This window comes from Gopherus flavomarginatus, chromosome 8, assembly GCF_025201925.1.
Source record: "Gopherus flavomarginatus isolate rGopFla2 chromosome 8, rGopFla2.mat.asm, whole genome shotgun sequence".
In the NCBI taxonomy this organism is placed as follows: Eukaryota; Metazoa; Chordata; order Testudines; family Testudinidae; genus Gopherus; species Gopherus flavomarginatus.
The window spans coordinates 6,463,438-6,995,649 of record NC_066624.1 but is presented as its reverse complement, the minus strand read 5'-3'; the positions used below and the strand labels follow the sequence as shown (position 1 = coordinate 6,995,649).

General features: G+C 42.9%; 1 protein-coding gene across 3 annotated transcripts; it reads left to right on the top strand.

The window, feature by feature from the left end:
- The first annotated feature begins 93,121 nt into the window (after positions 1-93,121).
- On the top strand, positions 93,122-416,811 carry FGF13 (fibroblast growth factor 13). 3 transcript variants are annotated; one of them, XM_050964866.1, is made up of 7 exons: positions 93,122-93,608; positions 97,217-97,465; positions 258,078-258,245; positions 334,325-334,435; positions 341,633-341,736; positions 414,131-414,329; positions 415,405-416,811. In XM_050964866.1, exons 2-7 carry the CDS (start codon positions 97,417-97,419, stop codon positions 415,539-415,541), a joined length of 768 nt encoding a protein of 255 aa, XP_050820823.1. In that variant the 5' UTR covers positions 93,122-93,608; positions 97,217-97,416; the 3' UTR covers positions 415,542-416,811. The 3 variants fall into 3 exon arrangements, with proteins under 3 accessions (XP_050820823.1, XP_050820825.1, XP_050820824.1); XM_050964868.1 differs by lacking the exon at positions 258,078-258,245 and having other exon boundaries at positions 93,232-93,608; XM_050964867.1 differs by lacking the exons at positions 93,122-93,608; positions 97,217-97,465; positions 258,078-258,245 and adding an exon at positions 332,032-332,333.
- Positions 416,812-532,212: the final 115,401 nt, after the last annotated feature.

Below are 532,212 nucleotides of genomic sequence, written 5' to 3'. Positions count from 1 at the left end.
TTCCAGAAAGAAACTAATCTAACAGCTGTTCTGAGGTAAGAAGTAGGCTATTTTGAATTATCTATATTCTACATGTTTTGAGACTGAAGTGTAACAACAGAACGGCTTTATGTTAATTTAAAGGCACGTTTAGTATAAGGTTAAAGCCTCAATGCCATAATTGTCATCATTTTGTTTTAAATTAGGAAAAAGACTTGTCTACAGGGGCCCCACAAAATCTAATAGCCCTGGGCCCACAGGAAAGTTAATCCTGCCCTAAAGGGGCAGGGTCTTGGGGGTGAAGGGGAGGATCAGGGGGCAGGGCCCCATGGTGAGGGGGAATGTGAGGGGAAGGGAATGTTCTTTGTGACCAGGGCCCTAATAAATCTTAATCCACCTCTGACCAGAACATCAGCTGGGGTCAGCTGATAATGCCGCAAACTCCTCTGTGCTGGCAGACCTGTAGAGGTCAGTGCAAGCCACAGAGGGGATGGTGCCTAGCCAAGGAATGTGCCGACTCAGTTATCTCCACTGGATCCTGATTCAGAACCCCTTGAAGTCCAGGGACAGTGGGGTTTGAATGGTGCACTTAATGCAGCCCTCCACAGTGGAAAATCTTAAGTATTTCTCTCTCTTTCACCCTAATTCCTTTCTCATTCCGCCCTCCACCGTGAGTTTTTGCAGGCAGCCATTCTGCCATTTTGCACTGGCTTCCATCAATCCAATTGCTTAGTAACATGAGCACTGTGTTTATGGGGTTCTCTACAGTAGGAATGTGTATTCAGGGAAGCTTGCTGTAATGCAAACGTGAGAAACTGAGTCAAGCCCAGCGGTGTGTACTGAATGCCTCCAACTAACCAGGCAGAGCAACATCTACTGCAAACTTGGAAACAAAGAGTGAGATTTTTCACCCTCGTCTGGGTACAAGGGTCAGGGGATTGAAGTCCATGACAAAATTTCTAGAGACTGTATGGAGCCAGAATTTCACCCTGGGGCAACATAAAGGAGCTCTATAAACACCAGTTCCAGAACAGGACTCCCCTGGTGCAGGCACTCTAGAGGACTGCTGTAAAGCTGCTTTCCAAGGACCTCCAAAAAAGCCCTGGTACAGGTCTGGAGATGGGAGGGGTGTATCAGGGGCAAGTTAGAGGGACAGCACAGTCTTACTCAAAGTTTCTAAATAGGAATACATGTCAAAGTAGGGTGACCAGACAGCAAGTGTGAAAAATCGAGACAGGAGTTGGGGAGTAATAGGAGAAATAAACTATATTATATAGTTTATATAAACTATATATAAACTATATAAGAAAAAGAACCCAAAATCAGGACTGTCCCTCTAAAATTGGGACATCTGGTCACCCTGTGTCAAAGGGGATTGAATATGATCTTTAGGCCCCTTTCTGTTAGTGCAGTATCCTGTAACCATGTGGAATCCGGTTGATTTTCCAGATTGCAGGGCATTGGTCAGTAATTGGTTCGTTGTCCCGAGACCATATATACGCTTATCTTAACTGAGCTGATAGTATTGCTAAACTGAGTTCTAATCTAATACAAGGCCAGTCAAATAGCCTGCCTTTTAAGAGCTACAGTCTGCTCTTTTTACCTCGGAGACCCTGGTTCTCACTTACCTTTCTGCCAGGAGTTTGCCCCCCAAAATAGATAACTAATGTGCTCATGATCAAATTCAACACTACAGAATCAGGTCTCAAAATTGTGGTACCGAGTACTGGTATAAGTACTGATTATACCCTTCTGTTCAGAACTGGTGAGGCCACACCTGGAGTATTGCATCCAGTTTGGTCCCCCAACTACAGAAAGGAGTGGACAAATTGGAGAGAGTCCAGCGGAAGGCAATGAAAATGATTAGGGGAATGGGGCACATGACTTATGAGGAGAGGCTGAGGGAACAGGGATTATTTAGTCTGCTGAAGAGGAGAGTGAAGGGTGATTTGATAGCAGCTTTCAACTACCTGAAGGGAGGTTCCAAAGAGAATGGAACGAGGCTGTTCTCAGTGGTGGCAGATGACAGAACAAGGAGCAATGGTCTCAAGTGGCAGTGGGAGAGGTCTAGTTTGGATATTAGGAAACACTATTTCACTAGGAGGTGGTGAAGCACTGGAATGGTGCTGGAATCTCCATCCTTAGAGGTTTTTAAGGCCTGGCTTGACAAAGCCCTGGCAGGGCTGATTTAGTTGGGAATTGGTCCTGCTTTGAGCAGGGGGTTGGACTAGATGACCTCCTGAGGTCTCTTCCAACCCTAATCTTCTATGATTCTATGATAAGAGATCTTGCTTTAAATGAGAATATCTGTGCTGGAATGAATAATAGACTTAACTGGCAACTGTAAAAGATGCCCAAACCTAAAGATTTAAAATCAGGATTACATTTTAAAGAATATATTTGTTATGTGGTGCTTTTACCTCTCTGTATTAACTCCAATAACTTTGCTAGAAGAGAGGAAGAGCTGCGACTTTTCCTTTGATGACTTCTGAAGGGAGATGAGCAACCCCGGGTCTTTGAAAAGCAAGATGGATATTCTATTGTAATTGCTGTAGAATTCTGGAGAGCATTTCACACAGTAGTAACAGGTTTCAGAGTAGCAGCCGTGTTAGTCTGTATCCGCAAAAAAAATAGGAGTACTTGTGGCACCTTAAAGACTAACAAATTTATTTCAGCATGAGCTTTCGTGAGCTGCAGCTCACTTCTTCGAATGCACAAAATGGAACACACAGACAGGAGATATTTATACATACAGAGAACATGAAAAGGTGGAAGTACGCATACCAACTGGAAGAGTCCAATCAATTGAGATGAGCTATCATCAGCAGGAGAAAAAAAACCTTTTGAAGTGATAATTAAGATGACCCATAGAAGGTGTGAGAAGAACTTAACATAGGGAAATAGATTCAATTAGTGTAATAACCCAACCATTCCCAGTCTCTGTTTAAGCCTGAGTTAATTGTATCTTATTTGCATATTAATTCGAGTTCAACAGTCTCTCTTTGGAGTCTGTTTTTGAAGTTTTTTTGTTGCAAAATTGCCACCTTCAAGTCTGTCACTGAGTGTGTTAGAGAGATTGAAGTGTTCTCCCACTGGTTTTTGAATGTTATGATTCCTTATGTCAGATTTGTGTCCATTTATTCTTTTGCCTAGAGACTGTCCGGTTTGGCCAATGTACATGGCAGAGGGGTATTGCTTGCACATGGTGGCATATATCACATTGGTAGATGTGCAGGTAAACAAGCCTCTTAAGGCGTGGCTGATGTGATTAGATCCTATGATGGTGTCACTTGAATATATATGTGGACAGAGCTGGCATCGGGCTTTGTTGCAAGGATAGGTTCCTGGATTAGTGTTTATGTTGTATGGTGTGCGGTTGCTGGTGAGTATTTGCTTCAGGTTGGGAGGCTGTCTATAAGTAAGGACTGACCTGTCTTCCAAGATCTGTGAGAGTGAGGGATCGTCTTTAAGGATAGGTTGCAGATATTTGATGATGAGCTGGAGAGGTTTTAGTTGGGGGCTGTAGGTGATGGCTAGTGTCGTTCTGTTATTTTCTTTGTTAGGCCTGTCCTGTAATAGGTGGCTTCTGGGTACTCTTCTGGCTCTGTCAATCTGTTTTTTCACTTCAGCAGGTGGGTATTGTAGTTTTAAGAATGCTTGATAGAGATCTTATAGGTGTTTATCGCTGTCTGAGGGATTGGAGCAAATATGGTTGTATCTTAGAGCTTGGCTATAGACAATGGATCGTGTGGTGTGTCCTGGATGGAAGCTGGAGGCATATAGGTAAGTCTAGCGGTCAGTGGGTTTCCGGTATAGGGTGGTGTTTATGTGACCATTGCTTATTAGCACAGTAGTGTCTAGGAAATTGACTGCTTGTGCGGACTGGTCTAGGCTGAGGTTGATGGTGGGATGGAAATTGTTAAAATCACACAATAAGTAATAAGCACTCACAACAGGCTAACTGGATTCCATGTGGAATAGAATATGTGAAGTGCTAGATATACCAGTATGATGGAGGCTGGAGAACGACCTCTCACTTGCTATGAGGTCATGATGGCCTTTTGGTCATTGTAAAAGTGCTTGAGTTTATGAACTGTGAATGCTGTGCTCTGTGTCCAAAAAATTAAAAATGTTTCTTCCTGCAGCTGATGTGAGAGACATTTACGGTTGTGGAGGTGTTTTGGGGTCAGTTTTTGAATAAGGGGAGAACCGATAAGCTGCAGATTAAAACAAGAGGAGCTAAAACTGAATCATGGGTTTGTAAAATCTGTTGCACTTTGCCAGCAAAGATCATTTATTTTTTGAGATGTGACATTTCATCTCATTTTGTTTTGCAGTGTTTGAATTTGTTTGTTTTTGACAGAGCCAGTAGAGTGCCAAGGGACCATTATCAAATTTCCGCTCCAGATAGATGAGTTAAGATGTGTTAATGTATTTGTGATGTAAATTGAATGCAAAGTAGAGAGGGTAATAATCGTCACTCTTTTTCTGTGTATAAGAATATGCAAATGTGGGAATATAAGAGAAGCAAATTGGCATAAACAGTGAAACAATATGTGTTGCATACATAAAAGGAACATGCAGAATAGCCAACTCTAACAAACAAAGGACAATTAGATTCTCTTTATTTTCAGAGTTTTTTAATAAGAACATAGTTCTGTCAGATTATTGTGGTTTATGGTGCATGTTTCAGTTCTAATAATATTTGCAACATTAATGCTAATTAATCTCCACAGAAAATGCCAACATTATTAGAATAAGCAAGGCCATTAATCTAAGCCATTGTATAAGTCCACAGCAACTGCTATCAATTATTGTGGTACCAAATGAAAATAATGAATTTATCTTTTTATTATTTCATCTGCAAACAAAATCCCCAGTGCTGGGATTTGCACAACACCATAAGTACTTTGGAGAGCAAAGCATTGTTGTTCTGTTAGATCCCAGCAATGAAATATTGATCCGGCTTAATTTTGACTTAACATGATCAAGTTCTCAAAAGGGGTCTACTTAAAATTCAGAATTAACTTCAGTACTCTCCCATAACTGAGATCTCTGTAACAATTACAGCTGACCGGAGGACACTAATTCCATTTCGTGGCAACTTTTGAGGCTTCAAAATTTGTTTTTGTTCCACACTGGAATGAAAACAAAATCTTGTGAAGGTTTTCATGAAACAGAATTGGGTCAAAACATCCACTTTTGAATCAAAAAGGTCAGGTTTTTTATTCAGGTCTCTCTCTCCTCTCTCGTTAGAAGTGGAATTTGGAAACAGTCCTTTCATCAACCTTGTCAAAATCAATACCTCTCTGCAAAATCGTGTTGGCTTTGAGGAAACAGCACATCAATGAAAACGTTCTGATCAGCTCTTTGTGGAAACAGTAACATTAGCTCTAGTAACTTTACTCATCAAATTATCCTTTATGACAAGGCCACCTTGCTAGCTGTTCACTTCCTTTGGCTATTCCGTGCTTTCAAGAATTTTGTAGAAGAGCCTCTGGATATTGTATATGGGAAGTCTTTTGTAACTGGACTGAAAATATAATTTTATTCAGAGGCAGCATTCTCATCCATGGCAATTTATTGTTATTATTTTAAACCTTATGGTCACTATAATCCACTTGGGAGGTTAGAGAAGGCTAATTTGCATGAGGGTTGTTGGGGTGGTTGGAGAAGAGGGAGAGAAATCACTATAAGTTGATGGACCATATTGCCCCTATAGGAGTTACACTTGCATTCATGGGGTGAAATCCTGGCCCCACTGAAGTCAAGAGGAGTTTTGCCATTGACTTCAATGGGGTCACAGTTTCATCCAGGGAGTTTATAACAGATTGCTCCCTTGGGGCAATGGGGATGAAGTCAGCATGGCTGGGCCCCTCCCCTGAGGTGAAATAGGAAATCTCAGGAGCCTTTTGGAGCCCAGGGCCCTTTGTTCCTGTGCTTTCACTCTACCTCCAGAGACCCTCCCAGCCTTGCTAGGCTTCCAGGGAATCATGGCTCCAATGGAGCCATTGCGAAGGCTCCCTTCCTGGCTGCTCCCCTAGAATGTTCCGGGGGGTGGGGATTTCCATACCACAAAGCAGGAAAGTGGATATTTGGCGCTGGCTTCCTGGAAGGGCTGTCAGCACCCTCAGCTGGAGCCAGACTTTCAAAAGAGCCCAACGTGCTGGGTGCATATTGGGCAATGAGCAGTTCCAAAATCTGTCCCGAGACATCCCAGGGGAGCTGCTGGGTGCCCAGTGCTCATAAATCTGGCCCTGCCTTCACTGCTGAAATCCTGTGTGGTTTGTTTGAGAGGAGGCCCCCAAGGTGTGTGGCCGAACATCCCCTGCTCTATCCTGCAGCGCACCATGGAAGTGGTACAATGATGCCACAGGGGCAAAGCTCTCCTCCTACTTGATGCTGTGAGTAACTGAGCTGTGTCAGGTGTGTATAATGCTCAATAACTCCATTATAATCACAGGTGTTTTTAAAAAGCTATCCCATTCAATGTATTGGTGCAAATTCTACCTTCATATTAGGGCCTGGGCCTGCGGCTGCTCCTTCTGAAAGCCCCATACCAGTTTCATACTGGGATAGGTCAGTGGCATTACTCCTGATTTATACCGCTGTAAATGGGAAAGGAGCATTGGACCCAAGGGGAATTAAGGTAAGAACATAAGAACGGCCAGACTGGGTCAGACCAAAGATCCATCTAGCCCAGTGTCCTGTCTTCTGACAGTGAGCAACGCCAGGTGCCCCAGAAGGAATGAACAGAACAGGGAATCATTAAGTGATCCATCCCCTGTCACCCATTTCCAGTTTCTGGCAAACAGAGGCTAGGGACACCATCCCTGCCCAACCTGGTAAATAGCTATTGATGGACCTATCCTGCATGAACTTATCTAGTTCTTTTTTGAACCCTGTTATAGTCTTGGAATTCACAGCATCCTCTGGCAAAGAGTTCCACAGGTTGAGTGTGCGTTGTGTGGAGACATAGGCACCAACTTTCTCTGGCACCAGTGGGTGCCTGCGCCCCACCCCTTTCCCCACCCCTGGCCCTGCCCCAACTCCACCCCATCCCCGCCCCTGGCCCCACCCCCATTCCAACCCCATCCCCAAAGTCCCCACCCTAACTGCGCCCCCTCCCTGCCCCTATTGGATCCCTTCCCCAAATCCCTGCCTGGCCCCGCCTCTTCCCCCAGTGCACCACGTTCCCCTTTTTACCCCCACCCTCCCTGCCCCGTGAATCAGCTGTTTTGTGGCACAAGTGCTGGGAGGGAGGAGGGAGAAGCAGGACGCAGCAGCACACTCACGGCAGAGGCAGAGGTGAGCTGGGGCATGGTGGGGCCACAGGGAGCTGCCAGTGGGTGCTGAGCACCCACAAATTTTTTTCCCTGGGTGCTCCAGCCCCAAAGCACCCACGGAGTTGGCGCTTATGTATGGAGAAATACTTCCTTATGTTTATTTTAAACCTGCTACCTATTAATTTCACTTGGTGACCAAATACACTTGATCAGTTGACTTCAGTGGGAGCAGGATGGGTTTCTTACTGCTGTGCCAATGTGTCCCTGGTATTATTCTAAATGCTTGAATTTAATGTAGTTACACAGTTGTCAGGGAGGGCAGGTTTGGGGCCAACATATTAGATCTGATGATCTAGAAGTGTACACCCTGCCTTCTGAGAAACAAGGGTGTGTTAACTAGCAGATGGTAACATGATTCTATAGATAGAGTGCCGTGCACATATATTATTCAGCTCAGTGACAGCTTCGTTTGAGGCTCAGGGCCTTATACACAACAGTGTTATTGCAAAAATAATGAAAATACAAAGACAGCACAAGAAAAGTATTTCCATTTTAATTTCCTAGCTTTATGTGTATGTGTTGACTATAGTGACCAGATGTCTTACAGCTTGATGATACAAGGATCCTTTTAAAGGATTTGTTTCAGAAAATAAGAAATTTGCATTTTCCTTCTAGGACAGCTACAGTATATAACTTTTCATTAAATGAACAACACACACACTATTTCTGGATAACAATGAAAAAGCGTTGCTTGATGTCCGTCTCTCCCCTATGTCTCTACTCAATTGCTTTAAGTCTGTGGCTTTCTTTCCTGAGCAAGGACTGCAAGATGTTGTACAAATAAACACACTCACTTTGCTACCTCTCTCAGTTCGTTACCGTCACTACCATTTTGAAGTTCAGCCTTTCTGTTGCAATGATAAACATACCGGAGCCAAATCATCAAGTGGTGTAAATTGTCAAAGCTCCACTGAAGACAATGGCAAGGTACATATTTGAAGTCAGTGGAACTAGGACAGCTCAGGAGTTGCCCCTCGGGCTTACATCAGTTGGAAGATATAAACGAAAAGGGAGGTGCTGGACCATTGCATTGCTGTATATAGCTGAGTGACCTGATTTTGAGTGCTCTTCTTTCACTGTGCACGGTGGTCTCACAAGGGGCACCTTGGATGAAATTTGCTCCTGGGCAGAAGGTTTGCACTAGTTCTACGTACCACTGAAGTCCCACTTACACCCTCAAACCCCTTCAATGACACCTGGGGCTCGTGTTGTCTCCTCTGCACAGGGATGAATCTCAACTCTGGTGTCTAAAATATACAAAATCATGCTCATATGTGGGCAGCAGAATCCTTATCCTCAGGCTCTGCATTTTGCCAGTCGCTTTAGGATGGGAAGTTCACAAATTTAGGTGGCTATTGTCACCCATCTTCTCCTTGCGCTGATGAGGGGGCACTTAGGGGAAGGAGAAGGTTGCGTTCAGTGGTGCAAGATGGCAGCCACTTCTGAAATTTCAGCGATGCTGGTGTTCAGTCAGTTTATACAAAAATAAAGAGTTGGCTCATAGCTCTTCCACATTTGAAAGGCTTCTTTCCCCCCTGCCCAGCTCAGGGTTTTTATTCCCTGCCCTGGGCATTGTTCTGCTTTTATGTGGAGCTTTCAGTGTTTTGCCAAGAAAGAAGCTCCCCTTACAGAGTTCCCTCAAGAAACATCTCTCCTCACTAGGTGCCATCCCTCCCATTTTATTCAGGTTCTAATTAGGCTTCAGGATGGGCGCACAGTGCAAACTCTCCTTTCATCTGGGAGCTCCAGTGCTGTGAAATATTACAGGAAGGAGATCAGTCACTGGCTCTGCAGAAGCAGAGAACTGCTTTGAAATATTCTTTTTCAAAGATGCTGAGTGACAGTCAGAAATGACGAGACGGGCAAAAGATTCCCAAGAAAAAGGGTAAACACAATTATTAATTCATTCGCATGACACATTTCACTGTGGCTCTAATAACTTCCTATGAGGTCTATTTTTGAAAATGTCTGATCAGATCTCCTTTTAATTGTCTTTTCTGGAAATAAATGCAAAGCTAGGTTGGATCCATTCCTACAGGGTTTGAATTTAAACCTTGCCGTTCCCACTTACTTCCAAACACTGGGATTAATTCACCTGGGTATTAACAGGTGAAATGCCACCAGAGCCCACTCCGCAGCTCACAGACGTTGACAGGACTCACAGGTCATCAGTTCTGAACTTTTCCCATCATTTTTTAACAATTATTTTTTAAAAACCTGTTAGCCCAGCACCATATCTCGCAACGCCCTCCAGGGGTTCCTTGTATGTTCAGTAAAGAGGCTCTTTCTGTCTCTAATTGGCATGAATGTGAACTGCCTCCACTCGAATTCTGGAAATTCATTTGAAAGATTTCTGACCCTCCCCTTTGTCCTTCTGAAAAATCCATTGGATTTGGGAATAACACTGTGCCCAGAAACCCGTGTGAGACAGATACACTGACAAGGGAAACATTTTGCACTTAATTAAAACCCTGTAGGATTTAACGTTTGATATCAAAAGCATCATTACAATAAACAAACCTGATCAGTCTATACATCAGTGACAGTTAACTTCCTTTTAAAAACCTATGGGCCAGATCCTCTTTTGGGGTATCTCCATTGACTGAATTGGAGCTCTCTTCATTTACACCAGCTGAAAAGCTAGCCCATACAACTCATTTGACAGAGATGGTCTAAGCCCATTATGACAAGGACCTTGCCTTTCTTTGCTAAATGGTAGTAGGGGGTCACACACTTTATAGCTTCTGGTAGCCGAGTGCATGGGACTCCTTGCATCACTCCGTTCTCCCCCATAAACTCCCTGTGTACCACCTTCCAATCTCCTTCTATTTCAGGAACTGTCTCCAACTTCTTAGTGGGAAAAGTGGATCCCAGAGCTGTACAGGCCTTGGTGACACCTCCCAGGCACCTGGTATAGTTTGGAGGTGAGTTACAACAATTTATAGAGTATACAGTTGGAATCCATATAATCAACGAGGCAGACATCAGTTTTGTGTGGCCGCTGGTGAGGGTCTTGATAGGCGGAAGAAGGTTCAGAATGGGATACGGGGCAGATACAAATGTCTGGATTCTAAACTGGCTTAAGCACCTGTGATGGGGCATCTGCCCCATACTGGTGGAGAAAGGGTTAATAGCAGCCCTGGGGAGGCTGCGCAGAAGACAGCCAATCAGAGAGGGGCTGCAAGGAGCAGCCAATCAGGGCAGAGCAGGCCCATATATAAAGAGAGCTGCAGAGTAAAGGGGGCAGTTTCCTCTTGGCAGCCTAGGGAGAAAGGGCTGGGTCCCTGAAGGGCTGAGGGAACCGCCAGCAGCCTGAACAGAGCAGTGCTGGGCCAGGTCAGTGGAGTGAGAGGGAACTCCAGTCTGACTGGCCAGAAGATTGAAGCCTGGATATGGGGAAGTGGCCCAGGGAAATGGATGGCTGGGGTTGAAGGACATGCAGCGCATGGCTGCCTTATAGAGGGTCTCTGGGTTGGGACCTGGAGTAGTGGGGGGGCCTGGGTCCCCTTCCCCTCCCACCCCCACTTACCACTGAGGGAAGTGGCCAGTAAAGGGCTGCAGTTTGCCACTGAGGCAAGTGACTAGAACTTTGGGCTGCAGTTGGCTACAGAGGCGAGTGGCTGGCTGGCCAGAGGACTGCTGCTCCCCCGGAAGGGGGGAGAATGGAATGGGTCATGGCTGGAGGGCTGTGTCCTGAAGAGGACACCGTGATCCTTGAGGAAACGTGGGTCCGGAGCAGAAGTGACAGTGTTGAGACACCACCAGAGGAGGGTGCCCGTGAAAAGACTGAGCTAATTCCCAGGATGACCAGCAGGTGGTGCCATGGTGGTGAGTCCCACCCCTTACAGCACCATTGCTGTCAATGGAGATTCATCTACTTACACCACTTGAGGATCTGGTCCAAAGTTGGTATTTGGAGCCTTAACTGTAACTTTCCTGGGATTCTAGTGTATAAGGTTATTTAAATTACAAATTTGAATAATTTCAAAAGCTACATTCCCAAGTTACCTTAACAAACTATTTATTCCATCCCATCCAGCTCATTTAGCCATTCAAGCTGCATGACTCAATTACAAATATACCATTTCTGAGCTGGCGTAATACTGTGAATTCCTTAATTTGAGTCAAGTGTTTTGCATGCATGGAAATGCAACCACTTAAAAAGCCTAATATGTGATCTATTTGTGGTCTCGTCCCCCCCTCCAAATCATAGACTTTGAACAAATGCATGTGTTCCGCAGCTCAGACTTGTCCTCCACAATTTAAACTATGATCTTGTTTAGACATCACAAAAAGGCATCTCCCGAATGCTCTTTATGGGTGCTTTTTTATATAAGCTTTTTTATCTTGAAATATAGTGTCAAACTAGCTGAAGAATAAAGCGTTTGCAATGTGTATCCTACATTATGAATCCTGCTTTAGACAGATAAGTGCTATATATACTCTATCTAATAAATAAATAAATACAGGGCTTTGAATGTTTCTCCTCAAGACCTTTATTCTTCAAGCTTAGGTTGCACAGTGGAAGGAATGCATCATCGGGACCTCGTCTAGCTGTGCCATGAATTCCTCTTGCTGAGTTTTCAGTATGCTGATCTCGTCTTGAGTTTCTCACAGACACAGAGCTAAATTCTACCTTCCATTACACCACTGCAGCTTGGTTGGTTGGACGTGGGTTGCAGCATACCTGGAGAAACTGGTCTGAAGTAAATAGGATGAAATTCAATATGGACAAATGCAAAGTACTCCACTTAGGAAGGAACAATCAGTTGCACGCAAACAAAATGGGAAATGACTGCCTCGGAAGGAGTACTGCGGAAAGGGATCTGGGGGTCATAGTGAATCACAAGCTAAATATGAGTCTACAGTATAACACTGTTGCAAAAAAAGCAAACATCATTCTGGGATGTATTTAACAGGAGTATTGTAAACAAGACACTAGAAGTACATAAGCCAAATATTTTTGGTAAAAAGTGACACATCAAAGATCGAGGGTCGGCTTATAACTGGATCTACACCAAAATTTGATGATTTTAAACTGTATGGAATCACTGAATTGAATATCTAATACATTGTCATTTTGTTTACCTGAAGCGTCTGCAGGCATGGAGCCCCTCAGCTCTCTGTGGCCGTGGTTCACTTCCTGCAGCTCCCATTGACTGGGAACAGCAAACCACAGCCACAGGGAGCTGAGGGGCTCCATGCCTGCAGACACTCCAAGTAAACAAAACATCCCAACCCACCAGCAGCTTACCCTGATGGGCCGGGAGCCAAAGTTTTCCAACCCCTGAAATATAGGGTTGGCTTATGAAAGGGTCATACAGTTTTTGCTGTTTTTTACCTAACCATTTTTGAGGGTTGGCTTATAAATGAACGGGCTAATGAACGAGTGTAGATGGTAATTCTTCCACTCTACTCCATGCTGATTGGGCCTGAACTGGAGTATTGTGTCCAGTTCTGGGTGCCACATTTCAGGAAAGATGTGGAAAAATTGGAGAAATTCCACAGAAGAGCAAGAAAAATGATTAAAGGTCTAGAAAACATGACCTATGAGGGAAGATTGAAAAAAACTGAGTTTGTTTAGTCTGAAGAAGAGAAGACTGAGAGGGGAAATGATAAGTTTTCAAGTACATAAAAGGTTGTTACAAGGAAGAAGGAGAAAAATTGTTGTTCTTAACCTCTGAGGATAGGACAAGAAGCAATGGGCTTAAATTGCAGGAAGATCAGTTTAGGTTGGACATTAGAAAAAACTTCCTCACTGTCAGAGTGGTTAAGCACTGGAGTAAATTGCCTAGGGAGGTTGTGGGATCTCCATTATTGGGGATTTTTAAGAGCAGGTTGGACAAACCCCTGTCAGGGATGGTCTAGATAATACTTAGTCCTGCCGTGAGTGCAGATGACTGGACTAGATGATCTCTCGAGGTCCCTTCCAGTTCTATAATTCTATAATAGAGGGCAGAATTTTGGAAGCTGGGTAATTTGGGAAGTGCCGTGTGAATGTTAGTTGTCCCAGCTTTGACGGATTTGTAAGAGAGCCTTGTTCTGCTGAGTTTTTAAGACACAGTTTTAGCAGTCTGGGTAGAAATGAACAATTGCCTGATCTCTGTCAGTCTTTGGTTAAAACTAAGTGATTTAAATCTACCTAGCTGCCAAGTAGAACTTTATAAAGTGATGCTTGCACTAACCCCCCCTCTGGTTAACACAATTTGGCTGTGAAGATTATATTCCTCCCTCATCAATTGGACCATATCACCACCTCTCCTTGAATTTTTCCAGTGGTTCTTTGGCTCCCACCATATTGAGTTGAAGGCTCTTCCCTATTTACTCCTATTGGCTAAAAGGTGTGACATCACTAATGCTTCATTCTTTAAAATGTTGAGGGGACCCAGTAACTGAACTTAGCCAAATTAATTGTCTAAAGACAAAGTAGTACAATATGAAAAGGAGACCTACATACCCAAGCAAGTCTTCTCTCACAGATTGTTTGTTTGCCTTACACAGAAAGCATGTTTCAAAGATAGACATTTCAGCTAGTAGTATTTATTGGATGGGTTTACAAATTACATCACTAAAATCCAACTGACTAGTTCGTAACAGTTTCTTCACTTGTTGTTTTGTTCTGTATTTTTCTTGTCTCTGTTTTTGATACTACAGTCCAAACCAGTTGCCCATAAAGATACCTATACTAGGACAGAGAGCAAATGTATCTTGATTTTGACATATTTTGTATTTGCTAGTGCCAAAGCTGACTTCAGCTTTGCTGACTTCAGTGTTATGGGATACTAACTATGAGTGAACAAGAGTAAGCATAATACCCTTTAATTATAAAGCTTTCTGCTAACATAATATATAATGTATAACACTTTAACGTGACGTGCAACGCGTATAACATATATGCACTGGTTAACACACTCCTCATTCCCACGCCCTGCTCTGCCCATGGTACTGGCCTCATTAACCTATTTCTCTGCTTGTGACTGGTTCCATGGAGACAGAAATTAGAATCTTTTGTTCATTTTGTTGCAACTTCATTTGGAACTTTCACTTCAAAGCCGGAAATCTCAAAGGCAGCCTGCCTTGGCAGTGGTGAAAGGGGGAAAGCTATAAGCACCCCAAGCTGTCATCAGGCTCAAATCCAGAGTATCCTTGCATGTTCCGGCAGTAACCCAAGGCCCTGTTGGATTGATGTTGTCCAGAGGTTATCCTAACACAATGAGCCCTCAATCCTCAGTGACGTATTTCAGATCTGAGTGTTTCCTTGGACTCATCTGTTATCAATAAAGCCTTTTTCCTCCCCATTTTAATTTAAAAAACAAAGGTCCTGTGTGTATAGTAGGCATTATACACACAGCATTTCTATCTATCTAACTAAGGGTGAGATTTTCAAAATTGTTGGCTTAATTCCACTCCCACAGAAGTCAAAGACGAATGCTTTTAAACGATCCCAACCGTAGTGTTTTGATCCATTACTATAGAATGTTGCAATATATTTTAATAAAGGTGGATTGAAGAATTAGTGCAGACTTCAACCCATTTATATTGTTTACAACTATTCCCAAATATTACCAAAAGAATACATTGCAAGATCTGCTGCTTCACATAAATCCTTTTAGTAGCTACCGCTACCTCAGCACGCTGAATGATGTGTGATCTTGAGTCCCACTGCTACTTCTCAACACTATTCAATTTTATATTCTCAGAAAAAATAATAATACCAAGGACAATGCAGGAAACAATTAAACCTGCCCTCTGAAGCTCACGCTGCACACACTGTCACAGGTCACCTGCTTCTCTGTGGTGTTTACCATTTAATAAATGTTAGTCCTCACCTGTTTTTTCCTCAAGTTTTTAAAATTAGCATTTTGGTCCCCCTCATGTAACATTCCCTGAAATCTTTCCCCCTTACAGCTCATTCAGATGCTTTAGGAAGACAACCATTTATAGCTGATACCACTTTGGAATTTTCTGCATTATTCATTGACTTCAAATTGAGAATAATTGTTCTGGACATTTTACAAAATATTTCCAATGTCACCATAAGCTTTTTCCATTTACCAGAAGGTTAAAAATAAGGAAGACGTAAGCACAGATTCATATTTATTTATTTCCTTATTTGTATGACCAGAAGGGACCATCATGATCATTTAGTCTGACATCGTGCCTAACACAGACCAGAGAACCTCATGCAGTAATTTCACATCAAGCCCATGAGTTCTGGTTAAGCGACAGTGTGCCTTAGAAAGATATCCAACCTTGATTTAAAGATTGCAAGTAATAGAGAATCCACCCTGTCCCTACATAGATTGTTTCAATGGTCAGTTACCCTCACTGTTAAAAATATGTGCCTTGTTTCTAATCTGGATCTGCCTAGTTTTAGCATCAAATCATTGGATGTCACTTTATCTTTTTCTTCTAGATTGAAGAGCTATCTGCTACTGTAAATTTCTACCCTGTGTAGCTACTTGTAGACTGGGATCAAGTCACTACTTAACCTTGGATGAACGAAATAGACTGAGCTTTTTTTAGTCTCTCATTATAAGGCATGTTTTCTATCCTTTCCAATTTGTCAACATCTTTTTTTCAAGTCTGGACCTAGTATTCCAGCAATGATTTCACTAATAACATATCCATAGGTATTACCGCCTCCCAACTCCTACTTCATATTCCCCTGTTTATACCCAAGAATCATGTTTGCCCTTGTGCAGGAGGGGTAGCCATGTTAGTGTGGATCTGTAAAAAGTGACAAAGACTCCTGCGGCACCTTATAGACTAACAGACGTATTGGAGCATGAGCTTTCGTGGATGAATACCCAATTCATCAGATGCATCTGACACGAAAGCTTAGTCTTTAAGGTGCCACAAGACTCTTTGTTGCATGTTTGTCCTTGTAGCTCCCAGTGTAATTCTGTAGCTCACGGTCAATGGGTTATCTGCCATGATCCCCAAGTCTTTCTCTGAGTCACTGTTTTAAAGATTCATTCAGCCATCTTAGAAGTATGACTGACATTCTTTGTTCCTAGAGGTCTGACCTTGCATTTGGCTGCGTTAAAATGCCCATTCAAATAATTCAGCTCAGTCTATCGTTATTGACCACCCCGTCAATTTTTGTGGCATTTACAAATTTTGTAAGCAATTATTTTATTTTTTTATTCCAATCAGTGATAAAGATGTTCCTGGTGCATTTAAAGAACTTTTCCTTAACACTACTGGTCATATAATTGTTTCCATTAATACCTTAGCTTTCCGCATTGAATATCTGCATTTAGTAACTGCTGATTTGCACTATTCCTATTTGCTTCCTCATCTTTCCATTTAGTGTATATTGTTTGGTTATTGCTGCTTGCATCTTTCTTCTCAGCCAGGAGGGTATTTTAATCAAAAACGCCTTCTTTCGTGCCTGTGGAATTGTGTGTGTGATATCAGATAACTGGGAATCGATTAAGTATATTTTATCAGTCACATTTTTATGTTTGTTTAAATATTTTCTCCTGCTCAATTTTCCTCAGTTGTTTTTGGCTTTTGGAATCCAGCCTTTTAAAAGCCTCAAGTATATCTGTTACTGGTTGGAACTACATTCTATTTGCATATAGTAAGAGAAAATAGAACATGATCACTTACATGGAGGTGCCCATCAGATTTAGTTCATTGATCGATTCATCTTCATCCATCAGAATGAGATCAAATATAGAGCTACCGTGAGTTGGTTGTAATGCTTTTTGGGTTTAGAAAGTCATACTTTTATCATTTTTAAGCAGATGATGGCTATTCACCATTCTCCAGGCATAACCTCTTAGGCATTAGTGACGGGGGGTCTCTCTATCTAAAGTATTTGTCTGGCTCCCATCACACCTCACAATCTTTAATGCATTTATCCTCATGACACACCTATGAGGGAGGCCAGGGCTATTATCCCCATTGTACAGAAGAGGAACAGAGAGGCTAAGTGACTTGCCCAAGGTCACACAAGGACGTCTGTTGTGGAGCAGGGAATTGAACAGGCTACAGCCCTAACCATTAGAACATTCTGCTCAGATTGCTTAGGCATTTATATTGTGGACTGTGCTATGTTGTACAAGTTAACAGTGTTGATGCGAAGCCATTATTAAACATCTAATAGTAATCCCTCTGTACAGTGCGTATCCCAGTTTGCCAAATGCTTCTCTCTCACATATCTGAGCATTTAAAAACATAATACATTGTTACTCCTGCTGAATGTTCTGGAAATACGTCCATGGATTTATCAGGGGAAAATACAGAACATGGCAACTTCTCCCTTGCTGCCTTCTTTCCCCCTTGAATATCAAATGGTACATTCCAATCTTTCACTGCTCATGTGGAAGGACTTCTGTTATTTTGAGGGGCTCATGCATTGAAGGCTCTGCTCTCTACCCTGTTCCTCACCCAACAATCAGGCTAAAACACTTTGCTTCTCTCAGTGTCACTTAGAGGAGGCAGCCTTAAATCAGCTTTCCCTGGAGTCTTCCCAATCACTCAAGGAGGCTTTGGATCCATCCCACTCCTCCTGAGCACAACCAGCCTTCAGCTAAGGTCCTTTCCAGCAGTCCCCTTTCTGTCCTAAGGTGGAATAGACCTGCCTATTAGTATGAAGTCCCTTGGATGTGGGAGTTGTATTGTCTATTTGTCTCCTCAGGAAAGATGCCCCTAACTGCTATCTCCTTTCCTAGCAGATTTATTCACAGCCTTAGCAGGACTTCGAAGCTAATGAGCTTGAAGTTAGGCCCTTAGGTTTTTACTGGACATGAGTGAAAATCAGGCTCTCTGATGCCCTTGATTGAGAATACACCTCTACTTCGATATAACGCTGTCCTCGGGAGCCAAAAAATCTTACCGGGTTATATTGAACTTGATTTGATCCGCTGGAGCATGCAGCCCCACCCCCTCAGAGCACTGCTTTACTGTGTTATATCCAAATTTGTGTTATATCGAGTGGCGTTATGTCAGGGTAGAGGTGTATGAATAGTCACAGGACCATTATCAAAATTTTATCTGGTATTTTAAAAATTTACAACTACTGTTTTTGGGGTACAGAAATTATTTTCTCTAGAATAGTCTTCCTGTCATATCCCATTTTCCACCGAACACCTGTTCCAGTTGGGGTTCTTCTTTTTGATGAGGACAATTGAACTGAGAATGAAATCCTTGGGTTTGAAACAGTTTTCACTCTTGAATATTAGGGAGTCTGTAGCATATAGCAACAGGGTAGTATCCCTTTAACCAGTTTAAATGGTTTGTGAGCCCTCTGGTGGTTCTCCCCAGAATCTATGATTTTGAAAGTGCCAGAAACCAATCAGTGCAGCAGTGGGTATGTAGCTAGGACTGATATGTTTGGATATATTTAGTAAATGTGGTTATTTGGAAGATAACTCTCCCCATGTGTTTTTTTTTATATTGTATAAAGAGAAATAACCATAACAGTCTGATTTTAAAATATTATCATTAATTGCTAGCAGTAGTGACCAAGAGAGTCGTGTGAATGTTTAGGTGCATTATTCAGAGTGGCCACTAGGGGACATATAGTCAGGAGATAAGAGTAACATGAAATAAAGTCAGTCTTGCATTCAGCCCCACTTGTGCATGAAGTGAGGTGGCATGGCCCTTTATGGAAATAACTGGTCTTACTGCGGGCCTAGCCTTTCCAACCCTCAATCCTGGTTATGTTGAGTCCAGGCAGAAACAGCAGTGGAAAAGAAAAAGCGTGTGTGTGAGAGATCTATAGAACAGCAGAGATGGCTATGTATCACCTGGAACTTTTTTTCCAAATCCCACCCACAGCAGAATTCAGTTCTCTGCATCTTGAGGGTTGGACACTCTGGATAAGCAGATGCCAAAGATTCCATCAGGTGTCTGGTTTAGTTCTGCAATCAGAGAAGAAGCCAGTTAATACCCATCTCTCTAGAATAGGACCTATAGCAGAGGATGCTGTCCTTTCCTGAAGCCTCACAACTGCTCAGGTGAAATAGTTCAATACTGGGTAAGTATTTCATGCCATGCCATGTGATTTATTTTTTTTTTTGAGCTGACACAATTTGACTTATGCAAGCAGAAAAAGCGTGAGTCAGTGAATGATTTCATAACACTCTGCACAACCTAATCGAACACTGTGACCATGGAGAAATGAGCAAAGAACAGGCTTGTTGTGGTAGGACTGAAAGACTGCAATGACAGTATCAGACTCCAGAATGATCCTAACCTCACACTAAAGATCGCTAAAAACATAGTCCTCCAAAGTCAGTACGTAGTCAAGTGACTGACACTCCTCAGGACTAACTTTGAGGAGGAACCTTCAAGAGAAGCCATAGACAATATCCCAGGATGTCCAGAAACACTACCCACCCAGCCCAAGTACAAACACAAAGGAAATCCAGAGAGGGTTATATTAACATGGTGCAAAGAAAAGGAATACAACAAGAGCATGAAAGAATGCCCAAGGCGTAGCAAGCTACCTAGCAGTAAGTGACTTTGTCCATCAAGGGACACCAAATACAGGAAATGTCTCAAATAAGGACATTATGCAGCAGTCTTCCAGTCGAAGAGCATGGCAGCAGCTGTCTTTGGAAAAAGAATGCACACTTTGGAGCCATAGGAGATGACCAAAAAGAACCACCATGGATCGCCACGATCACCTTCTGAGAGTATGAAATAGACTTCAAAATTGACACCGGTGCAAATATAACAGTGATTCCAGAATTACTTTATAGGAGGATGAAATCACTAACATTTTGAGAACCAAAGATATTAAAAAGCCTAGGAAACTCCTGAATAAATGTGAAAAAAAAACTTTGGTTACTCTAAAACTAAAAGAGAAAATTACATCCCAAGAGGTCTAGGCTATGGAGAGTCTACGCGCTGCTCTACTTGACCACCCAGCAATCACAGCCCTAGGCCTCGTTATGAGGATAAAACCAGTCACCATGCACCTAGAACCTGAGATCAGGAAGGGGTTCACACAAATTATTTCAAAGACTGGGGAAGCTAGAGGGAGAATACCACACAACTTTTACCAAAAGCAAATGGATTCCGCCCCGCAGAACTGCTGTTCGAAAGGAAGTTGAGGTCCACTATCCCAACCATTCCTTCCCAACTAGACTGTTGTTGGCCTGACTTCTCAAGAATATAGAAGACAGAAGCTCAATATAAAATACATCAGAGGAGGGACTTTGACAGGCACCACACAGTCAAATCCTTGAGAGTACTGAATCCAGGAGATCACATCTGAGTAAAAAATTCTCAAGAAAATGGGACAGTCAGGGAAGTGTCAAAACCGCTTGATTCTTATTTACAAGGGTGCCTTCAGGAATCCTTTATCACAGGGGTAGGCAACCTATGGCATACGTGCCAAAGGCGGCACACGAGCTGATTTTCAGTAGCACTCATACTGCCCAGGTCCTAGCCACCGGTCCGAGAGGCTCTGCATTTTAATTTAATTTTAAATGAAGCTTCTTAAACATTTTAAAAAACTTATTTACTTTACATACAACAATAGTTTAGTTATATATTATAGACTTATAGAAAGAGACCTTCTAAAAACGTTAAAATGTATTACTGGTACATGAAACTTTGAATTAGAGTGAATAAATGAAGACTCAGCGCACCACTTCTGAAAGGTTGCTGACCCCTGCTCTATCAGAATGGGTGTCATCTTGGTTCATCAGTCTACCCCATCCTTGACAGGGTTGGTTGGTTGAGTTTAATGCTGATATTTTGTTCCTATTATGTTCTTCTTCAATTAAAAGTGTGGATAAACGTTTCTCACCCTTGTGTGATGTGGTATATACCCCACGCTGGCACTAAAGGAGTTAACTGGAGCTAGAATGCTCCATTACAGGACCTGCTTGCACCAGGGAGGTGGGCCAGGAGCAGCTGAAGATGAGAACAGGATGGAGAAGGAGCTGGATGGAGAGCACAGAGACAGCAAGCTCAGCTGAGTAAGGGGCTGGAGGAAAGAACTCTGCAGAGCCTCTCTGGTTGCTACAAGGAAGGGCCTTGAGAGAGGTAGGTGTACAGTGAGTCTGAGGAGGAGCTGTGGGAAAGGACTTGAAGGAAGGCCAAGAAAGGAAGAAGTCCAGAGAAGCAGTGAGGACTGTAAAGGCGCAGATCCTGGCTACTTGTTACAGTGTTCCTGGATTGCAATTCAGAGGAGACGGAGGGCCTGCGTTCCCCTACTTGTTGCTGCAGAAACACCTGGCTCAAAGGGGAGAAGGACTGTTGGATTTGGAGCCAAGCTTCAAGAGAGAAAGCCCTGGGGAGGTATTGCTCCACGCAGGGGCAGGAGGAAAACCCTACAGAGCCTGAGAGGAGGCGAAGAGTCTGACCATTATGTTTGTTTGAGTTTAGTTTACTGCACTCTTTGTTTACCCTGCAAGGGTTGGGCCAAACATGATGTGGCCAGAGGGGTGAGTCATGAGAAGAGGCACGTATCAGAGAGGTAGCCATGTTAATCTGGATCTGTAAAAAGCGATAAAGAGTCCTGTGGCACCTTATAGACTAACAGAAGTATTGGAGCATGAGCTTTTGTGGGTGAATACCCACTTTGTCAGAGAAGAGGTAGATCATCACAACTATTGGCAGGGGTCTCTAGGCCAGGAGAGCTTGCTGTGCCACCAGGAGGCACTCGAACCCGTGGTCCACTCTTCTGCATGTTCCCTTTTTTCTCAAAGGGAGATGTGGTTTTAGTTGTGAATGTTTGGAGCCACTATTCATGGTAGCCACTAAGGAGGCATATAGTGAGAGGTAAGGGTCTGCGCAAAGAAGAAATAAAGACAGTCTGACCATGGTGTTTCTATAGTCTCTGCAAGGATGTCCTAAGCACTTTCCAGCCATAGCAGAAAGGATGGTCTCTGCCTTAAGGAGCTTGCTGTGCAGAATGGACAAGTGCACAAATGTGAGAGAAGGGTAACAATTGGGATGTTACAAATCAACGAACTTAACTATAGGCTGCATGACAGAAGCAAACAGAAGAACTTAAACGGGGAGAGGGTGGAGACCTTGGGATGAGTTCAGACAGGTGATGCCAGGCATTAATTTAAAAATAGATATCTACTTCTGCAATGCTAGGCCCAGAAGTGCCAGCTATCCTGCTGCCAGATTTCCCCATTACGCCACACCTTGTATAGTCACCTTTACACAATGGAAAGTCAGAAAAAAATGCTGTCATATCACGAGATTGCTTTACATTCCCTTTGCATTAGCACAAGGTGCAGGCCAACAGAGAATTAAACTTCAGGCTTCAGATATTTTCAGGAGGTCCTGTCTCAATGCTTGGTAATATTTCTGAATGAATCAGAGGTGACTTAGAGTAACTCACAACACTTTTTGAAGTCTCACGGTCTCAATCCGATCTGGGTTATGGCCAAGTCACAGGGCGTACTTCTAAAGCAGTTATTTGTAGACTCTTCTCCAGCTCAGCAGTCTCTTATGAAAGTTTCTGAACATCAGCTCTTCAAGCAATCAGCATAATATTAAAATTTTCAGTTTGAATGGTGAACAAACAGGTTAAGGAAACTGCAACGTTATCCAACAAATCCTTCCTTTCCCAGGAGGCTTAGCGTCTTCAAATATTAATCATCGGTGTCTCTACTCTTCTGTAATCTTAAAATACTCAGTCTCATTCTAAGATGGAAAACATTTCATTTGCAAAACCAAAAGCAAATGCCAATATAATTTCCTATGAAGCCCCTTGAATTCATATTATAATTAGGCCTGAAAGGCTTAAATTGTTAGCGGTAAATATCAACTTCACCATACACACACCCACAAGCCAACCAAAAATATTTCCATTGAGGACGATTGAAATTTTCACAGAGGTAAATTAAGAAAAATACTGCTTGAGAACTTATTTGCTTACAGGATATTTTGACAAGTGGGGTTAACGCACCCTCTGCCCCCAATAATTTCACACCAGTGTGAACATTTAAATTGATAAAAATAAAAAAGCTTAAAAATAAACATCAATAGCCATCAAAATGAAAAACAACCCTGAATTCTGCCAAGCCTAATGGAAAATAATTAGGTCTTTAATTCTTTTCTTCTGTTTAAGAAATACAGTAAAGATAGGATGATATTTGTTTTCCAGCTCCTGTTATAAACAAACCGGTTGCCCTACTCAACTTCAAGTGTTGCGGTGCTTTCTTCAGACCTGAGCCTGTAAAGTCATGCATGTCAGCAACTTTACTCATGTGAGTTGTTCCATTGACTACTTGCCAAAATGAATATTCACGTGCTTAGGCATTGCAGGATTGGGCCCTTTAAAATTGTTCCATAGCATATTGCTTGTCTGAATTGTTTTAATCCTATAGCTAAAGAGCAACTTGATCCTGAAAAGCTTTTTAGCTCCCCCAAGTGGTGGAAAATTTAAATCGATGTTTTGTGCCAATAATTTGGAACTACAAATCTGAAGAAACTTTCCCCACCCCTTGTTCTAGCATAGCAGGCCAGCCTGCTATGACCTACTTTCTGTACTTTGTCTTTTAAAAAGTTTAAAATCTTAAACAAAAATTAATCACTTGACTGCAGGCAACAGGATGTCTGTGTGTGAAGGGTGGCAACACACCAAGTCCCAAGAATGTACTGAGTCTGACCTTGAATTGAATAAACGTTGTTTTCTTGGGGGCAGAATTGCTTGCTGAATGCATCTGGAGAGATACACTAGGCTTGATTAGTCACTGCTTTTGTATTTTCCTTTGAACTTTGTAGTTGTGTGTGTCAAGTGCAATATCGCGGATAATCCGTCTCCTGTGAAGAGTTGCAAATGAAGAAAACCTTCAGATAAAGTGAAACTTTTCATGGAAAACTATAGTTTTAGGCTCGTGTTTAGTCCTCCATGTCAACTAACTGCTGCAGTGTGCTTCAGGGGTATGCTGTGTTAACACAGGTGGTGGGACCATACGTTCATTTCTCTGACCACTGATGAATACGGTTATTTTTCCAGAGAATTCTGTGTCTTCATCGTTGCTCTGGCCAATGAGAAACCCATCAAAGGTAAAGAATAAATTGGAATGTGAGCTAATAAAGCAAAGAACAAACAACCGTGCATCACAAGCTGAGATGATGGGGATAAGAGCAATTCATTTTAGAAAGAAATGCATCATAGGCAAATATGCTGTAGCCTATATGATATGATTATCCTGACACCAGGAAGGTTAAATACCCATTACCCACATGGAGTTTATATTCCCACTAACTATACATTTCATAAACAAAGTGCAAACTAGCACAGAGAAGAGTGCACTGGACAGGAGGCTTCTAGTCTATCATTCCTGTCTCCATGGTCTTTTTCCCTCTGTGTGCAGAGGTGCCAACACTGGACACAGATACATACAAGAAACCAGAGTATTAAACCCATTTCCTTGATTGTTGGGGTGAAGGGGAGAAGGGAATCATGGTAAACTACAATTTTAGCAAGAAATTGGGGTACTGTATTATTCACCTACATGACCCTCCTCCCCGCCCAAGTAAAAAATGCAGTATCAAACTGAGCACCTTTTTCCAACCCTAACTATTGCAGAATATTTAGGGCCCCAGTCAAACTGGATTTTGACAGCTAGAACTTTGTTTTTTTTGTCTATATTATATTTGTTTCCTGGTTTCTACTAAAAAAGGCATGGCAAACTCCTGCCAGCCGCGTGGGAAGACTGTGCATACATTGGTAAATTGGATATTTGTTCTCTAAGTTATTTGCTTCCTTGCTGAATTTGTGCATACAAATTCTCTAATGTGAGATCCAAACAAAGTGCCATTTTTTTTCCGGGCATGCTTCATGTCTTCCAGAAAGCTGTAAGGTTTGATACTAAGCAAGGAAACCCAAGGTGTATTCTGGCTCTGGAAGTGGTCACAGTCACCAGAAGGAACCATCAGATCGTCTAGTCTGAATTTCTGTATATCACAGGCCATCAGCACCATCTAGGACCTGCACACAAAACCCAACAATGGAAACTAGACCAAAATATTATAGCCCCCCAGAAAACTAAATTAGTATGCAGCAAGCAGAGAATAGGAAACATCAGATGAAACCGTGACCAAGGCGCCTGCAATGGCAGGGAATTAATTATGAGAGATATACCCAGATAATCCTGACAAGTGATCTTCCCTCCATGCTGCAGAGAGGGCAATCCCCACCCCATACACACACATAAAGGTCACTGCCAATCTGACCTGGGGTAAAATTCCTTCCTGACCCCACATATGGCAATCAGTTAGACCCTGAGCAAATGAGTAACAACCAGTCACCTACACATGTGAGAGAAAAAATGCTCATTGTCTCTCTCTTCAGTAGAAGTTGGTCCAAGAAAAGATATTATCTCCTCCACCTTGTCTCTCTGATATCCTGGGACTAACACAGCAACAACACTGCATACAACATAGAGAAGAGAAATTTAAGAGCCTACTTCAAAGCCCCTTGAAGTCAATGGAAGGAGTCCCACGGAAATCAATGGAAAGCATCCCATTGACTTCACTGGGCTTTGCATAGCCAGATTGTTCAAGGGATTTAGATACCTAGAGATGCAGATAGGGGCTTACTGGGAGTTTCAGATGTTCCTGCACAGATCTGGAGCCTAACGCTGATTTCAATGGGAGTGAGGTACCTAACCTCTTAGGTGCTTGTGAAAACCCTGCCGCTTGCCTCTTTAGGTGCCTAAATACCTTTGAAAATCTGGCCCCTAATCATCAAAATATACTGGCCCACCATAATTTGAATGAAGCAAATATTATGAATAAGTTGTAGAAAATGGTATTGTATTATTTCAAAGATTCATGTTTGATCACATAGCTTAAAAATTGTTGGCCTGATTTGGAAAGGTTCTGAGCTCCAGCAGTCCGTTGATTTTAATGGGAACTCTGTGTGTTCAGCACTTTGGAACTTTTCCCACTGAAATTAATACAAGGGATGGATCTTAGACTGGTCTGAAATTTTCAGCCATAGCAGGTAGAGCCTCATCAATCCTTATTACCAACAAAGTCCCTGGGATTGCCTGTGATAGCAAGCACCTTGCCAGTCTAAAAGCGTTTGCAGGATCAAACTCTTGGCTTGGATTCTTTCTTCCTCTCCCATTTGCTTTGGTGAGCTCAGAAGGAAAAGCAGAAGAATGACTGTATAAAATGTAGCCTTGTTTATTATTCTCTTCAACACTGGCACCTGAACATTAAAGGAAGCACAATTCCTGCTTCTCCCATCAAGCCTATTTCTTCAGTGAAAGTCACTGTAGGGAAAGGCTAGTGGAGAACTCTTCTGCTTCGGTCTGTTGGCTGTGGTAATTAAAGTTGGTGAAGGCAAATAATTTACCACCTATGTTCAGTTAAAGCAATCAAGAGTATTGTCTCCCCAAAGCACTGCTCTTGCAGTCTTCCTGACTACCATGGGCTGCAACTTTGAAGGAAGCCTATAATGAAGAGCATCTCTGAATCACTCTGCCTACCTTTTTCAGACTAATGCTGCTTCCCTTTGCTGCTCAACACAGTCCGTCATTGGCAGGTTCAACCTCTTGATTTACAGTGTGATGTGAACTGTGCATCCCAGACTAAAGGCAGTGACGCATAATGGAAGTCGAGGTCAATTGTTGCAGTTTGCCACATCCACAGGAGCCTGGTTTAGTTTCATGGGTCTTGTTTTGCCAGTCACTTCTGCCTGCTAGCACTGTGCCACATTTGCCTGTGCACTGTGCCTTCCTTACGAACCATCTGTATGTTCAACAGTCAGGAACTCAGTACCTGTCTGAGGTCAAAAATGCTAATTTATTTTATATTTCATGGTGGAATGTGTGTGCCCCTGGAATAGCCACACTATAGAGGTACAGAAGACACAAATCTAACTCTGCACCTTGGATCAATTTAGAGAAGATTCCTCCTCTTAATTAGAAGAGATCATCATGCAATTGCAGCCTCCATGCAGGGTCAGTGATAGCCATCCTGAAGACTAACCCTTGATGGATTTGTAACTAGTCCAAACTGGACCATTTTTATTCCAATGAGTTAGCCATTGATGAATGGCACGATGTATTTAAGATAGATGGAATCCCATGAATCCCATCCAGTGTGGGTTTTTTTATCTCCAACCTCTTCCTTGTTTTTTGCTCAGCACCAAGCTCTGATTCCTCATCTCTTATGTCAGAAAGAGTGGGCGAGAAGCTCCCTTTGGTGCTGATTCTAGTGCAGTTCCATTGAGCAGCTGCATAAGCAGAGCAGCCAGCATGCTCCCCATGGAGACAGAGTACATCATCTTGCTGGCAAGTTAATCCACCAGTGACCTGGCTTGGGCAGTCCAGGCATTCTTCCACTTGCCAGTTAGCAAAGCAACAAGTTGCTGCTGAGTAGCCCGCTTGGCTTTTCTTTTCTTTTTTAATAAAAATGCTTCTCCCTCCCCTCCTGCCCTAAGCACCTGGGAGTGGCTGTCTCAAACCACAGAAGAGCAATAGTCAGAAAATTGTGCGATAGAATTCAGGGCTCAATTCTGTTCTGGGTTGGAGATGCTGGGGTTGGTGCAGGAGTAACTAACCACAGAGTTTCCACCAGAACCTTCATCATAAGTGCAATGTGAGCACATATATCTGTAGGAGAAGGCTGGTTACACAAACCCCTGTGGTTAGAATGGACCATGTCCCTGTACTCTCCGCTGGTTCTCTGAGCATGCAATAAGCAAGCAGCGGCTTGGCAGCCTGATACCTTGGGGGGGGGGTGGCGCGGGGCGCACTGGCATATGCCCTCTGTTGACCACAGCAGCTAACCCAGCAGGAAAGGTTCCTCGTTGCTTAGCATATGGTGGGTCCACCTTCTAGCACAGGGGTCGGCAACCTTTCAGAAGTGGTGTGTCGAGTCTTCATGCATACACTCTAATTTAAGATTTTGCGTGCCATAATACATTTTAACATTTTTTAGAAGGTCTCTCTATAAGTCTATAATATATAATCAAACTCATAGACTCATAGACTCCAGGACTGAAAGGGACCTCGAGAGGTCATCGAGTCCAGTCCCCTGCCCTCATGGCAGGACCAAATACTGTCTAGACCATCCCTAATAGACATTTATCTAACCTACTCTTAAATATCTCCAGAGATGGAGATTCCACAACTTCCCTAGGCAATCTATTGCAGTGTTTAACTACCCTGACAGTTAGGAACTTTTTCCTAATGTCCAACCTAAATCTCCCTTGCTGCAGTTTAAGCCCATTGCTTCTTGTTCTATCATTGGAGGCTAAGGTGAACAAGTTTTCTCCCTCCTCCCGATGACACCCTTTTAGATATCTGAAAACTGCTATCATGTCCCCTCTCAGTCTTCTCTTTTCCAAACTAAACAAACCCAATTCCTTCAGCCTTCCTTCATAGGTCATGTTCTCAAGACCTTTAATCATTCTTGTTGCTCTTCTCTGGACCCTCTCCAATTTCTCCACATCTTTCTTGAAATGCGGTGCCCAGAACTGGACACAATACTCCAGCTGAGGCCTGACCAGCGCAGAGTAAAGCGGAAGAATGACTTCTCGTGTCTTGTTTACAACACACCTGTTAATGCATCCCAGCATCACGTTTGCTTTTTTTGCAACAGTATCACACTGTTGACTCATATTTAGCTTGTGGTCTACTATGACCCCTAGATCTCTTTCTGCCATACTCCTTCCTAGACAGTATCTTTCCATTCTGTATGTGTGAAACTGATTGTTCCTTCCTAAGTGGAGCACTTTGCATTTATCTTTATTGAACTTCATCCTGTTTACCTCAGACCATTTCTCCAATTTGTCCAGATCATTTTGAATTTTGACCCTGTCCTCCAAAGCAGTTGCAATCCCTCCCAGTTTGGTATCGTCCGCAAACTTAATAAGCGTACTTTTTATGCCAACATCTAAATCGTTGATGAAGATATTGAACAGAGCCAGTCCCAAAACAGACCCCTGAGGAACCCCACTTGTTATACCTTTCCAGCAGGATTGGGAGCCATTAACAACTACTCTCTGAGTACGGTTATCCAGCCAGTTATGCACCCACCTTATAGTAGCCCCATCTAAATTGTACTTTCCTAGTTTATCTATAAGAAAATCATGCGAGACCGTATCAAATGCCTTACTAAAGTCTAGGTATATCACATCCACCGCTTCTCCCTTATCCACAAGGCTCGTTATCCTATCAAAGAAAGCTATCAGATTAGTTTGACACGATTTGTTCTTTACAAATCCATGCTGGCTATTCCCTGTCACCTTACCACCTTCCAAGTGTTTGCAGATGATTTCTTTAATTACCTGCTCCATTATCTTCCCTGGCACAGAAGTTAAACTAACTGGTCTGTAGTTTCCTGGGTTGTTTTTATTTCCCTTTTTATAGATGGGCACTATATTTGCACTTTTCCAGTCTTCTGTTCCAACTACTGTTATATGTAAAGTAAACAAGGTTTTCAAAATGTTTCAGAAGCTTTATTTAAAATTAAATTAAAATGCAGAACTTATCAGTTTAGTGTGATCCTTGCCCTTGCTTTCCCTTGCTGAGTTTTCCAATGTCTGGCATGTATTTGGATACTTTAAGCTGCACACAGGCTTCTGAGTTATAAATTGATAACCGGCTGGCAGGAGGTCAGCGGCTGGAACCCCAGATTGGCAGCTGAGGTGAGTGCAGCTGGCGGCTGGTAAGGCTGAGCAGGGCCGGAGGCCTGGACCCTGTCTGGCAGGGGGCCTGCGCTGGAACTCCAACTAGAAGCAAGGTGAGTGGGGCTGCAGCGGGGACCCCGGCTGGGAAGTGGCCAGCAGCTGGAACCCCAGAGCGGCAGCGTGCTGAGCAGGTCAGCCCACCCAGCTCCGGGGTTTCTGGGGTGAGCTGAGCATCTCCGCCAGCCCCCCTCTCGGGTTTCCACCACCGGCTCCTGCCAGCTGGGGTCTCAGCCCGCTGCCAGCCTGGGGTTCCTTCCCCCAGGCCAGCAGCTGGTGCTGAGTCAGACCCTGGCTGGCAAGGGGCCAGCAGTGGGTGCTGAGTGGGGCTATGGTGAGGGGGGGGCCTTGGCTGGCAAGGGGCCAGCAGCGGGAACCCCAGAGTGGCGGTGGGCTGACCAGCTCAGCCCGCCCCACGTGCCATCAAAAATCGGCTCACATGCCACCTTTGGCATGCATGCTGTAGGTTGCCGACCCCTGTTCTAGCATGTGCCTTGGGAAGGATCTAGCCCTGATGTCAGAACAGGGGAAAGAGGGTTCCTTTTGTCCTCTTCCCTTCCCAGTATAGGAATGAGCCCTGGGGGTCAAGTCTCTTCCTGCATCTGTCTAGGCCAGGGGATTCCGTGGCCTAGGTGTGACTCTGCTGTATGAGAGGACAGCAGAGTGTGAGTGGGGCAGGTGGGATTTTAGCAGCTTTCAGGTAGGGGATTGGGCATGGGTAAGCTAGTGAGCAGCAGGGCCAGAGACTCTCCCGCTACACAGATCCTCTCCTCTTTGTGGCTCCATAGAATGGGACACCGGGGGGAATTGCTCCCAAACGGTGGGTGCAGAGATGCTCTATGGCAGGTTCAGGAGGTTGGGCTGCTTGGGCTAAGGACTGTGGACTTAGAATTTTCCCCTACTCTGGGCTTTTAAATTCCTCCCACTTACACTGACTCCAGAAGCCACATAGAGGAGAGAAGAATCAGGCCCTCTCTGCTCCAAGTCCAGCTGGATTTTCCTAGCATGGGTACCCATCAGCATGGTACCCATGCAGGGCTCTTTTCAGAAGCTCTACCGCTATAGCCTACCCTCCCTAACTGGCACTGCACCTGGGGCCACCCAAGAAAGTCATGGATTTGCACGATTGACCCTGATTTGGGGACTTCACTGCATGTCTGGTCCAGTACCACCAAGGTGGGTCATTCTGGCTGGTGCAACACTGCCTAGTAGACTGTTTGACCTCCCCTTCCCGACTGCAGTTCTGGACTCATGTAGGGTGATGCCATACTTCCCAGGAGTTTCCTTTTATTATTTATATTATTGAATTTCTTGTGGTTCCTGATAATCTGAAGAGACCCCTTTGGTGCCCCCTCCTATTTTGGACATGGAGTAGAAAATGTCCCTCTCATCCCTCAGATATTTTCCCAGTGAAACAGCTTGCAAGGCGTGAGCCCCCAATGGTTTTCTTAGAGGGCAGGACAGGGCAACCCAGGGTGCAGACTGGCTTCAGCTGCTAGCTCTGCTCCAGAAAGAGACTGGGCTTCAGTCCTATGGTCCTCAGGACACCAGCTCCTTGGGATGGATGTTCAAAGGCAGGGACTGTCCCAGCCAAACTGGGCTCTGCCTTTCCCATCTCCTACTCCTAGTACATCAGTATCTCTCTTAGCCTGGGGCCTTCAGTAGAGTACTTGAGCATGTGCTGAAGTGCTGCATTGAATAGGGCCTTAAGGCTTGAAACGTGTAGAGAACAGCAGAAGCTTCCTTCTGCTGCAAAACCAAGCTGACATGGTTAAAAATAAGCCAGAACCATGAGAGTAGGGGACAATGTTTACTGGCCCAACAGCAGTGTAATGGGGTGCACGTGAGGCAGGAAGGGATTGATGGGCTATGGAAAGCCCAATCAGCCCAAACTGAGACACCCGGAGCAGGAGGCAGCCTTCCAGGGAAGCTTAAAAGGAAGAGCCCAGCTCAGCGGTGGGGGTGAGCAGGCAAGGAGAGAGCACAAGAAAGCGAGCGTGAGCACGTGTGTGAACAAGCAGATGGGGAGCACTCCCTGGGGACAGAAGACTGGCCGAAGACTGGTGTTTAGCATATCTCCTGGAGGAAGGGGAAGAGTTTAGGGGTATGTTGTTTCACACCTGATTTGAACCTTAAGTATCCTTTAAGGGGTAGAACCATAAGTGATCTAACCAGAGGGATAAGGATCTACAATCCAGAAAGCATTGGAGGCCGGGCAGAGCAATGGCAGCCCAGTTGGGAAACTGCGGCTGAGTGGCAACTGCATTGCACAACACGGGAAGATGGTGCTCTGGTAAGGATGTGCTCTTACTGCCGGAGTTAGCCAACTTCTTTTAATGCCTTGGTAGTCCTCAAAGTACTGTTCCATAAGGAAGAAAACAAGGACAGCAGGGTAAGTCTGAAAATAATTACAGGGAGAGTCTAAAACAATACCTTTGGACTGATTCTGTCCCCCAGCCTGGCCCCTCGATACACCTCTCTGTTGGTGTAGAGGGGTCATACAACCATCTGAGAGAATTCCTGCTGCACTGTAATGGCCCATGCTGAATGGGGCATGATTGGGGTGTTGCTGGGGACAGGAAGGGGTGGGAGGTAGCACATGATACTATGGACATTTTGGGCCATTGGAGCTGTAAAACTTTATGAGGATTCTGGGGCTGCTCTCACTTACAACAGGGGTCATTTCTGCACCCTGGAGCCATCCAGAATCCATTGGGTGAAAAGATGGCCTAACTCCAACCCTTTTTCCCCCAGCTGCACCATTGGACTCCTTGTACCGGTCCCCATATTTCTCCAGATTAGTGTGGGTAATCCTTGAAATTGTCTTGGCATCTGAAATGTGGTACATATCCAGGCCAAATGTCTCCTAGGGTATCTGTTCCCTTCTGAACGGGAACTGGGTACAGGCATCCGACTATTGTTATTGTTTCCCTCCCAAAGAGAGGATGTATCAAAGCAAGAGGGTGTTTCGATTAGTAGGTCAGACTGGCTAGATGTTGGTAGACGGTGGCTGGTGGCACTCCGTTCAATCTGTTCAATCCTTGGAGTGTAGGCCAGTTGGTGTCAGGCACAGGGTGAAGACAGCTGGCAGAAAAGGAGTACAGGAAGCCTTGTCAGCTCTTCGTACTATTCCAGCTATTTAGAGGATATGTCACTTCATTGTGTGCAGAGGTTTATCCAGTCTAAAGGAGTCAATGGAGGTTAAACTCTTGTTGCAACAATATGGAAATCTAACCAATCAGCGAGGGTGCTATATAAACTCTTCCTTCTGTTGCTGCCAAGCATTTAGAATAGCTGCTAGATTTGCTTCACCTCAGGCTTCCGTTTAATTATCCTTCAAAGCATTTGACCACTTTTGGGGTGCTGTTTTATGCTGAACAAACTGCTCCCGGTATGTTTGAAAGAGATTATTCCACAACAAAAGCATTTGTACAAATTGATTTAATGTTCACTTTTCTTTTTTTCCCCCCTGGGCTGTTTATGTATTTTTGTCCCATATGCTCCCTTATCAGTGCTCTGTATTTCCTGAAGCCAATTTTCAAACCGTTTACCATCCTCAGCGTGGTCTGAAATATTTAATGGAACAATGAGACTCTTGTATGTAGTCCTTGAATCAGAGGTCTTGGGTCATACTCAGTGAAGCCTCTGCTGATTTACACCCGTGGAAGTGAGAAGAATTTGAGCCCTATTCTACTATTAAATGAGTATTTTGTTCTGTTTGGGGTTTTTTTTAGTCTTTTTCTTTTCTTTTCCTTCCTTTCACCTTTTTTTTAAAAATTTCTTAGAGTTCCTTCTGATACAATGAAAATAATTAATTCTAATGGTCTATGTTGGCTGAGATTCTTTTAAAGCCACCTAAAGAATTTGTATGCCCAGTTTCCATTCATTTTAATCTGCTATTTCTGGGTGCCTCCAAGTATTTAAAGGTAGAAATAATGACAATCTCTCACTCTCTTCCCAGCTAGGAGAACTCACTTGAGCTGTTTGTTTAGGGCTTGTCCACACAGTGCACACCAGCAGGGGTATAAATATGAATGTGCGCCAATTGGCCCACATGGACCCTTCTGGCGTGCACTGAAAGTCCCCCTGTGCACGTTAGCGTAGTAGTGTTTGAAACAAAACTAAGTTAATGTGCATAGGGAACTTTCAGTGTGCACCAGGTGGGCCAGTTAGCACACCACAGACCGCTGCGCACACAGGCACTGGGTGGACAAACATATACGTTTGTGTGCGAAGAACTCCTTCCACAAGCAACCTGAGCATTTTAACAGTCTTGCTGTCTGCATTCGATCTGTGCCTGACTCTATAATAGGATAGGCTATTATCAGGGAAGTGCAGGCTTCTCCCATTACAAAGCTTGTAAGACGCCTTCCCAAATGCCATCTGAGAGAACAATGTCTCCAGTGTGTCATTTTTCGCAGTGAATAAAATTACTTTGGTCATGCGGTACCACCAGCTTTGCAAGTCAAGTTTCTTATTCATGCTAATGTGGCGCTCGGATTTAAAATAATTGGGGCAATCCTGGCCTCATTGAAGTCAATGGCAAAACTCCCCACAACTTTAGTGGGGCATAGGGTTGCCAATTTTGGTGGGATGTATTCCTGGAGATTTCATCACATGCCATCATCTTTAATAAAAGATTAATCTTCAATTCCTGGAGGCTCCCAGCCAATCCTGGAGGATTGGCAACCCTAGTGGGCCAGGATTTCATCCATGGTGTCTATAATAGGCCAGCCTGCCCCTTTACAGGCCAGGACACCTGAAGCCAGTCTGCCTTGTTCAATCAGGCCTGCGCTGGGTGTGGGACTTAAAAGGAGGAAAGCCCAGCAGTTGAGGGATGGCTGCGAAGGAGAGCTGACAGAGCTCCTACTTGAGGGCTGGGGCTACACTGGATTTTTGTGTTGGCCAGAGCCTAGGTGCCTGTTAGTGGGTGTTGAGACTCGCTGTTGCAACCGGGGCCCACCTGGAGGGGCTAGATGCTGAGCCCCGCTGGACTGAAGATTCCTGTGATTTGTGCTTTTGGCCGTCCTTTGTTCAAAGGACAGTTACTCCAGAGTGGCTTAGCTCTCTATGCTTGACTGAGGGTGGGATCAGAACATCTCTATGGCTGGAGCATGCTGCTGAATGTGGTGGGGGAGCTGAGGCAGAGAGAAGGCTCTGAGATGGTGAGTTTGGTACAGTGTCATTACAGGACTCTGGTTGGTAGAGGAAGTGCCAGGGAGTTCTTTGGTGTCATTCAGTGCACAAGGTCTGAGCAAAACTGTGTCAATCCAACTGTGCAGCTTCTCTTAGAACTCCCTCTCCCCCAAATCTACTTGGCTTTCACAGCCGCAGAACATGTATGTATTTATTCATACTGTGGCATTAGTCAGAGGCTCTGTTCTAGATCAGAACCCAGGCACACAGGCCTGATTTAGACACTTGCTGTTCTGTACGCTGTTTGCTCCTCCACCATTGCAATATCTGAGCTTTTCGTTCAGTGGCATCTCTTCAGTTTACACATACAGCCAAAATGTTGGATTCTTTGTGTTTGTTATTTGGCAGGTTATTTTCCTGTGGTACCAAATTATTCCTTATACTTTTAGGAATAAACACTCATCACAGCTAAAACTGGCATTGACACACAACTATGAATTTGTAACAGGCATTATGTATGTGCTTCTTTATGGAGCAGAGTCATGGAAATCTACAATAAAAATTGATAAGATCAGCTCATTCCAAAATAAATGCTTGTGGTAGATTGTCAGAATCCATTGCAAGGAATTTCTTGCAACATCAGAAATTGTAAGAAGAGCAAACCCATTTAAATATGGTAAGAAGATGATGGGCATATTTGGGACATGTTTTAAGGACGCCACCAACATGCCTTCCATGGCAGGTGATCGTGTGGATACCAGCTGGCAACAGAGAAAGAGGGCGGCCTAGGGAGACATTACACAGAACAATAGAGAAAGAACCCAAATCCATCAGCATGGCACTCAGAAGCCTGAACAGCCCAGCATAAGACTGAAATAAATGGTGGAAACTGGTGGACACCTTATGCACCTTGAAAATATGGGTCAAATCTTGGGGGATGGAGGGATCTATGCCAACTCACCTCTGATTACTGCATGTCCTAATTTTGCCACAGATGTTCAGCCCCATGAAGGGGATCCTTAACAAAGAAAGCCAGAAGGTTGTTTTTGTTTAATGGAGTCATCTTCCAGCTATGTTAAATTCAGAATGGAGGAGCTAACTGCCGTCGGCCAGATACTGGTATCTTGTGTCAATTACTTAAAACTGAGTACAGCTGAAGTGTAGTTATAAACTGCTAGATCTAAAGGTAGCTGGCACTGCAGTGCTCATTTTTACATTGCAAAATAATATATGCAAATAGATTGTTACTCTTTGCATATCTGCACAGACCTTGCTTGGGGACAGAAACAGCTTCTCTCACGCTCTCTCTGATTCTAAATTAGCCACCAAAATAAACAGCCTCTGAATAATTCCTGTATGAAACCTCATCTTGTTTTCTCTGTCCCTAATTGGAATGGTTTACTATGGAAATTGTGTGCAACCGATCTGCTGAAAGGCTGCGTGACCCCCTTGTTGTCTGTCATGAATGGCAGGGACATATTAACTCCTCTCTCACCCAGACACTGACAGAAAAACAGGCTTTTGCATGCTTCAGTAGAAGTGTGCAAAGTCCTTCAGCAGAGCGCTTGGACATTTTTTTATTCTACAGAGATACCAGAAGCAAACAGTCTGCGCAAGCAGGCTGCAAAATCCGAAATGACAAGCAGGAGGAAGGCTGTGCTGATGGTAGCTGTTGCTGGCTTGTTTACGTCTGTGTGTGGCTGCTGCAGCTGCCTGGAGGCTCCAGTCCCAGACTGAGCACTGGAGAGAGACAGAGCCTAAGCAAAGAAATAGAAATTTCTGTAACGAGGACCTTGAAGTGATGTCAAAATTATCACTTAAAGCTACATCTTCCTGAATATTTCTGCCCCTGTATGTGCCATAAACAGTCAGTGCCCCAAGAGGGATTGGCATTGAGACTAGGTCCAGAGACGGGGGAGACTGTGTATGTGTGTGAGAGAGAGAGAACGCCAGAGTGGTATTTTCTCAGTAGAAGGTACACAGGCTACTTTAGGGCAATTCAATCCTCTTGGAGCTCAGCTGGACCCATTAGCAGAACACTGCTAAAAATCTCCTGGATTAGTCACACTGGAGGGTTTGATTTTGTGCTGCATTCTGGACAATCATGTGTTTGAATGATAAAATCTCTATTTGGCTCCAGTAAATAGGAACTGTAAAATCAGTCTTCATTTTACTGTTTGGAGAACTCGGGGAGCAGAGATGAAGGGAGTGGCAAAGGTGTCACAAGAATCGTATAGCAGAGCTGGAAATTGTACCCATCCAGTGGAGCAGTCACAAGAGCATCTTTCCTTTCCATTGCAAGCGATTCTGCTGCAGTTGTACCTGAGAGGATTTGAGGGGAGTGGGAGAAGGGGGTTTCACTAGCTGAGCTGCTCTAGATGTCTTGATTTTTTTTTCAGAATAACCTCTGGTGGTTTTGACAGTGGACAAGCCTGTAATATAGGGATTGTGTGGGTTCTTTCCTGTGAGTGACATCTCCTCTTTCCAGGTCAGGCTGGGATCTGGACTCTGAAAGGATTAACTGCTCGTTTGGTTTCTTGTTCAACACCCAATGTGTCGGGATGATTCTGCTGTAGATCAGTCTAGCTAAAGATGACAAAAAGTACTTTCAGCAATTGTTAGTCTGTGCATGTCCAGGAGTATGGACAGGCCCAGCATCACTCCAAGGCTGCATGTTATCTTGACCCTGGGTGAGAATACAGCCCCGATCGAGGGCCAGATGGCAATGTTTGCCAATTCTTCTGCATGCTTCCCTCCACTATGTTGCATCACTGTAATATTTCCTAGTGTCATCAGTATGGTACCTCCAAGCTAGGGAATATCGTGGGTGACTTTCATCAGCACCAGTATTCCTCCACCACCGTGAGATAACTCAGCGTGATTAGCACCATTTCTAGCTCATGCTCTGGTGAAAAGCCAGGTTAGGAAGTTGAACATATCAATAGAGGCTGTTTGCCTGTTGGTATTACAGATGCGACAGAGTAAGCAGAGATCCGATCCCTGATAAGTTCTTTAGAGATTGCATAGATACAGTCAATCCCATCAGGATCTCCCCTCTGGAAAAACACTTTGGCATTCAGCAGCAGCATTCTGCACAGAGGATTCAGTTCTGTTGGAGACATAGTAAATAACATGTGGCACATGAAATGAGCCGGTGGTATTTTTATGTACAAAAGAGACTAGCAAATCACTCATCCACACTCATTTTTACGGTCTGTTTTATTCTCTGATTCACAACAACCAGATTCAGGCCCCTTTCTCCCTCTGAAGAACAGATCTGAATTCCATCGCTATCCTAGCCTGCATTTCAATAGATGGAGTGGTGAGTACCACTTCCTTTCATCAGACTCCTACGCAATGATGTGTACAGAAAGGTTTGCCCTGATCTTTGAATTTGACTTCCTACATTAGTACTCTTAAGATAAAAATGCTGTGATGATAACAGTGGATTAGACCCTCTCTTCCACTGTACAACCAGAGAGGCGTGGGAGAAGAACGAAGAAGTTCACTCCTCCCCTTTCAAGGAGCCCATTCAAGGTCTCCCAAGCTAGCTAAAGCCAAGCATTTCAAGCTGTGGTTTAAGGTAAGGGTCATGCCAAGGCAGGAAAGGGACAGAACAAGGACGCGGCCACGGTACACAGATACCGAGACTGGATTCCTGCCTAGAAATTTACTGATCGTTAATGCTGCTTCTACTCCTCCTTGGATAAGGGAAAATGTTCCATTGCTCGGGAGAAAGCCAGTGGTGACAGAGAGCCTGGAAGTGCTCTGGGATGTAAGTGGATGCTATGGACTTGCTTAATCCTGTCCCCTGAGGAAAGTGCTGATTTTCTTACCTTCTCCGAGGATTGCTACATTTGAGGAGGGGAGCAAAGTATGACTTTTAAAAAACAAACAAGCTGTTTGCTTAGGCTGATTCTACAATTCCTACTCACACTGAGTAGCATTCACTCAAGCCAGAAGTAACCTTGAAGTCAACAGGGGACTCTGAGGTAAAAGCTACTTAGTATAAGGCTTGTGGAACTTGGCCCTTAATATACTTTGAACATATACCACACAGATAACGTATCTTCCACTGTTTTAAATGCCTTTTATTGGACCAACTTCTTTTGTTGGTCCAATAAGAGACGTTGCCTCACCTACCTCGTCTCTCTAATACCCTGGGACCAAGACCGCTATAACAACACTATGTACAACTGTTGTAAATGACACCTTTGCATGTGGCTAGTAGTTACACCGGATATTGGACAATAAAGGTACCAAAGATGAAGGACAGGCAGAAACAAAGATCTAGGATCAAAACACTCTGAAAGTTTGGAAAATTCAGATCTGATCTTTGCAGGTCTGGCCCAAGATATAATTATTTTCAGACTTAACCTCTATGCACCAAGATTTTTCTTAGAACAAAAACGAGTCAGAAATCAGACCAGGATTCTGTGAGGCTCCATGAGCTGTAAAGGATTAAGACTACACTCTAAGCATAACGGAAGTTAATCTTTGTCATTAACAAAGGTATTTAGGTGCCCAGTGGGGTTTTGAAAAGCACTTAAGTGAATTAGGCACCTAACTCCAGTGCTTTTGAAAATCCTACTGGCTGCCTATGTGCATCTTTAGATGCCTAAATACCTTTATAAATCTGCCCCTATGTTTACAGAATGTTCTTCTGAGTGTAAACTAACTTGGGACCTGCTCCAGTTCCCACTGAAGTCTATGGAAATATTGTCCTTGCCTGTGATAGGATTGACTGTTATGTCTCCCAGTACAGAAGAACATTATTAATGCCTTTTGATTCCCTGAAATACAATTGTATCTGAAGTTCAGCTGTCTCACTGGAGAACAAATAAAATGTCAACTGCTTTCCATTCTGGAGAAAGAGCAGCAGTCATTATAGCTTCTGGAAAGCTAAGCCTTGCTACAAAACAAGATTCAGAGGGGCAATTTTCTCCCCATCGTCAATGCCCCTAATTTAAGATGGAATTTTAATGGGAGTTGGGATGAAGGTGGTGATGGAGGGTAACGTGCTGCTGACCTTGACAAATGGAACTTCCTTGTATGATGAAAAGTCCCTAAAATAGAGTGTGAAAAGTAAAGGAAAGACAGGGTGTAGCAGGGTGCTTACCCTGCTCCTGCCCTGAAGGGCTTAAAACAGCCCTGGGAGAAGGTTGTGGCTGGGAGCTACTAAGCTGGGCTGATTGGGAAGTGGCTGCAGCTGGGCCATGCCCCAATCAGGCCCAGCCGGCCCCTATAAGAAGCTGGGAGATAGAAGCTGAAGAGAGAGATGGGCCTGGCTGCAGGGAGCTGGACATAGGGTACCTGAGTGGAGCAGGGCTGGGGAAAGGCAGAGGAGCTGGGGAGCTCCAGCCTGGAAAGCCTCAGGCTGCGGCCTAGCATTGGGCTAAAATGTACTAGGAGTTGCAGAGGGCAGCCCAGGGGCAAGCCAAGGCAGCAGGTCCAAACCCAACCTTGCCAGTGATGAGTAGGCTGATACTGCAGTCTGCCCAGGGTGTGGGGGCTAGACAATGATTGGCAGTAGCCATATACTGAGGCAAGGTGGGGATAGAGGGTGGGAGTTCCCTGGGGAGGGGAGATCCTGAGAGAAAGGGGCTACTGCCAGGGGGCAGCACCCCAGGTAAAAGGGCACTGAGTCCAAGGAGGGACACGGGGGCCAGAGGACAGGCGGATCACCAGAGGGTACTCCAAAGCTGAATCTAGCTAATTCCCAGAAGTCACCAGCAGGAGGCGCTGCAGGAGTGAGTCAGCTGGTCTACACAGGGTTTTACTCCAGAATCAGATTATCTGCAATGGTGAAGACTGCTTTATTGGAAAACCAACTTTTAATCAAGAGAAACTTCACTATAAACATTAATTATATAATCTTCACATTTTCAAAGTCTCCCCCCCACACCATGCATAATACAGTATCACACTGACCTCTTCGAATGCTCAGGCTACTCATCTCTATAGTTCCATAGCCAATTAGCAGGTCTTTACATTGTCCACACTGTCGTTCTCCTCTCTTTACCCGCATTTTTTGTCGCTTTAATTTCAGGTTACAGTCTCTCTAGCATATGGACACTTCAGATTTAATGGGAGTTGATAAACACCATGTAAATGGTTCACTGAAATATACACACATCTGATTCACTATGCTAGCAGGTGTCTGTTATGTGATGGTGGCTGTTACTCCTTTTACCCTTTGAATCTAACCATAAAGCATAGTTTCAGTGGTAGCTATTCCTCCCCTTATTTGTAATTCATCATCTACAAGATATTGATTCTGTATCTAAAAATATTTGCACAAGTCTCCTAAAGCATTTTGCAAGTCGAAATCTCAGTTGACAGAGGAGTTCCTGCAAAACTGAAATGAGAGTCACATATTTCACAGCACAGGGCATGGTGACTGTTGGGCCATGCCTGAGCCTGAAAATTCTGCCACTTTTCAGGAACGAATTAAAGCCAACATTTTTAAGTTTTGATGCTTACTGGTAGACACTTACCTTCATAGTCATGTACCTGTATAAAATGGTCCCACTTTCAGATATAAGCCCTCACAAATTCTACTGAAGTCAACGGGACTCCAGGGACTTGACATCTTTTAAAATTTAGGCCACTTTTAGGATCCAAAGTCAATTGGAGTCTTTGGATTAGGTCCTTGTTAGGTGCCAAAATAAGGATTTAGGAGCTTTAACTCCTAGATTTGAAGATGTTGGAAAGCCATACAGATGTCTTATTGTTTTGTCTAGATCTGTAGCTCTCTTGTGCCATCTAAAGCAGAGTAATTGTTCTGGAATCCCTTTTGGAAAAGGTTTGTGTTCTCTCTGTCACACACTCTCTTACTCACTCACGTGTCCCTCAAGAGCTGAATAGTAAATCAGAATGCCCACAGACGGAGCTTTGGGAAAGGGTGGCTTAAGTCACTGGGGTATTTTGGGGGGAGTGGAGAATCAGTACTGGGCCTGGGGCAACTGGACCATGAGATCTCACTTATGTGAAGGGGTAGCAGACACGGACAGTCGCAGCAAAAGTGTGTCCGAGAGGCTGGAGCCAGAACCAGTGGCTGGAGCTCACTGAGATCCAGTAAAGCTTAAAGCACACAGATCCAGCATGTTGGGTTCCAAACACAGCAGCAGGGTGAGCGTCCAGCAGGGGTAGCGCTGCAAGGGTTGTGACACATTTGATACATACAGCCACTTAAATCATCATTGGGTAATGCCTAAAGGCCACAGTCCCTCTTCTTTGGTGTGCTCCTTGTCATCTTCACTCTTTAGAGAGAAGCCTGGCTTTTGGTCATGACTCCTGTCATCTCTGAAACTCTTCAAGCCTCTTGAGATGTCAGGAATTTTTACCTATGAGGAAGAGGTCAATGGGCTGGCAGAGAGATGAACAAATGCCAGAGAAAGCTGATAAATCCTGAGCTTCAGGAAGCAGGACCTCAGATGTTACCACACAGATGAAAAGGATGACACTTGCAGACTATCAGAAAAAGCTGTCCTTCCCCGGATGCCACGAAGGGTTAGCCTGATGCATTCTGAAGCGCAGGTGAAAAACAACTGGAAAGCCAATAGAGCAACTTCTGTATTCAAAGCCTTCCCAGAAGATGCACAACTATCTGCCCCAAAACGAAGAAAGAACATTTAGTTTGGGCTAATAGTGTGTGGAGCCTTTGATTTGTGTTTGAGTCACAGAATTTTGCCCCCCTTTACCCATGAGTGCCTAAGAAATGCCATCTCCAAAAACCCCATTGGCTGTGATCTGTCATGTAGAAGTGATTGCCAGTACCTTCAAACACCTAAAGTTTTTTATCAAATTTTTGGTACTTGAGGGCAAAAAAGCACCTCATTTAAAATGAAAATAGATGGTTACCCTATCACGAATCAGTAGTTTCCCTTCCTGCCTGCTTGCCTTAATTAACATGGAAATAAACTAAATATTTTAGGCCAATCAGAATTTTAAAAAGCTGTCACAGCAATGCTTGATGTTGAAATGTGCACAGTATTAAGCAATCCGTCATCAAACAATGAATTAATAAATATTTTCAGTGGATTTTTTTGGCCCCCAAAAGCTTTACTCGATTTTAGTTTCACATCAACTGCTCGATTTAACGTAGTTCTTTCACAGATGCGCCCCTAGTCCTTGATGTAGCTTTGTCAATATTTTAGGTGCTGTGGAGTACAGAACTACAGTGTGGAGCCCAGGTTAATTGTATTCCTGGAACTGGCAGACAAACATGTTTGCTTGGCTTGCTAGCTTCATTTTTGGTAACAGAAACTAGGAGAATCTGCTATATAGGGTAATGATGAAGCTTCTTGTTTGAAACTGATGTTTTGTTGCTAACCATTAAACATCTTTCTGATGCTCTTGATTTAAACTTCCAGAGAACCTTTGCATACTGAAAAGATCCTTTGCAGCCACACATCAAACTCCTACAAAGACAATGACCAAGTCTAGAAGATTTTAATATTTAAAGAAATCCTTTTTTTTTTTGGTCTGCTTTGCAGAGAAATTGACCCATTTTTTCCTTTAGAAGATTATAACCAACAGACTCAATCCTGCCACCCTATAGGGCTAGATTATGATTTCAACTACATGGAGGAAGAACCCCAATTAACCTCCTTTGTGTGGGTTAAAGGATCTTAGGTCCAGGTACATGAATCATAATGCACTCTGTGCCCACAGAGGCTATGTCTAGACTACCCGCCGTATCGTCGGGTTAAAATCGATTGCTCGGGGATCGATATATCGCGTCTCATCTAGATGCGATATATCGATCCCCGAGCGCGCTTATATTGATTCCGGAACTCCACCAACCCCAATGGAGTTGCGGAATCGACAGGGGGAGCGGCAGACATCGATCCCACGCGGTGAGGACGGGTGAGTAATCCGATCTTAGATATTCGACTTCAGCTACGTTATTCACGTAGCTGAAGTTGTGTATCTAAGATCGATTTCCCCTCGTAGTTTAGACCAGCCCTTACTGACTCTCCCGGCCCATACATATAGTAGGTGGCAAGGGAGAAACTGGGAAGGCTAGAATGTTAGCTTCCCACTCCCTACTCACTGTCTAGTGCGGATGAACTGGCAGTTGTAATTTGTTACTGATATAGACCAGCCATAAATGATTACCCCTCCAAGGAAGCAGGGTCTGAATGTCTCAGACTCGCAATGCTTTCTGGGCCCACTCTTGGGGTAGTGCAGTTCACAAACATCCGTTTGTTACTTGCGACAATGCATCCAGTTGTATCTGGGATCTCCAACAGTAAATGTGGAGGGCACTTAGTCCCTGTTCACTTCTACCCTCAACTGCTATGCTGAGCAGACGATTGGCTATAGGCATCCAGCATGCCGACCTTGGCTATCGGAGGACAATTAAATTGAAGGCTGCAGCCCACCAGCGTGGTGATAAGGTGAAAATTTAACACCTTGACACTCTGAGATCCCGATATTATAACCAAGTGGCGGATGATGTCGAATTTGGCTTAGCTAGGGGCAACTTGAAGCCAGCTTTCCGCGCCATTCGCAACTTCAGCGGTCAAGAGGTAGTCACTACAAACGGCATCCTGAATGTCAGCCAAGGCCATCCATGTCAATCGGATGATGACACTCTCTCCCACTGCGTGGAACATTATCACCATGTCCTGAACCATCCTCCAGCTGACGCTTGTTCAGAACTGGATGATCTGGCAGTCACTGCAGTTCCAGATCCAGACATTTGTACTGATGCACCAACATTGGATGAAATGAAGTGTGCCATCTCTAAACTGAAAAGCGGATGTGCAGCTGGTGCTGAAGGCATCCCCTCAGAGCTGCTAAAATGTGCTATTGATTCTGTAGTAGAATGACTTCTGGCCATCTTTCATCTGGGGCGGAGAACTGGAAATCTGCCAACCGCCTGGAAGAACGGTATTGTGATCTCACTCTATAAGGGCAAGGGACCACACAGTGAATGTAAGAGCTACAGGACGATCATCCTGCTCTCCATCCCAGGGAAGGTGTTTGCATTTTCCTGGCATGCCTGCAGCCTTTGCTACATCAGATGCATTGTCCCCAACAGTCAGGCTTTACGAGGAACAAATCCACATTAGGTGCCATTTTGGCCCTTCGCTTGTTGTCGGAGATACATCGCGAGTTCAGAAAGCCCCTGCACATAGTGCATGTTGATTTTAAGGCTGCATTTGATTCAGTAGACTGTGTCACATTATGGAAGGCCTTTAAGGGCGTAGGTGTCCCTACCACTCTGCTGAACTTGATTAGAGAGCTGCATAATGGAACCACTGCTCGGGTTCGTCTGGGGAACTGGATGTCAGCACCTTTTAAATCAGTATCTGGTGTTAGGCAGGGCTGAGCTCTGGCCCCTGCACTCCTTTGTCGGGCAATGGATTTTGTAATGCAGCATTCCGTCAGGTCCATAGGCATTGAGATCGGTGATCTCTCGCTCACAGACCTTGACTATGCTGATGACATTGTTCTTTTAATACAGAGCCCCGATAGGTTTTGTGAGGCTCTCCAGCATATGGAGGAGTTGTCAGCTAAGACTGGTCTCCATGTTTCATAGTCGAAGACAAAACTGCAAAATCTAGGATCAGGTCCACCTGCAACTCCAATCTCTGAACAACGAAACCGTCAAATCAGTTTCCAGCTTTTGCTATCTGAGTTCTATACCTACCAGCTCCTCCAGTTCTCACACAGAGGTTCTCCATTGGATTGGCATCGCCGCATCTGCCAGGGATCATTTACAATGAATACGGAATCAACATCATCTTAGTATGACAACCAAGTTCAGGATTTATTTGAGCTGTATCCTCCCATACTATTGTAAGTCTGCAAAACATGGACACTACGCCGCGCAGACTGGACAAAGCTGGAGGCTTTCCACACAAAATGTCAATGTCGTATCTTGGGCATCAAGTGGATTTACTTCATCTGTAATGTAGATGTTTATGGTCGTTCGGGTCTACAGACTACTAGGGTCATTGTCTGCAGGTGATGCCTTACGCTTTTTGGACATGTCACAAGGATGCCACAAGACGTTCCAGCGAACACTGTTCTGTGAGTGTTTGTTACATTCGGGATAAAATTCAACCAACTGAGGGGTGGAGGTGGCCCAGAGGCAGATCCCCTATTACATGGGTTCATCAAGTCTGTTCTGATGTTGGACTCTCAGGCTGTCAAGCCTTCAGAGTTTCGCAGGAATGGACCAAATGGCGAACAATTGCTATGGCCAACTGTCTGGTTAAGCATTGAAGAAGAAGAATCCCTTGCTCAGGGCTGTACCTAAAGCATGTATTTGGACTTCTCATGGTTGTAAATGCTGAAATACATATTCACAGCATTGGACTCTGTGTTGGTAGTCACTCAATAGCAGGAATAGTCGGATGGCCCATGACACTGATGGATCACTGCAATCCCATGTTCAAGGTGACCCTAAACCTCAGATTTCCAGAAGCTGGGAGTGGAAGATGGCAGTGCATCACTCCAAAACTGCCTGGTCTGGTATGGTATGGTATGGTATGGGCTACTGTCAGAGAGAGGATACTGGGCAATATGGACCATGGTCTGACCCACTATGGCTATTCTTATGTTCATATAGGGGAAATTATTAATTACATTGGAGATGATGGGGATTAATGTGAGAATTGAAATGTGGATAAGTAACTGGTTAAAAGCAAGACTACAAGGCTCATACCGAAAGATGAACTCTCATGCTGGATGGAGGTTACTAGTGGAGTTCCTCAGGGAGCTGTCTTGGGACCAACCTTATTTAAAAAAAAATTTCTAGTGACCTTGGCACAAAAAGTGTGAGTGTGCTAATAAAATATGCAGTTGATCCAAAGTTCAGAGGTATATAGAGGAGGACTGGAATAGCATACAAGAAGATCTGGACAGCCTGGAAAACTGGAGCAATAGAAATGGGATAAATTAATAGTGCAAAGTGTACGATCATGCACTTAGGGACTATCAAAAATTAGTGCTATAAACTGAGGCTTTATCAATTGGAAGAGGAAGACCTGGGTGTATTGGTTGATCACAGGATGACTATGAGTTACCAACATGATGCAGCCGTGAAAAAGGCTAACACAATCCAAGGATGCATCAGGCGAGGTATTTCCAGTAGAGATAGGGAAGTGTTAATACTGTTATATAAGGCACTGGTGAGACCTCATCTGGAATACTGTGTGTAATTCTGGTCTCCCATGTTTAAGAAGGATAAATGCAAACCGGAACATGTGCAGAGAAGGGCTACCAGGATGATCAGAGGAAGGGAAAGCCTTCCTTACTGGAGGAGACTCAAAGAGCTTGGCTTGTTTAGCCTAACCAAAAGAAGGCTGAGGGGAGATATGACTGCTCTCTATAAATACATCAGAGGGATAAATATCAGGGAGGGAGAGGAGTTATTTAAGTTGCGTCAATGTGGACACAAGAACAAATTGATATAAACGGCCATCAACAAGTTCAGGCTTGAAATTACATGAAGGTTTCTAACCATCAAGGGAGTGAAGTTCTGGAACAGCCTTCACAGGAGCAGTGGGGGCAAAAAAGCCTACATAGCTTCAAGACTGAGCTTGATAAGGTTACGGAGGGGATGGTATGATGAGACGCCTACAATGGCATGTAGCCAACCTGCGACTGCTAGTAACAAATACAGTATCGCCAACAGCCAGTAATGGGATGCTAGATAGGGAGGGCTTTGGGTTACTACAGAGAATTCTTTCCCAGATGTCTGGCTGATAGATCTTGCCCATGTGCTTAGGGTCCAACTGATCACTATATTTGGGGTTGGGAAGGAATTTTCCCCCAGGTCAGATTGGCAGAGACCCTGGTGGGGTCTGCAGCATGGGGCACAGGTCGCTTGCAGGTTTAAACTAGTGTAAATGATGGATTCTCTGTAACTTGACATCTTTAAATCATTATTTGAAGACTTCAGTAACTCAGCCAGAGATAATGGGCCTATTACTGGAGTGGGTGGGTGAGGTTCTGTGGCCTGCAATGTGTAGGAGGTCAGACCAAATGATCATGATGGTCCCATCTGGCCTTAAAGTCTATGAAAGAGATGCCATGGAGAAAATAATCAATAATGTTTAGCTATAAAGATTACTGTCTTGTAAATGTGCAGTAGCAATGGGTTAAATCTGCTGTAGGTGTTATCACTGGCTAACCCACCTTAGTCTGAAATCGGGGGAACTACTACCCTGAGTATTCAGTTAACTAGGGGTGGAGCCTGCCCTGATGAGAGCTGTTGCAACATGAAATCTAGCCACTTCAAAAATGAGTTACAAATGTTTTAGACTCCTCAGAACTTCTGCCTATTTTTGTGGTTTTACAATTGTATTTTCCTATTTGTTTATGTTTCTTCCTTACCCTCTGAAACTCTGTAAAACTTTGGTACAAACTGAGGAAAATTACTATACAGAAAGTGCTGTCAAATGCACACAGTAACAAAACAATGGGACTCTGCCTACAGCGAAACAGACAGTACACAAATTACTGACGAATGCACAGAGTAAACAGACTGAAAAATAGTTTCCCTCAAATCTTTCTGCTACAGACATCTTAGGTATTGCTTACAGTAATAGTAGGTAAAAACCTTCTGAGAAAATAAGTGACTTTTTAAAAAAATGTTGTTTGTGTGCCATTAACTGGTCACATGCAAGTGAAATGGATTGAAATCTGGACCTAAGGTTTAGAATGAGTCTGGGAAAATGTGAATCTAAGGTTTTGGGTCAGATCCAATGTTATAGACACAATCCTGTAAAATGAAAGGGGGGTGTGTGCGCACTTGTGTGTGTTCAGGCCCTGATTCAACATGGCTCATGAGCATGTGCACAAATGTACGTCCTGCTGACTTCAGTAGCACTGCTCTTGTACTTAGTTATGTGTGCACTCAAGTACTGTTCTGGATTAAGGTGTTGGGTTCCTGTATTTATGCATCCATTTGACTTAAATGCCTACAGAGGCGTATTTCTGGTTCTAGCAAGGACAATCAAGAGGGAAATAAAGAGGTATTACAACTTCCATTGAGCTATAATCAGTGTTTACAAAACAACACGTTACTATGAAGTATTTCTACTAGAAATTACACATCTGATTTACCTAACCACATTTTTAGGTGTATCGTTCTTTTTTGTTTTTTTTTAAGAAATCAAACTGAAACAAATCCAAAATAGCTAAAATGCAGTCCCTGAAGAATAGTGGATCCTCTGAATTACATTCTTAGCTGTCATTACATGATTCATTTGACAGCATGGCACTTCCATTTTAATGTCCTTATGATATAACTGACAGCTAAGATGGATCTGGGTGGAGAAAAATCTTGACAAAGAGAATTAATGTGGTTCTGCAGACTTTTGTAAGGTGTAAAAGAATGTCAGAAGGAAACAAACAAAATGTAGTAATTCTGTACTACAGTAGGATAAAACATACTCTCCTTCAGTAAAGGATAGCATAGAAGAAACTAGAATTAAAGCAACTAAGGCCTGGTCTACACTGGGGGAGAGGGGGAGTCGATCTAAGTTACGCAGCTTCAGGTACGTGAATAACTCACCACAATGAGTCAACAGCTGATGCTCCCCCATCGACTCCGCCTGCACCTCTCACTCTGGTGGAGTACCGGAGTTGACAGGAGAGTTAGACGGGATAAATCAACCCCTACTGGATCAATCGCTGCCCGTGGACCCTGCAGATAATGTAGAGAAGCCCTAGGAGATTAAGGCCCTGATTCAGCAAAGCACTTAAGTACCTGATTACAATTAAGCATGTGCTTAAATCCTATTGACATTAGTGGAACTTTTTGGTAAGAACGCTCTCATGTCCTTTGGTGAACAAGGCCTTTAGGCCATGCCTACGCTTACAAGCTTACAGCGGCACAGCTGTACTGATACAGCTGTGCTGAGGTAAGAGTGCTTGTGTAGCCACTTTATGCCAGTAGGAGAGAGCTCTCCTGTCAACCTAATAAAACCAGTTCAACAAGCAGTGGTTAACTATGTTGTGGGGAGAGTGTCTCCCAGTGACATAGCACTGTGCGCATGAGGGCTTAGCCGGCAAAACTTATGTCGCTCGGAGGGGGTAGGGGGCTGTTTTTTCACACTCCTGAGCAACAAAAGTTCTGCCAACATAAGTACTAGTGAAGACATGACCTTAGTCTCCTTTTCAATGACTTGGAGCTGTTTTTTGTTTGCATTGTTTTTAATCAATGCATCCTCTGCAATGCTGTTATCTCTCTCTTTTCAAATACATTCCAGCTCCAAATGAAGTCAACAGGATTTTTTTTGCCATTGGCTTCAACTGGAGTGGGATGAGACTCTCTAAAATATTAATTACTTTCAACCAGTTCTAGAAGTAGAGAGAAATGGTTGAAAAAAATTTCAGTGAAATTGTCACAAAAGTCTTTTCTTCATCCCTTCCTCACTTAATGTCAAATTTTATCAACTTCAGAATTGGAAAACTTTTAACCAGCTTTAGACTAAACCTTAATGTCATGCTTGTTTGCAGGATCAGCTCCTAAATAAATCGTGCTGTAGTAATTGCAAGAGAGAGGACTGAAATCCTCCCATAATAATGCACGGACTCCACTGAAGGTAACTGCCTTAGTGCTAAGGCAGGGAAATGCATGCAGCTGCCTTTACTGGATCAGATCCTCAGCTAGAGTGAATCAGCATAACCTCTACTGCCTTTAATGGCACTATACCAGTTTAAACCAGCTGATGCTCTATTCTACGGCATCTGTGGGTTGTGTTGTCCCCAACTGTTACTGGGGAAATGCAGAGTTTAAAAGTTTTGAGTTAAAAAGTCTTTAGTTTCCAAATAACTTCCCTGCTTCTGCTCTCTGTCTCCCCCATTGTCAAAAAATTTCCCTATGGCTAAACCAGTACTGGACATTACCAGTTTGGCAGGCAGGGTAGTCTACACAATCGAGAAAGTCAGTACATTGTTGTGAATGTTTTTTAAAACCCAATAATTACCTCAGAAATAATGAATTGGAAAGGAGCAGTGACAGTCTGCCTGTTTATTACTAGCAGGTTGTTAGGCATGTAGCAAATCCCTTATGAAATGTCTGTAGAGGAAAAATATTGAATGCAAAACCAGTAGCCATGTGTTTCAGGCTTGGACCATATTAGTTTTCACCATAAAGAAGTTATTTGCCATGCTTCATTTCTGAAAAATAACCTGAAATAACTATCCGACTCTAACATTTTCCATATATTTATATTCGCAGGAGGAAACTGCTTTCCAGCATCCAAGTCTCCTATGCATTGCACTTTGAGTCAGTCATATGTGTGCAAAGCATTTAGATGGCTGCTAAGCCAGGGACAGAATTTTTCACACTCACTTTGCATAGGCATAACGAACACAAGATGTGAGGCAGTGGAGACTCATGCCCATAATTTTTAAACATATTAAAAGAGAAAAATCATTCCAAAGAGCCTGTATGGAAATTTCAGCTACAAGTGTTGTTTTTTTTTTAAATGACCAAGTTATAAATTCTTGCAAATGAAGGGCTGACTCAACTGTAGCTTTAGTCACAAACAACAATGCTATAATTCTGGAAGAAGAGAATAGATTGCTGTCAGCCAATGACTACATTTGTCAATTTTAAGAGCAATTTACTTGATGCTTTAGCTTTATTTACACTTGTTTCAATGCATTAGAGTCTTGTTACTGAATGTCAAGGGCACCTCAAATATTAAGCAGAATTAACAACTTGTTCTCGTACCCTCTATTGTAATGGAATTGCTTTTGTTGGAAGGTTCTGAGGTTCAACAACCAAGTGTGATTATGAACACACCAGGCCTGAGTCTGATTTCACAACGGGGTCTAAATTGTGACAGATCCTCCTGAAGTCAGTAGAGTCCTAGCAATGGAAAGGTGGTGTAAGTGACATGGCAATCGGGCACAGCTGGTGGAAATTGTGGAAGTACAGAACAAGGCACCTACCTGCGGCTCTGCGCTCTCTCTCTCTCTCTCTCTCTCTCTCTCCAGTCAATACAGTTTTGTGTACTGGGGCTGGGATGTTCAAAGGAGCCTAAGGGAGTTAGGGACTTCTACACCAGCAGTGCTCTATGCCTGCTCTTGGTTTCTTGGTCATAACCAGGTCTCATTCAAAGTCCTGCTCCTAATCCTCAAAGCTGACAACTTTAGGGACCATGTCTTCATTGATAGCCTTCTAACATAACAGGGGGAACATCGAGACTGCATGTGCCCAAAGAGAAAGCCTTGGAAGCCAGAATTCAGGCATCTTCAGCAGTAGGTCCTAGGTTATGGAAGATGGTTCAAAAGAATGGAATGGAATCTAGTCTAGGCACCTTCAGAACCTGGTGCAAATCCCACCTTTCCACAAAACCATACCACAGCTACCAGAAGCTAAGACTAGGATTAAAGAACTGAGAAAGATAGTCGGTGGGTGATTAGGGAAAGATGTGGGGGGAAGAGAGGAGATGGATGAGAGGCAAGGGAAAACGGAAAAGAACAATGCCAGTACTTGAAAATGATCCACATGGAAATAACCAAACCCTACCTAGGCAAGCGAGAGCAAAGCCCACTTTGGAGTTTATTCTTGGGTTGCTTTTAACTTACTATATTGCTGATGGTTGGGGACCCTATGACATCTAAATCCACTGATTCAATGGCGAGATGCAGACTGCGCAGCACCTCTGATCATCATTTTAATTTAGGAGCCTAATTATGGATTTAGGTGGCTAATTTTAGGTGCTTGTGTTTCTATTGTCTGACATCTCCATCATCTGAAATTACTCCACATTCCCCACTACAGCTGGATAATCTGCAGAGCAGTCTGCCAGAAACAAAACAACCCTTCTTGCAAATGCCTTTTAGTTGGATAACTTAAGAATAGTTTCCTTAAAAGAGTAGATCCCTATTCAGAAACTCAGCATTTATAAATGCCATAATGACAAGATGTGTAACTGGGATGTGAGGAGCTTATCTCCCCCCACCTCCCCATTAAAATGTTTTCCCACAAGCACTTAGAGTCAAGCCAAGAAGCTGCTCCTCTTTTCAGATCAGGGAAAACTTAGTTGTGATTAGACTCATTCAGGTCTTTGGAGCAAACTGCTAACTTTGGTTCTTCGTCTTTAATTGAGCTAACAGGATTTCATTTGCCTCCCAAAGTGTGAACAGCATGTTATATAATATTCATTTTATAGTTGTGTCATGCCAGAGATTAAATCCTAGCTGAGGAATGAACCCTTCCAATCTAAACGTAATAGCTAACCATTAAATCCCTAAACTGGCAACAATCCTATAGCCCACATTCGGCGAAGCTGTGAAAAGCTGTAATCACAACCTTTCTACCCTTTCACAATAATTCTAGTCTCCCAGGCCTTATCAAAATGAAATAGTTGAACCATTGTATACTAATGTACCATATTACTGCTAGTTCGTTCCAACACATGCAGGTCCCTTGTAGCTATAATCAGCTGAAAATAAAAAAAATGTTTTAATTCTGTAAACATCAATTACTTCAATGTTACTTCCTGTTTGTAAACTGTAAGCAAAGGATGCCAGATTGATGCTATACACAGTGTGATAGACCAGGCCAGTTGGGTACAGCAGAATAGCAGAAGGCAGATATACTGGCCACTGGATGAATAGTTTTCTGTTCCCACACTGACAAGAGCAGGGGCTGCTCCAGGCTAATGAGAACACCTGACTCTAATTAACCAGCAAAGAGTCAGGTGAGGCCATTAAGCTAATGTGACCACCTGACTCTAATTAAGGACCCGCTGATACTATAAAAAGGGCTCACTCCAGTCAGGCAGAGGAGAGCCAGGGAGTCAGAGGCCAGGAAGAATGGCTGAAGGGCTGGTTAATGAAGACACCTTCAAACAATCAGTAAGGGAGCCCTAAGGTAAGGGTGAAGAAGGTAGAAGCAGGACAGCTGTGGAGAAGTGGCCCAGGGAATGTAGCAACTCTGGCAGTGAAAGGTTGGCTGCCAACAGCTACTACCATTAGAGTCCCTGGGCCAGAACCCGGAGTAGAGGGCAGGCCCAGGTTCCCCCCAACCCACCACTACAAGAACATCTCCTGGGAGGGGAAGTCAGGCCCCTGTCAGGACAGAAGGCTAAACTGTTCTGAAATAAGCCCCCAGGGACAACAGAGACTGTGGGAGTTCTCTCACCAACCTCCTTGCTGGCCTATGATGAAAAGAACACGGTAGACTATAACCCTGGCCCTAGAGAGAGAAGGGCTACGTGGAGGGTCACAGCGAGCCACTGAGGCTAGCATAAACTGCCTAGAAGCGCAGGACCCAGGGAGCAAGGTCAGAGCTCTGCCACAATACTGTGTGATAGATTCTGAAAGCAATTCTTATTCATTTAATTTGAGGCTGGAATACCTTTCTTGCTGTCCCACCTCTGAATCTTTAAAGGAAATAAACAAACAAACAAAAGGCGGCGGCTCACCCTTCAACCCCATTCAGCAGAAAAAGAAGCCTTTATATTGTCAGGGAACGTAGCTAATTATAAGTCAGAAAGGCATATTGGGTACATCAGTACTTCATGTTCAAAATTCAGAATGCCACGATAAGTCATGGGCCGGATCCTCAGCTGTGTAAATTGGTGCAGCTCCACTGAAGTGAGCGGAGTTAGCTGGTGTTAATTGGCGTGAGGATCTGGCTTTGAGTTGCTTGCAGCACAGTGAGTGCTTTTCGCTGTGCGGGATGGCACATCAGTGTCAGCAGCTCCTTTATCCTCACTCATTCAGAATGTGAATTGCCAGCTGAAAGATGACAAAATGAAAATCTAAAGGGGGAATGGGAGCAGAAGAGGAAAGAGCAAAATCTATTAAGAGAAGCAAAGCCAAGGGAAAGAGCAAAGTCCATGGGAAATGCCCTGAAAATTTATTCTCGGTGCTACAGCTTATGGAGTTTTGCCCACGAAACCTGAGAAGTTTAAACAGTCATTAAGTACCAAGTATGCTGGGCTTATAAAAATAATGAAGCTGATGATGTTGTGATCCATTTGACGCTAAGAGCATTAAAAGTGGGAAGTGTTTCTAGTAAAGATGTAACACTACCAGGATTTGTACTCGTAATCTATGCAATGTAAGGCAAATGTATTCTTCATTAGGCTACCCAGTCTTTGGTGGGAATATAGAGCCGGTATCTTTTCTGTGAAAATGTCGAAGATTACCCCCCCGAAAAAAAGGAGGGGAAGGACCAAAGAGCTCAGATTGTGTCCCTTGGTACCTACCAAGGTCATGACATCCACATCAGCTCTTACGAACATCTGTGGTGGTGGTGGTGATTCTCCACCACCTGCAGTCGTTGCGAGGGGGTGTCTTTCTCAAAACTAGCTCAAACTGAAGCAATGGGCTTGATGCCACAGTTATTGGGTTAGGTTTTCTGATTTGTTATGCAAAAGGTCAGAGCAGAAGGTCATAATGGTCCCTTCTGCCCTTAAACCTCATGAAGCTACATACAGTTAAATGCCAATCAGATAACGAGCAAAATCTTTCCCAGCACACCAAGCTTCACAGGAGGGTAGCAGGGGAGGAATTCTACCCTCCACTCAGGCAGTGGAGCAGTAGAAGAGGAGCAGGTGCTGTTGTCCCCTACTAGACCAGTGACTGGTTGATTCACATAGCAGCAGATCCTATGCCTCCTTGGCTCACCGCTGTCCTGCCCCCAAAACCATGTTGGCTAGGGCTATGGAGGAAGACCAGGGGGCTGACTTCCACTGTTCTCTTCAATTTCCCTGAAGCCAGCCAGCTATCATGTGCTGCAGTGCTGTGCTGGGACTGCTGCAGCTACAGAGAAGAGCAGGGGGCAACATTTTTGCTGGTGTGTTTTTGCTGCTTCAGTTAAACAAAAGGGGAAGCTGCTGAGAATTTGCTGGCACTGTTTGCTGTAGATGTCTCCATAAGTAAGGCACCTTAGAAAAATGTCATAAGCTTATAGATGAAGAACATTTTGGGTTAATATCAAATGTAACATCCTCTCCTCAAGTCTGCTTTCATTCAAATCAACAACAAAACTGGCATTTGCTCCAGAGGGGCAGGATTGGGCCCCTATGTGCTAACATACACCCTGTGGCTTAAAAAAAGGAACCCTTGGTGCATCTAAAATGTCAGTTTAAGAGGACATGGGCTGTCTGAATATTCCCCTGATTCTCAGTAAATCAGGAGGTTTAGTTATACGACATCTCACCGGCAAAAGGGAATTTTTTTAACAATACTGTGGATCTCTGCTATTAAGGGATTTTAAACATTACAAGCATGTTATTTTTAGCACAGTGGCACCTTTAGTCATTCTCCACTAAGATGGCTTATCAGAATTAATAAATAACAGCAATGGTTACAGCTCAAATTAGGTCTGTCTTAGTTTCCATGGCATCCAGTCTGTTATCTCCAATATTCTTGCCAGGATTTGTACTGGGGCTCTGGGACAGCAACATTTCATGTAAGGGTTTAAGGGAATTATTCTTGAGCAATTTTAACTGTATGGCTTGCATGAAACCCTGGAATAAAAGGATTTGTTTGAGATATGTGCAGGCTATTTTTACATTTTTTTTTACTGCTGTCTATTTTTAGAAGTATTCGCTCTTTTTTTTTTTAATGTGGCACCATTTAAATACTTTGTGGATGGATAGGTGTGAGCATTTGTGCACCTTGATGGGGCTCCAATGGTGCATTATCCCAGGAGACCAACAAATGACATGCAAGGTTTGGCACCACCGGTGGGGAGTAGCTTGCTGATTTATATGTATAGCCAATTTATTCTAACTACTGTTGCCGTTTGATAGTAAAAATGCTATAACCAAGCTTTATTTATAACCAATTTATTGCCTATAGACAAACCAGTATGGTGCAAATGAGGAGGGCTTAATGAATCACCAATCCTGCTGGGAAGTGGATTTTCGCATTGTGTGCAGTTCACCTTACACAGAAGGTGTATTCCCAAAAATACACCCAAGACCACTTGGCTTTTTAGGACGACTGCTTACCAGTTAGAAAACACTTGGTATGTCACCTACACTCCAACCTACCACCGCTTTGTACCAGGTTCTTTACCTCGTTTTGTACCTTTCTTAGCTTTGTTTTGGATACTGGCATCCCAGGTACTTCTCTGTGAAGGTACGAAGGCAGAATGTTCATGTATTTTGCCTTTGACGGTTTTCTGGTCCACTTATGCCAAATATTGAGTAGTCCTGGTCCAAGATACAGTGGGCTATACTGGTGAATAAAAGCAAAGAGTACTGTGGAAAAAGCAGTCCAATTCTTCTGGCCAACTGTCTAGCCTTCATGCATACAATATTTATATCATGCACTTAATACATATTAATGTGGTGTAAGTAATACATCTAACATACTTTGGCTAGCAGTGTGGAATCTGTCTCATAGTAACATGGCATCATCCTGATGGAATAAAATGGGTTCCAGTGACATAAGGCTGTCTGTTTCTTCAATTTAAATGGCCAATGGTTCATAAGGCATCTTTGAAAGCAGCTGCTACTCATTTCCTTCCCTCTTCTGTCTTCCTCCCCCCAGTATTCTCCCATGGGGGTGCTCCATGCAAGGGCCTGACAGTTTTACTCAGCTGCCCCTCTCCAAGCAGCTGTCCATTGGTTTGGGTTTGGGCTCACTCGCCCACCTGCCCAAACCTCTCCTCCATGCTGGACCGGGACAGAAAGAGTTGCCTACGTGCTCCCTGTCTCCAGTGGAGAAGTACTTACTCACACCTGCTGGGAATCCAGTGCACAAGTGCTTCCATAACTCTGCTACTCACCCCTTCTCCATCCCCTTGTTCTCTTCTCTTTACTGTGTTTCCATTTTCTTGTTCTCACCACGCCAAGCCCAACTCTTCTCCTCTGGTTTCAAGTTAGAACAGGGCAAAGATGCTCATTTCCCTTCTAGTTCAAAAGCCAGAAGATCTGCTCTCTCCAGACCCTGCCTTGCCTGCCCTGTATTCGCCCCACAGGGACGGGTGGGACATGGTGAAAGCTGGAGTGGAAGAGGGTTTTAAGAAGTGGGTTTACTGGGGTATGGGGCTGGGGGATAGTGAACAACAGCAAGGGAGGGTTTCCGGGTGGGGATGAGGGGCTTTGGGAAAGAAAGGTTTGGGGGAAGGGTTTGACCAGGATGTTTTAAGGTGGAATTTATGTGGGAGGTAGTGTATGGGGTGGGATTATTTGGAGAAACGGGCATGGTGGCGGGGATGTGAGGAAAGGAAGCTTTGTGGGATGGGGGCTGAGAGATGGGGGGATGTTTGGGCTGTGGCAGGAGGAGATGTTTGTGAGGTTCAGGTTTGTGTGGGGAGATGGGGGTGGGGTGTGTATATTATGGGATGGGTTTAAGTGGGAGGTGGGGAATTGAGGGAAGCCATGTGAGGGGTGGGCTGGGGGCCTATGCCAGAGGGAGCGGCTGGGAGTGCATGGAGCTGTGTGGCAGTGCTGGTGGCTGCATCTGGCTCTCTCCTCCACAGCCCCCTCTCCTCTCTCTGTCTCGCTTACCCCCTTGCTGACCCAGGAAGGGGTGGAGTTGCCTCTGGCACATCAGGAGTGGGGCTGGCTCGCGGGGAACTGCCTGCGCTTGGGACAGACTCTGCCTGCAGCACCATGCCAGGGCCCTGTGAACTCACCTTGCTGCTACCTCTGGGGTCCAGAGATTCTCCCTACTCCTGGGCAGCCCAGCAGCTCAGCCCCAGGCTTCGCCTGTGGGGCTTCAGCTAGGCTGCATGCAAGGCTGGCTGGTGGCTCAGAGCTGGGGAGGCTGAGCCCCCTTTTGCCCCAGCCACCCACCTCCTCTGGCTGAGTTAGATCCCCACGTGAGGTAAATCTGTTGAGCTCCATTGGACTCAATGGCCAGATCCTCTGCTGTAGTTTCAATGGAATCAAAGGGCTCGCTTCATCTGTGGAGGATCTGGCTCTTTAAGCCAAACTTGCAAATCTCGGTGGATTTTTCCGATTCCTCATTTGAAGGTGAAATAGCTGCGATTTTGTTCCAAATTTGAGTAGTAGAGGAAACAAACGCTCATGACTGAAAACAAATTCTTGCACATCTCCCCATCCTGCCTTATGCATTTAGTGGGGTCCGTCATCTCCTGTAGCAGGCTACCAGTGAGGTCTTTGTCCAGGCTGGAGTTTTGAGATGCAACTTCCTTCAGCTGCCAGAAATGGCAGCTCCAATTTTAATAGCACAAGTATCGCATGTTGGGAACTGTCCATGGTTTGGGTGCTAGCTTGGGACCTGGGACACACAAGCTCGGTTCCCTACTCCAGCACAAACTTCCCTGAGCAAATCACTCCAGGCTAGATTTTTAGCCACCTAACTCCTGCTGATTTCAATGGGAGTTAAGTGCCTAAATACTGTTTTTAAAAGGTAGCCATTAGTGTCTCTATGCCTCAGTTTCCTTCTGTAAGATGGGGATAACAGCACTGCCCTACTTCACAGGGATGTAGGAACTACCTAAGATAGAGCTGAGGTCATTTTTCCACTAGGTGCAGGAGAATGTGGTTATGCACCTAATTTAATCAGCTTTACTTTAAAATCTCCTCCCACCCCCCCCATACATTTTTCCTTATCTCTCCCATTTTACCTGCAGCAGGAAATTGACACTTCTGTTGCTAGATACTACACAAACATATAGTAGACAGATGGGACCTGCCCCAAAGAGCTTTCAGTCTAGGTTAATGACAAGACACAACAGGTGGATGCAATAAACAAAGGAAGACATGATAACAATAGTATTATCTAGCTCCGCACACCATGTGGCTTACCATCTGCCTAGCCATTAACAAAGTTTGTATCCTAATCTGCTGTGCTGTCCTTTCCATTTCCAAAAAAATAATCACTCTTTGCTCAGGTGAAAGCCAGCTCTCCTTTGTTAATACCTATGCTTTGTTATAATACCAATATTTTCCCAGCAGTCAGTGCCTAATGTTTAATGTGCCCTGTGCAGAAGAGGTGAAAAATGATATTCACATGATATAACCCACAATCAGCATTGTGTCTCAGAACTGAAAATGTTTGTGTCTTTCAAGACTTGATGCATGGAGGCTGAGGGGCACCTAGGGATTGGACCTGAAGTACAGCAAATCAATGCTATAAACTCTGAGCTCTGTGAGCTAAGAATAAACACCAATCACAGACAGAGGAACAATCTGCACAGTCAAATGAATCTGTGCTAGAGCCAGAGGGGAAACGTACCAGCAGTAGTTAAGTTATCACAGCTCAACGAAGGGTAGATTGATATTTGGCTTTCATCACTGATTGAAAAGATTTCCTCCCAATTGTTATGAGATTAACACTAAGCTCTGTGCATGGCTGGAAAGGGTAATATGTGGAAATGATCCTTTTAAAGAGAGGGATAACAGAGTGAAAACAATGCTAATGAAATGCAAAATGTACGAGTTCCATTATGCCCAGTAATTATGGAAGCAGACATGGGTGAGCAGGAATAGCCTTGATTTGCTCTTGATCCTGATTTTCCAGAACTTTAGATAAGCATCACTCACTTTGATGGAGTTTTGCAAGAGCCAAGGGGCCCAGTATCTGACCATGCCCCAGTGAAATCAATGGGAATCTTTCCATTGACTTCAGTGGGAGTTCATGCAGACTCAGTAGGCTGCAGACAGCATTACAGTATGTGTCAGGTATTGGCTGTTTCCAGGAGGACAGAATGCGTTATACCAGTGATGCTCTAGTTATGGTTGAGAAGGCAATTTTATTACACAGCCCTATTTTTAGATGCTTATAACTCAAAAACATTACCCCTTCAGCTGAAATTCATCACACATGTTCGCAGCTGAAAGGTGATGTAGAAGGCTTGGCTTGTGCCCAGATATCTCAGTACAGCTGCCTGGAATGTCGCCAGACTGTGGCTTTCACCAAGAACGAATTTTGTTTTCAGTTTGAAAATATCGTAATCAGATGCTGCACATGTCCAGCGTGCAACTTGCCAACTCGGAACGTTGTTTCTAAACCACATTTATTCAAACCTCTCAGAGACACTCGTTCTCCTTGAGGTGTAATCCATGGATAGATTGGAACTGTCAAAATCAAATGCATGATTCTACACAGTTGGGAGCTGCACATCCTGAAATAAAGAGACTTGCGTTTATGTCAACGACTGTACATTTATATGAATGCAGCTCTTTAGCACGGCTATCTTCGGGCAGAACAGAGACACAGACAGTCTGGGGATGTTGAAATGACAAGGGAAAACATTGTGTGTGGTTGTTTATTTTTTTCTCTGAGCCTCTGACCAGACCAGATGGCTGATATGAATGGCCAGGACGGGTAGAACCCCTTCCAAATGTCACCGCAGTCCCACAGCTGAAATGCCAATCAGATGGATGACAGTCAATTATACTTTGCATCAAAGAAACTGCAGTTTCCCCCCATGTCTGTGAAATGAGCAGTTGTCCAAAGAGGAGACCACTTGGATGGTTGGGAGTCTAATGCTGCAGGAGCTTTTTATCCAACCAAAGGGCTAAATGATGACCTCAGCTCCCAGAGACTAACAAAGGTAGGTCTGCACTGCAGTCAGAGGGGTGAGTGCAGCATGTGTAGACAGACCCAAGGCAGCTTGGATCTAACTCGCTCACATAACAATAGCAGTAAAGCCATGGCCACAGGAGGGGCAGGCCTGGCTAGCTGCACCCCCTCGGGATTTTGGAGGGGCTTGTACAGCCCAGGCTGCTGCAGCTTTGCTGCTATTGCTGTTTGAGTTAGCTAGATCAAAGCTGGTGTGGGTGTGACTGTGGTGCTTGCAGGCACACCTCTGACTGCAGTGTAGACCTACCCTCACTGTGGGAGGAGGGCTCTGCCCTGGGGCGAACTTATCCCTGCTAAATGGTACTGGTTATTGTAGAAGTCGTGGATGAAATAGGGAGACCAATGCTCGTCTGGAAGTAGTGCTGCTTGGAATAGGTGTCACCTTGGCTTGCTTGGAAGCTGTCAGGCCAGGTGAGCTTGTATCTCCCTCAACACCGAGGTGGGCAGCCTAGGGCTTGGACTTCAGAATAGCATTTTCAACAGTCAGTTTTCAGCTGGATACATGAAGAGGTAAAGTGACTTGCCTGTGGGGACACAGCGCATTGGTGACAGAGCTGGGACTAGTACATAGAGGTCCCCATGGATACATTCCTCTGAATGAGTAGCTGACACAACCTCTCCTTTGTGGGAAGTGACAACAGGATTTTGCTAGGACAGGCATTGACCCCGCACAGTAAGTCCCAGATTGCATCAGCTTGAAGCTTTGCACTTCAGCAGCACAGCTGGGTTTATGGTGGCTGGGGTTGTTAGGGGAGTGCAAGTTTGCTCATTTTACATTTTCCACTGAAGTAAGTGCCTTTGTGGTTTTTTGAGAGCAGGTGCTGGTCAGAACTTGAGAGCATATGTGGCTATGCGGACACTGATAGGCTTTCTGAACAAAGCAAAGGGTGCTGTTCCGAAGCCAGAGAGCACAGCTGGGCATTTGGACAGAGAAGGCCAACTTGTACTGGCTTGAAAGAAGGGGCATGACGTGCAGTCAGCTGACACTGACTCTTTTTCAGGCCTGGGGGCATATGAAGGCTGAACAGAACTTCCCTTTGTTCTGCACAGATTTCACTCATTTTCAACTTCGGCTCATTTGCTGAGAGGAAACCCTGCTGCATCTCCTCACTGATCCTTTGAGAGAAAGCTAGTAACACGTGTGATGTGGGTAAGGGGAAGGAACAAAGGTTTGTGGGGACTCAGCCACAAAGAAGGATCTGTGAATAAAACACGAAGGGAAGGCATGAAGTATGGTGATTTAAATCATGCTACTGACCAGGGACTTGATGGTGTCTGGCCCAAGCAGGGGTGAATAGCAAGTACAAGAAGACTTCTCCCTCTCTGTGCAATGACCAGACACAAGGGCTGTCCCTGAGTGTGAGGGAGTACAGGTACTGCTCCATCCTAGCCCCTGGACCCACATGTCATCCTAAGGAAGGAGAGGAAGAGACGCCACCCAGCAGAATTGCCCAGGTGCACTGGAGAGAGCAGGTTGTAGCGTCCAAAGGGACGGTCCAGCCTGCAGCCTGTCCCTATGCTGCTGGGATCGAGGGAAAGGATCAGCAGCTCAATTGCAAGGCCACTCACCATATATTCTATAACACAAGATGTGCTTAAATTATTCTTCTGTTTAGATTTAAAATGAGACTATGCCTCGGTGCAATTCCTTTCTCTCGTTCTGGTTTGGTCAATGGCCCAGTCAGGGCTGGCTTTAACAAGTGCAGGGCCTGATTTGTACTCTCCTGGCGGCACCCCGAGTCCTTGGAGGCACTTCGGCAGCGGGTCTTTCACTCACTCAGGGTCTTCCGCAGCACTCAAGGACCTCCCGCCAAAATGCTGCTGAAGACCCCAGAGCACCGCTGGGTGAGTAAAAATTAAAAAGGCGCCAGCGCAGGGACCTCCTAGGAATGGGGCCTGATTCGGGGAATCGGGTGAATCGGCCTAAAACCGGCCCTGGGCCCCATGATGGAGCAGAGAAACCTCTCACCAGCAGAAAAGGGATTAACGAGAGCCTGTAGGGCCAGCTAGCCCTGCCCTGCTATACCTGCAGCCCAGCCTGGAGGGAAGAAAAGGAGAGACCCTTTGGCAAGCTTTGTATCTGATATATTTAGCTACTTAGACTGCAGTTTCCTAGAGTTCATTTGTTGTCTGAAAGTATAGCTGGTTGGTAAATGGGTGGGGGTGAGAGTCATAAAACTTTTGCAAAATTTCACTTCCATTTTTAAATCAAAACAACTTCTAAATTTTCCAGCGATGTCTAAAACCAGCTGACATATATTTGCAAATGTTGTAGATTCTGGATTGACTACAGATGTCCGTGGCTACTCAGTATTTATGCTGTGACGGTTAATTGTGACAGGTCAAATCATGTAGCATTGTTAGTATTCCCTGACTGGACAAATAGACAGTTGCATCCAGTGTAAGCATGTACGCATGCGCACGCACATCCATTAAAAATCCCCATTTCTCTAATTAATCATGCGGACAAGTTTGGAATTCATGTTGTTTTCCTGTACAAAGTGATTGCATGCGTGTTAACAGAAGGCGAATCCATTCATGATCATGGCCTAAACAAAGAATTTTTTTGGACAGGAGTTGCCCAGTTCTATTTATCTAGGGCTATGTATGTCTTCCGGCCCTTCAATGTACAACACTCTGAACTGATTTTTTTCTTTCTCTTAATATTCAGACGCTCCACTGATATAATGAAGGATCTTATGGTAGCTTTACAGGTGACATCCCTTCCTTGCGTTCTCTCGCACATCTGGGGAGATTTATGGTTTGGGGCCCAAATAATGCAAAATTAATGGTTTGAGAGTCAACACAATCCCAGGTGAAACTTGAGTTTTCACTGAGTTCTTTCCTTTGAATTTTACGGAAAGCAAAATTCAATGTTCCTTGTTGTTAACGAGTCACCTATTTTCCTATGATGGATATGGCCTCACAAAGCTGTGACCCTCTTGTCCATGAAACCTTAAAAATAAGTTTGCACAGTTCCATGTCATGTGAATTTGTGTTGGACACCTAGACAGCCAGAATAAGAGTCAAATCTCTCTCACTAGCTGCTTGAAATGTGCAGTTGCATATGGTGTGATTTGCAGAGGGATTCTGCATGCAGGCCATTTGGTATCTCAGCATTTTAGATTTATTTCTCTTAGAGATTTTTGTAAGTCTCAAGTCAAAACTGTGCCAGATGGAAGCCCCATGCTCTTGCAGATGATCATTTCCAGCACTCTCATGTAGGGTAGTACAGCATATGTCAACAAACAATTAAAAATGCCATTCTCTGGTATGTATTATGTGTGCTCCAGGACACAGAGAAGGTTAAGAAACAAATTGGACTATAATTGTTCCATACTTTACAAATTAAAGAAGTTTTTCTATAGCAAAACTCTTTATTTTTTAAAGTTTAAATTGCTTATTCGTTATAGGCATTGAAAGTGCAATACAGCAACTCAACAAGAACCTGCTTATTTCTCCAAAAAGTGAGGCAATGTTCTGTTATCATAATAGTCGGTAATAATATTCTCTGCATGATTTTTTTTTCAAAAGTGCTCCCATTGATGCCAATAGGAGTTTTGTCACTGACTTCAGCAGGCACAGAATTAGGCCAACACTTAGCGAGTAGGATTTTCAATCTTTATCCATAAAATATAATATACAGACTGAGAGTTCCAAAACTGGGATTTGGGTGCTCAGTTATATTTACTAGGAACTTTAATCCAAATCCTCTCAATTACTTTGAAAATCTTCAGAATAATTTAATAGACCCAACAGTGTGCACACACCTACACTGAATAGCCACATTATTATAGCTGGGCAAGGAATGGTTTTTCCATCCTGGGAAAGTATTTGAGATTTCAGAAATATTTTCTTTCACAAATCCCGGTGAAAAGTTGAAATCTTAAACAAACAAGCAAAAAAATTATGAGCAAGATAAACAAACAAACAAATCTATTTGAGTCAATCAAAACATTTTCTTTCTATAACTTCAAACTGTTTTGATTTTGACCATTGTTTTTTTTTTTTTAATTGTAATTAGCTCAAGTGACAATTCTCCTGGGTCTGCCTGACCAGTTGGAAGCAGGGGGTGCTGGAGAGCTCTGCTGGATAGCTTTCTACCCAAAGAAAAAGGTGAACAGTTTGAAACTTTGATGAGGTGCATCTGACTCTTCAAGAAATGTAGTACTTTGTACCATGTGTAGAGTTAGGAGGTTTCTAGATAGAGATTATGAATGCTTTTTCTGGATGATATGTACCAGCAGACTTCATCTTGCAATAGGAATGAATTATTGGTTCCTAAAAACCCAAGAGAGTTTAAATTCTCTTATCTTCTTCACATTATTTAATGCTATTTCTGGTTCTTTTTAATATCAGAGTAGAAGAATGTCTTCAAGCTTTAATAGAACTGGTAGTAATACTAATATGAACCTGACACGTATAATGAAATAAACCTCTATCTGAAATGGAAGGGCACCTTTCAGAACAAGAGAGAATTTTTAAAATAATCACAGAAGGCTGTTCCAACCCACTATCATTAGCAGGCATTTAAATGGGGAATTTAAACTGTTGCTATCTGAGTGTTTTCACAAATAGAAAAGGAATTTACGGCCCCAGCCATAGGGGTTACTTTGAAATGCAAGAATTAAAGCGAAAATGGCATGAGTTATACATGGATCCCTTCCTCTCTCCTCCCACCCCACTCCCCAAGAGGGCCGATCCATCTGCATTGGATTTTGACAAGTACACAACCTGACTGAGGGTGATTTTGAGTGACTGTGAGGGCACATGGATATAGCAATGGATTTATGGTGCTGTGTTGGTAGTAGGTAAACACAAAACTAGTCTATCTAGGTATTGATGTCAAGTTGTGGGGGTAGCACGAGGGTTATGTCAGGTGTAACCTTTAGTTTTCACTGCCTAATGTCTCTTTAAAACTGCACATATGGTAAATGAGTGCTAACTAGGGTAAAGTAAACCACATTTGTCTACCCATTTTTCTCACAGTAAGAAAATAACCCAGTCCTGGAGTGAGAATCTTCCAGGCTGCTCAAGTCATGACCGTATGTTAGAACCCTTCAAGACTCATGTGTTACAGTCTCACATGTTACAGAAGCCCCTTTCCAAACTGAGAATCTCTTCCTGCTGACTTGCTTGCTCTCTTCCTTGTTTCCAGCTTCATTAAAAGATACTAAAACTCACCACTACTTCCCTAATATTGTTTTCTCCATGTTTGTAATTGTTGGAGTTGACACATGGCTGTTTCATGATCCTAAATGATGAAGGGAGTGGACTGAGAAACAATCATTCTTTGGACGTGTGTTCCTCAATAGGAAAATAGTCCAGAAGCCCTGATCTAAAGTATGTTCCTATGGAACTTGGGTAGCGTGATGCTACTCCCTTGTAAGAGTGTTAGTAGTGGAATCTGTATAAACACTGAAGTTATATAAAATGCCTTCCAGATTGGCCTGTGACTTCCAAAATTGCATGTTCAAAAACCTTGTGTAAAAATTTGTGCATGCAAATTCAGAAGTGGTTTTTGGAAATGTGGACCACATTCTGTATTTGTCATGAAAGTAAAATAATGCTTAGATAATCTACTGTATTTGCCAAGCTGTCTTATTAGACAGTGAAAATATTAATATTCTTCATGGCAGGAATTGCAGTAATTAAGAACTAGTAAGAAGAGAGCTTCTTGGGTATTTCACGTCACATCATGTTGTAAATCAGTGGAGCTCCAGTAAAATCAAGGGAGCTTCACAAATCTAACCAGCCACAGCCGAGGATGTGACCTACAGTGAATGGATAGAAAATTCTATATTTACTTTTTTCTGTGATGATTAAAAGATTAGTTTAGTGTATCATTTTCAACTGGTTTTTTTCCTAAGAATATAATTGCGTAGATACTGAACACATTCTTTTGCCTCTTGTTTTATATTAAAATTCCCACTGCCATGTGAGCAGAATAATTATTTGGTCATCTCGTGTAACCTGAACTGCCAACCTTTAGCAAAAATTCAACTCAGGCATTCATTGCTTGACACAAAGGCTGAGATAAGGAAAGGCAAGAAGGTTAATTCCTTCTTTTCGCCAATGCAGAGCCTCACCGGAGAAAGCAGGAGACTGGTGGTCCGCCCACTGATTCTTCTCCGAAAATTCGTTTATTACTTGACCATTAAACAATCTGTATCTGCCAAGTAACTTTTACAGCAAACGTGTCTAGCACTTGGGCAAGAGAGCAATTAATTCTCCTCTGAAAGTAGATCCTGTGATGATTGTTACTGGATGCAAACCTCCCTCACTTACAGACAGATAAAAGTCTCCTGTTTCACCTCTGTGATTCAGATACTGAAGACTTGGCCAAAAATTTCTGAGAATTAGCTGGTGGAAAAACTCCAGGTGTGCAAGAGAAGAGAAAGGGTACAGGTGACCCTTCCTACCTCTTGTACAGCTAGATTGGAAGCACCCAGAATATGCATGTTTATGTTCTAAGGAGCCGCAGCAGTGGGAGTTTTGCTGTTTATATCAGTGGGAGCAGGAACAGAGCCCTAGAGACAAAGTGGGTGGGTCTGAGTGAGCAGGGACATCCCAAGGGTGGTACCACACAATGTGCGCTGTACTGAGATAGACATGGTCCCAGCTCCAAAAGGCATACAGTCTAATTTGTCCTTTCTGCATAGGAGGCAGAATGCAACACTCCTAGGAGCCCATCCATAGGGTGTCTTGGCTTGCCAGAGCAAAAACACTGTACAGCACAAAAGTGATGAAGGGTGGCCAAGTATCACCTCTGATTACCCCATTACACTATATTTCCTTGTTATTATCAGTTTATAAACTACAACCATTACTTAACTGCAGTTTTGCTGTATCAGTTAGGGTGACCCAGATGTCCCAATTTTATAGGGACAGTCCCAATTTTGGGGGCTTTTTCTTATATAGGCACCTTTACCCCCCACCTCCTGTCCCGATTTTTCACACTTGCTGTCTGGTCACCCTAATATCAGTCTGCACCACTTAGAAATGAGTGAATCTGCTCCAGCCTTAGCTAAGGGCCACGTGGCTTGAGGCTTATGCATAAAGCTTCAGAGGTCCCAAGTTCAATCCCACCCCACCGGGGGTTTGTCAGTGTTACATGAGCACCTTCCAGAAATGCAGTAAGTGAGGTGACTGTTTCTCAGGATCCAGAATTTAGGCAGATGAGTAGTACACATAGAATTGCTGGCTGACTAACAGTCACTCTTTAATGCATATTATAATTTATGCCTTTTTGAAAAAAAAAGTTACAAGATGGCAACATCATTGGAAAAGGGTCAAGTAACATATGTGAATTCTGCCATCAATATTCACTTTACATCAGAAATGATTATTAGTATTAAATCAGTCAGGCTGCCTCCCATCCAGGTAGGTCAACAATAAGAACAGCTGTGGCAATACAGTAAGATAGCATTTTAATTCCGCATGACAGACCTGATCCCCAGGTAACAGACCCTCCCCCCCCCATGAAGTTAAGCATCAGCATCAGAAAGCATCATGTAACTATGACAATGAATCAGACCCTGCAGAGGGCATTCATGTCCTTGGTGTTACTATGCATAATGCAAGCATGAGCCTTCAAGTCACAAAAGGAGAACCAGCTATTTACATTTCAAATCAAGTGCTACCTCCTTCCCAGTAGCCACAACATAGCACTGAACTGGTAGAAAAATCCCCTGTGGAAGTGAGGCAACCATCAAAATATTGAATGAGCCATAGTGATGAAATACGAATCATTGTTTGCATAACTCTAACATCCATCTGAGGGCTAAAAGAGACTGCAGGAATTTATCCTGGTTCTCGGCAAATATAGAAGCTGTAGGAAATAGTAATTTTGTACTCGATACATTGAGTATACAAGCAGGTGTTGTATTTAATACCTAAATGGCATTTCTATACATTAAAATGTTGAAACTTGTGGTTGTAGACTTTATGGCTCTGTGACGGGGTGTTCACCCCACACTGGAGAAAAAGGGATCAATAGAAGCCTCATGAGGGGCCTGCCACACCCTGTCCCAGAAAGGAGCAGTGGAGGGGAGTCCTGCAATTAGCCTAGGGAGGCTGTACAGGAAGCAGCTAATTGGAGGGAGGATGCAGGGAGCAGCCAATCAGGGCCCAGTGGGCTCACATAAAAGGAGCTGCAGTGCCAGAGATGGTCAGTTGCTGTGGAGAGCACAGGAGGGAGGACTGTGTTCCTAGCAGGTTAAAGCAAGAGTAGCCCCTTGGACAGAGAGAGCAGTTTTGGCAGGGACCAGGGGAGCAAGACGGAGCTCCTGGCTAGCTGTTAGGACTTGCTTGCTGAATGCTCTGAGAAGAAGGCAAAGAGGTGGGGGAAAGTGTCCCAGGGCATTGAAGCAGCATTGAACAAAGTTAAGGAGATGTAGCAGGAGGCTACTATCTACAGGGCCCCTGGGTCGGAACCCAGAGTAGTGGGTTGGCTTGAGTCTCCCCCCCACACACACACACACATACTGCCACTGGGGAAGTTGCTAGACTATTGAACTGAGATACTTCCTCTCCTCTCAAAGGGTGGGGAACACAGATGATGACAAGGCTGGAAGGCGGAGTCAGAAAGAGGTCACAGTGGTACTTAAACCGAGGTGGGTCTGCAGGTGGAGACAACGATGGGAGAGGTTCCAGTTGGAGAGGTCATGCCAGCTGGCAGAGCTAAACCCTGTGACGGCCAGCAGGAGGTGCTACTGTGGTGAGTGGACTCTGTCACAGGCTCTAATCACTCAGTGACAACATTATAGTATTGTCAGTTGCAGTGTGTTTGGATAATCACTCTATGATACCATCGCTATTTGCATTAAAGCATGAAAATGTTCATTCTAGACAAAAGGCACTCGATAAATATTGAATTGTGACATGTGTTGTTTGTAAAGAAACTCTCAAGGGGTCTGATCCACTGAAGGCAGCTAGGGTTAAGGGGAGTCTGTGCTTCACTGGCGGTGCTCAGCACCTTGCAGGATCAAGCCCTTTGCAACTGGAGTTTCTCTTAACGCTTATGTGGCTTTGTTGCTACTTTAGGACTAAACCGGTCCTGAACCGAATCTCAACTGCAGTCCTGTGCGAAAAAGAAGACCCCAAACATGGGGCAGGAGGGATCCTGCTCAGTTGGATAAAAGCATCCCCTGGCATCACCCATCAGGTTTTAACTCAAAAGGTGACACTCCATCTCTCAAACTCTGTGCTCTTCGGGGCAGGGACTGAGTCTTACTATTCATTTGGCTAGTGCCTAGCACAGCGTGGACACCACAATAATCCAAATAACGGTGGTGCTCCTCAATGTCATGCAGAAGGGGGCTTTTGTTAGATTCACCATGTGCACACAGCGAGGGGGAGGGAGGAATGGAGCTCCTCCAGCAAGCAAGTGAGATTCCAGGAGGGTTACTGAACAGGACGGTGTGCAGCAAGCAGCTGGCTTACAGGAGGTTTGTTTGAGGACTTATGTTTTCCAAAAGACAACCTGTCATAGCTTTGATGAAGGCCTGAGTGTTTTATCAAGCAAACAGCTGTGTTGTTTAGAAAGCTGAGATGACATTTCATTCAGTAAATAAATAGACACATTTTAATTTGATTACATGTAAAATATGGTTTTTAAGATGTATTTCATGTGTGACTTTAAAAAAGATTTTCTTAAGATGTTAGTTAAATATATTTACATCATTCATTTTGGTCCTATTATGCTACACAAATAGTCATGCCATTGGGAATAACAAGGTGTCGTCAATTTCCATATCTACAGACTTCAAAGTGTACCCATTCACCTGTAACTCAACTCTGCACATCAGTTATGAACACATCTGAATTTGACTAAAGGCCACATAATTCTGTAACAAGTTCACTTTAGCAGGGTTAGTGAGGCAGGATAGTTGACGTGATTTTATCCAACTATCTAAACTGTGTAGAAATGTACTAACAGTTTCAGGAAATACTGATAGGTTTAGGGAAAGGAATCATTTGTCAATCATTTTTTCTAAGAGCAGCTGTGTTCCCCCCAACCTGTGGGTCAGAAGTGCGCTCTGCAGCCATGTTTCAGCTACAGCGTACTTCAAGAGCTTCACAATGCCAAAGGAGGTAAAGGTTTAGGCAGTTTTGGAGTCCTTAAATGTAAGCGTGCTGTTTTCAGTGGGAATTGCACCTACATAACAGAGCAAAATTTTGTCCCACCAGGTAATTTTGTGACTTCAGCATTGTCTGGTATGGGTGAAACACAGAAACCGGTGAAATGCTCCCTCCACAGCAGTGCCTTCTGGGACAGTTTTCCACAGAGGGGTTATTGTTTATATAACCATCATCATGCATTGTCCGTGTAGCTTTCTTGGTGATCTCCCATGCCTTTGTACTTTGGTGACCTTCCTGTGCTCTTAGAAACATAGCCAGTGACAGTGAGTTAAAAGACAACAAACATTTATGCTGTAAGTAATCTGTCCCTGGCAGGGATCAAAGCTCTGTCCTAACAATTCTGAGGGGAACAGAAAAACACAGTGCATCAGCCCTGCAAATGTAAGGGGACAGAGGCCTGTCTCAGGGAACCATAAAAATGTAGGGCTGGAAGGGACCTCAAGAACTCAAGTCAGTCACCTGCGATGAAGCAGGATCAAGTAAACCTAGACCATTGCTGACAGGGCTTTGCAATTGGTGTTTGCTGCCTGTGTGAAAGACCTTTGAATGAAGAAACGGGACTTCTGATTCAGAGGTGCTGAGCAACTCAAGTCAGTAGGAGCGGTGGTCACGTCACATGTCTGATTTTCAGCGACTGTCAAGAGCTTTTGGTTTTTATAACACTAGACAAAACCTTTCTTTTTCCTTCTAGCTATGCAGCTCTTCTCACAAAAACCCAACCAGCTTGCAAAAATATTGTATGCCAGAAACAGAAGACATTATTCTTTTTAGGGGAAACACCACCCTGATATCAGTAAATAGAGATCTCAGTATTTGCACCAAATTATTTTTAAAAGAAGAAAATGAGTTTTATTCACACTTAGATTTTTTCCTTGTATTACCAATTAATTGTGCTGAAGAGTACATTAGCAATATTCTCCATTTATAATTAAATCACACTGAAATATAAGTGCTAAATGATTGTGTACAAAATAGTGCACTAAATAAATCTGTAAAGGTATTCGTATTTAAATACAATGGGTCAAATATACCTCTGCTGTAAAAGCTGCTGACTTCAATAGGACTTGCACCAGAGATGGATTTTCCCCACTGAATATTACCAAAAACTGAGATTGTTGCCTCAGGATGATACTGAGGTGAGGCTTTTGTGAGTATGAGTAACTGCTTTGGTTACTGACACCTTCACTTACAATGAATATTTTTCAGGAAAGCGTCTCGGCCTGGGCAGCAGAGGTTAGCTGGAATGCACTGTGAGGTGTCGCTGGTTGTGGAGCCATCCTTCAGTTGCAGGGCACATTGCTGCATTTGGAAGGCTGCTTAGCACGTAGCAGGATGCCGTTTGCTGGGGCTTTTTGTTTGCTTGTTTTACAGGAGCAATGTAACTACAATCTGTGTTCTCTTGCATGTGCTATTGACTGCAGCATATGTGCTGTCACAGATGGTACTGTTACATATGGTCTAGCATGTAAGCACTGCACAGTCTGAAGAAATATTGTAGTGTTTGTTCTGTAATGTCATTTCTATTGTAGGGAAACTGTAGCAAGCAGCAAGAGTATATGCTTTCTGTCCTATTCTCTTTAACCAGAGTCAGTTCTTAGGGCAGAGCTGCTTCCAGGGAATTGGGCATATTTGGGTTTGGGCTGAGATCCCTAAAGGAAGAGACTGCCTGCATGCCATTTGTGACCACCTCTGCTCTGGGACTGGTGCATATAGTATAAATAAAACAAGTTACCTAAAGAAAATGCCCAGACTTTGTCACTGATTTTAAACTCCAACAGGAAACTGACCTGCAAGGCCCAAACAAGTGCTACCAAATTGGCAGACGGGTCTTTCATTGATTGTTGGCTTACCTCCACCCTGTTACCCTTCTGTGGCAGTGGGCACATAATCTGAAGGCCTTGGCTAGGCACATTTGTTAGCATACTCTTTTGTGTGCCATGGCTGAATTACCTCTAGATATCTGCATTGTGAATATTACTGCCTGTGTGCAGTTTGTTGGCTGGTTATCCGCTTTTGGTGGCCTGTGTCTTGACAGGATTTATCACCAGTACTCTACTCGCAGTGTTCGTTCTCTGCACAGTAGAAAGATATATTTACTTAACTTTTCTCATGGAAAGAAAACACTGTCATTCATTACTGAAGAACTCCTGTTCCCAGGAAAGATCAGCAGAGTTGAGTTTTGAAATCCCAATCATTCCAGTTCCATGTATTTCTTTGGTAACAACGTTACTAGAAAGTCAAGTGAATGCTTCTCGAAACTTCTAACCCTGCCCCGTTTAAAACAAGAGAGTGAATTCATGCCAGGCACTAGACTGATAGCCTTGGAGACTGAAGCCATCTCTTTCTGGACAGGACAAATACAACACAACTTCAAACTTCCCCACCAACGGGCCTCAATCCATACCACGCGGAACCACCTGTAGGTACTAGGGGGTTAGCTCAATCTTCTTATAGCTTCAGTGCTCTACTGAGACTTCTGCCTGTTATGGAGGGATTGACTCACCACTACAGCCTTCTTGTAGCCAGGGGTGGCACAGCAGCTCTCTCCCCATTGGGTGTCTTCTGACTGTTCTACCTGTGTGGTGGCTTGCCTCTCCCTGGGACTTGGCCCTCCAGCCAGGTCTCTTTAAGTCTGTCCCCTTCCAAGATAGTCCAGGAACAACAAGCAAGAAGAATTAACACGAATAGAACTAGAGGGGAATGACTTGCTCTTAGAGTGCATCTGGCCCCCTGTTCCCTTCCTCTGGGAAGTTCCTGCCTTCAGTCAGCCCTTTCCTCAGGAGCTGAAGGTCTGTTCTCTTCACTGGTCTGCCAACAAATGAGCCCCTCTGCTCCTCCTTTAAGCTCCTCATGCCTTGCCTGAGCTCAAAGCATCTCCTTAGCCCCTTGTTTTCCAGTGTAGGGTTTTGTATGCCCCACTCACCCTGTTCCTTTTTTCCCCACAGAAAGCAACGCATAGTAGTGATTTCACTTCTAGTTTATAATTTGAACTACCAAGGAATTTTCTTCCATCTGCACCAATCCACTAGGGAGCAATGATATTTCTCTGGCTGGCATCATTCAATGTGTGTGTCTCCCCCACCGCTGACACCACCACCTCCACCTTTGGTGTGATACTCAGAAACATCAGCACTCACATTATCACGAGATTATGAGTATCATTTCTTATCACCTCAGATGACAGTTTATGCCGCCAGTGCACATAGAATAGAACAATTTTATGGACAAGATATGGAATCGTCTTGTTTAATTAGAAAATTCTCTCATTTCAGAGTAGGATGAGTACTTTGGTGCCTAGGACAATCTGTCAGAAACACTATAAGATAAAGTACCATATAACAAACTAAACTGATGCTTGATGAATCCTTGATGTGGGATTCTTGCATTCTGTAGGCTTTTCAATGGTTTCTGGTCAAGCATTTGTTGGAACCACTAATGAAATCAATCATTTCGCTATAATCCCTGGTATAAAAGCATATATATCCATCTGGTAATGATTTTTTTTTTAAACTTCGTCTTCTTGTTACAGGACTAGTTAACTTTTGTTTCTTAGACTAGAATCGGTATGTCTGCCATGATTTATGATTTGTGTTACTTTTCTTTTCATGAAAGATGACTGCAGATTTGATTTTCTTTTCCCAAAAATTGTTTCTGAGATTTGCATTATTACTTTAGTTATAATGAGACAATGATAATGGTACTTAGCACATAGTCAAAGCTCTTTGGAAAAAATAAATAGTAATGATGTTGGTGATTTCTCTCTACTGCAACAAGACATGTTACAATAGTTATTGAAAAATAAAATACTGTAAAACATAAGGATGACTCTTTAGATCCTTACAGTTATTACTCAAGCAAAACACTAATTCATTTTAGTAGCCCTACGCCTGACTAAAGGCTATAGGATTCGGACTATAAAGTATAGGTTGCACCATTTACACTCTGACATTTGAACCTTTGGTAGCTCCTTTGTACTGCGTTGGCACGTAAATAACAGAAGTGCTCCCTTTTTCGCTTGGCTGCGCAGTCTAATGAAATCATGAGTCAGGACTAGAAATCTCTCAATTATTTCCAGACTCACAAAGGTGAGGATGACAATGCTGTGGGAGTCATCACTTAAAGGGCATCTGGATTGAAATTGGATGTTTTTCACAATGCACATGGTGGTTCAGTTTATATTGTGAAATCAGTGCTGATCTCTTTTAAACCAGGAAGTACATATAGGAGATTGCCTTCATGCTTCCCAGGATGATCTCATAATTCTCTCTTACACTCAACAAGCATTCACATCAGAATTGGCTTGAATGATGTGACTTACTTGTCCACTCTGCATGGATCAGTTCCTATTTCCCACTGAGCTTAAAGGCCCTGACCCTGCAAATGGATTTCTGCAGATGTACCCTTACTCCAGTGCAGAGTCTTGCTGAGGTCAGTGGAGCTCCATGCAGGCACAAGGGTCTGCCTGCGTAGCTGCGATTGCAGGATTCATCAGCCTCACTGAAGATCTGGGTGGCGTTCAGATATAACTGTCTCATGTGGGAGAGAGTTACCCCCTCCATTTCTTTCAAAAATCCTGCAAGACTGCAGAGATGAAATGAAATTGATCATCAGGGAGGTGCTGATGGTCACGAGAACATTGCTGCAGGCATGCCTCTGATATAGCTACAGACTTTGCAAATAGCTTTGCAAGCTCTGATATATGTTGGTGGCCGTGGGCATGACAATGAGTTGCTCCTTGAGGCTCCAGGCATGGGGTGTACCACGCAAAGTCCAGGCCACAGTTGAGGGCCTGTCCTTTGAGGGGATGGAGCTCTTCAGCCAGAGGACCGATGAACTACTGCATTCCCTCAAGGACTCAAGGTTCCACAAAGGTCCCTGGGGATTTACACACACTGCAGGAAGCTCTACAGATATGAACCCCATCGCAGGTAGAGCAGGACATCCCGGTCCCCAGGCCAATAGACAAAAAACCAACAGAGAAAAATCCAGGTACTTCAGGGGGTATCTGTCTTTTGCCCTTTTAATCAACCCCGAGACCTCTCAGAGGCAGCAAATTTGATGTTGATTTGAAGTGTTGGCTCCAGCGTGACTCTCAATTCGAATCCTGTCCCCACCTCCTGAGAGGACCGATGAACCACCTTGCATCATTGCACTGGGACTGGGCAGCCATCACAGCCAACAAATAGGCATTGGACATCATTGCCCCAGGCTACCCTATACATTTCCATTCATCGTCCCCTACCTACCCTGGCCCTTGTCAGGGATCCTTCCTATGAGACCCTGTTACGGACAGAAGTGGCTTTGTGTTGGAGCTGTACAAGGGGAGGAACGAGGGAAGAGGCTTCTACTCAGATTCACAGTGAGGCCCAATCATTATCAGTACAAAGTGCTGCCACTGGGTCTCTCCACCCATGAGAATCTTCACAAAGTGTCTTGCTGAGGTAGTAGCCAATCTCAGAGATTGGGCATTCACATCTATCCTCATCTGGATGACTGATTGATGTAAACTATGAAAGTTGTCTCTTTATCCCACCAGACAACAGGGTTCACGTCAATGTCCTGGAGCTTGGAGCATCAGGATAGTCTGCATGGTTTTCCTATGGTTTTTCAAAACTCCACAGTGCAGATCCTAATGGACAACAGCTCTGTGATGTACTATGCAAACAAGTAAGGAGGTGCATGCTTGTCTCCCTTCTGTCTGGAAGCCATCAAGTGCTGGCTATGGGGCTACCAACTCGGGATAACCCCATGGCTCTTTACCTCCTTGGTGTCAGCAACAACCTAGCAGACGTCTGAGAAGACAGCAAGTTACTACTCAGGACTAGTTGCTACAGACATCCTTCACAGAGCAGCTATTCCTGCCTTGGGGGATCCTCATGAAAGACTTGTTCATCACCAACAACTATGCAAAGTGCCAAAACTTTTTTTCCATGGAAGAGGCGGGGAGAGAGGGGTTGAGCCCAAGGTTGTTACTGGACACCTTCCTTCTTTAACGATTTTAAGGCCTTTTATGTGACTTTCCACTGGTTCCCAGGGTGATTTCCAGGACCAAAAGAGACAGTCTTGATGATTTTCGTAGCTCCACACTGAGTGAGACAGTTCTTGCTGATGGACCTGCTATAGATGTCTGTTCAACCTCTAGTCCAAGGCCCTGACCTGAACTCACTGAAGTTGATGGTAAGGCTGTTGGGTGCCTGAGCACCATGGACAGAGACTCCTGCATCCTGCAGATCTAGGAAATTTTGAAGTAGAGTAGGAAAATATCAACATGGAAGAGGTTCTCAACATGGGCAGCTCACCACTGGCCCCGGTCCTGGTCTTGATATTGAAGAATCTTAACTACTTATTGAACTTAAAACTGGCCTGCCTTTTATCTAGCTCTATTTAAAGTCCACCTCACAGCAATCTCATCTTGGCATGTGCCTGTGCAGTCATGTTCAGTCTTCTCTCACCTGAATGGTACTGAAGTTCCTTAAAGGGCTATTACATACTTGCCCATGGAACAGAGAATCTACTCCTGTCTAGGACATCAGCATAGTCCTCCCGAGGCTGCTGGATGCTCCATTCAAGCCTCTCTCAGAATGTTCCTTACACCACCTCACTCTGCAGACAGACTTCCTAGCGGCTATTGCTTCAGCCAGAGGAGCACTTGTGCCAAACCCTGCTCTCTGACATTCCATAGGGACAAAGTGCTCACCTGAATTTCATTCCTAAAATGGTCCCAGAATATCCTCTAAACTAATCCATCAACCTGGTGTCTTGTTCCCAAAGCCTCACTCAGCGGTGGGAGAAAAGACATTTCACACACTAGATGTATTCAGGACTTTAGATTGGTCCTGCCAGTGGAATAAAGCATTCAGACTGTCGTTTGGCTATTTCTAGCCACTGCCAGGCATTCTAAAGGTCTGGTCATCTTTCCACAGAGAATAGCTAAACGGGTAATACCGTTCACTGTTACCAGCTGGCTGGAATATCTTTTCCCACCAAACTTCAATGCTCATCACTCCCCTACAGTGCAAGCAACATCTTCTGCCGGCTTCAGGAATGTGCGGATATCAGAAATCTGTAACCCACTGACTTTGTCAAATGTTATGCCTTGGACTTAGCTGCTAGGTCAGCTGCCAGGTTTGGGAGAGCAGTTCTACAATCGCCGTTTGACCAATGCAACTGAAGATCCTCATTTCCCACCACCCTGAGAGAATGCTGCCTGGGAGCCACACTGACACATGCGCCAAGGAGAGAACAAGGATGCAGCCAACAGTAGCTGCAGTTCTTTGAAATGTGGGTCCACGACCTGCCCTCCGTCCCTGCTTTTGGGAGTCCCCAGCTACCACAGACTTTGAATTGGGAACTAAGGGAGGGTCGCAGCTGCTCTGTCCTTCATGCCCTCACATAGGAGCAAGAGGAGACACGAAGGCCGTGTGCTGGCTCAACAGTGGCTGCTGTTCAAAAGACTCCAGTCTGTGATGCATGAGGCACATAAGCAACTCCATTAAATCCTCACTGACAAGACCTCGGGGAACCAGAGTTACTGAAGGCGGAGTCATTGCTCTTTTTCATTACAGGGTCTTAGACGTGCAGTCAATGCACTGACTGTACCGTGTGTGTGTGTGTGTGTGTGTGTGTGTGTGTGTGTGTGTGTGTGAGAGAGAGAGAGAGAAAAGAATATACAGTACATTGTGGTATGTTGAATTCCATGCTACTTGCTAATTCGATTCCTTTAATCTGCCAAGATTCTCTTTAGAAAGCTGTAAAATATTTTTTGACCATAGCATCTTTGACTCTTCTATCTATGAATCTGTGTTGCTTCAGAATGACTGACTAAAGCTGATTAGATCAGGTTATTATAGGTTTTCTGTACATTGTTCAAAAATCCTAATAAAATATCTCTCTCTCCCTTTTCCTCATATATATACTTACACCAGCTATGTTTAAAAAGATATGATCACACAGTAATTCTCCATAATTTCTTTCATCTCTCCCTTCCATAAAGAATCCCAGAAGTGTACCAAACTAAGGAGTGTTTGTGAAATGAGTCCATAAATATAAATAGCTAGAGTGCATGAGGCTCTTTTGAGATGTCTTGCACTTCTCACAAATCACTTGTGTGCACTCTGGTTCTGATCGCTGCCATTGTTTGTGCTAAGCTTCCTCCTCCTCCCATAATCCTCCTATTTAAATGAATAGAATGTTTTGCATATGGCGAGGCTTTCTGACATGTAAACGGTTGCCAAGTATTTTGTGGATATGAGACCGTGTGTAACTGCAGATGGTAGGAAAATAGAAGCTTGGATGGGCATTGTTTTAAGCTGAAAGGATGCAAAGCTTTCAAAAATGACCCAAAGTCACGTAGTTCTACTATTCTTTTCTGCCCTCCTTTAGGCAACAGTTTCTAAACATAATCATTCTGGATCATTGTTTGGATATGACAGGAGTATTTGGATTTTGGTATATAGGAGGCTGTAGGGCTTTCATTTTAGTACTGGCTTTCTCTTTTTGCTTGGCTTTTTGTCTCAGCCTACTCTAGGGGCTGTCTCGGTAGGGCTGAGAGTGCCTGTTCACATGACACTAGAATATTTATTACTGATTGCAAATACTCCCTTATCTACCCTTTTATGTTAAGGTCAGAATACCACCATTATCAGCTCTACACCAGCAACAGAGCACACCTGGGCCAATTTAATCAATCCCTAGTGTAACTCCTCTGACTGCAGTGGCCTTACAACATGGATAAATTTGGCCCAGAGCTGATAGAGTTGTTTCATGCTGCAGCCAAATTCTCTTCTGACTTATGCCCTGTGTATCAGGACAGAATGTACTTCCCAGTGCCTCTCCCTCTGAAGTCAGCCACTCCCATTAATGTAAACAAGAGCAGGACTGACTCCAGAATGTCCTGGATTAGGCAAACTGAGGGAAACCACTCTCAAACTGAGAACACTGGTATGAGACTGAACTTTTGCTTAACAGCAGCCATTCTGTACAAAACAATGATCGGTGCAGATTGCTAGAGTTCTCTGATGGTCAGTGCATGGACTGAAAATAATGATTGGCCTTTTAAACGCTTCTACAATTGTCTGTTACAGAGGAATCCACTATTAAATGAGGAGCTGCAGAGATGTTAAACACTCGAGTTAACTCTTTCCTTTCATTTCATTCAAACTGTGCTATGCTTACATGGTGTAGTACCTTACTCAGTGAGTAGTTCCATTGAAATCAGTGACTAATGGTAGAATAAGGTACTACTCCATGTGAGTAAGGGTGGCAGAATATGGCCTTAATTAACCAAACACACAGACAAAATATATCCAATTACTCATCACAACTACATGTGGAATCTCTTTGCACGTCTTTCTTTAAAGGGCCAGCAATGCAATTTGTTGAATTATTTGGACAGTATAAGATAAAGGCTTGCGGCTTGTGCAATCACATACAGGCTTCTCTGACTCTGAACTCCTGCTTCCTCTTTCTTTGCCTTTGCTGACCATGTGAGTGTTAATTTTCCATGTAGACAATAGTAGCCTGCAGCACGTTACCCTTTTCAACTCAGCCTTTTTCCTTTTGAAATAAAAATGTCTCCTTTCATAAATCTCTTCCATAATTCAGGGTTTATTGGTGTGTCTTCACATTTTGGAAAAAAAAATGCAACCGTACTGCCAAATAATGACTGAAGTAGTATTTCCATAATAGTATTGTTTTGGCCCGTGACTATATTAACACAGTGTGCTCTCTCTCTCTCTCTATGGCTGCAGGAGGGAAGTTGTAATTTTCAAAGCTATGATTTGTTTTCTTGCCATATAGTTTACCCATTTCCTCTTACGTGGTGTTCCTGATGTCAATACATTGGCCACAGCAGCAGCTCACTGTTTTTATAACAAAAGTAACACACTATTTTAAAAAAATCTCGGGTGTGGTTTTTTTCTGTAAATCGTGTGCTAATATTAAGTTAGTGCTTTGTGGCCTAGAAAAGAGTTAATGTAAGTCTTTAATCTATTCAGTCCATTTAGTGTCCAACATGCGATGGATTGTGGAGAGAAGCTTGGCTTTTATTTGAGGATGAAACTCTGTTCCTTCCCCCAGTTGTTGTGCTATTCCTTTAGCCATTGCAAAGATCATTTCTTATGCTGTAGCTCTTTATTGGTTCCATTTAGAACCAAAGGGCTGCTCTTCTCCCACTTCATAGTTAGATCCCTTGCTACACTTAACATGGCTTATAACTTCTCCCTCAGAGGCCTGAAAATAGATGGCACACGAGTGCTTAAAAATGGTTACTGTTGTACTGGGTGACTAGGGTTTAACTCTGAAATCAGGGGCTGGAATCCTACATATTTTACAGACTAAGAAAGACTGACTGATCAAGAGAAATCTCCACCATTTGAAGTGTAGTTTTTTAAAGGCATGAAATAGAAGCTGAGTATGTTCTGTAGTCAAAATGATTTGCAATTGTTTGCTCTGGTCTGGCTGCTTAGAGTCTGTGGCCCATCAGGACAGTCTTAGGCATGCCAGCAAGTCATCTGACAAGTCATATAAGGAGTTGGCGACACAGACTTTTCATTGGCCTGTTCAGCAGAGGGAAGCTAATTCTGGTTGCTATTTAAATCAGCAACAGAGGTGTCAATATGTCTGTGACATTATTTAAGATGCCTCAGGGAGCCAGGAGTTTATAAATGATTCTTCTGCTTACCTCTGCTAATTCTGGATTTGACGTGTTTACAAACAGAGCTTCTGTTTGTCTCTACAGCTCCCCTTCTAAAAGAGCATGTAACCCTTTTCCCCTCAGGCACATAACTAAGCCAAGTAGAGAGAAGGAAAGAAACTGCTCTGGGAATTAAAATGCAGAGATGGAGCAATCCGATTTGATGCACAAAAAGCCATGATCAAGAGGACACACATATTGTGGTTTATAATGTTGCACCCTGACGGGAAGATAGGAAATGAACAGAAGCCCCAGATGTCCACTTTGGAACTACTCCTATTAACGCTGCCTTTGAACACCTCCCACCCCCGAGTTTTACTCTTAAACATGGAGGGCATGCAATTAAAGACTGTAATGTATATGCAGAAAGGAGCCAAATTAAGGTTACACAGGCAACCTTAATTGTGGCATTTCCTCACTTGAGTGCTTGACTTTTTAAAGATTTTTGTGAGGAACAGAGATAAATAATGGCTCTAGAACATAGAAGATGGAACCTGAACCCCTGAATTGGGACCTAATGGAGAACTACTGGCTATCACTTTTTTTTCTTCATTAACAAATATCAGTACTAAAAATATGGCCTTCTTCTCCCCAGTGCTACACAGATGATAGATGCAAGAGAACATGAGTTGCTCTCAAATAAAAACATGTGGACTTGATTTTAAAAATTGCATGCAGTTGCTGTGATTTTTTTTTTTATGCAGATTGGGTATTTGTACAAAGATAAGGGTATTCATAGCCTTGAGCTTGCTAATGTAATGCTATAACTTTTATAGGTGTACTTTGTTTTCCCTCACATTTCACCATATGGTCTCTTAATTCTGCCATTGTTCTCTGCTTCAGTTTTCTGATGTTCAGGTTCTTCTACATTGAGGTTTTTTTGGGGGGTAAAGTCATCTGCTGCTGCTTTACTCTCTAACTAGCCCAAGACACCTAACGTCTGGTTACTGGTACATGGGAGGTTCTATGGGGTCTGACTTTGTTAGCTGACTTCTGCTTTTCAGGACCAGACAAGGAACTTTCCTTTAAGAACCTTGGCTCCAGAATGTGAATTTTCACTTCTCTACTCCCTTCCTTCCTTCCTTGGCTTTCAAACTTTTTCCTTCCAGCACCACAATGCCTGCCTACGTATCAATACACCTTGGCAGAGGCAAGCAACAAAGCTTCTGTTTCAGGACTACTTCAAAACACTGGAAGTTTTAAGGCTTGACAGAGTAGCAGAAATAGTGCTAAGGAGAAAGCCCTTAGCTTTGCAAGACTACTAACTCTGTAGATAAAATGTTCTGTATTTCACACCTTAAAGGAGCAAATATGATCACACTGCCCTGTGCTCGTGACCTTGCATGAAGAGTATGGGACCACGGATCTCGCTTGTGACCTGCCCTAGGGATTGGACTGGCTTGGCTAGAATAAGAACCATTCCAAGCTTCTGCCTGACATCTCTCAAAATGAACCTTTCATAGGATTTTGACAAGGTTCACAAAACTTTCTCACTTACCTCTGCCAAAACCCAGTACCAACTTGTCATGGTTAATCCCCAGCAAATCTTAAAAGAGGCAGAAAGGATTGTTTGTCTTTAGAGAAGGCAGCATCCTGACACCCTTTAAGCAAGGTTGCAGGTGTCAAAGTTAGACTCAGGACTCACAATTTGTCAGACCACTCTGTTTTATTAGCACAGCACTCTGCTAATACACGCAGAGAATGTGAGCACCATGCTAGACTCAAACTATCTTATTTATACAGATAAAAGGGCGGGAACTTAACAAGATAACAAAGGAAGCAGAATCTGATAAATTGACCTGGGCTAGACATGCATATCTTATTTCCTTACTAACTATTACCGATCGCCTGTTAATGTCCCACCATTAGCTTAAGTGGACCCATTGTTTCGTACCTTGAGGTTTCTCGTCCTGACAACTATATTTCAACATTCCTTATTTCTGCTTAAAGGGACATACAGCATTTCTTTAATCCATTCTATTTTTACAATATAATTCATTCTACTTTCACACAGGTCAACACAAGCTCCCAGGCCAAGTGATACCGTAGCTAGGCTTCATGCAGAATTCTGGATGCTTTTGTTTTCAATTCAGGTGACTTTGTTTGGAGTGTTGGGATTAAAGGAAGTTTTAAAGACATGTCGTGCTTTCCTTTCTTTCTTCCCTTCCCTCCCTGCCCACACAGGCAATCACTCTTCATTTTGTAAGCTTTTAAGGAACAACACTAATCTTAAACCATGTGCTCCAGGGGGAGGGGCGCTTGTCAGATTACTGCACTCTCTCAGCATTGGCTGCTGTGCAGAAAAATAGTCAAATGGCCAATATGCAGACACTAAGGGCTGTGCGAGATAAAGCTAATGTGAAAAGTGGTGCAGTAGCTGCAGCTACTAGATGGACAACTTTTATTGAAATTGCATTTGTTAACACTCATTTTTCTCTCCTGAACAGGAAATAAAAGGAAATTGCTTGGGGTCAGGAGGGCAGAAACATCAGACTCCAAAAGGCTAAGTAGGTAAAAGTCATGAAGTTTTGGTTGGTCATCTGCTTCTCAAGGCAAGTGCACGGCTTGTATTTTGAACACTATGTCCTTGACTTCATTGTCCTTTAGCTAGGCTTCTCCTGCTAATGTCTGCCGTGGACTTATTTACTACAAAGTGCCAGCAATCACTTCTTTTAGGTCACTTCATACACTGCTACCCCAATATAATGTGACCTGATATAACACGAATTCAGATATAACGCAGTAAAGCAGCACGCCGGGGTGGAGGGGGGGGCTGTGCACTCCAGCGGATCACAGCAAGTTCGATATAATGTGGTTTCACCTATAACGCGGCAAGATTTTTTGGCTCCCAAGGACAGCATTATATCAGGGTAGAGGTGTATGTTCTTAATTGGTTTCCCAGGCACCCACTGCAATGCAACCTCTCTATAAGGCATCCTAAAATGCTTGCAAGCCCTGTGTCTTTCCTCACTGTTTGGTATTCTGTCTTTGCATGCAGGTGATAAACAGTGATCAGATATACAGAAACACTGGTGTCACTGTGGCATTGCTGTGACAAAGGAGGATGGGAATTTGGAAAGAAGAGATGTCACTTGCAATCCTACAGTTGCCCATCATAGTTTGGCATCTTTATTTTAGATAAACTGGCATATAGGTAAGGAGACTGAACCCATCCTTACACAAGAATAGGTAATCAAGCCGTCCTCTGTTAGAGGTGATGTGGGCAGGATTTTAAGATGGAAAAGTTACTAGGGAGGTCTGTTCAGAGTTTCTGTGCCTGTGTCTTAGTGAAAATCTGTGTTAACACTTCGGATAAGTAGAGAGTTTTAAAAGCATAACACAATGACAACAGTATTAAATACTGCTTGTTAATCATTTCATAAATGCTCCATTTGCCCAATGAATTTTTCAGCACCAGCATCCCACAAATGACTCTTTTCACGATTTCTTTCCTGTCAGTGTTTAAGAACATAAAGGCCATACTGGGTCAGACCAAAGGCCCATCTAGCCCAGTTTCCTGTCTTCCAACAGTGGCCAATGCCAGGTGCCCCAGAGGGAATGAAGAGAACATGTAATCATCAAGTGATCCATCACCTGTCGCCCATTCCCAGCTTCTGGCAAACAGAAGCTAGGGACGCCATTGATGGACCTTTCCTCCAGGAACTTATCTAGCTCTTTTTTGAATCCTGTTATAGTCTTGGCCTTCACAACATCCTGTGGCAAGGAGTTCCACAGGTTGACTGTGCATTGTGTGAAAAAATACTTTGTTTTAAACCTGCTGACTATTAACTTCATTTGGTGAGCCCTAGTTCTTGTGTTATGAGGAGGAGTAAATAACACTTCCTTATTCACTTTCTCCACACCAGACATGATTTTGTAGACATCATATCCCCCCTTAGTCTTCTCTTTTCCAAGCTGAAAAGTCCCAGTCTTATTAAGCTTTCCTCATACGGCAGCTGTTCCACACCCTTAATCATTTTTGTTGCCCTTTTCTGGACCTTTTCCAATTCCAATATATCTTGTTTTGAGATGGGACGACTACATCTGCACGCAGTATTCAAGATGTGGGCGTACCATGGATTTATATAGACGCAATATGATATTTTCTATCTTCTTATCTATCCCTTTCTTAGTGATTCCCAGCATTCTGTTCTTTTTTTTGACTGCCACTGCATATTGAGTGGATGTTTCTATTTTCAAAAATGTTTTCGCATTAAAAAAATAAACTGCATATCCCACTAAATCCAAGATCGAAAACAGACCTCCTATGAAAGTGTTCCTGTTTAATACACCCGATACCAGTGAATGAAGTGACTTTTGGATTTTATATCCCTTTTTATAATATCTCTCTGTAGTAAATCACAACTGGGAAGTTTTCATTGTAAAGATTTTTACTTAATCACACGAACTTGGTGTTTTCTTACAGAGAAAGCATAGTTGTATTTTGATAGTGACTAATCTAATGTATCAGCAGGGCTGGAGTATGGGTAAAAGACTTGGAGACATGTATAGAAATCAATTTTTAGATGTTCAGTGGTTTGTAAGACTTTGATCCCCAGCACTAAGGACTCTCCTGCCTCCTCCTTCCAGGCTGCCTTCAGCCCTCCTAGCTTAGAATTTCCTTTGCAACTCACCAACCTTAAAGGCTGAGTCCATAAGCTAGGTCACTGCAGAGCCATAGGAGACACTCCGTCTTCCAGGCACGGAACACCGTATGTAGCTTAGGGAAATAAACCCAAGCAGCAGAGTGGTAGCACAGAAGGCCTAGTATTCATGAATTTAACCTGAACCTATTCATGTTAAATAGGTGAGAGATTTACTATGTGTGTATGATTATCTATTATCACTATCTGCTAAGGGCTGCTCTATTGTTTACTTGACTGAATTATTTAGCAAAATTAAGCTGAAATTTCCATGCTCCCCATTAGTTAGAATTCTATTTGCATACAGCAGTTGCTCGCTGGTAATCAAAAATATGACTGTTTAGCACAGTAAGCTGTCTGACGAGGAAGGGGCCTTTGTGGATTGCTCGGGAATAGGAATGGTGAAGTAAACTGGGGATCAAATTACATCTTTTAGCGAATACAAGGTGGATCTTTAAAAACTGAGAGAGAATAGGACATATTTTGGCTAGGGTGTTGTGTTTACCAACTAGTGCAAACCATTCACAGTCATCTCTTTTTAAAGGAATGATCTTATGACAAAACTCACGTTGACTCTAATGGCACATTTCAATTATAGCAGCAGCATCAGGACCTAATGAAAAAAGTGCGATGGAATTGTTTGGATGTGTTTTTACGGATAGACTTCAGAAACAGTGGTAGTAAAACATTGGATATGGCGGACGGTCGCATACTTGCTTTGATCACAAAGTAATGAATACTCCCAGATTCCCATCTAAATGCAATAACGTAATGGAGGTAGAGAAATAGTAACCTGTCATGCTACTGCTAACTAATAAACAATACAACCTACTCTTGGGCTGCACGGCTGCTGGCTCACAGATTCAGAATGTGGTGTGCGCGCACAGATGTGCTGTGAGACCCCACCATGACTCACTTTCCGTCTTTAACTTGTGCAACCTTGTTATGTAGGAAATCCAGCTAGATCATGGTGGGCTTTTCTAGCCTTAGTCTTATGAACCTTAAGAAGGTGGATATCCAACATCAAAAGTCCATTGTTGTTGTTTCACTTGCTGCCACCCCTAAATATGTTCCTGTTTTGGATATGCTGATTTGCATACTCTTATTGTGGAGGTTTCTTCTAGTTATACAGCTTGCCCTACCTCTAGCCTTTTCATGCTACTCTTGTCCCCAACATTTGACTTTTGAATTTTGCTCCTGTTATAAACAGATAGTTAAGAGTTAATGGAACAGAAGTACTTCGTATCTCTTTTGCGTGTAAAGGGTTAACAAGTTCAGTGAGCCTGGCTGTCTCCTGACCAGAGGACCAATCAGGGGACAGGATACTTTCAAATCTTGAAGGAGGGAAGTTTTTGTGTGTGCTGTTAGATTTTGGTTGTTGTTCTCTCTAGGTTCTGAGAGTGACCAGACATGCAACCAGGTTTCTCTCCAATCTCTCTGATACAGTCTCTTATATGTCCAGAATAGTAAGTACTAGGTAGATAAAGCGAGTTTGGCTTATGTTTGTTTTCTTTATTTGCAAATGTGTATTTGGCTGGAAGGAGTTCAAATGTGTACTTGTATACTTAGGCTGGGAGGGTATTCCCAGTGTCCATAGCTGAAAGACCCTGTAAAATATTCCATCTTAAATTTACAAGGATAATGTTTACTGTTTTTCTTTCTTTAATTAAAAGCTTTTCTTGTTTAAGAACCTAATTGTTTTTTATTCTGGTGAGACCCCAGGGGACTGGGTCGGGATTCACCAGGGAATTGGTGGGGAGAAAGGAGGGAAGGGGGAGAGAGAGGCTAATTTCTCTCTGTGTTAGGATTACTATCTCTCTCAGGGAGAATCTGGGAGGGGAAGAGAGAAGGAGGGGGGAAGGTGCATTTTCCTCTCTGTTTTAAGATTCAAGGAGTTTGAATCACAGTGATCTTCCAGGGTAACCCACGGAGGGGAAGCCTGGGAGAGGCAACGGTGAGGGAAAGGGTTTACTTTCCTTGTGTTAAGATCCAGAGGGTCTGGGTCTTGGGGGTCCCCGGGCAAGGTTTTGGGGGGGACCAGAGTGTACCAGGCACTGGAATTCCTGGTTGGTGTCAGCGCTGCAAGTACTAAGCTGGTAATTGGCCTTAGAGGAATTAATGCTGGCATCCCATCTTTTGAACACTAAGGTTCAGAGTGGGGAATTATACCATGACAGCTCCAAACATGAATGTTGGGACATATGCACAGTCTAGCCAATGACACTGTTGAGGAGAGCCACTCTAAGTGTGTGGGTTATTTTTGTTGTTGTTTTTGTTTTTTGTTGCGCCCTAAATCCTCATTATTTGGAGATCTGTTTTTTGCTGTGTGCAATGCAGTCAAGAAGACACACATTTTGTTATGCTTCTGTGTAACTTCTTGCTCAGATAGGCAGAGGATGCTATTTATAGATTCATAGATTCATAGACTCTAGGACTGGAAGGGACCTTGAGAAGTCATAGAGTCCAGTCCCCTGCCCTCGTGGCAGGACCAAATACTGTCTAGACTATCTCTGATGGACATTTATCTAACCTACTCTTAAATATCTCCAGAGATGGAGATTCCACAACCTCCCTAGGCAATTTATTCCAGTGTTTAACTACTCTGACAGTTAGGAACTTTTTCCTAACGTCCAACCTAAATCCCCCTTGCTGCAGTTTAAGCCCATTGCTTCTTCTATCATTAGATGCTAAGGTGAACAAGTTTTCTCCTTCTTCCTGATGACACTCTTTTAGATACCTGAAAACTGCTATCATTTCCCCTCCCAGTCTTCTCTGTTCCAAACTAAACAAACCCAATTCTTTCAGTCTTCCTTCATAGGTCATATTCTCAAGACCTTTAATCATTCTTGTTGCTCTTCTCTGGACCTTCTCCAATTTCTCCACATCTTTCTTGAAACGCGGTGCCCAGAACTGGACACAATACTCCAGTTGAGGCCTAACCAGCGCAGAGTAGAGCAGAAGAATGACTTTTCGTGTCTTGCTCACAACACACTTGTTAATGCATCCCAGAATCACGTTTGCTTTTTTTGCAACAGCATCACACTGACTCATATTTAGCTTGTGGTCCCTAGATCCCTTTCTGCCATACTCCTTCCTAGATAGTCTCTTTCCATTCTGTATGTGTGAAACTGATTGTTCCTTCCTAAGTGGAGCACTTTGCATTTGTCTTATTAAACTTCATCCGGTTTACCTCAGACCATTTCTCCAATTTGTCCAGAACATTTTGAATTATGACCCTGTCCTCCAAAGCAGTTGCAATTCCTCCCAGTTTGGTATCATCTGCAAACTTAATAAGCGTACTTTCTATGCCAACATCTAAGTTGTTGATGAAGATATTGAACAGAGCCGGTCCCAAAACAGACCCCTGCGGAACCCCACTTGTTATACCTTTCCAGCAGGATTGGGAGCCATTAATAACTACTCTCTGAGTACGGTTATGCACCCGCCTTATTAGTAGCCCCATCATTTTAGTATGAGGTCCAGACTCCACAGATACAATTTTGGTAACCAGATGAAAAGGCATATTTGCATTTGAGTGCAGGAGAACTTTGTATGTAAATAGCTACACATCAAGCAGAAGGTACCCTCTGCAATCTGCCACTTATGCCTAGTTGGCAGCCTTAGCGGTCAGAACCATGCAAAGTGGTTCTGAAAAGGCCAAAATGAGCGTTGTGGTTTATTGGGCTTGGTGTTAAGTTCCCATATGTTTTGCATACAGAATACTGTGTTCTCTTAACACGTTAAGTAGCACTTTTCACATTTGCTGTCTCTGAGAGTTCTCCCTTGTATTCAGGGCCGGCTTTATGCCCATTCCACCAATTCCCCCGAATCAGGCCCCACACCTAAGAGGACCCCACACCCAGTGAGAATCCCGTCCCTGGCTGCAGGCGCCTTTTTAATTTTTACTCACCTGGCAGCGCTTTGGGTCTTCAGTGGCACTTTGGCGGCGGGTCCTTCGCTTGCTCTGGGTCTTCGGTGGCACTTCGGCAGCGGGTCCGTCAGTGCCGCTGAAGACCTGGAGCAAGCGAAGGACCTGCCACCGAAGTGCTGCCGAAGACTCGGAGCACCGCCCGGTGAGTACAAGGCCCACATGTTTTTTTACATGCATTTTTTTTTAAGTCATCCCGGCTGGGGCCCCATCAAAACTGTTCCAATTGGGCCCCACACTTCCTAAAGTCAGCCCTGCTTGTATTTAACAGAGGGTTAGTTTCCCTACTGCTGTAAGCAGGTACAGTTTCTTTTAAGTATATATAGAGTTGGTTGCTTATTCCAGTTTGGCCTAGAGCAGGGGTAGGCAACCTATGGCTGATTTTCAGTGGCACTCACACTGCCCAAGTCCTGGCCACCGGTCTGGGGGGCTCTGCATTTTAATTTAATTTTAAATGAAGCTTCTTAAACATTTTAAAAACCTTATTTACTTTACATATAACAATAGTTTAGTTATATATTATAAACTTCTAGAAAGAGATCTTCTAAAAACATTAAAATGTATTACTGGCACGTGAAACCTTAAATTAGAGTGAATAAATGAAGACTCAGCACACCACTTCTGAAAGGCCTCCTCCTGCAAACTCCAGTTCCTATGATCAGTTCCATTAACTGCAAAGCAATGGGTCTATTTTTGTGACTGAAGACTGGTCAAATGAAAGGACTGGAGCCTGAAGTGCTCACAAGCACAACAGGCTTATTTTGGGTGCCTGACCTGACACTGAGGTGTAGAGCATCCACAACTCCACTTGGAATCTAGGGGAGATGCAGGTGCTTAGCATCTCTGGAAGTTGGATTCTTAGAGGTCTCAGTTTGGTCAGCTGTAAACTGAGACCCTCAAATTCACTGGCCATTTATCAAAACTCTGGCCCTTCTGGGCTATAGTGAATGGATTCTTGCATCTTTCCTCTTACTCAATGACCAAAGCTGAAGCAGGGAGAAATATAGTCAAGGGGACAGTTTTTCTGTGTTACATTTCCATAGTCAGGGGTTTATAGAAGAGCATCATGTTGACAAGCTGAAGCAAAAGCAACGTTCAGTTAGAAGACCCTGAACATCCTAAGTGTAAAAGCAGGAGAGAGCTTATTGAGTCCCTGTAAAGCTGAGGCTGTCAGATCCATTCTGTTTCCAAACCCAGCGAATTGAAATTATTACTGCCAAAGTCAGCTGTACAAAGGGGGAAAAAACAACTCCCTGGCTGAAGGGCTGGCAATTAATTTTGTGCTTAGTGTGTTTTTAAGGGGGGAAATCAGGTTACAAATGTTAACAGGAAAGTCAGTCTTGGTTTTGTTGTAACATTTGAGCCATAATCTCACCCGGCCTGGTTCTCCTCTCATTTGCTTTGGTGTAAAGCAGGAACTTGCTTTAGTCCAAGTCCAGTTCAGGGCATTTCAGTGTTGAGTTCCTCTCATCCAGTGAGCCAGCCTGGGGCTAATCATGTCCGTACTCAGAGGTGTTTTTTGGGGGGGGAGGGAGGAAGGTGTTGATGTTTTGCCACTCCCTTAACGGATCCGTAGAAACTGAGCACATCAGAGGCAGGGGAAACGAGCAGGGTCCTGCAGCTACACCTGGTGAGGAAGCAATGGCTACCTCGCAAGGGAAAAATAAATCCGAGCTGTTTTCTGACATTCTCAACCCGCCCTGCATCCAACGGCCCTGCCCGGCGGCTCTAGCAGCCCTGGCCTGGCGGGATCTTGCAGATGATCCTGTCAATGACTCTGAAAGGAAACACAGTCAGGCACCGCCAGCCCAGCGCTGCTCCCCTCCAGGCATAGCACGCAACAGCGATCCGGCTGCAGCAGCTCCCCTGAAATCCCAGCTCAGCAGGGCACGTGCATGCGGCTGGGGCTGGGGCGGTCATCCCCCAGGGGACACGCTCCCCCCTCGCCATAGCGCCAGGCTATCAGCTAGGAGTGGGCAGTGCCAGAGCCTGCGCAACACCTGTTGGCAATTTCACCTCCCAGCGTCACCCAGCCGATTGGGTTTCAGGCTGTGATTAAGGGCCTGGCCTCCGCTGATTAACCCTTGCAGCGCCCCCGCGGCTGCGGTGCTCGGCAGCTCTCAGCCGAGAGAAGCCGCCCGAGATCGACAGACAGCGGGAACTAAAGTTTTTCTCGCCCCCTCCAGTGTGTTTTCTCGCAGGGCTTTGCCCGCAGCCGCCTTCCGCAGCGGGGCCGAGCTGGAAAGGCACAGAACTCGGGGAGGAGGAGGAATTCAGTGTCCCTAAAAATAGCCGCACTTCGAGAGACCCTGTGACTTCCCACTCTCCGGGGCGGGCGGCCCGCGGGCTGCCTTTCGCCGATGACCCTTGTGATTGCAACCAGCATGCGCCTAACCCCCTCTTCCTGCGCCCGGAAGGCTGGGCTCGGCTGAGGGGTCTGGCCCCGACCTACTGGAGTGGGGAGGGCGCAGAAAAGCACGTGCTAAGGACAGGATCGCGGCTTCTCCAGTGTTGGGGGCCTGCGAGCCTGGGCGAGGCTAGCTCCGCTAATCGGGGGGTTTGACTGTTGGCGCTTCGCAACGCTCTCCAGCGAAAGGTAGGTGAAAGAAACCGAGCGAGCCAAGCGTGCGAGTGCTGGCGAGCGGAGTGGAGCTCGGAAATAAAGGCAGCGGCAAAAGAGAGCTCTTGCAATATACTCCGCTCGCAGTGCTCCCCGGGGACGCTTTCCCCTTCTTCTAAAGAGCTGCTCCGAATTGAGGCGCTGCTGCTTAGTCGTTAATCGCTTCTCTGCTCTCCACCCCCCGGGCATCTATGGAATTATAACGCCCGGGACCCCAGGAGCTTCGCTTCTCGCTAGTTACATCTCGCAACACCCCAGCTGCTCCCAAGAGCAGATGCAATACTGGCCCTAATTAAGCAGAGGTTGGCGGAGGCTCGGCAACCCAAGGTAAATTGGGATAGGGGAGGTTTCGTCCCGAAACACATCTTCCTGCCATGGTTCGTCTCCCCCTTGTCAAGAGAGGGGGTGGGGGCAGAGAAGGAATGGAGACGCCGCGGTAGTGAAAGGGTTACGCGCTGGGCGCACTGGTGTGTACTTGAAAAGGGACCCACGGATAACGTGTTCATGAGTGGGTTGCTAAAGTGGCCAAGCGGAAGGACTCTCATTGCGGGTGGGGAACGAGGACCGTTTGAAGGCGAACGCCTTGAGGGGGGGGTCTCCTGGTGGCGGCTTCTCCTGCTTCCTCTGTTGGGCGCTTGAAACGGTTGGTCATGAAACTGAGCACCTACAGAAGTGGGCCGACTTCCAGGGGATCTTAATGCCTGTAGCCCCCATTCGGTATCTCTGGGGTTCGGGCCGTTTGGCTGCGGACCTGGAGATACATTTTAGGTGCTTTAGGGATCCCAGTCTGAAGACTTTGTACCTGTGAACGGCCTCTGTGCGGAGGGCTTTGGGCAGCTTTTGGAGAACCGCTGAGGAAGGCTGGCTAGCTCTGCGTTTGTGATCTGCAAAGGATCTCCAGCCTAAATATAGACTCATCACCGTTTGCGTGTACTAAGTATTCAGAAACCCAGTGTGCACATGGCAGCTCGCTGCTGCTTTCTGCTACGGTGCGTAGCTCCTGTTTGTTGACAGGGAAGAGATCGTGCCAGAAATGGGACTTGTCAGGGCCATACCTAAGGGCGGGGTGTAGTTTTTTGGTTTACGTGTCCGATGAAGCTAGAATGCTGCCCAGAGGTGGCCGGAGCAGATCGTTGGGTGACCCTCTTGCTTCAGCTAAGCTACAGGCGTATGACTTTCAGACTGCGAAGGGTGACGCGAAGCAGAGCAAGGCTGCGGGGTGAGATCGGGTAGGAAATGCAGGACACGGGACTATAGCTCCTAGTGTGAAGTGTCTGCATCTTCAACGTGCTGGCTGGCTTAACAGCAACGCAGACCCGCACCCTGAACTAGCACCATTCGAAAGGAAGCGAGCAGCGCCACTGGGGAGTGCTGAATGCGAGCTTTTCGAACGCACTTTCCAAACCAAGCCTCCCAAGATCATGGTTCTTCCTGAAACCCTGGTCTAAAAACCACAAAAGGGTATGAAGGAGACTAAGAACCACCCCACCAGAGGCAGACAATAGATCCTATGACCTGCGCCCCTTATTCTAGCAAAACTCCCCTTTATACCCCCTGAGCGTTGTTTGGCCTGAGCCAGGACTGCAGCAGGGGGCTTGGGGACAAGGTTCATTTGTCGCAAAGGTAAGAGCAGCGGGTGCCGCTGAGTTAGTGGCAGGTGGAAGAACTGCTGGGCTGTTTCTATAGCCGCGTTCAATCAACTCCCTGAGAGGAAGGGAAAGTTGAGAACCAAGCCTCTTGCGGCACGTAGGTAACCGAAACCCCTAAGTGATGAGATGTAGTGAGCCCACGGGCGCGTCTCTCTTCATATAGCACCCAGACGCGTAAGGGAGACAGCACCTATTGCTACATGGGGCGCCTTCAAAACAGCCAGGAGAAGGAAAACAGAGAGGCCATCGCAGACTTGTAGAGGCAAACTGGCGGGACGGTGTCCGCCTGAAATAGGAGAGGGGCTGTGGCTTCCCGCAGGCCCTGGAGCTAGTTTGAGCCTTCTCAGAAATCCCCGTGGGATGGAGCTAAGCGCGCGGTCTGCACCCGCACCCCTGTACCCTCCACGCAGCTCCCGCTCGCCCCAAGAGCTGCTCCTTTAGCAGGCGGGTCTGTGCACAAAAACGCTCCCGCTGCTACTTGAAGGGGTTGCCTCCTTTCAGACCCGCCCCCCCCCACCCCCCAGCTGCTGCTTTTCTGTTTGCCTGCAGCAACAGAGTCCCGCTCCGGCGTGAGCCAGCCTCCCGGCCCCTACTCCTCACCCCGCGCTGCATTTCCCGGCCTGGTTCGTATCCGCCGGACCGAATCGGTGTGTGCTGGGGGTGGGGGGGAGGAAATCCTCGCCTCCCGGCTGGGACCGAGCCAGGGCTCTGTGCTGGTTTAGCTACAGCTCCCCTTCCAAGGCAAGAGTCTGGCCCAGCCTTGTTACAACGACCCCGGGGAAATCCCCGTAGCGCCTGGCCCTGGGGCAGGTCACACCCTGGGTTAGCAGGTGCTGGAAGTGCCTCTCTGTCTCCAGCCCCGTATGTCCCCGAGCCCGTTACCAGCCCCTGCACGTCTCGCTGCCTGCTCCGGGGCACGTCTCGGCCGTGGCGGGGGGTGTTGGGTTATTGCCGCACGCGGTGATCCCAGGATCGGTGCCCAGGTTTGGAGAGAGGGGGAGGTGAGAGCCCCGGGCAGCTGGCAAGGGGCTGATGCTGGCAGAGGGGGGAGTAGCTGACGCTGACTGGGGTGAATACAGAGCAGGGGCTTCGTCTGCTGGCGTGTCCACAAAGGCCCCACACCTAGCGCTGGGGCCGGGTCCCCTTCCCGCAGGTGGGAGTGGGACGGGGCAGGATGACCCACCCAACCCCGTTTCTAGCAAGAGGGTCTGGGCAGCAGCCCACCCCCCCTCCCGGCCACCACTCGCCTGCGGGATCCCTGGGGCGGAGGGCAGCGGGGAAGGGGCTGTGGGTCCCCTCCTTTGTCCTGGCCTTCCCCCGGCAGGCAGCGACCCAGTTCCGCAGTGTGCCCGCCTCGGGCCCGCGGCTCCCTCCTTCCTTCCCCCAGAGGGGGAATGCGGCGAGCTCATCTTGCACCCCACCTCGGGTCTGCCTCCCCCCCTCCCGCCACTCCGGTCTGCTCCGCACACACCCCGCACCCCCGTCTGGTCTGCTCCATCTCCCCCGTCTGGTCTGCTCCCCCCCCCCTCCAGCCACTCGGGTCTGCTGCACACACACCCCGCACCCCCCTCGGGTCTGCTCCCCCCCCCTCCAGCCACTCGGGTCTGCTGCACACACACCCCGCACCCCACCTCGGGTCTGCTCCATCTCCCCCGTCTGCTCTGCTCCCCCCCCCCCGCCACTCTGGTCTGCTGCACACACATCCCGCACCCCCCTCGGGTCTGCTCCGCACACACCCCGCACCCCCCTCTGGTCTGCTCCATCTCCCCCGTCGGGTCTTCTCCACCCCAGCCCGCCCCGCCCCTCTGGTTTGCTCCACCCCACCCTCAGCGCCCGGGCCCGGGGAGGGGGCCGCTCCGGGGCACAGTGGGGCGGAGGGAGACTCTGCCCAGGCGTCCCCGTCACTCACCGCACCCCGTCTCCTCTCTCGTGCAGGCGGCGCAGCGGCGGGGAGACTCCGCACCGGCCGAGGAGGAGGAAGAGGAGCGGGCGGTTTGTTTTTTTCCTTCTAGGATCCCCCCCCTTCTCCTCCCCCCTCGCCCCCCCTTCCCCTCCCCGCCGCGGTTTCTCTCTGGGTCCGGCCGGCCGGCGAGCGCGAGTCTCCTGGGGGAACCTCTCCGAGCAAGCTGGGATCTATGAGCGGGAAGGTGATCAAACCCAGAGAAGAGAAAGATGCTTCCAAGGGTAAGTCCGCCCGCCCGCCCGAGCCTGCTGCCTCGCATGACCCCGGCTTGCTCCATGCATCGTGCGTCGCTCCTGGGGACCTTGGGGGGGGGGGCACAGCACAACACCCCCCGGCCTGCTCTCGATCCGAGGGGCGGTGTGAGAGCAGCATCTCGCCGGGGGGCGCGGTGGGTGCTGCCCCTGCTCGCATAGCAGCACCAAGCGTCTGGACCAGGTGTCAATAGTGTGTGTGAACGAGGGATAATTCGCTTCTGTGCTCGCAGCAAGTGCGGGGAGGCAAATGGGGCCCGCAGTGCTGGATGCGTCGCCCGGAGAGGTCTCTTCCCCCCGCCTCCCCGCGGTTGGAGCCGGATTTGGGCTCGTTTTCAGTTCAGGTGCCCGGCCAGCTTGGGAGCGATCCCTGAGGCCGCCCCCCCCCCACGCTAATCTGTGTGTGTGTGTGTGTGTGTGTCACAGGCTGCGAGCAGGGAGCCGAACCCCCCTGTGCCCCCCAGCCAGGCAGCGGGTCCCCTGTGGAATCTGCACCGGGGAGGTAGGGGTGTGTGTGTGTGTGTGTGGGGGGGGGGATGCTGTGTATCCGATTCACATCCCCTCCCCCTGGCCAGCTCCTGCCATGCACTGGCCGGGTTTTGCTACTGGATGTAAACTGGGTAACAATTGCCATGGAGACGGGGGAGCGGGAGGAGGAGGAGCGGAGTTGCAGAGAACCGCAAGTGGATTAGTTGGCTCTACGGCTCTGTGGCATGGCAGCTGAGCGGCTGCTGGGAGATGCACAGCGGCAGAACAGAATGCATAGGAGAGGAGGGTGTGTGTTTGGGGGGGGTGCTGTTGGCAATCTGGGGGAGATGCTGCTGCTTCTCCCCTCTTCACAAGGTTGGCGCAGGTTTTCCATTAAGAACCCTTCCCCCACACCTGACTGTGTCCAAGGGGTTAATATACACCTTGTACTGAGTGGAACTTGGCCAACTAGATCCCAGAACAAGAACACCATTTTGCTTGATAATAATTACAAAAACCTGCTCTTTCCAATATAGAGTTTATAAAGTAGACAATCCCAGGTGTCAGGCTTTAATGGGCTCCACACACAAGGGTAAATGTGACTGGCAATTAGTCTATATTAGGGCCTATCTAATTTGGAATATTGGATGAGTACATTCGGGAAGGTAGCCTGTGTGTGCTGCATCTTTTTAATAAGGAGCATTGCTACCTGTTTTCAATATATCTATCAACTGCCTTAAATATTTATTTATAAGATAGAGTGGAGCCACTGGGCTCTTACAGGTGAATTACACAAGGTTTTTAACCTTCCACAAAGGAAATAAAAACAGTTTCTGCCTTTTTTTTTTTTTTTAAAGAAATAAACAAGTTTTCTGGTATGTTATTTATTTGTTTTTAGCAGTTCTAGCACATCTTGACCAAAGCCAGGTAATTCAATTTCAAGGCTGACACCCTTTTCATGTATTCCTTTTTTTAGTTTCTTGGCTTCTAAGGTCATGTTAAAAACGTTGCATCGTGCAAACTTGTTTTTGCGTTTAATACGCTTTTTAAACTAAGTTTTGTTTCCTCTTGTTATATCATAGCTGTTGTCTTCAAAATATTGATTTAAAATATTTTTATTGAATTGCTTTTGGTGGAAAATATGAAAATCCATAATCTGGATGTGTCACAAAAAACTACACTTTCCAAAGAAAATTTTTTTACACTGAATGGTCTTTTTCTTTTAAAAATATACTTCACTGTCAAAGTCTGTTAACAACCATTTTTTGTTAATGGTTTGTTTACCCAAAAGGTATCGAAATAACTTAACAAGCAATACAGAATGAAAGGTTCCTGCATTCTAAGGAGGAGTTTTGCATGATTTAGAACTGCATTATAATCTTAAACAAGAAGATTCTGTAATGCTTGCTCTTTAGTGTAACATTTCCAAATTTTCAATGTAACTTAAGTGTTTAATATTTTTTGTTCAGTCTGCAAATCATTATCTTTATCTTTACATGCACTTATTAACGTACCTTACACTTTCTGGTGCATATGTATAGTTTGTGTGGCATACTCATATTTCCCGAAACATTGAGGCAAACACGTATAACTGACTGAGACTGACTTACATGCACACACACAAGTGTCCCTGAGCATGTACCACAAAGTGTATATGCCAAAACCCTGAGGAAAACTACATTGGGATGAGTCTTTTAGAACTGGCATTAGTGTCTTCTCTCTCAATCTAGATCTAAACTTAAATTGACTAATATATCAAAAATCAACATAAGGAGATAATATTTACAGGAAGTTTGATATCTTTGTAGCAGTGTGTGGCTATAGTTTTCTTTGAATTTCTGCAGTGCACCCCAATGTGGTGGTAAGGAGATAATATTTATCAATTTCTCCATGGAAGTTCTCTTCAAAGGCTCTGAATACTGATTTCCTATTTTAATTAGTTTTTCTTCAAAACGGTTGGAGGTTTCTTGGGGTGACTGACAGTGATGGCATTCTTTACTAAACATTTAAACGGATACAGCCATTCTCAAAATGGGCTGGCTGTTCTATCTGTGTATCAGAACTGTACTCTGAGTGGAAGCTAGAGGAAGGTTTGCCATTATATATGTGTGTACACTCTTTATGCTTCTGGGTTGGCTAAGCAGTCCTGGAAAGGATGATGCACAGTTATATTTATGTAAATTCACGTGGTTTGTTTTGGAGAGATTTTCCTGCGTCCCTTATTCTCTCAAATATGTTGTGGAGTTTAAGTGCTTGACATAAACAAAGCTCGCAGGCTACTATGGTTCCACACTGAGTGACCATGGAAATTGTTTTCATAGTGTGAATTGAATATCAATCTTTCTCTTTATACCTGTGAAACTTTGTATCAAAGAGGAAAACACTTATTTATTCTCAAAATAAAACTTCCCCCTCCTCAGTGTTTTTCAACTGGGCTTGTAAGGTCAAATTCAACGCTAATATAAGCAGATGGAATACCAGTGACGTCTGTGGAATTCTCTACTTACAGTAGCTCTTAACTGGGTCCATGAAGTAGGTCCTGATTACAATAGAATCCTGAAAAGTTGTGCCCTTGGATATAACAAGACATGCATAGGAAGTGTTCTCTGCTTGTGTTAAGTATTTTAGATCAAATGGTCTGTTGAGTTACACCTGTGCAACCCTACTGACTCCAGTAAGGGAATATAACCGCAGGAAGAATTGTCTCTAATTTAAAAATAACTGCTCTCCTTGCATCCTCCCTGGAGAGGGAAGCAAGTATTGGCCCCAACTTTTGTTAGTCCCCCTATTTATAACTACTTACCTATAAACCCAGGTGCAGCTGCTTTTAAAAATAGCCCATCAGTACCAAAAAACCAGGTATTTCAGCCTAAGTAATCAATGTGGATTAACGCCATGAAGCAGGGCATATGCACCTTTAAATTGTAGAAAATGCTACAGCAGATATGAAAACATTTCAGATGCAAACATTGATTTCTTGTCTAAATATGAGTATTAGACAAGCTGCAAGATATATCCTGCCACTGCTGGAGATGTAAACTCAGAGTCCAGTTGCACAGCTAGGTTTACATCCGTGCCTCGAGCAGTACTCTGGCTGTTTCATAAAATAAAACATTTCATTTTTGAAGAACAGAAGTGAGCACCTTGACTGCCCCCTTTGCACAAATGCAGGGCCTGAGCTTGCTTTCCTCAGACTGCAAGTTTCTCTTTGGCTTCAGGGGGAGTCTTGGGTGCTCTAAGAATGCTGCATAAGGCTCTTAGTTCTTGCTGTTGTAGTTTGGCCATCAGAAATATTTCCCTTTTCAATTTGAGTTATGTATTCAAGAAATAGTCAAAATGTTCATCCCTAGATAAACATGTACTTAACACAGGTGAACTCCCTTGAGTCTGATTCCTGACCTGTGGGGTATTGAGAAGTGTGTGAGTGGGGGCATAAGATTGTGTGTGTGTGGTGGGGGGAAGGAATAGGGGTGGCAATGGCAAAGCACATGACTTTTTAGGTAATTCTTTCCTGAAAAAAATGTTGGAAATCTAGTCTGAAGGCTTCTTTTGAGTAGTCTGTCTACTCACTTGGAGAACAGTATAGCCAGCATTCCAGATGGATACCTATGAAGAGTCTTGTTCTATGTTGGGGCTTTATCAGGATCATCCATTTGGGGCTAAAGTATTTTATTTTTCTTTGTTAAACGTTTGATTGAGTGAGACAAGCCTTACAGTGAAGGACCAGGGCTTTATAGTCTGCAGCGGGCTTTGGATCAGGTCCTGATTCCTGGGAGAATTTATGCTGTCTCATATTCATATACTGTAACCTAGACACTTGCAGAATTTAGTTTAATCTTTTGGATGGGATGCAGTAAAGCGGTGATTCCCACATACATGTCCCTGTTGAGGACACTGGGGAAAAATCCACCAAACCAAAGAAATGAATTGTCTCCCCACTTTTTCCTCCCCCAGTTTTAATTGTGCAGTTGCAGAACTTCACGCAGCAAGATGGCCATAATCCTTCTTCCTGTCGCCTACCTTGACTGCAAAGTTTGATAACTTTACACAGAAGTTTCATAGCCTAAGCCAGCAGAGTGACACAATGCAGGCACTATATCTTCTCTGTCTGAATGCAAAATCAGGGAGTCTTTTCAAAGCTGACTCAGACTGAAGCTCTGTTGAAACAGTGGCACTCAGGGTAAAATATTTTGGAAGAGTGGATAGTGTTTTAGCTTGGTGACTGCAGGAAACAGGCCCATAAAAAATTCAGGTGCCTGGCAGAAAAGTCAGAACTCTGGGAAACCTGGTAGTTGTCTTGTTTGTGGGAATGCTCCATAATACACTATGATCCAATTTATGATTGAAAGGTCTAAGGAAAAATGAGACAAATAAATAAGCTGATCTCAACAGTTGTAACACTCACTGATTTATGGGACAATTATTTATTTTAAAGACACAAGGTTTAGCAGTGTAAAGACAAGCTACACTGCTGATTTCCTAATCTGAGCCCATTGACTCAAAATATGCTGCAGATAGGAACATCTTGTGGGAAAAACCTGTTGGTGCCTAGGCACTGCTGCTCTGCCAAATCTGGTAGAAAGCAAGGAGTTTCTCTTTATTGAATGTTTCCTTGCCAATTTTGGACTTCAGAAAATAGAGCACTGGCAGACTTCACCAATGACAGCAACTTGACGCGTGAACTCGGTTTTCTGTTCTGGTAGATTGGATCTAATTATGGCCCATTGCTACTACTGACTTACACATCAGGTGTTGTGTTTGAAAAAGAACATAAGAAGAGCCATACTGGGTTAGACCAAAGGTCCATCTATCCCAGTATCCTGTCTACCGACAGTGGCCAGTGCCAAGTGCCCCAGAGAGAGTGAACCTAACAGGTAATGATCAAGTGATCTCTCTCCTGCCATCCATCTCCACCCTCTGACAAACAGAGGCTAGGGACACCATTCCTTACCCATCCTGGCTAATAGCCATTAATGGACTTAACCTCCATGAATTTATCTAGTTCTCTTTTAAATGCTGTTATAGTCCTAGCCTTCACAACCTCCTCAGGCAAGGAGTTCCACAAGTTTACTGTGCGCTGTGTGAAGAACTTCCTTTTTTATGTTTTAAAACTGCTGCCCATTTTTTAAACCTTTATCTTAATCATTTACTCAGAATTAATGGTTAAACTTGGTTGTATTATAAAGGCAACTACATCATTTCTGTTTGAGACCTCAGATATACTTGACAAGATATCTGCATTACCCACTGTGGAGCGATGGCCAAAATCTGAAGCAAGTCACCCTTTATATTTAATATTAATATCCCACATCACAACAGATGTTCATCTCCTGGCATGAGGTCCTCATCCATTCAAAATTCCCATTAACCTCAGTAGGAGTTCTGTGTGTCTGGCTGTAGGATTGGTTCCAATTAGTGGGCCGTTGTTAACATATTCATGCTAGGAATATTTACAGTAACAATCTCTTGTTATGACTCATTATCTGTAACTGCATTTGGTTCTGCAAAAGTACAACTCTTCTAAAGATGTAATAACTCCTAAATCTCAAGGTGATATTCTCAACATCCAACCTCTACCTGTACGACACTAGCAATTAAAAAAATATGGAAATCACCTTTCATATCAAAAATCCACAATATTCTCACACTAGTTTCAAAAATCCTTTTCTGCAGTAGTTGAAGGATTCTTCATTAAGATGACAGTTGTAAGATGACAATTCTGAACTTTGGGACTTAATAATCGTTTAACTCACATATAGCTGGTATCTATGATGAGGCGCTTGCTGATTGCACAGAAGGCAGTGTAACCCTGTCATCTTTTTATAACTAGGATTGGAATGAAATTTAAAGTAATCATCCATGCCTCCCAGCAGGTTACAAAATCCTGTCGTCAAAAGGGAAACCCTAAGACAAAGAAAACCAAAAGGGGTAAAAAAGCCCCAAAGAGCCCTGCAAGGAGCTGCCAAAAGGGATGAATTCTAGTGTCCCATGCAGATCCAGAAGAAAGGCAAAAGCTGTGGCTGAGACCCCAGGCATGTGTGTGTTCTCCTGAATGCCACCCCCAGTCCTCTGAAGACTTATCTTTAAGTGGTGTTTGTGTAGCTTGTGCTGTGATTTTTCTGCAGAAGCACTGATATTACCACTGTGCTTTGGGAATTTTATGCAGCAGTATAGTGGTGGGTCAAATGCATGTTAATTTCCCACATCTTTTTTACTGCAGAACGTGTAAGAAGCAGAGGTATTTTCAGTGCATTCTGGCTTTCCTTCCTTTGGGGAAAAGCTTGGCAAATGTTACTGGTCAGTCCCTCCCTGCAAGCAGTGAACCTACAGAACCTTATATTTCTGTGAAGTGTTTTATTAGTATTATCATCCTGTATATAGTGTCTTAGATATACATAAGTGACAAGGTAGGTAAGGTAATATGTTTTACTGGACCAACTTCTGTTAGTGAAAGAGACAAGATTCAGGTCAGACCTGAAGAAGAGCTCGGTGTAAGTTCAAAGGCTTGTTTCTTTCACCCCATAGAAGTTGGACCCATTTAAAGAAATTACTTCACCCATGTTGTCTCTTTTAATATTGTGAGACCAACACAACTGCAACAATGGAAGAGCTTAAATTTACGTGGCATATTATAAACATTATATTAATACCCATTTCCCACTTCAAAGAGCCTACAGTCCAAGACCCTGATCCTGAAAACGTTTGTGTGTGTGATTTTTAACTTACTTTCTGCAGACGAGTAGCCCTGGTGACTTCAGTGGAATTATTTGCATTCGTGCTTTGTAGTGGCCTTAGTAACTGACTTTAGCTTTGGTATACTTTGTGTTCCACAGTTTCCTTGCTATTGGTAACTGTAAGCTATGGACTCTCTAACCATATTGTCCCCCTGTAGTTTAGCTTTGCATTCCGAAAGTTCACCTGGAAAGAAGCATCTTGGCTGTATATGTGCTGTACACTTCACGTTTTGGCATAGGATGGTATTTTATATCTCTCTGTGGTCACTTAGGCACCAGACTTGTTTCTGATACTGAAAATCTGGCTGCCTACTCGATAGAGGTAGTCTTGTTGAGAGCAGAAGGGGGTGAAGGAATTGAAACGCATATCAGGCAGGAAACACTTCAGTCTCAGCATTACCTTACCCTTCCATCATTGACAACACTGAGATCTCATTGGAATCATAATTAGTTTTATGAGAGCTGTGTAGGAGGTGAGCTCAGTGTAAGAGGAAGAGAGGGTCAGCCTTCACTGAACACTTCTAATGTTTTAATAATTAGAGTATCACTTTGGGGGAAGAGATTGATTTGACTCAAACACAAGGGAACAAGAGAAACTCGAGAAATGGCAATGGAATAGCCGCGTGTCTGCTCCAGGGTTCCATCTCTCATGTGCTTTACCGGCTTGACAACTAGAGTTTAACTAGAGTTAGGGAGCATTTATTACCTCTAAGGGATGGTAGTGGGATTGTAACGGCTGTATTTAACTCCCCAGCCCGTGGGTACCCACTTGAGAAAACCAGTAATATTGTTTTGAACACCACCACCAGCTGCCTTCTTAGTTCGTCTCTTCCCCTGAGCTACTAAATGACTGACTAGGGCAAGCGAACTTGTGGTGATTAGTAGTAGACTTGATAGCACAGAGACAGTCCCAATCTGGAGTCTCTGGGATATATCTCAGATATCAAATATTAGATTTATGAATGGGAGGAAGAGAGACTGTTTAAAAAGGTGCGGCAGGGGAGGAAAAGTGATGGGATGGAGGAGAGTGCTACTGACTTGGTTCTGTGGCGTGCAGCCTTTTCTGCTGAGACTTGGTACCCTTTTAAATTCTCCTTAAACATTGACACTTCTAAAGGGAGCTTGTTGGAGAGAGCTCCTACTTTCAGAGAAGACTGTGCAGCTTTTTAGCTGTACATTGTGATTCAGAAATATACGCCTGATTTTTAGAGGCACTGAGCACCCACAGCTCCAATTGGAGTCAGTGGTGCTCAGCTTTTGTGAAAACCGGGCGCTAGATCTGTACAATTTTTCAAATTCTTCTGTTTTATGTTTGCCACTTACTTGTACCCATCTGTGTGCGTAGATGCTCCTTGTTGTGTGCACTGAATCCCTGGCACACTTTTTGTTGTAGGAGGTAAATTTCTACACCTCCCCCCCCCTTTACTCAATGAAAATCAGCACGATCAAGGATGGAAATGCAGTGAAAAGAAATACAAATGCCAAAGAAAAAGAGTAGTAACAATGGGAAATACAGAAAGGGTTAGACGGGGAGTCTATTCTGTGGTGGTCGCTTCTCCTTCATGATCTATAACATTCTGTACTCTACCCTTAGCTCAGACTTGTGCTACAACATTGAAGGAAGCCCCCACAATTATTTTTCATTTCCACTACAGAACTTTGTCTTGTCTGCCAAACAGATTCAAAAATGAAAAGGCAGCATTTTTCTGAGGCTTTGTGTTCCAAGCCACATTTTCAATAGTTGCCAGAAAGTGAAAACTTAAGTCTAGGACCAAATTGCTCAAACAAGGAGTTCCACTGACTTCAGTGGATAGGACTAGCCAGGTTTGGTCCAGTTCTTCCCACCCATCAGAGATGAGATGTATAACTACTTACAGATGCAATTATAGTCATGTATTTTTGCATCAACTGGGCTAATACACAGTCATTGGACTTCTGTCAAGACTGGGTCAGAACCCTAGCTTAAAATTGTTAACCTCTTTTTTTTTTAAAGTAATTATATTCGAAGCTCCAAATTGTTGTAATTCAGACTTCGTCCTACTAAGATCAATAACAAATAAAAACTAGGATTAAAGGCCAAATGTATAGCTGGGTTCAAAAAAGAATTCGATAAGTTCATGGAGGATAGGGCCATTAGTCAAGATGATTAGGGACTCAGTACACTTACTCTGTGTAAATCCTGTTCTTAAACCCAGGCCCGCGGACAGAAAGTCCAGGCCCCACGGCCAGGGCCGTCCCTAGGGGAGATGGACCCTGGGGCCAAGTGACAAACCTGTCACTTCTGGGACTGCCCGTACTGGCCGTTTGCGCTGGTCTGCGGGTTCTCCCAAAGCTCAGGGCTCGGAGCGGCCATGCGTGCTTAAGAGCCCTATGTCCTACTCTGGCAGCAGCAGCATCGCCTGGGCCCCTGGCCAATTGCCCCTCCCCCCCCGTTGGCAGGCCTGCCTAAACCTCTGAGTGTCAGAAGCTGGAACTGACCGACAAGGGATGGATCAGTCAATAACTGGCCTGTTCTGTTCATTCCCTCTGGAACATCTGACACTGGCTGCTGTCAGAAGACGGGATGCTGGGCTAGATGGGCCATTGGTCTGACCCTCTGTGGCCATTCCTATGTTCATAACCAATAGTAGCTTTTAATTAATATTACAATGGCTGCTGCATGCTAATATATCTCTTTCTGAAAGGGAAAACACAGAATAAGTGAGAGCGGATTGAGCCCCAAACTTGTTTCTGATCTACTAATGTGTAGGTTACAGCACGAGGAAATTCTATAGCTCTAACATCTGGCAACAGGCTACAGAGGAAGAAATTGAGCAATGTGGTTCCCTCCATTTCACCCTTCACAGCGCCTTCCAGCCAGTGACACATCCCTCTGTGTATGAGGGGATCTCGGTTAGCAAATGTGGTGCTCCTTTCGCTAGCTTAAATGGCTGGTGACTTGCCTGGTACTGCCTACACACGCAGCCTTTTCTTTTTGTCCCTGCTTTATCGGCCATAGCTTCACTTTCAGTTGTGTTGGATGGAATACCTTGTGTGGGTTCTCAGTGCAATTGAAATGTGTAAGCTAGCTACATCTTTTCTTCCCTTGTGTAAACTCTACCCCAAATTTGTTCTGTGTTAGAATGATATACCCTCATTGAAAACATCCAAGGATCACAAAATGATCTGCAGGAGGAGCTTGAGGGGAAAGTAAAGTTTTACGGATTTGGGTGCTGTGACTTCCATGGAGACAAGAAGAGGAAAAAAATATTAACAGGAAGTTGAGGACAGGGAAAAGCTGAGATTTGAAGTGTTTCAGAAGTACTGTAAGTCGATATTCTTTTTTTCAGGCTAGTTACAGTGAGTGGAGAATGGACGAGAGCAGAGAAACGGGAATAGGTTGTGCTGGCTAGGAAACACCAATTCCATTTCATGACAGCTCCTGAGATTTCAAAAAGTTGTATTTGTTCCCCATAGGAAAAAAATAAAAACCTATCAAAGTTTTTCACAAAAATGGAATTATGTCAAAATGTCTGGATCAAAAGGCCAGGTTTTCAATCTCCCTCTCCCTCTCTCTCAGGTCCACGGTGGGTTTGAGAGAAACTGACCCATCAAAACTTTCATTAAAATTGATAGGTTTTCTCAAAGTTAATCAAAACGGAAATGGCATTTTTTGACATGCCGTTAACATAACTATAAACATAAGTCTCGCCTAAGACCACAGGTGTGTGTGTGTGTGAATCCATCCAGGAGGTCTTGTGCTAGGTGGGGTAAGTGTGTGTCAGAATGTGAGGAAAACACACAGATACTGAGGAAATGGACAAGAACAGAGAGTGGCAGAGGAAAAGAGAGGCCAGAAAAGCTAAGCAGGAAGCACAGAGTGACCATGGAAAAAGCTAGAGAGAGAGCCTTTGGGCCTGGGGTGGCTTATAGCCCTCAAACCTCTTTTGCTAAGAAACTGGTCTGTTTTGTTCTTGGTTCCTTCTGTGCTAAGACCCAGGCCTTTCTATAAAAACAACGAGGAGTCCAGTGGCACCTTAAAGACTAACAGATTTGTTAGCCTTTAAGGTGCCACCGGACTCTGTCTTGTTTTTGTGGATACAGACACGGCTACTCCCTGATAGGAGGCCTCTCCATGTTCTTTATAAACAAACAAAACTGCCCCAAATAAATACCTGCCTATTTCCAACTGGAACATCCCCAGGACCTCAAACTTTGACTAGCCGCTAAGGTCGAAAAGGGGCAACATGAACAGTAAACCTAATACTAGAAATACATTTGAAAAGATGTTTAAGTGTGGACTGGAAATAGAGGAGACACCTTTTATATTTGTGAAATTTATATTGGATCTATACTTCTGCCAGAAAAGCCACCAATAATAGGGGAGGCCAGGATCCCCTGTCCTAGAAGATGAGGAGCTATGTTATCTTTACTCATGCAAGCAGTGTTTGCTCACAGAAGTGAATTTTGGGCTTGAAGATTAGATAAGCAAAGGAAGATATGACTTGTATTTCAATTCTGACAAACTTTAAATATTTTTTCATAGTTTTCTTTATTCAACTTGGTCACGCTTAAAAACATATGAAAGTGAACTCTGATCACATTCATGTCATGTTGTCTTTGAGGACTTAACATTCTGAATATTTGACCAATGCACACATGCTGATTTTACCTTTAAAAACAAAACAAAACCTCTGCATTTTGTAACGGAACAAGAGACCACTCTGCGTGTGGCACATTGAAACATTGGGCTTGTCAGCCAGAGCTCTGGGACTTTCAAACATTCACTTCTAGCTAGGCTAATCCCCCCCTCGCCCCCTGGAGTCGTTCTGCAGTAAGCTTGTCTTTTCAGTGGTATCTGTGCAGAACCTGTGTCATGCATTTTCCTATTGGCTCAGACACAGCAGGAATGAAGACCCTACACAGTATATTTGATTCAAGTGGAGGCCACAACTTTTGAACTTAAACCTGTTTAATCCACACACCATAGCAGTGAAAATGTTGCAGTACAGTGTTCCAGCCTGATGCACCACCCAGGCAGTGGGGAAGACAATTCTCTACCTTTCCACCCCACTCCAAACAAGCCCTTACGTTTTTAGCACTCTTCACCCCACCCTTCCTTTATATGAGGGTTCAGGTTACAGGTGAGGGGGTGCACCTGATCTATACCAGATACCAACACCTCGCTCTTGCTACACGCAGGGTATAGATCCTCCTCTTCATTCCATACTTCCATGGGTCTACCTGAGATCTGGCTCTGTTTTGACCACAAAATCTGCACTGGGTCAGACAAAGTTGAGACAAACATGGAAAGGTGCACTGGATCCATCCAATCCTCTCTACTGAACTGCTAGGCTGATGCAGAAAAGGTGAAAAAACTAGACTATCCAGCCCCACTTGCCAGTGAGGGAAAAATTCCTTCCCTTTCCCAAGGCAACTGGAGGAATGCCCATAATATAGCTGGATACCTGGTGGTGCCTCACTCTGTATAAGGTGAATTGCAGGGAATCCAGAATGGGCACCTCATTTGTCCAACCAGCTCATGAGGGATTTTAATTTTATCCAATCAGTTCTGTTTTGACCCTTTCCATGCAGCCAATGGGCTGCTGTTGCAGAGAGAGAACTCTTTCCCTACCATGAGGAACTCGAGACATCCACCTGCATGCAGACCCCAGAGGTGGCTTCCTCTTGGCTGGTCCAGCAAAGCCCTCCCACTCTTCAGATGGAAGGGAGAATTGGAAAAAAATGCATTTTAATGGCTCTTTTAGCTACTCTAACTGAAATGTAATAATATTTTCCCCATTCCATCTGTGGATCCCCAAAGTATTTTACAACTAGTGAATGTATTGAGCCATGCAACTCCCTTGAGAGACAAGGAAGTATTAGCATCTTTATTTAAGAATTGGAGAAACTACATCACAGAGAGAGTAAGTGATTTGGTCAAGGTATCTCCAGCCAAGGTGTGGCAATGTGTAAATCCTGGTCTCCTGATCCCCCACACTTCCATCCTCCCTGAGTAACATGGTTAACCAAGTGTTGGTTATCAGATATATTTATTTGTAATTTCAATTGAAAATATTGTTTTCACCAATAGAGCAACTTAGAAAAAATCAGTATTCCATTATCTATAAAGATGTTTAAAATTAATAGCCTGTCATTCTACATCATTGTTTACAAAATGAATTCGTATTAGAGACTGTCTTTGAGCGGGAGAGTGGAAATAATGTCAAATTGTCATGAGAGCACATACGGGTTTGACAACCAATAGCATAACAAAAAGGATTCCGAGGGCCAGATCCTGCAAGATGCTGAATATCCTCAATGTTCGTAGCCGAAGTCACTAAGCACTTGGTATTGGGTTTCATGTCAGGGAACATCACACGCTTTGCTGTCATGTCATGTTCCCACTATTGTAGATTTTTACCTTGAAGTGTATTTTCGAAGGAGAAATGGCGTGTGCGTGTGATGGAGGAAAAGAGTGACAAAGGCTTTATAAAGGAATCAACAAAATACAATACCTCTTCATCTTATTCTGAATCCGCTGTTTGTCAAAGCAGTATCACTATTGTTAAGCAGAGAAGATAACACACTATTTTTCTTTCATAAAGCCATTATAATTGTTCCTAATCATTTATCAGCGAATTATCACATTCAGGATAAAACAATTGCTCTGTTCTTTTATAAATCCTTTTGCCTGCTCAGCAGGCTGACTTAAATCATCACACTGTCTTTATTACTGCTTTAAATACATTTTAATATTCCTATAAATGCTTTTTTAACATCTGTGACTGACTAGATCTTTGAATAATCGGCTTTGATAGCTGATCTGTTGGTAATTTGGATGACACCGTATGAGGAATAGAACTTGAACCAATATGATCAACTTCTTAATCTGAAAATGTTATCTAGTCTGTTCCAGTATGTAGGTGTCAGATTGGACTAAAAACTAATGTTTACTGAGCAGACTGATTTCAGAGGATGCTGAGCATGCTCAGCACCTCACAGTATTGACCTTTGCTCTGATCAATGATTTTAACTGAGATGACTCTCAGCTTGATGATTCAGCCATAGGCTAGAACAATATGTCCCATATCCTTGCCGAAAACTGCTATTCGACATCAATCCGTTCAGCTGTAGTTAAGCAATACTTGAGCTTTGTTTTGAGGCCTAATCCTCTGGCTTTTACTAACGCAAGTAGTTCCTACGTGCACAGGTAATTCCAGTGACTTCAGTGGAACTACAATCAGGTAATGCAAGTAGGATATGGCTCCCGAAACCCAGTATTGTGGGCTCTTTCTTATACGAAGAACCCTTCCAGTCAATGGAAAAAGGTGTTTAAAGTTTGGTCTTTTAATTTGCATGTCCAAAGGTGGCACAATTATTGGAATTTAAATAATAGAGCATATGAAGTATTACCCATTGGAGGGCTTCTAGAGGGTGTCTGATATCCTTTTTCTGCTCCTCAACCTCTTCTGCCCTGTGGTTCTTACTGTAGCAATGGGATTAAAATATCTTTCCCACTGAGAATGTATCAGAGCTGAGTAAACCAATCACCCATCATCCTCTTCTTTTCTCTTCTCCTTCTTGACTTCCCTGACTCATAAATATTGTCAAACCTATTGCTTCAAATATCTGATGGCCTGATTTTTGCCAAAAGTGACATAACTCTTGGATGTCATAGGTATGAAAAATGAAATTTTTCTACTAGCTGCTGGCATTGGGTGTTTGACCATATCTGTCGACTGTATAACCTGTGTAGCTTCTCCTTTAGATGTAGAATGTTTACTAGAAAAATACCTTCTATGTAGTGTATTGTAAAGTATTTTTTATTTTCAGTATTTGGATGAGCATAGGGCCACTTTTACAAACTTAAGTGCTTAAATATATTTTGTTTCTTATTTTAAACTGAGTCTTTGCTTAGTTGACTTTTATTGACAAAAATTCAATATCTGTGTTTACAAGGTACCTGGCTGGATTTACAGACTTGGCATCTTGGATGAATTATTATGCAACATCAAGGTCAGTTCCTGAGTAGGCCTAAATAAATTAGTTTGCTTGTGAGCATCCCAATTTCTAAAACTCTCAGTTGAACTGTGAAACAAAACCAGATCGGCCTTCATTTTGAATGCCCAGGTGTCATTGAACTGAGACAGGCTGACCAATTCTGCACAGCATTACTTCCATGATATAATTAATTTTTAGTCATCTATTTGAGGAAATCAATTTCAGCTCTCTGTACCTATAGCTAATTGATTAGGGCACACAGGCGAATGAGACATCCTCGGGGATGGATTTTAAAGCAGAAGATGACAACTTTAACTTTTTACTTTGAATGGTGGGGAGAGAAGCACTCACCAAAATATCAGGAGTGTTATTGGGTGTTAATGGTTTCTATAACAAATAGCGAATGCTCAGGGGTTAGGCTGAATGGAGTTAACACTAGGGTTTAGGCCAACTTTAGATCACCCTGCCTTCTCCTCACAAAGGGGAATGAGGGTACATGGAAAGGGGAGCTCAATCTGCAGACTTAAGTTCTCCCTTCTTTCTCCAGGCTAATAGCGCCTCCTTCCCCACCCCCCCCCCCCGGGTCTAATTTACCTGTCTCTCACCAGCACTGGCCACAAGTTGTGATGAAATGACCAACTCCTTTGTAAACTTAACATCTAAATTCTGCCCTTGCTCTTTATTAACCTAAAACCAGGCCCCCAGGATGCTGCAAGGAAGGTGAAAAAAACCACTGGTCATGTAGTCCCTGCCCCCCACTGATGGAAAAATTCCTTCTTGATTACAAAAACTGATCATTGGTCAGACCCCTGCTGCCTTGGCAATGCCATTCCAACTACACCTCCATTGTAGATTGTTGAGGGCAAGGCAGCAACCACACCACACTAGAATGGCAGCTGGGTGCCATGAGGGCTTCAGCTACAGTGAAGGAAGTGGATGAGAGGCACAGCCCAGGCAGCGGCAGTCGGGAGAGGCAGAGAATTTCTCCTTGTGCCAGAGTGGCGAGGAAGACAGGGGAAAATCACCACCCGCATTCTGGGTGGGGTAGACCCCAGAGCACCCAAGCCTGCCTTTCCCCTCTCCTCTCTTCTTAGCACTCTAGGGATTGTCTTTCCCCTGCAGGTCTGATCAAACATCCACTTGCCAGTGAGATTAGGGATGAGGGAAGTCGATTGTAGCTCTCGCCTGTATGCTGAGAATACTGACAAGGGTGCCAGCAAAGTTAATGAATTTCTCATGCAGCACCTACACCGAGACCACCAAGTCACTGGAATACAGCAACCACCATTAAAAGTTGATGTTTCCAACAGTTATTGCTGACTGCTGTTTGCTGTTGGAAGGTGAAGCTATTTGGGCATTATTGAGCAAAGTCTAAATCAAAATAATGGCAGGCACAGTATATTACTAGTAACCTCCGGAGAATCATATGAACTAATAAGAGGAAAGTCTTTGCATATTTTGTTAAATTACTGTTGTAATTTTTTTAACTTTTTTCCTTACATTTAACACCATCATTCCTTTCCTCCTCCCCTGCCAAGTTGCACCCTAACTTTACATTCTGTTAATTACTCTAGTGTTTTTCTTTTATTAATATATTCGGTGTGTCTATAGATTTGGGAGCAAGAGCAGGTGGAGGATTCAGACGTCATAGTGACTGGCATGGTAAAAGACCCTAGAATGAAAGACAGAATTTATCATATATCAGAAGGGTGGCTGTGTTAGTCTGGATCTGTAAAAGTGGCAAAGAGTCCTGTGGCACCTTATAGACTAACAAACGTATTGGACCAGGAGCTTTCGTGGGTGAATACCCACTTCATCGGATGCAACTTACCATGTATCTATTATTTTATAGACACACTTCTTGCTAGATCCACTGCCAACTGGTTATTTTTGGTATACTCTTATTTCCAGAAATAGAATTTCTGGTTGTCTGCTTAAGTCAGTATGCTACAAGCATTGGTGTTCATGCATTCTATATACTGGCATTGGCAAAGAGCCATTGATGCATTGAAATGATGGACCCTGATTCAGTCTCTCCTTTGTAGAGGATATTTTAAATGAATGAGGTTGGGTTGGCTGGTGCTCTGTAGAACTCTTACTGTTCATGCTGCTCTGGGTGGCAGGTTGACGTATTTTGGATGTTTAGGACTGCGTAATGTTACATGTGTTGTTTCTAGCTAGTGTTTCTGAGTGCGTATGTGTGTACATTGCCACTGATGTGTCCTGACAGTGTGACTGGCACATTACTTTTATCACAGTGCGGCTTGTAACATAAGTGCATTGCCTTGGGCAAAGTTAACTTCTTGATATTCATGATGTTGCTGCCTTTCTGTCCATCCATCTCTTGCAAATATTGTTCTTGTCTTATTGACCGCTGTTTATTGGTGGGGATGAGACCAGCTTACACCATTCTGTAATGCCAAGTGGGCGTGATTGGAAAGTATGTATGTTTCATATACTCTTTTCAGCTTGGTCAGTTGTAGCATTTCTAGCCATCACCACAACATATCAAGATATGAAACTTTTACGTTGACTCTATGTAGCTGTATCCTAGGCTTACCTGCTGTGGTTAGATAGTTACTTCCCGCAGAGCCCTCAGACCTCTTTCTAGCAACTCGTCTAGGGCATTTTTTTTCATAAAATCATTGCAATAACTTTTGTTGAAAATACTGGGCTTAAAACATTTCTTAGACTCTTATTCCTTTCCCCCCTTTCTCCATTTTTTCCTTTCAATTCCCCCCCCATCCACTTATTTTATTATTCCATGGCCCTGTTTGATCTTCAAGTGTGTGTATATTAGCAACGTGGACTAGCTCTTTCATCTCTTTCTTCTTCTCCCTAATACTCACCTGCTTTCAGCATGTTCAAGCTGACCAGAACCATGATCCAGCAATATTTTGCCTGTGATAGTAGCAACTGAGTGAAATTGACTGAGATGTAAATTTAGTCAGTTTGAACATCCCTCCCCACCCCCCTGGCTCTGTGTGGAAAGAGCTGCTGTTGGGGCCTCTGGTCAATATTTTTAGTCAGCCCAGGCCTTTTTCTTAATGTATTTGAAGATTTTCTGCCACAGACAGGAAACTAGAAGTAAACATTGCTGAAGCATGATGCTTAATCTGACTTTCTAATATGTGGCTGTGTCTCTAAGTGCATTAAACTTCTGGTGTGTGTGTGTGTGTGTGGGAGCAATAGTCCTGATTTTATCATCCAGAAAACTGCAAATTTTAGGGGACCCGGTGCCTATTGCCTGCTCCAGGATGAATGATTTATCTTACTTGGGACTTACATTTATTGGCATCCGTCCCACCCCACCACACACACACAAATCCACAAATCGTGTGTGTGTGTGTTTTGTGGTATTTAAAGCAGTAAATGTAGTGATCCCCTTCCCCCAATAATCGGTTGCACAAGTTTACATGATTCCTTATCATTTATAAAAGGAATATCTAGAGTTGCAAAGATAATAATGTCATGGATTTCCCCCCACCACATGCATTTCTGCGAGGAAGGGGGCTAGTTAATTTAATCCATTTTTTAAAATTTTTAAGGACTCAACCTTTGTAAAGACGATGTAAATGTTTGCAGGTTTGGAGTCTAAATCCTTAGTGGCGTTTTAGTAGAACTTTAATTGGTATATTTCATGTAAACACAAAAGTGGACTCCTTAATCACGCTGTAAATGAAGGAATTTCAGCCATGGGCTAGCTGGTTTTCTCCCATTTATTTCCATCAGGCATGTTTCTGCTATCCCATTGTGTGCTAACTGGACTTCTGAACCATTTCTCAGGGTAATTTGGAACTACCTGTTCTTGACATGAAATATTCTCTAGAGGAAGATTATCTATTAGTGAGTCACCAAGCTCAGTTTTCATTGCCTACCACTGACTCTTACAGTAACATGTAATTTTTTTTTTGGTAGGATAATCGAATATTTGTTTTTAAAGCTGAAAATATTGGCATTGATCAAATACTTTTTTTACATTCCTGTTCAAAATGACTGCGTTGGCTGGATTATTCTTCCTATGCAAAGAGTTTTTGAAAACAGAGCTACGTTTCTGGAGAATTGTTTCTAACACTTTTGCTTCCTTCATTAGTCTGTTTTCCCCCTCCCTTCCTCTTTGTTAAGCCAGTATTTCTCTCTTTTCCCCCCACCCCCCCAATCCTCCTGGCTTTGCATCAAATGTTGCTACATTTCCTTTGAAATTTCCTTTGTAGCAGTCAGGGGCAGCTCCAGGCATCAGCGCTCCAAGCGCCTGCCTGGGGCGGCAAGCCACGGGGGGGCGCTCTGCTGGTCGCCGCTAGGGTGGCAGGCAGGGTGCCTTCAGTGGCTTGCCTGCGGGAGGTCTGCTGAAGCCGCGGGACCAGTGGCCCCTTCGTGCTTGGGGTGGCAAAATGTCTAGAGCCACCCCTGGTAGCAGTCTAAGGCCCATATCCTGGACTGGAATCCAGACTCGGCCATGTGGAATCCCTGCTACATGCTCCCCTCAGCGTGATGGTGGTTTGTGCCTTTCAGTTCTGTCATGCTCAGTAAGCCCACCTTTCTTGTGAGGACTGTGGCTCTGTGAGGAGGGTACGCGCCACACTGAAGCTGCTGGGGTGGCCTTGTGCCGTATACAGCTTAGCCCCCAGGAGCTGCCCTGCCACTGGTTACTCTGGCTCTGCTTCCCCTGTTTGAGGCCCTCAGAACAGAACTTAACATTGCTCTGACCGACATTAATATCCACAGACTTTATTTCTGGCCATGTCTGGGAGTGTGCCCCTAATCATATAAAGGCAGTAGAGGATAGTACAGAGGGGCTTCCTTGGGTTCCCAGGAAGGAATATGCAGCAGAGCTTCAGAATTTTAAGGCACCTTTTCACCTTTTTAAACTCCAACTTTCCTTCCCACTGTGACATGGGGTGGAGGAGAATGTATAATTCTAAATTAGGCAGTTGTGTGTGAACTATTGTGCCATTCTCGACATAATCAGGTTTCCGATGGTTTCTGTTTTCTGGTCTGGCAGAGGCAAATGTTGGGCTCTATCAAATTCTCCTGAAGTCCAGTTTGATTCTTTTTTTGGCACTAATTAATATCTTGGAAAATGGTAAATGAGTTGACTTTAGTGAGGATCTTTTTCTCTCTGATCTTCTCAAATTCTTCTTGGATCCATTAGTCTTGAAGTGTGATCAAGTTTTTATTGTATGCACTATTTAGCTTGAAAGGTCTGAAACACAAAAGTATATGCTGGTGTTTCACAGAGAGTGCTCCCCTTTCAAAAGGAATATAATTCTTCTTGTATTTTATATGGCATCTCTTATCCAGAAGGGACAGGTTGCCTCATAATGCCTGTGTGTGTATATAAATAGGGATTGGTTCATCTGCCTCCCAAATGCAGCTGCCTCTAAAATGGGATGCAGTTGCATTGCATCTCAAGGATTTTAGGAAGGGAAGCTAGAAAAAATGTGCTTTGAAATGAGAGGGCAGTTCAGTTCTACTTTCAGTGCTAAGTATTATTTCTTCTACCCTCCTTTAGCGCTTTAGGATCTTGGTATCTTATAAACATATATTACTCCATTCCTGTGACCACCCTGTGAGCTACGTAAGTGGTAACAGTGTACCCATCTGTAAAATGGGTCAGGGTCAGTAAGCCCAGAACAGGAGTTGTGGTTTGTACTCTTTACTACCAGGCATACTTCCAAACTGTGCTAATAGTTACTTTTGTTTGGCCAGGAGATCATGGCTAATAACTTTACAGAAGGTATTGTGTGATCTTTAATGGTCTTAGTTTTCTGTTATCTCCAGAAACTCTGTACCTAGCCATTAATTCAGTTCTAGCTATGAGGGGAGAATGCTACCTGCTTGGTCATTAATACCACTTGAGCTTTCCTTGGAGGTCTCCAAGGACTGACCAGCCTCAAACCTGATCAGTTTGTGATATGACAGGATCACAGCTTAAAGCCTATGGGCATGTCAGTTGGCACACAAGCACCATTGTCTGAGAGAGCTTGTATTTAACAGAAAGACAGTGCATTTTAAAAATGTATTAAGTCAGTAAATAAGTTACATACCATCTTAGAGCCCAACATGCAAAAAGAGAGACAGCCTAAATTTTCTGTCTCCTCCTTGATCTATCTTTAGAGGAACATAAACCTCATTATAGAAATTAGTGTTTCTGGGATCAGGACCCTTGACAGGTAGGGATTATCCTAGGACAAAATATGTATGATCTTTTTCTCCCTCCTATCTCTAGTCTATACTATTCGATCATTTCAGTGAATGAAGAATTAATTAGCTGATTTGTCAGAAGCAAATATTACAGTTACACTCCTTTTTTGTCTTTAAATTTCTAAGCTATGGGTTTAACATATTTTGTCTTATTTTAAGTATGCCTAATAGCCTTAACATGCATCGCTATAGTAGGCTTAGTAAATTTGTAATCTTTATGGTCTTGAAGTTGCAGACCCTGTTAATAAACCACTTAGAAGTTAGCAAATATACAACTGCTTTAATAACTGTAATTCAAGGAATTTATTTTCTAATTTCATGTGACTAAAATTCTTTATAAATATTTTCCATACAGGTACTTAATCTACACAGTCCTTTTACACAAAAGGGACTTGTTTCCTCTGCAGTGAAATAGTGATTGCTATAGAATCCGTCAGAAACATGACTTTTTTCAAATAGTTAGTCCTCATCTAAAAGACGAATATTGAATCACATGCTGTGTTCTCTGCTAGGGAACAACAGCAGTGATGGTAAATTAAACACCTTCTTTTAAAATCAGATTGCTATTGTGACTTTTTCCTCATCTTTATAAAGATGAAGAACTGGATATGGAGTAGATCGGTGTAGTTAACTGTTACAGTAATCCCTGATTACCGAGCCTTTCAGTCATGATCAACACTGAATGTTTGCACTCTTGGAAGACCTTTGTGAAAGTTGTTTCCGTGGCACAGAGCATAAGTCATCATGCATTGCATGGCCTGCTGTGTCATGTACGTTGGTTTGGAGCAAAAGAGTTTCTAACAGAGCTGATAGAACTGGCTGGTTTTGAAAAGGACTGGAATAAGTCCTTCCAGACCCTTTGGAGGCGATATGTCCTTTCTGAGAATGATTCACGTAACATGTGGAAAAATATTCCTCTGATTGAACAGGAAATATGAATATTTCATTCATAGAGTAGAGGTTTAGCCTCTACTTGATGCATAGGGACTTTAACATGCTACTTTCTCATTAAAATGAGAATAGAACCTATAAAGATGAGATTCTGCAACCTTTACACACCTTGCAGTACTTCCTCATATGAGTAGTCATGTTGAAGTAACTGGACTGCTCATCAGAATAAATTCTACTCAGCGTGAATAAGGGCTGCAAAAATCTGACCCATCACATCTCATTGGAGGAGTCGTGTTGTTAAAATCCCCATGCACCAACCAGAGAACAAATCTTTCCTCATATTTTATTTTTATTTTGATGAAATCATTGATTTATGAAAGGAGTTCTTTTTATATTTAGGTCCATTCTTTTGGGTTTTTTAAGTCACAAAGTTTTTTTGACATTTCTGCTGTCGGTAGTAGGAGCCTTGTGAAACTTAAAAAAGTGAAAGAGATTATAATAGTCAGCTGGCATCTCAAGCACATCCTGTACAGGAGGTTAGACTAGATGTTCACAATGGTCCCTACTGGCCTTGAAATCTAAGAATGTTTAATTCCAGAGACTACAGTGGCTATCGGTGCTGGAGTCTAAGAAATCTGGCATATATCAGTCCCGTCTGAATCATCACTTCTGCTATTTCTGAGGTCCTTACCCCAGATTTTCTGAAACAATACTAAGATAGGATTGCATTTCAGGTATTTGTTGTTTCTACTGTCTCACTCCATTCACTAAAATGCCTAAAAAAGTTTAAGAGTGGAAATGTACCACTGCAACTTGGAAAACTGCTGCTTCTGTGGTGTGTTCTGACAGTATAACATGCATCTGTAGAAATGTGTTGTCTCTGAGCAAGAGTTCCTAAAGGGAGCAGCTACATTTTAACAAATAAGTGAAAGACAAAATTGCTGTCATGATTTCATCTCCAAGTAATTGCCCTTAGTCAATAAATCTATGTAATAATAGCTCTTAGTGAAAAAATGTTTGTTGCCAGTTTTATCCTGAAATCTGCAATATAGAGCCATAGGCAGAGCATCAAGCGGACAGGGAGTCACAGAAGCAAAACTTAGGAGGAGAATTATGCATCTAACCATGATATTTGGACCAGCAGTCAGGCTAGGGTTTACATGGTTTTTCATTTTTCATTGACTTTATATTGTCCTTCACTGAAAGCACTCTCAAAGCATCACAAAAATAGTATTTCTATCCCTGAAAATGTTTGGAAAAGCTTAAGCTGTTGAAGAACTAAAACAGGAAATGAAAGTATGCTTTTCATCATAGGGAAAGATAAATGAAATACCCCTTACATAGCCAGTCATTTTCATTTCTAACCGTATTGCATAATTATTATACCCTCTTTAGAAAGTGTGGTGTTGTCCTTTGAAGTCTGTATAAAGTTTATTTTTGTCCTTGGGTTTAGTGACCTAGTGCATTTCACTTGTCCATGTTCTTATTGTTTTTGTTCCTAATAACTATATTGAATCTAAATCCACAACCCCATAGTGTAATAGCTTGGTGATGGAATTGGAACTGCTCTGTCATTTATGAATACAATATGTTACGTAGTTATTGGGATGTTTACCATATGGTTCCAGTGACTTAGGTTAATAGGGAGCACTATGGAAAAAAAGGATGTGAGGAAAGTATGGCTCAAGATGAGCCCCATCTCAGCAAATACTTGAGTAGTTAAGAGATGATGCCAGGACAGAGGCGGCCTGGGAACCAGAAGACTATCACCGTTTTAAAAGACTGTATTCCATGTAGCCGCTCTATGCCAACAGGAGAGAGCTCTACCATCAACATAATTTAAACCACCTTCAACAAGCAGCTGCAAGCTGTCCACGCCAGAGCTTCTGTCAGTGTAATTTATGCTGCTCAGGGGTGTGTTGTGGTGTTGGGTTTTTTTTTTTTTTTTTTTTTTTTTTTTTTTTTTCCCCAGAACCTTGAGCAACATAAGTTCTACTGTTTAAAAGTGCTAGTGCAGGCCACAGAGGCCGGCTTCTTCTGGGTCTTGGGGGTGCTCAACCCCCTGCTCCACCCCAGGTCCCACCCCCACCTGGCCCCTTTCCCACAAGCCCCCACCCCTGCCCTGCCTCTTCCCATCCCCACTCCACCCCAGGCCCCACCCCACCCCTTATCCCAAGCCCCTGCCCTGCTTCTTCCCACCCCTGCTTCACCCCACCCCACCCCTTCCCATCCAGTTCTTCCCCTTCCCCCAAGCATGCCCCATCCCTTCTTCTCCCCCTCCCTTCAGCATGTCCTGCATGCCGCGGAAGAACTGATCGCAGCGGGCAAGAGGAGCTGGAGTGAGTGGGAAAGGAGTTGATCAGGTGGGCCACTAGCGGACAGGAGGTGTGCCGGGCAGACAGAGCTTGGCTGCCGGTGGGTGCTAAGCACCCACTAATTTTTTTCTATGGGCGCGCCAGCCCTGGAGCACATACAGAGTCAGCGCCTATGGTGCAGACACAGCCTGGGAGACACACACCCAGTGAAGTGTCTGAAGAAAGTAGGCTTGCCTAGGTTGCCGTGAGTGTAGGTAGATGTGCGTACACTGTTCTATAAACCCCTTTCCTCTCTCAATGTGTTGTTCCTACTGCAAAACAAACAGTACTTTGTTTTCAGAAGGCAGTTTTATCACTACATACCATAATATATGGAGATATACCTATCTCATAGAGCTGGAAGGGACCCTGACAGGTCATCAAGTCCAGCCCCATGCTTTCACTAGCAGGACCAAGTACTGATTTTTGTCCCAGATCCCTAAGTGGCCCCCCTGAGGATTGAACTCTCAACCTTGGGTTTAACAGGCCAGTGCTTAAACCACTGAGCTATCCCTCCCCCATTGGTGACAATCTCGCAAAGGGAAGAACTGCAGGTGCCGAACCCAGCCAGACCTGCTGGGCAAGCATGGCTGATACAAGAGATACCCGAAGCTCAGCTGAAGTGTGGGAGAATTGTAAAATTCTACCCCAGGATAGGTCAAGGCGTACGGCCAAAGACCTGAGGGTAAGCACAGAGACCTGGAAGGGGGCAAACGGGTGCAGCTAGCCCTGTGACTGGTAGTCCCCTGCCCCACTTTGAGAAGTAAAATTCTGCCAAAAAATAAACATTCAAAATTTCAAATCTTTTAGCTATGCCTGGATAGTATGATTAGGCCAAATAAGGTTGTTTTAATCAGTATATCATCACTTCCTGAAGGCAGAGGCTTATTTCACTTGCTGTGCATGTTTGCATATTATACATGTTTGTCACATAATATATGTCTGATCCTGAAAATGTTATTGTAGCTATGTTGGTTCCAGGATATTAGGGATACAAACTGGGTGAGGGAAGAGCTTTCATTGGACCAACTCCCCAATATGCCAGCCTCTTCATGGGCCACCTTGAAGAAGAATTTCTGGACAAATGCACCATGAAACCAGTGACGTACTTGAGACACACTGATGATCTTTCCCCTCATAGATTTCCACCACAACTTCTGCAACCATCCATTAAGCTCTGTCTGGAGCACTCCAGTGTTAACATCAACTTCCAGGACACCACATTCAGCTTTAACAATGCAACCCTACAGACAACCATACACAAGAAACCCACGGATCACCACAGCTACCTTCATAGATCCAGTAACCACCCCAAATACATCAAGCAATCTGTTGTTTACAGCCAGGCACTCAGATACCACAGGATGTGCTCCGAGGAGAAAGTCCAAGATAAACACTTAAAACTGCCTCTAGCAAATAAGGACACTCCACCAGAGAAGTAGATCACATCATGGAATGGGCCACCCAAATAGCTGGAGAGAAACTGCCTCAGTACACCTACCTGCTCCCCCTGGAACTCATACGGGGTATCATCAAATAACTACAACCCATACTTCATGAGATCCCATCCTGAAATAAAACTTTGCTGAACCCCCACTTCTGGCCTTCAAACAACCGCCCAGCCTGTCCAAGCTCATCATCAGATGCACGCTCCCCACAGGGCATACCAGCTTAAAGCAGCACCAAGCCCTACCGGCACATCAGATGGAAAACCTGCAGACTTGTTTCCACTGCTACAATGATCATCACCTCCCACAACACTCCCTGGATCCTACATGTGCCTATCGCAATACAGTGTGTGGTGTACCTCATCCAGTGCAACCTGACAATCATTACGCTCTTGAATGAACTGTCATAGGAAAATGATAAAAGACAAACCCACCCCATCGCCTGTGGATGAGCACTTTTCCCCCACAAAGTAATCACTCTCTATATCTGTTCTCTGAGTCTTCATACTCAAAGGAAACCTGCACTTTCAAAAGACAAGCCTGGAAGCTTAAATTCATAACTTTCATCTAGACACTAAAAATCATGGACTGAACAGAGATACTGGATTTATGGCTTATTACACCAATCTTGCCAATCCACTAAACGCTAACCCCCCACACCCGTCCCTTTTTTTGTCCTATGACTGCAGTGGTATTAATGGGCCTCTCCACCTTGAATGGTCCCTTAGAATATGTGCTAACTACCTATGCAAAACAATCTGTTCCACCTTGTATTCAGTTGTGACACTCAGGTTTATTTCCTCTAGATTTCCCAGACCTGAGGAAGAACTCTGTAGCTCAAAAGCGTGTCTGTCTCATCCACAGAAGTTGGTCCAATAAAAGATATTCCCTCACTCACCTTGTTCCTGCAAATAAGTGTTTATTTCCTCTAGATTTGTACAAAAATAAAAAGGGGCACCTATGCAAAGTGAGAAGGATCGAGGTGAGCACTTGAACTGGTCTCAACTGTGTGGCAGTGTGGTACAGTAGGAACATCTCAGATCATTTAGGGCTTCAGAGATCAAGACCAACCCTTTAAATTCAATCCAGAAAACAACAGGCAGGCTTTGGACCATTTTATAGGCAGGCTGCTGCATTCTCTGCCAGCTTAAATGTTAAATTTCTGAGTTGATTTATACACCATGTACTTTTCAGCATGTGAGGAGCCTCACTGAATTTGTGTATTTGCATGAAGTACTTTACGTTCATGTTGGCAGACTTTGGACCAATGTTTTTTCAGACTGGTACAGCTCAATGACTTCACCTTTTTGACAATTATCTTAGTTAATCAGAACTTTTAACATGGCTTAGTTGTTGTTACAGATGTGAAAAGAGCTTTACTGGTTGTCCTCGGCACTGTATTATAACAACTTCAATCAGCAGACTGTAGAGTCAGCATGTTAATTACTGCTTTTGTGAGATGAGGTTGGCAAACGAATCTTCATCAAGCAACTGATGAATACATCTGTGACTTTGTAATTTAAAACTAAGGCTAATAAGGCGAGATCCCAGTGGAAATCAACTGGTGGCCTTCACTGCAAGGGTAATGAGTCTTGCTTTTCAGTTTGCATGTATCTGTGCTTTAGAGAGTGGCTAGATTAGTAGCTGGATACAGATGTGAAGGAAATTATTCACTTTCTAGCTGTTAATTAGGGTGTAGAATAAACAGATAATCACTCTCTCATAAATGAATGTACACGTTCTCAAACAAATGTTTTAGATGCTTTGTTCTGTTTGCAGTGTTATGATCTGAAATGATTATAACGTTAAATATCCATTCAACATGGTTCAGATATTGCAGAATATCTTTTGCAGAAACACCATCCTTAGGTTTTCTTGTGTAAGCCATTTGCAAGCTCTGCTGTTGTTGCTGAAATTCACCCCTGTGCTGAGGGCCAACACAAAACTTATGACTGCTCACGTTCTACTTAAGACCTAAAAGGCTTAAACGGAGCATAGACTTTGTGGGGCCCTCTTCATGGAAGTGAATGTCACCTACAGTGCCCATGAAACTAGAAAAACCATATTTCTTCACACACTAAAACCAAAGAGACCCCAACTATACATACAATATGATAAAAAATAACCCCAACTATACATACAATATGATGAGGGCTAATTTAGCTACAATGAGTCAGGAAAAAGATCTTTGGAGTCATCGTGGATAGTTCTCTGAAGATGTCCATGCAGTACGCAGAGGCTGTCAAAAAAGCAAACAGGATGTTAGGAATCATTAAAAAGGGAATAGAGAATAAGACTGAGAATATTTTATTACCCTTATATAAATCCATGGTACGTCCACATCTCGAATACTGTGTACAGATGTGGTCTCCTCACCTCAAAAAAGATATTGTAGCACTAGAAAAAGTTCAGAAAAGGGCAACTAAAATGATTAGGGAGTTGGAGAGGGTCCCATATGAGGAAAGATTAAAGAGACTACAACTCTTCAGCTTGGAAAAGAGGAGACTAAGGGGAGATATGATAGAGGTATATAAAATCGTGAGTGATGTGGAGAAAGTGGATAAGGAAAAGTTATTTACTTATTCCCATAATACAAGAACTAGGGGTCACCAAATGAAACTAATAGGCAGCAGATTTAGAACAAATAAAAGGAAGAAGTTCTTCACGCAGCGCACAGTCAACTTGTGGAACTCCTTACCAGAGGAGGTTGTGAAGGCTAGGACTATAACAGTGTTTAAAAGAGATCTGGATAAATTCATGGTGGTTAAGTCCATAAATGGCTATTAGCCAGGAAGGTAAAGAATGGTGTCCCTAGCCTCTGTTCGTCAGAGGATGGAGATGGATGGCAGGAGAGAGATCACTTGATCATTGCCTGTTAGCTTCACTCCTTCTGGGGCACCTGGCATTGGCCATTGTCGGTAGACAGGATACTGGTCAAGATGGACCTTTGGTCTGACCCGGTACTGCCGTTCTTATGTTCTTATGCATCTCTCCTAGCACTAAATATTTGCATTACCTAAAAAATGACAGACCAGATCCTCAGAGGGTGTATATTGTTATAACTCCATTGACTGCCAGGGAGATGCATTGGTTTGCATCAGCTGAGGATCTGGCCTGAAGAACTGACTAATTCTAGAAACATTTTAACTCCTTCTACACAGAGGGATAGACTCCTGTCTCTTTTAAATGTGAGATGCATGCATGAAACACTCTAAGCCAAATTGTCTCCTCAGATTGAATTTGTGTTCTTATTATGTGAACTAAAAAACCATTCTCTGTATTTCTTCCACCTTGTTACGAATGCTGGAATCTTATGTTAACTTTTGTTCTGTTAACTTTCCAGTTATCACAGAAATAGAATTCAGGTGATTCATTTCCTTATGTCCAAGGAACCAGGCTCAGATCTTCAAAGATATTTAGGTGCCTAATCGTTGAAATCAATGGAAGTTGAGCACCTAAATACTTTTAAGGGTCTGGGCATAAAAGATTGGCTGGAGTCATTGGTATGTCTGGTTTGACTACTACTGCCTTGATTTTTCACCTGAGATGCTGCCGTGCAAATCCCCAAACTGAGATTTTCCTGATACACTGTAATATATATTTCTGTTAGGTCTTTAGCAATACCAAGAGAGATTTTTTGTTTTTGCTGAGATGTAGTTTTTTAATTATTTATTGTTGAACATTATCCATTAACTTTTAAATAAATAAATACTATTACTCTTGCAGGTTTTGAACAGAATTTGCTGATAGTTGGTATCCTCTTGTAATCAACCTTAAAATAAAATGTAGGGGCAAAAACTCGAGCAGGATTTCAAACTAAATGGCACACAAGTCTGAAGACTGACATTTACTCATTGCATATATCTGCTGTATGCCCCACATGTTGTAGAGGGAATATGTTGGAATGCAGCTTACCGCCAAGTGAGAAGTAATCAGAGAGACACTTTTTTATGTAATGAATTGATTTTGCATATGTAACATATTTTTATAGGCTAACACTCAATAAGGGCTCTGGGCACTCTAAAATACTTACAGGAAAGTAGAAATCCATTATAGGCAGTAGGAGTAAAAAACCCAATTAAGATATGCAGAGTGTGAAAGCACTCAAAGCAAGTCACAACCCCTCCCACCCCACAAAGTCTCTTATTGATAAGATTCTTTCCTATAAACCTATTCTATAATTAGAATTTTATTATTTGAATTGTCTTATTTTTTCCTTGTGCTCCACCATCTGTTTGTTTCTCACTTTGTATTTGGATAATAAGCTCCTTGCGATAGGACCGTCTGTCTGCTATAGGTTGGTACAGTGCTGAGCATAATGAGGCTGAGTAATCTATGTGCTACTGCTATACACATAAATAGTAATTTCTTATTAATTGCGTGTGTGTGTGAGGAGGAATTGAGCAGCCCTGTGCATACATATTCTAAACTTTAAAGACTAACAGTCAAATCCTGCTTCCCCTATTCCCACAATCTACATCAATGGAAATATTTATGCAAATAAGGTGAATATAAATTGGCCACAAATTACGTTTTATACTGGTTTAAAAATCATAGAAATGTAGAGATGGAAAAGATCCATTGGTTTTGTGATGTTGTTGTATGGAAGGGAAGGTGACCATCTACACTAATATGGTCACCTCTTTTACAAAATTGTGATAAATCTTGAACAAAGTATGCCATGTGCAATGTAGTTGTGCAAACGTTCTGTACAGAGTTATGAAATTTTGCTGTGTGGTTGGTAACTCAAACCTGTTGTGAGTCTGGGAAACGCCCACAGGTTAGCTCTTCAGGAGTAACAAAAGAACTATAAAAAAACACTCCTGCTTGCCAGTACCAGAGACACCTCATACATCACATTCCCCACAGAAAAGGCAAGAAAAATTTGCAGTTAGAATGAAGGGCTGATGGCTGAGCACTTAGACACTGAATGTGTGTAACCTGGTACACAGGCGATGAAGGCCTGGCTACATGGCACAACCAGGATTTTTCCAGATATGGAGTCAATATATAAAAGACAAGAACAGTGGCCCCTGATGACCTCTTTCCTACCACATCTCTGGAATTTTAGCAAAAGAAATTTTGAACAAAGGACAGAAGGACACAGGTCCTATGAACTAATCTGAGAAACCAGAAAGACTTATAGAAACTAGCAGATATAACACCTCTGCTAGCATTTTGAATTTATAAACTCTAATTCATCTGTAATGTACTTTACCTTTTCTGAAATAACTCTTCTTTTTTTCTTAGCTAATAAACTTTAGTTAATTTACTAAAGTAATTGGCTGGCAGTGTTGTCTTTGGTGACATCCTGAGTATAGAATCATAGGACTGGAAGGGACCTCCAGAGGTCATCTAGTCCAGTCCCCTGCACTCATGGCAGGACTAAGTATTATCTAGACCATGCCCGACAGGTGTTTGTCCAACCTGCTCTTTAAAAATCCCCAATAATGGAGATTCCACAACCTCCCTAGGCAATTTATTTCAGTGCTTAACCACCCTGACAGTTAGGAAGTTTTTCCTAATGTCCAACCTAAACCGCCCTTGCTGCAATTTAAGCCCATTGCTGCTTGTCCTATCCTCAGAGGTTAATGAGAACATTTTTTCCCTCCCTCCTCCTTGTAATAACCTTTTATGTACTTGAAAACTGTAATCATGTCCCCTCCCAGCCTTCTCTTCTCCAGACTAAACAAACCCATTTTTTTTTCAGTCTTCCTTCACAGGTCCCATGTTCTGGACCTTTAATCATTTTTGTTGCTCTTTTCTGGACTTTCTCCAACTGTTCCACATCTTTCCTGAAATGGGGCATCCAGAACTGAACACAATGCTCCAGTTGATGACTAATCAGTGTGGTGTAGAGCAGAAGAATTACTTCTTGTGTCTTTCTTACAGCACTCCTGCTAATACGTCCCAGAATGATGTTTGCTTTTTTTGCAACAGCGTTACGCTGTTGACTCATATTTAGCTTCTGATTCACTGTGACTCCCCAGACCCTATTCTGCAGAACTCCTTCCTAGGCAGTCATCCCCATTTTGTATGGGTGCAACTGGTTGTTCCTTCCTATGAGGAGCACTTTGCATTTGTCCTTACTGAATTTCATCCTATTTACTTCAGACCATTTCTCCAGTTTGTATATACTCTGTATGCCATTATCTAAATCACTGATGAAACTATTGAACAGAACCAGACCCAGAACTAATCCCTGTGGGACCCCCTTGTTATATTCTTCCAGCTTGACTGTGAACCACTGATAACTACTCTCTGTGAGCAGCTTTCCAACCAGAGATACACCCACTTTATAGTAGTTCCATCTAGGGTGTATTTCCCTAGTTTGTTTTTGAGAAAGTCATGCGAGACAGTATCAAAAGCCTTACTAAAGTCAAGATAAAGGCATCTAGTGGCCTGTGGTGAGTGAGTGAGCCTTTGGGATTGGAAGAACCTAATGTGTGGTAAATTTTTGGTTTTAATAACCTTTCATCATAGAGGTCCAGTTGGTCTGGGTGATAATATAGGCTGGAGTGCCTAAGGGGACTGCTGTTGGCTTCTAGGTGAGCTAATATAGTGGTCTAGGAGCACACATTTGTTGCTGACTTGGTTAAATCTAATTATAGAAATATAACAGCAGTTTGGGAGTGTCTGGCCGGTTTTGGCACTCTGACCTGAGATTGGATCTCTCAGCTGTGACCCATTCCAGACAGTGTGACAGGGTTATCAACTCATACTCCTAAAATTGTAAGTTTGTACTTTACAATACATCATTACTTTGCTGTCAGAAGTTCTTTCTGAAAATAATAGGAAATATAATCACTTGTGCATCTGGTCATTTATGTTAAAATCCAAGTATAAGGTTGATAGTTCATACTGGTATGTTTGCATATATACCTATGAATGATTACATCCATATTGCATCGCATATTTTGAAGCTAAGCAGGGCCTTCTTTTGAAAGATGTTTTCACAGAATTCTAGATTGAAGACTTTAGGATGAATCTGTGTAATAGATGCATCAAAAATGAAAATATTTTTGATACTATCCATACTACCTCACTTTAAAGAATTCAAACTCCGGATTTAGTACTGAACTGAATTTGAAGATAATCTCTGTAAATCAGGAAAAAATGCATGAAAAAGGAGAGTTGGTGAGCATGCTTGGTCCAGCGAGGTTTAGAAGTGAGCAGAGCCTAATGTGCTGTTAACATGTTTACATTTGAGCAATGGCTTGAGTTAGGAAAGAGATGAATTTCACACTTACGGTCCAAAATTTGGTTATGGGTGTCAGAGCCATGAAAGTGCACCATGTGGTAATTTCTAAGATATACAATATTTAAGAAATTGTGTAATTTAGTGTTTTTAAGTAAATATGTAGCTAAGTAATTTAAGGATGTTCCTTTTAAGGTGGTGGCCCCATAGTTAGTTCACACACTGCTGCCCAGTAACATTCATGAGCATGGTCAAGGGGAAGTATCAGGCCGTACTCTCTGAGTTTTGTGGCTCATGTCTGTTAAACTCAGGCCCCTTCATTTATTGCAGTGTTGATTTATTTGTATCTGTAATATTAAAAAAAAAAAAGTTAGGTAATATAGGTAAAAACCCTGGTCTCAACTTAGTCTATGACAATGCTCCAGTTGACTTTATTGAAACTGGAATTTGGTCCATAATTAGTTTAAAATCTATATTGGCTACTCATATGCCAAGAGTGTCTCTCTTGAGTTGAAAAGAAGATGTACAAACACGGGCTGCTGGTGGTCTTGAAAAACAGATCCTTATCAAAAATAAGAGTTGCAACAGGAAATCCCATCTATCTCATTCCTTTCCCTCCACCTCTGTTTAATTTCCCACCTTTATTTCAGACAAAATTGAATATATGCTATCAAGTTTTGCTCTCATTTGCACCGATGTAAATCCAAAATATTCTGGGTTGGCAATTCTGGACAGCTGAATCGATTTAAGCATAGATCTCTAGTCCTCCCTCAGCTCATCCTCCTCTTAGCCTCCATGTGCAACCCCAACAAATCCTGATATTGATCATTCCTTCCGCATTTTTGTGTGGAGGAGAGGGGGTGCCGTTGTTGGATTTGAATATGAAAGTCTGAGCTAAATATATTGAGAGTGGTGATTTTTCTTTGCAAGAGGAAACCTGTATTTTTATTTGTTTTCAGTGATAGCTGGAGGAATGTACTGAATCATTCTCTGGCTTCCAAAAACTAGGCTTAGGGGCCAGTGATTCATAAATGGTAATACTGAGGTGATAGATGGGACTCCCAGGAGCCTCATGTTAATCCCACTGTCTAACTGAAGTGCACACGGGGATGATTCTCAGACGGAGTTTACCCCCTCTCTGAATACTGTTAAGTCATCCCTGCCAGAGATGATTTATCCACTTCTAAAGAACAAATGTCTTGCTTTTACAGCAGGCCAGATTACACTAGATGAGAGGCCTTAAAACAGCCGATCTTGGAGACGCCATCCCCTGTCCTCTCCCCTACAAGGTCTTCACTCCAGCCCTCCTCCCTTTTGGTCTATACCACTGTTCCCTTTTAGTTTATACCACCAGAGCACTGTGCTATCAATAGAATCATACTTTGTTTCCGGAACAAAGCATCTTTCCTTGTTATGATTATGGGAGCCATCTTTGTTTAAATGGATAAATTCCTTGGTCTCTCTCTCTGTCACATGCCTACTACATGGGGTTTGTGACAGGGCAAGGGGAGCAATTTATCTCAGTCCCTTTTTAAACTATTGAGAGCTGAACCATGGATATTAGTTGCTGGTGAGTAAGTCAGACAGTCCTAATGAGAAAACATCAGGCTGTGAGCTAAGGCTTTTGATTGACAGAGGTCATATTTGTGGACCTGATCTTTCCAGAGGTTCTACAAATTTAGGCTCTGCATAAATCATTCTATTGCACATAATGGGCCCAGTTCCACAGGATGCTGCATGCCTTTTCATGAACATCCTCTGCTCGAATCAAGCTGAGGTTGGGCTTAACAAGATTATATGTCCACAGAGCAAGAAATAAGGTTTATTAATTTATTTGCTGATTTGATTTAATTTTAATTCAGAGGGGAGTCTGGTTGTGAGTCAGTGAGCTGTGCCAAGAGAGAATCTGGAGACATTATATAGGATGAATTATCCATCTCATCTGAATATTTGATTTATTTCCTCGTTGATTTGCTATACAGAAGAGGCTACAGCTATCAGACATGGTAATAGAAAAAGCAGGATTGTGTAGCTGCTGGTGGGTGACGAGCTAAACAAGAAGAGCAAGTGGCCTTTCAGAAATGGTTGTTGTAGCTGTGAGTTGAGTGCAGTCAAGCAAATGCAGAGTGCTCTGCTGAAAAGAGCACACCTCTGTGTCGGGGGGTGTTATGACTTACAGACCAGCAATCATATTCTGGTTTCTGGAGCAGTTGTTGGGGGGCTTTTGAATTTCAAAATAGAATTCATTATGAGCCTTTCAGAAACATTTATGGAACTCTTCTGTGCTTGAGAGCTGCCAGAAGATGACTTCAAAAATAAACAAGTCCAAGAAATTCAAGCTGCATCCAAAGTAGTTGTTTGGCTTTCCTGAGCTTTTCGGTTTCAGCTATGCAGCCATAAATGCAGACACTGAGGTTCCATCACCTCAGCTCTGTTGCAGTGCCTGGACATATAGAATTTCCCATTCTTGTTTTGCTGGTTGGACGTGCTGCTTAATATATTGGTGTTTAATTTATAGTGTAAAATCCGTACTATGGACTATGAAGGATGTGCAATGACGCTCAGTTAACAAAACGTTGAACTCTTACTTTTTCTGGTTTCCTGGCATCTTGTAAATGTAACTCTGCAATTGAGCATTGCATTAATGTATGTTTTTAACTTCATCTACAGCGGTCTGTGTGTGCACACACCTGTGTAATGGGAAAGATGAGGGGAAAGTGCATTGACTTGCTGATGATGGATTTAAAAGTGCAGAACAAAGCAGGCGGCTGCTGGTGATGAGCTGTGGAGCCGCTGATTAGATGTGCCGAGCACAGTAGCTGGTGATGAGCTGTGGAGGAATAGCCCTATCAATGGAAGGACAATTCCCTCACACAACACCAGTAGATTACTGACACCATAACTGCCTGTAATGATAAGTACAGAGTGAAAATTTGCTTTAGGAAGATTCTGCTGTTTTAGCAGCAAAGGCATGGGTGATTGACAAACAAATGAAAGCTGATGAATTAGTCCCTCTGCACATGACTGTTGTGGGGGTTGTAAAAATGTCAGACTCAATGAATGGGGCTAATAAGTGATGTGAGAGAGGGGAGGTTTCATAGCAGGGCAAGAGGTTTCCCGGTAAGTTAGTAGCAGCATTTAGAATAGGAAGGGAGGCTCAGAGGAGTCTCTCTGTCAGCATGAGCCCTAGTGATGCACTTGGTAGTATAGGTTCACATCTTGATGTCAGGAAAGACAATAGAATTAGCACTTGAGGAAGCAATAGTGAGAGGGGCATAAGGGCCATCTGTCTTAATAAGGGGTGTTTTAAATGCAAAGGGCCACCCTATGTTGGAGTAGTTTAGTAGCCTAACTGGCTGTTATCTAAAGCAGGTCTGCACAACTCGTAAAGCAGCAAGGGCCGTATTACTCCAAAGAAAATAGCTGAGGGCCGAAACCCCCCCGGCCCTCCCAACCCCCCCCTCCACTCCAGCGCTGCCTGACCCTGCGGAAACAACACTCTCTCCCCCCCTCCCCAAAACAGTGGTATTGAACTGTGGTAATATGTTATGGCGGGCCCCTAAGGTAGTATAATTAAGGTAAAAGAAAAATGTCTTTTTGCTAGAAGTAGAATAAGATCTTCCCCCAACTTTGTAATCAATTGCCCTGTTGAATGAATGAGGTGTGACTGAGGAAGGTGTGGAAGGCAGCACCTCCAGACAGCTGCAACCCTTGGAGAGGGGCTGGGAGCCGGACCAAGGACAATCAAACTTGTCAAGTGGGCTGACTGGAGAAGAGCAGACATGCTGACGGCCTCGAGGGTTAGAAGCAAGCACCTTCCTTTGGGAACGCTCTCTTTGCAACATTGGGACAACTCCCAGCCCAGGGAAAAGCAGCAGAATGGACCAATTTTTATGAGAGACAAGATCAGTAGAACAGGTCAGCCACCAACTCACTGCTCACCTCCATCCCGCCCCCAAGTATAAAGGTGCCCCCGCCACTGCCCGCCTGCTCGGCTTGTCATTCTCCCTCACGCCCGATCTGCCTCCTCACCCTCCACCGCCCGCTTGCCTCCTCAGCCCCCCTCCCCTGCCGTCAGCTCACCTGGCTCCCTGCCACTGCCTGCCCACTCGCCTTGTCATCCTCCCACTCCCTTGGCTCACCTACTTACCCCCCGCTCGCCAGCTCACTTGCCCCTCTCTCCACTGCCCTTCTGCTCGGCTCGTCATCCCCCCATCCTAGCCTCCCCCCCGCCGCTGGCTCATTTGCCCCCCTGCCACTGCCCACCCACTCAGCTCGTCATCCCCCCCACCACTCCTGGTCTGCCTCCTCACCCCCTGCCTCCTGCTCGCCTCTTCAGTCCCCCTCCCCTGCTGCCAGCTCCCCTGCCTCCCTGCCACTGCCCACCTGCTCGGCTCATCATTCCCCCACCTCCTCCAGCTCGCCTGCCCACGACTGTATGTTGTGCAGGCCTGATCTAAAGGTTCCCGGCTTTAGGCCCTGGAGCCCATTCCTGGAAAGGATGAAAAGAGATGAGATTATATCAAAACCACAGGAGGTGTGTGAGAAATAGAAGCCATAGTAGCCTATTGGCTGAAGCAAAAGACTGACTCCTTTAAAATCCTACACTATCTTTTCATCTTGAAGAGGAAGGATTGAAAAAAGACAATTACCAGTTAATATAATGGGAATCTATAATAGAACGAGAAGCAGAAAGCATGAAATGGTACTATAAGCAGTAAGAAACAGCTGATGGAACTACAGTTACCTGGATCTCCTGTTTTACAGTAGAGCTCTTGTCTCTCTATCAGAGAAACAAGGTGAATGAAGTAATTTCTTTTATTGGAGCAGCTTCTGTTGATGAATGAGACAAGTTTGGTGTAAGCTTGAAAGCTGGTCTCTTTCACCAACAGGAGTTGGTCCAATAAAAGATATTACCTCACCCACCTGGCCTCTCTAATATTCTGAGACCAACATGGTTACAACACCACCACAAAAGACATGTAATACTTATTTTATTTTCTCCCAGTCTCCATGCTGTGCTCTAAAATGTCCTTATCAGAAATGTGGCACCTCTCTTTTCCACAGCGACATAAGAACGGCCATACTGGGTCAGACCAAAGGTCCATCTAGCTCAGCATCCTGTCTTCTAACAGTGGCGGATACCAGGTGCCCCAGAGAATTCTTCCATCAACCTACCTACCTGTGTCTACAATGTGGGTTAGGTAAACCTAACTAGTTGGCTAGTTCTCTGCTCAAATTCTCATTTAACAATTTTTTTCAATAAAAAAATAAAAACCTGAAATAGAAGGCAATGTTGTTTATTTTGCAGCAATTGCCAAAAAATAGCTAATGAGGATAGACGAATAAATTGTTTCACAAGCATAGACAACTGTCGTACAATTACAGCATGTGGAGAGGTGGTAGCAAAATCAACGGAGAGACTGAATGGTTGAATATATTTTGAAGCCTGTGTTGTAAAGCTGCTATTAAGAGACAGATATGCTGTAATGCTATGTAGTGATATGGGGAAATATATGCATTTCTGAAATAGGTGATTTTGTAAACTCTTGCATGATTACTCTGATTTTATTTATTGCTCAGATTTCTGCCTAGATTTGTATTTTTAGGCACAACTACTCATTTGATAAATAATTGGTTAGGAGTTAATTGATAGGAGTATTCCATTTCCATTTAAGAATTGTTGCTGGAAGCTATGCATATGATGCACACCAGACTCATCTTCTCAAACTGCTTAGACAGTGGTTTATCTTGGCAGAAGTAAGAAATCAGACTGTCACTTTTTGTGCTTGCTTCTCTGATCACACAGCTTGTTACTCTTTTCCATTCCTAAGAATATTGCTTCATCATGTTTAATAGAATAAATTTTCCAGTGATCAGTGTCTGTCTGATTTGACCCCATGTGTTGTTTGATTGGTAGTGGAGTCAGTTCCTTGTTTGTCAGATCAGCCTTCAGATATTTTTAGAAGAGTGAAATATAATCTCCTTCATTGTTGCAGTAATGTGCACATAAACGGAGTTCACGAGAACAATAGCCTCATTGTTTTAAGATTTGGAATAGTGTCCCAATTTATAAAAGGAATGTGATGATGGTTGCAAGTAGAAGCCCTAACTTAAAACTTTTAAGAATATAAGAACATAGGAATGGCCACACTGCTTCAGACCAAAGGTCCATCTAGCCCAGTATCCTGTCTTCAGACAGTGGCCAATGCCAGGTGCCCCAGAAGGAATGAACAGAACTGGTAATCACCAAGTGATCCATCCCCTGTCCTCATTCCCAGCTTCTGGCAAACAGTGGACACCTCTTGACAGCTCATTTATAAGCTACTTAGGAATGATAGTTGAAAATTTCATATACCACAATGATGTCAATGTTTTGTTGTTGTTGCTGGTTTTTTTAATTAAAAACTGTTCAAATAATAAGTAACTGGAAGAGTTTCCATTCTGCTCAGTGCTTTGAAGATCATATTTTCATGGTTACATGCATGCATAATTTGCTTGCACAATTACTGTGGTTTCACATGGAATTGAGACCATGGTATGTGGAAAATTATGTGTGCAAACAACTACGAAAATTTGATCTTGAAATGGTATTGCACTATACTTCTCTTTTTGCTTGGAAAAAGTCATATAAAATAACAGGAGAGAAAATCTTTATCTTATTTTTTTCTCCATATTTACTGAATCTTAATTAGCAAATCTCTTGCTGTCATGTCTACAGTTGAACTAGGATTTCTGTTGCTTTGTGGACAGGTGGCTGGCTGATCATCCCAGGGATTTTTCTAGCATTACTGCTGTACTCATTTAAGCTTCTGTAAAAGCTGACCTAGAGTTGAGTTCCCTCCTGGAGCTTGAGTTCCCAATCCAGGGATGGCAAAGTGCACTCTTATGTTCTTAATTTTCCTAGCGCCAGATTCTGCAAGGATCATGTTGTGCCACTGTCAGTACTCTATGGTATAATACTTAGTTGTTCATTTCTGGGAGATCCTTGGGCTGGAGGAGGGGAAAACAAAACCATTGCCTTGGGGCAGCTCCACTGTGAAATGCACAGGAAATAAAAATATCACTTTGAGATTTCCCTTTCCTCTCGAATAGCAGTTAGCATAACAAATAGCTGGGCACTTATTAGTGATTTTTAAAAATCACTTTAATTTGTGAAAGCCCAGACAGTATGTTTGTAAAAGAATGAGGTATTGTCAAATCAAATATGTTCTTTTTTAGGTCTCATTCCCTTAAATTCCTACCTGGCATTCAACAGGACATTTAATACAGATTCTGTCACTTGTACCTCTTACTCTCAGAGTAGTCTCATTGCTAACTGCGAAACTACTCAGAGTAATGTACTAATCAATATGATTGTAGTGCAGATATTGAACTGAACACCTACAAGTGTACCTATTTAGTAAGTATAATCAGGATGCTGGGGCAGGTATCATGGCCAGAAAAAAAGACTAAAACATACTTCCAGATGTTTTGGCTGCAGTGTTATTAACAGAGAACTAAAATATAGCCACCCCATGTAAACCAAATACAAAACAGATGTACTGGCCTCAGCCTCCTTGTTGTGACAAACCCATACGTGGCTGGCCAGTCATGGCTCAGTGGCAAGCTTCAGTTATGTAATACCCTGTGTGACACCATTACATGTCACGTGATACCAACAAGTTGTCTCTAATATTCTCAGTCAAAAACCTCTTTACCGGTAAAAGCTAGAATGGAATGTCCACATTAGTAGTGGATAGTAATTTGGTCCTCGATGAACTGTATTTGTGACCCCACATACATCTGAGTAGCTAAAGATCACTGTGTGTGCAGTATCCCGTGGGGCTGAACTCTTTCAGATTTTTGTTTCAGAAATTTTTTGCTTTGGGCTGCAACTGCAGGAGGTCTATAGCAGATGCCCACTGTCATTTCACTTCTGCTTTATGTTTCTATTTTCTCTTCAGCTTTCTTATCAATTACCCAATCTCATTGGTTTTGTAAATGTTTCAAACATATAGTGCCACTCATCCCCCTCTCCTTTTCTACTGAGGAGCAAATTCAGCCCCTATTGAAACCTACCACTGATTTTAGTGGGGGCATCATGGGCCATCAGTCTCCTGTTGCAATTGTACCCCTTGGTGTTATCATTCTAGCAGCAAGAATAATTCCAGCAAGTACATTTCAGTTATGTCACTTTGGTTATACCGTGCACCCTGTATTTTATTAACTAACTCGGGATTGAGGAGTTCACAAAGTGGACATGTTCATAAAATTGAATGACTCAGAATTACAGCAGATACAATGCATAAGTTAATTTAATAATCATCCAGCAAGACTGTATGTAATGAATGGTAACAAGTATATATTGTGTACCTGGTTTTTCCTTGTTTGAAATACCATTGTTGCCAAATCTCTTTTCAGTCTGGTGTTGGCTGAAGGACTGAAGTTATGTTGGGCAGCAGAAAAATGACATTGGTGGCCGAACAATCATTCATACGACGAGTTATTCAGAGATTTCTACTGTAAATTTATATTTTTAACAATACAAAACTTATCTTGCTCATATGCCTTGTATATTCATCAAGTATATTCATGCTCATTTTAAAATTCTTATTTGTTTTCTGGTGCAAAACATGGGGTTTTTATTGTTAAAATGGAAAGTTCTGTGTATTATCAAATATTGAGTTAAAGTCCCTGTCCCCCCCGCCCCTCAGTGCATTTGTGCTAATGCCTTAAAATCCAGTCAACAAGTCCTGCCAGTTTTGAGCCCAGAACATGAGTATCACCAATGCATAAATAGAGACTGTACGATCTGCTCTCATCAGAAAAGCACTGGGATGCTTTATGAATCCAGTCTCTCTTCTCTACACAGCACACCCACTCTGTATGTACTTTACAGTAGTGCCTACATGTCTCGGCTGAGATCAGTGCTAGGTGCTGTACAAAGACTTTGTTAGAGATTGTTCCTGCCTTGAAGAGATTGGTCTCAATAAACAGGACCGAGAAGAAGGGGTGGAAGTGAGGAGAGAAATGGAAGTGCAGTGATTTGGCCAAGGTCACACAGCAGTTGAATGGCAGCATGGACTAGAACCCACATCCCTGGACTCCCAGTCCAATGCACTCGTCACTAAATCATGCTGCCACTCTTACCACTTGTCTGATTTATTGTTTAACTTGCAATTGGCACCTTGGCATCAGTGTCCCTTTTAAAATTATCTGGTTCAATGTGCAGGTTTTCGAAGGCTTGTGAAACCATTCACACCTGTGAAAAAGCAAAAACAAGTAGCACATAAGAAAATATTTTAACTTTCTTGGTAGCTGGTATTTAGTGTGCTTGTTGGCATTGAGTTTGTTCCACCAAGGTATCAGTAAACTCGGGAAGCTTTCAAAAAGGCTGTTACATCACTGCCAATGTAACCAATAACATGCCTTTTATCTTATTTCAGTTTCAGGAACTAGTAAAATTTGAAGGACCAAAAACAGTCTCCCTGGGGGAGATTTTAAAAGCCACAAAGGGCAACTCGGCACCTAAATTCCATAAAAAGTCTGAGATTTGGGTGTCCAGCACTCATTTGTGCCTTTTGAAAATCACCCTTATAAGAACCCAACCAAGCAGTAGAACAGTAGAATTGCTTCTGCGGCTGCCATGCAAGATTATGTAACAAAAGTGTGTGTGTGTGTGCATATGTGCATATGCATGTGCTTTTTTACAAAACTTGTCCAATGTGTTTCTTGAAAGTAACAGTTTCAATGTATGACATACAGTACAAGGAAAGGAAGTCTGAAACCTACTGGAAGTTAAAATCTGTTACGCTACCATGCACTATTTCAGAGCCTTATTCTCCTTTGGAAGCTGTTGCAATATGTTCCTGAAGATTAGCAGTGACATTTCAGTACGTGTTCCTAGCTAAAAGCTGCCGTGCTAGCAAAAGAAAGTGTGAGGTTTGGGTTTTAAATCAGAATGCCAATTCAAAAAAAAATTGTTTCACAAAACAGAATAGGGAGCATGCAAATCTGTGTTTAATGGCACATTAAACACCCTATCTTATTTTCCCAACTGAATTTGGAAATGGAATATACTTCATAAAAAAAACAAAAGACAGAACTACAAAGGCAAACAATTCTCCGTAAACAAAAGTATTTGATTTGTCTACAGCTGAGAATTTTAAATGAGCGTGCAAGTCAATCTCATACTTGGGACATATTGCCTGAGGATTTGTATTGGAATGATATTTTTCACTGGGTCTGATACTTCTGTGGAGGAGAGAGCTATGAATACCTCATGATTAAGTCACTTTGTATCTTGCCATACAAGACTGTAAGGATATAAATTATTCAAGTTCAGTGGGTGTTGAGACTTCTGCATCAGTTGTGCTCTGAATATAGAAATCAAGAGGCTTATTCAGCAAAGAAAGAGAGGTTTCAAACAGCTATTGGGAACTCTGTGAAAAATCTTTTTTTCTTTTTTTTTTTTTTTTAACAGACTACTCCGAAATATAACTGCATGAATATGCATTTCTAACAAACAAGCCATTGGCTTTTTATTGTCCATCATAATTACTGATGAAAGCCAAATATCAAGTTTACCTGTACGATTCTCTAAATGTGTTACTGTTGTACTTCCGTGATTCATAATGGGATAGATTCTGCCACCCTCCCTCAGGATAAGTGGCAACTTACGTCTCTAGTAGTCATATTGATTTCAGTAGGATGTATGACTCAACTGTGAATAAAAATAGCAGAATCTGGCCCAATGACTACAGAGAGGAGGATACAGAATTGATTGATGATTCAATAAGCAGAGGCTCCTGCCAGTTTACAACGGGATCCCTATAAAGTCGCATATTCATATGAGTAGTGAAAGAAGAATTATCTGATCAATGTGAAAATGATTCACTCCAAAGAAAGGGCTATAGGAGTAATATACTTAGCTAACATTCTTTAAAGCGGAGGTGGGGTAGAAAACACTGAGAAGAATAGAGTAACTTCTGTGCTCATGCTTGTTTATGACTGAATGTTTGTTTAACTTGCTTGTCACACTGAAATCTGTTTCTGTTATGTTGGTGATGGTGTGCCAGAAAACAGCTGGATCTGGCCAGCTCTGAATCCACCTGGTATGTGGGAGCCCACAGCTGATATGCCCAGCTCCAGTGCCACCCCCTCACCCAAGCTAGTGTAGGGTGCAAGGAGGGAGCATGGCTGGAAAGTGCTGTGCTCCAGCTGGCAGCATTGATGGAGAATCTCTTAGGGACCACTGCCAGCTGCAGTCACAGATAGCGAAGATGCATCCTGAGAATCAGGGAGTCTTGAAAAGCTCCATGCTGGGAGGACCTCCTGCTTCAGGGCTGAGAATCTGGGTCATTAATTTTTAAACCTTTAGTTGGTCCTTGAGGCTCACCCTTGCCCTGGTGATTCACAGCCAAACTCTTGGAGTAGTTTCCTGCACAAAGCTTGCCCGTTCTGGGTTTGTATTGGGGACAGGACAAATTTCACGCTTACAGTGGAAATTTGCTGACTAACAAACAGCATTCCTGCGTGTGGTGTGCTTCAGCAATCGGCAAGACCTGCCCCAGTCAACGGATATCAGTGCATGAATTCTTTCCCAAACCATATAGACCACTCATCCCTCACAGTGTTCTTTGACTCGCTCCATGGCATTGAAAACACCTTAGCCAAAGTGTTGTCACTGCAGGCCTTACTGAAATCCCATTGAAGTCAGTGGAACCATCTTATTGGCTCTGATGGATTTTTGGATCAGATGTTGTATTCTGTGAAGAGCACTCAAAGGTCAAATCATTACAAAAAAAGTTGGTTTGTGAAATATCTTGCTAGGAAGATTACATCATACCAAGCTGCATGAATATTGACCAGTTGGAAGGTCTAATGGCTTGTCATTTTTGCCTGTCATCCTATTTCAAGTCAATATTGTAGCATCACTGCACGTTGTAATATGATTCTGATGCCCTGTAATCATTTTTGAAAACTTCTTAACCTGAGAGCCAAAACAGCACTTTGTTCATAAACTTGTAAAGTACGCAGTTCTCTGAGACTTGACACCCAGTCGAAACAATGGCTGTTCTTAATTATCCTGGGAAGATTGTTAGTCTCTTCTTTAAGGAAATTACTACAAGAATACTTTATAAGAATGTATAGTGTTCCATGCAGCTCAGAAAAGGTTGGTCATTCAAGCAGGGCTGACCAAGGTTGTTTTTCATGAGATACGTATCAGCCTCAGTTATAAACATCCTAGCTCAGTTTGTGTTAATATTATAACATGATTTACTATATATCCCGAAATGTATAATATGCAGTTTTTTTTCTTCTGCAATATCACAGGGTGCACATGTTTGTGTAAAGCTGTTTACAATGGTTGGATCTCTTCGCTGTCGTCCTTTTGAAAGCCATGGATCAACCTGCCAATTGTTTGTCTGAAAGTGCCACCCTCTCTGTGTTGTGGCTCTCTCTTTCACTCTCTCAGAAAATAATAGCTGAGCAAGTCTGCCTGCTTGAGGAATTACACTCGTATCAAAATAATTTCCTAGATGGATTAGAGGATTTTAAATGCGAATTGAAGAGAACTATTGTTCAGGGTAGAATGATGCATTCTTCTGTTTGGTACAGCAGAATTGCAGTTGGTTTTAAGGCAAAGATTTTAGAATGTTTTAGTTTGTTGCAGACTCCTAGTTCCTATGACCTAAACAAACCACTTGAATTCCTGTCTTGTGATTTCCAGTATCACCAGAATCTCTGTATGGAATAACATCTTTCATGTAATTGTTCCTAGTTTCAATGAGGCGTTCTTCAGTATCACTTCATACCACATATGCACTAGTATTTGCAAGGTTGCTGTTGAGTTTATGCACAAGTATATAAGGGTCAATGGATTTCCTTTTTTGGCATATGACCAGCTTCACTGATAGACCAATTTCCACAGCTTTCCTTGGTTCCTGACTTGCCTCAGGAGACTTAACACTTTTCCAACCCAAGTGACACTTCTTCCCTACGGCAGGTCACATTCATGCTGCTCAGAGTCTTGTATGTCTCCCCGCATCCCATGCATAGTTGGTTTCTTTCCTGAAGAATCAAATGGCCACTGTGTTCCAAACATTGATTGCATGTGCTGTGCATCATGGCGAAACTGTAGATATGTACAGAGACCCCCCAAGTTGTTAAAATGGAACCTTAAAAACCAAAAAAGCATACATTGCAGTTTATATTAAAGAGAGTGGCCACTAGTCTGATCTCCAACTTACTCCTGCCCCTTTAGGAATTGCTAGCAGCAACTACAGCCTTCTCCTTCAACTGGGTGGCCTCACTTCCTCTCGTCAGCCGTGTAGCGAAAACCCGCTCTTCCTCAGCTCTTGCTTTACAGAGGAGTAAGATGTAAGTGTGTTCTGACCTGCCCCTCATACTCCAGTACTTGTTACTACAGGTGTTTTGGCACTGGCTTGTGATGACTCACGAATGGAAAGATGAACACAACAAATATTTTAGCAAAGATTTCTTCCCCTTTTACTATGGGAGCAGAGATGTGCAAATACTAAAATACTTGCTGTTAACTTCTATATGTCTTCTGTGATTTACCTTGACAGGTACCTTGGAGAAGTCTCCTTTTGAAATGTCCTGCCATAAAAAAACAGGGCATGTGGAGGTATGCTTGAGCGTTAATAAATCTTTGTTTATGGGGATCAAACACTGCCTTTTACCGTAGCACTCTTTATCCTGAAGGATCTCAAAGTGTCACAAATTTATAAATACTTAGCTCTAGGGAGACACTGTCACCCCAGCCGTGGAGACGGCAGTCAGGGAGTGATATTTTGGGCAAGGGCAACTCTGTACTCTTAGGAAAAAATTCCCTGGCATCTTTAATGTCCATGCAGCACAGAGAAGAAATCAATATTTCAAGGTGTACTCTGAAAGACCCTGGCATGGTGAGTTGTCTGGATTTCAGTTTATTTGCCTTGGAAGGATGACAGGGCTAAGGAAGACCCTGCTGGGATCTGAGCTTGTTGATCCAGGAAGTCCAGCCATAGACCACTAAGCCATCCCCTTCAATTTAATCTTGGGGAAACAGTAATTACCACAGCGAGCTCTGTGACCTCACCCTGCGTGTAAGTATTGGTAAAACTCCTGTCATTGCTGCAGTGAGGAATCCCATTTACAGAGCAGCCCAAATGTTCACCGAGGAAAATGATGGAAAGTTGGATTTCTTCAAATGCTTTTTAAACTGGGCATTCATGAATATTTGCAGGTGCTGTACTCCATGTCATATTATACGGATCCTGCTGAGAACAGCCTTCTTAAAGAAAAATATACCATCACAGTCTCATTTTCAGAAAGGTTCAAAGTACACACATTTGGGTGTGCATTTTGAGCTATGTTTGTGTATGCAGTTGCATGCACAAATCAGGCAGTTGCACACTCAAATGGATATTCAGGTAGCTAGAACAGTGGCATTGATTGGGCCCAGTGGCTCTGGGAACCTATACTTACTTTTTTCAGAGGCTCTCATCTTCTGCTCCAGATCTAAGCTTTGAATTTTCTTTAAAAAAGAAACTCACCTGTGGTGAGTTCACCCCGTTCACAACACTGAAGCCTAATTTTGATGATTTAAATGTCATTTCATGCTGTGGTATTGCTGATCAACATGTGCAGGAAAGGAGGAGGATCTTATGGGCAATCTACTGTGTGAGGCATATGTGGCCTCCCAAAGGGAGCCAAGACCGCGTGGCAAGATACGGAGTCACACACAAGCAGTGCAGCAGATCTTCCAAGTTCCACCACGGGAAAACCAAGCCCATGAACTCAAGGATACACCAAACTTCCACCAAGGGGGAGCCAAAACGGAGGCTCTCAGGGAAGCCCAGTAAAATTCCATGAGAGTATCCAAGTCCTATAGCGAGGAAGCTAAGGTCAAGGAATCCAGCAGAGCCCAGAAGTGTATGGAAGCCACACTGAAAGACAGCCAAGTCTAAGGAATCCAACAGGGCACACGTGATCATATTTTGACCATCTGCAAAATCAGCTAAGTGTGGTGTCTCATTCTGGGTCTTCAAGTGGGTGAAACTTGCCTTGTGGGGGGAATCTTTTTTTACGAAATCTAACCCGTGTCTGGCTACTCATTTATCCAGGCAAATCCCTTGTTTGTGTTTGCAGCTTTAGTAACGGCACACATAAATGTAAGTATAAAATGAATGCACTTTTTTTGTGTGTGGACTTCAGGCCTCTCTGTCAGAAAACCTGGCACTAAGTCACTGATTGCTATTGAATTACACATCCCCTTTGCAAAGTATTTAGCAGATAACTGCACTGTCTCTTCAGGGCCTGAGATTCCTCAGTGGCATGCCAGTTTCTAGAACCTGATACTTCTTTTCGTTGCTGAGGTATAAATATTTGGGGACCTTCATTTTCCATCAGTGACATAAGTCTTTAGTGCTCTTGGTGGTCTGCGAGGGTTACATTATACTGACGCATTGGCTTAGTGAGATGTTTATCGGGAGAAGCCTAACTTGGCAGGCATCTGCTAGTTCACGAAGAACCCATGTTTATAAGTAGAGAAAAGCTATTTGGTTACAAAATTTTGCGCTGTGTGTGTGTGCGTGTGCGCGCACACACACTGCAGCCTCAAACAACTGCAAGTAACACATTTTTAAAAATAGAAAACCAATGAAAGTACTGCTGTAATGGATTGCTCTGGAATGGGCCCTTGAATTCAGTAAGATAGTTGGCATTCAATACTGAATTAAAACACACACTTGTTTTTCTTTAAGACAAAATGTAGATCTGCCCCAAAGACAGCTCTGGGTCTCTGTCTCAGCCCAGCTTGGGTCAAGAGGTCAGTTTGGGAAATTTTGTGCCCAAATTTGGGGGATGTTTAAGCTTAAAAAACACATGATTTGTTTTTTCACAAATTAAAATGGGTGTGTCTGCCTGCTTTCTTTGCTAGTGGCTCTTTCACTTCCCCAGTAGCTTTCCACTTGGAAAAACAACTGCATTTGGCAGGCTCAGGAGAGTGTCCTTATGCCTCCCATTGTTCCGTCACAAGAGAACTGCTGGTGTCTGGTCCCACGTGAGAACTCGTGTCATGTTGTAGTGGATGAAGTTGTGATTGTTGCTAAATTCACAGAGCACTGGGAAGCACTGGAGTTCTTGGCAGAGTGCCCACGTGACAGTCACAGAACGGTGTTTCAGAGCTGTGAATGCCTTTGAGGATTGTTTTTAGTCAGTTTTTACTAATTCATCCGCAGTCCCTTTATCCAGGGCCGGATTTACACTTTGGGCACCGCTAGGTGCAGGGGCTCGGAGCCACCCAACCCCTGCCTCCCGTGGTGGCTAGGAGCTGCGGGGTGCCCCCACTGCCTGCAGCAGTTTGGAGCTCCTAACTGGTGTGAGCAAAGGGGTACCCCACCACATTTAACTTTTAGGCAGCCAGTGCCCCTCCACCCAGACCCCCCAGCACCCTGTGCCCAGCCCGACCACAGCTTCCCAGCACCTCCCACCCCCTCACTGCCCAGCACCTCCCACCCCAAACCTTCCCAGAGATCCACTCCCCCAAGCCCTGCCCCGCTGAGAGGTGATGCTGTCCACCGGCCTGAGCAAGGAAGGCTCCAGCGGGGCTGAGTGGAGTCGTCTGCCCCTCAGCTGGCCCCACCCCCAGCCAGGACCCGGGAGCAGCAAAATTTGAATTTTTTGGTGCCCCTAGAATGCTGGCGTCCCTAGGCACGTAGCTACTATGCCTAATGGGAAATCCAGCCCTGCCTTTATCGTTCCTTGTTGACCTCCAGTTCTTTGAACTGTATATTCAGTCCAGGCAATGCTAAAGGGGAGAGTTCCACATCCTAAGGCGAACTGTCACGAGGACCTGATTATCTGCCAACTCCACAGTGTGAGGGTTAACATCTTGAGGAAGCTGAGATACCTGTTAGCGTGAGAATTAAGGAGGAGCTCTTGGGTCTTCAGCGTGGGATTTTCAGAAACCTGTAAGTGTGTTAGGAGCACAAATTCCCTAACTCACTCAGGTGCTTTTGAAAAACCCACCTTTAACCCTCAACTCCGGAGCAAAGACATTCCCTATTCCACAAGCAGATAATGTAGAGAACACAAGGGTGGCTGGGACAGGATCCAAACTGCTCACATTATTGAGTAAATGTGCCTGCTGCAATCTGAACAAATGAGGAGCCAGGCTAAAAGCAAGAGCTCTGAGGCTCCAGTTTCCCGCTCAGAGAGGTATGTCCTGCTTTTGCAAGTTCACCTTGTGATAAATAAGGGTGTGGCCTGTGCAAATGGAACAGCTGGGAAAAGTTTGCTTTGCTTGGCGCATATCTTGACGCATGGTCAATAGTGCGGCCAAGATTATTCTTCTCTCCTAGCAAGTATTCTCAATAAGGGCCTGATCCAAAGGCCTTTGAAGGCGATGTGAGTCATTCCACTGACTTCAGTGGGCTTTGGATCAGGCCCCAGGTGAAGACATAAAAGAGAAGAGAGTCTTGTGATGGGCAGAGCTTACCATTACTGTACTGCTTCTTGTCTGGAACAGAGGATGAGATTGCTCTGATCTATCCAGCCAGCAATATCAGTCAAGAGGAAAGCTAGAAGAACTTGTAAGCTCTAGGAGCAAGAGATGTTACACTGTTGATAGTCAGTCAAAGGATGATAATCTAACCCAAGTTTAAAAATTATATCCCAAATGGATCCATACTATATATATAAAACGAAAGGAACAGCTCACCTTAACAGATAAAGAGGAACTGATCATAGAACTAAAAATTAATGTAATTTAAATGCAAGTGATCATGACTTGATCACATTTATAATGTGCAAACAGAATAAAGTCCAGATTAGTCAGTCTCTCTCTCTCTCACGCACACGCGCACGCACACACAGTTTCAAAAGGGCCAGTGTCACAAAGCTGAAAACAATTCAGAGCCAACTGGCTGAGAGGAAGAATTTAATTAGAAGGATGTGAATGATGATTGGGAATTGTTTAAGAATACTTCACTAAAGGTCCAAAAAGCCACAAAAGAGGAAGAAATCCAACCTGGCCTATAGGGAAAGTAAAGGCAACTATAATTTTATATATATAACCCCCCCCCTCACCCCTATGAGTGATATGTGTCTTCCTCAAACTCGGGTCCTCTACCAGAGGCCTGGGAGTTTGAGGGTTCTGCGCAGTATCTTAGCTGTTCCTAGCACTGCACTCTTCTGGACAGAGAGCTCTGATGTTGTTCCTGGGATCTGTTGGAGCCACTCACCCAGCTTAGGAGTCACAGCCCCGAATGCTCCTACCACCACTGGGACCACTTTGGCCTTCACTTTCCACATCCTCTCTAGTTCCTCTTTCAGGCCTTGGTACTTCTCCAGCTTCTCATATTCCTTCTTGGCACTGCTATATCTATCACAATCGCTGTCTTCTGGTCCTTATCTATTACCACGATGTCTGGTTGATTGGCCAGTACCTGCTTGTCCGTCTGGATCTGGAAGTCCCACAGAATCTTAGCCCTGCTATTCTCCACAACCTTCTGTGGAATCTCCCATCTGGTCTTGGGAGGATCTAGCCCATACGCTGTGCAGATGTTCCTGTACACAATGCCAGACACTTGGTTGTGCTGTTCAGTGTATGCTGTTCCTGCCTGCATCTTACATCCTGCCACTGTGTTGGACTGTCTCTGAGGCCTCTCTGCACAGTCTGCACCTTGGGTCCTCTCTAGTGTGGTAGACCCCTGCGTCAATGGATCGGGTGCTCAGTGCCTGTTCCTGTGCTATGATCAGTGCCTCAGTGCTGTCTTTTAGTCCAGCCCTTTCCAGCTGTTTATATTCATTACTATCAACTTTCCCTTTCTTGTATTTGTTTATACAAATTAAATATATAAAACAAATGGAAGAAAGGGAAAGTTGATGCTTCTGATTTATATTCCTTACTTAGTAATTGTAGAAATTTGATAAGGGAAGCAAAGGGACACAAGGAGAAATAGCCAGCAAAAGTGTTCAATAAATATTTCTGTTCTGTATTTGGGGAAATACATGATGTCATGTCATATAATAAGACTTTCCATTCCACTAGTATCTCAAGAAGGAGTTGAACAGCAGCTATTACAGTTAAAACTTTTTTTAAATTAGTAGGTCTAGATAACTTGCATCCAAGCATTTTAAAAGAGCTGGCTAAGGCGCTCACTGGACTGTTAATATTGATTTTCCAAAATTCTTTGAGCACTGGAGAAGTGCCAGAGGACTGGAAGAAAGCTAATGTTGTGCTAATTTTAAAAAAGGGCAAATCGGATTCCCTGGGTAATTATAAAAAGCAACAAAGAGTCCTTTGGCACCTTAAAGACTAACAGATGTATTGGAGCATGAGCTTTCATGAGTGAATACCCACTTCGTGACATCCATCCTGGGCAAAATAATGAAGAGGCTGATACAGGACTTGATTAATAAAGAATTAAAGCAGGATAATTAATGCCAATCAACATGGGTTTATGGAAAACAGAACCTGTCAAATTAACTTGATATCTTTTTTTTTTTTTAATGAGATTACGAGTTTGGTTGATAAAGATGATAATGTTGATAAAGATAATAAGATAGATTTCTGTAAGGCATTTGACTTGGTACCACATGACATTTTGATTAAAAACTAGGTTATAAAATTAACATGATACACATTAAATGGATTACAAGCTGGCTAAGTAACAGAAAGATATTTGTTTGGAGTTCTTTTTTGAGGTGCAGAGCTAAATTTGGAGAGTAAATTTGAGTGATTCACAGTGTCAAATGTTCTTACAGACAGAATACTTTTACTAGTGAAATGATCCTTTCTTGAGCTCAGCCAATGTGTTAATAAATTAGTTAATAAATGGGTCAGAAACCGTTAATTCCAAGGCCAGAGGAACCCATGTGATCATCTAGTCTGATCTCCTGTATAACACAAGCAATAGAACTCTCCCCAGAGTAATTCTTGGAGCATATCTTTTAGAAAAAAACATCTGTCTTTATTTAAAATTTGTCAGTGATGGAGACTCTACCACAACTCTTTGTAAATTGTTCTAGTGGTTAATTACTCTCCCTATCAAAAATGTACACCAAATTTATGCTTTAGTGATTATAATTTAATCCCAAACCAGATTATTGTGATTTATATTATAGTCAATTTTGAGGGTAGTAAATTTGTGATCACATTTTAATCACAGGGTTCCTGATTGCAAATGCTAGTTGTTAGGCTTATTTTAATTACAGTGCTTGTTAGTAAATACATATATAGTCTATCTTTACTCATCTGGGAGTAACTTAATTAGGAGAGACCTAATATCTGTGGAGCACGTTAAACAGAAACTATTAAGGTTAGACATTTTAAAAATCAAAACATCAAGATAACTTGCATCCAAGAGTTTTAAAAGATCTGGCTGAGGAGCTTGCTGGACCATTTTTATGTTGATTTTCATGAAGTCCTGTCGTTATGGGGAAGTGCCAAAAGTCTGGAAGAAAGCTAATGTGCTAATTTTAAAAAATGCCAGAGATGTTAAGTTAAACCTTATGGAATTTGTTTTAGTTCAGTAAAGTTCCTTCGGAATATTTCAGGAAATTGTCGGTCTGAGAGATCCCATCTCCCATAAGTATTTATTTAAATCACATCTAATCCAATCAGAATTAATTTGAACATGCTGCACTATATTCTGTTCCAAGGTACTCTAAGAGATATCACCAGAAATAAATTGGTCAGAAATTAAATAATCGTCCACTAGCTTTTGATGGTGAATGTAAAACAAGTTATGATCATTTACCAGGCTGCCAGTTTCTCTTAATTTCAGTTCTTCCATGCAGGACAAATATCAGGAAACATGAAAAACTAGGAAAAGAAAAGGAATAATGGAAGTAAAATGTTATGGAAATTGATGGAAAACAAGTGTGAGTTAATTGAACTCTGTTTTCAATAGCTGGTATCGAAAACTCTCTTAAAATGTCATGCAGTTCTTCTGATTTAATTCATGGTTTTGACAAATAATAGCTTACACGTTCATGTTTCATCTGTGGGAGAGTTGACAATAGTTCATACATCTTGGCTGTATTTTCTGTGTCTCTGTCCGGTCTATGTTTTTGCCAGCCATTGCACAACCTTTACAGACGGTAAGGCATAAAAGTAAGGAAGAATCAATTTACAAACACAGTAAAACCAAGAAGACGGTAATTGGACTTTCTTTTATTAATGCGTTAAAACAAGCTATATCTCCACCATGAATGTTCTGGTATTTTATCTTTTTAACAGTTTGAGAATTAAAGTATTTTATTTATTAATGTACTCCAGAAAACCTTTTCTTCCCATCAAAACTCTCTGTGTTACATGTCATATAGATAGTACATTTCTAGCTAATATTTTTGGATACTTTAACATAAGGTATAATTGCTTTGATGTAGCACATGGCCCTCTGTTCCTAATGCTAAAACTTTATTTCAAAGTTGCATTTAATTTGTGTTGACTGTAATTACAAAAGGACAGGGTTACAACCTTCCCCCCCCCCCCCACCCATATTTCTTTACCATTTCAGCAAGGCTTTGTATTCATATAGAAGCTTATCCTTATTCAGATGCTGATTAATTTATTTCCGTCCATAAATATAACACATCTTTTAGCTCACATGAAACACAAAGTAATACATAATGCTTTTTCTCAGTTTTCTAAAGACAATAAATCATTTTGTCTAAATATACTTTAGGAATTAAAGAAAGTTGCATCACTAAAATGTTAAGCAGTTGCATTTACAGCAGTATATAGCTACCTTGTAAGTAGATATATGCTGCTTTTAACTGATATCGGTGGCACTCTGCTGGGTATGGGCCTCTGGGCAAAATAAAGGGCCTCGAGCCTTAAAGCATTTATGCCTTTTTTGCACCGGAGACAGAGTTCCCAGCGCCCACATCCCTCGGCCCATGCCGCTTCCCGCTGCCCCCATTGGCCTGGAGCAGCGAAGTGGGAGCCGTAATCGGCTGAACCTGTGGACGCGGCAGGTAAGCAAACCGGCCTGGCCCGCCAGGATGCTTACCCTGGCGACCCGCATGCCAAAGGTTGCCGTCCGCTGCCGTAAACCATTAATGGACCATGCCTCTCGATGTAGTGGCAGTAGTGGAATCCATGTGGAGCTTTGAGATCTAGGTTGACATAGGCTATGAAGGTAGCAGTGAGAGACCCAAATTCAAATCTCTTCCCCACATCAGGGAGAAGTGGGAATTGAACCCACATCTTTCACAGGCCAGGTGAATGTCCCAACCTCCGGGCTAAAAGTTATAAGGTCTGTCCCCCCCCTGCCATTTTGTGAACCTGGTGGTTCTTTTGCTTTTATGTTAAAAAGTGATCAAAAACGAAATGACTCAAAATACTGATTTTTGTTTTTTGATTGGCTGACATTTTTCAGAAATTTCAGATTTGATTTGGTCAAACCAAATTTCTTTCCTTTTCTCTTTTTGGACTGCCAGTAAACTGGAGGAAAAAAAAAATCAGTTTTCTCAAATGCTTTTGTCTTGATCCTGTGGAAGTCTTGGAGCCTAGCTTTGATATCTTTTTAATGCAATTCAGGGGCTCTCTCACCAATATCATCTTCCTATAGCTCATGTAATATCTTGATAACTATGACTCCTTGCTGCTTTCCTTTCCTTTTTCACCACACTCCTGAAGCAGCATGTTCTTGACTCTCTGATACATTGAAACTGTGCCTCTACTTAGAGCTTTTCCGTAGACTTTCCTTCCTGTTTGTTTAAAAATCCTTTTATCCAGTCAGTGTGTGTTCTCACAAGACAGTACTAGTGGGCCAGATCCTGAGGGTCCATTTCGGGTTTTCTCTGTCCCACCAGGCAAAGCTTCTGTTTAGGCCAATGGGAGTTTTGCTTGAGTACTGATAGAGAAAACTGAATAAGGATCTGAGAACCTGGTCCCCAAAGATGATGATATTCACAGCACATCAACTTACACACGTTCTTATTTGCTACCCCTATGGGAGGCTGTAGGTTCCAAACCACAGCTCTGACACTGACTCACCATGTGGCCTTGGACAAGTCCCTTTGCCTTTCTGTCTCATTTCCCCATCTGTAAAGTGGGGATGAGACTTACCCACCTACATTTCAAAGGTGGTGTGAGGACTAACTAGTTCGTGTCTTTACAGTGCTTTGAGCTTATAAAATGCTCATTTTTATTAGAAGGCCTGGCAAAGCACAGGTGCATGGGGAAGTGGGGGGGAACTCTTCTTGTGCCCTCCCATATGTGCCTGTAGAGGGCTGGGCAACACTGCTTCCTGGCTATTCAAGAGTTCTTGTAAGAAGTGGGCTAAGTCAGAGCCACCATTTTGGAGTACAGTGGTGTGACCAGGAGGTCACCATTTTGGAATCTCTGTCTAGGCTAGATCATCAGCTACAGCCAAGATACATGCAGATACCTACGTAGCATGAAATGGCAGGATTTGCACTTTGTGAGGAGAGAATCCAAGCTTCTACTTCAGAGGTATTGCAGTCTCTTCACATTTGCTCTTGTGACAGCGTGAAATCAATTGGGTTTTGCTCCAATAATTGTCTGTAAACCCCACTGCAAATAAACCTGTTTGTGTTTTGCCTAACGAGGCGGAGGATTCATAGACTCTAGGACTGGAAGGGACCTCAAGAGGTCATCGAGTCCAGTCCCCTGACCTCATGGCAGGACCAAATACTGTCTAGACCATCCCTAGTAGACATTTATCTAACCTACTCTTAAATATCTCCAGAGATGGAGATTCCACAACTTCCCTAGGCAATCTATTCCAGTGTTTAACTACCTGACAGTTAGGAACTTTTTCCTAATGTCCAACCTAAATCTCCCTTGCTGCAGTTTAAGCCCATTGCTTCTTCTATCATTAGAGGCTAAGGTGAACAAGTTTTCTCCCTCCTCCTGATGACACCCTTTTAGATACCTGAAAACTGCTATCATGTCCCCTCTCAGTCTTCTCTTTTCCAAACTAAACAAACCCAGTTCCTTCAGCCTTCCTTCATAGGTCATGTTCTCAAGACCTTTAATCATTCTTGTTGCTCTTCTCTGGACCCTCTCCAATTTCTCCATCTCTTTCTTGAAATGCAGTGCCCAGAACTGGACACAATACTCCAGCTGAGGCCTAACCAGCGCAGAGTAGAGCGGAAGAATGACTTTTCGTGTCTTGTTTACAACACACCTGTTAATGCATCCCAGAATCACGTTTGCTTTTTTTTTTGCAACAGTATCACACTGTTGACTCATATTTAGCTTGTGGTCCACTATGACCCCTAGATCTTTCTGCCATACTCCTTCCTAGACAGTCTCTTCCCATTGTGTATGTGTGAAACTGATTGTTCCTTCCTAAGTGGAGCACTTTAGATTTGTCTTTATTGAACTTCATCCGGTTTACCTCAGACCATTTTTCCAATTTGTCCAGATCATTTTGAATTTTGACCCTGTCCTCCAAAGCAGTTGCAATCCCTCCCAGTTTGGTATCATCTGCAAACTTAATAAGCGTACTTTCTATGCCAACATCTAAGTCGTTGATGAAGATATTGAACAGAGCCAGTCCCAAAACAGACCCCTGCGGAACCCCACTTGTTATATCTTTCCAGCAGGATTGGGAGCCATTAATAACTACTCTCTGAGTAGGATGTTACTGAAGCACATACTCACCGTCTGTTAGTTACATGACAAGTAGTTACCTGACGGTGCAAGTCAGTGAGCACCGAGAGCTCGATTTGTCCCACCCACCCAATCCACAGGTGATAGAAGAGGGACTCAGCCATCTCTCTAGTTCTGTTTCCACCCCCACCAGCCCTGTGGAAAATCAAGTGACGCAGCCTGGGGCTGTATTAATCATCTTTTCTGTGGCGTCTCTCCTTGCCAATGGCAATACATTGATGTATGACTCTGGTGGAGCTGTACAGCAGGAGCCATAGCTCATGCAGAGACAAAGGGTATCAGTATGGATGATGGCCTCCCGTTGACCTCCAGGATGGTGTGAATGGGGTGCACCCTATGGGCATTTCCACAGGGGAGACCAACCTTGCTCCCTCCATGGGCAATATCGGGTGAGCTATGAGGAGCACGGAAATGGTTTCAGGAGCAAAGCAAATACTTTTAGGATCTTGTCCGCTGTGTAATTGATTTGATAATCGTGACATCCTGTGTACCCTGCATATTAGGCTGTGATGCTGTGCAAATGTCTCTGTGCCATGAGTTTGTTTAGCTTCTCACAGTTATCCTTTTTTATTGCAGGTACTGAGAGGTAAAAAACAGACAGACGTTTGTTCTTTCAACACATTAAAACAATCGTTTTTCTCTGTCTCTTGACAGGCTTTAGTTGAACATCTTTAAAGGAGATGATATGACTTCTAGATTTGTGTGGTACATGCTGCTGATCCTGATTTGTGAACTGGGAAGAACTCAGTCTTTTATTCTTATTGTACTCCCTAAACTCCCAGCGCTCATTTACTTGGTGGTGGTACATTTTTAGACACAGTGAAAGCTTTATAAAATATACTTCAACCCTGAGAAGACTCGAGACATATTACATTGTTGGGGAAAAATTCTGCTCTGTCAAGTATTACTCTAATATCCGTGAGTCGTTGTCAGAGAGAAACTACACTCAATCCCAGCACAATTTCATCAGACATATTCATCTGGGAACTCAGTCTGTATAAATTGCACCCAAGAGGTCACATGATGATATCAGCTGATGTTTCTCTTGAGTGACTTCTGAGCTCTTCAAAATTTGTAAGGACATAGTGGGTCACAAATCTAAACCAATCAAAATAGCACATTGTTCTTGTATACTTCAGAGCTCCCATATCAACTTCCTACTCACCTGCTGGAATCTTTCACATTTCTTTGTGCTTGGTATAGTTACAGTCCCACAACTGTGAAGTTGCCAGTACATCATGGGGTCTAGTTCTTGCTTTCAGTGGTGTTACTCTTGAATGCCATTAGCGTGACAGCAGAGTCTGATCCCGTGTGTTTTGTGTATATCTATGTTAACATACTCCGGTTAACTAAAGGATAATGTTTGGGGTGCAGGACCATATGGAAGAGTTAATGACGTTACTCTGGCAGGTAGGTGAGATTTTTGATAACTTCAAAGGAAAAGCCAACATGGAAAAGTGATATGCTTCAATATACACAGGGCCATATTCTGATCTCTGTTGTTCCAGTGTAAATCTGGCGGGTTGTACCAGTGATGTACAGTGATGTAACCAGGAGGTCTTATGTACAAATTGTACTCTGTCACCTGAGGTGGATAGTACAGTGTTTCCAGGCATAGTCTGTGGACAAAATCTCCATGTTTTTAGAACTTTAACACCAGAGGGAAGTCCAGAATAGCACAAGAGAGCTCTGGGTATGGGAAGGGCAGGTAGGAGAGGGAAGGATTGGATGGGCTCTCTAATGTAGGTAGTAAAATCTCTGGCCTTAATTCAGCAAGGTACTTAAGCATATGCCTAACTCTAAGTGCATGTGTAGACCTGCTGAAGTCCATAAGATCATTTGCCCGTTTAACATACAGTGTGTGCTTGAGTATCCTGCTGAACTGGGGTGTCTGATGTGTGCACTCAGAACTAAAGGAGGTCATTCCCCCATGGACGCTGCTACTGAAAGAGAGCTGGGGAGCCGTAGGGAAGAGGGGAAAGGATACTGATGCAGACTTCAGTGTCCACAGGCACAGTTTTCAGAATGTGTGGAATCTGAGACCTGTATTGATATAATTATAAATCCCCAAGGATGTTTATTGATTTCATTAGCCCTGCAAAGCATCCTCTAGGACTGGAAAGCCCAGCAATAAGCCTCAGAGGGTGATTGGCTGAGTAAATAACCCTCCAAGGGCTCCTGCAGAGTTTATAAGCCATGCTACGACTCCAGCACAGTTTCTAAGCTGGACAGGTAGGAAGGCCTAGTGAATTGACCTGAAGAAAAAACATCCATAAACTATAGATCCGTTGGTAAATCAAACACTCTGATGTTCATGAAAATCCTTTTGATGCTAGAGAAATAGCCCTGGCTGTTAACTATATTCATCTCTATATATCTATAGATATAAAAATAAGTATACATTTAAAAGTGCCTCAGAAACAGTTGCCACAACTATTGAATTTTAAAAATGCTTTTTATTTGTATTAGCGCTTAAGACCAAGAGATCTGCAACACTCGGGACAGAAACAAGTCATGTGCTTTCCAGAGACCCTAAATATCCTTCTTGAGTAACCATGAAAAAGAAATTAATAAATTCTTTTACAAATAACCGTCTTGAAAATCCTTGAGGCTGCTGTAGTTTATGCAGAGAGTCAAACTAACGGCCGGCCAACACATAATCCACAGGCCACAAAGGATGCTCTCCACTCTTAGGGTACTGAATGAAGACAGGTTGGTCAAACCCAAGAATTGGGACCAGAATTTCAAGCCTTTCTGGTTTGATCCAAGCTAAAAGTGCAGAGGTGTATGGAAAAGAAAAACTAATTAGGAGTAATCAAACAACATTGGGGGAAGTTGTTCCCTTCCCCCCAATCAGCTTTACTAACTGTAGACTAATCAATCCGTCACCAATTTTGATATTTATATTTAGCAAAGTTGGGTACTTAAATACTTCTAATTACTGACATTCTGACACCTGGCTGGTGACCAGACGCCTCCTCAGGTGTTATATCCAGTTGAGATCTGGATGTACTCTGAAGTTCAAAGCGTAACTTCCTTGGCTGTAGAACACACGTTTTTAGCCTTCTGAATAAACCATAGAGCTGAGGCATAGTACCCAGTAGAGAAGAAATACTCTTCTATCTGTGTGCCCAAAAAGTAAATACTTTTGTGGACCTGATGAACAAATACAATGGGTCAGTTGCACTGAGCCAAGGTCTACCCCTTTATATGTGGTTCTGTAGCGTAGCAGATCCATTCAGATGAATGGAGTTAGTAATGTCCTTTTATTTTGTAAATATCCATGTTAAAGCTAATGCATGCAATATATGCACTGAGTCATTGTGTGCCCAGTTCTGCAGTGCTTTCCAGTTCATGTAGGTATTTATATCTGTGAAACATGAATTTAAAATGCCGCCATTCTGATTTGATAGTGCTTTGTTCCCACTCGACACAGGACTTCACAAGGTCAAACATAGGTGAAAATCGGGCAGTGTGTTCATAAAAGGAACCCATTGCAAAGATAACTTTTCATTTATATTTCCGCTATAAATTTTTAAGTTTCAAAATTAGGTAATTACAGTAATGAAGATAATGACTTGATTAAAAAGGCCTATTGTTTATTGCAACATTGTCAGCAAACATAGATCTAAATGTTTTTTAAATTGAGTTAATCACAAAATAACGTAGCATAATTACAAAGTGCATTTTAATGAAATAGCATGAGTACTTTTGTATACATGCTATGCAGTAGGCTTATGACATTCTAATTTTATTGAGAATTATAACACATACATTGTCAGGTTAGTGCTCCTGAAAGAGGCTGGAGTGGCAGACGTGGTGACGAAAGTCTTTTCTGCACAAGTACAGCATCAGCAAAGACAGTATTATGCAGCGTCGTCAGTGTCCTTAATAAGAATGTATCTGAGGAAGGATCGTTCAGTCTCTTCCAGTAGAGTCCTTGACCTCTCTACTGAGACTGCCAGCAAGGATGACAAGCATGATGGTGAGTTTTGAGAGCTAGATGCCTCTCTACAAGGCACTATATGGAGCCATATCTCAGTTCACACATTGGCCACTGAATAGCTGGTGGCAGAGGGTGAGAGTATTATAGACAATTTAGCTGGATTGGAACAGGTGACGTGCAAGAGGCTGGTTCAATACCCTGTTAGTGATGCCCTGAGTCATTGTCATTTTGTTCACAATAGTTTTAACTGTAGATTTTTAATCGTTCCCCTTCTGTAAACTGACTTTAAAAGTATGCTCACTGCCAATTCACGAGTCAACTAGTGCGGGGGTGTTTCAGATACAAATCCCAGGATTTCTCAGTGGGATTTGTGTGTGTAACTCCTATTCACTCTCTGATTATTAATCCCATAGTCCTATGATTTACAGTGCTCATTCCAAAACCGGATGACCAGAGACCTTCCAAACAGAGTCTGTCTGTATCCAACTGGTGTTACTCAAACACCCGGCATGCTGCAGGCATGCCAAATTACTTGCATTCCTCCATGTTAATCACTTTATTACTTATGACTTGATGATATAATTTTACATATCTGTTTCTTAGTTTATACAGTTAATTTTCTTGCTGTAGGTCTATTTAGATTAATAATAATAATACTTAATAAGTCTGACATTTTGTCTTGCTTTTCATCCAGAAATCACTCAAATGAGGTCGCCTCTGCGTTGAAATGCAGCAGCTATTTAACAGTGCACAAGCAGACTAATAAAAAGCCTCTTCACTTTTTATCCAGTGATCTCAAAGCACCTTATAGAGGTGGTTGAGTGTTGTTGCTTCCATTTTATAGATAAGGTAATGGAGGAGCAAAGTGGTGAAATTACTTGTCCACAGATAGACAGCAAGTCAGTGACAGAGTTGGAAAAAGAACGTAAGTCTACTCCCCTGACCACCAGACTATATTGTCTCATTACATTACACTACAGTTCAGACAGACAGGGAAGAAAACTATAGATTCCAAGATTCCAACTGAGTTTACAGGAAGAACTTTACGTAGAATATAATTCTGCATTATTGAAATTTGCCCAGGATAGTTCATCAAACAACTCTATTGTTGTGAAAAGTGCCATGGGACTCATCAATACAACAAGTGATAAGGGCTGTTGTGGTTTTATGTTTCATCCAATAGGCAGGTTAGGCTGAATAGGAAATATATTGTGTTCATATCTGAGATTTTGCTTTGACTTCTGATTGCAAAGCACTGCAATATTTTCCATTTATTTTATCTCAGCTTTTGAAACCATAAGAAATCCCTATTCTTTCAAAAAGGCAAAATGTGAGGCCTGACAGTACGTCTACCCTACCCGCCGGATCGGAGGGTAGCAATCGATCTATCAGGGATCGATTTATCACGTGTAGTGTAGACACGATAAATTGATCCCTGATCACTCTCCCGTCGACTGCTGAACTCCAGCTTGGCAAGAGACGGAAGCAAAGTCGACAGAGCAGCGGTGGCCATCGATCCCGCGCCACGAGGACGCGAATAAGTGATTCTAAGCCGATCTAAGATACATCAACTTCAGCTGCGCTATTCTCGTAGCTGAAGTTGCGTATCTTGGATCAATTTCTCCCCCCCTCCCCCCCGTAGACCAGGCCTGAGTAAATTATTTTTGAGCACTGAAGTACACCAACAATGCAGTCTAAATTAAGCAAGTTGTTGAATGCCTACAAAATCTGTGGTCGCTGCTCTAATCATTTAGTAGTTCATTAAAGTTTGCTGCAGTCTAGGACAGCTTTGTTCTGTGACCTTTGATTGCTTCGTCTTTCCCATCTATGAATCTTTGGGAGCTATAAATGATGTTCTTTTCCCATCCTAGATGTTTTCCCCTAGAACGGGGGTGCTTAAAATGGTCTACTAAGGTGTGGGTTTTTTGTTATTTTTTCCAGTTTAGGTTCAGGAGCCATGGGGGGAGGGGAGCCCCTTGTCTAAATTATGAGCCATTGTGAATTAAGAACGAGGGCAGAGTGTTGAAAAGAATTCATCGTTAATGAGCCAATAAAAGGTATTAAAAGGCAAATTGGCTGAACCTCACTGTCCTGCTTCATTTCCTTCGCTGGGAGCGAAGTATTTAATGGAAAGACCGCCAAATGACAGATAGCTCAGTCCAATTGTTCTTGGAGAATGAAAGTAGTAAAATCTTGAATAATAAAAGCAACCATATATTTTAGTGCGTTAGAAATAAAGGTTTTTATTGGCTAGTGTGCCCATTTCATGTGTGCGGAAAGATGGGTAAACAGCTCCCTTCAGAGCCAGTCTTTTATTTAACTTCTGCTTTTTCTTCCTTTTTTTTTTTTAATTTTGATCCCAAGAATGCAGTTATAGGCAAGTATTTCCAGTTATACTCTTCGCCTTCACAGTGACTTGCCTGGGTCCAAGGTCCAGCTTATGCTACAGTGTCATGGCCATTCTAGATTTAATTATCTCTTTGTTCCCCACTGCAGGATATGTGCTGGGATACACAGTCTCTCCTGCTGAGAAGATGGGCCTGCAGCTTGCTAGTTCTGCTCTAAGATCTAGCCAGCTGCCTCCCATTATTGCCACATGGCCATAAGCATGCCAGTTTCCGACTGCTGTGAGCCAAGGATATTTTGGAACAGATGATGGGCCAACGAGGGGTGCCTTGTAGATGGAATGCAGGAAAGCACTCATCAGGAAGGGCTGAGCTGAGGAACATAGCCTTCTAGACAACCAGATCTGTCTTCTGCATCTGGATCTCCCTCTTAGCAATGTAAAGGCTGGCCTACTGAACAGTGCCTGCTAAAGTGATTAATAATACACTGTAACTTCCAGTGTGGCAATGAGACACAGACTGAAACTGTTATGTTTATTAATCCTCACGCTGTGATATATGTAGTGATTTTAGCATGATATTTCAAAAGCCAAAGGAGCTGATGACTAACATACTTCTTTTAAAGTTACCAGTGAACCTCGATGCTTTCAATATCAATAGTATTTTAAAAGCTTTCACTGCCATTGCTCAAAACAGGCCTAAAAGTCCTAAATTGTAGCAGTGTGAGAAGACAAATGCCATTGGAGTTACTGGACTAATACTAATGTGCAACCTACAGAACTGAAAGCAGAGTTGGACGTGGTGCCTGCATTAGAAGTGAAAGTCAATTAAACGCTAAGGCTCTGAGGAAATTCAGACTGTTTGGGTCAGGTTTAACCATGAAGCAGCTGAATGTTTTTATGATCAAGGTTACTAAAAATATTACAGGATTCCCCACACCCTTCTTTTTGTAAAGAGAGGCAGATGAATGTGGTTTTTCCATTCTTCTTGGGAAAGGGTGCCAGAGCTGATTCCTCCCTCCACCATTGGTCTTAGGCAGGATTTGGCCAATGTGAAGATTCCTTTGCCAACCTGGCAGGAGCCTGCATTAACAGTTGTCCCCATCTCTGCTAGACAGGAGTAGCCCCTGGAGATCACTGGCCCTAGCCTGCACTTAGAGCTGGACTAAACTTTGATAATGAAACCTTGAAAATGTGTGAATCCTCATGGATGGTTACAGGCTTCGTTTGAAATCGGAACATGAGATTCAAAAGGACCTTTCTGTCAAAGATTGGACTCTTGAGAGAGAGTAATGAGTGTGGTCTTGGGATCTTTGGGAAGCTTGAAGACTCAGCTCATCCTTCTTTGTCTGCCCCCAAATCTGTGTTGCCATTCTGTGGGGAGAGGGACCTTCCAGGCTGCAGTTCATTCTTCCTCTCAGTGTTCTTGGGAGGCAAAACCTTGCCTCCACCCAGATTTTCAAGGGTAGCATCTACTCAGTCCTCCCACCTGAACCCTATGGAAGTCAGACAAGATAAACCAGCTCAGCTCCCTCACATATATCTGGGGTCTAGAAATCCCACAACCCCTCCATTCAGCAGCAACGGTTCTCGTCAATGCTTCTGCTAGTCCCATTCCTGTCACTCCCCATTATCCTCACCCTATTCTGGGGCCTGGTGTGCTCCAGAATGTATAGCATGGATGTGGCATCGTCCAAGTTAACGAAAGCAACCCCACTGTAGTGCCCTGAGGGGTGAAGTTTGGCTAACTGTACCCTGGGGTGGCACATTCCTCTGAAGGTGAATGGCTATAGAAGTACCAGTGCTTGGCATTCTTCTAGACTCACCTTGTTATGGTGAAGTACAGATATGAAAGGCTGAAAATGATGCAGTGAAGTGCACTGCAGCTCTTGTAATATGTGTGTCTGAAAGATTCCGCAAAAGCCGACATTCTTTTAAGGTGTAAGAGTTCTTATCGGGTATAGTCACATGTAAACAGGATCAAGCTCTTATGACAGCAGTTATCTTTTGCCTTCTGATGGTGCATTCGCCATAGCTGACTGAGTTGCTACTATGAGAATAAGTTCAAACTAAAATGTTCTTCTGAGCCATCAGTAATCTTCTAGAAAGAAATAAAAGCAGAACACACAGGTCTGCAGTTGCAAATTAAAGCTGCTTTTCCTGTTCAGGTGCCTTTTAATCTGTACTGGCTAGGCTGTCGGGGTAGTGATTAACCCGCAGACGTGATCTAGAGACGGCTCTTCCTTATTGATTTGTGGCATATGAAGGAAGCACAATAAACAATGGTGATGCCAGAAGTCATCATTTAGGTTTCCTTTTATAATTGTCTATTGCGTATGACTTATTTGAACTACTATATAGCTAGTGTTTTCTCTAGTTAGGTAGCTATAGAGATCTGTTAGTGATCAAACAGCATTGACTGAGGTGTCTGAAAATTCCAGATCACTACAAACTTACCCTGTGAAATACTGTTTATATATGCAGCATATTCTTAGAATATTATGTCATCCTCTCTTCTTGGATTTGTTTTTGTTTTTTTTAAATCTTAATGTGTTTTGTAGTATAGCTCTCTATCCTGCTATAGTCATTGCCAAAGCTACTGGGTTAATAGTGTTTGCTTCCTCCTGTGCACTGAAAGTGCAAACGGTATTGCAAAGCGATGCCCCATCTTGTGAGCCAAGGAGTGGGAACACCTGTAATCGCGCCTGCAGTGGCTGCTATTGAACAGTGTTACTTGGCATTTATGCTGTGACTGAAAACCTGTAAGCGTTAAATGGTCTCTTTTCTCGTATGTTGATGGCGGTGCTAGCTATGAAAGCGGCCTTGTGTCTGCCAGCCAAGTGTACCAAGCTGTGGGTAGGAACACACAGTTCTTAACCAATATTTCAGTTGCTAAAACTGGTGTTTGTGGGATATAAAAAGGTAAATATTTGCAGGGCCACCCAGGGGATTCAGGGGGCCTGGGGCAAAGCGGGGGAGCTGCGATGCTTGTACTTACCTGGCAGTGGTCCGGGTCTTCGGCGGCATTTTGGTGGCGAGGGGCCCTTCAGTCGCTCCGCATCTTCGACAGCACTGAAGGACCCCCCGCTGCCAAAATGCCACTGAAGGGCCTCCCGCCGCTGAAATGCCTCTGAAGACCTGGACCGCTGGCGGGCCAGGGCTCGCGGGGCCCTGCAATGCCTGGGGCAAATTTCCCCACTTGCCCCCCACCTCTGGGCAGCCCTGAATATTTGTGTGTTTGTTTATTTATTTAAATATGGTATTACCCACCATATGTTAGGTGCTTTCCAAACAGAGCAAGACACAATCCCTATCCGGAAGAGTGGACAGTCTGAAAAATGGTACAAGTACAGTTTATAATCCTGCTTGCCTTATGTGTTGTTGGGTTGCTGGTCTAATGAGATTTGAGGATGGGTTGCTTCACCTGGACATCAGTCACTAACAAGAATAAGGCATGCTGTTGTCTGTTATCTAGTTGCAGCTCTTCTCCCTACAGGCAAATGGTGTTGCGTTATGTACTGTGTACATGGGTGTACTATGTACTGTATAGTATACAAGGCCCAAGCTGCCCATGAGCAAAACGTCCATGGAAGTTAATGGGAGTTTCACACACGGAGGGCCTGATCCAAAGCCTGTTGGAGTAATGAGTTTTTTTTCCAGTGACTTCACGGCATGGGGTCAGAGCCCAACTGCTTCTAGGATTGAGTCCAGGATCTGTAATACAGTTTGAGCTCTTTCTGAATCACAAGTTATGTAAAATAGTATGTATCAATATTTTTAATGCTTTGATATCACTGTTGAGCTAATACTGAGGGATAACGGATAAATAGTTCTGAGCTCTTTCCGCAGCATTCATAGTCACCAAAAATGTAGGATTTGCCAAGTACAGTGAGCAAAAAATTCATGTACAGTTGTTTGCTAATTCCTATACTTGACTCATATGTTCCCCTTTCAAATGTTCTTAAATATAAGCTAGTACAATACTATGGCTGAGAATTCAAATGCATCAACGTTGGGGAGTTCGACATAATATTTCCTACACCAACCATAACTTGGCCACGTTGCACATTTACAGTATGGCCAAGAATTAACTGCATGTAAAGTCATACAAAAGTGTACAATGTACAATGGTAACACTGTGGGGTCCTAGCCTTCGATGGGGAGCCCCTTGCTTGAGGTTTTGTAGAAATGCAAAATGAAAATATGATCCTTGCCCCAAAATAATTCCTGATGGCACAAGGTTGCTTAGTGGTAACTCTGAATTGCATGCATTTAAATGTTCACCTGTGTTGCATTGTCATGCCATTGAATTGGACTATATGATGTTTAACGGTGGAAAAACATTTTTTTTTTTGGCCATGTGCAAAACTGAAGAGCAGAAGGAATTTTCATAAAACATTGGAAAAGAATTCAGTCCCAAACAGGGATGTCATGGTTACAGGGCTAGCTGTGTCTTTGACCCCTCTCTTGTGTGTCTGAGAGCACTCCTTCAGGTGCACCCCTGTGCACTCACCTCTTCGAAGGTGGAATTCTGTAATTCTCCTACTTTTCAATATGGTCTCTGGGTTATAGTCCCTAAGTACCACTGTGATTTCTCAGCAGGTCTGACTGGCTTTGGTCCTGCAAGTCTTCCCTTTGGGAGCTTTGACCAGCAATGAATACAATGGCCAGCTCATTTTAAAGGAGCTAAGTACTGTTTAATCTTAACAGTAGGAACAGTAAAGCAGAGGAGAGGAAAAAGATTTAAAACCATAAAACTGTCTGTATGCATGTCTGTCTTGCCTAAGGCTTACCAACCCCTGGAAGCTTAGGAAGGCCCGGCTGCTTCAGACCACCTTGCAGAACCTGTCTGGTCTTCATGAACAGTCCCTGACAACTACCTCTCCCCTTGAGTGCATCACTTTTTAACCTTTAAATCTGTCTGTTCCCAGCCTCAGCAAGACAGCTGTGTAAATCCAGGCTGAAGGCAAGGAAGTGGGATATTCACAGTTAATCGTAATCATCTTGATGTAGTTACTAGGAGATTACTTATTTAGCGGTATTGTGTGGCCTTCCAGCTAGTTTCCTAACAGCCCTGCTGTTAAAGCAAATCAACATATGCATGCAGTAAGCATTCCAATAACCCCATATAATCATTCAGTAAATATTACCATAACCTGGTGACATACATTTGTCATAAATAATACAGAGCAGCATTCTTAGATGATCGCATATCAGCCTCTTGTCCTTCACAGGGGAATTTTTTGCCAAGCTGTTATTGAAATGAAGGGAAACTGTTTTGCTTATGAAAGAGATGTTTTTCAAACCTTTAATTACAGTGTTTGCTATACCATGACACCACACAAGCGGAATGCTTATAAAGTAAAATGGAGCCCACCTTTAGATCTGTATTCATTTTGGCTAAAGAAACAGCAATGGGGAAAGAGAGGTATTTATTTATATTTGCCCTCATTTCAGCTACTGCACCAGTGCATTTATTTGAATGAACAATCATTAGATTGTAACTTCAGATGGCTGTTTTTCTGATTCTGGCATTGAAGATTTGCTTAGCACCCACTTGGTTATTTTGGCATGATTCATTTTTGCTTAAACTAAATGAGAAAACACTGAGGGATTTGGAGATCAAATCAACCCGCTTAAGAAGCTTCCAGAAATTCTGTGGACAAAGCTAGACTCAAACTAGACCGATACAGACTAGAACACTAGGAGCAACCATGTTTTGCTGTTTGATTTGTTTCCAGTTTCTGCTAGCCAACAGGAATCTCTAAAACATATGTTATTCTCAATTACCTATGTTATACAGCTCATGCTATGTAATTCTTGCATTTACTGTATTTTCAATATTTGGCAAGCCCATAGAATATTAGGGTTGGAAGGGACCTCAGGAGGTCATCTGGTCCAATCCCCTGCTCAAAGCAGGACCAACTCCAACTAAATCATCCCAGCCAGGGCTTTGTCAAGCCTGACCTTAAAAACCTCTAAGGAAGGAGATTCCACCACCTCCCTAGGTAACTCATGTCTATGTAAAATTTGAAACAGACGGTGGTAGGCTCCAGAGTCCATTTAGCCCTGTTAGAATGTTACCAGAGGAAACCCCCAAAGCAGAGAAGGGTATTAAGTTCCTAAAACCTAAAAGATCGTGTTGGAAAGATTATGTTAAATATCTTTCCACCTTCTAGGCCATCTGTTTAAAATGCTACAAAGGCGCATTTCTAGATTGTGAGAAGATAAAGAGGCTGAATCTTGTATAAGGTTAACAAGCTCCTGACAGGGGGGTACAGTATAAAATGGCTGGAAGTTGGAACTAGAGAAATTCAGACTGGAAAAAAGGCATGGGCTTTTAACGGTGAGCATAATTAACCACTGGAACAGTTTACCAAGGATCATGGTGGATTCTCTAATGCTGACAATTTTAAAATTAAGATGGGATGTTTTTCTGAAGGATCTGCTCTAGGAATAATAATGGGGAAATTCTGTAGCTTGTGCTATACGAGAGGTCAGACTAGATGATCACAATGGTCCCTTCTGGCCTTTGGATCTGTGAAAGTAGAAGCTGAGTAAAAACAAGAATAAAGGGAAGGATGTATTTTCTCCCTGCTTGGTTGGCTGACATGGGGAAAGCTTCTGGGGTTCATTGCCCAGTAATTTTTTTGGTTGACTTACTTTTGTTTTGTGACTGTCTTGTGGTTCATAAAGCAAGTCTTAAGGAAAGGCCCTTAAAATGGCTAATGCTTTCAACTGTATTTGTCTTCTCTGGCTAGGGTAACTGCCCACCAGTTTCCACAGAGGAATGATCCTGCTTGTGGATGTGGAATTGTTCATTGTCTTTATATGTAGAACAATATGGCCAAAACTGAGCAGATCTTCATGCAAAAATAATAATTTAATAATTTCTGTATGAGGAACTTAAATCAAAGCATAGAGCAGGTTTTTTTGTCACAGATTTCTTATTGTGGCTGGAGTATTCGTTGTGCAAATTGTCTGCTGTGAAAAGACTTGGGGTCTCAAGTGTTTATTGTTGTCTAAGGACTGCAGTTTGCATACTGCAGTAAAGGTTAGAAGGTTTGCAACCGTCAGAGGAGTGAGATTCTGGAGCACAGGTGTAGTTGGGAGCCAAACCATACTAGTTTTAAGATGGACCTTGATAAATTTATGAACAGGCTTATATAACCGGGTTGCGTATGACAGCAGGGGACTGGACCTGATGCACCAGGAGGTCCCTTGCAGGTTATGTAAACTCTTTGATGGCCTGAGACACCTTCAGGGGTGTCTTTAACTTCTTCCTAGGGTGCTTTAAATAGAAGATAGAATGGAATGAGTTGGACTAAAATTCCTTTCTCCTTGTTTCAGTTCCAAAAGGTGGTATTGTCCATCCCATCCTCTATCTGTTCTGTTAGGGGTCAAATGGCTCTGAAAGACAATTTCCATACATTTCAAATTCACTACTGTACTTTTGATGCATCATCAATATATAGTGTGTGACAGGGCTTGAAATAAAACTTGATTCTATAAATATCTTTCCTGGTTTAATAAAGTGAAGGACGAATTCTCTGCAGACAATTATACTGAAAAAGTCACCACTCTGAAACATCCAACTTCAGCAAAATATACATAATGGAAGCTTCAGGAGAGGGAACAAAGTTGTTCTGACGGCTGGATTGTTAAAAATCCCATTTCCATTTTGTGTTGTGTAGTTATTTTTTAACATGAACCAGTTAGGACCTGATCCTAAAAACCCACACTCATTTGAGCAATTCCATGGATGTCAAGGGGGCTTCTCTTGGGAAGACGCAATGCTCACAGAAGTGAGGGGCTGCAAAATTGGCCTCTTGTTTTGTTGTTTCACTTTTTAATGCAATTCCTCCATGAAATGCAAAACTTCTCTATTGATGTAAGACATGGACACTCAAAACACAAGTACACCATTCTCAGGGAACTTGAAAGGAATGAAAAATAGAATGAATTCAGCTGTATCAATTGCCCTTATTTTTGGGCACCATCTTGCAGGGGTTTTTATGTTGTTTATGAGCTTATTCTCTTTGGGCCTTGTTCTCCACATCCTAGTACCTTGTGTAGAGGTGGGGTGGGGAGGAATGTTGCCATTCTGATTTCTAATTTTGTGTTCATTTTGCACCTCTGGAAAGGCAGTGAAGAATCAGGCTCTTCATGTTCTGCTCTCTGCCCTTGTCCTGTTGTCCCTCTGTTCTGTCCAATGACTGTCGATTTGTTTTCTCCTAGTACACGATCTACATCTACTTCCCTTCCTGCAGCCAAATTCCTACTTCCGTCTTGAATCCAAGACCCTCTTGTCCTCTCTGCTCCCTCATGCTTGCTCTCAACTTAGCCTCCCTCCTGGTCTACCGTCCGCTGCTCGTCTGCCTTCATGAAGCTGTTGCTGCATGATTTTGTTATCCTTGACATGATTACTGTCCACACAGCCCTAGAGAGCTTGGGTCAGAGATTACCTCAGAGATCACTGCCCTCTTCCCTTCTGACCCTCCATGCTAGTAGTTCTAGTCTGTAATAATTCACCCTTTTGTCTCACAAGTGCAGCTTGAGAGAGTCTGACTCGGGGAATTCTCAGTAGTAGGCCCATTCCCCTGGAAATCATCTTCTGGAAATACGTCTGAGTCCAAAAAGTTTCTGGGTATCCCATCTTTTTGTCCACCTACCTCTCATTCTGGAATCTTTCATATTCAGCCTACAGTCTAGGTTTTCTCAATTTTGTTTTTAAAGTTGTTATGGTGGAGTCGAGGGAGGAAAGGGGCCTCGTATTTTGTTCTTAATCTATGCCTTGATGCTCATCGCTGTTGTAACTGGGCACACTTCATAAGGTGTCGATTAAAAACAAAAATGTATTTCTCAAAATACACAAGGGTTCTCCTTCGCCCCCTTGAGTTACTGTGGTGATGGGTGTCTTCTAATTATTTAATAACTGTGGATATCCACACATAATAAACATTTAACAAAAACAAATTGTTTGGTAGGAATAACTGCATTATTCCAATCACAATGTAGTCAAATTTTTTTAAAAGCTATCCACAAAGGAAGACCTAAAGCCAAACTTTTGCTAGGGATCACTGTTATATCCTGCGGGCCCCCTACAGCCTGGGACACCGCAGACACCAAAAACTGCATTTGACATCATGTGCAACAAGTGCCACTTATTGGGGAAACAAAGAACTGCATATCAGATTGATCATTATATCAGAAACAAGAAAATCACAGGCTAGTACTAGCAAGTCACATTCTGAGCCAGAGAAAAGAGGCAGTCTGAAAAGATCAGTCATATGTGTATGGCAGATAAAGTATTGAACAAACCCCAGCTTACTTAAGTACCTGAATATCTAAGAGAACTAATAAAAGTCCATGTGGTTAACAGTACTATACTGCAATATACTACATGCAACAGAAAGTGGGGAGAGGAAATACACTGAGGGGGAAAAGAAAAAACCTTCGCTCTCACAAACCAAGATGGAAAAGTACAGAAGTGATTTTGGAGAGGACAAAGGACACCTAGGTAACTAAAAGTAAAATCCTTTTTAAAACAAAACCACAAGAAACACACACTCAACCCTCAATTGATCGACTGTAGACAAGGGTTCTGCTTTGTTACGCTCTTACCTAACTTATATATATGAGTCACTCAGAAACTAGTAAGAATATGGATTTTGGTGTCCTAAGCATGCTGATGACACTCAGCCATACACTTTCATTTTTCAGATCTGCCAAGCAAAAAGATGGTGGTGTCTTCTCTCCGAAATGGAGCTATGCAACCTGCTGATTAGATTGTTGACATGTGCTCTGCCAAATGCTGCTCTATCAGACCAACTGGAAATTTCAGCCAGTATAGCTTGTCAGCTTGTTTATTACAAAGCATTTCTTTCAGAAAGCCATGCTCTGTACAGGCTATCAGCTGTTTTCCAGATGACATCTGAGGTGTTTCTGTTCACCCAGCAATGCCTAAGCAGTTTGTGTCTATCTGAGGCACCATCTCTCTTTCCATGTAATGCCACGGCAGTTGCTGGTGTCTGAGTCACCTGACCTTACAGCCTCCTGGCATAATCAGAAGAGGGTTGACAGCTGGAGCTCCTCCACAAAGCATCCTTAGATCTGGAACTGAGTTCCTGTCTTGGCCTGCCAGAACCCTGATTTTATGCCCTACTGGGGGACAATGCAAGGCTCATTTGTTCTTCCAAGTTGTAATTGGAGGGGGTTAGGGAACACGATGAAGGATGGTCAGAGAATTGTGATGAGGAGCCTCCACTGATAGGAATATATGGTGCGTGGTTCTTTTTTGGGGAGGTATGTTTGTTTTCTTGGCTGTTTTGACAGTTTGGTGTGTCTTTATGTATATAATGTGCTTTGAGATAAGCACAAATAGAAATAAATAAACGTAAGATGCTATGAAATAGATTATACTTTCTACCCTACATAACAAAGCACAACGCCAAAGGGAAGCTGTCTTGTATTTGTAGTGCACTCTGAGACCTTATAAGCCACTCAGGAGATAGCAGCCTTTCTAATAAGATTAGAATAACTGTATGAATTAAAAGAGGTATATTTTAATAGTATCTTTAGCTAATAGAAAATTCCCCACCTCAAGGAAGAGTTGAAAAGACAACTTCTAAAATCTCTGAAAAAGGTTTTAACAGTTACTGAAATTCCAAGATGCAGATGACTTAATTGGGCAACTGCGTCTTGTGTATGCTCTTATCAGGGATTGAAATAAATTGTGTTGCTTTTCAATTTGCATAATATGCTGCTTATCAAGTGCCCTACAGTTCATAGCTTGCATTTCACACTCAGTGATGCATAAAATGTAGCCTAAGGGCATCCTCCTGGAAGGTGCTGAGTGCTCTTGGTTTCCGCTGATGTCAGGGAAAGTTGAGGGCACTCAGCACCATGCAGAAGTGAGCTCCAAGTGCTGATTGAGATTAGAAAGTGTTCAACTCAGTCTGGTTATAAATCCAGAAAGCAATGGACAGGCATCTCCAGCACAATATAATTGCATAACATCTACTTAATAGGGATCTATTATTGCTTGGACTCCCTGCCTGCCCCCCATTACACTTCTATGCGACTACCCATAATCTTAGGCCCAAGCATGCAAGTGTAAGATGGTGCTGTGTGACCACTACTTCCTCCCCTTATCCTAGGCAGAGCCAAGTCCACCAGTGCAGCTATGCTAGTGGAAGTGAGGAGAACCATAAGGCCCACCACTGAAATGCAACACTTTTGGGGTGGAAGATGACAAATGCTTAAATCGTGCAAAGAACCTTTTCTAGGAGATGAAATAAGGACAAATACTGTGTCCAAATTAAACTACAGAATAACTGCATAAATATCATAGGCCCCAGGGCCGGCCCACAGCATTTTGGGACCTGAGGCGGGGAGCTCAAATGATGCCTCCGTGCCCCCTCGCTTGGGCCAAAATTTTGGAAGGTCTCAATTCTGCCTTCTTACTATTCTTCTACACTCATAGTGCTGCTCTGCTATCTGCCCCAATAAAGGAGAACTAACAACTTATAATGCCTTGTTCAAAAATATTAGTAACACTTAACTTTCAAACACCTGAAGAGCAAATGTAACTTTTTTTTATCTGCATAGTAAACACTGGCTTTTTTATCTGTTTGAATAATCAAAGTGGTGCTTTCCGTGCCTTCTTGGTTGCTAAGCTTTGAACTGCTTCCTGAAGGTCCACAGTCTGGGCCAGCTCATGCTCTATTGAGATGGTTGCAAGGCCGACCAGCCTCTCCTGTGTCATTGTGGAGCGTGGATGTGTTTTTATTAGCGTCCGCTTGGAGAAGCTGTGTTCTCCACTGGCAACTGTTACAGGAAGAGTTAGAAGTATGCGCAGAGCAACAAAAGCATTTGGAAAGAGGTGATCATCTTATTCGTGCGCATATATTCCAGAACAGCCTTTGGAGTTGATCCTGCTGAAATGTATCTTGAAAGGGCTTTCAGTTCATCACCTAAATCACTCGCATCAATAACACACATCTCATCATGTATCAACACTGTCTCTAGTGCCCTGCATTTCTGGTGTAGGTCTTCTTCAGGTATAGTGAGGAGTTTTGGAATATTGTACAGCATCCCAAATATACTGCTGTGTTCCTTGAGCTGCATGAAACGTTCTTCAACTGACTGCATTTCACAGTCTAGCAGCTGATTGAAGAATTCAACTTTGAATTGTTGTGTGGGGTCTCTTGTGAGATTATTCCATGCCTCGTAATCAAAATGTCGTCTTCTTTGGTGACTCTTGTATTCTTGAATGGGTGGGAAAATTAGCTTCAGTGTGAAGTTCCTCTGCCAACTTCTGTGCACTGTTCAGAATGTTTTGAAATCCCTCATCTGACCAGTAAGACTGTGGGTATGACTTTGCTTTGTCCAGTTTTTACATTGCTCCAGATATATCAAGGTCAACACCTTGGAGTCTCTTGCTTACAACATTTATTTCAAACAGTATGTCATGCCACAACACTAAGCCACACAGAAATTTGAAGTTGTGTATGTTTCTGGTGATTCCATTTCCCTCTGCCACCATTCTCCCACGAAGAGTTCCTGTCATAGCATTATCCTCCATAATGGCAACTATGGCATAATCTGTCTTTCCAATTTGGTGTTTGATAGGCTTTATCTCCTCCACTTGATTTTCCAGTCATGTGGCACTCGGTGGTTTCAGTGTCAGAGACAAGATGTTCCCAGATGTTGCTTCAAAATTTGCCATCAATGAGTAGATGCAGAGAAAAATACATAGATGCTTTGAATTACATTTAAAAAATTCAGCAGCCTCACTAGAAGCTGATGGTGCATCACTGACCACCAAGTTCCATGAACAAAAATTGCATGAGACAAAAAAAGCTTGAAGGTTTAACTCTCAGATCCTCTGTTCTTTCCTCTCATGTTGGCACCATTATCATAGCCCTGACCTCTCATGTCAGCTATTGCAATTCCCGTATCTTCCAGCTTTTTAAGAAGTGCATTTGTCACACTAGCTCCTGTGGTATCATCAATGTCAATAACTTCTAGAAAATGCTCTCTGACAGTCACCATTGCAGGGACATTTTCACTAGGTTATGTTGTTACAAAATGCACCATTAAAGTCATTTGTTCTAGATGGCTGATGTCAGGTGTGCAGTCCAGAATAACAGAGTAATATCTTGCTGACTTCAGATTTGCCACAATCTTCTGTTTGTTGCCAGTAACTGTATGATCTCATTTTGAATTGGTTTTTTTTCAAGATAGTGGTACATTTCTTGGGTGGTGACTCCTCTTCTTAGATGCTCCTAGAGTACAGCATCAAACTCAGCCATCAGCTCCATAATTTTAAGGAAGTTTCTATTGTTTGGCACATACAGCTGATCTGAAGTGCCACACAGTGCTAGGTTTTGGGTGGCAAGCATTCTCACAATGGCAATGAGCCTTTTCAGAACATTTTGCCAATGAAGAGACTCTGATGCAATCTTCTCTTGATGCTGATCTGTACAGGAGTGGCCTCACCCCTGCGGCACCTCCTGCTGGTCTCTCAGGGAATTAGCTCGATTTCCAGCCCAAAGCGCCCTCTGCAGGCCGATGATCCTCCTGTCCTCTGGCCCCCGTGTCCCTCCCTGGACCTCGGTGCCTCTTTAACTGGGGCGCTGCCCTCTGGCAGTAGCCCCTTTCTCTCAGGGTCTCCCCCTCCCCAGGGAACCCCTACCCACTATCCCCACTTGGCCTCAGTCTTGGCTGCTGCCCAGTCTCCATCTAGCCCCTGTTCACTGAGGCAGACTGCAGTATCAGCCACTCATCACAGGCAGAGGGGTTTGGACCTGCTGCCTTTGCCTACCCCTGGGCTGCCCTCTGCAACCCCCAGTACCCGTCGACCTTATGCTAGGCCACAGGGGGCTTTCCAGGCTAGAGCTCCCCAGCTCCTCTGCTTTTCCCCAGCCCTGCTCCACTCCGGTATCCTGTCTCTAGCTCCCTGCAGCCAGGCCCTTCTCTCTCTACAGGCAGAAGGAGACTGTGGAGCTCCTGGCTCTCAGCCTCTTTATACAGGCCAGCTGTGGCCTAATTGGGGCATGGCCCAGCTGCAGCCACTTCCCAGTCAGCCCAGTTTAGCAGCTCCTAGCCACAACCTTCCCCCAGGGCTGTTTTAAGCCCTTCAGGGCAGGAGTGAGGGACCACCCTGCTACACAATTATCTATGGTGGCCCTTAACTTTAGTCTCATCTCAAGCTCTTTCCACCCATGGAATGCCCTCCGTTCACCTCATGGTAAGGCAGGTCCTGATAGGCCCGGTTCACATCCAACCACAGTACTCTGCAAGCCACGAGCGGTTCTCATCGACTTCAATGGGAGTTGTTCATTTCCTGCTGGGGAGAGAACCTAGTCATTTTTCTTAGTGAAAAGTAACTGTAATATTTGATTTTAAATATATTTTTAATATGAGTTCTGCACAGACACAAGAGCCAAACTGGTTGATTTATTTCATTTACCGCTATATTCCTCTCAAATGAATTATGTGTAATTTGTGTAGACATGGTCTCTTTAAATATTTTATAGGCTTGTATAATGTAAGACAGAGTGCAGCCTGTAGGGCCAGCAAGAAATATTACTATATAACTTAATTTTATTTCAGCAGTTTAATGATTCATTTAAACTGGATTATGAAATCAGCATGCGCACACTTAATTCGCGTTCATAGTGTTGGATCGACTGTGTTTTTGCTATAGCATTTTAATAGGTGAAACAGGGAAAGAGGGGTCTCAAAACAGCCAACTTGAGTTAACTACTGAAATGTGTGGGATAAAGTTGGGTGGAAAGTGGAAACACATCAGGCCTGTTTGCTGCTGTCCATGTAGGAGAAAAGTGTGACTAAGCTCCAGCATCCTAGACAACTGGGAAGCTGATACGAGAAGAATGTATTTGCCATTCCCCTGTCCTTGCCTAGCTCTGCATTCTAGGGGGAATCTACCTGAGAGAGGCAGATGGTGGTGGTGTCATCTACTGGAGTTTCTGTTACACCTGAAGAGGCTGCTGTGGGGATGCCCTGGTGTCCTCAGGAAAGCACATAAGCACATGCCCAAGTCCATCACTGATTAGTAGGCATGTATTTTAGTCTTATTGGGGGACTTTAATAAGACTTCAGCAGTCAACCTTTGGAACTCCTTGCCGGAGGATGTTATGAAGGCAAGACTATATATAACAGGGTTCAAAAAAGAACAAGATAAGTTCATGGAGGATAGGTCCATCAATGGCTATAAGACAGGAGGGACAGGGATTGTGTCCCTAGCCTTTGTCTGCCAGAAGCTGGGAACGGGCGACAGGGGATGGATCACTTGATGATTACCTGTTCTGTTCATTCCCTCTGGGGCACCTGGCATTGCTCACTGTCGGAAGACAGGTTACTGGGCTAGACGGACCTTTGGTCTGATCCAGTAGGGCCGTTCTTATGTTCTTATAGGTGATTACAAGAGTATTTGCCTATTAAACTGACAAACAGGGACATGTCATGATGAGTTAAGCTCATGCTTAAAGTTTTATACAGGTGCTTGAGTGTTCTCTTGAATAGGTATGATTTCCTGAAGTGGGGCCTGAAAGAAAGTGTCTTTTTGTCCTCCTGGGCTACATTGCCTTCCTGGCCAATGCTATACCTTTTTAGGCTCGGTGCTGGGGGCTCTCTGAAACTCTCAGTAGATGAGAGGCTGTAGCCATCTTTCTGCTCCTGCCAGTTTAACCAGCATGCTTTGTGCCTAGGAACACTCTCGCTGGTTTTCTCATCACTTATGAACCTGGAAGTTCTTCCTCGATAACACTAAAGATCACACCATTATGAAAAAGAAATTGAGAAAGTATTACTAGATAATAAGAGAAATGAGTTGCCATCCAAAAATATCTTCAGCCATTTTCAAGTTATGGTAGGTGGATGTATTTGGAAGATAGTAAAAATTATTAGAAGTTAGATGCTACATTTTTCTGGTGACTGGTTCAGGTTCTGTAGCTGGTGATCAATGTTGTTGCTTGCTCTATTCTAATATGATCTGTCACAATTAGAGAAGTAACAACACTGCATGTATAAAATGCAGTACATCCAACACTAATAGTTTTGGCTAATACCTGGTCTGGTTGAGGAGGGTCATTTTAATCTGCTGCCTAATTGCTTTTCATAAGCAATTGCCCATTTGAACAGCACTGATCTCTGTTGAATCTAGTCTACATCAGAGATTCTTAAACTACCTGGGTAGACTGCTGGAATTTGAAGTACAAAAGACTGTATAAGCAAAACTGTTTTCTGGCCCTAGATAACCTCTACAAGGACTGTGACAATAGATCATTGTAAAGTGTATTGGGAAAGTCATTCACATTAGGCTTAATTTCATAACCTGACCTTTTGTGCTTCTCTTGACTTTCAAAGTCATATATAACATAGTACAATAGAAGCTGCTGGGTTGATCTAGAATAAGAATGCCGTGGACAACCCGTCCTCTCTGACTATATGTCCTACGTAAATGGCTTGTATCATGATGTAACGTTAACAGACTCTGATGTTTTTCCATCATGCTTTGATACAGGGGAAGTCACGTGTATTATTTGGAAATTGAACATTTTACAGCACATTCAATTCTGAAAATTAGTGCTCTCTCGTCCCCACACTGTCTTCAGCTACAGAGGAAATATTCCTCTATTTCCCAAGAGTGATAGAACTTGATATAATGCAATTTAATACTCTCTTTTATTTGGAATAGGTGTCCAGATTCTGCAGCAATTTCTTTCATTTCTCTGAAGTGATCAAAGCTCCCTCATGAGAACTGAAGTGTAATAGCTCTAACCAGAAGAACCTATGTTAAAGAAAGGAGAGGGAGTTAACATGATGTAAATCAGCATAAGTTATTGAAGCTCAGCTTCCTGGTTTCTGGGTGCTTTTTTATTCAAAATAGCCTAACTGCTCTGCTTCACAATCTTCTTCAGCTACAGCTCCTGTTCTGGAGTCCTGTGGGGTAGGGGAATGAGACGCAGGGCTGGTGCCATTTAGGTGACCTAGACAGTCGCTAGGGCACTAGGATTTGGGGGGCGGCATTCTCTTTGGCAGCGACCGCAGCGGCTGGATCTTCGGCTGCCCCAGTCACCGCCGGCATTTAGGCAGAGGGAGCTGGGGCAGGGGAGAGTGGGGAGGGCTGCCTGCAGCAAGTAAGGGGGGGGCAGCATGCAGGGGAACTCCCCGCCTCCTCCCCGAGCACGCTGTCACCGCTTCATTTCTCTCACCTGCCAGGCTTGCGGTGCCTAAGCTGATTGGTGCCGCAAGCCTGGGAGGCGAGAGAAGTGAAGCTGCGACGGCGTGCTCAGGGAGGAGGCGGGGCAGGGGTGAGCTGGGGCCGGGGGCATGCCTCAGGGCGGAGGGAGAGAGATGCCGCGGGGGAGCAGGCGCCTCAGGGCGGGGGCTCAGGGACGAGGGAGGGCACAAGGTGGAAGTTTCGCCTAGAGTGTGAAACATCCTTGCACTGACCCTGATGAGAAGTTCCACTTTTTCCACCAATGCAGTTAGAAAACTCTCTGTTCTGGATAGGGTGACCAGAAAGCAAGGGTGAAAAATCGGGATGGGGTCGGGGGTAATTGGCACCTATATAAGACACAGCCCCAAATATTGGGACTGTCCCTATAAAATTAGGACATCTGGTCACCCTAGTTCTGGAGCTAGTTTTTTTTAATCTTTTTGTCCTTCTATCTAAGGCATCTAGTCCATGCAGATCTGAGATCCTGCCAAGTCACTTAGCTTCCCCCTCTGTAATACAGGGCTATTACTAGATACCTAGAATGCTATGTAAGCCATGCATGTTCCTAACATCATGTGAGAGTGATAGAGGGAAGGCAGTTTCCCAAGTAATAGTGCAACTTCCTGGGTTAAAAGCAAGCAAGATAGAAACAATTGGAGTAAAGTGAAGACCAAGAAGGCCATAGATATATTCTGTGGGGTTGGACCTTTCTGATACTAGACAACACATTTAGACTTGCACACGGAAAGAGTTGGTTCAATGCCATGCGACACTCCCAAGTAACTTTCAGATATATTTTGTAGAGTCAAAGGGAATCAAGATGATGATTCAGAAGGCAGCAGGTCATATGATGAGGTCAGAGGTCATTCCAGAGCTGTGTGTAACACTGTGGAGCTTCCAGTGAGCTCAATGTTGATGCTGGAAAGACATCGTACTCGCATTTGGCGTGCTGGTCTACAACGTGGCCAGAGGAGCGAAATCTATTTTTAGATAGGGCATCTGTCCCGTTTGCATCCGGTACAGTGCCTGAGACTCCTACTGCCAGGAAAATATTAATAGTGTGTGCTCTTTTTTTGAAAATTGGAATCCAGTAGTATGTTATTACTTCCCAGATGTGCCTCTTAATAGATTCTCCTTATGGCTTGCCCTAAAGCCTTTGTGGCTAGGTAACGCCCACATGACTTCCCAGTATTTTGGTCTTCAGGAAAACTTTACCTGAGGCCAGTGGGAGTTTTGTTGAGGAAGGTTGGTAAAATTTGGACCTGCGAGGCTTCTATGAGGGAAGACTGCAGCATCAGGCTTAATCAGTAAACATATCTGCTCTGTGTGAGGCACAGAATAATAAAGGCAATATTCTTTCAATCTCACAGCAGTGCACCACCTCAGCCTTTTGCTCTCCCAGTGTGTGTGGAATTTTCTGTGACATCAGTGAGGAGCCCACATGCATGGGGAAAGTCACATACCAGCTTCGAGTAGTGCTGGGAAGATCTAGGAGGAGAATTTAGTTCTAAGTAGCTAATTTCATGCCACAACCTGCCCTTTTTGGAAACGACTGTAATTAAAAAATTGTCCTTTCCATAGAACTATTGAGCAGGTCTTTGAGAGTATTTGAGCTGCATTGGTTAGCTCTGATTCAGCATAAAGTTAACATGTTAGTGTTTGTGTATTCTGATTAGCTCTCTTAATAATCAAATTTCTGGTGTGACTACTCCCACATTTGAGTGCATAAGAACGCCCATATTGGGTCATACCAATGGTCCATCTAGCCCAGTATCCTGTCTTCCAGTAGTGGACGGTGCGAAGTGCTTCAGAGGGAATGAACAGAACAGGTAATCGTCATGTGACCCATTACCACCACCCATTCCCAGCTTCTGGCAAACAGAGACTAGGGACACCTGCTGCAGAACTTGCTGTTGGAAAATCCTTTGTTCTTGCAAACACTTATGCCCCCAAACTCGCTATCCAGAAAATGTACAGAAAGTGATACCCAAGACATAAAAATGCAGCCAAGCAATTAAAATGATTTTATTTGAGCAAATATTCACAGAACACATTTTGATGTAATTGCCCCACTTTGCATGGGACTGCAATTCGCTGCATTATTGGGAACAATCTTAAGACTGAGAGTAGGAACTGCTATGTTACAATTCCCGCTCTGCCAATGAATGATGTGAAATAAATCAGCTTTCCATCTTGTGCCTCAGTTTCCAAATTTGTAAGTGGAGTATAACAATACTTTCCTTTCTCAAATGAGTGGTGGGAGGAATGTAAGCACTGTAAACAGAGAATGATCAATTACTGTTGAACAGCATAGTTATAAACCACTTCCTTTAACCACTCTTTATGTGCATGCTGCCATGTTTTTGAAGAGAGGAGGCAGTCATGAATTCAGCATGTTCCTGATGACTCCTGGCTTGTTGAGTCATCATTACCTTATTTAAAAGGACATGGAAGAAAGGGTATCAAAAGCCTCTAGCTTATAATTCAGTATGTTTTTTTAAAAAACAAATCACTGTATTTACTAAATACTAAGCATCTGTGTAGAGCCAGGCCAGAGCTGGAAACAGCAGAGTGATTTCTCTAGCTAGTTTTATCACAAGAAAACCTGCAGTTTGCATGTATTTTGCAGTGTGTGTAGTTAGAACAGTCTGAACAGCTCTGCAATGACAGAAGCTTTATAACTGAACAAACAAGAAGAATGAGCCAGTATTTAGACATAGACTTCTTTGCTCTATTTCTAGAAATCTCAGGGCCACAGAAATTTAATAATCTGTGCATAACTAAAGGCTTATCAAAGATGGAGTGTTCCAATGTCTGTTGCTTTGAATTTAAAGCTTCTTGATTCAGCAGAAAAATTGCAACTGCATAATTGGTTATATAACGATTACTGCTTATAATAATGTTGCTCACCGTTTAGTATGATCCAAGTGCCTTATGTTGCACTTGAATTTGGGCAGAGCAGTGACATGTTATATAAAAGCACCCTCCTCAGCTAAATTCTAGGAGACAACAAATGTTTAAGGTTGAGGGAAGCTATTACACAGAGACAAATATTTGCCTGATATATAATCAAACGTCTCTTTTAAACAAGAACAATAATGGGAGGAGAGTAACTATGGGTCTGGGTGATTTTTGGGCTAACTTTGCAATAGTGTTTGGCAGCCCTTTGGCCAGATTTGGTAATCTGATTTGATGACCAGGAAAAGGGAGAGAGAGATTTCTGGCAGGCTTGCATTTCAGACCTACCCTCAAACTGACAGCATGGGCTGCCTCATTAATCCTCGGCAAGAAATGAATCCAGTGCAACAGATTGCTTTAAAATTGATCTTTAAGGCTCTAATATGCCGTGTTGGCAGGAGCCTGCACTGCAGGCAGTGTAGAGCTTCTTCGGACCATGGGAGGTCTAGAGGGAGTTACTGCAGCTAGAGCTGGGTGAATAACTTGTTTTTCGGTTCCCTGACAGTTCCAGGGGGGGAAACATTGGTTGGAGTCAAAACTGAAATTGGAAAAATTCCAAATTTTTCATTGAATTGACAACGTTCATTTTGGGTTGACGCAAAAGATCTTCATTTCTGAGCATTTTGAAAGGGTTAGATTCACAATGTAGCTGCTCACCTTAGAGCAGGGGCTCTCAAACTGTTGTACTGGTGACCCCTTTCAGGTAGCAAGCCTCTGAGTGTGACCCCCCCCATACATTAAAAACACTTTTTTATATATTTCACACGATTATAAATGCTGGAGACAAAGTGGGGTTTGGGGTGGAGGCTGACAGCTCATGACCTCCCATGTAATAACCTCGTGACCCCCTGAGGGGTCCCAACCCCCAGTTTGAGAACCCCTGCCTTAGAGCGTTTAGCCCAGTGGTTAGGACACATACTTTGTGAGGTTGGAGACCCCACTTCAAAGCCTTTAAATCACATCAGGCTGAAGGGGGAACTGAACCCCTGGTTTCCCATGGGTGAGTGCCCTGGCCACTGGGTTAAAAGTTGTAAATGGCGCACTGCCCCCTCCTCTGGCTGTTTTGTCTAGGGTGGATTTTTATTTAATTATTTTGAGGGCCAAAACTTTGTGAATAGTTTTGTGTTGACTAAAGCCACGCTTTTCAGTGAATACATTATTTAGCCAAAAGATTCTGCTCAGCTCTAACAACAGCATCCACACCCTCAGCACCCAGGCAGCTTCACTGGCCACTTCAAAGGCATGGCCACTGCCTTCCCTCGCTTCCAATTCCCATGTGAAATCTTTTGCCCGCTCTGAACATAAGGTCTCCAGCGTGCCTAACCCTGGCATACCAGGCACAAGTGGTGGAGGAGAAGCTCCTGGCAACCTCTGTCTCCTTTGTGACCCGACTTTGGGGTCTGGGCGCAATCTGGCCCATAAGATAAAAGCTGGAAAAAAAGCTGTAGAACAAATATATTTTATTGACATGGGTACACTGAACATGCTGAGCTAAATACTAGCTTCAGTATTTGAATTTCCTGTTCTTTCAGATGCACACCTTGCCATGATTATGCATTCCCTCATGATCACATATTTGGCTCTGAATCTCAAAATCATTCACAGATCACAGCTAATGGAGAATGTGGCAATCTGTTTATTAAGCCACCTTACTTGCCAAGAGCACATCATATTAGAGCTCTGTGATCCTCATGTGCTACCTGTTGATTTCTGAGTTAGGTTTAATGTATTGGCTTTGATCAGTGCAGATGTAAACAATTTGGGTCCTAACTATGAAAGGAATTGTAATATTGCAGCAGCTGTGATCATCCAAGACACTGAAGCCAACATCCTGCTCCTATTATATGCTGGTTGGGCTGGGGGCAGGCAATACCCATTCTTCCCTGTAGAACTCTCATTTGATGACCTTCAGGAGATGTTGCATGAATCACCTGTAATAAGTTTTTCCTGGGGCACTGAGGGATAGATGGACGAAAAGCTAGGATAGAAGTTGAGCCTGCAACAGGTTTAATTCTGTTTATTTTATTGATTTGTCTCATATATAAAAATAAAAATATGGTTCCTGCCGTAAGTTTTGTGTTTTAAACCATGTTCTGCAACTGGAGCATGAGACTAGAGTGATTTTTAAGATCAAAACAAACCAATCAATAATATGACTAGTCTCAAGGTGGGAAAATGTCTCGCCATATTTCACAAGCAACATTTCAGAAAGCATTTTGCACTTCAGTCATACAGAAAATAAAGGAACTAGATGGGAAACGATATGTTTTCCATGAAAGCTATTCAAAATATGTTTCCCTGTTTTTCATTGAAATGTCAAAATCCTGAACCGACTCTGTTATATAAAAGATCTAAGAGCCCAGACCCACAGCTTCGAAAGTTAATCTCATATTTCATAGGAGTCAGAGAGCATAATTTATTTTTAATTCAGTTTTGGTTCCCTTGTTTGAAGAAAGTTTTTATAGTTTAAGATCAAGGGTCTAATGTTGCATTCACTGAACACCAATTACTTCTAATGACTCATAGATTTTTAAGACTAAGTGATCACCTAGGCTGATTTACTGCATAACAGGCCATAGAAAGTCACCATTGACTCCTGTGTCAAGACTGTAATTTCTGGATGTACTAGGGCAGACCTTTTTAGAAAGACATTGGAATTAATGGAAATTCTGAGTGTGCCAGGAATGCAGATCTGGGCATTTGAAATGGAATGGGGGAATTTGAGGAAAGATGGAAAAGTTGGGGATTGTTTAGTCGCGTGAGAAAAAGATTGAGGTGTGACGTCATGGAAGTATATATAAAATATATATTATATAATTTGTATATATAAATATATAACAGTTTAAATCTAAACATGATCTACTGAGGTCACAGGAAAGACCTGAAGCTAGGGGATAAAAAGGGAACATGATATAAGAAGATGTGAAGGAGGTGGGCATTTTACGGAGAGTATTGAATGTCGGAAACGCTTGCTAGCCTACTTTTACTTTTAAATGTCTGCATTTTATTTTTAAAATAAAACTCGGCCTTCAGGTAGAAGAGTCAAATAGTATCCAGGTATTTAACAAAAATTGCATGTGTATACAGAATTGAATTGGCCAAAAGGGAAGAGGTCAGTTGTTCTTTGCAAGTAACCAAGAGACTAGGGGAGAAATTTTCACTGACGCTTTCCCTCCAGTGTGTTTGTGGGAGAATTTTTCTCTTTTCTTACATAACTTTCTTTTTTAAAAGGCTTTAAAGTTCTTAGTTTTCAAATTTGGAAGATACAGATGTCAGTATAGTCACCGCACAGACTATAGCTTTCCATCCCTACACAATTATGTAAAAATCTCATAGTAAACATGTTATTCATCTTTATTATACAGAGAGGAGTATTTCGATTTGGACAAACTTCAGAAAAGAGGCAATGTAGACTAAACAATGGATTATGAGCAGCAGCTCTCGGGCCTAATTTGGCCTCTTTCCCCGATTAAGTCATTTAACTTTCTATTTCTCAGATTCTCTATCTTTATATGAGGATAATAATATTGACTCAGTAGTTAGAATGTAGTTCGAATTAGTTTAATGTTTGTACAGCACTTGGAACATGTAAAATGCTATGTAAATGCTAACGACTTACTCATTTATTGCAAGGCTTAGAGGAAGAGTTGGCTTGAACAGCAATCAGAAGTCTGGAATGCTTATCATAACCCTCTCCAAATTATCTAGCCCTTTTGAGTCTATGAAAATTGATGTAGTTTGTGAAGGATGTCTGGTACTTCTGAATCGGGGACCAAATCCTGCTCACCTCATTCACTCAGATAGTTCCATTGAGATCAGCAGGACTACTTGGGTCAGTAAGATAGTCTCCGGTCAGGCCAAAATTCTGTAAGACCCGCCTCCTGTAGTTTTGGCATGTTCAATTAGCGCACCAGCCAAATCAGGAAGAGTGGCAGCTTGATGAAAAATTCCCTGAAAAGCGGTGCCCTTCCCTGCAATCTATACACAGAGGGGCCTTTTTGTGTGTCTCGAAACATAAATAGTGAGAAGTATACTTCTGCCAGTCCTTGGCACTCTTGCATCTCTTCTCCTCCTCTGAGCCCCCCCAAACACGCGCACACACACGCACTTTCCTCATGGCCCTGCCAGCTTGCGGCTATTTGTGTTACTCTGAAGTGTTGTTCTTTTTGCTTAGGGCGAAGACCTTAACAAGTCATTGTAAATAGCACTGCCCTTTTAGGTTAATGGCAGAATGATTTGCTTGGATTGCCACTACTTAGCCTGACTGAAACAAGCTTCTGGCATTATAATTACTTAGTCTGTCATTAAATCTCCGCTAATACAATATTATATTAGATGCTATCTGCCTATCTGAAGAGACGTCCCTATTTGCAGTAATGTTGGTCAGGAATTTTCAGTCAGAATGACTTTATGATGAAAAATGCAGTTGCCGCAAAATTAAAATTTTCCGCAGGAAAATATTGATTTTATGGGAAAAGTCTCATTGCCACCCTTCAGGGCTAGATTAGAGTCTCTACATTTTAATTTTAATTAAAATGAAAATTTGCGGTTTGGTTCAAAATTCTCCCCTTGCTGGGTTTTGCTGGTATTCTTAAGTAACAGAACCCTGAGATGGGACTGGAGTTGCAAATATAAACCGTAGCCTGAACTACCTCTTGGACTGTTTTTTTTCACAAGAGTTCTCCTATCCTTCTTTTTTTAGATCTCTCTTCCCTCAGAGAGGGAGTCTCAGTCTTTAATACATCTGAGTTGGCGCTAATGAGATCAACCTGCTCTGAGTTCTAAAATCAGTCAGCAGAATAGCTCTGGAAATCAATTCATGTTCCTAAAGCCTGACATCTAATCATAGGGACCTAAATGTGTATACATTTTTAAAATAGGGGTTTCATGTTTTGGAGGGCTATGGTGCACATTGTGGGCCATATTTCTTGCTGACTCACACCCCAGATAACCATCTCTAAGCTAAAACTTAGCCTCTAGCATTTGGAATTGTGTTTTGAAGGTCATAGATAATATACTTGTATGAGGCTGACTGAAGAAGAATGCTTAGATCCAATATAGCCTTTTGATGGATTTGGGGTACAAAATAAATGTCCCTAATAACAGGTTCTTTATTCAGGTGACTATGTAAAATGTATAATATATAATGAGATTGGTGACTCACGTACATAAGGACATGCAGACATTATTTAATGTTAAAATACAGACAAGTATAAGAGCAAAGACAGAGAAGATAGATACATACAGCAAAAGTCTTCCCAATATCTTGTGCATACTTTTGGAGACACACAGGAATAGTAAGTGGAGCAGCACAATTAGTGGATGTGACATTCAGTTTCCCTCATCATCTTCTCATCCTTGTTTACCCGATCAGGGGTTGCTCTGCCAAGCTTTTATAACCCTACTTTCCGTGCATATCTCCTCTCGTATCTGAGATCATTTTTGACTTGGTCTTGGCCCTTTACCCATGTTTGTTATTCCATGGGACCGTAATTAGGGATCCAACTGTTGTCCTAGGCTGTCTGCATATGTACGTTTCACAATGATGTTTTGATACATAAATGCGGTTTTGCTCCTTGGTTAGAGATACCAAAAATCCCCTACAAGTCTATTATTTTAAACTTAGTCTGTTCCTTGGTGGTTTACTTGTTTATCACAAGATACATACTGCTACGTCTTATAACCTTAGGTCAAGCACTCTTGCTAAGTATTTAGGCTTTATGCTAACTGATTAGGCCTTCTAGGCTCTGTTAGGCCTCCAGAGTTGTTGCCAAGCCTATTTCCACTATATGGACATTTTTGTTCTCTCCTACTTGCCTTGCAGCTTCAGTACCATCATCTTTAAGGATCTTTGCTTTCTCTGACATATAGATTGTAGTTGAAACATAAGCATAAAGCTTCCAAGATCAGGCCAAGGATCGACACCAAGGAAAAAACAAATATAACCACGTGAAAACATTTTTGTTACCCTTTCATAAAAGGACCTATTGGGAGATATTACTGCAAGGATCCTTCAGTAAACTTATGCAATAATTGGAAGAGAATGCACCAGTTCCTCTGAACTGAAGGTAAATTGAATAAAAGTTTTATCACCAGGGTCAGGTGCTGAAATAGCTCTTCATCTGGATCACTATGTGCTAAACTCAGGGGCGACTTCTAAATTGTTATCTCAGCAACTATCAGTTAAGCTGGCTGAGAAGCCTGGTGCTGAAGCTATTTTCCATTTTGGCATCTGGATCCTGCAGTAGACAGATTCCTGCAGAATCCATTTGTGCTACACTGTCCATTCCCTCTCTCTATCCCAATCTGCCAGAAGAGACAGGCAATGAAGTAGAAAAGGGGTGTTTTGATCCTTGTATTGAACTTCATGTAGAACATTTATTACTATAAAATGTACTTTTCAGATGTGCTTCAAATAATTAGTGATTGCTAAGATGATACTAGTGGATAAAATCTTAGTCTTTACAGAGGTGAAACTTCCTCTGAAGTCCTGTTGAATTAAATTAAGAGAGAGTTTCAGGATTTGGCCCATTAATTTGGCACTTATGCAACACCCACTAAAAGTATTTGCAAAGAATAGGGGGCAAACTGCAAATCGAAGGACACAACCTTTCAAAGAAGGCCCTTATTTATCCTAATCAGGCAAAGAAAGCACAGACATCTTCCATATACTTTTTTTTTTTTTATTGAAGCTAACTCTCATTTAAGTGGATTTAATTGATGACTGATGTTCAGAAATTATCTAATGATATCCTAATGGGAGCTGAGGGCCTGTGTGTTCATGTTCGTCTTGTAATGTCACAGGACCAGGATTTTATAAGTGGAGAGAGGCCTTGACACTCAGATTAAAAATAATTATACTCGCAAAATTTATTAACTTCTTCCAGGCACAGACATTTCCCAAGAACATTTGCCCTGCAGACTCACCCTTTGCTGCAATCCTGTCAGATCTTGGCAGCAAACCAGAGGCGAGCCAGGTCAGAAGAATGTTACTATGTGCGAGGCCTAATCTGAGAAGCACGTATATGCAGCCTGGAAAAGTGGTAGTAATGTTGTAGGTGGGGCTATTTTTTTTTCTTGTTGCTGAAAGTGTCCTTGCATGGTGTTAAGAAAAGCAGAAGCTAGATGAGGCTTTTAAAGTGTCGCTAGTGACCCTGTAGCATTTTTAAGAGCAAGTAGTTTAATTCCGGGGTCCTGCTCAAATTCCAGTTTTGGTAACTTGCATTCAAGCAGTGACAGGCTCCAAATATCTTAAGAAAGGGCTTCCACAAAAATGGTCCTAGTAGCATGCTCTGAAGACCTTGTGTTCCAGGAGTTGATCCCAGCATCTGCAAACAGACGAGAGAAAGCAGCAAAGAATCCTGTGGCACCTTATAGACTAACAGACGTTTTGGAGCATGAGCTTTCGTGGGTGAATACCCACTCTGTCAGATGCACGTAGTGGAAATTTCCAGGGGCAGGTAGGTGTGTGTGTGTGTGTGTGTGTGTGTGTATGTATGTATGTATGTATATATATATATATATATATATATATATGTATGTATATATATATGTGTGTATATATATGTATGTGTGTGTGTGTATATATGCAAGCAAGCTAGAGATAACGAGGTTAGTTCAATCAGGGAGGATGAGGCCCCGTTCTAGCAGTTGAGGTGTGAAAACCAAGGGAGGAGAAACTGGTTTTGTAGTTGGCAAGCCATTCACAGTCTTTGTTTAATCCTGAGCTGATGGTGTCAAATTTGCAGATGAACTGAAGCTCAGCAGTTTCTCTTTGAAGTCTGGTCCTGAAGTTTTTTTGCTGCAGGATGGCCACCTTAAGATCTGCTATTCTGTGGCCAGGGAGGTTGAAGTGTTCTCCTACAGATTTTTGTATATTGCCATTCCTAATATCTGATTTGTGTCCATTTATCCTTTTCCGTAGAGACTGTCCAGTTTGGCCGATGTACGTAGCAGAGGGGCATTGCTGGCATATGATGGCGTATATTACATTGGTGGGCGTGCAGGTGAATGAACCGGTGATGGTGTGGCTGATCTGGTTAGGTCCTGTGATGGTGTCGCTGGTGTAGATATGTGAGCAGAGTTGGCATTGAGGTTTGTTGCATGGATTGGTTCCTGAGCTAGAGTTACTATGGTGCGGTGTATCTATGTTGTTAGCCCCAACTGAGACTGCACTGCGATCAGTGGTGAGAAATTAATCCAACCACTTCTTGCTCTCTCTTCAGCCTCCAGTTTGGCAGTATATGGAGTGAAAGAGTGAAAGAAAGGACAGGAAGATTAGGAACCTGTAGAATTTATAAAATTGCTAACCAGAGTGCCCAGAGAAATGTAGAGCTCAGGGACATCAAGGAGTCATCTAGTCTAAGCCCTTTCATTGAGGCAGGATTAAATATACATAGACCATCCTGATAAAAGTTTGTCTGACTTGTTCTTAGAAATCTCCAATGACTGGGATTCCACAACCTCCCTAGATAACCTGTTCTCGGTAACCTTATAGTTCTGTATAGTTCCTCTAGGTCAGTGATTCTCAAAGTAGGGCTGCCGCTTGTTCAGGGAAAGCCCCTGGTGGGCCGGGCCGATTTGTTTACCTGCCGCAACTGCAAGTTCAGCCGATTGCGGCTCCCACTGGCCGTGGTTCGCCACTCCAGACCAATGGGGACTGCAGGAAGTGCTGCGGGACGAGCTGGCTGCCCTTCCCGCAGCCTCCATTGGCCTGGAGCAGGGAACCGTGGCCAGTGGAAGCCACAATTAGCTGAACCTGCGGACATGGCAGGTAAACAAACTGGCCGGGTCCGCCAGGGGCTTTCCCTGAACAAATGGCGGCCCTAGTTTGAGAACCACTGTGCATGGTAGCTTTGACATAACTTAAAGCGTATACATGCAGCACTTTAAGATAAGCCACCACAGATTCTTCTCCCCTCTCAAACCTTCCTCCACATCTACTGATACTTTAACAATCGCTCTCTTACCAAACAGATAATTCCCTTCCTCTCAGGGAACTTGGTATAAAGAGTTGACTTGAAGCTCGTACAATTTTGAAAACACCTGTTGCTTTCTTATTTCAGCAGCAACATGTAAACGTATGTCAGGAGCTGCTAGTGATTTTTCTGCCTAAATGATATGAGTTGATACAGGTGATAGATTAATTTTCTATAAGATACACTTTCTCTCATTCATTTTAAATAAGTCTCCAACCATTGTTCTGTGCTGATTAGGTATCGTTAAACCTTGCATAAGAACTGTTAAAAATGTCAATCCTTCTGTAGGAACTTCTCATTTATTAATATTATAGTTATTTTTAATGTGAAGAAATACTGTAGATCCCATCTTTCATCTGTGTTAGAGGATTTTTGAGTCATGTTGCTTTTTTAGCAAACTTGAATTGTTCCTTAACAATGCAGAGTTAAAGGAGGGAACCTGAGAGTCTGCCTTGAGAGAGAGCCCCATGACGTCCCATTTAACTAGCAAAAAAAGGGCCTGGTTTCACAAGTCTTTATTCATGTGAGTGAAGCACACCAGCAATCCCATTGACATCAGTAGGGCTAACTGTGTAAGGATGAATTGTGTGCGTGTAATAGCTTTGTGAGATTGGGCTGAAGGACATGGAAAGTAAAAGTGTTAGATTTTATAATGGTAAATTAGAGAAGATAATTGCTTTAAGTACCTTTGTTGTGCTTTGGCTTTAGCCCCGCAGGAGAGAGAATGTTCAGGCAATATCGCGTATCCATTCTAAATTCTAACGACTTTTTCCAATGTACTTCACGTGTGTGTGTTACCTGGGCTGTGCCTCTTTATCTCCCTCTAGTGCCTAGACCTCACATTGAAGCTAATGAATCTATTCTTGCCTTGTGAGAGACAGAGGCCAAAGATCTGGGATTGTATCCTGCCTCTGGGGAAGGGAGCAATGAGGGCAAATTGTGTGGGGCAGGTGGGTGACAGGAAGTGAAGACAAGACTGATGCTGGGTTGGGGATGGGAAGCCAGGCTTGGTGAATGAGAGGGATGATGCAGGCCTTGTGACTAGCTGAGGGGAAAGTGAGCTAGTCAGGGGTGAAAGTAACTTAAGGGACTTACCGGTATGCAGGGCCGCAGTCCTAAGCAAGGTATATGTGTGGGGGGCCTTGGGCGGAAGGGGCAGGGCCTCAGGCAGAAGAGGCAGGCCCTTTAAATCCCCAGGCCCTTTAAATTGCCACTGGAGCCCTAGTGCTCCCGACCGCCTCCTCTACCCCAGGGCTCTGGCAGTGGGGCTCTGGAGGCAATTTAAAGGGCTACGGGCACTGGCTGCTGCCAGAAGTCCAGAGCCCTTTTAAATTGCCAGCCTGGGGAAGCTGCCCCCTGCTGGTACAGTCAGCTGTGTGCTGGTTCTTGCTGGTATGCTGTACCAGACCGTACTGGCTTACTTTCACCTCTGGAGCTAGCCCTTTGTGGATTTGTTCTAGTTTGGACATGCATCCAAAATGGAACGGGCCTGATCCTGCATTTCTTGTGCATGCCAAACTCTCACTGAAGTCAGTTTAAGTTTTGAGTTTCATTTTTTTCAGAGGCTCTTCTTCCCTTTTCTGTGCAAACCCCACTGCTTTTGTGTAGCTTTACTTTGTTGATCTCTTCCTCATAGATCTCACCATCCTTCACTGGGACTTCTCTTCTTACATATGAGGTATCACAATGGATTGTTCTTAGGTTCTTTGAATTAAGATTCTTGCCTCTTATGTTTTTTATAAACAGTTGTGTGTATTTATGGTGTACATGTAAATTATAAAACTAGAAATGTCAAGAAATTACCTTGCTGAGTAACAAGCTACCCTCTCATCTTTAATAAACCGGATGCATATGTAACCCACACACCTCCTGGGTGTGGTGTTCTGTCCCATCTCATGGCACCAAGGTCACTTAGAGAGAGAGTTAAATCAGTCTCTACAGGCTAAGCTACGAGTCAGTTGGGTTTTTAGCTCATGCGGTAAAGGTGCGTGCTTTAAGCTTCAGAGGCCCCTGGTTCGATCCTGCGGACTGGGGTCTGTCAGTGTTATACAAGGGAAAAAATATCTCTTGCCTAAGCAATGCTTAGTAAAATTTCTGATTTTACAAAATTCTGAAATGCGTGGAAACAGGGTACTAGCTCAGTTGCACAAATCTGATATCTGTTTCTCTTGCAAAACTGCAAAAAATATTTTCAGTGCCATCAGTACTGCAGCTGGCCATTGTATTTCTCATAACAATAGTAACATTTATGAACTAGCTTTTTAACAAAGGGATTTGTTGATTACTTGACATTTTGCAGCTATTTACTGTAACAAATTAGCAGTGATGTCACTGAGGCAGTTTAATATGCTTCTTGCCAATCAGGTGCAATCCTTATAATAAAGCTGACATTAAACGATAATGTGTTCACTTTCCCTGATAAGTAGAAAGAGATCTAACAGTGTATTATTTTTTTAATTCCTGATTAGAAGTTTAAGAGGGGGTCTTGTTCTATTATCCATGCAAATTGGTAGCGATGACAGTAATAAATCAGAAGAGCAAGACTTAAAATAAACTACAGTAGTTGACTGGATGTACAATTGATTCCTCATGCTTTTCAAATCCCTGGGTGCTTTGTGCCTGTTCATGCTGTGACAAGACCATTTCCATTGATCTATGATACTAAATTGACTGGATTTTTGTGTTACGTTATGGATATACCTAGGACTAAAACTGCATGCCTGAAAAGTGATACCAGAAAGTTCCAGTAATGGGAAAGCTTTCAGTAGGATATTGAGGGCCTCAGTTTTAGGGTATCCACACTGGGGCCCCTTCAAATGGTGTGAATTTCAGAAACCACTAGGTGCCAGCCCTCTAAAAGTTAGGCTCCTTGAAAATGTCTCAGGTTGGGCAGCCAATATCATTTGTCACCTTTGGAAATTCTTATGTATATATAGTAACCCCTGGACCCATTCTGACAGCTGGGAGCCCTGAACAAACAGTTAACACAGAACAATAAAGACATAATCAAAAGCAAATAATGAAATATTAAAAAAAGGGTTATTGAGAGAACAGATGGGACACCTGCTAATAGTGATATAGTTAAAGTCAAAACAATAAGAATAAGTGGGTCATAGGGATATAAAATATCATTTAAAAAGTTAATGGGTTAAACAATTAAAATCATATCATTTAACTGGTTAACTGAGATGGCCAGAGCTGGGGTCCCTCTGGCTGGCCAGCATGGTGTGACTGGGACTGCTCCGGCTGGCGCACAGAGGGTTAATGGTAAACCTAATCCTTACCAGTTACCCTTTTACATCCCTAATGGGTCATGTATAGGATCTGACAGTTACCAAGCTAGAAGCATCTCTAGGGAGAATCATAAAGTTGTTTGTTTTTTACGGTACGGAGGAACAAGATGAGACAAAAACAATGAGGAGTTCTTGTGGCACCTTAGAGAGTAACAAAGCTCTTGTGGGCTAAAACCACTTCATCAGATGCATGGAGTGAAAAATTCAGTAAGCAGTGTGTGTGTGTGTGTGTATGTGTATGTGTATATATATATATATATAGTACATGAAAAGATGGGAGTTGCCTTACCAAGTGGGGCGTCAGTGCTAACGAGGCCAATTCAATCAAGAGGGAAGGGGTCTCAACAGTTTTGTCAGGGGTCAAAAAACTTTAGACTGAGTCCTCTTCCTAGAAGTTGCAGTTGCTAGACTGATTTACTGTGTTGTGTATATTCTCTGGTCTGGCCAGTGATGTACCGAACTGGAGCTGCTATAAAGTAAGTTGACAGTATATAGAAATATACCTCTAATTAACCCATTTATATGCAAATTAAAAGAACTGGTGGAAGCAGCAACGCCGTCAAGAACCATTTTTTCACCACAGTTTCATAAAAGTGGAGAACTCGGTCCAGCCAGAGGTGATTCCTTTCTTTAATATTTTATTAGTAGAATAATTTGAAAGGTTTTGTGGTGTGTCAGCAAATCCTGACACTTATTGTGATTTAATGACATTGAGTAGAAGATTAAATGTATTGAAATATAGGGATTGATCTATCCCCACTGACGTCAATGGGAACAGGATTAGGCCCATAATCTATAATATGGTTTAAAGACTTCATCATTTTCAGATCGTATAACGGGGAAGAAAAATAGCTGTTAATATAATTCATGCAACTGATGTATACAGTGAGGTAGACATTGCTTATGTCAGCGCTATTCATGTTTTAGCTTGAGTATAATATCCCGCTGAACTGACTATGAAAATTAATTTTATGTGTGTGGGATTTTTCTCTCCCTTTGGAGAAACATGCTTCTGGGTTGCTCAGAATACTGGAGACTTAGCATGAGTTTTAGATAAGGCCAAAGCTATGCAGTTTATAAGTAAATACAATGGGCCAGATCCCCAGATGGTAGCAATCAATATAGCATCATTGAAGTCCCCAGAGGAGGATCTGGTCCAATAGTTATTTGAATTACTACTTAATGGGTCAAACAGCACGATCAGTACCTTGAGGCAGACTGCCAGCCTGTCAGAGCCTTCTTGACTTCGCTGGGATTCCCCATAGGTGTAAGGCCATGTCTATGTGGATCAGATTACAGAGTTAGGGCTTAAGATGTTTGTCATTCCATAAAGCGCTATTTTTTTCACACCGCTAATTCTATCACATTATTAGTATAACTGACATTGCACATGTTACATTTTTCCAATTTAGCAGAGCCAAGGTGCTGAATTTGTTGTTTGGTTTATGGTAGCACCTAAAGGCTCTAACTGAGATCTGGGCCCCGTGGCACTATGCACTGGGCAAACACACAATGAAAGACTGTCCCTGCTTACAGTGTAAATTTAAGACAAGACATAAGATGGTTTCAATGGGCAATATGAAAGAGAACGGGGAAGAAGGACCAGTGTAGCACTGAGGAGATGATGTGGATACCAGTAGCTAGTGCACAACTTGATTATTTTGTGTCTGACTCTTGATTTGGATTGCATCTACATGTTTATTTCAGCTGTACATTGTAGAATCTCTATTACTTCCTAATGTTATGTATCAATTTAGCCTCATTCGGTGGTTCTCAAGCTTCTTTTTATTTTGTTATTTTGCCATCTCTTTTTGGGAATCTAGTAAGTGACCGTGACAAAGCAGCAGAAGTTTGTTGATGTGAGTGCTTCAAGAGTCTTCAGAGGAGGTTTTAAAAAAAAAAAAAAGAAAAGAAGCCAAGCATCTATAGAAACCACTAGAGACTGGTGGGGAAAAGAGGGAAGGGGGAAGCTTAGAAACTTAAAAAACAAAACAATCAGGCCTCTGACCTATAGAGTGAGTGTTGTGGTGTTTTCCTGGAGAGAGTGACCAAACTTTGGTTTTTAACAGAAGACCCTAGTATCTCTTCCATGCCTTTCATGAGAACCAGGTTTCTTGATTGATCAGAAATCCAGTATAATAGGTCCTCGGCCATTTGAGCCATACAGGCTTGTAAGGTCCATTGATAGCTTGATGCAGGGCTCATGTGTAGACATCAGCATTCACTGGGAGGTCTTGATCCATCCATCCCCCTCATGGGAACTACAGGATGCACATAGTCTCAGATGTGGTCATTCATTGGCTTTTTTTGAGGTGTGTGGGTGTCTTAACGTTGGAGCCATAGGCTTCAATGAGCTTAAGAACAGGGTCTAATTGTGATATCAAGCTTAAGGATATAATGCAACAGGAGGACAGAACAAGGAATAATGGTCTCAAGTTGCAGTGGGGGAGGGTTAGGTTGGATATTAGGGAAAACATTTTCACTAGGAGGGTGGTGAAGCACTGGAATGGGTTACCTAGGGAGGTGGTAGAATCTCCTTCCTTAGAGGTTTTTAAGATCAGGCTTGACAAAGCCCTGGCTGAGATGATTTATTTGGGAATTAGTCCTGCTTTGAGCAGGGGTTGGACTAGATGATCTCCTGAGGTCCCTTCTAACCCTGATATTCTATGATTCTATTCTATGATAACAGCAATTAAATGACACATTGAAAGATTGAGGTGCCACAATGAAAGAAATTGCTTTCCAACAACAACAGCAAAATGCAAGTCCTGCAAACTCAAATTGTTTTTCATTTGATTTTTAGTATTGAAACTTATTGGACTGTAAAAGGCACCGGCTGCTTTGCTTGCATTCTTGGAAGTAATTACATGCCACACACTGTGCTGCTATAAAATGGATCTGTGTAAAAAATGCAAGGTACAAAATTATCAAGTTCAATGCAAAAGTTTTATTGCTAAATATATGGTAAACCTGTTTTTACAAACAATTCACTGTCCTAGACTAACAAACCAAGAAGTAATTTCTGAGCTTGACACAGATGTTTTACTTTTGCGGTTGTGCCATGAGCACTGATGGATATGTGGCTTTTTTTTTAAAAGACCAAAAAAATTATTTTTAACTCTATAATGCCCACTTTGTACTTACTGCAGCAGACATTATGTTGCTTTGGTTAAGGTGAATGCATTGTAGGCCACATATCCTGCTTGCCTTACTCACACAGGTATTCCCAGTGATTTCAGTAGGACTCATGTGAGTAAGTAGAGTAGTATTTGGATTTTATGCGGAGATAATTACGCTGCAACATATTGCATTAATTGCTAGAATGTAGACAGAGATTTAAGTAAAACAAAAATCTTCAGTCATGTGAAATTCAGCAGCTCAGTTAGAAAAATTTGAAGAGCAACATGAAACCAGGCTGTTCATATACAGTCTATACTTTGAGAATCCGATCGACTCAGCGTAGCTTTGCTGTCTGCCAAATAAAGGAACCTGAGTGACGAAATCCAGAGTCAAGCTGAATGTTTTGTGTCCAGAGAACTGAATGAAGTGTTCTCTGAGGACTCAACAGGGCGCTTTGGATAAGCCGAGTAGCAAAGGTCTTGGAGGGAATCCCATTACTTATAATGAAGAATTACATTTTTTTGGCTGGACATGATATTAAAGAAACCTTGGATTTTAGAAGATGTAGGAAGCCCCTGCAAATAGCCCAAATATTTCATGTTACACTATTGCAGTATGCAAATTAAACTGTGTGCAACATTGGTTGCATTACAAGAACACAGATAATGTTTGTTTTGCATTTGCGTTTTCTCAAATGTCCTTTTTTTAAACAGAAAACATGCACTATTTTAACTCTTATCTAGCATTTTCCATGTAGTTAATTAGTTTGTTCATTAATAAAGCTGAATTTCTGTACAGTGATGATAGCTTGCAGGCTTTCTTAATTCCCTTTCATTTTCACTGCAAGATAAAGGCTAATGGTTTTTCTTATGTTGCCATAGCTAAATCCTCTCTCATCAATATATCCCTGTATGTAAATCACCTGGCTAATTTTATCTTGCAGTCATTAGAGGAAAATCAGCTCCAGAACCCTTTCTTGCACAGGAACCGGCTCATCTGAAATATTTCAAACAGGCAAATGGTTTAGAGTATTTCAAATACTTCCTTTCTTGTTTATTTAAAAAAACACTGATTTTCACTGGAAATTGTCGTCTTGCTATTTTATTTTTCAGAGTCTCCTTATCTACTAGAATTATATAAATTCACATGGTAGCCTCAAAGTACAGCAGTTTTTTTTTTTTTTAAAGGCACAGTACAGATCCATCATCCAGTAGCCATGGGTGCTAGTAGGATAGGTCTGGGTAATGCAGTTTCCATGGATGCAGCTGGTGCTCCGGCTCCTATGGGTTGAGACGAGCATTTCATTGCTCTTGATCCCTGCAGAGATCCACACAAGGCCTATTTACCCAGGCTTTGCACAGGGGCCCAGGATGTAGTCCTGAGTCAGTTAATGTCATTTTCCTGCAGTGATTGCAGTATTGACTAAGAGCTGGTCTACACTAGGGGAGGGGGGTCGATCTAAGATACGCAACTTCAGCTACGTGAATAGCATAGCTGAAGTCGAAGTATCTTAGATCGAGTTACCTACCGTCTTTATGGTGCGGGATCGACGTCCGTGGCTCCCTCTGTCAACTCCGCTACCGTCGTTCACGTTGGTGGAGTTCCGGAGTCGACAGCGCATTTGGGGATCGATATATCGCGTCTAGATGAGACGCGATATATCGATCCCCGAGAAATCGATTGCTACCCGTCGATACGGCCAGTAGTGAAGACGTACCCTAAGAATGGAAACACTCATGTTTGTAATCTGGGTAAAACTCCTGCATATTGACGTGTTTCAGTTGCTCATTGTGGTCCACTTCTTGGGCCCGGATTCTGAGCCATGAAGCAGCCACTTTATACTGGCAGTGCAGCGAAGAGGGTCCCTAAAGCCCGTTTAGGGGAGGGTCCTCCAGTGATACAGAGCAGGTGTACCAGCTCCTACACCGCCTGCTTCCTTGTTGCCAGGGATGTAACCAAAGCAAAGGAGGCTTGTCTGTGGCTTCATTATGCCTGACAGATTCCCTGGATGCCACATCAGGTGGCATAACTTGAAGCTTTCATGAAAGGGCCTGCAAGCTATCATTGGCATTTGTCTTTAAATCTCAAAATCTTGTTAGATTTCATCTGCTGCCTTAGTATAAGGAAAACAGCCTCCAAACATTTCCTCTGTTGCTGGCTGCTGGAGAGATCAGGAGTCCCAGGGGCTCAAGAAGGGGTTTTCCACTGAGGTGAATGGGAAGCTTTTGGAACACACTTGCTTTGGCCCCAGTGAGAACTTGCTTTGCTTAATAATTTGTGCTACTGCACCATGGATGAGTAAGTTAAATGATGCCTCACTGAGATTGCCTGAGGGTTTCTCTCTTATTTATTTTTCTAAAGCAGTAAGTGATACAAGGATTCAATCTACTGTTTTCTTTTTATTTTCAGAGATTTTTTTTTTAAAATCTGTCTTTCACCAAGGTGATCCTTTTTTTTGATACCCCCTTGAGTTTGTTCTAAATAAGGATACAATGGTGGCAGCTAATCTCCCACACACAATCCAACTTAAACCAAAATTTAAGGGTTTCAGTATTTACTTGGTATTGACTATGTGCCAAACATACGGAATTAACTCTGTTGCTGTTCTTTTGCTAACTATGACAAAGAACTCAATTTGTTGTTAAGCCGATGTGGGAATTTCCTGGGATTAGGTTTCGAGGGTGTAGAAGCAAGGATTCTTATAACTTGAAAATGAAATCATTCAAACTCGAGTTACTATTTTGATGTCTATCCCTGTTTAGGAGAGTTCCACTTCAGTTTAACTACAGAGTACTTGAAATGTTATATGCCAGAAAAGAGAGAGAATGTGCACTGAATTCTTCTCTCCATCAGTGTTATCCGCCTCTCTGGATATTTGAAAAGATCAGAAAGAAATGTGTAAATATCTACTTAGTTTGTGAGGGGGCAAACAGTGTGAATGGAATCTTCAACAAAATACAAGACATTGTACAATGCCAGTTTCCTACAGCTGAGTCCTGAAGGGAGCCGTTGTGGTACGAGTTGCTCGTGTTCAGGAGGTAGATGTCTTTGATTTGTGATCACTGAAGAAGCAATTTATAGAGACATGAAACTGTATTTCCGTGTCTGTCATGGGGCATACGGCTGTAGTATAATACAGCACAATCCAGTGGATGGAACACTGGACTGGGAGTCAAGCTCCTGTGTTCTGTTGCCAGCTCTGACACTGAACTGCTGTGGGACCTTGGGGAAATCCCTTCATTTCATTGTGCCCCCATTTCCTTATCTCTGCAATGATGATAGTTTTCTTTTGTTGATCTTTTAAGGAAATGTGGCTGAAAAGAGCTCTATCCAAGCAGCCAAGTATTATTTTTTGAAACCTAGACATCAGCCATAAGAGTCAAATGGTTGCCCTTAAAACTTGTCAGATTTTCCTTCGATAAATAGATGTTTACTTCAGTATTTACTGTATTCACACTACTCTGGAGGAGTATGACAAATACCGAAGTAATGTTCTGGAAGTCAGTCGTTCCCAAACTGTGGTCTATGCTCTGCAGAACATTTGGGGGTGGCCAGCAGAGAGCTAGCTGCGCATGTGGTATGGTCTCATGTGGTATGGTTTCATGTAGTTTTAGCTGCTTTCATAGCGCTATGAAAGCAGCTAAAACTACATGAAATATTCTCCAAATGTTATTGTTTCAGGTAAGCAATTAACGTAGTTGCCACATTGAGGCTGTCTGGATCACCTCTCCTCCAGTTCACAAAGGCATGGGCCCCTTCTCATTGGGATACAGTTGAGATGTGATCTAAGGCAACTGGCATGTTTCAGAGGGTAAAAAACATGTATGCCTTTCTGCATGTGGTAGCAAAGACTTCTGGGTGAGGAGATTACTAAAAAAAGAATTGCTGACCAGTATAAATCTTAGCAATTTTCCTTTGTTAATGTTCAGCGTTTCAACATTGATATGTTTGCTCTTTGGAGCCGACTGAGATGTATGGCAAGTCAATGAACTATGATAGCCAAACAAAAAGTCAAAGACGTTCTGTTACAATGCTGTGATTGCATTCCGAGTTTTCCTGAATTGGCCTGCTTGTGATGTTAGCATTGCTCTCGAAAAAGTAGTCTTCAGGTGAGTTCATTTGTGGCTCTCACCAACAGACAGTAGAAGTGGACACTCATGCTGAGACTTGAATGCAGCACAGTAACGTTGAGGAGTGGGGGAAAGGGAATGTATTTTAATGTTTTATCAGTGGTAAATGAATGGTCTCTTGCTGCCTTCAATTTTGACTCCAGAGGTATTCCTGTAACCTGTTTGGAGCGGGACGATGGCTTGTAATTTCTGTTTTTGACGGCTGCAGTTCCAGTGCTGGTGCATGTCACACTGATAACTGGTCTATTTCCAGTTGGGCACTTGAAAAAGCCGTAACTAAATTTGTATATAAGAAGAAAATGTGGGCTGTGTGACTTGGTAATGCTAAGATATGTGCAAATATATTTTCTCCTGAGCAGTTAGAAAATAGCAGACACTACAGTGGTTAGAAATCCACTGATTTTTATCACGGCAATGGAATGTTGAGTGCTTTTAGTTCAGTGAATTTGCTTGTAACCTATGTTAATCATATGAGAGAAAATTGTGATGTGGTTTAAAATATTATGAATAGCCTGCAGTGTAAGCTTCACACTGAATACAGAAGCACGCTGAGTGGGAAACATGCTCATTCTAAAAACGCCAGGGTCTGAAAATGTAGCAAATGGCCTGCAGTTTATTAAAATTCCTATTAATTTCTCTCTCTCTAAGTACACTGTTGCTAAATTAGCTGCTGTAGTGTTATTGAGAAGCTAATTGTCACATTATTTCTTTGAATACAATCTAAATGCAAATATTAATTTTGTCATCTCGAAAGTGCTTTTCCATTCACCTTCTGCAAAATATTTTTCTTCCTGTAAGCCTGCCAGACAGGATGGTAAGCTGCGGGAATCTTCACTGACAGAGCAATAATGCACACAAGCCACCTGGCTCAAGGCCATTGGATAGCAAAGGCTGCTATCACTGCTTTCTCAGTCCCAGTGTTAAGAGTGCACTTTGTCATGGTCGAGAAATCTGACTTATCAACAGCTGCAGTGAAACGGGTAGTTGCTGCTGTACCTGCTACTTAATGACTGTGGGCATCACAAGTCTTCTCTTGCCTTTAATAGACCTCCTGCCTTGGAAGTTCTGACCCTGCTAGTGGTGTTAGGGCAGGTAAGGAGCTTACTATGCTGATAAAAATCTGGGTGCAAGAGTAGTTCTGCAGTAACTGTGTCTGGCTAGAAGGGGTTGTTTTGAAGCCGCAGACCTTTTTGGTATATGACAAGAGTCAATATTGTATTCGGCAATTTCATGAGTCTGCAAAAGAAGAGGCAATGAAATTAGGGTTTTTGATAAAACGTATCTAGGCAATTACCTACTGTTACGGTACTGGGGGAATTTGAGAGGAGGGGTGAGGAGGAGAAAAGGAGAGAACTTCTGGAGAAACAAAGCAATACAACCATTATTTTGAGTAAAATGAAACATTGTACACTGAGTTTGCCGGGTAGTTAACTTTTCTGGAATGGATTGCTTTACAACTTGGGAGGGGGGAATCTGATAGAAAGCATAATAAAAATTATCCATGGTGAAAATGGAAGAGCAAAACTGCAAGACAAACTTTCGTAGTTCTAAGCTGTGTGTGTCAAATGGACTTGGTCATATGATCAATACTAATTTTGAGCCCATACAGTTGGCTTTAGTAGTCATAAGAACCCTGTTTAACTAGTGATTGACAGGTATTGAAATGGTCAAGTCATTTCCGTACCCAGTAGCCTGACTGGGTCCAGATGCTAATCTCAGATGCACGGTGCATGTAACTAGGTGCCTCTAAAACCTGCTTCTGGGCTTTCCTAATACAGAGTGAAACAGATTTTTTTTTTCAAGTTACTGGTTGACCAGGGCCATGCAGCAAGAAATTAGAATCTAATCCTGGATCACTGTCAACAGTTGATGTTTTTGGGGGGTGGAATCAGGGGTGTAATTCATTCAGGGGAGAGAACCTTGTAATTTTTCAAAAGTTGTCAATCCACCTTTATACCACTTACCAGGCACGTGGGGAGCATGCGTGGTCCGTGCACTTAAGGTGATTGCGAAAGCACCCAATGCAGCATGGCTGTGAAGAGGCCACAGGACAGTGATTAGTTCTGATATGTACCAAACCACAAAAGCATTCACAAGCTTTACGTAGAGCCCCCATGGACCTCTACCTTTTAATGACCGGAGCCTTTGATAGGCATCCCTGCATGTCGATGCTCTGCCTGGACAATAAAAATCTTGTTGCATTTTTAGGAGTAGGGATTTTCTCTGGGGTGGTTACCTCCCCCTTCCAGCTCTGTTGTGCAGGGCAGTTGAGTGCTAATTTAGAGGTTCTCAGCCTTTTTCTTTCGAAGCCCCCACCCCCTAACATGCTATGAAAACTCCGAGGCCCACCTATGCCGTAATAACTGGTTTTCTGCTTATAAAAACCAGGGACGGTCTTAGGGGGTAGCAAGCAGAACAATTGCCTGGAGCCCTGGGCCACAGGGTTCCTGTGAAGCTAGATTGCTCAGGGCTTGGCTCCAGCCCCGAGTGGCAGGGCTCAGGGCCGTGGGCTTCAGCCCCATGCAGTTGGGCATTGGTTTTCTACCCTGGCCCCCAGCGAGTCTAATGCTGGCCCTGCTTGACAGCCCCCCTGAAGCCTGCTCGCGGCCCCCCGGGGACCCCTGGTTAAGAACCACTGTGCTAGTTTATAGCTACCTGCTCATCCTAGAGATGGCTGGTTTTCACTTTGTGTAGCGTCTGATCCTCCTGCCATTGAAATTGATAGCAAAATGTCATTGATTTGAATGGGAGCAGTTTTAAGGTGAATGGCACCTTATCCAGCTCCCTTTGATGACAAAGGAAAGGCTAATACTTCATTTAGCTTTTTGGAATGGAAGGCAGTATGCATTGTGGCAATTTTATTCTTATGCACACTGTTCTCTTTCCTGTGCACGAACACATCCCTCCTGTATATCATGACGCTAACCAGGTTTTCCTTCACTGGAAGGCAGTTAGTTAAATCAGCTCCCGTACATTTCATGTACTGATTTCTTCCACAGGGAGGTGAATCTGAGATTTCTGTATAATGCAGGCCTTTCATTCTTTTTAACCCTTGCAATGAGAGAGCCAGTGTCTGATTATCAACATCATTTTCTGTCTCGCTGGACCTATCAGTTTTAGTAATGAATATATGCCAAAAAGCTTAAGCTCACTCACTTCATGAAAGCCAGAGACCACTTACTGCTGACCACCAGATCATCGCCGCAGCCTTAGCAACCATCACTCAGACTTTCACCACCTTTTTAATTTGACTTGAAAACCTGTGAATTAAATATGAACATTAATAATTAGTGCTAAATAAATCATCATGATGGGGAATGGGGGCAATAGCCAAGCTGTAACCATGCTGGATTTTTTTAATTGTTCTGAACCGTGCTTGTGTCTGACTGTATTATTTTTTGAATGTTTAGACTCTTAGCTTGACTGCTGGACACTGCATGATACCTGATGTGCTTTTCATTTGGCGTATTAAATAAGAGGAATAAAGATGAATGTAGAGTGAGAGAATTGTAGATGCAACGTTAATTAAAGAGTTGTTAGATTTCACTTGAAGACAGCCTGACTAAATGCTTTTTGTAGAATGGAGTTTAATGACGAATAAAAAGAGCTTGTGGGAGGATGGAGTATAATCTGCTGGTAAGGTCACAGTTTTTCATATCTTTGATCCTTCAGGACTCATAAGGTGAAGCTTGTAAGTTCTTGAGCATCTTTGGGTAGAGACTGGACATGCTCAACTCCCACTGACTTGGTTGTGAGTGAATGGGCACTGAGAGCACTCGGCACCTTGTTGGGTTGGATACTGTGTCTGTAACAAGACAATTGAGCTGCAGCAGTTATACACAGACAAGGGAGCCAGACAGGCAGGCTGAGGGGAAATCTGCATGATGATATACTCCACAATAACTTACTTAGCTGGCTAATAGGGGGCCAGCTGGTCTGCAGATGCTGAGTAATTTAGCAATTGTCATGCTTTTGCCCTCCATGGTAAATCCCAGATGCAATCTCCAGTGCTCATAACTCGCTGGGGTTTTGGGGAACTGTGTGGGTCAAGAGGTCTTGCTGTCCTGCCTCTCTCCTGCTAGAGTTTTTGTGCTTTCTGAGCCCTCACTTCCTTGGAGGGAGGAGGACTGGAGGGTCTTCATAGCAGTGGATCCAGTAGCCTTGCTCTAACCCCACACAGCCGCTGAGTGGAAGGCAGAATCAAGGCATTCCAGGGTCTTAGATCCAGTACATACCACACACCCCAGGGCTCTCACCTAATGGTCCCACTCCCATCCCATGGCCCAGTGCCCTATTTAGAGTGTCTGAGGCAAAGAACCCCTTCCTTATCAGACAGGCTATGAGCAATAGCTTGGGTCTCCCTTGGCAGCATCAACACAGGGTCCCTTCTCCATGCTGGAGAGGAACTAGTGCAAACAGGGAGCATTACCCAAGTATTTATCCCAGCAGTAAGGGTGAATCCCCACCCCCCACCAGCATTTTCTGCTCTGTGGGGTGGGAGTGGTGTCCTTGGAAAGGCAAAGGAAGCAGGCTGAAACAGATGATGCCCTGAAACATGGTGATGATGGGACACTGGGTGTCCGATCTTTTAAAAAAAATTGCTTGGCTAGCAAGAGATGAGGACATTAATTAGAAATGTCTATGGAAACCATGAATTTATCATAGCCTGGATTAGCAAATTTGGCCCTTCAGAAGGAGCAAATCTTATGAAGAGACACTCAGGCCATATTTTGAGCCTCTGGTGCCTACGTCTAGGTCTGCTCAAACATCTTTTGTCAAAACTGTTTTTGACGGAAAACGGGTTATAATTAAACTTGACTTTTTGAAAAAAATCACCTGCTTTTTGTGGAAAAGATAGGCTTTTCTTCAAAAACCAAAATCTAAAAAGTTTTTGGCTTTTGGATTTTTGATTTATTTTTTTTTGTGAAAATTTTCAACAAACTGTTTTTGTTGTGTGTTTTTCTTGAACTTTTCTGCTAGCCCCACCCCAAATTTTCTAACCAATTCTACTTTAATACCATTGTGCTGACAACAATAAATGAGAAATAAATGAGGCCATGTGTATTGGAAACATAAAGTGGAGGGGAAATGTCAAATTAAAAAAAGACAAAATTAGTATTTAATTTTTTTTTTCTGGTGCCTAGGAAGCCGTTTCTAATGCAACATACGGCAAGGAAAAAAGGCTATAAAAATGAACGATAGCACCCATTTTAATCAGCCATTGGTACTATAATTTCAGTTTGGTCCACTATTCTCTGGTATCCTCTATCAGTGCCAAAAGTCCTTATTTAACCATAAGTAGATTTATTACAGCAGTGCTGTAGAGTCACATGCAGCTCTTGTGTAGTCTGCAATCCCTTACGTTCTATCCACATACACAAGGCTAGTTGGGGGTCTAAGCAAAAGGACTCGAGTGACTGGATCCCTGTGTTGTTTAACGCCTCGGGTCTCCGAATGTGGATCAGAATCCCAATGTGCTAGGTGCTGTATGAACACAGAACAGAAGAGTGCCCCTGCTCTGTAAAGCATACAGTGTAAGTATGAGATGAGAAACAATGGGAAGTTGCAATAGATGAGAGGCACCCCAAGAAAATGAGACGACACTGCTCTGAACGAACAGCTGCACCTGCAGCATACCAGCTGCCTAAGCGTTGTCAAGGGTTTGGTCGGTATTCCTCTATATGCACGTCTGTGCAGCCAGAAGAAAAGAAACAAACCTCCTTCCCATTCACCTTCAGCTGGCAAAGAGGAGAGTGTGCGCAGCAGAGTTGTAGAGACAGGAATGGCCGCCTGACATCATGGCGTGAGGTCTGGGTCTGTTTGCTGGGTTGTAATGATGCACCATCCCTATGCAATGTTAGGATGTTGCTCTACGATTATTTTTTGAACCCATAGCTCTTCCCAACCCTGCTGGTGAAGTGCATCTCCAGGTCTCTGAAGCTGAGGACCACTGCCTGCCTTCCACCATGGTCTGTGTATATTGAAAGCTTCAGTGTAACCTTTTTTTAACTCCACCCTGATCCATAAATACAATAATCCTGAAGTATTCTTCCAAGAGTACATGAGCTTCAGGAGACGGAGGCCTATTTAAGGAAATATCTGATGTACAGGATTAAATAAACCATTAAAAGTATCCATTTATGCTGCATCGGACTTTACAGAAGCTAGATTTAGACTGACATTTTCTTAAAGGAATCTCTGGGAGAGGAATGCACTTACTAAATTCCAAAAAATCTTGTGCATTGAGCGACAAAGTGAACGTATTGCAAGGATGATAGATTCAGGGGGAGCGGGGAGGTTGGGTTTTTTTTTCCACTGTAAAGATATTACATAAATAATTCAGCCATGCCCCAATTTTCCAACAATTCTATGTGAAATTACTTCCTCTAAGAGGAATACTGAAGCCAGTTTAAGAGAAGATATTGGCTGAAAGAAGTGTCTGTTTAAAGAAGTTTAGACTATGTTCATTCAACTACGTAAACAAAACCTCTGAACTTCACTTGTTCAGGTTTCCATTCTGGGGACTGGTCATGTCATTCAGAGCCTTTCACCTCTGTAACGACTACCATTGAAATCCAATCCAGGTCAGTATTGACCAACATCCATTATCATCTGACCTCTGTATGGCTTTAATGATTGGCGGTCTGTAGCCAGCTTCTAGCAGACAAGTGTCTCCATCTTTACTACCTCTGTCAATTATCCGAGAAGAAGCCAAACTGAATAAGCATGGAGACCAGTCTGCCTTTTCACTCCTAGATCATGATCCTCTGAAACAAGGTTAAAGCATGTTGTTGGGACAATGTGTGAAAGCTTGTACTACCGCTAACTCTGCTGTGAGTGTTCTGTTGAAGAGATGATGTCTCCTTTTGGTTCAGTCATTTTGGCTGCTTTTCAAGCCCTAAACTGACTTAATTTCTCTGGTGCATATATTTATTTTTCCCTTCCTCTTTCCCCCCTTCTCTAATGCACAGTCTTCTACCCAAATTGCAGTGTAAACATTCACAACCGGAGATCCTGGAAACTATGATGTGACAGCCAAGTGGTTAATTATAAATGAAAGAAAAACCTCTATTCAAGTGATTCATATTTGTCCGATAGCCTGTACCATCATGCTTCAGTTAACTCTGTCACAATGTATTTTCCTTGGTTTGCAGCATCCGTAATGTTCTACTCTTGTTCATTGTTCTTGACACACAATTTTTGTTGTAAAGCTTTGAAGTGGTCAGAAAGGATAGAGAGGAGGAAACGCTCCCTTAATCTTAATGGTGGTGATTGGGTCAGATCCACGTGGACTAATGGATGGAGAACATCAACTGGAAAAAGAAAACTGATTACAGAGGCCATCTGATCAATAAACGTCATATAATTGTATCAAATGCTGGGCCCTCGAACTAGAGACCAGTAGCTCAGTAGTTTTGAGGACAAGGAAAACACATGCAAGGAAAACAGATGCTATCTTTGGATTGAGAGCATAGATGTAAGTGGTACAGCAGTACATATTGTGACTGAATTGGTTTGTTAAAGATGTAGTAATTGCTGTGTCAGAGAAGACCAGTGGACCAGTAACGTCTGTTTCAGAGGAATGTTCAGGAAACCCTCTAACGGGCAGTTACACGAGCTGGAGCTGGGTGGGAAATCATTTTTCAGTGCCACAACATTTTTTGAGATTTGAAAAATTTTCCAGTTGGGACAAACCAGAGATCTACTTACATTTTTCATGGCTGGGAATACAGATCCTCCCCAGAATGGCCAATAAGAGTGGTGTTTAGGGTTCAAGTCTCTGCTTTTCCTGGTTCAGAGCAGCAATTTGAACCTGGGTCTCCCACTTCTCAGAATGAGTGCCCTAGCTGCTGGGCTTTTGGCTATCTGGGGGGGCAGAGTCTCTCTCTTTTTGTCTGGAAATTCTATCCTGGCCCTGAGGAACCTTCCCAAGGTTTGTCAAAATGGACCCTTTCCTGTAATAAGCTTCTGTCTTAGCACATTGACATTTTCCAACCCCCCCCCCCGCAAAAAAAAGGGGTGGGGGAGAAAAATTTATGACCAGCCTTAAAATTAACCTTCCCATAGCAAAAGTTTCCTTCTAACTTCTGCTGGTTAGAGGTTGGCTTATATCCAGAAGCATGGGGGTTTACAAACCTTCCAAACTTCTATTTTGTTTGATCCTTTATAGGGTAATTGGATGTTCTCATGATCTATATAAATGAACAATCCTAAACTCTTGGCCTCACTGATACAGTATTTTATACTATTTATGAATACTGGGCTGTAGTTACACAGCATTCAGCTCTGATCTACTCTGTCTAATCTCTGTGTTTCCCAGACCTGCAAAACTTTACTCCTTTGAGTAATCCTTGCTCAGGCTGGCATTCCTGTGGACTTCAGTTGGAGTCCTTTCATGAATAGTGTGCAAGTTAGGCCCTCTGATCCTATTTTTTGTTACTGTCCATTTTAATGGCTTATTGGGGAAAAATAATAAGACTGTTTTTTAAGGTTTATTTTACTACTTTAGAGATAGAATCCTCTCTAGATTTATAGGTGTATATAAGAGATCACAGGGTTTGCTCCTATTGATAGCTTCTTCCCACAGGAACTGTATGTTTTACACAATGCACCTGATTTTCATTGGCCTGATGCAGACCTACCCAAAATGAATGTTTTGTCTTCACTTTATTACTTCATTTGTTACCTGTCATAAAAGTAGAGACAAGAAGGCCAGTGTCTGTATTGAAGATGGAGAGGACTAGTCTATTTTGTAACTCATTCCTATGAGACTGGATGTTTTTATGTCTGTGAACCAAAGTCTGGAAGAAATTGCTGTCCAACATCCTATGAAACTGCCATCTAAAAACCCGTTCTGAATAATGGGGCCGAACGTTGTGGCACATCAGTTGTTGTAGTTTGGGGAAACTTAAAGGAAAGTTAGAGCCAGTAAGCTGTTCACTCCATCCTTTCACGTCGCATGAACTCATGGCCATCCCTTACGAGAACCACTCTGCCTCTATTTCCCTTTTCACCACACTCCTAGTGGAAGAGAACCTGGAGAGCATTGCTTTTATTTCCAATTCCACTAAAACTAGTTAGGATTGAGTTATTCAAAATGGTTCATTGGCTTTGTCGTCGATGCTACAGTGTGGGCAACTTACGTAAAGTGTAGGTGTGGCGAGAGGTTACTAAGTAAAATTATCTTCTTATTCAGCAGATGTGCCCTTTTAGGGCATAGAGGGCAGTATGGTGCTGTGGATAGAGGGCAGAATGGAGCTGCACCACCTGCAGAGGAAACTTCAGGAAGGATTATGCCACTTCTCGGCGTACTCAGACCATCTCCCATGGTCTGCCTGCCTGCCTTCCCACCCTCCCCTGCTTCTTTTGGGGTGGTGTACCTCTTGGTTCCTTTCCCGCTCCAAAATGTTTCTGCACAAGGGACAGTCTCAATTTGGCCATATAATTCCAGAAACAAATCTGGTGTCCTTATTGACTCAAATTACTTTAGCTCCTGTCAGCTGTATGGGCTCTGCAATGGTACAGAAGGGCAAACTGGATTCTCTTCTGGCTCATGCACCTTCCAGAGGGCTATTAACCAAGTTCAGTTGTAGATTTTTTCAGATTCAAGGATGAGTCTGTACTGCTGGCAATCGAAAAAGGCCTGTTCCTTATGTGTACACTGAGTAGATTTGACAAAAACCATTGAGATCTGGTTCTCGAATTATTTTTCACCGCACTAACAGGAGCCTTAATTGTACCATATATATCTGAATACCTGCAAATCCAGATCTACTTGTACTATACTTAGCTACTTCTGCTGGGAGAATACAAGTAAATATGAATCATGTTGCTGTATCCCACCATTATTTAACGTTGGCGTTGGCCTGAAGATCACTCACCACTAGGGTGACCAAACAGCAAATGTGAAAAATTGGGATGGGGGTGGAGAGTAATAGGAGCCTATATAAGAAAAAGACCCTAAAATTGTGACTGTCCCTGTAAAATAGGGACATCTGGTCACCCTACTCACCACTACTTATCATAGAATATCAGGGTTGGAAGGGACCTCAGGAGGTCATCTAGTCCAACCCCCTGCTTAAAGCACTACCAATTCCCAACATATACTTCTATGGCTATACTCTAATGTGATCTCATCTCTGTCTATGGTTGCCCAAAGTTTGAAACAATATGTGCAAAATCTACTAGGTAGAGTCTGTGGGCATTAAAATGCCTCTTGCAACTTGGTGGAACTGAAATATAAAGCAGAGATCCTCGATCTGTGGGTCTGAGGCAAAGAATGGAATCTCAGGAGCCAAAGGCAGCATGTAGAAAACAAAATCTCCTTTCCTTTTTTTCCTGTTACAACCAAGTTCAAAAGCCCCCACTGATCACATCTAATTTAATGGTATTGAGCAATTCCCTAGCACTTTCCATCTGAGAATCTGTGTCCTACAAGTATTTGTGCGCTAACCCCGACAACATCCCAGTGGGATAGGGCAGTATTATCATCCCCACTTTACAGAAGCTGAAGCTGAGAGAGGTTAATGGATTTGTAGAAAGTCATGTAAGAAGTGGGTGGTTGAGCTGGGAATAGAACCCTCACTTCTTGCAAGCTTTCTCCCACTGCTCCATCAGCATGATGCAACACCGCTCTGGAGGAAACAAATCAAGGGGCCTCAGGGAGCATGTTTATTTCATGGTCTGTGATGATAATCGCAAAATGTTGGTAGGATGAACAGCACTCACTCCCAATTCATGGCCCGTAGCTCTCCAAAGGACTATCAGATGTTAACTATAGTACTGCGATAAGTAGGATTTTCTTGTAGTAAACCATGTATGTAATGGAAAATGCACTCATTGTCTTACTAGGGCGTATTCCTCATAGGCTGCCTCTGAAGTGCCAGTTTTCCATGGAATGCTGACTCTCCCAAGAATGCTGTCAGCACACAGGATTTGCAGTGATAGTTAACAGTTTAAAAAGTGATGTTCTAGAGAAGTGAAAGGCTGTGTATACTGTTCCCTAAGCTGTCCAGTAATCCTTTGTGGGGTTGTTGAAGTTAATTTTGAAGTTAATGGTTAATTCTGGCAATTTCCCTGTTGCTGTCTCTGGTCACGTTCAGACCAGTATCTGACATGGTTTTAGCACCATATCGTTGTCTTGTTTTATTCTGGTACTTCCCCCAGGTGAATTTGCCGGTGAGGCTGTTCCTGGAAGGAAGTCAGGACCTATAAAGCAAGATGCTCTGCAGGGCAGTGCTCTTCACTGGTAGTTCTGTTTCCAGTTTTTTTACTGGTGGTTTTTTCCCCCCAATCATTCAGCTGCATCAAACTCTATAAACTATGCCTAAGGGGACAAATAGTGAAGTAAGAAGCATCCTCTCTTGGTGGTGGTGGTTCTTCTCTGGTCATTCTGTCAGTGTCTTCTCCGATAAGCCCTCCTCTTCATCCCACTCCTATTTGCCTTAGTGTCCCATAAGGCTCTAACCTTGGCTGCCACCACCTCTCTCTCTCTCTGTGCCCTTGCTGTGGGAGATCTTCTCACTGTAGCTTCAACTATCATCTCTACACCAACGGTTCAAATGTATTTCCCCACTCCTGGCCTTTTTCCTTCCTTCCAACCCCTTATCTCAGCTTGGCTTTCTGATAGCTCCTCATGGATGTCTCGCCATCAGTTTTAAATTAGCATGGCCTAAACTGAACTTCATGGGCTCAACACTGTCCTGTGATGATTCCCTTTTGTGCTGTGCCACGTACATGTGCAGTTAAATTCAATCTGGCCATAAGTGGTAGTGCACACCAGCAAAGCAACCAACTGCCTGTACTAGTATTGGGCTGTACAGTGGAGGATTGCTGCCATCATCTTTGCTCCCCTGAAAACCTGGAAAGACCCTAGGCCATGGGTCCTCCTCAACTGGCAGTGTTAATACACTTACACTCCCATAGCGTTCCATGCAATACACTTACACTTCCATGCAAGCCCTCTATGGTGATTACTCCTACTTGGAATTCATAGGATTGCTCCTAGTCAAAAGAATACAAGCATATTACTTTTGCAGTATAGCAAATGGGCCTGCTTGGGGCAGGGAGGGAACATTGTTTCTTAGCATCTGCCAGAATTTGGTCCATACAGTGACATGTGATATGTCCTCTAAATTCTTCAGTATTCTACAGATGACATTAATCTCTATAGTGTAATCATGGACTAGAATCATAGACTATCTGGGTTGGAAAGGACCTCGAGGTCATCTAGTCCAGCCACCTGCTCAAAGCATGACCAATCCCCAGCTAAATCATCCCAGCCAGGGCTTCGTCAAGCCTGACCGTAAAAACCTCTAAGGAAGGAGATTCTACCACCTCCCTAGGTAACCCATTCCAGTGCTTCACCACCCTCCTAGTGAAAAAGTTTTTCCTAATATCCAACCTAAACCTCCCCCACTGCAACTTGAGATCATCGCTCCTTGTTCTGTCATTTGGTACCACTGAGAACAGTCTAGATCCATCCTCTTTGGAACCCCCTTTCAGGTAGCTGAAAGCAGCTATCAAATCCCCCCCCTCATTCTTCTCTTCTCCAGACTAAACAATCCAAGTTCCCACAGCCTCTCCTCATAAGTCATGTGGTCCAGCCCCCTAATCATTTTTATTTCCCTCTGCTGGACTCTTTCTGATTTTTCCACATCCTTCTTGCAGTGTGGGGCTCAAAACTGGACACAGTACTCCAGATGAGGCCTCACCAATGTCGAATAGAGGGAAATGATCACGTCCCTCAATCTGTTGGCAGTGTCCCTACTTATACAGCCCAAAATGCCGTTAGTTTATTTGTCAACAAGGGCACACTGCATTTGCTAAAAACACACTGCAGCATTCTCTGATTCCTGCTACAGAAATGAGAACGGAATTCCTGGTGCTCTGGTTATGTTCTGCAACAGTGTTTTTTTTTAAATTTTTTTATTACTACTTGAATTGTAATTGGGTGCATTTTTTCCCTCCTGGGTGCGCTTGTCGTTCTTTTTACTGAAGGTGAGCTTGCAAATATCTAATGTCTTGCAGGAATTCGACTATTTGCTGTGTGCCAAATGCCTTGTTTTCAGCCATATTGGGGCTTCACGCGTGGCTGACATTGCGTGACTGAAGGTCCCAGCCAGCTGACCTTTAGTCAGCGTTCTATAAATAAATCCTTTCCAACGCTGGCTCTTTCAGCAGCAGTGGGGCTATGCAATGGGTCTTCATTACCTCTTGGCACTTTCTCAGTGAAGCATGAAAAGAACTAGAAACGATTTCAAAATCTATTCTATAATAATGTCCTCTACTTGTTAGTAAAAATGGTTTCCAAAGCCTGCATTTTGCCCTGAAACATTTTTTGTAAAGAACAAAGTATATTTAAATACAAAAATGGTTTAATGCATTCTACTATTTAAAAAAAAAGGTGATGCTATGACTTAATGACAGAGACTCTTTAATATTGGTTAGCCTGAACTTCAAATTTATTATATATTTAGTCAGTATATAGGCATGGACAGGTCACAGGCCATGAATTTTTGTTTACTGCCCTATGACCTGTCAATGACTTCTACTAAAAATATCCATGACTAAAATGTAGCCTTAATTACAACTATTTGTTCTAATTGTACATTTTTTTTGGAAATTTTATCTTGAATATAACAACAAACTGAAGCCATGTTACAAGTCCAGCCTGTCTGCTTTTTACACAGTACGAGTCAATGAGGCAAAGTATGAAGCAAATAGTAAAAATATAAATATCATTAGAATAAGTATGTCTTAACAAATGCATGCAATTATATTCTGTACTGTGTGAATTTCAGATCTTCAAAAAACAGGTTAGTCTGCATAAATATTTTCTCAATTATCTGATTTGTTGTGTGTTAGCTTTTTTCCCCCTTCTAAATATAAAGTATACTATGGAACAAGGATAAAACGGGATTGATACTGAAATAGAAATATAGTACAGTAAGAGGCTCTATAGGAACTTGGTTATTCTAAAGAAGATCTAATTCAGATTGCTTTTTACATTAGTAAGCTCATGCATTTAACTGCATGGGGGGGGGTTTAATGCATTGATGTAAATGGTACATTTTCAGATGGACACATTCTTCTTTTCATACCCATCAATTGTCATCTAAGCAGTAGAGATGGGCTGGGTCAGAAATACCTTGTTCACTTAGGCCCTGGTTCAGCAAAGCATTTAAGCACATGATGAATGGATGATCTGAGAAGCACCCAAGCAAGACAGATGGGTTCTGTAGAAGGTGTTCCTTACTATGTTTGTGTGGCAAGGTGTGTGTGTCTCTGTATTTAGCAAGTGGTAGTGACTCTGGCTGCTGGGCAAAATCCAGGAGGGGCTGTTACTGAGGCAAACGTAGATTGCTTTTTGGACATTAATGATAAATATTAGCAAAGACTGAAACTTAACACAAATACAATAAAAGATAAAAAAGCTATTGCTCTGGACGGGGTTTTTACTCATTCTATTCTCTTATCTTTCAGTCTGATTCAGTGAACTAGTTCAGTTTCAATGGCTCTGTCTGCTCTAAGATAGCTGTAGAGTTATGGTAAATGTGTTTGAGTTATATTGTAAAATGCAGTTACCTGGAAAGCATGGCATTCTAGGATACTATCAGGATTGATAGGACCAATATTTGAACCCACTTTAGAAACACTGGGGCAAATTCTCCTCTCACACCAATTTCACTCTGTTGGTCTTCCAATGTGTGCCCGTACAGCATCCAGCATGCTGGAGCTGAGAGTCTGTTTAGGGCCACGGAGTGCTACTGCCGAACAAATAATGAATAATAACAACAACCAATCCATTTAAATGAACCCTCCTCACCCCAAAAGTCTATGCAACTCATCTGAAACAAGGACTACGAGCTGTGTGAAGTTTAACTTCTTCGCAAAGTGACCCCACTTAGTACAGACTCTGGGGGCTAGACTTCATAGTCACAAATATCTAGCTTGTTCTCTCTACTTGTCTCTAAGAGCAGGATTTCAGTACTGGGGCAGCCAGTGGGGAGAGAACAGTGTACATGTCTGTGAAGAAAGGAAAGTTATCTGTTCATAATTTTCAGCCTGCTGCTTCTGAAAAAGTGTATCTTTACGAACTCTCTCTACATAGCATTGCTTGCTTGATAACTTTGACTAAACTGTCCTCTGCAGAGGTTATTCCAGCACAAGAGATTAAAAATGCTGAGAATTTACATTCCCAGGGCTTGATTCTTCACCTTGCTTATCATCTTTTTACACCAGTTCAGACTGGGCATAAAATGTTAACAATCTCATATAGAGTTCAAGCCAGGTAACACTGGATGTTGATAACCATTGCACCTCAAAAAAACCCACTGGTTTTATGCAGGGGTGAAAGTAACTTACAGGACTTACCAGTACTGCTGGAGTCCTGAGGGCAGCGTGGCCTCATCTGGAAGAGGCATGGCCTCATCCAGAAGAGGCGTGGCCTCTCAAGATTTAAAGGTCCTGGGGCACCAGCTGTGGCTGGGAGACCCAGGTCCTTTAAATCAACCAGGGGCTTTCAGCTGAAGAGGTGGCCAGGAGTTCCCCCGGGGCTCAGGGGCAAATTAAAGGGCCTGGGGCTCTGGCCACTGGGGGGAACCTCGAGCTTTGTGGGGCTGGGGCAGGGATTTAAAGGGCTCAGAGCTCCTGCCGCTGAGGCGAGCCCTGAGCCCTTTAAATCCTGGCCCCAGCCCAGCCACCAGAGCAGTGGCGGGGAGCTCTGAGCCCTCTAAATCTCAGCCGCGGCCGGGATTGAAAGGGCTCTGGGCTGCCCGCAGCCGCGGGGAGCTCTGAGCCCTTTAAATCCTGGCTCCAGCCCAGCTGCCGGAGCCGTGGCTGGGATTGAAAGAGCTCTGGGCTGCCCACAGCCGCAGGCAGCCCAGAGCCCTTTCAATCCCTGCCATGGAAACCGGTGCAGTCCAGCACAGCGTACTGGCTCTTGCCAATACACCGGACCGGACTGGCTTACTTTCACCTCTGGTTTTGATAAGTGGCCTGAACTCCATTTGACTTCTTGAGGATCAGTGTGAATCACAGAGCCCAAATTATTTGACTAATCATTGTAAGCAATGAATTACAATATATTTAGTTTACCAGAAGTGTAGGTCCGTATACCTGTGCTCAGAAGCATGCAGATGTTTTCAAACTGACATGGCCCATTTTACCAAGTATAATAAGATATAATCAAGGGGTTTTATAAGGGATTGTTCATGGTATTGTCCTATTGAGGTGCACGTTACCTTACTGATCTAATTAACAAAACAGAGCTGGATACTTCATATCGTTATAGCATTAGTACCTGCTTACTGAATTATTTGCAGCAAACAAAAGCAGGGCAAAGGTAACGCTGAAGGAGAGAGCATCATAAACTGTCTAACCACGTTTGTTTCTATTTGTGGCAACAGCCCTCTTGAATTTTAATTGTATACATTTTCTATCAAGTTTAAAGTCTGTCTTTTTTTGTAATATCATGCAGGTATTATAGCAGTGTGAGGTATGCTAGACAGGTGCAGCACATAAACTGGTCTGACATATTCATTATCACCTCTTCCACAATACTGCAGTCGCAGCCTGGGGAGAATTATTTAACAAGTCTAAACTGGTAGACTTTTATATGGCAGATGCTTCAGGTTTATGATGGAAAAACTATGCTTGGCAGATGACTGCTTCCCACTTCAAAGAGAGCATTAAAAGAACATTTTCAAAACTCTTTTATAAGTAGCTGGTGATGGTTTCTTCAATGTATTTTCATCTTTGCTTTGTTAAGCTGTTGTAGCAGTGGAAGGATGTGGCCAATGCTTTGATGGCATGTTGTTTTCCAGGCTGATTTGAATTTGTATAAACTTGCCTCCCTGAGTGAACATTTACTGAAAAAAAAAATCATAATCTTAAAATAAACTGCAGTTGCTAGAAGAACTTTAATAAATAGAAATAAATTAATATGTAACAGTTATTAGCAAAGATATGGATAGCTTCCATCTAGAAAAAGTGCTTTGTCAGAGAGTATATACAGAGCAGAATCAATCGCCAGGAAAAAACGAAATATTTCAGTGCATGGTGAAGGACGTTTTAACATCCATGCACATCGAAAGTGCTTGTTGCCCAGGTAAACTGGGTACTACACTTGGTGATGCAACTTAAACATCTACTGTAAGAATGTAGTATCAGAGGGGTAGCCGTGTTAGTCTGGATCTGTAAAAGCAGCAAAGAATCCTGTGGCACCTTATAGACTAACAGACGTTTTGGAGCATGAGCTTTCGTGGGTGAATACCCACTTCATCAGATGCAGATTTCACATGCATCTGAAGAAGTGGGTATTCACCCACGAAAGCTCATGCTCCAAAACATCTGTTAGTCTATAAGGTGCCACAGGATTCTTTGCTGCTTTTGTAAGAATGTAGGAATCACCATGTTGGACCAGACCAATTGTTCTCATCATGCAAAATATTGTGTCAGTGACAGTAACCAGTACCCAATGCTAATGAGAGTTAAGCTCTCATATTGGACAGTTAGGCAATCTGATGTCTAATGGTGGAGTTAATTTCTAACCCCAAGCAGTTATTGGTTGGGTGGCTGTAGATACTAAACCATGAAACTTGATATCCTGCATGAATTTTTAGAGTAATTGGGGATTACAGTCTTATTATTCATATATGGAAAATTTTTAAATTCAACTATACTTTTTCCCTCAATAATATCTTGTCATACAAAGAAAAATGTTTACTTTTACCAGTTTTAACTTAGATGTTTTGTTTTGTTTCATTGGGTGTCCCCTTTGAATTGGCAGGGGGAAATCTGAAAGAAAGAACGATTGATATAGAATCGCTCCAAAACATTCCAGCAACTCAAAATTGAGAAAACGACTGCTAGGATGTGGGGTGACTCCATCTTCACAATGGAGCCAGAAGGCCAGGCCTAGAGGCATCCTGTGTCCCTGCAGAGGAGATGGCAGAGCTGCATGTTTTCAACATGGAACATGGAAAATTGGGAGCTGTAATGAGGCAGCTTCTTCTGATGAGCTTTCCAGCTTGTCACAGCAGGGTAGGCTTGCTTGGGGATTGCAGACTTCTGTGGCCAGCAAGATTTTATTTTGTTGACGTGCATTTAGTGCCAGTGAATTGTCCTGGCTTGAAGGCTGAAGTCCTTTGTTTAGTCCCCGGAACAGGCAGAAGCAGAGACGCTTCCCTGTACTACCTCCTCAGATTTCCTGGACCTTGACTGGGTTGGACCAGTTCTGGCGATGAAAGGGCATTTCAGTCTGTACTGACCATTCAGTTCATGGCCTCTCTGCAAAGGCTGCCAACAAAGATGTTAATAGTGTGTTGGGGTTGGATTTTGTGATATGGATGTCGGCCTGCTGGGTACTGAACTGACATCCAGCAGGCCAGATTTTCTCCTGAAATAGTCCAGCCTCCTGAAAAGCTGGGATCCACAGCGTGTTGAGACTTGCATGACTGAAAAGCCGCAGATATTTTATGCTTGATCAAGCCCTTCTGTTTATATGTTGCCCTTCATGCACTAACCTAAGAGAGCTGAAAAATTTAGCTCTACATCACCTGTAATTCTTAATAGTAGTTTCAACTATCCTTATTCAAACAAATAACCTTTCTGTCTGGATTTAGTAGTCCCAGTTGTTCCATTCTTTAATTGCAATATGTTTCGAAGCCAGAAAAAAAATGGACTGAGTGTGTCTTGTGGCACCGTGGTTCCAGCTGATGTGACTGAGGGAATGTAATAAGCCAGTATTCCGTAGTCACAGTGCTAAAGGGGCAACACCATGCTTATGAGAGCAATTTTAAAAATTAGATGATGCCTCACTGGAAAGTAATGAAGGGATTTCGTAGTAGACAGTAGATGCGAGATGCCACATTGGTAGTGTAGAATACTGGGTTGCATACTTTTTATTTGCATTATCTACAGCTAGTGCAAGAATTTATCAAGGAAATGAGCAGGTGAGCTGCAGTGATCCATGTTTGTGATCATCAGAGCACACATCTGTATGTCAGCAATAACCCATGATATATATATATATATATATATATATATCTCCTGAGCGCTTTCTTTACCAGATATTTGCTTTTCTACGATCTTTTTGGTTGCCCAAAATATGATCCTAGTTACAGAAAGTGGGGACTAAAGGAAATATACAACTAGAAATATACAACTTATTTTCATTAAACACTTTACTGCAATGTGTTCCCTTTTTTGGTCTAAATGTTGAACTTTTCCAGCCAGCTATCTCTGCAAACTCTATTTGGTCTGATCATATTTCACTCCCTCCCTTTTTTGCCCACTTTTCTTTGAACATTTATGTAGTTGGGTTTTATTTACATAAATGTTTGAGGGGGGGTATTTTCCCGCAAATAAGCGTGTTCATGACTGTTGATAAATTGTACAGTCAATTGCTAGACCACACTTTGGTTTGCTACACAATATGCGCAAGAGGCCAAATAACTAATGTCGGGCAGGTTTATTGCTATATAGTACAGGGGAAATGTTTTTCTGTGCTACCAGTCTCTGGGAAGCATCTTGTGCAGTGATGTTACATTCACTTTATGCAGAAGTTGTGCTCCCAAAGTTCCACATATCAGCTGGTATTGTAAAATCATCATAGAAATAAGTTACACATCTCTTCACGTGTTGCTAAAATCCAACCCACTTATCCCAGCTCCCTAACTTGTTCTGTTCCTTCCTTTGTTTTTGGATACCAGCATTTCATGTACTGGTATGTGAAGCTACCTCCCTAGCTTGGACTAAAACATAGAACAAATGTTCCTTGATTTTTTTTGACAAGCTTCCTATCAGCTTATGTCAGAGCTTATTTGAGCTAATGCAAGATGTTATGGGATACTTAGCGTAAGAGAACAGGATTATAGGAAAGGTATAGGCCAATTTAGGCTATATAACTGCTATACAGTTTGTGCTTAATGTCTCCCAATGTGTGTATGGTGCAGATAATACATGCTATTCATATGATATATATGCTAGCCAGTACATATTGGTCTACATGACTGAACACTTGCCTGACCACTCTATGTATACATTTAGATACGTAGTGGGGATGCAACATGAGAAAAATGAATGTAAAGACTGTTAAATAGGCAATGGCTCCAGCTTACACCTTTCTCTCTCTTTCATCAGGAAAGAATTCAGCTAATTTAAAATTTGTAGTCTTTGTTTGTATCCAGCTAATAATGTTCTTTCCTGTGTGAAAGAAGACAGGAATTATTGAATACACCCTCAAATTTTGTAGGCAGCCTTATCTCCCATGTGTCTTGCAAAAATGTCTCCAAACTCTCCACAGGGGTTTTAACTCTCTAATGGTACTTAATAGTAGGGTCATTCAATCGGGTCAGAAACCATACCATGTGACATCCGTGACTCATTACACTGGCTGAATTCTAAATATTCAACGGAGCCCTTGCAGCAAACCGTTCGTGAAAACCCAGGGGCCCAAATATGTTAGTTACTTTGTCAAACAATTCATAAAATTCCCGGTCAGTTTATGAAAAGGTTGAATCCTATTGAGTGAAGAGTTTAACCAACTCTAGATGTTAGCATCCCCTCCTGTGTAGAGAATCCAACAAATGGTTATTGGTTTCATCTGTATTTTTGGTAAAGAAGAATATATTTGAAATTGCACTGAGGGAAAAGTTCTCTTTTATGCTTGATGGTTAACTGGTGTGTGTCAGGTCCTGTTAATAACTTATTATAAGTACAGCTGTTATACAGAAAAAGTGTTGTGTTAGCAATGTTATACTCCAGAGTATTACCCCAACGAGCCTATTCTTTTGACATTTACAAAATACCAACCCAACACAGCATGAATGTGTTCTAGACACAACACCCTGCTGTCTGCATCCTATGTCTAGCCACTGCTTCCTCAGCTGATTCATGTGCTCCCTAATGTACCAAGTATGTGCGGTGAAAAACACAGCTCCAGTATAGCCTCATATACATGGTAAGTCTGTACTGAAGTGCCAACACTGGATTTAACAAGATAAAAGCTGTTGCATCTGTGGACCACGTTCTGCACTTTGGCGGGTTTCAGATACATGGGCACATCACTTCCCTAGCTGATGCCTCTGAAAGTTTGTAACTACATCTGATCTGTAAGGACCAGTTAATCAGTATTTCAGTCCCTAGTGATTAGAAGAGCAATGAACAAGGTGGTATCCTGTGGATAGTTAACAAAAAGCAGTGCAGTAGAAGGTTGTATTTAAAATTCCTCTTATAGCTCTAAAGAGTTCCTCCAAGTCAGTGATGGGTGATACTTTCCTTTCTTTCCTGAAACTCATGTTTGTCCTTGACCACAATTTCTGCTAGATGATCTGAAATATCTCAGCAGTAGCTCGGACTCCTAAACATTGTAAAGTCCTCTGACAAAATTCATTTCTGCTGTAACTAAATAGACCTCACAGAAGCCTCTGGTCCTTGTTTCTTAAGGGAATGCTGTCAGTAAGACTGGCAGATGGCCTGACATTTAACCCAACAGTTTCATTTTGATCTCTATGCACAAGTATGTCAGTTACACTTATCTGTACCCTTCCTACTTATGCACAAAGGGTAGGCGCATCTGAGGGTGCATGTGTGTTTGCATGCACATTTGTATTCATGTCCCCTGCAGAACAAAAACCCAAACAGTACTCTTTAGGTTTGATGGTGGTAGCCAAGGTGAGAAGTTGAGAAGTAATCATGTTAATCCAAGGCCAGAAGGGACTATTGTGATCATCTAGTGTGACCTCCTGTATAACACAGACCAATGGTTGAAAAGCAATGCAGTTATGGTTTTGTGGTTGTTTTTTTCAGCTAATGTTACACATTTCAGAGAGGATCAAACCACAGAGGTGGTGCACTGGATTTTCTGTGTTGATGGTAATAGGTTTGCTTGTACACCCCTAAAGCCTGCATAACAATATAGAGAGGTGTCATAGGAACTGAATATAGTTAGGCATTAGGAATATGGTATATTTCACCGGACAGACATTGAAATCTGTAAATTCTCTAGGTCATAAAGTTTTGCAAATGATGAAATGCATATTACTTACAAGTTCTTCTAGAAATGGATAGCCCCATGGTAAAGCAAACACAGTTTCAGCTGTGGATAAAGGAAAAATACTCATATCCCACAACTGCAGTGCCAATATTTGAACCTCAAAAATCTCCTCATAACCTAGGATAAATGACGTGTATTAGACAGGTGTGTGTCTGGAGAGAGAAAAGGTGAGGGATCAGACACTTATCAATTTTTTTTCCTACTTAAAAAAATCATGTTTTCTCAAAGGGTAGCACCAGAGGGCAGACAAACTTAGATTGAGCTGCATGTTGTTGGAAATATTTCTTTCTTTCTTTCTTTCTTTCTTTCTTTCTTTAAGTATTGGGAAGGTATAGTACAGTGTTCAGGTTCTTATCATTTCAGCTTGGGCAAGGTGAGGGAAGAGGTGAAGATGTTTTACGTGCAGAATGCAGGGATAGCACATCTCCCTGGAGGTTTTTTGAAAATATCTGCCCTTTAGTGCACCCTGTTCCTTTCTGAAGGCAGAACATTTTGTTCTTCAGAACTAATTATATAAACCCCAGGGATAAACCAGTTCTGGCAAGGATGAGGTAGCAGAAGTTTTTCCATTATGATGCAGGGAAATCATCCCAATCTTCTTTTAATTTGGTTGCAGAATTTTAACTAGTCTTGAGGAGTCTCCAAGAATCTCCTCCGGGACAGCACTGCTTAGCTTAGAGGACACACTCAAGTATGAAGTCTCTTGAGTCTTTTGTTAGGGGTTACTGCTGCACCTCTTCCTCTGGTAGTAGCAGCATTTGCAGGTAACATATGTAACTTTTGTAACTTCATACTGAAAGATCAAGATTGTGGTGGTTGGTTAGACCAAAGCACTGCTAATTACTTCAGTTGTCCCACAGATTTCCCTTTTCCTTTTGATTAGATGCTAATTGAACACATGGGTAAAGCTGTAGAGTTTTGGGAACAGTAGGAGACATTTAATTGAAAATGCAGGACAATCCTTTTAAGCTGAGGTGGGATGCACCCAAATAGTGTGACTTGGAGATAAAAGAACTCTCATTAGTGGTAGAAATTCAATGGGAAACGTATGACATGAAAGGCCAGGCACTCCGTCTAACTTACTTCACTTCAAGAGTTGGCTCAGAACAGTACTTTGTAGATATTTATTGCCACAGATGGAACTTAGAGCACTTCATAAATATGCATATTAGTCATTGTCACCTTTCAAATATGATACAAGTGTGAGTATAGCAATGTGCCAATTATGTGGATATGATACTATAAATCATGTTTCAGGATAACATCAGGCCCTCATGAGTGTGTGATGAAATACCTGGGAGAGAAGGTTGTTCTCTGCCTGTTGAGGAAAAGTGGACATTATTTTCCTGTGTTATTTGTATCCCTATCATCGAAAAGCTAGTGTAGAGAAGCAAGTCTGTCTCAGAGAGCTAGCTTGATGGGCTTTCATCTCTGTGCAGTTTTTGCTGAAGCAATACAGGGAACTTCAAAGGGGAAATTTGTCAGGCAGAAATACATAGCCCCATGCATCATCTAGGGAAAAAAGCCCATTTCTTAAATCTGCTTTTGAATGGTGAGAAAGTTGCATTGCTGGGCTTCCTACTGGCTATCTTAGATCACTGCATTCTGCAAGCGTATCCTTTGGCTGTGGGTTCTCCTGGTTGAAAATCTGCTTGTAATGGGTTCACAGAGGCACAAACTGCTGGCCTGGTGCTGGCTGGCCCCGGCTGAACAAGGGGCAAGGCTAGGGAACAAAGCAGACTTTCACAATGCATTACCCAGGGATCTTCTGCCAGTGGGGCTTGTAGGGAGCTGAAAGTGGTGGAAGGTGGCTGTAGTAGCAGTGGCTGGGATGAATGCCTCTGCTGGTGTAGCTGCCTCAAAAGAATAGGGCAGCAGTTTGAGCGCCTCATGCTCCCACAGGAGTGAATCAGGACGAATATTTTCTGTCGGAAGAATGGAAGCAATGACCTATATTGTTTGTGCACCTTAGGTCTAAAATGGGCATGGATGAGAAGCAGATGGCTCCATTAATTCTTATTATGGGCATGTGGCTTCACAAAGTGTCTCCTACTATGAGGCTTTTATTTGTGCACAGATTCTTTTAAAGGTGGAGGGGGCACGGGAGGGGAGCAAAATCACATTATATCAACTTGTGCAAACTTACTAAGCACTTCAGTGGCTTCTGTGTGCCAAAGTGTTTGGGCATCCCATTGAATGCATGCTGGGTTCTCTGTGGCTTTCTTTACATTTGGGAATTGTTTAGTACTGGTGAAGGATGTAAAGATCTAAGTCCTCTATTTATCTATAGAAAGGGAACTGCATAGTCAGCAGATGTCTGAGCTTTCCATGCTGCCCTGCCAGCTCTCAGCTGTTTAAGGATGATTTGCTGCTCTATTTCAGTCTGTTCTGGACACGAACCAGCGACCTATAGGTGGCAGACTGAGGTTTAGTTCTCGCCTCCTAGCCTTCCAGTCCCTCTCAGTTGTGCTTTGAGTGTCTTAAAGAATTAGTAGGGAAACAAGGGGCCCACTGCTCATCTCCGTCCAAGCTGGCGTAGTAAAAGCTGGAGGAACAGGATCAACAGCTCTGTGGTATAATCCCTCCTTCTCCTCTGTAGCCATGTTGCATGATTGAAGATCTCTATTGGCAGGCATTTTGTGGGCACAAGTGTATCCAAGGAGCAGCCGTCCCACTTAGCCTCAAGTCCCAGGGACGATGTCCTCATAGCTTATGAGGAAGCCATGCTGGCAAGGGGGGAAAATGGCTGGCCCTCTTCCCTACCACTCTGAGATCTGTGAAGATGCAGTTTGGTTTCCTTTGGAGCTCTAGATTTCAGCAGGGTCTCCCAAGCACTCTACCTTTTCCCAGCACGAGGTCTGGAACCTCTCCCCCTGGAGGGGAGAATGGGAAAGAAGGTGAACTGGAGGGGACAACTGTGCTAAGCCCAATGAGTTTAGGTGGACCGCGCCATACTTGTAATGGCTAACTACAGAGGGCAGCCAGCCAGCTCTAGTTCTTACACTTGTATATATTTAATCCTTTTAATTGTGTTCTATTACCACTTGTTCACATTAAGCTATTCCTTCGGTGCGTCTCTTAGCAATCTCATTGCTTCGAAACAATAACGTGATAAGTCACATTATCATTAAGGAGTTGGTAATTGCATGTCTTTATTATTTCTTTTTTAAAAATTGCCCCAGAAAAAGATTTTTATAAAGTGGTTCATGTGAGAGATGCTTTAGGTCAAACACAGTATGTTTCATTACTTTTTTTTTTTTTAAATGAATGTAATACTCAGTAATCAGCCCTTCAGGAGTCTAATGGCACTCCATCCGTAACGTGTGATTCAGAGCAGTGCTAATTTCTTCACTCTTGCCGCCAGGTAAGGGACATCAGGGTATGGGCCTGCATCTAGAAATGCAACTTTGCCTCGTTGCCTTAAGTGCCTTTTGAATGGAGTTAAGACACATTGACTTGATGATGATGATGATGAAGACTCTTAACGGACGGTCTTAGTTTTCACATCTTGGACTACGAGATTTCTGACCACTGTGTTCTCTAGTTTTTAAAGAGTCTTCTTTGCCTTTTAAAATCAGGTATCCAATGATGAGGTGCATAGTCTGTTTGGAGATGGGTTTGTTTATTTCAAAGCTGTTTTTACTACTGTACTCTGTCTGCTTTCTGTTCTTCACCATAGCAACCAATTATGTCGTCAGAAGTAAAGATTGTAAGAAGGGGTTAGAGGAGGAGGTGGCAGTGTAAGAAGGAATTGTCAGTTTGAATATTTTGTTTTCTTCAGTAACTGAACCCCTTACTCGTGTTAGCTCTCTAAGGGAGATTAGCATGAGTTAAAATTCAGTGTCTGGGCCTCGAACTGCAATGATATGAGGCAAGAGATTTCATACACAGTGCCCATTGACCGAGAATCTCCGTTACAGTTAAGCAGAATCTGGACTCAAGACAGAATGGACCTTAGGCCCCAATGGACATATTCTCACAAGTTCCACTGCTCAGCCATGATTTCCACAATTTTGGCTTAATCTTAAACTAGAAATAAGCCCCTTCCAATTCTGGGTCCTTTGAGGAACCAAAACTCTAGGGGTAGGTCCAGATCCAGGAAGTCCAGATTTTAGGGAGTTCAGATTCAGGGTTCAGGGGAGGGGGGGCCTCTCTGTAAATCTGCCATAGCATCATTCATCTGCTGAGAAGTTTTGAGCTTTAGTTGAGTTGTAGGAAAAATTGAGGCTCTGAATGAGCTTCTTCTCTTACTTGGTTTCATTTTTCATTTCACATGAAATTTCTCTCTTCCTGACCCTCCTCCTGTCCATTAAGTGCATGCAATCCTGAAAAGGAGTATTGTGTTCATAAGGGGGTGTCTCAGGCCCAACAAGAGATAAGATGTTAACAAAATCCTTGTTAGTGTTAAATACAGTTGTGTGTAGTCCAGGATTTTGTCAAGTTGTTGTTGGCTTACTCCCATTGTAATCACCACCTTTAAATTTTTATTGACTATGCAGAAAAAGAGGGAAACCGAGGAAGCCTTTGAAATGTAAAGTAAGGCTTTCATTTGAACGATGCTCCATATTCCTTTTCCGTTAGCTATAGAGGGATTTTATAAGGAATCTCCCCATTGGTCAGTCTTTTAAGTTGTTTCTACACTGCAAATAAAAGGTAGGTTCTTAACTCGGGTCACCTAACCTGAGTTGGCTACTTCAGCTTAAAAAAACAGTTGTCACCCTGCCTTGGTGAGGCACAGCTGAGAATACCAGATTCAGGAAAAAGTGCTGAGAAATAGGACAGACTTACCCCAAACTGGTGGTTATTCTATCATTAGATATACCAAGCTTGTAACAAAAGTAAACATCTGTCTCACCACACTAGTTAACAAAGTCCGAGATGCAGGCTCTTTAGGCATTCCAGCCCTTATCTCACCACCCAGACACTGGACTCTGACAAGTGGTTATTGAAAAGTAATTTCATCACATCTAGTGTCCTTCTAATCTCAAGAGATCAGTCACATAACCAGGTCAATATATATAACTCAGATCTTACCCAATAATCATGCTGTGCCAGTCCTTTAGTAACTCAAATCTAAAAGTTTATTAATAAAAGAAAAGAAGAGTTAAAATGATTAATAGATCATATACATACAATAATTGCAATGTTCTTATCAGGTTTGTAGCAGTGATGGTATAGACTGCTGGTTTGTAAAGTCTCTCTGGTAACTTCCAAAAGATTGGAAGGTCCTCAGTCCATAGATCAATATGTTGAGGCAAAATAGTCATCCCAGGGGGCTCTTATATCCTTTTCCATGTGCCTGGAAATGTTCTGTTTTAAACAAAACTCAGAGCTCAGTTTGTGGAAAGTTACTGGCACAAGATGGAGTCCAGGGTCACATGGGCATCTCACATGCCCTTACATGGCTTGATGACTCATGGCCCCTTGGAGGCTGAGGCATCGGCAGGAAGAGCCATCTGGGAGGAATGAATTTCTTCTATGGCCCATTGTTAGAGCGAAGTGTCCTTAATGGGCCATCAAACTTTAATAGTCCATTCACAATGTGCTGGCTAGACTGGATGTAAACTGTGTTACTCCAGGAACAAACACATTTGAGATACAGCTATAGAGCCAATACTCATAACTTCAGATATAGTGACTCTATGCAAACAAAAGCAATCGACTGCTCTGAATTAAACAGGTTTCATTGGACAAAGAAAAAGATTTTGAACTAGGATATAGTCACAATTTTGATAGGAACTGGAATTCTTTAGAAAGGAATATTATAATTTAATAAACTCTGTAGTGATTCTGTTGGGTTTCTTTAAGCTTCTATAAACCAAATTGGAACAATCAATGTTTGTTGAGAGTGAAGGGAAAGTGACCCCATCATTAGCGGAGTGTTTGTTAAAATAAGAATAGATTTTTTTTAAAAAATTGGGTATGTTTCAGAGCTTATATTTGGGGGATTTGAATTTTTCCTATAAAACATGGTTCCCAAGCTTCTTCCACTGCTTGTGCAGAGAGAGCCCCTGGCGGTCCAGGCCAGTTTGTTCACCTGCCGCGTCTGCAGGTTCGGTGGATCGCGGCTCCCACTGGCCGCAGTTCGCTGCTCCAGGCCAGTAGGAGCTTCTGGAAGCCACGCAGGCCGAGGGACCTACTGGCCACCACTTCCAGCAGCTCCCATTGACCTGCAGCGGTGAACTGTGGCCACTGGGAGCCGCGATCAACTGAACCTGTGGACGCGGCAGGGAAAGAAACTGGCCTGGACCGCCAGGAACTTCCCCGCACAAGCGGTGGAACAAGTTTGGGAACCACTGTTCTATAGAATCCTCCACGTGGCTTCAGTAAATATAGGGTATAATATTTTGTGGATACGTGTGAGAACTGGTCTTGAGAAGAAGATTTAAAGGTGGAGGCCTATCTCTTAGCCTCTGCTCTGTAACATTTGTGGCACAGCCTCACAAAAGGGCTGGGTGGGGGAGGGAGGGAAAGTTGAGAATCTCTCTTATGTAGTGTAAAGGTGGGGTAGCTGTCTCACTTGCCACTTGCTCTTGTCCAGCCGTGATCCTGGAACAGTCCCGAGGGGACCGTTCCAGCTCGTGCAAGTTAAAACAGCCCTAAGGTGGCTCTGACTTGTGCTGGGTCTGAACCAGCCTCTGTCTGCTCTGTGGATTGACGAGGTGGAAAGGCTGCAGAAAACCACTGCTGGCCACCCCTGCCCTCACAGGTGCACCGAGAGCATTTATCTGGGGGCGCCTGAGCTGCTGGCTTGGCTTTCAAGAGCACTGAAGAGATGCTGCTCGCATTGATTTGTTTACTGCGGCATTATAGAAACACTGCCACCGAAGCGCTATTGTGTTCAACCTGCTGATTGATTCCTGGAATTCACTTTGAACCAGTTTTGTAAATTTTAGGATACATCTCCCATCATAACTGTGTGTCAGTCAGTTTGCGTATTACAAAGAGATTGTCATAATGAGGGCGATCATGAGGGATACAGGCGTCTGTCACAGAGGGGAAGATTGCTTTAACAGGGAGCTGTACAGTGGAGTGGCATGGAGTGAGTTTCTTCCTTCCTGTGCAGCAGAATAGTGATAAGCAACTAGCAAGGCATGTAATTAGGGCAGCAGTTCTCAGCCAGGGGTCCAGGGGCTCCTGGAGGGTGATGAGCAAGATTTCAGGGGAGGTCTGCCAAGCAGGGCTGGTATTAGTCACTGGGGCCCAAGTAAGAAAGCCAAAGCCATGCTGCACAGTGCTGATACCTGGGGCCCTGAGCCCTGCCATCTGGGACTGAAGTCAAAGCCTGACTTCATGAACTTAGGTTCATGAACCCCCCTTTGGCACAGGACCCCAAGTAATGGCCTTGCTTGTTGCGTGGGGTGACCAGGTGTCTGGTTTTGGACTGGAACACCTGGTCAAAAAGGGATTCTGGTGGTTCTGGTCAGCACCACTGACTGTCTGGTTGGCAGCGCTGCTGCAAAGCAGGGCTGGCAGGCTCCCTGCTAGCCTCCAAGCCGCGTGACTCCCAGATTGAGAAGCAGCTGCCATGCCCGGCTCCTATCCTTAGGGGCGACCAGCGGGGTCTGCGTGCTGCCCTGCCCACAGGCGCAGCTCCCATTGGCTGAGTCAGGGCAGTGGAGGAGCTGGCATGACTCGCGAACGCTCAGCAGGTGGCTGTTGAGGGGTCATGTGGCACACCCCTCTCCTGCTGCTGCCTGGCCCTTTCTCCTCATGTGGCTGGGCTTGAGCTGTGGCCCATGCCCTGCGGCGAACCGCGGTCTGTCTGTCTCGCCCCATCACCGCCACCCAGGAGTTCAAGGGGTGTGTGTATCCCCGTCTCCCAGTGCTGAAAATAGGGCGGCACCCCTATCCCCCCAGTGCATCCTTCCCTATCCTAACCCCATGAACCCCCATCATTGCACTCCAACCCTCCCGCACCCCGAACCCCGTCACTGCATCCTTCCCCGTCCCATCCTGTCCTGCCCCCTACTCCTACCCATCCCAGCCCTGTATCCCTTACAGCGCTCTCTCACCCATCCTCTCCACCTCCCAGAGCCGCCACCCCCATATCCCTCCCCCACCATCCCTATACCCCATTCACCTCCATACACTACTGCATTCCCATTGTCTCCATACACTCTTGTGCTCCCCACATACTCATGCACCTGTAACCTTCTGCCACCCACTGCATCCCCATCCACCCCACGTACCCTCACATGCACCCTGTCTCTCCTTCACTGCCCCCTCTCACCCCAACCCTGTTCTCCTCCTTGGCCTCTTTCCCTCCCCATCCTCTCTCCTCAGCCTTCACCCCATCCCCTCATCTTTTCCCCTCCAGCCCACCCTCCTCCCTTCCCAGCTGGGTGATTTAGGCAGTCCTTGGAGAAGTGTATGAAAAAGCATCTCTGTGCAGGCAAGTGTGTGCATGTATGTGTGTAAGAGACTGTGTGTCTTTGTATAGGGAGGTGTGTGTACTGCCACATGTGTGTATACCTGTGTGACTAAAACTTGTGGCCTAACTCTTTGACTTTTATGCCTTTTGCCGGCTTGCGCCAAAGAAAAACCTCAATGACATAAAATGTGTGTGTTCATTTCATAGCAAGTTTTTAAAAGAAAAGGGAATGCTAAAAGCAAAGTATTATTTCTTAAAAAGTGAATGTTGTTGACTAGTAATTGCAGAAGAGTCAATGTATCCTACATCTCTCCTGACCGTTGTCTAGCTACATCGTAAACTCTTTGTTGCAGACTCTGTTTTTATGTCTACGTCCAGCATCTACCACCCTGGAGCCCTGATCTTAGGTGGGGTCTTCAGGCACTAAACAATTGTAATGATAAATGATGTAGAAGTCTATGTGTTAGCACATGCTAGATGTGGACACATGAATACACGTGTGTATCTGCATGTAGGTGTGGGCGTCAGTTTCTACAGATTTGTTTATGTAGGTGTATGCACAGATGTGCATTTCTGTGGTTTTGCTCCATGGATTTGTTTGGGCTTCAGGAATGGGCCTTCAATGGACCCATTGTAGCTGTGATAATGTGTGGTCCTAATGCCATACCTACAATTACAGTAACTTTAGTGATCAAAAAACATGGAGCTGGTTACGAAAAATGGGAAGAGGGGAGGGAAAGAATCATGAAAACCTTTGTGAAATTTCATGTTTTTAAAAATTACCCTTTTTGACTATTTTGCTGCCAGCTCTAGCGTCCTGTAACAAATAAAACCTGAACTTAGCATAATACATCTGTCCAAACAATAAATATGCCTGTTTGGGCCTTGCAGTGATCATGAGCATGTGAGAGAGGGTGGGGATGGAGTGAGTGGGGGCGGGGCCTTGGGAAGGGTCAAGGCAGTGGGGGGGGGGGGCGCAAGCCCAGGTGGACTGCAAAGCTTTTATAGCATATAGGGGGCGGGGGAGGAGGCTCAGAAAGAAAAAGGTTGAGAAACCTTGGATTAGGGGATACTGTATGTGGTAACTGTTGCGAAGAGGACATGGGCAGAGTTTTTAAAAAAAAACAAATATTGCTGCATGTGCTAAATTGTGTGTTTTGGGGCCCTGTTCATACCAAACTGGGGTGATCCTAAGTGCAGAAATAGATTTTGAGTGATAAGAAAATAAACATGAGCAATCAGAGTTGTGTGACCACTATTCTGGAATCTGTGTACCAAGGCATCTTCTGTAAGAGCAGGGACTCAATGACTCCTCATTGCAGAGACCCACTAATACCCCAACTAAACAGGAGTGTGGTCAAACTTTAACAGCAAAGTAAGGAAAGGACACTGATAAAAAAGCTTTAGAAAAGAGATGACAAAAAAAGGGAGATACTGAGCCAGACAGCACATGGCTCAGTCACATGAAACGTAATGGCTTGAAGTTAGAAAAATGTCTTGTATTTGCAAATCTTTTTATTCCAGTGCTGATTTTTCAATTAATTTCTAAGGAAAGCTTCAAAGCAAGGGCATAGTTCTGCCTTATGGCACATCAATCAGTTACAATCTTGGCAAAATTAGAGCTTGTGCAACTTCATCAAATGCTGCTAAATGTGCACTCCAGGAACCTAATCTTTAACGAACAATTACCTTAGACAGATGTTAGCACAGCAAACGATGGGCAGATACAGAGTTGTTTCCCTTTTCTGGAATATGGAGCAGACTGATTTTCAGAGTGTTGTGCAGAAAGGCTGGTTAATATCCCCCCTCCTCCCTTCCGGTTTGTTAGCTGGGACAGGGCTGCCCGGGGGGGAGGAGGGGGGAGGCAAGTGGGGCAATTTGCCCCAGGCCCCACAGGGGCCCCACGAGAATATAGTATTCTATAGTATTGCAACTTTTTTTTATGGAAGGGGCCTCCAAAATTGCTTTGCCCCAGGCCCCCTGAATCCTCTGGGTGGCCGTAAGTTGGGAAGTTTTGTGTTTAAACATAAGGTATCTTAGGAAAATGCAAGTTCCTTTGTGTTGAGTGAACATGACTTCTCTGAAGGAAAACACAGTGCTTGGTTTTGTTCAAGACCTCATGCTTCATCTCTAGCTACAGGAATGCATTCATCTGTTTCAAGAACTGGACTTAATTATTCAAAAGCCAATGATTGGAACACATAGAATCATAGAATATCAGGGTTGGAAGGGACCTCAGGAGGTCATCTAGTGCAACCCCCTGCTCAAAGCAGGACTAATTCCCAACTAAATCATCCTAGCCAGGGCTTTGTCAAGCCTGACCTTAAAAACCTCTAAGGGCTTGTCTACATCACAAAGTTGCAGCGCTGGTGAGGGGGTTACAGCGCTGCAACTTAGGAGGTGTACACATCTGCAGGGCATCACCAGCGCTGCAACTCCCTGTTTTCAGCGCTGGCCGTACTCCCGTTTTGTCTCGGGTGTAGAGGATCCAGCGCTGGTGATCCAGCGCTGGTAATCAAGTGTAGACACTTACCAGCGCTTTTCTTGACCTCCGTGGAATAAGCAGGTATCCCAGCATACCTGAGGAAGCCTCTGGTAATCAAGCTGGTCTCCTTCCCCGGTTTGCTCTCGCGTTCCCCGAACCCCCGTGCAAGCAGGTCTCCTTCCCTGCGGTTTGCAGGGGGGTTCGGGGAACGCGAGAGCAAACCGCGGGGAAGCAGGTCTCCTTCCCCGGTTTGCTCTCGCGTTCCCCGAACCCCCCTTGAAGCCGCCCAACAGCGCTGCAGTGTGGCCACATCTAACACCACTTGCAGCGCTGGTTGCTGTAAGTGTGGCCACTCTGTAGCGCTGGCTTTATACAGCTGTACTAATACAGCTGTAACAACCAGCGCTGCAAAATTGTAGATGTAGACATACCCTCAGGAAGGAGATTCCACCACCTCCCTAGGTAACCCATTCCAGTGCTTCACCACTCTGAGTGAAAATTTTTTTGCTAATATCCAACCTAAACCTCCCCCACTGCAACTTGAGACCATTACTCCTTATTCTGTCATCAGGTACTACTGAGAACAGTTTAGATCCATCCTCTTTGGAACTCCCTTTCAGATAGTTGTAAAGTTTTTCCACTTAAAGACTAAATGCTCTCCTGAGAAACACTGAAAGATTTTTCTCTTCGCCTCAGAGTAGCATAGTCCTACTCTCCGCTCTTTTTTTTTTACAGTGTGGACCTTGCTCCAATATCACAGTTTAGTTTAGTCTTGTTTAGTATTTAGAGTACAACACATCTGTAATTTGTTTTTCCTATATATTCTCCTGCGTATGCTTTTAAACTGTCTTTGTCATGCAGTATATAAGATAGATAGTGTATCAATTTAATGTTTGCTTATGAATTGATGTCCTACGCAACTCTTGTTTGCAGAAAAATTTGTGTCTGAAGAGAATTTCTCATTATCTGTTGAAATAACCTTTGCCTGTATGAGAGAAGATAGAAGAAAAAACATGTTTTAATGTTCCTTTGGTCAAATGTTTTCATGTCCTGGAAGAATCAAGGCTGTCTATCTCCTTATTTTGTGAAGTCGTTTTTTTCCCCAGACAGTGCAAGCATCTGGCACTGCAGGTCATGTCTGATGCTGTGCGACAAAAGCAGCCACACAACATTCAAAGCAATACTGATGGTAGATGTGTTAACGAGAGCACAGTTTACATCGGATTGGTTTAGTGATCCAGTGCAGCTGTGTTAACCTCATTATATTTCTGATTTAATGATTTAGGAGGAAGTTTGTTGTCTTTTAAGCAACAGCCTACTTCCAGTATAGTAAGATACCATGATATACTGGAACGTGAATCGGTTTCACATCGGTCTGCATCATCCCCTCTAACAATAAAACAGTCCGATAGCAGCAGGTGGATGTGAAAATAAGTCCAAATACTGTAACTAATATGCCAATTCTGAACACAGTTTGTGCAATTGTTTTAGATTAATAGTCTTCCTATTTCCTCCTTAATTTTGATGGGAGTAGTATAAATAGGGTGACCAGATAGCAACTGTGAAAAAACAGGACTGGGGTGGGGGAGTATTAGGGGCCTATATAAGAAAGTCCCCAAAAACAGGACTATCTCTTTAAAAATGAGACAGCTGGTCACCCTAAGCATAAATCTTTTGAAAATTGCAAAAAGGAGAATTTTAACTGCTTTTGATTCAAAAGCCATTTTATGGTGTCCCCCCTCCCCACACTCCAATAAATGTATATAGTTTAGCTGTATTTAGACCTATTTTTTATTTTTTAAAAACTCTTGAATTTCATGTTCTGTATTTTGTTACAAATATTTCACACATTTTCTGCTCAGCTTTGACAGTGGAGTTTTTGCATGCTTATAATGGAATCAACATGAGGCACAATCAATTAGAAGTCTGTCTCCTTCGTCAGAAAAAAATCCCCTGATAGATGGTGGTAAAACATGTATTCTAATGATGAGCCATAGCAATCAATTAATGTGATTCTCTAATTCCAAAGCCCTAATTATTTTTTTTATTATAGTGCAGATAACCTATGTGTTAGAGGTTTTTGAAGTATTTCTAACACTTTCACAAGCATCTGCCAAGAAAACTAAGATGTGGGGCTGAGGGGGAAACCTGCTTTCAGAAAGGTTCATTTCCATCCTCAGACAGCTCTTTCCATCCTCAAACAGCCTGTATCAAAATTGGCAGTAACGCCTTGATCTGCCTAAAATGCAGAACGTAATTTGATCAGCAAATGCAGAACAACTGATCCATAATTTAGCAGGACTTAATCAGAATGGAGAGAGGAAGTGCCTTAAGGTTCCCTCAGCATGCTAGGCAGCAAGTCACTTGCCCAGGTGCTCTTGCTGGTGACTGGGGATTCAGGTCACTTGAAGATGTTTTTCAGAACATGATCATCTCTTTTGGAAGGTGGGATGTATGACATTTATACTCTCGCTAGGTGGGGGACTTCTGCTCATCTTTATAATCCTAGACATGCTCCAAGTCCTGGCTTGAATTAACAGACAGGGCAAGTTAGTCCTGCTCCCTGCTTCTGAGCTGCACATTTGAGCCTGGGGACTTGGGGATGATGTACTCACTCGCGGCCATATAGCATCTAGTTCTCAAAGGGGGGTCACAGTCGGGGAGAAAAGTTGGCAAAAGGGTTTATGTATGATGCCTCTCCCCGCCTCTTTTGCATGGCCTGTGTGAGGGTCAGGTGCAGTGGCGGTTTCTGCACCCAGGTTGATGAAATTCTACACAGAGACCTGTGGGAGGAGGAAGAGCCCATGTGGCTGGACTGGCATATGGGATTGTCAAAGATTTGGGGGTGGGGTGGGGCGTGGAATGCAGCACTCCATAGCGGGATGGAGTTGCAAACATGCTCCGCTTGTGTTCCACTCCCAATGCAAAGCTGAGCTTTAATACTGACTAGAGACAGGAGAGCGAGAGAGAATGGGACAGATAGATAGATTCCTGCCTCTCTCGATCTTAGCTCTTGGTTGTAGGAGTTGAAGCAGCGATGAAGACTTTTCCAGCTATGGTAATTTTAGAACAGTTACTTCAAAGAAATCTGTGCTCGTAATTTGTTGTTGCCATGACATTTGTTAGTTTTTTGTTTTTAAAGACAAATTATTCAGTAGAAATCTCATCAACCTCTGCATTTAGGCCCTCTTTGCCACAGGCAGCCCAGCCCAGTAGTTGGCTCTGTCTCATATGAAATCCCGCTAAATTTCTTAAGAAAAGAGCACCCAGGGGGACGAGACACACCACTCACGTTCTCAAACATCTTAGGCTTGTCACAGAAGCAGAGTCAGTTTCACCAATGTGATTATCTCTGCCACTGTCAAGGAGGCAGATGTCTCTGTTAGGAAAATATCATATGCAGCCTGTCATCTGTGTTCTATAAATGGCACTGGACGGTGTATACAAAAGCCAAAATTTGTTTAGTTGCAAGTATTAAAAAACAACAACAAAAAACCCTCCAAATCTGACAGTGTAACAATATGGTTGTCGGAAAATGTTGGTGTGTGTACTAAATGTCCAGAGCACAAATAAAAGGCAATCTTATATTCCCTTTTCTCTCTCTCTCTCTTCCACATTCATTTGTCAGTGAGGTTCCCATCAACAGACCATAAATATTCATTTTTTCCTGCAATAGTTTTCACCCAGTATTTGCTTTCTTCACATTCTAGCAGCAGCAAAACACTCTTAGCTGGAGCTGTGAATGTGGGTGGACAGGTCCTGGATAACCTGAAAATTATTGAATAAAATGGTTCATTTGTTTTTTTATTTTTCCCCTTTGGACTGGTGAATCCTACTCAATAGCTAAGTTAAAAGTTAATTGGAATTTAGTTATTGATCCTTGTATTCCTATATCAGATGCTGACTTTTTTTTTATTTTAGCATTTTAATTTATGTTTTAGCAACATTAAGAAAATTGACCAAAAAGTTTTAGGAGCAACATCCTTTTCAGGAACTAAGCCTTTGAAAATTAATTTTCTGTTCAGTTTAATTTCATGGATGCACAGTTTTCACTATGTTTTGGCTAACTGTGTTGCAACAAGTGTTTGTTTTTAAAAAATGAGCTGCAATTAGTCCTGTAAGTGGATGATTATTTGTAACCACTTGTCCTAACAGTAAGGAAGATGTAATATGAAACAGTTAATTAAAAATGAAAATGAATTAAGGAGGTTTAGACAAATAAGCAGAGCTAAAGGAAGAATAACCAAGCTGTATTCAGCCTTGAATGATGCAAAAACTGATCAATTGTACAAGAGACCTAAGAATTAGAATTCCAAGCTCGTACAGAGGAAGGTACCTGAACAGACATTCTCCAAGTGGCTGATTCCAGCATCTCCCACCATCACGGGGCCTGTAGTTTATTGGCGAAATCCCATAGAGCTTGTAGGCTGTAGTATATGGTAAATAAGCTCTGGCTCAACTGTTTGAGAGCCACTGGATTAACCTAATCATAGGCGATATCTACTTTTGAGTAGCAGGTTTACTCTGCTGACTGCTAATAGGTGTTTGAATATTTCAAGCCCCATTCTATGCACATTACAAAACATTTTATATAAAATAAATGGTGCTTAATGGGAGTTAAATGCTATTGACATTTGAAATAAGTAAATAGTTGACAATTTAAGACTATGAAGCCGTGGTTACCAAGCAAGAGAAGCAAAGAAAAGCAGGCAAGGCTGCTAATATTGCTGATAAAAGATATGAAATCTGCAGAGATGTAAATAAAATACCATACTATCTTTATTTCAGACTTTCGTGTATTGTGAACTTGGCATAAGCACAGCTTCCATGCTGCACATAAACACTTTTCCACCCCTTATTGTTTCTTTATGCAGAGCCTGCTATGCTAAGCAGAGCCCCAGTATGCTAAGTAGTGTTGCAATGGCACTTTGGAGAACAGTTGTGTTTACTGGAAGCTGCCGGGTGATACCTGGGCACTACTGGAAAACCTCTAGTTCAGGGGTTCTCAAACTGGTGGTCGGGACCCCTGACGGGGTCGAGAGGTCATTACATCAGGGGTCATGAGCTGTCAGCCTCCACCCCAAACCCCCCTTTCCCTCCAGCATTTATTATGGTGTTACATATATTAAAAAGTGTTTTTCATTTATAAGGGAGGTCGCACTCAGAAGCTTGGTATGTGAAAGGGGTCACCAATACTACAGTTTGAGAACCACTGACCTAGGGTAACTAAAGAAAGTAAATAGGGAAATCTCTTTCACAGATAAAAGATGTGTTTTATAAGAAAAACATGGGTAAGGAGAAATTGCTGAGGTACTGCTTGGAAAAGTCGTTAGGCCAAAGCAGGAGGACAGTATATTCCCATAGATACATTAGTGCAACATTGCTTTCTGTCCTCCTTTTTCAAGGAATATGGAAGGGAACCCTTAAAAATATTCAGCACCTTATCAGTAAGGACTAGATTTCAGAAGCTGACATGTATTTGGATTAAATGGGAACATTCTGTTGTGTCAGTAGTTTGGTAAAATTCGATTGAGACGTCTGTTATACCCCACTCTTCTCGCATGTTTATAGCTTTTTGAATAATTCTGCTGTGAGGATAAGTGCCTGCACAACTTCATCTGACTGCAAGGCAATTGGGACAGTGCATCCAAGGACAAAACTGGATTTGGGGGCATAATCCAATCCTATGCACAATGTGACCATATTAAGTTTCTGTGCAACTTTAACGATTTGCATTTATTGTCTTCTGACTACGTCATGTTAATCATGTGGGTTGGGACTCTCAAAGGGGCCCAAGGTAGTCAGGTGTCCACCACTTACTGAAAATCACTGAATGTGCAGGGCCCACTCTCTTATATCCATTTGAAAATCACAGCTGTGATCCTCTTCCTTTAATTTTACTTTGTTTGTTTTTGTTTATTTCTTTGTTTTTAAAGAAAAATACATTTTCCAAATAAACAGCCAGCATTCAGTGAAAGGACCCAGTTCTGCCCCTCTGTACTCTCTCCATTCTATTCACACACAGACATTTAAAATGTTCTCCCTAGCAACCGCCTCTCCTTTACCTCACACAGTAGATGCTTAATGTAGACAACGTGCTGAAACTGAATAGCTTAGTTGGATTCTATTAATGTGTGAAACACACAACTAATTGAGACACGGGTTTCAGTGTGGTCCTTTCTGGTGTGACTGGGGGAAGCTGGCTTTTGTTTCACCTGCTGGGGGATTCTGACGCTTGATAGCTAGGCGCCTACCAAATGCATGGTCCGTTTTGGTCAATTTCATGGTCATAGGGTCATAAATTTAAAATATCTATCTTTTCTCTAACCTCATCATCAACCCCTCTCCAGTAGTCGCAAAACATTTGTCACTCAGTCACAGACAACTGGAACGCTACGTTGGCCTTGGCCAAATCTCTTTCAGCATTTCCTTTGTTCCACTTTGCCAACACAATAATGACTGCTCACCAACTCAGATGACTGCCAATTCAAATTATTTACAACTTGGCTAAATACAGTTTTTCACTCTCTATGCAAACAAATACTATCTAAATTCATCTAGGGCCAAGTTTTCAAAAGGAGTATCTACATTTTTTATTTCCAGTGTTTGCATATACATATGATATCTGTGTGCACAGAGATGATTGTATGCACAACAGTATTTTCATGTACTGACTGGGTGGTTAGCGGTCCAGCTATCCCAATTGGACACATGTTTGCAAGTGTAAATTTGGATGTCTCCCCCCCCAATGATTAAATGCTTGCATGCACAGATTGTACACCTATATAAAGAGTTAAATTTCTAGACTGGCTTTAATCAAGCTTTTGGTTTTATGGGTGCCATTTTGCAGCCGCCGTTTTTTTTTTTTTTTTTTTTTTAAATTTAAGGCCACAATCTAAGCTTTTGGATCATAGAGTCCAAGGTTGGGGTCCTTTGTTGTCCAGTGTGTTGGCAAGATATTCACTTTCTCATGGTATTTTTTTACCCCAATATAACTTTTCCCATCCATTTAATTAATTGCACAGCTGCTTATCTGTTCCTATTTGAGCCAAGACAATTAACACTTTCTTTGTTAAGGCAGTGGAGGAATGAGGCTGCCTTTCAGTATCGGTGAGATATAGTGTGTGAGGGTGATGAGATTCTCAAACTTTGTGTGTACAATGTTATACACAGTGTTTTTGTTCAAAGAGAAATTCAGAACGTGAGGATTAGTCCCAAAGTGGACCGTTGTGGATCCAATTTGACAGAGGAACAGCGTTCTGGAAAGTAGGAGAGTGGTAGAAGAAGGAAATCAGAACCTGGAAGACATAACAGAGGTGCTAGTGAGCATATGAGGACATGACTGGGCCTTTCAATGTGACTGGAGAGGTCTTTGTCTTGTACTGGGTGAACTGTTGGGCAGTAAGAGAAGCCAGTCTGAAGAGGTTTCAGGGCAAACTAAAGGTTAGGAAGATCTCTGTGTGGAGAGGAGATCCGTGACTCAGAGTTAAGGAGGCACTAGAAGAAATTACTACAGGTGACAGCATAATGAAGTTCTGCTCAAGTTTTCTAGTGAGTGTCTCTCTTCTGAACTCCCTTCCATTCAGAGTACAATGAATTTGCAATGAATGCCCTCCTCCAATGTATGACTGGCTTGCCTACTTAGCATCTGATGAAATTAACCAAGTTACTATATGGGGGGTGGTTGAAGGTGGTTGAAGGGGGGAGGGATAGCTCACTGGTTTGAGCATTGGCCTATTAAACCCAGGGTTGTGAGTTCAATCCTTGAGGGGACCATTTAGGCATTTGGGGATTGGTCCTGCTTTGAGCAGGGGGTTGGACTAGATGATCTCCTGAGGTCTGTTCCAACCCTAATAATCTATAATTTATAAAATCAGAAGATCACTTCCTTGTTCTGTTATGTACAGCACTAGCCATTTCTCTCTTTTTTTAACTTGGAACCTTTTGTCTTTAGTATCACAAAACCCTGGGTGGTCAGTTCTCTATACAATGCATATGGGAACAACTAATTTAAAGTCACCCTTTCTAGCAAGGGGGTTCTAATTATGGTGTAGTTACTTTGAAACTACACAACGGTTATGCTTTTGGGTATCTGGAAATACCACTAATTCAGAAGTAGAAAGATTGCTACGTGACAGGGGATAATTACAGTGTAAATATCCTAGAATTAATATACCATGATTCTGAAAGTATATGTATTAAGATGAAGTAAATCAGACTGTTAATCCTCTGCTTATATGATTTAGTGCTGATAGTATTGATACCGAAAAGCAAAGCCATGGTGTGCTTACATTTCAATTTCAATATAACTGCTCTATATACTAAGGTATTGTAATCAGCATGATTTCAGTTTCCAAAATAATTTAAATAAGTATATAGAGGAAAAGCTATTGTGAAGTACATCTGCTAATTCAAATGGAGGAGGATTTCTGAAGTGTCCTTCTGTTATTACATGAAGCTAAGCAAGGAGACCATATTTTAGAGTATTATGTCAGACCTCATCATGAACTCCTCTAAAGTGCCGCCATCTTATATCTGATCTAATGACTTTACACTTCATGAACTAGAGGAAAAAACACAAGCTAGCTAATTTTCAAATCATTTGAAGTGTATTGGTCAGTTACAACATCGACAAGCTAACTGCTACACCAGACTGGGTTGGGGAAAGTGTGTCAGCAGTGATTTGTGGTGCTCGGAATGCGCTAATACATGCAATTGACAATGTAGATACAGGATTATTTGCTTCTACAAATGATTCGCTCTTAAGATTTCAGAAGCACATGCAAACTTTTAATTGTCTTGCCAAATGAGCGGTAACGGACACTTGCTGCTTTTCAATGCAGTGGCAGCACACAACGTTCCTTTCTGCAGCATACTGCTACTTTGCTTCTGCTGAGATTGTCCTTTGTGCTTCCTTGTAAAAAGCGTTCCCAAGGCCATTCCTCCTGACAACTCTTTTTCTGTGCTGGCACTGAATCAAAAATCAGGTTTGTTGTGTGTTCCTTCCTTTTGTGAATTCATGATAAGAAACTCAAATGTGGAGGCGTACACCTGTCCATTCTCTGATTAGTGTCTCCAGTCTCTTCCCTTTTTCTCAAGTTGATCTCACATCTTTAGCTGTTAAGAGCCACCGCAATCTAGATCCTCCCTGAAATCCAGTCTCCGATTAGCTTTTCTCCAGTCCCCGTCCCATGTTTCCTAATAGATTAAACAAACGCTTCCTTCAAAATTCCAGGACAGATACAATCCTACTTGACAGTTTTGTCAGCCTACATCGGCTTCTGTTTTTTTAATATACTCTTCTGGAATGACCCTGATTCCCTTTGTTTCTTTGCCCTCCTTCTATAGGGAAATTGCTGTCTCCTTTACAGCCCGTGCACTGTAAGAAAATATTTCCTGGTAATCACACTTCTCTCATTCTCTCAACTTCCCATTCAGCCTGAATCATTTCTGTTAGCTTCAGAACAGGGCTATATTAGTATTCAGATTCCTATTACAGTTAATGTTACACTGCACAAGAGTGTTATAGTATGTTAATAATTGGTGTACTATAGCGCTCTGAGATACGCTTCCTTCCCAGCTCTGGGCCGTTGTCTCAGTACTCCTGCTATCCACGTCTCTGCTCTCCTGACTTCCCCATGCTACAATGGGCTTTCCCCCTCCCCAGTATGTTTCTTAATTACAAGTTAATGGTCGTATATCATGCTGCACTGAAATATTCTCGGTGCTGACCTTGCCACATCAGGTTTTAGTCTCCCTTGGCTTCTGCTTTGATGCTTGGGTCTTTCTCACTGACTCCCGTAGAATCACAGAAATAGAAGAGACCTTGAGAGGTCATCTAGTCCAGTTCCTGCACTCGTGGCAGGGCTAAGTATTATTTAGACCATCTCTGATAGGTGTTTGTCTGACTTGCTCTTAAACATCTTCAATGATGGAGACTCCACAACCTCCCTGGGAAATTTATTCCAGTGCTTAACCACCCTGACAGGAAGTTTCTCCTAATGTTCAACCTAAACCTCCCTTGCTGCAATTTAAGCCCATTGCTGCTTGTCCTATCCTCAGAGGTTAAGAAAAAAACATTTTTCTTCCTCCTCCTTGTAACAACCTTTTTCATAATTGAAAAATTATCATATCTTTCCAGACTAAGTAAATCCAATTGGTTCAATCTTCCCTCATAGGTCATGTTTTCTAGACCTTTGATCATTTTTGTCACTCTTCTCTGGACTCCAATTTGTCCACATCCTTCCTGAAATGTGGCATCCAGAACTGGACACAATACTCCAGTTGAGTCCTAATCAGCGTGGAATAAAGTGGAAGAATTACTTCTCATGTCTTGCTTACAACACTCCTGCTAATACATCCCAGAATGATGTTCCCTTTTTTTGCAACAGTGTTACACTGCTGACTCATATTTAGCTTGTGGTCCACTATGACTCCCAGATCCCTTTCTGCAGTACTCCTTTCTACAAGTTTCATTTCATTCACATTTTGTATGTGTGCAACTGATTGCTCCTTCCTAAATGGAGCACTTTGCGTTTGTCCTTATTGAATTTCATCCTATTTACTTCAGGTTGTCCTGATCATTTTGAATTTTAATCCTATCCTGCAAAGCGCTTGCCACCCCTTCCAGCTTAGTATTCTCTCCAAACTTTATAAGTGTACTCTGTATCGCTTTATCTAAATCATTGATTGAAGATATTGAACAGAACTGGACCCAGAACTGACCCCTTATTATGTCCTTCCAGCATGACTGCGAACCATGGATAACTACTCTCTGGGAACAGTTTTCCAACCAGGTTTGCACCCACGTTATAGTAGCTCCATCTAGGTTGCATTTCCCTAGTTTGTTTATGAGAGAGTCATGCGAGACAGTATTGAAAGCTTTACTAAAGTCAAGATAGCCATCTCTTACAATAAGCAGCCCGTTCGGCTCCAGTACAGAAAGCCGTGGCCTTCTAGCAAAAGCTATTGTGTGGGTCAGCCCTTGCCAACATGCATACACAGTATCCGTGCAATGGTTTTGCATCTGGTAAAGGCTGCACTGCTGTTGGCTGGGGGACAAATGGCCTGAGGGGGATGCCTGACTGACTGACCCATGCCAAACTGCTTCCTCTATCCCCCAACTTACACTGAAAAGGTTGGCTGCAGGTCTAATGGCCTTTCCCACTCATGGCAGATGAAAAGAGGGGAGAAGCTGACACTGGCAACTTCAGTGCTGCTCCTTTTGATAGCAAGGACTAAACCGTAGGGTTTCATGTCTGTGTTGTAATCAAGCTGCGACGGGTCAGCCATTAAAACAGAGCAGGTGGGTGCTGCCGTGTGAGCGTGCCTCCGCAACCCCAGTTTGTCCATGCTTGTCTATCAAGTCCTCGTAACACTCCACCATGTTCATAGCTCCTAAAACCATTGGCTCCAACGGACATGTGATTCTTAACAGCCCACCCTAGAGAAATAACTGGGAGACCATAAAGAAATCTGCCAACCGCTGTAGTGCTTAAAGTACCCAGGCTGTTTGGAAGTGGTAGACTTGAGCTCCGCTTACTAGTAGAAACCCACATCAAGCAGATAGGGAAGCAGCATTTTCTCATGAAGGGACAATTGTGGCATGACTTCCTGACTCTGTTAATTGGACTGCAGCGATAAATGCGAGTGGGTGCACGTGCCACATAGGATGAGCGAGGAGGACTGGGATGTATGAGAAGGGAAAGGATACAGCTTTACGTTTAGAGAGAGAATTCCATACCACGATTGTGACAGAACCAAACTAATGAGCTTTCTCAGCTCCCATAATGAACTTCGATTAATTTGACAGCTCTTTGCCAGGGCAGGGCTGGAGCGTGCTGTGTAGGAGCTAGAAATTAAGGATTTGGTTCTGCAGAAGACTGACCTAAAGGTGGCTACAGATAGGTAGATTGGGAAAGGAAATAGAATTGCGTGATTCTGGTCAAACTGTGCTCTCATACATGGTCACAGTAAAGTTGAATTGATAGACGCATCACAGAACACTGGAGAGATTTCAGAGTTAACCAAAAGCAGTTTGGTTGTAGATGAATCCCTGGGATGTTCAGAATATCGGGTTAAATCCAGAAATGTAAGCACAAATAATGTCCCAGCAGGAGAAGGAAATGTGTCCAAACTGCATTTGTAGACAAATTTAGGACGTTAGATGTGAAAGACAATTTTTGTTATGTGGAAAGAGATCCCCTGTATTCCCACAGGGAAAGCTAATATGCGGGCTGGAAGCAGCACTATTGTATATATAATTTTCTTTGGCTCAGGGAATAGGCATAGCATTCTGCTTGCAACATGTGCGATCAGAAATACAGCATTTAAAGAGGCTTAGTTGCTGTTTTCTTCCAGATCACAGCTCTGCTACACAGCCAGAGAGAAGGCTTTAGCCAAGCTTAAAAAGAACATTGCAAACAAATGAGTTGAACTTTCCAGATTCTATCTGAATAAACTCAAAATTCGGTATGTTCTGGGATCAGGCACTAGCGCTCAGATTATTTGATACAATATAAGACAATATTCAAGAGAAGGATTCTGAAACAGAAATAAAATATTGAGTGAAACATAGTTCGTGAATTCAGTTCCTTTCATTTTTATCTTCATTTCACTGAAGGCATATTTTTGTGCAAAAAGTGTTTCATTCCTCTCTGATGGCTGGACTGTAAGAGGATAACTACCAACTAATGCTACCAGCTAATAGAGTTATTTCTTTAGTTCAAGTGATAGAGGTCTGTGCTGAGGTATTATCTGTTCCAGATTCAAAACACCATTTATAGCCTTTGTTGGGCTCATTGTGGATGAGTACCGAGAGCAGAGATTCGATGGACTTTGCAATAAGTATTATTAACCTGTGTGTTGTTTAAGATAACTGGGATGGTGGAAATCCATCTGAGGTCTTAAAAAACCCTCGAAGGATTGTAGTCTGACTATCTAGGCCTCATGAATTTTAAAAGGGATGGAGTTTTGTGAATATGTTCCAAATTCTGCTGTTTCCACATGTGGTGGCTTGCTGGAAGTCAGTGAAGTGGTCCAACTGCTTTCCCTCAGGTCAGGCAAACAGGGACAGGAGGAATATCTGCTAAGTAGATATTCAGGAACTCTGCTTTAGGGACCAACAAGACATAGTTAGGATTAGGCTTCGGCACAGCTCTTTAGGGATTATTTGGGAGCAATAACTAGCATCCTGGGCAGTCACTGGTGATTTTTAAAAATCTCTAATTGAAAATTGGCATCTACCCCACTGCAGAAATTGGAGCACAGCACCTCTAGTTCCAGCACCACTGGGCTACCAGCTAATACCTAGACTTAGTTCAGATCAGCAGTGTGAGCCATTGTTGGTTCAGATAGTACAATGCTCACCATACCTTAGAAAACAAGCTTGGTTTCCCCAATATTTGTAAGTACTTTAGATTTTCCAGAAAGGCAATGCATCCATCTTCATTTGCCCACCATATTTAAATAGATTAAAGTGAATCCATTGTAAATCCATGTAGAATGAACTACAATCGTCATGTCATATTTCAGGCAGTCGGCCATCAGTTGCTAACTCCATCTTAATGAGGAGCTTCCATGTGTAAGGAGAGCGAGTGCTGGTCAGGATCTGAATTTTGATGGGGGTAGGAGGAAGCCTGGGGTTGACTTTCATTAAAAATGTCATGAGATTATTTTCCTGTTTTTTCAACCACTTCCAGAGTGAATTGATTTTCAACCTTGTTTGATTGCAGTGGTACCACTGAAGCAGTGAGGCACTGCACATCGGCAGTAAAAGTTAAAGAATATAGTCCTTTGTGATTTGCATGATTTCATCTGCCATTCCTAGAAATCAAGCAAAACACACATAAACACACTCCCTCAAACTTGTGAACATGCAAACGGGATATTAGCCAGATAACAAGATTTTGAGTTTTTAATATTGCTCTGGCAGACCTACTGCCTTGACAGCACATCAGGAAGCGGGAGCCGGGAAAAGCCATGTGGAGAGAATTGCACAGATGGGTCTTGTTATCATTAAGAGGATTTGAATGTGTGGTAACTCCAAAACAGCTTTAAAAAAAAAATTAGCTGTAAGTAGTTTGTAATACACAGTACACAAATGGGTTCATTACACTGTCCAGATGGCTAACAAAATTTACACCAGCAACTGGAATGAATCATGGGGAAAACAAAGCAGCTAATGAAAAGACGCTCCAGGGCTCTTTACTGTATATGTGCCTAACGGACCTTTGTAGCTATCAAATACAGTGAAAAGGCAAACTACAATAGAAGAATATACACAGTCGCTCTATCTGCAGTCTAATGCCAATATAATGTGTTATGGTCCCCTCTACCTGTGCAGAACCTTATTGAAGCCCACTCGCTGTGGATATGAAGTACCTTTAATGCCCATCACGTTATCCCTTGCCACCTGATTTTTTTTTCCATATTTGCACTGACTGGAACTGCTTCAATTTAAGTCTTGGGAACTTTTCATTTGCTGTAAAGACACCTGATTCAGCGTGTGTTCTGAACACTTCCTTTTGTTGTATTATTCAGAAGTTCCTAAAGTAATGTGCACGGTATGATCCCAGTGAGAAAACTCAATGTACAAGGACCAGTGACTTCAATGAGCATTGGATCAGGCCTATAGAAGGATGTACTTTCAATAGCCTTACTTCTAGAGCCAGCATTCCGTGTGCGCCAAGTGTCACCCATGAAGGATTAATGTATTTACACAAGAACGGCCATACAGGATCAGACCAATGGTCCATATAGCCCAGTCCTGTCTTCCAACAGTGGCCAATGCCAAATGCTTCAAAGGGAATGAACAGAACAGGGCAATCAAATGATCTATCCCCTGTCATCCAGTTCACACATCTGGCAATGAGAGATTTAGGGACATCAAGGTGGCCATCTTGGCTAATAGATAAGTTCATGAAGGATAGGTCCATCAATGGCTAATTCTTTTTGGACTCCACTTATAGCTTTGGCCTTGACAACATCCTCTGGCAACGAGTTTTGTAGTTGTACATTGTGTGAAGAATTACTTCCTTTTTGTTTTTTTTTTAAACCTGCTATTTGTAAATTTCATTGGGTGACCCCTGATTCCTGTCTTATTTGAAGGAGTAAATAATGCTTTTTCTCCACACCATTCATGACTTACAGACCTCTATCATATCCCCGTTTTGTAGTCTCATTCCAAGCTGAACAACCCCAGTCTTTTTAGTTTCTCCTCATATGGAAACTCCCATACCCTTAATCATTTTTGTTGCCTTTCTCAGTATTTTTTCCATTCTAATCTATCTTCTTTTGAGATGACATGACCAGAACTGCACACAGTATTCACAGTATGGGCGTACCCTGGATTTATATAGTGGCATTATATTTACTGTCTTATAATCTATCCCTTTCCTGATGGTTCCTAACTTTCTGTTGGCTTTTTTGACTGCTGCTGCACATTTTCAGAGAACTATCCACAATGACTCCAAGATCTTTCTTGAGCAGTAACAGCTAATTTGGATCCTAGCATTTTGTGTACATATAGTAGAATTATGTTTGTCTGTATAGTGGAGATTAGGTTTTCCAATGTGCATTACTTTGCATTTATCCACATTGAGTTTCATCTGCCATTTTATTGCCCAAACACATCCAGTTTTGTGAGGTTTCCATTGTAACTCTTTGCAGTCTGATTTGGACTTAACCATCTTGAGTAATTTTGCATCATCTGCAAGCTTTGTCACCTCACTCTTTATCCCTTTTTCCAGATCATTTATGAATATGTGGAACAACACAGGTCCCAGCACAGATCCTGGGGGAACCCACTGTTTACCTCTCTGCATTCTAAAATGATCATTTCTTCCTACTCTTTTTCCTATTTTTTAATCTGTTACTGATCCATAAGAGAACCGTCCCTCTTATCCCATGACTTCTTACTTTGCTTAAGAGCCTTTGGTGAGGGACCTTGTCAAAGGCAATCTGAAAGCTCAGGTACACTCTATCAACTGGATCATCCTTGTCCGTATATCTATTGACCCCCGCAAAGAATTCTTTCGATTAGTAATGCATGGTTTCCCTCTACAAAAGCCATGTTGACTCTTCCCCCAACAAATGGTGCTCATCTATGTGTCTGATAATTCTATTCTTTACTATAGTTTCAACCAATTTGCCTGATAATGAAGTTGCACTTATCAGTCTGTAATTCTATAATTGCCATTTCAAAAAATTGGTGTCACTTTAGCTATCCTCCTGTTATCTGGTACAAAAGCTGATTTAAGTGACAGGTTATGTACCACGGGTAGCAGTTCTGCAATTTCACATTTGAGTTTCTTCAGAACTCTTGTATTTCCCATTGTATTTTTTTAAAGATTTCATTCAATCATAATTTAACGATTCTAGACCTTATTCCAACTTCTCTCTTCTGTTTTCTCTCTCATTTTCCTGATATTCTCTCTCACACCTACACATGTTAAGTTTAAGTTGCAAGAAAACGATGGAAGACAGCAATGATGTTGTGTTTTGTTTCCTCATCTGTAAAATGGAGATGATGAAACTGAGCTCCTTGTGGAGTGCTTTGAGATCTACTGATGAAAAGAGCTACAAAGAGCTAGCTAGCTGCTATTATTATTATTATTATTATTTATTATTAAGCCAAGACAGTAGTTCTCCTGGAAGAATAATGTACTGCAGACAAAGAGCAAGAGGGTGTCGACATCTTGGGCCTTACTACATTCAAAACTGCCAACAGGAATCAAAGAAAGAGAACCTCAAGAAGGAAGTAATTCGTGTGTCAAGTCACCTAGGGAGGGAAGTCAAAGTACAGGTAACCCAGAGAAGGACAGATCCAAAATGATGTCAGATGTATAGTACCAGGACCGGAGAGTTTCCTGGAAATCTTGTCAGGGCTGGGGAGATTGCCTTTTCCAGCATATTAAACCTTTGCATGCGGCCAAAGATAAAATGTCGTCTTTTACCCTGTGGTACCGTGAGATTTGTGGTTAAAGAGCTAGAGGTATCCATGGGTAAAACTGATACCCAGCTAAAGGTAACAGACCATATATTTAAGGTGTACAGCTTCAGTTTCCTCACAGTAGCAAAAGGATGTGTTCTTGTCATTTTATCACGCACAGAATTATGGGGGAAGAGTAGCTCAGTCAGAATCATAACCAAGACTTTGAAAACTATGGAAAGATTTATAGTCTAATGACCGTTGGTGTTACAAAGTCTAGAAATTTTAGGTTGGATTATTCTGACTCAGAAGTAATGGGACATAAATAAAAAATTCCTGAGTTTTTAGCTAGTTCATTATTTAATACCAATGTGTTTGAGCGAATCTGAAGAAGGATTGTGATGGAAGCATACTTGTCCCTGACCACGGTAATTTCACTCCATGGCTGAGGGAAGAGGGAAACTTTTTCTTTCTGGCTTTTTGCCCTCAGGGGTTTTTAAAATAAAAAGCCAAGGGATGTGGTCCCGAGTGATATTACGTTTACCTAGTTGAATTTTTTGTCTTGGGAAATATATGGGTAACTGTAGCTATTTTATGCTAACGGCTTAATAAATGGCTTTTGTGGGTATGCTCTTTATCCACAGTTGCTGCATCATTTTTGTGCTGTTCCATTAACTTAGGCCACATTCACCAGCCTGTTCTTTAAAACAACCCCACTCAGCATTTCTTTAGCACCTTGCACCTGAGGATCTCCAAGCACTTAACAAACATTAATTGTGCCTTGCCGTGGCCCTGTGAGGTATGTAGGGTAAGAGGTGTTGTCCTTGTCCTTGTTTTACAGATGGGGAAATAGGCAAAGATGGATCGTATGACTTGCCCTTGGACACAAAGCGAGTCAAGGAATATAATTAGGCAACTGTAATAGAACGGTGACTACACAGACATTCTAGTCTAGAGTATGCTGTCAGCAATGGAAACATAGCAAGGGGCAGTGCAAAGCTTTACTACACTGAGGGATTGTGGAAAACCAGGAGGCATTCTGCCTCCAAGGAACTCAGTGAGTTTAATCCATTGAATTTCTGGAATGATCATTAGACACTTTAGTTGTAGATCTGTAATCAGTCTTCAGCAGCTGCTGGAAATACTACTGAGACCTTCAGTTCTCTCACCATCTTCATTTGGGGCACAGGGGTCGTGTGTGTGTGTGTAATACACACACACACAATCACAACATTACTTATGCTGAGTGTTGTAGGTTTATTTTGGTTTATTTTCACATTGCATTTGTTAAGAATACATGTCCCATATTTTCCTCCTGACGTTTCGTGCACTCTGAGTGATGGAGTTAGTAATTTCTGGAAGTTAATCACACTAGTAGTGGTATTCTTGCTGATATGCTGTGCTATATATTGTCCTCTTTGGGCCTGATCCAATGCACAGTGGAGTCAATGGGAGCTTTTTATGCTTTGCCACAGCCAGTCTAAAGATTTATCAGCTGTGTTTTGCTTTTAAATATAGGAACACTTCAGGCGTTAAAATGGTCTTGATTTAATAATGCCATATGGATGCTATGCTCAGAGTGGTTGAAGAATACTAGACATGTATCTGTACAGGAGTGTGGTATCTAGGAATTGGGGAGTATTGCTTTAAATAGTTTCTGAGCTTCTAGTATCTTCTGTGTTTCAAAACCTTGCCAGTGCACTCGAAGGCATGTGTAACTAGGCATTGCTTATTGAGTATATTTAGTCACCGCTGTTATTTGGGTCCCAACATGGCACTAGTTTCTTCTATTGTGCTTTATTGCATAAGGAGCAAAAGACACAACAAGCAGCTGCTGCTTTGGTTTGTGCCAAATGCAGTAGGCAATCGGTCAGTGAGTAGCGCAGCTTCAGTGATAATGAAGGCGCCTAGATTTATTTGCATACCGAGTGTCGCTGTTTGCATGGAAGTTCATTCAGTTATTCTTTGCATTCCCGTTTAGGTATGGTTGGGAGTGTGCAGATTGCTTAGTTTGTGAATGTCACTGAACTGCATTTTGGCATTTTTTTTGTTCCCCCCACCTTCCAAGATTCACCTGATGGGTTCAGCTAGTATTTCCTAGTTGGTTTTTCCTGTTAGTGAACTGATTTTGAGGTTCTGCTGCTGTGAAATTTTCCTCTAATTTTCTATTTGTGCTTATATCCTTCACAAAGTGCACAGAGAAATCACTGCAGTGTAGCACTCCTCTGTGTTTATTCCTTCATGAAATAGTGGATTTGATCAGTTTCTGCAAGCTTGTTGCATTAGACTGTGCTGTTCAACGTTTCGCACTAATTGGCGCATCCGGGCTGTAAGTGAGGTCCTTTACATGTGTCTGTAACCTTCCTTTCAGTGGCTTCCTTAAGCTGTATGACTGTCGTTGCATCATGAAATAGGAGACAGTAATGTTTTTCTAGTTCTGTAATAAATTCTCTGTCTGACTTTAAGCCATTCATCATGTTAAGAAAAGGTTTAACTACTGCTTTCAAAACGATGACATTGAATGATCTATGAGTGACATAATCAGCATTACAATTTTATTAGAATTTGTTTCTAAGACTGACTCTGGATGTTAATGATCTAATGATTCCTACCGTGCGGAGCATAATGACAAAGTCCAATTAGATCTTTTAACCCAGAGCCTTTCTTGTAAATTGGCATAATGCACCTATTTCCAATGACTTCAGTGCAGCTAGGCTGATTTCCACCAGCTGAGGATTTGGACCTCAATTTCTCTATTTAAATTTAAATTAACTGAAAATAAATGTGTTTTGGTGAAGACAAATTGAAAGACTAGGGCAGGGGTCTCAAACTCAATTTACCCTAGGGCCAGTGCCAATGTCACTCATGCTACCCAGAACTCGCCCCCCCAAAACTCCGCCTCCCCCCAAAATTCCATCCCGCACCTGCCTACGGCTCTGGGACAGAGTTTGGGTAGGGGAGGAGGTCTAGGGTAGCGGATTGGGGAGCAGGTTCTGGGAGGGAGTTTGGGGGCAGGAGGGGATATGTGGGGAAGGGGGAGGGAGTGCGGGCTCTGGGATGGAGGAGGAGGTTCAGCACTTAGCTGGGGCTCTAAGGCAGGGTGGGGCATGCTTCTCCCCAGGCACCGCCCCTGCAGTGTCCCATTAGCTTTAGGGGCACTCGGGGCGGGGGCAGCATGTGGAGGAATGGCCCCGCCCCACCCTTGGGCCACAGAGAGGGGCCTGCAGCCTCTGGAGCGAGCAGGGGCCCCTGAGGGGGGAGCGTGAGCTGGGACTAGGGGATTGATAATGCCAATGCTCTTAGTTCCCTAGGTCTGTGGTTCACACTGTGACGAGTTTGGGCTGATCAAAAGTGATTCTCTGACAACTGCTTTGTGTTTCTGTAAGAATTAGTAGATAGAACATCCCAGCCCTGGTTTGAATTGATAGGGCCACTGGCAATGGCCACTGGTAATTAACTGGCCCTTTCATTTGGCCTTCTCAGAGGTCATGCACCAAACTGGTGCTGGATATGGGGGAGAGGCGGGGGTGGGGAGGGGAAGCATGCACTGCTACTGCTTATACCAGGGGTGGGTGAACTACACCGGATCCAGCCCTTCAGGGCTTTGGATCCATCCCGCACCGCCACCAGCACCACGTCCCTGCGGCGCACAAGTGGGGGGTCGGAGGGTTCCATGCGTTGCCCTGCCTCCAGGCACAGCACCCCGCAGCTCCCATCGGCCGGGAACAGGGACCCGTGGCCAATGGGAGCTTTGGGGGAGGTACTTTGAAGATCAGCAAGGGCAGCACACACAGAGTCCTGTGCCCCCTCTCTCCCAGGGGATGCAGCGCTTCCTGGAGTGGTGCACCCCTTCTGCACCCCAACCCCCTTCCCTGAGCCCCCTCGTATACCCTGCACCTCTCCTGCACCCCAACCCCTGCCTTAAGCCCCCTGCCGCAGCCTGCACCCCAGCCCCCTGCTCTAAGCCCCCTCATACACCCCACAGCCCTCCTGCACCCCAATCCCCTGCCCTGAGCCCCCTCCTGCACTCCTCACCCCTCCTGCACCCCAAGCCCTTTCCCAGAGCCCCCTCATACACCCTGCACCCCTCCCCTGCCCCAATCTCTTGCCCTGAGCCCCTTCCTGCACACCCTCCACTCCCTCCCACACCCCTACCCTGGCCCTGCATATAATTTCCCCACCCAGATGTGGCCCTTGGCCCAAAAAGTTTGCCCACCTCTGGCTTATACGGTCTCTATTCTGTGCATCATAATTTTAAAATGAACAGAATCCATCTTGAAAGCTGATTGGCTGGTGTTTGGTTTTGTTGTGTTTCTGGGAGTATCCTGAGCATTTAAAACAAACGCCCCACACGTAACTAAGTAACCAGGTCAGTACACTGGGACGATTACCCCATTACTAGAGTACCTTTGCTCTACCCCATTGCAAGTACCTACCCCACCCTTGCCACTGGCAAATCTTCTTGCTCACTTGTTGGAAAGCAGGGTAAGCTGTTCTCCCGCCCAATTCTCCTTTCTGGCAGTCAGCAAACCTCTCTCCTCGGTCACCTGGCAAGCAGCAGGCCTTCCTCCCGGCCAGTGCTTCCATCTACCTATAGCTGGTTGCACTCTCTTATTTGCAGCAACTAGCAGGCTTGCTTCCTCTCTGTACAAACGTAGAGCCCAATACTGCAAGATGGTAAGCACCTTGTATGCTATGTTGAGCTCCCTCATCTTATCTGGAAGCCAAGAGCTCTCTGCATCCCTCCAAAGAGGCTCAGCATCTTGCAGGATCAGGCCGACTCCACATTTCCTGCCCCTGGCTGATGATATGACAGCAGGGTATGTCTTGCTACTGATCAGCTGGCTGGCTGTTCGAAGGTAATGTGCATCTCCCTTCCCTCCTGGCTAATAATGTTCAACAGCCGCACACTGTATCCTTTATTTTTGTAAATGCCACAGGGATCATCATCCGGTCACTGCACCATTGACGTCAGGAGCATTGCACAGAGGTCACTTCCCACCTTACACAATTTTTTGTTCTCGTAGAAAAGTTCTAGGGATAGTGATTTCTGCGCAGCATTTCCTGCGGCGGAACAGCCAGCTGGTGTTATTGGCCCTTGACGCCTCTTGGACCTCCAGCTCCTCCCAGCCAGTGATGACTCCCAGAAATTGCCCCACAGCTCCGGAGCTGTCAACCCCAGCCCCTTTCATGCCCACAAAGTCCCCTTTAAATAAAGCCAAACCAAAGCAAGGATTGTTAAGAGAACAATTATCCAGCAGTCCAGACCTTGCGCTCCAATGACCCTGTTGCTCGTTTCAAATCAGTTATATTTTCCTAATAAGTTCATGAATCACTTTTAATGGTACTTTCCCTGGATTATATGTGTACGTAACTGATGCTGCCTCTCATCTAATGAAGCAACAGCAGTCTTGGTCCAAGGCCTTTCCTGGGGAATAATGAGCACTTGAAAGAAGGTGATTGCTCATAGTGCAACCCAGAACCACTAGCCTGGTTACTTATCCCCAAGGAATGACTAGCACTAAATTCCTTGCTTTCATTGATGGCTTAGGATTTCAACAATCAGGCAAGTGGGTTGTTTTTAGTGTGGGTGATGCAATTCCACTTGCTATCTATAAGGCGCTAATTAAAAATGAAAGCACATTAGCCCGTCAGATTGCTTGGGGCATCTGTCTAGACTCCAAACAGTGTATGATCTCATGTCTTGCTAGTATATTTGCACTGTTTATTCAGCATAGCATGTATGCTGTTAATGTTCTGGTCTTTGGGATTTTTTCTTTCAGATATTAGTTTGAAGTTCTACACTCCACAGCTTCAGCTGAGATTTTATACTTCTCTAGACAGTCACAAATATCTAACTAGAATGATAAACTCTCTTAACAATGAGATAGGCACTGCTCCTGACAAAGGTCTGCATTTTAAGGCCAAAATCCCAAGATCGCTGCATTTCTAGGTGAGGAGTGAGGATAGCTTCCTTAGCTAATAGAATAGCATTTTGACCCTCTAGCTATGTAACATTGTCAATGATTCAAAAGCTTGCTATTTCCGTATGTCCCAATTTACTGCTTAATACAATGATTTGATTCGAGAAAATATTTCCAAATATATGCCATCCGTAGTATCAATGGGAATATTGATTTAAAAGGAGAACTGGAAAAGCCATAACAAAATTAACATGCACTCTTTGTGCTTCTACTTTTTTATCCATTTGAAGGCGATAGTCCATTCATTGGATTATCATCCTTGCTGTGAGGAATTGCCTGTTATTACTGATCCTACTAGGGACCTCTTCTGTTGTACTGTGGGGAACAGAGAAGTGTTGGAGCTGCATTGCAGATATGGCAGTGTGGCTTACTGACATTATAAACTCAGGTGCAGAATATATGATCTGTAGGTTAGACAATGGCATGCTCTCTTTCAGTTTTCCTTAACCTGCATGCAGAATACAGCATGTATTGCCGGAGACCATAGAGGATACGGAGTAGATAGCCTATGTTACTTTCTGCAACAGCTCATTATGATGGTACTTTTTCATTAGGATGAAGATTGCATGAAACAAGATAAAGGACAAATGTTTATGAGAAGTGTTGTTTTATCAAAGTAAACTATCCCCACCCCTCTCCTCCATCAGCACCACAAAACCTTTTTAATGCTTTTCATTTTCTTTTCCTTGCGACCAATGTTTCTCCCCCTTTTCCTTCCCCACATCACATTATATAGTTTAAATACATCTCTAGTTTTCTTCCGTTAAACTCTAACTTGAGTTCATTTTGTTATGTGGTGACCACAGTTATGGATGACGCAACCCCTGGCACACAGGAGTACATTATGTTACGGCAAGATTCCATCCAATCTGCGGAATTAAAGAAAAAAGAGTCCCCTTTTCGTGCTAAGTGTCACGAAATCTTCTGCTGCCCACTGAAGCAAGTGCACCTCAAAGAGAACACAGAGGCGGAAGGTTTGTGCACTACGGATCCATGTTTTGTTTGTTATGATACTTTTATTTTTAGTGTACGTGTCCCTCTAGTGTGCTGTGTGTTTTTCAGCCTGTGTCAATATAGTGCAACTGATACAGGAAGCGTTATGCGCTTCATGTCCCCCTTTGCTTGCCTGTTAATGTCTGATACGGTCTATCACTGGACACTGTATAGTATAAACCATATACAGTATTATAGACAAGAAGTAAGATTGTGCTGCTTTTCTCAAATAAAGTTTGTTTATTTCAGCTCTCATCATTACACTGCCCTTTTTTGGCTGCCAAAAGTTGCTTGCTACTCGAAACGGCATAAATCCCTAGTCAGTTTCTCGCCCTGACATTTCTGAAGCTGCGCTCTGCTGAAACTAACGGCATTCAGAACTAGATTCCCCTTGTCCCCAACTCCTTCCACCCCATAAGGCTTCTGCATACTGCTGCAGGAATGTTCATAACAGCTGTACTTCAGTGAAGCAGGATAACACATTGTATGTAATGCACGCCCTGTTGCATTTTGAGAAAATGAAATGCATGCCTAGAGGAAACTGAGTCGAATGCTTTCCTTTTCAGATAAAGTAAAGGTATGGACAAATCTACCTGTTGTTCACTAAAGTAAAACTATTAATAAGTTATTCGTCTCTTTCACGTGTTGCGGTAGTATGTAAGATGAAGCTATCTTTAAACATTTAACATTTTGTCTTGTTCTTCTGTATGTGTTTTTCATTACTGCCTCAAATCCCACCTGGTAAGCCTCCCACTTTTTGTATAAGCTTCAGTATATGGGACTAACTGCCATGATGAATAATGTCACTGCTAGATGAAATACTTAGGGCTGGATCCTGTTTTGGTTGAGTTTCACTGGCAATGTAAAAGCAAACAGATCTGAGCCCTTAGTCAAATCTGACTTGTATTTCTCTGTATTTAATGATGGCCACTGCTGGTGCAGTTGTTGAGCTGCTACCATTAGCACCCAGAGATTTCACTCAACTGCAGGTTGCTACCATTTATTGCATCAATAATGCTCGCACCAGTGTTAGAAGATGAATTCTCTCCGTCACTAAACGCTATTCTACCAGAAGTGACAGCTTGACTAATATCACATGGTAGGCCATTCAGAAATGTACCACATGAAGCAAAAACTGATGTGTGTGTGGGCGGGGAGGAGGAAGGGGTTATTTCTCTCAGGATGTGACTCTTTTAAAATCAGATTTAGAAACACTGAACTTAATTCTCCTCCTTTGAGACACAGTATGCGTTTCTTCTTTGTCCATACTCAAATCTCCTGTTGAAGTCAAGGAGAGTTTTGCTTGTTTAGAAACTGGAAGGATTTGGCCATTTGAGTGCAAGTTCTAATGAGAAGCTGAGTTCCTCCGCATGACTGGTTCATGGCTGTGAACGTTTTCAGTGAGTAAATCAGTATTTTACACTCTGACCAAAAGGTCAAGAGAAAAAGTATGTATGATGGTGGTGTACCTTGAGTACTGTCTTCTACAAAGGAGCTGAGCCCTATGGAAGCATGGTGTAGTTGGAGATTAAGGCACTGCACACCTGCCAGGAGAAGCTTGAAGCTTCAGGCCCTAAGTAAAGACCCAAAGAGTGAAAATTTTGCCTTATTTTTGACTGAAAGCTTACAGTTGCTGTTACTAGTTCACTGTTTGAGATACTTTTTTTCTCTCCTATAATAGCTGTGCAAATCCTTTTCCACAACATATGGTATCGTTAGATTGTTCTCCCAGAAAACCTATAGTGTGAAAAGAGAAAAGCCTTTCATCTTCTGTTGCATTGTGAAAGGATTAATGTCTTTTTTTTATTCCCTCTCCCCGCTGAGTTTTGCATTCAGACAAGGCACAACTGTATTGGCTAACCCACAACCCTGAAGAGGCTGTGTATTTCATAGGGGTATCATATCCATGGACTTTTGGGAGGTAACTTCTGTTGTTGCATGGCTTACATGTTTTTTATGAAAGGCGTTGCCTGGGTCAGAGTGAAAAATATACATGCAAGATTTCTCTTAGCTTCTTCTGGCTCCAAAGTAGCCCAGGGCTACAGTGGTGGAGTGTCTATGAATTGGCTGGCAAGAGTGTTAGACCCACTTCAGGGCTCATTGTGTCATCAGTGCTTTCTTGGCATAGAGCCAAAGAATCTTGAGCATAAAGTGATGAAGTTCTGCTCTCGGTGCAAACTTAGAATAATATCATTGAAGTCAATGGAACTCGAAGCAAACTTTAGCCCAGTAACACAGGTCCAGCAGTTAACCTGAAAGCAGATCTAACATGTCTGAAAATAAAGAATTACTCATACGGAGTTATAAATAATACAATATACATTTTCCTAGAGGCACTGGAAAATGTCATTGAGTTGTTAATGTGAGAGGCTGTGCAGAGCGGAGATATTAAGGTCTACAGTATAATAATATTGTCGACTTTAAAGAGAAATCCAAATATGGAATTAACTAAGTCGCTACTGAAAAATCTATCCAACTTGAATGTCAGACTGTGGATTACATGTGAAACACTGCATGGATTTGAAAGACACTGGGAAGAATATAAAAATATACTTGCATTTTTGTTTGAATATTGCCATAGGATTGTCTAGAAAATCGTAACTCCCTCAATTCCCTGTCATCACTTTGCCCCTCCATCTCATACCAATATTTGGAATCAGTTAATTTATGCTTTCGAATTTTGAGCTTATTGTTTGGCACTGGAGCTAGTTTGCTTACCAGCTGTGGATCGTCACAATGGGGTTCACAGTGCCAGGCATGTAATGCAGAAGGGTTGGACTGGTAATGAACATCCCTGGCTCCCTGCTGACACTACATCAACGGTTTCACTCAGTCGATGTACCCTGAATTCCCGTAAGGCAGTTTTGCCAATGATCTTGGATCTTATCACCAGATGAATCCTGGCATAGCGTGCCACTCACTAAAATCAGTTTCCTTCCCGTAACCCAGATGCTGTCTTTAAAGAGTTGTTTCTCTGTTGAGGCCTAACTGTTAGTGTCTCTGTCCAAAACTAACAGCTCCTATGCACCCTTCAAGGTAGGAGAGGTATTTTCCTATTCCCAAGGAAACTGAATAGCCCTTTTCTCCCCCGATGGCATCAGGATATAAACAGCCTATCATAAGTCCACAGAATGACCTGTATTTCCTGCCTCTTTCCCCTAACATCTTCTAGCCACTCTGAATCAATGTTTCGCTTAGACCTCACTTTAGGAGCAAAAGAATTGCAGAGCCTTTCAGGATGGTTTGGCGAGCCCCTGGCTTTCTTTGAGAAATTTTAAACCCCATTTGATTTGTGAACAGTGTTGGTTTCTTTAAAAGTTTACCTGCCTCAGCTGCTTATTGTTCATTGGATGCTAGAAACATCAACTTGTGACGTCGATGTTGTGCCAGCTGCCAACCGTGATGCCACAGAGAGGCTTATGACATTACATGGGAATTAAGCAGCAGGAGAGAAGAGCTCTTGAGAGCCAGAGAACCTGTTTCCAGGCAGGTCAGCTTAAGGAATAAAGGATCAGGGAAGGGCTAGAATCAAAACGCAGAGGGGTACATATATGCAGAACTGTTTATAAATGGAGGGCCAGGGCCTGAGGCTGAAACACCCCCTTTGCTGGGGAGGAAGGCGGTCAGTGTGGTAGGGTACGCAGCATGGAAGCTCAGCTACTCCACAGTCCCAACCAGGAGAATCCCCCACGGGTAAAGAGCTCATACAAATGAGTTCTCTGGGCCCTGCCTATGGGCCTCTGCAGCCCCCTTCCTGTGCAGTGGGGCAGAGGCTGTTCCTTTCTGGTACCCAAGGGAGAGGGAGTGGGCAGTCACTGCGGGCCCCCAGGAACAGTTGCTTGTGGGAGGGCACCAGTGGGTATAGCAGTGCCGCGGTCTACTCAGTTCTAGTACTGGGAGTGGAGTAGGAAGAGAGAGCACTTGGGCTCCTCACTTCCTGCCTGGCTGCTAGTCAGCTGGGGTAACCCTGACGCCTCCCTCGCAAAGGGATGACCCAGAGAGGTACACATGAGCTTCAGCCACCGGCTTTGGCACTGATCAGCTTTGTCTAATTGTAGAAATAGTGGGCCAGCAGCAAAATCTGGATCTGAATCCAACCTTCCCAGAACTCAAAGGCTTGCAGATCCCAAGGTGTGGGTCAGGCCCATCTCTAGCATGGCAATGTCTGTCTCATGAACTCTGGATCTGAAGGTACCTTCCTTGATGTCCCAGGAGCCTTTGGAGTAGCTAAAAGGAGAAAAGCTAGTTTTGTTCTGCAACCGTTTAACTTTGTTTTTCTAGAGTCCTCCTCACAGTTTACAATGTCATGGATCTCCAGGAGGGCACAGATCAAGAGGAATCAATATTATCTCTGGGTGCTGGCCCCTGGGTTTTTGTGCATTCTTCGTTGCTACTTTCAAGCAATGGCAAAACGCAGAGCAATTTTGTAGCTTCAGTCAAGCCAGGAATATGCTAGTAGCATCAGAAAGGCCATCTGAGGTACATTTTGCAACTATTTGTTCTCTTAAATAGTTTAAACATGAGCTGCTGCTATCTTTACAAAACACGATCACAGAAAGAGAAGTCTGCTTCTGGGAAACTAATCTGAGTTGTGTTAGTACAAAGGATATAATGAAAGAATTTTTTTTTTAAAAACACCTTTCGTTAGTCACAGTCCTATAATCAAGCCTTTGGACTCTTGCCCACAGTTCTGTTTTCATGTGATTTTTTTTTTTTTTTGGGTAACATTCAGCCTCCTTCAGGGCATACATAACCTTTTTACATGAAAAAGCAGACAAGCATGGCAAAGCCTGGATTGAAAAAAAAAAAAATCTGTGATAGCAGCTTGTAATGAGGTATGGCAGCTCCCATCAGCCAACAGGAAACCTGATTAGACAGAAAACGTTAAGGAGATGCTTGTTGCATATTAGCATCCATGCTTGCCCTTGGTACTGGCTGAGTCCCTCTGTGCCTAGAAATAGAATGACTGACACCACAACCGTTGCTTCTCCCAAAGGGGAGGAGAAAGGTAGGACATTTGGACAAATTGTGAGACAGATGGGCTGTTTTGTCCCACTTTTGTCACCAAAGGCAACGCCTGTTCTTCAGTTGGTCACACTGAATGTCCCTTTAGATGTTCACAGCATTGTGTGACTATTGATAGTAATGGTAGGTGCCAGCTTTCTTCTCAAACAAATCAGTCCTATTAATCCAATTCCCTGGTTTAATTATATTAATACCTGTGTAAATTAGTGGAGAATAAGGAGAGAGGGAGGAAGAATTTCTTTCTCAAGAAGACTGATGTATTTGAGATTGTGAAGTTTTTGAGGTCTTTAAACTAGCAAGTACGTATTTTACACTAATAAAACCAGCTCAATAAGTCTCTGTGATCTCTCTGGTGAATAATAGAGATGGACCCGAACTGCAAAATATAGACTGGGTCCAGAGCTCACCCTGAAGATGTTCGGTTGTAGGGTTTGATTTGTCCCATTGTATGATACCAGCTATGAAGTTTGGATCCCGAGTTCAAGGGTATTCAGAGCTGGGGATTTGGTTCCAACCCCTTGCTTGTAAGTAATCGCAACTCATAATCTTCCAGAATGACTTCTACTTTTAAAAGGAATGAATGAAAGAACAGTGGGCCAGGTTCACCAAAGCGCTCACAGGCAGATGGAACGGATCCCTTGTTACAGCAGCTAAGCTGTCTGCACTGGAGAAGTGATTCGACCTGTGGGCAGGCAGGCAGCGTCTCCCCCATTACCTGTGTCAGGGGACCAGGCCATGAAGTGTTGCTTTAATTCCTGCAAGGAGCAACCAGTACTGGTTTCTTTGATGAGAGCCCCACCCATCCAGTGTCCCTCACTTCTTTGGCTCCACAGCTACATCCCTAGGAGTAGGGGAAGTTGGAGATATATACCTATCTCATAGAGCTGGAAGGGACCTTGAATAGTCATCAAGTCCAGTCCTCTGCCTTCACTAGCAGGACCACGTACTGTCCCTGACAGTTTGTGGGGGGTTTTTTTTGCCCCAGATCCCTAAATGGCTCCCTCAAGGGATTGAACCCACAATCTTGGGTTTAGCGGGCCAATGCTGAAATCACTGAGCTATCCCTCCCCCAGAGTTCTAGCTAATATGGGTGTTTTCTGTTTTGTTTGTTTGCCATAGCCAGATTTCCCACTGCCTGGGAAAGGCAGTGTAGATTCTGGGCTGAACCATGCCCAATGTAACTTCATTGAAGGGCCAAACCCTACATGGTCATTTGTGGTTGTAGGGACATACTTAATAAGGAAGGATGGTCCAGTGGTTAGGACATTAGCCTAAGATCTGGGAGACCCTGTTTCAAGTCCCTACTCTGCCACAGACTTCCTGTTGACCTTGGGTGAGTCACTTAGCCTCTCTGTGCCTCAGTTCCCCATCTGTACAATGGGGATAATAGCACTGCTTTTCCTCACCAGGGTGTTTTGAGGATAAGTGCATCAGAACTATGATGTACTCAGATACTACGCTGATGGGGTACCTTGAATATGATCTGAAAGTGCTGGCACAAACCACAAAAGCCAAAGTAGAGAAAGCTAGAGCTGATAATGATTTTTTCCGGACAAAAAAGGCAGAACTGATTAAATCACAGTCTCTAACCTTATGTTTCAGGGATTGGGGTGTGTGTGAAGATGTTTCATTCATATTTATATTGAGTATTTAAAAAGAAAACAAAACCACAAACCAAGAACAGCACCAGCTGCTCAGTCCTGCCAGGGGCTGAGCCCTCCTGTTCCGTGCAAGCAGGTTAAAAGTTAAGCATGTGATTAACTTTAAACAGAGGAATACTCCCATGGGAGTCAAAAGGGAAGGCATGAGGTCAATGAGCTTGTAACTGATGTGGTCTCTGAAAACAGCCTGGGCCAGACTCTGATCCCAGTGCAAATCCAGAGTAACTCTACTGATTTCAGGAGCTCTACCCCTTTTCCTTTGCATACCTCCCTGAAAAATATATTGCTGAACATGTTTTAAAGTGTAAAATATCTAAGTCTTTGATAGCTTGCAGCCCCATCTAGAAACTAGCCATTTTTAACATGGGGGTGGGGATGAATTAGGGAATCATCTGCTTGTAAGTCTTATCACTAGCATAAGAGTTTTCACTTCACTTAAGGACTTCAGTAACTCACCCAGAGGTGCTAGGCCTGTTACAGGAATAGATGGGTGAGTTTCCGTAGCCTGTGATGTGCAGGAGGTCAGACTAGATCAGGGGTCGGCAACTTTTGGCATGTGGCTCGCCAGGGTAAGCACCCTGCCATGCTGGGCCGGTTTGTTTACCTCCTGTGTCCACAGGTTCGGCCGATCGCGGCTCCCACTGGCTGCGGTTTGCTGTCCCAGGCCAATGGGGGCGGTGGGAAGCGCAGCCAGTGCATCCCTTGGTCCGCGCTGCTTCCTGCAAACCGTGACCAGTGGGAGCTGCGATCGGCCAAACCTGCGGACGTGGCAGGTAAACAAACCGGCCTGGCCCGCCAGGGTGCTTGCCCTGGCGAGCCGCGTGCCAAAGGTTGCCGACCCCTGGACTAGATGATCATGATGGTCCCTTCTGGCCTTGAAGTCTATGAAGCTATAAAATATTCCCAACAGCAAGCACTCTGGGGACAGCGGGAGGAAAGCCGTTAAAGTTGTTGTGAACCAATTCAGTGCCTGAATCCATACTCACATACCACAACACAGCAAGGCTCCTCAGGGTCACTTGGGAATTGCCTTTGCTCAGCTTTTCGGAAGCTCCGAGAGGGGTGTTTCTCCAACAACTGCCACTCCTGCCCCTGTTAACGGGCAGGGCCATATTTACTTTGCTAACTCCTGCTAGCTGGCAGCTCTGTCCCCATATCACTCTCTAACAATCGGCTTTGTGATGTGGTATCAGCCCAGAATGGAGCTAGGCTGATTTCCACCAACTGAGATGTGGCCCATAAAGCACCAACCGGAAAAATCTCTCTGACACTCTCACATTACTTTCAGCACTGAGAAAACGTACCTTTTTTATGAATATTCCTCAGGCTTAAATCTGTGAAATGAATTAGGCTAAAAAGTAAAGGTAAGAAATGTAAGGAATAAAGTATCTTTGGCAGAATATCCCCATGATGGAATTTCTATCATGCTCTCTCATGAAACAACATCAGTAATGTTGCTTCCTCCAGCTTGCTTTGACTAACACATAGATCTCAGGTTGGTCAGTTAAGGGGAACTAACCCTTTGCTATGCAGTGCTGATTGACTGAAACAATACACGCTCCCCTCCAATCCCTGAACAAACATCTGTCAGGAAATGTAGATTAGATTTACTACAGAGCATGACCTTTGATTGAGTCTACCTGGATTCAGCATCCCCTTGGAAGGGCACTCTTAATGTTTTTAACTTTCAGAGATTCTTTTCTTTGACACAAAAGAGTTTCCTAACCACTCTAAAACTCACCCTTTAATTATCAGTCAAGGTTTCACAGCTCACAGACTAGCTTTACCTAGAGGAGACCTTGTTGGTTTAATAATAATAATTAATAACAGTATTAAAGAAAAAAAGACTAGTCTCAATTCTATTGAAAATGGTACATGAAAAGTTGAGGAGTCGTAGTGACAATGTTCTAACTCCCCCCACCCCCAGAGCTGCAAGTAGCAAATGGAAAACAATGTGGGTTGTGGAACAAACTCTGAATTTTCCTAGTGGAACATTGTGGAGATGCTTCTGTATGTGTAATGTATTGGGTAAATTCACACTCCTAGGCATCCTAGCCAGCGAAGTTGTAACAGCACTAGGCGCAGTCTTAGGTCTTCCTTATCAGAGAGTACATTTTAATTCACCAGCGCCTGCTTTTGCCACATAATGGCTGTTTTACATATGCCTCTTCACTCTGTATTCTCACTGAAACAATTCTTTTAACTTCTGTGCCCTTCGTTGCTGTGTGGTGTGGTCTTGGAATAAATATTCATTGCAGAGCCACAGCCATACACTTAGCACATCTGAAGTAGAATGTTTTGAACAAATGTTTCACATTGACAGCACAGCCACTGATCTCATCTTTTAAAAATGGCTTGATCTGCAGACAGCACCCTTTTGACAGAGGAAAGTTCTCTGGTTCATTGCTCCTTCATTCCATAATCCTTCTGGGAAAGTGTCAGGCTTTGCTCTTAACTGCCGAGGCTCTAAAAACAGAGAGGAATCTCATCTTCATAATGAACATTCTTCTTTGTATCTTATTCAGCAGTGTCATAACATATTTCCCAGATTTGGACCTTAGCGTCCAAAATATGGGTGTTAGCATGAAAACCTCCAAGCGTAGTTACCAGCTTGGACCTGGTAAAGCTGCCACCACCCAAAAATTAGTGTTTTGGGGCACTCTGGTCCCCCCAAAAACCTCCCCGGGGGACCCCAAAGACCCAAATTCCTTGAGTCTTACAACAAAGGGGAATAAACCATTTCCCCCCCCCCTTCTCCCTTCCAGGTGTTCCCTCCCTGGGTTCCTGGAGAGATACACAGAAGCAAGCTCCATGAATCTAAACAGAGGGACTCCACCCTCCCTATTTCCAGTCCTGGAAACACAAGTACTTCCCTCTTCACCCAGAGGGTATGCAAAGTCAGGCTTAGTAAATCTAACACAGAGAGATTTTCCCCCTGACTTCTTCCTCCCACCAATTCCCTGGTGAGCTGCAGACTCAATTCCCTGGAGTCCCCACTAAAGAAAACTCCAACAGGTCTTAAAAAGAAAACTTTATATAAAAAAGAAAGAAAAGGACATAAAAATGGTCTCTCTGTATTAAGGTGACAAATACAGGGTCAATTGCTTAAAAGAAAAATGAATAAACAGCCATATCCAAAAAGAATACAATTTAACACATTCCAGCAACTACACACATGTAAATACAAAAAACAAACAATATAAACCTACTGTCTTATCTCTTTGTACTTACAATTGGGAAACAGAAGATTAGAAAGCCAGGAGACAGAAAGATCACTCTCAGAGCCGAGAGGGTCAGACACAAGACCAAGAACAAAGAACTCACACACAAACTTCCCTCCACCCAGATTTGAAAAAGTCTTGTTTCCTGATTCGTCCTCTGGTCAGGTGTTTCAGGTTACTGGTGTTACCCCTTTACCGGTAAAAGAACATTAACCCTTAGCTATCTGTTTATGACAAGCAGCGTGGCCCGACATCATCATTACACAGCTTTTGGTTAGCAATAGCGTCTTTACTGTTGATATGTAAATATTAGGGCTATCAAGCAATTTAAAAAAATTAATTAACTGTGATTAATCGCACGATTAATCATGCTGTTAAACAGTTACAGAATACTATTTATTTAAATTTTTTTGGATGTTTTCTACATTTTCAAATATATTAATTTCAATTACAACACAGAACACAAACTGTAGAGTGCTCACTTTATTTTTATTTTTGATTGCAAATATTTGCACTGTAAAAAACAAACAAAAATAGTATTTTTCAGTTCACCTAACACAAGTACTGTAGTGCAATCTCTTTATCATGAAAGTTGAACTTACAAATGTAGAATTTGGAACAAAAAAAAATAACTGCACTCAAAAACAAAACAGTGCAAAACTTTAGAGCGTACACGTCCAATCGGTCCTCCTACTTGCTCAGACAAACAAGTTTGTTTACATTTGCAGAAGATAATGCTGCCTGCTCCCTGTTTACAGTGTTACCTGAAAGTGGGAACAGACATTCTCATGGCACTGTTGTAGCCAGCATCGCAAGATATTTATGTACCAGATGTGCTAAAGATTCATATGTCCCTTGAAGTTTCAACCACCGTTCCAGAGGAAATACATCCATGCTGATGATGGATTCTGCTTGATAACACTCCAAAGCAGTATGCCTGGCTCGTGATAGCTCCCCAACATCCTCCCCCACATCTTCTGCAGTGGAGACCTATGCAAAGAATTCATCTAGCTTCTCTGCAATGGCCTTGTCTTCCTTGAGTGCTCCGTTAACACCTGTGTCATCTAGTGACCACCTGTTACCTGTTTGGTGGACTTCCTGCTTCTGATTTACTTAAGAATATGTTAGTGTCACCACGTGTTTTTAGAAAGTTGCTTCCCAAATTCATTCTTGCCTAGCCTTATTATTCTTTAACAATTTACTTGCCAGATTTTGTGCTCTTTATTTTTCTCATTAGGATTTCACTTTCAAATTTTAAAGGATGCCCTTTTGTCTTTAACAGCCTCCGCTACTCGGCTGTTTAGCAATTCTGGCATTCGTTTGGGCCTCTTACTAACTTTTTGTTTGATTGGGGAGGGGTATACATTTAGTCTCAGCCTCTACTATGGTGTTTTTAAGTAATATCCAAGTGCTTGCAGGCATTTTACCCTTGTGGCTGTTTTTTAGTCTCTGTCTAACTTATGTAGTTCCCCCTTTTTAAAGTTAAATGTGGGGATGGTGAGTTTTGATATTTTCCCCTTTTATGAGGATGTTCAATTTAAAAACACTGTGGTCACTAATACTGAGTGGTTTAAGAGTAGTTGCATCCTGGACCAGATCCTGAGCACCACATGGGACTAAATCTAGAAGTGCCTCTCCCCTCATAGGTTTCAGGGCTAGCTGCTCCAAGAAGCCCTCCTTAGTGGCATCTAGGACTCTGATCTCTGCACCAAGCCTGTGGTGACATTTACCCAGACAAGATGAGGATCATTGAAATCACTCATTCCTATTGCATTTTCTGGGTTTGTAGCCTCTGTAACCTCAGCATTTCACAACCACTGTCTCCATCCTGGTCAGGTGCTTGTAGTGTATTCCTACTGCTATACCCTTTTTAGTGAGTTATGGAATTTCTATCCATAGCGATTCTATAGTATATTTTGATTCCTTTAAGATTTTCACCTTGACTACTGTTTGTTTAAACATATAGTGCCACTCCCCCACCGGAGTGACCTGGCTCTGTCATTCCTTGAGCCCTGGTATTCCCATATCCCATTCATTTGCCTCATTCCCACCATCCCCTTTCTTCTGAAACATCAGGAATAAGGACAGATGAACAAGAGCTGGGGAGGCAAAAGTGAGGGGTGAACCTCAACATGTTGAAAGGTATATCCAGCACTTAGTGTCTGTCCTCTGGACATCATAAGAGAACATTGCTTGAACTCCTGCTACAAACCAGATAACAGTGCATCCTCTGTAGTAACACTGATGCCTTTTCTGAGGCACTGTTGGACACACGCTCATGGCCATAGGCTAATTCTGTCTGTCTGGCTTTTCAGATGTATTAAATAAGACTGGCATATTTATATAGTGAGGGGAAACTGAAGTATACACAGAACCTATTTATGCACGGCAACAAAACCTGAGGTAGCAGATGTCTTTCAGACTTGATATGGTCACATTACACAATAGTCACTTATTTCTATGAAGACTTACTACTGTAGATTTATACAGTTGTGAACAGTAACACAAAAGGGGCCAAATTCAACTCTCCCAGGAGAATCAAAATCCAGTGGCCACTTTCTGGATTTGTACCAGCATGAAAAACGGAGAATTTAATACAAGGAGCCACCTCCTCAGTTGGGGTAAATCAGAATAGCTTCAGTTGCCTTCCATAGTCAGCAGTGTACAATTGTACCAAAGTACCTAACCGTCATAGTTGCATGGGGAGGGGTGGAATATAAAAATCTGAACAAAACAATAACAAATAGGAAAAAAAACACCCTTGCTGGGGCCTGGGTTATTAACAAAAAACAATCCCTAAATATCACTACATAGGACACCAGCCTAACTCTTCTTCTCTGGCTTGTCATCCTTTGTGTTTACATGACCTCAGTTCAAACCTTTTCTACGGGCTTGGCTATTCCTAAGGTTCCTTCCCTCAGGATCCCGTCTGTCTAAAACTGTAGTTCTCTCTGCCCCCACACCTCCCTTTTAGCTATACAGCCTAAGTAAGGAGCCAGCTGGGCCTGTGAGTCAGCAAAACCCACTCCATTTCAGCCAGATCAATAAGTGATTACAGGGGAACATTACTAGTCTATTACAGATGCATAGTCACTAAACTGCCTGGAAATTAATCTGTCTACCATACCCCAGTAGTTTCAGGGAATTTGGGCATTTCAAATAGTGATTTTTTCCCCTACAGCCATCCAGTTTTGGATCTCTGCATTATGCTTTGCTTCTTACACAGATGGGGCTGCGGAGTTAGCGAAGGCCACGAGTAACATGAATGGGGAAAGAGTCTGTGATTTCACCCAATAGCGCTCTTAAATTTTCAATCATGTTGAAAAAGTTGCTAATAAGATGAACCAAATTCATGGCTGCTGTCAATCTCTCTTCTAAATCTGGCTTTCATGTCACCAGAAGTATGTTCTTTCTGTTCTACAGTAGATGATGCCAAATATCATGACACTAAAATTAACTACATTTTTAACTTTTTTTGTAAATTTAGTCATGCCACTGTGACTGATTAGCAACTAAAATAAGCTAAAATTATTTGAGAGGATGGCTGAAGATTCTGTTTTGTATGTAAAAGGTCTTCAATATGTGAGTACAATTGATTTCTTATTCCAGAGCAATGATGGATATTGATCTTAATATAATTGTCTCAAACTGTATTATTATGTGTTAGTATCACATACTTATTATATTCATTGTAAATGTATGAACCTTCAGTATTAACATACTGCAATGCCTAGAACTAATTTCTAGTTCTAAAGTGACAAGCACTAATACATTTTTACAGCTACTTATTTAGAAGAAGATTTTGTGTAATGCATGGTTACAAAATACAGTGAAGCTAATTGTCAAGACACTTGAGGATTGGGAATAATTCAGCACAAGTATGGTGATGTGTTTTTTTTCTATATCCACAGTTCTAGGAATGAAAGAAAATTATTCAGTAAAAGAATTTAAAATGAAGTTTTAAGTAGCATGTATAATAAAATACATATGCTCAATGTTCAATCAGTGCTGAATAGAAGAAAATGTACAAGAAAATTCTTTCATGCTACTGGTAAGTTTTGCGCCAAAGACAGCTTTCTTCCAATAGGTGATGAACAGGCACAAAAGGTATTTCTTTAATATTTAGCTATTACATACTTGGCATCTGGACATATGAGAAAGGAGGATCTTTTTCCTATTGCGTATTTGCAAGCAGAGCCAGACAAATAATTTTATAAGGAATAACTTATTCAACAAATTTCACCTCTTGTTCTGATTGTGTATTTGTATGATTTCTAACAATCATTTCTTCAATAATGTAAAGAGCAAAGAATTAGCTGTGATCATTTGTCATTAAAAGTTTGAGCACCATTGGCTAGTTATTATTAGACCTAAATACGAGATACGGCATGTTTCTGTTCTCTGATGGGATGAATCAATCATTTTTCTGATGCAAACATTCGTGCTTTCAGAACACTCATTCTAAGACCAGACTCCTCCCATCAGAGAACAGAATCATAGTTTTGAAATAGTTTTCAGTGAACTTTCCTACCAGTAAAATCATTTGCTAGAACGTTTTAAGAAACTGAACTCAAAAAGGGGCATGAACACATTCAGGGTAAATTCATTTTAAAACTCAAATGAATACTCGTAGGAAATATATTGCAGTATTTGCCCAGATCTGTTTGTAATCCATGTAGTAATGCAAGATGCTCTTTATCTGAAAAGGTGCTCGCTCTCAATTCTGAATATGTGTAAAGAAGAAAATGGGCTTCCGAAATGTTTTTATTGAAAATGTTCTTGGTGATTAAAATATGGTGTTCACGTAAAATGAGTCCCTTGCCCTTGTTGTGGCCTCTGTGCTCTATTGTAACACGCACAATAAAAATAAAATCATCAAGTAAGTTAAAATGTAAAGTCAGATTTTTCAAACATAGCTCCTAAAGTTAGACACCTAAATCCCCATTTAAAAACCTAAATAAGTGACCTGGTTTATGGCTATAGCTCCTGTTGACATCCGTGGAAGTGGCAGATGAGAATTAGGCCTGAAGAAGAACTCTGTGTAAACTTGCCACCAGAGGTTGGTCTGATAAAAGATATTACCTCCCCAGCTTGTTTGTGTGGTAAACAGTCCTAGTATAGCAATTCTGACTCCAGAAGCCTGCTTGTTACATCACACCCAAACTCTCTCTACCATTAGGTCACAGCCATACTCTCTACCAGCCTTGGTTACTATTAGCTAAGTGACCCCAACACACCCTCAATCCCAAATTTGCCTAAAACCATCTGCCCTGAAATGCCCAGGCCTCTCCTGGAATATTTAGAGACTTAATAAGTGAACATCTTTCCTATTCCACTTCTATCCCCACTTCCAAGAATGCTCCTCCCTATGTACCACTCTCCAATTCCCCACAACACAATCAGCTTTTAAATACTGGTATATATCTATATCTGTATTTCCAGGTCCAAGCAGTCAAACATCATGAGATTGGCTTAACAATGAGATTTTAAAAATAATAAATGTTGGGTTCTGTTTATTTGCCTTTTGAGTTTTGAGCTTTAGGGTTCACGTTTTCAAACTTTTCTCTGCAACTATAAAGTCTATACATTTATTTTTTAAATGGAAGCTGAGATATTTCATTTAATCACCTAACTGCGGGAGCTGGGGCTTCAAGAGAGAAAAAAAAAACCTCACTATCCTGAGACTCATAATAGTGAGCCTCTGTTCTGTTCATTCCCTCTGGGGCACATGGCATTGCTCACTGTCGGAAGACAGGATACTAGGCTAGATGGACCTTTCATCTGACCCAGTATGGCCATTCTTATGTACAATATGTGCTTTGTGTGTATATGTAAATACATAAATACTGTGTAATATACATCTGTATCTGTCAAGTTACAGTGAAATGAGTTGCCACAAGATAATATTTAAAAGACAAACCCAGCTAAAAACTGCCAGTGCTTTCCTGAAGCCAATCAAAAACCTGAGTAGCAGGAGAGTCAAACATTATTTTACCAATACACATCAACGAGGAAGCCCCGTTCTGCAGAAGGAATGCATGGTGCAGTGCTGTCTGGTGTGTTACACTTGTGTGTCTTTCAGCATCTCAGAGTTTCACAAGAGTTCAGAAGATCTTCCTGGGTGACGGAGAAGATGCCCTAATTGGCTGGTCAGAATTGGAGCCCCGGCACCACCAACTAAGAGTCAGGCTCAGAAAGTAGTAATAAAATCCCTTCTCAGCTACCCCTTTAGAAGTTGCTTTCCTTATGCATTTAGAGAGAGATTTTCTCTCTGGAGATGTAATATAAAGGAGTTACCTTCATGGGAGCTGTGACCTTTCACAGAACATCCTCTTTGTTTGTTTATGAATACTTAAACAATACTTGAATACGTGACTGAATGTGGAAAAAAACTTTAGAGTTCATCAGTCTGCTTAACTGCAAAGCAAGTTGTGGTTATCTACTCATAGGCTGATGCACTACTTTGCAGAGCAACAAAAAGGAAAAACAACCCTCCCCTTCCCCCCGACCCTATTGTCCATAGGGAGATCGCTCCAGGATTATAGAATCAGCAGAGAATTCTAATTCATGGATGTAGGCTAAACTTTCTAAAGGTTGCTTAGCATTGGATGGTCTTATGGGTTTCTGGCCTTTCCTGCTCTTGAAAAATCAATTTTGACCATTATAGGTTCTCTGAAAGCAGCAGGCAGTGAGAATATGCTGGCTGCATCTCTTTACAATGATTTGTGTTGTAGTTCATTGAGTTAGCCAACTTGAAGGGGTGCTTTGTAGCCATCAAGAAGCCTCATGCCATTGGTGCCAGCGAGCCCCTTCTGTAAACACAGATTCCTCCATTGTCAAGCTGTATTTAAGATGTACGACCGCTTGAGCCAAAAAATGTCTGGCTTGATGAGAGGATTTCTCTGCTAAGATTTCCTTGGCTGTTTGTACCTCAGCACTTTAAAGTATAGGACGGGGTCGGCAACCTTTCAGAAGCGGTGTGCCGAGTCTTCATTTATTCACTAAAAAAGAACAGGAGTACTTGTGGCACCTTAGAGACTAACAAATTTATTTCAGCATGAACTTTCGTGAGCTACAGCTCACTTCTTCGGATGCATAGAATGGTCGTACATGGAATGGTGTTCCATTCTGTGCATCCGAAGAAGTGAGCTCTGGCTCACGAAAGCTCATGCTGAAATAAATTTGTTAGTCTCTAAGGTGCCACAAGTACTCCTGTTCTTTTTTGCGGATACAGACTAACACGGCTGCTACTCTGAAACCTGTCATTTATTCACTCTAATTTTAAGGTTTCGCATGCCAATAATACATTTTAATGTTTTTAGAAGGTCTCTTTCTATAAGTCTGTAATATATAACTAAACTATTGTTGTATGTAAAGTAAATAAGGTTTTAAAAATGTTTAAGAAACTTCATTTAAAATTAAATTAAAATGCAGAGCCCCTCCGGACCAGTGGCCAGAACCCAGGCAGTATGAGTGCCACTGAAAATCAGCTCACATGCTGCTTTCGGCATGCATGCCATAGGTTGCCTACCCCTGGTATAGGACTTCCTAAAGCAGTCCAACTGTGTGAGGAGAAGCAGCACATATTCTTCTTTCATTCAGAATGCTGGAGAGTGGCAGCATTCATTTTTACAGCTCTGTTATGTGGGATACTGTGGCAATGCACAGTCACCCTATACTGGCTGTGGGTTAGCACAGCTGATGCATTTAGGTACCCAGTCAGAAGAAGTCAGACAGGTCCGAGGAGGAGCAGGAGATTGGGTTTGGGAGAGAAGCCAGTTAGATTTAGAGGAAGCAGTGCCGATGAAAGCACTAAAAGGTTATGTTTGCAGAGCAGCCGTGGTGTCCCGCTGGGCTCCTGACATGGTAGTGTTAAACCATGAAACGAGTTCTGACTGAATCTTAAAGTGGCCATTTGAGATTCTCAGGCCTTGGCAAGTGTTAGTTGAATATAAATAATACAGAAATTATGTTTGTGAGCATTCGTTTATCTCCAAACGCCTTTTTGAGCTGGCTGTGATTCTGCTCTTTCTCATTTATTGTTCACAAACATTTATGCAAATAAGTTTCTGTTCATACACAAGTCTGCAGAATGGCTGTTCTCTGACAAATTAATGTGTGAACAAGAGAATTTGTAGGAGCAAGAGTAGTTGCTATCTGCTGTTCATATGTTTTATTCTTTATTCTCTTGCTTAAGAAACATATCCAATCATGCAGGTAGAAACAATGTTATGACTCATGTCACCAGTCATGTAATGCAAAGAGCCAATACTTGAAGTGAACAGTCTTCAGACATGTTGGCTTTTCCAAACTCCAGTATGAATACCGAGGAATCACAAATACATTCACAGAAATCACAATTGGTCAACAGATGATTCATGAACAGAATCAAGTGCTAAATTGTCAGATGATTTATTCTCAATAAATAGCTTGTTATTCAGTTTTAGTCTCTTCATTTGAAGTAACTTACGCTGGAATCTAGGGCCAGATCTTCAACCCAGTTGTTGTCAATGAACCGAAGATAATTTGCACCATCTGAGGATCTGGCCTCTAGTTTGTATGAATGAACCTTGCAGATCAAATATTCAAAGTGGCCACAACTTGTTCTCTACTGTCACACTCACAATTCTGTGCACAGTCATCTGCATGAAATAATTTCAGCAGAATCATACCAAGGCCTGTTATTCTGCTCACTCCGTCACTTGTACATATAATTTTGCACAGTCTGTCATTAGCACATGCAAAGGAGAGAATCTTCACACAGAAATACCAGGCCAGATTCTCAGTGAATGTAAATCAATTGACTTCAGTGGAGCTACATTTATTTATACCAGCTGTGGATTTGGACTGTTCCTTGTATGTGCAGACTCTTGCATTTGCATGTGCTAATGAGTGTGCACAGAATTATATGAACAAGTGACTAAGTGTGCAAAATTACAGGCCACATTTTGACATGTTCCCTGGTATAATTCGTCCTTTTACTTAGGTGAATTTGTACAGCCCAAACAGAATTTTTAAAGTGCCTTTTAAAAATAAAACTCTCGAGAGGACACCCGTTTGTGTTTTTTTTAAGACCAACAATCCTGCCTCCTTTTTAATTTATATATATATATATATATATATATATATATATATATATATATATATATATATATATATATAATTTATATTTCAAGTCTTCTATTATCAACATTTAAGGTCAGCTTGTTTCCAGCAGAACTATGCTGAAATGGAGGCTTGCCCATATTTTTCATTGTAAGTTCTTGGTAGTTATTTGTAGATAAAATTGGAACTTGTTCAGCCGGGGTTTGTGGCAGCAATCATTGCTGGCTTCAGCTCAACTCTACCTTCTGAGCTCTGTATTACAGCTGCTTGGAGTTCACTGCCTGCCTTTGAAAGGCTTGACTTTGTATTACCGGAGAGTTCTATCTTTAGCTCTGCTGTATTCAGGATTATAGAATCAGCAGAGAATTCTAATTCACGGATGTAGGCTAAACTTTCTAAAGGTTGCTTAGCATTGGATGGTCTTCATTCCTTGTTTTATGCCCAGCAGTCTTTCTATGTATCCTTTGTTTCCTGAGTTGTTCTATTTTCATCTTTTGAGGATGTTTCTAAGTTGAATCTATATTTGCTCTAAAAAGCTCATCAAATTCTTTGTTTAGGCACTATGTAGGACATCAGGCTTTTTGGCTGGTAGGAAGATTCCTTCAGCTTTGCATTCTCCTGAAGTTGACATCTGTGAAGAAGATTTACGTTCAGAGAGACAGAGAAAGCTATAGGAAAACTTTATTTGTAAATCAAATTTTGTCTAAAGAAGTGTTGTCCAAATCTGAATTCATCTACCAAATGTCCCCAAAGAGTTCTGTTAGTGCAGGTAATTGACTAAAAATAATCTATAGGTAAAAGACTCAACTATGCTACCAGAAATGAAGAAAAGGTTCAATTTCTTATGTACTTCATACTCCGAGGGAAGACAAAAATAGACCAGAGTTTTTTGTTCTCTGAGAGTCTAGTGATGATGATAACTTTGGGTACACCTACATTGCAATAAAAGACCCACAACACAGGCATGGGTGGCCTGGGTCAGCTGACTTGGGCTGCAGAGCTGTAAATTGCCATGTAGACATTTGGGCTCAGGAATCATACAGTCGAGGAGGGTCTCAGAGCCCAGGTTCCAGCCCAAGCCCAAACATCTACACTCCAATTTTTAGCTCCATGAGCCTGAGTCAGCTGACCCGAGCACTCAGTGCCATGGGTTTTTCATTGTAGTGTGGATGTACCCTTTGAGTACATCCAGGAGCTAATACTAATGCTTTGTAGTTCCTGTGAGTCCAGTGGGTATTCAGCAATCCTCATCTTGTAGCATATCATGTATCTGAAGGGCAGCATGAACGCAATACCTGGGGATGTACAAATTCAGCCAGAGAAGAGCAAATGCATCCATCACAGGCCCCCTTTTGCAATGTTACATTATCCTGGAATGTTCAGCACTATTCAACAAGGTACTTATGCATCTGCCTAAATGGAAGCATGAGAGTAACCTCACTACAGTCAGTAGGGCCTGATTTTCATTTAGGGCCGCTTCCTAGTGTTCTGGCAGCATGAAAGGGCCTAAATTACCCATTTTCACCCACTTTAAGGCCATTTTACACTGTCAGATCTAATGAGAATCAGGCTAATCGGACTATCCACGTGCCTAAATACTTTGTTGGTTCAAGGCTCTAATACATAACAATAAGACAGTAGCTAAGAGATGGAATCAGATGGCCATGAGATTTTGTCTGCTATATCTAATATACTACAGATATGGATGTTACACTGAGTAGCAGGATAACCAGGAATAAATTCTCTTTTCTCCTAATGAGCAAAGGAAAATGTCATAGCTGAGATCAGCCTTGATGTTACTGTATAGAGTGTATTTTTCTTCCATTATTCTTGAAGATCAAGCCCATTTGATAGGGCAATTACGGAAATTTAAAAGCACTGTGATTGAATGAGAATGGAAGCTACCGGATAGTGTTAAGTTTCTAATAACTTGTGAGTGCTGAATGATGTCATCCTTCAATACAATTGATGTGGATTCAGCTAGGGGAAAAAAACATCATGTGGAAATATTTCCACATACACAAAGTCAATGAATTAATCAGCCTGGTCAGTAGAAAAACATTTCAGCAAGAAACATGGAGTTATTCTCACATATTAGGAGCGGTTGCAAGTTTTCCACTTGGATTTTAAAGCTGAGTGACTAAAGTTACCCACAACTGCAAGTTGTCTGCTGTGATGACAGAAAAGGCCATTAGATCATCTAGTCTGACCTTCTGTGTAACACAAACCATAGAATTTCATCTATTTACTCCTATGCTGTGCCTAATAACTTGTTTGACTAAAGCATGTTATCAGGAAGTTTTCTAGTCTTGATTTTGAAGAATTCTTCCCCTGGCAATTTGTTGCTATGGTTAACCCTCAATGTTAAAAAAATTGGTGATAGTAATTATAGAAGTGCTCACTCTATTTTTTTTCCACAGAATTTTTCTCTTGAAAAATCGCTTTTTTTTTTTTCAAAAATTTTCATTTTCCCGTTTTTCACACTTTTTTTCCCATCTCTTCCAAGTATGTCGCCACACTCTCGTGGTCTCAATTTTTTTCTTCCCTACACATTCTTGACCTTGAAGGAGGGCTTGAGGTTCACTTTCCTCTGTCACCCAGGTGAGATCCCTTTTTGGATTCAGTTGCATTTAGTGTCTGGGATTATGAAGGATGATGAAGCGGGGAGGGAGGGTCAGAAGTTCAAGTGACCATGTTTGGTTTGGGTTTATCAGTGGAGTGAATTGAGAGTAACAAATCAGAGTGGTGGAGTTAATAGTGGCCAATCAAAAGTAGAGAAATACACATATTGTGTGGTTATATAGTGATTGCATAAATCTCTGTGATGAAGGCCATTTTTAGCCAATTGAATTTGCAAACTGGCTATTGAGAACTCCCATTATGCAACTTTCATTCACTGTTTCCAATGAATCAAAGCATAGGGAAATGGTATACATGAGCAATGAGATAGGGCTATGTATTATGTATAACTACAGTAGCTGGGTAAACCAATTCCCTTCTAAACACAGCAGTAGGATACTGGTTATTTCTGGTCAGTCCCTCCGAGCAGATATATACTCTATAAATGATCACTTAAATCCTTTAACTATAGCCAGACATTCAACATGGATTAAAGAAACATAAATAAAATGCTACATCAAACTGATCACAAACTGAGAGTTCAAGAGATAAAATAGAGACACGCCTGCAGTTTGGCAAGCTGCAGAAATATTACTAGAGCAGAACCAGAGAGTTCAGTCTCGGGACATGCTAACTTTGTTGGCACATAAGAATATCTTGATTAATCGTTTGGAAAAGTAGGTTTTAGTTTTACAAATGGGATTGAATTGAGAGTCAAACAGATAATGAGAAACGATTTAATCTGGTACATGAAAAGGATTAATTTGAATACCTGCTTTGTAGCTGGGCAATGCAGCTCAATGCAGATAAATGGAAGATAAAAAGCTTGGGAGTAAAGTACTCCCTCCAGCAAACGACTGCACAGAAGGATGGTGCAGCAGGCTGACCCAGAAAAAAAGGTTACTGGAGAAAAATTGCCTAATCAGCAGCAGAGCTGGAGACAGGAAATGGGATATTGAGCTGGTGCTGCCAAAGGGGAAAACCAAAGACCTTAAAAGATTATGGTTATAGTGTGACTATGTGCCATAATGCTGGCTGCAGCTGGAAGTAAGATGGCATGATGTGTAAAGTTAAATTTGACCTGGATAGCGTTTCAGTGCCTGGTTCAGGAGTGTCAAATAACCCTTCCTGAGAATATGGCCACTTTCCTTCATGGATTACATTGACTATGAATGCTTTAGACCAGGAGTCAGCAACCTTTCGGAAGTGGTGTGCCGAGTCTTCATTTATTCACTCTAATTTAAGGTTTCGTGTGCCAGTCATACATTTTAATGTTTTTAGAAGGTCTCTTTCTATAAGTCTATAATAATATAACTGAACTATTGTTGTATGTAAAGTAAATAAGGTTTTTAAAATGTTTAAGAAGCTTCATTTAAAATTAAATTAAAATGCAGAGGCCCCCGGACCGGTGGCCAGGACCTGGGCAGTGTGAGTGCCACTGAAAATCAGCTCGCATTGCCTACTCCTGCTTTAGGGTTCTCCCTGCCTTTCCTATGTTGCAAAAAGAGATAAGGGAGGAGAGATCCAGAGGGAAGTATTGTTTTAAACTGTAATCGCTTTGAGAAAGTGCCAATTTCCTGCATTCTTTTGTGTTTGGAAAGCACCCAACATTGTCGTGGGTGTAACTGGGAGAAACCAATAATAATAAAATGCAAACCATGCAAAATGCAGGTTTTAGATTCAGTCACAAACTGGCAGCACAACACAAACTAAATGAAAAGTTTACTAAGGATTATAAATCTTTGGCACAAGCCGAATGGCACCTTTGAGGGACCCTGGGCCTCAGTGGTGTTGTATTGAACTCAGACCAAACATTCAGCCTCTCATTAGGGTGATGCAAAACTAGGTGAAAGGCAACCATTGAAACTTATTTCATTGTGACACTGGGGTTCATGTGAGATGGAAACTGAAAGGAAAAATGAGAAGGCTCAAAACCAAAGATAATGTCCAAACGAACTGCAAAGCAACAGGGCCAAGTTTGGCAGAGCGCTACTGAAACCTCACATGTTTGGTACGTATGAGACTAGTCTTTACAGCGACACGTGAATGGGCCAATGCTTGGGGTAGTAGAAAATAAGGGACAGCATGCAGTGCTCAGAAGAGAGAGAAATAGATATACGCATATGGTTTGCGATATGACCCAACCGTGGTAATCTTAACCTTCTGAATAGTTCCATTGACTTCTGTGCTCAGGTCTATTGTATGTTAACCTATAATGTTTCCATTTTCACTGTTAGCCATGTATTTCTGTGATAAATTTGATCACTTGGAGCATTCTAATACATTCTCGGGCACCCTTAACCTTTGATTTGTCTGCTAAGTTTGGTGTCTGTATTCTAGGTAGTTTACCCTAGGTAGGGGCTAAGTTTTTGCATCCTTCGCTTTGGTAGATCAGTTGCTTTTTCAGCATCAGCCCAGGGTACCAGAAAGGGTCCTACTTCCCATTTTGCTTTGTAGTGTTAGAAATAATTAGCAGAAATTCCACTGTAGGCTGTCAATCTTTAGAAGATGGCCCAGTTAGCAGATTCTGCTGTATAGCAGAGGTGTATTGGCCAAGCCACATGGAGGAGTTTTTGCTCTTGACTAAGGCAAAGTTGGTCCAAAATTATAAGGTAAAGCAGAAGAGGGTAGTGTTGTGCATAATTATTATTGTTATTGAACGGATTGCAGTAGCCCCTAGATCAGAGCCTCATCATGCTAAGCCCTGTACGCATATATAACAAACAATGGTCCCTGCCCCAAACTCCTAGCAATCTAACTAGATAGGACAATAGTACCAGCCGCTGCTGCTCTGACAAATAACAAAGCCGCATAAGGGTTAATAATAACAAATGCATGTCTGTCAATCCTCATGCTGTCAGAAGTGGACCGGTAACCCCTGATAAAAGTTCTGAGCGTCATAGGTGACGCTTCTCAGTTGTGATCTTGGCTCCCCAAGTTGTTCCTCTCCATGTCTTTCTGCAGTCTGAACCCCTTGAAACATCTTTGAATTGACTGAAACAGTTTAACCGGGAGTTTAAAAAAATGTCCATTTGAGCTTCGTAAAATAAAATATCAAAGGGAAAAGAGAGCACAATAGTGAGAAAGTGCTGGCCGCTAGGGATGCTCCACTATTCCTGCTTGATGGCATTATTAATTAAAAGGTAAAGCAATTACCAAGTATTTGTTAATTAAAAATCTATATTTTCAGTAACTATTCAGCTCTATTTCCTAGCGTAACCGAAAAACAATTGAAAGTTAATGCCTAGCACAGAGTGCCTGGAAGACTCTGGCAGCCTATGTAGAAACTCACCGACTTAACATACAGGGCAAGAAAGTACTTAGACCTCTCCCTGCACTGGGGGGTAGAGATGACTGGGCACCAGTGGCTGCGCCTGAAAGCAATGAGCGTCACAGTGCTGCCAAGGTCTCTGGGAGGAGTGTGAGCCAGTGCAGCTCCTGTTGCTTCCTGGGTGTTGGCCCAGCAGATAGCACGTAACAACGGTAGGGCGTGGTTCTTCTCACTCCCTGTCGTTCTCTGCCCCCTAGGGATATCCTCTGCACTTGACTGCTTGGTCCTTGCAGTCATGGAGCAAAAGAACCAGGATTGTCTTTGTGCTCTCATTCACATTGCTTGCTAAGCATGGAAAGAGCCTTCCTTAGCTGGGACACAGAGCTGCTACTTTTGCTTGACCTCACTTATACCTGAAGACCCACCTTCCCCGGGGTGACTGCAGGAAGTAAGATGACTGAGCTGGTCATTTATTTAGTTTAGTTTACTGCTCATCTCTATGAAGGAGGGAGATCAACTGCTATAAGGGAAGGCAGCAAGAGAGATGGAATTGAAGCTGGGGGCCGGAGTTGCAGGATGGCTGAACGGAGAGCGAGGAGAAGCTGCGTGTGTTGGATTTAAAACGGAGCGAAAGCCTGGGCTATCATATGGATATAATTCATCCATGTAAAAAAGCCACAAATGTCTAAGAACTTAAAAATCAGATAACAGCCCATGAATCCCAATGATGATTCAACCTGCTAATATTCCGAACAAAGAGAGCTCTCACCCAAACTTGTAGCTGTTTCCATCACTTCACACTGATTCAACAGACAATCTAGATTTGAGAGTGACACCTGGATAGAGCGACAATCCTGGAATCTGATATAGATACGAGAGCCCAATACATAAACAAACTAACAGCAAATGAACTAATAAGGAACATGTCAGTCATCGCACTGATCGCTTGGCTTTCATGTGGCATTACTTCCCGCCACCCTCTGCCCATTATAGAGCTTATAGGCTGTGCGCTCTTTTAAACAGGTGGATACCTCTGGGTTTGAGTGGAGAGAGCTCTTGATTGAGAGCAGCAGCTGAAGGCTTCGGGAGGATTAGAATAGTTGGCAAGGATAAGAAAAGGTCTGAGAAGCCAGGAGAAACGTGTAACTTACGCACAGGGCTGAGAGAAAAAGCTCACTCATTCTTGGCAAATGTGACCCTATTTGGCTCACATAGAATGTTGCATGTACAGTTTAATCTGCATGTGCAAAATGTGTGTCATGCCGGGTGTATAGGGGTGACAGCACTGTAATTGATCTAGATCAATGGTTTTCAACCTGTGATCTGCAAACCTCTAGCGGTGCACAAACTGTTTTAAGATTTCCAAAGGGATCTGCACCTCCATTCGTTAAAAAAAGGTTGAAAACCGCTGATCTAGATTGTGAACAAACCTGCTGAGGAAATTACACTGTTTCAATGACATGCAGAAGGAAAATGTATTAAGTTTATATACAGACACATACAATATGGGACATAAGACCAAACTATTTATAATGTGTATTTTAAATATTACATTGACTTGAAAGTGGAGGTTTCACTGATGGTCTTTGAAGACAGATGCAGGTTTGCCCATTGAGTGATATTACTGAACATGAAGGTCTGCTAGAATACAGGAGTGCCACTAATGGGTTAGTCTATTGCATTAACGCCCTATTTTCTAGCTAATTAGATGTTGATGCTTTCAGAATTCAAAAGCAAATCATATTTTTAGGAAGGCTTGTACATGGCTAATGAGCATCTTGACATGAAAGCTGTCTCCAGCTGCAGAAATACCAAAGGTGCCACGGGACTTCTGAGAGATGTTTTTAGGCATAAAATACAAGGAATCTTTGTGGCACCTTAGAGACTAACAAATTTATTTGGGCATAAGCTCTCATGAAATAGAACCCACTTCATCAGATGTATGAAGTTAAAAATGCAGGAGCAGGTATAAATACATGAAAGGATGGGGTGCTTTACCAAGTGTGAGGTCAGTCTAACAAGATAAATCAATTAACAGCGTGATCCTCTAAATCTGAGTAACATGGAATAACTTGGCCATGGTCCTGTCAATACTAAACATTGTTCTCCCTCTTCCCCCCGCGACTACAAAGCTGCGAAGACAAATTTTGTAGAAAATCATAAGACAATATTTATAGTCCTGTATGTTAGAATCTCTCAGTGCAACAAAGAGTTATGGCGGGTGCCTGGGTGACCCAGCCTTATCTGGACTGGATGGGATTTTAACTCAGTGAATCCATGAAACACCCACCCCTTTCACAAACTTCTGTGGCAGCTGGGGGGAGAAAAACTAAAGCCACTACGAGGCTACAGCATATGAATGGTAAATGTGACAACGATATTGCAAGTTGTCCTGTATAGATTGTGATCCCAGTGCCACAGGTCCCTCCGCAGCTGTTGGTTTGGTAGCACTGTCTGAATTGGCCCTGCTTATAGAGTGTCTTGCACCACAAAGAGCTTTATGGGCCACATTCAGGAGCGGTTCCATTGGCACCAATTATACCAGATTTTAATTTGGCTCGATAGCTCCAAATACGTAGTAACTAAGTCCCCCCGTGTGTGCATAATATAGAGGTAAACTGCCTTTTTCCCACGGGCATATTTTTTTAGTAACTGTTTTCACTCTAACTTATGATGAACTGTTTCTTGACTCCAGAGACTGATCTCAGACAGAGTCCCAAGCAACAAAAACCTGTAAAGGAAAGGTGCATGCAGAATCATCTCTATATGCTCCACTCTCTCACACAATTACGGCCCATAGAGAAAGTGTAAGGCAGACCTGCTCCACAGGGGCAAGGCTCTTCCCAGAGATGCTGGGAAGGATGAACAGCAATGTTGGAACTTCCTCCAAGACCTCTTTCCATTTGGCTTCCCAAGAACGGAGGTAGACTCTGGACTTGATCACTCAGGCATCTTTATTTTCCATGCAGCAAACTTACGCTGAGTTGGTCAGACACAAATGTGGCGGCTGGGGGCTGGATTCAGAATACATCACAGCTCCAAAGTTACATGAAAGCCCCTTCCTTCATATACATGTACGTATCCCATTGCATGTACTATACAGCACATCACATGTTTTGCAGGAACTAATCCCTATAGAGTGCGCTCTATCCACACACTGTCCATGTTTGACTTGACTCTTTTTACCTCACTTTTATGCTCCTCACTTACCTTGTTCATTGTTATCATGTTCTTCGTAAATGGCTCCCTTGGTTTTCCCCCTCTAAGCTGAGCTAGTTCAGATGTTCTGTCTCTGAGCTTACTGACCTGTTTACTTGTCTTAGTTAGCCCAAATGTTCCCTCTTGGACCTGTTGAGCTATTTACTTCCCCATCTTCCAAATTATGAGGCCTCCCCTGTGTTCAATTAGCAATTACTCATGTCTTGGCAGACTTGCAAGCAGGAGGAGGAGGATGCCTCTTGGAAGGTGTTGAGGAGCCAGAGGAGAACCACCTTTGGTGCTTGTTGTGGGGAGAGCAGGCTTGATAGCTGTGGATGAAAGGAAAAAGCTGGAGGGTTTGGGTTGCAGAACAAGGTTATCTCACTGCATCTCCCTCCAAACCCACTTAGTATACTCCTACCCTCCATTCGCTGAGCTCCAGTTGAAATATACTGGCCCCGGCACCCAACTTAGTAGGTTCATGGTTGTCCGACTGCCATAAGCCCTGTATAAATGTTTGCAAACCACTCATAACCTGTCCTCGATTGAATTCTTATCAGTCTATTTTTTTAAAAACTTTGTTTTAAAATTAATTCAGTCAAAAAGGCAGTTTAAATAACAGAATATTCAACAGTTGCTAACCTTCCTTCAGCAGATTTGAGTGCAAGACTGAAACTGAACTGTTATTTTTTCCAGCTCTCCTTACAGAATGAAGATTTGAATTGCAAAAAGGCCTTTAAAAATAGCTTGTGCATATTAAAGCAGACTGAGTCAAACTGACAAAGCAGAAAAAGAACATGAACTGGAGATGCACTTGTGTGATACATCATGTTAACGATTCCATTTGCTAAACCAGTCGCATTTCAATAATGCATGGAGTTTCCAAACAAATGCATATTGAAATACATGCAGACTGAGAAAAATAAAGCACTATGTGGAATGAAGCAGGGGGGAAGAAGAAAAATAATTAATATATATCTGAGGTTTATGCCATTTCCCCACTGGGAATCTGGGTATCATTTGTAAGGATTTCATCTGCAAATTTTACATCTGGATTCAATCCCTTGTATGCAGCATCCATGAACATGACATGACAAATATTTATTGCAAGAGGAAAATGTTTGCAAGTAATGTGCATAGAGACTTTTTTTTCCCTCCCCTTTGTTAAAGATTCTGTAATCTAGCCTTTGTTGATGTTAAAGAGAACAACCGCATTAGGGTAAGGAATATTGGATTTTTCTGCGTGATACATTCAGCATGAAGAGCATTTGAAGTTTAGCTTCGGCTGTATTGTTTAACTGCATGGGAGCTAGGGATATTTTAATATTAATGGAGAAGCTAGTTAAATCCTGCAGAGGCTAGTGTACGGTACACTGACTGTAAACGTGGTAATATATGTCTGCATGGGGCCAACCAGAGCACCGCCTGCTGTCTAGAAGCCAGACAGAATTTACATTCTGCCCTGTGGAACCTAGCCACATTTTGTGCTGTTGAATCCCGCAGCCAAAGGAGTCTCCTGGTTTGCATGCTGCCTATAGCTAAGCCAAGAGGTCATCACGTCTGGAGGAGCTATTCCAGCAGCCAGCTTGTGTTAACCACAGCGAATGGTTTCTGATGCCATTTTGTCTTATCAGGCTGATGCCCATATGTTGCGGGGAGACAGGATGCTCCCTGGCAGAGTGATGTAATCATCCTTTACATCTGCATTCAATCCCAAATGATACACTTGAGAGCATTGTGAGCCCTGCGATCCCCCCGCTGGCTAATCTGTCATATCCTCTTGACAGTTATTAAACATGGATTTAGCCGCATGAGTCCAAGGTACCTTTCTGGCGCATTTGAAATGAAGGGTTTTCTATAAGGAGGGTCTCGTGTAGTCACCGACGTAAGCCATTGGATGAAGTCAACCCAGATGTCCTTGATTGCTAGATTAAAATGACATTCCTATAAGACTGAATTATGTCAAAAACAATTGGGAAAGTCCAGATCCAGTGCCCATGGAGTCAGTCGGAGTTCTGACTTCTGTGGGCATTGGATCAGGCAGTAAATAGGGGCTTTGTTGCATGTTGTTTGGTTGTTTTTCATTTTTTTTAAGCGCAGGAAAATGCTAGCCTTGGAAATCTGGGGAGCTGGCTGAGTTTGCAAGGACCTAACTGTTCTGTGGGTGTTTCTGAGGATGGCTAGACTTGTGATTTGAAGTGATGGACTGGGATTTGTGAGATGGGCACAGACTCGCCATGTGGCTATGGTCTAGTCACTGAGGGGAACATTTTCAAAAAAAAGCCAAGTGAGTCAGGAGCTAAATCCCACTTCAAAAGTGACCTAAACCCTTAGACCTAGATCAGCTGAAATAAATGGGAGTTGAGCACCTAAATACCTTTAAGGATCTGTGACTGTGCCTGCCTCACTTTTGAAAAGGGGACTTAGGCTCCTAAACCCCATTGGATCAAGTATTTAGATGCCTAAAGATGCTAATAATTGCCTATTGGAATTGTCCAAACACCTAACTTCAGTTGATTTCAATAGAAATTTGGAGTCTAACCTTCCTAGATGCTTTTGAAAATCCCACTTGGCACCTATCTGCAACATTAGGCATAGAAATACCTTTAAAATTCTGCCCTGTAAGCAATTCTGAAAATTGTATCTGATGCCTAATTGAAATGTGATGTAGGCTCCTAAGTCACATAGGTACTACTGAAAACTTTACCCATGATCTCTTTGTGCCCCAGTTCCTCATCTCTAAAGTGGGGGTGGTGATGATACTTCATTTCTTCCATCTTTTGTCTGCCTGTCTTGTTTATTTAGATTGTAAGTGCTTCAGGCAAAGGGTTGTCTCTATGTACCTCATAGAATGGGACTCTGGTTTTGGTTGAAGACTCTAGGCATTATGATATTTCAAATAATAGGAAAGTACACTTCTAGTTACAGAGCAAATGTATTCAGTAGGATAAATATTTTCATTCTCACCTCTGTTACAAATTGTCATGGATTAGGATATAACAATTTTAATATTTCAGTTATTTAGTAGAAGTACTTTTGTTCTGTGAACTGCAGAACTCATTGCCAAAGAAAGTCACTGAGACAAAAAATTAGCAACATTCAGAAAAGAATTGGACATTTATAGAGATCACAAAAATATCTGGAGATATCATAGTTAATAATAACAAAAGTTCTGGGAGTTTCCTGTGGATTGTTCCATTGCAGGTGGTAGGGATCCTCTTCTATCTTCCTGTGAATTCACTCATGGCCTGACATCCACAGTGATATTCTGTGGATCTCTGGCCGCCTTCAGAGGGTTCTGGCACATGCAGGAAAGCTGAGTTCCTCTATGCTGCTCCTCAGTCTTAACTCCTGCCAGCATGGCTCCCACAGACCATTACACCCTGTGTGGCTCCTTGGCATTAAGTCCCCTGGACAGTGCAACCTTGCTGATTTTTTTGAGAGGAAGGCTGGCTCAGTGATTAGGACGCTAGTGTGAGACTGGAGAGGTAGGGGGTTCAGTCCTCTGCTCTGCTACAGCCTTCCTATGTGGCCGTGGGCAAGTCACTTATTCTCTCTTTGCCTCAGTACCCCATTTGTAAAATGGGATGATAGGAGTGTTGTGAGGATAAGTACATTAACGATGATGAGGTGCTCAGATGTTATAGCAGGGGTAGGCAACCTATGGCATGCATACCAAAGGCGGCACGCAAGCTGATTTTCAGTGGCACTCACACTGCCCGGGTCCTGGCCTCCAGTCTGGGGGACTTTGCATTTTAATTTAATTTTAAATGAAGCTTTTTAAATATTTTAAAAACCTTCTTTACTTTACATATAACAATAGTTTAGTTATATATTATAGACTTATAGAAAGAGACCTTCTAAAAACGTTAAAATGTATTACTGGCCCGTGAAACCTTAATTTAGAGTGAATAAATGAAGACTCGGCACAGCACTTCTGAAAGGTTGCCAACCCTTGTGTTATAGTAATGGGTGCCAGGTAAGTACCTTAGACAGATTCTGCTGCACAGCTGAAATTCTAGACAGCCATGAAGGAAGGCCCTGGATTTTGCACTCTAATTCTTGGTGTCCCATTGAAGTGCGCTCACTGGAAAAAGCAGAAAAGACCTCCCATAACTAACACAGATATCACATCCCTATACAATACAACACACATTTGTTAAAGGTCACTCTTAGCATCAGTTTGCTAACCTGTGATAACAGTAACACCATACCTGATATAGCTCTATATTATATTTAGTGCTCCAGAAGCTGGTGCTTATAACCTATGACAATCAATGCAGTACCGCTGTGTACGACATACCACATGATTGAGATGCACTATGCCAAGCAAGCAATATAAAATAAGCATGGTGGATGTTTGGATAGATGATATTGGGGGAGAAATATCAGACACAGGAGCCCAAGTGTTTCCATTGACTGTAATGGGAGGTGAATCAGGCCTAAAGTTAGTCTGGCTAGGTCTGCTTCCACGTATATTAAAACCAGCTGTTTCAAACAGATTTAGATTTAGAGAAACAACAAGAATATCAACTGACCATGAGTAAATTTAAGCTGGAAATGAGAAGGTTTCTAACCATCATAGGAGAGTGGTTCTGGAGCAGCCTTCCAAAAGGAGTTATCAGGACAAGAAACTTAATGGTCTTTAAGATGGAGCTTGATGGCTTTATTACCCAACAGGGTGGCGTGAGACCACAGGGGACTGGACACGATGATCCCTTCCATTCCAGGAGGCCCCGTCTGCTCTGATGTTGCTAACTATGGCAACTTTCCAAAATTACACTTGCTGCCTGAGGCTGCTAATGTATTTTGGTCAGGACGTAAAATGTCCTTTGTTTTTCTCATTATTGTTATCCTGGTGAAGGGGAGGCAAATAGCTTTGGCGCCTGGGCTAGTAAATGTTCTTGACTACATGGCAGATTATCAATGTGCAATATAATATGTGGTCTTCCATGAGCAATAGCTTATGACAGGGACTGGAGACAGGACATTCTAAAATAATTGTAATGGTAGCTTAAAAAGACATCCCAAAGAGCATTGATCTGAAAACCAGGTTGGTAAGCTCTATATATTGTAAATTGTCAGTGTTTCCTAGTGTTTTTCTGTTGAGAAAACACAAATGCCAAGGTAATACATTGGCAAAGTACAAAGTGTCAGAGTCATGTGTTGGTTAAGGGCAACAGCAGATGTTCTGTTGCTCATGGCAGGAGTTATTTATGTCAGCTTTGGAAAAAAAAATCTTTGAAAATGGGAACTTGATGTAGAATCTGGTAAATCAAAGGTGAATGGTTACTTAGAGATACGATGAATAGACTTAGCACTTCCCTTTCACCCCCCAGAAAAATATGCAATAAAAGAGAGTGCTACATGTGCAACAGGTTGTTTTCATCATATACATTCCTACTATTTCATGTACCAACTGTTGTTGTTTTTTTAAAATGTTACTTAACATGTTGCTTAGCAGCTGAGCCACTGGTAGTATAATGTAGCAGTGCAAATCAAATGCACAGTAGAAATGAAAGCTCTATTTGTCATCTTGATAAATCTTATTTGCAGCAGTTCTGTAAAGGCTGTGACAGATTAGCTGAAGGAGAGATCTGAGGACATTGGGTAACACATGAAATTTAATTCTGAATGATTCAGTGTCCCACTGCAAATGAAGCATGATCCCACATGAAGTAGTAATTGCAAATGGGTTGTCCACTGCTTTGTATATTCTTCACATCCTCCTTATTGATTGTTGCCATCATACCAGAAATGTGAATTTTCTCACTCTCTCTTCCAGTGTTTTATTGATCTCCACCCTGCCCCCCCCCCAGTAAAAATGACACTTCCTCCTCGTTGGTTAAATAAGTCAGTTTTATACATCCCGTGCACATCCACAGCTTCTGTGACAGCTCAGGCCTCATTGCTACTTAGGGCTCCTCTGTAGTGGCAAAAATGAGACTCATAATTCACTGGTGGCTAAAATGTCAGAGCTCTGTTTACAGTCAGTTCCCACCATTGTTACCATCAGTGGGGCTGTTCTGGTGAGCCTTGATATTGAATGACAGGTCCCATTATTGCCAGTGTGCATGGAGCCTTAGAGAGGAGTCATTTTTCTATACTCAGAAGACGTTCAGGTCTTATTCTTTCCTAGTAGATGTGCGGTAGTTAACCAGTGGATTTCAGTTAGCCCACATCCAGTGCACGGGGCCTTGCTTTAGACGTGAGGCTAGAAGCAGTCTCGATGCATTGGTACTGTCTGTCATTTTAGAGAGCACAATAGAAATGAAGTCTTCATGAAAAGAAAAACAACCCCTCTCCACCCATTGCAGTCTTATACATTCCCTCCAAGGAGGGGACATGTCTTAATTCTAGGAATTCTGGGTGCAGTGAAGGAACAGTGCCATGATAGCTTTGAGTGTGGATGGATACTTCAGACTCCAGCAAGAGCTTTTGTCCAGCTACTGCTGGTAGAGAAAATTATTTCTCCTAGTTTGCAATATTAATTTGCTCCTTTGGGCAGAGATTTCATCTTCACATCTTAGCTCACTGGGGCTCTGATCCTCGACTATGGACTTTGGGGGCCACTGCAGTACAAATGTTGCATAAATAATAACAACCATTCCATCCTTGCCTGGCTTGTAACGGGTGGTTTGTAAGCAAATTACTTCTTTTAACAGCATCCAGGAGCTGTCAACTGACCTGGGGAACCCTCCATTTGCAAAGTGAACATCACATCTCTTTTCATACCAGCTAGCGTTTAGTGGAACAAGTTGATAATAGCGGAAATCAGGAGCCCTCAACTTTGGAAATCCATTCCCCTCCACTACCCTTGGTCCAAACAGCTCTCATCTGTTCAGGTCCTGCAATGTACAGTCAGTGGCTGTAGCTAAGTGCATTTTTTCCCCATCTACCCCTGCTAAGTGTGAGCTCTTCTCTCTGCTATGGACCTCACCACAATCATCCATGCCTTTGTCATCTCAGGATTAGATTGCTGTAAAGGGCTCTACGTGGAGTTACACCTTGGGATTGTTCAGAAGCTGAACCTAGCGTCTAAAGCTGTAGCCTGCTTACTGACTAGTGCTGCACATTGGACCAGTGCCCTGTGGTCTTGTGCTGACTTCCAGTAAGCTTCTGGGTGAAATTAAAGGTGTGGATTTTAACCTGTAAAGCCCTGAATGGTTTAAGATCTTCTTACCAGAGAGCTGGGCTCCCTCCCTGGGATACACAACCACAACTGAGATCAGTGGAGATGCAAGCTTTGGTTTTGTTAACCTCTGAGCGTACTGCAAAGGCTGACTTCATTAATCTTTGTTAAGGTTCTTGGGAGAGAGGGGGGTGGAGGTGGAGATATTTGTGGGCACTCCTTTGTCTATGTAATTTATAATTAGTCTGGGCTTTCTGAGAGCAGTTGTAAGCAATGCCACTGTTCCAGCAACAGGCCTCTGCTTGAAATTTGGTACCCAGAACTTTGGTTCAGCCTGTTACAGAGATTGGGGCCATTCAGAATTGGGTTTGGAGGTCGGGGCCATTTAGATGGGGAGTCAGGTTTGAAGCTGTTGAAATCCAGGTTTTGAACTGTGAAGGCCAGGGGGCAGTACTGTATTAATTTGTGAATGCTGTGTGTGACTGGGTTGTGGGATGGCTACTGCATGACTGCAGGGGTTAACTCACTGCATGCATAGGCTGCTTTAGTAAATAGCAGAGCTGTTAGGAAGCAAGCAGGAATGTAACACAACGGCTCCAGGTAAAGCATCTCTTGGTAAACAGGTTAGGAGGTTTGACAATACTCAGCTATTAGATGGGAGGATGCTAACTCTAGGCTCCAGCCAAAGCTACACACACAGCTGTTTTGATAAGGCCAACAATGCACAGCTTCCCAACAACTGGGGACTGTTAAGATTCTCTCCAGAGAGAGGGAAGAGGCAGTTGTCAGGAGCTGTTCCCAAGGAGCAGGCTGACCTAGCCACAGGCTCTGCGGGGGGGCTCTGCAGCAGTTGGACCTTCCTAAACTTCCAGGGGTTGGTAAGCCTTAGGCAAGACGGATGTGTATAGACTGTTCTGTTGTTGTAAATTGTAGCCAATTAGTTCATTTTATCATCCATTTATCGTTGTGGTATGTGACATTACAGTCCATTCATATGCTATTTCATATGTAATCAATGTATGCTAAATAGATTTAAGTGACTAGGCCATAGGGTGACCAGATAGTGTAAAAAATCGGGATGGAGGTGGGGGGTAATAGGTGCCTATATAAGAAAAAGCCCCCAAAATCGGGACTGTCCCTATAAAATCGGGACATCTGGTCACCCTACTAGGTCATAGGCTTAAGAATGCTTGACAGGAGTGGGTGACCTAGGAAAAACCTATGCCAGTAAGGTCACAAGAACACTGCAAAAGATGTGCCAATAGGTAATGTTACAAAAAACTAGACTGCCATGAACTGCATGGAATTGTCACGAGACACCTGGTTGTAACATCATGGAATGTCCTGTCCTGAGCACAGGGCACATGTTGAGTGTAGAAACTAATGAGAATAGGAAGAACTAAGAAACAACCTATGAAAAATGGGGCACCTCAATATTCATGGAGTGTGGAAGTACAAATAAAGCAAAGAGGGTTGAAACCCTCATGCAAATGCATAAAGCTTTAGGTGTTGTCAGAACAACAATATCAAAGAAGTTCCCTGGTTGGATAAAAGCAGGAAGACCCCCATGGAACAACCCCACAGGATGACCACATGGGGAACCTCAGCAGGAACCATTTCTCTATAGATGATCATCTATTGAGAGGTGTATGGGACACTATAATATCTTTGAGGATGTGTTTGTGACTGCAGTCTTAGTCGTTGCATAGTATTTTGTAGGATTTCCATGTGCCTGGGTAATTGTAACTTTACTTATTGCTTTAATAAAACTCGTAGTTCAGATGAGACTTTGTACTTATGATTGTGTCTGTGGTCCCTACCCTTGGACTTTGTGTTTTCCTAGAGTCTCTGAATTTGAGAAAAGCACCAGAGATAATTTTCACTCTGTTGAGCTTCAAACTGTAGCAACAGGAGCTGAACCCAGCATAGCTTTAATACAAAAAAAAAATTCAATTTAAATTAAAAAAGGGTACACAATCCTTTTCTCTTAGGCTTGCTTTCCTGTTCCTGCTGGTAAGATTAAACAATCCTTTGTTTGAAGAAGGCCACTTAGTCACTGTATTGATTGCTGGTCACAGCTCCCAAAGGGCAGACGTGCAGGGACCAATCCCAGTCAGACTGGAAAGGCACAGCTGGTACACAGGGGATTGTAGCCTAAGACACGGTATAACAGTAGGAGAATCACAAGATTCTAGGAGAGTAAAGGCTTGAGGCCTACAACCTAAGGGAGTGCCCTCAAGAAGGAGCTGAGGGCTCAGAAGTGCAGCTATCTCTGTAACCATGAAAGGAACCATCTGTAGTTTTGAATGTAGATATTGTCCATAGGGAATAGGATCTTTTATGGGAACTTTTAAAGAGTGGACAATAAAATGGTGTTGAATATGTCTGCCAGGGTCAATGGAAAAGAACGTTTATCCTTGTAGGAAGTGCATCTTGTACTTACAGAAAAACATTTTTAACATGAGGTGCAATTCTTACAGCTGTTCTTTAAATGTATTGTCTTCATGGCAATGAAACTAAGAAAAGATAGACCCAATATTAGCCAGTTCAATGTACCGCTTGCTATATCGGACCATATTCTGATCTCACTTACACTAGAGAATCCCGACTTGTGTTTTGATAGTAAAGGTAAACAACGTGGCACATGAGCAATCATGTTAGGCAATTGTTGCCAGTAGTTTTATTTGGTCTGAAATTATCCAGTTTTGCAGGGTTTATTTTAAAGGGGGGGATTATAAAATGTCAAAATCTGAGTAGATAATGAATCGTCAGATGCAGAGCAAAGCAAAAAAGCTGTTCTCTTGTAACCATTGACTCTAATGCTGTGGATTTCATTTATGTCCTACGGTAAAGCTGAGAAAATGCTGATGACTAAAGAGTGAATCTTTTTAATTGCATTTAGTTGTTCAAGCATTACAGATTAAGCATTTCTTCCCTCGCTGAATTATCTTGTTTTCCTACTTGTTTTACCCGCAAAGTGCAATTAACATTATTAGTGACAGAACCAGTATAGATGTTCATCTAAGGTTTTGCTTTGTGCAAAATTGATGCTGGTGTCATTTAGATGTTTTATGTAGTGGTTAGTTGGTGGTTTGCAGAAAAATGTTCCCTGTGGGAAGGTTAAATTTACCATGTTTCCTGTAGATTTAATTGCAGTTCTAGACAAAAACAAGCTACGAATGCTTCGCAGATCGATTGAAAAGCACAGCAAAACATGGGGTGGAATGGGAAAAGAATCATTTCCTGACCTATCCTAAATGACATTTAATAATAAATTATTGTAATAATTGTATTAGCATTAAAATATTGTAATAACAGCAGAGACAGGAATGCTGATGTTCTGTATGCTCAGTGATGAGCAGTACAGGAAATTGGAATTATACAGAATTCCAAAAATTGACGCACTTAACTAATTAACATTAACATGCACACTATCTATGTATCTTACTGGCAGCGAGGAGACCTTAGTTAATGATGTTCCCAAGATCCTAGGCCATGGACTTTGAAGGTAGATGCACTGCAGTGTGTGGTGTTCTGTTGAGAGTGTGAGACGAGAAAGTCATGCAACTTTAATGTCCTCTTCTGGTCAGTTGAGGTATTATTCAGCTAAGAACAAATTGTCCTTCCTGCAGTTTATTTTAGAACATTTTTTCCATTGCTGATATAGATAAGTCTGTTTTTTTCTTTTAAAACATACTGGTTCTACAGCAGCAATCAAGAGATGCAGCTAGCAATTAGTTCTTAGTAGTAAACTAAACATTAGCTAGTTATTCATTAGGCCGAGATCTCAGCAGCTACATTTCTGAACATTAAAATATGTGTCAAGCAACTAAGGATTGACTAAGTAGCTGACTCTTTGATCATATTAGTGTTGGCTAAGAGGAGCCATGCAACCAGCTGTGTCTAGAAGTTGACTTTTACTTTTCCCCCCATTGATTTTATGACTTAGAATTGGAGAAGTGAAAATGCTGACAAAGCTGCTTTCATAGGGCTGGGTTTTGGCCAGATAATTCTCTCTCACCCAGGATGCTAAGTGCAACTGGTCAGGAGTTTTTCCGAGAAACTTTTGTTGTTGTTGGAAAATGCCAGTTTGTCGCAACTGAAACTGATGAAATGTCTGTTTCAATAAAACTTTTACCTGGAAGGGTTTCTCAGGTCCAGGATGGAATCAGGGCCAGCGCTTCCATTAGGCGACCCTAGGCGGTCGCCTAGGATGCCAGGATTCGGGGGGTGGCATTTTGTGCGCTCCTCACAGGGCGCACAGGAGCTTCCGGTTCCGCTCCGGTCATGCCGCCGAAGAAGGACCTTCTGCCGACGTGCCGCAGAAAACAGTGGCAGGCAATTGAGCAGCTCAATGACTGCCGCTGTTGCCTGCGGCATTTTGGCGGAGGGTGCTTCTTCGGCACCATAATGGGAGTGGAAGTGGAAGCTCCCGCGTGCCCCATGGGGAGCTCACAAAATGCCACCCCCCGAATTCTGCCTAGGGCGACAGAAACCCTAGCACTGCTCTGGATGGAATTTCTGGGAAGGAAAAGAAGAGGCAGAGAGAAGGCTGTCACCTGGGATGTAGGAGACCTAGGTTCAAGTTTCTTTGGATTTGGAACAGGGACTTGAAGCTGAGTTTCCCAGATGCCCCAGGAATGCCCAGTTGGTTATTCTGGGGTGTGTAGTGTCTGTGTGTGTCTCTTTGTTTTTCACAAACAATTTCCAAAGGTCTCATTTTCATTCTGATGCAGAACAAAGAACAAATGCTAAAACCGCAACATTTTTCATGAAATGGAAATTTTTTTGGTTTTCAGCCAGCCTTAAAATTAAGCATTTTCTCAGCATTTTCTCGGCCACTCCTACTCTCCCTGTACCAGTCCCCTTCCCTTCCCCCAAAAAGAAATGGGGACAAATATAACTTCAATGACACCAAACCATGTTTGGTGCTTTAAGTGGCTGCTTTAATAGCCTACGGGTTCTTAGAGCTGGGTTGCCAAAGAAGGAGTTACTATTACTGTATATCAGCTATGCAGTCAAGTGTCCAGTGATGCGAGTGCCGGTACAATAGCTGCATATGGACTGTTATAACTGGCACACATAACTCCAACATGTGACTGGTCTTGTAACACAATTTGGTTTTACTCTGTTTTTCCAGCCCGTAGTGTGTGTCTGTCTCCTCCCTAGGCCTGCACAGACCTAAAAATAATGTAATGTACATACCCCGGTCACTGGCTCTGTGAGAACTTGCACGCACATGCACATACCAAAGGCATAAGATTTCTGCACCCTGCCTCCTCCACGTAGGCAAAGCCGGAGTAAACAGAAGGGAACTGCAACATGCCCTCAAGGTTAACATACCCAGGCTCTAACAGACCATAGAAAGAAGCACATTCTAGACTCAAGGGCTTTCCATCAAGAATGCCCTGCACCCAGCTCTGTGAGTCTAGGGAATGGCAACTCAGCTGGCCTCAACTGTTGACTAAGGGCATGATGGGGGACCAGATTCTCCATTCCCCATCAGAAGGGTTTATTTTACACCCACTTTGCACTGGTATAAATAAGTTCATGATGTATTGGGCAATGGAGAATCAGACCCACCAGGGCTGGATTCAAACCATAAAGAACTTTTTTAGGTCCAACCCAACATGGTGAGGGAGCGTAACACGCCCCTAAGCAGGTGAGCAGCTGTAATCGTCCTAGTAGATGTTTCTGAATGATCTTCAGAGTTAGGCAGGGCACGCTGCAGCCCAAGCGAGGAGGTGAATAGGTGGCTCTCAGCCCCCTGATCTTGGGCTTGGACTGGTCCCCCTGTGCTGGCAGTGGTTTAGGAGTCACTACAGCAGCTCTGTGCTGTTTGGAGATTCCTCTTGGAGGGGGTGGGGGACTTCAGATGGCTGATTAAGCCAGCTTCAGAGGCTGCTTTGTGACCACAAAGCAGCCAGCACCAAGTAGGACAAAGCTGCTGGGGCGTACTGGAGCATCAGGTCCATTTTCTGGCAGGGATGTAGAGATGAAAGGACAGGAAGTTTCAGTTTCAGTTGCAGAAGGCCCCACTAAATGCCAGTGTTGGCGCAGACACTGTTTTTTAAAAAAAATCTTATTAGAAGGATCATTGACAGAAAGGGTTGCAAATATTTGAGGGAAAGATCATATCTACAGGTTGCAGAGGAATGCCCTTGTTAATAAAACAGACATAAGACCAGAGCTGTGCACTATTAATTAACTTATCACTGCTAATTCTGACTTTCTGTGTTATTAATGTGAGGGCCCTTTCTTGCCTTTTTCCAGACATGTGGATGTCCTGTCTCAAAGCTTCCTTTTAGAAGTTTGCTGATTTTTATCGTCTTGTCCAGTGGAAAGTTTAACTACTGTAAGTCACGAGAGCACATTTTCATGTTAATAGGCTTCAAAAATGTGTCTGCTTTTCCTTTAGGTTTTCAAGTGCGCTTGCAATGAATGCAGTATCCATCAGAGAGAGTGTGAGATTGAAAATGGATCAACACCTAGAAATCTAATGACATCAACGTTTTTCTCATACAGCTGGTTGTGTTGGCAGTTGAGTAAAATGCACCTGGTGCTGATTCTCTGTCCCTTTAACTAATACCCTGTCACATTTCTTGCAAAGCTGCCAAAGGACACGAATGAATGTTGAGATCTCTCATGATACAGTAAGATCACAAACTTTAAGGGCCAGATTCTGCCTGGACCATTTGTGATTGCCAAGCAGAGGTTGGGGGAGGAGCAAAGCATGGAACCTTTCATATTGACAGCTGTCCCACGTAAAGACGGGGCAGAATTCCAATCCCTGAACTCAAGGAAACACAGGAACTGCTTCCTCCTTACTTCCCTAGGGCCACATGGCTCTGGTACGAGGGTAAGACCATGTGTCTATCCCCATCATACATTGGCCATGCTGACATATAGCCAGTTCTCCCTGCAGCCACAGCTCCTGTTTGTGCTGTCTAGTTCTTAAGTAGTTCACTGTAATTCCTTCTGCAGCTAATTCAGAAGAGAGATTGAATTTACCTCCTGTACGGTTATTTTCAGACAATGCCAATTAACTGAACAGAAAGGATCTTAAAGAGCTTGGGGAAGAATAAGTTATCCTCGCTAAGGTTTGCCACATCATTCTGCTGTGCGTAGACATATCCTCTGGAAAGGACACTGTGATCTAAAACTTTAGAATGTCACCTGGATTAAAATCTTGTCACAAGTGAATGGCGCAGCTATCAATTCAGCTGTCTGTGAAGCCTCCAAAACACCGACAGCAAAGAAACAAAGCCTATAAAAGTTAATTGCTGTGGAACAAGCAGGACTGGCGCTAGGGGTTTTAGCGCCCTAGGCGCACGGCAATTTCGCCGCCCCACTCGCTGGTCCTGCGGCTCTGGTGGAGCTGCCGCAGTCGTGCCTGTGGGAGGTCCACTGGAGCCGCGCGAGCAGCCACGACTGTGGCAGCTCCACCGGAGCCGTCTGCCGCCCCCTCCGGCAAAACGCTGCCCATCAATAATCCTGGCGCCCTAGGCGATTGCCTAGGCCACCTAAATGGAAGCACCAGCCCTGGGAACAAGGACAACCACAATGAGGATTGGCTTTAAATGCATTAAGCAATGTAAAAATGAGACTCACCTCTTGGTACTTAGCTGCATCATCATTTTCCACTGGAATTATAAAATGCTATAAACTTATTTTCATCCAGAAGCTCTCTTTCAGGCCCTATAGTAGTCTTCCTTCCCCCCGCCCCCGCACTAAAATGATATGAAAGCCCAGGTTGGACAGTGGTTTGAAGTATCCAAATAACAGTGGAACCTAACAGTCTAGTATAGCAATATTTGCAGTTTGACTGCAAATCAATATCAATATGTTATGGATGCTATTAATTTGCCATTACACTTTGTAGAAAATGTTACAAATTCGTCTGCACAGAGAATCCTTAGACAGAGCCTATCTGCTGGAATTGTTCTCCTTTTTCTGGTTTTCCAGCTGTCTGTGTCTGTCTGACAACAGTAAGTCTTTAAACTTTCATAGATTTTTAAGGCTACGATCATCCTATCCAACATCCTGCATAACATCTCTCCCAGTAGTTGTTATTACTGTCTCATAATGAAACTCTTTCTGAATCAGGGCTGGCATACTGTTTGCTTGGCCTTAAAATTGGCAGATCAGGTGTTCCACAAATAGGGCCAGATCCTATGCTGCTTTGCACCTGCTCAGGATCTGGTCCAACATGTATACAGAATATATATTCTGCTATCTGGGCAGATGCTCCATGGACACTCATTGGCCAAGTGAGTAGTGATTTTGGGTGCCCAGTTTGAAACACCCTAAAGGGGCCTGGTTTTGCAGAACAAGGGCTGAACACTTGTGCTCTGAAAATTGGGCCCCGTTAAGATGCCTCAAGTGAGGCACCCAAAATCAGGAATTGCTTTTGAAAGTCTTGGCCCCAGGCCCCAGTTGTTAAAGGGGCATGCCCAAAGTTGCTCACTTAAGTCTGTTACTTGCACAGCTAATTAAGTGGCCTGACTTCCAAAAGTTCCCAGCACTCAGCAGCTCCCCTGTTGCGTTGCTCCACAGGCTCCATGCTACAATTGGAAGAGCCCACGGCTCTACCCTCCGCCCAGGCAGATTTATTCCATGTGGAGCAAACTCTTTTTCTCCTCCTCGGCCCAGCTCTTGCTTTTCTGTGCCACTTTTTGTTGTCTTGCTTCAGCCCTGGAGTGGCGAGAGGGTGGATGGGGTGGCACCTGTCACTATCACCAAAGTATTTAAGAACATAAATAGCAGAGAGTCAAATGTCTGTCTACCTCTCTAAGGGTTTTTCTCCCTCTCTATTCCTCCCCATAATATCTAAGCACTAGGAAGTGGGTGATCTACCTAATCTATGGGTTTTCTATAGAACCCATCAATGTAGTATCTATGCGCTTGGATCCTCTTGGATCTCTAAATTCATTGAACTGGAAAATCAGACTGAATCTGAATGTTTTTTTTCTTCCAACCCCCTGTCAATAGCCCGAATGTTAATGCCTGGCATTATGAACATGGTTGGGTTTTACATTGCTGTCTGGATCAGGCCTACTACAGACCATGGAATATGCTCCCAGGTTTGTTTCTCCCTTGTTGCCCCTTGCGGGGTACCTGACTGACTGCTTGTGTCCTTTGCCTGGTTCAGCAGTGCTAGGGTGACCAGATCTCCCCTTTTATAGGGACAGTCCCGATTTATGGGTCTTTTTCTTATATAGGCTCCTATTACCCCCCCACCTCTGTTCCAATTTTTCACACTTGCTGTCTGGTCTCTCTAAAGTCCTCTCTCTCAGCTTTCATCATTGTCTTTGTGCAATTAATTGGATAGGGACAGTACTCCCCCTAGTGCTGATTCTTGGGATAGTAGCTGTAAATGTTGCACTTAAACAGTTATTGACTTCATTAAAAATGATCATTAAATTGTTACTTTGTTGTACAGCTGTTGACTTTAGAAGGAAGGGGAGAGTGGGAGCATTTAATGACACAGAGTGGCATAGTGTGTTTTTATGAGTTGGAAGCAGGAAAAAACAGCATGAAGGAGAGTGCTAATCAATGGTCTCTCAAATTCTACCATTGAAAGCAACCTCAGTTGTTCAGGGCTGGGAGCCCTTAGGTTCTGTTTATGAGTACTGCAGCAAAGCAGATGCAGTCTGCAAACACAGCAAGCACAGGGCCAAAGGCGTGATTATTTACCCGCTTTGTGGAAGCGCCCCCGCAGGCTGTCCGTGTCCCTTGCAATAGTGTTTCACATGGTTCATCTGATGATCTCCAAGCACTTTACAAATATGAATGAACAGAACCTCCCCCTGGTCCTGTGAAGTCAGGAAGTATTAGTGCAGCTTGGCGAATGGGTGGGGGGGAAATGTTTGTGAAATGTTCACAATATTTGTTTCCCCATTTATGCATGTAAATGTTTGGATGGGAGTTTTCCAATTACAGTTAGTGTGTGTTATTCCTGATGTCCTTCAGATGGGGAAAGAGGTTAAATTACTTGCTCAGGATCATATGATGCTTGTGGCTTAGTGGAGAGTAGACCCCTAGAGCCAGATTTACTTCTGCACAGCTATGGCTGCCCGCGACTCAAGAAAGGTTTGCTCACTGAGAGGGTAGCCAATGTTGCAGCCAACTGATCTCCCAGGGGTTTTCACTGGGGCAGACTGCTCTCCGTTGCTGTCATCACCCCTTGTCAGCTGCTGAGAAAGGGCACGGGTACTGATGGCCCTGGCTGGGCCATCTATTGAGATTGAATTCGGGCATCTGGATCTAAAAACATGAGCTCCTATGGCTTGAGGTAAACAGGCAGGAACAGACACATTAACCTCACCAGAGGGGGACAGCACACATGTGGCTAATGTGTTACATATGTGCAGTGAGGCACACTTCACAAGCCTCAGATTCACTCAATAAAATTACATGGGCTTTTTTCCCCTATATCTGTATGTATATATCCCTTAAATATAGAAAGAATTATAAAACTATCTCAAGCCGTGTGTGTGTGTGATTTTTTATGTGAAAAAACGTGTAATGGAATGCTGACTCAGGACAATGTGTTCTGGCAAGAGGGGATGGCAGACATGGCTGGGTGGCTTTGTCCTGTTTCTGATATGTGTTGCATTGTTAGGATCATTTCCCATCGGCAAAGGACATATGTTAATGAGCTATGCTGTGCGATCAAGTGACTAAGTCCCGCACAACAGTGTAAGCCCCGGAAAGTCACTGATGCTGGGCCAACCAGTATGGGAGCCAGCTATGGAGGGGGCAAAATGCAAACAAGGAGCGTGCTCAGTATCAGTGGGTAGCGGAGCTGCTCATGTAGAGAAGGAACAGTGTGCAGTATGCAAATCTTCTCCTTATCTCCTGCATACTGCACATTCCAATTCCACGGGCTGGGTGCCCTTGTCACTACCCCAGAGCCATGCATCCTGTAGGAACTTGCAGGACTCCCAGGCTCAGGTTACCTTTCTGCCTCTTGCAGATGGCTCCAAGCTCTAATAAAAAGAGACTATTAAGGGCTCCTTCCCATTGTATGTGTTTCATTAATGGGTGGAGTGGAAGGGGTCCAGAGCCAACTCACTGAGGTATGGAGGGAAGGGGCTGTCTCTTCTCTTTGCCCCAGTTGCTGTTGGGTTTTTTTGTTTGGTTGGTTTTGCAAGGGGAAGATCATCTTTGGGCCACAGGGGGCCTGATGCTACCGCCCGGTGTCATTGACTATCCTCTCGCCATTAGGGGCTGTACGAAAAGGGAATGACGCACATGTAAATATGTAACTACAGATGCAATGGACTGAAATTGTCTAGGAAGTTTGTGGGTTCTGTTGGGCTTTTGTTTTGTTCTGAATTTGTGCTACAAAGCAAATCGTTCTGCACTAACCTCTGAGACATTGCAGTAATGCAAACAGAGTAATAATAATAATCCCTAATCGACTCCCACGCTGAGGAGCTGCGTGCTGAGAGCAGCGCGAATGGCATTGTGGCAGTCTTAGCAATGTCCACAGAAAAAGCTGGCATGGGCCCATTTATCTGGCATACATTCAGACTTCCGCTTCTGGCAAGTCACTGTTATTAACAGCCCATTTCCTGCTGAGATCAGTTTTCCAGGAGTGACATAAATCTGGATACTAGCACACTTCTGGGACAGCATGTTTAATAATGAAAATTAAGCCCAGGGGATGTTGCCTGGCACCTAAGGCTCATTTTATCGGTTTGGCATTTGCTTTGCTTCTCTAGTGGCCGTCGCTGCAGCCCCTTGCCCTAGGGCGTGAAGAGTGGCCAATGTTCTGGGTAGGGTTGCCACCTGTCCAGGTTTTACCTGAACAGTCCGTTTTTTGGCTTCTGTGTCCAGTGCAATTTAGGGTTGCTGGGTGCCCAGTTTTCAACTGGAAAGCCCAGGCGAAAAGGGGAGCTGGCAACCCTAAATGGCACCCACACCAAAAGTCCGGTTACCGTGAGATGGGGAGGAGGCACTGGGTCATTAACCCACGCCAGCCCCTCCGCTGCCAGGGCCACCTCCTACCTGCAGGCAGGATCCTTAGGATGATCTAGCAAGCGATGTGGGGAGGGGAGACAGGAGCGTGTGACAGGGGGTGGGGCCTTAGGGGAAGAGGTGGAGCAGGAGGCGGGGCCTCAAGGGAAGAGGTGGAGCAGAGTGTTGGAGGGAAGGAGCATGGCCTCAAGGAATAGAGGAAGAGCAGGGGCGAGGCCTTAGGGGGAGAGGTGGGGCCTCGGGGGTCTGGTTACCAGCAATGCGAAAGGTGACACCCCCAGCTCTAAGGCTCACATCAGGCTCTTTGGATCACTATTATCATCTTGGATCAATGACTATGACTCTGTGTGATCTGGGCAACACTCTTTCAGCACAGATGTCGGGCTGGAATCTCCCCTCATTTAAACCTGTGTGAATGTGGAATAACTTCATTGGTGCAGAGTTCCTCTGGATTTACCTGGATACAAACAAAATCTGAATGTGCCCACCAACTGCTTTACCACGGAAGCTTTGCCTATGTTGACCTGGAGATAGGAAATTGAGGCTGACCTTGTCAAAGCAGTGCAAAGCATTTTTCAAGGCATCTTCCAATAAACCACTTTTGCTCACCCTTCCAGATCCTGCGCTGAGCAGATCTCAGCCCATCCTGAGCACTGGGCCCAACACTCTCTTATCTTGAACATTCAAATAATATGGATTTGTGCTGCCATAAAATACAAACACACTAGAAGGGTAAAAGTGGAGAGCTTAGAAACATCCCTGAATGTGTGTCAAAGTAAATGACTTTCAGCTCATTATTTTCCTCTGGTAAAGGTTAGTGCTCATTTATTTAATTAATAGAAAGGAAATGATTGATGACCTCTGATGTTTGTTCTGGTTTGGGCTGTAAATTCTTACAGGTTGCTGAGAGAATAGCTTTTCTTACGACGTTGTGAATGTAGCAAAAAGGGGAGTCGGAGCTGGATTGGACTTGACGAGGTGACACTCGTTTCAAAACCATCTGTTTATTTCTAAGTTCAGTGTTCATTGGGCACGGGCTTCCTGCCCTGACCCCTTCTTCCAGGGCTTGCTCGTGTCACACTTGACTCTGAGCTGGAACCACAGCCTTTGGGTTTTCCTCATGGGGTCCTGGGAGAGCTACCCATTTCACTTGGTAGTTCTCTATTCCTTCAACCTCGCCTCTCGTTAGGAAGATAGGAGAGATGGTGTTGGCCAATATTCATTGTCCCACAGAAATGCTAGCAACTATGTTCCTGCATTTGCCTTACTCTCTTTCCAACTTGGGATAGATGACCCTATCCTCTTCTTTCCTCTCATGAGTCCAGGCCCTCACCTTTACCTCTCCAGGACATTACTCCCACATTAGAGCAAAGGTTGCTGGGGTGTATGCAAGCCAGCCAAGATTCTGAGGGGGCCAACAGGAGAAATGGAGGAACGCATTCCCCTGGAGACCATGGCTGGACATGCTTGAGGCACTGCAGGTGTATGGAGAAGGTGCTGAAAAGCTATGCAGGGAAGAAAGCCCTAAGAAGCTGATTCTTTGTGGCTCTCTGATGGGAACTGCTTAGCGCTGGCTGGGTCAGGAGGAGCTGTGGGCTGTGCAGGACTTCATGCTACTAGGGCTATGCCAAAATCGGGTGGAAGTTATCAGGTCGCTTCCATCCCCAAATTTTCATTGTGGCTGACAGAGCTGAGCAAATAATGCATCCAATCAATTGGGCTTGTTTTCCTGTGCTCCAAAGAGCAGTTTAACAGTTTCCTCTCATTTGATGTATTCTGCAAAACTATCCACTAAATTATCTGTGTTTTGTGATCAGTCCACAAAGTTAGAGAGCACTTGTGATTGGTCAGATAAGTCACGTGAGGTGTGGTTTGTGTCCTCTGAGTGGGCAAGAATGTCCTTTGCTAAGACTTGCGTATGCCAATTTAAAATAGAATTTCAGATTTGCTTTCCCTCATATGATAGGGTCAGGAAAACTCCATTGCTAAGTGTGCATGGAATGGGAACACAAGCATGCATGGTGTAATTTTGAGTGACTATTTGGGAGGTGCTGGAGGGCAGGGGCCTGCCTGCTCCTGATCTCACATATGTAGAACAGGGGTTCTCAACGTTTTTCTTTGAGGCCGCCCAACATGCTATAAAAACTCCATGGCCCACTGTAAAAGGTGTGTGACCAGGGTTCGACCCTCTCCGAGGGGCGGAAGGGAGCCACACTGGCTCCCTGTACGCTGTCGGTCCGGGCAGGTCCTGGAGCGGTAAACACAAAGGCACAAGGCTCTGGCCCCGGGTCCAGGGCAGGGCAACACTGCAGAGTCAAAGGGGGATCAGGCCCTCTGCTTCAGGGCTCAGCAACAATACAGAGTCCAAGAAGGCTCAGGCCCTCTACTTCAGGGCTGAGCAACAATACAGTTTAAAGGGGCTCAGGCCCTCTGGTTCAGGGCTGAGAAGCAGTACAGTTTAAAGGGGCCCAGCCCTAAGTTCGGGCGGGGCACCAAACGCCGAGGCAAAGCTCAGGCCCCTTTGGCTCAGGGCTGAGCAAAGCACAGGGTTTAGGAGGCTGAAGTAGAAAGGCCTCCTCAGGCCCGCAAGACGGGGAGTCTGTCACCCTTGGAAGGGTGGCAGGGGGGACACAGGCCCTCCCACTCCACTGCATCCCAGTCCGGGGCCCTAGCAGCTGCAGATGGTCGGCTGCTGCGTCAGTGGGGATCCTGCCCACAACACACTGACATAGGCTCCGACATGTCTGCAGCCGGACTGGAGTTGGCTGCTCCCGGGCTACTTCTGACCTCCCCCTCAGGGCCTGCCTGGTCCGTGGTGTCAGGCCCCGGGAAGTCCAGCAGCAGGGGCTCCTCGCGGCCAGGGCTGGGTGGCAGGTCCGGCGGTTCCTCCGGGAAGTCCGGCCTGGCTGGCTCCGTCGGTTCCTCCGGGAAGTCCGGCCAGGCTGGCTCCAGCGGTTCCTCCAGGTAACAGCAGGGAGGGGGAGGCTCCGGCGGTTCCTCCGGGAAGTCCGGCCAGGCTGGCTCCAGCGGTTCCTCCGGGTAACAGCAGGGAGGGGGAGGCTCCGGCGGTTCCTCCGGGAAGTCCGGCCAGGCTGGCTCCGGCGGTTCCTCCGGGTAACAGCAGGGAGGGGGAGGCTCCGGCGGTTCCTCCGGGAAGTCCGGCCAGGCTGGCTCCGGCGGTTCCTCCGGGTAACAGCAGGGAGGGGGAGGCTCCAGCAGCTCCTCCGGGTAGTATGCATGGGGAAGCTCCGGCAGCTCCTCCAAGTAGCAGGCACAGGGAAGCTCTGGCCAGTCAGGGCGGCCGCCCTGGGCCCTAGAGGGTTCCCAGTCTTGAGCTCCCTGTGGCAGGTCTGCTCCCTGCGGCGGCTGGGGCCTGACTGAGCTCTGACAGCCAGCTTTTGTACTTCTGGGTCGTCACCTGACCCTCTGAGGGGCGGGCTCACTGCTCCTTAGCCCCGCCCACTCAGGCTTCTGGCTGGGCACTCCCTCTCCTGGGCAGGAGGGGAGCCACACCGACTCGCGACACCCACCTGTGCCACAACAACTGTTGTGCATATAAAAGCCAGGCCCAGCGTCCAGGGGTAACAAGCATGGCAGTTGCTCACGGCCCCACACCACAGGGGACCCCAGGAAGCTCAGTTGCTCAGACTTCAGCTTCGGCCCCAGGCGGCAGGGTCCCGGGCTTCAATCCCATGCGGTGGGGCTTCGGCTTTCTTCCCTGGGTCCCATTAAGTCTAATGCCAGCCCTGCTTGGCGGACGCCCTGAAACCTGATTGTGCCCAAACCACTGGTTGAGAACCACTGCTATAGAATAGAATTATGAGAGCACAACAGGTTACCGTTTAGCAAGTAGAATTGGCAAACCGAATTACAGGGGTGATTGGACATAGCCATGTGTTTAAAGCAGAAAATAACGATTGACCATGTTGTAATACCAAGTCCGTGCAAAGAGTTGCTGAGCATTCACTGTTCAGAGAGACTCAGTAATTGGTTAGATAACGCGGCCACCTCCAGGTGTCCTGTTGCAATGTGGACATGCTGCTGCAGGAGAGCAATAGTTATAGTTGGTTTTAGTGGTGCATAGACGTGTGGCTTCTTTCCCAGTCAGCAAAGACCCGGCTCATTTGAATGATGTAAGAAAGAGATTTAGGGAGATGAGTGAAGTGGTAGTGAGACGAAGGAGTCCAGAGTTCAGACGGGGGAGAAAGCACCAACTGATCATACTAAAATGCTTCTAAAGAAGGCTCCAGGAGGAATTTTACCACTGCCTGCTAGATCTGCCAGGAAGCCTGATCTTTCCCCTATTATTATTTAATGTTTTATTACAGTATTGCCCAGTAGCCCCACTTTGGATCAGTGCCCTACAGTGCTAAGCCTCGAAATATTGCAACATTTTCTAGTCTGTAGGAAGCCCAGCCCAGTGATTAAAGCACAGGACTGCAAGTTTGGAAAGACAGGCTTTGTTCCAGCTTCTGCAACAGACTCAATTGGCCCTGGGCTAGTCACTTAACACTTCTTTTCCTCCGTTTCCTCATCCGTACAATGGGGAAATTACTGAAGGCATGTTGGGCTAAATTGCTTTACAGGAGCAAACCCCAGCTGTAGAGCTCTGTCCCACAATATGTCCCCCTTTTTTCTTGGCACGAAGGAGTTGGAAAGTTGCTGTAACAGACAAGACTCCGTTTGTGCCACTCTGTCCTGGCTTTCCCCACTGGCCATAAGGTACACTAGCAATGAGATATCTGTACCGGAGCATCTGGGCCCGTGGCATCAGAACTACTTGCAAGAGGCAAGTTAGCACGATCTGGCTCATTGATTTACTTTGTTTTCAAAGTGTAGGGCCCATCCCTGCAGATCCTGACTTCCCGGTATGGTGGTTACTTGGAATTGCACAGAAAGGGAACACGAAAAGGGCATGAGAGCTCCTCATTTGCAGTGTCATGTTAGGGCTGCATTCTACCTTTGATTTTTCTTCAAAAGAGGCCTGAATTCCTTGCAGATACCTGAACCTCTGTGTTTGCCTTACATTCAAAATGTTGTCTTCAGCTGTACACCATTACACCACCAGGGGGCATGTGGAACCAAGAAAAGGAAATGTTAAACTATTGAATTCAGTCATGAACAGAATAGAATGGTTTGAAGGAAACACATGGCGTTTGCATATTCTTGGAATGGAAACAAGATTTGCAGCTTCACATTATTCAATTACTTGACTCTTATGGTCTTATTCCTTCCTTTTGACTGCATGACAGCTGGGGCCAAACAGAGATACTGGCATGGAATAACAGATATTCCCAGTTCTGTCCTGCTAAATAAGATCAAGACAAAGTTTGAGTCTTTATAATTTGGGGTACAATTCAATGTACTTCAAGACCCTCCTCCCCCAAAATATAAATATAATAAACCTTAGAATTATCTCTAAATATCAGTAAACACTAAAGCCCTAAATATATTGTTTAAGGGCCCTTCTTTAGATTGACTGATAGTGCATGCAGTGTATTATAGTCTATTTATTCCCTGTTATGCAAAAATACAGGAAGGCCATATACATCCTTGATGTAATCCATCCTATCTCACTGGCAGCCTTCTGTTGCATTAGCCGTTGAACCCTGTATCCTGTTACCAAGAAAATGCGGATGCAGCAATTCTACTTTTGCAAGTGAAGTACAAGAAACAAGTCTTTGTGATGATATAACAGCATGGAAATCTGTATTTGAGATGTTGAGGCCAATCATACACCCAGAGAAGCCAATGAGAATTTTGGCACTGATTTCATTGGAGCACGACTAGGCCCAATTCTTGTTTCCTGGATAGGAAAATGTATTTGTCTCATCAAGGGTCTCAGTTCCAGAAGATTTCCCCCCCAGGACTCAGCAGATTTACTAGTAACCTGTCCGCGCCTATTCTGCAAAGAAATTGCAGAGTCAGCGGTAAAGTATTTTCTCATACCAAAAGAATGATGCACATGGTTTCATTTGAGCACACGCAAATATTTTGCTGTGTTTGACCCTATATTAAAAAAGTCCCATGACTTAAATATTGACTAAAGGAAGTTTGCCTAAAGGGAAAGATCCACAAACACCCGCTGGATGTGCCTATAGTGTGGTAGAAGTAGAATGGATAGGGCTGATCAAGAGGGTTTTTTTAGGAATTGTTTTTTCTTTTAAAAATGCTGTTTCTTTGAAGCCAAAACTGTTCTCAAAATAGAGTGAAGTTTGATGAATTTCCCGACTCCAAACAATAGTAATAGGAGATATACCAATCTCCTAGAACTGGAAAGGACTTCGAAAGGTCATCGAGTCCAGCCCTCTGCCTTCACTAGCAGAAAAAGTTCTGATTTTTTCCCCAGATCCCTAAGTGGCCCCTTCAAGGATTGAGCTCACAACCCTGGGTTTAGCAGGCCAATGTTCAAACCACTGAGCTATCCCTCTCATAGTAGTAATGTTGAGGAAAGTTTTAAAATTGTCAAAATATTTCACTTTGACATTTTCAGAACAAAATATTCCAGTTCAAATTGACTTATTTAGAAATGTAAAGTAAATAGATTGAAAAAAAGATTTATAAAAGAAGGAAAAAGGTTTAAATTGAAACACATTTTGATGTTTCAATGGATCCAACATGGGGGAAAAATGATTTTTTTTTGGTTTGGATATTTTTGAGATTTTGACCGTTTATCCCAATTCAAGCTAGGAGAATTGTTTGCTTCCCCCATCCCCAGCTCTAAAAGCTAATGTGATATACTTCTCCATCTTCCTGAGCTGGGGAAACCTCTCTGCGTAGGGGTGGATCCAGACCTGTAACCTCTTGAACCTTGCCAGGGGATGGGTTTTTCAGATTATATCTTAATTCCATACTGGTCCCTCCTGCAATAATGGACTCAACTAAGATCTCCAATCCAAACCCCTCCTGCAAGCTTTGAGTGGGATGAGCTCTTTGACATCTGGATGTGAACTTGACAGCTTAGGCCCTTTCGGTAATGAAAACTGCACTCTGCCCTAAGTTAAAACTCCATGAGGCCTGCTTCTCTTTATAAGCATGACTGCTCCATTTGGGAAGTTCTAACAAATCCTGGGTCCCACTTTGAACATGTGGTCTGCGTAAGTGGGCCACAGCCTGCCAAAAAAACCAGGTCAAACTAAGCATCAAGCTTGAGGAATCGAGCCAAGGAGCTTACCCCAAGGAAAGGCAAGAAGTCGCTCTTTGCCATCCCAGCCTTTCCAGGCTCAGCTGGCTCAGGCTTGGAAAACCAGTCTCCGGTTCCCTGTGTGTTGGTGGTGCGCAATACCTTTATGCTGCCAGGTCTGGTTGCAATGCCCAGGGAAAGCCTAAGGGAGTTAGGCGCACATCTCTGAAGATCCTGCAGTTTGGCAGCAGCCAATGAGTTTTTCACTGCGTATTGCCACTTGATTTTTATTGATTCCTTAAGAAAGAAAGGAAGAAAATGGCCATTTCCTTTAAAAACATTGTGGTCTTTTTGTTGCCCGGCCGACAGACACACTTCAGTTGTGCTGCTTTAAACTGACACTTTGGTTGACACAATGGAATGTCACAACTTTCCAGGTGCTTTTACCAACGCAGCAGGTGTTGGGCCATATCATAACTGGTGTAAATCAACATAACTCCTTGCCTTCAGTGGAGCTGTGCCCATTTCCACCAGCTGCGGATCGGGTCTGTAGTCTGCTAGGTGTACTTAATGTGCTCAGCAGAAGCAAAGCGGTCAAAACAAAGAGTAAACAATGGAAAGATGATTTATTTTCTGTTATTAATAAAACAGCAAACCATGTTGCTATGCAATTACCACTTTTTAGGTTGCATTAAAAACAGTTGAGCAAAGGTTATGTTTGTAATACATTATGCAAAATTATCTATGATAGACTCATTAAAAATTGTTTGTGGCCCTTTGAAACCATTGTGGGAGGTGGCTACAAGGGATCAGGACTAAGTTTTTTAAATTTTAATGAGGACTGGTTAAATTTCAAGGGTTTGCTGTTACAAATGCATGTGGGCTTTGCAACAAGGGAGAAGTATTGATTGGTGCATGTGGGAAAGAACTGGTTTACAAAGTATAACTAACGATCATTGTAGAGGGGTAACTGATGCTCTTCTAGAGGACTGGTTGGGTGGGGGTAATTAGTATCCTGAGATGAAAACCTTTCACCCATAGGTCTCTGATTTGAAATCAGTGCATGTGAAAAGTTTGATCATGAATTTTCATGTAGATGCTTATTTGTTAATGCAGTTTCTAAGAGAGAAGATTCAGTATTCAATATCAACATTCGATGGTTTTCCTGTTTAAAATGTTTGTTGCCCAGTCAGGGAGGTGAACCAATACCAAGTGAACGTGTCACACATCATGTATAACGAGCAGTGACTAGTCAAAAGGTGTTTGCAAACCACTCACTGGCTGAATTTTTTGAATATAGGTTTTTTTCAGCGAAGATGGATGTTGATAAATTGGAGAGGGTTCAGAGAAGAGACACAAGAATAATGAAAAGATTAGAAAACATGCCTGATAGTGACAGGAATTATTCTGGGGCAGTCCTATGGCTTGTGTTATACAGGAGGTCAGACGAGACGATCATAATAGTCCTCTGGCCTTGGAATCGATGAATCTATGAAACACTTGTGAATTTCAAATACACCAGTAGAAATCTGAATCATTAAGCAGTGAATACAGAAATCAGTAATTTACTGGACTAACTCAAGGAATAATTTGACCAGCTCTAACCTCCAGACACACATTCAGTAAAGGTAAAAACTTTAAAAGTACTTAAACTGCATAAGTCCCATTTTCAGCAGTGGGTTAGCGTACGCTCCATTGCAGCTGGGGTGTGAATCACCGCTTCTGTAGACACAACCACACTAGCTGTATGCTAACCAGCTCACTAAAAATAGAAGCACAGGCTGCATCGGCCTGCCTGACCCCGTCCCCACTTTGTGCCCCCCCCCCCACCGTCCGAGTACACACTCAGTTGTGCAGCTGGTACTGATGCCTATGGCACGGTATGCCCACTTCTATTTCTAGCAAGCTAGCTAGAGTTCAGCTAGCAGAGACGGTCTATACGAGCTGCTGGTCACACTCCTGGCTGCAGGGGAGACGTACCCTTAGGCACCTACTAGCTTAAGTCTCATTAAAAGTCAATTTTCACTTTTGAAAATGTGGTTTAGGCTCCTTAAGTTACTTAAGTGCTATTGAAAATGTTACCTGTAAGAAAGTACTGAAGTACTTCAATGGGATGTAAGCATGTGCTTAACTTGTTTGCTGAACAGGGGTGAACTTAAGTATGTGCTTAGGTACTTTGGTGAACAAGGGCTTTACTGAGTATGCAAATTCAAACCCCAGTTCATGGGCTTGCATCGTAACTGTGGTCAGAAGTTTACAGTACCATCTCTGCTGAACCAACGCTGACATTTGTGTTCTACTTTTCACCACTACGTTCTGAAGATCCCATTTGTGGACCCAATTAGAATTTTTCACTATGTTTTTCACTCATTTTTAAAGGTAAATAAAAAATGATTGTGGATTTTTAAAGCTTAGGCTAGAAATGTCAGTAATTATCACGGGATAGTTAGCAAATGTTATTCTTGTAAATGCTTTCTACACTTGTAGCATTTGCTGTTCATCAATAATTCAGCTTTGATAAAAGAATAATATATTTCCAACGTCACAAAATCTACTGTGGAGCTATTCATATTGCAAACTGCCTGACAATAAAAGGCATCAACCAAAGCAGGGAGCAGGCTCCGAAGGCTGGCTTAATGCACCACAGCATCCTGTTACAATCGTTTTTTTTTGTAATTCTAGAAGACAGAAAATAAAATTTTACACTTGAAAATAATATGTTTAAATAAATAGTATAGAAGAGCCATATGTTTGTCCAAGAAATGGTTAGACGTTGCCAGAACAATACTGCTACATTATGAATCTTTCATGAGCTCTGAAAGTCATAATGGTCTGTCACTAATGCCCATTAATGATCTCTCTATACCACGAGCCTGGGCTTGATGTTTCTGGCCGGTACCTTAGAGAATACTTTAAATATGCCTTAAACTTTCTCTGGTCTATTCTCTCTGTGTCTGCTCCAAATGTAGACAGCAACTGTCTGAGTAGGATCAGCTTGTAAGGAATCATGGCTTTGGGATTAAGAAAGTCTTATTCAGGTAAGATGTATTTAAGCAATATTTTTTAGAGGAATAAACTGAAAGGCTTTTTCCTGGCAAGTAATCCTTCTGTAATAATGATAAGGAAGTGGATGGAGGTTTTAAGGCATAATTTATATCCAAATCATTCAATCCTCCTTCTTTTCCATCAGTTTTGTTTGGTTACTATGTAAACGCACTTTTGTAAAATGAAGAAAGCAACCGTTATGGTTAATCCATATTGATTGGAATGGTAGCTAGTATCACTGCATATTGCTAAAGTGGCCCCTGTTTCAACAGCAATATTTAAATAAATGTGGCAAGAGCTGGTTTACTGGCCTTTAAACATGGCATGTTGTGATGTCTAAGGCTAATTTTTTCTTTAAAGTAAGTAAAATATCGGCACTGGTTCAGTCTCTTAATTCCTGGTACATGGGAATACTGCACCTTACGTCAGCTAAGGGAAACATTGCAACTGTGTTGCTATCTTTAAAGCATTTTTTTGGAAATTAAATATCAAAATGTAGGCAATGATGGATTTTTAACGCAGTTATTCTGTTGCAAATGTCTTAACTAAGGGCTAATTCATGATGATATAGCTAATATTGCCGTAATATTGAAAGTGTTTCTCCCCTTTCGCTGTGTGAAATGATCAAATTATTGATTGAACCAGCGCCCTACAGCTGCCAGAGAAAAACAAACCCGAGAAGTACTGAAAAAACCTCTAGAATGAAGCAATAACTAGAACCTCAAGCAATAGATATATTTTTGAACTGCACTGTTTTCTTGGGTATGTATCATTCTTTCTTTGAAATAGAACGCCTGTTTGTAAATGGTGTGACATCCGTGTTATTGCTCAATGAAATTAACACAGTAAATATAAATATGGAGAGAAAACCAACCAATCTGAAATGACTGATCTCTTTTTTTAAAGTATTATCAAATATTATCTCTCACCCTTCTAATTCAAGTATTAAACTATTAATGGATACATTTCCTCCAATTTTTAAAAAATAGTTACTAAAATACAATGCTTTCTAAACAAATATGTGATTTCCAAATCTCTGTTTTTCTTTACGAAGTTGTCTGGCCATATTAGGCATGAAATAAATGTCAGTGGGTAGTTATGAAGCAGAACACTTTAAATTAATGCCAGTTCAAAGCTACAAACCAAATTCTTCTTTTGTTGCTCACACAGCAGTCCCACTAAGCCTTATGTTTGATGAAGGGTAGCAGGGTTTGGCCCACAGGGCCTGATTCAAAGCCCACTGAAGTCCATGTAAAGCAGGGGTCGGCAGCCTTTCAGAAATGGTATGCCAAGTCTTCATTTATTCACTCTAACTTACGGTTCCGTGTGCCAGTAATACATTTTAATGTTTTTAGAAGGTCTCTTTCTATAAGTTTATAATATATAACTAAACTATTGTTGTATGTAAAGTAAATAAGGTTTTTTAAATGTTTAATAAGCTTCATTTAAAATTTAATTAAAATGCAGAGCCCCCTGGACCGGTGGCCAGGACCTGGGCAGTGTGAGTGCCACTGAAAATCAGCTCACATGCCACCTTTGGCACATGTGCCATAGGTTGCCTACCCCTGATGTAAAGGCTGTTTATTTCAACAAGCTTTGGAGCTGGACCTTAGATACCATATAATCTCATGCCTGAATCTGTAGATAAGTCAGCACCATGGACAGAGGATAAAGTCCTACTAAATCCTCCTGTAGATATGATGCTGACGATTAATTTCATTAGATAACAAAATGATTTTAACTGGAATCGATAAGTATTTCTACTTACTTGTAGCAATTTAAATTCAGATCAGGTACGTATTATCTCCTTGGTGGAAGTATTGTATAGATCTACTGATTTTGAAGTTAAGGCTTTTACGGGGATAGTGTCTGGATTAAGAAAATCTAACATGGATTTGGGTTAAATATAAAAACCCAACAACTCTTCCTTCCTATTGGAACTCTGTGCTTTCACTGTCACACACCTTTGCTGTTGATTACAGCTTTAGGTACTATTTACATATTTTGTAATTAAATATCACCAGTAACAGAAGTTAAAACAGAATAGGAAATTGCAATGACCTTGTTGTGGTAGTGACAAGAACTAACTATAGGTGTCCCTGTTGTTTCTGGTTTTGTCAGTAACTTGATGCATCTGGCCTTTTATTGAACATGATGGGCATTTTTCTTCTTTGTTATTTCAGAACTGTTTACATCTTACTGTTGTGCAGGGTGATTCAGTAATGAGAAACTGTGGGTTTCATTCAAAGCCCCCTGAAGTCAGTAGAAAGATTTTTGGATCAGGACCCATTATTGAGATTCAGATTTAAACCAGTAATAGTCAAGAAATTCAGAATTAAGGATGAAAACCTGAGCAAGACATGTTACATATAACACAGCTGTGGAAGAGGGAGAGAGAAAAGAGAGGACCAAATGAGACTGAAAGTTCTTCATGGAATTACAGCTTCAGCTCTGAATTTCATTCCATTTGTATCCCTCGGTCACAGTCTCAGTGTGGTTGATTGCATGTTTGGATTGTATTTGCAGGTCTAAATGGAGAGAAAGGAAGAGAAATAGCTCTAGCTTATGTTTCAAGTGTTCCGTAATTATCAAGTTGGAATTATTTTTCAGAGGTGTTGAGCAGTTTCAGTTACAGCCAATGAGAGCTGCCGGTGCTAAGCACCTCTGAAAATAATTAATTTTAGTCAGATTGACAACAGTAGGGCTGCTGATGTGCTGAGCAATATTATCTCATTGTTTCCTTGTGCTCCATCATCTGTCTATATCCATTTGTTATCCATTGTCTTCTACTCAGATTGTAAGTTGTTTGGGGCCGAGATTGTCTCTTTGTTCTGTGTTTGTACCGTGGGGTCCTGCTCCAGGACTGTGCTAATAATTTGATATACTGTATGATAATACAAATAATAAATAATAGTTTAGGCCTTGATCCTACAAGGTAAACTGTGTGTGCAGACCCTTGGGCCCTTCGACTTCAGCAGAGCTCCATGTGAGTGCACTATTTGACCAGGGCAGAATCAATTGCAGGATCAGGGCCTTAGTCTATAGAACTTGTAATTGCACAAGTACATAGATTCTCAGCCTGATCTTTTGGCAACTTGTGAATATTGGAGTTGGGATATCATCATCTGCATGGGCCCGTGGGTGCACTGTTTCCCGGGATCTTGCCATTTGTATTCATAAGCTATGTGACTCCAGCTTGGATGGGGTTAGATCCTTCTTCATATTCCTAGTTTATAAAATATAGTCAAGCAGAAGTACTTTTAAATAATTCAGAACGTGAGTGCACTCAGTTTCTTTGCGGGAACTCACATGGTCAGTTAAGCTGTTTCCATTCATGGAAAAAAGCTTCTTTTCATTGCAGCTTTTAATCCAAGCTAAATGTGCATATGAATAACTACAACAAGTGACACTAACACAATTGTGCATTTGATTTCAAATTAAGCAAGCCTATGAATCTATTTTGGATCAGTGTCTAGATCTTTCAGAAACAAGACATTTTTGCTGTAAATAGTGATAGAACATTTCAACTTAATTTGCTCGTCCTCCTCTTTTGCAAATAGTAGAGTGAACTGTCAATGATTCACGTCAATAAAAATTCTGTTGAAGACAGGAAGATACTTCTATCTGTAACCTTTAAAGTTTATACTGTGCATGATTGCATATTCACACATATGCACCTATATATCCCTAAAGAGAGCAAATATATTAAATGTGTGTGGTGGTTAGGAAGTTTTTGTCAGCTGGGATGGCTATCGATGGTAAAGTCATCACATCAGTGAGTTATTCAGGTCGTATCACATGAGTGCTGTAAAGAATTATACCACACTATGTAATCATGTATTTTAGAACATAAGAATGGCCATACTGGGTCAGACCGAAGGTCCATCTAGCCCAGTATCCTGTCTTCTGACAGTGACCAATGCCAGGTGCCCCGGCAGGTAATCATCGAGTGATCCATTCCCTGTCACTCATACCCATTATTTTGTTTATGCCACTTATTTTACAGCAAGAATTATCTTACAAAGCTTTTTGAAGAGGGTTTTATTTAATTGTATTGATATTATTTTTTGTGTCCTTCAACCGGAAAAAGCCAGGAGCCATATCACCCTGGGCCAGTTGGTGTAGACTTTATAGAGAGAGAAAATATAGCTAATAAAGTTTAGAATCCTCAAAAATAACTTTTTTGTCCATCCTAATGTTGTGATTGTGTCTGACAATCTATGGGGGTCTAGAAAGAAATCTATTTATCCATTTGAAAGGAAGGATTTCCAAATCTTCTCCAATGGTGAAAGATGTCATTTCTAGTCCAGCTTGTCCATGAGGTATTGAACTTTCAACCTGTTACTAGTCCAGGATTCAGTATTGGCCATCCTCACCCTCAAGCCATTGTAATTGTGGCGGAAAAGAAGAAAAGTTTCCTATATTTGGAACAGGGTTTTTTTTTTTTTTGGTTGTGGTTTGCTTTTTTATAAATGCCAGCTGTTTGAAGCTGCTCTGAGGTTTGGATTGTTAGAAATAGCCCTAGCTGAGATGAATTTGAGGGCAGAGTGCCGGTGAAGCAGTCAAAGACTCTGATCATGCAGTTCTTCACTTTACTGCACAGATATCTCTACATCATGGTGAGAGAGAGAACTGAATGTTCCTGAAAGGTGTTGGATTACTACAGCGTAAGATCTGAACCCATAGAACACAGGGGAACAAAACAGAGGAAAGAGACCAATGCTTCACCAGTGTGTTTCATTCGTGGCCTTGAGGGTTCAGCTTTTAGGGAGATTGACGTGCCCATTCAGAGTGTGTAACTAAAGCTGGTCTGGAATGGTTCTTCCCCCAAAAAAACCAACCAACCAACCAAACATTCGATGAAAATTTCTTCAAAACTTTTCAGTTTTTCATCAAAAAAGTGAAAACCCCAAACTCAAAAGTTTTCAGGTTTTTCACAACATCCCAACACTATTCTGATCAGAGAGAGCATTTTCCATGAAACTACGTTTCAGCCTAAAGACAATTGCAAGTGAAAATTTGCAAGCTGTACATACAACATGGATGTAACTAAAACAGTGGTTCTCAAACTGGGGCCGCGGCTTGTTCAGGGAAAGGCCCTGGCGGGCCGGGCTGGTTTGTGTACCTGCTGCATCCACAGGTTCGGCCGATCACAGCTCCCACTGGCTGCTGTTTGCCGTTCCAGGCCCATGGGGGCTGCGGGAAGCAGCGGCCAGCAAATCTCTTGTCCCGCGCCACTTCCCGCAGCCCCCATTGGCCTGGAGCAGTGAACTGCGGCCAATGGGAGCTGCGATCAGCCAAACCTGCAGACCGGGCAGATAAACAAACCGGCCCGGCCCACCTGGAGCTTTTCCTGTACAAGTGGTGGCCCCAGTTTGAGAATGACTGAACTAAAGCAAACAGATTTTTCAATTGAATTTTGTCATTAATTAGAAAGTGTTTCGCATAACAGGCTCTTGTCTCTGTGGGTCATCTCAGCAATTTCTGCATTCAGTGGGCCCTTTCAAGCCACCAGCCTCATCATGATTTGATAAATATTTCCCTGGTAACCTCTTTGCCATTGTTGACTCGCTTTAACTTTTATAATTGTTTTTTTGAGTCAAGTTTAACCAAACTAGACAAACTAAAGTTGTGTTGACTAAACAAAGATGGCGATATAGGTTCAACATGAATAAGTGATGTCAAAATCAGGCTTCTCGGCATTCTGCGTCATGTGCAGAGACCTGGATTCAGCTTGGCTTCGGTGGAGTTACACAAGCCACACATCTGGGCTGCTTGTGTAACCCCTGTTTGTAGCGTATCCCCACCTGGTGGCTGGACCACAGAGAATATAAGTCTACTATGGATAGACAGAGTTGCTCCTTTAGCTCTTGTAATAGAGGTTCATGCTTTTAGCACTGGAGGTCCTTGGTTCAATCCTTGGTGAGCCATGATGGTGGTGATTTTGCTTGCAAGAATAAAACAAATAGGATTCATCCCTTAGTCTCTGGATCTAATCCTGCTGCCCTTCCTTCCTTCCTCAGGCAAAATTCCAAATGACTTCAGAATGATCGGCTAAGATTTTATAAAATCAAAAAATAAATATAATTGGCTTCAGCTGGAATCCAACGTAGATAAGGAAATCAACATGATGATGATTCTAAATTTTCTCATTACACAGAACTATACAAAGTACTTTGTATCCAACGAAGTGGGTATTCACCCACGAAAGCTCATGCTCCAGTATGTCTGTTAGTCTATAAGGTGCCATAGGGACTCTTTGCTGCTTTTACAGATCCAGACTAACACGGCTACCCCTCTGATACATAAAATACTTTATGGGGCCAGTAAAACTAGGTTCCTGCCCAGAAAGGATGGCAAGTGAGAGTAACAGACAGAAAGGAGCGAGGGAGTTGGATGAGAATTGTGATGATAAGATCACAAGATTTGTCAGTTAAGTTATGTGCACATGATGATGGCTCCATGTTAGTGAGTGTTTTAGATCAGTGCTTGTAGGTGATATTATGGGTAAATTGTGAGGAGGAGACTGGGCCATACATGTGTGCTGTGTATTTAATTAAAATCTTAATATCATGTTTATATAATATTTTGACTTAATTTAGTGGAGCTATGATCTTTTAGACCTAGGTGCGAACACATGTTAGGGACCCTAGGTTGGCCATAGAGTTATCCAGTCACCTTACGGTATCACATGCCTCAATTCCAGTTCAAGTGATGTTCGTTGTGTGGAAAATGGTGCTTGGTTGGTGAAGTGTTACCAAAGTGATCTAAATCTCTGTGTCTTTATGTAGCAACAACCTGTTCCTAGGCTTTCTGATGGGGTCTGCTTCTCTGGCAATGCATCCAGCATGCTAATGAAAATTTCAGTAGGAACAGTAATAGATGCATTTCTCCTTACTTGCTGGTGCAGAAGAACATTTGCATGAAATTGTTCTTGCCTTCAGACTCGGAACATGTCTCAACTTGCTGCAAGTAGACGCCTTGGTTCTAACCCCTAATGTTGTTTTGCTCCTATTTTGGTTAATTCTTGTGAACCGTCCAGGGGAAGGAATGTATCTAGGTTGATTAACAATCTTTCCCTTTACTTACTTATATCCTACTTTTCACCTAAGGATCACCAAGTGATTCATTGTTGTTAATAATTGATTAAGGATGCTTACCTGACTGGTAAGTGAGTATTAGTATATCCATTATAATTTGTTTATAATAATTCATAAAATTAAATAAGATGAGTAAACGAGGCCCAGACCGGCTAAGGGCTGGATTGAGGCACCTAATCACAGCTCCATGTTGGGCACTACATGGTGCATTGTACCTGAAGTGGGCATCATATTTCCTAGCGCTCCAGAAGACCCCGGGGGAATGCAACCACTTGGCAATGGTGAGCATTCACTTCCCTCTCCGGCTGGTTGGCTCTAGCAGAGCGAGATAGCAAAGACCTTATGTCTCCCCTTTGCAGAACTAACACAGCCAGCTACTCCTGCATACTGGTGCAAGTGGAGACAGTGCTCTATGTGCTCTCGCCTTCCTTTATGCTCCCGTGTGAGCAACGGGCCTAATCAATTCCAGGCATTCTCTCTCACAGCCCTGGGTCTAATCCTATATGAACACCGCCTCCCTTATCTTATCAAATGCTGAGGCCAGATTCTCAGCTGGTGTTAATTGGTGTAGTTCCATGGAGGTCACGGAGCTAAGATGATCTACACCAGTTAAGCATCTGGTCCTTTGGATGTAATCTGTCCCATGGTGCAATCTGTTGGCAAGGTCTATTGATTTCTGGATGGGCATTGCATACCAACAGGATGGGGAGTCTCCTGATATTCTGGAATCCAAGTTCCTTCCATTGGTTGGCTAACTCTGGTTAAGTTTCTTTAGTTCCTCCCTGTCCTTAGTATACCTGGATGAACAGCCTGCCTAACGCAAACAGATTTTGTACCACAGTTATGTGTGAAATTAAACAACTGGTTCAGAAAAGGTAGTCTGGTCTGCGATGCCATGACTATGAGCAGGCAGAAAGTCTCAGAACCCACAATGCGAAGTTATCCATTAAGTCCGAATCCTTGGCACAAATTCTTTTAGGTCCAACACTAGAAAAATGGTACATACGACACCAATGTACCAGATCTTACTTCAGTAACACAAGAACCAGGAATCACAGCAACAGGGCCAAACGAGCAAGCATCTTCTGAACAAAGTGGGGAGTGTGCATGAGGGAAGTGACAGGAATTCCATGGCCATAAGTGGGAGAAGAATGACTATAGAAGAGAGACCCCTTTTCAGAGCTGGCCTGGTGAATTTATCTGCAGCGATGTCAAGTGCCAAAAAGGAGCAAAGCATTCAAGTGGCCAATGTGATGCTATCCAGGCCTCTTGCCTGGGGCCTGGGAGGAATTGGGTAGGGGGTTTTGTCATAGAATAAGGTTTCTTCATGTGGAAAAACTGACAGTGATTCATAAACTGTTCTTCTAGTTTGTCTCAATGAAGAGATGTAAATGTTTCATTGATAATACTCCATCATTTGCATCCATGTGTCTGAGTGTCATCCTGCTGAGAGGTGACTCCATAGACTTTCATTCATGCTTACGTGGAAGGAGAATGGCTATATTGTGCCAGACTTTGTAATTGTAGTGAAGTGGTCTTCAAAAGTTTAACTGTGTTACTCAAAGTACTATGGGTTGGAACCATGCTCCACCACTCCGTTACTTCCTGCTTAGTTAGTTGGAGTTTCCCCCCCATTCTGTTTGCTGCGTAATTTAGTAAAGCAGCATGTTCCCAGCCAGCAGTAGTGTAAGTACAGTGTGTTTCTTATGCACTGAGCGACACCTTTACAGAAGTATCAGTCATAAGTTGCCAACCCAAATTGGGTGTGTGGAGACCGATGGAGTCTGGAGGGTTTATGGAAGGAGTTCTTGGAGCATTCACTTGATCGTTAGTATCTGTCTTTTGACCTTTCCTTTAGCAGATGCATTGGATGAGTGGCTACACATACAGTTGTTGAATGGCTGATATATTTGGAAGAGGGACTAATTGACATGGGTGCTTAATGAAGGCAAAATGTTTTCTTTTGCCCCCCTAAAATGCCCTCCTCTTCCAAAAATGCCAGTTCTCTCATGGTGTGCAGCCAGTTACATACATTTTTGGATCGACTTGGCATCTTAGATGGCAGGTAATACTGGGGAAAGCAGTGAGGCTATGGAAAGATGGCAGAGGGAATCTGCATACCTACGCCCCGAACCAGCAATGCACTGAAACATGGGCTTAACTTTAAGCATGTGAATAGTCCAGTTGAAGTTAAGCATATGCTTAAGTGCTTTGCTGGGTCTGCACACCCAGAGCTGTGTTCTTCAGGGGCATAAGAGACGAGGCAGGGCCCACTCCGCTCTGTGCGGCTGCCTCAGGGCTGGTCCTTGTTGTTCATGGGGGTGATGAGACTCATGGCGGTGGGGGAGGCAGCTCCACTCAGCATCCAGACTCTGCTGCTGAAGCCAGCGAAGGGCCCTGCCAGGAGCCCAATGCCCTGCCCCCACATCCCACGCAGGCGGCTATGGCACTTCTTCTGGCAAATTCTGTCCTTTGGGCCTCCATAACAGTGCACGACTCTCTCATTGCACCGCAATGTAGCTGGGATGGGGACTGCCATGACGCAGGGTCCAGGCTATGAAGCTGTGTGTGGTTTCTTGAGCAAAGGAGTAAATGCTGCTCCCCTCGCCTCTGGCCCAAAGGGAGTTTTGGCACCCTTGGTTTCATGATTTCTGAGGGTGCAGCTGAACCCAGGAACCCCTGCTAATGCTGTATCTGGATCAGAATTTAGCTTGTGGTCTCTTACTGGTTCACATTCCTAGCATGTGTTAGCACAGCATCTGCCTGCTCAGCTAATATGCACCGTAAATCAGTGGAGCTCCTTTCATTACCCTTTGCTGAGCACTGAATGTGCTTGGTAATGGAAAAAGCCCTGTCCCAAAGAACTTATACTCTGAAAGACAGGTCCAGTTTATTCTCCCAAGTGCTTGACCATAAAGCAACACTAAAATGCACGTCTGCGGGGCAAAAGAAAATAGCTTTGTGTGCAAATTTGGCTGCATGCTGCAGCCCTACAAGATTGGGGAATTTGGGGAAATGGGCAAGCTCCTGCTGTTGGGAATAAGTGCCAGTAGAATCTCTAATGTCCACGCAGAACACAGAGAACTTCTGCTCTCTCTGCAAGTAGCATGTTAGGCACATGTACCAATCATAAATTCACTCTAATAGGCAGTTGGGAAGTGCCATCTCTCCAATCTGCACTCCTTCCTCTGACAGCAGGATTTCACTGATACGCTGTTTTACACTAGATCACATCTGTAGACATTCATGTGCCAGAACAGAATACATGATCAGCAGGGGAAAAAAGAAAGTCACTCTATTCACTAGCGCCCCCAGGATGACAGCTGGCAACCCGGTAAGCTACAAAAACTGTGTAGATTGTCAGAATTTACAGTATGTTTTGTGACAGCACTGCCCACGGGTACTCGGTATAAATTCAAACTCAGGAAAAACTGTGGCACTGCGGGACCCGCTGCAGCACAAATGCTTCAAGGAGATGGAGCATAAAATGTAAGTTTTGCACTTTCCCCTGGAATTGGGAACAGAGCTCCTGCGCGTGTTCCTGGTTTGGGGCCATGATAGCTGAGGCCTTTTCATGTAAGGGAAAGCCAGCTTGTGCATATTGGTTTGGAGCAAGAGCCTTTGCTTCCCCTCTAGGCAGCCCACCATGGTTTGGAAGGTAGTTGGGAACCATACGCAGCCAGCCTTGTTCTCGACCAATGCCTTGGAATCTCTAAGCATGCACTGAACATGTTTTGATTATCTGAATCCAAAGGCTGGAAATGCTCATTAGCAGAAACCTAATAGGTACTTGCAGGGAGAAGAAAAAAACTTGGGTGAAGTCTTTGGCCTATTGAATCAATGGAATTTTTTGCCATTACATGGAAATTGCCATGTAGGATCAGACCCACCGTCCATCTAGCCCAGTAACCTGTCTCTCACAGTGGCCAGCCCCAGATGCTCCGGAGGAAGGTGTAAGAAACCCGCTGTGGGCAGACATGGAATAATCTGCGCCTCACATAGCTCTCATTCTGATCTCTAGTACTCAGTGGTTGGCTTAGGCATTGACTTCATTGGGGCCAGCGTTTCGCCCTTTGACTTTTAAGGATGAGTAGTTGCCTTAGTCTTGTAAGTATAAACGGGACTTCTGCCTCAAGAGGTTCTAGCTGTCTTCTCCATTTAGAAGTTACTTGGAATATATCAGGAAAACAGCTTCAGGTTAAAAAAAAAAAAAAGAGCTAGCATATTTTATTACATTTTTTTAGCGTGCTTTTCATCAGGAAAGAGAGAATGTATTCATCGTTTTGGCAGAACAAGTAAAGCAAAGGTGATATACATCATAGCCAGTAAAAACTTGAAGCAATCTGCTCAAAAAAGTTTTGGCCCAGTGGCAGAGAAATTCATCCTAACTCAGGCCCTCATTGTGATGTGGCCTTTGTGGGCACGAAGAAGGCATAATTGGAGAAGGCTTCAATGACAGACTGATCATGAAAAAATGGTTGATGATGAAATTTAAATCTGAATTGACATATTCTGGTTTTGCTCCTCATTTATGTTGTTGGTCCTGGAACATTTGTGCAACTGAGTTTATTTTAGCACGAATGCAGATTTTAAACTTGTATGCTAGAATGCTCGCAGAAAGCAAGAGTAAAATTTGCTTTGCACAAGGATTTTCAATAGTAACTGGATTATAAGAGTTCTGCTTATCCATCATTCAGGAACATGAAATAATATCACATGACTTAATGACCAATCACAGCTAAGCAGCACATCTTTCATTCTAAATATCAAGTAGTGAATGCCACCCTGTCGAGTAAACAAAATTTAATGAAAAAATGTTGCAAAATTATGAATGCATTTGAGAAAATCACGTTCCACTCCTGGATATTTTGCAAAGGGTAAACAAAACAAAATTCACAATAAATTATTTGGTTGTAAGTACATCCCCCGGCTAATAATGCCTAATTATTACTGATCTCAAATATTTGGCGTTAGTTGGAGATGGGCGTGAAGGTGCAACTTGTGAATGGCAAGTTTATTTTTGTAAGCTGGTATTTCTCCAGTCAAGAATTTGTCATTGTTTTAAATGCTTTTTAGACGGCTCCAGTTACTTTGTAGCTTAAGCATCTACAGGAGGCACTCATTTAGTATGAAGATATAAATACCACAGGGATAAGTGGCTGATAAAAGCCATTGAGCTAGCTAGCTGGGTACATATGGGGACTGACTGATAGATGGAAGGGAATGCATGGCTATAGATAAGATACACTTCTGCAGTTACACAGGGTCTCAGGCTGTGTGGCCTAGCTTTTACTTCCATTAAGACATTATTAATACTAAACCAAGTATCTGAAAATATTACAAAGGGATTGGCGTTTCTTTTAACGATCCCTTGCTAATGCTATGTATTGCTGTGGCAGAAATTGTTCTCTGCGGTGTCACAAACTATTTCTAGTAAAGGAAACAAATGTGACAGTTGCAGAGTTGCTGTAAATTGCATTTTATTGTAGCTGTTAGAATTTAAGAAATGGCATGGCATTATTCTTTTTATTCTAAGTTGGTGCTGTAACAGATACCATCTAGCTCCCCTATAGGGCCATGAAGAGCAGGTAGTCCAGCTTCCATGTAAGCACACTGAGAAAGGAGGAAGGGCCAGGTATCACATGAGCTCAGTGAGTCTGAAATAAGAGGGAAGGCAAGGCGCGAGACAGCCCCTTGCCTGCCAAGAGAAACAAATCGCCTAAGCTCAGAGCTCCTGCTTGGACTCTGGATGTGTTATGTATGGAGGAGGAGGTGAGGGTTGTGCGCCCAAGCAAGCAAAGGAGTTTGACATTGAAGTGTTTGGTTTTGCCTTTGGAAGCTCTTGGTTTGATGCTCTGGCTTAAGATGACTATAAATCCAAGTTTTCTGGGAGTCTCCGATTTCCAAGGTATGTCCGGGGCTTCCAGTTGCATTTATTAAAACTGGGTCAATTCCTGGTTTTAGTTCAGCCCTAGACACTGGGGCTGTTGGTGTAAAGGGGGCACTCACCTCTTGAGCATCTCCTAGTGGCTGGGTGTGGTACCGCAGACCTTTTTTCGCCCCTGGCACCCCCTGCAGGTTGCCAGCTGGCTTTGGCAGGTCTTCAGTGGCTTGGTCCTCTAACTGAGTCACAAAGTCCAAATGAACCCTTTCAGGGTAGTAAAGAGTCAAAAAATAATCTTTGTTTCCCCTCACTAGGGTCTTCAGGCCCAGGTCAAGGCCCTTTCAATTCAGCCCTTTGTTCAGGCTCCCAAGTAAGGTCTTCCTGGGGTTCACACCCCTTTACCAGTGGCCTGGAGAGGATGCTGGGGCCTCCCACTACTCCAGGCTCCAGCCCCAGGACCCTATAAACACCAGCTACATTCTGCTCAATTTCAGTTTATTGCTGCTTCTTCCCTGGGCTTCTTCCTGCCTGGCCCCTTTCTGCTTCACCCTTATTTCAGGGTTAATGTTCTCAGATTCTTTCTCTCCCGGCAAACCCAGCGAAGCAAAACACAGCCAGAAACAAACTCTGGTGATCCCTCCAGCTCCTGTGGCCAGAGAGGAGACCCCTTCCTTGCCCCTCTGGTCCCAGCCAGTGACTGGCGGGCTAAGGCCCTGCAGCTCCTTTTATCTGTCTGCTTCTGTGAGGCCTCTCTAGGTGGGCCTGGACAAGCCACCTTTGCTGCTCCTTTCCTGTCACTATGCGACCTCTTGGGGTGAGGTGCAGTAGGCCCACGGGTTTCCTGTGGGGAGCGACAAAGGCCAGGTCCACCCCGTCACACTTGGCTGTTGCTGGGCCGACCTGAGCCAGAAGTGGTGCTACCCTGCAAATTCTAAGCCAAGTTATGCAGCAGCAAAAGAAATATCTGCTCCCCTGGCCCTTGTTCCCCAGTCTCTTTAGTGCAGTGACAGATACATAGATTTTGAGGCCAGAAGGGATCCTCCGGTCCAGCCTCCTGCCTAGCACAGGCCATAGAATCCCATCCAGTATTTCCTGCATCAAGCCTATAACTTCTGGCTGAACTGCAGCATACCTCTTGGAAAGACAAACAACCAGTCTCTCTTTAGAGACTCTGCCAGTGGTGGAGAAGCCACCATGACCCCACGTAAGTTGTCCCAGTGATTAATCAGCCTCCGTATCTCAAACTGCCCCTTATTTCCGCTTCGAATTTGACTTAATTCAGCTCCAAGCCATTGGCTCTTGGTCTACAGGAGGAAGTGACTTGACCAAGGCCGCACAAACATCGGTGGCAGAATTGCACATAGATCCTGCGTCGCCTGCCTCATTCACTGGCCCACAGGACCTTCCTTCCTGCTGCTGTGACTCGGATATAAACGGAGGCTGATGTGGCCACAATGCAGAGCATTAGCTATGATAGGACCAGGGCTCCTGGCACAAGGCTCTGCGACTCATCCGCTGCCTGATTGCGACAGACAGACTCCTACAGCCTTCACTGGCACTGGACTAGCAGCTCCTCCTTTCTGCACACCCTTCCTGCCCCTCCAAGCCAGCAACCCTTCTCCTGCCCTCGCAACCTGCCCTAACTTCTGCTTTTCCAGCACCCCCTTACTTTCTCCTCACTCCTATGAGGCCCTGCTTCTTCCCTCCCCGACCTTTCGTCCAACCTGGCAACCTCACTCTTGCCTCCTCCAGCCCTCTCAATCTAGCAGCACCCCCCTTAAACCTCAAACCAACAACCCAGCCTCCCCCATGCCCACCAGGGACCTTTTTGTCCATCAAGGAAGAGCTGGGGGGCAGGGATGGAGGTGGCCTAGGAGCAAGGATCAGGGTGTGGGGTGAAAGGGGGGGGAAATGAGAGAGAGAGAGAAGGAACAAACCTGGAAAACTCTCCTCCTCCTCCAGGGTTTTCCCAGTCTCTGTGAATGGCCAGGAATAAGGCAGAGCTCGAAGCAGGTATGGTGGAAAATAATGCAAAAGGAGAGGGAGCTGAAACGTGCAGGGGGAGGATAACCAAGGGAGTCACAGGAGTACATGGGGCTTTCCTGGATCCCAATTTCTATTGGGAAAGGTTGAGAAGTGGGGAGGGTTTGGCTGGAGTGGCGTCGGCCCCTTTCCTGCCCTACCCCCCAGCTTTTAAAATCTGTCCCACTGGACTCCCTGCCCCCCACCCCCAAATCCTGCCCCTTATGCCTCTGAGAGACAAATCCCGCCCTCTTTCCTTGCCCCGGTGCCCCACGCCAGGTGTCCTGGTGATTGATGTGGAATGTCTGGTCACCCTGGCCGAGCTGCTGGAGAATTACTCATCCCAGTCACGTCTCTTTGGGTGTCTGTCTCTCCCCAGGAGGCGGCTCTAGTCTTGAGAGCAGGTGTTCTCTATGCAGCCCTCCTGGACCTGAGATGCTTCAGATGATCCAGCCTCCCTCCTAACTGCTCCACGGGCTCCTACTCTCTGAAAATCTCCTGGCGCTGAGGCAGATCTCCCAGGCTGCTGCCTTCACTGAGGAACGGGGGTGGTAAGGGGAGGGCTTCATCGTCTGATTTCTGTATCCAGCGTATAGCTCCTGGTGTGTGTGTGCAAGAGAGGAAGGGAGTGCGTTTGCTGCCTGAAGGCTACTGCTGCTGCAGTATCAGCACTGGTGCTGCTGGCAACCAGGCATCAGGGGAGCTCTGTTGCTGATTGCTGAATGGTTACAAGTGTTGCAATGCAAAATATAAAAGCATCGCTCCCGGAGAGGCTGCATTTGAAGCTCCACTTATAAAATCTTAGGGAGGGGGCTTCTCGAGGAATTCAGAACCAGCCAGCCCAGGCTCCAGGCAGCAGCACTGCCTCAGCCTTCATCACTGCTTGCTTGACATTCCTTCTCCAGGAAGGGAGGAAAAAGAATCCAGAAAGCCCTTCCACAGACAGACTCTGCCAGGCTAACAGGTGTTTGCTGGGATTTGACTGGGGAGCAGAAGCTGGGAGAAAAGTTAACTGGAAAAATCAAAGCTGGGCAAAGGTGCATTGATCTTGTGCCAAGTGGATGTGCCAGGTCTGCCTGAGAACAGTGTGTCCGGAGAAGCACCGAGGGATATTTGATCAGTGACCCGCTGATCTCCCTGGAAACGCTGAGCCCTGCCTGCAAACTTTGCCCTGCCAGAAATTGTGAGGGATAAGAGCCCAGGAACAAAGGGGCGGGGGTGGGGGGATGGTCTCCTCTGCTGACCAAACCACTTGAGCTAAACTGTTGCATCCTGGTTTGGTCTGGTGGAAGCATCCCACTTGTGCCTCCTCTGCTCCGAAGCTAGTTGCGGTGGGCCTGCGTGCTGCGGCATCAGCCAAAGGTATTAGCGGTGGGATACAGTGCCCCAGGTTTGGGGGACTGGAAGACCAGCATGCTGGCTGCTGCACTTGCAGCCAGCACACAGATCGCCTGTATCTGACCCCCAGGCGGTGTCGGAGCGGTGGCGGCCATGGCTGCAGCAATCGCCAGCTCCCTGATCCGCCAGAAGAGACAAGCCAGGGAGCGGGAGAAATCCAACGCTTGCAAGTGTGTCAACAGCCCCAGCAAGAGCAAGGGCAGCTGCGAGAAGAACAAACTGAATGTGTTCTCCAGGGTCAAACTCTTCAGCTCCAAGAAAAGACGGAGAAGGCGACCAGGTTGGCAAGGGTTATGTGATTGGTTTTCTTCTGTTTTAACACAAGCTGTAATGTGCATCATTCCTGGGGAGGGGGACTGGTGAAATTAACTCTCAGGTGTTGCAATTGCCAATAGACATGGGGGCACAGACGTGCAGAGCTGGTTTCTCACTCACACGCCCTCTCATCACCAGTTTGTCTGACACACACCATTGATTTCTTTCTCACATGCACACTCATGTGTACCCATGGATCAGTGATGTATTAGTGTGTGTGTGTGTGTGTGTCTCTCTCTCTCTCATACAGACACACACACACACACACACACACACCTCTCTCCTTCAATCATTTGTTCATCCATCTACATGTTCAATAATCTATTTTCTCTCCTTCACGTCTCTAGAATTTCTGTGCCTTGTGCTATTATTTGCTAATTATATGAGAAAAAACTATTTACGTTAGCCAGCAGCTTCTAGACCTTTATAACCTTTCATTCCTCTGCGCCTTTCTAGGAATATCTTTTATAAATCATACATGCACAATTCTGTATGTAACAGAGATGTAAAAGACCAGGTATGAAGAATTAGTTTTCTGATCCAGTGCATTTTGTACACAGGAGGAGCAGAAGCCCGTCAGCAATGTTGCTAGTAATTTGCCTTTTCAAAATCTAGCTGCCTCTAGCCACTGAACTTGCCTGCATTTTCCACGTCGCCAAATAGTAGGGTGACTAGTTGAAAAATGGAGCCTAAATTTGCTAAGAGCTTTTTGAACATTGCTAATGCAAGAAAACAGAGTGATCTTCCTTTTAGTTTCATATTAAATGAGAGAGTGTATATAAATTATGCGTCCCTCAATACACTTATTGAAGGTTCCTAATAGGAAGTAATATACTTATGCTATTATAAGAGTTTGCTTCAAATCCTGTCCAAAATATGTGTAACAACATTTCTACCCTGATTTCTTGCCTTTTAAGACCAGAAAGTCTTGCCCAGATGTGGGAACTTTTGGTTTGAAAATGGCAATTCATATTTTCATATTGTGTTTCTCTGTGAATCAGCTAAGGTTTTGGAGCAGACTGTTAAAAAGGCTTCACTGTCTGATGAGAATAACTGTGTGACAATTACTACAATGCAGATGTCATTGGGATTCAGTGGAGGTAGCCCTATTTTATTGATTACTCTTGATACATCGCCGAGATATTTTCTTTAAATATACAGCAAATCCCTAGCAAATCCTGTTGCTATTTACTTCAAAGTCCAGGATGATCTAATGTTGTTCTGGCTATTTCATTTTCGAACACTGAACATGAAGATGATTATGAAGCAGATTTATATCCAGAATGTGTTTTTCTTTTTCTTTTTTCTCTCTGAGTCTGTGAAACAGCATCTTCTATGGTAATATTCCTATTATAATTCAACATGTTGCTGTGAGTTTCTTCCTCTATTTACCTCTGTTCATTAACTGCTTTATCCCTTCTGATTCTGCATGTTCTTTGGATCAGCAAAGAACAGTGGATTGTTTAGTGGAATTGCAGCAGTTCTTATGGTAAACCTTAGCTGCTGTATATTTAGGCTCTTGATTTGATATGCAGTTTTCAGTCTTATTACTATTATCTTACCTTATCTGAGTAGCTCTCTCTTTCCCTCCTTTTGAGAATTCACACCTTGTTAAAAGCCAGAATACACTCTTTGCCAGCACGTTTCTAATCTTGAATGAGATAGGGCACGGCTCCCTAAGTCAAATGACACACTGTTGGAATTTGTATTCACTGGAAGCAGATTTAAATGTGTTACCTATATTACAATAGAAAGTGGCATTTCATCATTTGGCAACTGATTTTTATAGTAACTGATTTGATCTTTGCCTAAATGGGAACAGATATAAAGCTGCTTATTCTAGTGTTTTTCATATACCATCTCTGAAATCAAAAATGAAGATTTGTTTGAACCCTGGTAACATGCAATGGCACATCCAGATTTCATAAATTAACCTTTGTTATTGTTTTCTTACAGAGCCACAGCTCAAAGGAATAGTAACAAAACTCTACAGCAGGCAAGGCTACCACTTGCAATTGCAAGCAGATGGAACAATTGATGGGACAAAAGAGGAGGACAGTAGTTATAGTAAGTGGCATCCGAATGCATCAGATAACCTTGTGTGTTTGTGAATTATGGGGTATTGTTCTTTCCATCTCAATCGGTTTGAAAATTAATGTTCTGGGATGGCTGACTAAGTGAAACATTAACACTGTGCACTTACTTGCCATTGAGTCAGAAGGAAAAGCACTGCAAAAACACGTAAAACAAATATGCTTGAGGAGGTAAAGGCGATACATCCGAAAAACAATCCAAATGTTATCTCCATGGTAATCTAAAGAAGTTCATCGCTGTCCTTTGGATTTTATTAGATTTTTTTTCAACAGAGAAAATTTGCTCGCCTACGCAGCATGCCTGAAATAGACTAACGTTATCTCCAGTCTTAAGCAGGGGTCTCACTTGAACAGAGCTGAGTTATTTCACGTAATGAGAATTCATCATCATTTTAAAGTTCACATTCCTTGTCTCCCCATCCCCAGTGCTGATAATTCTGAGCCTAATTATGATTTAAGTAATGAAACAATTTTCCTTGGGCTTTTCTGTGAAACAGTTTTGAGGAGGTTTTTTAAGCCAGGAGATGAATGGAAAAGAGCAAACGAGGACTAAAAACGGTGATGTTGATACAAGTACCCCCGAAAATTTCACACAATTGTTTAGTGTAAACAAATTTTTTGTCTTGAAAAAAGTTGGAATGAACCAAGAGGGTATTTCAGCGATAGCTAATGTGTATAATTGTGTTGAGACCGTACATTGGAAACCAAAATCCAGTCTTCCTTTTCCACAATGCTAATATCTTTTCAATTTATTTCATTTTCATTAAGCACTCAAATGTCAAAGGAGTGAGGTTAGATAAGAACACAAATCCAGGAGTTTTTATGACATTTGATTAATCATGTCACGTTTCACCCAGATCCATGTAGGTTTCTACTCTTTTCTCTCTTTAACATTCATTGCTTTGCAGTGTTATTTTTCACTGACATGACAGAACCAATGAGGTTGCTGTGGATCTATCATGTGCAGTCGTTACAGGTGCTGAGAGCAATGCACACTGCAGGCCAAGGCCAACTTAGGCCTAAGGTTGTGAGCTGCTTTCAAATCTGAGTCCCATGCAGTAGAGTTGGTGACACCCCTTTAGGATGCAGCCAATTCTCCCAGCTCTCTCAAGCGAGATTGGGAGTCCTCGAAATCTAGTTTAAACCTTCAACAAACACATCATGGTAGATGTGTAGTCATGTTACCTCATGCACTACTGGAAGGCACTCCGATAGAATGGTGATCAGCACGATATAAAACCGATGTAGAATAGAAAAAAGCTGGTCATTATGCATCATAAAATGCTGCTGTTCTTTAAAACAATAGTTGGTGTTTTGGTATTATAGGTTAAAAGAAATACTATAGATTTGTTCAGAATGTTGGCAGAACCCTGCACATGGTCTGGTTTTAAAGAAATGAGTTAAGAAGCTAACAGGCAAATGTAATAATTTCAGTTGGGTTATAAACTTTTAGTGTCCCATACCGAGTCCCCTGAATCACGGATTATTTCTCTTGGGCCAGTTCCACCCAAATACTTTATTTTGACTTGTTTTAATGGAGTTCTGACACTCTAAGCGAAAGAGCCAGGAGGGGACTTGTTACAGTCACACAGATGTGTCCGTTTCCAATGTATTTTTGTGTGCATTATGCATTTAAATTGATCACATCGAGAGAGATTACCGGGCTACATGTAAATCATGGAAGCATCTTGGAGCTGAAAATCAGCCTTCATAAATAATGAATGTTCTACGCAAAGGAGGATGTGATGGATGTATCCTACACATGGATCCAACTGGCCTGCACTTTCCCAACATGGAAGATATTTATCATGGAAAAGTATTTTACTTTCACCTACTGGAAGTGAATGTAGAGAACCGTAGAAAACCTATGGCATGTAATAATAATACCAGCTAGCTCCTTTCCTCAGTAGATCGCAAAGTACTTTACAGTCTCCCTGTTTTACAGACAGGGAAACTGAGTCATAGAGTGGTGACATGACTTGTGTGAGGTCAGCCAGAAGCCCAGTGGTGGAGCCAGGAATAGAACCCTGCTCTCCTGGTCCAGTGCTCTGCCCTGTAGGCCACACTGCCTATTTACCTTGGTCCTGAACCTGCTCTAATGGCACAGTTCATGTTAGCATCAGCAGGGCAGGATTAAACCCTTATACACTATTGGCCTGATCGTGCACATGTCATTCACATACGTAAGGCTTTGGAGAATCCGGCGCTAAAGAATTACTCTTTCCTTTCTTTGACAAGGACAAACCTTCTTTGGCTGTGATTGGCACATCCCTGCTGGGCAAGCCCCTGAGTTAAAAGTCCACACAGCAGTGGCTGGGCTCCAACCTGTTGCTCTGACCACAGTAAAATTCTGATTCCCGACCTCTTTCTTTCCCTGTTATTGTAGTTCCTGCTTGCAGATCTGCTGAGTCTTACTCATTTGCAGGAAGTCTCCTTCATTTCCCATTAATTTTAAGGCTCTTTTGATTACTCTTCCTCGTATGAAGGAGTATTTGGCTATGCCTGGCAGTGAGACATTTAAAATCTCACTTGTAATAATTAAAAAAAAAATTCTTCCACTTTCAAATCATTCAACCTTGGGACAGCCCTTCATTTTTTGCCGACTGCTGTTACAAGTCTGTAGCCAGGAGTCCATGTGCTGTGGCACAATGGAACAAAATTCTGCAGCAAGCGCCCCTCAAGTCAGTGGCAATGATCATTTATTCTATCTCCATGAATACCCTTCATTCCCAGTGCCCCCTCCCCCAGCCAGCACCCAAATACGAACACAGCTGTTGCTCAGAGTTGAAAATACTCATTCATGTAAAATTAACCCATGATGAATTTAGAGGATGGGTTTTGTCCTATACTTTCCAGATGGCTCTGCTCCATTTTTGGGTCTTGCCTCCCATAAAGTCATCCAGGCAGCCCAACTCAAAATCTCCTCCCCCATTTCTGCTGGAAAGTGGAGAGCATGGATCCAGCTACAGCAACTTATCTCGCAAGCCCCCTGGGCCTTGACTGCTGCAGCCTCGATGGCCACTCTACATTTCCGGCTCGCCCATTCCCTGGCTGCCAGCTGGATTCCAGCTCCAGCTACCCAACCCTCTGCTGCCTGATTTCATAGATTTCTAGAGGAAGTATGCACTGAGTCCAATTTGACTCCTTGTGTGGAAATCTGGGCAGCAACAGGCAGCTGCAGGTAGGTCAGAGTAGGGAGAAATGGCAGGTGCTCAGATGCAAAGAAGGGTGAGTTCTACACCCACAGAACCTCAGCGTACACAGAGTCCCGAGTGAGATGAATGGGGCAGTTTGCAACTCTCAGGGCTAATCTTTCAGGCTCTCTGCAGGCTCAGAAGATGATATTCCATCAATTTTCACTTGGTTCACATTTCCACAATCATATCCACAGCCATAAGGGCTAGAAGCGTATATAATTTTAAAAGAAATCTGAGATGTCAGAGCACAATCCTATGGCAAATGATGGATTGCAGAGTACACAGGGTCTTGCCTGTAGCCAGTGAGAGTCTTTACAGTTTGGGGAAGAATTTCTGGGGACAGGAGTTTTCCCGGCTTTAATTTTGCCTCATGAAATTGGGGGTGGTTTGGATGTAAATCAAGGCAGAATTTGTTCCCTAATCTAGGCATGGGGAGAGATTTGACGGCTTGTCAGATAGATACAAAGGAAACATCTTCTTCGGAAAGTGGACGTGTCTGTGTGTTTCAGCCTGGGCTGGCTTATAATCATCAGTAACGTACACAGTAAGGCATACGTCTGCAGTCTAGTGCCTTCTTAGTGTTACAGCTATTGTTTAGTGTCAGTTTATATTGAACAGCGGCCACAGCAAATATCCTGTCTCCCTTAGGCATTACCTAGTTTTTTCATTATACCAGGTATTATGTCCTATCCTCACGCCGTGTAAACTCACATGGATATTCTAGTAGTGACATTTGGCATTATCCTGTCCTAACACAAAGTGACAATAATAGAGCGTAATGGAAAAGCATTAATTCTGGGTTGGCTTTTTGAGGCTTTTTCCATAATGCCTGTCCGGCTAAGGCAGTACTATAGTTTGTTACCGTGTGCAAATAACGTCTCAGGCACAGTATCTGTGGCATCATTAGTGTATATTTGAATAACAGAGAGTTTCCATGATTCTATCCATTGGTGTTAAATATACAAGAGACTCTTACATGTCTTTCCAGGCATTCATGCTAATTACTCACAGTGCTATGTAAACGAGACGTACTGTCTGCAAGGGCTTCATCTGAAGGGAAGGCCAATTTCAGGAGTAAATTTTGTATAACATGGGAGTCAGGATAACTCTGTACCATGTGCTGACGTACTAGCTCACACAGCAGACCCCAAGGAGATGTGGCCGGCAGCCAAGTTGCTCCTCTTGCCTCCTGAAAGCCTCTGTGTGTGCTGCCAGTTTCTGGGAGGCATGTATGCTTAGTGACTCAGTGAAGCAGCAGAGTGTAGGCTTCCTCTGGCAAAATACACACAGCATGGCACTCAGCCCACTCTCCCTTTGCCACGCACAGCAGGATGACTTACTCTGAAAGCCATCCCTCACTTTTTAAATCTGTGAACTAGCTCATCCTAGGCAGGTTTGTCCTGCACCAGAAGAAATGTCCTTAGCAGATCCATCGACAGATTCCTTCCAGCATTTACCATGGAGTCCGTATACACAGCTTCCCGGTGAAAATTCCGACTCAGACTGCAGGCTGATGGCACTAGAAAGAAGAGCGTTGATGGAAGAACGAGTTTTAAAATGTGGTTTGTTCCATTTTTATTGGCAGAGCAGAGGTGAGGGGAGATACTGGGGAAGGAGAACCACTGACTCTTCAGCTCTTTTCTTTGAGTTTCAGCCATGACCATCTAAACTTCCTGAGTCCCAGCAGCACCAGCTGACCACTGTACGCTTGTGCAGACATGCTGTACCAGCAGAACTTCTAATAATGCGGTTTGCACTTACGAAGCACCCTCATAAGACGTTCTCAAAGTGCTTTAGGGACGTGAAAGCCTAAACCAGCGATACTCAGACTGACGCTCCAAAACCACAAGTGGCTCTTTAATGGGTCTCCTGCAGCTCTTTGCAGCATATGATATTAAAACACTGTGTGATTTATTTATTAACCAATCTAAGCTATTAACCAATCAGGATGCTTTTTCTGTATTATCAACCAATTGTAGTTGATAAAATACAAATACTTGGTCAGTCATTTTGCAGTGAGAATTATATATATAAACTAAGTACTTCCTGTCATACTGTTTCAGTATGAATATATAGTACTCTGGTAAATGGAGCAATGAATTCACACCATTCTGGTTCTTGTGGATAATGTTGCTTGCTAATTTGGCTCCAGGACCACCAAAGTCTGAGTATCACTGGCCTAAACTATGCTGCCTGTACTTGAATAAGAATTGGGTGTCTCTAATGTGGTGAGGTCTTCTGAAAATCTGGCTGCAAGTCAGGAATCCTCACAACTCTCTTTTAAAGTGACTATTAGAGCTGTCCAGGAAATGATTTCCATCTTTTTCCCCTGCAAACAAATTTTTAAAATGTCAGTGAAATATTTTGCTACTTTGTAGAAGCCTAAAACTAAAAACTTTGTGTTTACTGAAAACTAAAAGTCTTCAGTTCCTTAAAAAGTCGGGGGGAATTCTGAAAGTCCAAATATTTTTGTTGAAAAATAATTTGGTAATTAAAAATTGTGTTTTGGACAGAAATCCCATTTTCCTGTGAAAAATCTTTTCATCCTAAAAAGTTCCACTCGCACTAGAATTTATGCATAATGTACAGATCAGGAAAGCAGGGCATGGAACTCTTAATGTTTCAAGGTCAAACAGAGTGTGTGTGACAAAGGGAGGAAGAGAACCCAAAAGTCTTGGGGCCAGATTCTCACTGGTATAAATAAGAGACATTCCTGTAAAATCAATGGTGCTCTGCCCATTTACACCAGTAAAGAATTTGGCCTGTGATCTCCACTCCCTTTTTTAAACCCTAGACTCCCTCCTTTAAGAAGGAAAATTTAAAATTTGCTGTTTTCCCCAAGTCTTACTGATACATTCCCAGAATTGAGGGTCTGTATTAAACACTGGTAGGCTGCAAATTTTCCTTTAACTAAACATGCCCATTTGGGCATTGTCAGGCTGAAAGGGAATTTAGAACTGTTTTTTTTTTTTTTTTGCTTCTACCTTTGTAAATAAACCAATAATTTATTTCAAATTGGTGCTTTGGTTTTAAATTACCCTCAGACAATGACCGTAAATACCAAAATTCAGATTCCTTCCAGCAGATTGGAGCAGATTGGAGTTTTACAGCCATGTAAAAAAACATTGTAAATAAAATTCAATATAGCATTATGTAGTTCTAACCCTGCGTTAAAGCCACAGTCTAAAGGAGACTCTATGGATTACGGTATCAGCTCCTGTCGTTTTTCATAACCCGTCTTTACCCCATTTCTTTTTAATCCTACAGCAGGAATTGCCGATACAAAATACTTGGTTCAAACAGTGGTAAAATTCCTCTGCCAAACAACAGTAGCAAAAAATTGAGCCAAGGCTGAGCTCTGCTTATTTCTTTAATTTGCCAGTCTACGTACCAACTTCAGCATTATTAAAATATAGGCCTCTCTGGCTGTAAATCTTGAAAATATTATTGATTATTCTGAGGAGAAATGTTAGCAGAGAATTAAAAGCAGTTTAATTTTGAAAGTACGGTGTTTGGGCCCAATCCTGAAGACACTTATTACCAAGTGCAGCATTACCGTTGTGAGGAGAGCTACTGAGGGCAATATGTAGTTCAGTTACTGAACCAAATGGAATGACTACTATAATGGAAAGCTGTGTGGCTAGTGGTTAGAGCACAGTATTGCCACTCAGGAGATCTTTGGTCCTAGTCATTGGCTCTGTCTCTGGACCTTCTGGGTGACCTTGAGCAGGTCATGTCACTGCTCAGTGCCTCAGTTTCTCCATCTGCAAAATGGGGATAACAATACTGATTTCCTTTGTAACATGCTTTGAGAGCTGCTGATGGCAAACACTAGATAAGAGCTAAGTATTAGAATTAAGTGTTTGCAGGACCAGAGCCACTGTGAATAGTTGTAATGATTCTACATTACTCATCTATCTCATATAATTATTTGAAAAGATTAACTTTGCTATTTATATCCTTTTCTCTCCTAGCTTTGTTTAACCTCATACCCGTGGGCTTACGAGTGGTGGCTATTCAAGGGGTTCAAACAAAATTGTATTTGGCAATGAACAGTGAAGGATACCTATACACGTCAGTAAGTAACCACTTTCATTTTTTTTCTGATTTAAAGTTGTCACCCCGATTCTAATCCATATCGATGGGAACATTCGCGTGATTTGAAATGTAATACGCAGGTGATGTCTTGGATTTAGAGCATTACACTTTTCTGCAATGAATGCAAAGCAGTGTCTGGAATAAAATCTCTGTGTCTTTTATAAGAAAAAAGTGATCACCCCAACCTCACCCTCCACCTTGTAAGAAAATACAGCTGTGGAGATCACTTTAAACTATTGCTTTGTGTGTGTGAGTAAACCAAACATTTCCTTTATGTTTGCTGTGAGATGTCACTTTACCCCTTGTCTCATGTATGGTGAGAGTCTGAACAAGTCCGTTAAGGGTGGACATCACGACTAGAGACAGGCCTGAAACGTATTGGTGGTCCGAAGGGCTCATACCATTGTAAAATTAGCCCATGTCATTATTGTATTCTCTCATTAGTTGTTATACCAAAGACCCAATCGGTTAGATTATTGTAAGCAATATTTTCTTATATTTGAATCCCAATTGGGCCCGCCCCCCTTCTTGCTGGTAGTATTATTATGCCATGAACGCACATTTTAAAATACAAAGTCATAGATGTCTAACAGCCATTTAACACTGCTGTATTTTTCCACTGAGAATCTCTGCACTCGTTCTTAATGTATCTGCTTTCATTTCTGATTTTTATTTTAAATGTTTGGAACTTTCTTTTCTTGAAAGAAAAGACAAGGGTTTAATCATATTCCCATCCATATAGTCCTAGAGCGGATGGGAGGAAGTCAGGGGCCTCCTTGCTTGACCTGGAAAAAGGCTGCCCAGAATTGCAGTTCCTACATGTTATTTTCAGTGGTTTTCTGCTCCCGTATTGTTTGCAGTGTTCCTTTCAGCAAGGGACAGACCAACTGACTACATGGGAAGCTGTGAAAATGACTCTCTCCTTTGGGCTAGGTTCTCAGGACACAGCTTAGCTAAGTTCAAAAGAGCTGCACTGATTTATACCAGTTGAGGGCCTGCCCCAAAGCACTGTTGAATTCCCAAAGCAAACACATTGGGGGGGAAATAAAAGTTTGTTTTCTGTTCCCTAATTACTTTTCATTATAGTTACCTGTAACTATATAGATACACTGTGTTTAGAGGGAAATGACATTAGCATTGATGATGTCATTTAATATTGAAAGAGAAGATGGTGGCCTAGGTCATGATCATCTCTTTCTAGCTCTACTGGGACTGAAACAACCTCAGACAGGCACTCACAACTTGCAGAACTATGCTTTAAACTGTATTGCCAAGATTTGCAGACTGGTTTGGAAAGCAGTAGTCCATAGACTAAACAAACGGCCTGTTAACTTGCCCTGCCAGTTCATCAGACCTGGCACTGCCCTCTGTGGAGAATTGTTAGTAATAATTGATTTGCCAGGTTTGGCACTGTAGAGTACCTTTCAGCTACAATGTACAAAGCACTTTACAAACATTGGGTCTAATCCAAAGTCCATTAAATGGAAGTCAATGGAAAGACTACCATTTACTTCTATGGGTGTTGGATCAGGCCAATTAATTTTTACCCCACTGAGAGGTAGATAATCATCATAAATGTTTTATAAAGGGATAAAGTAAGACTCAGCAAGGTAAAGTGCTTTTCCCAAGGTCACACAGGGGCACTCTGACATTTGGGTCTAGAAACCAGGAGTCCTGAGTCTCCGAGGCCAATACCTTGCTAACCACTATCAAAACTGACTCAAACTTTGGTTTCTTTTCAGCTGTTGGCTGAAATTCTCTTCCTGTTGTGTTTCAATTCTGTGTGGTCTGTTCTGTACTGATGAGTTCTGTGGCAATCAAGCTGACTTGATTTTCTCTGAATATTTTGCATTTCAAGAAAATACTTTTCTACCATTAACCAGTTAATGAGAAGTTTATTTCTTGTTCCAGTTTGATAGTTTGTTTAGCTCCATCTCTGGTCTGTTGTGTAGCAATTACTGGGTCTAGCTTTCAGTCTGATGAGGGTTTAGGACTATGATTTTTAATTGAGACAAGAGAATTGTTTCCTTCTGAACCACTGATCTGAAATCATGACTGAGGTAGATTTGCACCATGAGGGAATCTACCGTGTATGATAAGTCTGTAGGTAGCAGATATCCATGGTTGAGTGTCAGACTTTTCAAGATCGTTTGTCACGTCTGTAAGTTACAGCAAAAAAGACGCCTCTAATGTAATTATAAAAGCTCCTCAGGGACAAGAGATTGACTCAGCTAAAAAGAATGATAGTTGGTTAAATATATATATATATAAGTGTGCGCAGATGCTGTAGGTGAGACTGAAATGATTAATACAAAAGGAAACCATCCCAGTATTTTACATGGTGTATTTCTGATATCACCCTTCATCCTGTCCTTATTCCACCACATCTATTAATTCACACTGGAGAGAAATTTTATTGCCGTATGACACAAAAATGCTGGGTTTCAAATCCCTGTTCTCTCTCTGGTTTCCCATTGAAGTCAATGTCAGTGGTGTGAGTGCATCTCCAAGGATGATCATATCCTTAAGATTTTATTTTGAGAGATCTTATCAAAAGGTATTTGAAGCTGTAATGGCCTCCCTCCGAGCTGATACTCATGTGCCAGTGGAAGATAAAAGCAGTGGGCTTGATTCACCTTGTGTTACACCAATTTTCTGCTGGTATAATTTGATTTCAGTGGCCTTACGCCATTATAATCCTGGTCTAACTGCCTGGTGAATCAAGCCCAGCTTTTTTTGTGCAGTAGCAGTTTTTTTGATTTTTATTTTATTTTATTTTACTGTGGCTGACCACAGCATGTGCCAAACTTCAGTTCTTCGAGCCTCTTTGCCCTGTGGATTCCTTGCATGCTTTTGTCTTCTTGAATGAAAGGGTTAAAAATACTTTCAGGTATGCATTTGTCAGAAGTTGAGTCGTGGGGTGTTCCTCTGCCCTCTGAAAGTGACTGGGGCTGAGCTGAGATGGCTCCCAGCAGCACAAAGCAGCAGCTGAACGAGGCTCATAAAAGGAGAGGCATATGTTTGCTCAGCTCAAAGAGTGCGCTGTAGTGCAGGAACACTGAAAACATTATTCCCTCCCCACCACCACAGCACTCCAAATTCAAAATGATAATCCAGCAATCAAGGATTTTCACTGAGCCATGACACCTGTGTTTTAAAAGCCATTTCAGGGAGGACAGTAAAATGCAGGTTTCTTTCTCATTCCAAGTAGCAGAATCGTCAGCCAAAATCCAAGTCTGGGGTTTTTCATGTTCCCGTGATTTGTAGGAGAGTGCTGCGTTGTTGACAATATAGAGAAACCTGCAGTCTACCTCTCCATCATTTTAAGATAAGTTGCAGTATGTTATGAGCTTGGAGCTTGTGAATTTAAATATCAGGTGACTATTGTTTGCCAGAGTCTTTATTTCACATTCTCTAAAGTATGTTGCAGTTTTGTGGACAACTGTGTCTTTTCCTCATAACGGCTGTGTGAACACATTCATTTCCATATGTAACCCAAGTAAGTGGTTCTTGCTCATAGGGGCCCATGTTTTCAGTGCCAGCCATGGGTTTGATGCAGGGTTCCGCCAGAATTCCTGCTGGAACTCAAGCTGCTCCACAGCGTGCACAATCCTGCCTTTTAAAAAATTCCAGCCATGCAGAGCTAGGAGGGACCATACCCAGGTGTGGGCAGCTCATTAAGTGTGAGCCTTTCCCGTAAAAAGGCTTGAAGCAACCTACGCTGTACACGTCATGGGCCCCTTATCACCTCCTTTGAGATATATGGTGCCCTCAACCGTCACTGTGTCTCCTGGGAATGGAAGGCTCAGCACCTTGCAGGATGGTTGTAGGGTGTGGGTAGGTGATGGGTTAATGTGATATTCTTCATGTTTGTTTTGTTAGGTGTACCAGGATGTAGAATTGAGGTAACATTCCTGCTGTAAGGTGTTTGACTTCAGCATTTCCTGACTATTTGATATAACAGCACATCCTTAAGGGAGAATTAGCATGAGTTTCTTTTAATGCATTTAATAGAAACACTTTGAAATAATTCATAGTGCACCATTTTATGTAGAATTTACCTGTACATAGCATCTATCTACCGTATCCTACATATTTTACATAGATCATCATACACATAGGTATGGTAACTGCACAGCAAGTAAATATGATCTAATGCATTCATGTCGAGTATCGGGGGGTAGCCGTGTTAGTCTGGATCTGTAAAAGCAGCAAAGAGTCCTGTGGCACCTTATAGACTAACAGTTGGCTTGCCAACTACAAAACCAGTTTCTCCTCCCTTGGTTTTCACACCTCAACTGCTAGAACAGGGCCTCATCCTCCCTGATTGAACTAACCTCGTTATCTCTAGCTTGCCTGCATATATATATATATACACACACACACACACACGCCCCTGGAAATTTCCACTACGTGCATCTGACAAAGTGGGTATTCGCCCACGAAAGCTCATGCTCCAAAACATCTGTTAGTCTATAAGGTGCCACAGGATTCTTTGCTGCTAATGCATTCATGTTGATTATGGCCAACAGAAATGAAATGTGATTACATTCTTAAAATGATTTTTTTAATTGGTTTTAATGTACTGGAGAAAAGAGACATTTGCACATAACGAATTTCTTGCAAAGAGCATTTTTCCACCTCAGGGAAATAATATGAACCTAGAGATATAAGAAACAATCAAAACCTTCATCTCGTTAAATTTGAATGTCAATATAAATCATGTTCCACCAATAATCCTCAAGTACAGAATAGGCTGTGACACAGTAACGCCTCCTAAAAGATAGCTTCTTCGAGACTGCAGCAGTGAAATTTCCTTTTCATAATACCTAATTCTTAGCTAGAGAAATATGTGACTTCCTTACAGCTATTACTGCTGTTATAGATTCAAATGGTCTGGCAGCACTGCTCACCTGTCAGCTTCCTAGTGCTAACCACAATTGAGTCTCTTTGGAGTTAATTGTCTGGTGCAGGACTTGCGCTTGACTGGATTCTAACCGCAGGGACAGAGCTGTGCCACTTTGCTGCCCGGTGCAGAGACCCAGCCCCTCCGTGTCAGTCCAATGGTGAAAGGGAGCCATAATGGAAGTAGAAATGGCCGCTGGGGAATTAGCCCAACATAAGGAGGCTCTTAAGCTGGCACAAAACCAGCCTGGACAGACAAATGCTTTCCAGCAGCTCAAGATGCTCAGAGTCCTGAGGCTGCTCTAACTTATTTCAGGGGCTGGACCAAGAATGTGGAAGGCACAAAAGTGCTTTACAGTTGCCTTTGTCCCCTCCCCCTTGTTGCTGCACTGCTCAGGAGGAATGGGCCATCTGGTCCAGACCCTGCCATATATTGTGTGGTCCCCACCTCCATGAGGTAGGATGCTCCCTGGAGTGGAGCAGTCCCCAGCAGCATGCTTCCTTAGTGAGAGGTGCTGTGAATGGGTGCCAGGAGGTGAGAGAGGTGGGAGGCTTCTGCTTATCAACTGCTTGCCTTTGGTAGATTCAAGGAGTCTGTAGATGTGGGGAGACCGATGCCCTACTATTTCTATGGAGTGGAGGGGGAGGGATGGTAGAGTGGAGGTCCTGCCCTTCACTGGAAGAATCACGAGGAATCTCTGTAAACTGAAACTCCTGGCGCTTCGCTGCTTTCCTCAGCCAGCTCTCAAATCTAGCGAGGTGCGGCTGAGCACCCTATCTCATACTACAGCCACTGGGAGATGCACATCCTGAGAGCCTTGGAGGATCAGGCTCTTGGACTAGAAGCCAGTGTTACCGGGCATGATGAGAAAATGGCTGTGTAATAAACTCTTGGCTACAGAGTGGGTCCTGCAGAAGTTAAGCACCTTACAGCTGCTTCAGTCACAGAATGTGTGAATACCATCCTCTTAAAGTGACATTTGTTCACAGAAATCGAGGGACCATTCATGAGTTATAGAAAGTAAGACTGGCTCAATACTGTGTTACTGGAGCGAAATTTGGAAAAGAATCCACCAGAAAGAGATTGTTGGGTGGTACATTTAAAACAACCTCTTGCACTTTGAGTCAGTAACTAACTTCTTTAAAGTAAACAAATAAGAGTGAGAGAGAGACATTTGGAGCAGAGTAGAGAAGAAAATCACTGGAAGAAGACAGGATCAGACGAAGGGAGAAGATTAGTTTTTCCAGTAAATTTTTTACTAAGACAAACACTTTTTCTTTTGCACTTTCTTTCACTAATCAATTTAGGATTAATGCAAGAATCCAAAATTTAGAACAGGTCAGTGAGTTTACTCTACCTGTGGCTATAATAGTAGCATAACAGCTTTTTTTTCTAGCAGAGCAGGTGGCTTACGTAAGTAAACAAACATATGAGACTTACAATTTTGTATGCTCTGTGGAGGCTACAGTGCTATCCTGCTGCTTTCCTCGAAAGTCCCCTGCCTTCTCATTTCTGCAATTTTATCTAAAGTGCAGTGAAAGTTGAGTTCTTCTGCCTAGTTTCAATCCAGTGGGTAACTAAGCAAACCAGGCTCAATAATTGGTGGAGTACAGGTCTGTTGATCTAAAAACCAGGGAGAAATAGAGTTGCAGGTGAGTAGCAATAAACGGGCTGTGCTTTAGAAGGCTGGTTCTCCTCTTACTGATTCTAGTGTAACTCCATTGACTCCATGGAGATATTCCTGATTAATACCAAAGTGGGAGCCAATTCAGGCCCTCTGACTTCACTCCCAAAGCAAAGAGGGTTGGCACTTCTGACTGTGCAAAACCACTAGAATTGCTGTGTAGTGTCACCAGTCAGTGTGAGCCCAGATACTACGCAAAGTAGTGATGGCTGAACTTCAAAGACTTTGTGAGTTTGATTCGAATCAGCTCCCTAAAGCAGTTAAGTTTATCCAAACCATATCTGAGCTGTCTAATGAGTCTTTCAAATTGGGCTAGAAATCTCGGGAAAAAAAAACCCAAAAAACAAAACAAAAAACAGGCTTCCTTTAAGCCTTCCATTACTTAGTCTCAAGTGAGGTTGGAAACGCCTACCATATTTCAGCACTTAGATTTCTTGTCCCAGATGGAGCCAGTGAATACAGTGGCAAATCAAAACTAAAAACACTTTTTCTTAAATGTTCATTCTATTGACTTGCCAGAAAGGTTTTAAAGATTTTAGTTCAAGTTTGGGGTGAAGGTTCACATCAGTTCTTATTAATTCAAACCAGTATGCCTAAACCTAATGAAGACTTGGATTCATACCCTCCTGTCCTAGGGGGGCATCTGCTGCCATCCGAGCCATATTAACACTAACAGAAGGCACACATAGCTCAAAGTAAATAAGTGAATGATCTGAAAAAGGACAGAGACAAAGAAATTCCAGTAAGTGAAACAGACACATTTCCAAGAGAAGAGATTTTTCCCTTCAAATGTATAATTCTAGTGGTGTGCCAAACATATCTGAGGATAGTAATTGAACATATCCCTTTGTTGTATATATCCCATCCCATAATATTTGAGTTTTAGGACTGGATCCTGCAAAGCTCACTCATGAAGTAATCCTTACCTAAGGAAGTAGTCCCATTGGCCATTTGCTATAGCAAAAATTATTTATGTGAGGAAGAAGATTTGGACAGAAATCATCAACAACCATTAATTTTCAATATAATGTCTCCACGTTATCTTAATAAATTAGAAAATTTACCAAGCATTTGGGAGACCTATGAAGCTCAATGAATAGAAGAAAATGAGGTAATATTCTGAAAGGGAGGGAACTGCTAGTCCAAAACCAAAGTGACTGAAATAAATCCACTCCCCTGATGAAGAACGGGGTGAGGCTGCACTCTTGCAAGCACACCTGATCTGATTCTCCCAGCCACCATGCATTAATACATCACACGTTTCTATTAAAACAGACGTTTGAAGAGTGATATGTGAGCGACAGAGGAAAAGTAGGTGTTTGATCTTTTGTGCACACATGGAGACTTCCACTGGGAAAGGTTCCTGTATGATGGCCAAGTCACTTAAAGAACACCTGTTGGCACTAGTGCAAGTCATTAGATATCCATGGTCTGATTTTCCTCCCCTGTTAACTTCAGTTGGAGTATTGAGTGATCAAGACTAGTTTTAAAAAAAAAAATCAAGCTCCCTGTATTATGTTTTTGCAAATTACAGCTGCAACAAATTCACTTTATCCTAACTCTAGACGGCTGCTAATAGAATCTGCAGTTCCTTTAAAAACTACTCTGAAATGATCATGGGTTGAGTCATTTACTAAAATCAGTTTAATACACAAGAATAAAAAATGACAGCAGAAAGTGCATAACCATAATCTGTGTTACTAACTCAAACCCGGAAACCTGTATCAGACTGCTTCAAAACATCACAGTCATCTAACGCTATGAATTTTTCCTCCAATATCAGACCCTCTTCCATGCTTAGACCCTCTTTAGAGTGCCTGAAAAAATGTTATGTAACATAAAAATACTGTCACAATCAAGCTACTTGTAAATTCAGAAACTCCCCCTGTGCAGTCATGTCCGACACCATGGATCAAACGATCTCTGGAACAGCCTCACACCATTCTACGTTTTCAAAATCAAAAATCTAAAAGCAGGGACATTACAAAAGACCAATTTTAAAAGGCCCAATCCTGTTGGGCTACCAAAAGTTCAGTAGGCCACGTCTCTATGCCACTAAAAGGCAAAAAACTGAATGTATTTTGTTAAATCATTTGCAAAACTAAAACAATGCAGGCCTGATTCTTATTTACATGAAACTCCCTCTCAACTGCCGTGGGGACCCACAGTGGATATAAATTCCAGTTATGTTCATTTAATGCCTCTTTACCTGGCCATAACAATATAAATGAGACTTAATCCCTACTTATATTAGAATAGCCCCTAAGAACCTTAGTCCAGGCTTGCAGCCCCTTTTGTGCTAAATGTGTGTAAACTTGTAACAAAAAAGACCCTGCTAGAGAGAGCTCACCATCTAAAGGACAGACAGGACGGAACAGGTGGACAAAACACACAACTAGGTGTGTTGGTGAATTGTGTGGGGTAATTATAAACCAAACACAATTTAGCAATAAAGCAGAAGCCGCAGATGAAACCTAAGCTAGAAATAAATTATATAAGTCCTCAATCCTTCAGCTGGATCCACACACGTGCAGATATCTCTCCACACAGATCTGATTGTTGGATCCAGGCTTAGATTTAAAATTTGGGCCAATCCTGCTCCTACTGAAATAAATGGGACTGTTGCTTCAAAGGGATATGATTGTCATCTTCAGGGTTACAGCAAAAGGTCCAGCCATCACAGACGACCTATACAGTGGAAGTGTGTGAGAAACACTCATTAGATAGACAAGGGGATTAAGATAATATATTTTATTGGATCAACTTCTGTTGGTGAAAAAGACAAGTTTTCAAGCTACACAGAGCTTTTATCCAGGTCTGGGAAAGGTACTCAGAGCGTCACAGCTAAATACAAGATGGAACAGATCATTTAGCATAAGGAGTTACCATATTGTAAGAGCCCATTCAAGGTGAAGTGGGCATTTAATACCGCCGCAGTTGTAGGAAAAAGGAAGGTTTGTGACACTCTGAGTACCCTTCCCAGACCTGAAGAAGAGTTCTGTGAGAGCTCGAAAGCTCGTCTCTCTCACCAGTGGAAGTTGGTCCTATAAAAGATATTACCTCACCCACCTTGTCTCTCTGATATCCTGAGATCAATACGGCTACAACACTACAAAGAAAACACTCATTTACTTGCGTGTAACGTACTGTTTATGGCAGAAGGCAAAACAATACTGAAAGCAATTGCAGGTTCATCCCATATTAAAATGTTAGGGTAGCAGAGTTAGGCAAACTGCTTACAAAAATAAGAGGCAGACGTTTCCGAAGCCACATAACAAAAGCAACATTTACTAGTTCAAATGCAACATTTACTAGTTCAAATGCAAGCTTTGTCATGACAACCAAGTATCTTGATGAAAATCGTGTCTTATTCTAGTACATTAATGTGTGAACCACATTGCTAGTCCATTTGGGGGACGCTGAGTCTATGGCTTAACTACCTGAAGCAGCCTGTTCCTATGGGCTGGTCAACACTGGGGGCAGGGGAGGATCAATCTAAGATATGCAACTTCAGCTACGTGAAGTATCTTAGATCAATTTACTTCTCATCCTCACAGTGCAGGATCGACATCCATGGCTCCTCCTGTCAACTCCGCTACCGCCATTCGTCCTGGTGGAGTTCCGGAGTCGACAGGAGCGCTTTCGGGGATCGATATATCGCGTCTAGATGAGATGCAATATATTGATCCCTGAGAAATCGATCGCTACCCGCCGATACGGCGGGTAGTCTAGACGTACCCTATGAAAATACACTAAAATGGGTCATATTATTACAGGTGAATGTGTGTACATGAATGTGCATTGTATATTTTCTTGCCTATTAACAACTGAAGACATTAATATCAGCTTTCATCAAATGTAGTTGTATGAAATGGATTATGCAAACAAGTTTTAAAGAGTTTCATTTCCTCACATACACACACACCCCTCCCCCTTAGAATGAAGTTCAGATTCAGTTTATCTGATGTTCATGAAAAGTTTCTGTTGTTTGAGTTTTGTCTTTTGGGACACTGTAAAGAATCAATTGTCCTTTTTTAAAAATTAGAGTTTATGCAATAGGATCAAACACTGGGTCAGGGAGTGGTGATCCACAAAAGGATAAGAGACTACTGTTGCTATCAGCTGATGGAGTTGCTCGTTTAGCTTAAGCAGTAGAGGTCTCCGCTTTTAGTGACGAAGGCATTGGATTTAGTAGCTTCTAATGGATTGTTGCAATAGCAACAGGGCTTTCTCATTTGTGTTCATCTTAAATTCTGGGATGGCACCATTTTGAATAGTGAATTCCTCTTCATTAAAAATGGCAGTCATTCTTGTTAATTGATTATTATTGCCGAGAGATGTGGTTGTTTGAGAGAGGGCCAGGAGAAGGAGGTACTGCAGCAAGAATCTCGGTCATTTATTTGGCTGGACAGCACCCATGTATATGCATGTGTTTGTTTACGTTTAAGTCACTTTCTAAAATATAGGTTTGTGTTAGCTGATGTATACTTGGCATACGTCATTTCATGAATTTGAGTATCCTCGTTTCTCCAAGATATGCCATCCTTTTTGTTACTGTTATTCATTATTTGTGTGTTGTCTCATGGTCGGAATTGAGATTGGAGTCGCGTTGTGCAAGATGCTATGCAAACGTAGTATCAGACAGCATAGTCAAAAGAGCAGTCTCTGCTCTAGATAGTTTACAGTCTAAATAGACAAGCAAGAGAGATGTTGAGGCAAAGGGTGTATTATCACCTTTTGGTGATGGAACTAAGACAGAATTGTAGATGATTTGTACATCAGTATGCAATTTTCAGTGCCCGTAGGTCAGCATTTATAGATGCACATTTATTTGCTTAAATAATTATGCAATCTCTAGAATTTAATGCACAGGATTCATTTTGAATTATACAGTAGCTAGCAATGCTCATGCTTTCCTATGAAGTAGTTCAGTGCAAACAGCACTGTGCAAGATGTTATGTATTTCATGGGAAATTCTTTCTTCGAGAGAGTTGTAGTTTTTGACAATTGCGCTTTTGGAGGACTTCTGGTTTCTCAGTTGCAGGCAAAGCTCTGGTATTCAAGACTATGGGTTAAACTAGCAACATGCTGTCTGTGCAATGCAATCAGAGTAGCAAGAATGCTCTGATAAACTCTACCACTTAGCACAGTTTATTATTCCCTAGCACCGTTCTCTAGAAGGCAATGACTTTTGGTTGTGACGGACAAGCAAAGACTGGATACATACTATGTGTTGCTACTTCCCTTGTGGGTGATGGTGTTAAATTCTACCCACCTTCCATGTTTTGAAGGCCTAGAATAGAATTTGGTGGGGGAAAATTAGGTTAAATGTACAGATTTTAGTTGGATGTAAATCTGAACAGATTTTGGCCTATAGAAGAATAGTCAGGCAACGGGAGAACGCACCAATGGAGCTTGTAGATAGCTATTTAAGAGTGCACTTAGTACATATCTACCAGGGATGGTTTAGGAATAATTCAGTTTAGGAATAATTAAATTAATGCTGCAGGAACTAGACCCTCTTCAAGTCCCTTCTGACCCAAACCATTTTATGATGCTGGTTATTCCTCTGAATGCAATCAGATCCATTCAGCTGATTCCATTTTACTGTAGGAAGATTACTCAGAGTAGGATGCTGAATCTGTTACTCATTTGTACAGAAATAGGCTAAGATTTTCAAAACTGGGTGCTTAAAATTGGGCTGCTAAATCCTTGTGTAGGTAACCAAAATCAGAGACCTGATTATCAAATATGCTGAGCATGCAGCAGCTTTACTGGGGTCTGAGCACTTCTGAAACTCAGGCTAACTATTTAAATAGGTTTGTGCACTTAAATATGGACTTAGGAAACTCATTTTATGTATCCAGTTTTGAAAATCTTGGCTTTAAATTATACTTAAGCCTTCTCTGTATTAAATAATTTCAATATAGACTAAACTGAGGGACTGGAATCTTGCTCCATTTGCAGCCATGTTGACTACGTACTTCCAGAAACTTGTTCTTGAGATGAAGATTCTTGCAGCTATAACTCAGAACACATGAAAGTATTCTATACAAATTGTTAATTTCTAGCACATTAGTTAATTACTTCGAACTGAGAAGCAAGCTAATACTGATATTTCTTTGCTGAGAGTTACTAGTAGTGTGTGTCTCATTTAATTATTTTAGAGTGCCTGTAAGAAAAGTCCCAGAACACTGAGCAATAATTTTGAAGAGCTGCAGAGCTCAGTGCTAACTCATAGATGAACCTGTCCTATGATCCTACATCATCCCTTGAGCCTGGATGAAGACAGAAATAAAAGAATAGGAAGCAAACACAAACTAATGCTTGATGAAGTGCTGAACAGAAGAACCTTGCAGTGTGATATGAAGCTTGGCAAACTTTGGCTCAGGGGGAGTCCATTTCAAAGAGGGGAAAGCAGAGCTTTGAGTCCCAAGAGCAATCATACCCCAGGAGACCTGTGCTGTTACGGTAGGATGTAGGGAAAGAAAGCTCTCTTCTCTAAGTACATTTCTGGACCAGGCAAGACTGTAAAGACTGCCACTAATGCTTTGAACTACACCCAACATTAAAGCCCTGATCTTGCAACTTTCTGCACACGGGCAGACTCCCCCTGAAGTCTACACAAGCACACGGGTCCACTGCACAGTCAGTTGCAGGATCCGGGCCTGAATCTTAGTGCGCTTCCACTAGGGTGACCAGATAGGAAGTGTGAATAATGGGACGGGGGTGGATGGTAATAGAAGCGCATATAAAAAAATTCCCCAAATATCAGGACTGTCCCTATAAAATCAGGACATCTGGTCACCCTAGCTTCCACAGCATTCAGTACGAGGTCTGACACCCTTCAACACTTGTCAGTGGTCTGGAGGTAAATATAAAGTCACTGCTGATACAGATTTGTGGCTGACACAGATTGGCACAGGACAGGACAGTCACACAGAGCAATCTGGATTACTTGGTAATCTGGGCCCATTCAAACCAAATGCATTTTAATGCAGCCAAATGAAGAATCCAGGCCAGGCCTGCAAAATGAGAGATTGTGTCCTGATGTGCAGAGAGTCTGAACAGGATTTAAAGGTCAGTGGACAAGCAACTCATCAGGAACACCCAGTGCAATACTGTGACAAAACAGGCTAATGTGAGCCTTGGATGTGTTAACAGGAGTAGTGAGTAAGAGCACAGAGGTGATTTTACCTCTGTGTACAGCATTGCTGAGACCTATACAGGAATACAGTGTCCAGTTCTGGTATTCACATTCCATAAAATATGTTGAAAAATCAGAAAGGGTGCAGAAAAGAGCCATAAAAATTATTTGGGGGCTGGAAAAAAGGCCTTTCAGGGAGAGACTTAGAGCTTAGTCTGTTTAGTGTATCAAAATAGAAGATTAAGAGGTGACTTGATTATAGTGTATAAATTCCTTCGTGGGGAGAAAACACTGGGTACTAAAGGGCTCTTTAATCTGGTGGAAAAGGCATAACAAGAACCAATGCCTGGAAGCTGAAGCCAGACAAATTCATATTAGAAATTAGGCATGAGGTTTTTTTTTTTTTTTTTTAACAGTGATTAACCACTGGAACAAACTATCAAGGGGAGAAATTGTGGATTCTCTCTCTCTTGATGTCTTCAGATCAAGACTGGATGCCTTTCTGGAAGATGTGCTTTAGCCAAACACAAGTTATTAGGCTCAGCACAGGGGCAACTGGGCAAAATATAATGACCTGTGATATACAGGAGGTCAGAGTAGGTGATCTAATGGTCCTTTCTGGCCTTTCACACAATGAATCCATGAAGAATTAGCCAGTGGAGAGGATGAGCACTGGCTTTCAGTGCTCTGGTCAACCCACCTCACATCTCAACCTTTCTCTACCTGCTCAAGAATCTGGAGGCTTCCCACGGGCTACCTAAAACTAGAGCACTCTGCATCCTGGTGGGAGGATTCCTCACTCCTCAGCCCATGGATTGACCACGTGGTCCTGCTCGTCTGGAGACTGGAGGATGCCAGGAGAGCAGCACAGAGGAAGCAATGGTTACACCTCTAAAAGCAAGTGCTTCTGCCAAATGTGTCTGATCTCCATCCAAAGGCAGCAGGAAGCCTTATCCCCAGTGAATCCACTGGAGGTGCTACCCTACATGTACACTCTAAATGCTCTGGTGGCCCTTATTCAGCCCTAAAAATTAGTCACCAAAAAGGGGGTTTGACTTAACTTGCTACTCGAATGCAATGAAAAATGTTGACATTGGGCATGTTGAGGCTTGCAAATAATGGAAGCAAAGTTGAGAGGAGCAGGCATATATCTCTGCATTCAAAAAAAGATTCTATTGGGGTTTCCAATTGACTCTGTAGCATGTCCTATGCTTGCGGTGAATCATCTGGTGAACCTTCAGCCACTCAGATGGTAATGACCCAAAAGTCAAACCCATCCATACTTGCAGCCTGTAATTTTATAATCGTGAGAATGACAATAAGGGCAGATGAGTAATTTTTTCCTCATTTAATACTAGGCTTTTCTTCGTTAGGTTGTTTTCTTTGTTAGGTTGTGCAGAAGTCTTCTAAACATTTGTTGTTTCTCTTCTGAAACAATTTGGATTTAATGTGGATAATTGTTTGCCATGTTGTGGTAGTTAGTGTCTTTGCTTTTTCAGATAGTAATTATCCAATCTATATTCTTTTTTTGTTATTCAGCAAAGCATTGTTGGTAAAGTTAAGTACAGAAATCATTAGACCAAGTTTTCTGGTGATAATATGATACAGTAGGGCCGAATCCTACCATCTTTACTCAGTCCTTAACCAAATGAGACTCTCACTGTCTGAAGAGGAAGCTTTGAGGGAGCAAGGACTGTACATTTTGGCTTCTGCTTGTACTATCCAGGCTTGGGGCCAAATTCTGTCCTCTCTTACTCATCTGCAACTCCTGTGACTGCAATCGGATTGCAGAAGAATAACCAAGAGGAGAGTTTGACCCTTGGTGCCTTTATGATTTTTTTTTCCTTGTGCACCAGCCATCATGATCTGTTTGTGATATGGTGCCTATTTACAGAAGTGAGATATTTTGAGTTTTGGGCAGAAATGGCCCCTAACCAAAACTCCAGATCTGAATAAACCCAGAACTCTGGGAAAACTCAGACCTGGATTCAAACATTGCTCTCACCCCATCCCTGCCATGGGTCCACGCCAGCCCCCCAATATGGCCACTAAGAACAATCAGACTTTGAGAAAGTTTGGATGCAAACACTGTGGTTCTATGGCCCATCTCTTGGTTTGTGAAAAGGTGTTTTTACTGCTCAAGTTTTTGTAAGGGAATTTATTGCTCACGAGGAGACGAGATGTGTGGAAGAAGAGGCTGATTGATGCCTGTTATTTGAGAAATAAGCAAATACATCCTTTCCTCTCCAGCCTTCCTGATTTCTTTTGTTGCTTCTTTAACATAGTCTGATGAATGGATTTACAAAGCAGAAAGCAAATTCACTTATTTTTTTTTAAATTGCCTCATTTCTTTTTAATCTCAGAGACCCTAAAGGCCAGATAAAATCTGACTTGCATTTTAATAACAAAACTCTCTCTAAAGTAATTATTACTTTGCATACCTACCATTATGGTACCATAGGCATTTAGTGTATTAACATAGGTTTTACATAATATATGTTATATGATATGGTATATAATCCTCTGAGTAATTAAAGATGGGCAAACCCAAACTCTTTTATCAAACACCCACAAATTGTGGGTAGTCATGTATAGTGGGACCTGGGCCAAAACTCCAACTGAGGTTTTGTAAAAACCCAAACCATTTTGTTGTTCCTATGTCTGCTTGAAACAGAGATGAGCCAAAACTGGAATCATTTGGCCAAACCTCTGTCTCTCTAAACTGGGGCGGCGGGGGGGTGGGGGGGTGGCGCTAGCTCTGTGCTTTAAGTCAGGAACACAAACTGAAACCAGCAAGGAAATTTGAACTGAAGACTTCTCATTCTACTCTACTTTGATATTGGTGTGTATATGTTAATTAGAATGAGACAGCCACACCCAAACGGGAAGGAGGTGATTGATCACTGGAAGATGGGGTGATGTTAAGGGTGCCAGTAATGCTTAGCCGTCAGTAGGGTGTTCTGCTTAAGGAAGCAAGGCCCAGCAAGTCCACAGGTCACATGTTGATATCAACATAGACCATAATGGCTGCTTTGAAGCTGCTGTCAGCCTATCATGTGGGCTGTACATGAGCAGTAAAGACTTCTGTGAGAAAGAGAGAAACCTTGGGTGGTGTTCCAGAAAGCAGATTTTGGGTTAATGGGCATACAGTATTTCTGCTTAGAAAACTCAAAGCTCTTTGTGAGTTACCATCAGAAAAAATCATTAACTCCAGGCTCCAAAAATTGTCAGCATCACCCAAGGTTGTGCTTGCCAAGTTTCAGCCAGCAGTGTGTTTTTGTGGCCAAGCAACAACAACAAAAAAAAGTCGGGGGGAGAGGAAGGGTTTGGGAGTGGAAATGTGTACAGACTGGCATTCAACAGTCCGTATGGACTAATAATGGAAATACTGGGCATCACCCTAATTAGAGCTTCGCTGTTGGTCACTGCATCAGCGGAGGATGCTGATATTCTAAGAATGGTGTGGAAATGGAGAGATAAATTGGAGCCACCAGAAGATAGTTTGAAATGGCATGTTTTGAGAGGTCAGGTATCCACTTCGAGTGAACATTTATTTTGAACACCGTGCTTTCTCTCCTAACAAGTTATGTCAACATGTATCATCATTCACGTCACACTGTCACTTAAGAAGTGTTTTATAAGTACAGACTATTGTGTGTCATTGTACAAGCACAACATAACGGGCACAGTGCAGAGTAGCTGTGAAATGCAAGAGCAAATACCTGGTTTTTTTTGTGTTTGATATCCATGAACAATTCTGATGTTGCATATCTGCTGCTAAGTGCATGAAGTCGTGACCCACTCTGTGATAGCTCTAATGAAAGAGCTGCCTCAGCAGGACCCTGATTCTGAGCCTCAGCTGACCTGCGTGAGTGCAGTGCTGGAGTTAGGGGCAAAGATGGGTTCGCACTGGCGTTTTGGACCCTGGATTTTGAGTAGGGCTGAGGACCGGCTTGGATCTGGCATAAAATGAAATAGGCTGCTCCAAATTAGGCCTGGATTTCTGTGGCTTCCAGGGTACATTCTTGCCATTAGGAATAGCCAGAGTACAATGGTACTCAAGTTGTACCCTACTGCATCTGGCCATGCTCCTTATATCAGAGGTTGTGAGGTGTCACCTCTCTGTTCCTCTTACAAGAGGAGAATTTCCACAGGCCTGTCCTACTGGCTCACCGGCCCCTTTGTGCCAGCAGAGTGACAAAAAGGGGCAGTCTTATAACAGGCACTACAGAGACTGTAGTTTTCAAGCAGTGTAGGAAAAAATCTGTTCATACTATTGGTCTTCGAATCATTTACTGGGTTCTATGATATACATGCCCACACTGCACCAACGCAGCATCATTCCTGTATTTCACTGCATTTGCTGCCAGAATTTGAAATGGAGATACTTTCTTGTGATATCACATTGCATCACGTGACCTCTAGGGAAATCAAAGAAGACCAAAATGGTTTTGGAATCCATGTGTCTCCATTGTAGGTGAGAGCCATCAAGAAAGGCAGGAGTGAGTTTGATGTGTAAGGGTTAGATTAATACCTCTTTCCAGTGCTTTACAATGACTGTTATCTAACTGCAGTAATTTATTGCGTCAGTTCTCGAGCCTACTCCCGCTGAAATCAGGGAGAGCTTAACCATTGAAGCAGGATCAGGTTCGCAATGTGACGAGATGCAAGAAAGCTTTTCATTGTCCCCAATCTTAGCTTAAAGTAATAATGCAAAGGTTGACGTCATGCACATTGTAGACCCTTCAGAAACCAGTCTGGACCAAAATCCCAAAAGACAGAGATGGTGAGGGAAAGAGCTGAACTTGGAATCTGGAACCAAATAGTGCCCAACTGTAGTATCTGTCTGATGGATCATAAATGTGTTCAGAATCCCTGGGCCAAAATTTGCTCTTGTTACACTCATATACATCTTGAATTGCTGGACATAGAAATTCTTAAAAAATAGCTGAGCATTTACTGACAGGGGTTGAATTGTATGGGGCGGTGAAGAGACGGAGGGTAACAGAGGCTGTCACTCACCTGGCATTTCATTCTCTTTGGTCTCCTGCATTTTGCCATTATCAGAAAAGGAGGCCCTGTGACCCCATGATATTTAAAGGTGAAATCCTAGCACTGCTGAAGTCAATGGCAAAACTCTCATTGACTTCAATGGGGTCAGGATGTCACCCTATGAGTTTATTTTTCAAGTCTGATTTGTAAAGCTTTACTTTTAGTAGGGCTCCATGTGTGCATTTTCTCTCTCGCTTCCACCCGCCCCTTTCCCTTATCCTTTGATTCCCTTCTCTCCTGACTTAGCCCTGTGAACATACAGTGCCACCAGAGGTTGGGGGAAAGCCTATCAACCTCTTACTAGTGCTCAAACTTGACCCTTTCTTGGATGGCCATGAGTTCTTTCTGTCCTTAGCATGCTCTTTGTCTCTCACTTAGCAAACATCTCAACAGGCAAACACTTAGACATCAAAATACAGTCACTTAGAACTCAGCAAAAATGAAAGCATCTCTTTGGGGCCCAGCGATTGGATCTCCACTCACCACGGAGCCATTGGCCCCACTCGAGCAGTAGACTGCTCACAGGGTCTTTTTGTCATACAGAAGGTGCTGCTGAGGTCCACCCTTTCAAAAGCAAAGAAAAACTTAATCTCTCTGATCATACGCCTGGTTCACACCCAAATTCTTTACTCAAAATACTGCTCTGCACTTCACTCAAAGCTTTGAAGCACTTTCCTCTGCCATTCAGTGCTTATTCTGAGCCCAGTGCTTATGAGAACCACAAATATCTTTAATGTGCTAACGTAGTGGGGTGTGGAGGACCTGAATCTGTGCCCATTGAAGTCCACAGTAGCCTTTCCATTGCTTTCATGGCAATGGATCAGACTCGTGAAAGGACTGTTGGGCTAAATCCTGGTTTTATGTATAGTGCTGCAGCTCCACTGACATGTGGAATGCAAAGAGGCATGTGTCAGTCTGATCCCAATTTCAGTCTTTGATAACACGTTTCTGAGTCCTTTCTTTTTTAAAGGTTTCAGAATAGCAGCCGTGTTAGTCTGTATCAGCAAAAAGAACAGGAGTCCTTGTGGCACCTTAGGGACTAACACATTTATTTGGGCATGAGCTTTCGTGGGCTACAGCCCTCTTCCTGGGCTGCATAGAATGGAACATACAGTAAGATATTTATACATACAGAGAACATGAAAAGGTGGAAGTAGCCATACCAACTGTAAGAGGATAATTAATTAATGTGAAGGTTTGTTACAGAACAGGCAGGCATTTTAATCATAAATTCACTCCTTAGGAAATTAAGAGAAGCTATTATCAGCAGAGGAGAAAAACTTTTGAAGTGATGATCAAGATGGCCCAACTGTCCGAAATGGGCTGTAGCCCACGAAAGCTTATGCTCAAATAAATGTGTTGGTCCCTAAGGTGCCACAAGTACTCCTGTTCTTCTTTTTTAAATGAATTCTAGGTAGGGAATGATGTTTGTTCGCGATGAACTCCCAATGTAGGGAGCGAATCAATGCCTGCCAAATGGAAATGGACAAAAATCAATGATCATTCCTTTCTTTCTTTTGTGCTTCGCATGACAAATGATCGAAAGCAAATTAGATATTTGTGGACAGCGTGGTGCTCAAGGAACTCCCAAGGATGTCCAGGAGAATTCAGAATTAAAATCTGAAGGCTGAAAGGGTCCTATAAACAGGGAGGAACTGATTCCAGTGCAGAGAAACCGTGTGTGGTTCTGTTTTAAGCCCTTGCACTGAGTTAGGGTGAATGTTGCCTATAAAGCTGACACACATTTTCATCACTCTTGTCTTTTGAAACAATATTTGTTTATTTTGGACATTGGCCCTTCAATGATCTGTTTCAACTGCACTGAATCCTTTTATCAGCACAGCCTCTGTTAGAATAATTCTAACTAGGGTATAATAGTAACAGGATAATTCTTAGGGCCTGTGAGAGTGTGGAGTGTGTATAAATTGGCCTGGTGTGTAACCAGAAGTGATTTAAAAACCATGACAAGTCAAAACATGTGGTTTGTTTAAACATGGAATTATCTGGGTTTGGAATCAGTTCCTCGATCTTTTCACGGGATGCAGAGTTTGCCAAGCCAATATGTGGCAGCCCCACCAGCGAAGTGCAGAGTCGTCAGAGCACAGCCATCAGTGACATGTGACATTGTCTGTCTTTGGCCACACAGCTGTGAGATCTTGTTGGCCCTAGGAGTGAAGGTGGGCTGCACATTGACCCTGGCCCATTCAAAATCAGTTCAGAAGGGCCCAGGAGCAGCGTGACAAATGAAAGCCAGATACATGCATGGCTGGGGCAGGTATAAGAGACTGGTTTCTCATATCAGCTGCAGACTGTTTTTCACTCCACGTGGACAATGCAGGGAAATCTGGCGGGGGCAAGTGAGCCCACCGTTGGTGCCTTGGTGACAAGCCCACTCTTGGGTGGTCAAAAAGGTCTGTGTATAGTGTCAGGCTCAGGTTTGCCCTGATCTTCTCAATCATTTTGGCTGTAGCATCCTCACGACGGATGTGTGAGGGAGTGACGTTGCTTAACATGGGTAGCCACGGTACTGGTGTGGGTCGAATCATCTGCATTACGACGCACACGATTTAGCGTAGTTGTGTGTCCAACCAATAGTCTGAACCCAGTTAAGGCTGTACACTTGATTTTTTTTGCCTGATTCTTTCTTTTCTTTTTTTCCTCTGAAAACTGCGGGTGTAATTATTGGGTTGCAACATCAGAGGGCTGGAAGAAATCTTCTTATTCTGATAGATTTTTATGTAATTAATTGTGCAGTAAAAATGAGTTTAAAAGAGAGCATTGTAAATTCAAGAAACTTTCAATGTATTTTTTAAGACTCTCAGCCCCTTTGTGCCAATTATGATGGTGCCAAGGAAGTGGGAATTTCCCATATCTCTTTACATGTAGATTTCCTTGGCACGAGGGGAGAATCTCCAGCAGACATTCAGCCAGTTTAGCCAGCTCCTATACCGCCCTTTCCAATGCCGAGAGGGTGCATTGGATGGGAGAAGGCATGGACGGAACACACTGCACTGTGGCTGTGCCGAGCTGGTGGATGGCCCCAAGGGATCCTTGTCACTGGATGCAAGTTAGAGCAGCCTATAAGCAAATAGAATTTAGTCCTGTTTCCTAAACTAGATTATCATTTTCTTCAGCGTGTTAACTGGCTGAAATGTTCCTAGGTGCCTTGTTGTTTCGGCTGATGCCTATGACACAAAACACAATTACTTATCACTTAATATGCTCCGATGGCATTTTCCAGCGTAAAATAATTAAACCTACTTCATTTAAAAAGCCTTCCATGGGTTTAGGGGAGTTTCATAGCTGTGAAGACTGATTTCTTCAGGCCCTATGAGTTTTAAGCCCTGGTGATTTTTTCAGAGAGCATGTTACATAAAGAAACAGCATCAATGACGTTCAAACATAATGAAGTATTGAATAAACAATTCCCCGTCTCTCATCTCCAACATGAAGCAGGAAAGAGACAGACAGAAAAGTAAAATTGGGATCCAAAATTGGAGTGTCAAGCTGATGATATGCTTTTGAAAGAGAATAAATAAGTGTTTTTTCATAAAACTTCCTGTGTTATTTATTATGATAATTGGCTCATTATGGTGCATTCTATGTCATTGCAATTGCAGTTGACAGCAGTGTCTCTCACTGAGCAGCAGTTTCGCAAGATTCCCATAATGAGCCTACGGAAAGTTCAGATTCCTGAAAGGCTGTCTTAACTAGTGACTTTGTCTAGTGGCTGGGAGAGTAGTAAATCAGCGTGCTTTGCTATATGTGGCTACTAAGACAATACTTACCAAACAATCTAAACCCAGTGAGCTGATACTTCTGAAAACCAGTCAGTTCTTCGGTGATGCAACATGCCAGAGCTGTATTTGTCCGTCTGAGTTGTTATTTGTAATGGGTTGAAAAAAAACAACAAAGAATAGCGGTTTGGGCAGTGTATGTAAAATACCTTTAGGAAAGAGGACTTGTTAGCAACATACTTTGTTTACTGAGAAGGCAAAAAGTTAATAACAAGAGCTGACATTAATGTGAAGGTTTGTTACAAAACAGGCAGGCATTTTAATCATAAATTCACTCCTTAGGAAAATAAAGTGTACAAATTAATATTGACTAACTATGGCCTCCGTTCTCCAAGGAGACCATCACTGGAACTGTGTCTATGTATTGGGCTTCTATTTCCAGGAGCGGGACCTAGAAATGTGTGTGTCTGTATAAATAGTTTAAATGTCTTGTTTTTTTACCTGCTGTAGATCACTAAAAGCATCCTTGCTACTTTGTACAAGGAGAGACGTTCTAATTAACATTCATCCCCCTCATGTAGCTTAATGCATTATACTTAAAATTTTATCTGAAAAATCCTTTCATCATTTAAATATGAGATAGAAGAAAATATCTGACAATTTGCTTGGTACATATATTTTATCTTATGGGGATATGGTTATGATATTATTGCTTCAGAACGATTTGGAATGTATTTTCGTTGGTCTAGAAGCATGAATATAATTTATTGAGAACAGTCTTCTACTGCCCAGTAGGCACATGTCCATAATAAAAACTCCCCCAAGCCAGTCCTCCAACTAAAATTCTGCACCTTCCTCTGCTCTCCCACATTTTGCCACACATACAGTCAACACCTGTCTGCTCAGAAAAAGCCTGGGAGGGGAGACTGACTTCAAGGCACTCTTCAAAGTCTAACACATGCAATCAAGAAAATGGGGGAAGCATGTTTCAAAACCAAGGGCATCCCATGAAGGCACCCTCTTACTTTTCACTCCATCTAGAGGTCTGAGCTTTAGTGACTCTGCTGACCTCAGCTATCATGGAATGACGTGATGGGCATGGTGATCTATCAGGTAACCAGTACCCAAAGCATTTAGGATCTGATTGGTTAAAACCAGCATCCTGGAACTGCATCTGGAAAGGCAGGTGTTGGAACACAGCTGTAGCGGTCAAGTTCTCTAACTGGGGGAGTCAAAACCACGGATGAATGTGGGGGATTCCACAGTGAGGTAAACGCTTGCAATCTTCTTGCTGAATGCAGATGAGAATAAAGTATTCCTCACCACTGCTACTATTCGGGTACCCTATAGCAATCTGGGATCCAACGAGAGCCTCAAGTTCTCTGCCCGAATAACAAAAAAACAGGCAGCCCCCCTTCAGTCAAAGGGTCAGACATAACCTTCACCATTTCCCGCAGTTGCTTTCTCCAGCTAACCTTATCCCAGTTGTAGCCAATGAGTTCCCAACCCTCAGTTTAGACGGTCAGCGGTTAGTGAGCAACGCAAGTGTAACGTGTTAATCTGAACTGACCTAGTGCCCTTTTCTGGGATGATAAAACATGGTCCGATCAAAGGCAGTGGCTACGACTGAGTTATTGGTGTAAAAGAAGAGAGCCGCTGAAAGGATATTTTCACTTAAATATCTGGATCTAGTCTCTTTGTCGGTCTCTTCTTAATTTTTTTTTCTTGGTGTTTTCTGCTCCAAGTGCAAACTTTCATAAGCCCTACATTTTTGCATGTATGCATATTCAGGATAGTAAATGAAAGGAGAGTGACAGGTTTGCATTTAGTAACTTCACACCCACACACCACTTTTCTTTCTGTTGCTGACACTTCAGCCTTTGAAATGGTTCCCAAGAGCTGTACTCAGCTACAGACAAGTGAGATTTAAAGAGGGAATCTCGATCTGCTACTGTTTGCACATGGCATCTGGAAACTGCTTTGAAGAAGGGCATTTATTCTAGATGAGTAATGTAGATATTGTTTCTTATTAACTCAGGAGAGAGACGAAAACCATTTCAAAGAAGAGATTGGGGGGAAAGGGATTCTGAGGTTAAGTCTGGAGGAAGAAACTAAAGTGTTTTACAAGTGACATTGAAGGTGAATTGGAAAGCTAATGCTCTTATCCTACACAGAGAACCATGCATTGACTTCAGTGAGACTCCATGTGTGTGCTGGGATCTGACGGTCATGTTCTCTTTGCAGGATCAGGGGTTAAATTAATAACTCCTAAGGCCCTTAGAGTGCACAGCTTCCTCTTTGTTTCTGTCTGCCAGTTTCCTTCCCTGTTCTGTTTGTTTGTCTCACTCCAAACACACCCTTTCCAAGAACCCTGGGAGTGTTGCCTGAGTACATGGCTACAGGGTTAGGTCCTGATCCTGTAAAGAGAATCCACAAGTGAGCCCTGAGCCTGCATGGAGTCCCAGTGAAGTCAGATTGTATTTGATGTTCTCTTACCTCTCCATGTCTCCCCTTCTACTCCCCTTTTTTGTCCTTCAACTGGATCCTCGTTTTGTTTTGTCTCTTTCCATCTCACCATCTCTGAGTTTCACACATCTGCCTCTTCCACTCTCCTCCCCCGACCTTCTTGTGGATGCTCGTCTGTCTCCTCTGCCATTGTTTCAGTTTCTTCCCACCACCCCCCCTCCACATCCACTTCTGTTTCAGTCTCTGTCTCCATTCTGTTTTTAATTTTCACTGCATCCTTCCTCTTTGCTACATCTCCTCCCATTTTTACCTCCAGAATCATAAAGGGCCTGAGCCAATGAAAAGACACCCATTGATTTCTGTGTACTTTGGATCACACCCTAGTAGAGGCAGTGTAGTATAAAAATAACAAGGTACCTTGTACATTTCAAAACAGAATTAATGAGTTGAAAGCCAGTTCCTCCTCCATCGATGTTGAAAGAGTTTCCTGAGGTGGAAGAGGTTTTCTTTTATAAACTTCCCCCACCCCAGAAAATAGAGGTGTATTACAAAGTAGAAAGCCATTTACAGATTTGGAGGGAAGGTGGTAAGATACCACGATTAACTCCAACCTCTTGTATTATGGGTAACTGAAAATTACTATAGGTAGGAAGTACAATGTGGGGTCAGCTATAATGATTCTTAGCAGATCACAATAATGCACACAGTTATACAGCCTCTGTTTAAATTAGCATCCTGGAAGAGAGTGAGGGTTACCTCCTGGAAATAATAGTCTTTGTCTCACAGGTGAAAGGAAGTGCTCGAGTTGCCTTTGCAAAGCCTTCCTCTGGATGAGATCGAACATGATCATCTGAGTGATACAGGAAATATTTCCTTTACGTGTTGACCTGCTCATTCCAAAATGAGTGTGGAAATAATTTCAAGCAGGGGTGACCGGCTGCTGCCTGATTCTGAAAGTACGCAAGCCTTCTGTGAAAACACACACAGGATTTGAAAGTCTGACTTGATCACTGGACGTTATTGGGTTTGTCTTTTGGCTTAAAGGGACTGAAAAAATAAGCTAGGGGAAAATCCATTGGAAAGAAACTGGGGATGGAAAATGGAGCAGGGAGAAAACAAAGAGAGACTGAAAGAAGGACCACAGGGAAGGAGAAATGGAAATGAAAAAAAAAGTGGTGTGTGTATCATAGATACAGTACCCACTTGTCAGCCTAGCATTTGTGAGGTGGTATTACCCCTAATAGATAGTACAGGCTTTACCTTATCTAGGAAAAAGAAGAAGGGGTTAATTATGGGGGGAACGTTTATGGACTCAGTATAGACCCCTGTGACAGATTTATATGTGTGGGTGAGCCAGGTAAGTGCAAATTTAATGATTAACAATAATCATTTCTATAGTGCTATACATGTCCCATCTTCCCTCTTCCTTGGCTGAGAACATTCAGTCATTTCCTAGCCAGAGAATATATTTTCCCCTTTGTCTGTGTATTTCCTGTGATCCGCATTCTAATTTTTTCACCTGTCGCATAAATTCACAAATGTAATTTGAGCAGATCATTCAGCTACTTGCCTAACAAAGATTTGTTCACTCTGCATGTGAGAGATTGGTACCACAATGGCAAGGGTATCTGCTTTTTAAAAAAAAAATGTAAAGCCACCAAGATTGGTTCAAGTACTAGAAATATAAAAAATAGGGCATTTGCAAAATGCTTTTAAGCATTACAGCAAATACTGATTGCATTTGAGCTGTCACTAATGTTTTGTTAGCAGCTAGCATTCAGCTTTTTGACTGAGCTGTCTGCATCCCACTATAGACTCCCGAGACGGTGACAGTCTAAGGCTCTGCCAGGTAAGCCAGGAAGTTTTGTGCAATAGCACTGCATCAGACCTCTGCGCATCCATCAAGCACATTGTGCTTGCTGTGGATGCATCCTGGGGATTTAGACAGCTGGGAGTTTGTACTTCTGAGCCAAAACAGACCACTGGAGCAATAATATTCATTACTTATTTATTTACAAAATTATTTAAAATGACGCTTGTGAAGCGGCGTTCATGTTTCAAAGCAAACCCTGGAGGTTAAACAAGAGCTACTGGCATAACTGCACAGGAGTATAGCAGCAAAACAACAGTGGAAGGCCCCAGAGGAAGACGGTGTAGTACTCTCAGTTGGGTTTCCATTGCCCTGGTAAAAGAAACAGACTATGTAGGCTGGTGTTTATTGGGGATTTTACTGTGTGTGTTTCACTGGGAATTCTACACTGTCCCCTCATGCATATTGTTCTGCAATAGCCTGAGAACAAAAAACCCCATCCTAGGCTGGCCATCTTCTCAGGGTGAGCAGAAGCCCTGGGAACACTGGGATGTCACAAAGGGTTTGATGCTGCTTCAGTAGCACCTAGATGCCACAGTGACAGCACCTAGCTATTGTGAGATTGGGCCCTTGCTAAGTAGATTAGGTTAGAAAGATCAGTCTCCTTTAAGACCTTACCAGGTGTCATGGAGCATGGTAACAGATGTTTTCATTCATTTATAACTGTATTTAGCTTTAATGTATTCCCCCCAAAGCCAAGTGAAGATGCTAATCCTCCCTGAGGTCACCAGTTTCATTTTTGCTGTAGCCATCTAAATAGCATGAGGTGTAGGGGGAGGCATATATTTCTACTCCCACAACTGAAATTTTCTGGAAAAAATTTACGTTGAGGCTGACATCACTCATGAAAAACACCAGTCCTGATGGAGAATGTTTCAGAATGTTACGGGGGTGTGAAATCATTAGGTTATCATGGAAACTGTTTTTCCAACGTAAGTATATTGGGTGCTACAAGGCTATATGATGTGATAGCAAAGTTGAGTGACACTTTATTTTAAGGTTCCATTCTTCTTCTGTTCAGATGGCACATGACTAGGATTCACCACTGAATTTGGTCAGCTGCTGGATCATTAGCTTCCCCAGCTCAGGCTGGGTACTGAGGGGAGTGGGATGTGAAGGCTGATCCATGCCCTCATGCTCCATTTATAAAGGGCTACTAAATAATTAGCAGAGCTGGTTGAAATTTTTTGTCTAAACATTTTTGAATAAACAATGGTTTTACAATCAAAGTTTAATTTTTTTTTCAGGCAAAACTTTCATTTTGGTCAACATTTTATAGTTTTTCAATGGAGAAAAAAAATTTTTTTCCATTTTTTGTAAAAAAAAAAAAAAAAGTTCTTTTGGTTTAATTTTTTCAATTTTAGTTTCAAACTAAAAATATTTTTTGTTTTTTTTTTTTTGGTTGAAAAAAAATAAAATATTTGTGAATTTTTTTTAACTAAACAATTTAAAAAATCCCCACAAAAAGAGTGGCTATTTTGAACTGCCCCTGTTGGTTAGTAGGTATTTCAATAGATGGTTAATCATTTGATTAACATAGATTGCTATAGAGTCCAACCGGTCAATAAATTGTTTATAACCATGACTTACAATTTCCTGTAATACCTTTTACCGATGCTTATCTCCATCTAGAATACATATTTTGTCTGTAAGATGCGTATAACATCTACTAATAATCACTTTTAAAACTATTTATAAATAGAAACTTAATATAAAACACGTCCCCAAATCGTGCAGGGAAATAGTACAGTTTGTTTCTGCTGTGTTGAATATCATGACGCATCCCTTCCCTCAGCCACTGCTTGGCTTGTATTGTTATTTCTGAAGTTGAACTGAGCTAGCAAGCACAGTAGCAGTCTCCTTGGATTCTGGGGCCTGCTATCTCAGCTCTCTTTCACAGATCCGCATCCAGACCAATCAATTAAACACAAGAGCAGGCTGGAATATTAGTTGGCACTTTGGCTGCCAGCGTAGTCCGTGTGGCTGTGTTGCAAGTTAATTAGATACTGGTTTAGCTGGGACACTGTGCCAAGCAGATACGCAGCAGCTCCAGCGCAGAATCCTCCCTGCTAACTCCACCCAGGCTTTTCATACTCATGGACTTTTCTCCACATTGAGCCCAGTTTTGTCTGCACTGCACAGGTGCTCTAGATTGTGGGAGCAGCCCAAGGAGCCCTGACTGAACCTGCGCTGCAGGCAACCCTAAGTGGGCAGCTGGGTGTTCAGGAATGGTGGAGGCTCCCCACGTGCTGTGGGGGAAATATCCAAGGAGTGTAGGGAATGGGCTGAATCTCCCTGCGCGCAGGCTGGCAGATGCCCAGCGTCTCGAACACACAGCGTTTGCTAGAGCCCATCATGCGTTCTTGTTTGTGTTTTGCTGTTTGCCCACTAGATGACATTTCACATGTCCACCCTCTCACAGACCATGCAATTAAATGACCTAAATGGCCACTCTGTTGACTTCTTTGCTGTTGCATCTAGTTGTGTCAACCATGGGGAAAGCAACACTCCCTGTAAATACTGCGCATTCCAGTTCTCTGGACCTTTATCAGGTGACTTGGGAATGTGGCTTGCCTATGGCGTATTTTAATGTGTTTCTTGGCATGTCTCCTGTGGCTGGTGTCTGCAGCTGGACTCTTCAGAGATGCTTTTGGAATCTGATATCACCTGAAACACGGCTTCCTGCCATTCCATCTCCTGCTACTATGCTATGCTCCCCCAGATGCAGGCTGGGCGTCGCGTAGGAGCAGTGAGTGGGCAGGCCCGAGCCTTGCAAAACAGCCTCTCTGCAGTCACTACGCAGCCCATGGGCTGGAATAGCAGCCACTCCAGGCTCATCCTCACTGCAGTGTTTGCCTGAGCTATAATTTGAGTTTTACCTAAATACCTTTAAGGATCTGTGACTGTGTCTACCTCACTTTTGAAAATGGGACTTAGGCACCTAAACCCCATTGGGTCAAGTATTTAGATGCCTAAAGATGCTGATGATTGCCTAGTGGGATTGTCCAAACACCTAACTTCAGTTGATTTCAATATAAATTTGGAGTCTAACCTTCCTAGATGCTTTTGAAAATCCCACTAGTCACCTGTCTGCAACGTTAGGTGTCTAAATACCTTTTAAAATCTGGCCTGTAAGCAATTTTGAAAATTGTATCTGATGCCTCATTGGAAGTCAATGGGATTTAGGCTCCTAAGTCACATAGGTACTTCTGAAAACTTGACTCATGATCTCTTTGTGCCCCAGTTCCTCATCTCTAAAGTGGGGGTGGTGATGATACTTCATTTCTTCCATCTTTTGTCTGCCTGTCTTGTTTATTTAATCAAGTCCGAAACCACATACAAAAATCTTTAGCTCAAGTTAAGTGGTGCTTTAAACTAGAGCTAGCTGTCCTGCTGGGCAGGTGTAGGTTGAAACTCGAGTGCATGCTGGTAATGCCATGGGGACGCAGCAGCTCCAGGTACAACTGCTCACCGGGGCTGGTTCAATCACTCTGTATAGCCTTAGTGCTCCTGCCCAGTGTGGTTGCTCGTACTCTGAGCTCGTGTGTACTAACTCAAAGGAATGGTTGCTGTGAAGCCAAGCCCTTTAACTCCACAGCTCCTGTCAGAGGAAGCATGGCTGCCACATCCCTGTATTCGCAGATCCTAGGGCCCTGTCTCTGGGACGATACAATGCAGGTCGGTGAAAACTGTCAAGTCACTCGAAGGCCTTGTCTGGCACATTTATCACTGTGGGATCCTCTCCAGCATGTCTGTAACATCCACATAACGGTGCTTGTGCATGCCAACACCTTCCAGCAAAGGTAGCCGCTGTGTCGATCTGCATCGTATCACTCTCAATGTGTATGGGATCACAGAGGTCACTAGCATAAATGGTGCAAATAATCCTCCCACTTCTGTCACATGGTGCATGGGTCACTACTCCTCTGGCCTGCTTTCTAGCACTCCACTGCACGTGGGTGGAGTTGGCCAGAAGCCACTTACCTTCTCAGCCTTCTGGCTAAGAGAGGTGAAAACATTATTTAGTGTTGCTTTCAGAGTCAAGAATGTTCTGTTATCTGAACAAACCTACTTAGTCTAATACACCAAAATATATCTGTGTATGAGGCTGTATATTCAAAATGGCTCTTCACTATGTGGGCGTTAATTACTGTTGTCTGGATACCGAAAAGTACTTTTCTCCATATGCTCTGTTCTCTTGAATCTGTGTTTTTTATATACAGATAGACAGACATAGCTTTTATAAATCCTGATTGTCCAGAATTGGAATGTTATTTTGTACCCTGTTTCTGAAATTGGCACAGAACCTGAAACTCATTTATCTGAAACTCAGATTTAATGAATGCTTCCATAAGATCATGGTCTTCCTGTGGTTTAAATATTAGAATTAAATTGAAATGTTGTTCAGCCGTTCTCTGAAACTGATCCTAGACTCAGATATCCACAGTATTCAACACAATACTACATTTAGTCTCATGGTGTTAATTGTGCATATAATGGAGAAAATTAAATCAGCTCAGCATTAGCTGAAGAAGGCAGTAATTTAATAACAGTGATTTGCTAGTTTAATTTAGAAAACCTATTTTGTTCTCTGTAAATTCCACCTTGTTCATTTTTTGTCAGTGTGTATATCCTGCTCTTTAGTAAGCTCATCTGCACTGAAATAAAGATTGCCATCACATCAGATTTAAATTACCATTCCAGCTTTTAGCTTGGCTTTCAAGTTTTGCTTTGTGACCATCATATTTCTGCGAATGAATGAATGAATTTGATCTTTTGTAGTAATTCAATGGGTAAATTAGCGTGACCGTGATTAAACCAGAACGAGGTGCATGGGCATGGCTTTGTTGGGAAGTTTGGGTACCAGTTGCTTGGCTTAAGTCAGGATTCTTGCTTCCTCATTTTCCAGGAGAACTAAATTGCCTCTAGACGTTAAATAGAAGCAACTTAAGACTTCCTTTTCTTTGGAACAACTAGAAGTGTTAGAATTATAGCCTGGCAGCCCTGTGTATATTAATTCCCTGTATTTAAATGATGGGTTACAAGGAAATGTTTATATGCCTGTCAAGGTATGAACCCCCACTCTGAACCTTAGCGTCCAAAAGATGGGGTACCTGCATGAACCCCCCCTAAGCTTAATTACTAGCTTAGAAATGGTAGAGCTGCCACCACCCAAAAATATAGTGTTTTGGGGCACTTTCTGGACCCCAAACCCTTCCCTGGGGACCCCAAGACCCAAAGCCCCTTGGGTCTCAGAACAAAGGGAAATAAACCATTCCCCTCCTTTCTTCCTCCCAGATTCTCCCCTCCCTGGGTAACACTGGGAGATCCCTGTGATTCAACTCCTTGAATCTTAAAACAGAGAGGAAATTCACCTCCCCGCCCCTTCTCTCCCCCTCCCAGACTCTCCCTGAGAGAGAGACAGTAATCCTAACACAGAGAGAAATCAGGTTTTTCCTCCTCCCTTCTCTCCTTTCTCCCACCAATTCCCTGGTGAGTACAGACCCCCTCCCCTTGGGTCTTACACAAGATAACCAAAAAATCAATCAGGTTCTTAAAAAGGAAAACTTTTAATAAAAGAAAGAAAAAAGTAAAATTGTCTCTGTAAAATCAAGATGGAAAATGTTACAGGGTCTTTCAGCTTATATACACTAGAGAGAATCCTCCCCCCAGCACAAATACAAGTTGCAGCCACAGAGATACAATCTTTCCAGCAAAATACACATTTGCAAATAAAGAAAACAAACAAAAAGACTAAACCGCCTTTCTAACTGGTACTTACTAAATTGAACAGAAGAGGCTGTTTCAGAAAGATTGGAGAAATCTGCTTACATATCTGGCCCCTCTCAGAACCCAGAGAGAAAAAAGAAAAAACCCAAAAAGCACAAACAAAGGCTTCCCTCCACCGAGATTTGAAAGTATCTTGTTTCCTGATTGGTCCTCTGGTCAGGTGTTCCAGGTTTACTGAGCTAGTTAACCCTTTACAGGTAAAAGAGACATTAACCCTTAACCATCTATTTATGACAATGCCATTCTTGGGCTTGGGGCTATGTTGTTGAAAAACATCCCGGCATAAGACTGGCTAGAATTCTGAAGCTGTTGACAGCTGAGCTAAGGATGGTACTAGTGCTGAAGCTTCCAGGAGGGGAAATTTCTAAGACACTTGAACGAATATAGTTCTTCGTTCTCAGATGACTGTGTGTGAGGGAAAGCTCCGTGTTCCCAGCTTTGGGCACTACAGTCTACTGCTGCAGAGCATCCAGAAGTGTCCTGGTTACCTTCAGTGTAGGGCAGACTAGGTAGAAAACAAGGCAACCTTGTTCCACAGCACTGGCTCCCATCACTGAGAGCTGGCAAAGTTGGTAGGCATTGGAGGAAGAGGGGAAAAGGAAAGCTGTCAGTAGGATCCACCAAAGGGAGGATGGAAGAAAGAGGTTGCCATAGTAGGGAGGGGATTCCCTTGGGGGGAGGGAAAAAAGAAAAGAAAGGAATGGAGGGAGGAGACACAGCAGAGCTAGCAGTGGCAGTGGGGCGGGGAGGTTGGAAGTGGAAGCCTTGGTAGGCAAGACAGAAAAGAAGCCAGTGCCTAGCAAAGATGGAGAAGAGGACAGCAGAACCCACTAGAGTGGTGGTGCCCAAGCTGATTACACAGGAGAGAGGGCCGCACAAACCTAAGCACAACCTCGTGTGGGCCAAACAGATTCTACATACGTTAATAAGATTTAAAGTCACCCGTATTGATTTATATTTTAAATTCAGCTTGTGTCATATGTATTTAGATGGATTGTTTCTCTGTACAGTATGGTCTATTAAAAAACAAAGAAATCAGTGCATAAAACATGTATCAGAATTATTGAAAACTGGGGAAAAACTCAGTAAAGGACACACAACCCTCTCCCTAATCACAAATAAAGAGTAAACATGATGACAAAATGCTATTGGCTGTTAGTATATTGTGTTGAAGTAGGCTGCGGGCCTTATGAAATGTGCTGGTGGGCCGCAGGTTGGGCACCCCTGCACTAGAGTATATTGCAGGCCTAATGGCTGTCCCTAGCACACGGGAAGGGGAGCAGCCCTTTTCCAAGGGTATAGAAGAAATAGGGTCTGCTGGAGGAGGATGGTGGGTATGGCAGGACCTCCTTAGGTTTGGACAAGATTTCAGGATGCTCTGTCTGAACCTCCTGATCTCAGCCAATCATTGGCTTCATGGGTCCTTGGAGAGCATTGGAGGCAGGGTTTGCGCACCCTTGTATCTTTGAACAAAGTTGTGCTCTGACCTAACATCATCAAAGTATATGCAATGTCACAGTGTAGGACTCGGCATGTGGGACTTGCTAGATTTCTGATGTGATAGGAAGGGGGATTTTTAATAACAGGCTGAAAACTAATAGTTTTGAGGACTTTGCCAAGAAAGACGCTCCAGTAAGAGAAATAGCCTAAAGTTCATCTGATGACATACACAGCTCTCCAGCAGCAGGAGACCAGGGAGGGGAGCTCTGTTAGCCCCCCATTCCTCTGACTTCATTGGGAAGAATGTTTAAATGTTGGCAATTCTGATTCATTGTGCTTGTGCTGAGATAGCCACATGTTCCTTAGCACTCTTCATCTAATCGCATCTTCCTCTTCCGCTTGGCCATTTTACAAAATAAATTATGGTCAGTCAGAGTTAATCCACTGCTTGGTTCATTCAGATGTCTGTATGTTGATAACGCGTCACTGGGCTGCTTCAGTGCGTCAAAGGAATAGTTAGTGTTAAGTCTGAATAAAATGGTCTTTCCAGGATTCAGGTCTGATGAAATCATCAGAGCCAGAAATGTCCCCAAAGCACATTAGGTGCTAATGTAATAAAAGTACTCGTAAGAGAGCCCAAACTGGTTTGGGATCCCCATTCTGCTGGGTGCTGTACATGGAAACACGAAGAATGTGTCCACACTGGAATTGGGGAGAATGATTGCAACAGGCCCCGAGCTAGCTTTAATCAAGCCAGTTTGGGTACTGATAGCAGTGAAGTCACGGTAGCACTGGCTTCAGTGCAGGTTGGACAAGCCCACCTGGAACCCTGGGTAGGTACTTGGGTGGCTAGTCCAGGTGAAAGCCTATGCTGCTGCGGCTTCGCTGCCCTGGGTATCCAAGAGAGCTAAATTAAAGTAGCTCAAGTGTGTCTACGTGTGCTGCTATTACAACTCCCAGCTGGAGTGTATACCTCTCCCAAGAGACGATCTCTGCCCCAAATTGCTTTGAGTGTAAAGAGATGAGAGACGCAGGAAGGATCATTATCCCCATATTACAGATGGGGAGCTGGCGCACAGCGAGATGAAGTGACCTACTCACAGTCACACAGGACATCTGTGGTAGAGCTGGGATCGGAACCCAGGACTCCTGAGGTCCAATATCTTAACTACCTTCTTGGTCATATGATAAAGCCTGTTGTGTTCAGAGAGCTGCACGCTAGAAACCAGTGTGGTCCACTTAGCACTAAATCATTCTTTATTAAAAACAAGATATGCTTAGCAGGTGTTTCATTTCTGTCTCACTGCTTCTGAATATACTGTTGTGGTTACAGTAACCAGCCGTGCACTTTTCCGTGCCATTAGCCAGCAAAAACATTTCTTTTTCATGTAGAAGGGTAAGGCCTGTCTACGCTACAGAGTTAGGTCGATGTAAAGCAATGTACATCCACCTAACTCTGTAAAGTGTCCACATTAAAATGTAGCTCCCCCCCCCACGTAACTCGCCCACTGCATCTCCGTGGGATGTTTAGCACTTAGATTGATGTAGTTTGGCCGACGCAGTGTCAGTGCAGACACTGCATTGCTTACATTGACAGTGGCTGCTTTTCAGAAACTGTCCCACAGTGCGCCACACTGACAGTTAAATCGGTGCAAGCCTTCCTGGTGAGGATACGCACCGCCAACACCAGGGGATATTCAAAAGCGATTTAATTAGTGTGGTGGCTGTACATCAACGTAACGTAGGTCATCTTAATTTTGTAGTGTAGACTTGCCCTAAGTGATAAGGACCAAGTCATGAGCTCTCGGCAGGTGGCTACTGGTAGTAAATAATGGGCTGCTTATCGAACAAGCCTCTAGCTCTTCCTGTGTGTTTATCACTGACCAGAGAATACTATTTCAGCACCAAATAGAAAAAGAAAAATTGTCAGTTCTTTGAACAAATTCCCTAGGCAAAGAGAGTCCTTTTCAGCAGAACTGATCACTGGCGGTTTCAAAAAAAACTTTAAATCTATAACCATAAATAAAAAAAAACATGATATTAAACTATTGCTAAACTTGCTTACCAAGTGCTAACAGTGTCACATTCTGAAAAGCAGGAACCTTTGAGATGTCTCAAGTGGTGCATCCGAAATCACTAGTCACTTCTGGAAATGTAGGCCAGGGACGAGGTTTACAAAGCCATTAGGCACCCAGAGATGCAGCCTTGGCAACTACTAGGACACACTAGCGAGTCTAATTGAGTTACACACCAAGCCCACTGGCTTTCAATGGCAGTTAGATGCTTAATTGGCTTTGGTGGTTTTGTTAAATCTACTATGCACTTATCTGTATCGTTAGGTGTCTAAATACCTTGATAAATCTGCCCCTCGACTAATAAGCAGAAGTGGTTCAGTTTCCATAAATTTATTATTTGAACAAGGTTGGCAGCCTGCCTTTGTTGTATTCCTAGTAAATTGGACTCTTTGGGTAGGAATGGTAGGACAGTAGGGGAACTAAACTGAGAATGGATGTGTAACCCTTCTGCCCCTCTGAGTTGGCAGCAACAAGGGCTGGGTTCAGTATCCAGGGGTTCCGTTCAATAACCCAATGCCAAACCAGCTCGAGCCCCCACCCAGTGACCTGGGAAAATCTTACACACCCCCCTACGCGCCTCAAAGAGGCAATGCTTCCCCTCTCGCAAGCACAGAGTCTCGGTGTAGCAGAAAAGGTTTAATACATGAGATAAACAACAAACACTAAATTGGGAAAAACACCTCAACTAGAGTTCATAGACCAAACCGTGAGCAAAGACCCACCCCAGGAAATTGGTCTGTGTCCTCTTTCCTGGGCTCTTGAGTCCAGCAACCCCCAAATCACCCACAGTCCCAAAAGTCCCACAATCCCAAAAGTCTCTGTCCTGGGTCAGTGCAGCCCCAAAGTTCGAGAGTCTATCTGCAGAGGGCCCCCCCCCGGGCAGAAAGGGGCACCTTACGTGTCCGGGGCCAACTGCCCTGCCTCTCCGTGGGTTCTGCTCCCGCCTTCTCCACGAACTGCTCCACTTTACCAGCCGCTCCACTCTGCTCCTCCAGCCGTCCTTACAAACTGCTCCACTCCACCAGCTGCTCTGCTCCACCAGCTGTCCTGTGAGCTGCTCCAGTTGTCCCTGCAAACTGCTCGCTCTGTGGGCCGCTCCACCCGTCTCACAGCTACTCCGCTCTGCCAGCCGCTCTGCTCCACCAGCCGTCCCCACAAACTGCTCCACTCCGCCAGTGGCTCTGTTCCACAGTATAGCTTTGGGCTCCCCACTAGTTAGCACAGTACTCAGTGCTCTCAGCTCAGTAATTTCAGCTCTTTAGTGATATTCAGCTCTTAGTGATCTCAGCTCATAGTAGGGGAGCCCCAGTGCTAGTGCACCATTAGCCCAAAGTGAGTTCAGCTCAGTAACCTGTATTTAGATTCTTGAGGGAATAAAAAAATCAACTCTGACATTCCACAGTGGAGAGAGAAGGGGCTAGAACTGGTGCTTCTGGCTCCACAAGGAGCCTGCACCACCAGGCACAGATACCTGTCCCCAGCCTCTCTCAATTCTCTGGGTTTTGGAACCCATGTCCCTTGTCTAGCAAGTACCACCCAACTGAGGGTGAGTCATTTGTCACCAAGCAGTCCCACAGCTCGGCAGTCTGGGATAGGGTAGGCGTGCCTATGCAAATACACTCTCTGAAATTCTTTCCACCAGATGTCAGTGTAGAGCTTATCCTGACACTGCGTACAGATGCATCTGGTAAGTCTTTGCTTCAGATAAGATTTAACTTATTTTTTCTCTAAAATCCATTTTTGTAATAAAAACCCAATTGTCTAAGTCCTAGAGAGAATGCAGTGGGAGCCTAGCAATTGAGTTACAGTAGCTACGGTAGATCTCTTGCTTTACTGTAAAAGGAACCGCTTCACTCTTAATTGGAAAACATGTTCCCAGTGCAAAGGGGCAACATTTCCAGCTTGCTGGGGTTTGAATAGCTTCAAGAGATGTCATTAAATAAAACAGATGTTTTCCATCTGACAGTCGATCAAAGGATAGAACGTTAGAACCTTTAATGGAACTTAGTGAGACATTTAGCAGTCCATTTCCTATTGTGCCCGGCTTTTACTTGGAGCATCTTCACATCACAGACATGGCAATCTCACAAATGTAAAAGCAAAGGTCATTTAGCCTGCACTGTACATGCTGATAATTTGCACGCCAAATCTATGGGAGTTATCCGTCTCATTACATTATAAAAGGATCTTGTCTGCTAATTGTTTTAATGATTCTTCATATTGCTACTTTCCAGTGGCCCTCATCCTGTAGATACTTTGCATGCAGACTCCCTCTGAAGTCCCCCGAGACAGCCTGCAGAAACTGCCTATTGAGCTGTAAAAGCCTTCTCAGTTAAGATAGAAGTTCATAGCTACAAATTCATTGTTTTTATTTCATTTTTTGTCTCCCAAATGGCAAGTAGGAACCCAGGCCAAGGCAGAAAGGGTGTAAGGGTTTGTTGCCAACCAAGATGGAAAAATCTCAGGCTATTCACCATTCCCAGTAGGCTGCTGCTGCTGCTTCATTATTATTATTATTATTATTAATCGTTATTATGCATTTGAATGGTTGATCTCAGGAAAGTGTTTGGGGAGCAGGATTGAAAGCCCCGCTGTGTTATGTGCTGTATGAAGGCATGGTTCTGTATAGCCCTTACCCAAAAGAGCTTCCATTTTAATTTGAAGATAAGACACAGAGAGTGATTGTAAAGCACAGTAGAAGGGAAGGGGAAGGCAGAAGGTTGTGGTAGAAGCACTATTATCATGCACCAACAGCGTGCATGACTTGGTTGTTTTGCATCATGTATGTATTTGGTGGGTTTTTGAGACTCATCGTAAAATGCCCTAATCAAACTATTAAACCCTTGTGTCTTGCACAAGCAATGTTAAATTACACGCACAAGCGATGTTAAATGAGCATTATTAGGCTTGCAGAGCCAAATGTTCAAAAGTTAGGAAATGCTAGAATTAAGCTTGCCTTAAGTTGGCCTCCTTGTGCGTATGCATTCTGATTATATCGGTTTTAGTTATACATTCACCTACTAGTTTTTCCATTTATCTTTTTGGAGCATACGCTCTAATGTCACCCAGTGAAGGCTATGAAGGACCTCCTTACAAAGGTAAACTCCTCACTCCCAGTCCTCCCATGTCTCCCACTCCACAGTCAATTTCTCAACCACACAAAACAGCTCCTAGAATCTGGAATGGCTGATATCGTTGGGGATTCAATGGATGCAAAGAGGTCACCCCTTGTGTCTGCTAGGACAAATTTGTATCCCAAATTTCTGGCTCTGTAGGAAAGGGGTCAGGCTGGAGACTCTGGTAGCCTCCTTCACCTGATGATGCTAAACTCTGTAGCAAATGTGCATTCTGATTTGTGACCCCGGCCAGTGTGGAGGCCCTGGGAGGAGGAATTGCCATGTATCACTCATCAGCAACCTTTCTACTTAGGAAGCCTTGTTGATAGGATCTGATGGAACTCCCATCCAGTCTTCCTCAGGCAGATGAACAGTGACCTAGAAGGTACGAGAGCATAAAGCAGAGCAGTATTCGGGGTTCCTCAGGGCTTTAGCAGGAACACAAAAGATTCCCTTTCCTCTAAAAACTATTTTGACTCTGCAGGACATTCCGCATCAGATGCTAACAATTTTACGGTGACTCTAAACTTGGACCTAAATATCTTGATGGTAGCTGGATTCATATTCTCCTAATTGTGTATCCAGCTAACATTTACTCTTTGGGAATATGTGACCTGGAGCTGTATTCACAGTAATTGAAGAGAGAATTCATTGTAAGCTTTGCCTGAATAAGGACTGCAGAATCAGTCCTTTTCTTTGTTCTTTAGAGCTATGGGAGATAGATATATAATATTTTTAGTTGAAACTATATATTTTATTAGAAAATTATTAATAGTTCCAGAGTCTGGATGAGACTCAAATGCAAAATAAAATAGAGCTATGAAATTATTGGTTAATATTTTATTAGTGTTCTGTACTACTTAATGCTAATTTGGTTACCAAGGCACTATTTTCAGTATCGCTTACAATAGCAGCAATCATGCTCAAGCATCCTAGATAGACTGATTGATTGGATTTCTTGTTAAACAATAATGCTAGGTTTTTGCATGTAGCAAGCAATATTGGGACGACAGGGGGAAAAACTTCCATACATAGCAGATGTAAACAAAAAAAAATGCAATGTACAAAGAAATGAGTGTATATTCGACATGCATCCATGTAACAAATAAATGTCTCATTACATAACATTTCAGAGACTAAAAAATACCACAGCCTGTTCACAAATTGGTTGATGGAATCCTGTCATTGATGCATAAAAGAATTCTCAAGATATTGGAATGTGACAGAGAGCGGAATGCCAGAGTGTTTTGCTTTACAATGTAACAGAGAGTGTTTCGGTTTTTTTAAAAGGACTCAGTTAAGCTACTTGGGTAGCGACTCTTTCAAACCTACCATATATTTTCAATATATATCTTTTGTACAACCCCTTTCTGAAGGTGGAATTGTACAACTGTTGATGATGATTTATTATTTCTTAAAGTCCTGATAGATGCTCATAATAGGCATGGCACACACATAGCAAAAAGTCCTTCACAGGGAAAGCGTAGGCTTTCCACAGGTGCTCACAATGTGTCCAGCTTCTGTGTAAATAGTAAGTACTCAGTGCTTTTTTGTTGGCGACTCAGTTGTTACGCCCAGTTGTAGATGGTGTACTAGTCCCAGAAAAGGGATGCTGTTTAAAATATTACATATACACGCCTGCTTTTGATCAATAGCCATAGAATGTTTAGTTTTTCTATTAGAGAGAAAAGGTGGGTGCGGTGATATATTTTATTGGACCAACTTCTGTTGATGAAAGAGACAAGCTTTTGAGCTTCAGAAGAGCTCTGTGTAGCTCGAACACTTGTTTCTTTCACCAACAGAAGTTGGTTCACAACAAGATATTACTTCACTCACCTTGTCTCTCTAATATCCCAAGACCAGCATGTCTACAACAACACTGCAAACAACAATAGTTTTTCTATATCTGCCTGAATTCTTATTCAAACACAAGCATTTTAAGGGGCAGTTACGGATGCAGCCATACAACAGTGACCTATGCCGCTTGTCTGTTTTTGAATGCAAGTTCAATTCCCTGAACACTGAAAACCTGGGAAAAAATGAGTTAAGGTTCCTCCACGTAACCATTACAAGCACATTAGTGATACAGTAAAAAACCAAACCAATGGTGTTAGGAATCTGAGAAATGCTTGAAGATTGAAAGAAGGGGTAAAATCTGACTTACCAAAAACTCATTTGCACTCTTAACTCTGGAGTAGTGAGAGGCTGCACCACAATATTAGTGCCCAATACCATTGCAGCAGAAATCTGCTGGCACAGCAAAAAAGAGAAAAATCTCCCCTCTTTTATCGTATTTAAAAATTAAGTCAGCCATGCCACTGGAATGAAATAGGCCACTATTTCACAAAACCAGTGTTTTACAATTATGTATTTCTTATGGATTTTAGCACTTGATGCCCACATTTCACCTAATTATACATACCTCAAATCCAAATTTAAGGGTGGCCGGCTTATTAAAATCTGTCACTGCTGTTATAAAACATACCACTGTCCCACACATCTCTGTTTCTGATGTCCCTTGTCACCTTTGCCAATGTTTTAATTTCCTGCTTGCTTCTGTTTAATTTTTGGAAGCATTTTGAAGTAAGGGAAACCACAGTAGAGTTTCTTCCATGAAATAATGTTGCCTTTATGTTTGGGATTTCTGAGATTCACCTGTACAGTGATTTTAGCAGTGACAGTGCCCAAAGCATGTTACTCAGATCATTGTCTTTGAAAGCTTCTCTAATAGTATTTCTTTTGAGGGATTAATTACCTGTTGGCTCACTTTTCACTGGCATTCTGTACTGATGTTATCTTTCATCTTTTCCCCTGGTTCTTATGCATAATCGGCCATAGTTGTCCCTGAACAGTACCAGGATAGTGAACTCTTCCAATAATGGACTTTGCTTAATATCACTAAATCTTCAATTGCCTGGTTGGGTTTCCATGTTTAGCTCCATCATAATATTGCAGTAAATATTTGCCACAGTTTATTAATTGGTAGTTCTTTACACACAACATTTTAGTCAGGAATGAGGTTCAACTCCTTTAGCCTTAAAATTCATGTACTGGACTAAGAAGTCTCTTACATAAGGTGAAATGTACCGCAGTGCAGAGCGCCAGTGCAAGATCTGGGTACCATTAAGTCCTACTTAAGCCCCATTTTAAGGGCTTTAGTGATGCATAGGTCTTGTGTGGGCTCTCTGCACTGGGTGAATTTCAACCCGCAGCTGTCCCATTTATCATTGGATGGCAGGCTGTCTGGCTGTGCATAAGCTGAAAAAGGAGAACCATTACGTATAATGGGAGAGGCTGAAGCATGGATGCCAGTTATTACAGCCAGGTAAATATAAGAGAAGATTGATGATTAACTGGACTTTAAAAATGCATTGGCTTTTGCCACATTCTCACCCCCTTTTGGTGTTCATTTTCCATTAGCCTCCATTTTTAGTGTTCTCGGAAAGCTAATTTCTAGCTTCTGTGCTGAACTATTTGTGTGACCCTGTGTGCTCTTTGTAATACCACAGTGACAGTATTTGAATTACTTGTGGATCTGTGAGGTAACTGGTGCGAACTACAGAGTTATGGGATATTGTTACAGAAACCTGTTGCCCCAGAAAGCAATGCCAACATGGGTGGTATTCCTTCCAGAAGTGTTGGTTTAATGAGCGGTACAATACATTACCTAACACTGATTTCAAGCAAGATGACCCAGTGCAGTGTGGCAAGTTAAGTACTTCACTTACCAGCAAATAAGAGAATCTCTCACTTTTCAGAAGCAGGATCAATAGTATCCTGGAATCAGGCGAATATATAGGATCAGTGGGATTCTGAAATCAGGAGGATGTGCACCTCATAGAGCAACTAACTCCGTCTTGTCAGCTTTTTAGAGTGGGATTTGTACATAGCTCTTGAGTTAGTATCTCTAATCGAAGGGGGTTTTCTTCAAGGACTGTGCTCTTAAGCATAGAATAGCCTAAGTCCCATTTTCTAAGGTATTTAGAGTCCTAAATCAATTAGGGTAAAATTTGCAGAAGCTCCTGTGTCCAAGTCACATCTGAAAATGGTTCCTAAGTCAATTAAATGTTTTTGAAAATTTACCAATGTCCCTCTTAAAGACCCCTTCTACTCTACTGCCTATAGTGGAACAAGTTTACTTGTACACAGTTTTTCCATTTATTGCTCCCCCTTCCCTAACCTCTGTGTATTTGTATATCCTTAGATTATGGCTTCCTTGGGGCAGACACAATCCCTTCTTGAATGTCTGGAACGTGCTTAGCGCACTGTGGCTACTACTGTATCATATGATGAATAACAATGTTGCAAAGGACTTTGATGATGAAAAGCACTAATTATTATTATTGTACACAGAGCTATACGGTTCTTGACTGAAGGATTACAGATTATGAAGGGCATAATAAAAACTGACTGCTCCTCTACTCTGTACCCTGTCTCATAATATGAGAACAAGGGGTCACTGCTGAAACTGAAGGGCAGTGCTGCTAGAACAGATACAAGGAACTGCTTCTGTATGCAATGTGCAGTCATCTAGTGAAATTCATTGCTGTAAGAAGGTCATAAAGACAAATAATTCAATAGGGTTTTTTAAAGGCCTGGATAATTGTGCAAGAATTAATAAGTAAGCTACAAGGATGAGCTGGACGAATAGAAGGAAAGTCACACATTTGGTTTTTGGGAGCAAGTACATGGGGATCAGGAAGGAATCTTTGCAGCATTACGGGTGGCGGGTGCTGCTAAATGTCAGATATTGGCCGCTGTGGGGAGGCTACCAGACCAGCTGGACCAAGAGCCTGATTGAACATGACCACTCCTATGGTCCCATGAGATCACTGAGGCCTGTTGGGAGATAGAAGGGACTTCCCAACACCCATATCTGAAACACATGAAAAAATCTACGTGGGATGACACTCCATCCTTTGTGAAGGATGAGGTGTAAATTGCATAACGTTATTCCTCCATCCATTGTTATCAGCTAATCTCCACTTGTTGAAATTAAGTATTAAATTTTATGTTTATAGGTGTTTTTTGAGGCTGTTTTATTCTGTCTGGACATGACTTCAAAGAAGTTAAGAATACAAAGTACTGTCTGCATGATTTTAAAGGCATTATATGCAGATGGCTCTCTAACCTAGCCAGATTCTTCACCATCATTCATCTAGGAAATTAGTCTGGGATAAATAATTTAGCTTCTTTCTGTTAGATTCCATTCCATTATCCTGGTCTCTGATGCTGTGAAAAGTCTTATAAAATAATCAATTCCAAAGTGCTTTTTTTTTCTTTTCTGTGAAAGTTAAACCTAGAGATTTTTAGACCTGCTGTACTTTGTATCTGGGTCTGTGTTGAGAAAATTGAATTACTAATAAACCACAGAATTATAAATACTTGTATTTGGATGGACCATATTAAAACATTGCATGACGATCCAATATATTATTTGATTGCAGGCTATCATGATATTATTTACATGAAGAAATAATTCATCCCTGTGTATTCTTGCCTGGTATTATTTTTTGCAACTGATAATAGAGATGAGGAGAGCGAATTTCTCCAAAGTAAAAAAAAAAAAAAATTGTGTATATAAATAGAGTTCAACCATCTGCTGTATGTAAATAGTGATTCTATTCAGATGTTATCTAGTACATTACATTTTCACAATGGGGTGCATACATTAATCCTTACAGTAATTATTATCACTCTCATTTTACAGAGGAGACCATTGGGATTAGTGGCCTGCTTATCAGAGCATCTGCAAAGCTGAGTCTCTAATAAATCAGACCATTGACTAAGTGACTTGACCATGGCCACAGTTGAATCAGTGGTGATGCTGGAATTAGATCTCAGCTCTAGCATTAGACCATGCTAAACCTCCTAAGGCAAAATCCTGCCCTCAGAAAGGCACAGGCAAGTCCCTTCGAAGGGTCTGAATCGGACGCTCCAACACCTGAAGTCAGAATTTGGACTGTTGTTTAAACAATGATTCTGAGGTGTTTGTGGTGGCAGCAGTGCATGAGCAATAGGTTCTGTCTAGAAGACAGAGTGTCTCATTTTCTGTGTAATTATTTCCCAGGCTAGACAGAGCCTTGTAAATGTCAGACCCTTTGGCATAGGCAGGTGTTTGGTATAATCTGGATACAGGAAGGCTCCTTGTATTTCATCTAAGAGAGGTTTTGATGAGGCTACCGTCTTACTTTAAAAAGTAGCACCTGTTGATTTAAGGACTGTTGTGATTTCCTACTGCTGTAGGCACACCTATTTCACAGTGACCTTATGAGGTTTCATTTATATTTGTAAAGCTTTTTGAGAACATAGTAACACCCGTACTGGGTCAGACCTGGAGTTGAACCCAGGATTTCTGAGCCTCATCATACCTTCGCTGTCTAGCAAATTGCTGAGACATCCACGGGGTGTGTGTGTGGGTGTGTGTGTCTGTCTACATCCCCCTCTAGTGACAGGTCCACATGCTACCAGTTACTCCACTAATTCAAGTGGTAGAGGACTTTGCTATGGTTCTAAAGATCCCAGCCCCACTGATGAAAGAAGGTTTCTTTCGATGCAGTTTATACTATTCATACTCTGTATTATATGGCTGAGGTTTACAAAACCACCCAGAGGTAGCTGATGGCCTAATTCCTGTTAATTTTGAATGGGAATTGAGTATCCAGTTCCCTTGGACTCTGACAATTTTACCCTGTATCTGTATACCATATAGTGTGTGTGTAATGTGAATGTAAACTCTGCTCATTAAACACACCACTACTTCTGGGTACTCTCATACCATATAATTTGCTGTGGATGCTTTTCCCCCAAGATTTAATATGACCCTGCTATACGAGTGACAGTTCCCTGGATATAAATGGTGTGTCCAAAGGCATTTAAAACCGAGAGAGAGATGGGTGGCAGCATGATCAGTAAGCGAACAGCAAAGAGATCATGCTATTCAAGAACAATGATGGTATATTTTTCCTCTGTTTGCAATGTGACTATTTTGGAGAGTCAGCCCCTCAGAGCTGTCTAGTTAAGCTCTCAGAAAATGCATATGTTCAGCAGCAGCTGTAGGATCTTGATGGTAAAAGAACAAAGTAGGAATTTATAATGTGCACATAATTGTAAAGAGAGGGATTTTTAGTGAGAGAGATCAGTGGCAGAGAAGAATCATCATCTCAAAGGGTGACTCTCTAGAATTAGTTATTTTGTCAGAGTCCTTTGAAATCGTTTCTCTGCTATATAATTATCTTTAGTTTTAAGTGCTTCCTGCAGTGACAATGTGTTGCATTTTTGTATTCTTATGTAAATGCTTCAGCAAGCTCCAGTGTTTAATTGCAAAAAAGTCATTCAAAACCAGGTATTAGTTTTGCAAAATCTAGGGGAAAATACATTTTTTAAAATAGTTCACAGTTTATATTCTTTGAGTGCCCTGACTCTCTGTGTCTCTGTTCCCCAACTGTAATTTGCCCATCCTCTCTATCTGGATTGTAAACTCTTCAGGGCAGGGAGTATCTTTTACTGTGTGGCTGTACAGTGCAAAGCATGATGAGAGCCTGTCCTTGTTTGAGCCTCTAAGTGCTTGAATAATAACCATATTACTTCAGGTTTCGTTGGTGCCGGACCAGATTCCGATCTAACTGACTTCTGATTTACCAAATCTCCCTCAGTCTCTTTTTAGTTACACCCACAGCAGACGTCATACCTGTCACCGTTTTGCCTGGCCACTCTTTCCACATACACAGCACACAAACTAGTGATACTGAAGTCTGGGAAAGAACTAGCTGCCTGGTGTCAAATGCTCACCGAATCTAATTAGATCTAGATGTACTGTTCTGTTGAAACCTGTGGTTATATTTATTCATGCAAATTCAATGCCCAAAGTCTGATTACACTGCCTCTGATGTTTCAACACTCTGTCCCTGAAAATGTGATCTGAGTTGAGAGGTATGGCAACAGGTAATTAAAAAAGCAATGTTTCTGATGGAACTGCAATAGATGTTTTGCAACAGAAAGAAAAAGCAAAGCCAGTCTTTTCTTCCACAGCCAAGTGACGGATAGAAGATGTGTGCTTACGTTGTAAAACCAGAAACGGTGAAGCTTGTAATTGAAGCAGATGAAATAGGTGACAGTTCTGTATAATATGCAGGAAGGATGATTAAAATGGATTGTTTAAAAGATATTATGTCTTAGTTGAGCCACAAGGTTGGGATTTTGAAAGCAAACTATGGGATTTAGTTAATTGGAGTGGTGCCCAAGTAAGAATTGAAAGGTTGGGGCCTTTGCACCGAAGGAAGTGCTGTTAATATTGCAAAGCACTAAGGGGTGGCTCAGATGTGACTGAGGACTGGTAATTCCTTTTAACTGTTTTTCAATATCGCCTGTCAGATCTGATGCCACAGAGAGCTGAGGGTCATCTGTGCCAAACTCCCATTGGCTTTGATGGGAGTACGACTGGACATCTGTTCTTTAATAGCTGTAGGTGCTTCTTGGACATCAGCTGGCGTGCAGACAACTGCTGTAGTTTTAACAGTTTTGATCTGTTATCGCTTAAACTGCGGAAGTAGGAACACTGCAGCATCTTTAGCTGGACGCACAAACTTGTAACATTAGATATCGCACTGTATTGTGATAATCATGCAAATCTCTAGACACATTAAAAAAATGGCAGATTAAATTATTTCTCTGGCAACTGGCAAATCCGTTAAAAAAAAAAAATGGCCAAGCTGGTCAAATACTGGCCAGGTGGTAACCCAAGCTGGGGGGTTCCCCACAGCTGGAATCTGAGTGGGAGGAAGGGGTGTGTGTGTCTCTGGATGGGGGGGGCATGGCTGGGCAGTGGAGGTGGGGTGTTTGAGCCAGGAGCGTGCCCCATTGCTGGGCTCTGGGGATAGGGGGTGTGAGTATCTGTGCTGGGGGAGGGGCACGGCTGGGCTCTGGGGGGCAGTGGGGCAGAGAAACTGGGTTGTCATAGGGTTTTCTTTAACTCTCTACTCCTGAGGGGATTTTTGTGTGCATCTGTATTGTTACAGATATAGTTCCTGACAGGTATTTTGAAATATATTATCAAAATAACTGAAACTGGCTTAATTACATAATATTATTTTAACAAAGAAAATATGCAGAATTTAAAAATATTATACGCAGAATTTTTATTTTTTTGGCACAGAATTCCCCGGGAGTAAGTAAACCATAAACTCTCCATGGGGCTAACCCAGTCACCAAGCCTCCCTGAATACGCCATGCCGTCTTTTTTTCTAGTTTTACCATTGATATCAAGGGCAAATGATTATTCTTGTCAACTTAGTTGACAGACCCAGTGAAAATGAAAACACTAGAAGTTCATCTTAAGTAAGGCTAGTTTGTTTCTTTTTAAACAGCAGGTTGCTAGATCTGTATTAAGCCGTTATCACAGCCCTTATACTCTGAGTTTCCAGCAAGTTGCTTGTTTCAGGTCTCAAAAAAGGTGGGATAACAATAGTCCCTAACGGAACCACACTCCTGCTGTCTAAACGTACTAGGAGGCTCTTTCTGTTGCAGGTGAATTTAAACCCTGCGAAGATGTTATTACTCAAAGTGGCAATGTGAAGAATTAGAAAGCTTAAAATAATAGACACTCGTATCTGTTTGAACCAAATCACTCTCAGTGGCTGGCTCTCTGCCACTTCAGAACATTTGCTTTCAGGAAGCACATCAAGTATTTTAAAGCCGTGTGGGAAAAAAAGGCCTTAAGGAAAGATGGAATAAAAATCTTCATTTGTTACTGATTAAGAAACTCTAGTGTTGTTTAATTTCCTTGAGAGTGAGGTTGCCCTGTTGGTTAGGGGGCTTGGGAGAGCTGGCTTCAGTTCCAAACTCTGCCACAGACTTTCTTTGTGATGTTGGGCAAGTCCATAATCCTTCTGTGCCTCAGTTTCCCTGCTTTAAAATGTAGATGATAGCACTTCATACCATCTTTCACTACATGTTTGTATAGAGCAAAGCACAGAGGGGCCTTGATCTCTATCACAAGAAATAAAATAATCATCTTAATAATAATAAATTAAGATTCTGAGGATGGAGATAAGGGGGAAGTTATTAGGTATAACTAGCTGTGACTAAAAGGTGTTCCTTTCTTTTACAAATTGTCCACTGAGTATTACATTCATCCCAGTGCAAACACTGTCTGCATCACTTCAATGTGGAGTATAAGTGACGTGAAGGGTCTTGTGCTGGAGTGAATGCCACCCTGTTTTGGGGTTCTCCAATGAATTTCTCACTGTGAGGGATCCTTTGGGTTTTTGGAAAGTAAGCAGCTTTGTATCAATGATACTAACTACTCGGTTGTCCTTTGTGTTGAGGAGTTTCCATTTTTCAGGGGGTCGAGCTTCTTGTGTAAAGCATTTTCATCCATATCAAGCTAATGAATTGGATATTTCCATTGTCTGAAAGCAGAGGCTTGAAAGTGTTTAAGGTGGTGGCCGGTTGGGCTTGGCATTTTGGAGAGCTGCATTTCTGAGACTGCCAGTACAGCCTCAAGGAACTCACTTCTCCCTGCAGACACCATCAGGCAGGTTGGTGCACAAGAGGGTTCATCAGAATGTCACCTGCCCCATCTCATCTGTCTCTTCTGTCCCATCCAGAAGTGTTATTTCTGAGAGTATGGCTACCCTGCATTCAAAGGGTGAACTGTGACCTGCACTAGCTTTGATCTAGCTAACTTGAATAGCAAGAGCAGCAAAGTTGCGGCAGGATGGATGGCAGACTGTACAAGGTCACCCAGGAAGTGAGTAAGTATTTGCTGTCCCTGCCTCACTGCTACTGTTGTTTGAGTTACACTGCAGCACATGTAGACATGCCTTTAGGTTATTGCAACCAAGGCCACCATGAGGTAGTGTATTCTCTTCATGTCACCCCTGGTGGAGCACAGTGGAAGATCAGCCTGAGTAAATCAAAAGGCCGTCACATTTATTGGAAGGAGACTCTGGAAGATCATTCTTTGCCATTTCAATTGCTAGGAGGTTTGCTTGGCTGGCTCTACAGCCCAGTCACACCTGGAAGAAATTGCTTAATTCAGTCTCATAGACTTTAAGGCCAGAAGGGATCATCTAGTCTGATGTACAGTTCGTCACAGGTCACAGAACCTCACTTCCCTCCTCCTGTAATAGACCCCTAACCTCTTGCTAAGTTACTGAAGTCCTCAAAACATAGTTTAAAGTCTTCAAGTTAGAGAGAATCCACCATTTCCTCTGCAAGAGACCCATGCCCCATGCTGCTGAGGAAGGAGTGCAATCTGACCTTGGAGGAAATTCCTTCCTGACCCCAAATATGGTGATCCATTACACACTGAGCATGCTGGCAACACCAACCAGACAGACACCTGGGAAAGAATTCACCGTAATAACTCAGAGCCCTCCCCATCTAATGTCCCATCTTCGGCTATTGGAGATATATGCAAGTAGCAGTCGCAGACTATCTACATGCCATTGTAGACAGTCTCAACATACCATCCCCTCCATAAACTTATCAAGCTCAGTTTTGAAACAAGTTAGGTTATCGTCTCAAAGAAGGAGATCAGGTTGGTCTGGCATGATCTACCTTTTCTAAAACCATGTTGTATTTATTCCCAATTACCGTTCACCTCTATGTCCTTAACTACTTCCTCTTTGCAAATTTGTTCCAAGACCATGCATATAATTGAAGTCAAACTAACAGGCCTGTAGTTTCCCAGAAGGCTTGTTTTATTTCTTAAAAATAGGCACTATATTAACAATTCTCCAGGCATGGGGTATGACCCCCAAGTTTATGGATTCATTAAAAATCCTTGCTCATCCATCTTGGTCTGCAACCCTTCCATGTGATTTTTTTCCCCCTTGTTTGAGATGCAGGCTTCAGATAGCTTCTGCAGCTTTGGCTTAGAGTAATTCCCAGGCTCCTCCACATTCGGATCCTTAAATTCTTCAGTCCAATCCACTTCCCTAACTTATTCCATTAATTTTTTTCAAGTTTGCCCTTTTAAAATCAAGGACCCTAGTCACAGATTTATTTTTTGTTTATCGTTCCATTTCGTTTAAACCGAATTAGCTCACGATCACTTGAACCATGGCTGACCTCTACAATCAGTTCTTCTTTGAGCTCCTTGCTACTTACCAATACTAAATCTAAAATGGCATCTCTTCTTGTTGGTTTGGCCACTATTTGGTGAAGAAATCTATCTGCCAGCAGATGCAGGAATACTTGGGCCCTACCATTCTTAGTAGCACTTGTCCTCCCATCTGTACTTCGGAAATGATAGTCTCCCATAATCACTCAATTCCTGGTAGTATTTGTTTCATTAAAAATATTAAAGAGGTCTCGATCCATATCCAGTTCGGACTCCGGGGATCTGTAGCAGACCCCAAGCACCATCCCAGTGGAGCCTCTGTTACCTTTCTTCTCTTGTACTGAGGCAGTGGCCATGCATGCAGTTGCAATCATTTGCCTGTCATATCCCCTTCTCCTAGCTCTTAAAATGGGGAAAATGTTGAAGACCAAGGACATCTCCTTGCTTGGCTGCCTGCCACCAGATGGTACTGTCTGACTCAACAATGAGCGCTCAGAGTTTGGAACCAGAATTGATCCAGGGCAAACTAAATCCCCAAGAAGAAGAATATAATAGTTTCCAGACCAAGCACTGAATTTCTCTTTCAGACTGTCTTAATAGCCATGCAAAGAAACTGTCCACACACAGTGCTTGAGAAGTATTTTGTTTTGATTGTTCTTAAAAAGAATCTGGACCTTCCTGTAGAGTTTTGTAGCAGAACAGGGTCTATTTTGCAAATCAAGGAGCACGCTTTGTTCAGCTTCTAGTACAACTTGAGAACCAAGATTTATCTAGCCTAGCTCCCTTCTAAGACCTTCTAAGCTTGTCTCTCTCACCACCAGAAGTTGGTCTAATAAAAGAGATTCCCTCACCCACCTCGTCTAAATAATATCCTGGAACCGACATGGCTACAACTACACGGCATGCTTTTAGAGACAGAAAGTTGATCCAGTCTCTATTCAGATTTGCTCCCTACACCAGTCCTTTCATAAATGTTCCAGTTTACCTCTAGTCTCACTTTGGTCAGCTTTCTTGTTCTTTTTAACCATTTTCACCTTTACGAAAGCATTGAGAGGCTTCACACTTGGTTAGTACCTACCAATCAGCCTTGAAAAATCTCTCTTCCCATCTTAACAGCAGGTCAGCATTGGCATCCTGTCAGTGGCAATGCTCAATTGGATAATTTAGAGAACGGATAGAGTGGAGTAATTCCACAGAGCATCATTGCTGCACACTGCGAAGATAGTTTTGACCTACATTAATGCCCTGTCATTGTCAAGTTGTAGAGAGATACCTGACATTTGTGAATAAATAGATTCCAGCAGCTACGCCTACGCTAGAAATGTTTCATTTGCTCTTCAGTCTTTGAATATATCCTGTGAGGCTGATCTGGGAAATCTGGAGCCAACCAAATCCTTTTAAGCTATGGAACATTTCAATTATTCCCATATTTTGTTTGGTTATATCTCCACTTCATATGTCATTGTGATGGGTTTTTTTTAAAGCAAGTTATACCATACATTTCATATCTTACATCAAGAATCGTATATGGGATTTCTTTACAGCATACATGCACATTAAGGGCATAATCCAAACACCTGAAAGTCAATGGGAGTGACGTTGTGGACCAGGTCATGAAAGAACTAAGGCTCTAATCCAGCCCAAGACAGAAGCACAAACATAACTTTAAAAATGGGAGTAGTCCCATTGACTTCACCGGGATTTCCCCCAGACTTAAAGCTAAGCGTATGCTTAAATGCTGGGCTGGATTAAGGCCTAAATGAATATGTCAGCAGCAAGATGCTGTATTTGTAGTGTGCAATGCTCCGAGGTTTAATATTTCTACTCAGGTTGATCTCACTGATCTGCACTGAGCAGCCATACCCCAAATAAGTTTGCTAGCCATTGAATAAGTGAGGCTTCTCTAGGGCCACGTCCACACTACAGAGTAAAATCGAAATTAATAAAATCGATTTTATAAAACAGGTTTTATAAAATCGATTTTACGCGTCCACACTAGGGCACATTACTTCGGTGGTGTGCGTCCATGGTCCCAGGCTACCATCGATTTCCGGAGCGGTGCACTCTGGGTAGCTCAGTAAAAGAATGGGACCAATAACTTCGATTTCCGTCCACACTAACCCTAAATCGATCTAGTAATATCGATTTTAGGGTTACTCCTCTCATTGAGCAGGAGTACAGAAATCGATTTTAAGACCCCTTAAAATCGATTTTAAGTGCCTTGTAGTGTGGACGGGTACAGCGTTAAATCGATTTAACGCTGTAGTGTGGACCAGGCCTAGGAGAGTAACTGAAGAGCCTGCAGTGTAGAGGTGGGGGTGTGGCAGGAAAACTGCGACCATTTTAGCACACTGCTGCGGGAATGAGGGAAGTGAGAGCAGAGAAAACGTTGCTGAGGACTATAACCTAAAGGGATGATATCGAACGTTGGACTATTGCATAATCCGTAATGCCATAAATCTGCATCCACATTAATAAAATGTAGAGGCCAGCAGGGAAGGCCTTCCTCTCCTGTGGACAGCAGGCTATGCTGACAGGGGAGCGGGTAACTGATTGATGTAATGTGGCATTATTTCTCCTCCTGCACAGCTATTATTTATCTTCCACGCACTGTTAGTGAGCAAAGGCAGTTGCTAATGGCCAGAAAAAGGTTTCTATGAGCAGCATATGTCTATACACCCTTTCTCACTCTCTTCCCTTACTGCCCCTGTCTTTCTTCCTTATAAATTATTGTGAATAGCTTTGTGTTAGGGTCACCCCACGCTGCCCCAGCTGAGATCAGGACCCCATTGTGGTAGACAGACTACATCCCTAGAGTAAAACACAGTCCCTGCCCCAAAAGCATTTACAATTTAAATAGACAAAACAGGCACAAAGTGGGAGGAAGAAAGGAGCATCATTACCATTGTACAGAGGGGAAACTGAGGCATGGGATCACTTTCTAAAGCAACTCCATTGAGATAACTTAAGACATTTACAGCAGAGGCAGGGTTTGAAGCAGTGCTCAGGCTAGTACTTTACATGCAACTCCAGCCTTCCTTTTTATGGCAATAGGCAGCGTAGTGTAGTGGATGGAGAACTAGTCTGTGAGGGGGGGGGGTCAATTCACAGCTCAGCCCTTGGCAGGGTGGGTGAGCTTGGGCAAGTCATGTCACCGCGCTGTGCCTCAGTTTCTCCATCTGTAAAATGGGGATAATTACACCCTCAAAGGAAAGAGTGTAGTCAGGGGCGGCTCTATGTTTTTGCCCCCCCAAGCACGGCAGTCAGGCGGCCTTCAGTGGCACGCCTCCGGGAGGTCTGCTGATCACGCAGATTCGACGGTATTTCTGCGGGTGATCTGCCGGTCCCGCGCCTTCAGCGTACTCGCCGCGGGACCGGCTGACCTCCCACAGGCAAGCCGCCGAAGGCTGGCTGACTGCTGCCCTCACAGCGACCAATAGGCCATCCCCCTACCCCCCGCAGCTTGCCATCCCAGGCACGTGCTTGCTGCTCTGGTGCCTGGAGCTGCCCCTGAGTGTAGCGGTGGTTCTAACTGCTACTCCTGAATTCAGAAATCAGGCAACAATTCAAATGCTTTCCTGGAGCGGTTACTGGGTTGAATTTTAGCTGTTTTCTTTGCAGCGGTAAAAGGGTTGAGCCTCTGCTTATAATTACAAGGCAGAACCTAGCGCTCAATAGATATGCTAATTTTTTTAAACATGCTTTTAACTGAGCAGCCATAAAACACATTCACATCAAATGCTAGATGAGAGCACCAAAGCCTACATTGTCATAACTGGTCCTGGAATTGTGATAGTGTCTATGCTGAGCGAGGGAAGGGGGTGTCTGTAAGGAGTAGTTTGGTTGAGGCAGCATCAGTGCCCACCTGGGGGCGGAGGGTGGGGATTGTTCATCCATGTTAACAAAGCTAAAACTCAAAGTTTATTTTCTCAGTTATTCTCGTTATCCAGGAACAGCCGAAGCAGCCATCACAGGCTTGCCTGAGTAGCTTTCAAATTTTCAGTCTAAAAGATTAATTGTCAGCTGTGCGCTTAAGGAATTAGATGCGCCACTCTTGCTAACAACAAGGGATTGTAATAGGACATGCTGGGCACTGCAAATATACTCCTGCGTGGGTGGTTTTTCATGGTGCTGCTGTTGTGACTGCAGAGAGACAGTGGGCCGTTTTACTGGTATTATAATAAAGCATCTAAAGTATCCTCCTCCCCCCACCTACCAATCCAGATCCTGCGGTGTTGCGTGCTGTACGGCTGGGAGAATCCGGCACTAATGGCAACGCAGCTGGTGCTAGGAGGACCGTGGTAGAGGGAGAACGTCCACTGGTGTAGTGATGTGGGGGTGGGAGAAGCTTCCTAACGGTGGGGGAAGGTGGCCTAGGCCTGAAAGTGTGGCCCTGCCTCTGTCCCTGCCCCTATCTCTGTGCCACCTCTTCTCCCCTAGCTCCTGCCCTTGCCCCTGAGGCCCCCCTCCACATGCCCCTTCTCACCAGGGCCCTGCTTCTGCACTGCCTCTGCCCCTCCAGGCCCTGCCTCCTGCCCCCCATTGCTCGACCTTACCACCAGTAAAAAATGGGAGGGCCATGCTCTCCCCCCCTCCATTCCAGCACCCTTGTAGTGATAGCCCCCATTCCACTCCCCTCCTGCCCACCAGTGTAGGAGTTCGGGCTAGGGTACCGATTCCCAGGTACCACAGCATCCTCTTGTAACTGACAGCAGCCTTTTCTAAAGCTGTTGTAAGTTGTGCCATGGGCAAGGATAGCCACAGAATGGGGACCAGGGCCAGGACCAGAAGAGTGTAAAAGCAACACAGCCCCCAGCCCTCCGAGGATCTTGTCAGTTGTGACAGAGTGTGCTGGAGCTACCTGGTTTTAGTGCACAAACTGCAGCACTGCTGGATTTCCCTAGCGATAACACGAATGTAAACACCTACAGCAGTCAGAGTGCAAAAGGCTCTGGGGACAGGAGTGCTGCTGCTTTCCTTCCTTAGCTGTTCTTGCTGTTCCACAGCCATCTCCCTCGAGTAGGGCGAGGGTTTGATCAAACAGATTCTCTTTATGCCAACTCATCCTCTTGATTTAGTTATATGGGCAGGCTATGCTGCTGTGGCACTGTCGCAAATTCACCCTGCCTTTAAAAGCTGCTCTTTCAGCCCGTCCCGTGGAGGCTGTGACACATGAAAGTGGGTAGGCAAAAGTGACACCCAGCAGTGAGTGCAGAGACAATCAGCGGCAGAGAGCGAGGAGTAGAGGGCTCAACCCAACGCTGCCACTGCCTGCGCTAACAGGCTAGATCCACCAAGGGGCCGCAAGCAATGCCCCATTGCGCTGTGGACGCCTCAGCCGAGTTCCCTACACATGCATGGGGAGAACTGGGAGCTGAAGAAAGTAGCAACGTTGGGAGGGAAGGAAGTTGCCTAACCTAGCCAGTAGGCAATGCTGAGGAGAGCGTCAGGGCCTCAAAGGGACATAGGCATCTAATGTGGCTCAGGATTCAGAGCCGTGACCCCTCAGAGGCGAGTCAGCCCTTTCCTGCAAATGAAGAGGAAAAAAGTACCGGTGCTACCACCGCCCCCGACTCCCATTATCCCACTGATCAGTGCATGCATGGAGAGGTAAAGCCTCACTCTGCCCCAGTTGGAGCTGGGATACTAGGATTCGACTTCAATATTATGTGGAGCAGGTGTAACCCCTGCCTGCTCGGTGTGGTGCTCTGTCCCCCTGTAGTGGCCCCTCTCCCCGCTAGAGATTGACGAGTCTGCTACAGCCTTAGCTAAGTGACACGTGGCTTTTAGCTCATGCAGTAGAGGCTCGTGCACGACGTTTCAGAGGTCCCAGGTTCAATCCGCCCACCAACAGCTGGGGTCTGTTGATGTTACACAGGGAGTGGAACCTGGTTGTCCCAGAAGAATGTGCTAACAGCCATTCTTCTTCTCAAAGTGAAATATTCTAGTGGCCAGATCAACAGGCAATATTGAGAGAGACCCACCCCAGAATACCTACTGGTTAGAGCACTCACCTGAAATGTAGCTCAAGTCCCTGCTCCAAATAGGGCAGAGTGGGGATGGGAACCTGGGTCTCCGGTGAGTGCTTTCACCCTGGGCTATGGGGCTTTAAGGGGAGCAGTGCGGGCTATGGGGCTTTAAGGGGAGCAGTGCAGGCCATGCTCTTGGGAAGCCTTGGAGCACGGCTAGTGGATCTGGCCTCGCAGGCAACATGGGAGGGGAATGCCTCATTTGAGAGCCTAACATAGCAGCAAGGTGCCTTAATCTCTGTGGAGCGCTAAGCGCCCAGGGCTGTAAATAGTAACCCTTCACACCATTCCCTTTTGCAGCAGCCACACACAAAGACGACCGGGTTACAAACGAAGCACCAATTAGCTACCATGTTAAAACAAACAACATATAAGAAGAAAACACAGTTCTGATCATTAGCTCTCAATCTGTGAGCCAGCAGGACGCTGCATCCTGTACTAGTCATATGCTGCAGAGGAGCTCTGCTGGGAATCCCATTAAGTAGGAAATGGTAATGGTGCATTGTCTCTAGGGCATGTATTCTTGTTGCAAGGTCATCGTGGGATAAATAAGGGCACAGCCTCCATACCCCGTGCAGCTGTGTAAGACACTCAGGCTTCCTCCCACCTCGTTCTGCCCAGAGAAGGCATGTTTGAGCGGGGCACCAGGATTTTTAACCTGGCCCATTAATGTGCCCCCTCACCAAGTGGCCATGCAAAGCAAGAGGGAACATCCTCTAGCAATGAGATCGCTGCTCAATGGCCAGCTTTTTTTAGGGAAAACCAACAAACCCTAGGCCCTATTCAAAGCACTGGTGGCTAGAAATACATCAGGACAGGGACTTGGAGGGGATTGTGGGTCGCAAATTGAGAGCTACAGTAGGGCTGGTCTCTTTGCAGGAAGCAGGGGGAGATGAGCCAGTGAGTGGAGCAGCTACTCACACTGAAAATCCCAGCAGGCAAGCTTGCCCCTTATGGCACTGTCTGGCACTCACGGCTAGCCATGGCCACCCCAGCTGTGTCCAGAGTTGGCAACAGGGGAAAGAGACTGCTCTCTATGCCAGCATGGCGCTCTGCCCTGTGCTCCAGCGAGGCTGAGGAGGTAATGTTTCTGCCTTAGGGAGGCCACTCAGCATCAGCCCCGTCCCCGTCCCCAGCCTCGCTGCTGCTCCGTACCTGGCTGGGGGCCCGGCTGCTGGCACCTAGCTGCAGCTTCTGGCCCCAGACCCACGGCCAGCTCTGGCCCCAATGTTGGCCTCCATCCGTGTCCTTCCTCCTCCCATGTAGAGCCGTGGCCCCTCTCACAGCCCTGGCTCTGGGGGAATGGGAAGGAGTAAGGGGGGAGGGTGACCCTCAAAAATGTGGAGGCCATGGGCATAAGGCAAAGTACCTGCCAGAGCCCCACACTGCACCCTACGTTGGGCCATGATTCAAGGTGCCATCCAAGCTTGGAACACAGCAATGACACTCTGCAGGAAGCTGGCAGTAACTAGCAAAGGCGGTGGCAGTGTTTAGCTCAAAGGGCAGCTGTAGGTATAAACTGACAGCAAGACTTGGTGACTGCTTCTCTACCTGCTTCCCAGCCCATACATGGGTTGTAACAGAAACTGACCTTTTCATTGGCCAACATGTCCCGCCCCCGCCCCATCAGTTCAATTACAGATTGATTCACAACACCTTTCTACAGCAAAAGACATAACGGCATCTGCCCCCAAGCCATTTCACAAGGAAAAGGCCGCATCTGGCTCGGCAACACAGAGCTCTCTAAAATGAACCATTAGAAAAGGCTATTTAATTGGTCAAGAAAAGCAAGATGCAATTAGGGATACCATTGTTGTTATTTCACATTCAGACTCGAGTGGCACCTTAACACCAATCAGGATGGAGCAGCATTATACTAAATGCTGTACGAGCATACAGGAAATAGCTTCTGCCCCAAGGCGCTTACAGTCCAAAAGGCGCAAACTCCTTTTTGGGTTCAGATCTGAATTAGCAAAGCGGGACTAAGATCATGTTCTCTATACGTGATCACCTTGACCATTAGAACAGCAATGCTTGTCTAACGAGGCTGTAGTGTTTTCATAGGACTCCTGCACCAAACTCTGCTCCCAGCTGAACACATATGCATGTCCCCTTGAAATGAATGGGGCTTGTACATGTGGTTAACTGAGAGCAGAATTTGCTCATTATGGCGTTTCCAACTTGCATTTCATTTTAATTTAAATGTGTGAAACCTTTCAGAAGGGCTGGGCAAAATATATGTGGTTTAGCAATTTGACAGCAAAAGGATTTCAGTTTTACACTGCTTGGAATCTGATTGCAACTTGTGGCAGGATAATATTTATGGTATAAAGTATTCTCTCAGCGGTCTGTGCCAGCTTGCTAAAGACGCTTTCATTTGCCTTTTGAGCCTTTAATCTCTTTGGTTTGAGCACAAGGACAGATCAAATGATCAGAAATACCATAACACACAAATATATTTATTAGTGAAACACACACACACCCCTTCAAAGATATCAACCTTTCTGTAACTGCACAAAATGAGGCAAGCAAGCAAACACAATGTTACATGGGCATAAGGAAGTGATAGAGGATGACTGTGAACCCCACTCTGAAGGAATGGCCATGCACTTCTTCATCAGCTCTCCGGCTGGTGCCACAAAATATACAGAAAAATGGAAAGGGGTCAGTGAAAGACAATGAAAACACTTTGAGGTACACGGAAACTTCCATGTGAGGACACACCTAGAACCTGTCCTATGAAAGGAGACTCAAAGAGCTTGGCTTGTTTAGCCTAACCAAAAGAAGGTTGAGGGGAGATATGCTAGCTCTTTATAAATATATCAGAGGGATTAATATTAGGGAGGGAGATGAATTATTTAAGCTTAGTACCAATGTGGAAACAAGAACAAATGGGTATAAACTGGACACTAGGAAGTTTAGACTCAAAATTAGACGAAGGTTTCTAACCATTAGAGGAGTGAAGTTCTGGAACAGCCTTCCAAGGGGAGTAGTGGGGGAAAAAGACATATCTGGCTTTAAGACTAAGCTTGATGAGTTTATGGAAGGGATGGTATGATGGGATAGCCTAATTTTGGCAATTGATCTTTGATTATCAGTGGGGAAGTATGCCCAGTGGTCTGTGATGGGATGTTATATGGGATGGGATCTGAGTTTCTGCAGAGAATTCTTTCCTGGGTGCTGGCTGGTGAGTCTTGCCCACATGCTGATCGCCATATTTGGGGTCAGGAAGGAATTTTCCTCCGGGGAAGATAGGCAGAGGCCCTGGAGGTTTTTCGCCTTCCTCTGTAGCGTGGGGCATGGGTCACTTGCTGGGGGATTCTCTGCAGCATGAGGTCTTCAAACCACAATTTGAAGAGTTCAATAACTCAGACATAGGTTAGGGGTTTGTTATTGAAGTGGATGGGTAGGATTCTGTGGCCTGCTTTGTGCAAGAGGTCAGACTAGATGATCATAATGGTCCCTTCTGACCTTAAAGTCTATAAGTCTATAACAATTAGTACTGCTTAGCTTTGAGGGGAGTAAGAGCCGTGATAGAAGTGATAGAGAAAGAATGGCATCAAGAAGGTAAGCCCAGTGCTCCTATTTGCTCTCTCTGATCGTACAGAAAGAAATGGTACTGTGCCACTAGTATTACTCTGCACTATGCAGAAGGCAGACTGGATGCCCAGTTCAAGAGAGCAATTTGCTGTCTTAATTTAATGCTACTTAGCCCTCTGTGGGGTGGTTTCTGCTAGCTGATCTCCTAAGAAAGGAGGACAGCAGAGATAATTCCCAAAGGAAGAAAAGTTTTTAACCTATAACTGGAGTAAGTTGCTCCAAGAAAGCCACATTTTCTCATCCCAGCACTCTGGAGTTCTTTTCATGCTCTCAGGGTTTGGAAGGGAATTGAAAGGGATGAAGGCTATGCCATCTTCCATATCCCCTGCACTAAAGTTTGGAGCTAGGAGAGGATAAGCAACTTCAGCAGTTATTCCAGGCTGGATGGCTTTCAGCCTGCTATATCAAGGGCATGTTTTTCTCAAGATGATCTGTAGATCTCCTGCTGTGTATTTAATTGGAGAGAATACAGAGAAGAGCAATGAAAAGGATAAAAGGTTTAGAAAACCTGACCTATGCGAGAAGGTTAAAAAAAAACTGGGCATGTTTAGTTATGAAAAAAGAAGACTCAGGAGGGACCTGGTACCATCTCCAAATATGTTAAGGGCAGTTATAAAGGTAACTGGTGATTAGTTGTTCTCCATGTCTGCTGAAGGTAGGACAAGAAGTGAGGGGCTTAATCTACAGCAGGGAAGATTTAGGTTAGGAAAACCAACTATAAGGATAGTTAAATTCTGGAATAGGCTTCCGATACTGGCTGTGGAATCCCCGTCACCGGAAGTTTTTGACAATTGATTGGACAAACTCCTCTCGGGGAGAGCCTATTATTACTTGGTCCTGTTTCAGTGCAGGGGGCTGAACTAACTGACCTTTCAAGGTCCCTTCCAACCCTACAGTTCTATGATCCCACCTATCCACCTGATTTCATAGTGATTTAAAACTTTCCATATGCAGGGCATACTTTTCAGCCATCCCAGCTTTTGATATACCAAGAGTCATACTCACATGAGCAGATTCACTGGCTTCAATTGGTCTAGTGTACCATGACAAAGAAGAATAATTTGGCTATTGTCTTGTGGCTTAACGTTTTGGAAAGATATCCAGGAAGTTTACCTATATGGTAAAATCCCAGAAAACATAACTACTCCATGTGGAGACCTATCATCAGAGTCTTACAAGAATGTCCTTTAGCACCTTTGAAAGCAGTAATGTTACAATTTTAAGTATGAAATTATAAAAATTAGATATGGAAAAACCTATTGGGCATCTAGGCCTTTCCCTGTCAATATGAGGATTACACCATGCAGCAAATGCTTTTAGTTTTTTTCTCTAGCTGAGCCCACATTTTCCTTTGGCCAATATAATTCTGTTGCGCATAGCTGAATGCTTTGTACCATCTGCAATTCTTCTTTTTAGTGTTTATACCCTTCAAATGACTTCAGAACTACCAGCATTAGTTGCTTAATGAACCTTTCCTGAGCTTTACAAAACATACAGTGCTTTAGATTCTTCCTTTTATCTTAACAGGATATTACATTTTCACTCCAGTTTTGAAGTAAGACTGGAAATCTTTATGCCCTTAAGCCATAGAAATCAAACAGGAGAGACGTGTATGTTAGGAGGGCATTAAAATATTGATAGGGGCTAGACCATTCAGGAAATTTTAAAGACTCCTCTATTGTCCCTCACCCAGGAAATGGGATGCTTGCTTTTATCACACCAGTGCAGAAGCATACAAGAGGTAACACAAATCTTCTCTCTCTCTTATTCATGCTGAGTAAACTAGCAGTACGGCAACGCTGTCTGGCTTAAGAAAGGGACTCGTGTTTAACATCTGCGAGGTGGTCTCTTGGGAATCCTGCAAAACATTTAAATCACATTACGGATCTTCTCTAATGGGATTCATTTCCTCTGCAGTTATGAGAGGAGCATTTCTCTTCCTCGTGTATTATGTGCTAATTCGCTCACCTCCAGTTAGGCATTTGCTTTCGTAAATCAACACGTTTAGAGGTGAGGAATAAACTAAAAGACAATGGAACAGTAACAACAAGATGTGAAGTATCTATCATGAACACATTTCAAAGCTGTTTACAAACATAAATTAAGTCTCATGACATTCCTTTGACAAAAGTAGGTGTTATACCCATTTCACAGATGCAGTAAGACAAGCAAAGAGGTGAAGGGCCAGCTATTTTAAAGGTAGTTAGGTGCCCAGCTCCCAGTGAAGTCAATGGGAGTTGAGAGCCTAAATACTGTTAAAAATCTGGCCCAAAGTTCATTGCCTGAATTTTCACAGATGAGTCAGAGGCAAGGCTGGAAAAATATTCCAGGATTCTTACAGCTGTGCAAAGCTCTGCATTTTGATTAATATACTTTCTGTTTCAGCTCACCCTCTGAATTTTTATTTTATAGGGGATAGAGTGTTGAATATTTGACTTATGTACAAAGGAACACTGTCAAGTAAATAATTACCAGGGCTTTCTTATAGATCCAAAGATACCTAACAAAAACATGAAATCTCACTGCTGGAGCACAGATATTTACCGTAGTTAGTAGCTCTGACACAATACATTTTTCTCTTTCCCCAATTCTCACTTGAATGGATTTACATACTCTGATTTATTGCTTTGTTTGCAGTTTTCTGCATATTCCCACTATTACTGGATGTTTACTATGCAAATAAAAAAGATCCTCATGCTATGAAAGAATGCCCTGTAAAGAAATTCTGCCTAAATTACTTCTAAGCCCAATTGCTGCTTATTTATTAATTAAATATTGTAGGTAGTTTCAGAGATCTCTAGTACATACTTCTTACAGACCTCTATTACGTTGCATCTTTATTTCTGACCAGCAGAGGCAAAATCTCTCTCATCTTTTCTTACAATCCATCCCCTGCATCATTTTGGTTATTTCTCACTGCACTTTTTCAGTCTTAGCAGCTAAGCCTTTCCTATAATAAGACCAGTAGAACTGCACCCAGTATCTTAAGAATGGGATTTGCAGACGTGCTCAGTATAGGCCTAACTCTGCTCCTATGAAATCACTGGGAGTTTTACCGTTTCATTTAATGTTTTACATGGCACTAGCCCTGGTCTACACTGGGGGATGGGGTGGGGAGTCGATCTAAGTTACGCAACATCAGCTATGTGAATAATGTAGCTGAAGTCAACGTACTTAGATCGAGTTACCGTGGTGTCTTAACTGCGGTGATTCGACTGCTGCCGCTCCCCCGTCGACTCTGCCTGCACCTCTCACCGCACTGGAGTACAGGAGTCGACAGAAGAGAGCTCAGGGATCAATTTATCATGTCTAGACTAGACGTGATAAATCAATCCCCCCTGGCTCGATCGCTTCCCGGTAGTGAAGACATACCCTTGGTCAAGTTCACATTTGCAGTGTTATCCCTGAGGTCTTGTGAAGACAACACAGCCATCCACACTCTGCTGTCTTTCAGCGGACATCACTACAAGGTCAGTTAGGAAATCCCCCTATGGCCGCAAACCTGCAAAGACTGACACAGGTACTTAACTTCATGCACTGTGAGTAGCTGTACTGAAATCACTTGGGCAACTTACGGTAGGTAAAATTAAGCAGCGTGCACCAGTCTTTGCAGGATTGGGACCTATCTATACCTGCAGTCCTGATTGAGACTAAAGTCTTTTAAAGAAGGAGCTTCTATCCCTGTAGCTAATAGGCTTCACAGAATATAGAAATTTCTTCACAGAGTTTTTTCATGCTGATGATCCAGAAGCTGTTGTTGTTTCTGATATCTTGCAAGTTGAAGTCTTCACATTTTGTGCTGTTGATATTTCACACGCTACTGGGTGATGAAGCAGAGGATACACTCTGGAAGGCCACATGCCAAAGATGAAGAAAATCAATCTCTGTTAATAAAAGGCGAAACTGCTGGTGCAGAAAAATCGCTAAAGTAGCAGCAGGGTAGCTTGAAAGGGGTCCTTCAGAAATTCACGATGATAGAATGAAATTCTAGTTTGCATCGAAGTGCTGACAGAAATTGGGAAACAGAGAAATGAAAATTTGGGATTTTGTTTAAAGTGGATAAAATAAAGGATACAGCCCATAAGGATACCACATCGTTGTTCTCATGGAATCTGTAATTATGCACCCTACATTTAAGAGCATTTCCTAATCCGTTCGTCTGAATTAGCATTTCTGAATCATTTGTGTCCATGCCATTGAATCCTTTTGAATCCAATTTCTGACCATTCTGACCAACTGCTCCGTGAAATATCATGCAATTACAGCCCAGGTTTGCTTCATAAATACCAACTTTGAGACTGTTAGATTTTGAATGATCCACATTTTTTACTCCTTAATTTGTTGGGTTAGCTCCTCTGCTGGTGGGACTAACACATGTCATGGTGATGACAGCCATGGGATAAATTCCATAGATCATGCATCTCTGATCAACTCATTTGCACTCTGCCTGCTGACCCATCTCAACAGCGATCTAGTATAATATGACAAACATTTGAACAGCTGTAAACGGCCACCTTAAAAAGGGGAGGCTCCCTGCTGCTCGCCCGTATGTGGGTGGAATTCCCCACCCCTCCAATTATCCTTGGTTGAGGGTCAGGATGGTTAATGTTTAAGGCCCGGATCAGTGATTGGGTTCAAGGTCTGTTACTCCAGATGTCTGGGCTAGAAGCAGGGGCTTTTGCACCATTCGAACAGGAAGATTTCCAGCATTGCATTGGTATAGTAACTTTCACAGCTGGTAGGTATTCAAAAACTGGACCTTACAATTTGGTATGGGGGAAAAATCATTTTAGATTTTTCTATATGTAATTAGTTATTACTTTTCTCTCCCTTGGTAATCTGTTTAGTTATCTGCTTGGAATAATGTGGCCATTCCAAGTTCATACTACTGAAGTCTTTATACCAAATGATCATATCAGACGCCTTCTTTTTTATTGTCCATAGATATATATTTTGAATGCAGATGTAATTCTTTTTATGCAAGAACATTTCAGGAGTTCAGCTGATTAGATCAAAACCAAGCAGAAGTTCCTGACAATTTATCTTCTTGCTTACTTAAGCAAGTCTGAGTTGTGACCAGAATTAATCAGTTTCCTTAATGCAATTTCATCTTGTTTTTTCTGTACAAAATAATTTTGCATATATATTGCCCTATGTACTATTAACTTCTAGGCAAAAGAAGTGAATGTATCACACAACTATCCTTTTCATTTTTATCCTAGGCTACTATAAATGCACAATTCATGAATGCAAAATATTTTCACATTCTGCTGTAGGCTTGCTTCCCTAAAAGCTGAAAGAGAAAAATGGAATATCATTAATATCATCCACACATATACTAAGTTAAATCTCAAGATCTAATCCTGCAACACTTATTTGCATGGATAAATCGTCAGTAGGATCACTCAGATGAGTAAGGGCTGGACTGGGACCTCAGTTTGTTACTGTCAGAAAGAGACAAATTCTATCATATCTGCATCCTTTAGATTTCCCACGTGCATGCTTCATTCCACAATTTCTAGAGACTTTTTTGAGATGCTACTCCTTGGATAACAGCAAGAAACTTTCTGTCACCCTCACTGGTAACTGAATGTGTGGTTAACAACCAGAATATTTGTCTCACCAGTACACACTGACGCCTGGAAGTTCGTGAACTTTTGTAGGTTTTCAGTGATGTTTCTGCATCAGATTTTTGACTTTAGCTTTTGTCTCATTGTTGGGAGGAGGAAACAGAGGCCTGAAAATTACAATTTCAGTCATATTATAAAGAACACAATGAATGTATACTCTTCAGGGTTCTAACTTCAGGCAGAAACTCATTTGAGTAAGAGAACCAGTAGTGAGTTACCACTTAGCACTTCATTCTGTCCATCATTCTTTGCAGTATAATTCCACCATCTCCCTGCTCTGTATCAGCCACACACAGCTTCCCCAAATGTGCAATTCAATGTACAACCAGCCAGTTTGGGATGTGAAAAGAAGACACAAACCACAGTTTGTCCTCTCCCAACAGACAAAATACTTTGTCCACCTGGCACTATTTAAATTGGTTGTCACCTGTGGTCATTAAGTATTTCTCATGTAGGGGGGAGCAGTCAGGGAATGGGACAGGGAATGGGGGGGGGGTGTTGGATAGGCGTGGGAGTCCCGAGGGGCCTGTCAGGGGGCGGGGCTGTGAAAAGCGCTCAGGATGGGGAACACGGTGGGGTTGGATAGGCATGGGGGCCTATCAGGGGGCGGAGATGTGGATAGGGGTCGGGGAGGGCAGCCAGGGGATGGGAAACAGGGTGGTTGGATAGGGGGTGGGGTTCCAGAGGGTGGATAGAGGGTGGAGGGTCCTGGGAGGGGGCGGTTAGGGGACAAGAAGAAGGTGGGGTTGGATGGGTTGGTGGTGCTGAGGGGGGCAGTCAGGGGGCAGTAAGTGGGAGGGGGCAGAAAGGGGGTGGGGACCAGGCTGTTTGGGGAGGCACAGCCTTCCCTACCGGGCCCTCCATACGGTTTTGCAACCCCAGTGTGGCCCTCGGGCCAAAAAGTTTGCCCACCCCTGAGTTAGACCCTGAGCATGTGGGCAAGACCCACCAGCCAGACACCTGGGAAAGGTTTGCTGAAAGTTAAGTGATTGGCTAGACTGGGGTGCAAGACCCTAAATTACTTGGGGGGAGTTATCAGTGTTGGTATTTGCTTTAGTTGTTCTGGTGCTAAATATTTTTAGCCTTGTGTTGTACCAATAAAACCCCTGCTTGCGAGAAGCACAGCTATTTAGCATTCCTACTGCAAAGATTCCTCCTTTTCTTTTTAAGCAGGCAGGAAGATCGTAGGTATTACTAATTAGTAAACTGAATTGATGGAAACAAATACTTGTAAAAAATAAACTGTGTTAAATGCACCACTTTGCATTCCTGAAAGAACACAACATTTCTGCTGCCACAAACAACATCTAAGGCATCAGATAGATGTTTAAAAAGACAAAGCCGTTCAGCATGTATGTCTCGTCTTTTAGTAGCTAGGGCGACATGCTAGGAAAGAATAGCAGTTAGACAAGCCAGAGAAGCATGACTGAATGCCAAAATGGTCAATTAAATTAGGTGCCTTCTTTTCCAAAGCTGGAAAAAACAATGAAAAGAAATCTGCTGTGGTAGCCCAGCATGTGAGGGAGATTAGACATGGTGGAGCTCTGGAGGGACTGTCTTTTAATTGCGTGTGATGCCGTTCACCTTCAAAAAACAGCACACCCATGTTAATGACCATTGAGTTTCTGGAGGAGCGAAGTAAAGGGATTGCCTCCTGCGAGAGGGGGAGGAACTACCATGGCATTGTGCCATCGCACCAGCGTGCAGCGTCGAAGGGATGTCTGGCATTTACAGGGCTCTCTGCTGCATCATAGCACCAAGCACAGCTTGTTACTGAAGCAACAAAGCCAAGAAAAATCAAGAGTGAAATAGGCTTTTTAGAATGTTTTCCTTTCTATATCCACCCTTTGTCCTCTGTCACATCAGACCAAGTGCTGGGAGTTTAGCAATCCTGACTGCAGCCTTTTGACGAATCCTGTGGTGAGAATGTCACACACTTAATCAGGGAGGGACATGGACAATGAAGGGAGGGGATACCTGCTTCCGTGTTACTGTCAAGTGTAGCCACTCCATGTGAAAGCAGTGCACTCTGAAATCAATTGGCTTCTTGAGAGGGGGAGAAAGAGTGCAAATGTTGTGATTCGGTTCCTAATCTGAACCTCCATCGCTGAATACAGCAAGCCTTTTGTAAACAGCTGCAAATTACTGCACATAAGCCATAATCATTCAGTGGCACACTGTAGTTTTCTGTTTTACTGCTCTTAATTGGATGATATACTCACAATATTCCTTATTAACACAGCGAGCGATGGATGGAGTAATGCGGTAGAAGGGTTTTATTTGGAAATCATATAAAATACAGTGACTGGCCCCCTTGGACAGTGATTGAAGCTGAGTGTCAATTAACTAAATAGCAACTAATTAACATGAAGGAAGAGGGATGACATTGCTTACTATGCACTTTTTGTTAAAGCGACTGCCAATCAGTTGGGTTTGAATTCTGTTCCTTCGCTGCACAAAGACACGAGGGCAGAAGGATGTAGTACAAATCTGTAGAGGAATGTTAAAATAACACCGCTTTCTCTGAAAGGAAGAGTCAAGAAACTGGGTCCAGCTCTGACTCATTTAATTTAAGCCTCTTCCTTCCTATGATCTTTTTAAACCAAAATTACCCTCAAGATACTTTCATAATTTATTTCTTGCTTGTGTTTACTACAGTACTGACATAATTAGAGTCAAATCCTCATGCACGTGAATAACTCTGTTGAAGCCAACGAGACTACACATATAAGGAAGACGAGCAAGATTAAACTCAGAAATTTTAGGAGAAATACAGTGGCATTTTACAATGCCGTCACTACTATAGTTAAAATTGCATTAGTGTTTCTATTATAAACCCCTTGCTTTAAGGGATTTATAACTCCAGAGTAAATACCTCTTGGGTTGAGGCTTGTTTTCAAAACGCATGGATCCTTTGCAGTTCTTATTCTAAATTCCTACTGACTTCATTAGAACCTTACAAATGCTTTTGTCTTTTAAACAGAAATGTTATTGCTCATCAATTTATAATTTTGATTATCCTGTCAGTTCTAAAATATATCCAACTATGCTAGGGACTAATGGGCCACTAGAATGCATTGAGCAGTGATTTAAAAAACAAAACAAAACAACCCCTTTATTTCATAGGGTGAAATCCTGGCTCTACTGAAGTCAACGGATCAAGGATTTCATCCACAGTTTCTACTCCTATATACTTCAGGGAAGTTATTTTCCCCAGTATTGTTCATTTCAGAATACTGTTAAAAAAACAAAGGTAATTAATGCACAAAAAATATGACAACCGAAAAAAAGGATCTACATTTTAAAGGATGAGCGATATTTTGCTGTAACCTATGTGAAAAGAACTTGCATTTGTGAAGCATGTATTTATGCATGAAGAGATGGAAAAAAAACATTGTTGCTTTTCTACCAACATGCAAATTACTCACAACAACAAATCCTAGATGTTGGGAGGATGGTAAATCAGCGACGTGTTTCTCTGGAAAAAATCGAAGGAGCCAATGCTGGGCTTGCAGTGGCATCGGCTCATTGACCTGGAAAAGACTGTGGGAAACTGTTTATTTTTTTGTTTTTAAACTTCCTGTGTTGACCTTGGGATGCTTATTGTGAAAATTCGGCTCTTACTGTTGAACTTAGGTATTGTTTACAACTACAGCATGGATCTTAGTGTTGAACCTAGTTACATCTTACAGTAGCTACAATGATGTGGTCAACACTGAAAGAAAGTGTGCCCCTGCTCATCGATACAGCTTGGACATACTAATTAGTGCTGGATTTAAAGCTAATGAGCATATCACTTATTTTGCCTTGGGAAAAAATATTGAATCGTGCATTTTTGTTTGCATAAGGGCTAATCCTGCACCCCTCGAATTAAGAGTGTGCTCAGTGATTTCACTGATGCAGTTCAAGGCTTTACTTTCCAAGTTTTACTTTCCCACCTGTATCTTTGTTCTCATTATTCTCAGAGACAGGAGAGTGTGAGTGTGGTGTGTGTATATATTTTACACACACACACACACACACACACACACACACACCGAGCCAGACTGGGTAGATATAGATGTAAGCCACAGTTCACAAGTTTGGCTGAACCCCAGTACTTTATGCTCAGCACCTCCGAGCATCAGGCCTCTTATTTATGTGGCTACAATATGGAGTTAGGAGTCTAGACTTGTGTGTCTTCCTGTGCGTAAGAGAGCTCTTTCTGCCATCATCACATATTACTGTATGCTAGAACTGGCCGAAAGATGTCACATTTCAGCAAAAATGTTGAAATTTTTTGGCCGTCTCAAAATTTCTAATTTTTTGACAAAAAATTAAAATCTAAAAAAAAGGTTTTATTTTCTTTCCTCCCTCACCTCCTCTTCCGTTATCCCCTGCTTCTTTTACTCTTTTCCTCTCTTCCATTTTGCCATGGAAAAAGGGAGAAACAAAGGAGAGGAGCATACACAATAATTGTGGCATGGGGGATTTTTTGGTCAAAAATATAAAATCAAAGAATTTAGAAAAGAAATTTTCCATGAAAATATTTGTTTGAAAAATGACCAATTTTGATTCAAAAATTCAAAAATTAAAGTTTTGCACAAAAAAATTCAGGCCTGCTCTATGCTGCCGACACACAGTGACTCCTGCTGGGAAAGCTGTACAGGGATGCACTACGGCACAGCCTCCCCTCTCTCTCTTGCCCTCTCTAGTCTTTTGTATGACTTGGGCACAGGGCAGGCTGCTAGGCAGCATCGCTGTTGCTGGGGCGTAGACTGCAAATTGATGTCTGGCTAGAGGTTTATTATTATTTGCTGACCTTCCCACATCTCCTGAGGCAGTAAGTTTAGAGGCGTGGGTGTCCAGTGCACTGAAGAGGCAGGGCTCTGTGCTGGGGCATCAGCATGCATGAGTAGAGCTCCACCCCAGAAACAAGGAGAGTGCCTAGGACACAGCAACCATGCAGATAGATGCAAATCGTGTATTTCTCTTCGAAAGCTCAGCTGCCAGGTTCCAGTGCAATTCCTTCTGGTTACTTGTTGGCCTCTGGTGCCAAAAAGAGGTTAACTGACTCAGCCAGAATTACAGGATGAGAGTCACTCACTCAGCCAGGATTACGAACCAGGCAACTCCGGTCTTGCTCTTTGCTTTAACCATTAGCCCCCATCATTCCTTTCGAAGCAGTGGAGTTCAAATTGAAGGGTAATGCTTCATCTTTAACCCTTGCCATTGTAGCTAGGTGCTGCATGGTTCTCAGAACAGAGCCTGATCTCCCATACTGGTTTTCCAATAGCTATCACAAGCTTCAGGGACATACAGCATGTAATATGCTGGTGCTTGTCAAAAGGTATAAATAATGTAGACTTAATGAGGTAGCTAAATAAGCTAATTTAACATCAAGTGGTTAGTAAGAGACCAATTTACTCACTGCATCTTTGCTTGGAACTTTTACTGGACTTTTCTCCTTTATACACTCAGTCGTTCACTGCTGGTTTCTGCATTCTACTAGCAAGTACAGAGAGACTCTCACTGACCAATAATTCTTCACTTTGAGTTTGCTCATTGGGCAGCAAGATTTTATTATGCTTCTTTGAGTTGCTCTGCACTCTCCATGGGTTTCAAATTGTATTACTCTGGAGTTCATATTTTTAGGGCCAGTGTTCCATAATTGGATGGGGAAGATATGTCTTTTAACCATCTGAAAGGCAATGAATATCAAATTATCTTGTATTAACTGATGTGCAATTCAGCGCTGCAGGTATTGATCTGTTACTTTCTTCCAGGAACATTTCACACCTGAATGCAAGTTCAAAGAATCAGTATTTGAAAACTACTATGTGACGTATTCTTCAATGATCTACAGACAGCAACAGTCTGGCAGGGGTTGGTATCTGGGTCTTAACAAAGAAGGAGAAATAATGAAAGGAAACCATGTGAAGAAAAATAAACCTGCCGCACACTTTCTTCCAAAACCCTTAAAAGGTAATTTCTTTAGTGTTCCCAACTATTATGAAATGACGTTACATTATATCCGAAATATTTAATTGCAAAAAATACATTTTAAGTGTTGAACCATTTACATAATGGAAATGTAACATCCTGCAGCACATCATTAATGTAATTGGAGCTGCTTTTTCAGATTCGACTACATACTGTGATATTAATTTGCTTCATGTATTCAAATACATATGTTAACCCATTTGTCCTGGTAGTTCTCAGTATGTCCATTACAGTCCATAAAGATTTCACCTAGACAGTGCAACTGGCAACCAGCAGAAAGATGTATCATGTCACGCTTTGCTTTACGCTTCAGGGATGTTTATTAATGGTATAGTATTCAGATGGTAACATTTTGTCTCTACTACACAACTATTAAACATATGGACCAGCACCCAAACATTAAAAAAATGCATGTGAGACACAGATGATGCCTTGTCTTAGACCCTAGGTTTATTTGAGTAACCTGTTAAGGCAAATGTCATTTTGAAATCATAGAGATTATCTCCAAGATGCACAACCCTGGATGGATAGACAGGCCATTTCAGCCCATGTCTAGTCTAGCTTTACAGTCTACATATTTAGGGCCAGATTCTCAGCAGAATCCAGTGCACCTACGAAACCACTGCATTCGTGTATGCAATAGAAAACTTAAAAGGTTCATTTTTGTGGTCATTTACCTGGACCATGTGCACCAATGTTGGGTCAGATCCATTGAAGTCAATGGAGCTAGGCTGATTTACGCCCCATGAAAATCTAGCCTACAGAATTTTGCAGAGAGAAAGTGGTTATGTGCCTATTTTAGCTAGTGCCTCTAATATTTTGCCCCTTAATATGAACCTTTGAAATTCTCCTTTCATGAGTGTTTGCATGTAGAAAAAGAGAAATCTCCTAATGATCTTATCCATCCAGTGAATACATTTCTTTTACTATTCCCATGTTACTTATTATTGAATGAAAAAGGTCTAATTAGCCCTTGAAATTGCATAGCCAAGAACAGGGGCAAAAGTAGCAGCATATAAAATGTGCTGATGTGCTTCTATTTCTTTCTGATTTTCAGTGGCCATGTACAAAGAACCTTCTCTTCACGATCTCACAGAATTTTCAAGATCTGGAAGTGGGACCCCGACAAAAAGCAGAAGTCATTCAGGAGTGTTAAATGGGGGGAAATCCATGAGTCAAAATGAATCAACGTAGCCAGGTTAAGGCAAGCCAAGTGCTCTGTAAATGGAACCTTACCGCCGGATGCCGTTGAATTCTTACTAGCAGTCTTTCATCCAAACCGTTCAATTGTTCAGGACAAGCCGCTGAACTTGCATAGGTCACTCGTTTATCAGCCATTAGATCTTCTGGTTGTCAAAGGATATATCCCAAATCTGTAGAATATGCGTGTGCATATCACAAGACACCTGGATAGCCAGCAAAAGATAACTGTGGAATAAATCTCAGAGAAGAAATGTCTAGCTCTTTTTCCTCTCTCTCTTTCTCTTTCTTTTTTCTCTCCTATGCTTTGTGGAAAACTAAACAAAAACATTTCACAGCATTCACTGCTGATAAGAATTTGCTTTCCAACCAAGAAATAAAAAGACCACTTTTGCTCGTCAAAGGAAATTTTAACGCTTATATGTTTTATAGGAGCAAACAACAAAAATGTAAACTCTGTTGTTTTCTTGGCTTACTGTTTTATATCTAAGGCTTGATAACAAAGGTATCCTTTAATTTGGATTAGTGCAACTTTTTGATTTCTCAGCTCAAATGGGCCTTTAAAGCTGTGTCTTTAAAAAAAAAAAACTAATAAATTCAGGGCTGGAACTGAGAGTCGGTGTCTCAGGCTCAAGCAAACAGTGTTCTTGTGATTTTAACCACACTGAAATATAAATTTTTATAGATTTGTAGCATTCTGGTAAAGTTCTTGTGCTGACCCCAGTCTGTAGGAATTGAGTTGTTTTGTTAACCCGCGTCAGTGGAAGATAACGTAAAGGGATAAAATTGTCCTCCAATGTAGATTTATCTTAATTCCCTTTTGTGTATCATGTTAAACTATTGTTGTGGCGTCTTTTCTAAAGACAGAAACTGTGGAATTAAGGTGACTTAATTTTTTATAAGAAACGTCTTGTTTGTAAAAGTCCTTCTTTCCCTGTAATGGGCACGTGATTCTTGTGTAGGAGGAAGCGTTAGGACAGGTTACCCCTAAACAACATATACTCATACATGCTATTGGAAAAATCGTTTAAAAATTTAGTTAGGTTTCCATTTAGATCATCATATCTGTTGCATGGGAGAAAGTTGGAATATTGGCATAGAGTTGCATGATGTGTAAGATTTTGTGCATTAACCATCATTGGATTCTGTGCTCCAAACCTGACATAGTTCTGTACAAGCAGTTGTCTGCCTTGTACAAAAGAGTTGTTTATTATTTGTTGTACACACAATCATGCACTGAATAAACTATTTATATTAAGATGTACTTTTTAAAAAAAGCTTGCTGTTTTATTAGACAATGTGCATTGCTGACTTTTATCTGGAGACACAGAACTGACAGTCAGATACACGCAAATGAGTGTTACTAATATTATATGTAACATTTTTTGGTTTGTAAACAGCTTTATGTGAAGTAGTTTACACTCCTGGAATACTATTCACAGTACAAATGAAAACCAGCCCTTCCTTAGTGGGGCCCTTCTTATATACCCAGCTGAGACTGCAAACAGGATGCTAATTCTTTAAGAAGTCTCATTTTCTCTAGAAGAACTTTTGAAGCCCTATGAAAAATAGGGGTCCAGACTTTAGATCTCAAAGCTACTCAAGTTGACCCCTTATGAGGTGGTATTTTCATCATGTCCCTTTGATTTCTGTATCAAATGTATTCAGTTTACCAGCAAAAGGTATGTTGGTTTGTTAAGTTCCAGCCCCACACATTCACCTCTGGCTTGCCTGCATTCTGTCCCTCTTAACATAACCAGGGTTTGGCGGGCCAAATGGTGATGTCCCTAGCACCTGTGCAAACCCCAGCGGCACTGCGGATACTAGACTTTTTTCCCTAAAATGTCCCGTCATTTTACTACTGGTGTTGCCAACAGTGAATACACGAATGTAGACCAGCCATCAGCATCTGAGTTACTGTGAGCATTTAAGCAGCAACGGAAAGAGAAAGTTAAGGTTTTGATTAGGTTTGGGTGAAAAGGCAAATCTGGAGGTAGAGTGAAAGAGAACAGAGAAGGAAGGGAGACTCTTAAAGTTATCCATAAACTTTAGCTAGAAATTAGAGTGACATATTAAGTTATCTGGTCTATCCCCTCCAGTAAAGATTTGTTTCCTAATAAGTAGTTTGGCTTATCCCAACCAAGCCTCCGAACTGTTTGAGATTTGCTCTTCACTCATTCAGATATGTCTAGAAGGAGTTCCTATGAGAGCCATCCACTTTTGGATACATAAGGATCTCACGTACAGTTGGATCTTCTGTCGAATGCTCTTCTATCAGTTATTATATACTGTAGCACCAGCTGCGTGCTAAACACTAAGGGCCCAATTTTCAAAGATATTTGGGTGCCTAATGGGAGTCAGACACTCAACCTGCTTACACACTTTTAAAAATCCCACTAGGAGTCTACTGTTAGAGGGCTTTCCCTTCCCCTCTTCCCCTGGGTCTTGTCACGCAGACAGCAAGCAGAAGACCAGAAGTCCGAAGTGCAGGCAATGTGATGTTTATTGGGGTTAGTTCCAAGTAAGTATATCCAGAGCTCTGCACGCCGGCAGAGTCTGTTTCCCATTGTTCCGTTCCCAACTCTGATGCTGAAGAGCGTTTACCCTGTATCCCCTTCCCAGCTGTGTCACCGCAGAGCCTTGCCTGTTGTCAATCACCTCCTCCTTCTTAGCAGGCCCAAAAATACCTGCAATGCATGTCCCTGTCCTGCCCTGTCCCACCCCTTACAACTTATGGTCATGTTCCATTTTGGAGGGTCGTGAGTCTGAGGTCTTTGTCCCACGTCTTTTGTATCCCATTTTGTCTCAGGCTAACAAACCGATTTATATGCTAACATCTATCTGCAGTTTGCGGGGCCTCAAAACCTGGCCTGAAACATTTAGCAGTGAACTGGCCCTAAATGGAAGGAAGAGCGGTCCTTTCTCCAAAGAGTTTACAAGCTAAGGTCCCAACCTAACAATCCCCAGCTTGAACTCAAGCTGTGTGGCCCCAAAGATATGGTCCCTGACAAAGCCACACACAGCTGGCTCTTAAAAGCACAACCTAGCACTACATACACTAAAGCTATGTTCACAATGGCTAATGTTCTAAAGAAATAAGATATGCAAAAAATTGTGACAAAAATGTAACTGGTGCACATGCTTAGAAACCATAGAAAACACCTTTTCTATATATATTTTTTAAATATTTTTGCTAGGTATAGAAAAAGTTAAACTAAAGAGCATTAACAACCTGCATCAAGGTAAGCAATACATCATGTAGTAACAGCTAAGCACATCGCCAGCTCAGTTCTATTCTTTAATGTTAATATAGCCTCATAGCATCACCTTGAATTAAAGAAGTTAATCAAAATGAAGCTAAAAGACTATGCCAGTTGAGTGGTCTAGCATCAGGGAAATTCTCTATGTATAATTATTCAACAGACTCACCCCCTGAAAATGGCTATTCATGCTCCAGTTTCTGGCATATATAAACTTTTCTAGCACTAAAAATGTCTTATGCATCAATTGGAATTTTCAGAAGGATTCAGCCCCCGCTCCCCCAATTCAGACCAGATTTTCAAAAGCGCTCAGTTCCTCATGTAGGGACCCAAATGAGGGGCTAGTGTTTCATAATGCTCTTTTGAAAGTCTGGCCCTAAATGTTACAGTGGGAGCTGTGCACTTCAAAAATCTGGCACTGGGCTCATTTGTGCAATCCAGCCTTCAGGGTGAGCATTTTAGAACTGCCTCTTGTGACTTGGGAGCACAAGGCCCAATGAAAGTCAGTAACATCCATCACGATGTTGTTTTCCCCTCTGAACAGCTGAAGCTGCAGATCTGCCTACTACTAAAAAGTGTGAGCTTGGATTATTTTCAGATCATAAATTCTCTTAATTGGTAACAATGATAAAAAGCCATAAGAAGCTGTCTAGGCAGCTGTCACTTTCTAAATGACAGGCCCGAGATTTTTCTGGAATCAGGTAGGGCCAAGATGGGAGAATGACACATTATTTTTCCCCAATGCTCCTTTTGGCCAGCACAGAAAGCGTCAGCATTTGGGTAGAGAGTTAAATTTACCAGTAGTTTTTGTCTTCCTTTATGACCCCTACAGACCCCAGCTGTCCCCTCACAGAGGGGTGAGGAAAAGAAATGGTAACGAGTCTACGCCATGAGCTAAAGGAATTAACTCCATTGCCTGACAGCAGAATGAGGCACTTAGCCCCTGGGGCTGGCATTTCTTCAAATCAGCCTAGGGCATTTGGGTGTCTGACTCCAATTACAGATGAACAGGAGTGGAGTGCCTAGCGCCTTTAGGCTTGATTGAAAAATCCCACCCTATGTGGCTTAGCCTTCACAACCACAGGACAATTAACCAGGATGTTACATACAACCCCGCAGAAATGGAACTAACAAGACACGTGCTAATCTTCCCACCCCACCCCATCCCCGTTCAGGCACTTCACATCTCAGGTCCCCCTTTCCCCTCAATCTTGTCTTCTACTTAAATTGAGACCTTGTGGACTTCACAGTTGTCTGTAAGAAGCCCTATGGGCCGTCTCTAAATACTGATGAAGCAAGGGGCATTTTCAATGGAGTGCAGTGGGAATGGGGCACCTTTTAGCTCCCCCACAAAAGCCACAGCCATAAAATTTGCGCATATGAAAAGTTTCACCCAAACAATTCCTCAGATCCATCTTTTTCCACGGGGAAGGAGAGGGGAAGAGGGTGTGGTTTCAAAAGCAGCTGTAATTTAAGAGCCTAAAGTCTATTTTTTGCAAGTGACTTAGGCACTAAAGCCCACTAACTTGTAGTGAGATGTTGGCACATTTCAAACTATTAGCCTTGATCAGTGGTTCTCAAGCTATTTACCACTGTGGACTACATATGCAGCTCTCGCTGTGTTATGGTGGCTGCAGCCAAACCCTATCTATACACTCACTATGGCCCTGAGACTGTCGCATGAGCTGCAACTATATGCTGATTGGGCCCCAAGCGGACCGAGACCCCACCGCCCTAGATGCTTTTATGGAACATTATAATTATTGTCCCACAGTCATCTAAGAGCTGCTGCTTTATTTTACAGAACATTCTTAACACATGTACTTTGGGGCTGAATTTCAAAAATGACTAGCCCCAGGGGCGTCTGGACTGGATGCTTCCTGCTCAGACCCACACTGCCTCTGCAGTGTGATGTCAGGGTTTCCTGCTGGTTGGCGCGGTTCCACTAAGCTGACCTGCGGAAGGACAGTGAGTGAGGTCCATTCCAGCAGAGTAAAGTTATTCAGCAAGCACTGAGCGGATGGCTTGCTGCCACCAAGGCCTTATCTACACTAGCCTGATAATCCCCAGGATTCAGCACCAACTCACACTAGTGCAGCTGCGCCTGTACTAAGCTGCGGCTCTACTCAGCGCTCAGGTGGTCACTTCCAAAGCCTGCCCTGAGCAGAGTTTCCTGGCATGGTGGTTAATCCCCCACCCCCACGCCATCGCTGTACTAGAGGGCTCAGCTGTGGTGCAGTTCCAGGACCACTAGCAGACACCTCCCACCCCAGTTCCCCTTCCTGCTGCTCAGAGCTAACTGTGCTAGTGTAAACGCACGCTGCACTTTCACATTGGGATAACACTAGAGCAGCTTAATGTTTAATCAACTTTTTAATCACAAACTCTCACATCTAAATAAAAAGCGGGGGGGGAGCGCGGGTGGACTGCGGACATTGCAACTAAAATTGGGATTATTATTCTAATACTGTTTCTCAACCAGTTCGTTAGCACTTTCTTACCATGGCCTGTATTTAAAACCAGTTCTATGGCGCCTTGTCTACACTAGGGAAATTTTGCACCATTGCTCAGGTGAGTTCAGCGGGCCTGATGGTGCTGGGTCGCAGGCTGCTGCTGGGCTCTTCCAGCACACTACCATTTGGGCCTGCTCAGAACGTCTCTGATGGTCAAACAGAGGTTTCAATAGCCTAAGCAAGTCTCCTGAACCCCCATTTATTCTGGCCAGTCCGCCAAGCACAGAACTGTGAGCTAGCTTGCAAGGGAGCTACGGGCCAGCCCAGAAGCCATGTTCATGTTTTCTGATTTAGCGCTGTCTGTTGTCCTCCCAACACACACCTCTGCATTCCTCCTTCATCCACTACCAGGCAGGGCTTTGTTCTCCATGTCCCTTGAGATGTGCCATCCCCGCTAGCAGTCATTTCCCTGCGCCACTTACAGCCTCCACCCACAAACTCAACAGTAGACATGCCCATGAGCAGCCCATGAGCGGCAGAAGGCGGCTGTGTGGCATTCCCTAGAGTCTTGAAATGAATTTGTGACTGACCAGCGCCACTGCTGCTGTGCTTTATAAAACAGGGCATGCGCCCTAGCTTCATGCACTCAAGGAGACCTCACTCAATGTACAAAGTTTTTCATGCCTTTTGCTTGGAAAACCTTTTTCTCTCTACTCTTCTGTAAAAGAGGTGGCAGAGAGCCAGTTTTCCAAGCTATTGCCAAGCCAAACATCCTCACTTATTTGTGCTTCCTCCTCACACCAGGGTGGTTGACAATAAACCTTGCCTGCCTGTCTGTGGTCAGGTAGGGCTCTTCCCTCTCCTCCTCCCAGCGTATACGATCACTGGCATGTGACACATATAGACAAGTCATTGCACTGGGGAATTTACAGTCTGTAATACACAGGCACAGAATGGCCATGTGTTAGCCTCAGCGACAGCCGTGGCAGGGTAAGTTTTGGTGCCAGGTGGCATAGGTGATGAGGAGTAAAGGCGGTTTGTATAATGCTGGGAGGAGCCCTACCTGACCACAGACAGGCAAGCAAGGAGTGTTGTCAACCACACTGGCGCCAGGAGGAAGCACAAGGATTCAGGAGAGAGACTATGACTTTGGGTTTGGGCCTCATTTAGCCTGTCTATGCCTTGTTTTCCTGTCCATAAAATGGCCATTCTGCTACTTCCCAAACTCACAAGGGAGGCGTGAGGCTAAATTCATGAATGGTTATGAGGCCCCTGTTGCTGAGTGTCATAGACTTGCCTGTGAATAAATACAGATGGAATCTGCCTGATGTTCAGCTAGCGAGAGGGGTAATTATTAGGGCCTGGAGAAAAAATTGACTTTCCATCAAAAAATGGAAAACTTGTTTTTGATGAAACAACAGAATTTTCTGCAGCAAGGCAATTGAGGCCAAAACCCAATCAGCCATCAACAAACCAGTCTGGTGGGACATTTATTGACCAACCCTCGTAAATGTCAGTTGTGGCTGCATAACTGTGGTGTCAAAATGGCAAGCCCCTTGTAAAGTTCATGCTTTTGTGCCCCATTCTCAGATTGTAGCACTGTAGTAAGAATCTCCTTTAAGCCACCACACCCAACTTGAGATGAATGTGGATGTTTGCAGGGGCTTGCACACCCAGGCACAATGAGAAAAATTTCGTTGATAAATGTTGGCACGACTGCCACTGAAGAAACTCCTTCATTTACCTCTGACTGGATTTACAGATGTACCAGGCTGGCAAGGTGAAACTCAGCAAGGAATCAATTTCTAACAGTGGCAAAAAAGGCCTTTTCTATACTAGAAAAGATTTACTGGCAAACCCTCCTAGCATAAATGCAGCTTATCCTAGCAAAGAGTGCTTTCCAATACAAATTCCCCACATGAAATAAGCTATGCTGGCAAAAGGACTTTTGTCCCCCAGGATAATGTATCTACACTAAGACTTTTGGTGGTATAAAAATATTTTGGGGGGGTGGGGAATCCCTCCTCTATGCAACATCCTGGCAAAAATTTCTAATGTAGAACAGGTCAGGTATAACGATAGACCTTTGTATTTAGAAACTGCCTGGCAGAACGGAACAGAAAATATACAAACGCTGAGAACTCTGATGCTATTATTTCTATTAGTTTTGCTGCAAACATTATGCCATAGTCAGAAACTCAAATGGACAGCATATTATATGAAGCTAGATATTAAATGGATGCTAAAATAATATTCATACACATTCTAATAACCCCTCAACCAACAAAAGAATAAGCAGCATATAAGCCTCAATTTACATCTGCTGCCGACTTTTGTAAAGCAGATTAAAACCACATGTTGTGGATTGAAACAAAAATCAGCTAAATGTCACTGTATAACACAGGCAAATATTTATGTAGTAATATGATGTGGGTGGGTTTTATGCTCAAGGTTCAACTGGTCTGTGAGGTTTGGTTTGATGTCCAGCTTCAGTATGCTTGCAGAGTCAGAAACAGGGTTTAAAGCAACATCAGAGGCTGCATTCATACAACAGACTAAAACAGGTCTCCCTTTCCAGACAAGGAAGTGGAACAAAAATCTCAGATGACCAAAGAACTGCCCTCTTCCCCACCCATCCTCATTGAGCAGAAACAAAATCTGCTTCTTCAGAAGAACAGATTTAGAAGCGGCTACTGCATTTCTTCATTGCCTCTGCTTAAAGCCTTTGGATGGATACTCAGCTGAGTTCTCTGCAACATACTCCATTTCACACACCTGTTGCAACAGAAAATGCTTGGAAACAGAAATTGATGGATGGCAAAAAAAAAACACAACTAATTTAGTACCAAAATATACTAGTTGCTGCATTGGAACTGCAACTGTTCCAGTGTGAACAGGTGGAAGGCTGGGAATGAGAGAAACCATGTCCTTGACAAAGCACAAGAAGAAGAACTGCAGCAGAAGCTACTGGATTGCAACCAAAGTTCAACAGAAGGATTGGTCTCCAATGCCTTCATTAGGACTAGCAGTGGAAGCAGCAACATAAGCACTTCATCCAGAGTTTTGCTTTTATACCCAGATCTTCCATTCACTGGGCTGATTTTCACTTCCTTAATCCACAGCACCTTAAGGTACATTTTCCTGCTGTCCCTCCATGATTTCCTCCAACCTATAAATAGGCCACCCCCCTGCTTTTTTTTCTATTGTCCCTCTCCCATGTACTTCCACCGCACTCGTGTAGCTCAATTCATCACTCACACTTTCTCAGCAGAAGGCTGATCTTTTAATCCTTCAGAAGGCATTTCATTTACCTAGCTAATTACATCACTGAAAACATGCAGCCTTGTTTCTGCCTTTCCTCTAGGTCTGTGCACTGTCCAGGCAGTTGCTAGCAAGACAGGAAGTCAGCAAGTCCCCTGTGACAAAGGGATTTATCTCTGTATCTCCCTCAGCTGGTGAAAAACAGGGCTGAGGGAGCTTTCAGACTCGCTGTGCATTGCCCCCCTCTGCCCAAACTCCTTGGAAGCCTTCAGAAAGATTGAAAATAATGATGTCCCAACCTTAGATAAAATAGGTCAGCAGTGAACTTGGGAGGAACTTTGCTAGCTAGGTGCACCACTATTATGAGACACAATTACTACCTTCTTGATCCATCTGCTGGAGTTGTTTTCTCGAAGGCCTGCAGTATGAGTCACACGTCATCACTTTAGCCCCGTTTAGAAGGAAGCCACTACTCTTTCTTGCAATGCAGAGATCTTTTTTTGCGTTATGGTTGGCAGTCACCACTTCAAACCACTCCGCCATCTTTGTCTGTCCATCCATCTTGTATATAGGTATCCATCTTTCATAAACTGCTCTGTGGTTATTCTTGGATGACCTCCACATATCTCCTGCCCTAGCAGCTCAGCTATCTTTACCTCTTCTGCAGAGTAAGTCAAATTCACCCTCAGTGAAACTCTGCTCAAATCAATCGCGTGACAAATGAATGACTTTGGCCCACGCTACGTCTTTGTCTACCAGTCACACGTTCCTTACACTTGCTTCCAGTTCTCTAGTACCTTATGCTAAGGTGGCAAAAAGAGGTCATAAACTGCCCAGAAATTCACAGCAGACAATGTCTCTGTGGTAGCAGAATTCACTCTGGGATGAAATTATACCACAGCTGGTTCTACTCCTGTGTCAGAGATGGGTCTGCAGAGCTCTACACCACAAAGCCTCTGCTGCAGCTGGATTCAAACCAATGGCTCTGGCTCCCTGACACCATCTTCTCTCTCCTGGGATGAGCAGAGCTCTGGTAGAGAACAGACTTAAAATGACAACAGCTTCCTATCTCAAACTATATATTTCCCCTAGCACACACTCTCTCTTTCCTGAGCTTTGTTATTGCAAATTTACAGGCTTTTAAGAAATCTCTGAATCCAAATAGTTCTCTTTTGTCATTTCTGGGCTTTATTTAATAAATACCATGGTTGCACCTTAGCGGGTCATAGTAGCATTCTGGCTTTTTAAAGTATTAGACAGCAAAGTGCAAGGCCAAAATAACACCAGCTGTCGGTTTAGAACCTCAGCTGGTGTGAATCAGTGTAGTTCCAGTGACATCCCAGAAACTGTGATGATCTACAGCAGCCCAGGAACTGGCTACCATTCTTCAAATGGTATGTCAGCTCCTCGGACAGTGTAAATATTATAAGACCAACTTTTGTCCAATGTTTGGCTCTGCAAATGGCTCCCAAAAGCAGCAGGGGACAGGGATGGAGAAGAAGGGCAAAAATGCTCGTTACGTTGTTTCTGAGGCGCTGGAATGTTGTATAATCTCTGAGACATTTCACAAACGTTGTGCTTTTTCACCTCTTTTGAGGAAATTGCCTGAGAATTTAAAAAAATCTATAATGATAGGTAAACCTCAGATGATTCTGAAGTTGGCTTTGGCTCTAATAAATATCCTTAAAATTGGGTGTTCAGAGCATATTCAAACCTCTTGGATCTTCACAGCTAGGTTGGAAATTTCACAAGAAAATGGCCCCTCTAAAATATCTAGTACTTCCTGCACTGAATTTGGCAGGAAATGTCACAAGAACTCTAATATTTCAGTCCTTCTAGCCTAAAATGGAACCCAGAAATGTAGTCTTTCATAAAACACAGGACCTCATTCTCCTCTCATTAACTCAACTGAAATTCCATTTACTTGAGATGAGCCCCCCCCGCCTCGATTTTCCCCTGGAGAAGTAAGTTGTAGTTTGGCTTGGCTTTGGGGTGAGAATTTTAGGGGTGAAGAGGTCAATCGATGGATGAGTTATTTTCAATTCATTTATCCCTCATGTTTTGTTGGTTTTCTAAACTCGGGGGATCTGAGCCACAGTTCAAAAAGCATGCTGTGAGGAACCGCTTTATTTTTAACAAAACTTCAGCAGGGAGACATAATGTAGAGAGATGATTCAACATTACAAAACCATTTCACACTTAATGTAATTCTGTTAGCAGCTAATCTCTCTGACCATAGCCCACCTACACACCTAGAGATAGAGTTGCCAATACCAAGATTTTCATTACTATCTGTTTGGTATGTCACAAGGAACAATGAAAATGGGAACCACTGACTATACACAGGGCCAGGCGCAGATCTGGGGGCTGAAGGCTAAGGTGGCTTAACATACCTCCTCTCCTTCCTCTGAGTCTGAGTTTGCTCTGTAAGGAACACTGCCCCTTGTTTCATATTACAGCTGGTAAATTACACCAGGCTCCAAATAGCCGCAAAGGGCCACTAGGCACCCAAGGATTGGCATGGCACAGGGGGCACCATGACTTATTTCCTGAGTCAGACTCCCTTTTACTTGCTATGCTGGCACAAGGATTAGTGAGTGGGGCAAGGCCCCTGTGCTGGTGCTATGCTACGAGAGGATCACTGCGGGGGGTGGGGGGAATCTTCATTTGGGTCCAGATTGCACCTGTGGTACAGTGCATAATAGCCATATTGCACCAGAGAAAATGACCTATAATGTTTGCCCACTCCCAGCACAGTGCCTGCTAGCAATGGCAGGACTAGAAGGAGATAGACGTCTTGAAAATACTAGATTTATTTCCTGATTAGCTCTGTTAAGAAGCCATTACAGTCTAGCAGGACTTTTTTCAGCAGCAGACGATAGCAGTCATTAGGAGCATTAAACCACTACTGCTCGTCTTTTGCTGCTCTCACCAAGAAATTTATAGGACTATAGAAACATTTTTCACACTAACCAACAAAACTAAAATAATAAATTACTTCACCTCCCACATAGCTGGGACAGGGTTTATAGAGGCCCATTCGCTGATCAGCTAGATTTTTAGCTACCATATAAAGAAGAAAGCTTTCTTAGCCAAACACATAGCCTCTAGTAGTCTTATTAGTCATGTATGTTTGGCTTCTATCACCAAAATTCAACTAGCAGGAACCTCATTCTGCCATGTGCTAAGTGCTCTCAGGTCCCACTGAAGTCAACAGGAGCTAAGGATACTTACGGTTTGATCCAAAGCCTACTGAAGTCAATAATCGTCTTTCCATTGACTTCAAGAGGCATTGCACTAAGCTATTAGCATTCTGTCGGCTCAGGTTCTGAATTAATATCAATTTCTTGAACGTATAAGATAATTACACACTATAACACATTCTGTTATGAGCAAACATGAGATGACGTGTAGATTTCTGTGGTGTGATGCCAACAAAATTGCATCTATATTATTACTTATTGTTTATTTTGTATTCGTTTGCAAGATTTTTTGGCAGATATATCTTAGTTATTTTTTTTTCACCTGAAAATCTTACAAGACTGAAAATCTCGATCTCAGCTTTTTGGAAAACCCAACAAGAAGTCCATGTATTTATTTGCGCTGGGCTAATTTTATTGGTGAGGTTTGAAGTTTCCCAGAAATGAGTACACCCTAAATTCTTTGTTTAGCTAGAGGATGATGTACACTGTATACAACAGGCACATAAATTTCTTCCTTGCGCTGTACAGCACTACAGGAAGCTACTTATTACTGCTCTAAAGGCAGGGTTGCCGGTGCTTGCCATTTTATTACTAGCCTTGCTGTAGCTGAGGTTTTTCATGGAGTCCTGTGACTGCATGAGAATCTCCACTTAAAAAAAACAACGACCCACCGTACGTGTCTGGCCCTCGTGATTGCAAAGTAAAGCTTGCAAACATGAATGCTAAAGCCTTAAAACCAGAAGGCAAACAAAACAAGACCTCCAAACTGTATTATTTTTAAGGTATCGGGATTTTTGGTGACCTGCCTTATGCTTTGTTGAACATGTGGCGTTAGCAACACTGATTATGGCTATACTTCAATCAGGCAGCAAGGACTAGCTACCTGGATACAATCCCACGTAGGACTCAAGGGACATGCTCAAGCAGCTATCCTGAGCCGCTGCCTGTGCCGCTGCAGTTACACTGCTGTTTTTAGCAAGTTAATTCACTCAAAGCTACTGTGCCTATTTGTGCTGTCCCAATTACAATATAGTGCGGGTCCTGCAATCCCCGGACTAGATCTGGGGACAGATCTTCAGCAGGCGTCAAGTGTCATCACTCCATTGAAGCCAAGGGAGTGATGACCATTTGACACCAGCTAAGGATCTAGTGGTAAAGCAGCCAAGCAAAGCCGATATGGGGACATATGCACAGAGAACTGAGATCATGTAGGCACCTTCCCTGGTAGCTTACCTCTCAGGCTATCGTAGGTGCTTATGTTCAGCTACCATCTGAGGAGACGGTGCTTATAAAGCACCCTGCTGGCCACCTGTGTTTCTATACTAGATGATGAATGAGTTACTATAGAGTGAATTGCTGCTCTTGAATAAACAGTTCAATATATTTCATAACCATAAGGCTATGTTTTTCCAGCATCTTAAAGAACGCTAGCCCGCTAAGTGAGTTGTATATAGTGTGGTGTTATGGGGAGCAAATGGGCACCAAAGGAAAAAAGCTCAAATTCAGGGCTGGATGAAAAGAAGAGCTTTTCCCCCCTGAATGGAGTAAAGAGGAAAAACATCCAAAGCATTGATCTATGATACTACTGTGCTAGTGGAAACAATCCCATTTTAGCCCTTTATTGTCTCTTATGTGATTTTATTACTACTAATCACAATGGTACCTCTGCAAACTCTGTATTTACTATTTTAGTTCTCTCTCCCATGTCAGAATGCACCTAAAGAATCCTCCCGACTGTTCCTATCTACCAGGAGCCAATGTCACACCACCGGAAAGGAATGGGATTCTAGCTTCGCCAAGGCTTTACCTTCCAATTTCAAAGCCATCACTAAATTACCTGTTTTTCTGGGTTTAAGTCGGCCCCTGGGCTATGATGTAAACAAAATTCTTTGGTAGTTGAATATGACTAAAAGTAGTTAGTAATGACAAGTGTAGATGAGGACAATTATTATAATAACTGGGGGTTCTCTCCAGGTAATACGTTCAAATAAGCTGTTTAAAGTACATGCTGTGTTTTATGGAAGTGTGAGTGAGATGCCTGCCGGCAGAAACAAAGATTGTGTCACATTTTGCTGACAAAGATGACTCGTTCTTTTTCTCATTTCCTGAACAGTCAAGGCCAATCAATACCCCATCCTCAGCACAGGCTTGATGGCCAGTCTAAATCAGCTTCCAATGGGGCCCCTCCTCAAAAAGCACCTTCCGTGCAAACAAATGGACTGTTACATGTTCACAGAAAGGCCACTCTGTGTGATGTTCAGTGACCAGTCAGGCCCAGATCCTCAAAGGTATTTAAGTGCCTAACTCCCTTTGAAATGATTGGGAAAGTCACATAGGCCCAGATCCACAAAGATATTTAGACTCTTAATTTCCACTGAAATCAGTGCAAGGTAGGAGTCTAAATACCTTTGAGGATCTAGGTCTCAGCACATATGGCTCTTGTGTCTGATTCCAGCTGACTATGCATCACAGCACCGGAAGCTCACCTCTTAAAGGCACCGTCTCTAATACCACGCCAGGCTTTCTTTGCTTTAACTTATCCCATTATAACTGTGTGTGCCAGGGATCTACCTGAGATCTGTTTGTGATGTTGTATAGTCCATGTATTAACTAATGGGCCAGAATCTCCTCTCACTTAGGCCTGGTCCATATTACCAAGCGTTAATGAGTCTGAACTCAGCCACCAACAATTGGGTTAAGTGACAGGATGCTAAACACTGTTTCACAGTCAGCACAGACAAGGACATGCTGTGTCAGCTGATGGTGATTAATGCCCCCTCCCTTCACCTGAGCAGTTAATAACACCTTAAGGGTTTTAATGAGCCCACTTAAAACAAACAGAGTAAATCAAGTTCAAACATCTCCACTCAAAGGGCAACTCTTCACTTCTGAATCATTTACGCTGTGCTTTTAAATACAGCTGCAAGTTGGAGAAAGCCTGCACCCCTGCCTGGAATATCCTTGTGACAAGAGGAGTTGAATTAAGGCTATTTGGATGTGTCTAAACTACAATTAAAAACGCATGGCTGGCCTGTGCCGACTGACTCAGGCTTTGGGTCTCAGGCTAAGGGGCTTTTTAACTGCTTTGTAGACATTCAGGCTTGTGCTGGAGACTGGACTCTAGGACCCTGCAAGTTAAACAGACTTTTACCTGGAGTCAGCTGACACGGGCAGCATAGACATATCTTGTGAGGCCCTAGGCCCACCATGACCTGGGACCCCCCTGCCTCCGCCTCGCACTGTGGCCTCAATGCCCCATCATCCCCAGACAGCTCCCACAGAGACACTGGCATGGGACCAGCCTTCTCCCAGCCATCCCACAGGAGCTAGCAAAGCAGCCGGGGTAGCATTAGGGTTTTCTTTCTCTTCCCCTTCCCAGAAAGGCAGGACTGGCAGCATAGGCACACCTTGGTACACATCAGCAGATGTAGGATATCTACTTGGGGAGGGGCTCGCTGCATACTTCTTCTGTCACATGCTGTGCCCTCTGCTGGGGTGGAGTGGGGCACGTCCCTCCTCCCCCTGAGCTGCTGGCTCAGGCTCTCTGCAAACTCAGGCAGACATCACTGCATCAGTTACATTCATATCACATTTTACCAGCCTTTCTTCCCAGTGATGAAGGCTAAAGAGTTGTGTTTTTTTTAAATAAAAACTGAGACTGTGATGTAGTCACGATGCCACATGCCAGAGGCCTATGTCTTATTCTGCTGAGGTCACAAGAACATAGTGAAAACAGATTACTGTGCGAGAGTACCAGTTTGAAAGGATGAAATCCTGGTTCCATTGACTTCAATGGGGCCAGGATTTCACCCACAGGATCTATAATGACTACTCACCCTCACAATATGAAGGAAGACCTTACATGGACTTGTGGCATCTAAATTAGTACCTCTGACATGTTGCTGTGTGGTGCACCCACTGTTAAATCTTTTATAAAAAGCATGAGGAGTTGTTAGAAAGAACTCAGTGAGCGTGGCATTTAAAGTATTGCAACTGAGTGATGTGCAGAGTCTGAGCAGGGCACTCCTTTTCCACACAGCACTATCACGGTTTCTAAAACAGACGCAGACTGTCGGAGAAGTTCATCCAGGAAGAAAGCAACAGACAGCTGCAATTTCAGATCAGGGAGCATCACACTGCAAGAACTGCAATGATGAACCACATTAAGCACTGTGGTGCATGCAGTGGGGTGTGGGGCGGAGATCTGTCACCCCACTAAAATATAGCAGACGCTGGAGAGGGGAATGAGAAATAGAAAGGAAAATGGTCAAGTAAGTCCCTTTCTGGCATCTCCAGGAGGAGAGAGTAATGGGCATCTCTGTAGAAAGAGCTATGTTACATGCTTCGCCCCCAGGCTGTGGGACTTGGGCCTCAGACTCTGGAAAGGGACACAGTAGTTGGGAAAGGTTGAGAACCACTGCTCTGATGCAGCTGGCACTGGCCATTGTCAGACACAGGATACTGGGCTAGACAAACCATTGGTCTGGGCCAGTATGGCCGTTCTTATGTTCTTAAGTTACACTGGCATAAAACTGTGGTTATTGTTACTGCTATTATTTATATTATGGTAGCACCTGGAAATCCAATGAAAGATCAAGGCCCCACTGGGCAGCAAACAAGACAGTCCCTGCCTCAGAGAACTTACAGTTTAGATGGCAGCCAGAATGAGGCAGTTTGGTCACACCAGCTAAAAAGGGTGGGGGAGGATGCCATCTACTGAGAACCCCTGATGTAAAAGATACTTAAGAAGGTGTTTTATGTGTCTTGGCAGTGTGGTCCAGTAGACAGTGCTGTGCTGGTATTCAGAAGACCTGGGTTCCAATCTCGGCTCTACTACTGGCTTGCTGGGTGACCGTCAGCATTGCTGTGTGCCTCGGTTTCCCCATCTATAAAATGGTGATGATACAAAATAAGTACTGTTGTGGGCAATTCTGTCATATGTGGGTGTGTGCATAACACACAGGTCAGCGTATATTCTGGGGTCACTGAGACATAGTCAGGAATAAGTAGAAGAGCAGGGGCTAAAAGAAATCTAGCTTTGTTCTGCCTCAGATTTGAAAAACATTCCCAAGGGCGAATTCAGTGGACTAGAGAGAGACGTGCAGTGAAAATGATTGTGCACAGACACTGAAATGGTAAGCTGCGGCTGAATGGTCACATCAGATACAGTCCTGGGAGGAGCAATGTTGCCACGTGTCACAAAAACTTGTTAAAGAACGGAGCACAAGGGTGGTAAAAAAATCATTTTTTTAAAACTATTTGATTTGGAGAAGCACAATTGGCCCTGGGTCACATTTCTGCCTATCACAAGTGCATTTATTTGATTCTAACATTGGGATTTGTTTTCCAGGGCACTGGTTTGTGCTTGAGCCTAAGATATTTTATTAAATGGCATCTGCACCCCTGAAAACAAGGCAGGAAGAACAACGTTCCTCTTCCCACAGGATGTGGATTGAGCAACTTGAGCCTTCTCAAACAAGAAAGTGCAGCACGATTAAAATGGACGCAGTATTGGGGTGAAAACAAGATGTCACGTATGAGGCCTGAAGGCAATGGAAAGACGCTTCACTTCAGTGGGCTTTGGCTCAGGCCCGTAACACCCAAAATTGGTGGGGCAGCTGGGGTAGGGTAGACGTAAGAGGGGAGGGTAGGATGTATACCTTATGGCAAGGGCTTTGTTCAAGTGTCACACATGCAGGGCCGGCGCTTCCATTGAGGCGAACGAGGCAATTGCCTAGGGCGCCAGGATTTTCGGGGGGCGGAATTTTGCCGGGGGGGGGCGCGGCAGGCGGATCCTGTGGACCTGCCGCAGTCATGCCTGCGGATGGTCCACTGGTCCCGCGTGGCTCCACTGGACCTCCTGCAGGCACAGCTGTGGCAGTTCCACCAGAGCCGCGGACCAAAGGACCCTCCGCAGAAATGGCTGCAGCAGCTCCACCACTCCACCGGAGCTGCGAGAGCAGCATGCGGGGTGGCAAAATGGCCGTGCGCCTAGGGCGCGAAAATCTGTAGCGCCGGTCCTGCACACATGCCACTGTTCTTTCTCACCTGAACACTTTCCAAAGCAATGGTAGAAAAATGGTTCTTTGCTGAGGCTGCAGAAAGAAGTAACAAAGCCAAGGGAACTCAGATGTAGGCCCCCTTGCCTCCTCAGGCTCAATAAAGCCAAAATCACAATAGCTGGATTAGGTAGTGGATGACAGGAGTGGACTTGGGGCTGGGGCTGGGCTGGCTGAGTGCCCTCCTGGACTATGGGCCTATGCTACCTACCGACACCAAGCTGAGAGTGGGGTGCAGCAGTGTAGGAGGAGTGGGGAGATGACGGGATAAATGTACACTGTCTTACTGGATGTTCACACTAGTGGGTAGGGAACTGAGGTAAAGGACTACTGCTAATGTTACCGTGGGGGTGAGTGCTTTACTTATTATTCATGCAGCTATATTGTTAGTTTATTGGTTGATTACGTGTTCGTTTGTCCCCAGTTTTCTCCTGTTTTATATACAGACTCAGCTCTCAGCAGCAAAGAAGTATTGCCTGTTAAGGGCAGCCACAGAAGGTTTTCCCCAGGTTTCTGGGTGGAGGCTTGCACCAGTGTGTTTGTTAATTTTAAGAGGAACCCCCATGCCATGTAAACCAGGCACGAGCTGACAGTTGGCAGCAGGGTTACAATAATGATAGACAACTATTGACTTCAGTAGGGTTTAGATCACCAAAGCTTCAGTGAAACAGTAAGACTCAGTTGGAACCAGTTAACGAACCTCCATATTAAACCTCTAGCCCCAGAGTCTGATCTGTTGCAGAGTAACTCCCCAGAGTTCTCCACTTGGTGTCCCAGTGACCACCACTCCCATGCCTGTTTTTTCATTTGTTGTCTCCTGAAATTATTTGATGCCTGGGTCTGGTGGTGGTGGTGGTGGTGGGGAGGAAGGAGGGAGGGAAGAGAGAGACCTTTAGATGTGGACAAGCATCCCCGGTGCTTCGGTAGGTGCAGAGTAACTCCCCTGACTCCAGTAAATCTGAAGTCAATGTTTACTTTAAAATAGCTTTACCTAGAACAGCAATTCACTCTATTGCTGGAGTAGCTCAGCCATTACTTAATGTATAATTATGTCACAGTGGTTAATCTGTGAAATATTTATGAATAGCAAACTTAACCAGTTCAAAATTTAATTAATCCTGTTTTCATCCCACATGATTTCTCAGAACAGTATTTGAAATTGTTTTACCTTTTCCCATTGTCTAACACACTGATGAACTTTTCCATCTGAGCTTCTTACTACTTTAATCGTCTGATCACTGAACCATCCCATCTGATAATTAAGTAAGTTAATACTGCAGAGCAATCTTAACCAAAATCAAACTCTTTTCCTTCTTAAGTAAAAGCATGGTTTTTGGTGGTGGAGTCATTTTCACTGGGTTAATTTAGAAAAGCAATTAATGTCTTCTGAACTAGTGGCATAATTTCAGAACACAGCACTCACCTGGAGCCCAAGACATTGATAATAATACTATTTTATAACAAAATAATTACAATAATACCTCACTCTTCCATAGCGCTTTTCAGCCACAGATCTCAGAGTGCTTTACAAAGAGGGTCGGTATCATCATCATCCCCATTTTAGAGATGGGGAAACTAAGGCACACAGCAGAGACGTGACTTACCCAAGGTCACTCAGCTGCTTGCACATGTGATGTGTGCAATGTGCCAGGGTTCAAGATAATTATCAACCTTGTGTGTCTGTGGTCACCTGTTCACAGCAGCCATGCTGTCATGTCATTCACAGTATCGCCATGGTGATTTTCCTCACCTTCACCTGAGGTTGTCTCCCATTTTCTGAGGCTCTCTCTCTCTTTGCTGTGGCCCTAGTCTCTTTTTTATCCAGAGCACAGAATACCAGGACACAAAGGGACTTCGAGAGATCATCTAGTCCAGTGCCCTGCACGCGTGGCAGGACTAAGTATTCTAGACAGCACGCACATTTCAGACCAGCCAGCCATGCTCTAAAGACAGAGCTCTGACTCGGAAGCAGGGGGACACTTTGCAGGTGCTTGCCCATGGAAGAGTGCCTTTCCCCGGGATCTCAGTCAACTGAATTTTTACTGAGCCGAGCCCTAAATCATTTTCAACAGAAGGAGAAAGTAATATTCACACCCTCAGATACAGGGTGGCCAAAGGCAGGCTCACTTAGCGGTATAAATACTACACACTAAGGCAAGTACCCTGTCTCTTTTCCCAACCTCATCTTGAGAATTTATCAATTAAAAAAAAAATCAGGGCTTGTAGGGGAACCCAGGCCCATCTTCTGCTCTGGACTTCAGCCCTGGGATCCCGTATTGAGGAACTAGGTTTGCTCCTTCAGATGTGCTGCTGTTTCCTCAGTCCATTTCCTACCTCCAAACCCCACAGGCTATTTCCCTGAAGCCTCTCCACTGATTCCCAGGCTTCTGGCTTCTCCTTAAATCTCCTCAGCTCTTCCTTCCTCTCCTGGGCTCCTGACCCCCTCAGGATTGCATCTCTGTGCCTTGCCCACTTTTCAGGGCCTACAACAGGGATTAATTCCTTCTCTGTGGTCTTCTTCAGTCTGCCTTTCCAGAGAGTGGGAACTCCCTCCCTGCTCTCTCCTGGGGCTTCTTCCTTTCTGTTGGCTTTCCTGACCCTTTCACAGCTGGGGTCACTAATTATCATTAAATCGTCAAATCAGAACCAGCTGAGGGATAGCTGCTAGGTCACAAGCAAAGTCGAGTCCAACTCCTCTTTAAGGGCCAGCCAGACTGTGACAGAAATACAAAAAAAAAAAAAAAAAAAAAGGTTGATTAGCCAGAGGGGTTAAAGGGAATTAAAAGGGTTCTGTGCAGCTGCATCAGGAGAAAAAGTTGCGCTAGAGAGCAGGCCTAGGAATAAATGAGGAGTGGGATGATATTAGTGATGACTAAGATGCTTAACTTTGCAAAATGTGGGACTGCCTCCGGAGCCAAACATTTTTTCTAAGAATACGTCAAAACTTCATCAAACACTAATAAAAACCCGGCCCATTTGGTGTTGAGAGATGCTTTCCTAAATCTACAAGCCAACGAAAACAACGTTCATTCGGAATATCCACTGCAACGAAAAGGATCCTCCATACTGGGGTTTGCTCAGAAGAGAAAATCCTCATGGTTACAAGGTGGCCAAGCAAAATATGAGAAACAACAGACACTGAGCATATCACAGCCTAGAACAGGCAGTTCCAAGGCCGGTTTGAGGAGCACTGGCTTCAATTAATGGCTTACTTATAACATAAAAGAGGACAAACAATGACCTTGAGCTAAAACTACATTGTTTTATAACTAGAAAGAGGCTACTCATTTGTGAGCAGAATAAATATCTCCTGAGGACTTTTCTAAGTAGTGCATAACAATTCTGTGCCAAATACTAATGTGTTTATCTGTGCATAAAAACACTACTCCAGGAATTATGGTGAACCTACCACTATTATATATACTAAACCAATAATACAGCAGCAAGCAAATATGTTCTACTTACCTGTAAAAAGCTTTATTACAAACTCCTGGAGAGCCTGAGTGACATTGAGCCAACCCATTAGTGCAGACCTTTACAGTGGCCAAGAAGAGAAGCATACAATCTGCCTTTCTAGCAAGTGGACTTTTTTTTAGCATAAAATAAAATGAGAAATAATGTGTGTGTGTGATTGTAGGTATGAGAGGTGAATGAACATTGAGTTACTAGAAAAAAACCCTTCTCCTCTGTAGATCTAAATTCAAAATGTCTTAGGGTCCCCAAACTGTAGTCCTCGCCCTCCTTCTTTCCAGTTGGGAGACTGTGAACAGATCAGAGGATGAGGTGAAATGAAGAGCAAAGGGAGACCATGGGGAAAGAGCTTTCCTAAAAAAGGGCAAAATATTGGTTCCTAGTGTACCTTTTTCAGGTACGCAACTGCTGCCGTTGCCACAGAGATATAATGTGACCACAAATGAGGTGAGAGGAGGTCATCACAATTGCAAATGGGTTGGAAGGTCAGATGTGGTTCCCCCACCCCATGAAAAATCTTGAACTCCTGGCTAGTTAAAGTGAAATGAACTGGGTGTTTATCTACCAGGACAGGGCAGCTGGGCTCCTGAAAAAACAGAGATGTTTAAATCAAGCTTCAAGTCTACTGACATAGGCAACTGACAGATTGAATAGTGCCTGTTTGTTATGCCTAATTCTGGACAGTGGTATTTATCTTTCATTTTTTAGAAACTAACACACTCGGATTCACCCCAGCACAAAAACAGATGGCAATGCTCCCAGGGCTACAGAGGTTTGTTACAATAATCTATAAGAGACTATAACCAGCTATCAGAGGGGTAGCCATGTTAGTCTGGATCTGTAAAAAGCAACAGAGTCCTCTGGCACCTTATAGACTAACAGACGTATTGGAGCATGAGCTTTCGTGGGTACGAAAGCTCGTGCTCCAAAACATTTGTTAGTCTATAAGGTGCCACAGAACTCTTTGTTGCCTATAACCAGCCAGTCACTTACTCTGTATCAGCAACGTCACTAGTTTTGAAGCTCCAGTCTGGTAAACATCTATGAACCTCAGTAACTTTAACTCAGGTGTGTCCATGTTCACAGGACTGGGGCCTTGGCAAAAGTAGCCTGTAGGACACTGTGCGTCTTCGACACAGAGTTACAAATGAGGTTGCCAGTCCTCCAGGATTGTCCTGGAGTCTCCAGGAATTAAAGATTATTCTTTAATTAAAGAGTATATCATGTGATGAAACCTCCAAGAATATATCCAACCAAAATTGGCAATTCTGGCTACAAACCAGCTCAGAGGCCTGTAGCGTGAAATTTCCTATAAGGATGTAGCCTTCAGTCGCAACTATTGAAGATTTATTTGAGCAAGATCTTGATTATTAATTAGAAGATCCTGACTACTGATTACTGTGGAGGGTGGCCGTGGAACCACTCAGGAAGTCATGGTTGATAAGTAACCATGATATTTTGAATCATATGACCTTTAACAGGTTAATAACCAAATTAAAGATCAGCCTTCCTGAAATAAATGACTTCTGAAGTTTCTTAAGTCAGATTTTTTTAAAACTAAATCCATACTGTACAGTCATTTAAACAGATATGCTAGGAGAAGGCTGATCATAGTAATAGGATATTGACTCTTGATTATGTATTTGTACAGTGATCTGTGATTGGGTCCCAAGATACTACATTAATATAAATAAATTGATAATCTTAGAGTAGAACCTTGAATACTCCTGGAAATAGATCACCCGAAAGTTTTTGCAATTCTCCACACAGCTCTCATTAGGGATTCACTGTAATACTGAGAAAGCCTAGGTTCAATAATTACCTGTACACTCTATGTCTCGGTTCTGGCTGCTGACACATGCAGGCATTTGTGGGAGTGGAAGGATAGGATGGGGAGAGAAGGCCTTTCTTCCTTTGGTGTTAGCACACTGTCAATAACCTCCTTGGCGCACCAAAGTGATGTAGCGGACGGACACCACCAGCAGTAACACTTCATGTTCTGAGAAAGGAGCCCTCCAAGTCAATTAGAACACATCCTGCCCTCAGAGCTGCCTCTCGCCAAGATGGGCCCCACACCCTGCTCAGAGAAACAGTGAGTTACACCCAATTGTACTGAGTCCTGTTTCTTATAAACTTCAAAATTCAGACGATTTACCACATTAAAACTATTACCATGTGCACCATGTGCAGAACTGAAGGTTTCTTGCTGTCTTAATGCAAAGACATTCACATGAGTAACCTCAAAGACTGCGCCTTTAGTCTTGAGTTGATCGGGAAGTGATTCCCCTCCCCTAAACAACATTTTTTTTAAGGAAAATGAAATTGTTTTCATTTTCATCAATCATTTTCTTTGAATTTTGGTTGGGTTTCCTCAGAAACAGATCTTTTTCTTTTTTGACAGGCAACATTAATTTTAGTTTCAGAGTCGTAGCCGTGTTAGTCTGTATCCGCAAAAAGAACAGGTGTACTTGTGGCACCTTTGACACTAACACCTTTATTTCAGAATAAGCTTTCGTGGGCAACAGCCCACTTCTTCGGATGCATGGAATTCCACGCCATACGGCTAAATGCAGTGCCTTGCATGACAGGTTTCAGCATTTCCTAACTTTTGAGTGCTTGACTTTGCAACCTTATTATTCTTTTAGCACATTGTTTGTATGTGTAATACATAATATACTGGAAATTTAATAAACTTTATAATAAAAATTTGTATTCCTGGCATACCTTATATGTAGGATCAGATACTTTAAAACTGTGTTTGTTCATGCCATAATGGATGAAATTATCCTTACTATTGCTAAACAAAGATCTGGCATAATTCACAGGATAGAGCAAAGATGAAACTTTATATGTCATAATAACCATATCAAAAGAATTATGCAAAACTCACCCATAATTTGAAATGTCACTAGAAATGCGTCATAATTAGGGCAAGATTTGTGAAAGACACCTCGCAGAAACTAAAACCTGAGTTTTTAGGAGTGTGATACAGAACCAAAATGAAGCAACTGAAAGTACAAAAGGAAAGCAGAGCAAAAGGTGACCATTAGGAATTGGTACAATACACATTAGACACCATGGTTGAGATTTTCAAAACCAAACAAGGGGATTTCGACACACATCTTCTATTCATTTGAATGCTTTATACAACCTTGAAAATCTCAACCATATTTAGGGCCTAATGCTGCAACCCTCATGTAAGAAGCTGTGAGCTGGAGATGTTAAAGAGTAGGAGGAGAAACAAAACCTGGCTATGCACTCAGTTTTTAATACACACTTGCTCTGCAAAGATGACGCCTCTTTGGTGGCCGACCCAAGCCGGCCCTGATTTATTGAAAGAGGAGCCCTGTGCCCCACCTACTCTCTGAGGCTAATTCCAAGATCATTCAAGTCACTGGGAGGCTTTCCATTGACTTCAATGACTTTGAAACAGGCCCTCAATCAGCAGCTGAATCAGGCCTGTCTCTGACGCTGCCTCCGGTACCATCACTTCTGATGGCCGTGCTAGGAGGGAATGGTGTGAAAACACAGAGCTGGCTTTCATAGATGCTGAGCTGGACTTCATTTAAACAAGAGACAGAAGCAAAGATGACATCAGCAGTGAGTCTTAGGTTAAGCTGAGAGATAACTACATCAGCCCCCCAAAAAGGCAGATGTGCAGTCGGTACCTGTTTCTTCACAGAGACGCTGCTGCTTAGCATGCAATGACAGCATGGTCTCATCCTCTCCCTTTTATGCTTGAGATCCTTTAACTCAGGCCTACTGGAACCTACGTTCCATTTCTTAGCTCAAGATTAGTTCTGGTCTGACATCAGAATGCCTACTGCAGAGAGCACTGAATGAGACAGCTTCTTCAATCCAGCTTGCTTTTAGATCTCTGTGTGCGTGTGTGTGAACGCACACATACACCTTTCCCTCTGATGTAGCAGGAGTAACCCTGCTGTTCATTGCCAGCATCCTGCAGAGGAAAAACTTCTGCACATTTTCCACCAGCTCAGACTCTCATGCCCAGGGGAAATGCAGAGCAGGCCTTAGCCCTTAGTCTTTATCTATTTGTAATGTTGGAGATATTGGGTAGAGTTGTTAATCATCTTCATGCTTAATATAAAGACTCTCAAAGGGGAAAACTTAACCATGGGCCAGGAAATGTTATTACAGAATTGCTGAAGTTAGAGACCAAATATGGTGACCATATGTAGATCAAGAACCTGTTTACCTCCATCCTTTTTTGCTTCCACTCTCACTCTCTCATATTTATGTGAAGTCTCATGGGGACAAGTACTGTACAATAAATGTGCCTGCATGGAAAACGTACAAGCTATTTAGGTTCTATTGTCTGTATAACCACTGAGATCTTTTCTGAACAATTTTCAGTGGAAGAAGAGAGAAGAACAGCAGCAGTCTCAGAAGGATAACTGGTTCTCAGATATGAAAGGAATAAGTAATCCCTTTATTTTGGAAAGGATGAACAATAATTGTTATTAGTAATCTCAGAGCATATCAAGTGAGAGGCAGTGCATATGGCCACCACATTCCCCCATGATGCCTGCAGCAGCTGAGAAAGCACCTGCATTGCATGTCTGAGGATTACAGATGCTGGTGGGGTGGGCTGAAACTGTCCCATGTGCCATGGTAAAGTTCTGAAATCTGGAGGAATTACTGGCCGTGTCAGAACACTCGAGGAGTGAACTGGAGGGATGCAATTTGGATCTGGGCTTCTTTCGTAGGATGTGTCAGTTGCTGTCAGCATGTACTGAAACTGTAGCTTGAATAAAGGCTTTGGAAGCTACGCCGTTTGTGATATGAACTCCGTAAGACTTCATGGCACCACCGTAGTCGGCATGTTCCGTGTTTGTGGTGGGGTCAGGGAGGGGGAACAATATTCAAATCTAATCAAAAATTCTTTGGACCTAGAAATGCCAGACTGAATTAGCTCCTATGTTTGAGATAGTTTTACAGCATCAGAAGAGATGAAATAAAAAGCAAACCTTATTGAACACCTCCGTGACACCCAACATGAAAGAGCGAGGAAAGGAAGGGTTATTATTTAGATCTATCGCATTTTCTGAGTACAGAAAAGGAGAGAGCATGGATGACCTACTTGCAGAATTAGGAATTATCAAGCAAGTAGGTTTTAGGAATTCAGGACCAAATCTGAACTCAAAAGTCAAATCTCCACACAGCTATGCAAAAACCTCTCCTCTGTGGTGACCTCTGCCTAAAATACTGCATGGTCATTTGAATTAAAAATACTCTTCTCCCCAACTTGACTTCTGATAGCTAAAACCAGGAAAGCTATCGCCCAATCATGTCAAATGGTTTCTAAGATGCAGGGGCTACAGTTTAAGGACATCTAGAGCCTCCTGTAGACCCATTTGGTGGAGACACTGACTACAGCATTGTTCATTCCTCCACAGTATCTCTGCACTGAACAACAATCAAAGTAGTAGGGCGTGCAGGTGTGAGGTCCTGCTGGGATGGGACTAGTACCCAGGTCTCCAGGGTGACTGACGCTGTCACACTGCTACCCAGCAGCCATAGCAGGGCTGCATACATTGCCACACAAACGCTTTGGAGATAAACTCTTCAGGAGGTACCACCTCAGATGGCTGGGCAGACAGCTTCCCTCATGGCCCCTAATTGATCTAGGTGCCCTCTTTATGCCCAAGAGGAGCTCCCAGGCAGTGTCTGTGCAGTGAGATGGACTCTCATGCTAGCCATAGCGACAGACCTGCCTCTCGGCTCACTCTTGGACTCCTGACCTGGGCTCCGACCCTCAGCTTCTGCCCTTGAACTTTGACTCCAAGCTCAACCCCTGGCTCCGGGACTTGGGGGTCTGACTCCATTTTTCTACCCTGGTTTTGGTATTTGGGCTCCGTCTTCAGCTTTGACCCTGAGCTTTGGCACTTGAACTCTTTCTCTGGCTGCAGACACAGACTTTGCTCTTTGAACCCTAACTCCATTTCTGTCCATTTCCGTACTAGGACCCCAAACTCAGGCTACTGCTCTTACACACCGAGCCTTGTTCTGACCCCCCAACCTTGCCCCCAGAACTCTGGCACGGGCTCTGACCACTCTGCAAGGAGGTCCATTTTCTTGGAACCCCATGTCATGCCAAACAGAAAGGAGAGGGTGTAGAAATATATCACCCCCTGCTGGGGATAAGCGGAATGACAGCAGTTTCCAACAAACACCACTTATGCAACTCAGCAGCAGTCCCAGCCAGTGATCTCTCCTCCACAGCCAGCGGCTCTACCTGGGAGGTATGCTCTATGCACACTCCTAGCCCAGAAAGAAAAGCAGAGCAAACATGCAGAGAACTCTGCATCCGTGCTTAGGCTGTGTGTAGAAATGTGAAGAAATCACTGCATCTGTTGCCATACTGTGACAGACGCCTCCTGGCAGTCACACCATGGATCGAAACACTGACTTCCTGACCTAAAAGCATGAGCTGCAAGATCTTAAGCCAAGCCTGTACAGTATAGCAAGGGAATCTATCAAGTCATATCCTCTGCAGGTCAGCAGAGCGGTGGACCTGTAACACACACTCACCAGGGGGTGACAACAGCTCCTTGGATTTGTGGGTCAGAAATGACAGTGAATGGTGACACAACATATGGGAAATAATGACTAGAGAAACACCAGTAAACAGCTAACTTCTAGGGAAGAAATCTGTGAGTGAAGCAGAGGCTGGACAAACACCTGAGCTGTACGACATCCATGCCAGAAGATCTGTCAGGGAGAAGCAGTCAGGACTTGGTTAAGAGTTTCCTTACCCTTGATCAAAGACACTTGACTAGCTCCCTGAGGATGAAAGTGTAAAGGGCCGGTCCAAGAGGGTGAAAAGTCTTGATACTTGAAAATCACAGGAGGAGATGCTGAAAATGTGGATGGATTCCCCTGCCCCTTTCAGAACATGTCCCAGGAGTCAAGGAGCAGTCCTCTCTTTTAACATCACCTTTTATCTCCCAATAGGCTTTTCATCTCCCAGTAGAAGCTCTCTTTGACCTAAAGCTTCACTGCTGATACTGAGGCCCAATACTGAATATGCAGATTTTTGAGACTTGCAGTGTTGCCAACGCTTGCATGTCTTATAGATTCATAGATTCATAGATTCTAGGGTCAGAAGGGACCAATGTGATCATCTAGTCCGACCCCCTGCATAAAGCAGGCCACAGAACTCTACCCATCCACTTCTATAACAAACCCCTAACCTATGCCTGAGTTATTGAAGTCTTCAAATTGTGGTCTGAAGCCCTCAAGCTGCAGAGAATCCACCAGCAAGTGACCCATGCCCCACACTGCAGGGAAAGGCGAAAAACCTCCAGGGCCTCTGCCAATCTGCCCTAGAGGAAAATTCCCTCCCGACCCCAAATATAGCAATCAGCTAAACCCTGAGCATGTGGGCAAGACTCACCAGCCAGCACTCAGGAAAGAATTCTCTGCAGTAACTCAGATCCCATCCCATCCAACATCCCATCACCAACCACTGGGCATACTTATCTGGCAATAATCAAAGACCAATTGCCAAAATTAGGCTCTCCCATCATACCATCCCTTCCATAGACTTATCAAGCTTAATCTTAAAGCCAGATATGTCTTTTGCCCCCACTACTCCCCTTGGAAGGCTGTTCCAGAACTTCATTCCTCTAATGGTTAGAAACCTTCGTCTAATTTCAAGTCTAAACTTCCTAGTGTCCAGTTTATACCCATTCGTTCTTGTGTCTACATTGGTACTAAGCTTGAATAATTCCTCTCCCTCCCTAATATTAATCACTCTGATATATTTATAAAGAGCAAGCATATCCCCCCTCAGCCTTCTTTTGGCTAGACTAAACAAGCCAAGCTCTTTGAGTCTCCTTTCATATGACAAGTTTTCCATTCCTTGGATCATCCTAGTAGCCCATCTCTGAACCTGTTCCAGTTTGAATTCATCCTTCTTAAACATGGGAGACCAGAACTGCACACAGTATTCCAGGTGGGGTCTCACCAGCATCTCATGGAATTCTGGTGTTTTTCTTAAAGCCCCAGCTCTTAGAGTCATGTGATTATGTGAGAATCTCAGTCCTAATTTAAAATAAATGAACAAAAAAACAGAAGCTAAAGTTTATAGGCTCATGGTTGTGGAGACAAGCTTGAAAACCTGAATCCAAAAGGCTCAAGAATCAGAAGAGAAATAAAAAGAACCTGAAGTTTATTATTTTTAATCCAATCTCATGATTATTGAATACTTTGGGCTGGCAATACCAAACAGGTAAAAAAGTCCAATCTGTACAAATAAATCCTCTTCTAACTCTCCAACTGCATTTGCACAACAAAAGATGTGCACCAAATTTTGAGACACACAAAGCCATAAGCATTGCAAACCATGTCTTCACAAATATGCATGTGCAATTTTGGAGTGTGCATATTAAGAAAGGTGGTTGAGATGGCTTACAAAACTTAGCCTTCACTAAAAAATTAAACTAAGGAGCAAAACAGGAGAGGAGAGGAAGGAAATGAGATTCTCCTATGTTCCCTTAAATATTTCTTGGAAGATTTATCTCAAGAGCCCTTTGAAGTCAATGGGAGTTTTTCCCACAGACCTACATGGACTTTGCATCAAGCATATGATCAGCCGGATTTCCTTCTGTCATCATCCTCCAAACCTGCATGGTCCTAAGGGACAGAATCTGTTTTATAGCATGGAATCCTTGCTTTTCTAGACAATGTTCCCCTTTCTTCAACAAGACAACAAATGAAAATGCAGGTATCCGCTATGCATTTTACTTCCGCCTCTAAGGACTTCCCCCTCCTTACTGCTCTCACAAAGGGAATCCTGTACATATTTGTAAAGTATGTTTTATGCATTTCTCTTTAAAATGTTTTCCTTTGTTTTAGTTCCCTACACCAAGCTGTGCGCCAGGCTGACTGAGGGACAGACTCTAAATGAGTCAGCTGGACTGAACACAGACAGGGAAAGTGGTTTCCTTAGCAACAGGAGATGTGTGAAGGGGGTGGGGGGAATTGAATGGCTTTTTCACTGTAAACAGGTTTGTTCTCATTTTAGCAACCTTACTGCAAAACTGCACAGAGAAGCTACTGACATTTTTGATGGTTTAAGAAAGATTTCTTATTTGGTTAGGTATCTGCAATCTTGCTTGGAGGGGGGTGTTAATTTTTATGTTTTAATTAATATTTCAAAGCAGCAAATAGTGTGATCTGAAATGTAGAAATGTGTTCTTACATCTGGCGATGAAGAAAAATGAGAGGTTTTAAATCAATAAAGTCCTTATATCAACAAATCCACAGTGCTGCAAAGTCCTTTTTGATTATACATCAGAAGTAAATGATGATTCTTATATAGATCAGGAAGGGATAATGTCAGGAGTGTTAACAGAAATCTAGTTGATGTGATATGCATTCAGGAAAAATCCCCGTTCCAGACCTGGAGGGATTGGAGATAAACCTCTGGAGATTCCAAAAGAAAATGAAATGCTCCTGCAAGTTTTTTTTTATTTTCTTCCTCTTTCTCCTGAAATGCTTTTCAGGGAGGAAAACCACAACTGAAACCCCTTTCTGTCTGCATTGGAATCAGTACCTTCCCATCTATTGGATATCCCTGAGCTATCTAAAAATAGAAAGGGGAAACCCGCCTGAGATCAAAGAGGTTCATTTAGAAAGCACTACACGAAAACTTCCATGATTCTCATTCCCATCACGTCCGCAGTAGTCGGATGGCAAGAATCAAACCGTTACTTTGAAAATGTAGGAATGTATTTTCTGCCCGTCACCCACACTGGATAACAGCTACAAGTGCCTTCTGCTGGAGCTAAATTAAAAATTAATAGCAGCAAATAATATATTCAGTGAATGTGGCCCTTATTCTTCTATGTGGGGGAGAGAGTTTTGTCCTCTGAGAATCACGGGTGAAAAAATGCAGAGAGGATCTGGGAAGCTCTGTGCAGGGTTAGACATGAGTGACACAACCAACGAAAGAAAAGCCTCTGCACCCACTCAGTGCAGAGCAATGACAAAACAAGCACCACACCACCTCCAATATTCCAGCCAAGAAGGTCACCAAGAAAAGAATGTGAAAACCCCAAGAACACCGAGTATATGACATTAGAAATGGGGACGGCAGATCCTCACCTCTGCCCCAGCTCATTTACATCCTGCCTAAAAGGTCCAGCACAGTGAATAGGGGCCCCAAATGTCCCCTGTTTGGCTCCAGCACAGGCATGGGATGCAGAAGAAGCTGTAAGACAAGCATAGGTGCTGACTTCATGGGGGCTCCAGGGCTGAAGCACCCACAGAAAAAAAAATAGTGGGTGCTTGGCACCCACCGGCCACCCACCTAACAGTTGTTCGGAAGGCCCTACTAATAAGCTCCTCCTCTTCCCTCCCAGCGCCTCCTGCCCGCTGCCAATCAGCTGTTCAGTAGGGGGTAGGAGGCACTAAGGGGAGGAAAGGGAACGGGGGTGGGAAGAGGTGGAGCAAGAGTAGGGAGAAGGGGCGGAGTGGGGGCAGGAGGAGGTGGAGTGAGGGTGGTGCCTTGGGAGAAGGGGCAGAGTGGGAGCGGGGCCTTGGGGTGGAGCGGAGTTGAAGCACCTCCAGAGGAAGCTGAAAGTGGGCGCCTGTGCCTCCAAGGACCTCTTTGCAAGCCTTGGTTTGGAGGCCATGCTGGGCCAGGAAGGGCGGATCAGAGGAGCGGCCTCAGCATACAATGGTGCAGAGATACTGCACAATTCTGTGAGCAATAAGGCAGCCTGGCAAGGCTGCCGTAACTTAAAAAGGCCCCCAGGGCTAAGTGACTGTGGGGGCCATAGAGCTGCCCTGGGAGGGCAAAAACGTGACTTCCTTGCAATCTTAGAGATGCAGCATAAAATCTTAGCCAAAAAGAGTCCAGTGAACAGACAGCACCCACTCTAAGCCAACCCTGAGCTTTCCATCTGATTCACTGGGGCTTGGTTGGGTCATGTCATTGGTAGGGATACATCTCTCTAGCCAGAGTCTTCACAACCATAGTCCATGATACCTGAGCACCTCACAGACACCCAATAATTTAGCCTCACAAAACAACTATGAGTTAAGGGAGTATTAAAAGCCATGAAATTAATGGGCAGGAGAGATGGAACTATGTTAGCAGTGCTGGTGTCTGCAGGTAAGGTTGGAGGGGCCCCTTTCATCCAGTCCCAGATTCTGGCACTCAGAGATGTAAGGACACATAGAGTTGAGTCCCTGACCATCTTGATGGAGCCACTGATGGACCTATTCTCCATTAACCTAAGTTTTTTTTTAAACCATGTTATACTTTTGACCTTCAAACAGACCCTGGCAATGAGTTCCACCGGTTGACTGAGTTGTGTGAAGAATTAGATTCATACAATCATAAACTTAAAGGTCAGAAAGGACCATCATGATCATCTAGTGATTCTAGTTTGACCTCCCACTCATTGCATGCCACAGAACCTCACCTTCCTCTCCTGTAATGGACCCATAGATTCTGGATGAGTTACTGAAATCCTCAAATCATGATTTATAGACTTCAAGTGACAGAGAATCCACAATTTACTCCAGTTTAAAGCAGCAAGTGACCCTGTCCCCATGCTGCAGAGGAAGTCAAAAAAGACCACCCAGGATCTCTGCCAATCTGACCCAGAGGAAAATTCCTTCCTGACCCCAAATATGGTGATCAGTTAGACCCTGACCATGTGAGCAAGACCCACCAACCAGATACCTGGGAAAGAATTCTCTTTAGTAACTCGGAGTCCTTATGTTTGTTTTAAACCTGATGTCTATTAATTTCACTGAGTGACCCCCTGGTTATTGCATTATGTGAAGGGGTAAATAACACTTCTTTATTCAATTCTGCACACCATTCACGATTTTACAGACCTCTGTCATAAACCCCCTTAGTCATCTCTGTTCTTAGCTGAACGGTCTCAGCCTTTTTAATCTCTCCTCATCTGGAACCTGTTCCATGCTGTTAATCATTTTTGTTGCCATTCTCTGCACTTTTTCCAATTCTAATATATCTTCTTTGAGATGGGATGAACAGTGCTGCACGCAGTATTCAAGGTGTGGGTGTACCATGGATTTATGTAGTGGTATTATGATATTTACTGTCTTATTATCTATGCTTTTCCTGATGGTTCCCAACTTCTGTTTGCTTTTTTGACTGTCGCTGCACATTGAGTGGATGTTTTCAGAAAACTATCCACAATGACTCCAAGATCTCTGTCTTGAGTGATAACTGCTAAATTATATCACATCATATTGTATGTATAGTTGGGATTATGTTTTCCAGTGTGTGTTACTTTGTATTTATCAACAGTGAATTTCATCTGCCATTTTGTTGCCCAAATCACCCAGTTTTCATAGAATCATAGAACTGGAAGGGACCTCAAGATGTCATCTAATCCAGTCCTCTGCACTCAAGGCAGGACTAAGTATTCTCTAGACCATCCCTGACAGGTGGTTGTCCAACCTGATCTTAAAAATTCCTTTTTAACTCTTCACAGTTTGCTTTGGACTTAACTATTGAGTAATTTTGTATCGTGCAAACTTTGCCACCTCACTGTTTACTTCTTTTTCAAGATCATTTTTGTGTAGTTCCCCTTTTTGAAGTTAAATGCTACTGTGGTGGGTTTCTTTGGTACCCCCAACTCTTAAAAAGACATTAAATGTAATTACTTTGTGGTCACTGTTACCAAGAAGTTCAACCATATTCACCCTTGGACCAGGTCCTGTGTGCCACTTAGGACTAACTCAAGAAATTGCATGTTTCCTTGCAGATGCCAGGACTAGCTGCTCCAAGAACAGCAGAATTTATTGATCTCTAGAAATTTTATCTCTGCATCCCATCTTGAGATGATATGTTCCTAGCCAATATAGGGATAGTTGAAATCCCCCATTATTATTGGGATTTCTGTTTTCATAGCCTCTCTAATCTCCCTGAGCATGTCAACATCCTGGTCAGGTGGTCGGTAGTATATTCCTACTGCTATACTCATTATTCAAACATGGCATTTCTATCCATCGAGATCCTATGGTACTGTAATTCATTTAAGATTCTTACTATATTTGACTCTATGCTTTTTTTCACATACAGTGCCACTTCCCCACCAGTGCGACCTACTGTCATTCCTATATATTTTCTACCCCCAAATTACCATGTGCAATTGATTATCATCATTCCACCAAGTTTCTGTGGTGTCTATCATATCAATATCCTCATGTAATACCTGGCACTTAAGTTCACCCTTAAGATTTAGACTTTTTGCATTTGTATACAAACACTTATAACATTTGTCAATATTTAGTTTTCTTTCTTCATATGATATAATTGAATGGGACTCTTTTTCATTTGACTGTTGCCCTTCAGTTCCTACTGTACTCTATCAATGTCTAGCCTCTCCTCTTTACTAGGATATAGAGTAACCTCTTTAATAAATCCTCCCTCGGGGATGTGTCTGTCTGAATCGTGTGCTTCTCCGCATCTGTCGGCTTTCCTCCAGCCCTTAGCTTAAAAACTCCTCTATGATCTTTTCAATGTGACATGCCAGCAATCTGGTTCTGTTTTGGTTTAGGTGAAGACCATTCTTCCTAGACAGGCTCCTCCTTTCCCAAAAGGTTCCCCAGTTTCTAATAAACCTAAATCCCTTCTCCCAGCACCATTGTCTCATCCACGCATTGAGACTCTACAGTTCTGGCTATTTAACTGGCCCTGCGCATGGAACTGGAAGCATTTCAGAGAATGCTACCATAGAGATCCTGGACTTCAATGACTTACCTAGCAGCCTAAATTTGGCCTGCAGGACTTCTCTCCTATTCTTCCCTACATCACTGGCACCTGCATGTACCACGAACACTGGCTCCTCCCCAGCACTGCACATAAACCTGTCTAAACGTCTTAAGAGATCTGCAACCTTGGCAACCTGCAGGCATTTCACCATGCAGTTCTCCCGGTCATCACAAACTGAGCTATCTGTATTTCTAATGATCGACTCTCCCATTGCTATTGCCTGTCTCTTCCAAATAACTGGAGATCCCTCCCCCAGAGAGGTATCTTCAGTACGTGAGAATATCATGACATCATCTGGAGGGAGGGTCCCAACTATGGGATCGTTTCCTTCTGCTGCACTCTGATGTTCTCCTTTGCTGACATTTTCATCCTCCTCAACAGCTCACAGGCTGTCAAACGGGGGGTGGGACCACTGTACTGTGCCCCAGAAAGGCTCATCTGTGTACCACTCTGTCTTAGCTCCTGTGTACCACTTACCTCCTCCAGTTCAGCCACTCTGATCTCCAGAGCCCATACGACCTCTGAGGGCTATGAGCACCTTGCACCAAATACATGTGCCACCTCCCACAAGGCAGGTAATCACACATGCTGCAGTCAGTGCAATAAACTGGATAGCCCCTACTCTGCTGCTGGACGTTTGCCAGTATTATTTTTCTTCTTACAGGATTTGCTTGTTCTTTGTGGGGGGTTTGGTTTTGTTCTGTTTTTGGTAAAAACAAAAATGTTTGCCATTAATGTCTTACAAAGTGTAAATTGATCATTGGCCTGAAATATATTTATTGGGGATAATAATAAACAGTTCGTCATGAAGCTAAAATATACTGGCCTGAGCTTTTTCAGTTTTTTTTAAACAAGCTATTAGAGCCGGAAGAAATGTTCAGTGAACAGTTCATTTCTCAAATGTAGCTCCTTTCTGTGCTCACAACTTATCTACAAAGCGACTTCACTGTTTATAAATGTCTTCAATCCTAGAAATTACTCAGTGGTTTACGTGAACATATGGCAGTCTATGGACATGGCTGCAAGTTATTCACTGCAACTCGTGCTTTAAGTATTTGCTGCGGTAAGCGAGTTGCTGTATGCACCGCATGAGTGGTCACCTACTCACATGCCATCATTTCTGCTCCCTAGCTGGATGACTAAAACCCTTGAAGAACTTTCAAGACTTCCACACAAACACTTCTCACCCAAGCATATATGCACTGGGTATTTCCCATACTTTCCCCATACTTTAGATGGTGCAAAAGCCCAGCTTATATATCCACATACTAGTTTTAAGGGCAAGATTCTGCCCATAGTTTGCAGGGAAGAGGAGGTACATACAGTTTGGCCGTTAAGTGGCTGTTTCCAACTTTCATTTTTTGTTTTTTCCCCAATTTCCTGGGTTTGGGGAGGCTTAGCCTCTACCGGCCTATTATACTTTCTGCCCATGACCTGTGGTTTTATTCTGACATCTCTGTCATCTTTTAAAGCAAGGCTGCAGATTTAAGTTCACAGCGGCTCCAAATTTTGTAGTTAATTAGTGAGTTGGCTAATCCATTGGAAACTGGCATACTTTAAATATCTGTGAGTAGATACTGAGTATTTCAAACCCATCTCTCACTCATTTGAACTCTCACTGATATTTACAAGAATGAATGTTTTATGCATTTTAATTACACTGCTTTAGTCCTGAGTATCCCAGGTATTTTCAGTTCATCAGACAGATGATAGTTAGATCACCTATACACACTGAATGGCTTCTCTTGCAAGCATACTGATGTTAATTTGCTTTGATTTTAACTAACTCAGCTAGTCCCTGATTCGATGAGATGATTGTTGTTGTTCTATCTAAGGGCTTATGCCACACCTATCACTCTGCCACTGAACACCTCTCTTGAAACCCAAGGAGTTATGAGATTCAGCATCTTTATGTTTGATTCCAGGACAGAAAACTAATATCTGCAAAAGTGACAAATTTCACAACATTCACTCTAACATAGCCCCAGTTTCATTTAATATCACTACAGTGTTATTAAAGATAACAGAGTCTAATGTTATTCATGAGCCAGAATCTCATTACAAAGAAAGGAATGGTATCAGACTGGTCGACATATAAGTCTCGGCTGCCCCCTATGTATTAATAACATTAAAAACCACAGGAAAGGGGCTTGGTGGGAACAAACATCTGGGATATAGGTACCCACAATCTAGATGTAGGTACTGGTCTCTGGCACCCAACCCGCAGCTCCTTGGAAGCATGGGCAGTCTCAGACTCCCAGGGGAGAAGTTAAAGAGCCCTTCTGCCAAACATCTAATCTCTGTTTCACAATACTTTACAGGGAAAGCTTGTGAGCTGACTACTTCCCCCTGGTAGGCTCAGGATGAAAAACAAAGTTGTATGAATTGTGATTCACCTGTGCACCCCATTGGCAAATGAAGTTAGTCCAGGAGAGAGGAAAAGCATTTCATATTTATTTCTTGAGGATTCCTATCTTGGCTGGAATGATAGGGCAGTTTTGACACTAATAAGGAGACAGGCATTGACGAGTTATCTCCCTGACAAGACAATCTTCCAAATTCTCACAGCTATAGAAATAATCCTATTAGCCCTTCTTCCCCTCTAGCAAATTCTTGTACTTGTTTGAGTGGTTTTATTTTCAGAAGGTTTTTATTAGCTTACACATTAGGAAAATTTAAGTGTCCAAGAGAACATTTGTTTCCATACTTGCATTTTTTTTAAATAAGGTGTATGACAATCTTTGACTTTAATTTGGTTTTCTCTAGGAAGTAATTGCAGTTAATTAAATAGGAGTTTGGAGTTTGATTGGTTGGTATATTCTTAGAAATAACTGACATGGATTTGTAATCACAACATTCATAAAGACCTTTATAAAGGATTGTTAGGTCACCCAATTGATTGTTGAAAGCATTTGAAGAGGTTTTAGGGCTGGTTGTTTTTTTTTTCATTTATATTAGTACCTCAACATGTTTCACATTTTCATGCCATCGGCTGTCAGATTTTAGTTATCACTGTAGGTAGCAGCAATCGTTAATTATTGTATTTTGAAATATGTTCTTTGCACAGATAAGCACATTTTTTAATGTGGCAAATGGGCATCAGACAGTAGAGCTAGAGAAGCAGGAAAATGGTAGTAGAAACCACATTCTATCACATTTCATTACATGACATTCCACACAAAAAATGTGGTATTCTGGCAACTTTTCATGTCGTAGTCATATCGACTCTGTTCCTTGTATCAGACTCAGCTATGCCCAGTTCCAGACCTGCACAGGGGGTCACCGAAATGCCCCCTTTCTGCAACTGATGCTCTCTGTGTAGGCAGAGATTAGGCAAGGATAACAGAGTGGGCTACTCCTCGTCTACACCACTCAGGTATCCTCCTTCATTGGGGGCATCCCTCGCTGTCCACCTATGATATCTTTAGACCCCTCTTGTGCTCCCATCTGATGGAACAGAGGTGCATTAGGAATGAAGATCTAATCCATAAAGTTTTACCCAGCCCTGTCACATGGTATGTTCAGGAGCTTCCTGCATCTACTACGCTCTGCACAGCTTAGATTCAAACAGTCTTTGCCACTACAAAGGAAATTCTTGACGGCTAATGGGTCAGATCTTCAGCTAGCATACATCAGCAGTGCCCCACCGATTATTGCGTTACCTTTTAATTAAATGAATGGAACTATGATGCTTTACCATGTTTACTACCCAACGTGTTTGAACTCAAAAACTGTTCAGACATTTCCCCAAAACCTCAGATCTCTAATGTTACACGAATGAAGAAGTACACATGAATTGGTAGAAAGAAGCATGTTAACTGTATAGAAACTGTACCAACGAGCTGTAATTAAAAATGCTAGAAAATCACAATTGACTGAAATACAAATGTTATCAGATTAGAAATATGTACTTTATTTGTTGTTTAAAAAAAAATAATACAATGTCTGGCAATACTCACTTTTTTACTGCAGTGATACCAAACACATGGTTAGTGCACATAGCTAGGAAATCAGTGGAATTTGTCATTAGGTACCAACAGAGGAAAACTGAGGACAGTATGCAGTAACTCTGCAGATACAGTATTCTGATTTAAATGTAATTTAGACTGCACTTATTCCAAATGCCAGATGGTTTTTAACTTCTTTAGTTACATAAAAATGGTGATTAGTGCCCATTATATTTGTTTTGTGACTGTAGAGGAAATAATCCAGCTGAAGTAAAACCCTTATGGCAAGGCAACGGGAATTCTCTGCCTACACGTTACCACGAGGGAGTGAAAGAAAGATCTGGTTTATTGTTCCAACATTCTAGTTTATTGCTGAAATTTATTATGCTACCTTTCATAGATGAGAGGTAAAGGTGCAGCAAAAATCAATGGTAATAAGAACTAAACTACGTTACTATTGAATAGGAGCAGAGGGGTATTCTGCCTTTGATTAAGTCATTACTAAATAGAATACGAAATATTATTTTCTTACATTGTTCATAAACAATACTGTATGTGGACAATAAAATACTCGCTTCTTCAACAAAGAAACCAATAAATCACCCATTCACACCTGTTCTTTTAATACATAATTAAGACAGCTAAGTAATTACTGACAGTGTTTCAGGACTTTGTTAGTGAAACATTTAGATTGTCCTAGCTACAGTGTTGCAGTTGCAGCTAGATGCAGCCTATCTGCCACAGTTCAGGAAAGCAGATTACCTACATCAACGAAAAACTCTTTCCATCGATACAGGAAGTGTCTGCAATACGGCACTACAATGGCACAGCTGCATCTCTGCTGCTGTTGTGCAGATAAGCCCATGTACTGAGTAGCACGTTAATATCTTCAACCTAGGAGAGATTCCTATTTCTTCTACAATACATTTTTTAGGGGTTACAAACTTGGATGTAACAAAAACATGTCTGAAAAGGTCCTATTAGCTCTATAAAGGGCACTTCTAAAAAATCTTCCCCTTGGAACACAAGTCCTATTGACTTTAGTTGCTTTTGAAAAATCTCCTTGCTAACCTTCAACATGGGTCCAAGTCCGAACTCATCTTCAAACCTCCAATGCCTTCACCACTATTATTCCTCCTGGGGAATGAACAGATCATGCCAAAACAGAAAGTCTGATCAAATTACAAAAAGGGCCTTTAAGAAACAAGACATGGAGATTGAAAGGTATATGCCCCCTTCTGTAATTCAATAGTATTATGTATGGGAACACAGCAGGATAAAGAGTGGGATGTGAAAGCCCTTGTCCCTCACTACTTGGACAATGCATGGAGCATTTCTGTTTTAATTAAGGTTCCAGCTCAAGCTAAGTATTTAAACCCATGCTTAAATGTAAGAACCTGCTTAAGTTCCATTGAAGACAATGGAGCTTAAGCATACCTTTAAAGCCAAGCATATGCTTATGTGCTGTGTGAAGTAAGGCTGGATTGTTTAAGGGTTTAAGACCCAAGCCTGCAGGTGATCCCCTGCAGGCAGACCTTTGCATTGAAGTTATCGAGCCTTACGGGTGCAGTGGTTTGCTGTTGCAGTTAGATGAAGGCTTGTGTCAGATCTTTCGTGTTCTTGTCCTGTGCCTTGCTGGATCTAGCCATCCTTTGATGCACATGTGTAATAACCAATCATCAAGATTATGCATGTGTTTAGAGGGACAAGTTAGCCCCATTATTAGAATTAATAGATCAATACATTACAGAAATCATACACTGGCCCAGTGCTAGCCTTTTGGTGCCAAAGAGTATCTTTGTGTTGGCACAGCTTTCCTCCTGTAATTAAACTGAGTCCATTCTTGAACCGCTAAACCACAGATCATCAGTGCGAGCTATCGCATTTGAGATAGATCAGTAATACGGTCTGAGAAATAGCTGCAGGAGCTCCCTTCACTATTCCATGAAGAAAATCAGCCAAGCACACCGTATTAAAAGCTAGTTTTCTGATAACCTGGTAGGAATGCTGATGCTAAATTGGCATTTACATTTCCAGCTGGGGTATTCAAATTCAGAATCAATGAGGCTGCTGAAGATCTGCCAGTGGAGCCAGTAGACTGAAAGGGAGATTCCAATCCTCTGTTGTGGTACAGCAATTTATGCAGGCAGTAGTACTGATATACAAATACTACTAATTCATGCCAGGCCTGCTCCCTGCATTCTACCTGAGCGAACAGTTGGGCGCAGAGAAATTGTTGGTCAGCCTGGAATCTTCCGGCATATCCTCAGGCTATGGGCTGAGTTAGCATATATGGGCCATTAAGCAGCTTCTGGTCATGGCTGAAGGCCTGTGGACCCCGTTACTCATGGACCACAATCCTGCCCCTTTCCTGTTATGCCCAGGGCTGCAGCAAACCTGTGTGCATGGTGCAATGGCCCCCTGTCCATCACCGGTGGCAAAACAGCACGGGCCTTCTTTATCCTTAGCTTGTAAACTATGGACCTGCTCTTCTCTGACCTGCTCCATCCCCGTTGAAATGACAAAGCAGCAACAGAGCCAAACTAACTGTCTCCTTTGCTGAGGATATCCCCATGTGCGGGAGTCCCCACCAGACACGGACCTGGCACGTAGGCACCCACTCCCCATTCGAGCAGAGAGATGTGTCAGGGTGTGGACAGAGCATACTGAGCACTGATAATCTCTCTTGGGGCACCACTGGAGTTTAGTTCAGCTGCTGGAAGCTATCCTGAGGGTAGGGCTAGAGCAGAACCAGACAGAGAATTAGGGAGTTGTAACCAATGACCCTCCTCCCTGGTCTGTGTGAGCCAAACTCTGTCACAGCAGAGAATATAGGTGTAGGTAAACTACTGTACTTTGGGTGACCAGACAGCAAATGTGAAAAATCAGAACGGGGGGGGGGGGAGTAATAGGAGCCTATATAAGAAAAACACCCAAAAATCGGGACTGTCCCTATAAAATCAGGACATCTGGTCACCCTAACTGTACCTCATGGATTCTGCTGTAAACTCTGTGATTTTAGTCCAGACGCTTTACTGTGGCATGAGTTCAGAAGGGGTTGGGTTATCTGCAGCTTTTCTTCAGTTAAGGGGCAAAATCAAGTGACTGTAATTTATACTTTGAGAGGAGGAACATAAAATATGCAGCTTCTTTGGGGGCAGGGTACAGGACAATCCTTTAAGTGTGACTGGAGTGTAAGTTCTTACATGTACATTTTCATTCTAAAATGTTTGGTAAACTAGTTTGGAAATAAAAATATCGAAGAGAGAATTTGGTAACAAACCCAGAAGGTTAAAACGGCTACTTTAATAAAAGCACAGTTGAAAATTTGCTGTGTATTATTAAGTAGAGAAGGCAAACGAGAACTAAAGTGTTGTAGTGGTCACTGATGGACTGAAAGCTATTGAAAAGCCACAAATCCGATGCCGGTTTTATTGTAAGTTGTTCAAACTGCCATTGTTTCACATACTGCAGCATGGAAATCATGCACTTTCTGCAGCAGGCTTACAAAATATGGGTGTGATCCAAAGGCCAATGAAGTCAATGGAAAAGGCTTTGGACCAAGCCCTATCAGCAGTCAAACCTCAATCACAAAGTCTTTTTCTCTTTTTACTTCCTAGTAGCCATTTTCCTCCCTCATCATTTGATGATCCCTTAACAAGGCTACTTGGACTGCAGCCAGACGTGGATTCTCAGTCTCAACTGCTGTATCCCATTTAAAACCTCCAAGTGCTAATGCCAGACACGCAGGAAGTGTCAAAACTGTGTGTCCAATTTTAACTCCGTAACAATCATGGAGAGGAACTGGCAGATGGCTACCATAGGTTTATAATAAAGTAAAAAAAAAGCCACTTGTTTTCCCCATCAAATTAAATATTTTCCTGTTTGATTTCATATTTTAAGAAGAATTTAGGAAAATCTGCCTGTGATGCAGAAACAATCTGTCTTACATTGGCACTGTCTGCCTTACAGCTCTTCTTTGGAGGTGGCTCTAAGATGTCCCAGATGCCAAGATGTTTTTTAGCAGCATCTGGCTTTTTGGCACACTATCTGGCAGTTGGGTTGGCAGCTTCAGCATTGCCAGAGGGTAGTTCTATGTTTCAAGCATGTGGCCGGGATTGCCTTGATCTTCTACATGACATTTCTTTTTGATTTACCTTTCTGCAAGAGCAGTGTTACTTCCTCTTTGGTGTCACAGCTCATGCAGTTTCAGTGTATTGAATCCACAAGGGGATCTTAAAATCACATCACCGGGGACATTCCCATATGATTAGATGTAAAATTGTTGGATCATTTTAAACTAGGGTCATCTGTGGGTCACGAACCGCTCTTCCCGCCATATCGCCCTTGTGAGAGCAACATGACGTCACAGATATTCCCAGGGGGCAAAACAAAATTTGAATTTTTTTTTAGTTAAAAAAAAAAAAAACAAAGCATATTGTTCCAGAAAAATGTTCCCATTTTCCAACCAACTCAGCTTTTTTGATGCACCGTCACTTGTAAAATGGAAACGTATGCTCTCGCTTGATTCATAAACGAACTATATATGCACATCATATGCATATATATCTGCTCCCTCTGATCAATCACAGCATGGTCTGGTGCAGCGCTTTCAAACGTGCGAGCCAGGGCTTTCTTGGGGGAGCACCAAGTGTTGGGGCGGGGATTGAATAGATGTGGCTGCTTTTGTTTATTTCTAATTAAGACACTATTAAACTAGGTCTAAAAGCACCTGCGTCTTACATACATGTCTGTGTCTTATGCTGCTGCTGGGCCTGCGAGCCTCTCTGAGCCCTTCTCTCCTGCAAAGGGGCTTCAGCAGAGACACTCCCTGCTGGGGGAAGCATTCAGCAGGAAGTCTCTGACTGAAAGACCTCTGCTGGAGCAGAAGGCCAGGTAACACTTCCAGAACCAGCAGCACCAGCACTTGCACACAGGGCAAGGGGGCTGAGGGAGAGACCTGTGCACGGTATGTTTATCACAGAAGGATTTTTACCAAGTGCCAAGACTGCATGTAGCAAACATTTGGCTGAAGATTATTAGATTTGACTCTCGCTCATGGGTAACTGTGTGCTCCATTCCAGCCTTAAGTAGCTCAGCTCAAGAAAATCTCTTAGAATGATCAAGTGAACAAAGGGTGAAGGCCAAGTTTTCAAAGCTAACAAACCAGGAATTCTGGGTTTCTGTGAAAGGGGAGTACAAAGAACTCAGTGATGAAGCTATGAAAGTGCTGCTTCCATTTACTTCTAGTCTGGGTTTTCAGTGAAAGCTAAACAGAGAAATTATTTAAACATGGAAAACAAGCTACGTCTGATGCTACAAAAGATTCAATCAAACATTGTGTTACTACATGGCTCAAAACAGGCCAAGTCTTCTCACTAAAATCTTAGTCTGTGTCTGAACACACACACACACACACACAAATTCCATATTTTCAAATCATAGTTTTAAAACCCAGATTAGATCGAATTATATAATTAAACAAATTGTTTGTTGTTGAATAAAGTCACAAAACTAACTGATCTCTAGCACCCCGAGTGAATCTAGTGTCCAGAGTTAGTTAAAAACATGGTATTTGGTTGTGGAGAGCCACTAACGTCTAAGATATCTGTAAGGGAGCTTCAGTACTAAACGGTTTGGGAACTATGGATCTAGTGGGCTCTGTACTGGACTGGGAGTCAGTTGACCAGAGGGCAAGTCACTTCACTTCTGTTTCCTTTCTTGACCATTATCTGGTTTGTCTAATTAGACTCCAACCTCCTCAGTGCCTAGTACAATGGGGTACCGATCTCAGAAAACTAAGTGCTACTTATATTACTACAAATGATCATCCCATTTATTTTTCTTAAATGTCATGGAATATCTACAACTCACTTTCTGGATAAATGTGTACCAAGATTACTATTTACAGTAGCACATCTATGTGCTAGTTTCTTTCCTGCTTTAAAGAGATCACAGTCTGAGAACAGACAAGATGATACAAGGTAACAGAAGAAAGGGAATGTGTGAACAAGAATAGGCAAATTATATACAAGTCAACTTGTTTCCCTGTAAGCAGTCCGATAATGAAAAACGCAATACAGTATTACAAATCAACACAGTACTCTGCGCAGTACAAATGTCCTTTCTAATATTTCCATTTAGAAATACATCTATGTATAGCTTTCACAGACCAAAGCACTGTAAGAAACTGTGCGCTGCTAACATATCTCTCAGGCGTAGGCTATATGGTTCAAAGAAATTGTCAACAAAGTTCACCTATGAAGCGAACACATATTGAATGATTTTAGGACGTGCCTAGTTATATAAATGTCCTTACAATAAACTACTTCATCATTTTACCTTTCATACATCTATTGAATTGGCGCTGTAGTCCAAACAGAAACCATTTTGCTATACTTCAGAGTTATCTGGTTTTAATGAGTCTCTGGAGGTACAGCAATGGATTTTGTTGTCAATTACCATTCAGCTGAACACTGCCATGGAAACATTGAACTAAGGGAGTTTGGTGTTCCTGCTTATAAACTGCTATGCTGCAAAGTTAGTTTACATGCAAAATGGGCAGAATACACCAAATGGCAACTTACACGAGGAAAGTAAAACCAGCAGCTAGTTCATCACCAGTGCTGATTTTCACAGTCAACTTGAACTGAATATTTTAGTCCTTATTTGGAGTTCTAGTCATTTGATAGTTCTGCCAAGAGTGGAATAATGACTAAGGGAAGATTATGGTGCCCTTACTCATGCTGAGTAGTATTAGATTCCCATTAAAGTCACCAGGACTATTCACAGAGTAAGTTACTATCAAAGGGAGCAAAGGTATCAACCTGGTCCTAAGTAATTTCCATTCTTCTTTCATTGCAATGTTAATTTCCACTTTCAGCAGAAATTCTCAGACTCTCTGTCAAAGGATACATCTGCACCACAGTCAGGCAGTACAGTTGCAGCACATGTAAACCTCTCCCAGCTAGCTGTGATCTAACTAAATCAAAGCTAGCTCGAGTAACAACAGTAGTGAAGCTGCAGCAGCATGGGTAGCTCCTCGAGCATGCAGCCAGGGTCCTGGGCTGGTGGGGCTTGCCTGTGCCACCACCCATCCTGACGCAGCTTCACTGCTACTGTTACCTGAGATAGATAGATTAGATTAGATTAGATTAGATAAAAACTAGGTCAAACAAGTCTACACACGCTGCAATAACACCTCCTGATTGCAGTGTAGACCTACACTAACTCAGTATCTCTGGTTTTTCACATATAGAAACAATGGAAGTTTGATGTATTGGAGCATGTCCTCTGAAGGGACCTCTGGTGTTTGAGGCAGAGGATTGGGAGCTGGAAATTATGGGGCCTACTGAATTCTACAGGACTTTTCCATCATTAGTAATTTGTATTGCAGGTGTGCAGAGAGGCCCCAACACAGATCAGGGATTCACTGTGCTAGGCATTGTACATATTTATAGTAAGACATAGTCTCTGTCCCGAAGAGGTTACAGACTGAATAGATAAGACCAAGGGCTATTCTCCCCATTTTACAGATTGGGAAGTAAGGCCCAGCAATTAAGTGATTTGCCCAAAATCAAACAGGGAGTAGAGCAGAGCCTGGAAGTAAATCCAGGTCTCCTAAATCTCAGTCCAGTGTCATGGAGTCACAGAGTTTTAAGCCAGAAGGGACCCATCACATCATCTAGTCTGACATCCTGTATGTCAGGGGCCACCAAGACCATCCGGCACCCACACACTAAACTCAACCATCAGACCGAAGTATCAGAGCCCACAGGAGACTAGAATATATGATGCCACAGGCACAGAATAGGAGGGACTGAGGTGTAACAGTGCCCGAGGCCCCTGCAATGGCAGGAAAATGACTAAGTGAGATTTACCCTGATAATCCTCCCAAGTGATCTGCACCCACAGGCTGCAGAGGAAGACCAAAAACACAAGGTCAATCTGACCTTGGGAAAATTCCTTCCTTCCTGACCCCACACATGGCCATCAGTTAGGCCCAGAGCAGCACCTGGGCCACACAACCACCTTCCTTTCCCATAAGTGTTTGAGGTGGGCAGAAAGCAGGAGTCTGGGGCTGAGGGGTTTCATTGCGATAAGGGGGCTGGGAGAGAGGCAGTGGCAGGGAAGAAGGGGATGTTCCTACAGTAATGGGAAAACACAGGCTGTCTTTGGTACTTCAGTGCAGATCAATGGGAACTAAAGTAAGGTCCTAATTTGCAAATGAGCCTCACTCTCATTTAGGAGCTTACCACAATAAGAAACTAAGTTTTCAAGAATCCAGTGCACGTTGGCCGCTGACCTCTATAGAAAATTTGTCCCTGAGTCTCTCTGTTGAAGGAAACATCCCGCAGACTGATCTGGAGCACAGGTCTTTAAACTAAACAAGGGAAGCCTCTGACACAGTAACCAGAATAGGATACTAACATTTTTATGCTGAATACGCAGGCAGGTAATTAACAAACCTAGAGAAGCTGAGATTCCACAGCCATTCAGCCGTTTGAACACAGTATTAGGCTCCTTCCAAAAAAAAAAAAATCATTTCTGTAGAAACCCCCCCCGATTTATAGCTACAGTGTCTGATGAAAGGGGCAGAGGAGAAGGGAGAGGAAAGCAGCATTTCTTTGAAACGCGTTCTGCAGCTTTGACAGTCATTCAGAGTTCAGCCTCTAGCTACACACAGGGAGGGGTTTCTTTCTTTCACCCTATGAAGACTGACTCAGGAATGAACTTTTAGGGAGCCACTTAAAAAAAAAAGCACTAGGCTGAAGTTAACTTTGTTCACTCTAGACAACACATTCAGATCTCAACCCAGCTAGGAGACCTGGAGGAAAGGGTAGAAGCCATGGATTGCTGTGGTAAAGAGTCATGGACCACAGCATGTACAATACCGGGCAAAGGGTGAGATCCTCAGCTCACCCACCCAAGCCCCTTTGTACCTTGGAAAGTAGCTGAGCTCTACAAAGGGGCAGTAAAAGCACTAAAACAGGCCAGGGAACAATTCCTCTGGCACAGGTACTGTGAAAGACGGTTATAAGCCTGCCCCCGATCACCCTTTCACAAACCCCGGGGTACGGGGTGGTGTTGGGACAGGGTCAGAGAACTCAGAGCTGCGGACATTCTAGGCATTGGTGTGAAGGCTGCTATAAAATATGCTCCTGGGGGCTGTCTAAGGGAGGCCCGTGACCTTCCCAGCCTCTGTAACAGTCCAGGATTGGAAGGGTACAAAGGTAGCTTGATGCTGGAGCTGTAAACTTACAGCCTCAGAAGCCTGTTAGTCAGCAAAGTCTCTTGTTAGCCAGCGAAGTCTAGTGGATTGTTTTGCTCCAGTGCAATTTACAGTTAATTATTAAACAAGATTTAAAATGACTGAATATTGGGCATGTTCCTCGAGAAAAAACCACTTCATTTATACTAGGGTAAACTGATCCCACTTGAATGAGAACTCACCCCCATGGAGGGTGGAATGCAGGATCCTAACCATATCTAAATGAATCAAGGGCCAAATTCTGCATGTCTTGGAGTGATCTGGCAAAATTCCTATTGACACGTCTAGGAGTGAGCATTAAATCAATGGAGAATTTTCATACCAAAGGCAGGATTCACAGTAACTGGTGATGTTTTGCACATGGCAATGCATAAACACATTTGCACTAGGACTTTGTCTCTCTTTATTAAGGCCCCATTTCAGCAAAGAACTTATGCAAATGTTTAACTTAAAGATATGGGACAAGAAATTAACACAATACAGTAATTAAGTGAAAGTCTCTAACAAGAAATTAAAGGCAAAAGACAAAATTATCTGAATATTTTCCCAGCTGACTATACCATTAAATAACCCTGTGAATTAGATAGAATTATCTGCTGACCTTTCTGGCCATCGATGGAAATGGAAAGTGATTGTGATGATCAGCTAAAAACCTTTAGTTGGATTTCGGTAGTTTAGAGGAGGAAGGATATTAATATTGTGCACCTTTAGAAGAACTTCAGAGAGCTCCCTCACCAGGGAAAGGAGCAAAATTAAAAAAAGAAAGTAATATGTGAAACACTTGAGATTAAAATATCCATTCTCCTCTAAAATGCTTGGATAGCAGGCTAGAATACAGAAGCCTAATGCTAACTATACCAGATCTATTTCTTATATTAAAGGTTATGATATCAAAGTTATTATGTCCAGATTCTAGAGAACTGAAATTGACTGAACCTGACACCTAAAATTCAAGAACTTTTTATTTACAGTGGAACAAGCACACATTTGAGGTTGAAGTAAAGCATTTTATCCTAGTCCACATGATAAGGTAATCAATATTATTTCATCCGTATCAAACACTTACTTCCATTAAAATAGTGAGATCAGTAAGTACCCTGATGAACACTGTTAATTTCAGTCACGCAGTATAATTCATTTAAATAATTACATTAAAATAAAAGGAACACTCAGATTTGGTTGGCTGCGATCCATTGGGGAGCCCTGGCAAAATTCATTGGCACTCAATCATCTGTCATTAACCATCTCAATTAGCTGATTTGTGAGAACAATTACAGTATGACTACTAAAATCAATTACTACATTTCTGAGTAGACAGACTGTGTTATCTTGTCTAGTTTTTTTGTGCATTTATAAACCAGTTTAGGTTAGTGTTGGAAAATCACACAAGTTAGAAGCTGTAAGTTAGATCCTAGTTAGAATTTAATAATCGAATACATCAGCTATCTCGTCTCCCTGCCTGTGCAAGACCAATCCTTACAATATGTTTTCAAGCATTTTGTAAATCACAATAAAATTAAGTTAATTCAGACTAAACTCATTTATCTCATAGGATATGGAACAGGATCACAATAAAGATCCTGAAAACAATACGAGTGAAATAGATTCTACTTAGATAAACTGGAGCAAGAAAGAGGGTTGAGCTTTGGCAGTGGACAATAAAGTACAAGAAGGGCCCTATCAAATTCACAGCTGTGAAAAATGCGTCACAGACCATGAAATCAGACCTTCCCCTGTGAAATCTAGCTATTGGGAGGGAGGAGCAGGGCTGGGGGTGCCCCAGCCGGGGACTCCAACCATGCCCTGGGCTCCATATGCTAATCCTGGCTGGTCTTGGGAGGGATGGGACGACTTCTTCCCCTACATGGCCTCTCTCGGGGGCAAATCAGACCCACCTCCAGGTAATTCCACTCACTGCATGAGCCCAGCTCTGAAGGCAGCACAGAAGTGAGGGTGGCAATCCTGCAACCTCCCTACAGCAGCTTTGCGACCCCCTCATATAGCCCTTTTGGATCAGGACCTCAAAGGAAACAACCACAAGGTGAAATTTCAGATGGAAACATCTGAAAACATGAGATTGACTCATTTTCAAATCCTATTGCCATGAAATTGATGAAAATGGACTGTGAATTTGGTACGATCTAAGTATAAGGAACTACATTGGCACCCTATAGCTATTCACATTCTGTAAGACAGAACGATGGTTCCAAAAAGTTCAATAAATTACAACTTGGGTGAAAAAATAATGAACTGTTTCCTTCACAGAGATATCAAGTAAGGAGTACAACCTTGAGTACTCACTAATGTAGGCAGAATTTCTATGCCAATTTAAACACTTCACTATAAATTAAATCTTAAGACATTTTCCCCCAAAGGTAGAACACCTCTTATAGTCATGGCTAGAATACATTCAGAAACATCATCAGAAGAATAAATCTGCTCAAGGTGGATTCACAGATTTACATTCCATATGCCAGTGCCCTCGAAATGGCATTTTTGCTTTTGCAATGCACCAACTTCAGGACACATTGCATTACAATATTGTATCCTGATGGCATGCTACACTCATTGCCACATGAATGCAGGCTCCACACTCTCCAAACCATCCCTACCACCAAAATTCTCAGAGGACAAGAAATCTGTTTAGAACAAAAGTATACACTAGACAGATCAATAATTCAACCATATACGTAGTCTTCCAACATAGATCTATTATAGATGTTCAAAAGTCTACCTGTACTAGGTAATGTTTTCTTCTCTCTTAGCCCTGAAGTGAATTGTAATAACTGCATGTGATATCAATACCTTAATTTCTTATGAGCTATATGTTACATAGGAAGTAATGTACCTTTGAAACTCCAGTTCGCTACATTAAAACATATTATAATAATAATGCCAGACAGACAGCTGGAGTGTGAGGCTCACAGCTGGCAACTGGGGAGTTTTCGCAGCTTTGCTTAAAGCTAAGCATTTTGCAAATACAAATGAAATCCAAATATATAATCACAAATTGAATGCTTCCTGGACAAGGTGTCCTAATTTCTAGGTTGTTGAAAGCTGTGATATGTGGGTGTAGGGGACCCCAGAAGACATTGTTACGGTTTAGCTAGGGCTTGCGCTTTCTCAAGGAGAAGTTATTAGCGGACAGAAGTTGCTAGCAGCTGCTGCTTCTAACCGGTTAGAACTGCCCTGTGTGGGAAGCCCCGGTGTTTTGGGGGACTGCAGAAAGTCCCTGGCCCGAGGCCAGGGGAGGCGGCCATTGCTGATGGAAAGTCCCCCATTGCATATGTAAAGGCTGTTTTGCATGCTATTAGCATAATGCTATAATTGCTAAGAGTTAGAGCTTGCGCATTGAACTTCGCACCTGACCGAGCTGTTCGGACGTTGGACTCCCCAAGCCAGTGGCAGCAACGCGTGGAGTTCCCGTTGCGGGTGTGTCACTTAATCTTCATTAAAGCCAATTAATTCACCTGTGTGTGTGGGCCTCATCCTTGCAGAGCATCCAGGCACGCAACAGTGGGGAAAGCATAAATATAACTCCAGATCAAACATTTGTCAACAACAAAATAAATTCATGAATCAAGTGTAATTTTGTATCTAGGGCTGTATCATGCATTTACAATTTCCAGGAAATTACAGTTTACAGTGGAGTCTATTTAAAGAGGGATTACCAAGTTTTCAGGCTACATTTGACCTCAGTTTTTCAAATATCTGTTTGCTAGCTCATGGCCCCAGCTCAGAAAAGCACTTAAGCATATTCTGAGTTGTAACCATGTGCTTCAAAGGGACTTAAGCACATGCTTAATGTCAAACAAATGCTTAAGTGCTTTCCTGAATCAGGACCTGCATTAGGCCATTCTCCCTAAACCAATAGTTTCAAAGCTATTTTTTTCAATGCCAACAGGCTAGCCCTAATAAGAAATCAAGAGAAAATAAGGTAATGAGATTATACCATACAGTGGAGTGGAGCAAAGGATGCCCTCATCTATAGTACTGTGTCTAAATCTGCCCTATCCTCACTAAGGAACAGCCTAACAAGATATTGCCAACTGGGCTAATCAGAGCTACACAGGCCATAGCCAAAACTAGCCTCTCTCACCTTTTCCAGATGCCCTAACATAAGAATAAGGAGGAACCTGATCCAATAAAAGGGCATCCATACCACAATTTCCAATGCCCACTTCAGCTGGACATCTCTCAGAATCTGCTAGACCCTAAATGATCTCTTTTTGATTCTGCCTGAATTCATGCCCATTACTCACTCCAAAGACTCTTGTAGCTTTATCTTGTTATATTTTAATTGGGTGTTGAGCAGGGCCCTCTTTGCTTCTTCGCTAAACTCTCATTTGATCAACCATATTCAAAGACAAGAGGAGTCCTAGCTTATCTGCATCTTTTTACAAGCTGAGAGCTTCTTACTTGCTGCATACGAACCATAAAATGGATTTGTTACAATTGCTACAATCTGCTCCTCTATTTCTGGGATAATCAATGTGACTGCATCCTCAGGACCCAGCTTTTGCCCTGCTTTGTTGATTACTGGTCCTGTTACTTTTGTTTTATTAAACATTCTTTTCTCAGAGCTGCTGTTTTATGATGGTTTTTCCATTACTATTCCTTTTTAATCATTGTTTTATTTTCATTGTTCTTTTTAATGACATCCATACCAGCTACTTCATTCTTTTCTTTCCTGCTTTATCAGGATTTTTATTTACGATGTGGTAACTTCTGCAGCTCTGCAGATATCTATTTCTTTAGCTAATGTTAAGTTGGGATGTCTTAGTGACAGTTCCTTCAAACTGAGGTAACTAATGCCAGAAACAATCTTATCCTTTAACCAAGGGTTGCTGAAAGCTGTCATCCCTATTAGGCTGTTGTACAGCTTTCAGCTGGTTACTGATGTCTTTCATATGTTCCATTCTGTCCAGGGATATGTTATTCATCAAATTCTCTAATGCCACATCCAGATTGTTTCATTCAATTTCAGATTCAAAAGTGAATGTGCTTTAATCTTCCAATACTGTTTCTTCCCCACCCCACACCAAAAGAAGAAAGACACTACTGTGGCTTTTCCATCTGGCGCCATAGCCATTAGATCATTGTTTGGACTGCCTCCACCATTAAACAACATTTCCTGTAATCTCTGAAAGGGAATTCAATAGGAGTCTGGGTCACACTTCATATTTATAAAGGGATAGTAGTTAATAGATGTTAAAAGCATGTTACAGTCATGAGTAGTATGGGTTGCAGGTAGTTATCAGAACATCCGTTAAAGGTGTTACCGATGGTTTAAGCGACCTACGAATCTACTGGACCCCATAACAATCTATAAAAATCAGTTCACTATTCATTAAAGCACCATTAATTCTACCTTTATAAACTATTTAGAAATGAATACTTAATATAAAGTGTGACCAGAGTTTTAGTCCCAGCGTGTGACTGTGTGTTATAGTATGGAACTCGGACCATGTTGGATCACTTTATTATGCAGTATTCACATTACACAACCAGTAAATCACAGGTGATAGTGAGTTTACATAAGAACATAAGAATGGCCATACTGGGTCAGACCAAAGATCCATCAAGCCCAGTAACCTGTCCTCTGACAGAGGCCAATGGCAGGTGCCCCAAAGGGAATGATCAGACAGTTTATCATCAAGTGATCCTTGTCCTGTCACCCAATCCCAGCTTCTGGCAAACAAAATTAATCTGTCAAGATCCCTTTTGAACCCCGTTATTGTATTGGCCTTCACAACACCCTCTGGCAAGGAGTTCCAGAAGTTGACAGTGCGTTGTGTGAAAAAATACTTTCTTGTGTTTGTTTTAAACCTGCTACCTATTAATTTCATTTGGTGGCCCCTTGTTCTTGTATTATGACAGAAGTTCCCAAACTTGGTTCACAACTTGTTCAGGGTAAGCCCCTGGCGGGCCACGAGACACTTTGTTTATCTCAGCATCCGCAGGTATGGCCGCTTGCAGCTCCCAGTGGCTGCGGTTCACCGTTCCCAGCCAATGGGAGCTGCGGGAAGTGCTGGCCCGGCCCACACTGCTTCTCTCAGCTCCCATTGGCCGGGAACAGCAAACCGCAGCCATTGGGACCTGCAAGTGGTCATACCTGCGGACGCTGAGGTAAACAAAGTGTCTCGCGGCCCGCCAGGGGCTTGCCCTGAACAAGCCGCAAACCAAGTGCGGGAACCCCTGTATTATGAGAAGGAGTAAATAACACTTCCTTATTTACTTTCTCTATACCACTCATGATTTTGCAGACCTCTATCATATCCCCCCTTAGTCGCCTCTTTTCCAAGCTGAAAAGTCCCAGTCTGATTAATCTCTCCTCATATGGAAGCCGTTCTACACCCTTAATCATTTTTGTTGCCCTTTTCTGAACCTTTCCCATTGCACGCAGTATTCAAGGTGTGGGGGAACCATGGATTTATATAGAGGCAATATGATATTTTCTGTCTTATTATCTATTCCTTTCTTGATGATTCCCAACATCTTGTTCGCTTTTTTGACTGCCGCTGCACACTGAGAGGAGGATTTCAGACAACTATCTACAATAACTCCAAGATCTCTCTCTTGAGTGGAGATTTAGCTAATTTAGACCCCATCATTGTATAGGTATAGTTGGGATTATGTTTTCCAATGTGCATTACTTTGCATCTATCAACATTAAATTTCATCTGCCATTTTGTTGCCCAGTCACCCAGTTTTGTGCGATCCTTTTGTAGCTCTTCGCAGTTTGCCTGGCACTCAACTATCTTGAGTAGTTTTGTATCATTTTCAAATTTTGCCGCCTCATTGTTTACCCCTTTTTCCAGATAATTTATGAATATGTTAAACAGGACTGGGCCCAGTACAGATCCCTGAGGGACACCACTATTTACCTCTCTCCTTTCTGAAAACTGACCATTTATTGCTACCCTTTGTTTCCTATCTTTTAACCAATTACCAATCCATGAGAGAACCTTCCCTTTTATCCCATGACTGCTTATTTTGCTTAAGAGCCTTTGGTGAGGGACCTTGTCAAAGGCTTTCTGAAAATCTACATACACTATATCCCAAGGGTCAGCAACCTCTGGCACACGGCTCGCCAGGTAAGCACCCTGGCAGGCCGGGCCAGTTTGTTTACCTGCTGCATCGGCAGATTCGGCCGATCATGGCTCCCACTGGCCGCGGTTCACTGTCCCAGGCCAATGGGAGAAGCGGGAAGCCATGGCCAGCACATCCCTCAGCCCGGCTGCTGACCCCTGCTATATCCACTGGATCTCCTTTGTCCGAATGCTTGTTGACCCCCTCAAATCAATCTAGTAGATTGGTGAGGCATGATTTCCCATTACAAAAACCATGTTGACTATTTCCCAACAAATTATGTTCATCTATATGGCAACATGTGACAGCAATGCCCCTCTGCTATGTACATTGACCAAACCAGACAGTCTCTAAGCAAAAGAATAAATGGACACAAGTCTGACATCAGGAACCATAACATTCAAAAACCAGTAGGAGAGCACTTCAGTCTCTCTGGTCACTCAATAACAGATCTCAAAGTGGCAATTCTTCAAGAAAAAAACTTCAAAAACAGATTCCAACGTGAAACTGCAGAACTGGAACTAATTTGCAAACTAGATACCATCAGAGCAGGACTGAATAAAGACTGGGATTGGTTGGGTCATTACAAAACCTAAACTTAATTTCCCCATTACTATTTTCTCCCTACTGTTACTCACACCTTCTTGTCAACTGTCTGTAATGGGCCTCTCTCCTACACTTCAAAAGTTATTTTTCCTCCCTTGGTATCCTGCTATTAATTGATTTCTCTTGTTAAACTGACCTAACACTTGGTAAAGCACCCCCATCCTTTCATTTATTTATACCTGCTCGTCTATTTTTGACTTCATACATCTGATGAAGTGGGTTCTAGCCCACAAAAGCTTATGCTGAAATAAATTTGTTAGTCTCTAAGGTGCCACAAAGACATTTTTTTTTGCTGATACAGACTAACATGGCTACCACTGAAACCTATGTTCATCTGTGTGTCTAACAATTTTGTTCTTTATGATTTGCCCATCAACACTACAAGAACAGGAGTACTTGTGGCACCTTAGAGACTAACAAATTTATTTCAGCATAAGCTTTCGTGGGCTACAGCTCACTTCTTCGGATGCACAGAATGGAACACACAGACAGGAGATATTTATACATACAGAGAACATGAAAAGGTGGAAGTATGCATACCAACTGGAAGAGTCCAATCAATTGAGATGAGCTATCATCAGCAAGTTTTTTTTCTCCTGCTGATGATAGCTCATCTCAATTGATTGGACTCTTTCAGTTGGTATGCATACTTCCACCTTTTCATGTTCTCTGTATGTATAAATATCTCCTGTCTGTGTGTTCCATTCTGTGCATCCGAAGAAGTGAGCTGTAGCCCACGAAAGCTTATGCTGAAATAAATTTGTTAGTCTCTAAGGTGCCACAAGTACTCCTGTTCTTTTTGCGGTACAGACTAACATGGCTGCTACTCTGAAACCTGCCGTCAACCTGCCATCAACACTATACATTTGCACTGGTATAGCTACACCAATGGCTGTAATTGCAGCAAGTCCCCACTGTGGAGATTTTCAACACTTTAAACCACTTACCATTACATCCTGGATATTAATTAGGGTTCAGGTGAACTTGGTTTATTAGTGCTGCTGTCTTTCTGGCAGGGAGGATGAAATGACCCAGTAGAGTAGGTTTTGTCTCTTCCATCTCCCACTTTACAACAGGGGGTCATGGATTGCCCCATTCAATGTGTGTTAGAGCTGGGCCAATCCAGCTTACATTTTTTTCCCTGAGTTGCTCATTACTTCTGGATACAAATAGGGCGAGTGATTAATGAAGTGCTCAATCATACCTCAGAAGACAGGGCTACAAACAAGTAGGATTACGTGTATCTGGTCCTCTTTCTCATTAATACAAAACTGTCATATAAATGGAGGTGTCTAACCATCTCCAGGCATACAGAGGAGAACCCATAAATGAATCTTGGGCAAATTTTTCTCAAGATTCTCAAAGGGAACAGAACAGCCCCTATTGAAAATATATTACAGCCATTCAATCCTGTACCTTTTTGTTGTTGACATTATTCTAACAGAGGGCTGGGGTAGACAAATCCTAATCCACTAAAAGACCATGCTCTTTTGGGGCCTGATCCAAAGCTGAGTGAGGACAATGGAAAAATTTCTATTGATTTCAATGGGCTTTTTGGATTAGGGCTCTAGTGCGTCAAGAATTAATATAAATTGTATACCAGTCAGCCCTGATCAATTTGAATCCATTTTAAACCATATTCACTGATATTAATAAACTGCAGATTAATACACACACACGGTTCATACAAGGGTGATATCCACTTACATTTTCTGGCTACCCCAACATGCAGCGAAACCAAGTATGCATTAAACGGAGTCTGTTAAAGAGAGATTTGCAGACTTGATTCTGCTCATCCAAGCAAACCAAAATCCTGTATTTATGCAAGAAAACCCTCAGGGTTTGAAGGACTTTTTTTGTTAGAAATGCCTTAAGTAATTAAAGTTTACCTTAACTTTGTCACACACAAAAAATACAGTGTGCTCTCTTTTTATACTAGTGAAGAATTTGAAAGACGATATGGCTTCTCAATTAAACAAAAAATTGTAATCTAAAAAGTTTATGAGCCTCTGGGTAGATCCTTAACCTAGTAAATACACAAAACAGCTGAACACAGTATTTCTTTTGTTGATAAGATTTTCATAATCTTTAATAAAGCAATCGGAGCTTTGCTCCACTAAGGACCTCTGAAATCACCTGCAACACTTCTTAACTGCGTTTGGACTTTACCAGCTTAAGGTTCAAATTGAGAGTGGAAATTCTGACTAAAAAAACCTGAAAGTTCTTCTCCAGCTGGCTTTCCTTCCTGCTCGCCTCATTTACTCACATCTTTTATTAGAAAAAGCATAATAGCAAAGTACAGCAAGAGATGGGAACAATCTTCTAGTGTCAGCCAAACCGACTCCTACAGACCTCAGTTTTCAACAAGAAAAGCACAAGGGAAACTAGAACAGGCACTAAATAACAGATTCATTTTGCTAGCATCATTTTAACACAAAGATATACCCTCAAGACTGAAAGCACTGTCCTATTTACTGAACATCATTAGCTCAAAGGTGTTTGCAAAAACAACGAGGAGTCCTTGTGCCACCTTAGAGACTAACAAATTTATTTGAGCATAAGGTGTTTATTTTCCTTTGTTCCATTCCTCCTCTATCTGCGCTGAATCAAATTCTGCTATAATCATGGAGTCTGCACAGATGTAATAAGGGGCAGAATTTGGCCTGTGGTTTTCTTTTTTTCTCCAAAGGCCCTCCCTGCCTAGCAGGACTGGTGTGTTAATTGGATTTCAAATACAGGCACCAGGATTTTCCCTCACCCACTCATTTTACTATGAGAAAGTAGCACAAAATGTAACCACAGAGAAAGCTGCACTCAGTGAGCAGGGCTCAAACTCAGATTGATTTTATAGTCTAACATGGTAAAATGACTGTACCTCAAGCCGTTCTGCTTTCACTGAATCTCTCACCATTGCTGTCACTGTTTCATTTGCAGGAAGTGGTGCAGCAGGCAGAGTTGTAGGAAAGAGATCTTCACTGAACAGGCTAAGATGCCAGTTACATTGGGTTGCTCCTTTGAGCAGCAGCTGCTTGGCCCCTGGTGCCATGCCAAGGTCAGTCCCTCTTGAAACTGACCCTCTTTCTTCAGTTCCATCCACCATGCCACAGTCACATCTCATCCGATGCTGGCACTTCTGCAGTTCCTCACATGAGGAATCAAGGGGTTCACTCTGGACCTTCAGGATGCCAAAAAGTGAGGGAAAGAAATCTCAGTCTGAAAATATTTTCAAATTCTTATGCATGTGGGTGCAATGCCTCTGGGGTACTGAAGCCTGGAGGGAAAATCCAAACGTTGACATGGCAAGAGAGAGAGCTACTTTGGAGACAGAGTTAGAAAGGCCCTTGGAGAACACAGACGTCAGTGGGGAGGAGACAGACATTACATTTACTGCGATAGGTCTCTTCCCACTTCTGCTTAATTCAATGGGAGATTTGCTATTAGAATCTATGGGCGCAGAAGCAGGCTCAATAAGGTCTTTAAGAAAAGATATTTGGAATACAAATGTATACTTGATGTTGAATTCACATCTGTTTAGTCTCATCTGTGAGAAACAGTATTCAAGCACAGTCTGGTATTTAAGCACATGCCTAATTTTAAGCATGTCAGTAATCTCATTGCCTTCAACAGGATTACTCCTGGCCTTAACTACCTTGCTAAATTTGGACCAACATTCAGAATTAAAGATTTCCTTGTAGTGGTTTGACTTGCACAATAAAGGAATGGTTTTCAGAAGTGCTAAGCACTCACCTTAAATCAGTGGGAGCTCTCATTCCTCAGCCCTTCAGAAAACCAGGCCCAGGTTTTAGTTCAATCAGACAATTCTGGCACTGTTGGGAAAACATTTACGATGCAAAATGCTAACAGGTTACTCAAAGTCCATTCACGCAAGAAACTGCAAAGGCTACACATAGTGTGCATTGCTAACATTTTGACTAGAGCCTTGTTAAAGTACAGTTTTAGGCAGCAATGGGTGATCTTTCTTTAAGCTGTAAATTGAAGCACTCAGCTATTAGGGAGTCTTTGAGCTAGACGGAATAATGTAATCCCAAATGGGAGTTCAAAAAGAAATGCTAAGTTCCTAATAAATTCTGGGAAATCGGTGAAATGAGAGGCCATTTCCCTCCCTGCACAGATACATCCATCTCTTTATACGCAGACAGAAATTCTCTAGCTTTGTACTAGACCTAATTAGGTTTTAAATGAGATTCCAGCACCCATAATAGCTTATTCTGATTGTTCTTTTTATATCATACAGGCACTGAATATTCATGGTGTTCATATGATTAAGTACCAAATCAATAGAAATGGCTATTGGACTTATTTCAATTAATACTTTTGCTGTATAAATTTGAACCATGAAAGTTATATCTGATGTACAGTTAAGCTTTCCTCTTTTAAGAATTAGTGGCTAGTATTGGTGAGGGCTGGGGGTGGAGGTGAGGACTGTGAGAGAACTGGTGAAATATAAACAGGTTCTGCATCTGGGATCAGTCATTCAAAAAGGGAATGTTTTGGCATTTTGGAAGGAGTTTTCTAGGTTCTCTCATGGGCGAGGGTTAAGAAATAAAATAAGAATAACAGAAGTTAAACATGAGAGGATCACAGTAACTAGAGGTGAAAAAGAATAATCAGACCCCTGAATCTTCCACTCAGCACGGGCATGCTGGAGTGCCCCAGATATAGAAAACACAGGTATGAAACTGACACGACACCGATTGACATTAGCAATGAAGGTGATAGAGAAAAGAGACACTCCAACAATGTGAGTTTTCCAGGTGTGAACCCTGAAATGCAAGTGAAAGAGAAATCCCCAGAGATATAAGCTTTCCTAAAGAGAACATAATAGCAGTATGAAACCCTTCCCTTCAGCAGATACCTGTGAGAAAAGAGAATTCGTCTGGTAACTTTTCTATTATGGTTCACCATGTTGATGAGCCTTTTACTTCCATCCAATTTGTATATTTGATCTCTCCTGGCTTTTTATATCTTTGTGCAGCTTGTTTATTAGAATCAGGGCAGTTCTGAGGCAAGTCAGAGCTGCTGTATGTTTAGGTCTTTGATTGGCATGCAGCTGTCCTCCCTGCTAACATTATCTTAGCAGTTCTCCTTTCCCCTCCATAAGAAAAATCAGACTGTTAAAAGGCAGAACACACTGGTTGCCAGCACATTTCTAATCTTACACAAGATAAGGTGCATCTACCCTACCCATGTGACACACTGTTGGCAACTTAACCCACTTCACTTCAATGTGTTACTGTCATTTAACCATTTTGGCCATTGATTTTATAGTCACTGAGTTTACTTTTAATTTAAATGGGGAGCACCATAAAGTTCAACCATTTCAAGTGTGCCTAAATGGCTTGGAAACCTAAGTAAGTCAATGGGACTTTGAGGACCTGGTCCTAAATGACTTAGGAACCAAAGGTATTTAGGCGCCTAATTCACATGATATCAGTGGAAATACTTCATACAACACGCACTCAGCCTGCAGAACTCATTGGCACAAGATATTATGGGGGACCGGAGCTTGGTAAGATTCAGAAAAGGATGGGACATTAAGATGATAACAAAATCAAACAGTTATACTGATGAGGATTAATAATTAAAACCCAGGAGTTTTGGAAGGGAAAGAGGCATAAGCCTCTTAGGCCATGTCTACACTAGAGAGCTTACTGCAGCTCTATGCCGAAAGAAGAGCTCTCTCCCATCGACATAATTAATTCACCCCCAATGAGTGGTGGTAGCTATGTTGGCGGGAGAAGAGCTCTTGCCAACAAAGCACTGTGCACACCTGTGTCTATTGCTGGTGTAACTTATGTTGCTCAGGGAGGGTAGAATATTCACCCTCCTGAGCAACAAGTTTTGCCAACATCAGGGGTACTGTAGACATAGCGTGACTAATGGGAATCAGGAAGAAACTTTCAATGTGGCAGGTTATTCTGTAATTGCCTACCGGGGGTGTCTCTTCCTCTGAAGCAGCTGATCCTGGGCCCTGATCGGGACAGATTTCTGGACTAGAAGGACCATGGGTCTGATCCAGTCTGGCAGTTCAGTTCTTATCTCCCTAAGTATCAAATAGGTGATCAAATGAGATTGTATTTATAAGCCAGTAAACACCTTTGGAATCTACTCATTGAAAACGAAGAACTGCACCAAAGAAACAACATGACACAAATGATAAACACAACAACAAAATTCTTTTACTCACTCCAGTGACAGCGCGAGAAATGAAATGCAGCTATTATCTCCATGGTAAGCTAGGCAGGTTTGGAGCTGTCCTGCACATCTGATTGCATTTTTACCACTGAGCTTGCTCGCCCACACACCACTCCTAAAATAGATTAACATTCTCTCCAATCTTAACATGGCTCCACCAGTATAAGGCTTTGCGTATTACATGCAATCATGATTTATCTTTTAGATTTTTTCTTACTCTTTTTTTCCCATGATAATGCTCCTTTGACTAATAAATTATGAATTTAGCATTTGAACACCTCCACTTTGGCTTCGATTTGGAATCATCAAAAGAGCCATATTTCCTTTTGTTATCAAGTAACGGAGACAAGGTGTGATTCAATGGCGAAGGCACAGGATCGGGACACTTGGGCTCTGGTCCTGGCGTGGGCAAGTCATGTCATGTCTCTGTGTGTCAGTTTCCCATCGCAGCCTTTGTGTATTTAGACTGTACGCTCTTTGGGAACAGGACTGTGTTTGGGAAAGGAACTTGTGCTTGTACAAAGGCCAGCACAACGAGGCCGGGGTCTCGGTAGTAATGCTCTAAAAATTAAAAGTGATAATTTACCATAAAATACTATATATAAATAAATGTATTTTCACTGGCTTACTTAGGACAGCTGGATTAGTTCTGATCTCACAGTTCTGATAGGAATTTGGACAAATCACAAAAGGCAGGAGTAGTGGGGCAGGTGGCCCACTCCAGCAGGAAGTGGGGCAGAAGCAGCCAGGGAGGCTGTGGAAACCTGCAGCTAACTAGGGCGACGCTTGTTACGAGCCAGAGAGGAGGCAGCTGTTGCGGAAGCCCAGATATGAGGGGCTGCCCAGCAGAGCATAGGTCAGAGGGGAGTCTCTCCTGATAAGCAAGGGAGGAGGACTTGCTCCTGAGGTAAGGAGGTAACACCTTGGACAGAGCAGTGCTGGGCAGGGCGCCCTGCTGTGACCTGCCAGGCTGCGGCCCCTGACTAGAAGGGCCGAGAAGGTACAAGGGGCCAAAGGAGAAGTGGCCCAGGAAAGATAGTCGGACAAGGGGAGAGAAGGAGGGCAGAGAGGCTGCCACTAGAGGGTCCCTGGGTTGGGACCCAGAGTAGCCTGTGGGCCTGGGTTCCCCCCCGCCACCCCCTTGCATTGCACCTGGCTGTGGGAAGAGTGTGGCCAATACAGACTGCAACTTGCCCTGAGGTAAGGGGCTAGACTTTGGGTTGTGGTTGGCCCCTGCGGTGGCTGCAAGCCAAAGGACTGACGTGACCCCTGAAGGCGGGTGAGAAAGAAGCAGTGGGCACTGCTGGAGGGCAGTGTCCTGAAGAGGACACCGCCAAGCAGGGGAGCAACGCGGGTCCAAAACAGCGGAGCAGAGCAGACAACGGGCAAGACACCCCCTGAAGAGGGTGCTCCGGAGTGGGACTGAGCTAATTCCCTGAATGAACAGCAGGAGGCACCACGGCAGTGAGTGCTCAACCCGTTACAGCAAGATAAGCCAAACATTTAAGGAAATGTCTCATTGAGAATCAATAGCCATTAAGTCCTACTGAATGCACAGCATGATCTCCCAGGAGAGAGCAGGCCAACAGAACTGATGCAAACTTATGGAAATGTGCTTATTTAGAACCAAATGAAATAGATATAAAGAAAATGGAATTAGAGGGTATTTTTCATTACTACGTGGCCATTTCATTAAACCATTTCCTCCATTTTTCACTCACCTTTGCCCCGCCCATCAATTAGAAAGCGCCTCTAAATAATGCTAGCAGCAGTGTCTTTCACATCCCTTTATGCCAGATGCCGTGTTCATTGAAATCAAGGGGAGTTTTTTAATTGACTTCAGTGGATTTTGGATCAGGCTGTAACGTGTCGAGGCAGACAATTTCCTTAGCTTTAATTAGAGAGATGATCATAGGGAGACAATGGTAAGAAGTGTGACTATATCAACCCCATTCCCAGACTACCCCCACTATCTGTCCAGTCATTTCAGGATCCAGTTCAAAATTGTCCCCAGTGAAACTGGGATAAAGTATCTGTGTGTGGGGGGCAGGGGGGAATTCCCTCGAAGCCTGTTCTTGCAAAGATATAGAGTGGGGACAATAGCGGGGCTTAGGCAGGCCCGAAGCTGTGTACTTGTTTCTCTCCTCTTTTGGGGGCTTTATATAAGTGGAGGGGGAAATTTCTCTTTCTTTCTCTAGCAGAATGTTGTGCTGATGCTGTGATGGAGAAAACCTGGCTAGAAAACCAACAAGCCACTGGAACTGCTGGAGACCAGGAAGCAGAAGGAGCATGAGATAAACTTCAGAGAACTTTTAAAGTGTTGAATCTGGGACAGTGGAAAAGGTACCGTTGTTTCCTGCACAGTTTGATAAACAAAATTTGGATGGCTCTAACTCTGGCTCTGCCTCGCCTTTCTTTCCAGGGATCAGCAGGCACACACTTCGTCTATCTTTTTTGTAATTCTCAGAAGCGAATGTGGTACCAGGATTTACACTAGTGTTTCTTCCACCAGAGAACAAGTACTCAATATAAACAAGTATGCATACATTAATGAGCACTGCAGGTACTGGCATCTTTTGCCATAGAAGTGGAAAGATCTACCACGAACAAAGAAAAACAGCAATTCATTACAATCATACTAATAGGATAGGTAGCATTTTAAAATTTGATTTGAAAGTCTAGTAGCAGCAGAGTTTATTAAAAAGCTACAAAATGAACCTTGCATGCCTACAACAGAGTTTATTAATTAAGCCAATGATAGTGAATGTTACTTAAAACCATCAAGACAGCTATTTGCACTATAAAATCTTCTTTAATTAGCTCTGGTTGACTTTTTTTGGATAATAATTTTCTTATATCTAAGGAGAGAGGTATATTATGTCTTTCATCTTGAGTCAATGAACAGTGAAGCTCCCATGGAGCTCGCTTGCTCACATATACATTCTTATCAATTTTAGACATACAAAATCTTGCCTCTACATTGGCAGGTTCCCACGCCCTCCATGAAACGTTAAATCAGCACCACACTGTTTTTGAAATACCAAGAATGACACTTCCGTTCCCCTAACATGGTGATGTAACAATATTCCTACATGAGCCAAGAACGTTACAGAAAGTAGTCACCATATAATTCCGTTACATTTATCAAAGGAGAGATTTCTTCACCAAATGACAAAATCTAGCTTATTCTATGGCAGGGTAACATCCCACGCAATGAAATGGAGCTGAGGAATCCCAAACAGAAGGCTTGATCCTGCAACACTCTGAACACTCTGGGCCTGATACAGTAATGTACATAAGCACATGATTAATTTTAAGCATGTGAGTAATCCCATTGAACTGACTGGGATATCTCACATACATAAAATTAAGCACATGCTTAAATACTCTGCTGGCTTGGTGCCAGAGTACTCAGGACCTGGCAAGATTAGTCCCAGATGAGTAATTTGATTAGGAGGTCTAGGTACATGGCTGACCCTGAAACATATCTTGAGTAGCGCTGGTTGGGGAAAAACAGGGAAAATATTGTGAATTTTTTCTCCAACATGTTTTTGAATTTGAAAATTGTTGACCAGCCCTATAACTGTATGAAAAGTTGAGAAATGTAACTGAAAATTTTCCAGATTTTTTTTACATTCCACATTTTGAAATTTTATTCAAAATTCAAAAAATGTCAACCAGCTCTAATTAATGTTGAGATATAAACACTTTAGAGAGTCTGCCGAGCTGGTAGTCAATCTTCTGATTGTTTATTAACTGAACAACACCCGGGTTGTCTAACTAAAACAAATCACTTCTTGGTTACCTAAATAATTAAAAACATAACAGGAAACAATATTTTAAAGCTCTCCCTGATCAAGCATGTCACGCAATCAGCAACTTCAAATCCTTCCTTAAAGCACTCTGCTTTCACCTGGTGTCAGGGCTTGATCCTGCAAGGTCCTGAGCTCTCTGGCTTTATCCAGCAAAACAGTTAAGCAAATAGCTAATTTTGGCACCTAAACTGGGCTCAGACAAGCATTTAGCCCACAGCACCTGGCATTGCTGCGGAGTTCTATGCAAAGGCCTGTGGAAATTGTGTTATACCGGAAAGAGTCCACGGAAACCTTCCTGGCTGCTATCCAAAATCCTTGCTGTCCTCATGGTCTTCTATCTTGGGAGAGTCTAGAAGCTATTTTCCTTAGAATATTACAGATCTTTATTCCTATAATTTTGATTTGCAGTGGGTCTCATACTCCTGCAACACTTCCACTTCAGCTTTCTCCTTGGTAGCGTTAATCTCTTCTTCGGGCTGTTGTTGAGAGTCATAGGTCCTCCCAAAAGGAGTTTTATTAATCTGGGGTATAGCAACCCCTGGCCATCTGCTAAAATCAGAAGAGGAGCAAGGTACTGCATTGTAAAAGTTCTTTTCTCTGAAGGCCTTTAGGGAAAGATTTGGGGCCCATTCTTGCACTCCTTACTCAGTGTTAGCCTACAGAGTTCAGTCTTCCTTCTGAATGTTTTCAGTTTTAGCAAAATGTCTAGTTCAAACAATTAGCTCAGAATGTAGGATATGTTCTATTTTATTCAAAAACTATAGACTTGCTTTGCTTTTATTGATAAACCTGACACTCCAGACAGGATAGTAATTATGTTTAAAGTCTTGTTCCAACTCCCACTGATGCATCTATTTCTGGAAGATGCTGTGTCTTGTTGTTTAATTCCGTGTCTTCATATAAGTTACAGTGTGAAAATTTAACCACATAAGCTTCTTTTACCTAGAAATCTGTATTGCATATAGTGGGCCAGATCTTTAGATGGCATAAAATGGCATCGCTCCATTTTGTCTTTAATGGCTATAAACTGGCCATCAACACATTTAGGCTTGAAATTAGATGAAGAATTCTAACCATCAGTGGAGTGAAGTGTTTCAGCAGCCTTCCAAGGGAAGCAGGGGTGGGGCGGGGGGGTACCAACAAATCTAACTGGTTTCAGGACTGAGCTTGATAAGTTTATGGAGTGGATGATATGATGAGACGCCTACAATGGCATGTAGCTGACCTGCGACTGCTAGGTGTCCAACAGCCGAAGATAGGACATTAGATGGGGCGGGCTCTGAGTTACTACAGAAAATTCTTTCTCAAGTGTCTGGCTGGTGGGTCTTGCCCATATGCTCAGGGTCTAACTGATCACTATATTAGGGTGGGAAGGAATTTCCCCCCAAGTCAAATTGGCAGAAACCCTCTCTCCTTACTCTGCAGCAAGGGCACTGTTCACTCTCTGGTTTAAACTAGAGTAAATGGTGGATTCTCTGTAACTTGAAGTCTTTAAATCAAGAGTTGAAGACTAGTAACTCAGCCAGAGGTTATGGGTCTATTACAGGAGTGGGAAGGTGAGGTTCTTTGGCCTGCGATGTGCAGGAGGTCAGACTAGCTGATCACAATGGTCCCTTCTGGCCTTAAAGTTTAGGAGTTTATGAGCTATGCCAGTTTACACCAGCCAAGGATCTGACCCATCAATAAATATAGCAGAGGTTGCCGTTAAAACCTTTTCAGTTTCACAGCTTACTAACCTCAGTGCAGTATTTGTGCTATTTGCTCTATTAAATATTTATTGCTGGGTGCTTATGGGAGCATCTTGGGATTGCAAGAGTCAATCTGCTCTGCTGAGGTCTGGCTACTTCTAGGAAAAATACCAAGAACCCAGCCTTCACTTCAACACAAGGTACACAAAGACAGGAGGACGGTTGGTAGATGGCAAACATTGGTTAAGAAAGACCAAGAACAGCCATTACATTGAGAAGTATTAGACAAGGTGACAGAGGTGAGATTATATATTGCTATTTTCCTGTCTGAACTTGTATGTTCACATGCTAAATTCCATGTGGTCTGGTGTGCACTTTAGCAACACAGCTGGGAAGTGCCTCACACTGTGGGGTGGCAGTAGCAGCAGCATAGGAGCATGGGCTTTGATTTCCAGTTGACATTTTTTAGGGGTCCGCAAATTAAAAAAGGTTGAGAACCACTGTTCTAAAAGGCTCTACAGGAGCTTCAAATAGCTAAGGAAAATTTTTCTCACGTTGGTACAGCCTATGGCTGCTATGAGGGTCCCTATGTTGTCCCTGAAAATCCCAGCACAGGGAGCATGCCACTGGTGGGCTTGATGGGGGGTTGACAAGTAATGAATGGTGCTATGGGGTTTTGGGCTATGCTACAGCTCATATAGTCAACTAGGAATAGATTAGTGCACCCGCTCACAGAACAACCCAGACTCTGGAAAGCACAGAGGTGATACACAGCTTCCATCACTCACCTGTTAACTTTTCAAACAAGCTACTGTCACAGCTGGAAGGTTTCAGAGTAACAGTCGTGTTAGTCTGTGTCAGCAAAAACAATGAGGAGTCCTTGTGGCACCTTAGAGACTAACAAATTTATTTGAGCATAAGCTTTCATGGGCTAAAAGTTGGAAGGCGTGCCTCAGAAATATCCGCAAGGCTAACTCAGGATAGCATTAAATATCAGAGGGGTAGCCGTGTTAGTTTGGATCTGTAAAAAGCGACAGAGTCCTGTGGCACCTTATAAACTAACAGAAGTACTGGAGCATGAGCTTTTGTGGGTGAATAGCCACTTCATTAGGATAGCATTAAAATTCAAAATGATCTGGACAAACTGAAAATATGGTCTGAAGTAAATAGGATGAAATTCAATAAAGACAAACGCAAAGTGCTCCATTTAGGAAGGAACAATCAGTTGCACACATACAAAATGGGAAATGACTGCATAGGAAGGAGTACTGTGGAAAGGGAACTGAGGGTCATAGTGGACCACAAGCTAAATATGAGTAAACAGTATAATGCTGTTGCCAAAAAAGCGAATGTATTAACAGGAGTGTTGTAAGCAAGACATAAGAAGTAATTCTTCCACTCTACTCTGCTCTGATTAGGCCCCAACTGGAGTATTGTGTCCAGTTCTGGGCACCACATGTCAGGAAGAATGTGGACTAATTGAAGAAAGTCCAGAGAAGAGCGACAAAAATGATTAAAGGCTTAGAAAACATGACCTATGAGGGAAGATTTGAAAAAATTGGGTGTGTTTCTTCTGGAAAAGAGAAGACTGAGAGGTGACATGATAACCATACACAAATGGTTGCTACAAGGAGGAAGAAGAAATTTTTTTTTCTTAACCTCTGAGGATAGGACAAGAAGCAATGGGCTTAAATTGCAGCAAGGGCGGTTTAGGTTGGACATTAGGAAAAACACTGTCAGGATGGCTAAACACTGGAATAAATTGCCTAGGTAGGTTGTGGAATCTCCGTCACTGTAGATTTTTAAGAGTAGGTTGGATAGATCTGTCAGGAATAGTCTAGATCAGTGGTTCTCAAAGCTGTCCGCCGCTTGTTCAGGGAAAGCCCCTGGTGGACTGGGTTGGTTTGTTTATCTGCCGCATCCGCAGGTTCGGCCGATCGTGGCTCCCACTGGCTGCGGTTCGCTGCTCCAGGCCAATGGGGCTGCGGGAAGGGCGGCCAGCACATCCCTTGGACTGCGCCACTTCCTGCAGCCCCCGTTGGCCTGGAGCAGCGAACCGCAGCCAGTGGGAGCCACGATCAGCTGGACCTGCAGACGCGGCAGGTAAACAAACCGGCCTGGTCTGCCGGGGCTTTCCTTGAACAAGCAGTGGACCATCTTTGAGAACCACAGGTCTAGATAATATTTAGTCCTGCCATGAGTGCAGGGAATTGAACTAGGTGACCTTTCAAAGTCCCTTCCAGTTCTATGATTCTATGATTATTTTTCTTCAAATCCCCCCTTAAAACAACTCTTCTTTGCTGCAATGCCTACAAAACACTTCACAGAGAGGCCGTGGGCAGCCGATCATGCTAACCAATATTGTTTTAGTGTTTCCTTGTGCTCCTCCATCTTTTTGTCAGCATCTATCTGTTGTGCCTTATCTTATACTTAGATTGCAAGGGCAGTAGGGCAAGGACCATCTTTTTTATCTCTGTTTGTACAGCAAACTAGGGCTCCTTGGCACTGTGGACAAAAACAATACTAAAGCCATCTCTTGTCTCTGTTTGCTGTGTCTCCAGGACCCTATGGGCCTGGTGCATTTTTGGCAAGAAGTGACTGGGATGAGGCAAAGGATGATCCTTTGAACTAACGTTTGTGTTTGCTCCTGAATTTAAGCAAGAGGGGAGAGCTGTACTGAGAAGAAGCATGACAGCTACTAAAATGATTCAACTGACTGCTTTGACCTCTGTCTCTTTGGAATCTTCTTTCTTGGCTAGGTTCTACCACACTTACAATGCCGAGTAATAGAAACAAATACCGTAGTATAGAAGCATTGCCACTGATTTCAGTGGCACTACTCATGAGGTAAAGTGCTTCTCAAAGAGAGTAAAATCGACAGAATCTGCCTGTTTTTTCCTGCTATGTTTGTTCTCTAATCAAACAAATGTTTTGCCTCAAAATATAATAAATCCCGTTTCAATCTCATTTAGAGAGAGGTTTTCTTTTTATTTTTTCTTTGAAAAATGTTATCGCGTTTCACACTGCTGCCCATTCAGATGAAGGCAAAAATAAATCCCATTTAAGGAAACATACTACAATACCCTTTCTTGCTTGTACCTGTTTGTAAAATGAAAGCAATCTGGTCAGTATTAAGAGTAAATAAAAACAGAGTGATCTTAGGGCCAGATCGAAGCTGGTAATGAAATGAAATCCTTTACTGATTTTTGTTTACGAGTTTGCAGCTCTGCTCTTGGGTTAAATACTACATTTCCTTTCCTTTCCTGGGCAAGTGGAGATAAGAGGGCTGCTTCTTTCATTTCTTTTGTTATCATATGAGAATGATCTTTGCATTTGCTGAATGATTTTTAAATTGGCTTTGGTACAGTGGGGCAGGAGGAAGGAAGGTTTGTGCTGTTGTTAAGCTGTCACAGAAAGCAAGATATGAACATTTTCTGCATTTCTAATGAATCATTGGGATAAATATTTTTGGATAACAGTGTGATAATACCAGAAAAGTAGGGCTATTTCAAAGCTTCCACTGAATATAATAATTCACTTTACACACTGACAGCCATACTCTCACATGGGCATCAAAATCAGCACTTACATGCCAAAGAAGGGTACAATTTTAGATTTACTGCACAGCAGGCAGAATTCCATATGTTTTGTGCTGAACATTTAACTACAGAAATAGCAATATACTAAACTACACATTGAAAACTTTCTCAAACAAAATTACTCTTCTTGTGCGTGAAATGGATTTTTGTATTGGTAGAAATCAAAGCAAATCCCTTGTGAAATATTATTGTGTCCTTTTTTAAAATAAAAGCCTACATGACCATTGATGTTATCCATCCATTAAGCTTTAGTTAAATGGTATTTTGGTATTAAAAATAAAAAAGATTACATTATCCTGTGTCTAATGAAGTTCTATCATTTGTCCAAGTTAGAAATATGAAGTTTTACTTCCCTCTGTTTATCTACTGGATTTGTTCATAAGTTGTATATTATTTCTAGTTTTACATAAATCCTGGTAAGAAAATATGAGCTGTGATGATGATGATTGCTCATGCACTTGTTGTACACATTCTCCACGCTACAAAGAGATATGCAAATTTGAATTGTTGCATCTTTGATGAGCTCATTATTTCAAAATTTGACTTGGATTTTTTTTTAATTTCTCAGATATAGAAATGATTCTTATTGATCAAATTTGTTCTTTTATCTTTTCATGAATGCCAGCTAATAGCTAGGGTAGCTCATAATATTAACCCCACAGCTTCCCTACATGTTGATGTACAGTGCCAGCTACAAGAGAATATGATATCAGTATTAATTAACCTGTCTTCCATTTTGCTTTTAATGTACTTAACCTCATTGTGATTTGTTCTTATGTAATTTAGCACCCTGGGGGAAGAGGGCATTGATGCCAGAAGGTATCAGACCTAGGACCTCTGGATTTAAAATATGCAAGTTTCTACTTCCTGGGCTAAAAGAGTGGGTAGGGTCTGTTATCTCAAATGCTGCAGCTAATACAAACCTGATCCAGCCGCTAGAGGGGTCAGGAAGCCACCCAGGGTAAGCACCAGTTATACTTGCTTTGAAACTTGTTACTTGCCAGTATTGTTTACTTAGATAGAACCAGACTGTGATACCTTTCCTCATGCTAAATAGTACGTTGCCCCATAAATAATCCCATTGAAGTAAATGGGACTCCTCGTGGAGAAAAGTGCTATCCATCCTGAGGAAGGATATGATAATTCAGCTCAGAGGGTACAGACACATGACTCTGCAACACTGGAGGAAGACAGATACACTGTCCCAACTCCAACTGACATCAGTGTGTCTTGTGCCTATGTAGGCAAGGTCAGAGTTGGGCCCTTTTTCTCTAAAAAGCAGCACATTCAGCAGCAACATTGCCACATCCTCCAGCCATAGGTGTGGTTTGGGGGGAGGGGTCAAAGGGGCATTGACTCCCAAACTGCAAGCCTCAGGCAGGCATGGAATTTGCCCCCCCAAAAACACATGGCCCCATTGGCCTGACTGGAGCTGCCCCCTGAAAGAGAGCAATCAAAGGGGGAAGGGATAGCTTGGTGGTTTGAGCATTAGCCTGCTAAACCCAGGCTTGTGAGCTCAATCCTTAAGAGGGCCATTTGGAAATTGAATTGGGGGTTGGTCCTGCTTTGAGCAGGGGGTTGAACTAGATAACCTCCTGAGGTCCCTTCCAACCCTGATATTCTATGAGTCTACACCTATGTCTCCAATGCAGGATAGTGACATTTTCTACAAAGTCCTGCACAGTACCAATTACTTGGGGTGGACTGCATATTTTTACATTCATATATTGATAATTGCAGCTCTTGCTTCCCCTGACCCAGCCAATGTCTATTTTAAAGCTCGTTCTCTTAGTGTATGTGCTTGAATTGTTTCTTTCCCCCAAAGAATTAGAAGCTTGGTAGCCTGTCTGGGTCTGGCAGATGTGCAGACTCAAATTTGTCTGCTAAAGTAATTCCATAGATTTCAGATGGAGGTACAATAGCAAAGAATGAGTCATAATCTCCAACCTTTTCCTGAAAAACCAAAAAGAAAATTGGGATGGAGGGCAGGATAAGCCTGGTTATCCCGAGAGGTATTAACTTAAGCTTTTTTGATCTGTGACAAAGTTTGTATCAGATTTTTCTACTTGCACCTCAAACAAAATGGTCATCTATTTATTCCACAATATTAGAAGTCATATAACGTTACCTTACCTTGGTTTCTTGCTTCTTCCCAAATCATGTCTGATCCTAGTGTCATCTCTGATTATCCTTTGGCCATGTCTGGGAAGAAATTGAACATAACGATATAGTTTTGGATGTACCTACTGCAAGATCAGGCTCAACTTTGGTCAACAAGAACATTAATTAAGAATATAGCGAAACCCTCTCTCTCAAGGGCCAAATCCTCCAATCCTTAGTCAAAATCTCATACCTGGATTTCTCCCCCAAGGTTCTCACGCAAGTTTTCTTTTACTTTTAAAGAGCCTCGGCCAAATTCTGCTCTCACTTTTATCTGTTTAGGTGTGGAATAACTCCACTGACTTCAGCGAGGGCAGAATTTGGATCCCACTCTGTGTAGATGACCAGTTCTTGCTGGTCTCTTGGGTAGTCACTTCAGGGCCAGGTTGAAGTGATCCTGATTAAGGTTTGCACATCTGTTTGTTTTCTAATTCTCTGATATCAGTGGGGATTTTGACTCCATAAGGCCTGTAGGAGTTGGACTTAATCAAATACTTTTATTATTAATAGACATTTACATTATGGCAACCTCCAAAGGCCCCATTGAAGGGCTAGTGTCACCTCTAAAACAAATTTCCTTTCTAACCCAGAGCAAGAGGCTGTCCTGCTCTAGAGAACTTACAGTCTAAAGGACACAGCTGAATTGCTGGGGATGGAGAATAACACAAACAAATGAGCCTTTTTGTTAAGTTGCACACGATCTTGTTAGTTACATGTTTTGTTGTCAAGTTGTTTTTAACTGGGGCAGACAACAAGCAAGGTGAATAGCAGGAATGAAAGAACGAGTAAAAGGAAGGAGGAAGGTTTGCCTTAGGGGAACGAGCACCCCTTGTGCAGCACATGGTCCCTTCTCCAAAGGGTCTCCCTGCACAGCAGTTCCCAGCGGCAGCTGGGTGTGACGCAGGAGCATACTGGAGAAAGGACTGAAAGATCCACTGTTGTGCGTGCCCTCTATTCCCCCAACCTGCATTGAGGGCTGCGTTAGTTCAGTGATTGGGGTAATGTGGTGGACTCTACAAAGCAGTTCTGCAGCAGGGGGCATGGTTGAGGATGCTGTCCCCTTCTCAACTGTCCAGCCCAGTGAGTCCTGCTGCTGGGCAATGAGGATTTAGGGAACTTGCTGTACAGTGGTTCCCAAGGTTGAAAATCTGACTCATGTCAGAGACAGAAAGATCATTAAACATAGGAACACCATTTAACAGGTAGGAGAAGAGAGCACAGTACATCTTCTTCACAGAGCATCACTCTGAAGGTTCTGATGCTGATGATTATCAATGTTTCTTGCTTGTACTTAGGCCTTGTTCTACAGAGAGGGGGTGGGGGAAGAGGATGTGTTAAGAAAGTGGCTGGTCTGGTAGATTCAGTGGGCCAGGCCCTTCCTTCTGGTTAAGCTGTGCTCAACACGGGGCCTTGAGAGGGGTCTTTTCCTCACTTTTATGACTCTTGATCCTGGGACCAGCCAGGAGCTGCGGTGACCTTCATCATAAGGCAGAGCACCCACAGGGCTGCTCTAACTTACACTCAGTTGTCTCCTGGCTCCAGCAGTTGTTCCAGCAGCCAGGGATTGAGAGAGCACATTAGCACTCTGATCTCACCCTCTTCTCAGCAGCCATTCCTCTTCACCCGTTTTGCAGCCCCTCTGTGCCACTGGAGCAGTGCACAGGGACTGTCGTGTGCCCAAGGAGGCTGCCCTGCATGCTCAGAGGAACAGATTTTTAATGATGACTTGAATAAAATTGCTAATCTGGTTGAAAACATGGCATCTATTAAGTGAGGAATGAAGGGATGATGTGCATCTCCCACGGACACATCAGCCCAGGATGTTTCCTACAGAGGCATTAGCTGTGATTTACAAACCGAGATGGCAAAGATGAGGTTTCATGAAAAACATTGCTGTTCTGCTGAGCTGTACCTGCCAGGGACGTGCTGAGGCTACTGTTAATTACAAACACAGAGCTGAATGATAGCCATGGCTCGACTTGCCCAAGGAACAAATGGCAGTTGATCATCAAGGATCATTCGTCCCATGCCCGATGTGGATTCAACAGGGTACAACACCGGGTGATGGTCAGCTGCTGCCACCATTTTTAATTGGATTTGCCTTGCTTGATTTATGTATTTGCTAACGACTCCTGCTTTTGCATTCCCGAGCAATCCATGCCTTTGTGTGAGTGCAGGGGGAAACCTAGGAATGCCACTGTCGCAGGGACCTCCTGCAGCAGAGGCTACAGTGACGTTGTCATGGCAACCGCTCCTGCAGCTGCCAAGATTTTAATGTAACTGAATGGGCAATGTCACTGCGGGGTGTTAGGGAACCTGCTTTCTATGCTTGGCACACTGACATAGCTGCTGCTGCTTCTCTGGAATGCCAGCTCTGTTTGTGCACGTCTGCAAACCCCGGCTGGATCGGTAAGTTAAACATCATCCCCAGCGCCGACATTGAAAAGGAGCATTTAGAAAAAAGTCTGGAGACTCCTTGCCCCCTTGTATGACTCCTGCCCTGGCTGAATCTTAGCCGGCTCTTGTATTTAGCTTCCTGTCCAGTTCAGCAAACTGGGATTTAACCACAGTAGTGGGTGGGGGGGCCTGCCAGTGCCGCCCAGCCATGCTGCATGTCACAGGGTCTGCAACTGCCAACCTGACAAAAGGAACAAGGACAGACATCCCTACAACCCCACATTCCCTGTCACTTCAGGATGTTAGGTCTTTGCGGTCACTTAACGGCAGGTTGGAAACAGCTCCCACTGGAAGTGTGTACCGCTGAAAACGTCTCATGCTATAGATCCAGTGTCTCTCCATTGGTCTGTAAGTCCCAACACAAACCCGCCCCGGCCTACCTCTTCTCTCCCCTCCTCAGGGAGCAGCCAGCTCATGATTGCAGCTCCATCCATAAGCTGACTTGACTCTCCATACAAGGACAGCTTCTAAATTCCTGGCAGATGGCCACTCTGTCATCAGTGTCCTCCTACCTGCCTCCTTTCCCTCCTTATTGGTGCTTCTGCCTGGCTCCCCAAAAGAGCACCCACTATTGGTGTCACCCTAGTATCTGACCTTCAAGGGGCTGGGCCTAAATGCACAGTGATGCTTTGCATCAGTTGACCCTAATTTTCCCAGCTGAGAAAGAAGCCAAATATCTGTCTAAAGGGTGATAAGATTGATAGGGGTTTGATATCTCACTTCCACATGAGTAACAGTTCAGAGACTTGGTCTAAAATGATACAGAGGTGGCATCGGCAGAATGTGCTTTGGATCTTTGGGAGAAGAAATAATGAAAGAGAAAGGAAGAGAGGGAAAGAGCTGAGCAAATAATTTACTCCCATCGATGAACTAAGCTTCTTTGGCCTTATGGAATGTCCAGGGGCCGACAGCAATTCAATTGCATTTGTTGTGTATTCTATGTTTCTTAATTCCAAAGATTAATCGTGAACAGCATTTGATACTCAGTACGCAAAATCGAAGCTGTATTGATCAGTGGGATTGAGCAGCAAGTCACATTTCTGTTCCCTGCTGGGAGAAGCATAACTCATCACTAGGGGTCAGATTTTATGAAGATCCTGAAGATCTGGGTCTCTCAAGGAGATGGAATGGTTTAAGAAGAGGTGCAAGATTAGTCTTTCTAAAGTTATACTTTATGAAGACGTTCAGAATCATCTCCATTTGGAGCCAGAAGCATCTCTCTCAGAAAATCCTGTAAGGTTTACTGACTGGGTTTTGTTTAGTGTCCTATTGTCAAAGTCACACAATGTAATTGCATGTGCATGTGTGGGCCTAACTATGAAGGATGTGCCCAGATCTCTGTCTAGCTTGATCTTGACCTCTGTGCCAGGGCTCTGGCAAAGGGTTTTGGAAACCTTTCCCCATGCTATGCAAAGTAGTGTCCCATCACAGATAAAATAACCCATACTTTTCATGTGCAAGCTTAAAATTTGTTTTCCACATGCAAGTGACTCAGTTCAAATCACTTTCTCTGAAAAAGCCAGATCACACAATAGATTGTGTGTGTGGCTGAAACAGATTCTAATTACCGTTTGTAGAAAATACCTGCAGGTGTAAGACCAGCTCTAGAAGTGGTGCCTGGTGAAAAAGAGGACACGAAAGAGACAGAACGGTGTCACAAAGGCATAGCTAGACAACCTTTAAGAAAAACAAAAAATGATTTGCCCTGAAGACAGAGGTCCTGTCATAAAACTTACAAGGAGAAAACAGTTTACCCAGAATGGACTTTGCCTGCTACCTTTCTAAAACTTATTATTGAGAAAAGAAAGCCCTGGATTTACCCTGATGTAACAGAAAGCAGAGTTTTGCTCTTTATCAGGAGGAGAATGTATATACATTGTAGATGCAAAAAAACTCTAGTTAGTTGGTTGGTCGAGGGATTATTTTGTTCATAATCTAGGGGAAAAAATCTATTTATTTATTTATTTTTCACCCCAGTAGGCCAAATTCTGACACCCTTATTCACAAGTAAGCATCAGATGCCTCTACTGGGGGCTGAAGGGGAATCTCAGTCTGGTGGTTTCAAATAGGTCTATTAAAGGCCTCCTCTATTATTTTTCTATCTGGAAGGTACGTTATGCAGTGCTTTTCTCTCCTCATATATTCACCTCATTCCTCTGTAATTCATGCTACTTAGGAGCTGAAGCAAGAGCGATGGTTCTGACTAAACACTGTCATGTCACATGGCTACGTTGAGGTTGAAATGCCATCTGTGTCATTGCTTGTCATTTCATTGTTCTCCCAAAATTGGTGTCCTCTTCGCCTGTTTCCTCATTCGTTATTCGAAAAGAGGGGGGTAAATGTTTCCATGGACAGCTATGGTACACACGCATGTGCACATACAATCACCCATGCTTTGGAAAGTTCTCTCATACTATAGCAAACAATTATCTTAAATACACACTGAAAATAGAAACAAAGGTTATCGACAGTATTTTGACCTTGAAGCTTGCGGGGGGTGGGGGGAATATAAAAGGGAAGGTTGGTATCAGGTACATAATCTTCTGGGAAAGTGGGCAACTCAGAAGAAGCAGGAGTAAGATGACTTGCACTGGGGTGGCCTCACAGACTGGTGAGACGCTCATTAGAAGGTGGCTTTAAAGACCAAGTGGACATGTGCCCCATTGGGGTGAAGCTTGTATGAGAAAGCATTGTGAAGTGTGAGCATTGGGGTACCTAATCACAGCTACAGCAATTCATTGTGAGGTCACAAACAGGGGATAATGACTTCAAAAGAAGAACAAACAGAAGGGATCAGTTCCTTTGCCATAAGTAATAAAGAGGAGTTTTCATGCAAGCTGTCATAACAATAATTTCTTAATAAATAAATACAAAATTAAATGTGATCAATATGCAGAAATGTCACCAATTAGACTGGGATGTTTTGTTTTGTTTTGTTTTCTTTTGAAGTTTCCCGGGACACAATGCAATTTTAAAATGCTGTCCTCTAGAGCAGGGGTAGGCAACCTATGGCATGAGTGCCGAAGGTGGCACGGTTTCAGCGGCACTCTCACTACCTGGGTCCTGGCCACTGGTCCTGGGGGCTCTGCATTTTAATTTATTTTTAAATGAAGCTTTTTAAACATTTTTTAAAAAGTATTTACTTTACATACAACAATAGTTTAGTTATATATTATAGACTTACAGAAAGAGACCTTCTAAAAACGTTAAAATGTATTACCGGCACATGAAATCTTAAATTAGAGTGAATAAATGAAAACTCGGCACACCACTTCTGAAAAGTTGCCGACTTCTGCTCTAGAGTAAAGCACATTGTATTCATGCACTACAGTTCAAATTGCTACAACCATGATGAAACTGAATTTCACAGTTGGCTATTACCTGTGCATGACTCCTGGATTGTTGTATTTTAAACCACTCTAAATATGATTGTAATATTGGGAGTACTCCCCCAAGACTCCCACCAAACCAGAACAAGTACAACGTGCCCTCTAATCAATTAGAAATTAACTTTAAAAAAATGGATGGGGTGGTCCACTACAGGAAAAATGGTTACAAAATGTTTTTGAAGGAAAGGTCATGAACATGCAGCTAATATTAAGAGAGAGAAACCCCACATGATCCATATTAGTCATGTGCCTTAAATGTAGTATGTAATCTATCTCTTAAATCAGTCCCTGTACCAGATGACTGGCAGATAGCTAATTTGATGCCAATATTTTAAAAAGGGTCCACAGGCGATCCTGGCAATTACAGGCCAGTAAGACTAGTTTCAGCACCAGGCAAAGTGATTGAAACTATAGTGGAGAACTGAATTATAAAACACACAGATTAACATGATACATTGGGGAAGAGCTAACACAGCTTCTGCAAAGGAAATCATGCCTCATGAAACTATTAGAATTCTTTGAGGATGTCAACAAGCATGTGGACAGGGTGATTCAGTTAATATAGTGCACATGGACTTTCAGAAAGCCTTAGACAAGGTCCCACACCAAAAGGGGTAAGAGGGAAGGTCCTTACATGGATCAGTAACTGTTTAAAAGCTAGGAAACAAAGGGTCAGAATAATTGGTCAGCTTTCACAGTGAAGCGAGTTAAATAGTGGGATCCCCCAATGATCTGTGCTGGGACCTGTGCTGTTCAACATATTCTTAAATGATTTGGAAAAGGGGGTGAACTGTGAGGAGGCAAAGTTTCTAGATGATACAAAATTACTCAAGATAGTCCAAAGCTGGCTGCAAAGAGTTGCAAAGGGATCTCACAAAACTGGATGACTGAGCAAGAAAATAGCAGATGAAATTCAATGTTGATAAATGCAAAATAATGCACACTGGAAAACAATCCCAATTATACACACAAAACATTGGGGTATAAATTAGCTGTTACCACTCAAGAGATCTTGGAGTCATTGTGGATAACAACCATTCAATGTGCACCGGCAGTCAAGAAAATGAAAAGAATGTTATGTACCATTAGGAAAGGGGTAGATAATAAGACAGAAAATAATAGAATGCCACTCTATAAATCCATGATATGCCCACACCTTGAATACTGTGTGCAGTTCTGGCTGCTGCATCTCAAAAAAGATATATTAGAATGAGAAAAGGTACAGAAAAGGGCAACAAAAATGATAGGGGTTAGGAACAGCTTCCATATGAGGACTAAAAAAAAAAGACTAAGACTGTTCAGCTTAGAAAAGTGACAACTGAGGGAGGATATGATAGAGGTCTATAAAATCATGAATGGTGTGAAGAAAGTGAATAAGAACGTGTTATTTACCCCTTCACGTAACACACAAACCAGGGACCACCCAATGAAATTAATAGGCAGCAGGTTTAAAACTAAACAAGGAAGTACTATTTCACACAACGCTCAGTCAACCTGTGGAACTCATTGCCAGGTGATGTTGTGAAAGCCAAATGTATAACTGTGTTCAAAAAAGAATTAGATAAATTCATGGAGGATGGGCCCATCAATGGCTATTAGCCAAGATGATCAGGAACGCAACCCCATACTCTGGAGGTATGTCTACACTTACCTTCAAAGCAATCAATCCAGTGGGGGTCAATTTATCATGTCTAAGACGCAATAAGTTGACTGCTGAGTGCTCTCCCGTCAACTCCAGTACTCCACCGGAGTTAGAAGTGTAGGCGGAGTCAACGGGGGAGCAGTGAACACATTGAGGTGAGTAGATCTAAGTATGTCAAATTCAGCTACATTATTCACTTAGCTGAAGTTGCGTAACTTAGATCGATCACCCACTCCTGCCAGTGTAGACCAGGCCTACGTGTCCTGAAACCTCTGAGTACTAGAAGCTGGGACTGAATGATAGGGGATGGATCACTCGATAATTGCCTTGTTCTGTCCATTCCCTCTGTAGCATCTGGCACTGGCCGCTGTTGGAAGCCAAGATACTGGGCTAGATGAACCATTGGTCTGACCTAGTGTGCCTGTTCTTATGTTCTTGTGCCTTATCACACTGCTGGAATGGCTCAGATAACATAGTGATGGGTTGGTGGAAAAACCTGAATAGAAGAGTGATCCTATTAGAAAATACAGTTTTGGATAACAAAGTTTTAGGGAGCTTCATTGAAAAGCTGGGATAGATGGAGTGAGAGGACCATTGCAACAGCAGCTTCTAAAGTTACAGTATGTTAAATCAGCAGGTCCAGGTAACTTATAACCAAGAGTTCTTAAAGAGTTGGCCATGATCTATCCCAGATCTAAACACTCAGTGGATTTATGATCCAGACTGAAATATCCTCTGAATTTTGGAACCAATCTTGAATTTTGCAGGGATTTAGAAGGTCTAGATTAAATTCCCAGTTCTCCCATGGACTTCTTGTATAACATAGGCAAGTCACTTAATCTTTCTGACCCCAATGCCACATGGTATTTGAGCATGTGCCTAACTAAGCATGGGAGTGGTCCTACTAGTGCTGAATTGGAGCTTCAGGGTCTTACCTGTCAAATGGAGGTGGTAATATTTTCTTTCTCTGACACTTGGTGTGTCTTAGCTATTGGAAACTCTTTGGAGCAGGGACTGTCCCTTACGATTTCTATGTACAGTGGCCAGCACAATGGGGCCCCAATCTCATAAGTGCTACTCTATTGCTAAAATTAATGCTGCTACTGTTTAGGGTAAATTCAGATCTGCCTCCATATCTCACTTTCCTGGCCTCTGCCTATTTGTAAATATTTTTGGTTACAAGCACCAAGAACAAACAAGAGTATTGAAGGAGACAAAAAATGGCTCTCAAAGCTAATGAAACAGGAGGGTGGAGGTGTCATAACTCTCCTACTCAGATCTGAACCTTAGAGTTCAGAACATGAGAAGCTAGCATGAAACCTCCAAACTTAATTACCAGCTTGGATCTGATATCACTGCCACCAATCAGGAATTTTAGGGCCTGATACCCTCTGGTCCCCCCAAACCTTCCCAGGGGACCCCAAGACCCAGATTCCTTGAGTCTCACAACAAAGGGGAATAAACCATTTCCCTTCCCCCTCTTTACCTTCTCCCAGATTTCCCCGCCCTGGGGACCCTAGGATACTCCCTGTTTCAAGTCCTTGAAACACAAGTACCGAGAGATCTAATCTCTCTCCCCCCTCACCCAGAGGGTATGCAAAGTCAGGCTTAGTAAATCTAACACAAAGAGATTTTCCCCCTCCCTTCATTTCTTAGCCTTAACCAGTGAAAAACACTCAAACAGGTCTTAAGAAGAAAGCTTTATATAAAAAGAAAGAAAAAGGACATAAAATGGTCTCTGTATCAAGGTGACAATATACAGGGTCAATTGCTTAAAAGAAAAAATAAATAACAGCCTTATCCAAAAAGAATACAATTTAAAACATTCCAGCAACTACACACATGTAAATACAAAAAAAAACAATATAAACCTATTGTCTTACTATCCTTGTACTTACAACTTGGAAACAGAAGATTAGAAAGCCTGGAGATTCCTGTGGTCACTCTCGGAGCCCAGAAAGAGAACAGACCAAGAAGAAAGGACTCACACCCAAACTTCCCTCCACCCAGATTTGAAAAAATCTTGTTTCCTGATTGGTCCTCTGATCAGGTGTTGTTTGTTACCCCTTTCCAGGTGAAAGAGACATTAACCCTTAGCTATCTGTTTATGACAGGAGGGTTCACATTGCAATTAAGACATGGAAAACAAGGCTGCTTGGGTTCCATACAAAACACCTCATCAAAAGAAGCAGCTGTTGGCGCTCCAGCAGCAAGAGCACCCAGCATACATGTGCGGCATTCAGAAGCAGAGCAAAGCAGAGAGGCAGAGCAGCAGCAAAGAAATTAAATATATATATATATTCACTACCAATGACAGCACTATCGAGATTGCAGAGGATAAAGGGTTTGCAAAAGAAAAAGGCTTCAAGGACGTTAGAAAGAATAGAGCAGGAGTGAGATAAAAACGCAGACAGCTGTTCCACATAATCATTTGTGCAACTGAAAAAAAGAAAAATCCTATCATCCAAATATCTGAATTGCTGAGTAAATTCATACACAGGGCCTGAGCCAACGGTCACTGAGATTAGAGACTTTCCATGAGCAGTGGATCCATTAGCAGTGGATCTAGTCCACAGGGTGGCTGCTACTACCAAAGGACGCAGAAGGGGAATCATGTTACTTATTGTAGTATTTCTTATTCCAAGTATTGGAAATACAGCATATCACTCAGTAACTAATACCATGGTAATTATGGGTTTTTAAGTGGTTAGCAGCATTACACACACAACCGAGATAGGAACAGACTAGAGTATTGCACGGGGCACTTTGCTTAGTCAGGGATATGATTGAGCTCCAAATAAGCAGCTGGTGACCAGGAAGTTTAATATTCTCCCTCTCCCCCACCCCCTTTTGCGTAAAAATCTGTCAACGCCCTTGGGAAATGGGGACGGGCTAAACGACTGGTCCAAATCAATCTATATTACATTATCTCAACAGAAAGTCTTGAAGGAACTACAGAACATTTTCATTAATCTTGCGTGCCCCTGCTGCATGTCATTCTAAATTGCATCAACAGCAAGACAGAGAAAGTGGTTATCGTCGGCAGACAGGAGGGAGAACAGAAAAGGGAGGAATCTGAGCTGGGTTTCTGTCTATGTTCATTTAAAGGGAAATGTGTGAGGCAGTAGGGAGTGGGACAGATTGACATGGGAATGTCGTTTAGCTTTACTGGGGCTGTCTGCATGGAGGATGGGAGAGCAGGGGATGACTTTAGGTGAGGGACAGTACCTCAGCCTGTAAACTGAGCCAGGAGGGGGTGGGGTGAGTCGACACCTTTGCCCGGGGAAACTGGACAAATGGAGAGGGGGAGAGTAGGAGGGGAGAGAGCCTGCTGGAGGGGGGGTTTGTTTCAGTTTTGGGCTGGCTGGGAAGAGGCAGGGAACCTCAAGTCTGAGGTCTAAAATCCTTGCCCCCCCAGAGAGACCTGGCTGAGGGGTCCTGGTTGTACCTACAAGCCCTGCTTGGGAGTATGTTCCTGTCATCTAATAAATCTTCTGTGTTACTGGCTGGCTGAGAGTCACGGCGCAGGAAGTGCGGGGTGCAGGGCCCTGACTCCCCCACACTCCCTGACAAAAGGCAAGGGAACTTATTCAGCCACTCAGCACTTTCTTTCAGCATCCAAGTAGTGAGAAGGGTTGGCGTCATCTCAGCTAAAGCCAGAGGTTATGCAGAAGGGAAGTGTGAAGCCTATGGGTGTGGAGGGAAGTGTCTCACATAATTCCCCAGAAGCATCCTTTAGGCAGCCCAAGACCTGCATTAAAACACTTTGCACTGCAGAGATCTCTCTCCACCTGAAGGATCCCAAAGGCCTTTACAAATATTGTACCTGATCCACTCATCTTACTTGAGGCCTGATCCAAAGGTCATCTAAGTAAGTGGAAAGACCTCCCATCACTACAATAGGCTTTGGGTCGGGCCCTAACAAAAGCCAATATCCCACTGAGTTATCAAATCAGTGAGGCTCTTCGTGAGAGTAAGGTGGGCAGAACTGGCCCATTAACCCTCACAATACACTTGTGTCATGAGCAGTGTCTTAGGCAGGTCTACGCTGGAGCTGTGTAATGTGTAATTTCCAGCTCAAGTAGACATATACTAGCTGCCCTTGTACTTACCTAGCATCTCAGATGGGATCATATCAGGGCAGCTAGTCCCTCCCACTGCTTATGCTGTCATGGGTACGCTCTATTTTTAGCACTCTAGATCTATCAGAGCTGTCACAGGCATGTCTCCTTGAGCTGGAACTTACCCCTTCCAACTCATGTGTGAACATACCAATAGTGTGGAGACACCCTGAAGGTAGATGTGTTTGAATGTTTTCAGATGGAAGAATTCTGGTTGCCCTCACTTGGGGCTGTGGAGACCAGCAAGGAGAGGGTGAATATAAGAGAAAATAATCCTGAAAGATTATCTTATAAAACATCAAAGTTCTGTGCAATGTCATCAGCTCAAATCAAATGTCAATACCAGTATTTGCTTAAAGTTTCTAGTATAGAATGACAGAGGTAGGGATTAGTACAGAATATAAATTTCTACATTGAATCATTTCTGATTTAGGTATGGACAAAAAATGTTAGAAAAACATATCACATTCAAAATCTTGAAACTCCAACATTAGTTTCAGACTAACTTTGTACTGACTAGGTAGGCACAACAAAAGAACAGTCAGCTAATGCAGAGTTCACATGAGAAATTTTACATGGAAAGAGTTCTGTTGAGAAAATTAGGGAATCAAGAACAAGCTTGTAAAGCAAAGTGTCTTACAATCATTGGCTTCAACTCTTCATCCCTTGTTCACTTGTAGTCCACTGCAGTCACATGAGGAAAGGTTGCAGGACAGGCCCTTTACATACCAATCACTATTGGGACTTTGCATTATAAGAACTGAGCAAATAGTTCACAACAAATTTATTCAGTGACGTTGCCTCTTTCTGCTCATGGAACAATTGCAAGGAGAGCTTAACCTTCTCACATTTGTTTGTGATTTGAAATTATTTGACAATTTCTTTGGCATTTTTCTCCCTTTTTTAATCTGTATCTACTGTGGGCAGTTTTGCGAATATACAATATTTGTTATTGGCACTGTGTAGGTTAGTTATGACTGGCCAGGTAAGTTTCATGCTATTCTTTACATTCCCTGGTTAAGTGTGCAAACATTCAGTGTGAATACTTGCTTGTACAAATAATAAATTTGGTTTCTGTGGGCATACTCACCTACAACTTGATATTCGCTTTCTGTAAACCTTTGAGGCAGTAAAACTCAATTGCAGAAATGTTCAGAAAGGTCCAGATTCTACTGAAGTCAATGGACATGAGTATAGCCCTAACTAATCTACTGGAAAATTCACAAATATATTGACAGAAAGTGGTTTTTGCATTATGCCTCCAGCTCTAACTGTTAGAATTTTAACATATTCTATTAATGAACTCTCAAAAGTAATAAATAACTAATAATTAAAGTAGAGTGTATTCTTCAAAGCTAAAATTTAGATATAAATTACAAGTAGAAAGCTAATGAATTTCAAAAAAATTGTTCATCCTTGTTGTTGAAATTATTACTATTGAATCAAGGTCTAGAAAATCATTTGCACTGAGGCACCATGAAAATGAGTAAAGGCTGCTAAAGACAAAATACAAATTCCCTGATAAAGTCTCTAGGCCTGTATGATGTGAAAGCTCAGCCATTTTAAGCCAATTGAGTATTTATGCTGTAGAATATGAAACCATATTTTAATTAACACAACAGAAACTGATCGGTTGTCAAAAGATAGACCAAAATTATTTAAAATCAATAAGAAACTGTTACCAGCATGTAAGACATGCCTTATCAGTCTAGTGAGAATCAAAGAGAGCCATATACTCTATCAAAGGATATGGGGAGGCGAAAGGCAATTACATTTTTGCGAGTGCGAAGTTATCACGTTTATGAATATTGATGAGATTGCAGGCAGAGGGATTCTGAAAAACCTGTCAGCTCTTGATTGCGTAAGTTGAATCGAAAGACTCAGCCAAAGTTATTTTGTCCCCTGACGAGCAATCACAAATATCAATACGAATAAGGAACAATACTGCAAGAAAGGAACAACGCGTAGATGATGATCATTCTTCAGCGAGAATAGCCCAGACTGAGGCTTGGTGAGAACGAGTTCAAGTCCCATGGAAGTCACGGGGTTAAATTCAGCGGTGACATAAACGATAAAGTAATGCAACTTGCTGGGATGTGGAAAGTGAGTGCAAGTTAATAGAAAGGAGAATAAGATCAGCAGGCTATGTGGGGGGAATAGAGTATGGATTTTAAATATTAAACCCTATTCAAATAAAAGTAAGTAATAGAAAAGCAGTGCTGCCAACCCCCAAGCATTAAAAAAATCACGAGTCAGGCCTCCAAGAATTATGAGATTGGCCTAAAAATCATTAAATTCTACAGAATAAAACGTTTTGGGTTCTTTTTCTTTGCTTTCCAGTGTCTGAGCATGTAGCTCACACTTGGGTCACATTTTCCTGATTTTCTCCACAAGCCGAGGGCTAGAGCTGGGGGGAGAGGGGTTGTTTTAAATGAAAGCTGAACTTTACATAACTTCAGGAGCTGGGGGCTTAAAAAAAAGACAAAATATTGTGAGACTCATGATAAAATTGTGAGAGTAGACAACACTGGAATAGTAATATTATATCTGCATTTCCCAGTCCAGTTTGATCTGCCCTAACACCACCAGACACTAGCAGACACACACTTGAATGCTCTAGGCTCGATACGAATCATGCTGTCCAGAACCCTCACAAAACCTCTTCACTCTGTTCCCACCAGCCTCTCCTCACTGAATATCCATTCTCTCCTCCCTCCTACTCTGTCCTTCCCCAAAATCACTCCAGACTCTTCCCCTTCCCAGTTTTTCTCCTCTCAGTCTTCATTCCCTCTTTCATCCATCAGCCCTAAGGCTATAAATTTGGTGCGGAGATCATGGTGTTCACAGTATCTGGGAATTTGAATAGTCTGTGACATCCATATCATTGGATCTGTTCCCCTCCGGGTGTTGCAACCTGGCCCATCCTGTCATAGAGATGCTCAGGTTTGGTGTGTATGTCCCTCCATAGATGGAGGCAGAGGGCCAGATTTGATTGTGACTACGTGGGCCAGCTCACACCACCAGTCAAATTTGGTCCTCCACCACTCTGGTTCTCCACCTATGGAGGGGTGGAAGTGCCAAACCTGAATGACGCTGAGCTCACATGGGACAGTTCCCAATGCCTGGAGTGGGCAATCATGCCCAGCCCAGCAGGATAGGAGCTGCCACTGTGGGGCAAACTCACTGTCCAGCCATGCTCCCTAAGGGACCCTCAGCTCCTCTCTGCTTTCTGTGACATCTTTGTCTGCCCCCACCTCTGCTGTGACATTTATTGAAATTCACCATGAAAAGAATCATAGCCTCAAGCACACCCTGCTCCCCTCTACACTTTGTCCAGCCCTCACAATCTGCCCTTGCCTTTACCTCCCTTTTCATTATTCCAGTTCCCTTACTTCTAGCTTCCTCCCTCTCCTATTCCACCTTGCAGTGCCTCTGCTTTTCGTCCCCCGGGAACCCCGTCCCATTTTCCTGTCACACCTCTCTTCCTTCCTGGTCCCCTCTTCTGGTGCTCTCCATTTCTGTTTGTCCCTATGCCACCTTCTCTGGCATGCTCCACGGGTACCATAACATCCATCTGAGAACAGCTCTGGTGTCTCCCCTTGTCTCCTTATCCACCCTAGAATCCATTTCTTCCTCCCACTGGGCAGGGCCGGGTCCCACAGAGCCCATTGGCCTGTTTGACGGTGGAGCTCCGGTTATTCAGAGTTGGGAGAGGGAGAAAGAGGATGGAGAGGAGGTTCAGGCCTCTCCCTCGTGAGCTAAAGAGCAATTCCCTCCATTGTGGGAAAGCAAAAGGCTGAGCCCAGCCACTAGAGGGAGTCATGCAATCATTAAGCCATGTGGCATCCCATGGTGGCATTTCTAGAGAGCTCCTTCAGGGCAGAACAGCACTTAAATTCTCTGGATCATTTGCTTCCTCAACACAAAGTTCAAGAATGATAAGAAACCCCTCTGCTCACCTACTTTTTCTTACAAACATCTCCACAGCAGGTGCCTGTTCAACTGATTTTTACAGGTGGGTTTTTGGAGTTCCAAAGAATTAAAAAACAGGTCACCTAGGTACCTGCTGTAATGTCACCTCCAATGTCATCAAATCACTAGCCTAGACTCCTCTGCTTCCTGCTCAGGTTTGGTACAGCATAAATAATAGCGGAGCTCTCTCTTTCTGCTGGAATCACCAGCACGCTTCACATTCAGTTTACAGCTTTTACACTAGCTCTTTCAGAAGGCACAAACGATTTCTCTGCAATAAAATTCCCAGTGGATACATCCGTTGGCTCGGGTAAGTAATGCAAATCTATATAATATTTATCATTTACACTTTAGAACCCTGCAGTTAAAAGCACTTCTCTCATTTTGCTTGTTTTCCTCCTGCTTGTATCATCTCAGGATCACTTTGACTCTAATTGCATGCGCCTGCATGTGCCAAGTGAAAATAAAACGTTTGACAAACAAGCGTTATTCAAAACTCGCCATTCCCTGTGTTTGTACAAAACCATCGTTATACGAATCTTTTCTGCGCTGTGTTTGCTTAGCTCCAGACATATTGCTGGAGGGGAAACTTGTGACTTTGTCCTTTTACATATTAGCTCACAGAGTGAAGAGCATGAGAAAGTGGTAGCATATTAACCACAACCCTCTTCTTTTTCAAGGTCTTCCTTAAAACTAACAGGTCTTCCCTGAAAAAGTTCTCCTTGCACAGCAGTGTTGGCTAATTAGATCCAGTAAAAATCATGAGAGGAAACGTTTCCCAAGGTTCCCTACTTAAGCACACTCCATTTCCTTACATCCTATTCCAATGGTTTGTTTGTTGTCTTTTTTCACAATAAGCCCATAAGTAAGTGCTAGGACTGTGTCTCCTGACCACTCCACCAAGTAACTCACGGTTGGTGCTATACAAGTAATAGAGAATATTTAAAATACACACAATGTTAAGGATGAAAACGATATGGTTAAATATTATTATTTTAACTGAAGTCAACACACTATGCGTCTTTGTCCACCTCTACCCGTCACTTGTAGCAATGCCCCTGCCTGGCTCATCTGTGGAGGCTGACCCATACCTTCTGGATCTCAAAGCAGGAGGCTCTACTGCAGTAGGAAGAGAGTCTGAGACATAAGCCCTTCTATCAGAGGCCTGGTATGAGGCAGGACTTGCTCTCAGAATTTGGCAGGAACAGGGCTGATATTGCAGAAATACACATTCCTAAGACATGCTAGGCACACAGTGCTCACGCAAACACATCCCGATATCAAGTGGTAAGCATGGTACAAAAACATTCCCCACGGATAACAGAAACACACTGACCCCCTCCTAAGAGATAAGGTCAGGATGATGGCACATAATAAAGATGTTTTGATCAAACCAACATGTACAAAATGATGGGTGATAACTAGTGACGTTGGGGGGGTAACTAACAATGTCAAAGGGTCAGTAGTGACTTGTTTGTATCAGGTTATAAAGATGTATTTCAGAGGGAGTATCTTTGTCTGGCCAGAAGAAGGAACAGAAAGTCCCACCATTCACTGAGCTGGTCCATTGTTACTGGCATACATGTATTAATGGTCCAATAGAGTCTGCAGGTTGCTAGTACCATGCTTTGTCAACAATAAAGCTGGCTGGGTGCCTTCGTCCCTTAACAGATCTTGTAGTCGTTGGGTGGTTCACTCAAGTTCTGCCCTGCCAGCTGTCTGCACAGGGCTGGGGCGGCACACAGAGGGAACACACATACATGGAGCCAAAAATCTATCAACATCTAACCACATCTACTGCTTGAGCTAAAGGACCAGAGTTCAAAGCCAATAGTAGACTCATATACCTCTATATGGGGTCAAAAAGCTATGTTATGTTAGCTTGATTTACACTGTTATTTACAGTGCAGCAGAATTCCCAAAGATAGAATCCCTGATGTGCTAGGTGCTGTACAAAATGAGTACATCAAAGTATCCTTGTACCAGCAAGCTCATCAGCCTGGGATGTTGAGATATAATAGGTGAATGAAACCCAGACTGAAGGGGTAGGTGTGTATGCAAGTACATAAGGGAGCAGGATCGGTCAGAGATGGGAGGAGACGGTTACAGTAGAATAGGCATCTGCTGTATAAATCAGCAATCTTCAAAGCCCAACCTCTGCCTACAAAACCATGGGCGTTCAGAGGTCAGACTGATGGGGGTTGGGTGCCTAACTCACTTGGCCCCACTGGAACTCCCAGACTGAATCCCCAGGCTTGCCTTTGCAGAATTATTCTGTAGTCAAACTAGACATACATTTAAGTTACAAAGAAAAGACGAAGCAAAGTGTTACAAAACTCCCCATCCCTGAGCACCCTCAGCATTGCAGCAGCTCTGGCCTCACACAGCCGGCAATGCCTTCAGGCTGCTTTGGTAACTCACTGCCATGAATATGGCAGGAGCTCTAGCCAAGCTTCTTCCCACTCTCCAGCTAGGCCCGGTCCCTTCTTTCTGAGGGGTTTCTCTGCTTTCATTTCAGACACTCTTCTCCTCCTCTCCCACCCCTCACAGGCTCTGCTTTCCCCCTCCCCAGGCTTCTTTCCTGCTCTCTCTTCAGCCCCTCCTAGGTTCCTTTAGGTGAGGCTCCCAGCCACTCCCAGGCCTTCCAACCTGGAGTCTGCCACAAGCCTCTGTGCCTCGGGGTCTCCTTTCCAGCCAGCACATGGTTCTTTCCTCCTTTTAAGTCCCAGAGCCCACACAGGTGGAGCAGCTTGGAGTTAACAAACAGCTCTGACTGGGCCCAGGATTACAGGTATTTAAAGGGGCAGGATACCATATTACAAGGGGGATAAAAAACAGACAAGTATAATCTCTAGACCAGATCTGCAAAGGGACTTAGGCACTTCACCCCAGATTTAGGCCACTGAGATCCACAAAGCCCCACTTGGCTGCCACCTAAACCTGTACGTATCCAAACATCCTTGGTGCCTAAGCTTTTAGTGCAAAAGTTCCCCTCTGGGCATGCACACTGCTGCCTCCCTCTAGGCATCCATATACCTCTCTCCTGCTGCGATCCACAACCCGGGGAAGACAGTCGCTCCTCTGCCTGACTTGCACGGAGGGCCTAATCCATTAGGTGGGCTCAGAGGCTGACTAACTCCACACAAAATGCCTAGGGAAGAGGGGATGTTCGAGCAAACATGTGGGGTGGGGTGGGGAGAACTTCTGTTGAAATCCCTTCTCCTCATCAGGTAAGGGGGAATTGAATTGGGGTCTCCTACATGCAGGATAATTACCCTAACCACTGGGCTAAAGGTTATAAAGGCCCCCCACCATCATTGGAAATCCCACCACCACCAGCACAACCATTTCATTCTCACAAGAATGATTCTCACAGAGTAATTTGCGCATCTTGTGGCAAAGTGTATTGAATATTGATGGGAGATGCTGCATAAAGACTGGCGAAGCAGTAGCCTCTTTCTCATTTCCAGATAATCAGCACAGATGTTATTTTTTGAGTGTGAGGCTTTGATGAATCCAGATCTGGAAAGGAGAGTCACCTGTAATCAACACATTAAATGAAAGACTTGACAAACTTGCCACTGAAAAACAACCACATCCAGTAAAAGCTTAATTCCATATCTTGAAGTCCTGATCCTCTCCTTTAGCGTAATCAGTGTTCACCAGCAACTAAAAAACTTTACTCAGAATTTTTTTTAAATTCCAGAAATACAGATGCATAGTGTTGTGCAAAGAGTTACAGAAGACACAAGCAAATTAACATTCAAGTCTTCAATCCTATAAATGCTTACGCAGGGACTAAAACTTTAAGCTCATCTGTAGTTCTGTTGACTTCAGTGACACTATTCAAATGCTTTAAGTTGATCACATTCATAAGTGTTTCTAGGGTCTTAGTCATTTTACTTCTAAGAAACCCAGGAGCGGTTCATGAATTCAGTGATCCCTGGATTCTGATGCTGCTATATCTGTCACTGACACACAACTCTAGAGCAAAGAAATTAACTTGAATGAAAGTAGGCCAAATCCTGCTCTCTTTTGTAAACATTGGAGGGGCTGCATGCATTGCCCTGCCGATGGAATTGAGTGAGTTTCATCAATATAGCAGCATAGAACCTCTTGCACAGTTCCTGTGGATGGGGTCCAAATGCACAATTTAAATGTTAAGGGGCTATTCCCACCTGGGGTGCATCAGTTTTCTTCCACTGAAGTCAAAGGAGCTATTCCAATATATACCAGCTGAGGAACTGGATCTAAATGATTTGTTGTTTCAGTTATTCCACCCCATTCCCTTCTTAGTCCCCAGACAGCACACATTAAAACTATTTTTTTAAATAAACGGGGAAATTCGGCCGGGGAGGGGGAATACAATCTCCTCGTGGATCAAAAGAAAAGTGATGGAATTTTGCTCAAATCATATGGCAGAGATCAACCATGGGAAATTTCAGCCTCAGAGGTGAATGATAAGTATTTGAAAACTGGGGCATTATGATAAAAATTGTTCTGTGACTTTAGCTTGTAGTGGGAAGGATAAAGTAACCTCGATAATAGGGCCAATCTGTCATCCTTGTTGGGAGGAAGGTACAGAAAACTGAGCCATTGTATTTTATTCCAAGTCTTGACAATTGGCAGACAGGATTTGCCAGCCACTCTGCCAATAAATTCATGGATAGGGCACATTTGTAACTGACACTTCATTTTTCTCTGCTTCTTTTATTGACAAGCGCTCCAGGACTGAGTAGCAAATTACTCAGCTGTTGAAAGATGGAATCGGAAGAGAACAGGCCTAACCCGGCTGGCACAGCCCGTGCAGCCCCAGTGATTTCAGTGAAGGCAGGGCAGAATAGACTTCACAGTTTTATCACCGAAGGGAGAGCTGTGTCTTTTGGCCATACTAAGCAATGGGCAGTGCGTAAGCTGTACCAGCCTAGGAGTACATCCAAGACACAATTCCTCCCCAGCTCTGCTCTTGCTCCAGGGAAGAGTAAATTACTTCCCACCTCATGCAAATGTCAAGAGATGGGGCCCCTCCCTGCTCCCTTGTAAACAGTGGGGAGTATTCGGGAAATAGGGGCTGTGCTCTGCACCAGGTTCAAGATTCAGGCAGGCAAAGGCAGGGGTGTTCCTGAATAAGACAAGGGCACAACATAGCCCGAAATAAACAGGGCCAGATTGCATCACTTTTGCTCACACTCCGTAGCATCTTATTCCTCTTTCTAGCTCCTGGAGCTGCTCACTCAGCTAGAGCACAGTCATTGTATTTTCAGATCATCCTTATCAGGATGCATGTGCAGGGATGGTGGGGATGGAGGCAGAGAAAAGGCTAGGAAGAGCATAGCCAGTCATGCGCATGGACCCTGATCCAGCAAAACACTCGGGGCCTGATCCAACGTCAGTAAGAGTCTTTCCAATGACCTCAGTAGGGGCTGGATTGGGCCCTTAGGCATGTGCTTTAGCAATGAGATGACTCACATGCTTTAAGTAAAGCATGTATTTCAGTGCTTTGCTGACTCAGGCCATAGTTTTCGTCTGATTGTTTTGTTTTTCAGGAGCCATAGAAATCTTTGGCAGCAGATTTTGGGAGCTGAGATTCCCACTGCTGACTGCTTTGTTCTGACACTCTGCACCCTCAATGAAAACAAAAACAGCCTTCCCTCAGTAAATCAATCGACTGACGTCTCATCTGCTCCACAGCCAGTCAGACAACACCAACACAGTGACAAGAGAGGTGTGGTATCCCCCATTTGTCTTGCAGTAATGGGAAAGACGTCTAACATCAAAGGCGCCTGCTCTATGCTGTGCAGTTGTGGCTGTGTTGGTCCCAGGATATAAGAGAAACAAGGTGGGTGAGATAATATATTTTATTGAACCAACTCACCCACTAATAGAAGTTGGTCCAATAAAAGATATTACCTCACCCACCTGGGCTCATCAAAGGCATCTGACTGCTCTCACAGACGAGAAATAGGTGTAGACAGGGAGTTTGACTTTTATTCCCATAGGGTAGGCCACGCCTTAATGGAGAGATTTGCTCATGGGTCACTTCACCCTCATTCAGGATTCCACTGACTCCCTCTGCTCCTACTGACAGTCACTCACATTCCCTCCCCTACCACTTGCAGTCATAAAAGCTCCCTGTGGCAACTGCTGCAGCTGGTGACATGCAATAAATAAAGACAATATTTTACGTATTTTTAGCTGCCTTTATATGACGATAGAGGAGGTCAGACTAGAGAATCCCAATAGTCCTGTCTGGCTGGACACCAGGGGAGAACCAGCTCCCTGAAGATCACTTGCAAACCATCAGTGACACAGGGATCCCAGTTTGGAAGCACCTGGGTTAGGGATAGGATATCAATGTACAATCGTGTTATTCCTGGTTACATGCTGGTTCTTTATTTGCAATCTTTAGGAATATTCCTGTGCACTAAAGCACAGTCGTGACCAGCTGGGGATTCCCGGGTGGTGTAAAACCAGAAAGGTCAGTTCCACACCACACACTCTCCTAGAATCAGAGACATGTTGGGCTGGAAGGGACCTCGAGAGGTCACCTATCCATCACCCTGCGCTGAGGCAGAACCAACTATGCCTAGATCATCCCTGACAGATGTTTGTCTAAACTGTCCTTAAAACCGCCTTCCATGATGGGGGTTCCAGTACTTAATTATCCTTCTAGTCAGAAATATTTCCCTAATATCTAACCTAAATCTCCTTTGCTGCAGATTAAGCCCATTACTTCTTGTCCTACCTTTAGTGGCTATGAAGAACAATTTGATCACCATCCTTTTTTATAACAGCCCTTAATATATGTGAAGACTGTTATTGGGTGCCCCCTCAGTGGTCTTTTCTCAAGACTCAGCATGCTCAGTTTTTTAAAACTTTCCTTATAAAAGTCAAGTTTCCGAAACCTTTTGTCATTTTTGTTGCTCTCCTCTGGACTCTTTCCAGTGTGTCCACATCTTTCCTAAAGTGCGGCCCCAGAACAGGACACAATACTCTAGATGAGGCCTCACCTGTGCCGAGCAGAGCAGGACAGTTACTTCCTGTGTCTTACATATGGCACTGTTAATACCCGCCAGAAGAATATTTGCCTCTTTTGCAGCTTCATCACATTGACGACTCATATTCAATTTGTGATCCTCTATAACCCCCAGGTCCTTTTCTGCAGTATTACCGCCTAACTCGTATTCCCCATGAAGAGATACCACGATGCAGATTTGAATCACAGGTGCTGTGGCCACAATGCAGAGTACTAACTGCTGTCAGATCACAATAAACTACCTGGAAGGCACTCCTGAGCAGACCAAGGGAAGGAGGGGCAGTGGCAGATGTACAGTTTGCTTCGGACACCTCTAGCTGGTGGAATGGCCCTTGTGGGACTGTTCTAGCCAATGTCACTTAGAGCAGCCCTCAGACTGCTCGATGTTATGACAAGGGCCATTTCAGTCCCCAGTCAACATCAAGATTGGTCTTTAAAAGCACCTTCCCACACAGAGCCACGTCCTGGGGTAAGCAGGATTTGGGGATCCAGCCTTTTGGTCAAATATTGCTCTGACTTACACAAGTGTAAATCAGGATTAATTCCATTGAAGGAAGTGGATTTACTCTGGGTTTAGACCATCATAGTGGAGAGCAGCTTTTGCCCCATAGTTAGACAGTGGGCTCAGGAGATGTTAATTTAATAAACCACAGACTCATAAGTGGGGGAATGCCCATCTTTTGCCAGAGTTCTCCATCAGCTGACTCCACCTATGTATGAAATGCTGAAAAAGCTAAGTATAAAAGAGTAAGTAGATACCATCCTCTCCTGATATCAACATTTGTTTTCTTTCCCAGTCTGGGAATAGAAGAAACATCTCAGTCCTTCTCCTTCATATTCAATCCAGCTCCACCACTTTAGTTTGGCTGCCTTTCTGCTTCTGCCCCACTTCCAATTTTGAGACTGAAATACAACGTACATCAATTAGGCTTAGGCACCAGTTCCCTGCACCTCCCATGTCCCCTGTGTGTGCGCTCAGCTTGCTCAGCCAGGGTTGATCCTCATGGAACGGTCTGGCACTGCAGCCCTGTGGCCTACCACTTGCACTCCTGTTTCTGTGGGCAGCTGCACTGCAGTACACAGGGTCTCAGTCGTCCCTCCCCATCCTGATCTCTCGATGTTTGAGGTCTTTACAGCTGATCTAGGAGTAGCCAGCTTTCTGGAAGCCAGCCAGCACTGCTGGAGAATAAAAGGGTACTGCCGTGTATTAAGAGTATTGTTGAGCAGATTATTGTTACATAGAAAATAGGGTCTCCTCTAACCAAATGTGAGAAAAAATACTCACTCATAGTATTTACTGTCAGGGTCAGGTGGTTCAGGACATACTATTGCAGTAACCTCTGAATTTGGAGGGAATTTTTCATCCAGCACAAAAACATCTACTGCGTATGGCTTGCTGCTAGGTCTGGCTCTGAGATCTCACTTCAAACTGTTAGTACAGCTATCATGCAAAAATTAAGCATGTTTGCATGTCTTGGCCAGAATCAAACTCAAGTTCTTAAATTTTAATATTGGGAAACCTAAACTGGGTTGAAATACAACAGAACACAATCACTGTCTCATTCTTGTGACATTCTCAACTATGAGGTTGAGTCCATCGAGTTTCTTTTCTTTTGCACTAGAGAAAACACTATTTTAACCCCTACATTGGAAGAAATGGCAATTTATATTAAATGAAAACAACCTTTAACAATTTTAGATAATAAGGAATTTTGAGCATTAGGAAAAGCAGTGATTGTGCTGGGGATTTTTGTCGCTGTTTGTTTTGCAAGATCTTCATGCTCTACTACCCCTCTATTCAGAGACACTTTTTGGCAAAATTTTCTGAACTCTTGAAACTGTTGTCTGTGATAATAGACTTTAATTTGAAGTCTTTAATATATTGATAGATGTATTAGAAGAGGCCATTGTTTAATTACTGGAGTCTAGATATAGTTAGTAACATTTATACATTTAAATGTTTACGAGAAAAAACAGGAAGTGATGGGTCCAGGCGCTGAGAGGAAGTAAACAGAGACAGTAGTAAGTACAGTCAAAATTTCCAAGACAATAAATTGTGATGCCCAAAATTTTAATTTAAAAAAAAAAAATCACAATTTTTTCTAGACCAACTGTCCAAAAATTTCATTGTTCACCATTTTTTTCTAAAATTGCTCATGTGAGCCATCCTTACTGAGGCAAGGAGACCCATTTCGCCACTCCTCTAACATGGATCTCTCCCCTGAGTTCTATTTATCTTATTCCATATCCTGACCCCACCTATGTCCATTGATTCTGGAGCATGTCAGAAAGTTACAGAGAAACGCAAAGGCTTTGTGAAATGTGTGAGCATATCTGGTGGGTGATTATTACTTCAGGGTAGTGTGGACTGATTCAGAGTCCATTGATATCAGTGAAAAGATTCCCACCGACTCTGATGGGCTTTGGGTCAGGCCCTAAAACCTGCAGTCTGTCGTTAGGTTAATTTGGTGAAATAGAAGGAAAAAAGAAGATTGAACAAGCAGGGAGGAAGATTTCAGAGCACATTAAAACTTCAGAGTAATGTTGGAAACCTGCTCAGGGTGCAACAAATTCTCATTAATGGAGTGCAAGAAAGAAAACTGGAGGAAAAACTGGAGGAAAATGGTGCAGTTTTTTTTACATACATATATAATATAAAGTTTTATATTGCAGAGGACAATAATAAAAATTAAGCACTAAAAACCTAAACAGGACTTATAAATCAAAACTTAGGAATTAAATAGGAGAGCAGGATGTATAAACTTAATCAGAAGAGCATAACTTCAAAGTCTGGGTTCATATAAATCAGTCAACATATCTCAAAGTGCAACCTGAGGATTTATAAACTAAATCTTTCTTCATGAAGTACTTATTAGTCTGATTTATATATCAACTGTGCTATTTATAAATCTGTTTTATGATGTGCAAATCCATTTCCTGACTTAAAATACCAGTTGAATGTTGCAGCTAAATCTTTGCATCCATATAATGATCTCAAAAGCTTTGTGGTCAGGGTTTACTGGCTGTTTTATAAGTCAGTAGCAATATACAGTACTCAGCCCAAGATGGAAAGAAATGCAGATGTGAAAAATCCAGCATGTACAGGGAGGCTGGAACAATTTGTGTAGCGGGGGTGCTGAGAGCTATTGAACCAAACTGTAACCCCTGTAAATAATGGAAACCACTACAAGCCAGGGGGTGCGGCAGCACCTCCTGTACCCTTAGTTTCAGTACCTATGAGCATGTAGGTCCGCAGCAATGTTTTTTCATTAGGCAATAATTTAACAAATGCAGCCCATATTTCTGTAAATAAAACTCTGACTTCTCATTAGCCACACATGAACATATACTAAAATATACATCACAGGAGTCTATCAGAGCAGGCACAGAGGAAAATAAAGTACCTGATTTAAAAGCACAACCTTCAAATATTGTTCTGCTTTTCAACTCTTAACAGGAAGCAGCACATGAGACTGACAGCAGAGGTTGGCTTGAGGTCCCATTGTTCACACAACTTAAAAAAAAAAAAAAGTAGTAGTAGTAGTTATGCTTGGGCAACTGTCCACAACTGGCTTGAGAAAAATGGAGATTGACATAAGGCCTGGACATATGGTAAAAAAGAAACCTCAGTAAGATAATCAGGACTCTCAGACCAAACTGCCAAAAAGGAACACAGCAGAGAGATAAGCACAGCTGACAAAAGGGCTGGATTGAGGGGTTCTAAATTCCCCAAATATTTTGACATCTGTTTCATAAGAAATAAGGGCTGAGGGTGGGCGACCAGATAGCAAGGGTGAAAAATCGGGGCACATTTTTTCTGGGGGAGAGTGGGGAGGATATAGTTGCATACATAAGACAAACCCCCAAATATCGGGACAGCCTCGCTAATATCAGCATGTCTGTTCACCCTGGCTGAGGGGTGAATCTAACTCGCAATAGGAGAACATGGAGAAATGCTATGGAACCAATTTTTAAGGAGAATTTTGAGATATTAATTTTAAAACCTGTATGTATTTTTAAGTATATAATGAACCATTTTTATTGGTCTTCCATGTGCCTCAGTTCCACCATCTGAAAATGGGGATAATAATAGTGACCTCCTTTGTAAATTACGCTGAGATATGCTGAAGTAAAAGTGCTCCACAGGAGCCAGGTGGTAGGGTTTTAATGCAGAATGACAGTAAAGCTTATCAGCTCCCACTGTGCAAAGAAATGATAGAGCTGGCTGAAACTTTTCCATTGAAATTGGGTACTTTTGTTTGGTTTTTTTGTAGAGTTTTTTGTAAAAAATTGGGGTTTTGATCAAATGAAAAAGTTTCTGGAAAGTGTCTGATTTCCTCAAAAAGTGATTGAGTATTGGAAAATTGAAAATTTCAGAAATGAAATTTTATGTCTGAAAACACTTAGGTTTTCAGTTTTTGATGAAAAGTAGAAATTTTTCACTGAAAATTTTGACAAAAAGAATTATTGCTTTTTGTTTTCTAGTTAATTTTCAGCTACATTTTCCATAGGGGAAAAAAGACATTTTCCAACCAACTGCCTTTATTAACTAGGCAGCCCTTCCCTCAGGAAATTTACAGTGTACAAAAAAACTGAGGCTGAAGATGGCAGGAGAGAGGTGGGAAAATGACATTTGATTAAACTGATTTTTTTTGTTAGTGAAATCATATCAATTTTTACTAAATTTTGTTTTTAAAAATATTGGAAAAAAGTTTTTAAAGCGTCAAAATATCCCATTTTGACATTTTCAGAATGAAACATTTCTACTTTTTGTTTAAAAATTTACTTTATTTTATATTGAAAAAATGCTAAAATAAAAAAGGATCAAAATTATTTTTTAGATTTTCATTTCGAGGAAAATTTCAAAATTTTGGAGCTTCAGCCCAAATCAGGATTTCTTTTATAAACCTTGAAATTTTTCGCAGGACACAAAATCTATTTTCCAACCTGCTCTACTCAACATCTGGCAGGATCATGTTCCATATGTTTTAAGTAACAACAGATTCCCCAGACTTCTCTTTTTAGCCCTAGATTTTCAGACAATGTATTTTTAAAAAACTCATGCCAGATCTCCTATATCTACAATTACAATAAAATTACAAATTAGATAAGATTTTTTAAAATAAATTCTGCTCCACATAGAGAATTGTTATATTCCATTCTGAAGTACTGACATTTTGCATAACCCTCTTCCCTCAGGTCTTCCATTTTAACATGTTTCACTAGCAAACAAAAGAACATTTTGAATGTCTGGATTTTCTTAGGAAAAAACCTTAGTATCATACACAGAACCTAAATAAACAGGGGAACTCTACTAACACAGCAGCTACACAGTCAGCCCATGGACGCTCCATAGCATAGGTAGCAAGCACATTTTTTTTGTTGTTTTTAAGAGTGGAAAACTCAGAGTAGAATTTTCAAAAGTACCCAGCAGTGGGCTAATTCTGTTCTCACTGATTTTACTGGAAGTTAGGCCAATGGTGGGCACTAATGAGAACCCTAATCTAATTTTGGCGGATCTCTGCCTAAAATGTGTGACAAACTAAGAGCCAAATCATTCCCCCTTCTCTGCAGGGCAGGAGGAGAACTTTTCAATAAGTATGAAACTGATAATCTTTCTGTGAAGTGATTGCTTGCCTTAGTGAACGTTGTGACCGTAGACATACTTCAGAGGAGACAAGAAACATGCCAGCTGGTTTCAAAATGCTATGGCAAATAATAAAATCAAAGTCCCAAACCCATTGATCTGTTCAGATACAATATCTCACTCTGCTCCTGACAATTACTTTATGATAGTTTGCTGGACTTCATTATTTTTTATTTATTGTTGATGTTTCTCTGCGGTGTTTTTCCTTCTCATTTTCTTGATATATGTTGCTGTTAATTATTCTTTTGCTATATTTTAGATGTTATGTTTTTCCAGTATGTCATTGTAAAAAGAAACCCTTCAAAAATACAATCAGAACAAAGAAAGATCAAGGAACTTACTTATTTAAAAATCAATAGTCAAGTCAGCAAAGATTTGGGATGCTTCGTCCCTGCTTTCTATTTCATGTTTTACAGGACATAAAAAGAACCAGGAATATATTGATTTGCTCATTCATTATGTATGACCAAAAGAAACTTATGAGCCTGCACAAATCTTTCATGTTTTAAAAACCTCTATAATTCTTCAAGCACTAAACTGTGCATGGAGCGTGATGTAAAAACATAAGAAGAAGATGTTACCAGATGGAGACAATGAATAATGTTAAGCAGTGGCATTATCTTTCTATACAAAATTCCCTGTTCACAATTTTTAATGACAGTGCTGGAGATCAGTGGCAAAGTTCAGAAATGAATCCAAACTTCTCCAAAGTCCATGAAGGTATGGATCAGCATCCCCAATTTGGGTGAATCCCTGTGAACGAGATCCCACAGCTTGCAGTCAAGCAGGTGCAGGGGCTTGAGGGCAATCCATTAGCCTGAGGAGTGAATAAACTATTCTTGACAGGACTCTCTGGTAAAACAGTGTAAATCTACAATTAACAGCTACCAAATCTGTTCTGAGGACTTACTGTTTTGTGCATTGCAACTATATTATTGTTATTGTCTAAAGATAAACTACTGACATTGCGTCCCCAAATGGAAGCCTGTCGCCAAGTTTTAGGATACCATACCAGAAAAAAAGCGTGCATTGATGCACATCCACATATGCAGGAAAAAGTTACAGTCCATCTAACTGTCTGCACAGGTGTGTTAATTGCACATGCAAATACTAGTGTGTTCAGTTTTGCAAGCCAATCTCAGTCTTGAATTTCCAGGCTGCTTATCTTTCCTAAAAGTCCTACTGAATCCACTCCCCAAATATTTGGGGGGAAGAATGTAGGAAAGGAAGAGATGCTCTGTAACAATGAGAACCAGTGCCACTATTAGAAGGACTGCAATCAAGAATTTTCCTTAATTTAGGGTTTGATCCTGAACACTCTGATCTAGCAAAGCCATTAAGCACATGCTTAACTTGAAGCAAGTGTGTAAATCCCATTGACTTCAGTGAGACAATTCACATGCTTAAAGTTAACCATGTGCTTATGTGGTTTGATGGATCAAGTCCAGAGTGCTCAGCACCCTGAAGGGCTGATCCTCCGTTTCCTGCCAAGACTGGAAACATTTGACAGACTCTTTGCAAGTTGTGTTCCCAGCTTTCCAATGCTATACCACATCTGTTTCTAGCTCCAGTAGATCATGAGATGTTAGCACTAAAAACAGCCCCTCCACCCCCCATGATCTAACAGATTTTGGCTCCAAGACTTACAATAACAAATCACCTGATCTAATATTAGCAAGATGTTTACTCCTCCCTCTAGGCCAGCCATACCACATGCAACTACAGCATTCCTCATATGTATCACAATGGTCTGATGAGGCCGCTTCAACTTGATAGTCATGTTAAAATGAAAAAATAGAAATAGCCCAGTTGGCTCAGACTGGTGATGCATCTAGTCCAGTATCCTCTCTCTGACAGAGGCCAATCCCAGATGTTTCAGAGACAGCTGCTAGAAATATTGCAGTAGACCGCTATGGAGTTGCCACCCCAAAGGCCAAGATTCTTTCTAACTTCCCCATTAGGAATTTCTCTTACACCTGGAAGTATGAGAGTTTCCAAGATTTTTTGTTGTTGTTTTCTCCACAATTTCAACCCTTACAGTTATAACTCTGTATATTTCTGTTATCCATATAAATATCATCTCCCTTCCTAAACCCTGTCAAGTTCTTGGTCTCAGTGGTATGTTGTGGCAATGAATTCCACAGGCTAATTATGCACTGTGTGAAGCAGTATTTCACCTGATAAGTTTTAAGTATGTAACATTTCAGTTTCATTGAAAATCTCATTGGTCTTACATGAAAGATTGAAAAGAAGTGCCTGGTCTACCTTCTCTATACCATTAAGATATCCTCTGTTGTCCAAGTCTTTTCAAATTCTTTTCTCATGAGTGTTTTTCCATAGCTAGTCTTCATTCTTGTGGCCCTTTTCCACACCCCCACTATTTCTTCTAGCTCCTTTTTAGACAAGTGATCTGAAATGAACTTAATATTCCACTGATATATATCATATTTTCAGTATTATTTTCTATCCTATTCCTTATGCATCCTAACGTTGTTTGGTTTTTTTTTTTTGACTGTCATTGCACCTGTTCCATAAATTATGCCATGATGCTTTTTGTAAAAAATGAACTCTACATCCTTCCACGTTTTAGAGGCATGAACGCAACCGCGTGTCAACTTTTGCTCACATAGCTTGCAACTCAGCTTAAGCATGCCCTGTTTGACAGGAAGAAAAAACTTCAGTACTGCAGATGGTTATCAAAGGATGATTCATTTGTGTGTACAAAAGCACAAACACAGCTCACAGAAAACTTACGAGTAATGTATAAAAGAGACTGAACACAAAATAACTAATAATGTTGATGCAGATCAGTGGGAACACATTAAAGGATAAAAGAGAGGTAGTTGAATAAAGCTTAGACAAAAAGTATAGCTAGAATAGACTAAGCCAACAGGGAAAGAGGGAACAATTGGCCACCCAGAACTGTTATTAATGCCAAATTTTTCAGTCCAGTAACAAGAAGTAAATTTATTACCAATGGAGGAAGATACAGAGGAAATAGCCAGCTGCTGGAAGCCACTCATTGTGTAGCTCAGTGAGTTGTCACAGGTATCAAGGAAGACACAGAAGCAGAGCCAGCTGTGCTACTTAATCTTCCTGGCGGAGTATTTTAAAACTTTAAGCCAACAGATGGCGCATGTGGTAAGAGCAAGAACTAGGACAGTATTGAACTCCTACCTCTGTCCAATCAAGTGAAGAACTTCAATATTGCCTCATTCATGAGTTTGTTAAAATATCTGGAAACAGCAAGACGTGTGTACTTTACACAGCCATATTGACAACATCACTGATACCTGTGGAATGGCATCATGGATGAAAAATGGCCCATTATTCTGCTTCTGTCTGAATCCATCGGTCATGGGATTACATGGATCCAAAACTCTAGCTGGAATTGGACGCTCCACATCAGACGGTTGTTAGAGCAAACACAGACTTTGACAGAGCTATACAAATTTACACCAGCTGAGGATCTGCCAGTGTTTTACGAGGGATCTGTCATTAGTCTAGCATGCGCCAAAGAGAGTGCCTGAAAATATTGCTATAGAAGTTCAGCGTAAGAGTGCAACATGTTGAGAGTCAGACATGGCTGGAGCCCAGATGCCAACAGACAATTAAAGATACCAGATAGGATAACAGTACAGCAGAGACAGAATGAGACCTTTGTGGGACACGGATTATCCCACTCTGCCTCCTGCAGGGCTCTGACATCTTCCTCTGGACCACCTAGTACTGACCATGGGTCACAGACTAGATGGGTCTGGGGTTGGAGCCAGTCTGCAAATTCCTACTGCCTTAGAGTCTGCTAAATTGCATTTCAGTACTTCTTCATTAGTTGCAGTAGATTTGGGGTGGGGGCTTGTTTGTTTGAAGGGCCACCGATTTGACTTACATCCTGTTAATTGGTTTATCCATTTCATGGTTGTGCTGCTGAATTCATATTCTACTGCAGTGACCCCGATAAACAAGGAATGGCGTTTTCATGTAAAAAGGCTCAAATCAGGAATGGCAGGGGAAGGGAGGCAATACAATGAGTCACCATGAGCATTCCTTTCCTGCCTGAAAACAAACCCAATCCAAACCTTTTCAGTGCTTCAGCGGAGTTGAATTAAGGACGCGCTAAAACGTTCAAATAGAGTGGGATAGTCTGGCGAGCTCCTGGAAGCAGGAAATCAGCCAGACCCAGCGAAGAGGCTGCTGTATCAGAATGGAGAGGAAGCGGGGTTTTCTCCTTCGTATGCAGGCCTGAGCAGGGGCTAATGCACAGTAGCTGCACCCGTCTTATTCAGCAGAAGCACTGTTGTGATCAGCTGGTGTGTACTAAAACATTTTACGCCAGAACAGTAAGAGCCAGAGTGCTATTGGCTCTTATCTGGGGAGGGCGTGAAAGGAGTTTTCCTCCCACACACTTTGCCAGTAACACTCCCCAGGTTCAAGGGAGTTCAGGGATTGTTCTGTCTCTGTGGGGCACTATGGTATGTATCACTCTAAAGAGGGGGCAGAAGTTGGTTGGAGACAGTTGTGGTTACAGGACTACCTCTGTCCCCTCTCCGGGCTTCTGAGTACACCCCCTGAAGTGTCAGGCCTTGTGCCTTTGCTTCACCTGGAGTGGAAACCTGCAGTTCTCCTGGTCTTGGACAGGGTCTTGGGCCACAGACCAGCCATGCTTGCCCAGCAGCCCCAACTGGGATCGGCAGCTGCATATCCTCTTTTTGGGAGCTATGATTAGCAGTTAGTCCACGACCAGACAGCCTGTTCAAAACAAAGTATTGTCAAATCTTAACAATAGGAACCAGGCAAAGCATAAGAGAAGACAATATGCAGGTGTATCTTACTCCCAGGCTTAGGTAGGCCTACCTTATCCCAGACCCCTGACTTCCAGGAAGTCAGTTTTCCCCCTACAACAGTGTCTGCCTCCCTCTCCCCACTGTGTCCTTTCTTAAAACCAGACAAAACCCTTGGCTCTCTCCTGTGTCAATTGAGCATGATTACACCAGTGTGTGCAGCTCACCAGGGTGTTGGGAGGAGAACTTCAAAGCAGTTGGTTCTGCATTGCCTCACAGGCATGTGGGAGCAGCTGTGGTCAGACTATTGTCCCCTTCCTGTGCACATGCAGTCAACCCCCTCCTTAATTTAAAGCCTTGTAGCCCTACAGCATCCCTACTACAATCAGACAAACAGAGAGAACTTATCCTCTTTATGAATGAACACAGAGCAGCTCCAAATGCACCACAGAAACCTGGCCCCATCACTCACATTTGCACTAACCCACAGAGGAGGCCTGGCACACTAGAAGGAGCAGGGTGGTGTGTAACTGCACGGCCCTTCCCTGCATACCAGGAAACTCAGGCAGAGACTGTCCTCCGGACCTAGACCTAGCTTCCTCGGAGGGTGACCATAATCCTTCAAGGCGTAATCTAACCCTGTCTTTCCCACTATGGCAAATCTGTTTAGCCATGACTGGTTGGCTGAGGGCAGCAGTCTTGGGCCCAAGGCTGCTCTTTTCCTCCTGCTCAAGGGGGCTGGAGGTTGCCAGAAGGGGAAGATTCTGTGGTAGAGGCTGAAGGGTGGGTCACAGAGGCAGAGTAGCTGAAGGGGTCTGGGCAGAGAGTGGAAAATCCAGTACATACTGGAACCCATCAGCTGAATCATCTATGGTGCTAGCCCAAGCCAAAACTCACTACCAAGGACAGTTCCAAGAGAAAGCTGATGGTGAGCATCGTGTTTCCGAGATTTCATGGGACATTCTCTTTTAGAAGCCTTTAGGAATCTGGTACTTTTACAAAATAAAGACCTGAACTGTTTTCTAAAACAATCTACCTAAGAGAAAAACTGGAAGGTGCAATCATCTGAAGACTAAAATAATAAGAACAACAACACAAAAAAAGGAATATGAGCACTGGCTGAATGGTCATTGTAAGTGGCATCTGATGCCCCAAAGGGAGGAAAAGGAAAGATTCATTGCCCACCATGTGGGGGCACTTTCTCTCTAGGCCGGAAACAAGGCATTGGTAAGTCTACATTACTGTGTATTCTGCACCTTTGTGAGTGTGTCTGTTGTTAGTGAGGCTCTGTGTAAAGCACTGGCTGATCAGATGTGTGTGTGGAAGAGTTTGATTCATATTGAAAGGCATGGAGATATTTGATATATGGACATTATAAAACATTCGTGTTAATAGAATGTGTTATTTGTTGTCGGTGTAAAGTATGTGGCTTCTTTTCATTACTTCAAAGATTTAATCATGCATATTTTTACAACTAGATAAATATTTTAATCTCTGTTTTCTGCCAGTAGCATTAATTAACTGCTTTCTATAATCCCTTTAAAAATCTCATTTGTAACATATTTAATCTTATATAAATTCTCTTTTGCTTTCTTTAGTAGCTTAGATTCCAACTGCTTTTTTCTTTTATTATCTGGATTAAGATTTTTTTTTTGTCTGATTGGTGGCTTTTGGAAGAAATACTTTTCCGTAGACAATACTGTATCTTGTAAATGGATTTAATCTTGATACAGAGCACTGACAGAGTATAGGTAACACGCAAACACTTTGCATAGCTACAGCTGACCGTACATATATCATATACACAAAGCTCACCTTAAAATATCTTTGGCAATTAAAAATGTCTGAGTGGGAATCTAAGAACTGCAAGTTCTACAAAATTTGGTACCGAAATTATGAATTTAAACTTGAAAATTTTCTACAGACATCCTTGTGAAACTCTGAGCAACTGTCTGTGTGTCACCTGTACATCGGGGATAATAAAGACAAACTAAAGTCTATTCAGAATTGTAACTGATCAACCGATCAAATTTTGACACTTTACCTATATTAGAAGCCTACTCCAATGGCTACTGATGTCAGTGGGAGTCATTCTATGGATGGAATGCCAGGAGTGCCATGGTGAATTCCCAACTCAAGATGCATAAAGAATGAAAAAATGAACAACGCATAGAAAAATCTGTTGATAATACCTTCCTGAAACTGCATATTACCTTTAAAACAGCTACATCCTAATATAGAAATCCTTTACTCACACTAGAAACAAGAAAACAGAGAATTCCATGTCACACTTGGATGCATCAGTTGCTGGCCACAGTGATGAATCAAAATAATTGCCTGATCCAGTGTTTTATGTGATTCTAAATATAAGGCTGGATCTAGAAAATCTTTACATGAATAAACCTCTGATTATAACAATTCAGTGGCTTCCAACAGCCTCATTATTTCTTGGGCATTAAACCTAAAGGAGAAGGACACATATTTAGAAATTGTATTCAACTAATGGGACTGCTTCCCTGACTAATCTTTTTTATACAGTTTTTGGATTCTGCTCTTTTGTCTGCAGGTATAAAAGTGACCTAGGAGTTGCTGCTCCTAATGAAAATTGGATCTTTCAAATCCTTCCGGATGGATAAATTTCGGAACATTTGGATCCTTATGGAAAAGTCGTACCGATTTTAAGAGAAAGATTAGCATTGTCTATAGGGGTTTTCTTTGGGGGAGGGGGAGGCGGTTTAAAACAGCCTATAGAGTTTAAAAAAGAATGATAGCCCTGCTACAGAATTCTAGAATCAAAAACTGCAGCAGATAGAATTCAATTCTGTAACTCCATTTAAGGCAGGGGAGTTACACAAACAAAGAAATTGGCCCTATATGTTTTTAAATATAATTTCTCGAGACCTCTCTCAAGCTCCTACACAGCTTCATTGGCTTCAGCCCTGTTAACTTCTGTCAGATGTTTCCATGAGAAAAGATTTGGTTTGGTTAGGCATCTCGAAGTATGACATCACTTGAGCACTCATCCAAAACTCAAGAAAGCCCCATCTCCCCGTACAGACTGTGTGGTCTTTGTGTGACAGGAAAAGCAGAGGGCAGTGTCCCATTTCATTCCTCAAGGGCCCACATCGTTTTCTGCCATCTAGCATTGGGTCCCTCCCGCCCCACCTCAAATCTACGTAGGTGTGGAAGGTGCTATCTGGTGTTGCTACTAAATAGTAGAGGTAAAATCCACCAGGTAAGACCCCATGAAAATCAGACCAGGGCTTGAACTCACAGGCAAACTTTCGTTGCCTACTGCAGTAAATATATTTACTTCTCTAATTATCAACTGCAGCTAAGTGTCTTAAGATAGCAGCAGCAAGGTAATATACACTACAATGCCATTCACCTCCAACAAGGAGGTGAGGTAATGGATACACTTTTAGCTATGTGGCAGCTACCGCACGATCACTGCCACTTAAGATAAAAGGGCAGCTGTTGCATTGATTTTATTTTATTTGTGACGGACCTCTGCTATCAGATGCTTCGCAGCATGGTCTGATCTCGCTTGTTGACCTTGCAGAAGACTGGAGGAGAATATTGCCTCATAGGATCGCTCACTCAGTTTCTTTCATTTTCTCGGTTGTGCCTGGCTGCAGCACCTTCAGTTCCAGAGGTGAGATTCAGAGAGGCAAGAAAAGTGACACTCACACAAAAAATGTTATATCTTTTTAGCTAGAGCTTTTCAGCCAGGGAACTGCAGGCCTTTTTCCTGCCATCACTTTCCTTTTATGAGTTTGTCTGTCTTGTCTGCTCAGTAGCAGGCAGAATGGAGTGAGCTGTAAGTGTCAGCTTTGGAATTGAGAAGATGAAACTCACACAAACCATTTGTTTGAAATTTTGGACTTGGGGATCTGCCTTTCACTCTCCCCCCTGACCTCTGCTCAGCCCTTGGTCCCATGCTACTTCAACAACCGTTATTTACTTGTTCCAGAGGGAGGGTGCTCTTGCAGCCAAGGATCCAAAGCCCTAGAGCAGAGGAAGAAGTCAGCTGGGTTGTAAGTCTCACTTTGCCAGAATTCGCTTTGGAACCTCAGGCAAGTCTCTCGGGGGACAAGTATAATCTTACCTGCAGTGTGATGTGTTATATTGCTTGTGCTTTTCCAGCTTGCTGTTTCCTCTTCCCAAAAGTTAAAAGGAAAGGCCGCCAAAGACCCAGGGTTATTCTCTGGAAAAGAAACCATGTAAATTAGAAGTTCTCGCTGAATCTCCATTTTTTAAACAAATGTTATCACCAGTGAAAAGTTTGCTGGAAGAAATCTCTTGTGAATAAGAATGAAAAATTCCCAGCACATGTCTAATAATAAGCCTGCTCTTTTGACCCTAGAAAGGGCTTTCTTGAGTTTTGGATGAGTGCTCAAGTGATGTCATACTTCGAGATGCCTAACCAAACCAAATCTTTTCTCATGGAAACATCTGACAGAAGTTAACAGGGCTGAAGCCCTGTTATATTTGGCATATTTGGCGCCTCATGGTCAGGAGCTGCAGTTACCTATTTGCTTTGAGTGGAAGGGAAGCCAACCTGGCTGAAAATATTGGCCACTAGCTTCATTCATGAACATATGGTCAGAGTGAAGTCCGAACTCCTGCACCCAAGACTAACCATTCCCATCCCAGTGATGGTCTGCCTGGTCTCTCGGTCTGGCAGCAGCTGCAGCAGTCAGCAGTTCTAGCCCTACCATTATCTTCCTAAATTGTCCAAATGCCCAGTTCTTTAATTAACGGAAATGTAGACTCTCTTCATCAGAGGCAAAGCCTTCAGCCCCATTGGTTGCCACTACACAGTGTGGGGCAGTCTACAGACACCAGAATGGGGATCCAAATGGGTTCTGTGTCTGACTCTGCCACTCACTTGCTGTGTGATTCTGAACAAGATGCCTAAGCCAGCACTTTCAGAGGGTGTGGAGATGGCCATGCACTACGGAAACTGGTTGACCTGCTTTGTCCAGGCTGGTCTCCTGTGGGACTTTCAAAATTTGGTAGGCAAGGGGTGGTGGTTTGGAAGATACGAGGTAACACTTGTTCATGCATGGATCTCGCCCGGGGTGCTTATGTCTGCAGCTGGATTTGAGCAAAGAGTGCAAAAGGAAGCATAGCAAAAGCACATAAGGCCTCAGGGACACCAACACCTGATATCTGGCCACCAATAGGCCACCTGAGGTCAAAGCAATCAAGACGACAACTCTGGCAGGGGGGCTCCCTAACACACAGCAGAAGCAATGGATGACACTGGCCTTTCATGCTATGCCCAGGCAGAGTGAATCGCATTTTAAATATTTGGTGCAGATGAAGGAGTTGATTTTCAGAAGCGTCTAAGTCATTGACGTTCAATGGAATGTGTTTCTAAAGCTCTTAGGCACTTTTGAAAAACCTCCCAAATTCTACTGCAATAATTCAATGTATTGATGACTTTGAGTTTTAATATTTGTATTCAGAAGAAAACACTAGGCATATAGTGAATTAGAGAGAACTTCCAGTAATTGTTTTTGTGAGAAGCTATATTCTGTGAAAAATAGAGAAAGAGTAACTTTTCTAGAGCTACTGACTTAAATCTTGTGAGTTTAAACACGAGAGTACTGTTTCCAGGCTAAGATCTGGAGAGAGTTAGGATGATGGACTTCTGCTGCTCACTAAAGTGTTCTCTTGGGTTTAATATTCTGATGCTTTCACTTGGTTTTGGGTGGTTGCATTTTCTGGGGGAGGCAGAGAGAAGAACAGGACTTCTTGTGGCTGACTTATTTCTGCACTGTACTCTTGTACTCTCTCTGCATCCTATAGCATAAACTTATTCCGGAATTTGAAATATTTTGACTGGACGTGAATGTTTCTGAGTATAGATTTTTGATGCATTAAGGCCTCATAAAATGGAAAATTATTAAAGTAAAGCAAACCCTGAAGGATTTGTCAGGTGAAATTTCCATATTAATCCCAGGGAACCGGGGAAGAGAAATGAGGAGCATTGCTTTAAAAATTGATTTTAAGAAAAGCCACATGGAAAATGAAAGTATGGTGAGCTCCAACAAATGAAAAGACAGGCCTTTTGATAAAAGTAAAACATTAGAAGATACTCCAACCCAGGAACTAGAAAAGTGTAATATACACCTCTACCTCAATATAACACAGCCCAACATAACACAAATTTGGATATAACGCAGTAAAACAGTGTTCTGGAGGGCAGGGTTGTGCACTCCGGTGGATCAAAGCTAGTTCGATATAACGCGATTTCACCTATAACGCGATAAGATTTTTTGGCTCCTGAGGACAGCGTTATATCGAAGTAGAGGAGGTGTAGTAGAACATGCCTTAATAATATACTGGTTTAAAAACAAGTGACAATATATTTCAGTAGTATGGAACTTTATTCTAAAGATCTTAAGGTGCTTCATGACAGCCCATTGTGCTAGGTAACACATTCATTTGATAGATGGGAAAATCAAGTCAAAGAGTGATTTGCTTAAGAACACAGAATAAGGCCCGGTCTACGCTGGGGCGGGGGAGGCGAGCTAAGTCGGTCTACGTTATGTAATTTCAGATATGAAAATAGCATAGCTGAAGTCGACATACTTAGACCTACTTACCACAGTGTCTTCGCTGTGGTAGGTCAACTGCTGACGCTCCACCTTCGACTCCGCCTATGCTTCCTGCTCCGGTGGAGTACCAGAGTCGATGGTAGAGCACTCAGCGGTTGATTTATTGTGTCTTCACTAGATGCGATAAATCAACCCCCCCACTGGATCGATCGCACCAGAGGTAAGTGTAGACGTGCCCTAAGACATTATTACCACTAAAGTTAGAATTAAGAGATGAAATCCTGACCCCATTGAAGTCAATAGGAATTTTGCCATTGACTGCAATGGGTCTAGGATTTCAGCCCCCGAGTTCTGATTCCCACATCATGTTCTTGCCATTGAGTACATCACACTCCCTGCCATACTGTGGCCTGGACTATAATATCGGAAAGATAGGTTACAAATGTAACCCTTCTGCCAGTCAGAGTTGGCAACAATAAGGGCCAGGTTCAGTATCTAGGAGTTCCTTTTCAACAATACAACACAAAACCGGCTTAAGCCCCTGCCCAGTGACCTGTGACAATTACACACCACCCCTGGGCACCTCTAAGAGGCAGTACTTCCCCTCTCGCAAGCACAGAGTCTGAGTGTAGCAAAAAACTTTGAATAAAAGGAGGGAATAACTTAGCATTAATTTGAGGATACACCACAAACAGGACTCATACAAGGCTCAACATAAACCATCAGTGAAAGACCCACCCCAAGTAAGTTGGGAAGTGTCCTTTTCCCCTCAGGTTCTTAATTCCAGCAACTCAAAAGTCCCTTTAATGTGCCTGTGCCTTCTCTGCACCCCACTCACAGTTGTCCTTGGACAGCGCAGACCCAGAGGTCAGAGGTGCATCTGCAGAGTTCACCTCCCAACCTGGGTGGAGGTGGGGTAAGAAGGCACCTTACTTGCTCCACTGCTCAGGCACTCACTCGCTTCTCCTCTCTGTGGGGCTCTGCTCTGGCCCTCTCTGCCAGCCACCCTGTTGCCGCTCTTTTCCACCAGCCGCCCTCTCTCAACTGAGTCTAAATTAGCTCTGTTATTACACAGTGGAGAGAGAAAAGCTCAGATGGTGTTTGGGGCCCTTAGGCAGGGCTCACGTCTCCAGGTATAAGAACCTGTCCCCACCTTCTCGCTCCTCAGTGGGCTTTAGAATCCATGTCCCCTGCCCAGCGAGTGCCTTTTAGTTGAGGGTAAGTCCCTCAATCGGGAAATGCCAAGTACAGTTCTGCTGCCCGGGATTCACACAACAAGGAGACAACCCTATATTACTCCTGTCCCAATAACAAGGAGACTGGGACTCCAACTGTGATGTTACCTGATTAAGATATGACCATATAAATCATGGTTGCAACCAGTGTTATATATTTGCAACAAATCTTGTACAAAATGTGGCACGTAAGATGTCTATGGAAAGGTTATGATTTGCTGAATATGATTATGCTATTTGTATGCATGTATCATTTTTGTATGTGAAGTTACGAGTATTGGATCTATACCTGGATTTTAAATGTTTGATCCTGGGGTAATGTCCACAAGGTAGCTAGCCAGCACATCTTGGAGGGACTATTCAAATTAAGTGACTCACCAAGGAACACTTAACTGACAATGGACCATGGGAGATGCCCATCTACACTGAATGGACTGTCCTGCAAATGTGCTGTCTGGGATATAGGTAATGATTTCCTGCTGTGACTAAGCAAAATCATGCATGGACATGTGACATGCCCATGATTCCAAACCCCATCTTTTACCTGTAATTTTCCACTAGCTGTGCTGGGGATTTGTTTGAAACAATGGGTTTCCGTCCACATGGCAGAAGCTATAAAAGGCCCTGGAAACATCTCCATTTTGCCTCTTTCCTGCTCCAGCCTCCTTCCTGCTCAAACCTCCTGACTATGGACTTATACTAATAGGAGCATTCTAACCAAGGTACTGAGGTCCTTCCAATGATTTGGAAGCAACGAGAGCTCCTCCTTCCAATGAGGTCCTTCCAATGATTTGGAAGCTCCTTAACAAGCCAGCAGTTTATTCCATCACTGCTATAAGCTTGAACCAAGAACTTTGCCATTGCTAAATGTATTTGATTCCTTTAATCAATTTTAACTTCTACCTTTCTTTCTTTTTATGAATAAACCTTTAGCTCTTAGATACTAAAGGACTGGTATCAGCGTGATTTTGGGATAAGATCTAAGTTATATATTGACCTGGATGTGTGGCTGGTCCTTTGGGATCAGAAGAATCTTTTATTTGAAGAGATTGGTTTTAAAGAACCACTCACCTCTAAGTCTAGTAATACAAGGACTGGAATGCCTAAGGAAACTGCTTTTATGCAGCCAGTGTGGTGAAACAGAAGTTTACTTTTGTTTCTCGTTTGGGTATATCCTATGGGAGATTAGCCACCAGTCTTGGGGGGTATCTGCCCTATTCCTCAGCAGTTTGTCCTGAATTTGGCACTCTCAGTTGTGGTCCAAGAAGGCACGGTTACACCAACACCAGACAAAAGTGACCATTTGGTCAAGCAATCCCATCATGCTGTGTACCTAGGCAGGGTGGGTGTGTCCATTCAAACAAGATCAGCTCCTGAAGTCCTCTTCCATAGCTCATCACTAGATGTCAGGGGAGAGCTCATTCAGACTCTGCTTACACAGTCAAATAATCTAGGCAGAAACTCAGTTTCACCCATCTTAAATAATAGTTGTAAGGTCTTTGGGGCAAGGAGAGTACCAGAGAGGGAGTGTGTGTGTGTGTGTGTGTGGTGCGCGCGTGTGTACACAATGGCACCCCTCATTCCTGACTGTGGCCTACTGCAAGTCAGATAATATTTTTTGTTTCAATTTCAACGGGGTGGATAAAAAATATAGAATATTCCATAAGACTTTACACTTAGTCCCAAAGGGAAATTGTATTAACAAAAGACTTTTTTAAATAGCAATCTTTATTTCTAAGTGAAATTGATCCTACAATTTTCTGGAATGAATACAGGACAAGAGGGAATCTAATTCTTAATGACTACATGCTTCAGAGCTGGCTTCTGTACAGTCTTTAGTATGGCTGATACTGAAACTGACCGATATGCAATACAACAGCCATTATGTACAATACACCCACATCACTGTTGCATGGAGAATAGTTAAAA

Excerpts from the sequence above, each read along its gene's own strand:
- FGF13 (XM_050964866.1), top strand. The coding sequence starts at position 97,417 with ATGAGCGGGAAGGTGATCAAACCCAGAGAAGAGAAAGATGCTTCCAAG. Across the intron at positions 258,246-334,324 it reads AGAGAACACAGAGGCGGAAG|AGCCACAGCTCAAAGGAATA; the intron begins GTTTGTGCACTA and ends GTTTTCTTACAG. Across the intron at positions 334,436-341,632 it reads AGAGGAGGACAGTAGTTATA|CTTTGTTTAACCTCATACCC; the intron begins GTAAGTGGCATC and ends TTTCTCTCCTAG.